We start from the raw sequence: 416,422 nt of genomic DNA, 5'->3' as shown, positions 1-416,422 counted from the left end.
CATGTTATTAACATATATATATATATATATCGAGCATCATGCCAGGAATTCACTTCCCAATTTTTAGGTTTCTTTAACTTTGTTAACCAAAAGCCCTCACACTCCATTTCCCATGATTGAAGCCTTTATAAGCGTTCAACATCAAGATGTCTTCAATGAAGCTCAGCAACGTGCATCATAGGTCAAGTGTAAGTGGAACTCAATAATTCATTCTTTCTGTTAAATGCAGCCTGGTAATCTCTGGGTGCAATCAAAAGTCCTTGATGCTGCAATTGTACAACTTGCCATTTGCATCTTGTAGGGAGGTGACATGGAAATGTGTCACGGCCCTTTTAGCTGTCTGTTGCCACGGCAACACTCCAGTTGCACCATGCTGGGAGAGAGGCGATGGGAATGGAGAATTACTGTTGCCTTTTCCAATCAGGGAACTGCGTCAGTGTCTTTTGGGGGTGGATGGAGTGGGGGGGGGGGGGGGGGGGATGCAGTGGGGCAACACAAGTCCTTAAATCCCCTCCAGGGAATCAGCACTTTGTGGAGCATGGGGAATAAAAGCAAAGGTCATACGTTAACAAGCCGATGGAAGTGGAACAGATTTCACCTTTCTAAAGAAAGCACATGAATGTTCAGTGAACGCTGGAGCTAAGCAGCCTGTCTGTCAACATCTAACAGATAGCTCCCTATTTAAAATAAACACGTTTCTGTACAATTGAGGTTGGAATGTATACTTTCACCCCTTCTTTAAGGCGTGGTACACAGCGACACAGGCCAGAAACTCTCAACTAGCTTCATCCCCACTTGAGGCTGACAGCAGCTGGGCGGCCTCGGTGACTGCGGAGCGCTTTGAAATGTTTCGAGGCTGTGGTAGGCGCTATGTGAATGCAGCTGCCTGCTTACAACTGGTCTCAGTGCGCCTGGGGCCAAGGAAGGGGGAATAAAACCGCGGTTCTTGACTGCCATCCGGTAGTTTCAGTCTGGTAGACCAGGGGAGAACGATTGCACTGGTGTGATGGTTGCTCTGGCCGAATAGCCAATGTCGCCAAGGCCGGGCAGTGAAGGGTGGCCATGTGGGTGAGGTACTGCAGGCAGGGCTCCTGGTGGCTGTTGCATTAAAGAGAGAAAATTGCAAAAGGGGCGGTAAAACTTAAGGTGACCCCCGAGGGTCTCGTAAGAGTTATTACAGGGACCATGATGACAAGAAAAGGAGCCAAAGAAAGTACAAGACTGGAATAGAACATCACAACCCACCAAGCAAAAATCTTTTAGTGGGAGCTGGAACATTTAATGTTAATATTTCTACTTGATTACCTTACAACTCTCTCCAGATGCTGACTGATTGGTTAAGAGATTCCAGCATTTATCTGCATTCAGTTGTTTTTGTTCGGGAATTTTTTTTAAAAAACGTGATAGCAATCAAAAACAATGCAGCATCTATAAAAAATAGAAAGAAGTTGCATATCCCCAGGCCCTTTGCAGTCAATGAGTTAGTTACTTGTGGTCACGTTTGCAAGGAAGGAAATGCAGCAGCTAACTGAACTGGCAGACAATAATGTCCTGCAAATAGCAATGTGATAATGACCAAATAACCTATTGTAGTGATGTTGGATATACGTCATAGATCACAGAATCCCCACATTTCAGAAGGAAGGCATTCACCCCATCGAGTCTGCACCGACCCTCCGAATGAGTACCGCACCTAGGCCCCCCCCCTCCCCCCCCCCCCCCCGCCTTGTCCCTATAACCCCACCTAACCTGCTCACCTTTGGACACTTAAGGCCAATTTAGCATGGTCAAACCCTGGGAGGAAACCGGAGCACCCGGAGAAAACCCACGCAGACACGGGGAGAACGTGCAAACTCCACACAGTCACCCAAGGCCGAAATTGAAACCCGAGTCCCTGGTGCTGTGAGGCAGCAGTGCTAACCACTGTGCCGCCCATGTATTGGCCGGCATGTTGAGGAGAACACCCGTACTCTACTTCATAATAGTGTTATGTTTATTTTTCCACATTCATCGGATGCTGGAAATCTGAAATGAAAACAGCAAACTCTGGATAAACTCAGCAGGTCTGGCAATATCTGTGGAGAGAGAAACAGAGTGAATGTTTCAGGCCTGTAAGACTCTGCTATAGCACTGGCTCTTTAGGAAAGTATACAGACTCAATACTTGAACTCTGGTTCCCTCAAGGGAGCACAGTGGTTAGCACTGCTGCCTCAGGGCGCCGAGGATCCGGATTCGATCCCGGCCCCCGGGTCTCTGTCTGTGTGGAGTTTGCACATTCCCCCCCGTGTCTGCGTGAGTCTCACCCCCACAACCCAAAGATGTGCAGGGTAGGTGAATTGGCCACTCTAAATTGTCCCTTAATTGGAAACAAGAATTGGGTACTCTAAATTTTTTTTTTTTAAACTCTGTCACTCCACAGATGGTGCGGGAAAGCAGTGGTCTAGCGGTATTATCACTGGACTAGTAATACCAGGGTAATACTCTGGGGACCTGGGTTCAAATCCCACCAGGACAGTTGGTGGAATTTGAATTCAATAAAAATTTGGAATTTAAAGTCCAATGACGATCATGAAACCATTGTCAATTGTCGCTAAAACCCATCTGATTCACTAATATCCTTTCGGGAAAGAAATCTGCTGTCCTTACCTGGTCTGGCCAACGTGTGACCCCAGACCCACGTGGTGGACTCCTAAATACCCTCTGAAATGGATAATAAATGCTGGCCCAGCTAGCGACACCCACATCCCATCGAATAATGTAAACCTGCCGAGTTTATCCAGCTTTTTCTGTTTTTTAAATATAAATCAGGCCGTCGTTTAATATCTCATTTCCAAGACTGTGCAGCACTCCCTCAGCGTAGCACTGGGAGAATCTCTAATGGCTGGAGTGGGAATTCATCATGTTGTGACCGTGAGCATGCCGCTAATGGCTGACTCTGTGGTTGTGTTGACCCGGAGATCTTTGACTATGCAACGTGTCTCCGCGGACAACAGCTGGAGAAGTTAACAGGTGCGAAATCTGGGCTGCTCTTGCTCCTCAGATGGCTTAGCGGTTAAATGCATCAAGTGAGTTTGGAATGGATCGTGCAGATGTGGGATATCCCGTGACGTTTATATCTGTGGACCTTAGGCCAAGGAGATCTGGTTTGAAACCAATCTCACCCATGGTCACACAGCCAATTGGGATTCTGCAATTGAGGTAAACCCAGCTAAATTGTCACTCAGTTAAAGGGCTACCAACAGCTGTCGGAATTACAGAAGTTAGCGCCTTGTGAAAAATTAAGGTGGGTGGGTGAGCGGGGAGCGATATGTTTCAAGAAAGGTGCCCCACCAGCAGCATCCCAGGTATGATCAACAAACACAGCACTGGCCAGGAAGTCACCATTAGATCAGTTTCACTTGTAGGAATCACGAGTACACCAGATGGAATACGCTGAGAGATTGTTTTTCTTTCTCTTGGTCAGGGAATCTAAAACATGGGGCCACAGTTTCAGGATAAGGAGGACGATTATTTAGGACTGAGGTGAGGAGAAATGTATTCACCCAAAGGGTTGTGAATCTTTGGAACTACCGAGGAGGGTGGTGGTTACCTTATCGTTGAATACACTTAAGTCTGTGATAGACAGATTTGTGGTCCCTCACGGAATGAAGGGATATGGGAAGTGGGCAGGGAAATGGAGTTGAAACCCAAGATTAGCCCCGGTCATATTGAATGGCGGAGCAGGCTCAATGGGCCACGTGGTCTATTCCTGCTCCTGTTGCTTGCGTTCCCACACTTGAGTCACTGAGGAGCCCCACACTTCTTGCAGTGAGCTCTCTGCATTCACTCACATAAAGTTGGCGACTTTTGAAATAACTCCTCCACCAATCAGGCATCGATATTCAGTCCAAAGAACATTGGGGGAGGGAAGGATGAAGGGATCGTGACTTGGGTCTGCATGTCCCTGCCGTTCCTTATTCCAAAATGCACACTGCCTGTGAATCCCAGCCCTTCTCTCTCTCGTTGGCCATGCTTCTAGTCTGAAGCATCAAATGAATGCAGGGTGCTGTTTCCAAAATTAAATCAGAGAGCCTTTACTCGAAACACAGCACATCATCTGGAAGTCAATCAGATTGGTGTCAAAACCCAAATGATACAGTATTATGTTCATAACCCTCAGTTCCTTACAGTATTCCATCTCTTATACCTCTCCATCTTATATTATGTTCCTTATACCTCTTAATCCCATTTTTTATCTTTTACACCACTCAATCCCATATTATAATCTATCTCCTATAATCTTGCATCCTGTGCTTTATCTCTTTTATATCCTTCATTTTTTGAAACAAAATAAAAACATATTTGGTTTCCTCCTGCATTTTCTCCACTCGATCTACTTTCACCCTCCCCTTGAATCATTCTAGACATTCGCCACATTTCATTGGGAGGTTTTTTTTTACAGTGGTTAGCATTGTCGACTCACAGCGCCAGGGACCCGGGTTCAATTCCGGCCTTGGGCGACTGCCTGTGTGGAGATTGCAAATTGTTCCCGTGTCTGCATGGGTTTCCTCCCGGTGTTCCAGTTCCCTCCCACAGGCCAAAGATGTGCAGATTCTGTGGATTGGCCGTGCTAAATTACCCATTTATTGTCCAAAGATGTGCAGGTTAGGTGGGGGTGGGGTTAAGGGGATAGGACGGGGGAGTGGGCCTATGTAGGGTGCTCTTTCAGAGGGATGGTGCAGACTCAATGGGTCGAATGGCCTCCTGTACTGTAGCGATTCTATGGACGTGACCTCTAAACTGTTCAAATTGCCTCAAGTCTGTGGCCCTTGGTTGGTAGATTCAGAAAACACCTCCAGACATTAGTCATATTTTACGGTTGAAAGAAAATGCGTTGAAAATAAAGCCTAGTAATAGCTCTGGTTGTTAAAGTATTATTCTATTGATCTTGGTCAACAGAAGACTCATGAGATGGAGAATGAACGTCAAAAGCACCAGTGACAAACTTAAACAATGAGGAGGTGTCCCACTGGTTTGGCTGCTGCCATCGTGTGGCCTAACACAGGATTGTGGCTGGGTGTGTCCGTCAATGATTCTCCAGTTATCCACTTTAGTTGGTGGAAGCTGAAGAATGGTCACCTACCCAAAATGTTAACATTATAAATATTTGCTTGGTAGTACAGAACTTGGTGCTGAAAAAGACACATGTTTCTGAAGCCTCTCATAGTAACTTGGACATTCTGAATTCGCCTCCGTGTACCTGGACAGGCGCCAGAATGTGGCGACTAGGGGTTTTTCACAGTAACTTAATTGCAGTGTTTTTTTTTAATTTAGAGTACCCAATTCATTTTTTCCAATTAAGGGGCAATTTAGCGTGGCCAATCCACCTAGCCTGCACATCTTTGGGCTGTGGGGGCGAAATCCACACAAACACAGGGAGAATGTGCAAACTCCACACGGACAGTGACCCAGAGCCGGGATCGGACCTGGGCGCCGTGAGGCATCCGTGCTAACCATTGTGCTGCCCTATTGCAGTGTTAATGTAAGCCTACTTTTAACATGAGATTGTTATTATCTTGTGTTCAACAGGGCAAACACAAGATTGCCACATTTTAAATACCAGTGAAAGGGGATTGGTTGACAGGTTGACTTGGAAAAAGCAGCGGCGAACTGCAGAGGCTCCCAATCTCCTCGGCCCATCAATGAATGTATGTCACTTCTAGCAAGCCTAAAATTAGTTACGTTACAGGATCCACTGATTCGCTTACATTGGCTGCAAGTGTAGCTATTAGCGCACTCGGGATTGCTGAGCAAGTGTTAACATTACTTTCCTCGCTACACAGATGCCGCCTGACCTGCCAAGTGTTTCCCATATTTCATGTTTTTATTTCAGACTCCCAGCACCTACAGTGTTTTCCTGTTTTCTGCTCTGCTTTTGCTCTGATCAATCCATGATTTTCCTCATCCACTAAAGTGAACAGGCGGGGGGAATCATAGAGCAGGGAATGCCATGGTGGAAAAGCTGGAATCTAGCAGTGGGCGGCCTGAGGAAAGACAAGGAAGCTCCATCATCGCACAGGAACTGCATGATGAATATTGATAAGACATGTCGCTCACCTTGGCGGGATTCGGCGACCCCCCGCCGGGTCGGAGAATCGTCGGGGGCTGGCGTGAATCCCGCCCCCGCTGTGTCCCGAGGTCTCCACCACCAGAGATTTGACGGGGGCGGGAATCACGCCGCGCCGGTTGGCAGGGGTGGGAATCTCGCCGCGCCAGTCGGCGGGCCCACCCCCGCCAATTCTCCGGCCCGCGATGGGCCGAAGTCCCGCTGCTGGAATGCCTGTCCCACCAGCGTGGATTAAACCACCTTTTGAACGGCGGGACAAGGCGGCGCGGGCGGGCTCCGGAGTCCTGGGGGGCAACCACGGTGGCCTGGCTCGCGATCGGGGCCCACCCATCCGCAGGCGGGCCTGTGCCATGGCGGCACTCTTTTTCTTCCACCTTCGCCATGGTCTTCACTATGGCGGAGGCGGAAGAGACCCGCTCCCCTGTGCATGTGCGGGGAGGACGTCAGCAGCCACTGACGCCAGCAGCCGCTGACGCTCCTGCGCATGCGCCGACTCGCGTCGCCCGGCGAAGACCTTTCGGCCCCGGCTGGCGTGGCGCCAAAGGCCTTTCCCGCCAGCCTGTGGAGTGGAAACCGCTCCGGCGCAAGCCTAGCACCTCAAGGTGAGGGTTTGGCCTCCGCACCTTTGGGGCGGCCCGATGCCGGAGTGGTTCCTGGCACTCCATTACGCCGGAATCCCCCGCCCCGCCGGGTACGGGAGAATCCCGCCCCATATTATTATAGCCACTGAGTCCATGGGCGGAATTCTCCCTCCCTCCCACACACGCCGGGTGGGAGAATCGTCCGGGTGCCGCGCAAGTCCCGCCACGCCGTCCCGACGCGATTCTCCCACCCCCCCAAACCGGCGCGAATCACGACTGGCCGCTGGGAGAATCACTGCTTGCCGTTGGTAATGGGCAAGCGATTCTCCGGCCCGAATGGGCCGAGTGCCCTGCCCAACACGACAGGCTCCCGCCGGCGCCATCCACACCTGGTCGCTGCCGGCGGGAACAGCGCGGGAACGCTCTGAAGGAGGACCTCCTTTCCTCTGCTGCCCCGCAAGATCGATCCACCATCTTCTTGCGGGGCGGCCGCGGGGAGGACGGCAACTGCGCATGCGCGGGTGATGTCATTTATGCGGCGTCGGTCGGGTCATTTACGCGGCACCAAGGCCCGGCACGCGTAAATGCGGCGCCGCTCCTAGCCCCCCGGGGGCGGGAGAATAGGGGGCTGGGAACGGCCTCCGACGCCGGAGTGAAACACTCCGGTTTTCACTCCGTCGTCGGGACCGATGGGAGAATTGCGCCACGTGTTTCTTAAACAATCCCGGGGATTTTGTTTTAACTCCACTGCTCCAGTCAAACGTCTATTTCACATACTGGTTAATATTCGTGCACGGAACCTTCTGGCATTGGCCCTAACTTCATCTTTTCCTAGTTTTTTTCCTTTCTCTCACTCACAGCATGGGCCTCAGACAGAGAAAAGGACTTGCATTTATATAGCACCTTTCATAACCATAAGACATCTCAAAGCGCTTCGCAGGCAACAAAGTACTCTTGAAACGTAGTCACTGTTGCGATGTAGGAAATGCAGTAGCCAATTCTGTGCACAGCAAGATCCCACAACCAGCACTGTGCGAATGACCAGATTATCTGTTTGTAGTGGTGCTGACTGAGGTCTAAATATTGGCCAGGGGACCAAGCATAACTCTTCTTTGGAATAATGTCATTGAATCTCTTACCTCAACGGGAGAGAAAGGTGAGGCCTCAGTCAACCTTTAGTTTGGAGCTTAAGCTTCTGGAATGGGACTTAAATCCATACATTTTTTGACATGAAAGGCAAGAGTGCTCCGGCTGATAGTCGTATATATTACTGAGCATCATATAGCGTGACCCGCTGTGTGGGCTTTGGTGTGCCAATGTGTGTGTACAGTGTGCGTGGACCGGAACCCCAAAATTGGAGCCTAAAGTTCATAAGGTAAATAATAATTCCTACATCTACAAAACAGATGAAGATGAGCAGCACCAAAATTGTTCCAAGGATCAATGAGAAAAATATATATCTTTTTATTAATTTAACGAATACAGCTAATAATTACGTATCGAGCACAGGACCAGGCATAATACATCCAGTCCGCACCAGGGAATATAGCTTCTTTATATTTGTTATAGAATCTCTCCAGCCGTGCTGCCAGTGTTGAGCATTCATCAGCTGTCCATTTGTCTCGTATTCTATCTGTGACATCTCGTTCAGAAAATACTCCTTGTATGTCTGTTGAAAGCAGAAATTCAATAATTACATCAGATAAGGTCATTAAAATGCTGCGCTTTACAGATTGCTAGAGCACCTAAAAAATGGCAGTTCGAAAGGTGACCCACGTTTAGCACAGGGCTAAATCGCTGGCTTTGAAAGCAGCCCAAGACAGGCCAGCAGCACGGTTCAATTCCCGTACCAGCCTCCCTGAACAGGCGCCGGAATGTGGCGACTAGGGGCTTTCCACAGTAACTTCGTTTGAAGCCTACTTGTGACAATAAGTGATCTTCTTCTTCTTCGTAAAGTCAGAATAGAAGAGATAGAGCTATTAAACAGCAGGTGGGTTTACTGCATTAAAGAACTGCATACTTAAAATCTGCAGTCCTCGTAGCAATGGCAGCCCAGGGGGATGCTTTTGTTTGGGAGTTAGAACTAAATTATTTTAAAAGCACCAGTAGACGCTGAAAGATTGTAAAATCCATTTACTTCATCAGATCAAAAGAGGAAATTGTAAATGAGGGATAATTCTTTTAAAGGTCAGTTTGAGGACAGCCCAGAGCAGGCTATGTCATAATAGAGCTGGGTGCAGCTCAAGAAGGCTCTCTGATTTCAATTTATCTGGATGGTTACTGGGATAGTTAGTTTCTGTTTGGACCTTGTGTAGTTTGCAGCTCATTCAGAGATAGCCAAAGTAAAGTACAGTTAAATGGACCTGCACTTTTATCGTAGTAAAGAACTAACCTGATCCCTGACCATGTGGAAGGCAGGTGAGGCGTAATCTCAGTTTGAAATTTGTGAAGGAGCAGAAGCTGGAAGATTGTGTAGCTTGAAGCTAGAGGAGAAATCTACAGTGGTCCTCACAGAGCATTGTGCAAAGAAAGCAACAAGCAGATTACCTTAGAAGTACTGAAAAGTAACCAGATCAAGGGGCTGAGGCATAAACATTCAAGAGATGGTAAATGAAAGTTTTATCTCTGAGAATAGCTAGAGCTGAGGAAACTTAGTTAGTTTCCACAGAACTGTGGCATACTAATTGTGATTCACACAGAACTAAATAAATTTAACACTGATGTGTCTTGTGAGGAAATTCTTGGGAGAAGTAAGAAGTAAATCTGAATGCTACTCCTTGTGAAATCTGAATGTAATTACTTGTACTTGCCTTGTTTAATTTGTTCTATTATATATTAAAGTTTGTTTTGCTGGAAAAGTGAAATCTTGTGGTGTAGCTCTGTTGGTTAAAATGAGATATTCGGATTTCTCTTTGACCGGATTGTAGCAGTGTGTGTATGCATGTGAGCACACGCTGGCGGTATGTGCACAGGAGGCCAGGTATATACGGGATATGTGGGGTAGGACCCAATATTCACAATTTGGATGGCAATTCCTGCATCTGAAAAATGAACAAAAATGCTGTTCAACAGCAACATTTTTCCATTATGGATAATGAATGAAGTTAACGGATAGTTTTTTTCCCTTCAATTTAGAGTACCCAATTATTTTTTTCCAATTAAGGGGCAATTTAGCATTGGCCAATCCACCTACCCTGCACATGTTTCTGGGTTTGTGGGAATGAGACCCACGCAGACACAGGGAGAATGTGCAAACTCCACACAGAAAGTGACCTGGGGCCGGGATCGAACCCGGGTCTTCGGCGCCGCGAGGCAGCAGTGCTAACCACTGCACCACTGTGCCTCCCTAAGTTGAGAAAAACAAATACACATTTATTAAATCACTGAAGTAAAATAAAACAGTTCAACCATTGTTGAGAAATTGTGGAGAGAAAGTGTGTGGGAGCGGATGTCGGGGACATGTGTGCAGACAGAAATGATTCTCCCCGATCAAGTGCAGTGGAGGTAATGAATGTTTTGTTGGTTATATTGGACAGGATGTGCCTGGGGCTGTTGCTCACGATGGATACTGGATAGCGAGGTGGGCACATATCCTTGATAGCCCTGATGGTTTGATTCCACAAGCACACAGCTTGTCCTTGGGAACTGAGACTATGATTGTTCCAACGCATCACAACATTCCTTATGCAGACAATGGATAATGAACAGTGTTGGAAGCCAGGCTGATTATTCTTCTCTTTTTAAAAAAAAAGTATTTTAAGTCCAATTTTAAATATTTTACATTTTACAAAAAACAACACACCCAACGCGTTAAATTCTCCACCCAATAAGCACCCTCTCCTCCACGCCCCCCCACCCCCCCCCACCCCAACAATCGACGGTAACCATCTCTCTAAAATGCAAAGTGAACAAACCCCAACTCTTATGGAACCCATCACTCGCCGTCGCCAACGCCCCACCCCCTCACCCTTAGGGAAACATTTCACCTTGTTCAGGGCTAGGAATTTCACTAGGACCCCCGCCACGCTGAGGCACAGGGTGGAGAAACTGACCTCCACCCAACAAGACCCACCTGCGAGCAATCAGCGAGGCAAAGGCTAAAACATCTGCCCCCGCACTTGTCTACAACTCTGGCTGGTCCGACACCCAGAATGTGGCCTTCAGGAGATGGGCTCCACATCTATGTACAAAATCGCCGTACCTCACACCACATTCCCTCCTCCAATGCTACCCCCAACTCCTGTTCCTACTTAACCTTAACCCCCTCCATAGATACTTTATCCTCCACCAGAATCCTCCCATTGATCGCAGAGACAACTCCACCTCTCCAACCCCCCCCTCCCAGTAACTCCCCCAACAATGAAGAGGTGGGCACTAGCGGGAAGGTCGGAAAGACCTTCCTCGCAGTCTCACACCTGCATGAACCCGAAACTCTCCTCCCTCACCAGTCCAAACTTCTCACTCAACCCCTCCAAGCTCACAAACCGCCCTCCCAGAAACAGATCCTTCATCTCCCGATCTCCCTCTCATCCCATTCCCGGAACCTCGCATCCATCCTCCCCGGCTCAAATCCGTGATTCCTCCTAATTGGCATCACCCTCGACCCCACTCACACCCTAAAATGCTGCCGGAACTGCCTCCAAATCTTCAGCATTGCTGAATTTTCCTCTCACCAGTGTGGGAATGATGAGATCCGGCAAAATCCCCACTGCTGGTCTCCTAGAGATCGACTAACAGAACAGCCAAAGATCAGGGGCGGGATTCTCCGCTGTCGGGATTCTTCGTTGCGCCAGCAGCCCTGGGGATTTTCCCGACGGCGTGGGACTGCCCACAATGGGAAACCCCATTAGCCGGCTGGCGAGACGGAGAATCCCGACCCGGATCTGGAGCCATCTAACTCTTCGAACATTAGACAAAGCCATTATTGAGAGTTAACATTTGTAGAGGTTGGAATGATACAGAACAGAATTGATACTGCCATGGCTCTGTGAAAGACTTATCCAATTATTCCGACTCCCCCTTTCTCTTTTCCCATAGCCCTACAAATGTTCCCCTTTCAGTAGAAAGTTATCGAATCTGCTTCCACCATACTTCCAGGCTATAGAATTTACAGTGCAGAAGGAGGCCATACGGCCCTTCACGTCTGCACTGGCTCTTGGAAAGATCACCCCACTTAAGCTCACACTTCCAACCTATCCAGTAACCCAGCAACCCCACCAAACATTTTTGGACACTCAGGGGCAATTTAGCATGGCCAATCCACCTAACCTGCACATCTTTGGACTGTGGGAGGAAACCGGAGCAACCGGAGGGAACCCACGCACACACAGGGAGAACGTGCAGACTCTGCACAGACAGTGACCCAAGCCGGGAATCGAACATGGGACCCTGGAGCTGTGAAGCAACTGTGCTAACCACTATGCTACCGCGCTGCCCAGTTCCCAACAACTTGTGTAAATTCCTCATGTCACCTCTGGTTTTTCTGCTAATCTGTTTAAATTGGTGTCCATTGGTCATCGACCCTTCTACTGCTGGACACAATTTCCCATTATTTACTCCATCAAACTCTTCGGGGTTTTGAACGTCTACTAAATCTTCCCTTAACCTTTTCTGCTCCAAGGAGAACAATTCCAACTTCTCCACAATCTCCAATAACTGAGCTCTTTCATCCTCTGACAGTGAACTTCAGATAGCTTCAATTCTAATGGCTGTGGGTATACTTTGATCTATTTTTTAAAGCCAAAAGGAAAAGGTTGCTTCACTGATTGGAACCAAATGTAATATTTCCAACATTTGCCGATGACACAAAACCTGGTGGGAATGTGAGTTGGGAAGGGGATGCACAGAGGCTTGAAGGAGATTTAGACAGGCTAAGTGAGTGGGCAAAGCATGGCAGATGGAATATTATGTGGAAAAAATTTTGAAGTTATTCACTTTAGCAGGAAAAAGTATTTCTTAAACAGTGAGAGATTGGAAAGTGGTGATGGCCAAAAAGACCCAGTTGTTCTTGTTCATTCGTCACTGAAAGCTAACACGCAGGTGTAACAGGCAATTAGGAAGGCAAATAGAATGTTAGCCGGGATTTGAGTAAAGGAGTAAGAAGTTTTGGTGCCGTTGCATAGAGCATTGGTGGGACCACACCTGGAGTATTGCGTGTAGTTTTGGTCTCCAGGATATACTGGCCATAGAGTGCACGAAGGTTTCAGCAGACTAATCCCTAGGATGGCAGGATTGTCCTATGAGGCGACTGGACCTATATTCTCCAGAGTATAAAAGGATATGAGGTGATCTCATTGAAGTGTACAAAATTCTTACAGGGCTCGACAGGGTAGATGCAGGTAGGTTGTTTACCTTGGCTGAGAGATCTAGATTCAAGGGACATAATCTCACAACAAGAGGTAGGCCATTTAGGATTGAGATGAAGTGGAATTTCTTCAGCCAGAAGATGGTGAATCTTTGGAATGCTCGAGCCCAGGGGGTTGCAGTGAGTATACTCGAAGCAAAGGTTAATAGATTTCTAAATCCAATGACATAAATGGATAGTGCGGACAGATGGTGTTGGGGTAGAATATCAGCCATTCTTCTGCACTGTTTGTTCTATGTTCTAAATCTAGTTAAATGGGAGCGGGCTCGAGGGGCCGAATGGCCGATTCCTATTGTGTAAAGTAACTTACGATTACAAAAAAAGCAGGCGTTGAGAGTAGAGCAGTAACCTGTGCAAACCAGATTCATCTTTAGTCAATCAGTCGCCTCTTAGCCGTTCAAAAACACACTGGGTGTGGTTTAACAGGGACAAAGAGTCCCGTTTTGGGCATGCTGAGCAGGGTGTTTCTTGGCATCTGCATCCCGAGAACCACCCCGTTATCAAAGGGGACTCTTTTTTTTGGCCTCAGCGAGGAACGCCCTGCTAAGGCAACAATTACATTCATTTCCTGCACTGACGGGCTGAACTCGTTGGTGCAGGAAGAGATCGGGGTCCCACCGCGGCCTCTATACCCACCCTCCCCAACACCCCAACTTACTTATTAGGGGATCCGTGAGCCCTCCCCCTCACCCCACCTCATAAGGGCAGGGCACCCCCGGGCCCGATCCCTGTCTTGGGCAACCTGGCACAGGAGGCACCTTGGTACTGCCATCCTGGCACCCAGGCAGTGCCCCTGTCAACATGCACTGCCACCCAGAAACCCTAGCTTTGCCAGCGTGCCATGGTTCTAGCATGGCAGTGCCAAGGTGCCCAGATGATAGCGGGAGTGCCAGGATACCACCCTACCCTTCCATTGTAGTCAGTAAAACTAACCTATCTCACGACGGTCTAAACCCAGCTCATGTTCCCTATTAGTGGGTGAACTATCCAACGTTTGGTGAATTCTGCTTCACAAAAATAGGAAGAGCCGACATCGAAGGATCAAAAAGCGACGTCGCTATGAACGTGAAGGGGACCTTCGATGGCCCGGGAGATCCTCCCAGGGGCTGTTAGACCTGGTCAAACGGCGCCATGGTGAGCTCACCCAGGTTAGTTCCCAGGCCTCGGGCGAATCCGGCACCGACATATTAAATGAGCCTAAATGCTCACTTAAATATGTAAATCTGGGTCCCGCCCAGTGAGGGCAAGATCCAGATCGCGATGTCTCACGTGAGTCCATTCGATTTTACGAGGCGTTCCGAGCATCGCAAATCTCGTGAGAGGCCTCTCGCGAGATTTAACGGCCTTGCCGCGTCACCGGGTTGGGCGCGATAAGGCCCTCCAATCGCACCCACCATCTCAACAACAAATTGTCAGAAATGTTCTACAGAACAACTTTCCCGATGATTCCATTCAAACCAGGGAGGTGCGAGATTACATCCCCAGTCTGTGCTGATAGAGTGCTGGCAGCCCTCCTGGTTGCGCGCACAAATGTCTTCATGCCTGCACTGACAGAGGAGTGGAGAGAAGCGTGGCTGAGTCTAGTCTTTTCTTGCCCCAGTGTTTCGGTAGGAGTCACCAGATCAGGGAAAAAAGTCCCAGCTGATTTCTATTTCGCACTTCTCTATCCTGCTACCCACGCCGCATTTATGTATGGTCTCAGGTTACCCCAAAAACACTTTGCAGCTAATGAACCACTGCTGATGTATAGTCACTGTGGCAGGCAATCTGTGCACGGCAAGACCTCACAAACAGCAATCTGCCAACAATCAGGTCATCTGCTTCATTTTAAGTGATATTGGTTGAGGGATAAATGTTGTCCTTCTTCAGAAGGGTGCTATGGGATCTTTACAGCTATCAGAGGTGACAGGTGGGGTTGTGGTTAATGTCACAGTCGAAAGACAGCGCCTCTAAAAGTGCAACACTCCCTTAGAGCTGCACTGGAGTGTCAGCCGAGAGCACATGTGTTTGATGTGGGACTTGGAGCCAGATGTGTCTGAGGTGACAATGTTGTCCAGTGAGTTACGCTGACACCAGCTGGAATGGCTCAACTGCCCGCTTGCTGCCCTGTGAGTGGACGTTAAAACTACTTGTGCTTTTCAAAAGACACAAATTATAGAGATGATTCAGATTCAAAGAACTATGACGGCAGATCATTAAAAATTGAGCAGATGGTTCAGGTGCAAACTAACCAGATAAGCAGAGTCTCTCGCTTCCACTGTAGTCAGATCAGCCTGCACTATCTTAGCAGTCGTCACAGCCGCAGTTTCCATAGACAAGGTTGCCGTGGATGCAGTTCCCTTGACGATACTTTCCTTACGTATTTGTGAAAGTTCGTTGGCTGGAATTCCTGGCCAAGATGTTCTAAAAATGGGAATAATGAAAATGAAACAAAACTGCCCAGCAACAGCATAATCAATCTCATTCAGTTAAAGCTCGAGATGAAAATTCATTGAATACAGAATGCATATTAGATGGATACTGGGTGGCATTTGATGATTCTCACTTTTACATCAATATTACAGGGAAAATGTAGGCAATGCAATGACTCAGAATTCCTCATCAACCTTCCCTATGATGGCCTATAGGATAAGGTTACCACCTTGATGTCACACTTTGCCTCAGGAAAACAATCCTTGGGCCGTTGCAAATCACCAACCCCTCTCCAACCACCCTTTCCTCTCCAAAGTCTTTCAACATGTTGTCAATTGGTTCTTAACTTTTCCGCCATTCAGGCTTCTGTCTCTGCTATAGTGTTGAAACAGCTGAAATGGATAGTCTCTCCACAGAGATTTATAGAATCCTTACAGTGCAAAAGGAGGCCATTTGGCCCATCGAGTCTGCATTGACCCTCCGAAAAGGCACCCTGCCCACTCCCCGCCTTATCCCTGTAACCCCATCTAACCTTTTGGACACTAAGGGGTAATTTAGCATGGCCTATCCACCTAACGTGCACATCTTTGGACTGTGGGAGGAACCAGAGCACCCAGAGGAAACAAGGGGAGAACGTGCAAACTCCACACAATCCCATAAGTTTGGAATTGAACCCGGGTCCCTGGCACTGTGAGACATCAGTGTTAACCACTGTGCCACTTTGCAATCCTTATCTCTGTAATCACAACCTTTCATGCTATCTGCCTTCCTCTAATTCTTGAGCACTGCCAGATTTAATCACTTCACTATTGGCCTCAAGCTGCCTGGGCCTTTAGCTCTAGGATTCCATCCGCAAGGCTGGTTTAGCTCAGTGGGCTAGACAGCTGGTTTGCGATGCAGAACAAGGCCAGCAGCACAGGTTCAATTCCCGTACCAGCTTACCCAAACAGGTGCCGGAATATGGCAACTCGGCGCTTTTCACAGTAACTTCATACTTGTGACAATAAAAGCATGATCTCTGGGTGAGCGTTCTCCAAGGCGGCCTTCAGGACGCGCGACAACGCAGAATCGCCGAGCAGAAACTTACAGCCAAGTTCCGCACACATGAGTGCGGCCTCAACCGGGACCTGGGATTCCTGTCACATTACATTCATCCCCCACCATCTGGCCTGCAAAATCCTACCAACTGTCCTGGCTTGACACAATTCACACCTCTTTAACCTGGGGTTACCCCATCTCTGGATCTGTAAAGATTTAATCACCTGCTAATGGTCGCATTCCAAGCATTGTCTGGCATCTTTGAATCTGTCTATATATATGTTTCTGGAACATACCTCTTCATTCACCTGAGGAAGGAGCAGCGCTCCGAAAGCTAGTGACATCGAAACAAACCTGTTGGACTTTAACCTGGTGTTGTAAGACTTCGTACTGTTTCTTATTTAAGGAATGATATAAATGTGTTAGAAGCTGTTCAGGGAAGGTTTATTAGACTAATCCCAGGAATGGGTGGATTTTTTTGTGAAGAAAGGTTGGAGAGCTTAGGTTTGCATTCAATAGAGTTTTAAAAAAAAAATTTAGAGTACCCAATTCATTTTTTCCAATTAAGGGGCAATTTAGCGTGGCCAATCCAACTACCCTGCACAGCTTTGGGTTGTGGGGGAGAAACCCACGCAAACGCGGGGAGAATGTGCAAACTCCACACCGACAGTGACCCAGAGCCGGGATCGAACCTGGGACCTCGGCACCGTGAGGCAGCAGGGCTAACCACTGCGTCACGGTGCTGCCCCTCAGTCATTAGAGTTTAGTGTGGTATCAGGCGACTTGATTGAAATCTGATCCTGAGGAATATTGGCAGAGTGGATGTGGAAAGGATGTTTCTTCATGTTGAACAATCTAGAACGAGAGGTCATTGTTCAAAACTAAAGGGTTGCTCATTTAAGACAGGTGAGGAGGATTATTGTCTATCAAGAGAGTGGTGAGTCGCCGGTGACGGCGGGCGAGAGGCGGCCGCACAATGGAGGGCTCCCGTTCGGCAACGGCATTTTCGGGGCTTTAAGCCCGGTCCCAGGGTCCGCGGAGGCGGCAGAAGCAAGGAGAAGGCACGGAGGAGGCACAGTGAAGACACAGAAGGAAAAAAAGAACAAAGAAAAATGTCGAGGGTGAGCAAGGAAACGGCCGAAGAAAAAACAGCTGGAGGTCCGTCGGGGAGTGGAAAGGTCATCGCGGGGTCACCAGGAAAAATGGAGGCTGGAGCACCAGGGAAGGCCGCACTGCTTACGGCTGAAGAAATAACTAAGGTGATGGCTGCGGAATTTGAAAAGCAGTTGGCACAGATTGCGAAATGCATGGAGACGGTGAGGAAGGAGATGAGGGAGGTTTTGAGTGTCTGGTGGAGGAGGCGGTTTCCCCGGTGAGGACGGAGGTGGCGAGCGCAGTGGCGGAGGTGCGAGAGCAAGGGGAGGCGCTGAAGGAAGTGGAGGAGACGTTATTGCAGCACGGTGATCAATTTGCCTCGATGGGGAAAGAGATGCGGAAGGTGATGGATACTAACAAGGATCTGCGAGGAAAAATGGAAGACCTGGAAAACAGATCCAGGCGACAGAATTTGAGGATTGTGGGGCTGCCCGAAGGAGTTGAAGGACCGAAGCCAACTGAGTATTTTGCCGCGATGCTGGCAAAACTATTGGGTGAGGGGGAGGATCCCTCCCGATATGAACTGGATCGGGCTCATCGGTTGTGGAGGCCTGTACCAAAGGCGAGTGAGTCCATTATCTGGACCACTGGGAGCTCATCCGGGGCAGGTGTGACCTGTATAAGAAGGACGGGTTGCATCTGAACTGGAGAGGCATAAATATCCTGGCCGCGAGGTTTGCTAGTGTCACACGGGAGGGTTTAAACTAGTATGGCAAGGGGGTGGGCACGGGAGCAATAGGTCAGAAGGTGAGAGCATTGAGGGAGAACTAGGGAATAGGGACAGTGTGGCTCTGAGGCAGAGCAGACAGGGAGAAGTTGCTGAACACAGCGGGTCTGGTGGCCTGAAGTGCATATGTTTTAATGCAAGAAGTATTACGGGTAAGGCAGATGAACTTAGAGCTTGGATTAGTACTTGGAACTATGATGTTGTTGCCATTACAGAGACCTGGTTGAGGGAAGGGCAGGATTGGCAGCTAAACGTTCCAGGATTTAGATGTTTCAGGCGGGATAGAGGGGGATGTAAAAGGGGAGGCGGAGTTGCGCTACTGGTTCGGGAGAATATCACAGCTGTACTGCGAGAGGACACCTCAGAGGGCAGTGAGGCTATATGGGTAGAGATCAGGAATAAGAAGGGTGCAGTCACAATGTTGGGGGTTTACTACAGGCCTCCCAACAGCCAGCGGGAGATAGAGGAGCAGATAGGTAGACAGATTTTGGAAAAGAGTAAAAACAACAGGGTTGTGGTGATGGGAGACTTCAACTTCCCCAATATTGACTGGGACTCACTTAGTGCCAGGGGCTTAGACGGGCGGAGTTTGTAAGGAGCATCCAGGAGGGCTTCTTAAAACAATATGTAGACAGTCCAACTAGGGAAGGGGCGGTACTGGACCTGGTATTGGGGAATGAGCCCGGCCAGGTGGTAGATGTTTCAGTAGGGGAGCATTTCGGTAACAGTGACCACAATTCAGTAAGTTTTAAAGTACTGGTGGACAAGGATAAGAGTGGTCCTAGGATGAATGTGCTAAATTGGGGGAAGGCTAATTATAACAATATTAGGCGGGAACTGAAGAACATAGATTGGGGGCGGGTGTTTGAGGGCAAATCAACATCTGACATGTGGGAGGCTTTCAAGTGTCAGTTGAAAGGAATTCAGGACCGGCATGTTCCTGTGAGGAAGAAGGATAAATACGGCAATTTTCGGGAACCTTGGATGACGAGAGATATTGTAGGCCTCGTCAAAAAGAAAAAGGAGGCATTTGTCAGGGCTAAAAGGCTGGGAACAGACGAAGCCTGCGAGGAATATAAGGAAAGTAGGAAGGAACTTAAGCAAGGAGTCAGGAGGGCTAGAAGGGGTCACGAAAAGTCATTGGCAAATAGGGTTAAGGAAAATCCCAAGGCTTTTTACACGTACATAAAAAGCAAGAGGGTAGCCAGGGAAAGGGTTGGCCCACTGAAGGATAGGCAAGGGAATCTATGTGTGGAGCCAGAGGAAATGGGCGAGGTACTAAATGAATACTTTGCATCAGTATTCACCAAAGAGAAGAAATTGGTAGATGTTGAGTCTGGAGAAGGATGTGTAGATAGCCTGGGTCACATTGAGATCCAAAAAGACGAGGTGTTGGGTGTCTTAAAAAATATTAAGGTAGATAAGTCCCCAGGGCCTGATGGGATCTACCCCAGAATACTGAAGGAGGCTGGAGAGGAATTTGTGAGGCCTTGACAGAAATCTTTGGATCCTCGCTGTCTTCAGGGGATGTCCCGGAGGACTGGAGAATAGCCAATGTTGTTCCTCTGTTTAAGAAGGGTAGCAAGGATAATCCCGGGAACTACAGGCCGGTGAGCCTTACTTCAGTGGTAGGGAAATTACTGGAGAGAATTCTTCGAGACAGGATCTACTCCCATTTGGAAGCAAATGGACGTATTAGTGAGAGGCAGCACGGTTTTGTGAAGGGGAGGTCGTGTCTCACTAACTTGATAGAGTTTTTCGAGGAGGTCACTAAGATGATTGATGCAGGTAGGGCAGTGGATATTGTCTATATGGACTTCAGTAAGGCCTTTGACAAGGTCCCTCATGGTAGACTAGTACAAAAGGTGAAGTCACACGGGATCAGGGGTGAGCTGGCAAGGTGGATACAGAACTGGCTAGGCCATAGAAGGCAGAGAGTAGCAATGGAAGGATGCTTTTCTCATTGGAGGGCTGTGACCAGTGGTGTTCCACAGGAATCAGTGCTGGGACCTTTGCTGTTTGTAGTATATATAAATGATTTGGAGGAAAATGTAACTGGTCTGATTAGTAAGTTTGCAGACGACACAAAGGTTGGTGGAATTGCGGATAGCGATGAGGACTGTCGGAGGATACAGCAGGAAAAAGATTGTTTGGAGACTTGGGCGGAGAGATGGCAGATGGAGTTTAATCCGGACAATTGTGAGGTAATGCATTTTGGAAGGTCTAATGCAGGTAGGGAATATACAGTGAATGGTAGAACCCTCAAGAGTATTGAAAGTCAAAGAGATCTAGGAGTACAGGTCCACAGGTCATTGAAAGGGGCAACACAGGTGGAGAAGGTAGTCAAGAAGGCATACGGCATTCTTGCCTTCATTGGCCGGGGCATTGAGTATAAGAATTGGCAAGTCATGTTGCAGCTGTATAGAACCTTAGTTAGGCCACACTTGGAGTATAGTGTTCAATTCTGGTCACCACACTACCAGAAGGACGTGGAGGCTTTAGAGAGGGTGCAGAGGAGATTCACCAGAATGTTGCCTGGTATGGAGGGCATTAGCTATGAGGAGCGGTTGAATAAACTCGGTTTGTTTTCACTGGAACGAAGGAGGTTGAGGGGAGACCTGATAGAGGTATACAAAATTATGAGGGGCATAGACAGAGTGGATAGTCAGAGGCTTTTCCCCGGGTAGAGGGGTCAATTACTAGGGGGCATAGGTTTAAGGTGAGAGGGGCAAGTTTTAGAGTAGATGTACGAGGCAAGTTTTTTATGCAGAGGGTAGTGGGTGCCTAGAACTCGCTACCGGAGGGGGTGGTGGAAGCAGGGACGATAGTGACATTTAAGGGGCATCTTGACAAATACATGAATAGGATGTGAATAGAGGGATACGGACCCAGGAAGTGTAGAAGATTGTAGTTTAGTCGGGCAGCATGGTCGGCACGGGCTTGGAGGGCCGAAGGGCCTGTTCCTGTGCTGTACATTTCTTTGTTCTTTGAGTCGCCAAGGGCAGTGACTCTGTGCTTCTGTAGGTACAGTGTGAAGGAGAACGTCCTGAGCTGGGCCAAGCAGAAGCGGGTGGTGCAGTGGGCTGGAGCTGGTATACGTGTATACCAGGACTTTACGGTGGAGCTGGCAAGGAGGTGGGCTGCCTTCAACCGGGTGAAGAGGGCACTGTACATTAGCAAGGTGCGGTGCGGCATTGTATATCCAGCGAAGCTGAGGGTGACTTACAAGTTCAGGGACTTTTATTTTGGAACGGTGGAAGCAGCGGAGGAGTTTGCGAAAGCAGAAGGAGTGTGGCAGAACTGACAAATTGAGGAATGGCCATGTGCCGATGTAACCTCATGACTGTATTTTCTTCTTTTTTGTATCACTGCGCGCGGGTGTAGAGATTAAAGGAGCCAATGTGGTATATATTTGGACAAGGGAAGGGACGGGACTTTCAGTCGAAATGAGAGTTCTTTGGGGTGTAGGTGGATATGCGGGGTTTGTGTGCTAAAAGGGGATCTTTGGGCTTTCCTAGGGCCGGGCAAGTGGGAAAGGGACCCGGGCGGGGGCCTCCACGCTGGCCGGTTTAAGCCGGCCAGTGAACGGGAGTGAGGTGGGGGGAGGGGCTGTGGCCATCGGAGCCTGGCAGAACAGGGTCCGAGTGGTCTAGCCGGGGTGGAAAGTTGGGGGGAAGGAAACGAGGTTGGGAGGAGGAGTTTTACAAGAGGCAGTGGAGGAGCTGGAGACCTGGGGTTGGGGGGGGGGGGGGGGGGGGGGAGCTGTGTAAGATTAAGGGTGACTACAGGTAATCCCTGATTCCTTTTTGTCATTTGTTTATGTAAACATGCGTGTTGAGGTTTGGGGGTTGGTGGGCGGATGGGATCGTTGTTATTATGGGGACTGACATAGCTTGCTGATTATTGTTTATTGTTGATGGATGTAAATGTGGGAGAAAATGTGAAAATGGAGGAGAAGGAAAAAATTTTTTTTTTTAAAAAAGAGGGTGGTGAGTCTCTGGGCCTCTCTTCCTCAAAAGGCAGTGGAAGCAGGGGACGGGATTCTCCGACCCCCCGCCGTGAATCACGCACCCGCCGGCTGCCGAATTCTCCGGCGCCGGAGTTTTGGCGGGGGCGGGAATCGCGGCGCGCCGGTCGGCGGCTGCTGGCAGCGGCCCCCCCCCGGTGATTCTCTGGCCCGCGATGGGCCGAGTGGCCGCCCGTTTTCGCCGGGTCCCGCCGGCGTAAATCACAACAGGTCCTTATCGGCGGGACCTGTCTCCACGGGCTGCCTGCAGAGTCCTCAGGGGATCTGGCCCTACGGTGGCCTGGCGATCGGGGCCCACCGATCCGCGGGCAGGCCTGTGCCGTGGGGGCACTCTTTCCCTCCGCACTGGCCGCAGTCAACCTCCACCATGGTCGGTGCAGAGAAGAAACCCCCTGCGCATGCGCTGGGATGACGCCAGCACACACTAGCGCTCCCGTGCATGCGCCAACTGGCGGAGGCTCTTCAGCGCCGTTTGGCGTCGCGCGAAGCCTTTCCGCGCCGGCTGGCGCAGCGCCAAACACTCCAGTGCCAGCCCAGCCCCTGAAGGTGCGGAGGATTCCGCACCTTCGGGGCGACCCGACGCCGGAGTGGTTCACGCCGCTCCTCGGCACAGTTCGCGGTTCGCGGAGAATCCCACCCAGGGTCTTTGAGTATTTTTAAGGCAGAGCTAGATAGATTCTTGATTAACAAGGCGTCACCAGGTGTAGGTGGGAATGTGGGATTGAGGTTACAATCAGATCAGCCATGATCTTATTGAATTTCTTTTTATATTCAATTCTTATTTATTTTTTGTAAATTGTAACAATGTTGTTGCACGGCACGTTTAATCAAAGAGACCAAAGCCCATGTCATTGTCAGACTCTTCAGATTCTTCCTGTTGCTCTTTCTTTTTCTCTTCAGCAGCAACAGGGGCAGCGGCGGAAACAACTGCTGCAGCAGCTGGGGCACGATGACCAGCACCAACATTGCAGATCAGACTATTGAAAGTTTGCTCACCATTGTGTGCACATCACGACTGAAGGGGACGTTTAGACTAGAGGAGTAATGTCACCACAAAGGGGAAGTAACTTAACAAGAAAGTGCCAGCAGTAGGGAACCTTTCCACCAGCCAGTACATAAAGAATAGCTGTCCATTATTTTTCTCAATATTAGCCAATGCCTTGGCAAACAGACTAGGCCAGAAAGGCTCAATGGTCACACCAGCTGTTTTAATCAAGGCATTGAGTTTGTCTTCGGTGACGGTGACCTCGTCATCGTGCAGGATGAGCGCACTGTAGATACAGGCGAGTTCCGAGGTGAAGGCCATGGCTCCGGATCTCTGCGGGTGGGTCCGATGGTGTTCGTCACCAGGGGGAAACTCAGCCTTACCTTTGTTCAGAAGGACTGAGCACTTCCAAACTGAGCAGAGCGAGAAGGGGATGATCTTATTGAACGGCAGAGAAGGCTCGAGGGGTCAAGTGGCCTAGCCCTGCTCTTAATTTGTATGTTTGCATGCAGGAAAGAACATGGGCGGGATTCTCTGTCGGCGGGATGCTCCATTTCGCTGGCTGCGCACTCACGCCCGCGGATTTCCCGACGGCATGGGGGTGCCCACAATGGGGAACCCCATTGGCCGGCTGCCGGGAAGGAGAATCCCAGTGCCGGCGGTGGTGTGCCACATCGGAAAACGGGTGCGGCGGGATGGAGAATCCTGCCCCATATGTATGTTCGTATGTCCTTTCCTCCCCTTTGATTTCCTGCCTCTGAACCTGCGTGAAACCAGCTACATTTTTATTTTCAGGTGTGATGAAGGGTCAACTCTGTTTTTCTCCCCACAGATGCTGCCTGACCCTCTGCAGTGGTTTTCTTTTAGCTCTTTTTTATTTTAATTCCAGATTTCTAACGTCTGTAGTATTTTGCTTTTATATTCTTGTACGCGGTGCCTTGAATAAGTGACACCTTGAAGTTCTGCTCACCATTGTGTGCACATCACGACTGAAGAGGACGTTTAGACTGCAAGAGTAATGTCACCACAAAGGGGAAGTAACTTAACAAGAAAGTGCCAGCAGTAGGGAACCTTTCCACCAGCCAGTACGTAAAGAACAGCTGTCCATTATTTTTCGCAGTTTGAATTCCAATGCCACACCACACCACCATTAGCACCCCACCCCCTAATTGTCAGACGGAAACATTGGGGGTGATTTTGCACCCGTGTTCACCCTGAGTGTAAACAGCGACGCAGGCACAAGATCTCGCGAGAATCGGGAAAGGAGATTCTCTCCGGTGGGATCTGGTTTCCTCATTTTCCCCACCCCTTCGCCGGTGACGTTACGAGGCACTCATCCACAACGAGCAGGAGCCTCATTTAAAAAAGTTTAAATAAAAACGGGCCTACCCGCCACATGACCCCCCCCCCCCCTCCCCCACCCCCCTCACCTCACTGAATATTCAAACCTCGCCGATGCGATGTCACCTTGGCGAAGTTTACAGCAGTTTTATACAAATGGGATTCTGTCGAGAGGATGCTGCCATGGGCGCCAAGGTAAGCATAGCCGCCGGGGGGAGGGGGATATGCACAGGCAGTGCCCTTAAAGATGGCGCCCCGGCTGCGTTGTTGCCACCACCCCCCGGCCTCCCAAGAGTGGGGCCAGGACAGCTGGGGTTCTGTTCAAGAGCTCAATAGGGCGGTATTGAGTTCTGCCAGCATACTCTATGGTCAGACTCAGAAATTGAGGTGGTGGAGGACTGGCTACGTGCATTGTTGGGGCTCGGAGTGCATGTTTGCACCAAGGCTTAGGGTGAGGCTGGTTAAGTTGTGTGCTGGGATGTATATTGTGTTGTGGGATATATAGCAAAAAGAATTGAAGACTGTTCCAGCAGCTGCAGGAATGGGACAGCTGGAGTCCAATCACTTCAATCTGCAACAACAACTGAAGTTCATGTAGTGCCTTTTAACATAGTAAAACATCTCAAAGAATGAGACATGAGGACAGATAGTTATGGTTCACTGTGATCTCATACCTGATCACTACACTGTAACGCCTGCTGGAGGTATGTGCACACGATAAGACCACTGTGGTATTCTCTTCCCCAGCTCAGACCCTACATTCAATAGTATACTGACACTCGAGACTTCATTTTTGGACATTTTAAACAATGATGGTATGTGGAAACTCTAAACTGTCCTCACCCTGGTGAAGAGGTTGAGCTACAGCAAGGTGGCGAGATTCCGCCCCCCCCCCCCACCCTCCCGAAGCGATTACCTGGTTTCGCGGGGAGTCTCGGTAGCGGAACTGCCTTCCCCGTCTTGCAGTTGGGCCCCAACTCGCTTCTGTCGAATCATTTCGATTACTGATTCGGCTGAAAGATACAAGGGAGACAGAAATCACAATCAGACCTAAAACTGAGCCTTGCAATTTCTTCTGCTATTTTGTTCACTCGCATTTCTGGTGCTGTGGTTCATGTGTGTTAGGAGCTGGATTCACCGCTGTTGAAAGCAACACAATCACCATTTTAACTTTTGTCAAAAGAGAGGTGACATCTCTATGTACATTTATTGGCTGGATTCAAATTCATGTAATCCTTCAGTGGAACAATGGGAGATATGAATTCAGTAGATGGGTGATTTTGTATCTTATTATGGGCCAGGGTTTAGAGAACACCAAAGTATATCATGAAGTTCATCTGGCCCACAACGTTTAATAGATTTTGGTTATGGGGAGCACAAGGGCCCACTTTACAGGTGTGATGCAACAGAGATCTAAAGTATTTTTAAAACAAAACAATGTGTATTCTATGAATTCAGTTAACACTTTATAAACACACAGGAAACATCTTATCAACTACCAACACTGATCACCCCCCAAACGGATACAGTATTATATAGGTAACCCTTAGTAACTTCCTAACAACATCCATAAGCCAAAACACTTTTTAACAAAGAAGGTAGGTTTGAATTCCCCACAGAGAACAGTTATCACTCTTCAATTATCAAGTGATCTAAACACCTGGTTTACCACACAGAGAGATAGACCAATATACATCTGCTTGGTTTGAATGCAGATCTCCAACTGAAAGTGAAACTGAAACGCAGAGCCAAAAAGAGCTTCCGGCTCCAAACAAAAGTAAAAAGCAGAATCACATTCCAGTTCCACCCACATAATGACATCACTGCAACCATTTGATAAAACACACTTTTCTTAAAGGGACTCTCACATGACAATCTACCACCCTGGCTCAATATTCAACTTGATTTATTCAATGGGGCAGGGGTGGGGGTGGGGAGAAGGGGGTCAGTGGATAACGGGGCAGTTGATAGAAAGGCATATGCTTGGGTCCATGTCCCGACGAGAATTTCTACCTGGATGGTCCAATGCAGTTTTGATATTGCTGGTGTGAAAATGGAGAGTGCATCACATCCTGAGTATACGTTTGGCTCAGTTGGTAGCCCCCTCGCCTTGGAATCAGCTGGTTGTGGGTTCAAGCCTCACTCTAGCCTTTGAATTCATATTCGAGGCTATAGCAGTGCAGTTGCCTCCCTCAGGTGTTTGTGTTAAACCGCCAGGCAAGGCAATTGATTCAAGTGGATATCACAAGGGCTGGTTTAGCTCAGTGGGCTAGTCAGCTGGTTTGTGATACCAGCTTACCTGTACAGGCGCCGGAATGTGGCGACTAGGGGCTTTTTACAGTAACTTCATACTTGTGACAATAAAAGGCTATTATTATTATATCATAAAATTATTCAGATCGAGTAGTCCTCCTGCATTTAGCCTTTAACCAAAAACAGGTCAAGTGGCTGCTGATCAAATTGCCTTTATGAGCTCCTGTGATGCACAGGATGGTTACTTTTTTATCTACCTCAGCACGGTAGCATTGTGGATAGCACAATTGCTTCACAGCTCCAGGGTCCCAGGTTCGATTCCTGTCTGTGCGGAGTCTGCACACCTCCCCGTGTGTGCGTGGGTTTCCTCCGGGTGCTCCGGTTTCCTCCCACAGTCCAAGGATGTGCAGGTTAGGTGGATTGGCCATAATAAATTGCCCTCAGTGTCCAAAATTGCCCTTAGTGTTGAGTGGGGCTACTGGGTTATGGGGATAGGGTGGAGGTGTTGACCTTGGGTAGGGTGTTCTTTCCAAGAGCCAGTGCAGACTCGATGGGCCGAATGGCCTCCTTCTGCACTATAAATTCTATGAAATAGTTATTGCACATCAGACTAATTTTGTGGTTACAAGTGGTGCAATTAAAGTATCATAAAAGTTGGGCGAATGGACTTTTGTTTAGATTAAGAGGGTTCCCTGGGCAGTAGAACATTCGCGACATTGGCCGGAATTCTCTGACCATTGGGATTCTCTGTTCCTGCCGGCAGCGCACCCCGCCCACGGGTTCCCAGATGGCATGGGTTGGTGTTATAACCTGCCTACTTACGATTGGCTGGGGACTAATGACTATCCCACAATCCTATGGGAGTATGAACTTCCCCAATGAGGGGGGAGGAGAAACTCCTAGTATAAATAAGCTGGCCAGTTCAGGAACCAGCAGGAAGAAGGTAGCAAGGGAAGTTACTGCTACTGTTATGTATATATTGTTATAATAAATAAACATTATATGGCCCTTACAAAACTGGCGACGAGGATGGGATTGTCTCGGCATCGTCCGATTCGGCAGTTTGCGCCTGGTGACCCAGTATTCGTGCGGAATTTTGCTGGTGGTGCCCAATGGGTTCCTGGTGTAATCTTTCGCCAAACGGGCCCTATATCTTACCAAGTGCAAGCCCAGGGTCGTCTCCAGAGAAAACATGTAGACCACGTCCGGTCCAGAAGATCATCCCCTCAAAAGATTCCCCGCCCCCGGAGCTCATTGCAACAGCCGCAAAGACCAGAGACAAGGGACGGTAGTCCTCAAAATCTTCCACTGGTGCCTCACTCGAAGCCTGCGCAGGTCGTTACGGGACCGAATGGAGATAGAGACGCTGACATGACGGAGGTAGCAGACTCTGACTCCGAGATGGAGACACAGGATGCATCAGAGGGGGAATCCTCGGGTCCACAGGCCGTGGATGTACAACCGCGCCGTTCATCACGGAAGCGCCGGTCTCCGTCTCGTTACACGCCGCCTGATCCAGCGCCGCGTGCAAATGGCGTCCGGCCTGCGGCCAAACGAGTTCGACGCCTTCCTTCGCCAGGGTCTTCGGTGGATTCCTTGGACTTTGGGGGGGAGGGATGTTATAATCTGCCTACTTACGATTGGCTGGGGACTAATGACTATCCCACAATCCTATGGGAGTATGAACTTCCCCAATGAGGAGGGCGGAGAAACTCCTAGTATAAATAAGCTGGCCAGTTCAGGAACCAGCAGGAAGGAGAAGGTAGCAAGGGAAGTTACTGCTACTGTTATGTATGTATTGTTATAGTAAATAAACGTTATTATTTTGTATCCTTAAAACTCGTGCTGGATTCTTCATGGCCCTTACAAAAGTTGGTTTCAGTGGGAAATCCATCTTTTGGGGAAGCAGAGAATCACTCCCATTGTGTTCAGCTTAGTAAGACAATGTATTTAATGGGAGCAGCCAGGGATTGAAGCAGACAGGTGTTGAGGTTTTCAGTTTTGAAGTTTAGTTTTTAGATTGGGATGTAAAGAGACAAGACACGTGCTCGCAGTCCAGTGAGGCTAGATCTGTCTGTGGACAGACGAGCAATTTCTGGATAGACAGTCGGTCAGGATTTGACTTTGGACAGACCAGAAGCAGCTGATCTCAAGAGAGTGAGGTAAAGATTTGCTTGTGAACAGGACAGAAACAATTTCAAAGACTGGCAGTTTAAACAGAAACTTGAGACAGGCAAGAACCTGCAAGCTGGGTCCTGAAGGATATCTCTTTCTCAAAGTGGTTTATCCAAGACATCTGTTTACAGCAAGTATCCCAGAGTCTGCCAGCTGCATTTATAAATGGATTGTGACCGGAGATGGGTTTTTGTTTGAGTGGAGATAAAGATAGCAGCTAGGATTGTTTCATTGTATTGGAAAGCATTGTTTAACTGGTAATTGAAAGCTATTTGTCTTTATGATGTTAAAGTTAGTAATACTGTGTTAGCAATAACATTTGTTTTAGTATAGCATGGGCGAGATTCTCCGTAGCACGATGCCGAAATCGTGATCGTCGATCAAACAGAGAATAGATTCCAAAGCCGGAATTGGGGCCGGCGCTGGTTTGACTCCGGTCTGCCATGCTCCGCCTCCTCCAAACCAGCGTCATCGTGACGCGCGTCGTGTGCCGTTTCAACGCAGCTGGCATGTCATCGGCTGACCCACCCACAATGCTCCGCCCCGATGGGCCAAGTTCCCTATGGCGCGGGCCATGTGTGGTCCCAGCGGTTGGGAACCCGGCGTGCCGGCTGCGGACAGTGTCCAGTGCCACCACACTCGTCCGGGATCTGTGCCGCTGGCAGTGGGGGGGGGGGTTCTGCCAGGGTTGGGGGGACTGGTGGGGGGGTGGCCAGTGGGTGGGGTGTGGGGTCATGGTTGGCGGGTTAGGGTTCAAGCACAGCCAGCGCCATGTTTTACGGCGCGACCGGTGCGGGCCGTCAGCCCTGCGCATGCACAGCCTGGGATCCGGCCATTCTCCGGCCGTTTTCGGTGCGAGCCGTGGGAGTTTTATGCAGTGCCAGTGCTAGCCCCTCACCGGCACCGGAATCAGTGAGGGGTTCGCACCGATTTTCCTGTCCCACAGATTCTCTGTTAGCCTCGGGAACGGATAATCCAGCCCCATTTCTCTATTTATGTAAAATCACTCTTGGAGCAAAGTATCCTTTCCTCACAGTCTTACAAATTAAATAAAATATTGGGGTTTCTGTCTGGTATCCTAGCAACTGTTGGGGTCTGGTCCAGGATTGTAATAATATGCAAGTCTTTCTGTAGATATTATTAAAAGTAACATGGCTATAGTCCCAGGTGACGTTCCCCTTTTGGTGGTGATTTAACCTGAGGATCGCCACATCTCAGGCGAGGGGCTATGTTGAGAAGGCAAAGCCTTCACGAATAACCTCAGCCGGTATGGGAATTGAACTCATGCTGTTGGCCTCGCTCTGCATCACGAACTGAGCTACGATGAAGGTTTTGGCGCAGGAGGCGGGAGTTTCACGTGGCGCCGCTGCTAGGCCCTCGGTGACGGGTTCATGCTGATTTGCCGGTTGTGAAACACCACGGGTCCCACGGCGGCGGCGGCACTTAGCCGTAGAAACGGAGAATTCCGCCCTTTAGCTTCCATTTCACCAAGGAAACAGATGAGAAGGCATACTGCCAGACACCATCAGGGTTGAAAGGGAAGATCAGGAGTTAATGATGCGATTAAAACCAATCTTGCTGTCCCAGCTGTCATCATTCAACAAGTCAATCGTTATTCTCCGCACTGAAATTCCTTCACCTACTGCTGATCGCTGCCCTGCTCCTTTGTAAGGTGTTCTGAGATTGCTTATACATGAGGAGTGCTACACGACTGTGAGTATTGACGGGTGAGGTGAAGACGTGCCTGTGGAGCATTCTCAACATATTCCAGCTAAAATTATATCCTTTCTCTGTGATTCTTAAAAGTACTTAGACGAAATGAAAAGAAATGTACAAAACCATCATGAGCTTACGGGGGCGTTGGACATTATCAACAGTGAGGAAGTTGTCAAATTCCAAGAGGAGGTTTTCCGAGAGGGAAGCGAGTGCAGCCACAAAGCCCTCGGCATGTTCGAGCATACATTTCTGTGAAAATATCACATGATCCTGTTAAGAACATTGACAGTTGCGACAAAAGGCATATTCTAACAGAGACACAAGGCATTGGGACAAGGGAAGTACTCAGCTGAGTGGGAGTAGAACCCAGAACGCAAGCAGATCACTCATGAGGCCATGAGGGAGGTTGTGTCCCGAGGAGACACTTTCACTACTTTGATAATACTGCGCAATTTGTGAAACGGCGGCTATAATGGGGCATAAACTTGTCTTGCACAATTGCTAACGGGCTACTCATACACCATAGCAAAGATGAGTTTACAGCCCAATGTGTTTATGGGGTTTGCAAGGAATGGCCTCTTGTATCTATAGAGAATGCATAGATACTCATTACCTGTGATACATGTACATCTGTGGCCAGAGTCACAGATTTATGTGGGAGTGAGGGGCGGTGGGTTGTTACAATTTGCTTCAGCATCACTGGGCTAAACAAACAAACATAAAAATTGGGAGGAATAGGTCATTTGGCTCATTGAGTCCTCCTGCCTCTCAATAATATCATGGCAGTTTTGATTGTGGCTTCAACGCCACTTTCCTGCCTTCCACTTTGACTACCTTGTCAGTCAGGAGTCTATCTACCACTGCCTCAAAAATATTCATCAACACGGGCTGAGATTTTCCAACCCTCTCCCATTCAGCAGATACAGCGAGCCATTGAAATCTCTGCTCACATCGGCGGGACCAGAAGATGCCACCCAGACGTGAGGGGTTAGGATCCAGCCCCTACCTCTAACAATCTCCGGGGAAGAGAGTTCCACATACTCCCGGAAGGGAGACAGAAAATCAACGAGGATACCCATTCCTGATCAATATTGAGTGGCCCATGGAAGGGGAATGTGTGGGTGCCAGGCGACAATAGAATCAGGCTTGGCAGTGGTGCCTTCCAAAGTTGAGCAGCACACCACCGTGCCATGTCTATATTCACGCGTAAAGAATGGTGAGGTGGACCCGCAGCGCCCGTGGAATTTACCTCGGCAAGACTTGGCATTGCCATTCAAAGGGGGGAGAAAAAAAAACAGGCGACAAAATTCCTCAACTTGCTCTGCATTTTGTTCTAAATTGAAGATACTGGCCGGGAAGTTGCCAAGCTGCTCCTCAGCTGACATTAGTTCACAGTAATTACTGAAATTTTCATAAAACAGGTTAACAGATCTCCAATGATGTTCATAATCATAAAATCCCTACAGTGCAGAAAGGAGGCCATTCAGCCCATCGAGCCTGCACCGACCCTTCGATTGAGCACTGCACAGATGTCCATTCCCTTGCCCACCCCGCCCTATCCCCGTAACCCAACTTGCACATCAGTGGACTCCAAGGGGCAATTTATCATGGCTCATCCATGATTAGGGAGGGGGGGTGGGTCCCCACTCTGCTTCACTTCCTTCCACCTTCTCTCTCCTTTGCTTTTTTTTTTTGACAGCACAATTTGAATATTTTATTGAAAATTTTTGGTCAACCAACACAGTACATTGTGCATCCTTTACACAATATTATAACAACACAAATAACAATGACCTATTTTATAAACAGAAAATGAATAAATAATAAATAACAAAAATGAAAACTAACCCTAATTGGCAACTGCCTTATCACAAGTAACACTCTCCAAAAATATAATTTAACAGTCCAATATATAATTATCTGTAGCAACGACCTATACATATTATACAGTATATATTAACAACCCTGAGAGTCCTTCTGGTTCCTCCAACCCCCACCCCCCCCCCCCCCACCCCCCACCGATCCTGGGCTGCTGCTGCCGCCTTCTTTTTTCCATTCCATCTATCTTTCTGCGAGGTATTCGACGAACGGTTGCCACCGCCTGGTGAACCCTTGAGCCGACCCCCTTAGGACGAACTTAATCCGCTCTAGCTTTATAAACCCTGCCATGTAATTTATCCAGGTCTCCACCCCCGGGGGCTTGGCTTCTTTCCACATTAGCAATATCCTACGCCGGGCTACTAGGGACGCAAAGGCCAAAACATCGGCCTCTCTCGCCTCCTGCACGCCCGGCTCTTGTGCAACCCCAAATATAGCCAACCCCCAGCTTGGTTCGACCCGGACCCCTACTACTTTTGAAAGCACCTTTGTCACCCCCATCCAAAACCCCTGTAGTGCCGGGCATGACCAAAACATATGGGTATGATTCGCTGGGCTTCTCGAGCACCTCGCACACCTATCCTCCACCCCAAAACAATTTACTGAGCCGTGCTCCAGTCATATGCGCCCTGTGTAATACCTTAAACTGAATCAGGCTTAGCCTGGCACACGAGGACGACGAGTTTACCCTGCTTAGGGCATCTGCCCACAGCCCCTCCTCGATCTCCTCCCCAAGCTCTTCTTCCCATTTCCCTTTTAGTTCATCTACCATAGTCTCCCCTTCGTCCCTCATTTCCCTATATATATCTGACACCTTACCATCCCCCACCCATGTCTTTGAGATCACTCTGTCCTGCACCTCTTGTGTCGGGAGCTGCGGGAATTCCCTCACCTGTTGCCTCGCAAAAGCCCTCAGTTGCATATACCTGAATGCATTCCCTTGGGGCAACCCATATTTCTCGGTCAGCGCTCCCAGACTCGCGAACTTCCCACCCACAAACAGATCTTTCAGTTGCGTTATTCCTGCTCTTAGCCACATTCCATATTCCCCCATCCATTCCCCCCGGGCAAACCTATGGTTGTTTCTTATCGGGGACCCCCCCCAAGGCTCCAGTCTTTCCCCTATGCCGTCTCCACTGTCCCCAAATCTTCAGTGTAGCCACCACCACCGGGCTTGTGGTGTAGTTCCTTGGTGAGAACGGCAATGGGGCTGTCACCATAGCCTGTAGGCTAGTCCCCCTACAGGACGCCCTCTCTAATCGCTTCCACGCCGCTCCCTCCTCCTCTCCCATCCACTTACTCACCATTGAAATATTAGCGGCCCAATAATACTCACTTAGGCTCGATAGTGCCAGCCCCCCCCTATCCCTGCTGTGCTGTAAGAATCCCTTCCTCACTCTCGAGGTCTTCCCGGCCCACACAAAACCCATGATGCTCTTTTCGATCCTTTTAAAAAAAGCCTTCGTGATCACCACCGGGAGGCACTGAAACACAAAGAGGAATCTCGGGAGGACCACCATCTTAACCGCCTGCACCCTCCCTGCCAGTGACAGGGATACCATATCCCATCTCTTGAAATCCTCCTCCATCTGTTCCACCAACCGCGTTAAATTTAACCTATGCAATGTGCCCTAATTCTTGGCTATCTGGATCCCCAGGTAACGAAAGTCCCTTGTTACCTTCCTCAACGGTAGGTCCTCTATTTCTCTACTCTGCTCCCCTGGATGCACCACAAACAACTCACTTTTCCCCATGTTCAATTTATACCCTGAAAAATCCCCAAACTCCCCAAGTATCCGCATTATTTCTGGCATCCCCTCCGCCGGGTCTGCCACATATAGTAACAAATCGTCCGCATACAAAGATACTCGGTGTTCTTCTCCTCCTCTAAGTACTCCCCTCCACTTCTTGGAACCCCTCAACGCTATCGCCAGGGGCTCAATCGCCAGTGCAAACAATAATGGGGACAGATGGCATCCCTGCCTTGTCCCTCTATGGAGCCGAAAATATGCAGATCCCCGTCCATTCGTGACCACGCTCGCCATCGGGGCCCTATACAACAGCTACACCTATCTAACATACCCCGCTCCAAAACCAAATCTCCTCAACATCTCCCACAAATAATCCCACTCCACTCTATCAAATGCTTTCTCGGCATCCATCGCCACTACTATCTCCGTTTCCCCCTCTGGTGGGGGCATCATCATTACCCCTAACAGCCTCCGTATATTCGTGTTCAGCTGTCTCCCCTTCACAAACCCAGTTTGGTCCTCGTGGACCACCCCCGGGACACATTCCTCTATTCTCATTGCCATTACCTTGGCCAGGATCTTGACATCTACATTTAGGAGGGAAATAGGTCTATAGGACCCGCATTGTAGCGGGTCCTTTTCCTTCTTTAAGAGAAGCGATATCGTTGCTTCAGACATAGTCGGGGGCAGTTGTCCCCTTTCCTTTGCCTCATTAAATGTCCTCGTCAATACCGGGGCGAGCAAGTCCACATATTTTCTATAGAATTCGACTGGGAATCCATCCGGTCCCAGGGCCTTTCCCGCCTGCATGCTCCTAATTCCTTTCACCACTTCTTCTACCTCGATCTGTGCTCCCAGTCCCACCCTTTCCTGCTCTTCCACCTTGGGAAATTTCAGCCGATCCAAGAAGCCCATCATTCTCTCCCTCCCATCCGGGGGTTGAGCTTCATATAATTTTTTATAAAATGTCTTGAACACTCCATTCACTCTCTCCGCTCCCCGCTCCATCTCTCCTTCCTCATCCCTCACTCCCCCTATTTCCCTCGCTGCTCCCCTTTTCCTCAATTGGTGTGCCAGCAACCTGCTCGCCTTCTCCCCATATTCGTACTGAACACCCTGTGCCTTCCTCCATTGTGCCTCTGCAGTGCCCGTAGTCAGCAAGACAAATTCTACATGTAGCCTTTGCCTTTCCCTGTACAGTCCCTCCTCCGGTGCTTCCGCATATTGTCTGTCCACCCTCAAAAGTTCTTGCAGCAACCGCTCCCATTCCTTACTCTCCTGCTTCCCTTTATGTACCCTTATTGATATCAGCTCCCCTCTAACCACCGCCTTCAGCGCCTCCCAGACCACTCCCACCTGGACCTCCCCATTATCATTGAGTTCCAAGTACTTTTCAATGCGCCCCCTCACCCTTAAGACACCCCCCCTCATCTGCCATTAGTCCCATGTCCATTCTCCAGGGTGGGCGCCCTCCTGTTTCCTCCCCTATCTCCAAGTCTACCCAGTGTGGAGCGTGATCCGAAATGGCTATAGCCGTATACTCCGTTCCCCTCACCTTCGGGATCAACGCCCTTCCCAGCACTCCTAGGTCTGCTAAATCTCCACGGGTCTACACCTCCCATCTGCTCCATAAAATCTTTAAGTACCTTGGCTGCTGCCGGCCTCCTTCCAGTCCTGGACTTCGACCTATCCAGCCCTGGTTCCAACACCGTATTAAAATCTCCCCCCATTATCAGCTTTCCCATCTCTAGGTCCGGAATGCGTCCTAGCATCCGCCTCATAAAATTGGCATCATCCCAGTTCGGGGCATATACGTTTACCAAAACCACCGTCTCCCCCTGTAGTTTGCCTTTCACCATCACGTATCTGCCCCCGTTATCCGCCACTATAGTCTTTGCCTCGAACATTACCCGCTTCCCCACTAATATAGCCACCCCCCTGTTTTTCGCATCTAGCCCCGAGTGGAAAACCTGCCCCACCCATCCTTTGCGTAGCCTAACCTGGTCTATCAGTTTCAGGTGCGTTTCCTGTAACATAACCACATCTGCCTTAAGTTTCTTAAGGTGTGCGAGTACCCGTGCCCTCTTTATCGGCCCGTTCAGCCCTCTCACGTTCCACGTGATCAGCCGGGTTGGGGGGCTTCCTACCCCCCCCCCCCTTGTCGATTAGCCATCCCCTTTTTCCAGCTCCTCACCCGGTTCCCACGCAGCTGTATCTCCCCCAGGCGGTGCCCCCCCCCGCCCATCCCCTCCCATACCAGCTCCCCCTCTCCCCAGCAGCAGCAACCCAGTAATTCCCCCCTCCCACCCCCCCCCCCCCGCTAGATCCCCCGCTAGCGTAATTACTCCCCCCATGTTGCTCCCAGAAGTCAGCAAACTCTGGCCGACCTCGGCTTCCCCCCGTGACCTTGGCTCGCACCGTGCGACGCCCCCTCCTTCCTGCTTCTCTATTCCCGCCATGATTATCATAGCGCGGGAACCAAGCCCGCGCTTCTCCCTTGGCCCCGCCCCCAATAGCCAACGCCCCATCTCCTCCACCACCCCTCCTCCCCCCATCACCACCTGTGGAAGAGAGAAAAGTTACCACATCGCAGGATTAGTACATAAAACTCCTCTTTCCCCCCTTTCTAACCCCCCTCTTCGCCCCCCACATTCGCCCCACCACTTTGTTCAAACGTTCTTTTTAATAACCCGCTCATTCCAGTTTTTCTTCCACAATAAAAGTCCACGCTTCATCCGCCGTCTCAAAGTAGTGGTGCCTTCCTCGATATGTGACCCACAGTCTTGCCGGTTGCAGCATTCCAAATTTTATCTTCTTTTTATGAAGCACCGCCTTGGCCCGGTTAAAGCTCGCCCTCCTTCCGCCACCTCCGCACTCCAGTCTTGATAAACGCGGATCACCGCGTTCTCCCATTTACTGCTCCGAGTTTTCTTTGCCCATCTAAGGACCATTTCTTTATCCTTAAAACGGAGGAATCTCACCACTATGGCTCTGGGAATTTCTCCTGCTCTCGGTCCTCGCACCATCACTCGGTATGCTCCCTCCACCTCCAACGGACCCGCCGGGGCCTCCGCTCCCATTAACGAGTGCAGCATCGTGCTCACATATGCCCCGACGTCCGCTCCCTCCACACCTTCAGGAAGACCAAGAATCCTCAGGTTGTTCCTCCTTGCATTGTTCTCCAGTGCCTCCAACCTTTCCACACATCGTTTCTGATGTGCCTCATGCATCTCCGTCTTCACCACCAGGCCCTGTATGTCGTCCTCATTCTCGGCTGCCTTTGCCTTCACGACCCGAAGCTCCCGCTCCTGGGTCTTCTGTTCTTCCTTTAGCCCTTCGATCGCCTGTAGTATCGGGGCCAACAGCTCTTTCTTCATTTCCTTTTTGAGCTCTTCCACACAGCATTTCAAGAACTCTTGTTGTTCAGGGCCCCATGTTAAACTGCCACCTTCCGACGCCATCTTGGTTTTTGCTTGCCTTCCTTGCCGCTGTTCTAAAGGATCCACTGCAATCCGGCCACTTTCTCCTCCTTTTTTCATCCGTATCCAGGGGGGATTCCCTTCTGGTTTACCGCACAGTGTTTTTAGCCGTCAAAATTGCCGTTGGGGCTCCTATCAAGAGCCCAAAAGTCCGTTTCACCGGGAGCTGCCGAAACGTGCGACTCAGCTGGTCATCGCCGCACCCGGAAGTCCTCTCTCTCCTTTGCTATTTCCCCCTTTGCTTTGCTTCCCCTGTACTCCTTCCCTTTTGTCCGCATTCTGACCACATGTCCTCCCTCTGCTAAGCTTCCTTCTCCGTTCCAGCCTACCTGTAGGTTGGTTATGCCTGAGACAGTGGGGATTGGGTAAGGCCCTGCACTTAAAGCTTCATTGTGATGTTTGATTGGTGTGTGCAGCTTGCCTGCTTATTGTAAATGAGGCACGAGGCCCAGCTTCAGTCAGGTCTCAATAATCATTGGGGATTGACCGGAGCGGGGAGCAATCTCTTCATTGCTTAGCTGCCTGTTTCGGGCACATGTCCAATTGTTTGACGGTTATCAGTCGTTAGAATCTTTACATTGTTTATTAGTTTTTACTGAGTTTTCAGCCATTGTGGATCTGCTACCAGGAACTCACTTCCCAAAATCCCAACATCTTGATCCCTCACTTTCATTCTTTGGAAGATATTACCAGGCTTTCACCATAGCCCTCTCATTGGAACACTGGTTGTTACAGAGAAATGGTTTCATGGGTGTCAGTAGCCCCCTGTGAGCTCACCCGGCATCACGTCACGGCAGCTACAACAGTGAAGGGCAAGTCAAACTGAACCACAACTGATTGCACACTCGCATAACCTCCAGCGCAGATGAGAGTGAGAGATTTGGCTGATCTTTATCGCATCCTACCTTGCCTGGAACTGAGGCCAATTATAACATCACAATTGTTTCTGCAGCTGAGACCCAGGGCTTTATTTTGATCTGGTGTTAGAAGCCCAATGCCCAGATAATTTCTTGAGTCTCAACCCCATGCTGTAATTACTCACGTTCGCTGCCCAATTACTGGCGCTGAGTGTTACTCGGAGGTGGGAGTTGCCTCCGGAGCATGATTGTCAAAGGTAGATGGCAGCCATGCTGGCGCCGCCGCTGCTTTATGGAAGAGAGGAGGCGGCACCTTGAACATACCATCAACCTCAATACTCGCAATGGGTCCAAAGAGCCAAATTGAAAGCAAGGCACAGGATCCAACGCAAAGTTAATCAGGTGCCAATTTTTCCACCATAAAAATAGCCTTTAATAATGCCCACATTTTGAAAGGGTGCCCCAATCTCCAAGCGTATTTGAGGGTCCTCTACATCTCCCATCCATGAACAATGCCATGTGTGCAAACATGGGCATTACACCCCTAAGTGAACACACCCAACTATGGGGTTGTTGAGGCCCCTCCCCCCTGCCCATTCAGGCTTCCCCCCTCCCTTTCAGACCCCCATCTTTCAGGACCCAACCTTTATACCCCCTTCATACCCCTCTTCATAACCCCTCTTTCATGGGCATGGCCCCCTATTGCCTTGACCCTCGGCAGTGCCAACACAGCTTCGGGCACCAGGTTAGTATTGCCAGGGTACCAGAAGGAATGCCAGGGCACCTACCTGCCCTGTATATGACCATCCCGGGGGCTCCAATGGCCTCCAAGACCATCAGGCCTGTCCTCTGCTTGTGGAGACCAGTACTAATTAGCACCCAGTTGCCGCCTCCCCAGTACGGCTGGTAATTTCCGGGTGCCAGGAGAACGCAGCCTCAAATAGGTCACGCATATTTAAATGAGTCTGATGCTCATTTAAATATGATTCTCTGGATCATGTCCAGTGAGTGCGTGATCCAGATCGCTCTGGGCATCGCGGGTCGGGTGATCTCCGCCTGGCACAAAGCCCGATTTGGGCTTCTCCCGCGATGCTCCCGATGCAGCGAGATCGGCACCAGCGCAATGGGGCGGATTTATGCCTATTGAGTGGAGGGGATTATCTGATATTGGGAATTTTTCCTTCTTTTCTTACCTTTAGGTCCTCTGCATTGCTGTTGACCTCTGCCGCCTCAGCTTCCTGCCTTTTTTCCTCCTCTTTGCACAGACCCTCCAGCAACTCCAGGTTTTCAGGAAGACCCAAAGTCGGGCGCAACCTGCGTTTGTTTTCAGTCTAATGAAAAGAAATAGAACAAGGGAAAATAAGTACTATATAATGAACACGGGGCATGTTCCATTATTCCATTTGTAATGCATTATCCTTGTTTGATGCGCTGACCAAAGAAAGTGAAATTAAACCTGTCCCCGACCACCCAGAGAGTTCCAGTGGCCTCTTGGACCCCACCCCCCACCCCCCACAAGGAGCTTGGGTTTACAGCCCCTCCTACTGGTGGATTCTTCCGATCCCACCAAAGCCAACAGGGATTCGAATGGATCGCCGCATCCACTGTGCAAAACTCTATGTTGGGCATCTTGAAGAGTTGAGGGCTAATGAGCAAATTTTCGTACACCTTGCAAGCTACAGCCTTCTTCAAAACTGTGCCAGGAGATTTTTTTTTTTAAGGTGGACGAGGCCCCAGTTTAACATCTCATCCAAAACATGGCGCCTCTGATAGTGCAGCTCTCGCTCAGGAACTGCACAGGATGTTCAATCCACTCTGTGTGAGAATGGATTTGGAGGCAAGGACTGGGGTGGATAACAGCCCTCCAGGGGCAGCCAGACTGAGAAGCATGACTGCAAAACACAATCGAGCATCGGCAATAGACGAGAGGTGGCAATGCTCCTTATTCTTGATGCATATAGATCTTTTTCTGTTTTGCTCTTGTACCTTAATGTTCTCCAGTTGCTGTAGTTTCTTCCTGAATGTGGAACGTTTTTCTGCTAAGGCCTTTGAGATAAAATCCATTTGCTTCTTGAGAACGTCGTTGATCAGGAAAGGAGGTATAGAGGCAGCCAACGTCTCAAATGCCTTCAACTGCTCTCTGAACTCTGAAAGAATAATAATTTTCTGTAGAGACTAATGGAGAGGTTGTAATGTCTGTTGTGGTGAAAAAGGAAACCTTATTGTAGTTATCAAAATTGGAAGGGATGGAACTGAATCCAAACAAATTGTTAGATTATCACAAATTGTGCAATTAAGGGCCATGAACTCAAGTTTAGATGGTGATGTTTTGGTGGCTCACCCCCAGAACTGTTCATACCATTTTTCAAGGGTTTCCATGGTTCATCTGCCAAAGATATGGACGATGAGTGTGAGAGATTCAGTCTGTTCACCTTTTTTAAAAAATATAGAGTACCCAATTTTTTTTCCAAGGGGCAATTTAGCATGGCCAATCCACCTAGCCTGCACATCTTTGGGTTGTGGGGGTGAGATCCACGCAGACACGGGGAGAATGTGCAAACTCCACAAGGACAGTGACCCAGGGCTGGGATCGAACCCGGGTCCTCGGCGCTGTGAGGCAGCCGTGCTAACCACTGTGCCGCCGTGCTGCTTTAGTCTGTTCATCGTTAACTATTTTAGAATGGAGGTGAGTAATACTGGTGGACCCAAGAGTGGAAATTTGGAGGATTCCAGAGGCAGTGATGGGAAAGCGGGAAGGGATACCATTGCAGCTGCCTCGCTGGATACTGCAGGACAGGTTAGACTGGAGTCAGCTGACGGTGCACCCAGCTGGATGACAGCGGATAGGCTTTGGAGGAAGGGGATGTGTGTAACCTTGTCAAAGGCTGCGGGCATTACAAAAAAGGATCAGGATGTCGAGCAGCATCTGTGGAGAGAAACGAAACAGCACAAATCTTTCAGCCATTTCTGCTGGTGCGATCTTCTGGTCCCGCCGACGGCACATTCCCCCGTCGTGGGTGTCCAGGTGGTGGAGGGGTGTGAACCACGGGGAAACCCGTTGACAGAGGCGGGTGCTTTCAGCCCACCCAATGGGCGGTCGCCCTCCACTGCCACAAAACATGCCATGGAGGTGAGGGGGGTGGAATCCAGCCCAACAGCTCAGGTCAGGATGACCTTTCTTTGTTTCTGAAAAGTCAAATCAATCTGTAATGTTAATTTTGGTTCCCTCCACAGACGTTTCCAGCATTTCTTGTTCTATTTCAGATTTCCAGATTTCAACTTTGTTGCATCAAACTTTTGTAAAATTGTCTTTGGAAAACCATTTCCAATGTTTTGAAATTTGCTCCTCCCCCCAAGGCGAATGGCAGGAGGCAAAAGAAAGGAAAAAAAGCAGGTGAGGAAATTATTTCCAATAATGTTTTAAAAAATAATCTTTATTGTCACAAGTAGGCTTACATTAACACTGGAATGAAGTTACTGTGAAAATCCCCTAGTCGCCACATTCCGGCGCCTATTCGATACACTGAGGGAGAATTCAGAATGTCCAATTCACCTAACAAGCACGTCTTTCGGGACGTGTGGGAGGAAACCGGAGCACCCGGAGGAAACCCACGCAGACACGGGGAGAACGTGCAGACTCCGCACAGACAGTGACCCAAGCCGGGAATCGAATCTGGGACCCTGGCACGGTGAAGTGACAGTGCTAACCACTGTGCTACCGTGCCGAGAAAGACAAAAAAACAGATCAGGAAAATATTTCCGATTATTTAAAGAGAATGATTGAATGAGCATGTTAAGTTTGATATTCAAACATGGGGGGAGTAATTACGCTAGCGGGGATTCTAGCGGGGGGGGGGGGTAGGAGGGGGGAATTACTGGGTTGCTGCTGCTGGGGAGAGGGGGGAGCTGGTATGGGAGGGGATGGGCGGGGGGGGCACCGCCTGGGGGAGATACAGCTGCGTGGGAACTGGGTGAGGAGCTGGAAAAAGGGGATGGCTAATCGACAAGGGGGGGGGTAGGAAGCCCCCCAACCCGGCTGATCACGTGGAACGTGAGAGGGCTGAACGGGCCGATAAAGAGGGCACGGGTACTCGCACACCTTAAGAAACTTAAGGCAGATGTGGTTATGTTACAGGAAACGCACCTGAAACTGATAGACCAGGTTAGGCTACGCAAAGGATGGGTGGGGCAGGTGTTCCATTCGGGGCTAGATGCGAAAAACAGGGGGGGTGGCTATATTAGTGGGGAAGCGGGTAATGTTTGAGGCAAAGACTATAGTGGCGGATAACGGGGGCAGATACGTGATGGTGAGTGGCAAACTACAGGGGGAGACGGTGGTTTTGGTAAACATATATGCCCCGAACTGGGATGATGCCAATTTTATGAGGCGGATGCTAGGACGCATTCCGGACCTAGAGATGGGAAAGCTGATAATGGGGGGAGATTTTAATACGGTGTTGGAACCAGGGCTGGATAGGTCGAAGTCCAGGACTGGAAGGAGGCCGGCAGCAGCCAAGGTATTTAAAGATTTTATGGAGCAGATGGGAGGTGTAGACCCGTGGAGATTTAGCAGACCTAGGAGTAAGGAGTTCTCGTTTTTCTCCTATGTCCATAAAGTCTACTCGCGAATAGACTTTTTTGTGCTGGGAAGGGCGTTGATCCCGAAGGTGAGGGGAACGGAGTATACGGCTATAGCCATTTCGGATCACGCTCCACACTGGGTAGACTTGGAGATAGGGGAGGAAACAGGAGGGCGCCCACCCTGGAGAATGGACATGGGACTAATGGCAGATGAGGGTGCGTGTCTAAGGGTGAGGGGGTGCATTGAAAAGTACTTGGAACTCAATGATAATGGGGAGGTCCAGGTGGGAGTGGTCTGGGAGGCGTTGAAGGTGGTGGTTAGAGGGGAGCTGATATCAATAAGGGCACATAAAGGGAAGCAGGAGAGTAAGGAACGGGAGCGGTTGCTGCAAGAACTTTTGAGGGTGGACAGACAATATGCGGAAGCACCGGAGGAGGGACTGTACAGGGAAAGGCAAAGGCTACATGTAGAATTTGACTTGCTGACTACGGGCACTGCAGAGGCACAATGGAGGAAGGCACAGGGTGTACAGTACGAATACGGGGAGAAGGCGAGCAGGTTGCTGGCACACCAATTGAGGAAAAGGGGAGCAGCGAGGGAAATAGGGGGAGTGAGGGATGAGGAAGGAGGAATGGAGCGGGGAGCGGAGAGAGTGAATGGAGTGTTCAAGACATTTTATAAAAAATTATATGAAGCTCAACCCCCGGATGGGAGGGAGAGAATGATGGGCTTCTTGGATCGGCTGGAATTTCCCAAGGTGGAAGAGCAGGAAAGGGTGGGACTGGGAGCACAGATCGAGGTAGAAGAAGTGGTGAAAGGAATTAGGAGCATGCAGGCGGGAAAGGCCCCGGGACCGGATGGATTCCCAGTCGAATTCTATAGAAAATATGTGGACTTGCTCGCCCCGGTATTGACGAGGACCTTTAATGAGGCAAAGGAAAGGGGACAACTGCCCCCGACTATGTCTGAAGCAACGATATCGCTTCTCTTAAAGAAGGAAAAGGACCCGCTACAATGCGGGTCCTATAGACCTATTTCCCTCCTAAATGTAGATGCCAAGATCCTGGCCAAGGTAATGGCAATGAGAATAGAAGAATGTGTCCCGGGGGTGGTCCACGAGGACCAAACTGGGTTTGTGAAGGGGAGACAGCTGAACACGAATATACGGAGGCTGTTAGGGGTAATGATGATGCCCCCACCAGAGGGGGAAACGGAGATAGTAGTGGCGATGGATGCCGAGAAAGCATTTGATAGAGTGGAGTGGGATTATTTGTGGGAGGTGTGGAGGAGATTTGGTTTTGGAGAGGGGTATGTTAGATGGGTGCAGCTGTTGTATAGGGCCCCGATGGCGAGCGTGGTCACGAATGGACGGGGATCTGCATATTTTCGGCTCCATAGAGGGACAAGGCAGGGATGCCCTCTGTCCCCATTATTGTTTGCACTGGCGATTGAGCCCCTAGCGATAGCGTTGAGGGGTTCCAAGAAGTGTAGGGGAGTACTTAGAGGAGGAGAAGAGCACCGGGTATCTTTGTATGCGGACGATTTGCTACTATACGTGGCAGACCCGGCGGAGGGGATGCCAGAAATAATGCGGATACTTGGGGAGTTTGGGGATTTTTCAGGGTATAAATTGAACATGGGGAAAAGTGAGTTGTTTGTGGTGCATCCAGGGGAGCAGAGTAGAGAAATAGAGGACCTACCGTTGAGGAAGGTAACAAGGGACTTTCGTTACCTGGGGATCCAGATAGCCAAGAATTGGGGCACATTGCATCGGTAAAATTTAACGCGGTTGGTGGAACAAATGGAGGAGGATTTCAAGAGATGGGATATGGTATCCCTGTCACTGGCAGGGAGGGTGCAGGCGGTTAAGATGGTGGTCCTCCCGAGATTCCTCTTTGTGTTTCAGTGCCTCCCGGTGGTGATCACGAAGGCTTTTTTAAAAAGGATTGAAAAGAGCATCATGGGTTTTGTGTGGGCCGGGAAGACCCCGAGAGTGAGGAAGGGATTCTTACAGCGTAGCAGGGATAGGTGGGGGCTGGCACTACCGAGCCTAAGTGAGTATTATTGGGCCGCTAATATTTCAATGGTGAGTAAGTGGATGGGAGAGGAGGAGGGAGCGGCGTGGAAGAGATTAGAGAGGGCGTCCTGTAGGGGGACTAGCCTACAGGCTATGGTGACAGCCCCATTGCCGTTCTCACCGAGGAACTACACCACAAGCCCGGTGGTGGTGGCTACACTGAAGATTTGGGGACAGTGGAGACGGCATAGGGGAAAGACTGGAGCCTTGGGGGGGGTCCCCGATAAGAAACAACCATAGGTTTGCCCCAGGGGGAATGGATGGGGGATATGGAATGTGGCAAAGAGCAGGAATAACGCAACTGAAAGATCTGTTTGTGGGTGGGAAGTTCGCGAGTCTGGGAGCGCTGACCGAGAAATATGGGTTGCCCCAAGGGAATGCATTCAGGTATATGCAACTGAGGGCTTTTGCGAGGCAACAGGTGAGGGAATTCCCGCAGCTCCCGACACAAGAGGTGCAGGACAGAATGATCTCAAAGACATGGGTGGGGGATGGTAAGGTGTCAGATATATATAGGGAAATGAGGGACGAAGGGGAGACTATGGTAGATGAACTAAACGGGAAATGGGAAGAAGAGCTGGGGGAGGAGATCGAGGAGGGGCTGTGGGCAGATGCCCTAAGCAGGGTAAACTCGTCGTCCTCGTGTGCCAGGCTAAGCCTGATTCAGTTTAAGGTATTACACAGGGCGCATATGACTGGAGCACGGCTCAGTAAATTGTTTTGGGGTGGAGGATAGGTGTGCGAGGTGCTCGAGAAGCCCAGCGAATCATACCCATATGTTTTGGTCATGCCCGGCACTACAGGGGTTTTGGATGGGGGTGACAAAGGTGCTTTCAAAAGTAGTGGGGGTCCGGGTTGAACCAAGCTGGGGGTTGGCTATATTTGGGGTTGCACAAGAGCCGGGAGTGCAGGAGGCGAGAGAGGCCGATGTTTTGGCCTTTGCGTCCCTCGTAGCCCGGCGCAGGATATTGTTAATGTGGAAAGAAGCCAAGCCCCCGGGGGTGGAGACCTGGATAAATGACATGGCAGGGTTTATAAAGCTAGAGCGGATTAAGTTCGTTCTAAGGGGGTCGGCTCAAGGGTTCACCAGGCGGTGGCAACCGTTCGTCGAATACCTCGCAGAAAGATAGATGGAATGGGAAAAAGAAGGCAGCAGCAGCAGCCCAGGATCCGGGGGGGGGGGGGGGGGGGGGGGAACCAGAAGGACTCTCAGGGTTGTTAATATATACTGTATAATATGTATAGGTCGTTGCGACAGATAATTATATATTGGACTGTTAAATTATATTTTTGGAGAGTGTTACTTGTGATAAGGCAGTTGCCAATTAGGGTTAGTTTTCATTTTTGTTATTTATTATTTATTCATTTTTTGTTTATAAAATAGGTCATTGTTATTTGTGTTGTTATAATATTGTGTAAAGGATGCACAATGTACTGTGTTGGTTGACCAAAAATTTTCAATAAAATATTTATTTAAAAAAAAGTTTGATATTCAAAAAATAAAATTAATGCTAGGGTGACAGAAATCTAAGAGAGGACGAGGAAACAGTGAAGCTAAACAAGGTAATTTTTTCAAACATCTTTGCAATGTTACATAATATTTGTGAAATATTTCATAATAAGGCTACTCCTGACATTTCAATACCACAGAGGGTCTATGCTGAATAACTGGGCCTCAGCCGAGGTGAGGCTGAGGCCCTTACTGTTCCTGAGATAGGGCAAGTAACAGACAATTGGAATTCTTGTTCCTTAATCCTGCTGGAGAACATAACCGTCAGTATTGAGTGATAGCAGATGATTTTCCTCCGTGATAAACCTCTGCTATCAAATCGCTCCATGATACTCGCTGACTCAGATTATAATAATAATAATCTTTATTAGTGTCACAAGTAGGCTTACATTAACACCGCAATGAAGTTACTGTGAAAATCCCCGAGTCACCACACTCCGGTGCCTGTTCGGGTACGCAGAGGGAGAATTCAGAATGTCCAATTCACCTAACAAGCACGTCTTTCGGGACTTGTGGGAGGAAACCGGAGCACCCGGAGGAAACCCACGCAGACAAGGGGAGAACGTGCAGACTCCGCACAGACAGTCACCCAAGCTAGGAATCGAACCTGGGACCCTGGCGTTGTGAAGCAACAGTGCTAACCCTTGAGCTACCGTGCCGCCCATAGAAATTGAGAAGTGGAGCCAATGGCCAATCAAACTGTAACCCCGCCAGAAAAAATGCCCTCAAGAAATGAAGGAGGAAGAGAAAAAAGAAGTATACAAAGGGGGTTTCGATTGCTCATGCCTTGCGTCCCAGAAAATGAACCAAAGCAAGCTATGAACACAGGTAATACACATAGGTGTAAAGAAACCAAAATGTGCTTGATGAGTAAGGCCCACAGTCTGCAGCATCTCTGGCTAAGGATTTCTTTGCATAAAAGCAAATTACTGCAGATGCTGGAATCTGAAACAAGAACAGAAAATGTTGGACAATCACAGCAGGACTGACAGCATCTGTGGAGAGAGAAGGGAGCTAACTCTTCGTGTCTGGATGACTCTTTCTCAAATTTATTTGCACTCTTTGTTTTTTTAAAATAGATTTAGAGTACCCAATTCATTTTTTCCAATTAAGGGGCAATTTAACATGGCCAATCCACCTACCCTGCACATCTTTGGATGTGGGGGCAAAACCCACGCAAACACCGGGGCAGCACGGTAGCATGGTGGTTAGCACAATTGCTTCACAGCTCTAGGGACCCAGGTTCGATTCCCGGCTTGGGTCACTGTCTGTGCGGAGTCTGCACGTTCTCCCCGTGTGTGCTTGGGTTTCCTCCGGGTGCTCCGGTCTCCTCCCACAGTCCAAAGATGTGCAGGTGAACAAAGTTGATGAAGTTTCAATGGAAAAGTTTCCATTACCTTGCAGGCAGTAATTGTGATAGTCATCAGCCTGAGCTTGATACGATAGCATCTTCTGAATCAACTCATCTGCACATTGTTCAAATGTGTCCCTCAGATATGCAGGTCTGTAGATTGGATGTCGGTCCTTCTTTTTGTAATATTCCTAATGCAGGTTAAGAAATGGCATACTTTCTTTTTTAGACTGTTTTTGAGTGCACAGAAACAGGAAGAATGATACATATGGAGGTTATACAGGTATCAGGGTGAGAGCAGAGAAGCCACAAGGCATACATGTCAAAATAAATCATTTATCCAGAGGGTTGCCAACCCTTCAGGACTGGCCTGGAATCTCCAGAAGCTGAAGATCAATCTCCAGGGCACTGTTGAGTGCAACCCTGCAGAAACATCATGGGGGATATTGTTTTTTTTTGGTCATTTTCTTTGAATATTTGTTTTTTTATCAGACATCAAAATATTAAAAATGGGAGAAAAAAGCCATTCGGCTGACTGTCAATCATCATTCAATTGGGTAATGAGGAAGGCATCGAATCACGAGGTTGAATGACTGAATAATGGCTGGGGTGGGAGGGCAAGTCGTGTGATGGAATCTCCAGGAATACCTTTAATCACCAAGAATATCTTTATTCACACTTGGCAACCCTAATCTGATAAGGTGGCCTTTAATAACAAAATGAGGATCAAAAAGGCGTTTCAAAGATCAAGCCTGCTCCTTCAAGCTACCCTACTGAGGACCCCGCCCCATCTACTTCTTCTGTTCTACAAGTATATGTGTCATCAAAATTTGTGGTCTCATGAGGCCATCCTGTTAAGAAAGGTCACTTAGACAATGTATGAAACACTGTTAATATGATGGAATGGAAAGGGCAAGGTCAGGAAAAGAATCCCAAATGGGAAGGGAAGATCTTTTAAAAACCCTGAATCAAGCAGAACAAGATTGAGGTACTGCCTGGTTTACCCCTGTTCCTGTGATGTTATGTAGATTGTTAGGACCAGGGTATAATTTTTTAAGTTGAATATGTATATTTATGTGTTAAGAAAGAGAAAAGGGTTCCAGTTTCACTTTGTGAACCTTGGTGCTGGGGTGTCCGGATGGACCCCTGACTGAAAGGTAATGGCTTTGGGTCTCTTTGTGTACATACTATTTTAATGAGGTTTTACAGCTCTGAAGCTAAAAGAGATGGGTTGGAAAATGGGTTAGAAGTTTGCTGGTTTGGGGAAAAACACAAAGTAGAAAAAAACCGAGGCTGTTGCCTAATGACAGCGGTCAAGTGACACTGAGACACAGAGAAAGTTGAGTTCAGTGTGGGACGGGGAGAGAAAACTGGATTTTCAGCCATCGGATAAGAAATATTACAAGACCAATTGGAGACTGAGTTTAGGGAACTTGTGTTTGCTCTACAGTTGAAGCAACAGTGAGTTTAGAGTGCGGTTTTGGGTATTTTGCAGAGAAATGCAAGATGGGTGAAAAGCATCGAGTGAACGCTCAGGATGAACACCTTTTGCAACTGTGCCAGTCTCAAGCGAGAAGTTTGTGTGTCAAAATAGTGGTATATCTTCACTGGTTTATGCATCTGCATCTATATTGCTGGGGTGAAGGAATAGTGAATATTTGAATCATCTTCCTGTGTTTGTATTGAGAGTTTTTCAACCTTTTGGTCTGGTATAATATAGTTCATTTTTCTTGTTTAGTAAATAATTTATTCTTTAGAGTTAAAAGTTCATCAGCAGATTCCTGTGAATTTGTTTGGTAACTTTCCGCCACAGTTTCAAAAAACAAAGTTAGGATCCAACGAGCCAGGTTTCACGCTGGGATCTGACTTGTCCACTATTAACATAGGCTGGGATCGTAACACGAAGGAATCATGGCAAAATGTTCATCTCTTGTCTGCCTGCTAAAGAATAGGATAATTGCTCACCTCAGCAGCTACCAGTAATGTGTTACTATTCTCCCGCAAAATCAATTTTATGATTCCTTTAAAATGGCTGAAAAAGACAAATGGTTCACATTAAATTTTCACATATAATCGCTCTGGGGCTAAGGTTTCAGTGGAGTGGGGGCGGGGGGTATAAATGGGTCCCACAAGACAGGCCAGAACTGCATTAGATTACAGGCAGTTGCCTTGAAACTATTCTCTTACAAAGACAAACAATCCTTCAAATCTCTCCCGGAAGCAGGGACAACAGTGACATTTAAGGGACATCTTGACAAATACATAAATAGGATGGGAATAGAGGGATATGGACCCCGGAAGTGTAGAAGATTTTAGTTTAGACGGGCAGCATGGTCGGCGCAGGCTTGGAGGGCCGAAGGGCCTGTTCCTGTGCTGTACTTTTCTTTGTTCTTTGTTTGTTCAGACACTGGGGGCTTAAGATATCAACACTGTTTTATTCTTTTTTTAATAAAATTTAGTGTACCCAATTAATTTTTTCCAATTAAGGGGCAATTTAGCGTGGCCAATTCACCTACCCTGCACATCTTTGGGTTGTGGGGGCGAAATCCACACAAACACGGGGAGAATGTGCAAACTCCACACAGTGACCCAGAGCCTGGATCAAACCTGGGACTTCGGCGCCGTGAGGCAGCAGTGCTAACCCACTGCGCCACCGTGCTGCCCTTTTCTCTTTTATATAATGAGCCTGACCCTTGAAAACTCCTCCTACCATCGTGCACAATTCTTTCACCATTACAATTATGGGGCCAACAGCTTTCGATTGGGCTGTTTCAAAGTTGGCCTGTTTTGACTGGTCCATTTTGTCACTCAGCTCTTTGACTGGGCAAATGCCGGAAGAAGATTACTAACTCTGCTCCAAGCAAGCCAAATTTTAGTCAGTTTTTAAGTAGTGCACCTGTAGATTTGCTTATCCATTGGGGGCAACTTGGCAATAAAAATACACGGGGGTTCATTTATTTGCCCACACTGGTTTGAACGAGAATTAAGAGGGAAATCGGATGATTTGTGAAGTGTGACAGGGCTATCCATCGCACGCAGGAAGAGGCCTTGCTAAAATGTAAAAGTCATACTCTGATGGCATTCAGATCGGATATTAAAGTTAACTCAAAATCATGGGACCCATGGGAATCAGCCAGAAACTGCTGGTGTGATTGTTGTGTCAGAGTCACTGAAGTGGTAAATACAGGGGCACGCAGATATAGCTCAGCCACATCATACCATTGCTTTACCATCTGTTTGCCCAGAAAAAATTCCAGCTTCTAGATTTTCCTCTCGCTTCTGAAAGGGATTATCCCCATCCATCCCACAAGCGTTATCCGCTTATCAAGGATTCCATTATTGCTTTTGGATGGGGAAACTATCGGAGGATAAGGAGCAACCGCCTCAACAATCATTTTAGTGGGAACTGCACTATCAGATGTTGAGGGCAGCACGGTAGCATTGTGGATAGCACAATTGCTTCACAGCTCCAGGGTCCTAGGTTCGATTCCGGCTTGGGTCGCTGTCTGTGCGGAGTCTGGACGTTCTCCCCGTGTATGCGTGGGTTTCCTCCGGGTGCTCCGGTTTCCTCCCACAGTCCAAAGATGTGCAGGTTAGGTGGATTGGCCGTGATAAATTGCCCTTAGTGTCCAAAATTGCCCTTAGTGTTGGGTGGGGTTACAGGGCTATGGGGATAGGGTGGAGGTGTTGACCTTGGGTAGGGTGCTCTTTCCAAGAGCCGGTGCAGACTCGATGGGCCGAATGGCCTCCTTCTGCACTGTAAATTCTATGATTTTCTATGTCAGGTGAGGTGGTGCTGCTTGCAGGAAACCATACCCAGCAGACAGGGTACATAGGCTGAGAGTCACTTTCCTGGATTTATCTAAAGAGATAAAAGACTGCACTTCTCCAGGCACTGCAAGCCCCTGGTTACTGCAGTGACGAATGGGGTACCCAGGGTTCAGTGCTGGGACCCCAGCTGTTCATAATATACATTAATGATTTGGACGAAGGAATTGCATGCAATACCTCCAAATTTGCAGACTGCACTAAGCTGGGTGCGTGCTGTGAGGAGAATGCAAAGAGGTTGCAGGGTGACTTGGACAGGCTGACTGAGTGGGTAAATACTTGGCAATGCAATATAATGTTATCCACTTTGGTGGCAAAAACAGGAAGGCAGATTATTATCAGAATGGTGGCAGTTTAGGAAAAGGGGAAGTGCAACGAGACTTGGGTGTCATGGTGGAACAGTCGCTGAAGGTTGCCATGCAGAAACAGCAGGCGGTGAGGAAAGCTAATGGCATGCTGGCCTTCATAGCGAGAGGATTTGAGTATAGAATTATAGAAGTTACAGTGCAGAAGGAGGCCATTCGGCCCATTGAATCTGCGCCGGCCTTTGGCAAGAGCAACGTACTTAAGCTCACACCTCCACCCTATCCCCATAACCCAGTAACCCCACCTAACCATTTTTGGACACGAAGGGCAATTTATCATGGCCAATCCACCTAACCTGCACATCTTTGGACTGTGGGAGGAAACCGGAGCACCCAGAGGAAACCCACGCACACACGGGGATAGCGTGCAGACTCCACACAGACAGTGACCCAAGCCGGAATCGAACCTGGGACCCTGGAGCTGTGAAGCAACTGTGCTCACCACCATGCTACTGTACTGCCTTGCTATAAAGGAGTACTGATGTCTTGCTACAGTTATACATGGCCTTGGTGAGGCCACACCTTGAGTATTGTGTGAGGTTTTGGTCTCCTAGTTTGAGGAAGGACATTCTTGCTATTGAGGGTGTCCAGCGAAGGTTCACCAGACTAATTCCCGGCAGGACTGACATATAAAGAAAGACTGGATCGACTGGGCTTGTACTCACTGGAGTTTAGAAGAATGAGAGGGGAATCTCATAGACACATATAAAATCCTGATGGGACTGGACAGGCTAGATGCTGGAAGAATGTTCCCAGCCTAAGAATTAGGTCACAGCCTAAGAATAAGGGGTAAGTAATTCAGGACTGAGATGAGGAAGAACTTCTTCTCTCAGAGAGGTGTGAACTTGCGGAATTCTCTCCCACAGAAAGCTGTTGGGGCCAGTTCGTTGGATATATTCAAGAGGGAGCTGGAAGTGGCCCTTGCGGCTAAAGGGATCAAGGGGTATGGAGAGAAAGCGGGAGTGGGATACTGAATTTGCACGATTAGCGATGATCATATTGAATGGTGGTGCAGGCTCGGAGGGCTGAATGGTCTACTCCTGCAACTATTTTCTATGTTTCTACATACGTTTCCTTCATCACTGGCGAATCAGCCACATCTGCCAGTCTGCAATACGCATCAGCATTAAACAGGTTACCAAGACCCTTCTTGCAAAGTCTGACCAGTATTTCACATTCCTCACTCATTTCAGGGACTTGGAACAGTTCCAGCTTGTCCTGCATACAGGGCATCACTGACTGCACCCATGCTGCTATCAGGGCACAATATAAACCAGAAATGTCATCAGTAATGAATGCTACTACATCAATGTGCAGCCAGTGGCCACTCATACAAACATGGGCGGGATTCTCCGACCCCCCGCCAGGTCGGAGAATCGCCGGGAGCTGACGTGAATCCCACCCCCGCCATTTGCCGAATTCGCCGGCACCGGATATTCGGCGCGGGCGGGAATCGCGCCTTGCCGGTCGGCGAGCCCCCACCCCCCGGCGATTCTCCAGCCCGCGATGGGCCGAAGTCCCGCTGCTCAAATGCCGGTCCCACCGGCGAGGATCAAACCACCTCTCTTCCCGGCGTGACTAGGCAGTGCAGGCGGGCTCCGGGGTCCTGGGGGGGGCGCGAGGCAATCTGGCCGCAGGGGGTGCCCCCACGGCGGCCTGGCCCGCGATCTGGGCCCACCGATCCGCAGGCTGGCCTGTGCCGTGGGGGCACTCTTTCCCTCCGCCTCGGCCACAGTCTTCACCATGGCCGACGAGGAAGCGACACCCCCCCTGCGCATGCGCGGGGATGACGTCAGCAGCCGCTGACGCTCCCGCGCATGCGCGGACTTCCGCCGCCCGGCGAAGTCTTTTCGGCCCCGGCTGGCGTGGTGCCAAAGGCTTTTCCCGCTGGCTGGCGGTGCACCAACCACTCCGGCGCGGGCCTAGCCCCTCAAGGTGAGGGCTTGGCCCCTAAAGGTGCGGAGAAATCCGCACCTTTGGGGTGGCACGACGCTGAAGTGGTTCACGCCACTCCATCCCGCCGGGACCCCCCCACCCCCCGGGTAGGGGAGAACCCCGCCCATGATTTTTCAAGGTTACGCAAGGCACCTGGGCAGCTACTATGTCACATTTATCCCTAGACATTTTACAAGCTCCCAATACTCCTCTCTCCCAGGAATGTGGCAGGATGGCTGCTGGGATACAAGAGGTGTGGCCCATGTCAGCCCCCTCAAACCTTATCACATCTCAGCAATACAGGCATAATTAATTACATTTTGGGCAGAAAGAAATGATTGGGATACAAGTTGCTGAAATATCATAAATAAACTTGAAAAATATATATATTCTACAAAGGTGCATTTTTATTATCATTAAGGAGGAACTGGATATCCCAGACAAATATAGGGCGGAATCTTACCAGAACGTAGCAAAGTGTCAAGTTCAGACAGAAAACTGGCGTGGAAATCTCCGGTTTTCTCGCAGAATCTCGAGCCTCTTTGCCCAAAAAAAGAGTGGACGTGGTTTACACCGTCACTCTGGTGGGGCTCTTAGAGACGGGAACCGGCTCCAAACAGATCGGGCACCATCCCTAAAAGTCACCACAGCCGAATGGCTCCCAGCACACATCATGAGGTGGTCTCAGAGGTTTTTCCTCCCCAACACCCGATATTCATCGCAGGCAACCCACACTCCCCCCCTCCCCCCCCCCCCCCAAGCCGTTCATCGCCGGGAACCCCCCCCCCCCAACCTCAGCTCTCCCCATCACCCCCCCAACCCATATATCAAAGAACAAGAACAAAGAAGAATACAGCACAGGAACAGACCCTTTGGCCCTCCAAGCCTGTGCCGATCATGTGTCCCATCTAGACCAACCGCCAATATCCTTCTATACCCCGTCTGTTCATGTGCCTATCCAGATAAGTCTTAAAGGTCGCTAACGTATCTGCCTCAACCACCTCACTTGGCAGTGCAATCCAGGCCGTCACCACCCTCTGTGAAAAAAATCCCCCCGCACATCTCCACTGAACCTTTCCCCTCTCACCTTGAACTTGTGCTCCCCCTTGGAATTTTCAATTCCGGGCTGGGTAAAAGCTTCCAACTGTTCACCCTATCTGTACCCCTAATAATTTAAGAAATTTCTATCAGGTCGCCCCTCAACCTCCATCTCTAGGGAGAACAATCCCAGTTTCTTCAATCTCTCCTCATAGCTAATACCCCCCAACACAACCCATCCCCCATGGAGCTCCCACTTGGGTCAGTCTTTGTGGCACAGGTTGGCACTGCCAGGTTGGCATTGCCCAGGCACGTTGCTCTCCCACCCCCCCCTCTCCTCCCCTTCCCCAGGGGGCGACTATACTTCCCTCTGCACTCCTGGAGGGATCCCATTCACTGCCTTACATGAGGCTCAACCTGTTGTAAATTGTCACATTGGTGAGATTTTGTGAGGGCGATTATTTGGTTGGAGGGGGGGCATTAATAATATGTAAAATAATGGGAATAGAATATCCAATTCATTTTTCCAATTGAGGAGAGGGAAATTCGGGAAATGCAGACTCTCAGGTGAGAATTGTGAGATTTTCTGCCCTCGCTGCCAATCCTGTGGGTAGCGAGGGTGGCCTCAAGATTCCGCCCACAGATTATCCAGTTAGAGTGAGGTTGCTCGGTAGTAATTGTAAACCCGGCGGGGGGGGGGGGGGGGGTCGGAGAACCCGCCCCAGAAGTTGATGCCTGTTTCAACAGAGCAATGAAGGCAAACACTGACTGTTTCGTAGGATTAATAACACAAAATCTGGGCCATTCAAATAACTAGCCTGTCATATGATAGGTATCTCACCATAATACGCTGAGGTAGGTGAAATGATACTGACCAGCATTCTGGTGTGAAACCCTCCGAGCTACTCTTTGAGTGTGTACTAATAACAGGATTCGCTTACTTTGTAATCACTTATCACAAAAAATAAATATACATTGCAGGCATCTAAAACAATTAGTTTGAAAATGTACATACACAGGCGCTTCTTCCGTTTCTTCAAAAACTTGATACTTTGGGTCTGAACGGTTTACTTTGGAGTGTTTGACAGCACTAGAAAGATAAAAATGCTTAGTTGTGATTCTTACTGACCTTTGTCAACGCTGGATATGACAGTGAATTGATACCTGTCTCGAGATATCAGGGTCAGCATATAGTCAAAAATTTTGCAAACAAATTTGAAGAAAAGAATTTGAAATTAGATCATGATTCGTTGCTGGTGTTGCACCTTTGCACAGAGCCCACAAAGGAAAATGGCAATTGTATGAATTCACAATTCATATCAATAATATTTTCAAGTATTTAAGAGATTTTGGTAAATTTCACCCCTCTGGGTGGCGCAGTGGTTAGCACAGGTTCGGTTCTGATTTTAGGTGACTGTGTGGAGTTTGCACGTTCTCCCCGTGGCTGCGTGGGTTTCCTCCCACCATCCAAAATGCGCAGGTTAGGTGGATTGGCTGTGCTAATTTGCTCCTTAGTGCCCAGAGGTTAGGTGGGGTTACAGAGATAAGGCGGGGGAGTGGGTCTGGTGTAGGGTGCTCTTTCGAAGGGTCGGTGCAGATCTTATACGCCGAATGCACCTTCTGCACGGTAGGAATTCTATGGTGCACCTGATGCAAAAGGTACGCTTCAGTTTAGAAGGAGATGCTTGCTAAAGTAATAGTTTCACTCAGGTCAAGATAGTCACATTACGTGCCCAGCAACTAATTCAAATCCAAAATGATAAGATTTAAATTTATATGATGCAATATCATGATGGCATGTTTCAGAGCATTTCATGCCACCAATTATTTTAGGAGGGAACTAATTTGCTATGTGGATTATAATGTTTTCCCCATTGAGATAGGGAAGCATGAGGGACAAATGCTGTAGCGGCAATGGTCAGTAAACGACTGCCTGCTGCCACCATTTCTCTTCTATTTTGTGCTAGTTCTGGGTGGACAAAGGCAGCAAGTTGACCTGAGATTTCTAATCCTGAGGATGGGTTTCTGAGTGCCACACGTGTCAAACACCTGGCGGAGCAAACAATATTCATCATCTTTACTGCAATCATCTCGTGCTGATTAAAATGATTGAAGCAGCTTCACTGTGAGGTCAAAAATCAGGACTCATTTCGAGATAAATGTAAATGTCCCGAGGTTAGGTATTGGGCAATGTCAGATTTGTGTTCCGTATTCTCGCCTATAATTCACAACTGCAATGCAGAACACTTCAAGAATCGTTCTTAATTCCCCGAGGTGTCAGTCACCGATTAGCAAAAATGGGTGCTCAGTTTAACATCTCTTGTTTTTGAAAAATAGCCACGAGAAACAAAGCATTTTCTGTGGGTCAGTACTTGGGAAACTATTTTTGGGATAGGCCATTCCGCCAGTGTAGATAAAAGTGCTGCAGATCATAGAGGTGTGTGGATTCTCCGATTTTGAGGCTATGTCCGGAGGAAGTGTCTAGTTTTACGATGGAAAAGTTGGCGCCGCCCCCACATCGATGCTCCTCCTGGTGGGGGGTTAGGAGCCGCGCCACGTAAAACCCCCGGCCTTCCCGACAGAAGCGGCCGGAGAATTGCTGGGTCCGTCACGCGCATGCCATGCGCGGACCCGGCCGACCTGATAGTGCCCCCCTGTACCCCCTCGCCACCCCCGGACTACCCCCACCAGTCCTCCATAGCCCCTGCCGAAGCCCCCTCGGCCAGCGGAACACTCCCCCCCCCGCCGCCGACTGTGACGGCTCTGGAGATAGTCCGCGGCCTCCACGAAAGGTTGCGAAGTCGGCACATCAGGGACGGACCATCGGGGGAGGGCCTTCAGGTGACGTCCTGAGGCCATCCCAACGGCATGCGATGTACTCTCCGATGCCGCCGTTTTGGAGGGGGCGGAGCATCCAAAAACATGCGGTGTCTCCGATTTCGGCGTCAAAAGGGATTCTCCGCCTGATCGGCGATTATGATTTTGCTGTCGGCAAGCGGAGAATCACACCCTTAATCTTTTCTTTTTCTTTAAATATTACATTTTATTAATTTTAAAGATACTGGGGGTGGGATGAGGACAGAAGCCTATTCACATTGGGGCCATTGGCGGCTAGAGGTTAGATGGTGAAACATCCAGGCCCACATCCCAAGAGGGGCTGGTCTTTCTTAGGCAGAGCAGCGCCTTGCCACTTCCCCAGAACAAAATAATTCTTTTTTTGGGATGTCTGTGGCTCCCACTGGAGTGTTGATGCTTCCAAAGAAATAACCAAAACCCACTGAGATCAATAACCTTGTTCTGGTAAAGGTTTGGAGCCTTCAGAGGGAATCACGCCAGGTTCAAATGAAAAGGGCCCTTTAAGGGAATAAAAAGAGTAACTGTTCCAGCAGTGCCTGAGAATGGCAGCTGAAGCACTCCTTCAACAGTAAGGCAATGGGGTAGGGGGACAAAAGCCACCCCTTTCCTCCCCCACCACCCACTGACCTCAATTTAAAGATACACTCTAAATGGGAGGGATGGAAATTTACAAATTAGACAAGCTAAAATAGAAACTTAAAGGTTGAACTGTGAGAAAAATAATAGGTTTGAGCACTAATTTACTTTTACTGACCTCGGTGTTGAAGCAGTCTTTGGCACTCTAGACGACACACCCGGAGTGCGCGTATTTTGGGACCCAGACAAGGATGATATTCGAGAACCTGTTGAAGTGAACAAAGAAGCAATATGATTTTTTAATGAAGCATACTGCTAACATTCCACATACCTATTGATAATTTTTGGTAATTATGTTTCTTATTCTACGCACGCGCATAGATATTAGCCATTTCAATAAGCCGCTTCAGAAAGCGTCTACAAAGGCAGGCTTTTCATTCCGAGCGGGGACCAACTAATTGGATTCGAGCATGATGCTTCCCGAAACAGTTCAGAGGCAGGCACAGGGGTTGCCGAGTGTCAAGGTGAGCTGGTTAAACTGCCCACCTCGGTGCTCTGGGACTTTGTCCCAGTTGATTTATTGAATTTTACGCCCTCTAGCCCTCACAGCCTCACACACAGTCAGTCCTCATGTCACTTCCCTCCCCCCTCCCCACCTCCACTGAGCCTCATATCTTTCATGCCAAACTCTGCAACTCTGCCAACCTATAATGGCCCATCATACCGACCATGCCAGGTTATGCCCCCACCCACGACCGATGGCCCCATATGCCACTTATGCAAAAATATACCCTAGCCCACCTCCAAGGCCCCTATGCCAAGCTTTGGCATGTCCATGCCCACTGACCTTAATAAACATTTATCTCTGCAATCAATTTTGCAGCGAGCCAGAGCTGCCGATTAAGTAATATCTTCACTGGGGTGCATCTGTTTCAACAAGAGTAATAGATGTCTGGGCTCTCAGTCAAGCCTTGTTATGTATGCTTTGCTCAGAGCCCAGTCATCCATTACTCTTTTTGAAATAGCTGTGCCCAGGAAAAACATTGCTTGGTTGACAGCTCTGACTCTGATCTCTGCAGTCAATTTCACAATGCTTATTTACACAAGGGTAAGTGGTTTCAAGGGTTTGTGGCTTCTGTCACTGACACTTTAAAGGGTCTGGATGATTAACACTTTTCGTTCTTCTGGTGAATCAACATTTTTTAATATGGTCGAAATTTGTGAATAGTTGAGATTTTTAAAGCTTTGTTTCCGTCATCCTACTGTGTTAGAGGGTTAGTTGGTTCTGTACAGTGCATATACATGCTCTTGGGGGGTCACAAGGGGTTCCGTGGCTGGAAAAGTTTGGTGCTTTAAAGGATGTGAGCTGATGCCTGTCAAAAGCCTGCACTTGGAACTCCAGAAGTGGCCTTGCAGGAATAGAAAAGTCCCACTCCTATCGGGCCAGCTTTTTAAAGAGCCCTGGTTTACAGTTTGTGACCTAAATCTGTTTGAGGGGACCTTTAAAGGTGGATTTGAACCCCCCCCACACGCGCCATGAATCTCCTCTCAAAGCCCCCCTTACATACATCGTGTTTAGTTTATTTGCCAGGATTTACATTTTTTAATAATGTGAGCCCGATTCTCCCAGCCCCGCGCCGGGCTGGAGAATCGCCGCAATCACGCCACGCCGGCGCGCGATTCTCCAAGGTGCGGCGAATTGGCGCCATTTGCGCCGCCACATTTGGCACAGCGCCGGTTGCGGGCTGTTGTCCCAGGCCGGGCCGCCGATTCTCCGGCCTGGATGGGCCGAGCGGCTGTGCGGAAGCGGCAGAGTCCCGCCGGTGCCGTTCACCTCTGGTCGCTGCCGGCGGGAACTCTGTGCGAAGGGTCGGGGGGAACGGCCTGTGGGGCGGGGGAAAACGCTCCTTCACCGAGGAGGGCCTCCTATGGGGTCCAGCCCGTGATCGGGGCTCACCCATCGGCGGGCCGTGTTCTCAGGACTAGGTTGACACTGCCAAGGTAACTTTCTCTTACTGAGTAAGAGTGCTTTTATCTCTGCTGCAGCCACCACTTCTTTACTGCAAAGGCCCTATCGCTCTGCTGTTTTTCTGCCCAGCAACAGAAAAAAAAACAAGTAATCAAAATGGCCAATCAGACGCTGCCTCTCCACGCATTGACCACTGACAGACTCACTCGTCAGCCTATCGGAAACCAATGCTCGGGGAGCTAGGGCAGGCTCGGATTGGCCAATTTGATTTCTTGTCTTCCTTGATTTCTGGCCTTTTCTCCTTCTTGAATCTTTGTTTCTTCAGCCGACTGAGCTAACATTTTAATTTGTCCTTTATTTGCTCGGGGTTTTAAAAACAAAACTGCCTTTTCTTTTAAATAGGTTTTTATTGCAATCTTTTTCATTATAAACAGAATAATATGAAACAGATGCTTCAAGTTACAATGTAAAAAGAATACAATAATCAATCAAGAACACACCCAATCTTAACCGCCCTCCTCTAACATTAAACTAAAACCCCATTAACAACTGAGGGTGACTAACTCTTTAAAAAAGGAAATGAATGGCTGCCGTCTTAGGTAGAACCCGTCCTTATACTGACCCACTAATTGTGTACTTGATCATCTCCAAATGTAGGAATGCCATTGATGCATGATCAATTAAACTCGAAGACGAGGTTGTATCATAACCGAAGGCTTTAATTCACTAGATCTGTTCCCCAGCAGCTTCGGTACAGAATGAGGGCTGCTGGAACGGCATCTGTTCTTATACCCCGCCTGTCAGGGCGGAGCCACATACCAGACATCCAATGGCAAGCTGCTAGGCTTACCCAATGGTCTACAGCCTCTCAGGTACTGCAATACCTGATACTACTACATTCACCCTCTGTTAAAAAGGAATCCGGCGGGGGTGGTGGCCAGTGGTTGCAATTGCATTTAACATGGTATGATCAGATATGGAGGTACCGTGAGTATTTACAAGTGTGGCAGATACATAGTCAGTGTTCATGTACAGTTACAGTTACAGTGTAGCAATCAGTCGGTCGGGTGGTCTGGTCGTCCTCCTGAATCGTCTGAGCCTCTGTGGTGGTTCTGGTGGGGGTCTGGACGTCTGCGACTCCGGGAGCGTGGCTTCAGCGTCCGTGGCAGCTTTGTCACCCCTAGGTGGCGCTGGTGGGGCAAATGGTTGACCCGAGAGGGGGGCGCCTGTAGTGGGCGTCGGTGGGTGGGATGGCCTAGGTAGGAGCGGCGGGAGGACCGACCCCCCCAGTGAGGTGCTGTGGGGGAGGCGGGGGGGGGGGGGGGGGGGGGGCAATGGTTCGGGTGTGTGTGGGGTTCCGGCGGGCGCCAGGTCCCGGAGGGAGACTGTATCTTGCCGGCCGCCAGGGAACGCCACGTAGGCGTACTGGGGGTTAGCGTGCAGCAGGTGGACCCTCTCAACCAACGGGTCCGACTTGTGCGCCCGCAGGTGCTTCCGAAGCAGGATGGGTCCGGGTGTTGCTAGGCAGGTTGGAAGCGAGGTCCCGGAGGAGGACTTCCTGGGGAAGACAAGGAGACGTCCATGAGGTGTCTGATTGGTAGTTGTACAGAGCAGCGGCCGGATGGCATGGAGGGCCTCCGGGATGACTTCCTGCCAGCGGGAGACTGGGAGATTCCTGGACCGCAAGGCCAGTAGAACGGTCTGGAAGACCGTTCCGTTCTCCCTCTCTACCTGCCCATTTCCCCGGGGGTTGTAACTGGTCGTCCTGCTTGAGGCAATGTCCTTGCTGAGCAGGAATTGACGCAGTTCGTCGCTCATAAAGGAGGACCCCCTATCACTGTGTATGTACGCGGGGAACCCGAATAGTGTAAAGATATCCTGGAGGGCCTTGATGACAGTGGTAGTGGTCATGTCGGGGCAGGGGATGGCGAATGGGAACCGGGAGTACTCGTCAATCACGTTCAGGAAATACGTGTTGCAGTCGGTGGAGGGGAGGGGGCCTTTGAAGTCCATACTGAGGCGCTCGAAGGGATGGGAAGCCTTTATCAGGTGCGCCCTCTCTGGCCGGTAGAAGTGCGGTTTGCACTCCGCGCAGATCTGGCAGTCCCTGGTAACCATCCTGATCTCCTCGATGGTGTAGGGCAGGTTGCGGGCCTTAATGAAGTGGACAAAGCGAGTGGCGCCCGGGTGGAGGTCCTCGTGGAGGGCTCGGAGGCGGTCCACTTGTGCGGTGGCACACGTGCCGCGGGACAGGGCATCGGGAGGCTCGTTTAGCTTCCCAGGACGGTACAAGATCTCGTAGTTGTAGGTGGAGAGTTCTATCCTCCACCGCAAGATCTTGTCGTTCTTTTTCTTGCCCCGCTGTGCATTATCAAACATGAACGCCACCGACCGTTGGTCAGTGAGGAGAGTGAATCTCCTGCCGGCCAGGTAATGCCTCCAGTGTCGCACAGCTTCAACTATGGCTTGTGCCTCCTTTTCGACCGAGGAATGACGAATTTCTGAAGCATGGAGGGTACGGGAGAAGAAGGCCACGGGTCTGCCTGCTTGATTGAGGGTGGCGGCCAGAGCTACGTCGGACGCATCGCTCTCGACCTGGATGGGAGGGATTCATCGATGACGCGCATCGTGGCCTTTGCAATGTCTGCTTTGATGCGGCAGAAGGCCTGGCGGGCCTCCATCGACAGGAGGAAGGTTGTGGACTGGATCAGGCGTCTGGCTTTGTCTGCGTAGTTGGGGACCCACTGGGCGTAATAACTGAAAAACCCGAAGCAGCGCTTCAGGACCTTGGGGCAGTGAGGGAGGGGGAACTCCATAAGGGGACGCATGCGTTCAGGGTCGGGGCCTATAACTCCATTTCGCACTACGTAGCCGAGAATGGCTAGGCGGTCGGTGCGAAAGACGCATTTATCCTTATTGTACGTTAAATGAAAGATTTTCGCGGGTTGGTGTCGTGGTCCTGCTGGTCATGGCCGCAGATGGTGACGTTATCAAGATACGGGAACATTGCGCGTAAGCCGTACCGGTCAACCATTCGGTCCATCTCGCGTTGGAAGACCGAGACCCCATTAGTGACACCAAAGGGAACCCTTAAAAATTGGTAGAGCGGCCCATCTGCTTTGAAGGCAGTGTACTTGCGGTCACTAGTGCGGAGGGGTAGCTGATGGTAGGCGGACTTGAGATCCACCGTGGAGAAGACCTTGTATTGCGCGATCCTGTTCACCAGGTCGGATATGCGGGGGAGAGGGTACGCATCCAGTTGCGTAAACCTGTTGATGGTCTGACTGTAGTCAATGACCATCCTATGCTTTTCTGCGGTCTTTACCACCACTACTTGAGCTCTCCAGGGACTGTTGCTAGCTTCAATGACCCCTTCCCTCAGTAGCCTTTGGACCTCTGACTGATGAAGGTCCGGTCCTGGGCACTGTACCGTCTGCTCCTGGTGGCGACGGGTTTGCAATCCGGGGTGAGATTCGCAAACAGGGAAGACGGGTCGACCTTAAGGGTCGCGAGGCCGCAGACAGTAAGGGGGGCTTTGCAAGTTACATTGGAAGTCCAACCCCAGGAGTGTAGCCGCACAAAGGTGCGGCAGGACATAAAGGCGGAAATTGTTGAATTTCCTGCCTTGGACTGTGAGGTTTGCTAGGCAAAACCCCTTTATCTCCTCCGAGTGTGCCCCAGAGGCCAGGGAGATTCTTTGGATTACAGGGTGGGTAACAAGTGAACAGCGCCTTACTGTGTCGGGGTGTATAAAGCCCTCCATGCTCCCAGAGTCAATCAGGCAAGACGTCTCGTGGCCGTTGATGAAGATCATTGTCGTTGCTGTTGCGAGTGTCCGAGGTCGATTTTGGTCCAGCGTCACCGAGGCCAGATGGAGCAGTTGTGGGTTGTGATCGGGCAGCATGTAGTCGGCTGTGCTGGGGGCCTGGGGCCCCATCCAAGATGGGTCGCACCATCGTGGTCGGCGATGTACAAAATGGCGGCGGCGATGGACAAAATGGCGGCGCCCATCCGTCCAGCGTGGTGTCCAAGGGTCAAGGAGGCCGCGGCCGTGGGTCGGGTGTGGTCCTCGGATAGGGGGGTGGCGGTGAGTGCTGGCCGCCTGGGGCCCGAAGGGAAGGTTGCCGCGGCGGTCCGGAGTCGTTGGAGACCGCGGCCACGGCTCGTGCTTGGCAGACGCCCACAAAATGGCCCTTCTTCCGCACCCTTTGCAGTTGGAGGTGCGGGCTGGGCAGTGCTGGCGGGGGTGTTTTGCCTGCCCGCAGAAGAAGCAACGGGGCCCAACTGAGCTAGCAGGCTGTCTTACAGCGCAGACCTGCGGGAACACGGGGAAGGTCAGCGGGGCTGCCGCTGCGGGATGCCATGCAGCCCAGGGGGCCGTCGCGCCCTGCGCGTTTTGGGGGGCAACATCCATGGACCCTGCCAGGGCCCGTGCCTCTCTCAATCCCAGGGTATCCTTTTCTAAAAGTATTTTTCGGATCTCTGAAGAGCTCATACCTGCTACGACGGCATCCCGGATTAGAAGTTCCGTGTGCTCGCTGCCCGAAACTTGCGGGCAGCCACAGTTTCTGCCTAGCACTAGTAGCGCACGGTAGAAGTCCTCCAGCGATTCCCCTGGGCTTTGCCATCTAGTTGCAAGCAGGTGACGTGCTTAGACCTGGATCACAGGGCGTATATAATGTCCTTTTAACAGCTCGATCGCATCATCATAGTCCTCCGCCTCCTCGATGAGGGAGAAGATTCCAGGGCTTACCCTCGAGTGCAGAAGATGCAGTTTCTGTTCTCCTGAGGGGGTGCCTCCGGCCTTATCGAGGTAGCCTTTAAAGCATGCCAGCCAGTGCTTAAAAATCGCAGCCGGGTTCTCCGCGTGGGGGCTGAGTTGTAGACACTCCGGCTTGATTCGCAGATCTATTCTTTCAGGTCAAGAGTAGTCTATTAAATTGATGCACAATCAATTAAACTTGAAGACGAGGTTGTATCATAACTGAAGGCTTTAATCGACTCGATCTGTTCCCCAGCAGCTTCGGTACAGAATGACGGCTGCTGGGACGGCATCTGTTCTTATACCCCGCCTGTCAGGGCGGAGCCACATACCAAACATCCAATGGCAAGCTGCTAGGCTTACGCAATGGTCTACAGCCTCTCGGGTACCGCAATACCTGACACTACCACAGCCATGAGGTCACCCAACCAGGCCAGGGCACTGAGAGGAATAGGAGACATCCACCCAAGCAGAACACGCTCTGGGCTATTAACGAGGCAAAGGCGAGGGCATCCGCCTTCACCCCCGTCTGCAGCTAAACTGGAGCTTTCACGGACCCTGCAGTCATTCCATGGACCATCAGGGTTCCGCGGACCCCAGTTTTAAAGACTCTCCTGAAAATCAGACGGCCTGGGATGGAGTCGGGAATCTTAGAATCGGGACCCGTCCGCCATTTTTAAAGTCATCCTGATTAGGTGAAAATCCCACGTATCCCTACAGAAATATTAGGCAGCGTTCCCATTTCTGATTGAGATCTGGACATCTCTGCCGGGAAGTGCATGGGTAAGGCTAGGACAGGGTTGGGCTGTGATGCATATCTTTTGGTGATGAGGGGAGATAAGGAAGCAAAATTGGGAAAGAGAAAAGGGATCATTTGAAACTGACTCGCAAACGTGACACTTTTCAATGACACACTCGGAATCCATTAATTCTAGTGGCGGATTTACAGTCAAATCCTACAAGAAAAAGATGTTATAAAACAAATTTGTTGCAAAAATTAAGTTGATTCAATGGTAAGAATTCCTTTGGGGATTTGGCAACACTCCAGTAATCCACACATTCTTCATGTATTAGTTTCAATAGTATCAGCAGCATGTTTGAATTTGAGTGATGTTAAGATATCCACGTATACATACTGTTTAGATAGAAGCAATTGATTTATTTTTGTTCCCTACCCTAGCCCAGGTGTACAGCGGTCACATATCGTGACGCTTTATTGCCGCCTCTGTAATTTACAGATGGTAGCAATCCTTACTCTGTGTTTTTCAATAAACTAATCAAAGGGGGAATAAACACAATTTGCTGCCCAGCAGCTCCCTCTGTGTTCAACATGTGATGGGTGTTGAAAATGCAAAGGATTGTGTTTTGTCTCACCTCTAATTGTAGATTGTTCATCCGTTAGCTCACCCTCTGTTTCAGGCTGGATTTCTGCTTTATGGGTCCTGCAGGTTAAAGACGATACAGGATTATTATTATATATTCAATACTGAACGAGGATTGCAGCATTGAATGACAGAAGTTTAATGTTAAATGCAACCGACCTGTGCCAACTGTTTGAAAAGCCGATCCATTTATTTCAATCCAGGGCGTGGAATGCCCTGCCTGCAACAGTAGTGGACTCGCCAACACTAAGGGAATTCAAATGGTCATTGGATAGACATATGGACGATAAGGGAATAGTGTAGATGGGCTTTAGAGTGGTTTCACAGGTCGGCGCAACATCGAGGGCCGAAGGGCCTGTACTGCGCTGTAATGTTCTATGTTCTATGTTGCCATTCCCTATTAAATTTTTCTTTAACTAAGTATTTCAATGCATGCATCCATTTCCCTTCGAAAGGAGAAGGTGGCGGCAATGTCATTGGACTCGTAATTAAGAGGTCCAGGCTAATAATCTGGGGACATGAGTTCAAACCCCACCATGGCAACTGGTGGAATTTAAATTCAACATAAAGCTAGTCTCGACCATGAAGGTATCACCGATTGTGTTAAAAAAACTATCTGCAACCTTTACCTGGTCCGGGTTACATGTGTCTCCAGACTCACAGCAATGTGGTTGATCCCCTCACTGACCTCTTTAGTGGTCCAGCAAGCCACTCAGTTATAGGGCAATTTGGGAAAGGCAACAAATGTTGAACTGGTGAGTGATACCCATATCAAATGAAAGAATATGAAAAATGAATCTATTGTGGATTCTGTACCTACTGCTCTCCCTGATGGGTAAGTCCATATAATAACTCTTTGCTTAGTGGGAAAATTTGATGGTGCCATTTCTAGCAGTGATGAACACCTATGTCAACTCCCTGGATCCATGCGGGTTTCATCATTGAAGAACACTGTGTGGACTGTGGACATAACGGCCCACATGCTGTCTGTCTCTGGGAAATTTAAATTTTTTTTGAAGAGTATCTAATTGTACTTTCTTTCCAATTAAGGGGCAATTTTAGCGTGGCCAATCCACCTACCCTACACATCTTTGGGTTGTGGGAGTGAAACCCACACAGACATAGGGAGAGTGTGAAAACTCCACACGGACAGTGACCCAGGGCCGGGTTTGAACTGTGATCCTCAGCGTCATAGGCAGCAGGGCAAACCACTGCGCCACAGTGCCGCCCTGTCCCTGGGGAATTGACGTAGTCCATATATGGACACTCCAAATGACACTATTGCCAAAATCATCCGCCCTGGTTTGCAGCTGTGATTTCCCGGTGCCATGGTGAATGCGATTTTTGCTGGAATGACGAATTGTCCATTCTTGCCCGCAACCGGCCTTGCCAGGGATGGTTCTGGAGAATCCTCCCCTATGTGATTGACCCTTTCCCCCAAATTCTTCAAATCCCACCTGTTCTTTTGGTATAAATCTTACATTTATGCCCTCAAATTACCAATGCACCAACATTCAAATGCCTCATGGTTTTGATCACCTCCATTAGAATGCCTCTTAATCCAATGAGAAGAGTGCTGGGGTCAGATTTTGCTGCCAGGATCAGGTTGGTCTTTCGTTGCTAGAGGGATGGAGTTCAAGACTAGTGAGGTTATGCTGCAATTGTATAGGGTGTTGGTGAGGCCGCATCTGGAGTATTGTGTTCAGTTTTGGTCTCCTTACCTGAGAAAGGACATATTGGCACTGGAGGGAGTGCAGAGGAGATTCACTAGGTTGATCCCAGAGTTGAGGGGATTAGATTATGACGAGAGGTTGAGTAGACTGGGACTGTACTCATTGGAGTTTAGAAGGATGCGGGGGGATCTTATTGAGACATATAAAATTATGAAGGGAATAGATAGGATAGATGCGGGCAGGTTGTTTCCACTGATCGGGGAAAGCAGAACTAGGGGACATAGCCTCAAAATAAGGGGAGGTAGATTTAGGACGGAGTGTAGGAGGAACTTCTTCACCCAAAGGGTTGTGAATCTCTGGAATTCCTTGCCCAGTGAAGCAGTTGAGGCTCCTTCTTTAAACGTTTTTAAGAAAAAGATAGATGCCTTTCTAAAGAATAAAGGGATTCGGGGATATGGTGTACGGGCCGGAGAGTGGAGCTGAGTCCACAAAGATCAGCTATGATCTCATTGAATGGCGGAGCAGGCTCGAGGGGCCAGATGGCCTACTCCTGTTCCTAGTTCTTCTGTTCTTATGAAAGGGTGACTAAAAGAAACCGCACAAACAGAATAGAGGGCTGCCACTTCCATTGGTGGCCCAGGCGATTTTCATGAGGGTGGGCTATTGAACTCGCCCAGACCAATGATCAAGCCAATTACTACATTTAAGGAGTTCATTAGGAGTTCATCTTTGAACCTTTCCAAATTTTCACAGAGGTGGATGGCCTTCCAAAGCTTACGAATGCAGACGAGCTCAAGGGCAGGGGCAGCCCGCCATTGGCCAGATGTTCTGGTCCCGCCATTGTCAACGGGGTTTCCCGTCATATGGACCCCCCCACCGCTGGGAAACACACGGCGGGGTTTCACTGTCGGCGGGTCCAGAAGATCCCGCCAGCAGGAACAGCAGATAAATCCCGGCCCTAACCTTTTAGAAATGTACTGCTTGTCCATTGTCAATACACTGAATTGTTTTCTTGAATTTGTAATATATTTGCTTTGTTTGGCCCCTTGTTCCGCACTGTAACCAATCACTGTTTGTCGATGTACCATTTGTCAATGTTCTCTGTTGATTATTCTCTTTGCCTACTATGTACGTACTGTGTACATTCCCTCGGCCGCAGAAAAATACTTTTCACTGTACTTCAGTACATGTGACAATAAATCAAATCAAATCAAATCAAAGAGCTTGATTAAATATGTCAGATATGATTTGTCAGATGCTGGATCCAAGGAAGCGACCACAAGGGAACGTAAAGGATACAAAGGTTCATTTAAAGATCGAATGAAAATCAATACACCATTCCACGAAGTGACTCCCGTGCCCCCGCCCACACTCGGGCCGGGGTTTCTATGTCCAGGTTAGTTCCCCGCTAATGAGGGAGCTCCGCGCCCTCTGCCGGGTAACTCCTATTCCTCGATAGTCACGGGGAACCTAATCAGCCCGGCCCCGTAGCTCTCATGTGGGTTATAACAGTTACAAATCTATATCAGTTGTCCTTAATTAACATGCCTTTCCAGTGTCCCAATAGCTTCACCTCACGATGTGATTTCTAGAATGTTACCAATACTGGGCTGACTGGTCTATAACTTTATCCTTTATTATTTTTGGGAGCAGAGGTGTTACATTGGCAATCACCCAATCTTCTGGCGCAATTTGTACACCTGAGGACATTCATAAGATTTTTGGTCGAGTGGCTCTGGACAAGGGAGGAAGAAAATAGTTCCTGCTGAGATCGTTATTCAGACCCTCCTAGTAAATAGTGTAGTTTTATAAGGTTTGATGACGTGGACTAGCATCTTGAAAATAGAATTGAATAACTTCACTCAAGCCATCAGTTTCCTGCCAGTGCTGGTATGTTCATTAAGCTAATTTCACTTACAGTAATAGTTCTTTGATGACACCAACAGCCACATCATCAATGATAGGCTTTCCCTTTCTGGCGGGAATCAGCAGATGCTCATTTATTTTGTTCTCATTTATTTTATTCTCATGTGTTTGAAATTCAACGTGAGTGACTGTGGCAAGTGGTCCTTGGAGGGGAGCTTCCTTTTTGGCTGGTTCCTAGGATAAAGAAAAATGATAAGAAGCCTTGAAGCTCATACAATTCATGGGAGGCAATGGTAATTTTGGGCATTTTGATTTATGAATGTTAATGAATGGTGTGCTCATCAAAGCCAAATATAATACAGTCATCCTTATACCCCATAAAGAAGGACAGAGGTGAACAACTTGCCATTGCTGCTGAACATTTTTGTGGCAGGGCAAGGATCAAAATGGCAAAGCTGGCACAAAGTGCTGCCACAAGTGGCCATTTGCCTTTCACCCAGGATGATGACAGGAGAATGCACTCCTGAAGAGGATCTTGGTTCTGGAGGCAACAGAAATGGGGTACTAAAGGAGATCTGAAGGTACATGTGCACATCAGCCACTACAGCTTTACTCGAAAGGTTAATAGAAGGGTAAAGGCTTGGGTCCAGCGCATTTGTTGAAATGCACGCACCCTGAATCAGTTTTACAGAAAACTGACTTCACAAAATATCATGGTCAGTTCATTTTAATAAATTCTCCTTGTTCCCTGTTCACATTGGATTAGGCCAAGAGACCGTGCAGATGTTAGGGATGGGGGTGATATTTCCAACAAAGCAGTTCTCCAAAGTCACTGCTCAAAATCTAAAGAGGAGCGACAAGCAGCATTTTATCAGAGAGTATGTATGGTGATGCGAAGAGCAAGGATGGAAAACAAATAATTAGAAAGGGTTCATCAAAGAAAATGATGAGTTCAATAAACAGAACGCAGGTAAACTATTCCAAACACGAAGAACAAAATAGCACCTATGTGGTTGCACAAAATGATGCAAAATACCTTTACAGATGCTATTACAAACTCTAGGTCATGTCTTTCCTCCAGTTATTTCATTTCGTAGGTTCACAACTTATCAGCACAAACTGAAGAATGAGCTTGGGACCTTTCTATCCTCAGTCTCAGTATCACACAAGCCATAGAATTTACCTAATGGACATACGAACAAGGAGCAGTAGGCCATTCAACCCCTCAAGCCTGAACATAGAACATTACAGCGCAGTACAGGCCCTTCGGCCCTCGATGTTGCACCGACCTGTGAAACCACTCTAAAGCCCATCTACACTATTCCTTTATCATCCTATGTCTATCCAATGACCATTTGAATGCCCTTAGTGTTGGCGAGTCCACTACTGTTGCAGGCAGGGCGTTCCACACCCTTACTACTCTCTGAGTAAAGAACCTACCTCTGACATCTGTCCTATATCTATCTCCCCTCAATTTAAAGCTATGTCCCCTCGTGCTAGACATCACCATCCAAGGAAAAAGGCTCTCACTGTCCACCCTATCCAATCCTCTGATCATCTTGTATGCCTCAATTAAGTCACCTCTTAACCTTCTTCTCTCTAACGAAAACAGCCTCAAGTCCCTCAGCCTTTCCTCATAAGATCTTCCCTCCATACCAGGCAACATTCTGGTAAATTTCCTCCGCACCCTTTCCAATGCTTCCACATCCTTCCTATAATGCGGGGACCAGAATTGCACACAATACTCCAAATGCGGCCGCACCAGAGTTTTGTACAGCTGCAACATGACTTCATGGCTCCGAAACTCAATCCCTCTACCAATACAAGTTAACACACCATACGCTTTCTTAACAACCCTCTCAACCTGGGTGGCAACTTTCAGCAATCTATGTACATGGACACCGAGATCTCTCTGCTCATCCACACTGCCAAGAATCTTACCATTAGCCCAGTACTCTGTCTTCCTGTTATTCCTTCCAAAAATGAATCACCTCACACTTTTCTGCATTAAACTCCATTTGCCACCTCTCAGTCCAGTGCTGTAGCTTATCTATGTCCCTCTGTAACTTGTAACATCCTTCCGCACTGTCCACAACTCCACCGACTTTAGTGTCATCTGCAAATTTACTCACCCATCCTTCTACGCCCTCCTCCAGGTCATTTATAAAAATGACAAACAGCAGTGGCCCCAAAACAGATCCTTGTGGTACACCACTAGTAACTGGACTCCAGTCTGAACATTTACCATCAACCACCACTCTTTGCCTTCTTCCAGCTAGCCAATTTCTGATCCAAACTGCTAAATCACCCTGAATGCCATGCCTCCGTATTTTCTGCAGTAGCCTACCGTGGGGAACCTTATCAAACGCTTTACTGAAATCCATATACACATCAACTGCTTTACCCTCAGCCACCTGTTTGGTCACCTTCTCAAAGAACTCAATAAGGTTTGTGAGGCACGACCTACCCTTCACAAAACCGTGTTGACTATCTCTAATCAAATTATTCCTTTCCAGATGATTATACATCCTATCTCTTATAAACCTTTCCAAGATTTTGCCCACAACAGAAGTAAGGCTCACTGGTCTATAGTTACCGGAGTTGTCTCTACTTCCCTTCTTGAACAAGGGGACAACATTTGCTATCCTCCAGTCTTCTGGCACTATTCCTGTAGACAAAGATGACTTAAAGATCAAAGGCTCAGCAATCTCCTCCCTAGCTTCCCAGAGAATCCTAGGATAAATCCCAACCGGCCCTGGGGACCTATCTATTTTCGCACTTTCCAGAATTGCTAACACCTCCTCCTTACGAACCTCAAGCCCTTCTAGTCTAGTAGCCTGAATCCCAGTATTCTCCTCAACAACATTATCTTTTTCCTGTGTGAATACTGACGAAAAATATTCATCCAGCACCTCTCCTATCTCCTCGGACTCCAAGCACAACCTCCACTACTGTCCTTGACTGGCCCTACACTTACCCGAGTCATTCTTTTATTCCTGACATATCTGGATTGGATTGGATTGGATTTGTTTATTGTCACGTGTACCGAGGTACAGTGAAAAGTATTTTTCTGTGAGCAGCTCAACAGATCATTAAGTACATGAGAAGAAAAGGGAATAAAAGAAAATACATAATAGGGCAACACAACATATACAATGTAGTAAGCTATAGAAAGCTTTAGGGTTATCCTTGATCCTACCTGCCAAAGACTTCTCATGTCCCCTCCTGGCTCTTCTTAGCTCTCTCTTTAGGTCCTTCCTAGCTAACCTGTAACTCTCGAGCGCCCTAACTTAACCTTCATGTCTCATCTTTACATAAGCCTCACCAATTAATAAGATCACGGCTGATCTGATGGCAACCCATCGCCTACTCCCGAAAACTTACCAACCAGGGGGCTGGTTTAGCACAGGGCTAAATAGCTGGCTTTGAAAGCAGACCAAGGCAGGCCAGCAGCACGGTTCAATCCCCGTACCAGCCTCCCCGAACAGGCGCCAGAATGTGACGACTAGGGGTTTTGCACAGTAACTTCATTTGAAGCCTACTTGTGACCAGAAGCTAGCCGCCTTGGCCTTAAAAAATATTCAAAGATTCTTCTTCCACAATCTTCTCAGGAAGAAAGACTCACAACCCTCTGTGTGAAAAATGTTTGCCTCATCTCTGTTTTAAATGGGCGACTGACTCCTGATTTTTAAACAGTGACCCCCCCCAGTTCTGGATTTTCACACAAGGGAAAACATCCTCTCCACATCAATGAGTTATCGGGAAGTGTAATTTTCTAATTCTGAGATTTCTTTTCGTTAAAAACGAATGCACAGACATACACATAGGTACGCTTTGAGGGCAGCACGGTGGCGCAGTGGGTTAGCACTGTGGCCTCACGGCGCTGAGTTCCCAGGTTTGATCCCAGCTCTGGGTCACTGTCTGTGTGGAGTTTGCACATTCTCCCCGTGTTTGCGTGGGTCTCGCCCCCACAACCCAAAGATGTGCAGGGTAGGTGGATTGGCCACGCTAAATTGCCCCTTAATTGGAAAAAATGAATTGGGTACTCTAAATTTAAACAAAAATAGGTACACTTTGGACTTACCACCAAACATTTCAAATAGATCGCCCTCTTCTCCATAAGGTCCCGGATAACTTTGGCAAAATTATAGAGTTCCTCAGGCAACACAAACTGGGGGAGATGATGTCACAATTATATTACTTACAATAGCAGGACTCACACAGGCTAAGTCTATTTTTATTGTATCTGTTTACGAATGCGAATAAAAAGGCTGGGATTTTCCAGACCGTTCGTGGCGGGAACCGCTGCGGGAGATTCGGCAGCCCAGCCAGAAGGCCACTGACGTTCGGCGGGACCTGCCGATGGAAAATTCCACTCCCAGTCCTGAATTTTCATAAAAGAAGGAGAGCCGTTGTTACAAAAGTGGTGGGCAGAGGGCTGAATCTGAAAATCCTGCCACCAAGCACGGCAGCTCCATTTTCACGAGGAGTGGAATGTGGGCAGGTACTAAATCACAGTGCAGCTGTCTCAGGCGGATCTGATCTTCATTAATGCGGTGTGCAAAATAAAACGGGGGCACCTTAGACCAGGCATGAGAAAATCTAAAGCTGTCAAAATTCTTTGGAGAGGTGGGGTACCCTTTTGGAGAGGTACACAGGGATAAGCAAGCTGCAAGAGGAGACAGTACGGGAAAATGTTGGTTGCCAGAGGGCTTGCAGGAGGAGAGTGAGGAAAAGAGAATCAATGGTTATTGTATGAGGATAAAATGCAAATACAGGGGAAAGACAACAAAAAAAAGACATTTGAGAACACACAATCCCAAAGGATTGTCAATCAGGCACCAAGCTATTTTTCTCCTTCTGCCTTGTTCATGGCAGTGCAAGAGAGGCTGCAGAAGTTTGCCAGAGAGGTAGCAATGCCACCTTTGGGCATTTCTGTTGCATTTTTCAAACACCAGCTCGGGACGTACTTGCCTCACATTTTTTTTAAAAACCTCAGAGAAAGACCAAGATTGGTAATACAGGGGACTTAAGTCCCCATGCCTGCGTGAAAACGGCTCCCAGCTCTAGCTGGCGATATGGCTCGGAGCATTGCCAGGTCTGTGGCCACGCATGCGCACGGCGGCAACCTGCAGCGGCCGCGCCATGCTTCAGGGCAGACTCAGCCCATGGACCCGGACCGCACCTGGCAGGCGTGGCCTGATAGAGCCAGCAAAACCGCTTCCACAGCGATTGGTGCGCCATCTTTAAAGGATGCTCTGATCGGCTATGAACAAGGAGGACCCAACCAAAACGCATTAGGGCGACACCCCCACTCGCCAGGTAGGTATCCGGTGTTTCCACCGCCCCCCCCCCCCCCCCCCCCCCCCCGCCGCTCCCCAACCACAGAAGTATCCCCACAGAGCCAAGTCCCCTCCCCCAATCTGCATCCCCCCTCTCGCCCCCACCTTCAAAGGCAAATCCCCTCCTCCCTTCACAGCCAAGCCCCCCTTCACAGGAAAGCCTCCCACTTTCACAGGCAAGTCCCCGCCCTTCACAGGCAATTCTCCCCCAACCTTCACAGGCATCGGCTCTTCTTTCTACACCTCCCATACATAAGGGGAAAGCCCCAATAGGGTTTTCAACAGCGACCACCTCTGGCACTGTCCCTTGGTACAGGTTGGCACTGCCATGCTGTGTCAGGGGGCAGTGCTCCGGGCATGTCCGTCTCCCCCAGGGACTATACCTACCTTGGCGCTACCAACAGGACCCCCTTGACTGAATCCCATTTTTAACTAACTGCTGTACCTCGCTGATGGTTTGGATATTTAGTGAGGGGGGGGGGGGGGGCATGTGGCAGGGAGGCCTGTTAATAATAAAATAGACACAGTCAAAAGTATTTAATGAGGTTCCTGTCCTATGTGGGTGGAACCCTCATTACACCACTGGCGAGTGGTGGGGAAAATCGGGAAACAAGGTCTCGCCAGGGAGAATCTCTTTTCCCAATTCTTGCGGGAATTTGCACCCGTGTCAGCGCATACGCTCGGAGCAGACGCAGGTGCAAAATTTCCCCCTGTCAATGGCATAGGTGCTTTTACATTACAGGAGTACAATCAAGAACAGGTACCCAATTCTGCCTCTGTCATCATAGAATTTACAGTGCAGAAGAAGGCCATTCGGCCCAGCGAGTCTGCACTGGCTCTTGGAAAGAGCACCCTACCCAAGGTCAACACCTCCACCCTATCCCCATAACCGAGTAACCCCACCCTAGTGGCAATTTTGGACATTAAGGGCAATTTATTATGGCCAATCAACCTAACCTGCACATCTTTGGACTGCGGGAGGAAACCGGTGCACCCGGAGGAAACCCACACACACACTGGGAGGATGTGCAGACTCCGCACAGACAGTGACCCAAGCCGGAATCGAACCTGGGATCCTGGAGCTGTGAAGCAATTGTGCTATCCACAATACTACCATGCTGCCCTATGAAGTCTATAGTCTCAATGACATAGAAAACAGGCAGCTTTTGTGACCCATTGATGAATGTACTGCTGGATTAAAACCAGAAGGTTTCAACAAACTAAGTACAGCAGTTTGGCTCTGTGGATTAGCACTCCCGTCTCCATATTGTACAGTGAAGTAATATTTCAAAGGTCAGTTCCCTATATTGAATGTAAAAAGGTTTAACTGTCTATGAAGGTTACCCTCCTACAATGACCATCAACTATACACCAAAGTGTAAAACTGCAGTAGAACATCATGAAAGGGATTTAGCAGTGGCTATCAGAAGTGATTGTCATACTTTAATGGTCAAACTTCCAGGTGATCCAGAATGATCCAGCCATTTGTGGTGGTTAAAAGAGGGGAAAAGTCATCAGTACAAAATAAAGGAAAAAAAACTCACATATTGGTCTGTAAACATGGAGTAACATTTTCAAAAGAAGTGCTAATTCCAGTAGAAATTCTACTCACCTCTTTGTCCAAATTGGGTCGGGCACATGCATCTATTTTCTGTTCCAACTGTTCAAGATGGGAAGCTATATCCAGTGTTTGTCTGTTGCTGACGGCGGCCTGAAATGTAGCTATATTAATTTAAAATGAAATATCTCCCTAGACCCAGGGGCATGTCTAGCATCCCCAAAGCTAGTCTGGCTGAGATCCACTAATTCAGCATGAACTGGGGATCAAACTGGGTTTGTCCCAGAATGTACTGCATCCCAAGCAATCAGGGACGCTATTAGTATTTCTTCATTCCTCAAGTAAAATACAGGAAGATTACTTAAATTTGGTTTTCACAACATCCCCACTTGGAGTAGAATCCTAGGCCCGACCATCTTCACAGTAACTTCATTGCAGTGTAACGTAAGTGTGACACAAATAAAGATTATTATTATTATTCAGCTGCTTCATCAATGGTCTTCCTTCCAAAATAAGGTCAGATATGGGGACATTCGCTGTTTACTGCACAATGTTCAGCAGCACCATTTGTGACTCTTCAGACACTGAAGCAGTCCACGTACAAATGCAGTAAGACCTGGCCAATATCCAGCCTCCCCCTGACAAGTGGCAAGTAACATTCACGCCACACAAGTGCCAGGCAATGACCATCTCCAATAATTGAGAATCAAGACAATGCCCTTTGACACCAAAGGCATTACCATCAATGCATTCCCACTATCAACATCCTGGGAGTTACCAGTGACCAGAAACTGAACTCGGCTAGCCATATAAATACTGTGGCTACAAGAGCAGGTCAGAGGCTAGCAATCCTGTGCCGAGTTACTCATCTCCTGACTCCCCAAAGCCTGCCCATCATCTACAGGGCACAAATCAGGAGTATAATGAAATACTCTCCACTTGCAGCTCCACACTCAAGAAGCTCAACACTGTACAGGACAAAGCAGCCTGCTTGATTGGCACCATTCCCACAAACATTCACTCCCTTCACCACCGACGCACAGTAGCAGCTGTGTGTACCATCTACAAGCTGCAGTGTAAGAACTTAGGCAGTACCTTCCAAACCCACGACCACTACCATCTAGAAGGACAAGGGCAGCATATACATGGGAACCCCATCACCTGGAAGTTCCCCTCCAAGTCACCCATCATCCTGATCTGAAAATATATCGCCGTCCCTCCACTGTCGCTGGGTAAAAAGTTTGAAACTCTCTCCCAAATAACACAGTGGATGTACCGACACTACATGGAGCGATTCAAGAAGGCAGCTGACCACCATCTTCTCAAGGGCAATTAGGGATGGGCAACAAATGCTGGCCTGGCCGGCGAAGCCCACATCTCGTAAACGAATAAAGAAAAAAAAAAGCCCATTGACTCAGAAAGAATCTCTTACCTCAGTTTTAATTCTTGTTTGAGTGTTTGTCAGAAATCGTTTGATTTTTTCAATGAACATCAAATCTAACGTGTAACGCGTGAATTTGTCTTCAACCTCTTTGATCACCCCAGTGCTCTATTTGGAAGAATGAATAAAAGTAACATATTCAATATCACACTATGATTCATAATTCGTTAGACTTGCTTGGCATGAACAGTTGCAAGTCTGATAAAATAGACCTGTCCAATGAGGCACGTAAAACATTTTTGAGGTCAATAAACCGGTATAGGTCATGATTGCAATGACGTGTATTCAACTGATTTAAATGCATCCTACCTTCGGTGGACTGAAAGATCTTGCTGGTGAAACAGTTGGAAGACAAGTGTCAAAAGGACATTTGCAGACAAACTCGCCTTTCTCTTTCAAATGCTGATAGGACTGCTGCACCTTTCCAGCATTTGAAATTGTTTATTTTATGTCAACTGCTTAATTGCCAGCTGGCACAGCACATGACCGCACACAAGCCAATTGTGGAGGACAATAGGCGAAGGTTCCCATGTATGCGCCGGAGGTGTGCAGATTGCGAAGATCATGATGATATTCAGCGTCTAATACTGATTTGATGTCAGACCTGCTATTTTGATCCCTACTGCTTCAGTTAATGTCCTCTCGAACAAGCAAAGTTGAGCATCCATTCAACTGCATGAGCGACTCGCCCACCAGTGCTATTTAAAGGTATCACCTTCCTATTTGCGGGTGAGTTGCTTTTTACTATCTGTTATTCCTGAGTTAGTGACGCATTTGGGTGTTGAATGAGTTATTAGAAGATGGTTAAGTCAGCAAGGCATGGTGCTCAACATTTGGAAGGAGTTGTATGCTTTTCAAAGGCTCCTAGTGCACCACCTTGTCCCAATCATGAAGTTGATAGGCACAGTTCCCCTTAGGTTGAAACATGAAAGGAACCAGAGGCAGCCAAGATGACAAGTTGCCTTCAGAGGGAAGAGGAAGGCTTTCAGCAGAAGACATTCACCACCTTAGTTTTTCAAGGGGCATTTCTCAGCCAGGGGAAATGTGTGGAGCTAGTGATGGTGCTGGCAGAATTTGCCATGTAAGGGTACATTCATTGGCCACACATGGAGGTCATCAAACTTCTTGCGGCACTGCACGATAGCACAGTGGTTAGCGCTGTTGCTTCACAGTATCAGGGACCTAGGTTCAATTCCAGCCTTGGATGACTGTGTGGAGTTTGTATGTTCTCCCCGTGTCCTCCATGTGTCCAGGTTTCCTCCGACAGTTCAAATCTGCGCAGGTTAGGTGAATTGGCCATACTAAATTGCCCCTTAGTGTACCAAAGGTTAGGTGGGGTTACAGGGATGGGGCGGGTGAGTGGATGTTCTTTTGGAGGGTCGGTGCAGGCTTGATTGGCCGAATAGCCTCCTTTTGCCCTGTAGGAATTCTGTGGTTCTATGGTTCATTGCATTCCTGTCTTCAGGACTTATTATAAAGGTATCTGTCATAGCAAGGGTTACCGTGGGATTGGGAAACAGAACCGGCCACATTGTGTGACGAATGCAGGATGTTGGATATATTGGATTATGGACATTTGGCAATTTGAGGTTTGGAAGCCTGGTTTGGAGTGTATTTGACTGCAGTAGTCATGTTTTAAAAAGAGTCTTGTTGTGCAAGACCAGAAAGCTTTTAGGAGCCAGAGGTGAATTTGACCAGAGTGAAAGCCTGGGCTAATGCACTATTGTTTGACTAGAGGGAGTCCTGGGGAGTTAATGCATTTTCAGCCTGGGGAGTTGATTTGCTTTCAGCTTGGGGAGATGATGTCATTGCTGGGTGGAGCTAAGGCATTCAGACATTTAAAAAAAAGAAATTTAGATACGCAATTATTTTTTTCCAATTAAGGGGGAATTTAGCGTGGCCAATCCACCTACCCTGCACATCTTTTTGAGTTGTGAGGATGAGACCCAACCACGCAGATACGGGGAGAATGTGTAAACTCCGCACGGACAGTGACCCGGAGCTGGGATCGAACCCAGGTCTTCGGCACCGTGGGCATTCAGACATTTTGAAAATGATTTTGAGTGGCGTTTTGATCTAGCTACTCTTTAGACCACAAGTAAAGTATTTTGCTCTCACAGTAGGATAGTTTTAAAAAAGTAATAGTATTTGAAGCAGTGCAGCCTTGTCTGAGGACAAGGGGAAGCTGAAACCAATCAGTTGAAACCACTTTTGGAAGATATCCAGCCAGAGTCTACCGGGGTTCTAACAGGAGCCAAATCTGTTCTGGAAAGCAAGTATTCCTCTGTGCCATCGGAATGTAGGATGGATTGAGAGTTGTATGATTTCCCTTTCTTGTTGTTTAATTGGGAATTGAGATAGTAATTAAAGGCATTGCATTTACTGCATTGAATAGTATTGTTTAAGGGGTAATTGTAAGCTATTTTCAGGTGTGATGTTAAAGAGTTTAACAATGTGTTAATAATAAAGCTTTGGTTTAAAAATTCTAATTCTCTATTTCTTCAATCAATCCTGGAACAATCAATCCTAGGGCAGCACAGTAGCATAAGGGCAGCACGGTAGCACAGTGGTTAGCACTGTTGCTTCACAACACCAGGGTCCCACGTTCGATTCCCGGCTTGGGTCACTGTCTGTGCAGAGTCTGCACGTTCTCCCCGTGTCTGCGTGGATTTCCTCCGGGAGCTCCGGTTTCCTCCCACAAATCCCGAAACTGGACTAGGGGCCAATAGGTGAATTGGACATTCTGAATTCTCCCTCTGTGTACCCGAACAGCCGCCAGAATGTGGCGACTAGGGGCTTTTCACACTCCATTGCAGTGTTAATGTAGCCACTGTAACTTCATTGCAGTGTTAATGTAGCCTACTTGTGACAATAAAGATTATAAAAGATAAAAGTATTCTTTCCGTACAGTCTTACAGAATAAACTAAAATATTGGGGTTTCAGTCCAGTGGTCTAGCCACTGTTGGGGTCTGGTTCGGGATTGCAATAATTGTGATTGATGTAAAGAGTACATGGCCAGTTGTGAACAGGACAGAGACCTGTGCAGAAGCAAGCATGGAGTTAGCCATAGCTTAAGCTATATCCTGTATATATGTGCATAGTTATGTGTGCTCGATAAATACTTATTGTTCAACCATACAAGACTCAGAACCTCTTTGTGAGACCTACTGAACATACAACATGGCGGCAATAGGAAAACTGTTGGCATTAACAATCACCTGTTCCCACTGACCTTCCCATTTGTTCTTGAGACTGGAAACCAATTACACTGCTAACAATTTCAGCTCTGGTGAAAGGCAATTCATTTGAATTGTCAACTCTATATCTGTCTCCACAGATGATGCCGGTCCTGCTGAGTATTTCTGGCATTTTCTGTTTTTATTTCAGTTGTGCATCACAAGGATTCTACATATAATGATTTTGTGGCCATTTTATCATCTCGATATCCATAGCAAATTAATATTGGCTGAGGCAAGCTGTTGAGCTATGCATCCTATGAAGTCAACGGTAAGCTATAAATTACAAAACCGTTCACAGATACGTCCACACTAAGACATTGCAACTGACTAGACCAAGCTTAAATAAGTCTTATTTTCAGGCAGTTTCATTCTAAATAAACCAAAAACAGTGACTTCTTATTTAATATTCAGTACATACCTGTTCTAAGGATAGGGCTTCCATTAGTTCTAAATCAACCAGAATTGTCCCTTCTGTCTTGGCAATGTTGGTGGTTGTCTGTTCCACTTTCTCGTTGTATAACCCAATTTCATGTGGTGTATAGTTACCGCCTTCTGCAAATAACCTAAATTTCAATGTAAGATTTTGTTTAGAAACAAGCAAAAGGCTCAACAATTTAATCTCTTCTGCTGGATCGCTGCTACCTACTCAACTTATAATGGTATCACTTAATAATTCTCTAATTGCCCGTATATCCCCAAACATTCTATGTTTCAATGTTCCTCCTGAGCAGCTTTATTCCACAAATCTGTAATCAATTGTGCTCCTGCATTTTAAACTTGTGCACCCTTGCATTCAAATCCATTCAGCCCTTCTCCATGTCAAAAGAACAAATGGCCACTTCTGTAGCTTCTCCTCATAAAACAGGTGCCGAATCACAGCTGTCAACTTAGTTGCCCTTCACTCGACCAACACCAATGCTTGGATGCTCCTCTCATAATGTGGTGACTTCTCCATAACTGTACAAGTACTCTCGGAGGGACCAGACCTGGTGACTATGGAGAAATGTTTGCTTGATTCTCTAGCTATACAGGGGCAGCACGGTGGCGCAGTGGTTAGCACTGCTGCCTCATGAGGCCGAGGACCGGGGTTCGATCCTGGCCCCAGGTCACTGTCCATGTGAAGTTTGCACGCCCACAACCCAAAGATGTGTAGGGTAGGTGGATTGGCCACGTTAAATTGCCCCTTAATTGGAAAAAGATTCTCTAACTATACAGCCCTAGGTCCTATTGTTTTCTTTATGGCTGTTGTGCACTTACTGATCTATCTGCCAGTATCCCCAAATCTCTCTACAATATCTTAGAGGATATCAACAGCTTATATTTGGCTTATATTGCCATTGAAGCAATGGGGATATGAGGAAAAGCTTTCTCACGCAGTGCGTTGGGATCTGGATTGCACACCCTGAGACTGTGGTGGAGGCAGATTCAATCACGGCTTTCAAAAGGGAATTGGATTGTTATATAAAAACAAAGAATGTGTAGGGCTATGGGGAGTAGATCGCAAGGTGGCACGAGGTAAATTGGTCCTTTGGAGAGCCAGCATAGAACGATGGACCAAATGGCCTCTTTTTGTGCTGCAATGATCTCGTGATTCTGTGACTCCTACTAAATCTCATGACTTTGCATTTGTTCATGGACCTAGACCAGAGCCCTAAATCTTTGGTTAAATCCAGTTAGGGTCACATAACGTGTTATTTAAAGTTGACAAAGTTGAATTCAAGACACTTGCTCAGAGTATATGACCACAAGATTCTACGGGCTTTACCCAAATAAAAATAAACGTTTACTATACAAGGTCAAAAAGATGAAATAATTCCCAAAGCCTATCTTATGCTCTAAAATTCAGTGTCAGCTCCCCAGGACTTCTTCTGAGCCTTAACTGCATAGAGCTATCAAATGGCTCCCAGGACCTCATCTGAGCCCCAACTGCACAGAGCCAGCTAACAGCAAAGCCTTGGTTACATGGACCCTGTAACAGCAGGTCTTTCCGGAATGGTCTTTTTCCTTGCTACAGAACACTCACACTCCGAAGCAAACACGCAACTAAATTGAAACCTCGAGCTTTCTTAAGTTTCACCATGACAAAGTAGTCTTTCAGGGCTCACTGAATGCTTTAAAATTAATTGTAGCTCCAGCTCCTGAAACAACTCTCTGGGCTGCATTTCTTTACAAGCAGGTTAGATACCCCACCTTCTTCAGCTAAGTAAGCCCATTTATTGTTTTATCATCTTACCTTTCTAGCTGCTAAACCCTTAAGTCACCATGGCCCCCCAACCTTTTTAAGTGTAATAGTCTTTAAGCTGCTTTGGTAGCATTCATCTAATTTTCCATAGTTAGGCCTTAATCTTCCCAGAGCTAAAATTACTTCTGCAATATTGCTATGAGACATGAACTAGATATCTATAACCAAAAATACACTGTAACGGTGCATACACTTCAAAAATATCTTTCAACATGATTGTACAAACACACTTTGCGAGCGACTCTTTGGCCACTAGATAAACTGACATTTGTCCCAGCAGTTTAAGGTGGATTTAAACCTAGTCTTGAAACTGCAACCCATTATTAATCAGAATTTCACACATCCCACTTGATGCACCTAAAGCTTAGGCTTCTTGATACAGTCAAGTTCAATCTTTTTACATTGGTACCTGAATGATGTGATAAATTGTGCATTGCCATCTTGTAATTGTGATAGAGATTTGTCCATCGTATACTGAAAGTTGCGAAGTAATCTGTCGACAGAGTCCATGTATGTATCTTGTTTGGTGTGAAGGGAATTCAGCAAAGTAACCAGCCTGGGATAATGCAAAACAATGAGAAAGAAAAAACAATTTATAGTGTGATGAACAAAGCGGAAGAACACTGTGACCTATGAGGCAGGAAGAACAAGGGAATGAACTTCATGGGGACATCATCAGCCATTCTGAATTGAACCTATCCAGCGGGATTCTCCCTTCCAGGGGACTAAGTCCCCACACCGGCGGGAGACCCGGCGCCAATCACTCCGGCGTCAACAGCCCCCGAAAGTACGGAATTCTCCCCACTTTTGGGGCTAGGTGGGCGGCGGAGGGGTTGGAGCTGCTTCAGCCGGTGGCAAAGGGTCAGCGCGAGTTTGCGCATGCGCGGAACCGCTGGAGTGGTTCCGCGCATGCGCAGACCGGCCGGCCGCACTTTGCCGCATGCGCTGGGGGTTCTCTTCTCCGCGCCAGCCATGGCGGAGCCCTATAGGAGAAGGACGAAGTGCCCCCACAGCACAGGCCTGCCCGCAGATCGCGGGCCAGGACACCGTGGGGCCCCCCTCCCGGGTCCAACCCCCCCCCCCCGCGCCGCCCCCCCCCCCCCCCTCGCCCCCCCCCCCAAGGACCACCCCCACCGACTTACCTGCCAGGTCCCGCCGTGTGGGACCATGTGTAACTCACGCCGGCGGGACTGGCCAAAAACGGACGGCCGCTCGGCCCATCGGGGCCCGGAGAATCGCCGGGGGGGCCAAACGGCATGGCGTGACTCCCGCTCCCACCCGGCGGGGGGTCAGAGAATCCCGCCCATATAGTCCCAAAGGTTAGGTAATTTGAACATTCTGAATTTTCCCTCTGTGTACCCAAACAGGCGCCGGAATGTGGCGACTAGGGGCTTTTCACAGTAACTTCATTGCAGTGTTAATGTAAGCCTACTTGTGACAATAAAGATAATAATTATTATTATTGTTGTTCTTCTAAATTGTTCTTAAGTTAAGATCACGAATTCCCTATCTAATACCACAATCGGATCTTCAGCACTGTATGTACTATAGTAGTTCAAAAAAGCTGATCATTACTACCCCAGAGCATTTAGGACTGGAAACAAATGCGTTCTTGCCACATCTGAGACAAGGGGCGTCATTCTCCGACCCCCCGCTGGGTCGGAGAATGGCCGTTGGCCGCCGTGAATCCCGCCCCGCCGAAGTCTCCGGTACCGGAGATTGGGCGGGGGCGGGAATCGGGCCGCGCCGGTTGGCGGGACCCCCCGCTGGATTCTACAGCCCGGATGGGCCGAAGTCCCGCCCAGGAATTGCCTGTCCCGCCGACGTAAATCAAAGCTGGTATTTACCGGCAGGACCAGGCGGTGTGGGCGGGCTCCGGGGTCCTGGGGGGGGCACGGGGCGATCTGACCCCGGGGGGTGCCCCCACGGTGGCCTGGCCCGCGATCGGGGCCCACCGATCCGCGGGCGGGCCTGTGCCGTGGGGGCACTCTTTCCCTTCCGCCTCTGCCACGGCCTCCACCATGGCGGAGGCAGAAGAGACTCTCCCCACTGCGCATGCGCGGGAAACTGACAGCGGCCGCTGACGCTCCCGCGCATGCGCCGGGAAACTGACAGCGGCCGCTGACGCACCCGTGCATGCGCGCATTTCCGCGCCAGCTGGCGGGGCAACAAACGCCATTTCCGCCAGCTGGCGGGGCGGAAATCCCTCCGGCGTCGGCCTAGCCCCTCAATGTTGGGGCTAGGCCGCCAAAGATGCGGAGCATTCCGCACCTTTGGGCCGGCGCGATGCCCGTCTGATTGGCGCCGTCTTTGGCGCCAGTCGGCGGACATCCCGCCGTTGGGGGAGAATTTCGCCCAAGTTTTTAAAAAAGCCACAAATTTAAAAAATGTAAATCTTCACTTGATAGATTATAACATCTGTAATATTACAGAATAATACATGCTGTTGCGGATCACAGGCAAATAGTGTGATGTGTTCAAGGATAGGTCTCTCACAAGTGCTCCAATTGCATCATGATGAATTAATCATGGGGGCTGGTCCGCTATCTGTGATACCCACATGACCCCCTCCCCCTCAACCCCTTACCGGCACCCTTCCCCAACCCCGGCCACCACTGCCACCACTGCCTACTGATTTCAGGTGTGCTCTATGAGTGGAGACAGGGCATTTCTCTAAGGGGAGGGTCAGTTGGCTCATGGTATCATTCATTTATTTGATTAAGGGGCAATTTAGCATGGCCAATCCACCTACCCTTCATATCTTTGGGTTGTGGGGGTGAGATCCAAGCAGACGTGGGAAGAATGTGCAAACTTCACATGGACAGTGACCCAAGGCTGGGATTGAACCCGGGTCCTCGGCGCTGTGAGGCAGCAATGATAACCACTCATGGTAAAATTCATGTCCCTGAGTCAGAAAGTTCTGGGCCGGGATTCTCCGAGCCGAAAACGCTCGGCGCAGGGGCGAAGAATGGGGCGTCAGGCTCGCGATCGGGTCCGACACCGGGACGTGAACCTCCGGCGGCCGGAGAATCGGTGGCAGTCGAGCACGTGGTCGACGCGACGCCGGTCGGAGGCCGTTGAAAGAAACTCATCTTGTTTGTCCGTGCACTCACCACCGGGGCCAGCTACAACAGACCCACCCACACCACAAACTTCGGCCCAAACCCAAACCTTCCCAGAACCTCAAACAGGTACCGCCACTCCACCCGGTCGAAAGCCTTCTCCGCGTCCATAGATACCACCAGCTCCTTACCCGTCCCTTCATTGGGGTCATGATCACATTTAGTAACCACCTAATGTTATTGGAAAGTTGCCTGCCCTTCACGAAACCCGTTGGTTCTCTGCAACCACCCCCAGAATGCATCCTTCCATCCTCCCGCCACTAACTTAGCCAACATTTTCTCATCTGTATTCAACACTGAAATGGGTCTATATGATCCACACTCTAGCGGGTCTTTATCCTTTTTCGTGATCGAAGCCTGGGTCAGTGTCTCCGGCAGCTCCCCCTTCTCCAACGCCTCGTTAAACATCCCCAATAAATGTGGTGCCAACTCTGTCGCGAACTCCTTACAGAACTCTGCCGGGTAACCGTCCGGCCCCTGGACCTTCCCCGACTTCATTCCTTTATGCTATCCAGCACCTCTCTCAACCCTAAGGGCTCCTCCAGTGCCTGCCCTATACAACTTCTCAGTACTCCCTGAGCACCTCATTTATCTTTCCTTGCTCCGACACTACCTCTCCCTTCCCTGTCCGCACTCTCAGGATTTCAGTATTTGGACCACGGGGAGCTCTTCCGGGGCAGGTGTGACCTATATAAGAAGGACGGGTTGCATCTAAACTGGAGAGGCATAAATATCCTGGCCGCGAGGTTTGCTAGTGTCACACGGGAGGGTTTAAACTAGTATGGCAGGGGGGTGGGCACGGGAGCAATAAGTCAGAAGGTGAGAGCATTGAGGGAGAACTAGGGAATAGGGACAGTGTGGCTCTGAGGCAGAGCAGACAGGGAGAAGTTGCTGAACACAGCGGATCTGGTGGCCTGAAGTGCATATGTTTTACTGCAAGAAGTATTACGGGTAAGGCAGATGAACTTAGAGCTTGGATTAGTACTTGGAACTATAATGTTGTTGCCATTACAGAGACCTGGTTGAGGGAAGGGCAGGATTGGCAGCTAAATGTTCCAGGATTTAGATGTTTCAGACGGGATAGAGGGGGATGTAAAAGGAGTGGCGGAGTTGCGCTACTGGTTAGGGAGGATATCACAGCTGTACTACGGGAGGACACCTCAGAGGGCAGTGAGGCTATATGGGTAGAGGTCAGGAATAAGAAGGGTGCAGTCACAATGTTGGGGGTTTACTACAGGCCTCCCAACAGCCAGCGGGAGATAGAGGAGCAGATAGGTAGACAGATTTTGGAAAAGAGTAAAAACAACAGGGTTGTGGTAATGGGAGACTTCAACTTCTCCAATATTGACTGGGACTCACTTAGTGCCAGGGGCTTAGACGGGGCAGAGTTTGTAAGGAGCATCCAGGAGGGCTTCTTAAAACAATATGTAGACAGTCCAACTAGGGAAGGGGCGGTACTGGACCTGGTATTGCGGGATGAGCCGAGCCAGGTTGTAGAAGTTTCAGTAGGGGAGCATTTCGGGAACAGTGACCACAATTCAGTAAGTTTTAAAGTGCTGGTGGACAAGGATAAGAGTAGTCCTAGGATGAATGTGCTAAATTGGGCGAAGGCTAATTATAAGAATATTAGGCGGGAACTGAAGAACCTAGATTGGGGGCGGATGTTTGAGGGCAAATCAACATCTGACATGTGGGAGGCTTTCAAGTGTCAGTTGAAAGGAATTCAGGACCGGCATGTTCCTGTGAGGAAGAAGGATAAATACGGCAATTTTCGGGAACCTTGGATAACGAGAGATATTGTAGGCCTCGTCAAAAAGAAAAAGGAGGCATTTGTCAGGGCTAAAAGGCTGGGAACAGACTAAGCCTGTGTGGAATATAAGGAAAGTATGAAGGAACTTAAGCAACGAGTCAGGAGGGCTAGAAGGGGTCACGAAAAGTCATTGGCAAATAGGGTTAAGGAAAATCCCAAGGCTTTTTACACGTACATAAAAAGCAAGAGGGTAGCCAGGGAAAGGGTTGGCCCACTGAAGGATAGGCAAGGGAATCTATGTGTGGAGCCAGAGGAAATGGGCGAGGTACTAAATGAATACTTTGCATCAGTATTCACCAAAGAGAAGGAATTGGTAGATGTTGAGTCTGGAGAAGGGTGTGTAGATAGCCTGGGTCACATTGAGATCCAAAAAGACGAGGTGTTGGGCGTCTTAAAAAATATTAAGGTAGATAAGTCCCCAGGGCCTGATGGGATCTACCCCAGAATACTGAAGGAGGCTGGAGAGGAAATTGCTGAGGCCTGGACAGAAATCTTTGGATCCTCGCTGTCTTCAGGTGATGTCCCGGAGGACTGGAGAATAGCCAATGTTGTTCCTCTGTTTAAGAAGGGTAGCAAGGATAATCCAGGGAACTACAGGTCGGTGAGCCTTACTTCAGTGGTAGGGAAATTACTGGAGAGAATTCTTCGAGACAGGATCTACTCCCATTTGGAAGCAAATGGACGTATTAGTGAGAGGCAGCATGGTTTTGTGAAGGGGAGGTCGTGTCTCACTAACTTGATAGAGTTTTTCGAGGAGGTCACAAAGATGATTGATGCAGGTAGGGCAGTGGATGATGTCTATATGGACTTCAGTAAGGCCTTTGACAAGGTCCCTCATGGTAGACTAGTACAAAAGGTGAAGTCACATGGGATCAGGGGTGAGCTGGCAAGGTGGATACAGAACTGGCTAGGTCATAGAAGGCAGAGAGTAGCAATGGAAGGATGCTTTTCTAATTGGAGGGCTGTGACCAGTGGTGTTCCGCAGGGATCAGTGCTGGGACCTTTGCTGTTTGTAGTATATATAAATGATTTGGAGGAAAATGTAACTGGTCTGATTAGTAAGTTTGCAGACAACACAAAGGTTGGTGGAATTGCGGATAGCGAAGAGGACTGTCAGAGGATACAGCAGGATTTAGATTGTTTGGAGACTTGGGCGGAGAGATGGCAGATGGAGTTTAATCCGGACAAATGTGAGGTAATGCATTTTGGAAGGTCTAATGCAGGTAGGGAATATACAGTGAATGGTAGAACCCTCAAGAGTATTGAAAGTCAGAGAGATCTAGGAGTACAGGTCCACAGGTCACTGAAAGGGGCAACACAGGTGGAGAAGGTAGTCAAGAAGGCATACGGCATGCTTGCCTTCATTGGCCGGGGCATTGAGTATAAGAATTGGCAAGTCATGTTGCAGCTGTATAGAACCTTAGTTAGGCCACACTTGGAGTATAGTGTTCAATTCTGGTCGCCACACTACCAGAAGGATGTGGAGGCTTTAGAGAGGGTGCAGAAGAGATTTACCAGAATGTTGCCTGGTATGGAGGGCATTAGCTATGAGGAGCGGTTGAATAAACTCGGTTTGTTCTCACTGGAACAACGGAGGTTGAGGGGCGACCTGATAGAGGTCTACAAAATTATGAGGGGCATAGACAGAGTGGATAGTCAGAGGCTTTTCCCCAGGGTAGAGGGGTCAATTACTAGGGGGCATAGGTTTAAGGTGAGAGGGGCAAGGTTTAGAGTAGATGTATGAGGCAAGTTTTTTACACAGAGGGTAGTGGGTGGTGGAAGCAGGGACGATAGTGACATTTAAGGGGCATCTTGACAAATACATGAATAGGATGGGAATAGAGGGATACGGACCCAGGAAGTGTAGAAGATTGTAGTTTGGTCGGGCAGCATGGTCGGCACGGGCTTGGAGGGCCGAAGGGCCTGTTCCTGTGCTGTACATTTCTTTGTTCTTTTGTTGTTCACTAGACGCGGCCTGCCTCCGTAGCTGGTGGGCTAACATGCGGCTCGCCTTCTCCCCATATTCATCCTGAACCCCTCTCGCTCTCCGTAGATGCCCACCGCCTTTTCCATCGTCAGCCTGTTGAACTGCCCCTGTACCTTCTCTTCGCCAATCCCTCCTTGGTGGGGCCTTCAAATATTTCCTATCCACCTCGACTATCTCATCCAATAGCCGTTCGTACTCCTCCTCCTTCTCCTATCTCTGTGCGCCTTGAATGAGATAATCTCCCCCCCCGCCCCCCCCCCCCCCCCCCCCCCCCCCCCCCCGAACCACAGCCTTCAATGCCTCCCAAATCGTGCCTCCCCTGTCCGCTAAAAGCCCCGGGTCTAGCCTCCATCCCAGCTTCAGCTCCTGCCTCGAGCTAAGTCTCACCTCCAGCCACTGCGGTGATTGGTCAGAAATCATGATTCCCAGGCGGCACGTCGTACAGTGGTTAGAACTGGGACTACGGCGCTGAGGACCCGGGTTCGATCCAGGCCCTGGGTCACTGTCCGTGTGGCGTTTGCACATTCTCCCCGTGTCTGCGTGAGTTTCACCCCAACAACCCAAAGATGTGCAGGCTAGGTGGATTGGCCACGCTAAATTGCCCCTTAATTGGAAAAAAAAAATTGGGTACTCTAAATTTATTTTAAGGGCGGCACATGGCGTAGTGGTTAGCACTGCTGTCTACGGCACTGAGGACCCGGGTTCGAATCCCGGCCCTGGGTCACTGTCCGTGTGGTTTGCACATTCTCCCCGTGTCTGCGTGAGTTTCACCCCAACAACCCAAAGATGTGCAGGCTAGGTGGATTGGCCACACTAAATTGCCCCTCAATTGGAAAAAAATAATTGGGTACTCTAAATTGAAAAAAAGAAATCACGATTCCCACGTACTCCGTGTCACCCGGAGGTACGTCTCCTGCAGAAAAACCACCTCCTCAAGTTCCGAGACCTCTTCATCGTCCCATTCAGCCCCTGTACGTCCCATGATTAGAACGTTGCCAAGGTTAGCGCCTCCACTCCCATTTACTGTCTGTCATCCTCCGTGGTTCTGTTCCTTTTAATTTTGCCCTAAACCAGGCCCATCCAAGGTGACCCCACTCCTACTCCAACACTGCCACCTTGCGTCCCCCCTTCCCCAACAGCCCCCCCCCCCCCCCCCCCCCCCCCCGTCCCATTGACCAACCCCCACGGCCACCTCCCCCACCTCACTCCTGTTCACCAGCATTACCTGCAAGAGTGGCAGCTCGAGCCCGAAGACTCCTCCTATCTACCCCTCCCCTGCCTTTCCCTCCATGGTCAGTACAAACGGCTCCCTGTGGACCCCACCATCCCTCACACAAACAAAGACAGATCCAAAACCAGAGGTCACCCCCTCCAAAAATAGAAAAACCACCACAAGCAGTGGGGAAGGCGGGGGGGTGGGGGGGGGGGGGGGTGGGGGGGGGGGTGGCAGTTGCCCCTTAGAAACTTATTGCCCCTTAACGAACAATCACAAAAACCACCCGCCGCCATCCTCCAACCCCCACACTACCCGCATTTCCAACTCCTTGTTCCGTCTCCTCCATCTCCCATCAACACTCAGTTCTCCCCCACTTTATGGTCTCTAATAAAGTCATTGGCCTCCTCTGGGGTTTCAAAATAGTACACCCGGCCTTCGAAAATCGGCGGGTGCAGCATCCCAAACTTGATCTGCCTTTGGTAAAGAACCGCATTGGCCCTGTCAAACCCGCCGCTCCTTTACGCCAGCTCCGCTCCAATGTCCTGATAGTTCTCCTCCCATTCGCAGTTCTGTTTCTCTCTGGCCCACCGCAATATCTTCTCCTGCACAAAATTGTGGCGCCTCACAATCACCACCCACAGCGGCTCCTTTGCTCTCGGATTCTCCCTTAGGGACCTGTGCGCGCTATCCACTTCTGGGGTCTTGTCCACCCCTTCGCTATCAGCCCCGCCATCAGTCCCGCCAGCATCCTTGAGACATATCTCACGGCACTCGTGCCTTCCACACTTTCAGGCAAGCCAACGATACGCAAGTTCTGCTTTCTGGATCTATTGTCCTGCTCCTCTACATTTGGCCTTAGTGACTTGCATAGGTGGCCCAGGAGACCCACCTCCGCCTCCAATGCCACCACCCGATCGCTGTGATCGGACATCACCCTCTCATCTCCCGGATCAGCGACCTCGGTGCCTCTAAGCACTTCTCGACTCCCTCGTTCGATGTCCTTCGATCAATCTTCCTGCATCTCCTTTTGTTGCTGGTGGAACTCCTCCTTGATGAATGCCATCAACTGCTCCATCTGGGGTTTTTCAGCATGGGACAACCCTCCCCCTCCTTCATCTTTCCAATTATTACTGCGCACAGATCTCCTCCAGTTCCTTGGCCAGGTCTTTAATCATCTTCCGCCGGGTCTGATAACCAGCAGACATGCCACTCCCGGGGGGGGGAATTTCTCCTCCACACCTTCAGCCACACTTTTCTGTCAAAAGTCCCCCGCTCAAATCATTGCCTCTGAGCCGGAGATTCCCTGTGTGCGACCACTGACACCCTGGCTGCCACTGGAAGTCCAAACTAATGCACCATTGGTGCTGCCATTGGGCCTCTTAAGGAAATCAAGATCGAGAGTCAAGATCCCAAACGCATCACACACAGTTTCTCTCCTCTATGAGCCGAGGGGAAAGTATCTCGCCTCAAAGTGATTATCCCAAAAGCATCAGACGAAGAGGAGCAGGCAAGTTGTCCTGTGTCATTTATCCCTCCATGTTTCTGGGCCAACATTCATCGCGCAACCATCAAAATGATCTAATTTTTTAATCTCATGTGCTGTTTGCCGACCTTGTTGTTGGCAAATTGATTATCACATCTGCCCACCCTGCAATCTTCTTTCTAAAACCTTCAACGTTTAAGGGCCAAGTTAAGTGCCAACTCTCTTTTATTCTCAGGATGTTGGCGGTCCTTGATTGAAAAGTAGCTCTCAGGACTTCCGGTTGCGGCTATGCGGAGCTAAGCCGCACGATTCGGCAGCTCCCGCTATTACGGACTTTCCGGCTCGCTAGAGGAGCCCCAACGGAATTTTTTCGAAGACAACCCGTGGGGAAGGGAAGAGAGAGGTCCCCCTCTGTAGCACCGTCAATATGACGCGAGACAGGTTGAGGTAATGTCAATTGAAGGCTTTATTAAGCAGAACTTTATCCCCAGCAGCGTGGTTACAGAATGCAACTGCTGAGGGAAATGGAGGGAAAAACTGGGTTCTTATACCGGCATTTCTGGGTGGAGTCCAGTAGGTGGCAGATCCTATCAGGACCTGGCATCCCTCCACCAATAGCCTGTCGACACGTGGTGTACCGTATTACCCCTAATACATACCACCACACCCTCCAACTTTTATGGACCGGACCAGAAGTGCAACGGCCAAAAAAGCGGCATTGGAGCAGCGGGAGAAGTGAGGGAAAAAAAACAAAATGGCGGCGGCCGGGGACAAAGCGGAGTGCGGGCCGGAGCTGCAGGAGTTCATCAAGCGCTGCTTCGAGGAGCTGCGCAAGGAGATGCTGGCGCCTATGCTTTCGGCAATTGAAGGACTAGGGATGACCCAGAAGGCCCACGAGGTAAAGATCCAGGAGGTACAGAAAAGAGTCAGTGAGAATGAGACGAGCTCTTGGACCTGGTGGTGAGAGTGGAGCAGCACGAGGCGCTACACAAGAGGTGGGCGGGAAGACTCGAAGACCTGGAGAACAGGTCGAGGAGAAAGAATCTGCGGATCCTGGGTCTCCCTGAAGGAGTGGAGGGGGCCGATGCCGGGGCATACGCTAGTACGATGCTCGGGGCGATGATGGGCGCGGAGGCCCCTTCGAGGTCGCTGGAGCTGGACGGGGCACACCGGGTGCTGGCGAGAAAGCCCAAGGCAAATGAGCCGCCAAGGGCGATGGTGGTGAGGTTTCACCTGTTCACGGACAGAGAGAGGGTCCTGAAATGGGCCAAGAAGGAGCGGAGCAGTAAGTGGGACAATGCAGAGATCCGAATATACCCGGACTGGAGCACGGAGGTTGCAAAGCGGAGAGCGGGTTTCAACCGGTCCAAAGCGGTATTGCACCGGAAAGGAGTGAAATTCAGAATGCTGCAGCCAGCGCGACTGTGGGTCACATACAAGGACCAACACTATTGCATCGAAACGCCTGAAGAGGCGTGGACCTTCATACAAACCGAAAAGTTGGACTCTAACTGAGGGTTTGTGAGGGTGGGGGGGATGTTTGAGGTTTGATGTGTGATGGTTGTTGTATATAGGGGGTCAATCACGCGCAGGAAATGTTATATGGGCTGGGGGAGAGAGACAAGGCCGCGACAGGAGCTGCGCCAGAGGGGGTGGAGCAGGCTTTGGAAAGTGCGGGGTTTTTCCCACCCACGGGAAGAAAGGCGGGAAGGGGAATGAAGGAACGCATATTGATTGGGAGACTCCCACACGGGGAGGTCAATGGGACGGCGGGGGAAGCCGGGTCAGCAGGTGTCAGCTGACTTACGGGAGTGACATGGGGGGAGCAAAAAAGCTGAGAGCCCCTCCAATCCGGCTGATAACGTGGAATGTGAGGGGCCTGAATGGGCCGGTGAAGAGGGCTCGAGTGTTCGCGCACTTAAAGGGACTGAAGGCAGACGTGGTCATGCTCCAAGAGACACACCTGAAGGTGGCGGACCAGGTCAGGTTAAGAAAGGGATGGGTAGGACAGGTATTCCACTCGGGACTGGACGCGAAGAATAGAGGGGTGGCAATATTGGTGGGAAAGCGGGTGTCATTTGAGGCCAAGACTATTGTAGTGGACAATGGAGGGCGATATGTAATGGTGAGCGGTAGGTTGCAAGGGACGTGGGTGGTGTTGGTAAACGTATACGCCCCGAACTGGGATGATGCAGGATTCATGAAGTGCATGTTGGGGCGCATTCCGGACCTGGAGATAGGAGGCCTGATAATGGGAGGGGACTTCAATACAGTGTTGGATCCAGCACTGGACCGCTCCAAATCAAGGACTGGAAAGAGGCCGGCGGCGGCCAAGGTGCTTAGGGGGTTTATGGATCAGATGGGGGGAGTGGACCCATGGCCGTTTGCAAGGCCGCAGGCCAGGGAATTTTCTTTTTTCTCCCATGTGCACAAAGCCTACTCCCGGATAGATTTTTTTGTTCTGGGCAGGGCGCTCATCCCGAGGGTGGAGGGGACGGAGTATTCGGCCATAGCCGTTTCGGACCACGCCCCGCACTGGGTGGAACTGGAGCTGGGAGAGGAGAGGGACCAACGGCCATTGTGGCGGCTGGATGTGGGACTGCTGGCGGATGAGGTGGTGTGTGGGAAGGTACTTGGAGGCCAACGACAACGGGGAGGTGCGGGTGGGGGTGGTATGGGAGGCGTTGAAGGCGGTGATCAGGGGAGAGCTAATCTCCATCAGGGCTCATAGGGAGAAGACAGAGGGCATGGAAAGGGAGAGGTTAGTGGGGGAGATTTTGAGAGTGGACAGGAGATACGCAGAGGCTCCGGAGGAAAGATTACTTGGGAAAGACGACGGCTCCAGACGGAGTTTGACCTGTTGACCACAGGGAAGGCGGAGGCACAGTGGAGGAAGGTGCAGGGGGCGACCTACGAGTATGGGGAAAAGGCTAGTCGGATACTGGCACACCAGCTCCGTAAGAGGATGGCAGCGAGGGAAATAGGGGGAGTCAAAGATGGAAGGGGAGCCACGGTTCGGAGTGCGACGAAAATAAACGAGGTATTTAAGGCCTTCTATGAAGAGCTGTACAGATCCCAGCCCCCAGTGGGGGAAGAGGGGATGAGACGATTCCTAGACCAACTGAGATTCCCGAGGGTGGAGGAGCAAGAGGTGGCTGGTTTGGGGGCACCAATTGGGTTGGAGGAGCTGAGCAAGGGTTTGGGGAGTATGCAGGCGGGGAAGGCCCCGGGACCGGACTGGTTCCCGGTGGAGTTCTACAGGAAGTACGTAGACCTGTTGGCCCCGCTACTAGTGAGGACCTTTAATGAGGCAAGAGAGGAGGGGACCCTGCCCCCGATAATGTCGGAAGCGACAATTTCTTTGATCCTAAAGCGGGACAAGGACCCACTGCAATGTGGATCGTACAGGCCGATCTCGCTCCTCAATGTGGATGCTAAGTTTCTGGCAAAAGTGCTGGCCACGAGGATCGAGGACTGTGTCCCGGGGGTGATCCACGAGGATCAGACGGGATTCGTAAAGGGCAGGCAATTAAACACTAATGTGCGGCGGCTCTTAAACGTGATGAAAATGCCATCGGAGGAGGGAGAGGCGGAGATAGTGGCAGCTATGGACGCGGAGAAGGCCTTTGACCGAGTAGAGTGGGAGTACCTCTGGGAGGTGCTGCGTAGGTTTGGGTTCGGGGGAGGGTTTATCAGTTGGGTTAAGCTCCTTTACAGAGCTCCGGTGGCGAGTGTAGTGACAAACCGGCGGAGGTCGGAGTACTTTCGGCTGTACCGAGGAACGAGGCAGGGGTGCCCCCTGTCCCCCCTGTTGTTTGCATTGGCGATCGAACCCTTGGCCATGTCATTGAGGGAGTCTAATAAATGGAGGGGGGTGGTCCAAGGGGGAGAAGAGCATCGGGTGTCGCTATATGCGGATGACCTGTTGCTGTACGTGGCGGATCCAATGGAGGGGATGGTGGAGGTCATGCAGACTCTAAGGGAGTTTGGGGAGTTTTCGGGCTATAAGCTCAATGTAGGGAAGAGTGAGCTCTTTGTATTACAGGCAGGGGACCAAGAAAGAGGGATAGGGGACCTACCGCTGAGGAGGGCGGAGGGGAGCTTTCGGTATCTGGGGATCCAGATAGCCAGGAGTTGGGGGGCCCTACATAAACTGAATCTGACGAGGTTGGTGGAGCAAATGGAGGAGGACTTCAAAAGATGGGACATGTTACCGCTCTCGCTGGCGGGTAGAGTGCAGTCGGTCAAAATGGTGGTTCTTCTGAGATTTCTGTTTGTGTTTCAGTGCCTTCCCATCGTGATCACCAAGGCCTTTTTTAAGAGAGTAGGTAGGAGTATTATGAGGTTTGTGTGGGCGAATAAGACCCCGAGGGTAAGGAGAGGGTTCCTGGAACGCAGTAGGGACCGAGGAGGGTTGGCGCTGCCAAACCTAGGGAGCTACTACTGGGCAGCAAATGTGGCGATTATCCGCAAGTGGGTTATGGAGGGAGAGGGGGCGGCATGGAAGAGGATGGAGATGGCGTCCTGTAAAGGAACGAGCCTGGGGGCGTTGGTGATGGCACCGCTGCCGCTCTCGCCGTCAAAGTATACCACGAGCCCGGTGGTGGCGGCAACGCTAAGGATCTGGGGCCAGTGGAGACGGCACAGAAGTGCAATGGGAGCCTCGGTGTGGTCCCCGATCAGGGGTAACCACCGGTTTGCCCCGGGGAAGATGGACGGGGGGTTCCAGAGCTGGCATCGGGCGGTGATTAGAAGAATGGGGGACCTGTTCATTGACGGGACGTTTGCGAGCCTAGGGGCACTGGAGGAGAAGTTCGAGTTACCCCCGGGAAATGCCTTTAGATATATGCAGGTGAGGGCGTTTGTGAGGCGACAGGTGAGGGAGTTCCCGTTGCTCCCGGCACAAGAAATTCAAGACAGGGTGATCTCGGGTGTATGGGTCGGGGAGGGCAAGGTGTCAGCAATACACCAGGAGATGAAAGAAGAGGGGGAAGCGCTGGTAGAAGAGCTGAAGGGTAAATGGGAGGAGGAGCTGGGGGAGGAGATTGAGGAGGGGCTGTGGGCTGATGCCCTAGGTAGGGTTAATTCCTCCTCCTCGTGTGCCAGGCTCAGCCTGATACAATTTAAGGTGGTTCACAGAGCTCACTTGACGGGGGTGTGGTTGAGTAGGTTCTTTGGGGTAGAGGACAGATGTGGAAGGTGCTCAGGGAGCCCGCCGAACCATGTCCATATGTTTTGGTCATGCCCGGCACTGGAGGGGTTCTGGAGAGGAGTGGTGGGAGCAATATCTCAGGTGGTGAAAGTCCGGGTCAAGCCAAGCTGGGGGCTAGCAATATTTGGAGTAGTGGACGAGCCGGGAGTGCAGGAGGCGAAAGAGGCCGGCATTCTGGCCTTTGCGTCCCTAGTAGCCCGGCGAAGGATCTTGCTAATGTGGAAGGAGGCGAAGCCCCCCAGCGTGGAGGCCTGGATAAATGATATGTCTGGGTTCATAAAGCTGGAGAGGATTAAGTTTGCCTTGAGAGGGTCTGCGCAGGGGTTCTACAGGCGGTGGCAACCGCTCCTAGACTATCTCGCGGAGCGTTAGAGGAAGGTCGGTCAGCAGCAGCAGCAACCTAAGGGGGGGGGAGGGAGGACGCCCTGGGAGGAGGGGGGGGGGAATGGGGGACTGCCTGGGAGGGTGGATGAGCAAGAGATAACATGAAGGGTTGGGGAAACTGGCACGTACGGGAGAGAGCCAGTGTACAAAGCTATGTAAACATATCGTTTTGCCATGTATATATCTTGCTCTGTGCGATCTTTTGTTATTCTGTTACGGGGGGGGGGGGGGGGGGGGGGTTATTGTTTGTAAGGGAGAAAAATTGTGTTAAAAAACTTTAATAAATATATTTAAAAAAAAAAGAAAAGTAGCTCTCAGGAACAGGACTTTCAGCCCACGTTTGGGGCCGGGGGAGTAGGGGGCTGCAAGCCGTACATATGCCTCCCCCCCCCCCCCCCCCCCCCCCCCCCCGTCTCCACCAACACCCCCCCGCCCCCCCTCCACCCCACACCACCCCTCCCCACAACCACTCATAATGGGCAGCGCGGTAGCACAGTGGTTACCACAGTTGCTTCACAGCTCCAGGGTCCCAGGTTCGATTCCCGGCTTGGGTCACTGTCTGTGTGGAGTCTGCACGTTCTCCCCGTGTCTGCGTGAGTTTCCTCCGGGTGTTCCGGTTCCCTCCCACAGTCCAAAGATGTGCGGGTTAGGTGGATTGGCCATGATAAATTGCCTTTAGTGTCCAAAAAAGGTTAGCTGGGGTTGCGGGGATAGGGTGGAGTCGTGGGCTTAAGTGGGGTGCTCTTTCCAAGAGCCGGTGCAAACTCGATGGGCCGGATGGCCTCTTTCTGCACTGTTAATTCTATGATTCTATGATAAAATGTGGCCTAGTGTGTGAACCTCTGACCTCCATTTGGCCCTGGTGTCGGGAACTCCCAAGCCCATGGGGAAAATCCTGACCAAGGTTCTACACTGCTCCATTTAACATCAGGCAATGCATATATCTATGAAGCCAAGAGGGAAGCTCTTTTATCTTTTTCCTTATTGTTACTCTGCTTGTGATCAAACAAAATATAATTATGTATGACACAATATATAATACTAGGTGGTGCATTCACCAGCTGAAACATAGGGTGGCGGGGAAGAGCTAACTGGACCCTTTCATTCACTTTTTAACATGATTTACCTGTCAGATTTATTTGCAGTTAAACGTGATTTACCTGTCAGATGTATTTGCAGTTTAACGTGATTTACCTGTCAGATTTATTTGCAGTTTTGAAGATCTCCTCCATGTTGTATATGCTATCACGGAAGTTCAAGATGGCTTTGCAGTGCTCTGACTGGAGTCCTTTAAAATTGTTTGTTAGTTCTTTCAAAACTTTATCCACTCCTTTACAGTGACGCTCCACTTTCTCCATGTGCAGGCGCAGTTCCACTGTGAGACAAGGTCAATGGTTATTTTGACAAAGTAGGCAAGCTGAAGTGGGAGAAATTGCTTTTTAAAAAAAATTTGGAGTACCCAATTATTTTTTCCAATTAAAGAGCAATTTAGCGTGGCCAATCCACCTATCTTTGTGTTGTGGGGGTGAAACCCATATGCATACATGGGGAAAATGTGCAAACTCTACATAGAGAGTGACCCAGGGCTGGGATCGAACCGGGGTCCCCAGCGCCGTGAGGCAGCAGTGCAAACCACTGCGCCACCGTGCCGCCCCAGAAGTGGGAGAAATTACACAGGCGTTCTCTCATCTGTCTGCTTTGGCAGGAGAGCGGAGATCACTCAGAAAATGGTGTATATGGCAAAAGTTGGTTCTTGCACATCAGCCATGCAAAGGGAACAGGCTATCTGTAGAGAGGGACCATTTGCTCATGCGCTACCAACAATGGGAAAATAAATGCTGGCGGTTGCCTGGAAAGGCCCAAGCAGTTGCGAAATTGGTTTGTACGTGGCTTCACAAGCACTGGCATCCCTTTTTTACTACTGATGACCATTAGACAGTATATAGTGACATGCGTTTTGGCATCTCAGATTAATCCATCCTCACCAGACATCCAATACTATGTTCCAGTAAGAACACACTGAAAAATAATAAGCAACAAATCCTTTGCCAAATATTTTCGCCCTCTACTCCACGCATTAATTCTAGCTTCCTTATTGTTACTCTGATTGTGATCAAACAAAATATAATTGTGTATGACACAATATATAATACTAGGTGGTGGATTCACCAGCTGTAACATAGGGTGGGTGGGAAGAGCTAACTGGACCCTTTCATTTACTCTTGAAGTAGCACTGGAACGTACCAGCTCTGACATGGAGTACATCCATCTTAATGCGTTTTCCTCTGGGTTCATGCAGGTGCATTCGCAGCTCCAACTCGGCTTTAAACTCTTTCTTCTTGATTGTAGCAATATTCTTGGCCTTTCCCATGGCTTCATCATACCAATTCTCCAGGAGATCAAAGAAATTCATGCGTACCCTGTATAGGTGAAAGAGTTATATCATAGAATCATAGAATCCCCACAGTGCAGAAGGAGGCCATTCGGCACATCAAGTCTGCACCGACCCGCCGAAAGAGCACCCTAACATAGGCCCAATCACCCACCCTATCCCTATAACACCACCGACGGACAATTTAGCATGGCCAATCCACCTAATCTGCACATCTTTGGACTGTGGGAGGAAACCGGAGCACCCGGAGGAAACCGATGCAGGCACGGGGAGAACGTGCAAACTCCACACAGACAGTTGCCTGAGGTCGGAATCGAACCCGGGTCCCTGGTGCTGTGAGGCAGCAGTACTAACCACTGTGCCACCGTGCCGCCCATATGGTTTGGCAATAACGATGCAACTCTGCAGTCCAGTGTTAAATGGAAAGCTCCTTCTGTAGAAGTATATTCACAGTCTTTTGACTGTAGTCGCAGACACTACATGAAGACCGAGAGTGAGTTATTGGCTCCTAATCCATTTGATGAATCCGATCTTTACAGTAAGTCATTTAGAACCATTTCTCGGAACTTCAAGGTTGGTGTCTCCAGTACACAGATACCCATCCTAAATCTATCTGTGGGAATTATGTTTGTGTGCATTATGCCTCTTACACTTTAGGCTTCACACACTAATGCTAATTTCTGCGTCACACTTGAGAGGAAAGCTTGCATTTGGAGTTAATAGTGAAACAACTGGCCAATAGAACAAAGCACTGCCAGTGTCTGCACCTTCGTAATCAAACTTCACAATGCTATGGTTAGCATTAAACTTTTTAGCCTTATATGGTTGACATTTTAAAACAATCCTATTTTATTAAACAGCTCGATTTACTGTGAATATCATCCCAGAAATCCACTGGTCCCAGTTTCGATTCACGGCTTGGGTCACTGTATGTGCGTGTCTGCGTTGGTTTCCTCCGGGCGCTCCGGATTCCTCCCACAAGTCCCGAAAGACATGCTGTTTGGTGAATTGGACATTCTGAATTCTCCCTCTGTGTACACGAACAGGCGCCAGATCGTGGTGACGAGGGGATTTTCACAGTAACTTCATTGCAGTGTTAATGTAAGCCTACTTGTGACATAAAGATTATTATTATTTTCAATAAATTTAGAGTACTCAATTTTTTTTCCAATTAAGGGGCAATTTAGCGTGGCCAATTCACCTAACCAGCACATTTTTTGGGTTGTGGGGATGAAACCCACGCAGACATGGGGAGAATGTGCAAACTCCACATGGACAGTGACCCAGGGCCGGGATTCGAACCCAGGTCCTCAGCACCGTAGTCCCAGTGCTAACCACTGCGCCACATGCCGTCCTATATTATTAAATATAAAAGACTGGTGCACATTTTGTCTATCAATAATAATAATAATCTTTATTAGTGTCCCAAGTAGGCTTACATTAACATTGCAATGAAAATCCCCTAGTCGCCACACTCCAGCGCCTGTTCGGGTACACAGAGGGAGAATTCAGAATGTTCAATTCACCTAACAAGCACCTGTGGGAGGAAACCGGAGCACTCGGAGAAATTCAAGCAGACCCGGGGAGAATGTGCCAACTCCGCACAGACAGTGACCCAAGCCAGGAATTAAACGTGGGACCCTGACGCTTTGAAGCAACAGTGCTAACCACTGTGCTACCGTGCCGTCCCTAAATTCCACCTGTCACCATTGTCACGTATGTAAATTTCTGTGTACTTTTTCACCCAATTAGTTCAAGTGATATATCATATTACTAAATCACAAATATGCAGGAAAGGATGTATCATGTAACTAAAACAGAAACCACCAAACAACATCAACTACATACAAAAGCTATCTCCAATCACTGGTCAAAAAGCAACTATTATCAATGAGTCGTATAATTAATGGTCACTGTCCAGAAGCCTTTCTCTGCAAGTCATTGCCCTTTCACTGTGGTCTTGCAAATTGTTTCCATTCAGCTGCTTATCCAATTCCTTTTTGAAACAACTGAATTTGCCTCCACCACACTCACAGACAATTAATCAAATAGGTCTAAATAGGAAGTGAATGGGATTACTCCAAATATGTTTGGCAATTTAGAAAATACCAGTGACCGCAGAAATAAGTAACCAAAGTAGGCATTGAGAAAGAGCAAAACCACTAAACAGTCACGCTAAAAGCATTAGCTTACGTACATAACTAATTTGGGTGCTTGAAATGTCTTCATTCAACACAGAACCAAAATAAAACCTGGCTGCTTCTGGTCGGTACAATTCACGCAGATCAAGTGCCTGCAGCAACATGGTCATCAGGGAACCCAAGTTACACCGTTTCAAACTAAACTCATAATTATCTCTCTTTGCGCTGGGAGCCTGGGTCTTAAACTACCGAGATGTCCAAACAAAATTATTCATCTATACAAATTGCTCTGATTGTACAACTCCTGTAATATACCAGTGTCATTCTGATAGACTGTAATACCGCAATGGGCAAGACAGTATGGGCCTATGAGCAGCAGGTCATGCTGTGCATGGCTAATTCTCCAGCAAATACAAGCAAATCCCTGCATTTTAAAGGAACAATCTGCTTTTCTGATTGGACAAACAAAGGTTGTTGGTTTTTTGCTTCCTCCTTTCATGTCTGGAAAATAGGCAATCTCAGAACATCAGAACAACAGCGCCTCTACGTCCACAGGAAACTAAGGAAATTCGGCATGTCCACATTGACTCTGACCAACTTTTACAGATGCACCACGGAAAGCATCCTATCTGGCTGCATCACAGCCTGGTACGGCAACTGCTTGGCCCCAAACTGTAAGAAACTGCAGAGAGTTGTGAACACAGCCAAGCCTGCCTTCCATCCATTGACTGTGTCTACACCTCCCGCTGCCTTGGGGAAACGGGCAGCATAATCAAAGACCGATCCCACTCGGCTTATTCACTCTTCCAACTTCTTCCATCTCGCAGGAGATACAACAGTCTGAGAACACGCACTAACAGATTCAAAAACAGCTTCCCCGCTGTTACCAGACTCCTAAACAACCCTATTATGGACTGAACTAATATCTCCACACATCTTCTCTACGGAGTAGTACTACACTCCTGGATGCTTCACCCGATTCCTGTGTCTATGTATTTACATTGTGTATTTATGTTTGCCCTATTTTTTCTTTTACACTGACAATAAACAAATCCAAATCCAAAAATCTGACATTCCCGGCACTATTGAACCAAGTCTCTAAACCCTCCAGGTCCAATGGATTCACTCCCTGACCAGTGTACTCTACTTTCCCCACTGTCCCCTGCCATTACCATCACAAGCTACTCAGCCCATGTTTTGGACAGTAATGCACTGGCTGAAGATGAAAAAGAAATGGTCTGTTTATGGCTTCAGGTTTAATTGGTGTTGAGAGTTGAGAGGAATTGGTGTAAACTCTCAACACCAATGTTATAACCTGCCTTCTTACCATTGGCTGGGGACTAATGACAATCCCATAATCCTGTGGGAGTATGAGCTTCCCCAATGAGGGGGGCGGAGAAATCATTGGCAGACTCCCTGCATAAATAAAGCTGGCCAGTTTGGAACCAGCCAGGAAGGAGTGAGCAGCAAGCAAAGTTGCTGCTGCTGTGTGTATATATGTTATTGTAAATAAATGTTATTTCTTTGTATCCTTAAAACGCGCGCTGGATACTATGTGGCCCTCACAAAACTGGCGATGAGGGTTAAAGTGAAAAGCTGTCTACACTGCTGAAGCCACCTCCCTGGAATTTTGTTGGATACAGGTTGGAAGTTGTTTTCTATTACACCATGCCTCTGTACAGACATTTGGATGTTTTTGATGCTGCGCTGGAAAGAACATAAGAACATAAGAACTAGGAGCAGGAGTAGGCCATCTGGTCCCTCGAGCCTGCTCCGCCATTCAATGAGATCATGGCTAATCTTTTGTGGACTCAGCTCCACTTTCCGGCTCGAACACCATAACCTTTAATCCCTTTATTCTTCAAAAAATTATCTATCTTTATCTTAAAAACATTTAATGAAGATGCCTCTACTGCTTCACTGGGCAAGGAATTCCATAGATTCACAACCCTTTGGGTGAAGAAGTTCCTCCTAAACTCAGTCCTAAATCTACTTCCCCTTATTTTCAGGCTATGCCCCCTAGTTCTGCTTTCACCCGCCAGTGGAAACAACCTGCCCGCATTTATTCCATCTATTCCCTTCATAATTTTATATGTTTCTATAAGATCCCCCCTCATCCTTCTAAACTCCAATGAGTACAGTCCCAGTCTACTCAACCGCTCCTCGTAATCCAACCCCTTCAGCTCTGGGATTAACCTAGTGAATCTCCTCTGCACACCCTCCAGTGCCAGTACGTCCTTTCTCAAGTAAGGAGACCAAAATTGAACACAATACGCCAGGTGTGGCCTCACTAACACCTTATACAATTGCAGCATAACCTCACTAGTCTTAAACTCCATCCCTCTAGCAATGAAGGACAAAATTCCATTTGCCTTCTTAATCACCTGTTGCACCCGTAAACCAACTTTTTGCGACTAATGCACGAGCACACCCAGGTCTCTCTGCACAGCAGCAATGTTTTAATATATTATCATTTAAATAATAATCTATTTTGCTGTTATTCCTACCAAAATGAATAACCTCACATTTGTCAACATTGTATTCCATCTGCCAGCCCTTAGCCCATTCACTTAGCCTATCCAAATCCCTCTGCAGACTTCCAGTATCCTCTGCACTTTTTGCTTTACCATTCATCTTAGTGCCGTCTGCAAACTTGGACACATTGCCCTTGGTCCCCAACTCCAAATCATCTATGTAAATTGTGAACCATTGTGGGCCCAACACTGATCCCTGAGGGACACCACTAGCTACTGATTGCCAACCAGAGAAACACCCATTAATCCCCACTCTTTGCTTTCTATTAATTAACCAATCCTCTATCCATGCTACTACTTTCCCCTTAATGCCATGCATCTTTATCTTATGCAGCAACCTTTTGTCAAAGGCTTTCTGGAAATCCAGATATACCACATCCATTGGCTCCCCATTATCTACCACACTGGTAATGTCCTCAAAAAATTCCACTAAATTAGTTAGGCATGACCTGCCCTTTATGAACCCATGCTGCGTCTGCCCAATGGGACAATTTCCATCCAGATGCCTTGCTATTTCTTCCTTGATGATAGATTCCAACATCTTCCCTACTACCGAAGTTAAGCTCACTGGTCTGTGATTACCTGCTTTCTGCCTACCTCCTTTTTTAAACAGTGGTGTCACGTTTGCTAATTTTCAATCCGCCGGGACCACCCCCGAGTCCAGTGAATTTGGGTAAATTATCACTAGTGCACTTGCAATTTCCCTCTCTTTTAGCACACTGGGATGCATTCCATCAGGGCCAGGAGACTTGTCTACCTTTGTTGCTCTTTTTAGCCTTAGTTTTATTAGCTCTAATTCTGTCACCTTTGCTCACGAGTCGCCAGGTATCTTTCTGATACCGCCACGTGGTTCAAGCTCGAGTTATGATTAATAAGTCAGCATACCGCTTAGTAAGATTGAAATCAACGGTCATTTATTATGTACAGCAATAAATACTTACACAATAATCCTACTATCTATATCAAAACCTACCACTACTGGCCAATACTTAACTTTTGGGGATGGCCCACCAGGTCAGGGAAACAAATGGTTTATTGAATTGGATCTGGCCTGCGGGATTCAAAAGGCTGATACGGGTCGATGGCTAGGAGTCTCTATCGGGTAGCGATTGCTGGAGTTAAACTTACAGTTTCTGGTTGATGTTCTTGCGAAGGTTGCGAGCAGGAGAAGAAGGGAGAGAGAGAGAGATCTGAACTTGGCCCCTCAATTTATAGGGCCCAGGGGCTTCCCGCCTCTCAGGGCGGCCCTTGACCCTGAGTCCCAAGTGATTGGACTTGTTCCCAATCACTGGGTTCGATATGCTCCAATAATGGGGCGATTCCTTGATCGGGGGGTGGTCGTTCACCTCTCTTTGTTTCGGCAACTGCAGGCGCCGAGAGGTCTGGACCGGCATTCAATTGCTAATATGTTGCAATTGTTCCCGGGGATAGCCGATTAAACTGCAGATGTCTGTGTTGATGTGCTGCTGATAGTCGTAGGTATAGATCTGGGCCGACTTCCCCAGAGCTGAATACGCTATTCTGTCTGCAGCTGTCCTGTTGGCTGCTTTTCCCATCAGCCTTTTCGGTTAGCCATTTTATATTGGGTTTTGGCCAAATTAATAGGGAATCAGCCATTTTAGGTGGCTACACCTTTAGCCCCATTAGCTTGCCCATCACTACCTCTTTGGTGATAACAATCCTCTCAAGGTCCTCACCTGTCATAGCATCATTTCTATCAGTCACTGGCATGTTATTTGTGTCTTCCACTGTGAAGACTGACCCAAAAAACCTGTTCAGTACCTCAGCCATTTTCTCATCTCCCATTATTAAATCTCCCTTCTCATCCTCTAAAGGACCAATATACCTTAGCCACTCTTTTTTGTTTTATATATTTGGAGAAACTTTTACTATCTGTTTTTATATTCTGAGCAAGTTTACCCTCATAATCTATCTTTATAGCTTTTTTAGTAGCTTTCTGTTTCCCCCTAAAGATTTCCCAGTCCTCTAGTCTCCCACTAATCTTTGCCACTTTGTATGCTTTTTCCTTCAATTTGATACTTTCCCCTTCAATTTGATACTTTCCCTTATTTCCTTATATATCCACGGTCGATTTTCCCTCTTTCTACCGTCCTTCCTTTTTGTTGGTGTAAACCTTTGCTGAGCACTGTGAAAAATCGCTTGGAAGCCTCTCCACTGTTCCTCAACAGTTTCACCATAAAGTCATTGCTCCCAGTCTACCTTAGCCAGTTCTTCTCTCATCCCATTGTAATCTCCTTTGTTTAAGCACAAAACACTAGTGTTTGATTTTACCTTCTCACCCTCCATTTGTATTTTAAATTCCACCATATTGTGATCGCTCCTTCCGAGAGGATCCCTAACCATGAGATCATGAATCAATACATACTGTTCTAGGAAACTATCGCGGATACATTCTATAAACTCCTCCTCAAGGCTGCCTTGACCGACCTGGTTAAACCAATCGACATGTAGATTAAAATCCCCCATGATAACTGCTGTACCATTTCTACATGCATCCGTTATTTCTTTGTTTATTGCCTGCCCCACCATAATGTTACTATTTGGTGACCTATAGACTACTCCTATCAGTGACATTTTCGCCTTACTATTCCTGATTTCCACCCAAATGGATTCAACCTTATCCTCCATAGCACCGATGTCATCCCTTACTATTGTCCGGATGTCATCCTTAAATGACAGAGCTACACCACCTCCCTTACCATCCACTCTGTCCTTCCGAATAGTTTGATACCCTTGGATATTTAACTCCCAGTCGTGACCATACTTTAACCATTTTTCAGTAATGGCCACGAAATCATAGTCATTCACGATGATTTGCGCCATCAACTCATTTACCTTATTCCGAATACTACGAGCGTTCAGGTAAAGTACACTTATGTTGGCTTTTTTACCTCTGTTCTGAATCTTAACACCTCGATCAGTAACCTCTCCTAAGTTATATTTCCTCTTAACCTTTCCCCTAATTTTTCTTGTCGTTGAACCCATATCTTCATGTAACACCCTGCCGCGTTGCTTACCATTAATGTTTTTACTTCCCGTTTTATTCCTTTTAGTATTACTGGTCCTATTCACTGAGCTCCCCTCAGTCACTGTACCTTGTACTGTTGCCTTTTTGATTTTTGATTATGGCTTCTCTGCCTTACACTTTCCCCCTTACTGCCTTTTATTTCTGTCCCTGTTTTACTACCTTCCAACTTCCTGCATCGGTTCCCACCCCCCTGCCACATTAGTTTAAACCCTCCCCAACAGCTCTAGCAAACACCCCCTCTCGGACATCGGTTCCAGTCCTGCCCAGGTGCAGACCGTCCGGTTTGTACTGGTCCCACCTCCCCAGAACCGGTTCCAATGCCCCAAGAATTTAAATCCCTCCCTCTTGATCTATCGCTCAAGCCACGCATTCATCCTATCTATCCTGACATTCCTACTCTGACTAGCTTGTGGCACTGGTAGCAATCCTGAGATTACTACCTTTGAGGTCCTACCTTTTAGTTTCACTCCTAACTCCCTGAATTCAGCTTGTAGGACCTCTTCCCGTTTTTTACCTATATCGTTGGTGGCTATGTGCACCATGACATCTGGCTGTTCACCCTCCCACCCCAGAATGTCCTGCAGCCGCTCCGAGACATCCTTGACCCTTGCACCAGAGAGGTAACATACCATCCTGGAGTCTCGATTGCGTCCGCAGAACCGCCTGTCTATTCCCCTTACGATTGAGTCCCCTATCACTATAGCCCTGCCATTCTTCTTCCTGTCCAGCTGCGCAGCAGAGCCAGCCACGGTGCCATGAACCTGGCTGCAGCTGCCTTCCCCTGGTGAGCCATCTCCCTCAACAGTATCCAAAGCGGTATATCTGTTTTGCAGGGAGATGACCGCAGGGGACACCTGCACTGCCTTCCTACTCTTGCTCTGTCTTTTGGTCACCCATTTTCTATCACCCTCAGTACCTTTCACCTGCGGTGTGACCAACTCGCTAAACGTGCTATCCATGACATCCTCAGCATCGCGGATGCTCCAAAGTGAGTCCATCCGCAGCTCCAGAGCCGTCAAACGGTCTAACAGGAGCTGCAACTGGACATACCTCTTACACGTGAAGGAGCCAGGGACAGTGGACGTGTCCCTGAGCTTCCACATCGCACACGAGGAGCATGACACGGGTCTGAGATCTCCTGCCATGTCTTAAACCTTAGGTAAACTTATGCAACTACAATTCCAAAAAACAAAAGAAAAAATAAATAAATTAGACAATGAGAAGAAAAATTACTTACCAGTCACGTACCAGGGATAAAAAGCACCTCCTCCCCACCCAGCTTCGAATTTCCACCTCGATTAAAATTCCCAAACTCACTCTTTGCTGTCTCACTCTAGCTTTGTCCTCTCTGGCTCGTACTGGAACCAGTACGTACAATGGATGCGTTACTATTTCCGGGCAACCAACATCACTGAAATCGAGCGCCAGGTGGTCATATTGCTCACCGCCTGCGGCCCGCATACGTTTGGGGTGTTTAGGAGCCTTATGTACCCAGCTGTGCTGGACATCAAAACGTTTGATGAACTTGTGAACTTAGTGGGGCAACATTTTAACCCAACCCCGTCCACGATAGTCCAACATTACCGGTTCAATTCCGCTGAGAGGACCCCAGGAGAATCCCTTGCCGACTTTCTATCCAGGCTACGCAGGATTGCGGAGTACTGTGACTATGGTGAGACCTTGTCAAAAATGTTACGCGCATGCGCCGACCCCGTCACCCGGCAATGCCTAGCCCCTCAAGGCGAGGGCTTGACCCCGAAAGGTGCTTGGACTTCCGCGTCTTTGGGGCGGCCCGACGCCGGAGTGGTTCCCGCCACTCCATTACGCTGGAACCCCCCGCCCCGCTGGGTAGGGGAGAATCCCGCCCATGTTTTTTCTCGGTATTGGCCGATTTGGCAGTTTGCGCCCGGTGAGAACGTGTTAGTTTGGAATTTTGCTGGTGGTGCCCTGTGGGTCCCTGGTGTAATCTTTTGCCAAACGGGCCCTATCTCTTACCAGGTGCAAGCCCAGGGTCGTCTCCAGCACAAACATGTAGACCACGTTCGGTCCAGAAGACTATCCCTTCCAAAGATTGCCCGCCCCGGAGCTCATTTCTGCAGCCACAGAGACCAGAGACAATGGAAAGTAGTCCTCACAATCTTCCTCTGGTGACTCACTCAAAGCCTGCGCAGGTCGTTACAGAACCGCGTGGAGATAGAGACGCCGAGATGACGGAGGCAGCAGACTCTGACTCCGAGATGGAGACACAGGACACCTCAGAGGGGGAATCCTCGGGCCCACGGTCCGTGGATGTACAACCGTTACACCGTTCATCATGGAAGCGCCGGTCTGTGTCTCGTTACACGCTGCCCGATCCAGCGCCACGTGCAAATGGTGTCCGGCCTGCGGCAAAACGAGTGCAACGCCCTCCTTCACCAGGGTCTTCGGTGGATTCCTTGGACTTTGGGGAGGAGGGATGTTATAACCTGCCTGCTTACCATTGGCTGGGGACAAATGACAATCCCACAATCCTGTGGGAGTATGAGCTTCCCCAATGAGGGGGGCGGAGAAATCATTAGCAGACTGCATAAATAAAGCTGGCCAGTTTGGAACCAGCCAGGAAGGAGTGAGCAGCAAGCAAAGTTGCTGCTGCTGCTGTTGTGTATATATATGTTATTGTAAATAATGTTATTTCTTTGTATCCTTAAAACTCGTGCTGGATTCTTCATGGCCCTCACAAAAAACAATTAAACCTGAAGCCATAAAAACCCTTACAATATTGTTGCTGGATCTTTAGAACAATTCTGTTAGCACCCCTTTTTGCATTACTGACTTGCCGTGTAGCCCCCTGCCAATTTTCTCTCTTTGCCTCCGACTAATACTGAATCATATAGTGTATGGTTTCAAGGACATAGGCCGATAAAGTAGCCATTCTTACCGGAAACGTAAGACAGTCAGTGTGGGGTCAACCTGGGCCTCATCTGACAGCCATGTTGCTCCCCCCCCCCGACCATTCCCGCAGAGTTCCCGCCGGCAGCAACCAGGGGTGAACGGCGCCGGCGGGACTCAGTTGTATCGGCACGGCCGCTCAGCCCATCCGAGCCGGAGAATCGGCAGCCCCGCCAATTCCAGCGGCCAGCGCCGCGCCAAAAGTGCCGGCGCAAATGGCGCCGATTCTCCGCACCTCGGAGAATCGCGTGCTGGCATCGGGACGTCGTGGCACAGTCGCGGCGATTCTCCGGGCAGGCGTGGGGGCCCTAACCCTAACCCTGGCTAATTTCTCTTTGCATTACAGAGGGACTGAGGTGAATTGCTGACCTCTACTGAAACCAAGCTCCGAACTGCTAACTTAACACAGATCAGCTAGCAAACCTAGTGCTTAAAAGGAAAATAAATTCTATCTGACTATCTCAAACCAGAGTGTTACTGCTGCAGCAACAGATATACTCAAGTTGTGCCGGGCTATGGGTTTGCAACCAGAATTCCAACTTGGTGACTTCCCAATCAAGATGAGGAGTGGGTAAAGGAAAGGAAACATCAAAAGGAAGGGAGACAGTAAAACTCTGAAGGATTGCTCATGTACAGTTGACTAATGAATGATGTTGGAAACCACATTTGTCTTGGGCAGTTATAGGAATCTAAATCAATTGGAAAAGGCATGGAGAGTGATACAGTGTGCGGAAAAATAAATACTTACATATTTATGGTCTTGTTATGTATGCGGTGTAAACACCAGGCTTACTTTTGAGTTAACAGAGGTTCAAGCCCATTTGGATTACAATGGGCACGATTTAACGAAACAAAAAGAATCCAGTTTTGGGTGGGTTTAGCAGGGCATTCCCAGCACTTGGAGCACTGGGATCAACCCTGCTATCGAACGGGCCTGTTATTTTTTCAGGCCTCAGTGGGGAATGCCCCGCCAAGGCCTCCATCAGTAGCATTTCCTTCACTGATGAGCTCTGCTCTCCTATGCTGGCATCCAGATCTCTCAACACCCCGACGGGACCCCTGGACCCCAACTCACCTGTTGGGGGGTCCTCATGCCCCCCGCACCGCACCTCATATCGGCATGGCACCCCCAGGCCCGATCCCCAGCACAAACAAAATGCCACCTGGGCACCTTGGCAGTGCTCCTACCAGGGCAGCAGTGCCACCTGGGCACCTGATGGTGCCACCTGGATGCCAGACTGGCACCGTCAGGTGCCCAGGTGGCACTGCCAGGGTGGCAGGCTGCTAGTGCCAAGGTGACTGGGTAGTATCAGCAGCACCAAGGTACCATCCTGCCCAGAGGACAAACACCCAGGGGCCTACGATCGCCTGGGAGACACCCCCAAGTTCCGCCTGGTCCCAGTTTGTGGAGACCAGTGGTAAACAGCGACCGGCTGGGGTCTCCTTGGCAGGGCTGGCTAGATCTGGCGTAGGCATAGTTAAGTGAGCAGTTAAGCTCACCTAGCTACGCAAGTCTGGATCTTGCCCATTGTGGGCTGGATCCAGATCCAACGTCTCACGAGATCTCACGGAGTGTACCGACCACTGGAAGAGGCCGCGTCCAGTCCCGATTCCAGCGGGACACAGCCAGTAAATCACATCCAATGTCTTTTGAATAGGACACTAAAGAAAGGACTCATCTATTTGTTGTGTTGGATATGATTAAAATGAATGGCAGAGCGAGCTCGAAGGGCCAAATAGCCTCCTTCTGCTTCTATTTTCTATGCATATAAAAGATCCCAAGACACAATTCATAGAGTCAGACAATTATTTTAGTTCACCTTTCAGCCAATACACCACAACCAACACCACCAAAAACTAGTAACTGGACAATCTAATTTGTCCATTGCGGGATTTTGCCTAGCACTGTATGGTTCATAGAATTTCATAGAATTTTCAGTGCAGCAGGAGGCCATTCGGCCCATCGAGTCTGCACCAGCTCTTGGAAAGAGAAGCCTACGTAAACCCACACCTCCACCCTATCCCCGTAACCCAGTAACCCCACCTAACCTTTTGGACACTAAGGGGCAATTTAACATGGCCAATCCACCTAACCTGCACATCCTTGGACTGTGGGAGGAAACCGGAGCACCCGGAGGAAACCCACGCACACACAGGAAGAACGTGCAGACTCCGCACAGGCAGCGACCCAGGCTGGGAATCGAACCCAGGTCCCTGGCCTTGTGAAGCAACAGTGCTAACCACTCTCCTGACGTGCCGCCCTTTCTGTTGTCAAAATAGATTAGAAAATAATAGTGAATGCAACTTCAAAAGTATTTACTTGCATGCAAAGTCCTTTGGGACAGTATGAGGATTCAAAAGCTGCTATAAAAATGCAAAGCATTTATTCTTTTCTTCTAAATTGTTTTTAAAAACAGACTAATACAACCCGATGAAGATATAGAGAGAACCTCTCGCCACTAACCTGTTCTTCAAATCCTGGAACGTTGCATCAGGAAGGAAAGCATTTATCATGTAGTCCCGAAGGTACATCTGTTCCTCAACTTTCAAGAGAGAGATCTTACTTCTGCTGTGGTTTTCGTCACACACCGAGTAGATGGTCCCTCGGGAGGTTCTGAAATACTCAACTTCAGCATCACTTTCTGTTTCTTTTGCATCATCCTAGACAAACAAAAAGGGAAATTCGTATTGCTCTGTGCTTCAGGATGCAGAATGTTATTCCTGACCAATTGTCATCGAAACAGCAGCGTGTTATGGGCCAAGGTTAGAGAACTCCAAAGTGTATCATGGAGTTCACCTGACCCACAACTTTTAATAGATTGTGGTTATGGGGAGCACACACCCCACTTTACAGGTGTGGTACAGCAGAAATGGAAAAGTATTTTTTTAAAAGCAAAACAATGTTTATTCTATGAACTCAAGTTAACCTTTTTAAAACATACAGTGAACATCTTAACAACCATCAATTTAAATACAACCCCCAAAGAATACAACACTAAGTAATGATTAAGCTGTCCTTTTAACATCCATAAGACTTAAAAAACCTTCAAAACAGAAAGTCATCAGGCTTAACTTCACTACTGAGAACATTTATAATTCTGAATTCACCAAATGATCAAGAGATAGTCTTTTCATGGCAGAGAGATCAACAGTGCACCTGCTTTGTCTGGCTTCAGCTCCAACACTGAAAACAAAACTAAAACACACCCTGCAGCCTGCTCAAAAACGAAAGTAAAAAGCTGACACAGCCCAGCTCCACCCACTCTCTGACATCACTGCAGTAATAAACACCCATTTCTTAAAGGTACTCTCACTACAGATATTTATATACACACCCATTTAGGAACACTCATTTCTTAAAGGTACTCTCACATGACAAGAGTAAATCTACATTTGAGTTAAAATTCTTGGTAACACCGGTTCCCCTACTGGTCGGATGATTAGTGGCTTCGGCTTTCATCCCTGCTCCGTCCTAATTTCGGACTGGGGAGTAGAAAAGTTGCAACAACAGTTCTCATCATCTTTGGTTAGTAAAGGGGAAAATCAGGCATAGCTACTCCTGATCACTTCCGAAATTCCTGGCAGGTTCTATGGGCTCTAACAGCTGCGATGCTCTCCACACTCAAACAGATTGACAACACTCACTTCGCTAGACTTGCACGTGAAGAAGAACCACTTGAGTGAAGTTGTTGGAGAGTTAATATCAGTCGAATCAGACTGGAGAGATGATACACTAGGGAAAATAAACTTTCAATAAGCATAGCCCGACTGTTCTAGTGAATCCACACACTTTACATTGCAAGAGTAGTGAGCAGGAACATTGGGCTTAGGAACAGGAGTATGCCATCCATGTTTGAGCCTGTTCCATTCAATAAGATCATGGCTGGTCTCAACTTTCCTGTCTTCCCCCCAGGTAACCTTTAACTCCCTTGTCTATCAGAAATCTGTCTAACTCTGCCTTGAATAAATTTGTGATGTGGAGATGCCGACGTTGGACTGGGGCGGGCACAGTAAGAAGTCTTTCAACGCCTGGTGAAAGTCCAACAGGTTTATTTGGAATCACGATCTGTCCGGGTGTAACTCCTTCCTCAGGTGAGTGAAGAGTTCGGTTTCACAAACCGACCAGCTTCCATTGCTTTCTAGGGAAGAGAATTCCACAGGCTAGGGAAAAAAATCTTCATATTGAGTCTCCTGATGTCTTTAGGGAAAACATGCTCCTCAAAGAACACCACCAGCTGATTACTAATGAAGCACTCCCATTGACAGAGAAACCCGACTCACTCTCCTGAAATCCCATCTGTAAATATGTGCAAATGAGTTTTCAGTCACACTTCCAGAGAAGTTAAGGTAGTGGAGCAGAAGCCAGAGCAACTTCAAAGAAATTGCTGGCCTATCTGTCCCCGTAACCTACAATCCTGCTCAAGCAGCATGAAGATTCATTTTAAAATAAAAAAATATTGTTCATTTTGCATTGGAACTTCATATAAATATCAGCCAAGTACAACGGGGGGATTCTCCCATTTTGAGACTCATTGTGGTGCTGAATAGAATAACAGGATCCCGTGTCAGGTTCAGTGCTTGGAACCTCATTAATTATGCACACGCAACTTCCCCTCCGACTCTCCTGGTGATCCGGCAACTGATTGGCCCACCTGCCCTCGGCTGATGGGCTTGAAGGTTCTGGTGACTTATTTAAATACCAGTCCAGCACACTCATATCACTTTCTCCAGCCCACCGGTATTCACCAGACCTTCCAAAATGTCACAAACCCAGAGGAAAAAGACTAGCAACTTCAAGAATAAGACTGTTCCTCCATTCAACCACCCTCCCACCGAGCGCATCATCTGCGAGGTGCCCATGCCCCACTTGCATCTCTACCTACCGTGGGGTCTTCATGCATCCCCTTCCAGTTGACAATGTGGTATTTCTTTGACCTCCTTGTCTGTGAGCTTTTCATGCAGCCTTGTCAGGGTCCGGCTTCTCTCCCCTCGGTCTTCCTTCTGCCTTCCATTAGTTATCCTCATCCATCTCCTTGCCCCTCTGCCTGCCACCATGAGCTCTCGTACTTTGCGACTATTGCTCCCGGATGTGGAAGGGGAGGGAAGAATTGTGGATATATACAAGTGGCTGGGGGAGCAGGGAGGCAAGCAGCAGGTGAAGATCAAGGAGAAATGGGAAAGGGAGTTGGGAGGGGAAATCAAATGGGGAGTATGGAGTGAGGCACTGCGTGGGGTAAACGGCACCTCCTCCTGTGCAAGGATGATCCTGATGCAGTTTAAGTAGGTGCACAGGGTGCATATGACTCGGGCAAGAATGAGTGGGTTCTTTCAGGGGGTAGCAGATGAGTGTAAGAGATGTGGGTGGGGGCCAGCAAATCACGTGCACATGTTTTGAGGTTGGGAAGATTCTGGACGGAGTGTTCGTGGTGTTAGCCAGGATAGTGGAGGACGAGGTGGACCCGGACCCTTTGGTGGCTACATTTGGGGTTTTAGAGAAGCCGGAGCTCATGGAGAGCAGGAAGGCCGATGTCGTGGCCTTCGCCACTCTAATTGCACGGTGGCGAATTTTACTGGAGTGGCGGTCAACATTGCCAATGGGGGTAGCGACTTGGTTGGGTGACCTGTATGACTTCCTGCGGTTGGAGAAGATAACGTATGAGATAAGGGGCTCAGCAGAGGGGTTTGAGAAAAGGTGGGGGATATTTGTGACCATGTTTGAGGAGCTGTTCATCACGCGGGAGGAGAGGGGGGTGGAATTGTATAGACTGTATAGTTGATTGCTGGGGCGTATGTTTCCCGGGGTGTTTATGTGGTGTAACCTGTTTTGATACATGTTTGTAATAAAATACATTAAAAAAAAAAGAGCCCTCAACCTTCCTCCCCCACTGCACAGCCCTCCTTCCATATTGCCCCTCCCATTTCTTCATTAAGCCACACCTCCCCCAGTCCAACCTCACCTTGTGCCCTACCCCCAGTCCCCCAACTTCGGACCTTTGTTGCAGTGGCCATATGCGTCCCACAGCACAGTCCTGTACAGATAGACACAAGAGCTAAGGAGACTCCTGTACTCCCCAACCCCAGGAACAGTACTGATCTGTTCGGTAACATAGGAGGGTCCATGGGTCCAGCAGCATAGTGCTGTCCATGAAGACCAGCTCGGCATGGAGATGGAGGCAGGAAGTGGTCTGCCCTGGCAAAGTCTAAATACCCTAGATGTGCTGGTCTTAACATTCGAGGCTAAGGACCAAGTGCTGGTAAATGGGATTAGGATTGGCAGATCAGGTGCCTTTCATGCGGAGGTGCTGACTCGATGGGTCAAAGGGCCTTTTCTGCACTCTATTTTTCTGTGATTCTGTGAATCAGGAGCACTGTGGCAGAAAGTTGTTGCACCCTCCCTGAGGACTACCTTGTGCACGGCAGTCGACAGCAATCGGGTTTGACGCCAATGTAATTTCCCACTGGTGTGACGTAAGATTGGCAGGCCTGATGGAATTCCAGCAGGCAGTTGTTTTAATAAGCATTCATGAGATGCAAATGGGCAGCACGGTAGCATAGTGGATAGCTCAATTGCTTCACAACTCCAGGGTCCCATGTTCGATTCCGGCTTGGGTCACTGTCTGTGTGGAGTCTGCACATCCTCCCCGTGTGTGCGTGGGTTTCCTCCGGGTGCTCCGGTTTCCTCCCACAGCCCAAAGATGTGCAGGTTAGGTGGATTGGCCATGATAAATTGCCCTTAGTGTCCAAAATTGCCCTCAGTGTTGGGTGGGGTTACTGGGTTGTGGGGATAGGGTGGAGGTGTTGACCTTGGGTAGGGTGCTCTTTCCAAGAGCCGGTGCAGACTCGATGGGCCGAATGGCCTCCTTCTGCACTGTAAGTTCTATGATGATAATCTATGATAAAATGAATGCAGACCACATTTGCGCACCTCCCAGCGGGGAGAGCGACCCGCCATTAACCCATCATTGGGACACTTGCATCGTGATTTTACCCTGTGGGTTTCCGACCTTTTGCCTCTGACAAATTGGGAATTCCATCCAGCGTCTGTACACAGGTTCGACCACACCAGCTATTTCATGAAAATGTGTGTCTACTTAAATAACATATTGGGGCTACGATTCTCCATGCTTGTCACTGATGTGCCTGTGAAGGCTTTACTGTGCACCAAAGCTGACTTGCCATGAAGGTAGTGTAAATAAGCTGAGCTCACACACTGGATCTCAGTAGCAGTTGAAAACAATGGGTGGTCCTAGTAGCTAACAGCAACATTTCCCTCCATAATCTTACACTTTGTATCATGGGTATGAATGGTTCCACCTTCTCCTCAGACCCATCCTCAGATAAATGCTGGCTAGTCAAAGGCGATGGCTCCCGGTCTGAAAGATTACTGGAGTTTCTACTTTCTCCAACTTTCTCCTGTGTGTGGATACTTTCGAGGCTGAGGCCTAAAGCAAAGAACAATAAAGAACACAAAGAGGTAATGGTTGCATATGTGTGTGATCCAACCTATCATTTTTCATGGTTATTATAATGTTAGGAAAATGTGTTGTACAAAATGTTTATTTAAGGCTGGGCCATGGGAGGAGGCCCTGAGGAGGGTGAATGCATCCTCAACGTTCACTAGGCTTAGCCTCATCCAATTCACAGGACACATATGACTGTGGCTGGGATGAGGTTTTTTGAAGGGGTGGGAGACGGGTGTGGGCGGTGGGCAGGTGGGCCCGCGAATCGCGACTACATGTTTTGGGCATGTCCGAAGTTTTGGGGATTCGGGCAGGGTTTTGCCGACGTTATGTCGGAGGTCGTGAAGGTAAAGGTGGTCCCGACCGATCTTCGGACTGTCAGATGATCCGGGAGTCCAGGGGGCGAGAGAGGCCGATGTCTTGGCCTTTGAATCCCGGAGACGGATATTGTGGAATGGAGTGACTCGGGGGGGGGGGGGGGGGGGGGGGGGGGGGGGGGGGGGGGCCAAAACCGGGGGTGTGGGTGAGTGACCTGGCAGAGTTTCTCAGGTTAGAAAAAATAAAGTTTGCCCCGAGGGGTTCTGTGGAGCGGTTTGCCCGGAGGTGGCAGCCGTTTATCGATTTCTTTGAGAGAAGATTGGAGGCGTGATTCTCCCAGCCCGGAGAATCCCCGCGAACGGGCCACGCCGCCCCGACGCCGGCACGCGGCTCTGCGGAGAATCCGCGCCGTTCGCGCCGGCGTGGTTGGCGCGGTGCCGTTTGCATGCCGCTCTGGGCGGCCAGCCTGCCGATTCTCCGGCCCGGATGGGCCGAGCAGCCGTAAGAAAAGAACCGAGTCTCGCCGGCGCCGTTCTAACCTACTCTGGGCCAACGGGACCTCAGCGTGGAAGGGTCGGGTAGCGGACTGTGAGGGGGGAAGGGGGGGTCCGATCCCAGGGGGGTCTCCGATGTGGCCTGGCCCGCGATCTGGGCCCACCGGGATCGGCGGGCCGGCCCCTGTGGCTGGGGGGCCTCCTTTCCTATGCGCCAGCCCCTGTAGTCCTGTGCCACGTTGCGTCGGGGCCGACGCGTTGAAGGAGGCCACTGCGCATGCGCACATTGGCGCCAGCACAACTGCACTTGCGCGGATCCCGCGGCACTCAATTCGCGCCAGGATCGGCAGCGGAGCGGCGCGAACCGCTCCAGCTCCATGCTGGCCCCCTGTAGGGGCCAGAATTAGTCCTGGAAGTGGCCCATTCATGCCGTCTTGCTGCTTGGGTGAGGTACCAGGAGGAAACCCAAGCAATGGTACGCACTTTCCAATGAGCAACCAAGAAAAACGGTAGGCATCACAAAATAAATATTCTAGCCGATATATACATTTATATCAAAAAATCAAATTGCGTACAATATTTTCTTTGTTTAATGTTACGAAAGGCAGCGCCAGCATAAAACTTTGGACTCATCCTGAGTTTCCAGGGAATGAAATTGAGGGTGATGGAGGAGAACAATCCGGGAGGATTTGCAGAACCCAATGGTGTGAAAGGGGTGAGTGAACATTCGTAAAAAGTCATTAAATCCGGTTGCTTCAGTGACTGAGTCACATTAAATGAGGGATGAATTCAACTCCCTTGCTGGTTTAGGCCAGCTCTCAAAGAATGTGCAATTAGTGCTCATTGCTTATACAAAAATATTCACGCCCACACAAAACACAGCCCAAAAGGAATGGAAAAATACAGGCGGATGTTCAGCAGAATTCATTCTGAGTTCATGGTGACGTTCCCATTTGAAGTTCATTCTTATTTTCATAATGTAAACCAGACTTTGACTTAAGTTTACAATGTACACATTCTGAAAACAGCTGTTATTGTTTTCTGAGATGATCTGAGGAATCGAATGATAAATACCAGTCTACAATCTGAACTTTATGGAGCCTCCATGTTAGAGTTATTTAGTCTCAAAGTACACACCTTGAATATGAGAGTCTGGTTCCTGCCCTGAAAGCTCCGCTTCTCTCTCCTAGAACATAGTAATGCAGGTCACTGTTATGACACACGATGAAATTCACATTATCATACCCTTGTTTAAAGAGGCATTCTGCATGGCAACACCTCTACCAATCAGAGTGCACCTGACAACCAATCGGCACTCTATTCTCATACAGTATAAATTTGTTGATTTCCCTTACTTGATATTCTCGTGAATGTCCTGATGAGTGCAAGATGAAAAGCTTCTAGACAAAATGCCTCGTTTTCAGCAATCCTGACGTAGTACTGTTAAGATTAAGAATTGGCGAACTTTTCTTGTTTGGGGAGGTGAAAAACCATGCTCTACTTGTTCCATGGTGAAAGTATATAAAGATTTTCTTTTACAGAAATTTACCAAACGCCTTTTTTGTATGAAAATGGCAGCTGTTTAAAACGATCAATTTTAAACATGCATAAGAAACACCGGGCGTGATTCTCCATTTGCCAATGCCGAAATCATGAAACGCAATTGGGCGGAGAACGGAGAATAAAATCACAGCAGGCGCCGATTTGACGTTAAAGCGCGATTCTCCATCACTTCGACAGTGGTGTCGATGTTTATAGGAACACATGCAGAGTAAACACCATTTGCATATCATTTCCGAACACGGTAGGACACAGAGAGAAGGGACTGAGTTCAGCCAGGTCGGACACTGGCCGGGGGAGGTTTGGGGGGGGGGGAGGGGGAAGAGAGACATATGGGGGGGTGGGGGGGAGACATATGGGGGCAGAGCCCACGGTCCCAACTAAGGCCACCATGTAGCCCGGTGGACCCAGGGTATGCGCCATCCCAACATGTCGGTCTTTCACCCCTGCAGACAATGGATATTGGAATCCAAGCTGCAATGGTGACCTTCCTGCTGTTTGCTGCTGCTCGAGGAGGAGGAAGCTGCAGCAGCCGAGCGGGCAGCACCGGAGTGTGCAGCAGTGGATCGTGCCACAGGAGGACAAGTGGCAGCCATCTACGTTGAAGAGCCAGCCGCCCAACAGGCCAAGAAGGAGGAGGTGCCAAGGCGGTGCCGCTTGAGACCTCACGTGTACCTTGAGGAGCTGCTGGACTGGGCATGCCGTCGAAGACTCCGGCTGAGCAGGGAGACAGTGAGACATATCTGCCAGCTGATGGCACCGCGGGGGTATGGGGAGGACACCTGTTTCCGGTGGCCCTCAAGGTGACGATCGCCCTGAACTTTTACGCCACTGGTTCCTCCAGGTGCCGAGTGGGGACTTGTCCGGGATCTCTCAGACTTCGGTGCACAGGTGCATCCGTGCCATCATGGAGGCCCTATATGCCCAGGTGGCTCACTTCAATGTGGGCTGAGCCCAGCAGGATGCCGGGGCAGCGGGGTTTGCTGCCATCGCCGCAATGTGCCAAATTAAGAGGGTGATGGACGGGATGCATATCCCCCTACAAGCACCTGCAGATGACAGGCCGCTCTACACAAACCGAAACGTGCAACTGATAAGTGACCATCAGCTGCGCATCATACACGTCTGCATCCGATACCCAGGTACTGTGCACAACGCCTTCATCCTGGCACACCCGACGATTCCTGGCATGTTTGAGACGCCCGCCCCCCTCCGGCCAGGGGGGTTGGCTCCTAGGCGTCAGGGGTTATCCGCTGTGGTCGTGGTGATGACACCTATCCGGAGACCACAGACCGATGCGGAGACCCGCTACAACGACGCACATACAGCGACAAAGTCTGTGATTGAGCAGTGCGTCGGCCTCCTGAAGATGCAATTCAGGTGCCTGGACCACTCTGGTCTTCTCCCACTCCTGGCAGTTGCCGCGGCGTTCTCCTTTTGGGGGGGGGGGGGCATTGGGAGAGACGGAAGACAGTCCGACGCATGCAGCCCAGGGGGTGGGCGGCTGGTGGCCTCAGTGGCCAGGTCACCCAGCCATGGTGGCCGGTATAGGTGCCATGGGGCAGGGTGGGGGTTCATCCTCCTTCCTGGTTGGGGGGGGTGGCGTAGGGTCAGTGTCGGGGGCACAGTGCTGCCTACTCACCCTGGCCGCCATGAGGAGGTCGGGCAGTTTCTTCCGGCATTGCTGTCCGGTCCGGACGATGTTGCTCGTGGTACTAACCGCCTCTGTCACCTGTGCCCAGACACAACGATCGGCGGCAGTTTCCTTCCTGGGCCGGGGTACAGAGTCACCCTCCTCTCCTCCACGGTGTCCAAGAGGGTCTCCAGCTTGGTGTGGGTGAAACGGGCGCCGATCCCTTTCCTGCCATCTTGTTGGTTGGGAGGTATGTGTGGGGAGTGGGCTGGGATGGTGTATGTGGGGAATGAAGTGTGCATATGCGGCTGCAAATTGTCAGCATCCTGAGTGTCAATTGCAAAACCGGTGAATCCAGCACCGTTTCCCATTGGAATTGATTGTGCTCTACATGATCCCGGTGCTAACCCCTTAACGTCGATTTCAGCGGGAGCGGAGCAGGTTAGTCAATTTCAGCGGGAGCAATGCACAAGTGATTTCTGGGAGGTAAGTTTCTCCTTTAAAAACATTTGTCTTTGCAGGAGCAGGCCAGTCGATTTCAGCGGGAGCGGAGCAGGTTAGTCAATTTCAGCGGGAGCAGTGCGCAAGTGATTTCTGGGAGGTAAGTTTCTCCTTTAAAAACACTTGTCTTTGCAGGAGCAGGCCAGTCGATTTCAGCGGGAGCGGAGCAGGCTAGTCAATTTCAGCGGGAGCAGTGCGTTAGTGATTTCTGGGAGGTAAGTTTCTCCTTTAAAAACACTTGTCTTTGCAGGAGCAGGCCAGTCGATTTCAGCGGGAGCGGAGCAGGCTAGTCAATTTCAGCGGGAGCAGTGCGTTAGTGATTTCTGGGAGGTAAGTTTCTCCTTTATAAACACTTGTCTTTGCAGGAGCAGGCCAGTCGATTTCAGCGGGAGCGGAGCAGGCCAGTCAATTTCAGCGGGAGCGGTGCGTTAGTGATTTCTGGGAGACCTTCACAGGAGCAGGCTAGTCAATTTCAGCGGTAAACACTTACCTGGTCCCGTTTTCGGTCCCTCTTTGCTGTTTTTTTTAAAAAAAATTAGTTTTTAAGGCGGGAACAGGAAGTTCAACCCGCGGACTTCTGGGAAGACCCTCACCAATAAATTCTGGTGGAGAGGAAACCCGAGACACTACACGTGTAGTGTCTCCCACCCGCCCTCCTCCTCTATCCTAATAATAAAACCCATTGGTGTGAGGTAAGTACCATATTTTATTATTATTATTTATTTTTATTTTTTAAATTTAATTTAGTTGTTAGCCAGATCTTGGTAGAAAGTTAGAGGGATGGCAGGGAAGGGAGTGCAATGTTCCTCCTGCAGGATGTCTGAGGTGAGGGATGCCGTTAGTGTCCCTGCTGATTTTACCTGCAGGAAGTGCTGCCATCTCCAGCTCCTCCAAGACCGAGTTAGGGAACTGGAGCTGGAGTTGGAAGAACTTCGGATCATTCGGGAGGCAGAGGGGGTCATAGATAGCAGCTTCAGGGAATTAGTTACACCAAAGATTGGAGATAGATGGGTAACTGTAAGAGGGACTGGGAAGAAGCAGTCAGTGCAGGGATCCCCTGCGGTCGTTCCCCTGAGAAACAAGTATACCGCTTTGGATACTTGTGGGGGGGGGGGACTTACCAGGGGTAAGCCATGGGGTACGGGCCTCTGGCACGGAGTCTGTCCCTGGTGCTCAGAAGGGAAGGGGGGAGAGGAACAGAGCATTAGTAATTGGGGACTCGATAGTCAGGGGCACAGATAGGAGATTTTGTGGGAGCGTGAGAGACTCACGTTTGGTATGTTGCCTCCCAGGTGCAAGGGTACGTGATGTCTCGGATCGTGTTTTCCGGGTCCTTAAGGGGGAGGGGGAGCAGCCCCAAGTTGTGGTCCACATTGGCACTAACGACATAGGTAGGAAAGGGGACAAGGATGTCAGGCAGGCTTTCGGGGAGCTAGGATGGAAGCTCAGAACTAGAACAAACAGAGTTGTTATCTCTGGGTTGTTGCCCGTGCCACGTGATAGTGAGATGAGGAATAGGGAGAGAGAGCAATTAAACACGTGGCTACAGGGATGGTGCAGGCGGGAGGGATTCAGATTTCTGGATAACTGGGGCTCTTTCTGGGGAAGGTGGGACCTCTACAGACAGGATGGTCTACATCTGAACCTGAGGGGCACAAATATCCTGGGGGGGAGATTTGTTAGTGCTCTTTGGGGGGGGTTTAAACTAATGCAGCAGGGGCATGGGAACCTGGATTGTAGTTTTAGGGTAAGGGAGAATGAGAGTATAGAGGTCAGGAGCACAGATTTGACGTCGCAGGAGGGGGCCAGTGTTCAGGTAGGTGGTTTGAAGTGTGTCTACTTCAATGCCAGGAGTATACGAAATAAGGTAGGGGAACTGGCAGCATGGGTTGGTACCTGGGACTTCGATGTTGTGGCCATTTCAGAGACATGGATAGAGCAGGGACAGGAATGAATGTTGCAGGTTCTGGGGTTTAGGTGTTTTAGTAAGCTCAGAGAAGGAGGCAAAAGAGGGGGAGGTGTGGCGCTGCTAGTCAAGAGCAGTATTACGGTGGCGGAGAGGATGCTAGATGGGGACTCATCTTCCGAGGTAGTATGGGCTGAGGTTAGAAACAGGAAAGGAGAGGTCACCCTGTTGGGAGTTTTCTATAGGCCTCCAAATAGTTCTAGGGATGTACAGGAAAGGATGGCGAGGATGATCCTGGATAAGAGCGAAAGTAACAGGGTAGTTATTATGGGAGACTTTAACTTTCCAAATATTGGAAAAGATATAGTTCGAGTACATTAGATGGGTCGTTTTTTGTACAGTGTGTGCAGGAGGGTTTCCTGACACAATATGTTGACAGGCCAACAAGAGGCGAGGCTACGTTGGATTTGGTTTTGGGTAATGAACCAGGCCAGGTGTTGGATTTGGAGGTAGGAGAGCACTTTGGGGACAGTGACCACAATTCGGTGACGTTTACGTTAATGATGGAAAGGGATAAGTATACACCGCAGGGCAAGAGTTATAGCTGGGGGAAGGGCAATTATGATGCCATTAGACGTGACTTGGGGGGGATAGGGTGGAGAAGTAGGCTGCAAGTGTTGGGCACAAAGGATAAGTGGAGCTTGTTCAAGGATCAGCTACTGCGTGTTCTTGATAAGTATGTACCGGTCAGGCAGGGAGGAAGGCGTAGAGCGAGGGAACCGTGGTTTACCAAAGAAGTGGAATCTCTTGTTAAGAGGAAGAAGGAGGCCTATGTGAAGATGAGGTGTGAAGTTTCAGTTGGGGCGATGGGTAGTTACAAGGTAGTGAGGAAGGATCTAAAGAGAGAGCTAAGACGAGCAAGGAGGGGACATGAGAAGTATTTGGCAGGTAGGATCAAGGAAAACCCAAAAGCTTTCTATAGGTATGTCAGGAATAAGCGAATGACTAGGGAAAGAGGACCAGTCAAGGACAGGGATGGGAAGTTGTGTGTGGAGTCTGAAGAGATAGGCGAGATACTAAATGAATATTTTTTGTCAGTATTCACTCAGGAAAAAGATAATGTTGTGGAGGAGAATGCTGCGACCCAGGCTAATAGAATAGATGGCATTGAGGTACGTAGGGAAGAGGTGTTGGCAATTCTCGACAGGCTGAAAATAGATAAGTCCCCAGAGCCTGATGGGATTTATCCTAGGATTCTCTGGGAGGCCAGGGAAGAGATTGCTGGACCTTTGGCTTTGATTTTTATGTCATCATTGGCTACAGGAATACTGCCAGAGGTCTGGAGGATAGCAAATGTGGTCCCTTTGTTCAAAAAGGGGAGCAGAGACAACCCCGGCAACTATAGACCGGTGAGCCTCACGTCTGTAGTGGGTAAAGTCTTGGAGGGGATTATAAGAGACAAGATTTATAATCATCTAGATAGGAATAATATGATCAGGGATAGTCAGCATGGCTTTGTGAAGGGTAGGTCATGCCTCACAAACCTTATCGAGTTCTTCGAGAAGGTGACTGAACAGGTAGACGAGGGTAGAGCAGTTGATGTGGTGTATATGGATTTCAGTAAAGCGTTTGATAAGGTTCCCCACGGTAGGCTATTGCAGAAAATACGGAGGCTGGGGATTGAGGGTGATTTAGAGATGTGGATCAGAAATTGGCTAGCTGAAAGAAGACAGAGGGTGGTGGTTGATGGGAAATGTTCAGAATGGAGTTCAGTTCCAAGTGGCGTACCACAAGGATCTGTTCTGGGGCCGTTGCTGTTTGTCATTTTTATCAATGACCTAGAGGAAGGCGCAGAAGGGTGGGTGAGTAAATTTGCAGACGACACTAAAGTCGGTGGTGTTGTCGACAGTGTGGAAGGATGTAGCAGGTTACAGAGGGATATAGATAAGCTGCAGAGCTGGGCTGAGAGGTGGCAAATGGAGTTTAATGTAGAGAAGTGTGAGGTGATTCACTTTGGAAGGAATAACAGGAATGCGGAATATTTGGCTAATGGAAAAGTTCTTGGAAGTGTGGATGAACAGAGGGATCTAGGTGTCCATGTACATAGATCCCTGAAAGTTGCCACCCAGGTTGATAGGGTTGTGAAGAAGGCCTATGGAGTGTTGGCCTTTATTGGTAGAGGGATTGAGTTCCGGAGTCAGGAGGTCATGTTTCAGCTGTACAAAACTCTGGTTCGGCCGCATTTGGAGTATTGCGTACAGTTCTGGTCACCGCATTATAGGAAGGACGTGGAGGCTTTGGAGCGGGTGCAGAGGAGATTTACCAGGATGTTGCCTGGTATGGAGGGAAAATCTTATGAGGAAAGGCTGATGGACTTGAGGTTGTTTTCGTTGGAGAGAAGAAGGTTAAGAGGAGACTTAATAGAGGCATACAAAATGATCAGGGGGTTAGATAGGGTGGACAGTGAGAGCCTTCACCCGCGGATGGAAATGGCTGGCACGAGGGGACATAGCTTTAAACTGAGGGGTAATAGATATAGGACAGAGGTCAGAGGTAGGTTCTTTACGCAAAGAGTAGTGAGGCCGTGGAATCCCCTACCTGCAACAGTAGTGAATTCGCCAACATTGAGGGCATTTAAAAGTTTATTGGATAAACATATGGATGATAAGGGCATAGTGTAGGTTAGATGGCTTTTGTTTCGGTGCAACATCGTGGGCCGAAGGGCCTGTACTGCGCTGTATCGTTCTATGTTCTATGTTCTAACGGTAGCAGAATCAGTCCAGGTGTGGCGCCAGTTTTTCTGAAGTGAAAGTCCACGAATTCTGCGTTGGCGTCTCAGAAATGGAGAAACCTACTTAACGTGGCAAGCGTACCGTATCAGTGTGTCACATGGGAACTGCAACTTTAATGTGCATAACCATACTGCGATAACAGAAATGAGAAGACCCCTTGCCAGGTGTCACTACCCACCCCCACATTTACCTTCATATTCAGCCTACTTGTCGAGTGCCATCGGAGACTCGATGCAGTCCCAGTGGTGGTGACCACTCCTGGTGGTGGTGCTGGGACCAGAGAGCTGCCAACCATATGATTGGCTGACAACTCTCAGAAGTGGGACTTCCGCTGCCTCAAGCCACCAGCATAAAATCCTGCCCCATGAGTTACACCAGGCTAGTGACAAGACACGAAACCACCCAGTTTAACGTAGGCATGGTAGCTCAGTGGTTAGCATTGTTGCTTCACAACGCCAGGGTCCCAGGTTCGATTCCCGACTTGGGTCACTGTCTGTGTGGAGTCTGCATGTTCTCCCCGTGTCTGCGTGGGTTTCTTCCGGGTGCTCCGGTTTCCTCCCGCAAGTCCTGAAAGACGTGGGGCTGGATTCTCCGCACCCCGACACCGCAATCGTGGCCGGCACCGGGGCGGAGAATCCATTTCCCCGCATGGAATCGGGACCGGTGCTGGTTCCCGCCGTGTCATATCCCTATCTGCGGCCATTGCTGGAGGTCTGCCCCACCATTCTCTGCCCCCGACCACCCGAAGTCCCGACGGTGTGGATCTAACATGGTCCTGCCAGTCGGGATATTAGCGCGGCTGTGGACTCAGTCCACGGTCGCCCTGGTCCGGTGTGGGCCGATCAGAGGGCAGGGGGGGGCCTTATACGGGACTGCGCAATTTTTGGTCGGGCGGTCTGGGTCGGTTGCGCAGCCGATCAAGGACACTATGTTTAAGGTCCAGTTCTGCGCTCTGAGCCCGCCGTGGAGCACGGCGCGGCCGCTGAGGCCGCCGCCCTGCGCATGCGCGGCCTCTGACCCGAAGTGTGGAGACCCCTATCTGCAGCAAAAGCTGCTAGTTTTACTGTTAGCCTCCTGCAGGGCTATGAATATGTGGCCCTTTCACGCCAGTTTTTCTGGTGTGACAGGCCACAGATTGTACGACGGTGTGGGGGGCATAGTCCCTAAACAGAGAATCCAACCCGTTAGGTAATTTGGACTTTCTGAATTCTCCCTCCGTGTACCCAAATAGGCGCCAGAATGTGACGACTCGGGGATTTCCACGGTAACTTCATTGCAGTGTTAAGGGCTGGTTTTGCTCAGTGGGCTAGATAACTGGTTTGTAATGCAGAACAAGGCCAGCAGCGCGGGTTCAATTCCCGTACCAGCTTACCCGAACAGACGCTGGAATGTGGCGACTAGGGGCTTTTCACAGCAACTTCATACTTGTGACAATAAACGATTATTATTATTAGTAGTAGTAGTAATAATGTAAGCCTACTTGTAACAAAGTAACAATTATTATTATTAAATTCTTGGTGCCATTACAGGGTCTTACACTGTGTTTGTCCATGATGGTCGACTGCTCTGTTGCTTCGTCCCTGATACTTTGACTCTCCTTGCTTTCAACTGGAATGTCACTGACTTCAGAGTAAGCAATGGCAACTGCAATAAGAACCACAAAGAGGCAAATAATGAACACAGATATATGGTGGCATTGCGACGGGTCACTAGAGTTGCAGTGTGAACTGAACTCTCCTCACCCGGAACCTCTTTAAAGGATAATCCAAAAATCCAATCTTATTTGAACTGAATTTTTTTTTTTAAATGATTAGTGTGAAAATGCCTGTCTTTCGCAATCATTTATTAATCCGTATTCCCAGAAACGAAAGGCATGACAGTTTGGTGTCTGGCAAATCCATTTATAAATCCAAAATGTCAAGAACTGGTATTCCTGGATTTGGAGAGCACTGTGCATTATATCCAGGCTGATTCTCTCCCAGTCTTCCTGACTATGAAGCAATTCTCTCACGTAGGAGGCATCCTTACCTGTCGCTTGAATTATTATTTTAAAATTCAACTGCATTTTTAAGAAGCTTTAGAAGTTGCTGCTCACAATCTGGCTGAACATTCTTCAGAATATTCTGACTTATTCATAAATTCATGTCAGTGGATTGAATCCCTTTGTACATTCTAATGTAGCAAAAGCATTTTGAAAGTATTTGCTCATTTTGCAAAGCAAATTAAAAAATTAAGTAACTGACACGAAGCTCATACTGATCACGGCTTCCACTTGTCATGTGAGAGTACCTTTAAGAAATGGGGGTTTATAAAATAGCTGTAGTGGATGTACTTTTAAGAAATGGGTGTTTATCAGTGATGTCAGAGTGTGGGCGGAGCTAGGCTGTCTGTCTGCTTTTACTTTCACTTTGGGCTCGCAGCTACAGGGTCTGTTTAGTTTAGTTTTAGATTTGGAAAAGCTGTAATCACAGCAAAATGTGTACGAATCTCTGCAAGCTTATGAATGTTCATTTGGTGATTTCAAAGTAGTAACTGTTCTCAGTAGTGAAGTTAAACCTGATGTCTTTCTGTAAAGAGGGTTCTTTTTGTCTTATGGATGTTGCAAGGAAAGATTAAGAGTTACCTATAGCGTACTGTATTCTTTGGCGATTTATTGGTGTTGATAGTTGTTAAGATGTTTACTGTGGGTTTATAAAGTGTTAACTGGTTTCATAAATAAACATTGTTTTAATTTAAAAGTACTGTAGATTTCTGCATCACACCTGCAGAGTAGTCCCGTGTGCTCCCCATACCACAATCTATTCAAAGTTGTGGGTCAGGTGAACTCCATGATACACTTTGGGGCTCTCTAAACCCTGGCCCATAACACACTTTACACCTTGATGTTTTGCACTTACCATGAATGCAGGAACATCTTCGTATGACTTTTTGTCAACTACTTTGATGAAGGTATTAAGCTGACGCGGGGTAATAATATTGTAAAACGGGACATCCGGTGGCGTTATGTAGGGGGGAGACATTCACGAGGTGGCTCCCACTAAGGTACTGCTCTTTTAGTCCTTTTCGCTTAGTTTCAGGGAATTGTTTTGTTTCAAAACCCACTTGTTTAATGGAATAAGGTACCTAAAAAGGTGAAATTCCTGGAAAACCCAGAGGGGGGAGCCTGAAAGTAGAAATTCGCCGACTGAAGCAGAGGCGTCTCGGGGCTCGTGGGTGGAGAAAATGGCGGAGTCAGCCTCTGTCTCTGGTCACTCCACTAACGGCCGAAAAGACTGCAGCTCATTATGTTAGTTCAGTTTCAGGTACTGAGCTTAGGGCTTTCTTGTTCTCTTTGGAATAGGTTTATTAGAAGTAGGTTTCTGAGGTTTATGTTTGTCTTATTATTTTCTGTCTGCATATCTGGGGGGGAAGGGGTGGGTTAGTTTGCTGACGGTGACTGCAGATTTCTCTTTGTTTAATCTTGTTAGTGGGTTTGGCAGCCATCTTGGGTGGGCCGGCGGGGGGTCGGAGAATCCTGCCCCTGGTCTATTAAATGTTGTCCTCTCCCTCTCCTCTGTTCCTGAACCAGAGGAGATTGCTTCCCTAAATGCTAAAAATGCATTTGGTAGAGTGGATTGGGACTATCTCTTTGAGATTCTTGGGAGGTTTGGATTTGGACAAAAGTTTACATTCTGGATTTGGTTCTTGTATAGGGCCCCCACTGCTAGTGTTCACACAAATGCTATGAATTCAGACTACTTTGCACTGAATAGGAGCACGAGGCAGGGATGACCATTGGCTCCGCTCCTGTTTTCTCTGGCAATAGAACTTTTTTTGCCAGCGGGTCTAGACTCGATGTTGAGATCATGGAAGGGGAAGAGTTTGGAGAGGTTTGGGGACTTGTTCATGGAGGGAAGGTTTGCCAGATTTAAGGAGCTGTCGGGGAAATTTCAACTCCCTGGTTTCAATCTGTTTAGATACTTTCAGATGCACAATTTTTCACGCCAGGCTTTTCCCTCTTTCCCCTTGCCACCACCCTCCTCCCTGTTGAAGAGGATTTGGCCGAGTCTGGTGGGGGGGATTATTTTGTGCATATACGGCAAGATGCTATCAGCTCCATTGAATGAGAAAAGCTGAAATGGGAGGGTGAATTGGGTCCTATTCTGGATGGTGAGGTGTGGAACGAGGTGCTTCACAGAGGTCAGCTCCACGTCCTCTTGTGCTCGGCTTAGTCTGAACCAGTTCAAGGTGGCCGCCAGCGGACATGGCTTCAGATCATCTGACCAGGGCAAAGATGAGTGGATTTTTCTCTGGGGTGGAGGACAAATGTGAGTGTTGTTCTCGGGGGCTGGCTAACCACACTCACATGTTCGGGTCTTGTCCGAGGTTAGTATGCTTTTGGGACTCTTTCTGCAAAATTATGTTAGAGACATTTAATGTCGATCTGAAGCCATATCCGCTGGGGGCCATCTTCAGGATATTAGACTCCCCAGTGTTGCAGACAGGGTTGAAGAAGGATGCTCTTGACTTTGCCTCGTTAATAGCCCGGAGACAAGTTCTGCTTGGGAGGAGGTCTCCTGTTCCACCCAGGGCCTCGGTTTAGTTGGGTCACCTCATGTCATTCGTACATTTGGAGAAGGTCAAGTACACCATTAGGAGGTCAGTAGAAGGGATGGCAGCCATTCATTTCCTTTTTTAAAGAGCTAGCCACTATCAGTTGTTAAGGGGTTTAGTTTAATGTTGTGGCCGTAATTGGGGCAGTTCTGTCCCATCGGATGGGCGACGGCCTTGACCGTCCGATCGCTTTTGCCTCCCGGATGCTGGCTGTGGCCGAGAAAAAGTATGCCTAGATCGAGAAAGAAGATCTGGTAGTCGTAGTGGCAGTAAAGTGATTTCATCAACACGTCTATGGCTGCCATTTTTTAATCATCATCGATCACAAGCCATTGCTCGGCCTCTTCCGTGAAGTCAAGACGATCACGCAAATAGCGTCAGCAAGGATTCAGCGCTGGACTTTGTTATTGGCTGCTTATGAATACTCTTTTGAACACCGTCCAGGGACACAGTCCGCGCATGCAGATGCTTGGAGTGTCTTTCCCTGCAGATCGAATCTCTGAACCCACCTACGGCGGACAAACTAATTGCTGTCCTGAATTTCATGGATCCCTACCCGTCACTGCCTCGTGTGTTCATGACTGGTTGCAAACTGACCCTGTACTTGCCAAGAGTGTCATCTGGTGCTATACGGTGGGTAACATCGGCAGCTGCCAGGGGATTGTAGGCTTTCTCCTCAAAGTTCTTGGAGCTGACCGTGGGGGACGGCATCCTCCTTTGGGGCAGCAGGGTTGTTGTCCCGGTTAAGGGACAGGCTGTCGTGTTGAAGGATCTTCACAACGGACATCCCAGAGTGTCCAAAAGGAAGAGGCTGGCGAGAAGCTACTTCTGGTGGCCAGTTTTGAACACAGATATCGAGACGTTGGATCAGCAGTTCTCCATCTGTCAAGGGCACCAAAGGCTCTCCACCCCCATCGAGTGACTGCGCATTTCTTTTTCCACCAACGGAATCCCTGAGGTACTGACCGATAACGGGGCCTCTTTCGCGAGTGAAGAGTTTGTCATTTTTGTGAAGAGCAACAGGATTTGCCACAACCACACCACCCCATACCATCCGGCATCGAATGGTTTTGCAGAGACAGTTAAACAGGGGCTCAAGAAACAGACGTCCGGCTCGATGGACACAAGACCTGCAAGATTTTTATTCTCGTAGAGCCCACACCACACACAGTAACTGGGGTAGCCTCTGCTGGGTTGTTAATCAGTCAAAGGCTTTGTACATTGAGTTGATTCTACTGGACATCAGGGTGAAGGTGTGCCGTAACCAAGACTTGCAAGGGTACTGCCCAATTCGACGTCGACTCTTCAATACTTCACAGCAGACGATGCGGTATTCGTTCGTAACTTCAACGATGGTGCCCGCTGGCTCTACGAGATTGTCATCTATCAAAGGGGACCAGTCTCTTACCAAGTTCAGGTCCAAGGGCAACTCATGAAATTGGACCTGGATCAGCACAGGGCTAAATCGCTTTGAAAGCAGACCGAGGCAGGCCAGTAGCACAGTTCAATTCCCGTACCAGCCTCCCCGAACAGGCGCCAGAATGTGGCGACTAGGGGCATTTCACAGTAAATTCATTTGAAGCCTACTTGTGACAATAAGCGATTTTCATTTCATTTCATTTCATTTCAATCACGGAGGTTCCTCCCTTCATGAAGTGCCTCGAAAAAAGCCTGTCTTGGAGCCTCCGGCTCCATTGCTGAACCAGCCTGCTGTGATGCCTCCAGTCCCATCGAAATGGAGACGCAGCCCTCGGAGGTTTCGGACGTTGACTGCTTGGTTCAGCTGCCACCTGACGATTGTCCACCACGTCATTCCTGCCAGATCAGCGCGGAAAAAGCCAGCTGATCTGGCACTTCAGCCCCATGATGATTGCCAGAGCCGAAGAGACTTCAACGTCCTCCACCTGCTCCTCCTTTTCCGCCTCATCAGTCGTCGAGGGGCTCTTCAGACTTGGGGGAGTTCGGGGCCGGGGGGTTGGGGGGGGGGGGGGGGTGGTGGGGGATTTCTAAATTACGAGGTATTTCAATTACACAATGTATACAAGGTCAGCCAGTAAGGCGCCGACCAGAGAGGAACCCAGTAGGGATTGACTGCGTAGCGTATATGTAGTTTTTGTAAATAAAACTTGGTTCATATTGTACTCGGTGTCGACTCCCCGTGTCCTTATTAAAGGGGGTTAAGTTAATTTATGCTTTGGATTGCTTGTCATGTTCTTTCTCATTGTAACCTGAATTAATGGTTTTATGTTATTTTATTTATAATGAAACATTTTCAATAGGTATATTAAAAAAAAATTGTTAAAATAGTGCCTGTCATTTGACTGTGAAAACACATTCATTACTATGTTCCTCTATATAAATTTGATACTTTTCTAAATTAGTGTGAATACACAATCATACCTTCATTTGGAGAAATTACATCTGAAGAGATGTCTATTCTTATCTTTGGTTTATTCTGCAAAACAATGGCAATGCATATTAATAATTGTTTTACAATGCAAGTCCTGTAGCACAAAAAAGCAATGGAGCTTAAAATCAGTCACTGCCTGCCTTGGGTAAAATGTTTGAACAGTTCAGGAAAGGAGTGCAGTATCTGAATATCTCTAAAATACAAACTACACATCAAGACTTTGAACTTATTTACAAGTAAATTCGTACTACACCTGTATATTGTGGCACAGGGGAATTGGTTAGGAAGACTTTCAATTCAGTTTACCAACTGAAAGCGAAACACTTTTGTAGCCCTGGCCCTAAGCCTACTGGGAAATATGGTCAAGTTAAAAAAGACCCTATAGTCTGATGGGCATTCGTAAAAGCACCAGCAGAGTAAAGACACCAGCAAAGCCCGATGGTTAAAAATGCTATCCATCAGCATAAGCAGCATAAACAGTGGGGGTCTGCAATGAAAAACAGGGGGCTGGATTCTCCGGTCCGCTGGCCACGTGTTTCTCAGTGACGTACCATTCGCTGGCCGGGGGGGGATTCCCTGCTCCTGCCGCTAATAATGGGAAGTCCCACTGAAGCCACACCATGCCGCCAGGAAATCCACGGGCGGGGGCGGGCTGCCGCCAGGGCCGGAGAATCCCACCGCCAGCGAACGGCCACAGGATTCTGGTCTCACTCACTCACTTCCGAATTCCTACCTTGTCTTTGGAGACAACTAAAGGCAGCAACCCAATAGTTGTGGAATGCCAGCTGCAGATTAGTTTCATCAGGAAAAAACTTAACGCTAGGGACAAGATCATCTGTCAGGATCTACTGGTCCCGACAACGGCGCATGTCTGCCATGGGTTTCCTGACGATGTCGGCAATCTCCACTGACAGAAGATCCTGCTGTCGGCCAAAGGCGGGACTCTGAGAAATACGCCTGAAATACAAACTTGTTTCAACACCTTTCTGATGCTAATGGATTTGCAATACATTCCGAGCATTTACTGTTTTGATTTTGGGTCAGGTCTGCCACACCCCTCTAAGGATGTCATGAAACAGAATCCCTAAATTGTAGGGAGAGGCCATTCGGCCCATCGGGTCTCCACCAATCCTCTGAAAGAGCACCCTGTCCTATCCCCGCGATCTCACCTAACCTGCACATCTTGGAACACCAAGGGGCAATTTTAGCATGGCCAATCCCACCTAACCTGCCAATCTTTGGACTGTGGGAGGAAACCGAATCACCCGGAGGAAACCCATGCCGACGCGGGGAGGAAGTGCAAACTCGGGTCCCGGCCGCTGTGAAGCAGCAGTGCTAACCACCGTGCCGCTGTCAGTTATCTAGTGGAATTAGGGGTCCTTTGCAACAATTGCTGAGCAAAGAGAAAAGGAAATATATAAATATTTTCCCAAGTACAGTATTTTATTATTTCTGTCAGTGTGTTACATGGTTGAAGAGTTCACATACCGGTTTATAGATTTCAACTACATTGAAACATTTACTGGTGGCAGAACTGAATCTGTGCAGCTCCTTTCCTGACATCGCAGGGTAATTATGAACTATTTTCAGCAGCTTTTGATAAAAGCTTGTATATCTGTGTGAAGAATAAAACCAAGTTAAAACAGGTCACAGCATTACATGAGAGTGAAATAATCAGGATACCGGAAAGTTGAATGAAAAACAGAAAATGCTGGAAATACTCAGCAGGTCGGGCAGCATGTGGAGAAGGAAGCAGAGTTAACTTTTCAAGTTGGTGATCTTTGGTCAGTGGAGCATTGGATTGTTATACTGAACACATTAAAATGAATGTGATACAAATACAGTGGAACTATTCACTCAGGATGTGCCACAGGGGATGTGCCTGGGCCTCAACTTTTTACATTTTATATAAATGACTCGGTTGAATGGACGGAAGGTATGGTTGCTAAATCTTCTGACAACACAAAGATAGGTAGGAAAGTATATTGTGAAGAGGCTACAAAGGGACAAAAATAGTTTAAGTGAGTGGGCAACAATCCGGCGAACATAGTACAATATGGGCAAATGTGAAACTGTCCATTTTGGCAAGAAGAATAAAAAAGTTTATTATCTAACTACCGAGCGATTGCAGAGCTCTGGGCCGGGATTCTCCGAGCCTCCATGCTGCAAATGCGCTCGGCGTGGGGCGGAGAACAGGCGTCAGACCCGTGATTGGATCCGATGCCGCTCCCGCGATTCTCCGGGGACTGGCGAATCGGCGGCGATCGCGTTCATGCGGTCGACGCAGCGCCAGTCGGGAGCCATTGGAAGAGGCCCCCGCGGCGATTCTCTGCTGACAACTGGCCGAGTTCCCGCCAGCGTGGTTCATTCATGGTTCCACCCGGTGGGGGTTCAGAGTGGTGGCTGCGGACGCAGTCCGCGGCCGCCCTGGTGGGGGGAAGGGGGATCCATCACCGGGGAGACCTCCAGGATGGCCAGGCTCACGATCGGAGGGTTCACCGGTTGGCGGGAGCGCGCAATCTCGGGGGGGGCCTCTATTGTAGGGGCCGGCCCCCGGTGTGGGTTTGCGATGTTGCCCGGGGCCGCAGCTGCAGGCCGCCGCATGCGCGGACCTGCGGCCGGAAGTGCAGGGCCCCGCATTGGCAGCCGGAGCTGCGAGGGGCACTCCGGGGCCCTGTTAGCTCCTGGAAAATGGAGAATCATTCTGAACTTTCTCCAGGCAAGTCCAGAGTGATTCGCGTCCGTTTTCTCGCGGGCGTGTGAACATAGCCCCATTATCAGAGAATTCCGCCCCTGAGGTGCAGAGGGACCTGGGTGTCTTAGTCCAACATGACAATGGTTAAGGCGAGGGTGGGCCTCCAGGGCTGGCAGTGGCAGGTGGTGGCGGGACGCCTGGGGCACACTCCGGCCTTCTCTCCGTCCCATAGAGTAGCCCGTGGGGCCAGTGAGCACACCAAGGGAGGAGGAAGTAATGGAGCCCATCCCGGCGCCTTCCACAGGAGAAGCGCTGGAACACCTCAACCCTTCAGAACCCCTCACCTGACACTGGCGCATCTGCTGGTCTGCGGGCAGAACAGGCTAACACGTCAGTGCACCCGAAAGCCAGCCATGCCTATCCAGATCCAGACACTCCAGAGGACAAATGCCAGGGACATCACAAAGCAGAGGACGAGACAAACAGCAAGCCATTTCCACTTCTGATGTAGCTGTCAGGGGTAACTTCTAGAAGAAGCGGTAGGCCATGAAAGATTGGCATGACTGTAGTAGAGAGTAAATAGTAGATAGTAAGGGGGAAAGACACACTTGTTGTAAATACTCACCATTAAACACTTTCGCACCAACAGTCTGATCTGCCTCTCACCTCTGTCTCATGGGTGTGAACGATGGGCTGTGGCTGGGTGTTGTGTGGTGGTCGAATGTGGGGGAGGGGGCAGGGCACCATGACACATGAATGTCCCGCAATGGTTACACCTTCACCGAGAAGTGGCAGGGCAAGAGGGCAGCAGTGTGAGTCCACATCGTATGACAGCATCCCCAGTGAGTGAGTCCTAATTGTTCACAATCTCCCACCAAACCACCCCCCACAACATATTTGGGCCCATGAGAAGTAATCGCCAGCACACATGCAGGGATCGTCCAGCCGGACAGGTTAAGTTATCTTAAAGACAGGAGTCAGACTTTGTCAGACAATGAGGAACAGCAAAGTTCATCTCAAAGTGAGTCATCATCACCTTCCTCTGTCCTGCAGACAAGACCTACACAGTCCTGTGATGCCCTTGCCAACCCAGGGTCCTGTGGTGCTGGTATGATCCTCGGAGGAGGGAGGGGTAGCTGTAGTAGTGGAAAGAAGTGGAAGGCTAGTAAGAGGGTGCAGTGATGGACTCAAGGAGAGGGAAGGGTTGTGAGGGACAGGGGATGCTGGAGTTTGGTTTTGGGGGGAGGTTTGAAGTGGGAAGGGGGGAAAGAGGTGGTACAGGGTGGCAAAACTGCCAGTGACCAGGCCTCCTAGTCAGTAAAGCAGGAGGTGATGAGCTTGTCCCACGTACGGTGGCCCTGGATCACATGTTGGGCAGCCTGCCTTGCAAGCTCTGGCTCCACGCTCGACCGCCCTGGAAATCATCCTTGTTCTCCTTGTCATATGAGGCCTGCCGTTCTTCCTTCTCCTCCAGCATGTCACCATGCTGCTGCACAATGCTAGGAAGTACACAGCAGGCCACCACAATGCTCTGGGGCTCTACTGTCAGCGCCCCACCAGAGCAGTCCTGACAATGGGAGCGCATCTTGAGCAAGCCAGTGCACCACTCGATGAGGCTCCTAGTTACAAATTGAGCATCATTATAATGGTTCTCCACATTGGTCTGGGGCCTCTGCACAGGTGTCATTAGCCATGACCTCAGCAGGTAACCCTTGTCACCCACTAGACAACCCCTTACCCGAGGGAGCACCTCATAGGTGCTGGGAACAGGTGAGGGCACCAGGATGTATGTATCATGCAGGCTGCCTTCACAAACGTGCAGGTTGTGCAGCTGGTGGTCACACACCTACTACACATTCATAGAGTGGAAGTCACTCCTTCTGAGGACAGACACCCCATATTGAACCAGTGCTCAGAGGGTGACATGCGTGCCCTCATTTGCCCCGTGGATCTGGGACACGCCAGCAATGGCGGCAGGTCCTGTTTCCGGGCATCATGTTGGGCCTCGTCCAGGTTGAAGGTGATGTAGTCTGATACCCGGATACATAGAGCATCTGTGACAGTGCGGAAGCACCTGTGTGCAGACGTTTGCGAGATTTCACATAGATCTATGCTCGAGCCCTGGGATGAGCCAGAGGCTTAAAAGTTACTTTGACATACAGCATACGGCATTCTCCCGTGGTGCCAAGTGTGCCACCATCTGGCACAGGTGGCACACGGTCTCCCTGGTGATCCAGAGTCAGCGGCGGCACATCTGGGCCGGCAGCTCCTTGAAGGACAGGTGGCACACGTGCCCTGGTGCGGCGCCTCCTCCTTGGCCTGTTGGACGGCCAGCACATGATCCTCACCAGCTGGCCTCTGATCTTCTGGGGATGGCTCCTCTCGCGCAGTGCCCTCCCTGAGCTGGCCCTGGTCCTCTCGTCACCATGCGTCTGCAATGGATGCAGTGGCCAGGTCGATAGCGAATATAGCTGGCTACAATCAAAAATCCACATGTCTCTGTGGGGTGACGGAAGGGAGTCAGACAATGTCAGCAAGATGAAGATTCTCGTGACCATCGAAGCCACCAGGCTACATGGTCAGCCTGAGTTGTGCTGCTGCGCCACCCTCAACAAGTGCTCCCCCCCACCACCCTGGTTCCTTCGAGTCAATGTAGTCCGCACTGCACCCCTGTCCCCATCAGTGACTGCACCGGCCTGTGATGTGGGGGGACTCTATCCTCACCACCGGGTGGGTACCGATGGCTGCTGCTACCGTTGTTAATGAAAGGCTCTGTCCTGTGTCTCCCAGTGGGCTCTACTGTGCGTCTCCTAACTGGGTGAGCCCTGTGCTCCCCTGCCAGGAGGGTGGAAACTGGTTGTGTGGTGGAGAGGTTCACACTGTGCAGGCATGCGGCTCTGTGGTAAGAGCCTGGTGTGCGGGCAAGTTCTACAGATGGGGGTGAGCGAGAGATGTGTGCGTTTGCTGGGACCTTAGCTGCGGAGTTATGTGGAGCCTGGGTTTTAGACACAGGTTGTGACAAAGTGCTGCTCTGGGTTCCTAGCTGGGAGCGGGATGAATGGGATGAGGGGTGCGGTGGACATGCCGGGCTTGGTGACATCTCGTGATCCTCAGGGGTGGGCTAGCTGATAATGTCACTGGTGAGGCTTGTACTCTGAGAGGGGCTGTGTGTTGGGGGGGGGGGGTTCCAGCGGCAAAGGTGCCGCCCTTTGTTTGGGTTGAGCTTTGCTAACCTCCTGCTTCCTCTGCTGTGGAGCAGCACTTCTAAGGGGTGCACTGAGGAACGCCAGCACCTGGTGGATCCGCTTGATGACACTGCTGGGATATGAGGGTGTCTAGATGGGTGGGTTCCCACATGACCTGAAGTGCTCAGAGCATTTGTAAGATACTGTCAGAAGTCTCAACAGCCAGAAGCCTTAAGTTGCAGCTAGGGGATGGGATTAAATTAATTTACATCATAGAATTTACAGTGCAGAAGGAGGCCATTCGGCCCTTGGAAAGAGCACCCTACCCAAGCCCACACCTCCACCCTATCCCCGTAACCCAGTAATCCCACCCAAACTTTTTGGACACTAAGAGCAATTTAACATGGCCAATCCACCCAACATGCACATCTTTGGATTGTGGGAGGAAACCGGAGCAAAACCGGAGCACCCGGAGGAAACCCACGCAGGCACTGGGAGAACGTGCAGACTCCGCACAGACAGTGACCCACGCCGGGAATCGAACCTGGGACCCTGGAGCGGTGAAGCAACTGTGCTAACCACTGTGCTACTGTGCAGCAATGAGTCTCAACTAGAACACCCAGATTCAGAGAGGGACACCCCAAGTCCACGCTCTTGTCACCAATTTGTTTGCCACGACTCCCTGAAACAGGCACACGCACCTCCCCCAGAAAGCTCAAAATGTTTCAAAGGTTTCTTACCTCCTTGTTCCCTCTCAACAGCCAAGGTGGCTGGGCCACCAGCCCCCCTCCGCCTTGTAAGTACTTACACTAAATCATGCCTACGTGACTCCCACCTGTGAGGTGTGAAACATAATTGGGGGGGGGGGGGGATTCAGGCTTCCAGCCCATTAGTCAGATTAAATACATGCAAATTGGGGATTTGCATGATGCCGCTGGTGCGGGGTGGATTGTTCAGCAAGGCCGGTGGCAGAGCAGCGGAGCATCGCAACGGGTCTGGCGCCCGGCGCTGATCCCGTTTTTCGGGCGGGCCACCATTCTCTGCCCAATCAGGAATCCCGAAACCCCGGCGTCGGACAAGGGGTAATCCACCCTGTGGGGTTGAAGTTTCAGGCAGATCAGCCTGAATGGCGGGGCAGTCTCGAGGGGCCGAATGGCCTTCTCCTGCTCCTGCTCTTTGTTTGTATTTTCATGTAGTGAAACTTGTTCATTTCAGCAACATTTGAATTTGATGAAAGAGATTAGCCCCCACTCGACCTACTGTTGCTCCTCCCTGTCCCCAAGAAAATGGACCTTACAAAAATAAATCTTGTCCTCTTTTGGACCTGTTGCAACTTCAAACTGGGCTAATCTTTCATTAGATTTTGTTTTAAAAAGATCTTTGTATATCTGCAGCCAGGTCTGATGTGCTTCCTGAAAGTAGGGAGGTAACTATTGGCCAGCATGAGCACCGTGTCAAGCTGGAGGGTCGGCCACTGTCTCTGGTTTACCAACACTCACAGTCCGGGTCCCACCCATACACATCCTACTAGTGCGGCGCAGGACAGCGATAAAATTGGCTGCCAAAATGTGCAATTCCCAAATAAAAATTGCAAGTCTCAACCTAGTCATTGAAAAAGGGCAAGGATGGCAAGAGCAGTCAGTCAGGAGTGACAGGAACGCTGTGATACATTCAAGGGACCAGTCCTGCACAAATTCGAGATCATTTCCCAAACACAAATGAAGAGAGTGAGTCTTAACACAGGGACTGAAATAGAAATGCATGGAGGGGAGTGCGGGTCAAAAAAGCACTATACTCATGAGAGAATATGGGCAGGATTTAATGGGCCTGATTAGGGCCTCGTCCACTGGCTGGTGAACCAGGGGAGACCCACCATCAATTCCGTGCAGGAGGCTCGACGGAATGAAGCGACCATCAAGCACGTAACTGCCCATCACGGGGCCTTCCCCGGGACTGTGGAACCTGAGGATGGAAATCGTGCCTGTTCAGAGCTGCCATTGCAATCAGTGCACTGGCAGCTGCCAGTAGTGCATCCACCAGAGGTCCAGAGCCAACAAGGAACCCTATGCCAAAGACGAGTTAGGATGGGATGGATGTCACAGGGAGGGGGGTTCACAGGAGATGGGCAGGCAGGGTAGTCGGAAACAAGGGCATGGTATATTTTCAATAATCTGCCCCTTCCTGATCTGGGTCCCTCAATCAGGCACTGAGTGTCTGGCAATGATGGACACCCCACTCCTGCCCCCAAGAGGATGGTGGAAAATCCATAGGGAAGCCTTCAGGAGGCATGAGGAAGCTATGCGGCTCTCCTACAACTGGCTCGTCAATGAGCCTAATTGATATTCTGCCAACGGTGAGCAGGATTCCTGCACTGAGTCCTCCCTTCCCAAACTTCCCAATTTTGGGAATCCGACGCGGGCACTCCTGCCCAATTCTCCCAGCTCCCAGAGATCATGCCTGCTCTGGCGAGCTCAATTAAATTCTGCCCTGTGTTTCAACCATAGAGATATTCTTAATAATGATGCCTTTAATATATAAAAGAACCTACTACCCAGGTACATTCAAAAGGATTCGACAGATGAATGTGGCACAAATGTGTCATGGGTTGTGTGGTTGGGAACAGGTGGATTGCGGAGTTGTTGGCTTGCAATTTTTACAGACCAAATAATTCTCCATGCCCAAGCTTTGCACTCATTGAAAATACAGTGATTTATTTGAAACTGATAACTCCTACACCAATCAAAAGGAAGGAAATCTTAATATTTGCGCGCCAATGTGAATGATTTTTCCTATTGAAGTGTTGGTCAGCATCTCTTTCCCCGCGCACAGAACTATTGGTTAACTGGCAGAGATCTTAGCATGGTCGCAGAACCTGCCTGTTCAAGTGAAGACCGCTGAACCCGTTGAGAGAGCGAACTGAAGGAAAAGCAGAGAAACTCATCTTTTAAAAAATGCCTTGCAGGGTCGGAATACTTGCCCTTTTTTGATCAGATCCAGCAAGCAGATGGCCTTCTTATGGTCTGACTTCAGTTCCATTTCTGTGTTTCTCTGTCTCAGTTGGTCAATAAGCTGATCTAGATTTGCTTCCCTTGCCTGATAAAAGATTTAGACTTTTAACAGAAATGCAAATACATATAAAATGATTGATGACTTAAAATCTGCAAGTTCTCTTTTCGTATGGAAAAATAAATACAGTCAACAGATAGTACACCCAATCCTTTTAATATGATTCTGTCTGTGTCATTAAATCTTAGAATATTGCCAATTTCCACTGTTTCAAGACATCCAGAAAATAACTTTCATGAAATGCTTTGGACACACTAAAGCAAAAGCCACAACTCCACTCAGAAGCTTAGATAAGATTGCATTTAGAGAAAGCTCCTTCCATCTTCTGAAACACATAATCAGCACTCGATCCCGTTACCTTGCCACATATTTCCACACGCCTCTCTGAGCACCCTTTTATTTATCTTGCAAGGTGCATTTCACAGTACCAGTACGACCAGAAAACAATTCAGATGGTTCTGGAAGCTTTCGCTTTTCCAATGGCCGAGCAAAGTCTGCCGACAGAGTTGTGGAAGAAGCATTAGGGCCAACTTTTACTCCCTCTGTCCAGTGGAAGCAAGGTGGTAGCAAACCTCAAGCAGAGCAGTCACCTGCTGAACATTTACAGCAGTGCCACTGTGGTGAATGGAACTACTGTTAATTCACCAGTGCACTGTGATATCATGTTACTGCTGTATCGTGTTATGTTATGTGTTTAATCCTGTGGGCTCCACCTATGGGCCATTGTACGGCTTCACCCACAGGGGGATATGCCGGGGCATGTACGGGCTCGCCCATGGCTCCACCCCTTACAGGAAGTATAAAGGCAGCTGACCTTCGGGGCCGCATTCATTGTTGTACCTGTCACAGGCAGGCTCAGTTGTAAGCTGATTAAAACTATGGTTTATTTCTCAGTGTGTCTCTCAGTGAATGGTCGCATCAGCCACCATCTTAGGTAAGGTTTACAGTGGTTGACCTGATCGCCTAATTATTCCTGAAGCTCCCTGTACTATGCGAATCAAAGTACTATGTTGTGTGTAAGGGCCCCGGTTGCAACTTTGATGGATGGGCAGATTGTGCGTGGCTTATGCTCGACCCATTTGTCCTTGACTTAAACCAATTGCCTTTAAAGAACCTATTTGAGACAGCTCACAATGCAACCTGGGAAATGTTATAATTTTAAGTGCTGCTAAACCTCTTCCTAGTACACCCGGCGAAAGAACACCCTGTAAGCCACTGTCAATCCACTTAAGCCCCCATCAACCTTTCTCTTCAATAACTCCAACTGTTGTCAGGTCAGTGTATGAACCAGGGGCGGGATTCTCCCCTACCCGGCGGGGCGGGGGGTCCCGGCGACGAGGAGTGGCGTGATCCACTTTGGCATCGAGCCGCCCCAAAGGTGCGGAATCCTCCGCACCTTTAGGGGCTAGGCCGGCGCCAGAGTGGTTTGCGCCGCGCCGACCAGCGGGGAAGGAGCTGAGCGCCACGCCAACCGGCGCTGAACGGCCTCCGCCGGCCGGCGCAAGTTGCCGCATGCGCGGGAGCGCCAGCATGTGCTGGCGTCATCCCAGCACCTACGCAGGGGTCATCATCGCCGGGTCGGCCATGGCAAAGGACCACACCAGCCGACGCGGAGGAATAGAGTGCCCCACGGCACAGGCCGCCCGCGGATCGGTGGGCCCCGATCACGGGCCAGGCCACAGTGGGGGCAACTCCCGGGGCCAGATCCCCCCGCGCACCCCCCCCCCCCCCACCCCCCGCCCGCCCCCCCCCCCCCCCGAGGACCCCGGAGGCCGCCCGCACCGCCGGTCAGGACCTACTCTAATTTACACCGGCTGGACCGGCAAAAAAACGGGCGGCCACTCGCCCCATCGGGGGACGGCGAATCGCAGGGGGGGTGGCCACTGCCAGCGGCCGCCTACAGGCGCAGCGCGATTCCCGCCCCCACCAAATCTCCGGCGCCGGAAAATTCAGCAGCCGGCGGGGTCGGGATTCACGCTGCCCCCCCCCCCCCCCCCCGGCGATTCTCTGACCCGGCAGGGGGTCGGAGAATCCCGCCCCAGCTGTTTTCCTGCCCCCACAGAACTAGGCTCATTCCAATGCGGCACCTGCAGTTTGCACGTGACATGTAAATTGGGTCACAGTCTGAAATTGGCTTATGCTGGCAAGAAGTTGTCCTTAGCAGTTTGCCAATCAGAAAACAAAGAGAATAACCAATATCCATAAATGAGAAGATAATCTTATAATGGCATTTGGATGGCATGACATTCAATGAGAGTGGAGCTTAACCTGGTCTGAAATGACTCGTAATCATCACTTAATTTTTAGCATTATATTTTGGAGAGTTGCAGTATTTAAAGTGCTGATTTCTATAACATTCCATGGAAGTTGGCAAGCACATGAAGGATTGGTGGCATGGTACCACAGTGGTTGGCACCATTGCTCCACAGTGCCAGGGACCTAGATTCTATTCCCCGGGAGGGGGGGGGGGAAGCATCAACAGGTGGATCCTATGGATTCAGTTTCATCAAGGAGGTCCATCTTCCAGCCTCAGAGTTTTCCTAGAGATCCATCTTTGTTTTCAGGAGGTTCACCTCAGAGTGTTCGTGGAGATCCATCTTCCTTCTTCAATGGTTGGTCAGTGACTTGGGGGCCTTTTTAACATGGCACTGAGATATGATGGCGGGGCTCGCGCTGTCATGTTCGCCCTCCACGAGTGTGGTAGTCACCACTGTTGTATTATATACTGCACTGCATACGAGGGTATTACGGGAAGGCCCCTGTACTACAAGTACGGGGGTAGATCCCTGCCTGCTGGCTCCGCCCAGTAGGCGGAGTATAAATGTGTGTGCTCACCGAACTGCAGCCATTTCGGCAGCAGCTGTAGGAGGCCACACATCTCTGTGTAATAAAGCCTCGATTACATTCTACTCTCGTCTCGTCGTAATTGGTAGTGCATCCTATTGATAGTGATCAGTTTGGTACCGAACCCCCAGGGTAGGGCCGGAAGATATGGGGTGCGATTCTCCGCTCCCGCGACTAATTGCCCACGCCGTCGTGAACGCCGTCACGGTTCACGACGGCACAAAATGGCCCCGATCTCGACTGATTCAGGGCCCGAAAATGGGCTAGGATCGGGGCCGTGAGAAACTCGGGGGGTGTGTCGCGAAAGCAGCATCATCAGCGCGTGCCGGGCATTAGGGCCGCGTAAAAGCGGCGCCGTGTAAATGACGTGGCCGGCGCCACGTAGCTGGCATCACCCACGCTTGCGCAGGTTGGCCGGCGCCGAGGCCGCCCCGCAAGAAGATGTCGGATGGATCTTGCGGGGTGCACATGAAAGGAGGTCCTCTTTCAGAGAGGCCGGCCCGCCGATCGGTGGGCACCGATCGCGGGCCAGACCCCTTTTGAGGCTCCCCCCCCGGTGCAGGAACCCCCCTCCCACCCACAGGCCGTTCCCCCAGCGTTCCCGTGCTGTTCCCGCCGGCAGCGACCAGGTGTGGACGGCGCCGATGGGAACCCGTTGTATTGGGCAGGCCACTCGGCCCATCCGGGCCGGAGAATAGCGGGGATAGCGGAGAATCGCCATTTTGGGTGTCTCGGGCGATCCTCCGGCCTGCGCCACGATGGGGCCGTTCTCGCCACTTGGGAGAATCGCAGGAGGGCGTCGGACCGGCGTCGCGGGGAAAAATGGCGCGCCAGGCGATTCTCCCAACCGGCGCAGGAGCCACATTTCCACCCCTTCCACGCCACTTAGTCCCAAATGGGAGAATTCTGTCAATTTATACTGGCCTTTCTGTTCATTTATTCCACATTATGTTTTGCATGATAAAGACCTACTTGACTTCCCTAAAGTTTAGAGTGATCATCTACATTTGGCGACCAGGACGGAACATTAATGCCAACACCCACTTCCCTAATTTATGATATTGTAGGGTCACTTAATAAAATAAAATAAAAAGACAATGGTGGTCATTTTCAATCTGCTGCAGAGAGTTAGCCAGCATTATGAGCCAGGAAGTGTGTGTTATGGAAACTTAGGGCTGGATTATCAGGCCCTCCCAGGGGTGAGGACAGAGGTGGACTGAGCCAGGACATGCCAGCGCCAGCACATGTGCCCGTTTTCCAATGCTGCTCCTCACACTGGCTATCTTCGGGGAAGCAGTACAGGACTGGAAGGGCTACCCATTGCCAGGTGACATGTAGCCAATTAGTCAATTGAATGAGACCTACTGGCAATTTCCTGCACAGCTGGGGGACAAATTAGGTGCCCTCACCGCCTGCTTGGTACAACAGCTGTCAAATGCTGCCCTCTAAAGGGACTCGGTGGGCTGACTGCAAGAACCAACTTTACCAATTTCTAATTAAAGCTTTAAAAGGTTAGCGAGATGTTGAAACATCCTCTCGGTTACCTGCCATCAGAGCCTGCTGCTCCTCTCAAGCTGGAAGGTGTCCAATCATCCCTCAAGCAGCGAGAGCCCATCCTTAATTAGAGAGGCAAAGTGTCTATATGCTAACCAACAAGGGCGCCTCTGTCAAAACTCCGAGTGTTGGTATCCCTCCCAGAGGTGGGTTTGCAAATAGGAAATAGGTACGACTTCTGCTTCCTGCACCCCAGTAAGGACAATCCAGCCCTTATTTTTAATTTGTCTCAATGGTCGGGCAATTGATTCAATTTCTATTGTTATGGGCCAGGGTTTAGAGAACCCCAAAGTGTATCATGGAGTTCACCTGACTCACAACTTTTACTAGATTGTGGTATGGGGAGCACACAGCCCACTCTACAGGTGTGGTACAGCAGAAATGGAAAAGTATTTTTTAAAGCAAAACAATGTTTATTCTATGAATTCAAGTTAACCTTTTTAAAACATACAGTGAACATATTAGCAACCATTAATTCAAATACAACCCCCAAAGACTACAACACTAAGTAAACCTTTAAGCTTTCCTTTTTAACATCCATACGACTTAAAACACCTATTACCAGAAGCACATCAGGTTAAAGTCATTACTGTTATTAGTTTAAATCACCAGGATCGATTTACAGTCTTTAGATTACAGAGGGAGATTCATACACCTTCTGGCTGTGACTGCAACTATCCAGCTCTGAAAACGAAACTAAAACACACCCTGTAGCAAACAGCCTTAAACGAAAGTAAAAAAAGCTGACAGACAACCCAGCTCCATCCACTCTCTGACATCAGTGCAGTAACATGAGCAGCCAAACATTTCTTAAAGCGACATTCTCATGACACTATAATGTTGGCTTTATGCTGCAGTGGTGAGTTGCAAATTCTCCACAATGTGATTCCACATCCCGCACCACCCTCGCCTACCTGATTTGCTTTATCGTGTTTCTTACGACAGTCATCTAGCTGCTCTTTCAGTATATTTTCCTGGTCAGCCAGGTTTAATTGGTGCACATCCCACAGTTGAGTTGCTTCCTTGCAAATATTATATAGAACCTTGCACTGCAAGTCCATCCGATGGGCTAAGTTCTCCATGTGTTTCTATTGATGTGGAATAAATGGAAGACAAGCTACATCAGGGAGGTTGCACTCATGGCATTAGAAACATTCAGAGCATCCTCCTGGCTTTTTACCAGCGGTGCACAAAAATATGCCCCAGGCATCAATTACTACTTGCCTTTACTTCTTTTTATAGATATACTTCCATTCATACACAGTCTGACTGCAAGATGCTACCAAAGTATAGATTTAATGATCTGTTCTGCTCTTTTTCTGGAGTAAGAAGGAAGCAGGAGACGTTAGATTATCTCATATTCCATCTAGCAAGTGAAGAGGCCCCAACTAAAATAAGCTGAACAGATCCACTGCCTCAATTCTTTTCCTCCCTTCCAGTGGGGAATTGCTTACAGTGGAACGATTGAAATCAGCAGCTCAGTAAATGGGGAAGCCGAGATGCTGACCTGAGTTCCATTACTCCATACCGAAGCGGACTTCAGTATTGCTGAGGGTAGCTCTCAGGGAAGATTAGCGATTGTGACCTTTGGTGTACTAAAATTCCTGTCTCTTCCGAAAATGAATTCCTGGCATGTGTGTGATTTCCCATTGGAATCACCCAATTATTCAATCCCTAAGGACAATTTGGTGCTACTGGCTATTCAGAAACAAACAAACATGCTTACATCAACAGTGGAGTGTTCTTCTTCAAACCGACGTTGTAAATTGCCAATAATTGGAAGGAAGTCGGTGGTTATCAGCTGTTTGGCCTCTTCTTGTGTACACACCTCTAAGCTAACGAGCATTTCCTGAATCAATCCACAGAACAAGTATTGCAGTAAATAATGCAGTAATTAACCTGACTCATTACAGAACTCGAACACATGTACCAGAACACTGAAGAGAAAGAAAGCCAGAAATTTTCATTGATTTTCTTGCAATGGATGATTAGAAGAGGTAACGTCCCTTCTTTTAATGCTTGTGATGCTCGATCTGACTCCAGAAGCGAGATTGGATGACAATTGAAGGCTTTATTGGACTAGATGTTTCCCCCAGCAGCGCAGGTACAGAATGCAGCTGCTAGGGAGACACAGACTCTTATACTCCGCCTTACTGGGCGGAACCAGCAGGCAGGCTTCACCAATGATCTTCCTGTCTCAGGTACCTCCCACACCAATGATCTTACAGCCTCAGCCTAGGTACCGTAATACCCCTAGTACAGACTACCACAGCTTGTTCGCAACATATGGGCAAAGCTGTAGTATAATGGTCATATTTAATGCCCACTCCTAACAGTCGGCCGACAGGATGCTTTATTTTAAGGTCAGTAGGCTTCTTTACAGGATATTAAGAGCAAATCACATAGGGTGCGATTTTCCCTCCCCTCCCCCCATTGCACCCGGGCAGCAGAGCCCCTAAATGGGGTTTGTGCCGGACGCCGAACGGAACGCAATGATCCCGGCCCGCAGCACCCAACGCAGTCTGGTTTACGCCGACAGTGGGTGTGAACCAGATGAGCATATTCAAACGCATCCTCAAACTCGTTTAAATATGCTCAGCCCGCTTGAAGCTGGAGTCTCCCGGTTTCTGAGATTCTCCACCTCCCGCATGCGCAGCATGAGGCTGGCAGGAATGACTACCGGCTTCCAAAAATTGAAACCAGTCATGGTGTCCAGGCCAGGAATTGAAGCCCCGGGTGATTGGGGACAGGGCAAGGGAATATACAGTGTTTACCCACCCCCAGCCCAGGGAACATCAATAACGCCGATCTGGGTCTGGGCTGCGGGTTTTAAACATCTGCCAAATGGTTCCTATTGGGCAAGCCTCTGCCCGATCAATAGGGGAACTCATATTCCACGAATCCCACGGGGAGATCAATCAACAAACCTCCGTGTCTTTCACAGTCGTCATAATAAGGACCTTCAACTTCACTTTGAGATCGGGGCACCCTTTAAAAAGGGCACCCCAGAGGACTTCCGGTGACGGCGGGCGGGAGGCGGCCGCACAATGGAGGGCTCCCGTTCGGCAACGGCATTTTCGGGGCTTTAAGCTCGGTCCCAGGGTCCGCGGAGGCGGCAGAAGCAGGGAGAAGGCACGGAGGAGGCACAGTGAAGACACAGGAGGAAAAAAAGAACAAAGAAAAATGCCGAGAGTGAGCAAGAAAACGGCCGGAAAAAAAACAGCTGGAGGTCCGTCGGGGAGTGGAAAGGTCACCGCGGAGTCACCAGGAAAAATGGAGGCTGGAGCACCAGGGAAGGCCGCACTGCTTACGGCTGAAGAAATAACTAAGGTGATGGCTGCGGAATTTGAAAAGCAGTTGGCGCAGATTGCGAAATGCATGGAGACGGTGAGGAAGGAGATGAGTGAGGTTTTGAGTGTGCTGGTGGAGGAGGCGGTTTCCCCGGTGAGGGAGGAGGCGGTTTCCCCGGTGAGGACGGAGGTGGCGAGCGCAGTGGCGGAGGTGCGAGAGCAAGGGGAGGCGCTGAAGGAAGTGGAGGAGACGTTATTGCAGCACGGTGATCAACTTGCCTCGATGGGGAAAGTGATGCGGAAGGTGATGGATACTAACAAGGATCTGCGAGGAAAAATGGAAGACCTAGAAAACAGATTCAGGCGACAGAATTTGAGGATTGTGGGGCTGCCCGAAGGAGTTGAAGGACCGAAGCCGACTGAGTATTTTGCCGCGATGCTGGCAAAACTATTGGGGGAGGGGGAGAATCCCTCCCGATATGAACTGGATCGGGCTCATCGGTCGTGGAGGCCTGTACCAAAGGCGAGTGAGCCGCCAAGGGCAGTGACTTTGTGCTTCCGTAGGTACAGGGTGAAGGAGAAGGTCCTGAGCTGGGCCAAGCAGAAGCGGGTGGTGCAGTGGGCTGGAGCTGGTATACGTGTATACCAGGACTTTACGGTGGAGCAGGCAAGGAGGCGGGCTGCCTTCAACCGGGTGAAGAGGGCACTGTACATTAGCAAGGTGCGGTGCGGCATTGTATATCCAGCGAAGCTGAGGGTGACTTACAAGCTATGGAACTTTTATTTTGGAACGGCGGAAGCAGCGGAGGAGTTTGTGAAAGCAGAAGGACTGTGGCAGAACTGACAAATTGAGGAATGGCCATGTGCCGATGTAACCTCATGACTGTATTTTCTTTTTTGTATCACTGCGTAGAGATTAAAGGAGCCAATGTGGTATATATTTGGACAAGGGAAGGGACGGGACTTTCACTCAAAATGAGAGTTCTTTGGGGTGTAGGTGGATATGCGGGGTTTGTGTGCTAAAAGGGGATCTTTGGGCTTTCCTGGGGCCGGGCAAGTGGGAAAGGGACCTGGGCGGGGGCCTCCACGCTGGCCGGTTTAAGCCGGCCAGTGAACGGGAGTGAGGTGGGGGAAGGGGCTGCGGCCATCGGAGCCTGGCAGAACAGGGTCCGAGTGGTCTAGCCGGGGTGGAAAGTTGGGGGGAAGGAACCGAGGTTGGGAGGAGGAGTTTTACAAGAGGCAGTGGACGGGAGGAGCTGGAGACCTGCGGTGGGGGGGGATCGTTGTTATTACGGGGACTGACATATCTTGCTGATTATTGTTTATTGTTGATGGATGTAAATGTGGGAGAAAATGTGAAAAAGGAGAATTTAAAAAAAAATTTTTTAAAGGGCACCCCAATGTTTGAGGAGCCGGTCTTGCCATGTCTGTAGGTCCCCACTCCAGAAAAAATTCTAAGTGTGGAAGAATTCCGTGAGAATCTCCTCAAACTGCAAAAAACTGACTAAGGGCCCAGCAATTCTCCGGAAACATTGATAGTGTGGCAGCAAGCGGGAACTGCCGTGAGCTTCCCAACGCTCGGTCCAGCGAGGCCGGCAAAGCTATTCAACGGTAATTGGTCCACTTAACGAGGCTCCACGGGCTTCTCGTCACAAATGCTGGCTCGCCAGCCGATTCGCCGGCACCGCACTCGCCAGCCCCCCTCTAACAGGGTCCAGCAGCACTTGCTCAGCCAACCCCAGCCAGCTCACAACAACGACACCCAGGAGACCGGCCCCAAGATTCGAGATTGCAGATCTGGGGAGGTTGCTAGACACTGTGGGGGCCAGCAGGGATTTCCTGTTCCCCTGAGAGTCCCGGAGGGCCAGCCATCGGGCAGCCAGTGCTGCCTGGGACTAGGTGGCGGTAGTTGTGAACGGCGTGTGGGCTCGATGGGCCGAATGGCCTTACTTCCGCTCCTATGTCTTAAGTGTCGGAAAAAGGTCAACGACCTTCACCAGGCAGTACAAGTGAATAGACACCAACACCCTCCACACCCCCACCCAAGACCTTGCTGCCCTCCCACGCAAGCATCCACCCCAATTCTATATGCAACCCCCAACCCTCCCTCCATCCCCCTCTCCCTTCAACCTCCCAACCCTTTCTTCACACCTCCCTCCCACCTCTGTGAACCACATGTGTGGCTAATGATGCCCTCGCTCTATCTCCTCAGGAAAAGCTCTCCCACAATCACCAGGAGAGAGCCCAGACTGGAGGAGGCGTGCCGAACATAAGACTCCTCACCTCCTTCGAGGAGAGGGCCCTGGAAGTGACTGGGATGGCCGAGGACAGAGCAGTCATCAACGGAGAGATTGGCGGATGCAGCAGAGGTGAGGATCCACCAGATCCCACCCGAGGACCTGTCAAAGGTAAGTTGTTATTGCCTTACTGACTGACCCATCCCTCCCACTGATCACATGTCCATTCTCCAGCAGGTCCTCCAGCCGATGGTGCAGGCCCATCCGGGGTGGCCCCCTATCCAGCCTCCCAGAAGAACACCTCAGAGGAAAGCTTCAAGGATGCCACCATAATAGTCGCCGCACAGCTGTCATCTCCGCCCTCCACCAGTGCAGATACACACACCTCGGTGGGAAACGTTAGTGGTCAGGCTTCTGGGGCACATTCTGGTGAGGCAGGAACCCCCAGACAAGACAGCAGTCGGAGGTCTGCTGGGCCTGATGCTGAGCCAGTGGAAGATTTCATCCCAGAGCTGATGGAGACGTTAGGGTGTGGCCGGGACATTCAGAGGGAGATGTCAGCGACACTCCAGCAGGTCCATAGCCGCTTGGAAGAGTTCCAGAGGCTACGAGCGCAGGAGATGTCGCCGGCAATGCATGATACCGAGGCCAACACAGTGGTGACCGCATTGGAGAGCCTGGTGCACGACGTCGGCACCGTGAGTGAAGGTGTCCAAGGCATCACGCAGTCGGTGGCGGACATGGCTGTGGATCTCGCCAGAATGTCCGACTTGCTGAGGGATGTTACCCAGTACCAGGATGACATTGATGAGATTCTGTGGGACATGTCCCACTCTCAGATGGGAATGGCCGAGGCTTGGGGAGCTTGTCCCAGTCGCAGGTGGGCATTGCCGAGGCACTGCAGAGCATGTCCCAGTAACTGAGGAGCATCGCCGAGGGCGCCGACATGATAGTGCGGACCATGGGTAACCGCCAGGGCTGGCAGAGCCAGATGATGCAGGGGCACCGGGGCTCCAACCAGCTGTCCCTCCACCCCAATGTGAACGCCAGGGCCCTATGGGCACCGAGTGGGAGGAGGGACGCTTTGGCCACCAGCTCCCCTGACTTCCACCCCTCTGGTGAGGCCGACTTTCACAGCCAGCACATGGCACAGAGCGGCACGGTTGTGCATGTGCCACCGACAAGTGAGCCAGGGCCCTCTGGCCCGAGAGCTCCCAGAGGACGCCCGCCGGGGCATCGAAGGCCACGGGATGAAACAAGCAGCTGGCTCCCTTCACCTCTAATGTGCATCCTGGGAATACTCCTAGACGTAGTGGTGGAGCTAGGGAGGCAAAATATTTAGAGGATCACTGAGGGCACGAGGGGAGGAGGGGGAGGGGGTAGGCAGGATGTGGGGGCGGGCGGGCTGGAGGGGGAGGGGACGGCATTGAGAGTGGGGAATTGTTACACACCCTTGTGCCGGCACCGCACTCGCTAGCCCCCCTTTATCAGTTGCACACCAGTATGATGCCTCTGTCACTTTCTTCCGCAATGTGGGCCGACCTCCGAACCCTTGGCCCATCCTTCCCGTGGCACTCATCCACCGTCTGGCCATGGACTATGTCTCACCCCCGGGTGTCTGTACCTTGGTTGTAGCATGTGTAGAGTTGCCTCCCGCAGTGTTCAAACACAATGTCCAGGCATCAAGGTGCAATTGGGATAATAGGTAATGACTTCCACAAGCTACATGCCCACCCATGAGAATCCACTTGGCTTGTGTGAAGGGCTCATTAACCACGATTGCCAATTCCCTATTAGCAATAGCCTTCAGCCGCATGGCCAGAGGCCTCGGCAGTCTGCGGGGGTTATGGGTGGTCGGTGGGGCAGATGGACAAGGACAAGAATTGATCGGAACAGGCACACACAATCCAGGGGTTGGCATGGTGGTACTGCCCGCGGCTGCCCCCCAGTTGCCGCCCCAGCACCCCCCCCCCTCCCTTGGCAACACACCCCTGCGATGGGCCCCCCATGCGCCCCTGGGTGGCATGCCCAGCGCCCCCAGGCTCTTTGCCTGTGAGTAAAGATGGCTACTCACCTCCTTGGCTCCCCACAGAAGCCCTTCCGCCAGTTTCACGTTTTTCAAAAGGAGTACTAATTGGCGACAGCGTGACCACTTGCTGGGAAGGCTGCCGAATCCCCCCCACCTTGCCTTCCATCATGAGACTGAGAGAATGCAGCTCAACATTTCATCATTCTACTCCCCGCTCCATTCTCCACACCCTGGCCCCCCCCAAGTCCCCCTATGTACTTCTACAATGAAATCAGATACTGCAAGTTAATAGAGATCCCCTGCCCCTAGCGGGGGAGCCCGTTCTCCGCCAGGACCACGGGAAGATAATCATTCCTACCCCATAGGCCCTGTGTGGGCTAATGCAGAACGCACATACTGCAGCTCATGTGCATACCATATGGTCAGCAATGCAGCATGGAGGATCATGGTATAAGAAAGGCCATCCTTGCTTTCATAGACAGTGTATTGCCTCATTATTTTAAAGGCCTCACGTATAATCTTCTAAGGTAAGAATATGAGTAAAATCAGGGAAATTAAACGGTCATCCAACTTACAAAGCTCATTTCGGACACTTTCTGCTGTTATGGTATTTAATTATATTTTAATTGGCACAAGTGTTCTGGATACTACAGGATTATTGTGATTGGCATATTATTCTAAACATTTCTCAGTATTTAAATGATGAACCCTGTCCCTGCAGCCCCACCAATGTCCCCCTGGGACTTTTTATGTTGAAGGCGCCATATAAATAGAAGCACATAAAAGATATTTATTCTAAATTCACTTTTCACTCATTTCCATTTCTGATCAAGGGTTACCATTTCTTTAGTAATCTCAGTTTATCTGAATTATTCAAAACGTTTTATGAGGTCCATTCTAATTCTTTTATCTAGTTTTCAAAACCTCCAATCTCCCTTCATGCCTCATTCGCTTTACACTGGCATCAATTTTATTGTTGTTTTCTGCATTCTTTCAAATGGGAGTCACGGGCAGCACGGTGGTGCAGTACTTAGCACTGCTGCCTCATGCTTTAGGGACAGCACGGTAGCATTGTGGATAGCACAATTGCTTCACAGCTCCAGGGTCCCAGCTTCGATTCCGGCTTGGGTCACTGTCTGTGCGGAGTCTGCACATCCTCCCCGTGTGTGTGTGTGGGTTTCCTGCGGGTGCTCCGGTTTCCTCCCACAGTCCAAAGATGTGCAGGTTAGGTGGATTGGCCATGATAAATTGCCCTTAGTGTCCAAAATTGCCCTTAGTGTTGGGTGGGGTTACTGAGTTATGGGGATAGGGTGGAGATGTTGACCTTGGGTAGGGTGCTCTTTCCAAGAGCCGGTGCAGACTCGATGGGCCGAATGGCCTCCTTCTGCACTGTAAATTCTATGATAATCTATGAATGATGCTGAGGACCCAGGTTCAATCCCGGTCCCGGGTCACTATGGTATTTAAACTTTTTTTCTGTAAAACAAGTGGGAGTCACAGCTTCTAATTAATTTTTAATTCATTGGTGGGGTGTAGGTGTCACTGGTTGGGCCAGCATTTATTGCCCACCCCGAATTGCTCTTGAACTGAATGGCTTGCTGGGCCATTTCAGAGGGCATCACATTGCTGTGGGTCAGGAACCCACATGTAGGCCAGACCAGACAAAGACGGCAGATTTCCTTCCCTAAAGGGCATTAGTGAACCAGATGGGTTTTTAAGGTCATCGATGATCATTTCATGGTCATCATTAGACATTTTAAATCCAGATCTTTTATTGAATTCAAATTTCACCATCTGCCCTGGCAGGATTCAAACGCAGGGCCCTGTTAGAAATGGGTTAACAGACCTTCCAATTAAATACTAATTTGACGTCAATTATCCAATAGAAGTCACTGATATATAAAGGGAAATTTGTGTGTGAAGTTGGATCAAAGACATAAAGGTGTTCCGTGGAGAAACAGAACTCTTGTCTCCTTTACTTTACAGCAACCCAGAAAGTTAAACAGTCCCCAGGGCTTTATCTTAGGTCTCTAGATTACTAGCCTAGCAACCATACCACACCACCTCCCCTGCAGGTCAGTAAAATGTTGGGACGTCCCCTCCCTCAACTTCAGCCACTCTGCGATGAATACTGGAGTCAAACACTTCCCGTTGCAATACACAAAAAGACACATATAAGCCTCTGCAAGAGTATTATTACTCCAATTTGAACAAATAATACATGGATCCTGCAATTTTCTGCCTAACCCCCTAACAATTGAACAGCACATTCTCCAGGGGCTTTCCCTCACCTTGCATTACTTTGACACATGTACCCACCTCAGCGTTGTCAATTTCTGTCATCCAATCATGATAGAGGTTTTCATAAAATGCGTGCAGTTTACTTGTGTATTGAATATTTAGTGAATCTAGAAAGTAAAGATGTTTAAACGTGTCAGTATTAAAGACTGTACTGTGCGGATAGTACTGTGCGGATAATATTGTATCACTTCATTCAGGAGTAAATTGCTTCCCAAAATGTGGCTTACGTTTATTTTCAATCTTGAGCTGTATCTGAAGCACAATTATGGAGATATCCAATTGTGCCAAACTATTACATGGAGTAATGATGGCCAAATAGCATTAAAAAACTAAAACGCTAAAAAAAAATGTTAATTTAAAAACGTGAAACAGTAAAACATTGGGCGCAGTCCAGCCACCGCGTTGTGCTCGGAGCAGAGCTTGGCGTGAAGGGTGAATGCTGGGAGAGCCGCAAATTGGGCTTTACACCGGGCCCATCGCTGACTCGCTAAGCCCAGCACGATGTGGATCACACCCTCACCCAAAACCACACTTTGACATTTTTCCGGTGAATCCTGCCCATGATTTTCTCATTAAAAAAAAGTTTCGTAAAGCTCTCCTATTTTTTCAAATATTAAGATAAAATTCATTTTACATAATATTTGCAGTACATCCGCATGCCCCATGGATCATGGCGGGGGGAGAAATTCGGCAGGAGGCCTAAAGTCAGCTTCACGCCGGCGTGAATTTACAGTGGGATCTTTCTTCAGGTGACGCCTGCTAACCACTAACATCTTAACAGTGCTAACCACTATGCTACTCATCCATAATACCCTCAATAAATCCAATTCACTCCATTATGACAGTGGGATATGTAAAAATAGTAATTCTTGATGATTTTCCACTTTCTTATAAACAATACTCCTTTTTACGACAGACCAATAAAAGTTTCAATGATCCAGACTCTTTAAAGTATCAATAGGTGAAACTGCAAGTACTTGAAACCACTTTATCTTGTCGAAATAAACATTGAGGAATTGACAACATTGATCAGAGAGCCAGATCTGTCAATCAAGTATTATTTGCCCTTCGGCTCACGTCTGTCAACAGGTGAATGGATTTGTGGGCTCTCAGCCATGCCTCATTATGCATTCTTGTCTAAGAGCCCAGATATCCATTGGAGCACTAAAACACATGTCACTGGTCCAGTATTGGTGCCTGTGCCCTTGGAGATAATATACTCACTAACGTATTCATCTTACAAGTTTACAACCGTTTTAAAAATCACAACGAAAATGTAAGTGATTGTGTTAACTTGGATCCTATCAAAATGAAATCAAAGTTCTTGATGATTTTTGTCCACTTCAGTCATCGATGCGTACCTATCTCTTGATTTAGGATTTGTACGGAGTCATACCACTCAGCCACCATGGCTTTATTGATGTCAAACGGCTTCATGTTCCTGCATAAACCACAAATAAGCCAATGGCAAACAGAACGGTTCATACTCCGAGTAGACATTAAACAAATTGTGCTTGGTGAGAGAAATATACCATATCACCATTGGAAATGTTAAGGTTTGGCAAAACATTAAACATCATTTTTTTAACATGCTGGCTTATGAAAATAACTAACTGGCTGATCAAAAAAATGTCAAAGCAGGAAATTGATCATGTCAAAAATAAGTAATAAAGAAAATGATCACTAGAGTATGAATGGTGCGAGCGTGTGCGTGGCCAGCTCACTCCAAGTCTCGGGTCCTCATCCACTGTGAGAATGAATAATGAAATGAATTAAATAATCTTTATTGGCACCAGCAGGCTTACATTAACACTGTAATTAAGTTACTGTGATAAGCCCCTAGTCGCCATATTCCGGCACCTGTTCAGGTACACTGAGGGAGAATTCAGAATTCTCAGCTGGTACAGGAATTGAACCCGCGCTGCTGGCCTTGTTCTGCATCACAAACCAGCTGTCTAGCCCACTGAGCTAAACTAGATTGTGTGTTGGCAGTTGGAGGTGAGGGTGAATGAGAATCCTGAGACTGGGCGTGCACTAGACACACAATTTTTCCTCGCTCTCACCCCTCCCTCTCTCACACTTACCCGCTCACACACTCACCCATCTCCCACATAAACATACTTATCCCTCTCTCGTACATTCTTCATTCCTCACACGCACACACTTCTCACACATACACACTCCTCACAAGCACACACACACTCCTCACAAGCACACACACACCGTCACACACTCCTCATGCACACACTCCTCACGCTCACACTCCTCATGCACACTCACGCTCCTCACGCTCACTCCTCATGCACTCACACTCCTCACTCACACTCCTCATGCACACATACTCCTCTCATGCACACACTCCTCTCATGCACACACTCTTCTCAGCCCACACATAGACTTCTCTCACACAGACACACTCCTCACACATACACACACTCCTCTCACACACATGCTTCTCACACACACACACACTCAACATACACATGCACCACAGACATGCACCTCACACACACACAATCCTCATGCACCACACACTCCTCACACACACACACACACTCCTCACACACACCCTCGCACCTCACACTTGCACTCACACCTCACTCACACACTCTTCATTTGTTACGTTTTTGCAAATAAAATACTACTCAAGTGGATCTCATGGGTACATGTCTCAGATGATGATTATTGCATCGCATTTCAATCAAACTTTGAAGCCTCAACAGTTTGCCTGACCTCTAGAAGTATCAGCACCATTGATAAAGCAGCCAACAATCAACACTCAGCTGGGCTTCAGCACTGGGGATATCCTCACAACCAAAGGGTAAGTGTGTGGATCAGGGGCGGGCACCTGAGCAGGTTTTCCTAATGTTCCCGGCAGGGGTCTGGAGTCTAGGGGGCACTGATGTGGTTGGGGGTGAGTGTGCAGAGCGAGGTTTTCCAGCACAACTGACTTGCTGGATGGCACTCTGAGAGAAGGCAGGTCACATAAGGGTGGGGAGGTTTTGGGGATTTAAGGATCCCGGGGTGAAAGCCCAAACTGATTGCGGTCTCTCTCCTTCTCCAATTCTTTACAGATCCAAAATGGATGGTGGTGTCGGTCCCGCAGAGGATGCCCTTGTGTGCTAGCGGCAGCTCAGGCGGCCAGACGCTGGAGAAGCCAGCAGCGTTGATGCAGATTGGTGTGCAGGGGGCCACCACACACCTGGAAGACCCGGCCGCCCATCTTACCTAGGAGGAACCCAGAGGGGGACCCGAGTGATGGCCCAAGGTGTATAGTGGCCGTTGGTCTTTTGAGGAGGTAGCAGACATGTGCCGCAGGAGACTCCGTCTCAACAAAGAGACAGTGCAGTACCTGTGCCACATCGTCGCAGACTTGGCACTCCGTGGAGGAGGAGGACACCTGCTCCCGGTGGCCGTGAAAGTCACTGCAGCCCTGAACTTCCATGGCGACAGTTGATTCCAGGGCTTGAGCCGGGACTTGTGCGGCATTTCACAAGTAACAGCCCACAAGTGCATCCGTGTTGTCATGGATGCCCTGTACGCCCGGGCATCAGACTTTATCAACCTTGAGCTGGACCAGGCCCATCAAGATGCTCGGGTGCAGGATTCTCTGCCATCACAGGGATGCCCCAGGTCCAGGGGGTAATTGATGACACGCATGTTGCCTTCCATGCACCAGGGCATCGGGGAGTGCCCTTCATTAACAGTAAGGGGTTCCGCTCCCTGAATGCTCAACTCGTGTGTGACCACCACCTCTGGATCATGCATGGGCATGTTCATGTTTCCCAGGGAACGTGCATGACAGCTATATCCTGGGACATTCGGAGATTCCCGGTGTCTTCAAGGACCACCCCAGGATGACGGGTTGGGTCTTTGGGGATAAGGGGTACCAACTGAGGTCCTGGTTGACATTGAGCATGTACATGGTGCTTCTGATTGCTCAAAATGCGTTTCTGATAATAACAATACAATTTCGGAAATGTGTCTGCCAGCATTTCAGGTGTGTCTTTTCATCGGAAACATGAGTTTCTTAATCTTACGCAATATCCTCAAGACGCTGGATTCGTTTGGCATTTAGCTTTTGTTGTTCCTTCATCAATGTTTCCTTCTCCATTGCTAATCCAGCATTCCAATCCTTTGCTAAAAAATCTCTATGGACGGAACAAGTAAAGCAAAATTCAAGTTATTCGCTGCAGCCAAACAAATCTACGAGCAACGTGGGAATATTCAATGTTGAAAACTATTTGATGTTACATAAAATTATACCAATTCTTACCAAGGTGCTGATTATTAGGGAATGAGAACAGGAGCAGGTGGAGGATGAAAATATCAGTGCATGCTGATCTCCAACGCCATTCCCAGCAATAACACTGATAAAGCTCATTAGAGAATTCATTAAGAACTCATTGAGGGTCATGTTCAGATTCTGGCTGGCTGCAGGCTGGGTTTGAGGCAGGCTGGATGGAATCAGATACAAAACAGGGAGACAGTCATGACCTGACCAGGGACAGGGTCCCAGGGAAGGCAGAATGTCACAGTGAGAGACTCGGCCGTTGGAATACAGGTGCTATGTCAGTGCAGGATGCAAGGAGAGCAGTCAAAGAGCATTCGGACAATGTCGGAAATTATCACCCTGCTGATGGCACAGGGCATTAGAAGAGCGGGGGTGGGGTGGGGTGGGGGGGGTGGCAAGGCTGACAAACACAATTGGGAGGCCACATGAGCACAAGAAAGCCAGCAGCTGGCATTGCAAGTGTGACTGTCGGTATTCGGGTCCAGTGCTGATGAGCAGCAACATCCTCCACAGGAAGGGCAATGGAGTATGATGAAGAAGTAGACCCCCCCCCCCCACAGAACGCGCCGCCCGCCCGCCTACCAGGACTGCCACCGCAGCCGCGACTCCGAGCTCCCGCCGGGTGGAACCATACGTGAACCATGCGCCGGCGGGAACCCGGCCAGTCATCCGCGGAGAAACACGGCGAGGGCCTCTTTCAACGGGCCCCGACCGGCGCCGCATCGACTGAGCGCACACGACTGGCAGTGATTCTCCGGTCGCCGGAGAATCTCGGGAAGACACTGCGGGTCCGACGGCCCATTCTCCGCCCCCGCGCCAGGCGCGATTGCGGCGGGGCGAATCCCGGCCACGATTTCCCCTTCAGGAAGCCATACTGACTCTGCTTGATTATATTATGTCTCTCTAAATGCTCCACTATTGCATCCATTATAATGTAATGCAGAACAAGACCAGCAGCACGGTTCAATTCCCGTTCCAGCCTCCCCGAACAGGCGCCGGAATGTGGCGACTGGGGGCTTTTCACAGTAACTTCATTGAAGCCTACTTGTGACAGTAAGTGATTATTATTATTATGGACTCCAATATTTTCCCAATGGTAGATGTTAAGCTAATTCCCCAATAGTTGAAATGAAAATCGCTTATTGTCACGAGTAGGCTTCAATGACGTTACTGTGAAAAGCCCCTAGTTGCCATATTCTGGCGCCTGTTCGGGGAGGCTGGTACTGGAATTGAACCGTGCTGCTGGCCTGCCTTGGTCTGCTTTAAAAGCCAGCGATTTAGCCCAGTGAGCTAAACCAGCCCCTATTTAAACCAGCCCCTTAGTTACCTGTTTTTTGTCGCCCTCCCATTTTGTATAAGGGTGTTAAATTAGCGGTTTTCCAATCCTTTGGGAATTTTTCCCAATTTAAGGATTCTTGGAAGATTACTACCAGTTTTTCCACTACCTCTCCAGCTACTTCCTTTTAATTTCATAGCATGCAACCCATTAGATCCAGAAGACCTCTGACCTTTAGCCCCATTAGTTTCCCCAGTACTTTTTCTCGAGTGACAGTTATTGTATTTATTACCTTCCCACCCCCCTTTGCCCTTTGATTATTTAGTATTTTTGGAATGTTATTAGAAGTTTCCACCGTCAAGACCGAAGTGTTTGTTTAACTCGTCTGCCATTTCCCAATTCCTCATTATAATTTCCCCAGTCTCAGTCTCTAAGAGGCCTATGTTCTCTTTGGCCTCTCTCTCCTCGTTAAAATGCCAAAAGGGACCATTCCCGGAAGGAATTTGGGAAGCTGTGATGAGGAAAGGGGAAAGAATGAGCGGACGAATCACTCAGATTTATTGCGTCACCATGACAGAGGCAAATCAAAGGGCTGCCATCAGTCAGCTGAAAGGATTAAAATCCCTTGAAACCTCACCTCAGAAATTTGCAATAGTAACAATTAAAAAGGTCCAGGGAAAGGGCAGCTGAGGCAGACGGGGTGGATGCCTCTGGTTCTATAACCTAACTGATCCTCAGCAGCAAGTTTTTTTTATTAAGATCAGTCGTGATTAACATTTCTGAAAATCCAGTAACTGATGTCAAAATCTCACAGATCCAAAACATTTTTTCTACAATACTTTAAAAAAACATTTTTTTTTTTAAATTTCCAATGAAGGAGCAATTTAGTGTGACCAATCCACCTATCATGCACATCTTTGGGTTGTGGGGGTGAGAACCACGCAGACACGGGGAGAATGTACAAATTCCACACAGTGACCCGGGGCCGGGATCGAACCCGGGTCTTTGGCGCCGTGAGGCAGCAGTGCTAACCACTGCACCACCCTGCCGCTCCTTCTGCAATGATTTCTGTACACCCATATGCTAATTTTTTGTGGATGTATGAAGACCACAACACATTTCAAAGATGCTTCCTGCACTTTTTCATGAGATACAGAGGTAATAATAATGATAATCTTCATTATTGTCACAAGTACGCTTACATTAACACTGCAGTGGTGTTACTGTGAAAATCTCCCCGTCGCCACACTCCGGCGCCTGTTCGGGTACACGGAGGGAGAATTCAGACTGTCCAATTCACCTGACAGCATGTCTTTCGGGACTTGTGGGAGGAAAGCGGAGCACCCAGAGGTAACCCACGCAGACACGGGGAGAACGTATAAATGGCTAAAGTTCATACTGCAAGACCCAAGTTCATGCCAAAGTTGAAAGCAGTGGGAGAAATGATGAGGGCAAATTTAGATTTTGTGGTAAATGTGTTTCGATTTTGCAAACTGCAGGAGCAAGGGAAGACTGAGTGAAGTAAAGAGCCTTTTGGATTTGACGTCCTGGGAAAGAATGAGTTAAAGTAAATTAATTTGATTTCAACACAACAAGCTTACAGAGCGAGGAAATCCACACAACGGCATTCAGTAGCCTGAGATGAGTGACAGCAAAATTCCAAGGTGCGCTGACTAAAAACAAATTCGTAAAGATGGTGACCATTTTTATTTCTAGAATCTTCTCAAGGGCAATTAGGGATGGGCAATAAATAATGGCCTGGCCTAGTGTGACGTGCACATCCTATGAATATTAAAAAATAAATCAAATTAACCTGCTCAACATGACCATTAAAAGTTCTTTCTTTCTACAATTGTAGGTCTGGTAGCACAAAGACTTACTTGAATTTCTGAAGAACTTCATTCTTCTTGGAAGCGTTCAACTCGAGCATGTTAGTGTTATATTTCCGCCGCTCTGACATCTCTTGCATCAGATCAGCTTCCATCAGATTGACAGTGAGTTTTTTCATTGCTCTTTGATTTGCCAGCAAGGCCTGGTTCACCAGCTGTGCCAAACCAGGACAGAATTAAGGATTGTTATTTCGCTTATTTAACGCAAGTATGTTTTTTTATATTACACTTAAACCATAATTTTCGCTGAGTTTGAGCCTGCACTCCTACTTCATTGCCTCAATTTGTTGCCGTGATCACTAACAATAAGTACTTCCACCCTACTGGTACTTCGTTCAAAGTGCTCTTGTAAGAGAATCGGACTCTGGAAGGATGAACGCTGTAACTGCGCTGCTGTACAGCACACCCACAATTACTGAACTCTGATGGACACACCAAAATGGGAAATGATGCTCGATCAATAACTCCAGAAGCGAGATTGGAAGACAATTCAGAGGTATTCACGGACATCTTTAACCTGTCTCTACTCCACTCCGAGGTCCCCACCTGCTTCAAGAAGACCACCATCATACCGGTACCAAAGAAGAACCAGGCAACGTGCCTCAATGACTACCGACCAGTGGCACTGACGTCTGTCGTAATGAAGTGCTTCGAGAGGTTGATCATGAAGCGCTTCACCTCCATACTCCCAGAATGCCTTGATCCACTGCAATTCTCATACCGCTGCAACCGGTCCACATCAGACATCATTTCCCTGGCCCTACATTCATCCCTAGAGCATCTCGAAAACAAGGACTCCTACATTAGACTCCTCTTTATTGACTACAGCCCCGCCTTCAACACCATAATCCCAGCCAAGCTCATATCAAAGCTCCAAAACCTAGGACTTGGCTCCCCACTCTGCAACTGGATCCTCGATTTTCTGACCAACAGACCACAATCAGTAAGAATGAACAACAACACCTCCTCCACAATAGTCCTCAACACCGGCGCCCCGCAAAGCTGCGTACTTAGCCCCCTACTCTACTCCCTGTACACACACGACTGCGTGGAAAAACTTGGTTCCAACTCCATCTACAAGTTTGCTGACGATACGACCATAGTGGGCCGGATCTCGAATAATGATGAGTCCGAATACAGGAGGGAGATAGAGAACCTAGTGGAGTGGTGTAGCGACAACAATCTCTCCCTCAATGCCAGCAAAACTAAAGAGCTGGTAATTGACTTCAGGAAGCAAAGTACTGTACACACCCCTGTCAGCATCAACGGGGCCGAGGTGGAGATGGTTAGCAGTTTCAAATTCCTAGGAGTGCACATCTCCAAAAATCTGTCCTGGTCCACCCACGTCGACGCTACCACCAAGAAAGCGCAACAGCGCCTATACTTCCTCAGGAAATAAGGAAATTCAGCATGTCCACATTGACTCTTACCAACTTTTACAGATGCACCATAGAAAGCATCCTATCAGGCTGCATCACAGCCTGGTATGGCAACTGCTCGGTCCAGGACCGCAAGAAACTTCAGAGAGTCGTGAACACCGCCCAGTCCATCACACGAACCTGCCTCCCATCCATTGACTCCATCTACGCCTCCCGCTGCCTGGGGAAAGCGGGCAGCATAATCAAAGATCCCTCCCACCCGGCTTACTCACTCTTCCAACTTCTTCCATCGGGCAGGAGATACAGAAGTCTGAGAACACGCACGAACAGACTCAAAAACAGCTTCTTCCCCACTGTCACCAGACTCCTAAATGACCCTCTTATGGACTGATTTCATTAACACTACACCCTGTATGCTTCATCCGATGCCAGTGCTTATGTAGTTACATTGTATATACCTTCCTTCAGCTGGACTTCTGACCTAATGAAGGTCCAGTCCTGGGCACTGTACCGTCTGCTGCTGGCGGCGACAGGTTTGCAATCCGGGGCGAGGTCTGCAAAAAGGGAAGGCGGATCGACCTTGAGGGTCGCGAGGCTGCAGACAGTGAGGGGGGTTATAGGGCCGCTGAATTTAAAAGTTAAACTCTGAAGGTAACATTGGAAATCTAACCCTAGGAGCGTGGCAGCGCGGAGGTGAGGGAGGACGTAGAGGCGGAAATTTTTTAATTCCCTTCCCTAGACCGTGAGGTTCGCTACGCAGAACCCTTTGATCTCTACCAAGTGAGACCCGGAGGCCAGGGAGATTTTTTGATTAACTGGGTGGATGGGAAGAGAACATCGCCTTACCGTGTTGGGGTGTATGAAGCTCTCTGTGCTCCCGGAGTCAATCAAGCAGGATGTTTTGTGCCCATTGATGAGCACGGTCATCGTCGCGGTCGATAGCGTTCGGGGCCGAGACTGATCTAGGGTCACTGAGGCAAGTCGTGGCAGAAGTTGGAGGTTTTCCTCGGGCGGTGTGTGGTCATCCGAACCGGGGTCCTGAGACTCCAGCCAAGATGGCGGCGGCCACTGGTCGCACATGGCTGGGGAGGTGCAAGATGGCGGCACCCATCCATCGCACGTGGTCCCTGGGGAAAAGGATGGCGGCGCCCGGGGCCCGCACGTGGCTCTGGAACAGGACGATGGTGGTGCCCGCTGGCTGCACGCGGCTCGTGGAGAGGGTTTGGATGGCGGTCCCGGTTCGCCCCCGGAGACCGCAGCGACTGCCCGGGCCTGACATATCGCCACAAAATGGCCCTTTTTGCTGCACCCTTTACAGATGGAGGAGCGGGCCGGGCAGCGCTGCCGGGGGTGCTTGGCTTGCCCGCAAAAATAGCAGCGGGGCCCCCCGGGGTTGCCTGGTAGTCACGCAGCACCAGCTTGTGGGGGGATGGGGGATGCATCGGAGTCGGCCGCGGGGGGGTTACACGTTGCCAAAAGGGGACGCCGCGCAGTTGGGTACGTAAGCGCGGGCGTTTCGGGAGGCCACATCCAGGGAGCTAGCAAGGGCCCGTGCTTCCTTGAGGCCTAGTGTCTCTTTTTCTAGCAGCCGCTGGCAGATTTGGGAGGACAGCATACCTGCAACAAATGCGCCCCTGATCAAAAGTTCTGTGTGGTCGCTGGCTGAAACTTGCGGACAGTCACAGTTCCTGCCTAACACCAGGAGCACCCGGTAGAATTCCTCCAGCGATTCCCCGGGGATTTGTCATCTCGTCGCTAGCAGATGTCGGGCGTAGACTTGATTTACTGGGCGAGTATAGCGTCCTTTCAGCAGGGTCATTGCGGCCTCGAAATCGTCCAGTTCCTCGATCAGGGTGTAGATCTCTGGGCTCACCCTCGAGTGGAGAACTTGCAGTTTCTGGTCCTCCGTAGGTTCAGTCATGGCCGTCCTTAGGTACCCTTTGAAGCATGCCAGCCAGTGTTTGAAGGATGCCGCTGAGTTTGCTGCATGGGGGTTGGGTTGCAGACACTCCGGCTTGATTCGGAGCTCCATTCTAATAAATTGATGCTCGATCAATAACTCCAGAAGCGAGATTGGAAGACAATTGAAGGCTTTATTGGACTAGATGGTTCCCCCAGCAGCGCAGGTACAGAATGCGGCTTCTAGGGAGACACAGGCTCTTATACTCCGCCTTACTGGGCGGAACCAGCAGGCAGGCTTCACCAATGATATTGCTGTCTCAGGTACCTCCCACACCAATGGTCTTACAGCATCAACCTGGGTACCGTAATACCTAATACCGACTACCAAAGGATGATTTAGGGGTGTTGTTCATGTCACAACACATCAACTGGGTAGGAGCTGAGCTTATGAAGTAACTCATCTATCCATTTTTTCAGAGCCTTATATGCTGTAGTGTTCTTGGTTAGAGACCATCTGTACAAAATTAAGCTTACATGACGCCACGCCGCTTTACTTCAGTGACATTCTGAACAGGTACAGTGACCTACACACACATCATTAATTTATTTGAAATAAATTTAGAGTACCCAATTAATTTTTTCCAATTAAGGGGCAATTTAGCATGGCTAATCCATCTACCCTGCACATCTTTGGGTTGTGGGGGCAAAACCCACGCAATCACGGGGAGAATGTGCAAAACTCCACACGGACAGTGACCCAGAGCCAGGATCAAACCTGGGACCTCGGCGCCATGAGGCAAAAGTGCTAACCACTGCGCCACTGTGCTGCCCTTGCACACATCATTCATAATATTCATGCTGTCAACACTGGACAAACCCTCAGTCCCATTTATGCATGAGGTGTCCATTCATGTGAAAATATAAACGTGGCCAAAAGCAGAAGGCTGAGTCTATTGCATGCGTTGTGAAGATAGCCAAGAAGCTTTAATATATTTATAATAATCTTTTTTTAAATAATCTTTATTATTGTTACAAGTAGGCTTACATTAACACTGAGATGAAGTTACCGTGAAAATCCACACTCTGGCGCCTGTTCGGGAAACTGCGGGAGAATTCAGAATGCCCAATTCACCTGGCAAGCGTGTCTTTATAGACTTGTGTGAGGAACCGGAGCACCCGGAGGAAACCCAAGCAGACACGGGAAGAACATGCAGACTCCGCACAGACAGTGATCCAAGCGGGAATCGAACCTGGGACCCTGGCACTGTGAGCAACAGTGCTAACCACTGTGCCACCATGCCGCCCATATCTACTCTACCCTTTCTTACTTTGAGACTGGATCCATCTGATGAGTGCAAATGCAACATTGCTTGTGGGCCAGGAGGAGCAAGAATGCTTCCTTCAGGTCCAGTGAGCTTTTCAGTAAACATACCCCACCTTCATGATCTTCCGTGTATAACATTTCTGTTAAACTGCAGCTGGAATATGAACAAAAATATAAAAGATACCATGAGCTGGGTTCTCCACTTGCGAGGCTATGTCCTCACACCGGCGTGGGAATGGTGGCGTTTTACGCCCGAAAATTCAGTGCACAACGGCCACCGATCCTCCGTGGAGCTGGGGCTAGCATGCTGGAGAATTGCCGGGTCCGTGGCCGCACATGCGCATGGCGGTGGCCTGCAGCAGCCGCTTGCGGACCCAGCCTGCGAAATAGCGGCCCCATTTGGCCGGCTTGCGAGCCCCGGACCCCCCCCCACCCCGCCGAATAATGTCCCCCCTGCCCACGGATCAGCCCTCCCCCGACTGTAGCGGCACTGGACTGAGTCTGCAGCCGCCACGCCGAGTTGCCGACGGTGAGACCACACGCAACCGACACCAGGAACTCGGCTGGTCGGGGTGGAGCATCACGAAAGCGGCGGCGCCATCGATTTGGTTGTGAACGGGGCATCGGCGACCGGAGAATCAATGTACTGAACAAAACTGGCCACGCATATCAAAGTTTTGCAAGAAACATTGCCCGACGCTCCTACGTCACCTTCACTGACTCCATCCGACCCTCCCCCACAACCACAGTTTTTTTAACTCATTCTGAAATGGGCAGTACGGGTAGAATTATTATGCTTACCATGGCTTCTTTATCAATAAATCGATGAATATCACCTGACGGAATGAACGCAATCCTATCTAAAGCCTCCATGCATTCCTTAAACGCAGCTGTAATCTGAATCAGAGATATGCATACATTGATATTATTGAAATTCTCTGTGTATCATTTCAGCCAATTAGAACACATAAATCAGCGACTACTGATCCTTAACCAATTTGAACCCAGAGACACATCGGGAAGGGGGTAAGACAGATTGATATCGATCCATAACATTGACATTGGAAGCAAACTAGAATTAAATATGAACAGACTTCTAATCATCAGAATTAGAATCAACAGGATTTTCCCGTCCGCCCCCAGGTTTCATTGGCAATTGAGCCAGTTTACAGCCAGAGGTGGCCTCCTGGCGGTAGGCTGGATTGGGGTGGAGGATGGGCAGCTGTGCCTGGCAGGTCTAGAGGCCATCCATGCTGGCCTGGGTGCTGCATCAATCACAGACAGCCATGTAGTGGGGTTCACCATGGTGTTCCTATATAGTAATGAACTGGCTGCAAAAGCAAGTTGGACAATGGACACCATCATTTTGAAGCACGCTATCATAGAATCCCCTCCAGTGCAGAATGAGGCCATTCAGCCCATCGAGTTTGCACTGACCCTTCGAAAAATCACCTTACCTAGTTCCAATCCGCCGCCCTATTCCTGCAAGCCCATCCTCAGGGGCAATTTAGCGTGACCCATTTACCTAACCTGCAACCCCATCCTAAGGGGCAAGTTAGCGTGACCCATTTACCTAACCTGCACGTCTTTGGTCTGTGGGAGGAAACTGGAGCATCTGGAGGAAACCCACGCAGACACGGGGAGAATGTGGAAACTCCACACAGACAGTCATCCGAGGTCGGAATCGAACCTGGGTCACTGACGCTGTGAGACAGCAGTGCTATCCACTGTGCCACCGTGACACCCTATCCTTTGTTTACCTTCAATTGCAGCCAACTGCTCCTCTGAAACTTGAAGGCCTGCAGCTGGCCCTCTAGCTTTGAAAGTGTGTCTGCCATCCTTAATTGGGCAGCGAACCTACCCTCTGGCCACTAATTGCCTGCCCTGGGGAAAGTCACAATGACCGACTGTTTCCAACGTAATGCAGGCTTCGACCCAAATTGAATCTGACGGCGGGGTTTATAATCTGTACAGAGAAAATCCTGCTCAATGTTTCAGACTGACAAACCTTCGACAGTCATGATGAAATGAGGGAAAATGTCATTAACGTGAAATGTTTGCTGGAATTTAATTTGTTAGGGCCGTTTAATCAGACTGCAGGAAGGAGATCCCACCATTCAAAAGCATTCAGTGTTCAATGCATAATCGAGGAATACTGAGAATCGAAGGGGGTCTGCTGAGAGCCACCCCCTGAAGTGGCTACCCATTCCTGTCCCCTGCAACCCCCACCCCACAATCTCCACCCCACCAATTGTATTCAGTAACAGTCCTACGCCTCAGGTGGGTATCATACCAGCTGCAACCAGCACCTCCCTGGTGGCTGCTGCTCAATAGAGGCAGCACGGTAGCACAGTGGATAGCACGGTTGCTTCACAGCTCCAGGGTCCCAGCTTCGATTCCCGGCTTGGGTCACTGTCTGTGCGGAGTGTGCATGTTCTCCCCATGTCTGCGTGGGTTTCCTCCGGGTGCTCCGGTTTCCTCCCACAGTCCAAAGATGTGCAGGTTAGGTGGATTGGCCATGATAAATTGTCCTTCGTGTCACAAAAAGGTTAGGTGGGGTTACTGGGTTACGGGGATACGGTGGAGGCATGGGCTTAAGTGGGGGTGCTCTTTCCAAGGGCCTGCGCAGACTTGATGGGCCGAATGGCCTCCTTCTGCACTGTAAATTCTATTATTCTATGAGCTCTGATTGGCCTCTGATTGGCTAGCAGCTTTCAGCGAGTGGATTGGACTTCTGCCCTGGAGGTCCTTGACCCCCGGGGAAAGGCCCATCTCTGATCTGTCAGGCATCTGAGTGGTGTATGATTTGATGGACCTCTCCGGAAAGAGGCAATGTAGGGCTCCCGCCAGCTCTTCAGCCGGTAGCTGAGACGCTCTGTCTCCTCCATAAGATTCAGGCCAAGAACTCTGTTTCTCTCATCAGACACTCTGCCTGACCTACTGAGTATTTCTAGAGTTTTCTGTTTCTATTTCAGATTTCCCGCAAGATGGTATCAAACTATTCTGTCAGCTCCCAAAAGGGAACAGTCGCATCCTTGCAGGGAATAATTTTTGTTACTGTAACTAACATGGTAATAAGTCAAAAATGACAGAAAATGAAAAATCTGAGTGATAAACAGTCATGTCACTCAGCATCCGGGATCACTTTGCCTGATTGCCTGGGATTGCTGCTTGAAAACCCATGGATTTCATACAATGATTGGCAGAGGGATTTGTAGATGGCCCCAAAGCTCAAACTACATGAAACTCAAAAGGTGAGGAGCTTTGCACAGGAGCGGGCAAAATATGGAGCACGCAGAAAACGGAATTCTGACTCTAAAAACTATTTACCCGCTTCACTCTTTCTTTTTCATATTCCTCGTAAGTTGAATTGAGTTCCTTGATCCAGTTCCTTCTATGCAGCGACTGTTTCACAATAGCTTTCCATAATTTCTGCAGCTTCTAAAAACGGAAGTAAAGCTTTAAAGAATTATGTTGGATTTTTAAAAAAATCTGATATTAAGAGAGTCACGGAGAAGAAACAACACAAAGAAAGTGCAGGTCATTGGAAAACAGTATTGCCGTCGAAGCTTTTCATCTTGCACTCATCAGGACAATACCAAATTTAAAGGGAACAACAATTTATACTTCATGAGAAGTGCTGATTGGTTGGCAACTGAAAGAAACAAGCGATTTTCCACCACCTTGCACTTGGCGCCGATTCCGTTAGTCCAAGTGCATCGTGGAAGAGGCCAAAAACCGGTTTCATGTCGGATGCCGAGCCGCATTCAATGCACCCAACCTATAGCAATCTGGATCAGGCCCTCAGTGAGCGTGATCCAGATAAGCATATTTCAATGAGCCTTAGGCGCATTTAAACATGCACAGCCAGGTTGAGGCCGCAGTAACCCGACTCCTGGTAGTCATTGGCCGCACCAGCCAGGTCTAACGCTGGCGCAAATTAGTACTGGTCTAAAAAATAGAAACCTGAAGTGATGTCCATGCCGGGGCCTCAGGGACCATTGGAGCCCCTGGATGGTTGGGGCAGGGTGGAGCAGTGCCAGGGAAGTATCCCCTGGGACCGCCAATCTGGTACCTTAGCAGTGCCAACCTTTCATTTCAGGGGTTGCGATGTAAATTGTGGGCGGGATCACTTTTTTGGCAAATCTGCATATTAGAGCAAGATAGCTAGCGTCACTTTAATATGCAGATTGCCGAGGTACCTGAGGCTTTGGTGTCTATCCTCTTCGCCTCAGAGACCTCAGGCGAGCGCCGTTCAGCACTGGTACACACAAATGGAGACCAGATGGAACAGCACTCGTGGGGTCTCCCAGAGGATCGGAGGCCCCCAGCTGCATGCCCTTTGGGCAGGGTGTTGCCCTGGCACTGCTGGTGCCAGCTGGACACTCTGGCAGTGCCACATGGGTATCAGCCTGGCACTGCCAAATTGCCCCAGTGGCACTGTCAGCTAGCATAGGCACTGCCAGGTTAGCACTGCCAAGCTGGCATTTTATACACACAGATTGGGCCAGGGTTGTCCGGTGTAGTTTATTTCTTTTTGGGGGGGGGGCGCTGGGTACTCTCCCATAGTGCGTTCGGGCTGAGGGGAGGTCGGGGATCGTTTCAGGGCCTCCAGACGGCATTTTTAATGGCAACATGGCGCCGGCCGCGCACGGACCCGGCCGGCCAAATAGTGACCCCCTTAGGCCAGGCTCGCTACACCCCGACCAACCCCCACCAGTGCCCCAAAGCCAGCCCTGCCCGCAGATCGGCTCCCCCACCCCCCGACTGTGGCGGTGCCGGACTTAGTCCGCAGCCGCTACGCCGAGTTCCTAAACAAAAGTACCACACGCGACTGATGCCATTGGGTACTCATCCCATCGGGGGTGGAGCATTGGGGGGAGGGCCACAGGGATGCTGTTTTGGAGGAAGCGGAGCATCGCAAAAGAGGCGCCACCCATGATTTCGGTGCCGACGTCGATTCTCCTGCTGATCGCCGAACGCGATTTTGGCGTCGGATACCGGAGAATCCCACCCATTATATCTGCTAAGGGTGTTGACAGCCAGGCAGGCTGTGATGTCACTCATAGGAGGGGCTGGGTATGTTTTCTCCTGTGCCTGCTGTTTTTACTTCCAGTTCTGCTCTGGTCTTTGAGGAAAGAAGGTGTGTTCGTCAGACTGACTTTTAAAAGCTTCTCTCCCAAGGAGGATGTGCATAAATCTGTAAGCCACTGAGTGTTAACTGAATTAATAAGTGGCATTTGAACTGTGTGTGGATTTTGCTTCATTGAATGTTTGGACGTAGATGGGAAGTAAGCTCAAAGACATTTCTTTATTTTTTTGTAGGAACTGTTTAACTGTTAATTGAAAAACCATTATTTCCTTGGCTGTAAATGGGGCTAATTCAGTGTTAATAATAAAGTTTATTTTAATATGGAAGATCCCTATTTGTCAGTGCAATCACTCCTGGAGCAAAGTATCCTTTCCTCACAGTTTACAAATTGAAAAATTGTTGGGGTTTTTTTATTTTTTTAAAATATTTTATTGAAAATTTTTGGCCAACCATCACAGTACATTGTGTATCCTTTACACAGTAATATCACAATATAAATAACAATGGCCAGTTTTATAAACAATAAATAAATAATATATAAACAAAAAGAAAAACAAAACTAAATGGCAACTGCCTTGTCCCAGATAAATATTCTCCAAAAATATGTTTTAACAGTCCAATATACAATTAACTATAACAACAACCTATACATATTATACTTATATATTAACATCCCTGAGAATCCCTCTGGTTTCCCCCCCCCCCTGCCCCCACCCCCCCCCCCCCCCCCCACCCCCCGGGCTGCTGCTGCTGTCTTCTTCTTTTCCATTCCCTCTATCTTTCTGTGAGGTATTCGACGAACGGTTGCCACCGCCTGGTGAACCCTTGAGCCGATCCCCTTAGGACGAACTTAATCCGTTCCAGCTTTATAAACCCTGCCATGTCATTTATCCAGGTCTCCACACCCGGGGGCTTGGCTTCCTTCCACATCAACAGTATCCTGCGCCGGGCTACTAGGGACGCAAAGGCCAAAACATCAGCCTCTCTCGCCTCCTGCACTCCCGGCTCTTCTGCAACCGCGAATATAGCCAACCCCCAACTTGGTTCGACCTGGACCCCCACCACCTTCGAAAGCACCTTTGTCACCCCCACCCAAAACCCCTGTAGTGCCGGACATGACCGGAACATGTGGGTGTGATTCGCTGGGCTTCTCGAGCATCTCGCACACCTATCCTCTACTCCAAAAAATTTACTGAGCCGTGCTCCAGTCATATGCGCCCTGTATAACACCTTAAATTGTATCAGGCTTAGCCTGGCACATGAGGACGATGAGTTTACCCTACTTAGGGCATCAGCCCAAAGCCCCTCCTCAATCTCCTCCCCCAGCTCTTCTTCCCATTTCCCTTTCAGCTCATCTACCATAATCTCCCCCTCGTCCCTCATTTCCCTATATATGTCTGATACCTTACCGTCCCCCACCCATGTCTTTGAGATCACTCTGTCCTGCACCTCCTGCGTCGGGAGCTGCGGGAATTCCCTCACCTGTTGCCTCGCAAAAGCCCTCAGTTGCATATACCGGAATGCATTCCCTTGGGGCAACCCATATTTTTCGGTCAGCGCTCCCAGACTTGCAAACGTCCCATCTACAAACAGATCTCTCAATTGTGTTACTCCTGCTCTTTGCCATGTTCCAAATCCCCCATCCATTCTCCCCGGAGCAAACCTATGATTATTTCATATCGGGGACCACACCGAGGCTCCCGTCTTTCCCCTATGCCGTCTCCATTGCCCCCAAATTTTCAGAGTAGCCACCACCACCGGGCTTGTGGTGTATTTCTTCGGTGAGAACGGCAACGGCGCCGTCACCATGGCTTGTAGGCAAGTCCCCCTACAGGACGCCTTCTCCAATCTCTTCCACGCCGCTCCCTCCTCTTCTCCCATCCACTTACATACCATTGAGATGTTGGCGGCCCAGTAGTACTCACTCAGGCCCGGCAGCGCCAGCCCCCCCCTATCCCTACTACGCTGCAAAAATCCCTTCCTCACTCTCGGGGACTTCCCAGCCCACACAAAACTCATGATACTCTTCTCAATCCTTTTGAAAAAAGCCTTCGTGATCACCACCGGGAGGCACTGAAACACAAAGAGGAATCTCGGGAGGACCACCATTTTAACCGCTTGTACCCTCCCTGCCAGTGACAGGGATACCATGTCCCATCTCTTGAAGTCCTCCTCCACCTGTTCCACCAACCGCGTTAAGTTTAACCTATGCAATGTACCCCAATTCTTGGCTATCTGGATCCCCAAGTAACGAAAGTCCCTTGTTACCTTCCTCAGCGGTAAGTCCTCCATTTCTCTGCTCTGCTCCCCTGGATGCACCACAAACAGCTCACTTTTCCCCATGTTCAGCTTATATCCTGAAAATTCTCCAAACTCCCCAAGTATCCGCATTATCTCTGGCATCCCCTCCACCGGGTCCGCCACATACACCAATAAATCGTCCGCGTAAAGAGATACCCGGTGTTCCTCTCCTCCCCTGAGTACTCCCCTCCACTTCCTGGAACCCCTCAATGCTATTGCCAGGGGCTCAATCGCCAGTGCAAACAGTAACGGGGACAGAGGACATCCCTGCCTCGTCACTCTATGGAGCCGAAAATACGCAGACCCCCGTCCATTCGTGACCACGCTCGCCATCGGGGCCCTATACAGCAGCTGTACCCATCTAATATACTCATCTCCAAAGCCAAATCTCCTCAACACCTCCCACAAATAATCCCACTCCACTCTATCAAATGCTTTCTCGGCATCCATCACCACCACTATCTCTGCTTCCCCCTCTGGTGGGGGCATCATCATTACCCCTAGCAGCCTCCGTATATTCGTATTCAGCTGTCTCCCCTTCACAAACCCAGTTTGGTCCTCATGGACTACCCCCGGGACACAATCCTCTATCCTCATTGCCATTACCTTGGCCAGAATCTTAGCGTCTACATTTAGGAGGGAGATAGGTCTATAGGACCCGCATTGCAGCGGGTCTTTTTCCTTCTTTAGGAGAAGCGATATCGTTGCCTCCGACATAGTCGGGGGCAGCTGCCCCCTTTCCCTCGCCTCATTAAAGGTTCTCATCAGTAGCGGGGCCAGCAAGTCCACATATTTCCTATAAAATTCGACTGGAAATCCATCCGGTCCCGGTGCCTTCCCCGCCTGCATACTCCTAATTCCTTTCACTACTTCCTCTATCTCGATCTATGCTCCCAGTCCCACCCTCTCCTGCTCCTCCACCTTAGGAAATTCCAGCCGGTCCAGGAAGCACATCATTCTCTCCTTCACATCCGGGGGCCGAGCTTCGTACAATCTTTTATAGAATGCCTTGAACACTCCATTCACTCTCTCCGCTCCCCGCTCTATCTCTCCTTCCTCATCCCTCACACCCCTATTTCCCTCGCTGCTCCCCTTTTCCTCAATTGATGGGCCAGCAACCTGCTCGCCTTCTCCCCATACTCATACTGTACACCCTGTGCCTTCCTCCACTGTGCCTCTGCAGTACCCGTTGTCAGCAAGTCAAATTCTACGTGTAGCCTTTGCCTTTCCCTGTACAGTCCCTCCTCCGGTGCCTCCGCATATTGCCTGTCCACCCTCAGAAGTTCTTGCAGCAACCGCTCCCGTTCCCTACTCTCCTGCTTTCCTTTATGTACCCTTATTGATATCAGCTCCCCTCTAACCACTGCCTTCAGCGCCTCCCAGACCACTCCCACCTGGACCTCCCCGTTATCATTGAGTTCCAAGTATTTTTCAATGCACCCCCTCACCCTTAGACACACCCCTTCATCTGCCATTAGTCCCATGTCCATTCTCCAGGGTGGACGCCCTTCTGTTTCCTCCCCTATCTCCAAGTCCACCCAATGTGGAGCGTGATCCGAAATGGCTATAGCCGTATACTCCGTCCCCCTCACCTTCGGGATCAACGCCCTTCCCAAAACAAAAAAGTCTATTCGCGAATAAACTTTGTGGACATAGGAGAAAAACGAAAACTCCTTACTCCTAGGTCTGCTAAATCTCCACGGGTCTACTCCTCCCATCTGCTCCATAAAATCTTTAAGCACCTTGGCTGCAGCCGGCCTCCTTCCAGTCCTGGATCTCGACCTGTCCAGCCCTGGCTCCAGCACCGTATTAAAATCTCCCCCCATTACCAACTTTCCCACCTCTAGGTCTGGGATGCGTCCTAGCATGCGCCTCATAAAATTGGCATCATCCCAGTTCGGGGCATATACGTTTACCAAACCACCGCCTCCCCCTGTAATTTGCCACTCACCATCACGTATCTGCCCCCGCTATCCGCCACTATGGTCTTTGCCTCAAACATAACCCGCTTCCCCACTAGTATAGCCACCCCCCTGTTTTTCGCATCTAGCCCTGAATGAAACACCTGCCCCACCCATCCTTTGCGTAGTCTAACCTGGTCTATAAGTTTCAAGTGCGTCTCTTGTAACATAACCACGTCTGCCTTAAGTTTCTTAAGGTGTGCGAGTACTCGTGCCCTCTTTATCGGCCTGTTCAGCCCTCTCACATTCCACGTGATCAACCGGGTTGGGGGGCTTTTTACCACCCCCCCTTGTCGATTAGCCATCCCCTTTTTCCAGCTCCTCCCCCGGTTCCCACGCAGCTGTGTCCCCCCCAGGCGGCGCCCCCCCCCGCCCACTCCACCCCATTCCGGCTCCCCCCTCTCCCCAGCAGCAGCAACCCAGTAACTCCCCCCGCTAGATCCCCCACTAGCGTAGTTACACCCCCCATGTTGCTCCCAGAAGTCAGCAAACTCTGGCCGACCTCGGCTTCCCCCCGTGACCTCGGCTCGTACCGTGCGACGCCCCCTCCTTCCTGCTTCCCTATTCCCGCCATGATTATCATAGCGCGGGAGCAAAGCCCGCGCTTCCCTTTTGGCCCCGCCCCCCATGGCCAACGCCCCATCTCCTCCACCTCCCTTCCTCCCTCCAAAACCACCTGTGGAAGAGAGAAAAGTTACCGCATCGCAGGATTAATAACATAAAAGTCATCTTTCCCCCCCTTTTTCCCCCTCTTCGCCCCCCATACTCGCCCCACCACTTTGTTTCAAACGTTCTTTTTTAGTAACCCGCTTATTCCAGTTTTTCTTCCACAATAAAAGTCCACGCCTCATCCGCCGTCTCAAAGTAGTGGTGCCTCCCTTGATATGTGACCCACAGTCTTGCCGGTTGCAGCATTCCAAATTTTATCTTCTTTTTGTGAAGCACCGCCTTGGCCCGATTAAAGCTCGCCCTCCTTCTCGCCACCTCCGCACTCCAGTCTTGATATACGCGGATCACCGCGTTCTCCCACCTACTGCTCCGAGTTTTCTTTGCCCATCTAAGGACCATCTCTTTGTCCTTAAAACGGAGAAATCTCACCACTATGGCTCTAGGAATTTCTCCTGCTCTCGGTCCTCGCGCCATCACTCGGTATGCTCCCTCCACCTCCAGCGGACCCGCCGGGGCCTCCGCTCCCATTAACGAGTGCAGCATCGTGCTCACATATGCCCCGACGTCTGCTCCTTCTGCTCCTTCAGGAAGACCAAGAATCCTTTAATTATTCCTCCTCGCGTTATTCTCCAGCACCTCCAATCTTTCCACACATCGTTTACGGTGTGCCTCGTGCATTTCCGTCTTCACCACCAGGCCCTGTATATCGTCCTCGTTCTCGGCAGCATTTGCCTTCACGACCCGAAGCTCCCGCTCCTGGGTCATTTGCTCATCCTTTAGCCCTTCGATCGCCTGTAATATCGGGGCCAACAGCTCCTTCTTCATCTCCTTTTTAAGCTCTTCCATGCAGCGTTTCAAAAACTCGTGTTGTTCAGGGCCCCATATTAAATTGCCACCTTCCGACGCCATCTTGGTTTTTGCTTGCCTTCCTTGCCGCTGCTCTAAAGGATCCACCGCAATCCGGCCACTTTCCTCTCCTTTTTCCATCCGTATCCAGGGGGGATTCCCTTCTGGTTTACCGCACAGTGCTTTTAGCCGTTAAAATTGCCGTTGGGGCTCTTATTAAGAGCCCAAAAGTCCGTTCCACCGGGAGCTGCCGAAACGTGCGGCTTAGCTGGTCATCGCCGCACCCGGAAGTCCAAAATTGTTGGGGTTTTGTCCGGTTTCCTAATATTAATTTAGTTCTGGTCCGGGTACCGTAACAAATGCAATTGCCATTAAAACGTTTTAATGTAATTGACATTTAACAATGTGATTATCGGGCTTCCGGGTGCGGCGATGACCAGCTAAGACCTGGTGGTGAAGACGGAGATGCACGAGGCACACCATAAAAGGTGTGTGGAAAGGCTGGAGGTGCTGGAGAATAATGCGAGGAGGAAGAATTTAAGGATTCTTGGTCTTCCCGAGGGTGCAGAGGGGGCAGACGTCGGGGCATATGTGAGCACGATGCTGCACTCGTTAATGGGATCGGAGGCCCCGACGGGTCCGTTGGAGGTGGAGGGAGCCTATCGAGTTATGGCGCGAAGACCGAGGGCTGGAGAAATTCCCCGAGCCATAGTGGTGAGATTTCTCCGATATAAGGACAGAGAGATGGTCCTCAGATGGGCAAAGAAAACTCGGAGCAGTAGGTGGGAGAACGCGGTGATCCGCGTATATCAGGATTGGAGTGCGGAGGTGGCGAGAAGGAGGGCGAGCTTTAATCGGGCCAAGGCGGTGCTTCATAAAAGGAAGGTCAAATTTGGAATGCTGCAGCCGGCAAGACTGTGGGTCACACATCAAGGGAAGCACCACTACTTTGAAACGGCGGATGAGGCATGGACATTTATTGTCGAAGAGAAATTGGAATAAGTGGGTTATATAAAAAAAGAACGTTTGAGACAAAGTGGTGGGGCGAATATGGGGGGCGAAGAGGGGGGAAAAAGGGGGGAGAGGAGAGATGATTTTTAAGTTGTTAATCCTGCGACCCGGTAACTTTTCTCTCTTCCCCTTGTTGTGGGGGAGGGAGGGAGGGAGGTGGAGGAGCTGGGGGCGTCGGCCATTGGGGGCGGGGCCAAAAGGGAAGCGCTATGATAATTATGGCGGGAACAGGGAAGCAGGAAGGAGGGGGCGTCGCACAGTGCGAGCCGAGGTCACGGGGGAAGCCGAGGTCGGCCAGAGTTTGCTGACTTCTGGGAGCAACATGGGGGTGCAATTACGCTAGTGGGGGATCTAGCGGGGGGGGTGGGGGTGGGGGGGGGTTAACTGGGTTGCTGCTGCTGGGGAGAAGGGGGAGCTGGAATGGGGTGGGGTGGGCGGGGCGGGGGGGGCGCCACCTGGGGGGGGGACAGCTACGTGGGAACCGGGTGAGGAGCTGGTTAAAAAAAGGGGATGGCTAGTCGACAAGGGGGGGGGGGGTAAAGAGCCCCCCAACCTGGCTGATCACGTGGAATGTGAGAGGGCTGAACGGGCCGATAAAGAGGGCACGGGTACTCGCACACTTTAAAGAAACTTAAGGCTGATGTGGTTATGCTACAGGAGACGCATTTGAAACTGATAGACCAGGTCAGACTACGCAAAGGATGGGCGGGGCAGGTGTTTCATTCGGGGCTAGATGCGAAAAACAGGGGGGTGGCTATACTAGTGGGGAAGCGGGTAATGTTTGAGGCAAAGACCATAGTGGCGGATAGTGGGGGCAGATACGTGATGGTGAGTGGCAAATTACAGGGGGAGGCGGTGGTCTTAGTGAACGTATATGCCCCGAACTGGGATGATGCCAACTTTATGAGGCGCATGCTAGGACGTATCCCGGACCTAGAGGCGGGGAAGCTGGTAATGGGTGGAGATTTTAACACGGTGCTGGAACCAGGGCTGGACAGATCGAGGTCCAGGACCGGAAGGAGGCCGGCTGCAGCTAGGGTGCTTAAGGACTTTATGGAGCAGATGGGAGGAGTAGACCCCTGGAGATTTAGTAGATCTAGGAGTAAGGAGTTTTCGTTTTTCTCCTATGTCCACAAAGTTTATTCACGGATAGACTTTTTTGTTTTGGGAAGGGCGCTGATCCCGAAGGTGACGGGGACGGAGTATACGGCTATAGCTATTTCGGATCACGTTCCACATTGGGTGGACTTGGAGATAGGGGAGGAAAAAGAACAGCGTCCACCCTGGAGAATGAACATGGGACTATTGGCGGACAAGGGGGTGTGCTTAAGGGTGAGGGGGTGTATTGAAAGGTACTTGGAACTCAATGATAATGGGGAGGTCCAGATGGGAGTGGTCTGGGAGGCGCTGAAGGCAGTGGTTAGAGGGGAGCTGATATCAATCAGGGCACATAAAGGAAAGCAGGAGGGTAGGGAACGGGAGCGGTTGCTGAAAGAACGTCTGAGGGTGGACAGGCAATATGCGGAGGCACCGGAGGAGGGACTATACAGGGAAAGGCAAAGGCTACATGTAGAATTTGATTTGCTGACTACGGGTAATGCAGAGGCACAGTGGAGGAAGGCACAGGGTGTACAGTACGAATATGGGGAGAAGGCGAGCAAGTTGCTGGCCCACCAACTGAGGAAAAGGGGAGCAGCGAGGGAGATAGGGGGAGTGAGAGATGAGGAGGGAGAGATGGAGCGAGGAGCGGAGAGAGTGAATGGAGTGTTCAAGGCATTCTATGAAAGATTATATGAAGATCAGCCCCCGGATGGGAAGGAGAGAATGATGTGTTTTCTGGACCAGCTGGAATTTCCTAAGGTGGAGGAGCAGGAGAGGGTGGGACTGGGAGCACAGATTGAAACGGAGGAAGTAGTGAAAGGAATTAGGAGCATGCAGGCGGGGAAGGCCCCGGGACCAGACGGATTCCCAGTTGAATTTTACAGGAAATATGTGGACTTGCTGGCCCCGCTACTGATGAGAACCTTTAATGAGGCGAGGGAAAGGGGGCAGCTGCCCCCGACTATGTCAGAGGCAACGATATTGCTCCTCCGAAAGAAGGAAAAAGACCCGCTGCAATGCGGGTCCTATAGGCCTATTTCCCTCCTGAACGTGGACGCTAAGATTCTGGCCAAAGTAATGGCAATGAGGATAGAGGATTGTGTCCCGGGGGTGGTCCATGAGGACCAAACTGGGTTTGTGAAGGGGAGACAGCTGAATACGAATATACGGAGGCTGCTAGGGGTAATGATGATGCCCCCACCAGAGGGGGAAGCGGAGATAGTGGTGGCGATGGATGCCGAGAAAGCATTTGATAGAGTGGAGTGGGATTATTTGTGGGAGGTGCTGAGGAGTTTCGGCTTTGGAGATGGGTATATTAGATGGGTACAGCTGCTGTATAGGGCCCCGATGGCGAGCGTAGTCACGAATGGACGGGGGTCTGACTATTTTCGGCTCCATAGAGGGACGAGGCAGGGATGTCCTCTGTCCCCGTTATTGTTCGCACTGGCGATTGAGCCCCTGGCAATAGCATTGAGGGGTTCCAGGAAGTGGAGGGGAGTACTCAGGGGAGGAGAAGAACACCGGTATACGGACGATTTGTTGTTATATGTGGCGGACCCGGCGGAGGGGATGCCAGAGATAATGCGGATACTTGGGGAGTTTGGAGTTTTTTCAGGGTATAAATTGAACATGGGGAAAAGTGAGTTGTTTGTGGTGCATCCAGGGGAGCAGAGCAGAGAAATAGAGGACTTACCGTTGAGGAAGGTAACAAGGGACTTTCGGTACTTGGGGATCCAGATAGCCAAGAATTGGGGTACATTGCATAGGCTAAATTTAACGCGGTTGGTGGAGCAGATGGAGGAGGACTTTAAGAGATGGGACATGGTGTCCCTGTCACTGGCAGGGAGGGTGCAGGCGGTTAAAATGGTGGTCCTCCCGAGATTCCTTTTTGTGTTTCAGTGCCTCCCAGTGGTGGTCACGAAGGCTTATTTTAAAAGAATTGAGAAGAGTATTATGAGTTTTGTGTGGGCTGGGAAGACCCCGAGAGTGAGATGGGGATTTTTGCAGCGTAGTAGGGATAGTGGGGGGCTGGCACTACCGAGCCTAAGTGAGTACTACTGGGCTGCCAATATCTCAATGGTGTGTAAGTGGATGGGAGAAGAGGAGGGAGCGGCGTGGAAGAGATTGGAGAGGGCGTCCTGCAGGGGGACTAGCCTACAGCTATGGTGACGGCGCCGTTGCCGTTCTCACCGAAGAAATACACCACAAGCCCGGTGGTGGTGGCTACACTGAAAATTTGGGGGCAGTGGAGACGGCATAGGGGAAAGACGGGAGCCTTGGTGCGGTCCCCGATAAGAAATAACCATAGGTTTGTTCCGGGGAGAATAGATGGGGGATTTGGAGCATGGCAAAGAGTAGGGGTAACACAATTGAGAGATCTGTTCGTAGATGGGACGTTTGCGAGTCTGGGAGCGCTGACGGAAAAATATGGGTTGCCCCAAGGGAATGCATTTCGGTATATGCAACTGAGGGCTTTTGCGAGGCAACAGGTGAGGGAATTCCCGCAGCTCCCGATGCAGGAGGTGCAGGATAGAGTGATCTCAGAGACATGGGTGGGGGACGGTAAGGTGTCAGACATATATAGGGAAATGAGGGACGAGGGGGAGATCATGGTAGATGAGCTGAAAGGGAAATGGGAAGAAGAGCTGGGGGAGGAGATTGAGGAGGGGCTGTGGGCTGATGCCCTAAGTAGGGTAAACTCATCGTCCTCGTGTGCCAGGCTAAGCCTGATACAATTTAAGGTGTTACACAGGGCGCATATGACTGGAGCACGGCTCAGTAAATTTTTTGGAGTAGAGGATAGGTGTGCGAGATGCTCGAGAAGCCCAGCGAATCATACCCACATGTTCTGGTCATGCCCGGCACTACAGGGGTTTTGGGTGGGGGTGGCAAAGGTGCTTTCGAAGATGGTGGGGGTCCAGGTCGAACCAAACTGGGGGCTGGCTATATTTGGGGTTGCAGAAGAGCCGGGAGTGCAGGAGGCGAAAGAGGCTGATGTTTTGGCCTTTGCGTCCCTAGTAGCCCGGCGCAGGATATTGTTAATGTGGAAGGAAGCCAAGCCCCCGGGTGTGGAGACCTGGATAAATGACATGGCAGGGTTTATAAAGTTGGAGCGGATTAAGTTCGTTCTAAGGGGGTCGGCTCAAGGGTTCACCAGGCGGTGGCAACCGTTCGTCGAATACCTCACAGAAAGATAGAGGGAATGGAAAAGAAGAAGACAGCAGCAGCAACCCGGGGGGGGGGGGGGGGGGGGGGAGAGGAATCAGAAGGACTCTCAGGGATGTTATTGTATATGCATAGGTATTTAGTATATGTAATTGTATATTGGATTGTTGGATTGTATTTTTGGAGAGTATTTATCGTGGACAAGGCAGTTGCCATTTAGTTTTGTTTTTGATTTTGTTCAAATATTATTTATTTATTTGTTTAAAACTGGCCATTGTTATTTATATTGTTTTATTGATGTATAAAGGAAACACTATGTACTGTTATGTTTGGCCAAAAAATCTTGAATAAAATATATCTTAAAAAAAAAACCAATGTGATTATCATTGGACTTTAACAATGCAGTAATAAGACATTGGGCGGAATTTTATGTCCTATCTGGGTGGGGTCAGAAAAAGCAGCAAGCTCTTTGGAGGTCCAATGGTTTCGGTGAAACTGGAAAATCCCACCGGTGAGAGAGGCTGCAAAATTCTGCCATTGACACGGTGTACAGGTCCCCAAACAGTAACCATAAGGTAGGATAAAGTATAAAAGAAGAGATAATGGAGCTTGTTAGAAAGATACTGCAGTGATACTCAGATATCAATATACATGATCAATGTATGTAAATGTAGTACAGTCATTTCAACATTAGATGGCTCACAGTCAGATACTATAAGAACTGGTTTCCCGCCTTTTCTAAGTCAGATGACATGATGATGTGATTTAAGAACAGTGAACAAGCAAGACATAGAATAGCTAGAGTGAGAGAAGTTAGAACTAGTTTGTTATAATAGTGTATAGTTATATAGTTATCTGTATTGTACTTTAATTCTTTATTGTTTGTTTAGTATTGAGTAAAAGAACTCACAGTTTATTATTTTATTACTCATTAAATAGTTCATCTTTCAACAAGAAGACTATTGGTCAGTTTATCATCCTGGTGGATTCAAGAGTAATATATATATTTTAGATAAGTCATTATTTAAAATATACCAGGTACAGCGATAATCATGGGGGATTTTAATCTTTCAATGGCATTACCATCGCTGAATCCCCCATTATCTGTGTATTGCCATTGACCAGAAACTGAACTGGATCAACCATATTAATACTGTGGCTACAGGGGCAGGGCAGTGGCTGGGGATTCTGCAGAGAGTTACTCACCTGCTTATGCCTAAAGCCTATCCACGTCCGCAAGGCACAAGTCAGAAATGTCATGGAATACACCCTACATGCCGGGGATGAGTGGGGCTCCAACAACACTCAAGAAGCTCAACACCATTCAGGACAATGGGGCCCGCTTTTTTGGAACCCTTTCCACCACCTTCAACATTCACTCCCTCCACCCACTGACACAGTGGTAGCAGTGTGTATCATCCTACAAGATGCACAGCAGCAACTCACCAAGGCTCCTTCGGTAGCACCTTTTAAAAGGTCCCCTCATGTAGACCCGACTCACAACGCCCCTGAAGGGTCGTGAAGCACGACTCTAAAAACCTGGCCCAACTCCATGAAAATACTGGAGGAGTAGAACATGCCTATCTCTGCAATGGAGTCAGCCAGGTTTGCAGCACTGGTTGTGAGCTTTTGACACAAAAAAACCTTTGCCTTTCAAAGGCACTCCGGTGAATCAAAAAGCACGGAAATGGAGTTGGGAATCCCAAAATCAGGACCTGTTCGCCATTTCTAAAGGGCTCGGTGGAAATTCAGTCAATCTATCAGTCACTTCATTAAATGTTACTGTACACTACTTGTGCTGTAATCTTGCTATTCGAATGATAATGAAAGTTTATCATAAGAACATAAGAATTAGGAACAGGAGTAGACCATCTGGCCCCTCGAGCCTGCTCCGCCATTTAATGAGATCATGGCTGATCTTTGTGGACTCAGCTCCACTCTCCGGCCCGTACCACAAAATAAGTTTTCACACAGACCAAAATATGCATGCAATGAATTTTGCAATGACATAAAAAGCTTTGGCCACTGCTGCTCTAATATCTTTGGCATTCATCATTTCTTTCACAGATCATTTGTGAATAGTTCTACAGCAGTTCAATAGAGCGCATCATTATTCGCTTGATACTCTTTTGCAGCAGCTAACTAATTACAAACAGGCGAGAAATCCTCAAGGAAGTGAAGTTTGTCACAGGCACGGTGTGTTTTCCAACATGAATCAGCACCGTAGCAGGAAAACCTGATGAGGGTAAGTGTTTCATTTAATTTGATTTAATTGGATGCTGGTGGGACAGAGTGAATAACAACTTACATTTATATCATGGCTAAAATTAGCTACTAGTTTTAATTAAATTAAAGAGGCAGCACAGTAGCAATGGGTGATGCAGTAGCACAGTGGTTAGCACAGCTGCTTCGCAGCACCAGGGTCCCACGTTCGACTCCCGGCTTGGGTCACCATCTGTGCGGAGTCTGCACGTTCTCCCCGTGTCTGCGTGGGTTTCCTCCGGGTGCTCCAGATTTCCTCCCACTGTCCAAAGATGTGCAGGTTAGGTGGATTGGCCACGCTAAGTTGCCCCTTAGTGTCCAAAAAAGTTAGGTGGGGTTACTGGGTTACGGGGATAGGGTGGAGGTAGGGCCTTAGATAGGGTGCTCTTTTCAAGGGCCGGTGCAGATTCGATGGGCCGAGTGGCCTCCTTCTGCACTGTAAATTCCAAACCAAGGCAAAAAGGTGGAGGGTATGGAGCTTGGGGCCTGGGCAACTGAAGACATGGCCATAAATGGTGGAGGGATTAAAATCAGGGATTTATAAGAGGCCAGAATTAGAGGACAGAGATACCCGAGGGTGTGAGGCTGAAGAAAATTGCAGAGATAGGGAGAGCGCGGCCTTAAGAGGGATTTGCAAACAAGAATGAGAATTTGAAATCAAGACTTTTCTTAACCAGAAGACAATAGGTCAGCAAGCATTGGGGGATTGATGAATGGGACTTGGTGGGAGTTAAGGCCCAGGCAGCTGGATTTTGGATTACCTTATGACTATGAAGAATAGAAAATTGGAGACCATCCTGGAATGTTTGAAATAGTTGTGGTTCTCAACAGTAGATGAGCTGGGATGCGACAGTCAGTCAATTTATAGACATCAGGGGCGAAATTCTCCCGAAACGGCGCGATGTCCGCCGACTGGCGCCCAAAATGGCGGCAATCAGACGGGCATCGCGCCGCCCCAAAGGTGCGGAATGCTCCGCATCTTTGGGGGCCGAGCCCCAACATTGAGGGGCTAGGCCGACGCCGGAGGAATTTCCGCTCCGCCAGCTGGCGGAAACGGCCTTTGTTGCCCGCCAGCTGGCGCTGAAATGACATCCCCGGGCGGCGCATGCGCGTGAGCGTCAGTGGCCGCTGACAGTTTCCCACGCATGCGCAGTGGAGGGAGTCTCTTCCGCCTCCGCCATGGTGGAGACTGTGGCGGAGGCGGAAGGGAAAGTGTGCCCCCATGGCACAGGCCATCCCGCGGATCGGTGGGCCCCGATCGCGGGCCAGGCCACCGTGGGGGCACCCCCCGGGGCCAGATCGCCCCGCGCCCCCCCCGGACCCCGGAGCCCGCCCACGCCGCCTTGTCCCGCCGTTCAAAAGGTGGTTTAATCCACGCCGGCGGGACAGGCAATTTATCGGCGGGACTTCGGCCCATCCAGGCCGGAGAATCGAGCGGGGGGGGGCCCGCCAACTGGCGCGGCCCGATTCCCGCCCCCGCCGAATATCCGGTGCCGGAGACTTCGGCAACCGGCGGGGGCGGGATTCACGGCAGCCCCCGGCGATTCTCCAACCCGGCGGGGGGTCGGAGAATGACGCACCAGATCTTTTTTTTGTTTTTGTTTTGTTTTTAAAAAAATTTAGAGTACCCAATTCATTTTTTCCAATTAAGGGGCAATTTAGTGTGGCTCATCCACCTAGCCTGCACATCTTTGGGTTGTGGGGTCGAAACCCATGCAAACACGGGGAGAATGTGCAAACTCCGCATGGACAGTGACCCAGAACCGGGATCGAACCTGGGACCTCGGCGCCGTGAGGCAGCAGGGCTAACCCACTGTGCCACCGTGCTGCCCCAAGACATGAGATCTTAGTGCCGATATGAATTTGAGGCAGGAAGCTCATCTTAGATGTGATATTGAAGGTTGCGAACATGCTGGTTTAATCTCAGACTGTTGCCAGGGAGAGGGATGGAATCATAGGTGGAATGGAGACAAAGAGAATGTGACTGGGAAACCAGCTGGTAAGTAACATAACTTCCACTGGGCCAGAGAAAAATGTACAAAAACAGAGTCACTTGAGGGTTTGCATAACTGGGACCGGAAGGCATATTGGGTACGGATGGTATGGTTATTTAATTTGTTAAATGGTGTTGCTTCTTTCTGATATAGTCTTCTATAAGTTGAGCCCTCTAAATAGGGGGACTGTTTGTTAGATTTTATTATGTTTTTTGCTGACAATGTGTCTGCTTATCATAATTGTTAACTCTGTATTTGAAAGCTTGAAAACTTTACACATCGTTCGGACTGTTGTGTGATTCCTCCTGTTGACTGTAAAATGATATTAGAAATTGTGGTAACTCTAATATTCTTTGATTAGGCTGATGTGGAATCTCGATATTGCCGTGTGAACAAAGAACGTTAGACTTTGTTTTATAAGCAAAGTAATTTGTTATTAACACGACACTAACAAATAATTAAAATGTCTAAGATGAATGCAGGAGGAAATAATTGTCTAACACTAACTTACACTCAGTTACTACAGAGCTACTCTAATATGCGACTGCTACCAACTCCTAACAAACACCTTCTGATGGAACACATGGTGCATCCGGGTCCGTGCCTGCATACTCGCCCCACCTGCTGGTCGGATGCTAGAACTACAGCTGTTAAACATATAACTTATAATACACATGCAGATGATGATTTATATAGATTTACATAGAATTTACAGTGCAGAAGGAGGCCATTCGGCCCATCGAGTCTACACCGGCTCTTGGAAAGAGCACCCTACCCAAGGTCAACACCTCCACCCTATCCCCATAACCCAGTAACCCCACCCAACACTAAGGGCAATTTTGGACACTAAGGGCAATTTATCATGGCCAATCCACCTAACCTGCACATCTTTTGGACTGTGGGAGGAAACCGGAGCACCCGGAGGAAACCCACGCTAAAGTGAAAACCCGCGCAAGTCAGGTGACGCCACAGCCACATGCGCATGTTTGTTAAAGACACACATGCACATAATCAAACAGCAAGATGCTTAGTAAAACACTTAAAATAACGATAACACTTCTCTCCCTTAAATTCCCGTACCAGCCTCCCCGAACAGGCACCGGAATGTGGCGACTCGGGGCCTTTCACAGCAACTTCATTTGAAACCTACTTGTGACAATAAGCGATTTTCATTTTCATTTTTCATTTCATTTCATTTTTCAATTGCACTTAAGGAGAGACAATTGGCGCAATTTACGGGATGCAGCTGGTAGATCCTAGGAGAGATCTCTTCCGGGATTCCCGGTGGTCATTACGCCCTGTGAGATCTAGCGAGATCTTGTGAGACGTCGCGATCTGGATCCAGCCTACAATGGGCGGGATCCAGACTTGCATAGTTAGGTGAGCCCAACTGCTAACTTAACTATGCCTACGCCAGATCTAACCGGCCCCCATGATCTACCGGCTTCGCCGACTGGTACGAGGGCCAGGCAGAACGGCATTTGCCAGGGTCTCCCAGGTGATTAGAGGCCCCCAGATGGCTGGTATCTGGGACTTGCTGTTGCAGAGCAAGAACACTTGAGCAACTTAGTTGAGGTACAATCCTGTTTTTCAGAATCTGCCTCAAGACAGAGAAGTGCGTTTTCCGCGCCAGGGAGGTAATTTCCTGAGGGTACCGCATAGACCGGGATGGACTACACAAGGTGGAAGAGAAGGTGCAAGCGATCCAACAGGCCCCCTACACCGGAGAACAAAACTGAGCTGCACTCATTTCTGAGGCTCATGAATTATTACCGAAAATTCATGCCTGGACTTGCAGCCTTACTCCCTCCCGCCACCATGTTCTGCAAAATTAAAACCAGCCATGGGTGTGGATAGCATTACAGGAAGAGGCGTTTACATAAGTAAAGATGAAACTAACTTCATCCGGCCTACTGGGCACTAAGATTCCCTAAACCACTGGTAATCACGTGAGATGCCTCGCCGTAGGGCAATGGCACCGTATTGTCACACCACATGGGCGACGGTAGAGAGTGACCGATTGCATGTTCCTCCAGGATACTGACCACAGCAGAGAGGAACTAGGCGCAAATCAAGAAAGAAAGTTTGGCCGTAGTTTTCACGGTCAAAAAGTTCCATCAATAGGTGTATGGGCGTCATTTTACAATACTGACAGACCACAAACCGTTGTTGGGACTCTTCAAGGAGGATAAGGTTGTCCCGCCCACCGTGTCCACCCATATCCAGAGATGATCCCTTTCGTTGGCATATAGGTTTGCGCTCGAGCACTGACTGGGCATACAGATTGCGAACGCAGATGCACTGAATAGACTTCCGAGCCGACATGACATTCCGCACCCCACCACCACCACCACCCCCCCCACCCTTGCCTCCCCCCCACCCCAGAGCAGACATAGTCGTAGCCATGTTCAACTTCATGGATACATTGCCAGTCACGGTGGCCCAAATGCGTGAGCGGACACAAATAGATCCTTTATTGTCCAAAGTCCGCCATATTGTGGTCAATACCTGAAACTATCCAATGAGTTAAAGGCTTTTTCAACAAAAATATCAGAGTTCAGCATTGTCCTTTTATGGGACACTCGCGTCATAGTCTCACACAGGACTTTATACTGAGAGATCTGCACAACAGCCACCCAGGCGTATCAAAAATGAAAATGCTCGCCCAAAGCTACGTCTGGTGGGCAGACCTGGGTGCAGATATAGAGCGCCTGGCTCAGCAGTGTGGCGTTTGACAGGAGCAGCAAAACATCCTGCCTGCCGCACTCCTTCACCCATGGGAATGGCCAGGTCGCTCTGGGTGCGGTTTCATGCCAACTTTGCAGGTCATTTCCAGGGCTCCATGTTTTTTAGTTGTGTGGATGTCCATTCAAAGTGCTTGGAGGGCCACAGGATGTCATCCACTACTTTGTAGGCGACAATCGAAAACTACCAGTCTCGTTCAGCATACACAGTATCCCGGATGCGTTGGTCACCAACAACGGCACACGTTTTACGAGCGAAGAATTTGGTTTTCATGAAGGCACATGAGATCCGGCACATCCGCACTACCCGGTTTCGTATGGGCAGGCCAAGAGGGCGATGCAAATGTTTAAAAGAGACTTGAAGAAGCAGACCTTAGGGGTCTCTTGACACACAACTGGCCGTTTTGTATTTTGTTACCGTACCACCCAACATGCCGCGACCGGTGTAGAGCTGGCAGAACTTTTAATGGGCAAAACTCTGGACCCGCCTCAGTCTCGCATTCCCAGATATTAGCAGGAAAATGTGCCGCAGTCAGGAGCGGCAGGGGCATTGCCCAGACAGACAGTTCAGACAAGGTGACACAGTTTACGTTTGAAACTTTGGGGACGGCGCCACGTGGGTCCCAATTCGACAGGCAGGGCTAGTATCATACCAAATTTGAGCTCAGGACCAAATGGTGAAGTGTGCGTAGACCACCTCAGACGCAGAAGATCAGCTCAACACGAAGCTCCTCCGGAGGTAGTAGCTTCAAGTCGGACAGCCGCAGCACAAATGAATTGAAGTGCTTTGCCCCTGCGGGACCCGACGCAGAGGTGCGGGAGGTCGAGGACTCAGACTCTAATATGGAGACCCAGGCATCGGAGGTTTCTGACGATGAACCAGTTGAAGAGCAGCCACCAGTGGTGGCCCCTCCCACAGCGATCAGCAAGGAAACTATGTTCACCGCCCAGATATACGCCTCCTGGTCCAGCCCCGCAGGCGCAAGGGGCACAACCACGGGCAAAAAAGAGCAGAGGGCCTCCTGCCCCACCTTCCTCCGATGGGTCTTTGGACTGAGGCGGGGAGGGCTGCAATAACTCGCATGATGCGCAATCAATATACTCGAGGTGAAGGTATTCAGTAACTGAGGCTTTAATGCACTAGAACTTATCCCCAGCAGCTTTGTTACAGAAAGTGATGGCTGCTTGGACGGCACCATCTCTTATACCCCGCCTTTAGGGCGGAGCTACTTCACACAGCCAATGGTAGACGCCAGGGTCTCAACCAATGGGGACCAATTTTCTTCCCCGTGAGCCTCGTTGAGTAGAAGCTGCAGTGGAGTAAATGGACTCGAGCATTAAAGCCGGCCCAGATCAGAGTCAAGCTTGTACAGTACCAGCTGTGATCTGAAGTGTACTGTGTATATAGTTCACTTTGTAACAAAAGTTTTCTTTACGCCTCTCGTTTGAACTCCTCTGTGGCCACTAAATTTTGGTAGGCTTGATTCATGTCAAATTTCGAGAATGCCTTGCCTCCTGCCAGAGTTGAAAACAGTTCTTCTCCCCTCGGCAACAGGTAAATTTTGAAACCTGATTACGGGTCATTTCTAATCCCCACATATACGCACAGTACCATGACTTTTGAGAACAATTGGAGCTGCCCAACGGAAAAGCTGAATGGACTCAATGATTCCCAGCCTTTGTAGCTACTCCAATTCCTCTTCCACTTTGCCTTTCATGGCCTAGGGCACTGTCCTGGGCTTGAAAAAGCGAGGTGCAGCCTGAGGATTTACAAACAACTTAACTGCAAAGCCAAGCAATGTTCCCAGTTTGTCTATGAAAACCTCAGAATATTTCTGAATGACCGCCTCTGCCACTGTTGTGTGCTTCATCTCACCCCAGTTCAACAGAATTTTCCTGAGCAGACTAGGCCTTTCACTACCAGGAGCTGTGCCCTTGCTTCTTGGCTGTTATGCGCAATGTCCACCTCAAACGTTCCAGGCAATGGTATAGCCTCGTTAGTGTACATTCAAAGCTTGATCCCTACCTGAGTAAGGGCTGGCGCCTGCTCAGAGCCCCAAATCCTCATGAGGGTCTTCTCACTGATGACAGATGCAGAGGCTCTTGTGTCCACCTCCATCTTAAGTTTCTGTCCATCGACCTCCACTGTAGCATGAATCAGCCCTGCGCGCACCTCACTCACCTTAAACATGTTGTACGAGCACTTCTCTTCCTGTTCTGTGTTTTCCAGGTGATGTGTAGCAGACTGAGGCTCTTAGCACTCCTGCACGTTTTAGCCTAAATGCCCCTTTTTGTTGCAATTGTGGCACACAGCGACCCTGAACTTGACTGATTGGCACAGTGCGAGCCTCCACACCTGAAACATTCCACTGCATTCGCCTTTTTGTTTGCTGGCTCTTTTCTCACTTGATGCCCTGCGCCTGCCTGTGCCCCACTATGGGCCTTTTGAATATCTTTTGCATGGTTGGCAGCCATCTCCATGCCCTTTGAGCCTTCTTGAAAGTTAGTGTGGCTTCCCCCAACAAACAACACCGCATGCTGCCTTCATTAATGCCTCAGACCAATCTGTCCCGGAGCATATCTACCAACAATGCCCCACACTCAGTGGTCAGAGAGTTGACGCAATTCAACAACAATAGTCACTGCAGCCTGTCCTGCCTTTTGAAAATGACTATGGAAATGACTATGAAAATTAGACAATCACTGAAGGCTTAGGAGAGTGATAACTCTGAATGAGTGCAGCTAACTCTGCAAATGGAATATGATCCAGTTTCCATGGTGTTGCTAAATTCCTCATTAGCTTCTAAGCCTTTTGCCCCACACACATTCAGGTGAATTGAGTGCTTTTTAACTTTGTCTGCAATTCCATTTGCCAGGAAAATGTGCCCCAACGTTCCACATTCTCAGTCCAGTCCTCATGCCCCTCCACAAACTCACAGATAGCCCCAAACATAGTCATTGCCGCCGACCACATTGCAAACTAACTACTCACTGTACATAACTTTGTCGTCACACCGCACCTAGAATTGTTTTCTTCTCATTTTTAATCCTGATCGCTAGAAAGATGTGGTAACTTGACCACAAGAAAGATAGTTATAATAATGATCTTTTATTAGTGTTACAAGTAGGCTTACATTAACACTGCAATGATGTTACTGTGAAATCCCCTAGTCACCACACTCCGGCGCCTGTTCGGGTACACAGATGGAGAATTCAGAATTTCTAATTCACCTTACAAGCACATCTTTCGCGACTTGTGGGAGGAAACCGGAGCACCCGGAGGAAACCCACACAGACACTGGGAGAATGTGCAGACTCAGCACAGACAGTGACCCAAGCCGGGAATCGAATCCGGAGCAATGGCGTTGTGAAGTAACAGTGCTAACAACTATGCTACCGTGCCCCCCATGTTTCGAATGCATTGTAAAAGTTAAATTGTCTTTACTTCAGAAAACTTTGAGGTAATAATATAATTTGGCGTCAGACACCAGTAGCAGCTGAACATAACCAAACGCGTGGCTAAACTGAAAACCCGTGCAAACCCACGCTTTTGATGATATCACATGCGCACACGCACTTTTGTTAAAGGCATCCGTAATCAAATAGGAAGATGCTTATTAAAACATTATTAAAACACTCTATGACAAAAATGAAGAGAGTTGAGAACTGTACCTCAAGTGTTAATTCAGAATTTTCACTGGCCTTCTCTGCCTCTAACCACAGTTCCTGATTGGTTTGGTAAGACACCCCCACTTCATGCAGTAGATGTTTTGCAGTCTCAATAAAGCGTATCTCCAGATCCTAGGAGAGTCAAATGACAAAGCTTATTTCTGCCCTTAAAATATGAATAAGAAAAAGACTGCACTTAGGGCCAAAGGTCAGACATTGGGCCTGTGCATGGGAAGCTCTGAACCGAAGAGTGACAATGGTCAGTTTCAGTAACTGATGTGGTGTTCTTTCTGTTGCTAATTTTAAGATGGCTGGTGTAGTGTTCACAAAGACCACAAATAGCTTTAAAGTGTAAAGCTATAAATTCATTAACACTACTTATTTGGATTCGACACTTAATCTTATATAATACACAGTTGATAATAAACATATAATCTACACTCATCTACTACTAATCTCTACACTATTACATTAACTATGATACGCTCTCACTCACACAGGGCTGGATTCTCCATTATTGGGACTATGTCCCCACGCCGGTGTCAAAACGGTGGAGTTTTACTCCTGAAAATCCTGGATTAAAGGGAACCGCACTTCCAGGTCAGAGGCTGCACATGCCACGCCGGCGGCCTCCATTGGCGGACTCGGACCGCGGAGGGAGACGCGCAAAGGAGACCCCTGATCAGCCATGCGCCCGACCCTCAATCCCCACACAAACATTCCCTGGCCACCTATAAGGACCCCCCGGCCTCCAATCCGCCTGCCCCCGACCAGGGCAGGCGCTGGCTGAGTCCACAGCCGCCACACAAGTATCCCAACTGGCTGGAGCACCTACGCTATCGGGGCTTTGGCCAGTCGGGGGCGGAAGCTGTTGGAGTGGACCTCTGGCAATGGTGCCAGGCGGCACGTCGTACTCCCCGGTGACGCCGCTTTTCGGTGCCCGGAGAATCGGTGAACCCGTGCTGATCCTGATCCCCCCCCCCCCCCCCCCCCCCCCCCCCCCCCAGCCATGATTTTGGCGTGAGGGTGCGGATAATCCAGCCCACTATCTTTCCTTCAGTCTGTTCTCTAGCTTTCTCCTCACCCACAAGGCTTAGCATCAATGTCTTATACACTTGTACATCTAGCTCCCTCTAGTGGTTGATTTAGACATTTCATTAACCCTTGCATTCATGATAATGTGACAACTGGTTAATGGGTCAATCTGTTGGAAGGATCCTGCAGCATCTATATCTGGTCTGACTATCACAAGTGACTCAGTGGTTGGAATAGGATTACTTAAAAAATGATATTGTAGATAATTTTTTAAACATTAATTTAGTCACATAGCTGTGATTAAAAGCTATTTTCTACATTCTCTCCCAATTAAATAACAACTGCACTTCCAAAATCCCACCTTTGATCCTGACATTTCTGCAGCTACTAATCTGCTCAACCACAAACACCTTCAAAACCCTAGACCCTATTAACACCACTACTCTCTCTCATCCTGACCATTTCCCTTCATCTCTACTCCCTGAAGTCCAAGGGATGCTGATATGTTTGCCAAATTATTTAGCCGTCCACCACCAAATTTGGCATAACACAAATAGATACTGCTCTCATTTCACAAAGCTACAGTTCCAGGATTATCCTAAAACCCCGGCTGGTTTTCTCCACTTAAAAACCCTTTAGCTGTCTCATCAAGCAGTGCAAGGAGCTCATGAATTTCTTTGTCACTACAAATTGAGACAATCTGATCAACTGTTTTTGCCACGCCTCCTTTCCCTAGCCAACTGAGCCAAAATTTCCCCCAAGCTCCTCCCTGACCTAGCAATGAGCTTGCATTGGTCACTAAGCTCCCTCCTATGTCCCTCATACCCCATCTGAGTTTGTCTTGCCCACGAGACCCATCGCCTACTCCCTTCATGTTTTCCACCAAACCGTTGACCATGAAACCCTCATATTAGCTCATACTGTTAACTAATTCTTCTTTTCAGGTCCCCTCTCTTTCAGGTCTGCTGGCATGAGACTAGAATGCCGATTGGTTGGCAAGTGGACTCTGATAGATAACGACGTTACCATTGTCACAACACCCTGGGCTAGTGCGCGGTCAATTCCAGCCCCACTTTGTTTTTTAAATTTAGAGGACCCAATTATTAAGGGGCACATTAGCATGGCCAATCCACCTACCCTGCACATCTTTGGGTTGTGGGGGTGAAACCCATGCAGACACGGGGAGAATGTGCAAACTCCACACGGACAGTGACCCAGGGCCGGGATTCGAATTCGGGTCCTCAGCGCCATAGTCCCAGTGCTAACCACTGTGCCACATGCTGCCCCACTTGACCCGGAGTTGCAACCAGGTGAAATTAGATTATATTTTAAATACCCAAGGTCCTTGGTTGAACCCAACTAACTACATTCACCATGCTTGTAACTCTACAATACAAGTAGATTCTTATTATGTAAAGTATTATAAATAAATTGACAGAAAATATAACTGACTATCTACTACCCCTTTCCCAACACCCCCTAAGTACCCCACTCTTTACACAGACAAACACCACAGAGGGGAAAGGATGGCAAAAAGAGAAAGAAATATCAATAAGAATAAAAGGAAAAGGTTCTTTGATGCACTGGGATGACTTTTAGTCAATGTCTTTTTGATGTTCAGGCTTTTGTTTTGGTACTTCTTCCTTTTAGGCTTGAGGTGGTTTACTCTGGCAAGGTTGTCTGCTTTCTCTGCAGATTCAACATCATTTCAGGTTCACAGCAAAGGATGTTCCAGACACACACTGCTTTCAGAACAATAGAGCAGTTCTTTCACTTCAGCAAGCAGGAGAGAGATAGTGAGCGTACCTTTCATTTCCATGGTCTAGACACGTCTACTACTTTTCTCAGAAAGCATCATGCATCATGGGCGTTATTCAGTATGCACTTTCAAGAATTGGATAACATAGAACATTAGGGGGGGCTGCTGTTTGGGGGTTTGGTGGGAGGATGGGATTGTTGTTGATATGGGAATTGACATTGTATTCATTACTGCTTATTGTTTATTGGTGGTGGGTGTAAATTTGGGAGAAAATGTGAAAAAGGAGAATAAAAATATTTATTTTAAAAAAGCATCATGCAGGAACCAATCACTGACCATTGTCAGGCAGAAGACTGTCCCTCGCCAACCCACTGGTTGCCAGTTAACCAATCAAACCGACTCCCTCCACAGCCTATTCCTAAGATCCACCCGGTGCCGAAGAGTCTGGCTTCTCCTCTCCCAAACATGAAACCTGGGAACACAGTGTCCTGGCAATCAGGCTGTTGAGTCTCCTGCTTAAAGGCACACCCCAATTATGGGTCCACGGACCAAAGCAATAAAAGAAATGGGAACATTGGAAACAAACAGGAAGGACTCTTACACCATGGAGAATGCACCATGGAGCAATGAACTGCCAAACGTTTGTTTAAATTTAAACGAGGAAGCTTGACCTGGATTGGTCAAAGCCCCATGATAGAAGCTAAATACATTGTCCTGACTAATCAGAGTTAATCAATCAGCACTTGCTTCTCATGCAGTTTAAATTATTGTTCCCTATATAATTGGTATTCTTGCAAATTCTATCCTGATGACGGTAATATGAAAAGATTCAGCAGCATGAATGGGATTTACTGAGCAACCCGTCCCGTTTTCCGGTGCGGCGAGAGGCAGCCTGCCATTGGCTGGTGGCGGGATCTTCTCGTCCCATCGTTCTAAACGGGGTTTCCCGTTGAATGCATCCATCGCCACCGGGTAGCAGGACCAAAAGATCCTGCCGGCGTTGTTGCTAACTTTTGGTTGGCTCTTAATTTGGCTCTGTTTAATCACGTTTGCTCAAGAGTCGCCAGGTATCTTTCGACACCGCCACAAGGTTCAGAACCGAATACTGATCAATGACTCGATACACCAGTTAGTAAGTTCAAAAGCAATGCTCTTTTATTTACACACAGTCAAATCTACTCATGCATAAATTCTACAAACTAAACTACCACTATTACTAAAGCCTATACTTAGCTTCGGGTGCCCACTCAGTCAGAGGAACAATGGCCGTTGCTCGGTTCTGAGGCTGCTGGGTTGAGCTGTTTACAGGGTAGCAACTAGGAGCGTCTATCTCGTAGCGTGCGTTGTCTTGGGACTTACTTGGTCTGGTGCAGCTGCTAGGCAGGTCTCTCTCTTCGGTGACAGCCAAAGCCAAAGGAGGGAGATTCTCCCTTGGGGGATACCTTTTATACTGAAAAGGGCTTCGCGCGCTTTTGGGCGGGCCTTGAACTTGGCCTCAACTAATTGGGTCTTTCCCAATCATCTGTATTGATTTTCCTCCAATAGAGAGGTGGTTCCCTGATCGCTGGGCGTGTCCTGGTGACTGTCAATCTGCTTTGTCTTAGCTTCTTCTGGCGCCGGAGAATCTGCCTTAACATTGTGTATCTAAATGTTTCCCTTTTGTCCCCGGAGATGGCTCATTAGTATGTAGATTGTTTGGTAGTTTCTGTCCTGTCTGAGAGTTTGAGGTTCTAATCAACAGACAGAGCTTGCACCTGCTTGTTTCTTAGCATTGTCCAATTTTCCCTGCATTCTTTGCAAGTGTCCATTTTGTAATTGGGATGTGGCATCCCAGATGGCTACAGCTTGAATGGCCGGAAGATTTTGCCCCATGCCTCCGGCAAAATATATTTACTTGTTATTTTCTGAATCTTAATTGATACTCAGTACGAAGTCTTACAACACCAGGTTAAAGTCCAACAGGTTTGTTTCGATGTCACTAGCTTTCGGAGCGCTGCTCCTTCCTCAGGTGAATGAAGAGGTATGTTCCAGAAACACATATATAGACAGATTCAAAGATGCCAAACAATGCTTGGAATGCGACCATTAGCAGGTGATTAAATCTTTACAGATCCAGAGATGGTCCAGAGATTGATACTGATATGGTCTTTATTAGTCTTGCCATCTGTCTATAAGCAGAGATGCTTTAATTTCTGGCACAGGCTATGGTGTGTTTTCCCAAAACCTGTCTGTGACGTCAATTTTAAATTGACTTGCAGCAAGCTCTCTTTAAGGTTGCATCAGAAATATTAATGGCCGGAGAAATTCTCCTTTCCCCCTGACAGCGTAACCTCACCCGGTGGCGTGGGGTGGCTTCAATGGGAAACCCCATTGACAAGCGGCGAGAGTGGAGACTCTGCTGCCAGCGAACGGCCCCGTCATCGGGAAACATGTGGCTGGGGGAACGGAGATTCCCACCCATTGTTTATTTATACATTCAAACATGGGGGTGGTCATCACACATATATATGCATACATACACACGTACACAAAGACAAACGAATGAGATAGGATGGCAAAGAGTTTTACAACTAGGAACAACTTAAAACAAAGATCTGTTAGTTCACATGAATGTCAGGGTCCCGTGAGGGTTCCTTCATATAGGAGTTAAAGTTCAGACAGGTTCAAAGAAGGAGTTGCAGAAATCTTTTAAAGTTGCTAATGATGCAGCAAGATGCCGCTGGTATCCAGAGATTTGGTCTGCTGTACTGGTGATGGCAGAAATCGTCCAGAGAACCAGGCTTCAGGAATGTTTAGGCCCGAGGTAGGCTTTGTTTTCAACCTGGAGTCCTGCTTTGGTGTTGACAGGCTGGATGTTAATAGCAGACTGCCCTGGGCCTCCATGAATATAACATCAAAACTTTCCAAATGCAAAAGGAGCTTAGCATGTGTGGTGTTGCCCATTGATAAGTCAGTTTCAAGTTAGCAATCAGTTTCTATGTCTCTGGTCAAAATTCATTGTTTACATCAGGAGACAAAGAGCTGCTATTAACACCTCTGTAGGAATAGCAAGTTTTGATTGCTCCCTTGCTGTTATACGTCCGGGCTGGTGAGACAAACTGCTTCCTGTTTCTATTTTTCATTGATTGTAATGGGTCCACACAATGATGAGGGTTGAATTTTATCCTGTAATTACTACTGAAGGTTTCCAGAACTATAGCAAACTTGCATATTTTATGACCAAAAGCAGCCATGTTTTTGGTGTAACAAAGTCAATATTTTAAAAAGCTGAAAGATTTGACTTGCACAGTTTATGACCTCTTTCATGTCTTCTTGATATGGCAGAAACAGAAGCTTGAAGAAAAGCAAGACTGCAAAATGTGATCTTATCAATGCCCTGGCCATGGAATTGAAGACAAATAGAGTACAATTAACAACTAATGAATTTTAAAAGTTTCTTGAGATGTGCCTGGCAGCCAGCTGATTAGTCTTAGTAGGTTGTGCAATAATGTAATATCTAACACACTGCTTTAGCTTAATAAAATTCGGGCATATCATAGGTAAGGGTGGATCAGGAGGTCAATTTGAGTGTGGATTATGGTGGTTCCACAATAATAACTAACAATGTTGCATTGGCCACTAGATTTCTCTTTCCCAGAACTGCTTTCTCACAGTCTTTGTCTGTACCATCCCATTCTCGAAGCAATTTTGCCAGCGGTCAGTTCAGGGGAGGACCTTGTTGATTGATTGATATTTATTGTCACATGTACAGTGAAAAGTATTTTTCTGTGGCCAAGGGAATGTACACAGTACGTACATAATAGACAAAAGAATAATCGGCAGAGTACATTGACAAATGGTACATCAACAAATAGTGATTGGTTACAGTGCGGAACAAGGGCCAAACAAGCAATACATGAGCAAGAGCAGCATAGGGCGTCATGAATAGTGTTCTTACAGGGAACAGAGCAGTCCAAGAGAGAGTCATTGGGGAGTCTAGTAGCTGTGGGGAAGAAGCTGTTCCTATGTCTGGATGTGCGGGTCTTTATACCTCTGTATCTTCTGCCTGATGGAAGGGTCTGGAAGAGGGTAAAGCCTGGGTGTGAGGGATCTCTGACAATGCTGTCTGCCTTCCTGAGGCAGTGGGAGGTGTAGACAGAATCAATGGGAGGGTGGCAAGTTTGTGTGATGCGTTGGGCTGAGTTCACCACAATCTGCAGTTTCTTGTGATCTTGGGCCGAGCAGTTGCCATACCAGGCTGTGATGCAACTGGATAGGATGCTCTCTATGGCACATCTGTAGAAGTTAGTGAGAGTCGATGCTGAATTTCTTTAGGAACTAAGCTGTTTGCATGGACGCAAAGCTGCCTGGATGTGGCCAGGGAGCCAGTGCTTCAGGGGGCCTTTGAGCCCCTCCCCCCCAATTACCTGGCCATAGCTGGGGTCACTACAAGAGCACCCTCCTCTCCACAATGGTTGCCCAGAGGCTGTGGGCATATTTTATTTCAAAGTTAAAATTGCAGAGAGGGTGCCTCAAGATGGAGTTGCCCAGTCTCTCCCTTACCTGCTAAAGCAGGCTGCAGCTCCTTCCATGCTGGAGCGCCTCCTCATCGACTCCAGTTTCCAGAACAAGCACACCATCCTACATTGGATGGCCAAACCACCTGCCAATTCAGGCAAAATTACCGACATAAAATAAAAACAGAAACTGTTGGAAAGACTCAGCAGGTCTAGCAGTACATGTGGAGAGAGAGAGAGAGACAGAGCTAACCTTTCAGGTCGATGATATATCATCGAGCAAAATCACTGTCGGGTGACGGTTCCTGACACAGTGTGGGGTCAGGACCTCCATTTGGCTCTCTGTCAGAGTCCTGATCCAAAATGTAAAATCCTGCCCTGATACACTGTACTGTCATGATGATTCACTGTGCAACACAAAACCCTTAAGCAAAGTAACTAAAGAAAACCAAAAAAATATTAATCCTTTGCAACAAATTGATGCTTCAAATCAACACCAAGAATCCTTTTGTAACCAGCTCAGCTTCGAATATAACAGAATAGAAAATGCTATACTCTGTCTTTAGGTTGAAAACCCAAGCATGATGTTATGGTATGTGAATATCGAAAATGAAAGTAACATACAGGTGGAGGCTATCCCATATCTCAGAGCATTATTACAGAAGGCATTATGCCTGCTTCCCTGATGGAAGAAGAATTCCATACCTCGCTGATCATGGCCAGTTCTTCTTCCAGTTTCATTATTGTTGCCTCATGTTTTTCATGTTTATTTGCCATCAGGTGCTCAATGATGCTGGAACCTATCTTTGTGGGAACTGCAGTTAAAGAAAAAGATGTTTAGCAACACATTGTGCCTTGAACGATATTAGCAGTTTGTTCTCTTATAGATTTCAAGATTTGAAACTTCCACAGTAATGAAGGGAATTGATAGGAGTTCAAGTAAAAGTGAGAAAGTTAAATAATAATTAATACTGAATCTTTCATAATAAAACATTCCATTGTATTTCACCTAATTAATTAAAGCACACTGATTGGTGTAACATAGACAAACAAGGCAGTTATCTCTGTGACAGGAATGTTGCACAAGTTGCTAAATGAATGTCTAGCTAATTTGTTTTTCCTTGAAATGGAGGGAGGGAGGTTTGTTGGACAGGACACTGGGAAAACTGTCTGTCCCTTTAAGGCTTGTGCAATAAAATATTTAATGTCCACCTGGACAGGTAGATGGGTCAACCAAAGACCACAACTATGGATGCCAGCTCTAACAATGTAGCATTCCCTCAGGGCTAAACTATGAGATGCATTCAAACTCTGGTGCAGATCTCTAAGTTGCATCCTTCTGACATGTGGGCAAATAGATAAATAATTAAGTCAAGGCGAAATTTAGGAATAAGTCAGAAATAATAGCAGGGTAGAGAAGTCAGGTGGAACTTATTCGCACAAAAAATAATTCAATTTTTTTTTTAAATTTAGAGTACTCGATTATGCTTTTTCCAAATAAGGGGCAATTTAGCATGGCCAATCCACCTAACCTGCCCATCTTTGAGTTGTGGGGGTGAAACCCACGCAGACACGGGGAGAATAATTCAATTTTGAAGCAATTTAACATTCAAATGAACAAGATAAATGGTTTCAGGCAATAATTGGATAACATTCTGGAGAGTAGAGGATTGAAGGATATGGTGAAAAAGTAGGTTACTTCATTAATAAAGGATGAGGCCTGTGAGCCTTTCTTCGTCGATATTATCTTCACAAATTTTCCTTTAATTTTATTGCATAATAACATGTTGTAATTGCTGTCCAGCCAAATGTATCCATGTGTTTTATCATTTTGATTCAAGTACATCTGCTGAATGAGAGATCTGCATTTTTGAACACTCTAGCCAACATTAAGGTTGGATTATATCTTTTCAATTACTTCCTCGTAAATTCATAATCAGTTCTTCAGGAGGGAAAATTTTAAATCCCAGAGGAGAAGCCGGTGGTGCCTGCCCATGATCTGCATTACGAAGCTTGATTCATTTTAATTGCTGGGCCTTCTCAACATTCTAAGATAAAAGCAAATTACTGAGGATGCTGAAATCTGAAACAAAAACAGAAAATGCTGGACAATCTCAGCAGGTCTGACCACACCTGAGGAGAGAAAGCTTTGACAAAGAGTCATCCAGACTCGAAACGTTAGCTCCCTTTTCTCTCCACAGATGCTGTCGGACCTGCCGAGATTGTCCAGTATTTTCTGTTTTTGTTTCTTATCAGCGTTCTGTCAGCCAGCTACCTATCTGAAAAAGGTGGGCAGAGGCAGTTTTCTTGCTATGGGTCTCTGAAGGTCAGGAGACAAGAGATCATCTGATATGGAGGTTGCGGGTTTGGGGAGGAAAGGGAATCTGCGGACGGGATGTGGTGGCCCAAATTGCTTTGTGGAGCAAGGAGGAGCACTCAAAGATAAGTCTGAGGGGCCTCATTGCCAGCTTTTACTGCACAGGCACCCCACATGGTAGCCAGCTAAAATAGGAAGTCAATTTAATAATACAAATTAGTTTCCTGTTGGAGTCAGGTTAAGAACCCTGTTTAGTATTAAAACAGTCATGGGATGGAAAACATGTGCAGCTTTATATATCTCCGGGATGGTGCAAAGGAATACAAAAATTGCGCTTCTTCTCACTATGTTTGCTGAAAAGTACTTCTGTGTGAATGTCAAAATGAAGACAGGATCAGGTACAAAGCGACCCGAAGGCCCGACATTCAATGTTGGCCAGTGCAGTTCTCCTGCTCTTAGCCTGAGCAGCAGTTGGGTCACTACAATTTTGCTTCAGTTTCTCTAAGCTAAGGCAGAGGAAAGTGAGTCAGTGTTCCTGTTGGCCTTTACCAGTAAGTCAGTCTGTGGACATTAGAGTAGAATCATGAAAATAGCCCACTGACTCCCGTTGTCTGGAGTCACATATCAAGACCATTTGGGCGAATTGCTAAAGTGCTGCCAGTGTCTGTGGAACGGTACCCAGTATGAAAATCATACCTTCAGTGGCTAGGGGGGAGAAAATGCGTGGAAAATACCCATTAGAATGACTATGTCCAGAATACGTCAGATCAAAATATACTTACTTATTACATCAGGAAGACCTTTCACGTCCATCACTGCATTGTTCAGCTCGACAACCTCTTTAGGTTTGATAGCTGACAGGACTGCATCTCTGCAATGTCAAAATGCAACAGCAGGAAAAAGGCTTGGATTGTGTTTTAGGCATTTACACTTACATGCCTCTTATATACCTCAATTGCTCATCTATCTCTTTTGTGTAAGCAAGGGCAAATAAATTAAGAACTTGTGTTAATATAACGCTTTCCACAACCTCGGGAGTGTTTTACAGCCAATTAAGTACTTTGGAAGTGTAGTCATTATTATAATGAGCAGAAGGGTAGCACCCGTCTAACAATCGTGAGAGAAATTACCAAATAATCAATGTTACAGGTGTCAGTGTGGTAAACACCACTAGTGATATATTGTATGTATTATGGCACTGCCTGTGTATAAAAGGTACTATGGTAAATCCCTGCCTGCTGACTCCTCCCAGCAGGCGGTGTATAAAAGTGTATGCTCTCCTGCGCTGCTGCCATTCTGGTTCCAGCTACAGGAGGCACAACATCTTGTGCAATAAAGCCCCGATTGTTTCACCATTCTCGTCTCGTGGTAATTGACAGTACATCAGTCAGTAAAGGCATAAATAGTGGCGAGGACACCGGGAGAAATCCTCTGCTCTTCGAATAGAATCCATCAGAGAGGACAGGCAGGATTTCAATTTACCATCTCATTTAAAAGACTGCGCCTCTGACAGTGCCCCTGGTACTGCAGTGATAGTCGGACCAGATTATTTGCTCAATTCTCTGGAATAGGGATTGAGCCCAAAACCTTGTGACAGAGGCCAAGGCTAAGACTTGGGAGGTCATTCTAACCCACCATTGGTGGGAAGGGGCAGCCATGTTTTAAAATCATCTCTGGAAACTGACTTCCCCATTCCGGTTCAATTCCTGCCCGCCACCACTTTAAGTAGAATTTATCTTTAGACTTCCGGAACACTTGAAAACTGCAGTCCAATTCTGTTTTTTGGACCCAGGTGGCATTTTAACCACTGATCGAGAGGGGTGTTCACAGCCTTGTCTGCTAAGTGAAACCTGATCTGCAAGAAGCTGTGGTCCGGTAATGTAAGTGCTACAACTTTCCTTAATCAGGTCAAGAGGTTTTACAGGGAACTACTGCAGCCGCTACACACTCTGCCCAAGAGACAGCTGGCAGCTGACCAGTTGCCACTTTCTGCCTGTTTCACATGGACAGCTGACCACTGAATTATACATTATGCCCAGGAGGCAAAATAGCATGGGCCTCAAATTGATGATGTCGGAGTGGTGGGTGGGGAATTAGTAAAGAAAGGGTGAGGGAAACTAACGGACCTGAGGGTGATGGAATTGATATTTATTCCATCCCCACCTAATGATCTGGAAGAAGGTACTGAAGGTACTGTTGCTAAGTTTGCAGATGATGCAAAGATCTGTAGAGGGACAGGTAGTATTGAAGAAGCAAGGGGGGGGATTTTGACAAGCTAGGAGAGTGGGCAATGAAGTGGCAAATGAAATACAATGTGGAAAAGTGTGAGGTTATGCACTTTGGAAGGAGGAATTTAGGCATAGACTATTTTCTAAATGGGGAAATGCTCCGGAAATCAGAAGCACAAAGGGACTTGGTAGTCCTTGTTCGCGATTCTCTTAAGGTTAATGTGCAGGTTCAGTCGGCAGTTAAGAAGACAAATGCAATGTTAGCATTTATGTCAAGAATACAAGACCAGGGATGTACTTCTGTATAAGGCTCTGGTCAGACACCATTTGGAGTATTGCGAGCAGTTTTGGGCCCGTAACTAAAGAAGGATGCGCTGGCCTTGGAAAGGGTCCAGGGGAGGTTCACAAGAATGATCCCTAGAATGAAGAACTTGTCGTATGAGGAAGGTTTGAGGACTCTGGGTCTGTACTTATTGGAGTTTAGAAGGATGAGGGGGGATCTTATTGAAACTTACGGGATACTGCGAGGCCTGGATTGAGTGGACGTGGAGAGGATATTTCCACTTGTAGGAAAAACTAGAATCAGAGGACACTATCTCAGACTAAAGGGATGATCCTTTAAAACAGAGATGAGGAGGATTTTTTTCAGCCAGAGGGTGGTGAATCTGTGGAACTCTTTGCCGCAGAAGGCTGTGGAGGCCAATTCACTGAGTGTCTTTAAGACAGAGATAGATAGGTTCTTGATTAATAAGGGGATCAGGGGTTATGGGGAGAAGGGAGGAGAATGGTGATGAGAAAATATCAGCCATGATTGAATGGGCCGAGTGGCCTAATTCTGCTCCTATGTCTTATGGTCTTATGGAGACATGGTGCAAGTTCAAATCCCCACCCGCAAACCCGCCATTCCTCGGGTGGAATTCTCCAGCACCCCCGCGGCAGGTTTCCCCGTGGCCGAGGCAGCTCGATGTCGGCCGCCGGCAGGATTTTCCGGTCCTGCTCAAGTCGATGCCGATTTACATTCCTTGCCCGTTCCCCGATGGCGGGGGTCAACTTCGGTCGGACCAGATCTCCCCAGTGGGACGGGCTAGAGAATTCCGCCCTTAATGTTCAAGCACTAAACTCTACACACGGCTAATATCAGGCCAAATGGCAGCTGCCCACCATCTTCTTAGGGGCATCCAAGGATGGGCAATAACCTCTGGATGTGCAAGTGAAGTCCACATCCCGTGAATCAATTAAAAACATTGTTTAAACTCAAACCCTATTGTTCAAAGTAGCCCAACTAAATTGGTTCCACTTATAGGTCTTGTGGATTTTTGCATCAAACGTCTTTCCCAAAACAAAGTAAGCGATGAATGATGACGACAACAACAAAAATGAGCAAATTATAAAATAATTTGTTTCCCACTGCGCCTCTGGAAGCTTTAACACTGCCTGTCTTCCCCTGTTTGATAGTTGGCAGATCACACCTGTGCCCTCTACAATGAACATTACTTGATGCTCAGCAGTTTGTGCGAGCCAGAGACAATTAGGCTCAGTGCCCCGATTAGGGAAGAGTGCACACAGTCAGGGTCAGTATTTCTGACCTGTAACATTGTTAAATCTGTCCCTCACTCCGCAGATGCTGCCTGACCCGCTGAGTATTTTTCCAGCATTTTCTCTTTTTAATTCCTTGTTTTCTGATCTTTTCTCAAAGCGAGTTAAGCTGTGACACCTGGTGAGGCCTGCGTCAGGTTCAGCTGTGGCGCTCCCACAATTCAGAAGCCTGCCGATATTTAGCGTCAAGGCTCACAGGAAAAGACAGGTGGCTTGGGTCGAGTATTGGAAAGCTGTTGCCTATTAAACCCAATTTCAGCCTGAGTTTGTGATTCCAGGGGAAATGGGGGAAACAAGGAGGAAGGACACTGAAAGACTATGAAATTATACAGTGCAATCGGCCAAAAGTCCAAATTTCATGGGATTCAAAGACAGTTGTTGGTCATGGAATCATCACTGCTTTCTCCTACTTGAAATGATAACGACAGGTCATTTGAAACCCACTGATTTAGATTGCTGCCTCATCATCTATCCAGGCGTACCCATCAAAATTAATCTATTTGTCAAAGTATCAAACTGAGATTGACTCTACGCAGTTACCTGTGTAGCACCGGATTTTCAGTGAAGCCATCGTTTAATAATCCTTCCATCCATAGACGCTGACGATGTGAGATAACTTGTCCTGTCGGTGTGTCCAAGTTCCGAATAATGGGAATTCCCCCACTGTCAAAGGGTGCTCCATGGTGCTGCGATTTTCTTCTTGTTTCACCCAATGTACGGACAAGTTGAACCTTTACAAATGTGGAGTTTAAAAAAAAAATTGAAATGTACCTTTTTGAATGCAAGAACCGGCGCAAAGTCAAAAATCCGTAGAACCCTAACAGTGCAGAAGGAGGCCATTCAGCCCATCGAGTCAGCACCGACCCTCTGTAAGAGCACCCGACCTAGGCCCACTCACCCGTCCTCTGTCCGTAACCCCACCTGACCTGCACATCTTTGGTCACTAAGGGGCAATTTAGTACGGCCAATCCGCCTAACATCTTTGGACTGTGGGAGGAAAGCCAGAAGAAACCCACGCAGACACGGGGAGAAGATACAAACTCCACACAGACAGTCACCCAAGGCCGGAATTGAACCCAGGTCCCTGGTGCTGTGATGCAGCAGCGCTAACCACAGTGCCACTGTGCCATGTGCCACATTATTCAGGCTGTCCCGCATTCAAAGAAACTCAGCATTTGATCAAGGAATCCAGTATTAGGAACTGGGGTGTGGGCAGCCCGTGCCCTTGCTGCTGACACACCTCCCTCACAATCCCCTCCCTGCAACCTCCCACCCCATCATCACACAGCGGTTGCCTAGGTCCCTCTGCAATCCAAGGCCTCAGGTATGTGAGTAACCGGCAGTTACCTCTGTTCTGTCGGGGGGGGGGGGGGGGGGGGGGGGGGGGGGGGGGGCACTGTTGAGCAATGCCCAGCTGCAGGCTTCTGATTGGCTGGGAGCTCTTGGGGGCCGCGAGAGTTCCACCCCGGGTCTTTGATCCCACAAAAGGCTTTCCACTGCCCTATTAAGTGCCTGATTGGCACTTCATTCCGGCTAATCTTCCCGAAAGGAGGCGACTCGGCAGGGCTCCCGCCAATACCACCCATACTCCTTAAAGCACATAAACAGGCCATTGGGCCCAATAGGTGATCCTGGTGTTTATGCTCCACATGAGGCTCTTCTCATCCTTCTTCATCTGACATCCCCGCCATCACCATATCTTTCTTGTCCTTTCTCCCGCATGTGTCTTGACTTCCCTTAAATACTGTTCACCTTAGGCACTTCTATGGTAGCGAGTTCCACATTCTAACAACAAAAATAACAACTTTTATTTATATTTATTGTAATGAAATGTCCCAAGGCATTTCAGTTATAAACAGAGTATGGCACTGAGCCACATCGAGAGATAATCACTAACCACTGATTGGATAAACAGTTTTCTCTTGAACTCCTTATTGGATTTATTAGTGATTCTTATATTAATGACATCTGGTTCTGGTCTGACACCAAAGTGGAAACTATGGGCTGGATTCTCCGTAAAGTCCCCACGGCGGCGTGAAAATGGTGGTGTTTTACGCAAGATAAACGGTCACCGATCCTCCGTTTTGCTGGGGGGTCAGCAGCCAGGCAGCGTAGAGCTCCCAGCTCCAGCTGCCGATACGGCCTGGAGAATTGCCTGGTCCGTGGCCGCACATGCGCATGGCGATGGCATGCAGTGGCCGCACCGTGCTTCATGGCGGACGCAGCCCGCGGACTTGGCCTGCAAAAATAGTCCCCCCCTTCGGCCAGCTCGCGCGCCCAGGACCGCCCAACCATAGACCCCCCTGCACACGGGTCGGCCCTCCCCCGACTGTGGCGGTGCCAGACTGAGTCTCCAGCCGCCACATTGAGTTCCCAACAGATGAGACCACACGTGTCCCGCGCCGTCAGGAACTCGGCCGGTCAGGGACGGAGCATTGTGGATCGGGCCTCAGGTAATGGCCTGAGGCCGTGGATAAACGTGCAATGTACTCCTAGAGTATGCTGCTTCTCAGGGGGTGGAGCATCGCGGAAGCGGCGCTGCCCCCGATTTTGCCGTCATGAGGGATTCTCCGCCCCATCACCGGAAGTGATTTAGGCATCAGGAATCGGAGAATCCAGCCCTACTTCTCTACATGTTTATCCTATCAAACCCATTATAATCGTAAATGCTGGGTAGCACAGAGGCACTGCTGCCTCACGGCGCCGAGGTCCCAGGGTCAATCTCGGCTCTGGGTCATTGTCCGTGTGGAGTTTGCACATTCTCCCCGTGTTTGCGTGGGTTTCGCCCCCACAACCTAAAAGTTGTGCAGGGTAGGTGGATTGGCCACACTAAATTGCCCCTTAATTGAAAAAAATGAATTGGGTGCTCTAAATTTATTTTTAAAAAATAATCGTATTATTTATGAGGTTGCCCCGCATTCTCATTTTTTCTGAAGAGTCTGTCCTGATGGATATAAACCCTTAGTTTCAGTATCATTCTGGTAAATCAATTTTGCACCTTCTCCAGGACCTCTGTATTATTTCAGTAATATGGGGGCAGAACTGTTCACAGACCAATGTGGTCTAATCAAGGGTATGGCCGTGTTTAACATAATCAGCTTGCTTTTTCTATCCCAAACTGTTGCTATTTTTATGACCTTATTTAACCTTCATCGCTTCCAGTAGTTATAGACTGTGGCCTCAACGGAAAGGCTGACTCCATGTTGCCACCCTTGATGCCTGGAACAGCATCGTTACATGTGCTAAACTGGCATCAAGGTGCCCCATGATCAGAATTCAACTCCCGCATTGGAAGTCTTTTCTCCATTCACCCTGTTCATGTCCCCCACCCTCCTGATTCAACCAAGGACAGAGAGAGAGCAAATTTCTCTCAATTTGTGGGGGGTTATTCTGGTCTCAACATCGAATTCAAAAACTTCAGATGATTAGCTCTACCCCATCTCAACCCCTTTGTTTGCATTCCATTTCATTTTACTTGTCTGTTACCGGTTATTTCTTTCTTGTCTTTCTTTATATATGTATATTTCCCCCCCCCCCCCCGCCCATCTTCTCCCCCCTCTCCTTACCTTTTCTCCCCTTTGCTTCCCCCTTCCTCCTTACATCTATTACTGCTTTCCCTATGATTTTAATTTCTCTACTGTTTGGCCTTTCACACCTTTTATTCTCTCTGGGGACTGCCATTAGCACTCTTTTCCCTTGGTTTCAGTGGCTATGACTCATCTTTCATTCCCTTACCCCACAGTATAAATATCTTCCACTTTCTTTGCCTTTTTGCTTTGACAAAGGGTCACCTGGACTCAAATCGTTAGCTCTTTTCTCTCCCTACAGATGCCGCCAGACATACTGAGATTTTCCAGCATTTTCTCTTTTGGTTTCAGCTTCCAGCATCCACAGTAATTTGCTTTTATCCAGAGGATATTCCAGGTTGAATCCTGGCGAAAAGAACAAAAGATGTCCTGCAATACTGCATCATTTCTCCCTCTCTCTCTGATATTGGAATTTGGACGACCCTGACGATACTGATTGAAATTACTTTAAGGCTTATCCCCCATCTATTTTTTTATTGTTAAAGCAGCTCAGTACAGTGACCATTCTTCGAATATTTCAGCCGCACATGTGACACAGATCATGGAGAGCAATTTGAGACTTTTTGCCTGTAGCTTTTTTGACGTGCTTTGTAATTGTTCCATTTGTATGAATTCAGCTTTACTCATTCAATCACGATAATGGCTGCCTATCTCATCCACTCTGTCAAAAATAGTGATGATTCCTCCACTCATGGCCTCTCTGTAAATCATAATGTGATTGTTCTATAGAATTTGCTCTGTCAAGAAGAGGAGTGTATTTTGACTGATTGTCACTAAGAGTTACTTCCATTCTAGTTGCCTTTGAGGCCAAAGTTTATATCTACTGAAATCTACCAATAACTGCTGCCATTGCCTTAAAGCTCAATGAAAGCGAAATCTGCTCATATAACTCAGATTTTTCTTTTAAGCTTTCCAAACATAAAAAGGTTGGTGACAAAAGCTCAACCGATACATTGTGGAAGATTATAACCCTGCTAGTGAGCAGGAATCAGACAAGCTTGTGATTTTTAAAAATTCTTTCATGGAATATGCACGTCGCTGACAAGGCCAGCATTTGTTGCCCGTCTCCAAATGCCCTTGAGAAGGTGTTGATGAGCCACCTTCTTGAACCGCGGCAGAACGCGTTTAGATACACCCACAGTGTTGTTAGGAAGGGAGTTGCAGAATTTTGATCCAGCAACAATGAAGGACCGTGATGGTCTGGGTGAACTGTGCTAAAACGGCATTCAGAAATGTTCTTTCTGTATTTATGCATGACGTTACCTTAACTGCCAGGTTTACTGCAGCGCTGGAGTCGAGGACATCGACGGAACCTCATCCATGCTATTTTGTGTCCCAACCCACCCCCGCCTAAGAACCCACTGGGAGGGAGGGTAGAATTCTGCCCCATGCGGATCCAATAAGGATACAGGACAGGTCATTGTTCACGCGCTGTGTGCAACATCACCAACGTCACAATTAAAGTCGGCCACTGAGATTGAAATACTGGGCCTCAGGGCATTTGGTACCGGAATGAGGCCAGGTCCGTGAAATATGAACTGTTTAGTACAAAACCAGATACTTGTGCACCCTTGAATTAACGTGGCCCAGCCCTCACGCCAGTACAGTCCTGGGAACATAAGAACAGGAAAAGGCCATATAGCCCCTTCAGCCTAATCCGCCATTCACTGCAACCATGGCAGATCTGCAACTGCACTCCTCAAATTTGCCTTTGCCCCTATATCCCTTAAAACCCTGGTTAACAAAAATCCATCAGTCTCAGATTTACAATTAAGAATTTACCCAGCATCAACTGCTGCTTGCGATAGAGACTGCCAAACTTCCACTACCCTTTGCATGTTTCCTAACTTCATCATGAGCATTTCCTGCCGATCTGAGCTTCCGCGTGGTGCACTCACACCTGGAGTTATGAGGCAGAATCGTCATTACAGAACTAGCCCTCCAATAAGAAGCACTGTGTTTTACATTGTGATTGGTCATTTTGTCTTTACCTCAGCATCAAAGATCTGCCTGTAGACTTTTCCACTGGGTACAACACGAACTTCACCCATGATGGAAATGAGCGGTCTTCAGTCACATAGAATGAATTAGCATTGGGCAAGGAAGATTTCTGCTTCGGAAAGGGATGGAAAGAACATTATTAAAGAGGAATCCAGATCTAGAAGAATAACTAGTGTGCTGGTTAAAAAAAAGAGAAATAATGCATGGCAATACTTCAACAATTTTATATCTGCAATGCTTCATCTCCAGAAATATAAAAGCAGCGTTAACAGTTCTTCAGGAACTTTTCACTTCTTCATATAACCCAATTATAATACTCTCATTATCCTACAGGTTTTCAAGTAGGGATCTATGAATCCTCGAGAATCAATGTCTTTATCACCTTAAAGGTTGCAATTTCTTGCAATAGGGACTGGTTTAACACTGTGGGCTAAACAGCTGGCTTGTAATGCAGAACAAGGCAGCAGCGCGGGTCCAATTCTCGTACTGGCCTCCCCAAACAGGCACCGGAATGTGGCGACGAGGGGCTTTTCACAGTAACTTCATTGAAGCCTACTTGTGACAATAAGCGATTATTATTTTTATTATATTATTCTGTGGTTCAACTTGGTCTGATTGGCAATCCAGTTATCGAATCATGACCCTGGGTCAAGTCTTGCCTTCCAAGCACCACCATATCCGGGGCTCTGGATCCCTACTCCATCTGGGCCATTGTTTCTGTTGCAAATCTCTATGTTGCACTCAGCAGATCAATCACACTTCAGATATCCCACACGGCAACAGAAACAAAACACAGCTAATTAATTTTTTTAAGTGTACAAAAACAGAAGGACATTCATCAGATTTGCAAGAATACCAATTGTAAAGTAAACAACAATTTATACAGCAGGAATGCTGATTTTGTTGGCAAGTGGACTCTGATTGGTAGAGATGTTGCCATGGAGAATATACCAGGGAACAATAAACTGCCAAGAATTTGCTTACATTGAAATCACGCAGGTCGACTCTGATTGATAAAGAGGAATAAACCATGGAATGGCTGTCCCTCAAGCTTTTGTCCAGTTGAAAAAATGAAATGTGTGGACATGCTCCTTCTGTCTGAAAGGGACAGGCGCTGTGTGAATATATGTAGCTTCTAGTATGTGTAAGGGAGCTTCACTGCGAATGACAACTGATAATTTTAAATTGATCGTCAGTGTAATTGTTGGCACAGTCAGGATTGATTAGTATGTGCTTTCCAATTGTGGAATCAGATTGAATGTTGGACACTATTGCTGTAGTGTGGCACATTTCTGGCATTGTCAAGAGACTTCAGGTTTTGTTGGGAACAAGAAGGTATATATTAATAAAGAGTAACTTGGTACAGGAGGTTTTGCAGCACTAAGGTGCCTTGGCGCAGCTCCAAGTTCTTACGTGCTTACTCCATACCTTCCAGATGTATTCTGCCCATGAGAGGACTCCACCCTCTGGGGTGATCACTCACTATTAGTTCCCATTGGTCCCTCAAGTCAGATGACCCTCTTCCGCTGTTCTTAAAGAGACAGTCAGCATAATCATCACAACTATGTTTTGAGTTTTGGAAGCACACGTTGGTTAGGTAAAGTCAGTGCTTTGGCTGTTGCAAAAGGACGTACTGTTTGATACGGTGGTCATTGGGATGTACGACCTGTATACTGGCACTGAAATTCATATACTATGTTACTCATTTGTGTAATAGGCAGGACGTCTTTCAGGTTTGACGACAGCATCCTATTAGCAGCGCATACCACTCGTGTAGCTACTGCATAGTAACAGCATGAAACAGCAAGCTTCACCTGTTGCTCAAATCTTTGAGGCAACTCACCTTTCCAGGGCAATCTGAGGTAGAACTTTCCAGGACAGAAAGTAACAGCCTCAGGTTCATTCATGAGTTTGCACAATATACAGCGAATAATAATCTAATCAGGAAAGTCATTATCTCATAGGATGGCTTTGATGCCTATTTCAGCATCCAGCTTGAATGGTGAGCAAATGGCATGTCTACGAGATTGTCAGTAAGGCCAATCTTGTAGTGCGTGGAACTCTTGGAACCTCAACATCTATTCCAGTGAAAGTAGGCTCGCAGCAGACTATTGGCAGATTTCTCAACTACCACCTCGAGGAAAAGGAGCTAATTTGTCTGCTCAATTTCAAATGTGCAAGACGGAGTCCATCAAGGTGCGTAAGGAAATTTTTACATGCAGCTGCAGATTCAAATATAGCAAACATATCATCTACATATCAGAAATATGCAAGAATTAGGTTAGGTTTCATTCCATAGTTGACACATTTCCTGTGGAAGCCAACAGAGCTGGGACTAGAGGGGTTCTCATGGCAACAGCATCTATTTGGGCATATGTGGTGTTGTTACAACTGAACTGAACTGCACGAGTTGCTAAGTTCATAATGGCAATGAATGTAGATTCAGACAATGGTGATGTGCCTCGATCTCCATGATACAGTGATGTGGTGCTATAGCTTTCTTGAGTGAATTCACATTGGTAAATAGACTAACAATGTTGAATGAGCACATGGACACGGCATTGCTATCGAAATGCAAGTCCTGAATGGTCTTCACAATCCTTCACAATGTATGTGGAAAACTCAGTCAGGGCTGATTGTCGCAACTCAGCCAACCACTTGGCCAATTCATGTTATGTAGAATCAGTCATAGATAAAATAAGGCAGCCCGTGCAAACCCGAACGCAGAGAACCACGAGGACAAATCCGATCATATATACCACCACCTGGCAGCTCGCTACTCTTACACAAGTCCAATGAGCAATTTTGCAACTTGCTTTTGAGCAAGGTTGTCTGGTCATGCTTGGCGGAAGATCCAATGGATACCAATTTTGTCCCGGCATTAAGAATGGCAAAGTATTTCATTAAAAAGTCACACTGATTAAGGATGACTACTCCAGTCCCAATGTCACATTTGTAGATATGTATATCTGGATTGGCCTTGAAGCATCACATTGCTATCAGACATTCACATTTTATGTGAAAATCAGCCAAGTTGTTCGTTTTCTTGCAAAGTAAACGTAAATGTTGCCACCGTCCCAGAGGACCATTGGCTGCTCTCCCTTTTTGAGAGAGAGCTGACTAGTGGTGATTTAACCTGATGGTCACCAGGTGAGGGGCAAGGTTGAGAAGGCAGGACCTGCCGGTACAAGAATTGAACCCACGTTGTTGGAGTCGCTCCACATCATATGCGCTAGATCAACTAGGCACACTTTCAAGGATTCAATGTCTTCAATGGACTTTGGTTGGTGGAGAGGTAGCTGGGAGTGGAGGAGTTAAACTCAGCAAATACCTCTTTCCGTTTTATGTGGGACAAAAACACACCAGAATTGAAGGACAGATTTCTCATTTTCAGAGAGTTCATGGTCAGGGAGATGTACTACATGTTTGACGGTGTCATTGAGTGTACTGCCAAACAACTTCCACTCATGTGTGTTTACAGGCTGGGCCTCTTTCAAGCAGGTATTATCGATGGTGTGGTCATGTATTGAGGTAATATAGCGACACAACCAGATCAAAGAAGTTTGCTTACTTCAGACCAGCAAGCGCATTGTAGGGGACAACGTAAGTTAACCCTACTAACAAACTGCTCACTCTCATCCTGCATAAATGATCTCTTGATCATGGAACTGTGACTCACTTTAACATTATCAGTATGCTTGGAAATTAACACTGGCACAACCTTGGGGTCTAATACACTCTCTGAGGCTCATGGAGACATCACTTGCTAAACAATCCTAACTGTGCTGCCAATTACACTGTCAACCAATTTAAAGTTACCAGTCGGGCCCTCAGTATAGCTCACTTACGAGTGCTGGAAGCTACATATATTCACACACAGGGCTCTGTCCTTTGCAGACAGGAGCATTGTCCACACATTGAGCATTTGTCAGGTAAACAAAAACTTAGAAACAGCCATTCCCTGGTTCATTCCCCAAGGCAATGCCGTAGCCAATCAGAGTCGACCTGCCTGGTTTGAATTTACACAAAAGCTTGGCAGTTCACTGTTGCCTGGTGCATTCTCCATGGCAACACCTCTACCAATCAGAATCCACTTGCCAGCAATCTCTTCTCATGCAGCATAAATTGTTGTTCGCTTTGCAATTGGTGTTTTTGTGAATCTGTCCTGATGATGTCAAGAACAGAGACAGCATGCCCCTTTTCTCAATACTTAAATTCAATTGTTGAATCTGTAACATAAAGCTAGTCTCATTAATGATGACCATGACAACTATCGTCAGTTGTTGTAAAAAAAAATCTGGTTGATGAATGCTCTTTAAGGAAGGAAATTTGTCGTCCTTACCTGGTCTGGCCTATATGTAACTCCAGACCCACAGCAATGTGGGTGATGCTGAAATATCTTCTGAAATTACCTAGCAAGCCACTCAGTTCAAGAACAATTATTATGGGCAACAAATACTGCTCCTATCCCATGAAAGAATTTTAAAAAACTTTTTGATTTAGCGTTTGGAGACCAGAATATGGCCGTTGATATTAGGCTGGCATTCACTCGACACTAGAGTGATCAGTGGTCCCATTTAGGGGACATGGTGGCATAGTGGTATTGTCACGAGACTAGTAAACCAGCAACCCAGGGTAATGCTCTGGGGTCACGGGTTCGAATTCCACCACTGCAGGTGGTGAAATTTGATTTCAATAAAGAAATCTGGAATTAAAAGTCTAATGATGACCATGAAACAATTGCCAATTGTCATAAAAAGCCTTCTGGTTCAATAATGTCCTTTAGGGAAGGAAATCTGCCAACCTAACCTGATCTGGCCTACATGTGACTCCAGATCCACAGCAATGTAGTTGACTCTTAACTGCCCCCTCAAGGGCAATTAGGGATGGGGAATAAATGCTGGACCAGCCAGCAATGCCCACGTACCATGAACAAAAAAAAAAAATCGGTAGGTAGTATTCTTGCCTCCACGTTAGAAGGGTAGCTTCAGATCAAACTGCCCCAGCAAGTGAAGGTCAGAGTTCTGACTCTTGAATACTGGATTGAGGTTTAGAGGAATACTTGTGTCTGATGAGTGTGTGGGTGTAAAGGATAGATGGTACTCTTAGCCCATTTGAGAGTTCTGTACAGTAAAAGTAAACATTGCAACAAAGAACCAGGGAAATAATCTCAACTACTCTTCCTTACTAAATGGCTCAGGAACCTTGTGCGATACTAGAGCGAGGACCTACCCTATATATATGGCTATTCTGGCCTTGCCTTAAGTAGAGGAGCCAAGCAACCTTCAATGCAGAGAAATTTCCAACAATCCTGTACTGATATACCTATTTAGATTTCTTCCCCACAGGGAGTCTCAAAGCAGTAACCTCAAAGGGAAACCTCAGGTTGGCTCATCGACATCACGACTGTGTTTCAAACATAAACACAAACCAGAAAGAAAAATCAACATTGATTGAGAGCTACTCAATTATTCCCACTCCCCTGCCCTCTCTCTACGGGGCTGCAAGCCTTTCCCTTTCAAGCGTCTATTAATTTCCATTTGAAGGCTATCATCGAATCTGCTTTCACCATCCTTTCAGGCTGCTGTTATCATAGAATTTTTAAACATTTTATTATGCGTGATGGGTTGGGACAGGGCGCCTGTGGTGATTGTCGCTTTACGGGCAGCACCCTTACTCTTCAGGGTGATCCTTACTCTGCTGTGTTGTCCTTAAAGGGACAGTCACCACAGAGGAGCAATAATTTTAAGAACATATCTGCTTTAAAAACTATGTATCCTCTGACACAGCAAAAGTGATGCTCTAGGGGGTCACATGGAACACATAATTATATAGAACACACACACTCACACACAGAAGCAAGCCATTTGGCTCAACTAGCCAATGCTGGCATGTAATGCTCCTTAGCAGCTGCCTCCCACCCTCTTCATTAAATCCCATCTTCATATCCTTCTTTCTCCCTGATGTACTGACCTAGCTTCCCCTTAAATGCATCCAAACGATTCACCTCGACTGTTCCCCGATCAAACGACTCGCTGGGTCAGGAAGTTTCTCCGAAGATCACGGCCGGGGTGATCATGTTATATTCAAGAGCTGTGGCAAGGGAAACAGGAGTTGACATTTTGAGCCCAAGGTGACTCTTCCTCAATTTGGAAGAAGTCGTATTGGGCATGAAAAGTTAACTCTCTTTCGCTCTTCACAGATGATGCCAGCCAGAGGTTTTTATAGCACTTCATAGAATCATATAGAATCCCTACAGTGCAGAAGGAGGCTATTCAGCCCATCGGGTCTGCGCCAACCCTTTGAACGAGCACTATGCCCAGGCCCACTTCACCCTGGAACCTAACCCGCACATCCCTGGACACGAAGGGGTAATTTAGCATGGCCAATCCACCTAACTGGCACATCTTTGGACTACGGGAGGAAACCGGAGCACCCGGAGGAAACCCACTGCTCTGTATTGATTTTAGATCTCCAGCAATATTTTGCTTCATGATCCTCAGTTTTAGCCTCCTCCAGCAAGTGGTGGATTACGTTCCTGTCCCTCCATCAGAAAAAACCTTCAGAAAATTCAAGTCCTCTCTGTTAGATCCACAGGGTTGACACCCAATATACCTTGGCACAGTCTTCATCACTCAATGGCCCACCTTAAAACAGACATTGATTACTCGGCCGCTCCTCTTGTGATGAGCCGGAGGGCACCACACTTTGGTTGAAGTGAAGGGATTGGGGCTGCAGCCGGTCTGAGTTTGCACCGTTGCCCCTGGCAACGGGGAGACAACAAAATCCCCGGGAGAGATGAGGGGGCGGGGCCTCAACTGGACACTCGCGAGATGTGCCGTGTGGGCGGGGTCAGTGGCCAGGCGGCAGGGCCAGATCGCGGGCGGGGCTCTCGCGAGGTGTGCCCCGGCGAGGGCGGTGCCAAGGGGCGGGGGGGGGGGTCAGAGGGCGCGGCCAGGTCTCGGGCGGAGCTCTCGCGAGGTGTGCCCCGGCGAGGGCGGTGCCAAGGGGCGGGGGGGGTCAGAGGGCGCGGCCAGGTCTCGGGCGGAGCTCTCGCGAGAGGAGGAGGACGGCAGCGGGTGGGCGGAGCGACTGACCCCGTCCCCCTGCCCCCTCTCAAGATGGCGGCCGGCGTCAGCGAGCTGCTGCGGGAGATCGCCGAGCTGGAGGAGCCGCTGGAGGAGCTGAGGAGCCTGAAGACGGCCGTCCACTCGCTGCCACTCAGCATCCTGCGGGAGCTGGCGACGGGCTTGCGCTTCGGGGTGCTGTTCGGCCTGCTGAGCAGCGACGACAGGCGAGTTTGTGGGCGGGGAATAGGAGGAGGCCGTTCGGCCCGTCGAGCCCACTCCGCCATTCATTATGACTGTGTCTGATCATCCAACTCAGCAGCCTCATCCCGCTTCCCCCTCATATCCTCTGAGGCGGTGACTCAGCGGAGGAAGCGGAGCCGGGAAGCAGATGGGGGAGACTCGGAGGGAATAGGCATCCCCAGCATGGTCAGCGTCGCGGCCTCACTGCGCCATGGACCTGGGTTCGATACCGGCCTTGGGTGACTGTGTGGAGTTTGCACTTTCTCCCCATGTTTGTGTGGGTTTCCTCCCATAGATCATACAATCCCTAGAGTGCAGAAGGGGACCATTTGGCCCATCTGCAAAGAGATGGGCCAAATGAGAACTGCCCTTCTGAAAGAGCACCCTAACGTAGGCTCAATCCTTCTCATCCCTGGGACAATTTTCAATATCCAGTTCACTTAACTTGCACATCTTTGGACTGTGGGAGGAAAAAAGAGCACCTGGTGAAGTGCAGGTTAGGTGGATTGGCCATACTAAATTGTCCCTCGGTCCAAATATGTTACGGGGACAGGGTGGGCCTAGGTAGGGTGCTCTTTTGGAGGATCGGTGCAGACTTGATGGGCCGAATGGCCTCTGTCTGCACTATAGGAATTCTATGGAGGCCAATTGGCCCATCGTGTTTGCACCGGCTCTCCAAATGAGCACCATGACCCTGTGCCATTCCCTGCCTTTTTCCAAACCCGACTTCCACATCCTTGTACCATTGTTTCTAAATCCCTCTATGGCCTTGTCCCTCAGTGACCAACTCTCCGGAGTGGGGAAATTATGGGAAAAGTGGGATGGTTGACTGCTAGTGGACAGGGGGTTATGCCAAACCTGTGAGAATGGGGGAGGAGGAGAGGGTGGGTTCTGATGAGACTGTCAGGTCAGATGTGTACTGCACATGAGTAACATCTAAAGGTCTGAAATATGGGATAAAACTTTGCAGCAACATACAACTGAGACACTGGACAATCATTGCAAATATGGGATGATTCTTTAAAATCCAGGATGGTTTGTCAGCCTGTTATCCCTCACTATCTTTGAAATTCAGACCCACAACTCTTGGGATATCTACATTTCTCTTTAATTGCATCACTATGGTGACTGTGCCTTCAGTTGCCTTGCGTCTAATCTCTGGAATGTCCTCCCTTATAGCTCTGCCTCTTTATTTTGCTTTCTTCCTTTAAGACATTTTTTATAACTTACTCTTGACCAGACTTTTGGACATCTGACGTAATGTCATAAGAACAAAGAAAAGTACAGCACAGGAACAGGCCCTTCGGCCCTCCAAGCCCGTGCCGACCATGCTGCCCGACCAAACTACAATCTTCTACACTTCCTGGGTCCGTATCCCTCTATTCCCATCCTATTCATGTATTTGTCAAGATGCCCCTTAAATGTCACTATTGTCCCTGCTTCCACCACCTCCTCCGGCAGCGAGTTCAAGGCACCCACTACCCTCTGTGTATAAAAAAAAAAAAAAAAAGTGCCTCGAATGTGTTAGCTCAGCCTTCAGCTAACTGAGCAATAAAATATTTGAGCACCAGAATCTCAAACCCGAGACTAAGATTATGGTTTACTGGGCAGCAGCGATCCCTGCATCCTGCATGATTTGAAGAGTTGGACAACCTGCAGCAGGCACCTCAAAACACTGGAGGAGTATCACCAGCGATGCCTTCGCAGACTCTCCAAATGCAATGGCAAGCAAGGTGGCACCATCCTCTCCCAGACCAACTTGTCCAACATTGAGGCGATAATCCCTCTAAATCAACTCCATGGGGGGGGGGGGGGAGGGATATGTATGCCTGACACCGCACTTCCAAAGCAATTGCTCTACTCAGAACCCAGTAGCAGCAGACTCCCAAGACAGTGGAAGTGCAGACGAGGCAAACAAACCCACCAGCTCCTGGGAAATCCTGGCTTCAGAGGAGGCCACTGAGCTCGTTGAGAGATTTTGTCGAAAGCGTGCAGTGGCTTCGACGGAAGTGCACAAACCTCTAAAACAGCCCATTCACCCAGTCATGATGTCATTGAATGGTGGAGCAAACCCAATGAGCTGAATGTCTACTTCTGCTCCTACATCCTATTGTCAACTCTTCAATCACCACTGAACATTGGTGACCTTCCGTCTAGGATATCTTTTTCCTTTCTGAAAGCTCTTCAGCTTTGGGGAGCTTCCCAGACACATCAGATATTAATTAGCTGCTTAGGAAAATATATTTTAATACTAAATTATGTTCCTCTATCATAAGCTAAGCTTTCACACAGTGCTCACTCACGTTCTAGTTTTTCAAAACAAAGCATTGGCTGTATTACATTGGCAAGCTCTGTCAAACGAATGCTATCCATTCTGATTTCATTGCATTCATCCAAAGTGATTGTTCAGCATATTTCAGTGCTGTTTGTGAAACGTTGCTGTATGCAATTAGTAGCAAAGTTTACCCATCTAACTGTAATTATACTAGTTAATTGATTGTGCAATATGAACGTCACTGGATAAATGCAGGTTCTTTGTTCCTGCCCCTTGTACCATTTGGAGTCTCCAATTTGTTTTTTTTACAGTTTTGAGTTGAAACCAATAGATCTAGTAATTTATGCGCTGATAACAAAAACTGCTCTGTGGTTAAAAATCCAACTAGTGCACTAATTCTGCTCAATAAGCCCATGTGTAATGCCGCATCAGTCCCAATTGATATAGTTGAATAATCCGAGATGGACAGTGAATACTGCCTTGCCACTGTTGCTTACATTCCAATGGTTAAAAAGCTCAAAATGTTTCCACTGGCCATGCACTGTGGTTGCAAAACTGATTGCGTTTCCTCTTGCTTGCCAACCTGGTAGGCTGTCTACCGGATCTAACTTAATTCTGTTTAACTAAGTCCAATTGTCCCTCTTTTGTTTAGGGAACAGATCGATACGTGCGTGGCAATTCTTGATCGACTTCTGCAAGCTTTGGATCCGGTCTACATGGCTCAAAATTTCAAGCTGGAACTGCAGAAGGGACTTCAGCATTCTGATGACAATGTTAAAATCCTGGCAATGTCCCAAGTAAGGTGGATGTGCGTTTTTCTTCCAAAATATCTACCCTGTCCAACTCATTCATAATTAAGATTCTATCAGGTAACTTCCTGAGTCTTCACTTTTCTAAAATAAAAAGCCTGAACCTATTCTGTTTTTCTATAGCGGTAATCTCTCAGTTCCGGAACCATATTTGTATTTTTTTTGCACATTGTAGTGCTTCCATGTTTCCTTATTGTATTGAGGACAGAATTGTTCATAGTATTCAAGTTTAGACTGACCAGGATCCTGCAACCAGTTGATTTGCATATCTGAATTAGCGTGGGCATAGGTAAAGTCACCATAATCCCAGATCACCATAAGGGCTTTCCCCTTTTGAGGGGGAGAGCTGACTGGTGGTGATTTAACCTGAGGATTAAGGCGACGGGTAAGCTTGAGAAGGCGGAGCCATCATGAATGACCTCAGCCGGTACGGGTATTGAACCCGTGCTGCTGGTCCGCCCTGCATCACGATCCAGCTGTCTAGCGTACAGACCAAAACCAGCCCCCTATAGCATGGGCACCGCCCCTGTGATTAGTAAGGAATATGTAAGTGTACTTTTTTGTTTTCGATATCATTCCTTTTTTTATAAATTTAGAGTACCCAATTCATTTTTTCCAATTAAGGACCAATTTAGCGTGGCCAATCTTGGGCCAATCCTGCACATCTTTGGGTTGTGGGGGTGAAACCCACGCAAACACGGGGAGAATGTGCAAAATCCACACGGACAGTGACCCAGAGCCAAGATCGAACCTCGGCGCCGTGAGGCAGCAGGGCTAACCCACTGCGCCACCGTACTGCCCTTTTGGTATCATTCCTAGCAGTTTAACAACAATGTATTGAGAATTTTATGGAGATTTGTGATTTAAATATATTTTTTGAAATCCAGTGCTGAGAAATATACAGGACAAGCTAAATCCTTTTAATGCTGAGCTACAACCGTGTGTGCATAAAATTTATTTCTTACAGTTGGGAGAATATTGTTCATTGGCCTCTTTACACTTGTGTTAATTTCACCAGATTGGACGAATTGTGGAAAGTGCAGATGCAGTCCCATTAATTATTGGCTCGCCTGAGTTGCTGAGGGAGATGATTCACAGCATCGGTGGCAAAAAAATATCTGTTGCGAAAGAGGTAGGTTGATTGCGGTTCAAGTCAAATGATTACTGATGACCTTTGGGGTCCAATTTCGCCCCCACCCAGACTCCTCTGAGATTTCTGCATTCATCTAATTCTGGCCCGATTATAATTGCTTCATCATCAATAGCTGTCCTTTAACTACCTGGACCCTAAGTTGTGGAATTCCCTCCCTAAACCCCTCCACCGCTCTCCCTTCCTTTCCTCCTGGGAGACTCTCTTAAAACCTACCCCTGACTCCGCTTTTGCCCATCTGACCTAATATCACATTATGTGGCCGTGTCTTAATTTGTTTCATGATGTCTCTGTGAAGCACGTTGAGACGGACATTTGTACAATGCGTTGTATACAAATGTGTCTAGCGCTTTATGCATCGGTTTGCTTGTCTCAGGTGGTTTGGCCCTCAGCAATTGAACCTTCGGGGTGGCACAGGGCAGGGATACGAAAGTTGGGGGACCTGTTTGTGGACAGGAAGTTTGCGAGCTTGGGTGAGCTGGAGGAGAAGTACGGGCTCCCTCCCGGGGAACACCTTCAGGTACTTACAGGTAAGGGCGTTTGCCAGACGGCAGGTGGCGGAATTCCCACGGCTACTGCCACACACAATACAGGACGGGGTGCTCTCGAGGGGGGGGGGGGAGGGGGGAAGATCTCGGAAACTTATCAGGTGATGCAGGAGGAGGAAGAGGCCTCGGTGGTGGAGTTGAAAGGTAAGTGGGAGGAGGCGTTGGGAGAGGAGATCGAAGAGGGGACGTGGGCAGATGCCCTAGGGAGGGTCAACTCTTCCTCTTCGTGCGCGAGGCTCAGCCTCATACAGTTTAAGGTGCTGCACTGGGCACACATGACTGGGACAAGGATGAGCAGGTTCTTTGGGGGTGAGGACAGGTGTGTTAGGTGCTCAGGGAGCCCAGCAAATCACACCCATCTGTTCTGGGTATGCCCAGCGCTGGAGGAATTTTGGAAGGGCGTAACAAGGACGGTGTCGAGTGTGGTAGGATCCAGGGTCAAACCGGTCTGGGAGCTCGCAATACTTGGGGTGGCAGAGGAGCCGGGAGTGCAGGAGGTGAAAGAGGCCGGAATTCTGGTCTTTGCGCCCCTGGTAGCCCGGCGAAGGATTCTCCTTCAGTGGAAAGATACGAGGCCCCCAAGCGTGGAATCCTGGATCAGCGATATGGCAGGGTTCATTAAATTGGAGAGGGTGAAATTCGCCTTGAGCGGGTCGGTACAAGGGTTCTTTCGGCGGTGGCAACCGTTCTTAGACTTTCTGGCAGAACGATAAACATTGGTCAATGGCAGCAGCAGCTGGGGGGGGGGGGGTTTACTTTATTTTTGTTTATGTTATTTACACTGGAAGGGTCTGAGGGGGTGTATCCACCTGTTGTCTTTAGTCGGGGTGTTAATGTTAATTTATTGTTTAGGTACAGGGGGGGAGGTGTTTGGGGGGTTGCTTTTTTAGATTGTGTTTTGTACTTAACCCTGTTGGGTTCTTTTTTCTTTCTCATTTTGTTATTGATATTTTATGAAAACCTTTAATAAAAATTATTTTTTTAAAAAGAAATTGAGGAACCAAAAGACAGTGGTGGGAAATGTTATTGATGTTTTTTCTTCACCAGGCAATCCAATCCCTTTCCAGAGTTGCCCAGAGTAAGGCTGGACTTGATGCGTTATTCATGACTAGCATGCTGCAAGATTTGAAAGATGTCATGGGCACCAATGATGTGGTGCGCTACAGAGTCTATGAGGTACAGTGCCATCTGTTGGATTTGATCTAACATTTCTTTCCGTAATATTCATCTTCTGATACATCCTTTATTACTTTTGTAAGTCTTCATTCTTTCGAATGTATACCAATTCGCTTTCCAACCTTTACTGTCTATGCCAATGGTTGTATTTAACACATATTTAAAAAAACACACATTGCTCATGTTTTTTTCAGAGCTCCCTAGTCATTTAAGGTTGTGCACAGCTCACTTTAAGGAATGTCATGCGTCAGCACACTTCTTTGCACCTGTGCAAGAGCTGAAATGCTGTGATTCACTTTGTTTATTTAGACTTCTAACTGGAGTTAAAACATTTCATGAACACTGGGAACAATTTGAGTCTCCTGTTGTTGTGGAGTCATATTAGTATCAGTGGGTAATTACTTACCTAGGACACTTTAGAGGCTTTGTCATTTAAAAGGGAAGACGGATTCAATCTAATTTGCCGCCAGGCCTTCTTCAGCCTAATATCAGCGGATTAGGTTATGGGGAATTGATAGAAAAAACATAGGTCCTTCACGCTTGGGAAAAAAAGGAGACTGGGAGGGGACTTTGTAGAGGCACCTAGCAAGATGCTCAGTAAAAGCTTTGGGGCAAAGGAAGTTGGGTTCAAGCTTAGCCAAGAAAAGGTAAATATAGTGAAAAGAAAACTCCTTAATGCTGAGGAGGGTGAATGTGGAATGGTTGGAGTAGAAATGAAGAGTTACAGATTTTAAGAAGCTTGATAGATTTTTGAAAATGGCAGTCGAGATCAATTGAAGAGTGAGTGATAAAATGGGGCATAATATCCAGCTCGATGGGTGGAATAGTCTTTTCCAGTCCTACATAATTGCATGTTTATATATAATTTCACCCCTGTGTTTAAACGCTGCTATGGCCTTGTTCCTCTCTACTTCTGTAACCTCTAGCACTAAAACTTTCAAAGTCTGTGTTCTAACTCTTGTAGATCCCCCATTTCCTTTGTCCCATCGTGTCTATCTATCTACGTCATGGACTTTGGGAACTCCCTCCCTGAACTGCTCCATTTCCTGAGACCTATCTTAAAACTACCTCTTCAACCGAGCTTTTGATGATCCTGTAGTGTTTCCTCCTTTGGCTTGATGTTGATTTCCGTCTGATCATGCGCCCATGGAGAGATTTGGACATCTCTACTTGATGTAAATGTAAGTTATTGTAATGGTCAGTACAAGTATGGACAGTTATTTTGCCAGTGGTGGGCAACCTGCCCATCTGGGTTCTGAGTATGGCCCACAAGGCATTTTGTTGACTGTTCCCACATGCAGGGTTGCCACATCCCGCTGATTTCCGTTGTGTCGTTTTTTTCCTACCACAATGACTGAAGTGATTTGCACATAAAGGCACGTACGTGACTTGAGGTGCGTGCTGATTGCTCACAAGACTGAATGTGAGAGCCGTGCGCTCCCTGTGTGTCCAAAGTGTAAATATTTTTTATTATTTTTTTAAAAATATATTTTATTTAACTTTTTCGGCCATACAAAACAGTACAAAGGATTTTCCCTTTTTTACAACAGCAAAACAATATAAATAACCGTGACCGTATTTTAACAAATAAATAAATAATATAAACTAAATGGCAACTGCCATAACAAAACCCTTAGTGCAAACTTTATCCGTTCCAGTTTTATAAACCCTGCCATGTCGTTTATCCAGGTCTCCACGCCCGGAGGCTTGGCTTCCTTCCACATAAGCAGTATCCTTCGCCCGGGCTACTAGGGACACAAAGGCCAAAACATCAGCCTCTCTCGCCTCCTGCACTCCCGGCTCTTCTGCAACCCCGAATATAGCCAGCCCCCAGCCTGGCTCGACCCGGACCCCCACCACCTTTGAAAGCACCTTCGCCACCCCCACCCAGAACCCCTGCAGTGCCGGACATGACCAAAACATATGGGTGTGGTTTGCTGGGCTTCTCGAGCATCTCCCACACCTATCCTCTACCCCGAAAAATTTACTGAGCCTTGCTCCGGTCATATGTGCCCTGTGCAAAACCTTAAATTGTATCAGGCTAAGCCTGGCGCACGAGGACGAAGAGTTTACCCTACGTAGGGCATCTGCCCACAGCCCCTCTTCAATCTCTTCCCCCAGCTCTTCCTCCCATTTTCCCTTCAGCTCATACACCATGTTCTCCCCCTCGTCTCTCATTTCCCTGTATATATCTGACACCCTACCATCCCCCACCCAGGTTCCTGAGATCACTCTATCCTGAATCTCCTGCGTCGGGAGCTGCGGGAATTTCCTCACCTGTTGCCTCGCAAAAGCCCTCAGTTGCATGTATCGAAATTCATTCCCTTGGGACAACCCATATTTTTCCGTCAGCGCTCCCAGACTCGCAAACGTCCCGTCCAAGAACAGATCCCTCAGTTGCATAATCCCAGCTCTCTGCCATGCTCCAAATCCCCCATCTATTCTCCCCAGGACAAACCTATGATTATTTCTTATCGGGGACCGCAGCGAGGCTCCCGTCATTCCCCTATGCCGTCTCCACTGCCCCCAAATTTTCAGTGTTGCCACCACCACTGGACTTGTGGTGTATTTCTTCAGGGAGAACGGCAGCGATGCCGTCACCAGTGCTTGTAGGCTGGTTCCTTTGCAGGACGCCATCTCCAATCTCTTCCACGCCGCTCCCTCCCCTTCTCCCATCCACTTACACACCATTGAAATATTGGTGGCCCAATAGTACTCACTTAAGCTCGGTAGTGCCAGTCCCCCCTCTCCCTGCTACGCTGCAAGAACCCCCTCCTCACTCTCGGGGTCTTCCCAGCCCACACAAAACTCATAACGCTTTTCTCGATCTTCTTGAAAAAAGCCTTCGTGACCATCACCGGGAGGCACTGAAACAAAAAAAGGAATCTCAGGAGGACTACCATTTTGACCGCCTGCACCCTCCCCACCAGTGACAGGGGCACCATGTCCCATCTCTTAAAATCCTCCTCCATCTGTTCCACCAATCGTGTTAAATTAAGCCTATGTAAGGTTCCCCAACTCCTGGCTATCTGGATCCCCAAGTACCGGAAATCCCTTGTTACCCTCCTCAGCGGTAAATCCTCTATTCCCCTGCTCTGCTCCCCCGGATGTACCACAAACAATTCACTCTTCCCCATGTTCAATTTGTACCCCGAGAATTCCCCAAACTCCCCGAGCGTCTGCATTATCTCAGGCATCCCCTCCACCGGGTCCGCAACATACAGCAGTAAATCATCTGCATACAATGATACCCGGTGTTCTTCTCCTCCCCTGAGTACTCCCCTCCACTTCCTGGAGCCCCTCAGTGCTATGGCCAGGGGCTCAATTACCAATGCAAACAGTAACGGAGACAGAGGGGACACCCCTGCCTCGTCCCTCTATAAAAACGGAAGTAGTCAGACCTCTGCCTGTTCGTGATCACACTTGCCACCGGGGCCCTATATAGCAGCTGTACCCATCCAATAAACCCTTCACCGAAACCAAATCTCCTCAGCACTTCCCACAGGTAGTCCCACTCGACCCTGTCAAATGCTTTCTCGGCATCCATCGCCACCACTATCTCCGCCTCCCCCTCTGGTGGGGGCATCATCATCACCCCTAGCAGCCTCCGTATGTTCGTGTTCAGCTGTCTCCCCCTAACGAACCCAGTTTGATCCTCATGGACCACCCCCGGGACACAATCCTCTATCCTCGTCGCCATTACCTTGGCCAGGAGCTTAGCATCTACATTCAAAAGGGAAATGGGCCTGTAGGACCCACACTGCAGCGGGTCTTTATCCTTCTTCAAAAGTAACGATATTGTCGCCTCCGACATAGTCGGGGGCAACTTCCCCCTTTCCCTGGCCTCATTAAAGGTTCTAGTCAAAAGCAGGGCCGGTAGGTCTATATATTTCCTATAAAATTCCACCGGGAACCCATCTGGTCCCGGGGCCTTCCCCGCCTGCATGCTCCCAAACCCCTTTACCACCTCCTCCACATCAATCTGTGCTCCCAGTCCCGCCCTCTCCTGCTCCTCCACCTTCGGGAATTCCAGCTGATCCAGGAAATGCATCATTCCCTCCTTCCCTTCCGGGGGCTGAGCCTTATACAACCTCTCATAGAATGTCTTAAACACCCCATTCACTCTCTCCGCTCCCCGTTCCATCTCTCCCTCCTCATCCCTCACCCCACCTATCTCCCTCGCCGCTCCCCTCTTCCTCAATTGTTGGGCCAGTAACCGACTCGCCTTCTCTCCATACTCGTACTGCACTCCCTGTGCCCTCCTCCACTGTGCCTCTGCCTTACCCGTGGTCAGCAGGTCAAATTCCACATGTAACCTTTGTCTTTCCCCGTACAGTCCCTCCTCCGGTGCCTCTGCATATTGCCTGTCCACCCTCACAAGTTCTCTCAGCAATCGCTCCCTTTCTTTTCTCTCTTGCTTCCCTTTATGTGGCCTTATGGATATCAGTTCCCCTCTGACCACCGCCTTCAATGCCTCCCAGACCACTCCCACCTGAACCTCTCCATTGCCATTAAGCTCCAAGTATCTTTCGATACACCCCCTCACCCTTAGACATATCCCCTCATCCGCCAACAGGCCCATATCCATTCTCCAGAGTGGGTGCTGTTCCTTTTCCTCTCCTACCTCCAGATCTACCCAATGTGGAGCGTGGTCCGAGATGGCTATGGCCGTGTACTCCGTCCCTGTCACCTTCGGAATCAGTGCCCTTCCCAGGACAAAAAAGTCTATCCGTGAATATACCTTGTGAACATGGGAGAAGAATGAGAACTCCTTACTCCTAGGTCTAATAAGTCTCCAAGGGTCTACTCCTCCCATCTGCTCCATGAAGTCCTTAAGCACCTTGGCTGCTGCCGGCCTCCTCCCGGTCCTGGACCTCGACTGGTCCAGCCCTGGATCAAGCACAGTATTGAAATCTCCCCCATATTACCAACTTTCCCACCTCCAGGTCCGGGATACGCCCCAACATACGCCTCATGAAGTTTGCATCATCCCAGTTCGGGGCGTACACGTTCACCAGAACCACCGCCTCCCCTTGCAGTCTGCCACTCACCATCACGTATCTACCCCCACTGTCCGCCACTATGGTCTTTGCCTCAAACAGTACCCGTTTCCCCACTAAAATAGCCACCCCCCTATTCTTCACATCCAAACCCGAATGAAACACCTGTCCCACCCATCCTTTGCGTAATCTGACCTGATCTGTCAATTTCAGGTGCGTCTCCTGCAACATAACCACATCTGCCTTTAATTTCTTTAGGTGTGCGAGTACCCGCGCCCTTTTAATCGGCCCATTCAGCCCTCTCACGTTCCACGTGATCAACCGGGTTGGGGGGCTCTTTACCCCCCCCCTTGTCGACTAGCCATCCCCTTTTTTACCCCAGCTCCTCACCCGGTTCCCACGTACCCGTATATCCCACCGACGGTGCCCACCCCGCCCCATAACAGCTCCCCCTTCCCCTTAGCAGCAGCAACCCATTTAGCTCCCCCCCCCCCCCCCCCCTCCGCTAGATCCCCCTCTAGCGTAATTGCACCACCCCATGTTGCTCCCAGAAGTCAGCGAACTCTGGCTGACCTCGGCTTCCCCGTTTGCCCTCGGCCTCTCACTGTGCGAGGCCCCCACCTTCCTGCGTCCCTGTTCCCGCCATAATTACCATAGCACGAGAACGAGGCCCGCGTTTCCCACTCAGCCCCGCTTTCCTACCCACCGGCGCCCACAGTTCCCCACACTCTCGCCGGTTGCAGCATTCCAAATTTCACCTTTTTGTGAAGCACCGCCTTAGCCTGATTGAAACTTGCCCTCCTTCTCGCCACCTCCGCACTCCAATCCTGGTATACGCGGATCACCGCGTTCTCCCACCTGCAGCTCTGAGTTTTCTTCGCCCATCTTAAGACCATCTCTCTGTCATTATAGCGGTGAAACCTCACCACTATGGCTTGAGGTATTTCTCCTGCCCTTGGTCTTCGCGCCATAACTCGATAAGCTCCCTCCACCTCCAAAGGGCCCATCGGGGCCTCCGATCCCATTAGCGAGTGAAGCATCGTGCTCACATATGCCCCGACGTCCGCCCCCTCTGCGCCCTCGGGAAGACCCAAGACTCTTAGATTCTTCCTCCTCGAATTATTCTCCAGTGCTTCCAACCTCTTCACACACCTCTTGTGCTGCGCCTCGTGCGTCTCTGTCTTCACCACCAGGCCCTGAATTTCATCTTCATTTTCAGCAGCCTTTGCCTTCACGACCCGAAGCTCCAGCTCCTGGGTCCTCTGCGCCTCCTTTAGCCTTTCAATCGCCCGTAGCATCGGGGCCAACACCTCCTTCTTCAGCTCTTCCACACAGCGCCGCAGGAACTCTTGTTGCTCCGGGCCCCATATCGAACGGCCACCTTCCGACGCCATCTTGCTTCGAGCTTCCCTTCCTTGCCGTTGCTCCGAAGGATCCACTGCAATCCTGCCGCTATCCTCTCCTTTTTCCATCAATATCCGGGGGGGATTCCCTTCTACTTCACCGCACAGTGATTTTGGCCGTTTAAAATTGCCGTTGGGGCTCTTATCAAGAGCCCAAAAGTCCGTTCCAACGGGAGCTGCCGAAATGTGCGACTTAGCTGGTCATCGCCGCACCCGGAAGTCCAAATATTTATTTTTATGATTTGAAGTCGATAGTTCTATCGATATATAAATAAAGATTAAGTATTTTCTGTAACCAGTTATGAAATATTGACATGTAGCTGTATTTAATCTTATTCATGGGAGCATGGTTAGTGACCAAACCTGATTTCAATCTCGAGGGCCACACGTGGCTCACTCACTAGCCTAGGTTGCCCATCACTGGTCTTTACACTCCGTTCTATATAGAAGATAGTAAGCATTGTCAAAAGGTAAATTTGAAGCGTTGCAACAAACTGACCTGTGGCAATTGGTCAAAGGGATATAAGCTGATGCAAGACTCCTATAGGACTGATGTAGGGGATTGCTGTTGTGGTGCTTGGTATGGATTTGTGCATGGTTTGGTGGACCTGAACGTAACTATTGCTTACCCAGTTTTCCCTATTTTAGAGGTATTACGTCCAAAATTACACTAGGGGGTGATATGAGTCTTTTGATTGATAATGTTTTGTGTTCCATCCTTCATAGGAAACCACCAGTTGCAACTGTTGGCAGCTGGTTGTACTTGTTGAATATATATGTGACAGGAACTTTTATTTTTGCAGTTCCTGTTTTCGGTCTCCCCAGGCAACACCACCCCTGCTCTTGGTCATCTGTTTGTACCACTCTTAAACTGAATAAATTTCCCTTTTCTCTACCCCTCCCTTTATTCCATGTCCCAAATGGGCTGCTTTAGACCCTCGCGTTGCACAGTAAATGTGGGGGATTAGCGGAGTCAAAACTACAATGCCCTTCAGTATCTCTAGTGCCTGGGGTTATTTAGTCACACTGTTTTATATGTAATTCACAGCTTCAGAATCAGCAGTGTGATCTTCACACAGTAAACCAATTCATTGTTGAGTGCTAATCTGGAGAAAAGAACTTGATTATTATATTTTTGTTTGTTAACTTGCTGCTTAAACATACAATTATTAGTCCAGATCTATTAACCTAGAGTAACATGACCATTATGCATCCTAGTGTGAGAGCACCATTCAGCTCTGTGTTATTGCCTTTCAGCTGGTGGTGGTGATCTCTTCTGTGTCGCCCGTCTCCCTGGGTTATTGTGCCAACAGTGGTTTCATTGCTCAGCTGCTGACGGAGCTTGCAGGAGACGATGTTCTCCTCCGGTGAGTCAGTGACTGCTGGTTAAAATTTTTGTTGTTGTTTTGGTACTTTCAGTTATTAACCTTAAACAGAAAATCTTGGTGTCCGTTACTTGAATGCAACCACGTGGTCCCATAGAATCACTACAGAGCAGAAGGAAGCCATTTAGACCATTGAGTCTGCATCGATCCTCTGAAAGAGCACTCTACATAGGCCCACTCTTTTCCCCCCCCCCCCCCCCCCCCCACACACACACACACACACCCCCATAACCTCTCACATTGATCATAGCCAATCCATATTGCCTTGTTGCTATCTTGGATCATTTTCATATTTTGGCCTGACTGCACTCGTTCATTGGAAAGAGGTTAAAAGCAGTGCCTGGGGCCAAAAGATAGAGGCGATAGCAACTCTGGATTTGGCTTGCTCTGCCGAATCGTCAGATTAATTGTGACGAGCACAATTGTGGGCAGCACGGTAGCGCAGTGGTTAGCACTATTGCTTCACAGCGCCAGGGTCCCAGGTTCCATTCCCAGCTTGGACCACTGTCTGTGCGGAGTCTGCACGTTCTCACTGTGCCTGCGTGGGTTTCCTACGGTTTCCTCCCACAAGTTCCGAAATTTGGACATTCTGAATTCTCCCTCTGTACCCGAATAGGCGCCGGAATTTGGCGGCTGGGGGCTTTTCACAGTAACTTCATTGCAGTGTTAATGTAAGCCTACTTGTGATGATAAAGATTGTTATTATTATAAATGGAAGTAAGTGTATGAAGGTTTTTCTGGCACTATACAAACTTGCAACATGGAACTGTCAGTATTTTGCCACGAAGTTGGCAATCTCACTCCAATCACAAGGCCACCTGGGTTGTGAAATGAGAGAGTCATATTGGTGCAGTCATGATTAACCTCTGGCTCTAGGTGTTAAAATACATCGCTGGGCCAGTGTTGGGTTGGCTTCATCCTGTCTCTAACCTGGGAGTGTTATTACAATCCCATACCAGACCCTCAACAATGGCTAGGCTACTGGACAGAAACCCCAATATTTTGTTTAAATTTTGTAAGACTGAGGAAAGGATATGCTCCAGGAATGATTTCACACACAGATGGGGATATGGTGTATTAAAACTAACTTTATTCCTAACTTTCCCATCATGAAGACAAATAGCTTTCAATTACCAGTTAAACAATGCTTAACGATACAATGAACCAAACAATACAATGAAACAATCCTAACCACTATCTTTATCTCCCTTCAAACAACACCCATCTCAGGACAAAATCCACTTTTAAATATAGTTATGTCCTGGATAACCGCCATTTAGAAGGAGAGATCCTTCAGGAACCAACTGCAGATTCTTGCTGTCTCAACTTAAGTTAAGATTTGCCTGCCTTACTGTCCGGTTAACAGGCAAATCTTAACTCGCTGTGTTAAGATCAGTTTCTTCTGGCCTGTCCCCAGTCAAATCTTTAACTGAACTGTGAGTCCGTCCACCAACAAATCTAACCTCACTGTATTGAGAGCAGCTGCTTGTCTGGACCCATCCCAATCTAAAACTAAACTTTTTAAACTGCAGAAATTGCTTCATCACCTGTATCCTCCCATTAACTACATCTTACTAAGTTGAACACAATGTATCTAATTATCTACCCACCAGTGGACCCTCTTTAACAAAAATCCATTAGCCCAAATTTTTACAATGCTTTAATTGAACCTCTGTTTCCAAAAAGCCTAGCTGTCTTTCAAACCAGGATTTTAAAAAACATGACTGCAGCAGTCACACACTATCCCAAATGTTTAACCCTTACTGCACCAAATACACAATGCAATAGATCTGAAATTCCTACATTCATCAGTGTTTGCTGACACCTTGTACCCAAAATAGAAAAATATTTTCCCAATATTGAGGATGGTGTAGCCTTTCTAAGTTTGCCCTCTGCCTCCCTTACCCTCTTCATCTTCCATTCACTGTCCTGTATTTAAAACAGTTGCAATTGTGTTGACCCATCTACAATGTGTCTACTGGACCGACAATGCCTCCCAGCCTGACAGTGCCTCAAGTTTTGAAATTCTCATCCTTATTTTCAAATCACTCCATGGCCTCGCTTTCCCCTATCTCTAACCACCAGCACTACAATCCAGCGAGTTCTCTGCACTTCTCCAAATCTGGCCTCTTGCACATCTTCCCTTTTCATCATTGCACCATTGGTGACCCTTCCTTCAGTTGCCTAGGGCCCCAAGCCCTGGAATTGATTCCCTAAGTTTCTCTCCCTCTCTCTTTCTTTAAGTTGCTCCTTAAAATCTACCGCCTTGGCCAAACCTTTGCTCACCTGTCCTGCTGTCTCCTTATGTGACACGGTACCAAATCTTTGGTACAGCTCCTGCGAAGGTCTTTGGGCTAATTTATTGCATTAAAGGCACCATGTAAAGTTCATGTAATGATTAATTCAATTAATTGGATGCCTTTTGATTGAATTGCAGAGCTACCGCTATTGAGATGGTTACTGGACTCGCTCAGAGTCCGCATGGGCGACAGTACCTTGCTCAGCAAGGCACCATTGATAGAATCTCAAACATGATCGTTGGTGCAGATTCCGATCCTTTCTCTGGCTTTTATCTACCAAGTAAGTAAAAGGAATATTTTCTTTTTTTTTTTGTCAATTAATTAATAAGAAAAATTCACAGGCAAGAAAGCGGATTCTTGTAATTTAATTCATCCAGTTAACATTTGCTTCAATTCCCTACCCCCCTAGATGTTATTTTTTTGATCTCCGTTCTTAGTGGATTGTTCCAAAGGTTAACCCTCCAGGTTCTTTTCCCTTAAATTCATCTTTTAGATTTACTTCCCGTACCGACCTCCCCGAACAGGCGCCGGAATGTGGCGACTAGGGGCTTTTCACAGTAACTTCATTGAAGCCTACTTGTGACAATAAGCAATTATTATTATTATTTTCATGCGTGCAAAGTTCTTTCTCTCTTTTTTACAAAATGAGCAGTTGATGTTGAGAGGATGCTTCCCACATGTGGTATCCTCAAACCAGGGGGCATCATGCTTTCAAAAGAAAGGGCCTCCCATTTCAGGTAGAGATGAGGAAAAATGTATTCTCTGACGGTCGTGAGTCTTTGGAATCCTCCAAATCAAAGATCATTGGAGACTGTGTTATTGGGTGTATTCAAGGCTGGGCTAGACAGATTTTGGTTAACAAGGGCAGCACGGTAGCATTGTGGATAGCACAATTTCTTCACAGCTCCAGGGTCCCAGGTTCGATTCCGGCTTGGGTCACTGTCTGTGCGGAGTTTACACATCCTCCCCGTGTGTGCGTGGGTTTCCTCCGGGTGCTCCGGTTTCCTCCCACAGTCCAAAGATGTGCAGGTTAGGTGGATTGGGCATGATAAATTGCCCTTAGTGTCCAAAATTGCCCTTAGTGTTGGGTGGGGTTCCTGGGTTATGGGGATAGGGTGGAGGTGTCGACCTTGGGTGGGGTGCTCTTTCCAAGAGCCGGTGCAGACTCGATGGGCTGAATGGCCTCCTTCTGCACTGTAAATTCTACGAAGGGAGTCCCAGGATTTTGGGAGAGCGGGCAGGAGGAGGCCGCAATCAGATTGGCCATGATTTTATTGAACGGCAGAGGGTGCTTGAGAGGCTGAACCTGCTCCTACGTCTGATTATAGAATCGACCTTTAGATGTTTATGAATTGTTTAGGAATGCACATAAATGGGGCAGCACGGTGGCGCAGTGGATTAGCCCTGCTGTCTCACGGCGCCGAGGTCCCAGATTCGATGCCGGCTCTGGGTCACTGTCTGTGTGGAGTTTGCACATTCTCCCCGTGTTGCGTGGGTTTCGCCCCCACAACCCAAAGATATGCAGGGTAGGTGGATTGGTCACGCTAAATTACCCCTTAATTGGAAAAAACGAATTGGGCACTCTAAATTTACAATAACAGAAAAGGATTGCACATAAATGATCAGTTGTGTGAATGTCCAGAGCTGCTGGTTAGCCATGGAGTGCGAGTCAGTGCCTCTCGGAGAGCAACCAAAAAATTGTGTTGGGGGAATGCACTCCTTATGGTTTGTATTGGAACTCTCAATAAATAAAAATGTTGAGATTAGTGACTGAAAAAATGGGCATTTAATCCAGTCATGCTATGTATTTGGGCACCGAATGTTGACATTCTTTTCCATTGTCTTGTATCTGTGGAGATTCCTCAGTCTGAACTCTCATTCACTGCTTTCTTTGTAGATTTAGTGAAGTTCTTTGGAAATTTGGCAATGGTTGACAGTCCTCAACAGATCTGTGAGCGTTATCCAGCTTTTATTGAAAAGGTGTTTGAGATGATTGGAGGGCAGGAGCCAACAATGATTGGGGTTGGTTTGGATACCATTGGAATTCTTGGATCATGTATTGAAGGAATGCAAGTCCTAAATAAAACTGGTAAGCCATATTATTGCTTCTGAGACTGGTAACAATTAAGTTTATGGGTGCAGACATCCTTGCCGAAACTACAGGTCCTTGGGAGTTTTATCTGTTGCCATAGCAATGGCTTGTCTATGGAAAGCTGCTAGCCTCTGCAAGCAGGAACTCGTGTTGACCCTTGGGTTGTATTTAAACCTGGTGTATAGGTCTTATACCTCAATCTCCCTCTTCACCAACGTTCTGATGGGAATTGAAAACTTAGCATCCTGTTGATGAGCTTATTAACAAAACAAGTTTTCCATACCCCATCAGTAGTCCAAAGGTTTATTTATAATTTAGATTTTTTTTTTCCCCTCACGTTTGCGTTTAGCATTGCTTATCATATCTGTTCTGTGTCCCCTCTCCTACACCACCACCACTATTCACCAGTTACTAGATGAGAAAGTAATTTCCTTTTCAATTATTCACCAGTCGGTGCCATAGAATTTTCTAAATTAATTTGCCTGCGTTATTTTCTTCTAGTTCTGTTTCCTTGCTCTCCTCTCTTCTCGTCTCTTTTCTCTTGAAGCTGCCGACTCAGTGCTGACACAGTAAGTGTTTGCAGTCTGTGCAGTTGTAGAGGACATCCGTGTTGAATCCTTCTTGTCCTCTTTCTGCACCTGCACCTTCCAGTGAGGGCTCACAGGGTAACAAAGAGAAGTGTAATCTGACACTAAAGCAAAGGGTCCTGATGAGAGGACATTAACTCTGTTTCTCCCCACTGACCTGTCGAGTGTTTCTAGCACTTTGTTTTTTATTTCAAAAACGTCATCTGTGCTGTTTGCCTTGGCTTCTTCAGCCCCAGTGAATTTAAAGGAGCTATGGTGACTAGTAAGACTAACTCAGCATTAGCCAAGGATTCAAACTTGATGTGTTTTTTAAATTTGGTACAACAGCAAAAAAACTTGCATTTAGATATTTTAATCTTGACATGAATAACTTGTGTGTTTACTTTGTGAGGTATCTACATTCTGTTGTATGATACTAACTACCACACATTGGGATTGTTGATGCACTTTTGAATTTGCTGGCGACAACATATATTGTGTGTTTTGGGGAGGTTGGGTTGGCAGGGGTCATTCAAGAACACGGCAGTGGCCCTGCTGCAGTCATAACTTGGCAAGGTATCCTGTGGTTCAGCTCCATTGGGGAGATGCTGACATGTTTTATGTTCCATTTGACACTTTCGCATGGGTTATCATGCCCATTTATTGAAAGAAGGATCTCACTTTGCCATCTTGCAGCTAGTGGCAACAGCTAAGCTAGCCTGCATGTTACAGGAATGGTTCGCTCCTCATTGGGTCGGGTGAGCAGGTGCACATCCAGATCTCGGAGTTGGCTCTCTGATTACTGCGAGAAAATGACCTGGAAAGTACTTGTGTGGCAGTATTCCCTGTGGACCAGATCCTCTGCCCAATCATCCCCTCACCTCCAATAGATGGCTGGGGTTTGTGACGCATGTGTAGAATATGTTGTACTTGGTGTCTTATCTCGAGCAGGCCTGCAGTTCAATGCTGTGGCTGACGGGCTCTATGCTTTTCTCCATTGACACCTGGGGAATGAGACTTGGCCTATCTTTAGACGCACTGCCTTGTCTTTGGATCTAGAAACAAATGTAATACAAAGTCTGAAGACGATAAGGAAGTGAAGTTGTAGTTCTGGGACCCCGGTCAGGGCCCCTGGTGACGACTTTCTCGTGCCAGGATTGGAAAGCAGCTATGGTGAAGACCCTCTTTGTATTCCAGATTGGAGCGAGTACATGAAGGATTTTCAGAGTGAGAATCATAGTATCATTTATGGCACAGAAGGAGGCCGTTCAGCCCATAGAGTCCATGCTGGCTCCTCAGAGATTTCTAGACAGCTGATAGTATCATTGTTTACTGTTGGGTGTTTCTGTGCCCCTTTCTGAAGGGTAAGACACACCAAAGGTGTCTGGAAGACCTTGACCTTCGCAGTGCACCTGTGCAGTGGAATGGACATGTCTCTGATTTGGAATAGTTGAGCTTGTGTCCTGAAAGCCAGGAAAACTTGTGTTTTTTCATTGAATCTCCGCCACAGGCCAAGTTCCTTTGCACTGAGCACCTAGGTGCTCAAATTGTGACACCAGTGTGCATTACTTGTCATCCTTTTTCTGACCTTATACCAAAATACAGAAGCCGAATTTAAAGTTATCTCTGTTTTCCCAAATATATTCTTAGGCAGTAGATTCCATGAGGTTTTGAAAAGACTCGGAAACATCTCCTGCAATGCTGCCTCGGACATACGGGTCCGCTGCCTCGACACAATTGCTTCTCTCCTCTCTCTGCCGGTAAGAGCCCAGTAAATGTGTTATTACGTGAGTGCACGATAGCTGAAAAGCTTGTGGATTTGAATCATGGCTTGGGTTTTATATGCCTGCCGCAGGAACAGAATTTGAATTGACCCTGGTGGTGTGATAAAGCAAACCAAATGCCCCGCCCAAAAATACTTTACAACCATTCGCTACTTAATGCATATTCCGTTTGAGAAATAAATTTCTGTGGGCAAACTTGGTTAAAATTCTTTTTTTTTGCCAAAGCAAACTGGTGCATTTGCTCCGTGATATAATAAGAATCCCATTTTTTTTAAAAAAGAGTCCGTATGGTGGTTTCCAGAGTCACCCCTTCTTTAAATATAAAGTTTACTGTATTCCCATGTATTGCTAATCTTTATTGTCACATGAAGGCTTACATTAACGCTACAATAAAGTTACTGTGAAGATCCCCTAGTCGACACACTTCGGCGACTGTTCAGTTACACGGAGGGAGAATTCAGAATGTTCAAATTACCTAACAAGCACGTCTTTCGGGACCTGTGGGAGGAAACCGGAGCACCCGAGGAAACCCATGCAGACACGGGGAGAACGTGCAGACTCCACGCAGACAGTGACCCAAGCCGGGAATCGAGCCTGGGACCCTGCCGCTGTGAAGCAACAGTGCTAACCACTGTGCTACCGTGCCGCAGTCAGATGAAAGGATCGGGCAGGAAGGTAGAAATGAGGCCGACATGAGATCAGCTATGATCAGGCTGCACAGTGGTTGGTTAGCACTGCTGCTTCACAGCACCAGGGACCTGGGTCCAATTCTGAACTCTGGTGACTGCATGTGAGGAGTTTGAACGTTCTCCCTGAGTCTGCGTGGGTTTCCTCTGGGTGCTCCAGTTTCCACCCACAGTCCCAAGATGCAGGTTAGAGGGACTGTCACACTAAATTGCCCCTTGGGGATGGGTTGCAGGAATAGGATGATTGGGCCTAGGTAGGGGTGGTCTTTCTAAGGGTCAGTAGCAGACTTAATGGACCGAATGGTCTCCTTCTGCACTGTATGGATTCTATGAATGGCAGAGCAACGAGGGACTGAATTACCTACTCCTGCTCCCAGTTCTTGTGTTCTAATGTACTGTGCTATATTTTGATCTCCCAGCTGTCCATTGAAGTGTAACAGGTGTCGGACATCTCCAGCAACCGATAGCACTATATAGAATTGCTTTTGCGGTAGCAACCCCAGGTCGTATTTCATGTTAAATACTTGTAGTGAAATTATATTGGTTTGTTAAGATCCTAATAACATATTCATAATTCAAGCTCCTCGGTTTAATAATCTCAGTTGAGTTGCTTGTGGCTGGGAATAATATTGGATAAAGGAAGCCTGATGAAGCTTCCACAAGCATGTGAGCTTTGAGGAAAACACAGTCACTATTAACCAGAGTGCACATTCTAAAAGGCTTGTAGCTACCCAGTGATTGTAGTCCTGGTTAGCAGGCTCTGGAGAAATCCGTGTCGAGCTCCTGTACTCTGGAGATCAGGTTTTTATCGAGACTGGATCAAGCTGGCCTGCTTCGTGCCAGACTGAAAATCCTACATGGTGTTGCAGTGCTGTGACTAGGACGTCTGTGGTCTATTGGATCATGTGTCTGCAGCAGAGTTGCACAGAAATGGATAAATGCGAGGACTGTAACCAAAGAATTCTGAAAGCATGTATAATGCAAAATGTCTCTTCTGTAATAGAGTGAAGTAAACCTACTTCAGATGGTAAAGGGCATGGATGCTACTCTAGGTTTCTACTCTCGAGTGAGCTGTGTTAACATTGTTCCATTGGGTTTATGTTGGACTTGTGCTGGCAATCTTTGTCTTGCCTCTCTCTAGGTGATGTACTTTTGTGTTTAAAATTCACTTCATGCCCAACCAGCAGTTTTGAAGTTACCCAGTGTTGTGAAGTGTATGTTTGGTGTATATTGTATTGCACCTCAACTAATTCTTTATCCAAGTTGGTAATCCAAGTTGGGGCTGGTTTAGCACACTGGGCTAAATCGCTGGCTTTTAAAGCAGACCAAGGCAGGCCAGCAGCACGGTTCAATTCCCGTACCAGCCTCCCCGAACAGGCGCCGGAATGTGGCGACTAGGGTCTTTTCACAGTAACTTCATTGAAGCCTACTTGTGACAATAAGTGATTTTCATTTCATAAATAATCTGGAGAGAACAATTGACCCAAGGTGAGCTTTTCATTTGCAGCAGTTCCAAGCTTATAGCAGTCCACTGGGTTCCCCTATTATAAGTAAGCAACATGTGGTGCCTTTTAAGAAGTAACCCAGTTTTACAAGGTGTTACAGTATTGTATTTGCACACTGGAATGTGTAAAACCTGGGAAATTTGCAAGAAGTCTTTCCCCTTTGAGTAGTGTCTGTAAAAGGAAAAATTGCTACAATTTATTGGTACTCTACTTGCGGCCTGTACCACCTCTTCAGAACAAGCTCCTGCTGAGTATCTCTACTGGTACAGCATTATATCGGAAGTTTTACCTACAGCTATTTGACATTTCTTTTATGCCGTTGCTGTTTAACTTTCTCATCAATTACACAGAATGATCAGCAAACCGAGGACCTTCTAGGGTTGACAGAGTCCTGGTTCCAAACTCTACACAGCCACCCAATGGAAACATTCTGCAATATGAGCTCCCAGCCATTCCCAGAGATTCATATTGGCGCGATAAAGATCTTCACTGTGAGTCCTTTTATTATTAGCACAAAAAATCCAATACCTTATTTACCGTAAAATGTTTAGATGCCCTGACCCAATTTAAAACTCCAGATGTCACTGGTGTGTCTAGGGGTTTGGGTAGAAATACAGAGTGATCCATTATATTATAGAAAAGTTTATTTGCAAGCATTTTCTGGATCAGCCATATAAATGCTGAGGCCACAAGAGCAGGTCAGAGGCTGGGAATTCTACAGAGAGTAACTCACCTCCAGACTTCTCCCAAAGTCGACCCACCATCGAAAAAGCACAAGTCAGGAGTGTGATGGCACACTCTCTCCACTTGCCTGCATGAATGCAGCTCCAACAACACTCGAGAAGCTCAAACGCCATCCAGGGCAAAGCAGTCCGCTTGATTGACACACCATCTACCAATGAAATATTCACCCCCCCCCCCCCCCCCATTACTGACGCACGGTGGCAGCAGTGTGTACAATCGACAAGATGCACTTCAGCAACTCACCAAGGCTTCGTTGGAAGCACCTTATAAACTCCGCAGCCCGTACCACCTGGAAGGGTGTTGGCAGCAGATGCATGGGAACTTCACCACTTGGAACAAGAACAAATAACAAATAAAAGTACAGCACAGGAACAGGCCCTTCGGCCCTCCAAGCCCGTGCCAACCATGCTGCCCATCCTATTCATGTATTTGTCAAGATGCCACTTAAATGTCACTATCGTCCCTGCTTCCACCACCTCCTCCAGCAGCGAGTACTAGGCACCCACTACCCTCTGTGTAAAAAAACTAGCCTCGTACATCTACTCTAAACCTTGCCCCTCGCACCTTAAACCTATGCCCCCTAGTAATTGACCTCTCTACCCTGGGGAAAAGCCTCTGACTATCCACTCTGTCTATGCCCCTCATAATTTTGTAGACCTCTTATCAGGTCGCCCCTCAATCTCCGTCGTTCCAGTGAGAACAAACCGAGTTTATTCAACCGCTCCTCATAGCTAATGCCCTCCATACCAGGCAACATCCTGGCAAATCTCTTCTGCACCCTCTCTAAAGCCTCCACATCCTTCTGGTAGCGTGGCGACCAGAATTGAACACTAAACTCCAAGTGTGGCCTAACTAAGGTTCTATACAGCAGCAACATGGCTTGCCAATTCTTATACTCAATGCCCTGGCCAGTGAAGGCAAACATGCCATGTGCCTTCTTGACTACCTTCTCCATCTGTGTTGCCCCTTTCAGTGACCTGTGGACCTGTACACCTAGATCTCTCTGCAATACTCTTGAGGGTTCTACCATTCACTGTATATTCCCTACCTGCATTAGACCTTCCAAAATGCATTACCTCACATTTGTAGACCTTCCAAAATGCATTACCTCACATTTGTTCCACACCATCCTAACTTGCAATCATATCATCTTTCCTTCACTGTCGCTGGATCTAAATCTTGGAATTCCCTTCTGACCAGCACTGTGGGAGTCCCCGCAATAGACAGATTGCAGCAGCTCAAGGTGGCTCACCAGCACCACCTCAAAGGCAATTAGGGATGGGTAATAAATATTGTCCATATACTATGAAAGAAAAAAATTAGTGGAAGCATTGGAAATATAAATCAAACACAAGCGAATACTCAGTGCCAGAAGAAATGTCCGAAATCATGCAAATTAAAATTTTGTGAAATGCATTGTGCAAAGCACTTTTATAGCTGCCCTTTCTGGCTTGAAGATGTGTATTTTATTTTACAAAATTACAGTATTGTGTTTAAGGAGGATTGTTGGGCTTATCCATACTGCTGTCTAACAGGACACGTGCACTTCCAACTTTTTTTCAGAAATAAACTTATGATTACTCCTATATTCACTTTGATTTAAAATATGATTCAAGCATTCGATTGAATAAGTTGAAGAATGCACGGTTTTGAATTTTTAAAATAATATTTCATTCAAATCATATATTTTAGTAATTTTTTTAAAATGCTGCAAATACTCAGCTTGGACAGCATGCATAGAGAGGCTGAAAGGTCATAGACCATGAAATTCCTACAGTGCAGAAGAAGACCACTCGGTCCATCATGTCTGCATTGTCTCTCCGGAAGAGCACTTAACCCAGGTCCATCTCCCTCCCACCCCACCCTATCCCCATAACCTAACCTGCACATCCCTGGACAAAGGGCAACTTTATAACATCAAACTCCACATCATCACCAAGGCTGGAATCGAACCCGGGTCCCTGGTGCCGTGAGGCAGCAGTGCTGACCATTGTGCCTCCATGCTGCACTGAAACATGAACTCTTTGTCTCCATAGATGCTCCCTGACTCTAGCATTTGTTTTGTGTGTTTATATTTCTGAGTATCCACATTATCTTTACTTTTAGGATCTAATTTTGTAACTTGCCTACTTGTTAGCCTCAAACCTCTTGCATTTAGTTCTGAATTCAAATCCATTGTTTTACAGATGGTAACCCTCTCCCAACTTTATACCTTGTTACTATACTCACTTCATGAGTGCACTTGTTGAAATAAGAGTTGGACCATTATCAGTTCTTAAACATGCATTCTTATTGAGTTGAAAAGACTGTCTTTGTTATTGCAACCCTTTTTGTTTTTCTAAAGACGTTTCCTCCAATTATCTTGAAATATAGGCGATTGCTAGCCAGCCTTGGGGTCAGAGACTGATGATCAGCACGCCAGGATTCGTGGAGTACATTATCGACAGGTCAGCCGAACCTGACAAGCCCTCAAAGGATGCCAAGTTTGAACTGGTAAAAACTCTTGTGGACTCCAAGACGTTAGCCGAAATATTTGGGAACCAATATTACCTACAACTCCGAACATACCTGCGGGAAGGCCCTTACTTTGTGAAAGCAATTGCAACAGTTGCTGTAGACGGGGAGTAATCGACCAAACGTGATCATTAAAAATGACAACGAAAAAAAAAATCAAGTCTTTAAATTAATTGTTACTGCACTTTTGTAAAGACGTGTCACAAAGCAGCTTGGCCTCAACCAGAAGTTTCGATCAAGTGGAATTTTCAGCCTGTTTGATCACCTTATCCTTTGCCCTTCCCAAGGTGGATGCAATGGTAGGATATGCAAGTCTGAATATTATAAACACCTGCCATTTTGAGATTTCAAACCAGAACGATATATTTTCTCCACCTGATTCTCTCTAGTTGTAAATTAGTCATTTGTAAAAGGAGCTTTTAAAGTTTTTAAAGTGGAGTTTTCTTAGGTTAGTGCGGTTGCAAAGTCTCAATCAAGAAGCGGGTTACAGGAAACCTTTCACAGCAACTGCACGTATGTAGCAAGTTTCCATTAAAATATGATTTTTACAACCTGTAACCTTTTTGTCTTTTATTGAGGTGGTAATTGGCTCAAGTTTGTGGCATCTAATTTATGTGATTCCTGAAATTTACAAAAACTGTAATTTCAAAGATAAGGAAGTACCAGTAGAGTAGGGATACTGTCTTGTGTTGCATTCAGGAGTAAGTGAATCCAGACCAGATTTTTGGGGGGGGGGGCCTCTGGATATTCCCGTTGCCCTTCAGGTCCTTGGAAGCAACAGGGAGCAATTTAGTTCATTCCCCAACATTGGTTGTCTAGTTGAAATTTTATTTAATATATGTAAAAAGTAGAGAGAGGCTGGCTCCATTTTAAAGTGTCCTTTCCCCTGGATCCCATGTGCTTTTACCCTTTTTCAGCCTCCCATGTGGGAGCTTGTCAAAGGCTTTGCTGAAATCCATATAAACTACATCAACTGCACTATCCTCATCTACACTCATCAAAACATTCAATCAAATTCGTTAGACATGGCTTCCCTCTGACAAGGCCAAGTAGGACCATCCCTGATCAAACCTTGTCTCTCCAAGTGGAGATTAATTTTCTCCAATAGTTTCCCTACCACTGATGTGAGACTCTTAGATCTGTAACTCCCTGGTTTACCTCTACCACCCTTCTTGAACAATGCAACAATATTAGCTGTCCCCCAATTCTCTGGCATCTCTCCTGTGGCCAGCGAGGAATTAAAAATTTGGGTCAGAGCCCCTGTAATTTTCTTCCTTGTCTCCCACAGCAGCCTGGGATACAACTCATCAGGACCCCAAGGATTTGTCCATTTTTAAGCCTGCCAAAAACTCCAGAATCTCCTCACTCCCTATTGTTAGATGTTTCAAGGACCTTAAAGTCCCTCTCCCAAATTCTGCAGCTACACCCTCCTCCCGAGTGAAGATAGATGTGAAGTACTCGTTTAACACCTTTCAATGTTCTCTGGCTCCATGCACATATTGCCCCCTTGTTCCCAAATGGGCCCTACTCTTTCCCTTTTGGGATTTTCCCTCATCATACACGCCAATGCCTTTTCATGCCATTCTTTGTTCTCCTAATTGCTTTCTTAAGCTCCCCATTGCACGTCTTTTACTGCACTAAGACCCCTGCTGATTTTCTCCCGTTGTACCTGCTAAAAGCCTCTCTTCTTATCCAGTCCTGGACATCCAGGATTTGTCTGAGATTGATGTTCCTACATTTCACCCTGAAGGGAACATGTTTGGCCTGTACTCTCCCCATTTCCTTTTTGAACACGGCCCGCCCACCCCAATCGAAAACAATTTTCTGCAGATCATCTTTTCCCTTTTCCAAATCAAACTTGAATCTTACTGTGTTGTGGTTGCTCTCAGAGTTGTTGCCCCACTGCCACCTCGAACACCTGTCCAACTTTGTACCCCAGAATTAGATCCAGCACTGCACCATCCCTTGTTGGGCCTTCTACATAGTGACATTAGAAAGACGTATGTATTACGCCTGAATATATTATAAGAAATCCGTCCCCTATGACTATTACAAATAATGGTGGGGAAGTTAAAATACCCTATTATTCTTTTTACACTATGACCCATTGCTTGTTCGGGGCCCAGGAATGTGACTGTCCTCTTTTTATTCCTAAACTCAATCCTGAAAGCCTCATTTGAAGACCCTTCCATGATATCTTCCTTCCTTCATGCAGTAACTGACTCCTTAATTAATGATGCCAGGGTTTTTTCAGCGTGGATCCCGATCCGCGGGTGGGTGTCGGGAGGGTTGTGGAATGATCGGTGGTGCCGTTCCTGCGGTGATCTGGATTGTGGGAGAAGCGTCTGGAAGAGTATTCCAAATGAGAGAGAAAATTTCTCTTTTTAGTCCCTCTTCTTCCAACGTTCAATGAGACCATGACTGATCTGTGACCTAACTCTCTGTCTCATAGCCCTTACATTTGGATCACAAAAATCTCTCTCAGACTTACGATTGATGTATCAATTGCCATTTGCGGAAGTTGAGTTCCAAACTTCTACCATCCCTGGTGTGCAGAAAGGTTTGCTAATTCTACTCCTGAAAGGCGTGGCTCCAATTTTTAGTCCATGTTCCCTAGTCTGAGGCTTCCCAACCACAGAATTTGTTTCTCTCCAACCTGTTCTCCTTAATATTGTAAACTTCATTCAAATCACCAAGGGCTCATGAGAACGCACATGGCTAGTGTAATTATAAAGGAATAACAGATGGGCTTTGCTAATATATGATGTAGATGATGATGCACCAGTCAGCCATGTGTTGGAGTACAGAGAAAGGGAGGTTGGAATCATGCCTAAGAGCTACGTGCCCACTCTGTAATCTGTTCAGATGTAGGACTAATAAACAAGTGTTAAGCAGATACCAGTGTGCAGTCTATAAGAGCCTAATCCCATGTCTGAGTCCAAGTCAGAAGGACCCAAACACAGAATATGGGGGCAGGTCAGAACCGGTACCATCATCAACGCTTGGCTGATAGGTTTCACTCATATTGTCAGTGCATTTGCAATAAAGACCAGATTCTCAGGGATTTAGTAACCTCCTCAACTTCAATTTGACGCATTGTGGAAATGGTGAGCCACCGTATTTGCCAGGGCAGGGGTCCTCATTCCATTTCTCCAGGGACAGGTTTGCATGTTGGACCGCTTCCACGTTTCTTTGTTGCAAATAACTCACACCGGTTGCAATGGATACTTAAATGGTTAATTGGCTTCCTGATAATTTGGCTAATCACTCAAATCTGAGACCGTCTAACTGTTGTGAGAGTCCTTCCTTCCTGTTTATTTCCTTTGTTTCCATTTTGCTTTTATTATGGGTCCACAGACCAATGTGCCTTTAAGCCGAAGCAACCTGCTTCAGCACAATGTGTTCCCAGGTCTTGTTTTGGAAAGGAGAAGCCTTTCAGCGGCAAGTGGATCTTGGGAACCAGTTTTGGAGGAAATCGGCTCGATTCGCTAACGGTCAACCAGTGGGTTGGCCAGGGACAATGTTCTGCTTGACAACAGTCAGCGATTGGTTCCTGCATGATGCTTTCTGGGAGAACTGGGCAGAAGTGTTCAGACTTTGAAAGGAAAACAAACGCTCTCTCTTCCTCTCTCGCTGAAAGAACTGCTTTTTGTTCTAAAACCAAAGAGTGCTCTAAACTTGAAACAATGCTGAATCTGCAGAGAAAGTAGATCACCTTGCCAGAGAAAACCATCTCAAGCCGAGAAGGAAGAAGTACTGAAACGAAAACCTGAGCTTCAGGAAGACATTAACTGGAAATCATTCCAGTGCATCAAAGATCCTTTTATTTTATTATTTTTTTCTTTACCTTTCAGCCAGCCTTTTCCCTCTCTTGTGTGTGTGTGTCAGTTGCATTGTATGCCTACGTAATTAGAATTACTGTTAATAAAGGGTTACTTGTGTTTATATTTTACAATTTAACTGAAAACAAAGAATCTAATTTCACTTGCATTGCGCCTCTGGGTCAAGTGGGGCTGGAATTGACCGCGCATTAGCCCAGGATGTCGTAACACTAAAACTGATTACTGCTTCATGACTGACCGTCTGTGCAGACTAATCATTTTCATTGCCAGTTGTGTAAGCAACCTTCCTCAGGACCTCAGTTCATTCATGCTTTTTGAAGTTGCGGAATCTACATTTCTCGGCTTAGCAATTTTAAAAAGTATTAGAAAAAAATCTTATTCATCTTGGCAAATTCTTTTTCGTCCACATTTCTGCTGTTATTTGTGTTGATGACTGACCATAGTAAATAGAAGCTGTCTTTCCCCGTATCCTTTTCCTACATCTGCTAATTCAGGAATTGATCTTTTTCCTTTTTTGACCCATTACCCTACACTCTTTATTTCACATCGACAGCTCTAAACTTGAGGCAGTCTTCCTTAATTATAATCAAGGTATTTTTTCAACTTATCATGAAATCCCCTCAGTTAGCCCTGCAATTCTCCATATTCATCACCCCGCCATTATTGGCCATGCTTTCAGCCGCCTGAGCCCTACGCCCTGAAATCCCCTCCTTAAAACGTTTCCACCTGTCTCCTCTGAACCTGCTTAAGACTCTCCTTGGACCGAGCTTTTGGTTACCTGTCCGAATGTCTCTGTATGTGGCCCTGTGTCACATTGTCTTTGAAAACACTCCGGTGAAGCACTTTGGGGCATTTACGGCATTGGAGATGTTATACAACTGCACATTATATCTGACTTTAGCACAGGGTAACTAACTCATAGATTTTTTCAATCCATTATTTTGCAAATGTCTTGGAAAATCTGTGCAGTGTAATGAATATAGAAGTAGCTCTGGATGACCAACTATGGTAGGATCTCTAACATCAGTTGGCTATCTTTTCTTCCTTTTGATATTATTTGTCATTTTTAAAAAAATGTGCTGAATCCGTGACCGATAGTGTGTAGGCGACCCTGCTTATTTTCTGAAAGTAATGCTTTCAGTTCTTTCTTTATTCCAAGGCTGAGCTCATTTCCATCTAAACTCAAATGCGTGAGTGATCGACGAGGGTTGAAGGACAAGGCTTCAGACAGAGCCAGGCCACCTTCATCTCCTATTTCATTCCAGTCCAGCTCCACTTTACAGAGACTCCCATTAACTCGGAGAACTTCTGCCAAGTATTTTGCACCCTCATTGCCCAGAACATTCCCATCAAGGAGCAAGTGGGAGACATCTCTGTTGTCTTTTAAAATATCAAAAAGTTCGCACCAGCCAGTCAAATGTACAGCGTCATTCCGGGATAATCCCAAATAGTCAAGAGGAGGGTTCAGTCTGAGAAACTTGGCTACGCTTTTCAATCCTTCGTTGGTCAGCTGGTTTGAGCCGATGTCAAGTTCGGCCAGTTGCAGCCACTTCTGGCATGGCAAAGGCTGTTCTCCTACCGAAATGCTAGCTCTGGTCTCCTGTGCCTTCTCAGCCATGAAGAGATCAGTGAACCCATTCATCAAGATGCCAATGCCTTTGTCACCCAATTTGTTTCCGTATAATCTAAAAAGAAAGTGACAATTGTGGTTGTAATCAGATGTGATTGACACTGGAAGATTCGAATGCCCCAAGTCATTAAATTCCTAGACATGAAATTAATCAAACTTCAAACGCTGCTTAGTGCTTAACAAGTGAGAATCTGCATTGCAGTGTCGACAGGTGCCAAAAACTGATGAAATATAGACAAACCCTTGGCATACACTGAAGATTATATAAACAATTACACATAAAATGGGGTGGCACAGTGGTTAGCTCTGCTGCCTCACAGCACCAGGACCTGGGTAGTGGGTGCCTGGAACTCGCTGCCGGAGGAGGTGGTGGAAGCAGGGACGATAGTGACATTTAAGGGGCATCTTGACAAATACATGAATAGGATGGGAATAGAGGGATACGGACCCAGGAAGTGTAGAAGATGGTAGTTTAGTCAGGCAGCATGGTCGGCACAGGCTTGGAGGGTCGAAGGGCCTGTTCCTGTGCTGTACTTTTCTTTGTTCTTTGTTCAATTCCAGCCTTGGTTGACTGTCCTTGTGGAGTTTGCACTTTCTCCCCGTGTCTGCGTGGGTTTCCTCCGGGTGCTCCAGTTTCTTCCCACAGTCCACAGATGTGCAGGTTAGGTGAGGTTGCAGGGATAGGACAGGGGAGTGGGCTTAGGTAGGGTGCTCTTCCGGAGGGTCGGTGCAGACTCAGTGGGCCAAATAGCCTCCCGTTGCACTGTAGGGACTCTATGATTCTAACATTTTGATTTGTTGGCAGATTCCCAATGGGATTGTGATTAATAAAATCATTTAATTGTAATCGTTCTCCCATTTCAAAGCCAAACCTGGCATCACCTTATCACTACTTCTTGATCTATTTCACCATTAAAATTGTAGGTGGACGTTGAAGATATTGGCCCTTCCTGTGTTTCTCCGAGAGTAGTTAGAACATGGAAATTGCTACCACAGAGAGTAATTGAGGTGAATCATCATTTTTCACACACCGAGGGCACACAAGGCAGATAAACGCATGCTGAGGTCTGTTTCTGTGGCTAGTTTTTCTCGAGGGGCACCACTCCACATCAAGCATGGCTAACCAGGAGACTATCCAACTGCACTAGGCATATTGGAAGGGTTTCCAGGTCGATAACCAACCTGTTAGGCCACATTTTGAACAGTCAAACCGTGGCCATCAAGTGGGACTCTAACCTGGAGCACGTGACTCAGAGGTAGGGCCACTATCCACAAGGTGTGGGGTGAATAGCATAATTGGAGAAAGAAATGAGCTGGAGAGGTTACATGAACAAGGCTGGGAGGAGGCTCACAGAGCATAACAAATTTCCTTAGTCTTGTTTTTGTGCTGTGAATACTATGCAATTCACTGACATACAATTTAGTTTCTGGACCTTACTGTGCAGTATGTGTCACAATCCCAGCCATCTGGTGCTTCCTGCATCAGATTCTGTCACCTTGCCAAAGAAAAAAGAGTGGTTTCTAAATACAAATCTTTGCTATTACAGTTAGACTGGAATAATTCAGCCCATTGAGTCTATACTGGCTCTTTGGAAAAGCAATCCAGTTAGTCCCGCACTTGCCCCATATCCTCTTTGCTGTCTCACTCTTTCAACTAGTCATCTGATTTCCTTTTGAAGATTACTATTGAATCTGTATCAATTGCCCTGGCAGACCGTGCTTTTCATGTGCAAGTTTACATGAGAAGGTTTCTCCTTTATCTTCCCTCTGGAACTTTTGCCAATCATCTTCAATCTGGTTAACGATCTTTAGCCATGAGAAGCTGTTTCTCTTTATTTACTCCGTGTGAACCCTTCACGATGTCAAAACGCCCATCAAACCTCCTCTTAACCTCAAATTTTAAGAACACCAAATTGCTGGAAAACCTCAGCAGGTCTGGCAGCATCTGTGGAGTGAAACATTTGAGCCCAATATAACTCTTCTTCGGAGCTGGCCTAAGCCATCCCTGGAAGAAACACAGAATCCCTACAGTGCAGAAGGAGGCCATTCGACCTATTGAGTCTGCACCGGCCCTCTGAAAGAGCACTCCGCCCAAGCCCTCATCCCCGCTCTATCCTTACAACCCCTTCGCATAACCTACACCTCCCTGGACACTAAGGGGCAATTGAGCATAGCCAATCCACCTAACCGGCATATCTTTGGACTGGGAGGAAACGTGAACACCCGGAGCAAACCCACGTAGACACGGGGAGAATGTGCAAACTCCACACAGACAGCCATCCAAGTCCAGAATTGAACCCGGGTCTCTGGCGCTATGAAGCAGCTGTGCCAATCACTGTGCCGCCGCGCTCCAAGGAGAACAGCCCAGCGCCTTCAGTCTACCACATAATTCTGTTTCCTCACCCCCTGAATCATTCTCATACATCTCTTCTGTCCTTTTCATAAGCCTTCACTTTCCTTCCTAAAGTGTGTTACCCAGAATTGGACAAAATATTCCAGCTGAGACTGAATTGGATTTGTAATGGTGTAGCATAGCTAACTGACTGCTGCACTCTATGCCTCCGATTTTAAAAAGCTCAGGATCCAATGTGTTTGATTGTTGTTCACTATCTTTACATAAAGAATCAGGTTAGACTTGTGTAATGTTTTGTTACGTTTTATAGAAGATGGCAGGATTAAGAAAAAAATAGGTAACACGAGATGTTCTGCCCTGGAGTCCACTGGGGCACTGGCACCTCTTTGAAAATTCTCTGTCGCAAAGCTGACTGGAAACGCAGATTCATTGGCAGTTCCGATGAAAGCTCATCAATTTCAAACATGAACTGCTTTCCTCTCCCTTCAGATGTTGCCTGGCCTGCTGGCCGTTCCCGGAACATTCTGGATTTCGCTCAGATTTCCAGCACCTGTAGTCCGGAGCTTTTGTTTCAGTGAGAAATTATTCCAGGCCGTTGGATTCTGGACATTGGGAAGTGGCAACTGAGTAAAAAGTTGTAGCTTCAAAGACTTGAGCCTCAAAAAATTAATACCCCTCGGCATTCATGAATAAGACAAATCAATCGTCACCGTGTTGGCAAGGCACTACTTACAGCAGACACTTCACTGAAGGCTTGGCTTTGAGAAGCTCCACCAGAAGTTCAGCGCTGTGCGGCCCAAGGTTATTTAAATTGAGATTAATTGTTTCCACCTCTGATTCGCTGTTTATAAGTGTGCTGACAAGTGTTTCCAGGAGGTCATCAGTCAGCCCCGTGTTTCTCAGGATCAACTGCCCCACCGACCTGCACGCCTTGAGTACAGTGACTGTGTCCATAACCTTCATGGGGGAAATAAAATAATTGAACAATGAACCGACCTCTGTGGCAGAGGGTGATTGAGTTTTACTTTTAAAGTTTCTAACCCGAACGTGACTTTATCCCTCTAGCATCCCCACAAATACTCAGTCTTTCCCATCATGGTCTGCACCACTTCAGCCTCAAGACAACTTGCAGGAGATCAGAGATTGAGAATTGCCTTGGCTATAAACCCTCACGTGCTGTGCTTGACACACAAGCATGAGGGCCTGAATGGCCTCCGGTGCTGTAATTCGGGATCATTGGTTTACAAACTGGCTTTCCTGGAATCTAGTGGTCCTCCCAGCTGGTGCTAGATCTGCGATGGGCAACCTAGGCTAGTGAGTGGGCCGCAGGATGAAAGCCCTCCTTCAGCTTAGTGGGCCGCAAGATTGAAATTGGGCTTTTTCACTAACCGTGACCCCATGAATAATGTTAATACATTTAATACACGCCAAATATTTCATAACGTGATAGAAAATGCGTATTCATTTATGTATCAACAGAACTGTCGTCAACTTCAAATGGTAAAAACAAAATAAACATTTAGGACACGGAGGGAGCGCATGGCTCTTGCAGTCAATGTTGTGAGTGATCAGCACCTCACCTCACTTTCCCTCACTTTAAAAAAAAAAATTTAAAGTACCCAATTATTATTTTTTTCCAATTAAGGGGCAATTTAGTGTGGCCAGTCCACCTACCCTGCACATCTTTGTGTTGTGGGAGTGAAACCCACGCAGACACGGGGAGAATGTGCAAACTCCACACGGACAGAGACCCGGAGCCGGGATTCGAACCCAGGTCCTCAGCGCCGCAGTCCCAGTGCTAGCCACTGCGCCACCATGCTGCCCCTTCCCCTCACTTTACGCGTGCATCACTTCAGTCATACCGGTAGGGGGGAAAAAACATGGACGGAAATCAGTGGAATGGGACAACCCTGTGCGTGGGCTACAGTCAACAAAATGTCTCATGGACCGCACTCAGAACCCAGAGGGGCCGCTTGTTGCCCACCACTGTGCTAGACAGTAGGGCGTTTGACATCAGATGTGCTTTTTTTTTAAACGTGTGACCTTCAGGCATGTTCTTTTTTCAGTTACTATAGATTGATAAAGGTTTTCTCTAATATGTTTCTTTGGGTAGCTGCACAGTTTTAATACGTTAGAATGGACTCACAGGGATGTGTTAGTAATTGCCTTCTACACAGAATAGGAAATCACGGTACTGAGGGCAATGTAAATAATGACAACAGCTTGCATTTACGAAACACCTTTAATAGAGAAGCATCCCCCTGGGCAGTAATAGTGAAGACTTCACCGAGGAAGGAGATGAGTAACCTGTAAGGAATAACTTCACCACGAGATCATTAACTTTGAATGAGGAAGTCATGAATAAAGCATCAGAAGTCAGAATAGATTAAAAGAATATATGTTTTTATGAAGCATCTGGGCGAGAGAAAGAGATAGAGTTAACTTTTCAGGTGGACGGCCCTTCAATATTTCTCTCTCCACAGACGCTGCCTAACCTGAGTATTTCCATCACTTTCTGTTTTTATTTCAGATTTCCAGCAGCTGCAGTATTTTGCTTTAGTGCTTTTATGAAGGTTTGTGGATGGGCCACATATAGGGGATTGCCCACAATGATTCGCCCATTAACATGGTCAGGAACCCATTGAGGATGCGTGTGCAATTTGTGCTGCTGGTGTATGAGGCTCCAATCTAGAATTGCCACTTGGATGTACAATAGGAGAGTTGTGGAGCTGTGGTCTCTTGGATGAATTAGTCACTTGGTGCGGCCCACATATAGATGAGAATGTAGGAAAAACAATAGCCAATTCACCCCCGCTCAGCATGCTTTGTCATTCAAGCCCTTTCATAGTCAGGACATCTGCATTAGTAAACATCTTGTGGCGTTGAGGGGCAGAGGAGGGGCACAGATTGGCATTAATTAAATGGATTCTTTAGTCGCCACCGAGATCATTTATTTAGACCCGAGTCGACCTCTGGAGAAACTCTTGGCTAAGGTTAGGAAAATGATTGTTCAAGGAGCTGGATGGGCTTCACTGCTTACACTAAAAGTACTTGCTTCAAAGCCAATACTCACAAAGAAGGAACCTGCATTTATATAGCATCTTTCACATCCTTAGGCTGTGCAGAAGTGACATCACAGCCAATTAATTACTTTTAAAGTATTTGCGTTGTTGCAAGATTCTAAGAAATAGGAAGTGGGGTAGACCATTTGGCCCTTCGGGCCTGCTCCACATTCAACAAGGCCTTGCCTGATCTGATTGTAGCTAAATCTCAAAGTCAAGATTGCACACAGCAGTGACCACTGAATGTGTTTGTGATGGTGTAGCTTGAAGAACAAATGGTATACACCAGGAGGGGTCCTGATTTTCTTTCTAACTGTGCCATTGAGCTTTTCATGCCCCGCCTGAACAGGCAGAGAGGGTTTCAGTTTAATGTCTCGTCTTAAAGGTGGCACCTCCAAGTTCCAACAGTGTGGCACTCCCTCTGACAAAAGGGTGAGAAAATTGCCGCTCAGCCGAGCTGAGTCCTGTTCAGTCCAAACATTTGGATTGGTGTCAACAAAGTTCAATTCGTAAAGGAAAGGTAGGCTACATTTTCAGTCAGAAGTTCTATTTGTATCACCCAATTGCCAAATAGGTGGCAAGTTGGTCCAACCTACAATATTCTGACATATCGGTGATAAAATTGCCATGTTTCCAAGCTGAGTCCTGCTCAGCCCAGACTTTAACACATGAACAAAGGGCAGGGGTAGGCCATTCGGCCCCTCAAACGTGCTCCCCCATTTAATATGACCATGGCCGATCTGATTGTAACCTCACATCTGCATGACACCCTCCCCCTATTAAAGACTATTTTGGGGAAAAAAATACTTTTCAAGAAATTATAACCAAAGCTACTCGTTTAGCACTCATCAGGACAAACAAAAGAACGCCAAAGTTTAATAATAATAATTATTATTATTAGTGTCACAAGTAGGCTTATATTAACACTGCAATGAAGTTACTGTGAAATCCCCTAGTCGCCACACTCCGGCACCTGTTCGGGTACACTGAAGGGGAATTCAGAATGTCCAATTCACCTAACAAACACGTCTTTCGGGACGTGTGGGAGGAAACCTGAGCACCCGGAGGAAACCCACGCAGACACGGGGAGAACGTGTAGACTCCACGCAGACAGTGACCCAAGCAACGGTGCTAACCACTGTGCTACCGTGCCGCAGTCAGAAGAAAGGATCGGTCAGGAAGGAAGAAATGAGGCCGAGATGAGATCAGCTATGATCAGGCTGCACAGTGGTTGGTTAGCACTGCTGCTTCACAGCACAAGGGACACGGGTCCAATTCTGAACTCGGGTGACTGCATGTGAGGAGTTTGAACGTTCTCCCCGAGTCTGCGTGGGTTTCCTCTGGGTGCTCCAGTTTCCACCCACAGTCCAGACAGTGATCCAAGCCGGGAATCGAACCTGGGTCCCTGGCCCTGTGAAGCAACAGTGCTAACCACTCTGCTACCGTGCTGCCCGGCAACAACTTATACTACAAGGGAAAAGGACGCTGAAGTGAAAAATGAAATGAAATGAAAATCGCTTATTGTCACAAGTAGGCTTCAAATGAAGTTACTGTGAAAAGCCCCTAGTCGCCACATTCTTGCACCTGTTCGGGGAGGCTGGTACGGGAATTGAACCGTGCTGCTGGCCTGCCTTGGTCTTCTTTAAAAGCCAATGATTTAGCCCTGTGCTAAACCAGCCCCTGATTGGTTGCAAAGTCAACCTTAATTGGCCAGGGTGTTGCCATGGAGAAGGCAACAGGGAATTTTCTCCATGGCAATGTTTCAGCCAATCAGAATTGACTTGTCAACAAATTCACACACTTAATTAGATGATCAGCCATGAAATGTTTGAATGGCAGAGCAGGCTCGACAAGTCGAATAGCCAACTGCTGCTAGGTTCTCCCGTAGTATAGATTGTTTTGAGTTTGAAATTTGGCATTTCTGTGTTTGACCTGATGAGTGCAAGACGAAAAACTTTGACAACATGTCCCACTTTACAGCAATATTCTGTACTATTAAGCGACTAAATGATAACCATTTTAAATGCAAAGGTAACCCACTGATTTAATCAAAACACCTTGTCCCTCTCCGCAGATAGATCACCTGCAATTGAGATCATGTACAGTCTTCTCTCTGCCAGGCGTCTTCAAATGCTGCTTCAATTTACGAGAACAGTGGTTCCCAACCTTTCCCTTTACGTGGATTATAGATCGTCATCAAAAGCTTTTGCGACCACAACGCACACAAGCAGTTTTAAACATTATTTAAAACAGCCTGCGGCTGACAGGAGTCAAACTTAGTTATCAACGGGTATTAAAATCGCAGCTATTCCTTATTTTTTTCAAGAAAGGGGCAATTTAACATGGCCAATCCACCTCCTTCTGCACTGTAAATTCTACGATTCTATATGCTGCAGCCCAAGAACGCCCTTATTGATTATTTACCTGCAAACCAGGCTTGTTATGGGACAAAATTAATCAACTGCCAACATATTAAGGTGGCCTAAATCAATGAGCAATGTTTGCGAGATGTGCATCCGAAATAGGTCCTTGAGCCTCATCATTCTAATTGTTCATCGGTCAAGGCCGAATGAATATGGGCCAGCATGAGGTTGATGGGTGAGTCTGGAGTAGGGCGGGTTTGGGAAGGGCTGGGTGCAGTGCAGGCCGGCCGGTAGTGGTCACAGTCTGATTGTGGAGGCTGCAGAGGCACGTCCTGGCTCCCCAGTTAAGGCAAGTGTTTCTGTTTAAAACATAGCCACTTGCTTCTTCTGGAGTCTCCAGCCAACAGTTTAAGCACTAAAATAAAAACAGAAAATGCTCAGCACATCTGGCAGCATCTGTGGAGATAGAAACAGTTTACGTTTCACGTCAAGGGTGACTACTACAAAACATATTCAACTCAAAATGTTAACCCCCTTTCTCTCTCTCTCCACAGCGGCTGCCAGACTTGCTGAGTATTTTCAGCATTCTGGTTTTTTTTCCCAGATTTCCAGCACCCACAGTATTTTGTATTTTTGATAGTTAAGGACCACTGGTCTGCTCGCACAAGAGGTTATGGGTGTTTTCTTTCTGCACCCCACCGCGTGTTCCGGGGAGGTGGCCCACCATTGGCTGCTGTCAACGGGGTCTCCCGCTGAATGCAGGGCGGGACCGGAAGATCCCACCCCCAGCGAGAACAGCCAGGAAATTCCGGCCTGAGGAATTAGTCCGAGCTGGCAGCAACACAATCACCATCTACGTTTAAGCAACTTTTCAAACAGGCCTCATGAAGGGTAATGGAGCCTCATTTCCTGGTTCGTGCTCAATGCAGGGGGTTTCAGTAGCCACCTTCATAGCAAACCCCGCACACATTTAGCAGTGGCGCAGGGCACAGTTACCAATCTTGCCTAGACCTTTCTACGACCTAATGTGTATTGCTGCAGCCTCTTCTCAGACACAACAGTGTTGAATTCCGGCCCCATTATATCCTTTGATGTACTTTAAGCTATGCCTGGCAATGTGTACGAATGCACATTTCTACACTCCACAATAAAAGGTGAGTTAATGGGAAAAAAATACATTACTTGTTTCCTCAGCCTGCCTTCTGCTTGCTGTCCCCACGGGCTGACAATTAACGTGGTCTCATCTTCCTCCTTATCTTCGGGTGCTGGTTTTGCCAGCAGCTGCTCGGTGCTTGCGCTTTGATCTTCATCCGTACATGTTCCTGGTTTAGAATTTATGTAGCCATCCCCGAATTCCATGTTGCATTGTGTAGGCAGACGCTTCCTGCCTGGGCCATTAGCGGGAGTTAAGTGGTCAAGCGGCTGGAAATTGGGCCTCTTGCCAGGTGACGTCAGTTTGTCTTCACTTTCCTCACGTCCGATTACATCGGATGGATTTGCAAACATTGGAGGTGGCATCTGTAGCGGGTGGTGCTCATCAAATTTTCCAAGGCCTTTAAGTTTCTGTTTCGGAAATGTTGCCTCTCGGACTTCCTTGTTCCCCATTAACGGAGACCCGTTGCATGAAAAGTGACAAGGCTCACCACCTTCTTTCAAACAGTTGGCAGAAGACAAGGCTGCAACATCCCACGTGTCCCGTGAGCTCGTTCCTGATAGATTCCCTCTAGTTTGCCCAGGGTGTGGAGTCATCGGATTGCAAAACTTCATTTGCGTTGGCTGTGCAGAGCCGCTGCTCGCTGTTACCCCATCGTCCTGCCGTCCATCCAACAAAGGGGCATTGGTGTAAACAGAATCCTTGTTTTTCATCAATTCGTTGGGTGAGCGTTGTCCAATCTCATCTACTTCATCGTCTGCAAAAGTTATGAATCAGAGTTAGTGTCCCTGGTATTAGCGGTGCATTTACAGATTTAGTATTGGTGGTATTACCAATTCTTCAAGAGGGAGGTTAACATCAATTCTGACTCATGGAAGAATATGGTCACCTGAACTTACAAAGCAGATTTTCCAAGGTGCTAATGGCCATTTCCTTTTTAAATTCGCTCCTCCCCCACTCCTCCAATATTCTCCTACCCCTCCCTCATCCGGTTTAAGACAATGGTTTAGGCTGTGAAACTGTTCCACTGATGCCAGCAGTCAGTCACACCATTCGACTTGGAAATATATCGTCCGTTTCTTCACTGTCGCTGGGTCAAAATCCTGGAACTCCCTCCCTATCAGCACTGTGGGTGTAGCTACACCACAGGGACTGCAGCGGTTCAAGGAGGCAGCTCACCGCCACCTTCTCAAGGGCAACTAGGGACGGTCGGTAAATGCTGACCTAGCCAGCGATACCCGGATCCTGTGAATAAATAAAATAAAACTTGTGGGATTAGGGAAAAAGTGACCACTCAAAGTTAGGAGAAAGAATAGTCAGTCACACAAATTAATCCAATCAGAAAGAGCTGTTTAGATTACTCCCTGAATCCTGTAACCAAAGTAATTTGGAATACATATGTCAATTTGGGGGAGATGGTGGCGTAGTGGTACTGTCACTGGACTGATAATCCAGTAGGCCCAGGTTAACTTTCTGGGGACATGAGTTCAAATCCCGCCATGGCAGCACTGGTGAAATTTAATGAGTAAAAATCTAGATTGAAAAGCTAGTCTCAGTAATGGTGACCGTCAAACCATTTTTGATTGTTATAAAAACCCATCTGGTTCACTAATGCCCTTTAAGGAAGGAAATCTGCCATCCTTACCCATTCTGGCCTATACGTGACTCCAGACACACAGCAATGTGGTTGACTCTTAACAGCCCCTGAAATGGTGTGATAGATGGTCATGATAGATCATAGGATCCCTACAGTGCTGAAGAAGGCCATTGGACCCATTGAGTCTGCACCGACCCTCCGAAGGAACACCCCACCTAGGCCCAATCCCCCACCCATTCCCCGTAACGCCACCTAAGCTTTGGACAGTGTAGCCACTTAAAATGGCCAACTCCCGATTCAAAATGGCGAACGTCAAAGGCTGATGGGAAAGTCAGCCAACAGGACAAAAACGAGCAGCTGCAGGCTGGCTGTGTATTTACCTCTGGACAGGCCAGACAAGATTGATACCAGCAACCATCAGCATAACAAAACACCAGCCATCTGCATACTAACGAGCAATCCCCGGGAACAATGAGCAACATTTAGACACAAAGCAAAACCAGACTCTTCGGCGCCAGCAGGAGCCCACACAAAAGGAGGTGAACGACCACCTCAAGACCGCCCATCGATCAGGGAACCACTCCAGCATTGGAGAAAATCGAACCAAGTGATTGGGACAAAGTCCAATCACTTGGAACCAGGTACAGGGTCCGCCCCGAAAGGCGGGAAGCCCCTGGGGACTATAAGAATTGAGCCCCAAGTTCAAGGCGCTCTCTCTTCCAGCTCTCTTCCAGCTCTCGTCACTCTTTAGCAGCCGATCGAACCTGTAAGTCTTACTTCAACGCTTGCTACGAGATAGGTGCTCCTAGCTACCAATCTGTACCAACTTCGAATCCCGCAGGCTCAGAACCCGAACGAAAGGCCATTCGTTTCCCTGACCTGGTGGGCCAGTTCCAAGTTAAGTATTGGCCTGTTAGTTACAGAAGTAGCTTAGACGTAGAATTTATGCATGAGTCGTGATTACTATGTATAATAAATGTGCTTTGATGTAAATCTTACTAATCAGTGTATTGGATTATTGATCATTACTCAGACTTGAACCACGTAGCGGTATCATAAAGATACCTGGCAACTCAAGAGCAAAGGTGATAAAACAGAGCAATTAAACTAAGGCAAAGTTAGCAACAACAGCAAGGGGAAATTTACCATAGCCAATCCAGCTAATCTGCACATCTTTGGACTGTGGGAGGAAACTGGAGCAGTCAGAGGAAGCTCACCCAGACACAGGGAGAAGATGCAGATTCCGCACAGACAGAATGGACAACAAATGTTGGCTGCACCAACGATGCCTACCTCTCATGAAAGAAAATGAAACTTGAGCCAAGATTTCAGCGAGCTGCATTTTAAAAAACTTTCTAGGAGTATTTTGACTTTGGGCATTAGTGTAAAACTTGTCTTTATTAGCCAGAACTGGCAGAACAATGCAATGCCATGAGTATGGGCTTGTTGGAGTAAAATGGAGTGAATCGTGCATGTACAATGCTACAGGCTGGTGACAATGAGGGTGGAAATCAAGTTCAGTGGTGTTTAATTTCTTGAGGTGTATAAATTATTCAAGGACTGAATTATTAGTACTTATATGTAATCAATTTTTATGAGATGCTAATAAAGGAGTTCTATAAATAGAACTGACGGAGGTTTTGTGGTGCGGCGGGTAACGTCCCTGTCTCTGAGCCAGGCGCTCAGGGTTCGAACCCCACTCCAGGGCTTGATGGCCGAGGAAGGTTCATTCATAACGTGGCCAAACAGGTTGAGAATCAATCTGAAAAATCCTTCCAACACACCAAGGGCTGGCCATTATAGTGGGAGAGATTCCTGGTCAGCCGTGCTTGATGTGGTATGGCGCCCCTCAAGCTACAAGCACAGAATAAACGTCCAGCGCTGAAACAGGCCATTGGTTCCAACTAGTCCACGCCAGTGTTTCCGCTCCACATGAACCTCATCCTGTTGCTCTTCATCAGACCGCATCAAATTATCTTTCTCTTTCTTTCTCTCTCACGCTCTTATCCAGCCTCCCCTTAATTCCATCAACACTTTTCACCTCAACTATTCTTTGTGGTTGGGTAGCAGAATCATTTGAGACCTCATGGGGGTAGGTGGGTGGGGGTGGTTGTCCCCCTTCCCTTTTGTGAGACCGCCCAGATGAGGAGCCCATGCTCAGCGCTGCGGGTCCTGACCAATGTTGAGACCAGCAAATTTTCAGTGGTGATGGGGGAAGGGTTAGAACTTTGAGGGCCAATGAGAGAATGTCCTTCAGGAACAGCACTTCGGTTTCTTTAAGTGCTCGTGAGGAAGGCAATGGAAAACCACCTCATTCCAAGGTGTGGACCTTGGGTAGGGTGCTTTTTCCAAGAGCTGGTGCAGACTCGATGGGCCAAATGGCCTCCTTCTGCACTGTAAATTCCTATGAAAATTCTATGAAACCGGAGCACCCGGAGGAAACCCACGCCGACTCGGGGAGAACGTGCAGACTCCGCGCAGACAGTGACCTAAGCCGGGAATCGAACCTGGGACCCTGGCACTGTGAAGCAACAATGCTAAACACTGTGCTACCGTGCCGCCCCACTGTGCTACGCAATACTGCGACGCGTGGAGGAATGAGCAGAGGACTTCCCCTTGGGAAGATCACGACTACTTTAAGGTAGTCTCTCTCTGGATAAAGAAGTAAATCCTCAATTGCCTCTTGGGTTTATGAACAACTATTATAGATTTATAACCCCTAGTTCTGCTCTCGCTCAACTCTACTTTTACCCTATCGAACCCTTTCATAGCTTTAAAGAACTTGATTAGATTGCCCCTTTGTCTTCTCTTTACTGGAGAAAAAGTGTTCCACCCTCTTCAGTTTTGTCTGATAGTTATAACCCCTCGGCTCTGTGCCACCTATAAATAGTAACTGTTCAGCTCCGAGTCAGAGAGGAAATCCTGCTTTTCATTTCCAGATTTCTTCCTTCCGGGCCGGCTTTTGCCAGAATTGTTACTGGAAAACCCGAAGCAGATATGAAAAATGGGTGGTGTCAATCTCACGGGTTCCTGCCAATTTTCTGCCCCCGGTCATTGCATTATCGCTGAGGAAGCAACAGGAACGCAGAAAAGGCGCCTGTCTATTAAACCAAAGCTGAGCTTTAAAAATGTCTGCCAGGATAGATTCATAGTCATGCATATTTTTTTAAATTCCTCGAGGCAAAACCAGTCATTGTTGCCCATCCCTGAAGTGAATGGCTTGGCAAGTCATTCCAGAGGACAGTGAAGAATTAATTGCTGTGGGACTAGAGACACATGTAGGCCAGACCAGGTAAAGATGTCAAAGTTCTTTCCCTAAAGAGCAGTGAAAGACAAGATGATTTCAACTATGACTAACTTTCAATGATAGATTTTAAAAATTAATTGCGGAATTAGCCTGGAGGTCTGGCAGGGGGACGGTGTGGTGGATGATATCTTTCACCCATAGCCTTTGGTAAATTTAAGTACAATACTTGAGGGAATAGATGACCTGAACGTCAATTAATAATAATATAATAATAATCTCTATTAGCGTCACAAGTAGGCTTACATTAACACTGTAATGAAGTTACTGTGAAAAACCCCTAGTCGCCACACTCTGGTGCCTGTTTGGGTACACTGAGGGAGAATTCAGAATGTCCAATTCTCCTCATAAGCATTTCTTTCGGAACTTGTGGGAGGAAACCGGAGCACCAAATATTTCCAAAAAGTAGGAGCTCCCTCTGTCAGGGCCGAAAGCTCTCCTGAATTCGCACTGGCGGTGGGTGGGACCCCCGGATGGGAATTTAGCAGCGGCAGCCAATTAAGAGACTGCCGCCAGCACTGGCGTCCAATTAAGGTTTGGCGACTGACTACTCTGAGCTGCCAACCCGATCGGTGGGCAGGCAGCTCGAGAGCCTTGCCAGCCAGTGATAATGGTTGGCCGCTGCTGGGGCTGCCAGGGAGAAGGAGAGGGCACCTCCATGGAATCTGCGGTATGTACCATCGACAGGGCCCACTGCATTTTACATCAACAAGCTCATACCCACAACGTCGCCTAGTTCTGTAACCCCTGTCGCCACTAATGCCCAAAGTTTAAATCCTCCCAGCGAGTTTAAAAATATCAGCTAGCCAGGACCTTGGTGCAAGCTTAATGTGACACCCTGGAAGACCAGCTAAGGAGAGGTGCCTGAAGATTGGAGGGTAGCAAATGTTGTGCCCTTGTTTAAGAAGGGCTGTAGGGATAAGCCCGGGAACTACCAACTGGTGAGTCTTACCTCTGTGGTGGGTAAGTTGTTAGAAGGTATCTGAGGGACAGGATCTACAGGCATTTAGACAGGCAAGGGCTAATTAGGGAAAGTCAGCATGGCTTTGTAAAGGGAAAGTCATGTCTCAGGAATTTGATTGAGTTTTTTGAAGGGGTAACGAAGAAGGTAGATGAGGGCAGTGCGGTAGACGTTGTCTACATGGACTTTAGCAAGGCCTTTGACAAGGTACCGCATGGTGGGTTGTTGCAAAAGGTTAAATCTCACGGAATCCAGGGCGAGGTAGCCAATTGGATACAAAATTGACTTGGCGACCAAAGCTGAAGGGTGGTTGTGGAGGGTTGTTTTTCAAACTGGAGGCCTGTGACCAGCGGTGTGCCTCAGGGATCAGTGCTGGGTCCACTGTTATTTGTGATATATATTAATGATTTGGATGAGAATGTAGGAGGCATGGTTGGTAAGTTTGCTGATGACGCCAAGATTGGTGGCATAGTGGATAGTGAAGAAGGTTGTATAAAATTGCAACAGGATCTTGACCAATTGGGCCAGTGGGCTGATGAATGGCAGATGGAGTTTAATTTGGATAAATGTGAGGTGATGCATTTTGGTAGATCAAATCAGGGCGGAACCTATTCAGTTAAAGGTAGGGAGTTGGGGAGAGTTACAGAACAAAGAGATCTAGGGGTACAGGTTCACAGTTCCTTGAAGGTGGAGTCGCAGGTGGACAGGGTGGTGAAGAAGGCATTCAGCATGCTAGGTTTTATTGGACAGAATATTGAATACAGGAGTTGGGACATCTTGTTGAAGGTGTACAAGACTTTGGTAAGACCACACTTGGAATACTGTGCTCAGTTCTGGTCACCCTATTCTAGGAAGGATATTGTTAAACTAGAAAGAGCGCAGAAGAGATTTACGAGGATGCTACCAGGACTTGATGGTCTGAGTTATAAGGAGAGGCTGGATAGGCTGGGACTTTTTTTCCATGAAGTGTAGGAGGCTGAGAGGTGATCTTATAGAGGTCTATGAAGTAATGAGGAGCATCGATAAGGTAGTCAACATCTTTTCCCAAAGGTAGAGGAGCCTAGAACTAGAGGGCATAGGTTTAAGGTGAGAGGATAGAGATACAAAATAGACCAGAGGGCACATTTCTTCACACAGAGGGTGGTGAGCATTTGGAACGGGCTGCCAGAGGCAGTGGAGAGGCAAGTACAATTTTGTCCTTTAAAAAGCAGTTAGACAGTTACATGGGCAGGGTGGGTATAGAGGGATATGGGCCAAATGCGGGCAAGTGGGACTAGCTTAGTGATAGAAACTGGACGGCATGGACCAGTGGGGCCGAAGGGCCTGTTTCCATGCTGTAAACTTCTATCGCTCTATGACCTCCATTCCTGCCATTGGCAATATCCCGTGGCACCCGTAAGGCATTAGGCAACACTCCCAATGCCTCCCAGCACCATTTTACAAGGCTTCCCGCCTCCTAGCCTCTCCAGAGCGCTGGGAAAATTCACGACAGTAATGTTCATAACTGACCGGAACTCTAGAACCGGAATAACCAGGCTCAGGCTGAGGGCAGGGAAGCTGCCCATGTTTAACCCCTTTATGCAAAGGGTGATGAGCAACAACAGTTTACATTTATGTAGCATTTTTAATGCAGCGATACATCCCAAGGCACTTCACCGGAATGTCATCAAACGAAACAAGATGTGAACCACCAAAGGAGAGGGTAGGACAGGTGTCCAAAGACTTGGCCTGAGAGGTGGGTGGTGTAAAGAAGGAGAGCGAGAGAGGTGAAGAGAAGTGGGGAGGTTTAGGGAGGAAATTCCAGAGCTTGGGGCCACGCAGCTGAAGGCTACCAATGGTGGGGCAATTGAAATTGTGATGTGTAAGTGGCCAGAATTGAGGAAGCACCGAAATCATCAGAGGTTGTCATGCTACTGCTCAGCTGGAGAGGTGAGGAGGATTAGACATAATGGAGGGATTTGGAAATGAAGATGAGAATTTTTAAATCAAGGTGCTACAAGACCAGGAGTCGATGTGGGTCACTGAGCACAGTACAAATATTAATCTTTTTTGCTGATGAAGCATTGTCTCTCTCCCTGACCTCTCTATCTCATTGGGGGAGAGGGGGAGTGGGGGGCAGAGGATGGTGGGATCCCCATGATGTGTGGAGCAGGCTTGTTGGATCAACTGATCTTTTATTGCCCTCCAATTCTGTGCATTTGTGCAACCTCCGAGCTGGCAGTTAGTTGATATTCCTCACCGATTCTCATCCGCCCCTCTGTTGGGTTCTTTGCATCTTCCTCACTCTCCTTCCACTCTTCGCTTTTGCTGGCCTCACTGGTATCACTGAGCTCCGCTTCAGAGCGGATGCACTCGGCACGTTGAAGGACCAAAGCCAGCTTCTCTCGAACCCATGCAGCTAGCTCCACTATACAAATAAAGTTACAAATAAAAGTCATAATGCACCTACCAAAAAATATTTATGTGAGTGGCCGCAGGTAGAGAGAAGGTGCAAACTGATTACACATGTTCAAAAAGTATCACAGAATCATAGAATTTACAGTGCAGAAGGAGGCCATTCGGCCCATCAAGTCTGCACCGGCCCTTGAAACGAGCACCCCACTTAAGCCAACGCCTCCACCCTCTCCCCGTAACCCCACTAACGTTTTGGACACTAAGAGCAATTCATCATGGCCAACCCACCTAACCTACACATCTTTGGACTGTGGGAGGAAACCGGAGCACCCGGAGGAAACCCACGCAGACACGGGGAGAACGTGCAGATTCCCCAGAAATCGTGACCCAAGCCGGGAATTGACTCTGGGACCCTGGTGCTGTGAAGCAATAGTGCTAACCACTGTGTTACCGTGCCGCCCACACACCAGCACAATAACTACCAGGCGAGTGGTCTTGCTTGAAAAATGGTAATTGAAGCTCCTGCAATTTTGGAGCCAATTGGATGCATTTTTGCAGCGGTGGGGGGGGGGGCGGGGTTTAATGTTAAAGATGGTGTGGGCGGAAGGTTTGAGCGCAGGTTAGGGGGGTTGTCTATAGAGTTGAATTGTTTAGTAGATGTAGTGATTTCTTTGTACCCACTTTCCTGACATTAGTTGAGTGTTGAGTGATTAATTACCCTTAGCTTTGGGACTCCAATTTCACCTCCAGTCACTCTGATGAATCAATAACATGTTTTATACTGCACACAATTCTTAAGACTCTTTTCCATTGACTTCAGTCTTGTCTTCTTGCCCGCTCATCTATTACCCGTTATCTTGGTGCTTTCTACGAGTTTTTTGAGGTATTGAAATATTGTGATGACGTTGTGTTGCATATTGGATATTGAAAATATGGTGTAGTGAGAAGCAGAAATCAGCAGAGTCTTCATACTTGCTGATCAAGAAAACACAGATACCATTCAGTCTTAAAAGTCATGTTGCACAAAGACACCAGAGGGCTCCAATGCTTCTCACTGAAAGTGCAGACCTATGTTCAATTATTCCATTTTGTTGCTCAAGAATAATTTGATCTTTCCACCCTGTGAGATTAGTGATGAAATAGAATCCCCTTGTATGAAATAATTATATTGAATAATATCATACACCCAGGTGGAAGAAAGTCTTCTTCTACTTATACAGAATGGGAAAGATCTTCTGCAATTTTTCAGGGTTGCAAGTATTGAATCTTTCCCCCAAATATGGATTTACTGTCTCTGTGCCAATATGGTGCAATGTACAGGACATATTAATGAGGGCTGAGACAATCACCAAAATCAGTGTTATCATTTGTTCATGGGTGTGGGTATCGCCGGCTGTGCCAGCATTTATTAACCATTTCTAATTACCCTTTTGAGTAGCATGCGAGGCCATTTCGAAGGGGAGTTAAGAGTTGACCACATTGCTGTGGGTCAGGAGTCACGTGTAGGCCAGACCAGATAAAGATGGCAGATTTCCCCTTCTAAAGAACATTAGTGAACCAGATGGGTTTTATAAATGACTAATGGGACATTTTACTTTTAAATTATCAATATTGCATGATGCTGTTAAAATAAAATGTTTACTTCCTGGTTTGTTTAATATTCACACTGGGGTCATCTATAGGGTGCACGTAAACTAACACTACAACATTTTGTTGCTACTTCTTAATATTAATGAACCATGCTGCAACCATGCAAAGAACAAAGAACAATACAGCACAGGAACAGGCCCTTCGGCCCTCCAAGCCTGTACTGATCATGATACTAACCTTGGCCAAAATCAGATGATATTTGTAACCAGATGCCAACAATGGACATAATAATTTAATTAGGATATTTCTGTGATTGTTTGGTGAAACTTAAAAGGGGAAAACTATGATGCATGATTGAGGGAGAGGGTTAAAGTGAGTTGGTGGGGTGCGACTAAGGGGCTCAAAAACGGGGGAAGCACCAGGGCCTGTGATTTCGCTCCCTGGCCCTGAGTGCTCCCCAAGGCTACAGTCAATTAGAAATCACTGAACTGATGAAAGCGTGCCCTTTTAGGTGATTAGTCTCACTGTGAAAGTCCTTGAAAAGTTACAACTTTTGATGTGTATTTGGGGTTTTAATGGTGCATTTGGTTCACAGGTGTTGTTGAACAACTTCACTGGTCCTGAAAAACTAATTTTATGTTTTGGGAATGTCAAATTTCTCCATTATGATAAAAACAATCACACTTCAGGTTTTACATTTTTAAATAATATTTCATCTTCTACCATTATTCTGAGCTTGGTGCAGAGGCACATTGTGGGCACAAATCAGAACTAATTTATTCTACATTTAGCTATTCCCAGGGAATGCTCTATGCCAAGTCTGAGTGTCTGAAATATACCCCGTAACTTCCTCAGAGTGGCAATCAGCAGTAGATTGGCACTCCGTGGCGACTTGCCTTTGTTTGAATTCCAAAGCGCCTATCTCGTCCGATCTTCCCGACTCAGGCCGGGTGAGACTGAAGAAGCGAAGCAAGTCAGTAGCCCCAGCAGCAAACTGTAACAGGAGCGGAGCAAAGGAGGACACTAGCTGTCATAAGGCAGATGGGACCATGAATTCACACAAGACAATTAGTAGAAGTGAACAGTGGTTTTAATAAGCTAGATCTGTGCCTGCCTGCGACTGCTCTGTACTGAGTGCCGCCTACAGGCTGCAGATTTATATACCACCCCCGAGGGGGCAGAGCCACAGGCGGAGCCCACAAGGGTATCAACATAATACAATACAATACAGTGGTGAATTGTAGTAGCAATACGTTCACCACAAAGGCAAAATAGTTTAAAGGGACCATTGAAAGGGAGAGTGTGAGTTTCAAAGGTGAGTGAGTGGGGTGTGTGGGTGCAAGTTCAGACATCAGTGGGGAGGGGGGTTGGTCGACGGTGTGTTTGGCTGGGGTGGGTGTCATGTCGGGTTGGGGGGGGGGTCGTTGTCGGGTAAATTTAACATTGAGAAAATTTAGGGAGGAGATAGATTTTATAATTAGTGATGGGTTGAAGGGTTGTGCAGAACGGGCAGGACAGTGGAGTTGAGGCCGAGATGAGATCAGCCATGACCGTATTGAATGGCAGAGCGGGCTCGAGGGGCTGAATGGCCCACTCCTGCTCCTCGTTCTTACGTTCTTATGGTGAGGTGGGGTGTCTGTGTTGGATCAGGTCGAGGTGAGGGGTTTGCAACATTTATATCCTCCAACACTACCCTTCCAGGAATTGAAGGCACTGGAGAAGTTGCAAAAGCTGTAAGAGGACTGAGAGCTGATAGTGTGCAGGAATGGTGGAACAGGCTGGGACTCATTCCTCTGGAAAAGAGGAGGTGGAGTGATAGAGACCTTCAAAATTGTGGAAGTGTTTGATACACAGACATAGAGAAAGTGTTATCACTCGAAAAAGAGACACAAACTATTGATTGTAACTATCAGATAGTCACTACTACATTCCCCACGGAGTGGTTAGAATGTGGCACTCACTACCACAAGGAGTAGTTGAGGCAAATAACATTGATGCTTTTAAGGAAAGCAGGATAATCATATGAGGGGCCAAGGAATAATAAATTATTAAATAATCTTTATTGTCACAAGTAGGCTTATATTAACACTGCAATGAAGTTACTGTGAAAAGCCCTTAGTCGCCACATTCCGGCGCCTGTTCGGGTACACAGAGGGAGAATTCAGAATTGAATAGATATAGTTACATGGGGATGGGATGGGATAGGCATAGACCAGTTGGACTGAATGGCCTGTTTCTGCAACGGTATATTCTCTGTGTTTCCTCTTTAAAATGCCGATCACCCTGCAGCATGTTTCCAACTATGAAAGCTTTTATGTCTGATTCACGTTATTGGTTTCAATCCAGCTCGTATGGTGGTTAAAAGATTTTATTAATCAGAACAGCAGTCAGACCGCCATCACGTTCCTACTCACCATCTTTACAGAGCTGATTGTCTTTACTGAGGTGGGTTTCTAGTTTCTGGTTAATCTTCTTACTGGGTCTCTCTGCATTTTCACTGTTGCCGCCTTGAATTTTCTCCTCTGTGCATTCTACCTTTCGTTCTCTACCGAGAACATCTTCTCCTCTCAGGTCTGCAGACTCTTCGTTGATCGATGTTTGCTGCATGACATCAGTCCTATCTTTTATTGGTGTCTCCTCATTGCCTATTGTTGGATTCTGCGCTTGAATGTCACCCCCGGGTCCCTTCTCTGTTTCTTCCGCAATCGGCATTTCTTCTTCGACGCTGTTGGGATGGTTGTCGAAGGTTTCAGCTTCATTTCTCAGGAAACCTGGTAATAAAGTCGACAGTTTGTTTCCCCATAAGTATAAAAAAACACCAACAACTTTGTATTGATTGCACTGGAGTTTTGACGAGTGAGACAAGAGTGAGTTAAAGTAAGAATCACAAGTGTGGCGTGGCTCGTTAATAATAATAATATTTATTATTGTCACATGCAGGCTTACATTAACACTGCAATGAAGTTACTGTGAAAATCCCCTAGCCGCCACACTCCGGCTCCTGTTCGGGTACACAGAGGGAGAATTCAGAATGTGCAATTCACCTAACAAGCACGTCTTTCGGGACTTGTGGGAGGAAACCCATGTGTGACATTATCATAATTGTAAGAACTGCAAGGGTTAATGTAATGTCTAAATCAATCATTAGAGGGTGCTAGATGTACAAGTATATAATACATTGATGCTAAGCCTTGTGGGGGAGAGGTTGAGGACAACGCTAGAGAACAAACTGAAGGAAAGATAGTATGAGAGAGCAGATCATAGTTAATGTAATAGGTAGAGATTAGTAGTAGATAAGTGTAGTTATATGTTAATTATCAACTGTGTATTATATAGGAGGAAGTGTCGAATCCAAATAAATAGTGTTAATAAATTTATAGCTTTGTTCAATCGAAAACTATTTTGTGGTCTTTGTGAACACTACGTCAACCATCCTAAAATTCGCAACACAAAGAACACCACATCATGCAGACATGGTAGGAAAGTCCAGACTCCGCATAAACAGTGACCCAAGCCGAAAAATCGAACCCAGGTCCCTGACGCTGTGAAGCAACAGTGCTAACCATTGTACTACCATCCCGTTACCAGTACTTTTTCCATGTATCTCTGTAACTGAAATCAATATGATAAAGATTGCTCTGCCAGTGACAAGCAATAGGGGCCAAAGGCACTGCCTGGTGTGACCCAAGCCTGAGTTACCAGAAGGCCACTAATTCTGTTGCCAGTCAAGGAAGTGTTTGGACTGCTACAAATTCCCTGAAATTCAGTGATCTTGGACTGAGGGAATAAGGTCAACCATGGTTCATTTCCCTTATTACTGTCCAGTGGTCCTTGACAGTGGATACAGTATTGGTTGAAAATTGGATCAATTTGCCTCTTTTTCAAGTGATAGCACATTCTCTATTTCTGTATATCAAACACTTCCATAATAGCTTGCCTATACCATATAGACCCTTACTGACCATCTACGCCCATTTTAGTCAATTAGGCTTATTCTGGTCAGTTAGGTCCACACCATCCACCTGGGTCCACGGTGCCTGTCAAGGCCTATACTCCCTGCCTAAGCTGACATGTGAAGAATGCTACGGAGATATTGCTGTGGGAGTGGACCACTGCAAAAGTCTTAAGAAAGAACTAGAAGAAAAACTGGACCTGAGAACATAATGCTACCAGTCAGATGCACACTTTCACTTTGGTCAAAAATGGATTGGCATGGAGCTACGCACACTTCGTGTTTTGTCACCAGGAAAACATATTTGCACGGGGTCATCTATTAAATAATTTATGGCAATAATGTGATCGCAAAGTGTAATCTGATTGCCGTAAACTTTGACTTCAAAGAGAATAGAAATGGTGAGAGAGGCAAAATAGGCTTTCCATTCGCTGCCACCTTCTTTACATTATTTAAGAGTCCGATGCTGCCTTCTTCACTCTGATTGCAATGGACGCATGCACAATTAGTAAGATAAGTAGCACTTTCATTACTCACCATCTTCCACTGCTTCATTCCGTGTGACAGAATCCACATAACCATCTTCCAGATCATTTGTGTTCTCTTGCCTTTCCTCTTTCTCCTGTGCCGTCTTCTGATGATCTTTGTTCACACAATTAACAAGTTCTTCATCCTTTACCTCAGCTTCCTTTCTCGCTCCTCTTCTCCTTACTTTCTTCTTTCGTAGCTTCTTCCTCATACTCCTGCCTCTCCCAGGATCATTGCTGTCCCCGCTCTCCTGATCAATGTTAGCCTTATTCTTCCAATGCTGTGTTTCCAGTAGTCCCCTTGCAGTATTTACAACATTACCAGTAGATATTTGGCACTTACACTCAGTATTATCAACCCTCTTTACTCTTGGACACACCGTTTTCCTCAATGTCTTTCGCATTGCCCTCTTCCCCCTACCCGTCCAATCGGCACTATCAGAATCCAGACTTGAGCTACTATTATTCACCCTCATAGTCTCACTCGAGCTCCATCCAGCTTTGAGTTTTGTGTGCAGGTTAGCATTGCTTTTGTCCTTTCTTGGACAGGATGGAGTTTCCTTTGATTTAAGCATTTCATGATCAGAGTTGCTAGGAATTCCATTACTCATGGTTATTTTGGCATCTGTTTCACATACCCCATCACTCCTGAGTGAACTATACTCTGACATTACCCGTGCCGACCTTGGTATCAATCCTATGGAGGAAAAGTGCACAATTACTTTTAAACAGCATGTGCATTGACCTATACACTGATGGTAGGGTCACAACACTGGAAGAACTGAACAGAGATTCCAACTAGCTAAAGGCAACAAACTCAGATACCTGCAGCTTAAGAACTTCCTATGAAAGGAGACAAGGACATACCCGCGACCACCACGCCAGACACTATTAGAAGAGCTACTGGACACAGCCATCCTAGGCAGAGGGAACTGTAGTGACATGTTCGAACGACTGCTAGAGAGGGCCGATACCGAACTGGACATGCCAAGGAGGAAATGGGAGGAAGACTTGGAGTTCGAAATAGGGTGGGGATTCTGGAGTGAAGCACTGCACAGGGTCAACTCTACCTCCACCAGCACGATGCTCATCCTAAGGCAGCTAAAAGTGGTACGTAGAGCCCACTTGACCAGAACCCGAATGAGCAGGTTCTGCCCAGAGGTGGAGGATAGATGTGAACGGTGCCACGGAGGCCTGGCCAACCATGCCCACATGTTCTGGTCTTGCCCCAGACTTGCGGGGTATTGGACAGCCTTCTTCGAGGCAATGTCCAAAGTGGTGGGGATGAGGGTGGAGCCGTGCCTGAAAGTGGCAGTCTTCGGGGTATCAGACCAGTCAGATCTCTTCATGGGGAGGAGGGTGGACGCCCTTGCCTTTGCCTCCCTGATTGCCCGCCGTAGAATCCTGTTCGGCTGGCGGTCAGCAGCACCACCCAAAGCTGCAGACTGGCTGTCCGACCTCTCAGAATCTCGCCAAATGGAGTAAATCAAATTCATCATCTGTGGGTCGGAAGAGGGCTTCCACAAAACATGGGAGCCACTCACCCGACTGTTCCGAGGCCTGTTTGTGGTCAATACATAAATAAATAAATAGCCAGTCACCAAGGAGAAATAGTCAGGACAAGATAGAAAGAGGAAAGCGAGGGAGGAGTGGTGGGGGCGGGGGGGGGGGGGGGGGGGGGGGGGGGGAGCAAGGTGAGGTAGCAGTGAAAAAGAGGAGGAGGGGAGAGGGGGCGAGGGGAGTGTGGGGGGGGGGGGGGGGAATAGGGAGGATTGTATGCTGAGCCAGACGGCGACAGACTGTAAATAGAGAAACCTAAGAAGAAGCTTTTGTGACTGTAAATTCTATGATTCTATGAATTGATGATGCTGCAGAGACTGCCAAGCCAACAGCCCTCTGATTGGACCAGCAGCTTTGGTTGCTGGGCTGCCATTTTTTAGCAGACAACGCTGGCAACGCCCACTTTGGCTAGGATCCGGCTATCAGTCTCAGCATCAGCATTATCCACCTCATGGAAAAGTTACAGCCAAGGTTATTGATTAAATGTTAGCTCTGAATGCTAAAATAAACATTTAAAACCTTAATTTGTTTGAAAATAAAAAATGTAAACACTTCTTTATCGCTCGCGGAAGGCACGGCATTGGGCTGGGGGCCAGGGGGTCAGGTGGGTGGCAGTGACCAGTCGGGTTGGGAGTTTGGAGGGTTTGCGGCCATGTAGGGGGAGGCAGGGTCAGGCTGGGTCAGGGTTTTTGGTCATCAGTGGGGTTCCAGTTAGGTTGGCTCAGAGTTTGGGGTCCAGCCGGGTCGGGGGGGGGGAGAGCGGGTTGGGGGGGTCGATTTAGATCACTTGGCTTATGACAGCTGGTTCGGGATGCAGAGCGAGGCCAGCGGTGTGGGTTCAATTCCCTTGCCGGCTGATGTAATTCATGAAGGCCCCGCCTTTGCAACGTTGCCCCTTGCCTGAGGCCTGGTAATCCTCAGGTTAAATCACCACCAGTCAGCTCTCCCCCCTCAAAGGGGAAAACAGCCTACGATCATCTGGGACTATGGCGTCTTTGCCTTTATTGATTGTCCAAGGTCTTGCTGCATTTGGACATGGGCTGCTTCAGTGTCTGAGGAGTCGCGAATGGCGCTGAACATTGTTCAATCATCAGCAAACATCCCCACTTCTAACTGTCTGGAAGGTCATTGATGAAGCAGCTGAGGATAGTTGGGTCTAGGACACTACCCTGGGGAGCGTCTGCAGTGATGTCCTGGAGCTGAGATGATTGACTTCCAACCACCACAACCATCTTCCTTTGTGCCGGGTATGACTCCAATGAATGACATGGTTAAGAAATAATGAGCTCCTTACCATTTTCTGAACCGCCAACATCAAAGTCTCCTTTTATTCCAGGATACATTTCTTCTGTTATTTGGTCACCCCGGTATTTCTGGTACACTTGAGTCATCAAACACCTGTTTAACACACATTTGGTCATGATGTGACAAGAAAGTATTGAAAATACATTTGTGGAGATCTTTGTTCAGTGTCGAGTACCAAAGGAAAGTTCCAGCATCACTACATGTACCGTTTAGAAGAAAGGTGTATTTTGAACGTTTTTCCTTCACAAATGAAGACAGATTTGTAGCTTTTACACATCGATCCCTCATTGCCAGCAGAGAGCAGTGAGTGAATCCATGTGAGTGTTTTAGTCCAACAGCTAAGCCACACTCCCTTTAAAAAAAGGGGTGGCAACCCCCGAAGTGCATATCAGCAGCAGAGAGAAAATGCAAGCAGAGGAATATCCCGAGCCAGCTTGTCCAAAAATCAGGTGCGGGATTCTCCGACCCGACCCCCCCCCCCCCCCCCCCCCCCCCCACCGGCTGGCAGCAGCCCCCCCCCGGCGATTCTCCGCCCCACGGTGGGCTGAGCGGCCGCCCGCTTTCAGCCGGTCCCACCGGCGTAAATCAAACCAGATCCGAACAGGCGGGACCCGGTTCTGTTGGCGGCCTGCAGAGTCCACGGGGGAGCGAGGGGGGGATATGGCCCCGGGGGGTCGGGGGGGGGTGCCCCCACGGTGGTCTGGCCCGCGATCGGGGCCCACCGATCCGCGGGCGGGCCTGTGCCGTGTGGGGCACGCTTTCCCTCCGCGCCGGCTGCTGTCAACCTTCGCCATGGCCGGCGCGTAGAAGAACCCCCCTGCGCATGCGCCGGGATGACACCAGCGCACGCTGGCGCTCCCACGCATGTGCCAACTCGCGCCGGTTGGCGTGGCGCCAAGCCCTTCCGTGCCGGCTGCCGCGGCGCAAACCCCACCGTTGCCGACCGAGCCCCTGAAGGTGCAGAGGATTCCGCACCTTCCGGGCGACCCGACGTCGGAGTGGTTCACGCCACCCCTCGGCGCCGGTACAGCTCGCCCCGCCGGGTAGAGGAGAATCCCGCCGCCCTTGTCTGTGGGGCAACCTGTCTTATCTGAGGCTGAACCTTTGTGCACTATCAGCTTTAGCAGTCACCTGCACACCCACTGGAATCTCTCCAATACCTCAGATGATGTGTGGCCAACTTTGTCTCAAAGAATGAACCCCCCCCCTTTGAACCTCGTTCCCTGGTCAGATCAATTAATTTTGTTTTTAAAATTTAAAATACCCAATTTTTCTTTTCCCAATTAAGGGGCAATTTAGTGTGGCCAATCCACCTAATCTGCACATCTTTGGGTTGCGGTGGTGAAACCCACGTAGACAAGGGGAGAATGTGCAAACTCCACACGGACAGTGACCCAGGGTCGGGATTCGAACCCGGATCCTCAGCGCCTTAGGCAGCAGTGCTAACCACTGTGCCAGGCAGGTCGGTTCGGTGTGGACTGCACTTGATGCAGAGATGCGAAAAACAGACCTCTAACACTGCAGAAGATCCAACACGGTTTTATTGAACGATAGAACTAACATACATATTTAAATGTGGGTCGACACTATACTGAACTGACTGGAGACCTTGTACTAGCCTGACCACTTACTAGCTACCGCATGGTGTTTGCACTGTGCTAGCTCGTGGACTCTGACTGTCTTAGTGGCTGGGTCCCGAGAGAGTGGGAAACCTTGTGCCCTCTGGTTTTATAGTGGTGGTGTCCTGTCTGGTGATTGGCTGCATTGTGTTGTGTGCTTACTGGTCATCCTGTGTGTCAATCACTGCCTGTCTGCATCTCATTATATACAAGCGTTTGACATCTCCCCCCCCTTTTTAAAAAAAAATACTAGGGTGTGGATGCTTATAAATATATATATATATATATATGTGCCTGACTGTATACAGAAAGATGTCTAAATGAACGTATATCCATAGGAAGGTTGCGATATTGCAGATCCATGGCAAACGAAATGATTGGACAGAGGTCCAATTGGTGAAGTCACAAAAATGTACAAAAGCTCAGTCTATAGATTTAGTCGTTGTGGTGGGCGCCGAATTCTTGTTGATCGACGCAGAGGCAGATTAGGAGCCTCCTACGCTTGGAGAGGTGGGATCGCTGGCATCGCGGTGGGAGCGTGGACCGGCAGGATTGCTGGTAGATCGGTGGCCTCGTGGTAGGGTACGTAGGCGGCGTGGCACACCGGTCAGGTAGCGGGCGTGGAACTCTTCGCAGTGCCCGTCTGTTGCGCCGTAGCAGGGAGCCATCAGCCATGCGGACAAGGAACGATCTTGGGGCCACTTGTTTGAGCACAACAGCTGTGGCTGACCAGCCGCCCTCAGGCAACTGTACGCGAACATGATCAGTTGGGGCCAGCTCGGGCAGATCCGTGGCATGGGCATCGTACGTGGCTTTCTGTTGGGCCCGTGACTGCTGCATTTTCTGTAGGACCGTGAGGTGGTCAAGGTCGGGAATGTGGATGGCTGGAACTGTGGTCCTCAGAGTGCGGTTCATGAGCATCTGCGCTGGAGACAACCCAGTGGACAGTGGGGTCGCCCTGTATGCCAGCATTGCCAGGTTAAAATCAGAGCCTGAATCTGCAGCTTTGCACAGCAGCCGCTTTACAATGTGGACCACTTTTTCAGCCTTCCCGTTTGACTGCAGGTAGTGGGGACTGGAGGTAACGTGACGGAAGTTGTAGGACTGCGTGAAGTCAGACCATTCCTGGCTGTAAAAGCAAGGACCGTTGTCGTTCATTATTGTGAGCGGTGTCCCATGCCTGGCGAACGTTCCTTTGCAGGCTTTGATTACCGCCTTCGACGTGAGGGCGGACAGTTTCACTACTTCTGGGTAACTGGAGAAGTAGTCGACCAGGAGTACGTAGTCACGCCCTTTGGCGTGGAAAAGGTCTACACCGACTTTGGACCACGGAGAGGTCACAATCTCGTGCTGCTGCAACGTTTCTTTGGGTTGAGCTGGCTGAAACTTCTGACAGGTAGGGCAATTGAGGACTGTGTCGGCAATGTCCTGGCTGATGCCCAGCCAATAGACCGCCTCCGGAGCTCCGCGTCATCATTTCTCGACCCCAAGGTGAGCCTCATGGAGTTGGCCCAGCACCATAGCCTGCATGCTTTGAGGAATTACGATTCCGTCGAGTTTCAGAAGGATTCCCTCCACCACCGTCAGGTCGTCTTTTACGTTATAGAACTGGGGACATTGTCCCTTCTGCCAGCCATTGCTGAGGTGCTGCATCACACGCTGCAGCAGAGGATCCTTGGCTGTCTCCCCACGAATTTGGACCACCCGTTCATCGGAGGCCGGAAGGTTCGAGGCACACAACTGCACTTGGGCTTCTATGTGGCAGATGAAGTCACTTTGTTCATGCGGTGTGGTAATGGACCTGGACAGGGCATCTGTGACGTTCAGCTCTTTACCTGGCGTGTAGACCAGTTCGAAGTCGTAGCGGCGTAGCTTTAGAAGAATATGCTGTAACCGAGGTGTCATGTTGTTTAAATCCTTCTGGATTATGTGGACTAGAGGCCTGTGGTCCGTCTCTACCGTGAATCTCGGCAGGCCATAAACATAGTCGTGGAACTTGACTATCCCTGTTAGGAGACCCAGACACTCCTTCTCAATCTGAGCGTACCATTGCTCAGTGGGCGTCATAGCCCTGGAGGCATATGCCACTGGAGCCCAGGACGCGGAGTCATCCCACTGAAGGAGCACCGCCCCAATGCCGTCCTGGCTTGCATCAGTTGATATCTTGGTTTCCTTGGTTGGGTCGAAGAACGCTAGGACCGGGACTGTCGTGAGTTTTGCTTTCAGCTCGCGCCATTCCTCTTCATGCGTGGGCAGCCACTGGAATTCCGTCGACTTTTTGACGAGATGGCGGAGGGCCATGGTGTGGGATGCCATATTGGGAATGAATTTCTCAAGGAAGTTGACCATTCCGAGAAAGCGGAGGACCGCCTTTTTGTCCTCCGGGGTCTTCATGACGTTGATCGCCGAGGCCTTGTCGGCGTCTGGCCGCACGCCCTGCTGCGAGATGTGGTCACCTAGGAATTTGATCTCCGATTGACCAAATGAGCACTTGGCCCTGTTGAGCTGAAGACCATGTTCATGGATTCTTTGGAATACCCTCTTGAGGCGAGCGATGTGTCCCTGGGGCGTTGTGGACCAGATAATGACATCGTCAACGTACACTCACACCCCCTCGATGCCCTCCATCATCTGTTCCATGATGTTCCAAATACTTCGGAGGCAGATATGATGCCAAAAGGCATCCGGTTGTAGCAGTAACGACCAAACGGGGTGTTGAACGTGCACAACTTGCGACCGGACGCATCCAGTTGTATTTGCCAAAAACCCTTGGAGGCATCGAGCTTAGTAAAGAATTTGGCATGAGCCATCTCACTGGTCAACTCTTCTCGTTTTGGTATCGGGTAATGCTCCCTCATGATGTTGCGGTTTAGATCCTTAGGGTCAATGCAAATGCGAAGCTCCCCTGATGGCTTCTTGACACAGACCATGGAGCTGACCCAGTCTGTGGGCTCTGTAACCTTTGATATGATGCCCTGGTCTTGGAGGTCCTGTAATTGCTTCTTCAGACGATCCTTGAGGGGCGCCGGCACCCGGCGAGGTGCATGAATTACAGGGGTGGCGTTCGGCTTGAGCAGGATTTTGTATCGGTATGGGAGCATGCCCATTCCGTCGAACACGCTGTAGTACTGTGTGATGATGTCATTTATGTCGGCTTGCAAGTTTCCATCGGGCGAGGCCATCGCCGGTGATGATGATGACATGTTGTGGACACGTTGAACAAGGTTCAGGAGCTTGCAGGCTCGAGCACCGAGCAGAGATGCTCTGTCAGGCCCGACGATTTCAAACCGCCTTGATCGCCTTATTGGATACCCCCAGTTGACACAAGCCACTGGCAGCTATGGCGTTGCCATTGTAGTCAAGGAGCTGGCAGGCTGGTGGAAGAATGCTTGGTTTGGCGCGGATGGTGTCGAGGTCGGATTTCGAGATGAGGTTCGCCGGTGTCCAGTTTGAACCGGATGCGAGCCTTGTTCACGGTGAGGACAGGATCCACACTGAGGATCGAGAGGCGTTGCGTAGGTGTGGTGGAAGGCAGCGCATGTGTAGTTATGATGCCCACCCGGTACGGGGACTTGAGGCACTCAGCATCAGGGTCCGTTGGGCTGTCAGGATTGTAATCTGGCATGCCTTGTTGTATTGAACGGACACTTCTGCGCCGCAGCTGGGATCGCTGGCTGCTGAGCGGTGGAGCAGATCTGCAAAGGGCTGCGTAGTGGCCAAGCTTGCCACACTGTAGACACCGGCGTCCTTTTGCCGGACATTGCCGCTTTAAATGGAGCCACAATTTGGACACGTCATGACGCTGCGTCAGCGTTTTCCGTGCGCCATTGCGCATGCGCAGTGCGGTCGGTCAAGGTACGCACCCGCGCAGTCGGGTTGTCGGGCTCGTCGTCCACTCGGTCGTGGCGCGCATGCGCAGGGACCCGGGAAAAGCGCGCAAAACGGCCACTCTCCTCGATGCTCGGGCCCTGCGTTTGTGCAATGGCCTGCACCCGTTCCGCCTCGTGGGAGGCCATCTTTGCAGTTTCTGCCGCCCTGATGTGGGAGTAATGATTCTTCGCATGCTCATGGACAACGCACGTCTCGATAGCGACAGAGAGGGTCAACTGTTTGACTTTCAGGAGCTGCTGCCGAAGGAAGTCTGAGTGGACCCGAAAACGATCTGATCCCGGATCATGGAATCAGCCGTCGAGTCATAGTTACATGACTGCACTAGGATGTGGAGATGGGTGACGAAGGACTGAAAAGGTTCATCCTTACCCTGAAGCCTCTGCTGGAAAACGTACCGTTCAAAGCTCTCATTCACCTCAATGTCGCAGTGGCTGTCAAACTTCAGCAAGACTGTTTTGAATTTTGTTTTGTCTTCGACATCAGCGAACGTGAGGGAGTTGTAGATGTGGATGGCGTGGTCCCCCGCGGTGGAGAGAAAAAGCGCGATCTTCCTGGCATCTGATGCTGCTTCGAGGTCGGAGGCCTCGATGTACAAGAAGAACTTTTGCTTGAAGAGCTTCCAATTTGCGCCGAGGTTGCTGGAGATGCAGAGCTGCGGAGGAGGCTGGATGTTTTCCATGTCACCGGATGGCTGCTTGCTGGTCAATGCTGATTCACTCGAGGTAGGTTCGTCAATTTTCAGTATCACACCATGGTACCATGATGTGTTAGGCAGGTCGGTTCGGTGTGGACTGCACTTGATGCAGCGATGCGGGAAACAGACCTCTAACATTGTAGAAGATCCAACACGGTTTTATTGAACGATAGAACTAACATACATATTTAACTGTGGTTTGACACTATACTGAACTGACTGGAGACCCTGTACTAGCCTGACCAGACTTACTAGCTACCGCATGGTGTTTGCACTGTGCTAGCTTGTGGACTCTGACTGTCCCAGTGGCTGGGTCCAGAGCGAGCGGGAAACCTAGTGCCCTCTGGTTTTATGTTGGTGGAGACCTGTCTGGTGATTGGCTGCACTGTGCTGTGTGCTTCCTGGTCATCCTGCGTGTCAATTACTGCCTGTCTGCACTTCATTATATACATGCGTGGATATTATGACACCCAGATCAATTAATTGACTCTCATCTGTGATACAGTCACTTTATTGGTTAGAGCAAAATGACTACATTATTCTTTTCTATTGCCACCAGACACATGTTGAAGATGAACGATTATAGGACTGGGCTAGCAACCCTGAGGTCATGGGTTCAAATCCCACTGTGTAAAGTTATTTAATTGAATTCAAGAAATCTGGTCAGTGATAGGCTGACACCACAAAAAACAAAATGGTCATCATTATCATAGAATCTCCGATAGAGCACCCTACCTAGTCCCAATTCCCCACCTCTTTCCCCATAACTCCACCTAACCTTTTGGGAAATATTATCATGGCCACTGCACCTAATCGGCATATTTTTGGACTGTGGGAGGAAACCGGAGCCCCGGAGGAAACCCACGCAGACACAGGGAGAACGTGCAAACTGCACACAGTCACCCGATAAAGGATTTGAACCCGGGTCACTGGCATGGTGAGGCAGCAGTGCTAACCACTGTGCCGCCACACCGCCCATAAAATCATAAAAGGAGTTACCAACCCTCCTTGGCGGGGCCTACACGACATGGTTGACTCTGAAGCCCCCTGAGGTGACCAATTGCTGTTGCTTCAATCAGCTGCACCACATTCTCAGTGGCTCTTAAAAAGAAAACAGAGGTCAACTTCTCGTCATCAGTTCTTGAAGCATCTCATTGAGAGGTATGATTGGGAAGTGGAACACTGCACAGAAAGCAGGGAGTGCAGAAAAGCTAAGGGAAAGGGCGAATATTCCTTGGAAAAAAACGTGTGCGAGGATTCAGTTTGCGTTTGAAGCCACAATAGTCATCAGAATTCCAGTGGTACTACAGTCCTTACTGTCATGATATGCAGACACACATATAATGATTATACAGGCAGGCACAGACAAGCAGCTAATGGACACAGAGAACAGGACATGACCAATAAGCAGGCAGGACACTCAGGGGTGGGATCTCACTATAAAAGACACAAGGCACTCACACTCCGCCTCTTTCCACTGATGGACATCTAGAGAGTCAGTCAAGGGTGTTGTTACAATCTCACACCTCCACCACGTGGCTAAGAGCTAGTCTGGTTCAGTCAGACAGAGTAACCACACTTAAGTTAGCAGCGAGTCGAACTCACAGAGAGCTGTGCTAACTGTGCTATTAGTTCAATGAACCTGATTACACTAACTTCAAGGTCTGGAGTATCTTTCTGATCTAAGCTGCATCCTGTGGCAGCCAGTGTTATACCAGTGTACCTAACACGACACTTACTGTCACACAAACCAGCAGAGTTTTGACAATTTGAAATATGAATGAAAGGAAGCTGGAAGCAGATCCAATTATAATTTTCAAAGGGGAATAAAATTAAATGTGGTTGAAGACAAAAGCATATATCCATTTAAGGTAGGGCTGGGGGGCCGGTTGCATGATAAGTGTATGGGGGGGGGGGGGGAAGAGGACATTAGTTTATGCCACTGGAATTAGATGAAGAAAAACAGGAGGAGGCTTCATTGGCCTATAAATTGGACCATGGTCTGGATGGGCTGAAGGGCCTGTTTCTGTGCTGTATATCTAGTCTAATGTGATGCAACAAATATTTTGACAAAGAAAACTTTGCAAGGTTATAGGGAGGGCAGGAGAATGGGACTAATTGAAGTAAAATCTTTCAAAGAGCCAACACAGGAACAATAGGCTGAACTACCTCATTCTCTGCCGGATGTTTTGAATATCTTACTGTGGTGATATGCATCACTGTAAATACACAAGGGGTTAATTAATGTAGGCACACTGCAACTAGGTAAACACTAGAGGGAGCACCAGAGGCATCATGACACACAGACATTCAACCAATAGGTCAGTAAGATAGGACACAACCAATGGGCAGTCAAGACACACCCAGAGGTGACACTACCACAAGGGGGCTACCCATATAAAAGGACAGGGCACACATGCTCTTTCTCTCTTTCCATAGGCGACACTCAGAGAGACAGGGGCAGATCAGGAAGCATCACACCCACCGCATGGATTAGATCAGACTGGTTAGTTAGACTGAGTTACTATAGTAAGATTAGCAGGAGAGTCGAACTCAAGGAGGAGAATTGTTAACTGTTCAATAAATGTGTTAAACCCATCTCCAAGTCTGAACCTTCCTTTGTCAGAGCATACATCAAGGAAGCAGCTTATGCTACACGAAGAAGCGTAACACAACACTTACCTGTAACAGGGTGTTCCTCCTTTAACACGGATCACACGGAAGCAGCTTAACTTTCCCTGTTGGAACCCGGAGTGGTACCTGTATTCACAGCACCAGCTGATGCGTGCAGCCGCCATCCCATTGACGTAGATTGTCGCACTGAAGGGAAACCCAAAATGCCGCCTTGAGGCAAACTGGAATTGTTCTGGGACACAGTAGAACAGAGCTGTGTCAATCTATCGCTGGTAATTGCATTTGACTTTGTTTAATCAAATTTGAGTTGGACGAGATCGGGAGTGTTAATGGAACGGAACACATATGAGCATGCAAACCTATGATTAAGGGGCAGCCGGAGGTCACTCGGCCCTTGAGCCTGCACCCATGATGACTGGGCGCGATTCAGCGGACTGGAGTTAAAGTACGCTGAATGGCGTGTTTAGTGGGGTGTTTCTCGGCTGCTGTAGCGGCAGGAAATGCCCCGCCATGCAATGGCACTTGGCGGTGCCTAGGTGGATGCGCCATGAAAAATTGCCCCATAGATTCCAAGGATGTACAGGTTCGGTTATGGGTTTAGGGGGATAGTGGGGAGTGGACATGGGTAGAATGCCCATTTGAACGGTCGATGCAGAACAGATGGGCCGAATGGCCTCCTTCTGCACTGTAAGAATTCTATGACTAGCACTGGCTCTATTCTTCTTTCCGGACCCTATCCCTTTTTTTAACGTATGCCATTTGTACTAATGTGTATTGACCACTGGCTGTTCGCCCTCTCCCTTCAGAATGTTCTGCAGCCGCTCTGAGACATCCTTGACCCTAGCACGAGGGAGGCAACATACCATCGTCTCATTTGCAGCCCCTCCCAAGTCGCTCTTTTTTGTGTAAGCCACCCTTCTTGCCAAGGTTCACACTGAACCATGTGGGCAGAATTGCTAGTGAATAGAATTCAGCACTAATACTGGGCAAGTTCTGTCTACAGCGGTGATCTTGAAGACAGCTTGCCAGACGTAACCCTACCTCTGCGAGTAAGGTGACCCACGTACACACAAATATTCTCTGCTCCGCAGATTTGCTGGAACACCTTCAGCTCATCTCGAGGTTCGGTGTTCTGACCGGGAACTTTTAACCCCCTCCCAAGGTACAGCATTGTGATGTGGACATTGGAATGGTTGGCTGCCCGTGGGATCTTCTGGCAGTCTTGTGGAAGGCGGGATACCTGAATCAAGAGAAATCGTGTTTAGAATTATTCAGTTTTGGCATTTAAACATAATGACAGGACTCAGCACGGTAGCATTGTGGATAGCACAATTGCTTCACAGCTCCAGGGTCCCAGGTTCGATTCCGGCTTGGGTCACTGCCTGTGTGGAGTCTGCACATCCTCCCTGTGTGTGCGTGGGTTTCCTCCGGGTGCTCCGGTTACCTCCCAGTCCAAAGATGTGCAGGTTAGGTGGATTGGCCATGATAAATTGCCCTTAGTGTCCAAAATTGCCCTTAGTGTTGGGTGGGGTTACTGGGTTACAGGGATAGGGTGGAGGTGTTGACCTTGGATAGGGTGCTCTTTCCACGAGCTGGTGCAGACTCGACAGGCCGAATGGTCTCCTTCTGCACCGTAAATTCTATGATAATCAATGATAATCTATTATGCCAAGCTGGGCCATTCAGACCACAGGACTGACCCCCTATGCTGGGAAAGATTTCACAATTGACCTTATTGCACTTGACCAGGGAAGGGAGGTGAGATAAGAGTGTATAAATAGAGTGAGACAATAAGAGGGTGTAAATAGAGGAGGGGATATAAGGGTATAAATAAATAGAGGTGATATAAGAGGGGATTTGATCCCGGTTAGATCCTGCAGATACATATTTAAGTGTGTCTAACTGCACACTTTAATATGCAAATGTAGGCCCCACCCATTGTGGGCGGGATACATATCGCGACATCTCGCAAGATTTAATGGGATCGTGCGAGATGTGGTGAACAGTGTAAATCTCACGAGAGGCCTCTCACGCGATTTACCGACCGGGTTGCGTCCCAAGTCGGGTGTGGCCGTTAGATGGTATCCATTAACGGAAGCCACCGAGAAAGTCACACTGAACATGAATTTGGGACAGAAATGAATAATTCTTTACCCCTAAATTTAGTCACTCCATCTTTTGTGGTAATGCCTTCAACTGCTTAAGATCTAAGCGTTGGAATTTCCTCCTAAACCTCTCAACCTCACCCTCTGCTCCTTAACAACTACTTCTTCAACCAAGCCTTTGGCCGTCTGGTCTAATATCTAATGAAGTGGTTCAATGTCAACCTTTGTTTGATAATCAACACAGTGAAACTCCTCAGGTCAATTTATACTTTAAAGATGCTTTATAAATACAAGCTGATCACAGTGAATCCTGCCGCAGACAGATCACAGTTTCAGCTCCAAGTGCAGTTACTATTACAATTACAAAGAGTGAAGCACATTTCTCGTGGCTGCTACCTTCCTGTTCCGGATGCGGTTTTGTTCCATTGAAGACAACGTTCCCCTCCTCTCCATCACGAAGTCAGGGGCCTTGCCTGAACGTCCTGGTGGCCGGTGTAAGTGACTCGGTGAAGTGCAGTTGTGGATTGTTCTGGCACCATGTTGTGAAGGTTGTCGGAGGCTGAGGTTCAACGCTGGATGAATAGACATCCCCTTGTTGGGAATGGCAGGGAGACATCTTTCACTTTCCTGCTCATTGCCTGAGCTGGGCTTGTGAAGGGCCTCATTGTCCAGCTGCAATAACAACAGCATCGCATTGTGAGTGAGGCTGGCATGTTTATAGAGACATCAGATCAGTTAATTATGTGTAACATAAGAGGGTATAAATAGAGTGAGGGAATACATAAGAGGGTATAAATAGAGGTGAGATAAGAGGGTATGAACAGAGGAAGGGATAAGAGGTTATAAATAGCGTGGGACAATAAGAGGGTGTAAATAGAGGAGGGGATATGAGGGTATAAATAAATAGAAGAGAAAATGCTGGAAATTCTTAGCAGGTCTGGCAGCATCTGTCGGGAGAGAAAAGAGCTAACTTTTTGAGTCCGATGACTCGTTGTCAAAGCTTTGACAAAATGATGCTGCCAGACCTGCTGAGATTTTCCAGCATTTTCTCTTTTGTTTCAGATTCAACATCCGCAGTAATTTGCTTTTATATAAATAAATAGAGGTGAGATAAGGGGGTTATAAATAGAGTGGGACAATAAGAGGGTATAGATAGAGGAGGGGATATGAGGGTATAAATAAATAGAGGTGAGATAAGTGGGTAAAAATAGAGTGGGACAATAAGAGGGTATAGATAGAGGGGAGGAAAATAAGAGGATACAAATAGAGTCAATGGATGGGGGGGTCTGAGTATGTGGAGAACACAAACAGACGTAGCAGCACGGTAGCACAAGTGGATAGCACTGTGGCTTCACAGCGCCAGGGTCCCAGGTTCGATTCCCTGCTGGGTCACTGTCTGTGCGGAGTCTGCACGCTCTCCCCGTGTCTGCGTGGGTTTCCTCCGGGTGCTTCGGTTTCCTCCCACAGTCCAAAGATGTGCAGGTTAGGCTGATTGGCCATGATAAATTGCCCTTAGTGACCAAAACAAGGTTAGGAGGGGTTATCGGGTTTCGGGGATGGGGTGGAAGTGAGGGCTTAAGTGGGTCGGTGCAGACTCGAGCGGACGAATGGCCTCCTTCTGCACTGCATGTTCTATGTGAGAAAAGGATGGCAATTGTAGGAGAAGCAGCTCGGAATCGGCTCCTATTGTCCTTGATCTCTCCCCTCCCCTCAACCAGTGGAGACATTGTTTTCCAGTGGCTCAACCCCGCTTTCTGGACATTTCCCCCCCCCCCCACCCCCAACAGATTAAGGCATTTGTATTATAAATTGAACAATATAAGCAACCACTCAACAAACCAACAACAAAACCCAGCCTACATGGCTTACATAAACAACTCCCCAATCCCAATTCCCCACCTGATTAGAAGGATATGTTGGTAAATTTAGATGAGGCAAGGTTGGAGGAGGTTTGCTCGGAACGTAAACACTGACAGAGGCCAATGGGAATAATGGCCTGTTGCCACACTGTACCAGTTCAATGTAGGATTCATGCCCTTATTCTCACCCTTCAGAAATCTGATATATTGTCTTAATGCAAGTTCATAATATTCCGTTTTCTCTTTGAACCTAGAAGAACAAATCTTGAGACAAATGCCTTTGTCATGCTACAACCTCCATCCACTTTTTTTTTCATTTTAAAAACCTTAGAGTACCCTATTATTTTTTTTCCCAATTAAGGGGCAATTTAGCGTGGCCAATCCACCTTCCCTGCACATCTTTGGGTTGTGGGGATGAAACCCACACAGACACGGGGAGAATGTGCAAACTCCACACGGACAGTGACCCGGGGCCGGGATCGAACCCGAGTCCTCAGCGCCCTAGGCAGCAGCGCTAATCACTGCGCCACCATGCCGCCCCACCTCCATCTGCAGTAGGTATAACCTGACAGGTTTCTAGGTTACGAAGTTTCAGTTACTGCTGAATGGCACCTTTCGTTCATGAACCCACCTCCTCCTTCAGGCACCATGCCCGAAGAAAACGTTGATGGCCACGGAACTCCATTGGATTGGTCTACGATCATGCTCGGCAAAGTACTGCAGTGGTTTACCACTGCCTTCGGCAGTATGGCTGACCAGGAAACTCTCCCACTCTTACCGCCTGCCAACAGGCGTATTGGAAGGGTTTCAGATTGATAATCAACCTGATTGGCTACGTTAGGAATGCATCTTCCACAACCATCAAATCCTGAAGCGGAACATGAATCCAGGGGTACGGATGCCATCGCTGTGCCACAAGACCTCCTCTTGGGTAATGGATACTTTAATGATACAAAGAGTATATTAGATACATTACCTGATAGAGGTCAGAAACATCTAAGTCTTCTAATAAGAAAAGTCCTCCTCCTCCGTCTGTATTTGAGGTGAGAGCTCGGAGGCGAACCGGTCTCATATTCCCACCAGGAGCAGGCCGTTGACAGGCTGTCTAAGAATAGGGATGATGAGTTATGGCTCTTGGAATTATATCAGGTAATGCTAGCCTTTCCAGCTTAACATGTAAATAAATCTACGGACATTTACCATCTTACAGCTCTGTTGCCAGGGATAGGAACTTGATGAAAGTACTGAGTCTAAATGGCCTGTATGTAAATACTGGCAGACCAAAGCCAGCAAGATAAAATATGCAGCTGCTAATCATCGCAAATGTCCCTTGTGTTTTTTATTTGTTGTGTGTGGCCTAATCATTCCAATGCACAGTAGCCTTCCAAACACACACGTGCACCTTTGAGGGAACATAGTCCACCCCTCCAGTTCCCGAACCACAAAAGATTCGATGAAGGCAGCACTTACGATACCAACACGATCTCAGCGATATATCAGACAGCAGCTATTTTCAGATTCTTTTTTTGAGTACAGTTTGTAATGCTATTAAATCTTCCAAATTTTTCCCTCGGTGAATTATGAGGTGGGAATTCTTCTTTTGATAAAAGTGGGTGAATACCTGTCCTTTTTTTTCTGTAATTAATGACCTGCTAATGAAATGACATTGACCAGAGAATGCGCCATTCTAGAGGGTGCCCGTGACCCGAGTGTTGCCAACACTCCGGATTGTCCCAGAGTCTCCTAGGAATTAAAGATTATTTTCTTGGACATTCCCGTGAGGAATGTGAAAACAAGGCATTTGTCTTTCATTTCCTTTTCAACACTTTTGTTTTTATGTTACAAATCTTTTGGAGCTGGGGGTAAAGATTAATTTTACTGATAGTCGAGAATCTTCCGATCAAGTAACACAAAGTCTGTGTGCTTTCCAATGGGTGTGAGAACGCAATACAACACACAAGGGTGAATGTGACAAGTGACCAATAGCAGGAACGTGGTGGTGGGGTAGTTGATGACATTTCCTGGAATCCCTCCAACTACAGTTGGCAACCCTGAACCAATATCCCAGAGTATTATCATAACTATCAGCATTGCATAGGTTAATGTAGTGCTGAGAGTAGCCAGTAGAGGGAGCTACATTTACACTATATAAGGCAGTGATGCTATACCTTAGGGGAGGTATGTGTGCAGGAGTTAATTAGTGAAGGCCAGAAGAGCAAATAGTGTAAGTGAGTGTAGATCATAGTTTAAACCAGTAGTGAGATTTGATGTAGATGAGTGTAGTTTAGTAGTTATTAATCAACTGTGTATTCTTAAGGAGTACGCGTCGAATCCAAGTTAGTAGTGTAAATAAATTTATAGCTTTGTTTAAGTTAAAGCTATTTTGTGGTCATTGTGAACACTGCACCAACCATCCTGAAATAAGCAACACAAAGAACACCACAGACCCCATCCCCCTTCTCTCATCCCCCGCACCCCTTTTATTCCGACACTGATGCGTTAGGGCCATTATTTGGTCTAAACCACATTGAAAGGGTAACCACTGGTGTCAGAAGATTGAGGACCTCGCTGCCATTTCCACCCCATCACCGTCACTAACAAGAAGACAAAGGTTGCATTACTCACATGCCTGGTTGGTGCGAAGCTCTCGGACAACATTGAAGCTGAGGGGAATGGTGAGATGGCAAAGCTGTCTTTCTTTTTCGCTCCTTGTCTCTGAATATCCAAACAAATCACAAACTAAAATTTGACTCCAAGTTAATTCCAAGCTTTCATTCCCAATGTACAGATCACAGAAATTGAAAGTCTTTATTGCGATTTGATATAATTTTTAACGCCCATGCTTAAGAACAAGTTCACAATAAATTTAGCAATATATTTTTAACTGAGGTGCTTTGCACAGTTACTGGGCGGGATTCTCCACTCCCACGCCGAAGTGGCCGCGCCGTCGTGAACGCCGTCGAGGTTCACGACGGCGCGGAACGGCCCTGGTCCCGACCGATTCAGGCCCTGACAATGGGCCAGGATCGGGGCCACGTCATCTACACGCGCCAGGCCTTGTCGCCCGCGTAAAAGCGGCGCCGCATAGATGACGCGGCCGGCGCCGCACAACGGGCGTCATCCGCGCATGCGCAGGGTGGCCACCCGCGCATGCGTAGTTGCCGTCCTCTCTAAGTCCGCCCCGCAAGAAGATGGGGGACGGATCTTGCGGGGCCGCGGAAGGAAGTATGTCCTCCTTCAGAGAGGATGGCCCGACGATCGGTGGGCACCGATCGCGGGCCACCCCACATTCCAGGTAAAGCCCGGTGCAGGATCCCCCCTCGCCCCCCCACAGGCCGCCCCCCCCCAGCATTCACGCACCGCTCATGACTGCAGCGACCAGGTGTGGACGGCGCCGGGGGGAACCCGCCGTTTTGGCCTGGCCGCTCAGCCCATCCGTGCCTCAGAATAGCGGGGGTGCCGGAGAATCGCCATTTTGGGTGTCTCCGGCGATTCTCCGGCCTGCGGCCCGCGAAACCCGACCGGGCCATTCCCGCCGCTTGGGAGAATCGCGGGAGGGCGTCGGACCGGCATCCCCGGAAATTTTGGCGGCCCAGGCGATTCTCCCAACCGGCGCGGGAGTGGAGAATCGCGCCCACTATGTCTGCTGGAACTGAAGGACTTGCCAGTGACCTTCATTTGTACCATTGTTGAAGTGCTCAGTCAGTTCTCAGAAGCTATGGCTCTGTGGTAACCCTCTCGTCACTGGGCCAGAATGTTATACGTTCAAGTCTCCATTGAGTTCATTGTTCTTCCTTCCACCCCACATATAAATTTTCCTAACCACATTCATCACCGGCCCTTGATCTTGACATTACATGTGGCACTGCTACTAAAATCGTCCACCTCAAAATGAGCAACAAGCAGGGAGAGACCCTGCTGCGATCTATAAAGGACGCACAGTAAACATGCTCACAATTAACTCTGGAGGATGTTTCTTCACACAGATGCTCCCAATTTGTAATAATTCGGTCGATAGCTACAAGAGGAATATTAGCCGAAACGGTTTAAGACTTTGAAAGATGAAGGGTTGTGCCTGAAATGCTAATTTACTTCACTCTTTCAGAAGCTGGCTGACATTTTCAAAGTGTTCTGCTTACATTTCAGATTTCCAGTACTCGATGTTTTATTCACATGAATCTACTGTTCCACTCTGGATAATGCTCACCTTATCTCCTCCTCGGAGGTGTTTTCCCCAGTTTGGTTTAGTAAAGTAATCAAGATGTTTGTCTCGAAGGCTGTAATATGAATCCAGTGGACTGCAGAGTACAGAGTAAATATTTAACAAATATTAACTGCAAAGTAGTGCATCAACAATCCCTCTGCTTCCGAATAACATAATTACATAATTATATATCAAATGAATAAAATCTAGGATCGAAAGCTAGTCTCAGTAATGGTGACCATGAAATTATCATTGATTGGCGTAAAGCCACCTGGTTCACTAATGTCCTTTTGGGAAGGAAATCTGTCATCCTTGCCTGGTCTGATCTACAGGTGACTCCAGACCCGCAGCGATGTGGATGACTCTTAAATGCCCTCTAAATAATAACCCACTCAGTTTAAGGCAATTAAGGATGTGCAACAAATGCTGGCCTTGCCAAAGATGCCCACATCTCACGAAAGAATTAAAAAAACGAGAAAAATGTCTTCGTTAAGTTGGCAGCCCTTCGTCTCTATAATGTCGGCGAAATTGAACTTTAATGTGTTCTTAAAACAAATGTTAATCCTTCGACTGTCATCAGGGTCAGAGAAATTCTCATCCCCCGTGTCTGATTGGTTTTCACTTTTTACAAATAATGACAATGGCATCTCTGAAGAACAGTCGGACAGCCCACCGCCAGGGCAGCCCCCTGCTGCATGCAGAAGGTATCTGCTCATATTGAAGTGCCCCTGCCATCCCCTATTGGTTGGGAGGCTGAAGCTGCAAATTGACCCTCTTATTCAAGGGATGCAGGCGTCGCTGGCTGAGTCAGTACTTATTGTCCCTTGAAGGCATTTAAGAGTCACATGTAGGCAAGACCAGGTAAGGACAGACGGCAAGGATATTAGTAAACCAGATGGGTTTTAACCACAGTTGACAATGGTTTTAGAGTCTTCATTAGACTTTTCATTCCATATTTTATTGGATTCAAACTTCACCATCTGCCAGGATGGGATTTGAATCCCAGTCCTCTGGATCTTTGGATTACTAGTCCAGTGACAATGCCACTAGACCACCACCTCCCCTTGCAGTACCAGCTGAGCGCAGAGGAGACCAATTAGGAGGTCTCTGCCAGGAATATTGTACAACTGCACTCACGGCCAGAAAGTGCAAGTTTGGAACCATTCTGATCCCAATGTCAGGGTTCTGAAGCCCAGAGTAAAATCCTCCCCTAGACACATGTATAGACAGTGTCATGTGAGAGTACCTTTAAGAAATGGGTGTTTATAAATGGGTGTGTATATAAATATCTGTAGTGAGAGTGCCTTTAAGAAATGGGTGTTTACTACTGCAGTGATGTCAGAGTGTGGGTGGAGCTGGGCTGTCTGTCAGTTTTTTACTTTCATTTAAGGCTGTTTGCTGCAGGGTGTGTTTTAGTTTCGTTTTCAGTGTTGGAGCTGAAGCCAGACAGGGCAGATGCACTGTTGAGCTCTCTGCCATGAAAAGACTATCTCTTGATCATTTGGTGAATTCAGAATTATAAATGTTCTCAGTAGTGAATGTAAACCTAATGTGCTTCTGGTAAAAGGTGTTTTAAGTCTTATGGCTGTTAAAAGGAAAGCTTAAAGGATTACTTAGTGTTGTATTCTTTGGGGGTTGTATTTGAATTGCTAAGATGTTCACTGTATGTTTTAAAAAGGTTAACTTGAGTTCATAGAATAAACATTGTTTTGCTTTAAAAAACACTTTTCCATTTCTGCTGTACCACACCTGTAGAGTGGGTCGTGTGCTCCCCATAACCACAATCTATTAAAAGTTGTGGGTCAGGTGACCTCCATGATACACTTTGGGGTTCTCTAACCCCTAGCCCATAACAAATGTCATATACAGACATTGATAAACACATAGATACATAGAAATGTATATGAAAAGATAGACACGTAAATACATAGACAATCAGACAAGTACCTATACATATATATATATATATACATATATATATTATATATAAGATAGATGGGGCAGCATGGTGGGGCAGTGGGTTAGCCCTGCTGCCTCACGGCGCCGAGGTCCCAGGTTTGATCCCGGCTCTGGGTCAATGTCCGTGTGGAGTTTACACATTCTCCCCGTGTTTGCGTGGGTTTCACCCCCACAACCCAAAAATGTGCAGGCTAGGTGGATTGGCCACGCTAAGTTGCCCCTTAATTGGAAAAAATGAATTGGGTAGTCTAAATTTTTTTTTTAATCTATAAGATATAAATATTGACATAGATAAACAGATTTATAGAATAGAACATTATAGCATAGAAGGAGGCCATTTGGCCCATCAAATCTGGGGGCAATCCAGTTAGTCCCACTTCTCTTTCCCAATACCCCTGGAATTAATTATTTTTCAAATACTTATCCAATTTGCTTTTGAAGGCTCCTATCGAATTGTTATCCACCAGCCTATCAGGTAGCACATTCCACTGTTACATGACCACACACCCATGCATCTAAAAATAAATCCATATATCGATACATGCAGCTATAAATATACACATGGACAGTCAGATGGATCCTTGCAAACATTCGTAGACAGATAGACACAAACGCAGATACACACATTGAGCACCAGTTGGGCAGATCAATGAATGGGCAAAAGCAAAATACCGTGGATAATGAAAACCTGAAATAAAAACAGAAAATGTTGGGAACGTTTGGCAGGTCTGGCAGCTTCTGCAGAGAGAGAATAGAGTTAATGTTTCGAGTCCGCACGACTCTTTCAGAGTTTCTTCAGTTCTGAAGAAGATTCACAGGGAATGGACCAAATGGATAGACAACTGAACAGACGGGACACAGGAAGACCGAAGACCCATTAAGAATTCAGACTAAGGAAGCTCGATGCAAAGTGTGTTTTGCTTGATCATCAGGGTATTTAGTCTGAATGCAAACCCATCAGCATGCAATCAAGATTTCCTGTTGCTCGAGTGCACAGGCAAAGGCAAACTCCCGTTTAAAATGAATTTCTCAGTCGTTTGGTTTGGGGACTGCGCCATGATGTTGGGGCACTCCTCTGACCAAAAATAAATTACAAGCAAGCACCAACAATAAATAATTGAATAAGCTATTGAAATGCCGGTACAATAGTGTGCATCTATGCATGTTTCATGGGAATTTGAAATTGTGCAACCTGATACTCTAACTGACAGCTGAAGGTGTTAGTCTCCCGGCTGCTTCACAAGTCAGGGAAATCTGAAACTCCAAACTCTGTCGAAATGGCAGGAATCCAGGAAGCTGCCATTGTATTTTTAGACAGACTAATTTATCCCTTTGAATAATAAATGCAGACATGTTGCACCAAACAAAGCGAGTTCTCCCCAAAGACATCATCCCAACAATAAATTTGTGTTAACAAATGCAATCCAGCCCTGTTATAACGAACGGCTAGACCACTCATCGTAACTAGTGATTGTTTTTTTAAGAATCTTTTCTCAACCCCGGCTAAACGCCAATTAAAATGAGCACAGAAGTATGGACTCCCAACCTGTGCTCCTTATCCTTGAGAGCAAAGGGAATATTGTAGCTGGGGTCACTATCACCCAGCTCTGAAGATCAGACGCACTTCATCGCAGAATCATCGTAGAATTTACAATGCAGGAGGCCATGCGGCCCATCGAGTCTACACCGGCCCCTGAAAGAGCACCCTCCCTAAGCCCACAGCTCCACCCTATCCCCGTAAACCCAGCAACTTCACCTAACGTTCAGACACTGCGGGGCAATTTAGCGTGACCAATCCACCTAACCCACACATCTTTGGACTGTGGGAGGAAACCGGAGCACCCGGAGGAAACCCACGCAGACACAGGGAAAACATGCAGATTTAGCACAGACAGTGGCGCAAGCCGGGAGTCGAACCCAGGTCCCTGGTGCTGTGAAGCAACAGTGCTAACCACTGTGCAGCTTGAAACATTAACTCTGTTTCTCTCTCCACAGCTGCTGCCAGATCTGCTGAGTTTTTCTAGCATTTCCTGTTTTTAACTCATCATCCACATTTGGGAACTCCTGATCGCTTTCCACAGAATGTGTATATATATTTATATCTAATTTTGATATTCAGTCTTGGGATATGGACATCGCACATTTGATATGGATCAACATTTATTGTCCGCCCTGAATTGCCCTTGAGAAAGTGGTGGTGACCTGGTGGGTCCTCCCCTCAGCAGGTCCTGTTCCCTCAACTCTCAAATGGCCAATGTTCCAGGGGAGGTCAAAGAAATGGCTTCAAAGACACTCTGAAGCTCCCCATGAAGTGCAAAGGCATTGAACTTAGTGACCGGGAGGAGATGCGATCAGTCGTTCCAAATGACGACATCAAGCTTCATCACGCTTTGAGTCCCAATGCCTTAATGATGAGGCAGAGATGGTAGCAGAGAACAAAAGACAAGGATCCCGCACCACGGATCTCACTGCCACATAGGATGTCCTGTCCCATGTATTAAAAGATCTACCCGTCAAGAATCGGCCTGTTTGGTCACATGAAGACCGATGGTAGAAACCCAAGACCTTGCGCAGACGTCATCCTTGAGTCGAGGGAGAGCAGACGATGGTAACAGGCAGTGGGCTGCCTTATTAAACTACTGCGCCTTGGGACTTCCAGGATTCTGACCCAGTGACAATGAAGGAATTGTGATATGTCCAGGTCGGGATGTGATTTGGACGGAAATATGGATGTGGTGTTCCCATCTTTCTGTGTTTGTTTGGCTCTGATGTTCTCTGCAGACGAACGACCCATCAACACTTATTATCTCGATTCACGGCTTGACGATGGTCACCTGAGTAAGCTGCTAGCTGGCCAATGACACCTCTGAAATTCTACCCTAGCTGGTCAGCACCTTCAGGTGAGGAATGGAGGAGATTGAAAGGAGAAAACATGAATTGAAACCTGCCATGAGGTGCATTTGGATGGCCTAAGCCATTTGCTGGCTACCCATTGAGTGTTTGTAATAAGAAGGCAGTGACTTTAGGTTAAGAGAGAGCAAAGTGTTTGTATGGTTATAGAGGAGACCAACACTAGATTCAGGATAGTACAACCAAATAAATTGTCAGGAAAAACTTCAACTCAAAGGGTCTGTAGACACTGAAATGCTCAAGTGAAATGTTAGTGTAAATTCCGTGTGTGCCATCAAATGGTGCCACAGCCTATAGGATGTGGATTTGTACCCTCAGTACCTGCTGTGACGAGACTCCAACCTTGGTCATGAGGGTAAAATGGAGGGTAAGTTCACCAATTGAACCATAAATGGCATCGTGGACACAGAGCCAGGGGAAAGCGGCCTGCTTACAGTTTATGAGCAGCTATAAAAGTGGGGGTGTGGGGGGTGGGGGGGGGGGGGGGGGTGGAGGAGATGTGAAAAGTGGTGAGCACTGTTGCTTCACAGCACCAGGGTCCCTGCTTCGATTCCCGACTTGGGACACTGTCTGTGCAGAGTCTGCACGTTCTCCCCATGTCTGCGTGGGTTTCCTCCGGGTGCTCCGGTTTCCTCCCACAAGCCTCGAAAGACGTGCTGTTAGGTGAATTGGACATTCTGAATTCTCCCTCTGTGTACCCGAACAGGCGCCGGAATGTGGCGACTGGGGGATTTTCGCAGGAACTTCATCGCAGCGTTAATGTAAGCCTACTTGTGACAATAATAAAGATTATTATTATTATTGAAAACTGTTGCAAGGACAGGGACACATTCTAGGCAATAGCCATTGCGGAATGCTGTCAGGCGACTTTAAATACAATCTAAATAGAAGATTTACACGGCAAAATTCTAATTGGAAATAATATATCTAACAAATCTAAATAAGGCATATTCAACCCTCATTGAACAAATCCATCCAGTGAAATAAATTTCAAGAGGTTGAGTATATTCTTACACAAACTCATATTAAGTTTGTGCACAGAAATACTCCTGAATCACCGGAGCATGAATACATTGGGAAGCGATAGGATGGAATTTAACATTTGGTGTATCCATTGTGAAAACTAACTGAATTAGAACCAGCATTAGAATCATCTTGTTTAAACCGTGGGTATCTGAATTCGAATTCAATATCTATGCATTTAAGTAATATTGTGGCCTAACCGTATTGGTTGACTTAGTAATGAGTTTTTGTAAGTGACATACCTGCAATATTTGATGCTCATTCTCTGTGCCATTTCGGTCAGCTCAATGCTAACAGACGGATGCAGGAGTCCAGCAGGGTCCGTTCCTGTTGCTGAGACACAGCAGCGAGACTCCTCCCTTCTTGGCACCACCACTCTATACACACAAAGCTTGTTAAGTGATACGAAGCATTTGAGTCTGAGGCTGTTACTTCGATCTTAGCAAAAGGCTAGCCAGAGGACCATGGGCCGTAATGGAGCTGAGGTTACTCTTTAATGAGTAAAGTCGAGCGATAGGAGCTGGTGGGGCAGCAATGGCCACTAGTCTGTGTCCGCTGGAACAAGCACCAAAAACAATCAGCAGCACCCTATGTAATGATATATATAATGTAGGGAGTGTAAAGGGTTAACAAGATGATGTTCATGTATCTCAACACTAGATGGCAGCACAGAGTAGTCATATAAATATACTGTGACTCCTGGGATTCTGGGAGAAGGTGTGAGTGAAAGGTTGAGGTAGGGTGTTAATTGTATTAGAGAGATATTATAGATTTTGTAGCATATATTTAATACTGTTATTTTCTTAGCTATTACTTAGTAAGCTGTGCGAATCATTTAAAGTAGTGCAAATAAACTAGCTCTGTTTGAAATGCATAGCTTGACGTTCTTTGTCAGCACTACGACTTTTAACCATCTTGAGGGACTCAACAGTGAAAATCACACCCGACAACGAATCAAAACTGTACAACATATAAAGTAGACCAGGGAGTCATTTCAGAGCTATAACCCAGACCCCCAGATTGCACCAACACCCTTTGAGACGAACGTAAGGGCAGGGAAGGAACCATTAGCCCATCTAACCGGCCCCACAAACTGCCAACCCTTCGCTGTCGCAACATCTAGACGCCCCACCCCTCTCGAGAGCCACTTGACCTCTTGGGGGAGAGAAACACCCACCTAAAACATAAGTCATTTCGAAGGAAAAGCAAGAAGGTTCCTTTCTGACCCCTCTAAATGATCCAAACTAATCCAGGAGACCATTCTGGCCCTGGTTAATGTTTTACAGCAGCTTACGTTTTGGGGGATTCAATACTAGGAATTCCTTCCATGCACATAGGTCACCTTGGCATTGAGCTTCTGTTGGAAACCCATCTCCACAGGCCAGTTTGATCCTGTTGTCTAATATGGAGGCCAGCTATTTTTATTTTAATACGTCTAGAGTACCCAATTCATTTTTTCCAATTAAGGGGCAATTTAGCGTGGCCAATCCACCTGGCCTGCACATCTTTGGGTTGTGGGGGCGAAACCCACGCAGACACGGAGAAATTTTGCAAACTCCACACGGAGAGTGACCCAGAGCCGTGATCGAACCTGGGACCTCGGCGCCGTGAGGCAGCAGGGCTAACCCAGTGTGCCACCGTGCTGCCCTGACCAGCTATTTTTTAATGGGAATGCTCAGAATCCTCAGTACCCTGGCATTTAGGTGGCACAATAAGATCAGTAGACCTGACAGGTGATTGCTAGAACCAGCCTTGTATATATTATTTGTGGGTTTACGATGCCATCAGTTCCCCCTCAAATCGGTTCACTAGGTACAGCTGGCAGAGGGAGAATCAGCAAGTTGCCATTGGTTATTCCACTCACCCACCCAAACCTCAAAATACCCATCTAAAAATGCCCCAAACCTATGCGTTTTGAAGGACATTTGCCACCAGAGGCTGTGGATAGGACAGAATCACAGTTACACTTTGTCAATTAACACATTACCATACAAGGTTCTCAGAGGGCTTGACGGAGTAGACACTGACAAATTTATTCCTCCCGACGGGACAGCCGAGATCTCAGGGTTATTTCATAGAATCTACAGTGCAGAAGGACACCATTCGGCCCATCGAGTCTGCTCCAGCCCTTGGAAAGAGCACCATACCCAAGCCCACACCTCCACCCTACCCCCGTAACCCAGTAACCCCACCTAACTTTTTTGGACACTAAGGGACAATTTAGCTTGACCAATCCACCTAATCTGCACGTCTTTCGGGACTTGTGGGAGGAAACCGGAGCACCCGGAGGAAACCCACGCAGACACGGGGAGAACGTGCAGGCTCCGCACAGACTGTCACCCGAGGCTGGAATTGAACCCGGGTCCCTGGAGCTGTGAGGCAGCATTGCTAACCACTGTGCACCAGGGTCACTGTCCCAGGATAAGGGATCGGTCATTTAGCACTAAGATGAGGAAAGATATGTAAAGGCGAGGGGAGTCAGCCGAGTAAACAAAAGAAGACGTTTATTTATTAAAACAATTAGTTACCTCACCAGGTCCTCTCTCTGTGTTGGTCGGTTCCTATCTGGCCGATCTTTTATACAACATGGTTATCGGCCCCGTAGTTAACGGGGGACCTCATACTCCTCGGACCACACGGGGAAAACAATCGATTCCACCCCGTGTGTCCCGGGCAGGTTATTACAGATTTCAAAGGTTTGTGAATCCATTTCATTATCCACGCCTGAGGGCCGTGGATGTTCTGTCGATGAGTATATTCAAGGCGGAGATTGATGGACTTTTGAACATTTAAGGAATCGGGGATGTGAATCAGGGCGGGAAAGTCATCAAGGTCAAAGATCAGCCTAACTATTTTGAATGGCAGAGCAGACTATTCAAAATGGAAGAGTTGGGGGGGAGGGGTGCATACGTTCTACTCCTGCTCTTATTTCTTACATTTTCTTTTCGAAAAAAGGTGGATGAATATTTGATTAAAAATTATATTGGGCACTCTTTGGGGAAGTTCAAAGTGAGAAGGTTGGATGCTGAATTAAATGGACGGTTCCTGAGATGTTTAAACCAAAACAAATGTGATGTCAAAGGTTTATCAAGTCAGACGTGAGGTCCTGGACCTTAAGAAAGGACTTCCTGAATCTTATTTCATCCTCAGGACATGCTGCTGGCCGGAAGGGGCTTCAGCGAGGGCTCGGGGGACTGAGGTGTGGGGTGGCCCAGGGGTGGCGAGTGGGTGTCCAGGGGGGCACTATCTGGCAGGTGGGGTCGGCGAGCGGCCAGAGCCATGATGTGCGGCGCGACCTCTGCAGGCCGTCGGCGCGCACATGCGCGGCCACGTACCCGCCAATTCTCCAGCCGTTCTATCGGGAAGGCTGCATGTTTTACGTGGTGCAGCTGCTAGCTCCTCGCCGGTCGGAAACCGGAGCACCCGGGGGAAACCCACGCGGACTCCGCACAGACAGTCACCCAAGTCGGGAATCGAGCCCGAGACGCAGGCGCTGTGAAGCAACGGTGCTAACCACTGTGCTACCGTGCCGCCATACAATTGTCCAGCTCAGAGATGAGAATCACATCTTCAGAAAACGCAAAAAGTGCCAGAAAAGTATTTTTTGACCATGTTTCTCTCAGGTTTGCCTACATTTGGAAGTTAAATCTTAGAATCCCTGTGCAGAAGGGGGCCATTCAGCCCATTGAGTCTGCACCGTCCTAGGCCCACTCCCAATACCCCACCTAACCTTTGGGCCCCAGTGGGCCATTTATCGTGGCCAATCCACCTAACCTGCACATCTTTGGACTGTGGGAGGAAACTAGAGCACCCGGAGGAAGCCCACACATTCACGGGGTGGACACGCAAACCCTACACAGTCACTCAAGGCTGGAATTGAACTTGGGTCCCCGGTGCTATGAGGCCACAGTGCTAACCACTGTGCCACCGTGCCGTTTCCCACCATTGTGCTTGTTGTGGTGTAGCCGGTTGAAAGAAGATACAGCACTGCCGCTGGTAGAAGTAAGAATAACAGGTGTGGGCAGCACGGTGGCACAGTGGTTAGCACTGCTGCCACACGGCGCCGAGGTCCCAGGTTCAATCCCAGCTCTGGATCCCTGTCCGTGTGGAGTTTGCACATTCTCCCTGTGACTGCGTGGGGTTCGCCCCCACAACCCAAAGATGTGCAGGGTAGGTGGATTGGCCACACTAAATTGCCCCTTAACTGGAAAAAATGAATTGGGTACTCTAAATTTATCTTAAAAAAGAATAACAGGTGTGTCATTGAAAGCAGGGAAGAGTTGCGTTTATATGGCACCTTTCACAATCTCAAATCATCCTGAAGCATTTTACAAAGCACAAATTCCTTCTTTACCCAAGTGTAGTGTTGTACTGTAAGGAAAACAGCAACCAGTTTGTGCACAGTCAGATGCAATCAGTTTCTGTTTAGTTTTATCAATTCATCCGTGGGTTGTGGGTATCGTTGGCTGGGGCCGTATTGATTACCCATCTCTAATTGCCCTTGAACTAAGTGGCTTGCTATGCCATCTTAGAGCAGATTTGGAATCACGTGCAGGATTCTCCAGTTTCCCCAGCCGTGTGATTTTCAGTGGCACGCCATTCACTGGTGGCGCGATTCTATCTTCCCCCTGGCTTGGCAATGGGATTTCCCATTGAAACCACCCCACACCGCTGGGAAACTCACGGACGGGATTATCACAGTGGGATAAGAGAATCCCAATGGTCAGCGGATTCTGACCCATGTATAGGTCAGACCAGGTAAGGTTGGCAGATTTCCTTGCCTAAAGGGGCATTAGTGAACAAGATGGTTTTTTTTTAAAACCACAATCAACAATGATGTCATTGTTAGAGTTTTCATTCAAATTTCACCACCTGTCATGGTGGGATTTGAACTTAGGTCCAAATGGGTCTCTGGATTATTAACCCAATGACAACAACACTACACCGTTGCCTACCCCATGACGTTGGTTAACGGATACATATCGACCAGGACACTGCATTGATACCAGGACTCTGGAGTGGAGCTTGAACTCATAGGTCAGCGTGTCACTGACAGAGCTACAATTGACAAAGAAAGAATTTGTATTTATATAGCAGCTTTCCCAATGGCAGGAGGTCCCAGGGTGCTTTACAGTAAATGAAGTACTTTTCACGGTTATAAAGAATATTTTTATTATATTATTGTTGAAGTGTAGCCATTGTTATAATGTAGGAAAGGTGGCATCCAATTTGTGCACAGCAAGCTCCCAGAAACAGCAAGGTGTAAATGATCTGATAATCTGCTTTTGTGATGTTGATTAAAGGATCACTTTCAACCAGGAGAACGCCCTTCACCTTCTCAAATAATGGCACGTTATTGTTTTACCTCCACCTGAGTGGGTAGATGGAGCCTTGGTTTAATGACTCTTTCGCAAGGCATCACCTCTGAGAGTGCAGTATTCGACATCATTACCTATTGATTTTAATCTGATTTTAATCTGACAGACAAAATATTACTTGGAGCTCTCCCGTGGCATTGCGCATGAGGACTCAAAAGCTACTGCAGCCTCCAGATGAAGTATGATCACAAGGTGGATGACAATTGGATGGCGCATGCTAGTTTAAGATTTCTGATAAGAAATGTTGTAATACTGCTGACAGTCATGATAACTTCTGCCCCTCCAGTTTAGATGTGGAGATGCCGGCATTGGACTGGGGTGAGCATAGTAAAAAGCCTTACAACTTACTAGCTTTCGGAGCACTGCTCCTTTCTCAGGTGAATCGCCAGTCCTTCGCGCTGGAGTTGCCCGCCTCGCTGATTCCCACAGAATCCCGCCCAAGGTCACCTCTCATTCTTCTACACTCCAATGAGCACAGGCCCAACCTCTCCTCATAACAAAATCCTTCCATACCCGGGACCAACCGAGTATATATGTCAGTATATCTTTCCTTAGGTAATGTGATGGTGACACCCCCCTAAGTGTACTTTGTAGGTAATAACTAGCAAAGAATAAACCTTTTATGTGCCTGTAATTCAACAAATTGCTGATTCAAAAAAGGAGTTAATGTCTGCAACCCCTCAAAATGCCGCTTATTACAAAGCATTAAGCAATATTTCCTTGGCTCAGTTGCTAAATGTTTGATGTTGTCATGTGAGAGTACCTTTAAGAAATGGGTGTTTATTACTGCAGTGATATCAGAGAGTGGGTGTAGCTGGGCTGTCTGTCAGCTTTTTACTTCCGTTTTTGAGCAGGCAGCAGGGTGTGTTTTAGTTTTGTTTTCAGTGTTGGAGCTGAAGCCAGACAGGGCAGATGCACTGTTGAGCTCTCTGCCATGAAAAGACTATCTCTTGATCATTTGGTGAATTCAGAATTATAAATGTTCTCAGTAGTGAATGTAAACCTAATGTGCTTCTTTTAAAAGGTGTTTCTTTAGTCTTCTGGATGTTAAAAGGACAGCTTACGGATTACTTAGTGTTGTATTCTTTGGGGGTTGTATTGGAATTAATGGTTGCTAAGATGTTCACTGTATGTTTTAAAAAGGTTAACTTGAGTTCACAGAATAAACATTGTTTCTGCTGCACCACACCTGTAGAGTGGGCCGTGTGCTCCCCATACCACAATCTATTAAAAGTTGTGGGTCAGGTGAACTCCATGATACACTTTGGGGCTCTCTAAACCCTGGCCCATAACATTGTACCTATTAATTAGGAATGCATCCCAATACATAGACTAATGATCCTGTATTAGACATGATGTATTCTCAGAAATAAAGGTCAGCCCTGAAAAATTTCAAATGCAAATTGCAATTTATCAAATCCCACGCATACACTGCTTGGTCTGATTTGTAATCCTTCCTGCCATACAATGTCCAGTTTTATTTTTTTCCCACTGTTAATGTCTGACAGGACCAGGGTGCCCTGGCACCACTGGATGAGACCTGACCGTCTCTGCTCTCCCTCTTTATTGGGGCACCCCGGGTGACTTCCACACAGGCGAACTGCTTTGATGAATGTGGGTGAGGTCAAAATAACGCAACGTGTTTTATTATGTTTCAAATTCAGAATTCACAGTAACACTTTTATCTATTTAGCTCCAGTTGTTACACTCTAATGCTCATACATTGAGTCTCAGTTATTTGTCGCATATAAATGCTGAAACACATCCAGAATCCTCAATACAGATGCCAAGGCAACGATATGCCAAAGAAACAAAAATGTTAAATGTTGTAACCATAAGCCATGATAATCATGATAAAAATATTAAAAAAGAACAAGTAAAGGCTGTTTTGAGGCGAATCTTCTGACCAAGATTTTAAGATCCCAAAACACTCAAAATACTATTAATGTATAATTGTTTTGACAAGTGTTTTCTTTTACTTCCCTTTCATTAATAAACAATTATGAAAATTGATCATTTTTTCTTTCTCTTTATCAGCCAAAGGTAGCTCTGTGGTGTCATGCTGATGTGATCTTCCTTCGGCCGTGGGATCAGCGAGCTACTTGATCTTGGGGTTTAGGGTTAGGGTTGGGGAAATGCCAACCTTAGTCTGATTCCATCCTTATCCAAAAATCGGGCACACAAACAAACATATGAATGTTCCAACAGGCTCATTTTGATCAGTTATAGGAACCCTTTTAATTATTTTCACCCTTCTTGGTTTCTAACACTTGAACTGGTGCTTCACCTAAGGACCTGAGCAACTCAGAAGAAGGTATTATCCTGGCTTTGCCTGGGTAACTTTGCACGCTTCAGTTAATTACCAACAGTCCCTTAACATTATTCTCCACACAGGATGGTCCCAAGTCCAGAAGTAGCGGTTTTTGGAGTGTCGGAAGACCCGGGAGTCCAGGGGGTGAGAGAGGCCGACGTTTTAGCCTTTGCCTCTCTGGTAGCCCGGAGACGGATCTTGTTGGAATGGAGGGACTCGGGGCCGCCGAACTCAGAGATGTGGGTGAGCGACCTCGCCGAGTTCCTCAGGATGGGAAAAAAAATCAAACTCGGCCTCGAGATGCTCTGCGGATGGGTTTGCCTGGAGGTGGAAACCGTTTATTGATTTCTTCCAGGATAGTTAAGGCAGCGGGGGAGGGGTGGGGTGGTGGGGGGGTTTAAAAAAAAGGAGGATGAGTGGGTGGAGGATAACAGGATAACAGCAGGGAGCGGGTGTGTTGGGCATTTATTTGTTGTCTGATTTCCTGTTTTGGTTTTGGTTGTGTTTTATGTATCTCAGTTATGGATGGTCCCTGGATTAAAAATAAAAGAGATTTTTCACTTAACTGCATACATATGTTGCTAGTCATCAAAGACAGGGCCTCATATTCTGTTTTTATTTGAACATTAATGATAACATATCCTAAAAATGTGGCTATTGAGAATTCTGCCAAACAGCATCAAAAAGCATCATGTTTAATTGCGATGGTTTTCAATTGAAAAACAATGCAAAACAGACACCATGCACTGGTGCACAGGGGAGCGCAAGCTAGGACTTCCTTGTAGATTTAACAAAGTGTGACTCAATGGGAGGGGAAAAAAAACTTGCATTTATATAGCGCCTCTCACAATGCCTGGATGTCGTAAATGCTTTCCAGCTAGCGAGGTACTTTTGAAGTGTAGTCACTTTTATAATGTAGGAAACACAGCAATCGATTGGTACACAGCAAGCTCCCGCACACAACAATGTGAACACGACCAGCTAATCTCTTTTTGTGATGTAGGTTCAGTGGTAAATATTGACCCCCTGGACAGCGGAGATTAATCCCCTGCTCCTTTTTGAAAAAGTGCTAAGGAATCTTGTACGCTCATCTGACGGAGAAGGAAAGGCTATGCTTTCATGTCTCAGCTGAAAGCTGGGAAAAAATAAACTTGAAAAATGAGAGGTTATAGCTCCAGTGCTTAGCACTGCTGCCTCACAACGCCAGGGACCCAGGTTCAATTCTGACTGTTTGTGCGGAGTTTGCACATTCTCCCCCTTTGTGCGTGGGTTTCCTCCGGGTGCTCCGGTTTCCTCCCATAGTCTAAAGATGTACAGGCTGGGTGGATTAGCTATGATAAATTGCCCCTAGGTGTCCAGAGATGTGTAGGTTAGGTTTGATCCCGGCTCTGGGTCACTGTCCGTGTGGAGTTTGCACATTCTCCCCGTGTTTGCGTGGGTTTCACCCCCACAACCCAAAGATGTGCAGACTAGGTGGATTGGCCACGCTAAATTGCCCCTTAATTGGAAAAAATGATTTGGGTACTCTAAATTTATTTTTAAAAAGAGATGTGTAGGTTAGGTTAAGGAGATATTGGGATAAGGTGGGAGAGTTGACTTATGTTGAGTCTTCTTTCAGAGGGTCAGTACAGTCCCGATGGACCGAATGGTCTCCTTCTGTATTGTAGGGATTTTAAGATTCCCTGCCAAAAGATCTATAGTGGGGCAGTGGACTGCGGCACCAGCACAGGGTAATCATTGATTAGTGAGATGGATGTTTGATTTGCTGTCTGTTCCCATTACACTGGCTTCATCACTTGAGCTGCTCTAGTGGCTTGAATTCTCCGGCCGTTTGCTGGCGGCAGGATTCTCTGATCCCGCCGGGAACGCACCCCCGCCTGTGGGTTTCCCTAGGGCGCTTGGGGTGGCTTCAATGGGGATTTCCATTGACAGCAGCAGGGCAGAGAATCCCGCTGTCAGTGAGCGTCGCGCCGGCTCCCGATACCGAGAAACATGCTCCAGGTGATGGAGCAGAAGCAGGTACTGCCCCACCAGGGGCAATCCCTGGGCCAATTGTATCGACATCTTTCCGTTTGGCTGAAGAGCGACAATTGAGAGCTGGAATTCGGTCTCACAACCTATCCCTCACCCATTGGAAGCAAGACCTGAATGGGGAGAGAGGCAGGGTTGGACAGAAAGATGTCACAGCCTTTCATGAAGATTCTCCGGTCTCCCAGTCGCGTATTTTGCAGTCGCGCGCCAGGCCCTGGTAGCGGGATTCAATTCTCCCACCGTTTGTCAATGGAATTTCCCATTGAAATCACCCCACCCGGCCGGGAAACCGGCTGGCGGGGTTGGGCCGTCGCCTGGAAAAGAGAATCCCGATGACCAAAGAATTCCGGCCAATGTGTTCTTACTGATGTTGGTTGAGGGATAAATATTGGGCAGGACTTGTTGGGAGGGACTTCCCTGTTCTCTCTTTGAAATCGTGGGATGGAATCTTTTATGTACATCTGAGAGGGGAGACAGGACCTGGGTTTAGCAGCTCATCTGGCAGGTGGCACCGCAGACAGTGCAGCATTCCATCAGTACTGCGCCAGGGCTGCCTGCCGAGAGAGCGTTCCCAGCTCTCTGGAGTGGGACTTAAACCCATAACCATCTGATCAGGGAAGAGAGTGCTGTACCTTGAATCACAGTTTGTGGGAATTGTCATTTTAATCAACATTTTAGTGTGGTGAAGCAACAAGCTCCTCCGACTCTGTACTGCGATGTGATGTACTACGATGTGATGTGAGCTTGTCCAGATAGGTTAATGCCTTGCACTTGATCAGCCCGTAGTACATATCTAACATGGTACACTGCCTGCTCTCATTAATCTCCTCCCAGGCCTTGACCAGCTCATCCCCTGTCATCCCGAAAGAGCTAAAGATGAATTTGTAGCAGCAGCGATTGAATCGAATATGCTTCTCCCCGGAGAACCTGGAGCTGTGGATGGGCACGACACCAGCTTTCTGGGCACAGATTCCAACAAAAATGTCTTCAGGCATTGAGGTCTCCATGTCCATGGAAACGACAAAAACTTTGCGGGCAACATCCTGTGAAATGACAAAAGCAGTGGAGCTGCAAAAGTCGGGGTAGTATTTCCTTGAATATAGACTGACGGGCACGTAGTATTTGCTCAGAGGGTCTCGGATGGGCATAACCTGGTGATGGACCCTCCCAATGTAAAGATCTTCTGCGTGCCTCTTCAAACTAAGCAGGTATTCCATCAAGCTTCTGTAATTGACAAAGGTCTCTTCATCAGATTTCAGAATGAATAAAGCTTTCGGGCAAAATGTCACAGTCCAGCGCATGATCATGGTAGTCTTCACGATGGCATTGTTGGCTGAGTCCAGGAAGGTGCCCTGAATGATATCCCTGTGGTTTTCATACTCTCTGTTGATCTCCTCTTGGGCTGCCTGAGTCTGCGGGATCCCGATTGCAAATAGTGTCAAAAGACCATAACCTTGCACTTGGCTCATGTTGGCCCAGGTCTTCCTGATTACTTCCCGCTGCGTTAGGTTTTCTGCCTGGCTGGCAATGACAGCCAGGAGAAAGAGGTCACCGTCGCCACAGGCCTCCGCGCTGCTGATGTGAAAATACTCGGAGGCGTTTCTCTTGACCGGGCCCATATCCAGTTTCCTGGCTCTCTCGCGGATATCCAGCGTCTGGGTGTCTGCGTAGGTGGTTGGAGAGGACTGCAGCAGATACTCCTCCACAACGTCAGCCCCAAAGAGCAAGGCGTGGAAGAGAATCACATTGAAGAGGAGGAAGCACCACTGGTGTGTGCGAAGCCTGCAGAATATCAGCTGGACAAATAAAAACAAAAGATTTAATTTGAGGAAACGTGAATCAACATTCAGTGGAACATACCCGCTCCATTGATTGAATAAATGCTGCCTACCTCTCACGATGCCGTTCAAGCTAATTTCTCACCAGCAAAGGAATTGGTGCCCGGTTATTATTTCAACCTCACTGCCCATCCCTGTTAACTTTATGCATGGAAAATGAAAATAATTACAGCTAATCTCCCTTTGTTTCAACTCCTATCTTTTGAAACCTGACCCATACCAAACCCCATGTAAAAGTCAATCTCATGTACAATAATTTAATAATCTTTATCGTCACAAGTAGGCTTACAATAACACTGCAAAGAAGTTACTGTGAAAAGCCCCTAGTCGCCACATTCCAGCGCCTGTTCGGGTGCACTGAGGGAGAATTCAGAATGTCCAAATTACCTAGCAGCACGACTTTCGGGACTTGTGGGAAGAAACGGGGCAGCACGGTAGCATTGTAGATAACAATTTCTTCACAGCTCCAGGGTCCCAGGTTCGATTCCCGGCTTGGGTCACTGTCTGTGCGGAGTCTGCACGTCCTCCCCGTGTGTGTGTGGGTTTCCTCCGGGTGCTCCGGTTTCCTCCCACAGTCCAAAGATGTGCAGGTTAGGTGGATTGGTCATGATAAATTGCCCTTAGTATCCAAAATTGCACTTGGTGTTGGGTGGGGTTACTGGGTTATGGGGATAGGGTGGAGGTGTGGGCTTCGGTAGGGTGCTCTTTCCAAGAGCCGGTGCAGACTCGATGGGCCGAATGGCCTCCTTCTGCACTGTAAATTCTATGAAACCAGACCACCCGGAGGAAACCCACGCAGTCACAGGGAGGACGTGCGGACTCCGCACAGACAGTAACCCAAGCTGGGAATTGAACCTGGGACCCTGCCTCTGAGAAGCAACAATGCTAACCACTGTGCTACCGTGCTGCCCAAATCAATATTGTGATCTTTGGTCTCCGAAACTGTAATTTTCCATACACCTCATGCAAAAGCCAACCCTAATTTTTTTTTAGAATTCCTACAGTGTAGAAGGAGGTCACTTGACCCACCGAGTCTGCACTGCCCCTTGGAAAGAGTGTCCTACCTAGACCCACATGCCCTATTCCCGTAACCCAGTAATCCCACCTTTGCCACGAAGGGGCAAGTTTAGCGTGGCCAATTCACCTAACCTGTACATCTTTGGACTGTGGAGGGAAACTGGAGCACCCGGAGGAAACCCACGCAGACACGGGGAGAACGTGCAAACTTCACGTAGACAGTCACCCAAGGCCGGAATCGAACCTGGGTCACTGGCGCTGAGGGGCAGCAGTGCTAACCACTGTGCCACCGTGCCGCACCTATTTCAGTGATGAAAGCCCAAATATATTCAGAGACAAAGTGTAATCCTGGATATGTTACTGACTCGGTTTCATTGTAAATGTATTGATACTAACAAAAATGAGTGCCGGTAAATGAAGGCTTAAAACATTTGTGTGTTGAAGATTTGTTTTTATTTATTCAAATTATCAAAGTGATCAGATTATGAATGATAATCAATATGAATTATTTTGTGTTGGTACTTTTTACTTTCATCCGTTTGCGATGGTCTGTTTTGCATCTCACTCCGGCCCAAATGAAACAACACGGCAACCCCTCAAAGGTGTAAAAGTTGGCCCGTGAATTTTGGCCTGAAAAAATTGGTCTCCAAGTTTCGACATTTTCATGAGTATAAACGGCAATTGATCTGAGTCGGATCAGTCAATTTCCCCACATCATTGTGGAAACCTCAATGAGGTCATGTCCAAAACTCTTCTTTTTGAAAGGCGGATCCTCCAGTTTATAGACTCTCTCACCCAGACTAAATCTTTGCTCTTCAGATTTTCACCACCTCAGGAACACCAAGGAAAATATGACGGGTTGAAGGGACTCTTTTTGTGCTGTAAAACCTATCTTATGGTTTATCAAGTTTCAAATCTACTTCAGTGCCACCGACTATTGCAGACTTGGTGTATTTTTATATTCTAGCTTCCCTTTCGTCAAGAGAACCATCCCATCGCCACCACCACTCCTCCCCTGCCCTCTCAGACCTTGAGCAGTTCTCCTTTTTTTTTCAGTCGTCTCAATTAACAAATTAAGAAAAAGTGGAGCGTGAAAGGGGAAAACTATGTGGCAAACATTTGCCCCAAAATGTATTACTGCGCCACCCGTACAAGACATCGTTACTACACCTCACCACTCCACTCTTTCCAGAGAAGGAATGATCAAATACTTTTATTCAATGTAGTCCTTTGATCAAACTGTTCATTCTGTTAATATTATCAAAAGTGGCACCAGTCTACAACAGAATATTCAAGCCGTTAATGAGGGCACACATCACGAAGTGGAGAGTTGCACTGAATGCAGAGTCAAAACTTCTCCCACTAAAGTTTACAATTTCTTTTCAAAAGTGGGGGCACCACCCTCATGAACAAAAATGTTTGGGGATCGAAGGAGAAAACTAAGAGGCATTCGTGATTTTACATCGTCACATCATGAGCCTTTCAGCCTATTTCACTTTTGTGTTGCAGTCTTGGCAAATACATGAATAGGACTGGAATCGAGGGATATGGTCCCCGGAAGGGTAGGGGCTTTTAGTTCAGACGGGCAGCATGGTCAGTGCAGGCTTGGAAGGCCAAAGGGCCTTTTCCTGTACTGTAATTTTCTTTATTCTTTGAACAATATTCTCATGATGTTCTGGACCCTAACAGGGAGCTGGTGCAGAACCAATGGAGTTCCTACTGATGCTGTAAACCTCTCTGGTTCTAACTTCTCTAATAGACAAATTGAACCTTTATTATGAAAAAATGCACAGTTACGAAATAATTAACACCCAAAAGGTTTATCTTTAAATGACGCAAAGCTGATAAGATAATGCTCATTGTTACTGACCCGTTTTAACCTGTCCCATTAGCACTGTGTAATGTTTTTTTTTAAAGTTGCTTAATACTTCAGTACTTATTGGTAAAATACCATAACACACTTACCTGCATGGTCAACTGAAGCAAGTTCTAGATGAATAAATCTTCAACAATGTACAAATGACCTGGTGTTCCTGCTCCCAGTCTGTTAAATGGATATTTTGTGCCAAACTCTACTGTGAAATTTCAAAATGGAGGAGGAACATACTGTTTGGTTAACTTAATTCCCCTGTCAGAATGATACACTCACAGAATGTAACTCAATCGCTTCTCACAGATCAAATACCTGGGAGAGGGAACAAGAAGCAGGTACAACACGGACAACATTCCACTCATGTTAGATATTTTCCTTTTGCAAACTTTTCTTTTTATTACTTTGCTAGCTTGCCTGAATTTGCATAACAATAAATAAATTACAATGTACGTTTATTCGCCAGGTATTTGTCCCTTCCCTAAGCCGTGTTTTTGAAAGTAAACTTGCTCCAGGTGAATTATTTAGTACCAAAGAGGCAATGGATAACCTTGAATATCAAATATCAGAGCAGCAGAGGCAAGTTAATTAGATCGAAATCACTCATGCTTGAAGGCTCCCCAAGCAAAATTAATATTATGTAAAACAAATGGATTTCAATGGAATTACTATGTTTATTGCATTATAGCATATATAACATATGGAAGCTACGATGATATATATCCATGGTTATTAAATGTAAACCATAATTTCAATGCTTGTTGAGACAGGTAGTTTCACTGCAGGCATCTGAGGGAACTAGAAAACCTCTAATTTTATTTGCAATGGGTTATGTTCAAATAGAAGAGGTTACTTTAATGGAGCTCCTCTTTCATTATATTACAAAATTAAGAATATTCTGTTAGCAGAAACTAAGACAAAACTGATTGATTGAAAATTGGTTCAGATTTTGTCCTGGAGGCATATTGAATTATCGGGTCCTGATCAGGTGCTCAAGATCCAGTTTTATGTGACTAATTGTTCATCAGAGTATAATGCCTATAATTTGTGGCTTTCATTCCCAATGACAGATTGGAGGGAGGGATACAGGAGGGAGATAGAGAACCTCGTGGAGTGGTGTAGTGACAACAATCTCTCCCTCAATGCCAGCAAAATTAAAGAGCTGGTAATTGACTTCAGGAAGCAAAGTACTGTACACACCCCTGTCAGCATCAACGGGGCCGAGGTGGAGATGGTTAGCAGTTTCAAATTCCTAGGGGTGCACATCTCCAAAAATCTGTCCTGGTCCACCCACGTCGACGCTACCACCAAGAAAGCACGACAGCACCTATACTTCCTCAGGAAACTAAGGAAATTTGGCATGTCCACATTAAACCTTACCAACTTTTACAGATGCACCATAGAAAGCATCCTATCAGGCTGCATTACAGCCTGGTATGGCAACTGCTCGGCCCAGGACCGCAAGAAACTTCAGAGAGTCGTGAACACCGCCTAGTCCATCACACAAACCTGCCTCCCATCCATTGACTCCATCTACACCTCCCGCTGCCTGGGGAAAGCGGGCAGCATAATCAAAGATCCCTCCCACCCGGCTTACTCACTCTTCCAACTTCTTCCATCAGGCAGGAGATACAGAAGTCTGAGAACACGCACGAACAGACTCAAAAACAGCTTCTTCCCCACTGTCACCAGACTCCTAAATCACCCTCTTATGGACTGACCTCATTAACACTGTTATGTTATGCTTCATCCGATGCCAGTGCTTATGTAGTTACATTGTATATCTTGTGTTGCCCTATTATGTATTTTCTTTTATTCCCTTTTCTTCTCATGTGCTTAATGATCTGTTGAGCTGCTCGCAGAAAAGTACTTTTCACTATACCTCGGTACACATGACAATAAACAAATCCAATCCAATCCAATGCAATCCAGATTGCACCATCACCAAAGGCCTCTCAGCCACATAATAGTGTTCTTCTGTTGAAATTAGTCCTGATGTGAATTCATTAGGTTGTGTGAGTGAACCGAAACTCACATAATAATGTACAACATCCAATGCTGAAGATCTACAAAAGAGCAAAACCTAACAGTTCTATAGTTTTAATGGTGGTTACCTGGATGTAGACTGGGATAGTGGAAGTATAACGTTCCTAGACTGTGTTCAGGAAAATCTTCTACAGTAATGTGTGTCCAGTCCAGCAAGAAAGGGTTCACTGTTGGACCTGGTCCTTGGAAATGAGGTGGGTCAAGTAGATCAAGTGTCATTGCAAAAATGTCATGAATCACGCTGATGTTATCTGCGAGGGTATCCATGTTCCAAAATTAATCTAAGACCCCTTGAGACTTCCGCTTTCCCCAAACAACATCCAAAGTAAATAGATCTATAAGTCCAAACCGACTTATAGTTACCACACCATACAAGGAAGATAATCAAGTCTGGAAAACTCCTTGGCCTGGTTCTACGAAGATATTTAAACTCCCTTTATGAAGGTTTTCTGCACTGAAGAATTAGAGGCTGTTAGATATAAACTGGCTCTCTCAGCTGTTACCAGCCTCCCCAAACAGGTGCCGGAATGTGGCGACTAGGAGCTTTTCACAGTAACTTCATTTGAAGTTAATTGTAGTATTGTGAGCTTTTTCTACTAAGATGAAATTCACGCCTGATTCTACCTAGATGTCTGCTCACCTTGTTACTGGGAAAGATGCAGTTCATCCGGCATTTTGAATTTTGGCTATTGTTGTTGCTAGGCAGATTTCTACCTATTGCTGGCAAGGTAGCTTCCTATTCTGTCTTGGTAAATTCGTTTTACTGCTGTTACTAGCCAAATCCATGACAGGGAATATTTAGGAGACAATTATCATTGTGGTGTAAGGTTTAGGGTGATGATAGAAAAGGAAAATAGGCATCGCTTCTCGCCCTTTTGGCTAAGATCAACCTTATCACTTCTCGGCCTATTGGCTAAGACCAACCTTATCGCTTCTCGGCCTTTTGGCTAAGATCAACCTTATCGCTTCTCGGCCTTTTGGCTAAGTTCAAACTTACCACTTCTCGGCCTTTTGGCTAAGATCAACCTTATCGCTTCTCGGTGGTTTGGCTAAGATCAACCTTATCGCTTCATGGCCTTTTGGCTAAGATCAACCTTATCGCTTCTCGCCCTTTTGGCTAAGATCAACCTTATCACTTCTCGGCCTATTGGCTAAGACCAACCTTATCGCTTCTCGGCCTTTTGGCTAAGATCAACCTTATCGCTTCTCGGCCTTTTGGCTAAGTTCAAACTTACCACTTCTCGGCCTTTTGGCTAAGATCAACCTTATCGCTTCTCGGTGGTTTGGCTAAGATCAACCTTATCGCTTCATGGCCTTTTGGCTAAGATCAACCTTATCGCTTCTCGCCCTTTTGGCTAAGATCAACCTTATCGCTTCTCGGCCTATTGGCTAAGACCAACCTTATCGCTTCTCAGCCTTTTGGCAAAGATCAACCTTATCGCTTCTCGGTGTTTTGGCTAAGATCAACCTTATCGCTTCTCTGTGTTTTGGCTAAGACCAACCTTATCGCTTCTCGGCCTTTTGGCTAAGATCAACCTTATCGCTTCTCGGTATTTTGGCTAAGATCAACCTTATCGCTTCTCGGCCTTTTGGCTAAGATCAAACTTACCACTTCGCGGCCTTTTGGCTAAGATCAACCTTATCGCTTCTCGGCCCATTGGCTAAGATCAACCTTATCGCTCCTCTACATTTTGGCTAAGATCAACCTTATCGCTTCTCGGTCTTTTGGCTAAGATCAAACTTACCGCTTCTCGGCCCTTTGGCTAAGATCAACCTTATCGCTTCTCGGTGTTTGGCTAAGATCAACCTTATCGCTTCTCGGCCTTTTGGCTAAGATCAACCTTATCGCTTCTCGGCCTTTTGGCTAAGATCAACCTTATCGCTTCTCGGCCTTTTGGCTAAGATCAACCTTATCGCTTCTCGGTCTTTTGGCTAAGATCAAACTTACCGCTTCTCGGCCCTTTGGCTAAGATCAACCTTATCGCTTCTCGGTGTTTGGCTAAGATCAACCTTATCGCTTCTCGGCCTTTTGGCTAAGATCAACCTTATCGCTTCTCGGCCTTTTGGCTAAGATCAACCTTATCGCTTCTCGGCCTTTTGGCTAAGATCAACCTTATCGCTTCTCGCCCTTTTGGCTAAGATCAACCTTATCGCTTCTCGGCCTTTTGGCTAAGAACAACCTTACCACTTCTCACCCTTTTGGCTAAGATCAACCTTATCGCTTCTCGACCTTTTGGCTAAGATCAACCTTATCGCTTCTCGGCCTTTTGGCTAAGATCAACCTTATCGCTTCTCGGCCTTTTGGCTAAGATCAACCTTATCGCTTCTCGGCCTTTTGGCTAAGATCAACCTTATCGCTTCTCGGCCTTTTGGCTAAGATCAACCTTATCGCTTCTCGGCATTTTGGCTAAGATCAACCTTATCGCTTCTCTGCCTTTTGGCTAAGATCAACCTTATCGCTTCTCTGCCTTTTGGCTAAGATCAACCTTATCGCTTCTCGGCCTTTTGGCTAAGATCAACCTTATCGCTTCTTGGCCTTTAGGCTAAGATGAGCATGAAGTCAGGCGTAATGCCTGGATCTGGTATGTCTCTCTTGTGGGGACCATGAATTGGAATCAATTTGAATTGTTTTTTGGAGCAGGCAAGGAGCTGGAATAGGGGTTTGCCCCTGTCCACACTCTGACCTCTGGCTTTGTAACTCTGAGAAAGTAAGAAAAAAAAGAAGAAAAAAAAGAAAAGGAAAATAGGCAATCCAGAGTAAAAATAATAAACTAGGGGCGAGCCAACTTCAATGGGGCAAGGATGGAGCTGCGCCGGCTAAACTGGATCGAACGGTTGGCAGGAAGAACTGTAGATGGACAATGGGCTACCTTCAAAAGAGAAATGGTCCAGACACAAGCAATGCATATTCCCTTATAAATGAAAGATAGGACAAACAAATCCAGAGCTCCCTGGGTGAAAAAGGAGATAGAAATTAAGATAAGGAAGAAAAAATGTGATGATAACAGATGTTGGGTAGAAAATGCAGTTGAGAACCAAAAAGAATACAGAAGGTTCAGAGGGGAGGTGAAGAAGCTCATTGGAGAAGTGAAGAGGGATTATGAGGCAGACTGGCAGCAACATGAAGGAGGATCCCAAAGTCTTCCATAGGCAAATACAGAGTAAAACAGTGGTAAAAGGAAGAGTAGGGCCAATTAGGGACCAAAAAGGGAATTTACACCTGGGGTCTGGGGGCATCACTGAGGTAGGAAATGAATACCTGTCTTTACCAAGGAGGAAGATGCTACCCAGGACTTGGCACCAAGACAGGGCAACAATCCTGCGCTGGACCAGGCAAAACAGAACCTGCAAGTGGGAAGGACACTTCATTAGAGTTTACGAGGACATTGGGGCAGACCTAGCCAGGAGACGGGCCAAATTTAACAGAGCGAAAGCAACTCTTTACAAGAGCAAAGTGTGTTTCGGTGTGCTGTACCCAGCGAAACTCTGGGTCACATACCAAGAATGGGAATAGCTCTTCACAGCCCCCGCCGAAGCAAACAAGTTTGTCGAAGAACACGGGCTGGAAAACCAACAGCTAGGGTAGAAATAAGGGGCCCCTGGCAAGGGGCAACAACACGCTGACGGGGGGGGGGTGGCGGGAGGCAACGCCAGGCTCCCCCGCCACGGCGAGCGCATCCTGAACAAAAAGCAAACACATTACCCAAGGGACCGCTTCAGGTGGGAGGCCAGGCCCCAGTACGAGGGAACGAGAGTAGCGGAGAAGGGAGAGAAAGCAACAGGAGCGCAGGGTAGGATGGGGGAAGTGCGGGCAGAGAACCGCAGAGGCCAGGCAAGGAAGAAGCAAGACAGTAACTCCATAGAGGGGGGCCACCGTACCAGCAGGAAAGCTAGCGCTGGGGACATGCAACAAAGCAGGACCGCAGCGCGCCCCCAACAGGGGGAAGGCGCCGGGCCATGGGGGGACGGGGGACGGGGACGGGGGACCACTCAACAGAGGCGGGAGAGCAAAAAGGAATAGGAAATGGGGATAGGAACAGGGAAAGAGGGACAAAGGAGGGGTATACGGGAGAGGGGGGAAAAAGGTGGGGAAAGGGAGAGACCGGAGGGCTGGGGTGGGGGGGGGGGGGGGGTAGGGAGGGAAGGACCGGGGGTAGACAGGGAAGGAGGGACAAACAAGGCTAGAAAAGAAGCAATAGGGCTACAAAGTGCCACAACCAAGGGCTCGGAACAAGGAAGCGCTGCAAGCACCCACCCAGTACGGTTTCTGGCCGAAGGGAGACCCCAGAGTCCAGGGGACTACCCGCATGGTGGACGCACAGTGGGCGGACATGTCGGGTGACCCCCGGACAAAGGGAAACCCGGGAGCGCAGGGACCCGACCGCATGGAGAGAGCAGTGACAGCGGCCATCCTGGACGGACCGCTAATAAAGGGAAACCCCGGAGGGCAGGGGCGCGTCCACCTGGTAAGTATGGTTAATCCTACAGGAGCGAGGGGGCAGCAGCCCCCCACCAGGATAGTCACCTGGAACGTAAGGGGACTCAACGGCCCAGTGAAAAGATCCAGAGTCCTCACCCACCTAAGAAATATGAAGCCGACATAGTCTTCCTCCAAGAGACACACCTGAGAGAGCAGGACCGACTGCGGGTAAGAAAGGGCTGGGTGGAACAAACCTACCATTCCTGCTATGGGACGAGGGCCAGGGGGGTGGCAATACTGCTCAGCAAGAGGACGATGTTTTGGGTGACAAAGGGGGACGGTACGTCATGGTCAGCGGGGCTCTGGATGGGGCACCGGTAGTACTAGTCAACGTGAACGCGCCCAACTGGGATGACACTGGGATGAACTTCATCAAGAAGACCACGGCAGAAATCCCTGACATAGCGACGCACCCCGTAATCATAGGGGGGGGACTTCAACTGTGTACAGGATCTAACGACTGACAGATCAAACCCCAAAACAGGGTAAACCTCAAGCATGGCAAGGGAACTCGGTCACTTTATGGAGCAGATGGGAGCAGTGGACCCCTGGAGGCTCACCCACCCAGGGGAGAAGGAGTTCTCCTTCTCCCCAGTACACAACGTATACACCAGAATTGACTTCTTTGTGGTGGGGAAAATGGTGCTTCTGGGAATAGACAAAGTGGATTACTCCGCAATTGTGATATCAGACCACGCTCCACACTATATGGACGTGAGGCTGGAGACAGGGCCCAATGCCCCACATGGAGGTCGGACATTGCCCTACTAGCTGACAAGGCCTTCAACGAAAAGATATCGTGGGCCATAGCAGAGTACAGGGAGAACAACCAGAACGGGGAGGTCTCACCCTCCACGTTCTGGGAAGCGCTAAAGGCCATACTAAGAGGGGAACTCATTGCTTTCAAAGCGCGAAGAGATAAGGAGGAAAGGTCAGCTAGGCAGCAGCTGGTCGACTCCATTCTGGAGGTAGACCGTAATTACTCCGAGGCCCCGACCGTAGAGCTCCGAGCGGAGAGGAAAGAGCTACAAAGGAACTTTGATCTGCTCTCCACCAGGAAAGCAGTTCACCAACTCTGCCAGGCACATGGGACCCGATACGAACACGGAGACAAAGCCAGCCGCCTGTTGGCACACTAGCTGAGAAAGCAGGCAGCCACCAGAGAAATTGCACAAATCAGGGATACCAGAATCAGAACCAGAAAAGATCAACAAAGCCTTCAAGGCCTTCTACCGAGGGCTGTACACCTCAGGGCCCCCAATGGGGGAGTCCGGGATGAAACGGTTCCTTGTTGGACTGGACATTCCAGTCGTGGGGGAGGGCAGAAAACGGGGTCTGGAAGCACCACTAGCACTGGGAGAGATCATGGACAGCATTAGCTCCATGCAGACGGGGAAGGCACCGGGACCAGACGGGTTCCTGGCGGACTTCGACAAAAAATTTGCGACAGCACTGGTCCCGCACTTGCGGGAGATGTTCACAGACTCGCTAGCGAGGGGCACACTGCTGCCATGCTAGCACAGGCCTCAATCTCGCTGATACCTAAGAAAGATAAAGACCCAACGGAATGTGGGTCATACAGACCCATCTCACTGCTGAATGTAGATGACAAAATCCTAGCCAAAAGGCTAGAAGACTGTGTACCAGAGGTGGTCGCAGAGGACCAGACGGGCTTTGTCAAAGGTAGACAGCTTACCTCAAACATCAGACGCCTGCTGAACGTGATAATGACCCCCTCCGGGGAGAGAACACCAGAGGTGATCGTCTCAATAGATGCAGAAAAGGTCCTCGACAGAGTCGAATGGAAATACCTCATAGAGGTACTGGAGTGATTTGGGCTTGGAACAGGGTTCACCTCCTGGGTAAAACTCCTATACAACACTCCCATGGCGAGCGTACAGACCAACAACACCAACTCCCGATACTTCCAGCTGCACAGGAGGATCAGACAAGGATGCCCACTGTCCACATGGCTGTTCGCTCTAGCGATCGAACCACTAGCAATTGCGCTCAGAGCAGCGAAAAGCTGGAGGGGGATCCAGGGGCGGCAGAGAGCACAGAGTCTCACTCTATGCAGATGACCTGCTCCCCTACATTTCGGACCCACAAAGCAGCATGGATGGAATCGTCACACTCCTGAAAGAGTTTGGCGCCTTCTCGGGCTATAAACTCAACATGAGCAAAAGCGAGATATTCCCCGTACACCCACAAGTAGGGGGGGTAGCAGTAACGGGACTGCCGTTTAAACAAGCCCGACACAAATTCTGCTACCTGGGGGTCCAAATAGCCCATGACTGGAAAGGGATGGATCAGTCTGACAGAGGAAGTAAAAAAGGACCTGCAAAGATGGAACACACTCCCACTCTCCCTCGCAGGGAGAGTCCAGATGATCAAAATGAACGTGCTGCCCAGGTACCTCTTCCTACTTAGATCCATTCCGATCTGCATCCATCAAGGAGCCAGAAGCCGAGTGGGTGCGCGCGGAATAGGCCTCCTGCATAGGGACCTCCCTCCGGGCCCTCGCCAGGGCAGCATCCCCCATCCCCACCCAAAATACACTCCAGCGGCCCGGTGGTGATAGCCACCCTCCAATCCTGGAACCAACTACGGCAGCAATTTGGCCTGACCAAAATGCCGGACAAAGCTCCCATTTACAACAACCATAGGTTCACACCAGCGCTGACTGACACCAGCTTCAAAAGGTGGGGAAAGGACGGATGAACACCGACAGTCAGGGACCTATACACGGACGGCAGGATCGCAACACTGGACAAACTGACAGAGAAATTCCAGCTAGTCAGGGGGAACGAGCTAAGGTATCTGCAACTCATAAACTTCCTACAAAAGGAGACAAGGATGTACCCACAATGCCACGACAGACACTACTGGAAGAGTTACTGGACGCAAGCATACTAGATACAGGAAACTGTAGCGACATGTATGACCGACTGGTAGAAAGGGCCGACACAGTTCTGGATGCAACAAGAAAAAATGGGAGGAGGACCTGGGGATTGAAATAGGGTGGGGACTCTGGAGCGAAGCACTGCACAGGGTCAACACCACCTCCACGTGCGCAAGGCTCAGTTTGCGCAGCTAAAAGTGGTACATAGAGCCTACTTAACAAGAACCCGTATGAGTAGGTTCTTCACAGAGGTGGAGGATAGATGTGAACGGTGCCCAGGAGGCCTGGCCAACCACGCCCACATGTTCTGGTCCTGTCCCAGACTTGCGGGGTATTGGACAACCTTCTTCGAGGCAATGTCCAAAGTGGTGGGGATGAGGGTGGAGCCATGCCCGAAAGTGGTGGTCTTCAGGGTTTCAGACCAGCCAGATCTATTCCTGGGGGAGGAGGGCGGACGCCCTTACCTTTGCCTCCCCGATTGCCCGCCGTAGAATCCTGTTCGGCTGGCGGTCAGCAGCTCCACCCAAAGCTGCAGACTGGCTGTCCGACCTCTCAGAATCTCGCCAAATGGAGAAAATCAAATTCGCCATCCAAGGGTCAGACGACGGCTTCCACAGAACGTGGACAGCCGGAAGGAGGGCACGGAAAACAATAACAAACTTGCCATCTACAGGAACAGAGAGCAAGGAGAATACAGGTGAAAGACGGGAGGAACGGCTGAAGCGGAGGTGAGCGCGAGACGACAACGGCAGCGAGATCCGTCCGGGAGAAACAAGTGACAACACCAACACCAAACCCATTTGAGTATTGCCCACTGTGATTGTTTTTCTGGCACCTAAATGACCCCCCCCCATGTGTTGTAAATAATTTTGCCAATTGTACAGAGCTGCTGCTGTTGAGCTAGTGCATAATACCCGACCAGTTACTTTATTTTTATTTTTTATTATTACTTTTTTTTGGTATGTTTGTGTGTGCCCTTCTCTTCTATATGTATATATATCTTATTCTGTGTACATAACGGTAAATATACTTTGTTCAAAAGAGAGGGGCGGAAATTGGAAGCAAAATTGATAATGATTTCTAGGTCCAGACGATAGTGTGAAGCAGTATTGATACAGTATCGATATATCGGAGGAAGATTTGTGGGAAATGGCCTGAGTAAGACTGGAACAAGGAACGTTCCTTGGAATTAAAGGAGATTTACAGGATGTTGCCTGGATTGGAGGGTAGGTCTTATGAGGAAAGTTTGAGGAGCTAGGGATTTTCTCACTGGAGCGAAGGAGGATTAGAGGCGACTTAATAGAGGTTTATAAGATGATGAGGGGGATAGATAGAGTGGACGTTCAGAGACTATTTCCTCGGGTGAATGTAGCTGTTACAAGGGGGCATAACTATAAATCCGGGGTGGGAGATATAGGAGGGATGTCCGAGGTAGGTTCTTTACTCAGAGAGTGGTTAGGGTGTGGAATGGACTGCCTGCTGTGATAGTGGAGTCGGACACTTTAGGAACTTTCAAGCGGTTATTGGATAGGCACATGGAACACACCAGAATGACAGGGAGTGGGATGGCTTGATCTTGGCTTCGGACAAAGCTCGGCACAACATCGAGGGCCAAAGGGCCTGCTCTGTGCTGTACTGTTCTATGTTCTATGTTTATGTAACCCAATAAAAAACATTTATAAAAAAAAATGTTTTGGCAACAAATTAGGAAATTCTGTCCCAAGAAGCGTTCAAAATTAATAAAGAGGAAGTATTGAATCGACTGCTGGTACTGTGTCAGGAAAATAGTGTTAATTTTAATTGATCTATATTTGTAATGGCAAATATTAGACATTATGAGCTGGCACAATGGGCTAAACAGTTGGCTTGTAATGCAGAACAATGCCAGCAGCGTGGGTTCAATTCCTGTACCGGCCTCCCCGAACAGGTGCTGGAATGTGGCCACTAGGGGCTTTTCACAGTATCTTCATTGAAGCCTACTTGTGATAGTAAGCGATTATTATATATTATTAAGGTATAGAAACATAGAAAATAGGAGCAGGAGGAAGCCATTCGGCCTTTCGAGCATGCTCCTCCGTTCATTATGATCGTGGCTGAACATCCAACTCAATAGCCTAATCCCGCCTTCCCCCATCTCCTTTGATGCCTTTTTCCCCAAGTGCTATACCTAACTGCTTCCTGAAAACATACAATATTTTGGCCTCAATTCATCGTATGGTAAGAAATTCCACAGGCTCACCACTCTCCGGGTGAAGAACATTCTCCTCATCTCTGTCCTAAATTATCTACCCTGTATCCGCAGACTGTGACCCCTGGTTCTGGACACTCCACCATCGGGAGCATCTTTCTTGCATCTAGCACAGTGGTTCGCACTATTGCTTCACAGCACTTGGGTCCCAAGTTCGATTCCCGGCTTGGGTCACTGTCTGTGCAGAGTCTGCACGTTCTCCCCGTGTCTGCGTGGGTTTCCTCCGGGTGCTCCGGTTTCCTCCCGCTTATTAGGTGAATTGGGCATTCTGAATTCTCCCTCAGTGTACCCGAACAGGCACCAGAGTGTGGCGACTAAGGGATTTTCACAGCAACGTCATTGCAGGGTTAATGTAAGCCTACTTGTGACACTAATAAAGATCATTATTATAGATGAAGTTCAATGTGTGAAAATGTGAGGTGATGCAATTTGGTAGGAAGAACATGGAGATAATATAAAATAAGGGGTAAAATTCTTAAAGGGGTGTAGGAGCTGAGGGCCCTGGGTGTATATGTGCATTGGCCATTGAAGGTGGCAGGACAGGTGGGGGAAGCAGTTAATAAAGCATATAGTATTCTGCGCTTGATCAAAAGGGACAGAGAGTAAGAGCAGGGAGGTCATGATGAACTTACGCAAGACACTGGTTCGGCCTCAGCTGGAGTATTGTGAATGGCCCTAAGTGGGCTAGGCAGCTGGTTTGTGATGCAGAACAAGGCCAGCAGCGCGGGTTCAATTCCCGTGCCAGCTGCGAATTCCGAATTCTCCCTCCGTGTACCCGACCAGGCGCCGGAATGTGGCGACTAGGGGCTTTTCACAGCAACTTCATTGCAGCGTTAATGTAAGCCTACTTGTGACAATAAAGATTATAAATATAAAATAAGTTGCCATGCTATAGGAAGTATTTGAACACAGTGGAGAGAGTGCAGTAGAGGTTTATAAGAATGGTGTCAGGGACGAGAGACTTTGGTGAGTTCTCGCAGTGAGCCAGAGAAGACACAGCCAGAGTGAGACAGAACCAAGAGTGAGTTTGGGAATTTGAATCTAGGTGGGAATTGAATCAAATCAGTAAGGCAGCTCCTTTTAAATTTCAGGAGGTTAAATTAATTTAAATTAAGCTAGAATTGTGCAGTGTAGGTTAACAAGGGCTGCCCCACCCACTCACATAACTGGTTGGCAGTTAAGTGTCAGTCACTTAAATCTACCTTGATCTAAAAGCAGGTGGGGGAGGGGAGTCAATTCAGGACAATTTAAAAAGAGCAACTTGTAAACTCACTCCCAGTGAGTTCTCCCAGTGAGCCAGAGAAGACACATTCAGAGTGAGACAGAATCAAGAGTGAGTTTGGGAGTTTGAGTCTAGGTGGGAATCCGAAGCTGGGTGGGGAGGAAGTGCTTTTTATCCCTGGTAAGAGACTGGTAAGTAGTGTTTCTGTTTTCTTTTTCTTTTCATTGGTATATTTATTTATTTTTTTCTTTGTTGTTTATTTATTTATTTATTTATTTGGGGGGGGGGAATTGTAATTGTTGAAGTTAACCGAAGGTTTAAGACATGGCAGGAGATCTCAGACCCGTGTCATGCTCCTTGTGTGCGATGTGGGAGCTCAGGGACACGTCCACTGTCCCTGGCTCCTTCACGTGCAAGAAGTGTGTCCAGTTGCAGCTCCTGTTAAACCGCTTGACGGCTCTGGAGCTGCGGATGGACTCACTTTGGAGCATCTGCGATGCTGAGGATGTCATGGATAGCACGTTTAGCGAGTTGGTCACACCGCAGGTGAAAGGTACTGAGGGTGATAGAAAATGGGTGACCAAAAGACAGAGCAAGAGTAGGAAGGCAGTGCAGGTGTCCCCTGCGGTCATCTCCCTGCAAAACAGATATACCGCTTTGGATACTGTTGAGGGAGATGGCTCACCAGGGGAAGGCAGCAGCAGCCAGGTTCATGGCACCGTGGCTGGCTCTGCTGCGCAGCTGGACAGGAAGAAGAATGGCAGGGCTATAGTGATAGGGAACTCAATCGTAAGGGGAATAGACAGGCGGTTCTGCGGACGCAATCGAGAATCCAGGATGGTATGTTACCTCTCTGGTGCAAGGGTCAAGGATGTCTCGGAGCGGCTGCAGGACATTCTGGGGTGGGAGGGTGAACAGCCAGATGTCATGGTGCACATAGGCACCAACGATATAGGTAAAAAACGGGAAGAGGTCCTACAAGCTGAATTCAGGGAGTTAGGAGTGAAACTAAAAAGTAGGCCCTCAAAGGTAGTAATCTCAGGATTGCTACCAGTGCCACGAGCTAGTCAGAGTAGGAATGTCAGGATAGATAGGATGAATGCGTGGCTCGAGCGATAGATCAAGAGGGAGGGATTTAAATTCTTGGGGCATTGGAACCGGTTCTGGGGGAGGTGGGACCAGTACAAACCGGACGGTCTGCACCTGTGCAGGACTGGAACCGATGTCCTAGAGGGGGTGTTTGCTAGAGCTGTTGGGGAGGGTTTAAACTAATGTGGCAGGGGGATGGGAACCGATGCAGAAAGTTGGAAGGTAATAAAACAGGGACAGAGACAAAAGGCAGTAAGGGGGAAAGTGTAAGGCAGAGAAGCCATAGTAAAAAATCAAAAAGTGCGACAGTACAAGGTACAGTGACTGAGGGGGGGGGGGCTCAGTGAATAGGACCAGTAATACTAAAAGGAATAAAACGGGAAGTGAAAACATTAATGGTAAGCAACGCGACAGGTTGTTATATGACGATATGGGTTCAACGACAAGGAAAATTAGGAGAAAGGTGAAGAGGAAATATAACTTAGGAGAGGTTACTGATCGAGGTGTTAAGATTCAGAGCAGAGGTAAAAAAGCCAACATAAGTGTACTTTACCTGAATGCTCGTAGTATTCGGAATAAGGTAAATGAGTTGATGGCGCAAATCATCGTGAATGACTATGATTTAGTGGCCATTACTGAAACATGGTTAAAGGATGGTCACGACTGGGAGTTAAATATCCGAGGGTATCAAACTATTTGGAAGGACAGAGTGGATGGTAAGGGAGGTGGTGTAGCTCTGTTATTTAAGGGTGACATTTAGGCAACGGTAAGGGATGACATCGGTGCTATGGAGGATAAGGTTGAATCCATTTGGGTGGAAATCAGGAATAGTAAGGCGAAAAAGTCACTGATAGGAGTAGTCTATAGGCCACCAAATAGTAACATTATGGTGGGGCAGGCAATAAACAAAGAAATAACTGATGCATGTAGAAATGGTACAGCAGTTATCATGGGGTATTTTAATCTACATGTCGATTGGTTTAACCAGGTCGGTCAAGGCAGCCTTGAGGAGGAGTTTATAGAATGTATCCGCGATAGTTTCCCAGAACAGTATGTAATGGAACCTACGAGGGAACAAGCAGTCCTAGATCTGGTCCTGTGTAATGAGACAGGATTGATTCAGGATCTCATAGATAGGGATCCTCTCGGAAGGAGCGATCACAATATGGTGGAATTTAAAATACAGATGAAGGGTGAGAAGGTAAAATCAAGCACAAGTGTTTTGTGCTTAAATAAAGGAGATTACAATGGGATGAGAGAAGAACTAGCTAAGGTAGACTGGGAGCAAAGACTTTATGGTGAAACAGTGGAGGAACAGTGGAGAACCTTCCAAACGATTTTTCACAGTGCCCAGCAAAGGTTTATACCAACAAAAAGGAAGGACAGTAGAAAGAGGGAAAATCGACCGTGGATATCTCAGGAAATAAGGGAGGGTATCAAATTGAAGGAAAAAGCATACAAAGTAGCAAAGATTAGTGGGAGACTAGAGGACTGGGAAATCTTTATGGGGCAACAGAAAGCTACTAAAAAAGCTATAAAGAAGAGTAAGATAGATTATGAGAGTAAACTTGCGCAGAATATAAAAACAGATAGTAAAAGTTTCTACAAATATATAAAACAAAAAGAGTGGTAAAGGTAAATATTGGTCCTTTAGAGGATGAGAAGGGAGATTTAATAATGGGAGATGAGGAAATGGCTGAGGAACTGAACAGGTTTTTTGGGTTGATCTTCACAGTGGAAGACACAAATAACATGCCAGTGACTGATGGAAATGAGGCTATGATAGGTGAGGACCTTGAGAGGATTGTTATCACCAAGGAGGTAGTGATGGGCAAATTAATGGGGCTAAAGGTAGACAAGTCTCCTGGCCCTGATGGAATGCATCCCAGAGTGCTAAAAGAGATGGCTAGGGAAATTGCAAACGCACTAGTGATAATTTACCAAAATTCACTGGACTCTGGGGTGGTCCCGGCGGATTAGAAATTAGCAAACGTGACACCACTGTTTAAAAAAGGAGGTAGGCAGAAAGCGGGTAATTATAGGCCAGTGAGCTTAACTTCGGTAGTAGGGAACATAGACCATAGAACATAGAACGATACAGCGCAGTACAGGCCCTTCGGCCCACGATGTTGCACTGACATGGGAAGTCAAAAAACAAAAGCCATCTAACCTACACTATGCCATTATCATCCATATGCTTATCCAATAAACTTTTAAATGCCCTCAATGTTGGCGAGTTCACTACTGTTGCAGGTAGGGCATTCCACGGCCTCACCACTCTTTGCGTAAAGAACCTACCTGCTGGAATCTATCATCAAGGAAGAAATAGCGAGGCATCTGGATGGAAATTGTCCCATTGGGCAGACGCAGCATGGGTTCATAAAGGGCAGGTCGTGTCTAATTAATTTAGTGGAATTTTTTGAGGACATTACCAATGCGGTAGATAATGGGGAGCCAATGGATGTGGTATATCTGGATTTCCAGAAAGCCTTTGACAAGGTGCCACACAAAAGGTTGCTGCATGAGATAAAGATGCATGGCATTAAGGGGAAAGTAGTAGCATGGATAGAGGATTGGTTAATTAATAGAAAGCAAAGAGTGGGGATTAATGGGTGTTTCTCTGGTTGGCAATCAGTAGCTAGTCCCTCAGGGATCAGTGTTGGGCCCACAATTGTTCACAATTTACATAGATGATTTGGAGTTGGGGACCAAGGTCAATGTGTCCAAGTTTGCAGACGACACTAAGATAAGTGGTAAAGCAAAAAGTGCAGAGGATACTGGAAGTCTGCAGAGGGATTTGGATAGGCTAAGTGAATGGGCTAAGGTCTGGCAGATGGAATACAATGTTGACAAATGTGAGGTTATCCATTTTGGTAGGAATAATAGCAAAAGGGATTATTGTTTAAATGATAAAATATTAAAACATGCTGCTGTGCAGAGAGACCTGGGTGTGCTAGTGCATGAGTCGCTAAAAGTTGGTTTACAGGTGCAACAGGTGATTAAGAAGGCAAATGGAATTTTGTCCTTCATTGCTAGAGGGATGGAGTTTAAGACTAGGGAGGTTATGCTGCAATTGTGTAAGGTGTTAGTGAGGCCACATCTGGAGTATTGTGTTTAGTTTTGGTCTCCTTACTTGAGAAAGGACGTACTGGCACTGGAGGGTGTGCAGAGGAGATTCACTAGGTTAATCCCAGAGCTGAAGGGGTTGGATTACGAGGAGAGGTTGAGTAGACTGGGACTGTACTCGTTGGAATTTAGAAGGATGGGGGGGGGGGGGGGGGGGTCTTATAGAAACATATAAAATTATGAAGGGAATAGATAGGATAGATACGGGCAGGTTGTTTCCACTGGTGGGTGAAAGCAGAACTAGGGGGCATAGCCTCAAAATAAGGGGAAGTAGATTTAGGACTGAGTTTAGGAGGAACTTCTTCCCCCAAAGGGTTGTGAATCTGTGGAATTCCTTGCCCAGTGAAGCAGTAGAGGCTCCTTCATTAAATGTTTTTAAGATAAAGATAGATAATTTTTTTGAACAATGAAGGGATTAAAGGTTATGGTGTTCGGGCCGGAAAGTGGAGCTGAGTCCACAAAAGATCAGCCATGATCTCATTGAATGGTGGCGCAGGCTCGAGGGGCCAGATGGCCTACTCCTGCTCCTAGTTCTTATGTTCTCATGTTCTTATGTTATGAGGATAGATTGGGGCGATTGATATTGCTCTCCTTGGAGAGAAGAAGGCTAAGAGGAGATTTGACAAGATATTCAAAATCATGAGGGGGCTGTTCAGAGTGGATGGGGAGAAGCTGTTGTTACTCATAAAGGGATTGAGAACGTGGGGGCACGTATTTAATGTGATTTGCAAAAGTAGCAAAAGTAATGTGAGAAAAAACATTTTCACACAACAGTTGGTTTTGGCCTGGAATGCACTGACTGGAAGTGAGGTGGAGGAAGGTCCAATTGTGGCAGTTCAAGAGAGGATTAGGTGATTATTTGAACAGACACAATGTGCAGCGGTACAGGGAAAATGCAGGGCAACGGCACAAAGTCATGATGCTCGTTTGGAGAGCTGGTGCAGGCACTATGGACCAAATGGCCTCCTTCTGCCCTGTAACAATTCTGTGATTTTTGCATAACCTATTCTTGTCCACTTGCAAGCCTATTGCAAAAGGAAGCAGTAAATCCAGTAAAGTGTATTGCATCACTTGGCTAGCATGTGACGCGGTTGTGCTAAAAATAATAGACAACTGTTGTCCCTAATTTAGAAACAGATTTGTCACTTTTTCACAAAGATAGAGCTTGTTGAAGCACATCTGCACTTACTTTTGATGTTGTTTTCTGTAGTTTTATGATGGTTTACACTTTTGCCCTGCTTTTGCGTTGTGTCATGTAATTACCAGGATGGGAGAAGGCGAATTAGGTGGACCATAATTGCTATCTTCAATGTGAAACATTGTGATGACTTAGGTCTATATTTTAAATGTGCTACATAAATATAGGTTGTTGTCAAACCAATCTCAAAGCTGTTAAGTTGGGGATATTGGGAGTAGCCAGATTTATAAATTAAAAGATAAGTCCAAAGATGTGCCGGTTAGGTGGATTGGCTACACTAAATTGCCCCTTAGTGTCCAGGGATGTGCAGGTTAGGTTATAGGGATAGGGCAGGGTTGGCGGAGGAGTGGACCTAGGTAGGATGCTCTTTCGGAGGGCTAGTGCACTTGTGATGGGCCAAATGCACTGCATGGCTTCTATGGCTGATTGGAAATACTTTTAAGAGTGATATTGGCTCATTGAGAATTTGGAGGCAGTTTCGCCAACACGTCGGGTTGGGGGCAGGCTCAAGGGAAATGCCGATTAGGGGCAACCACAGATTTGAGCCAGGGAGGTGGGATGGAAATTTTCGGAAATGGAAGAGAAGGGGATTAAGATGCTAAAAGATTTGTTTCTTAGGGGTCGGTTTGTAGGATTGAAGGAGCTGGAAGCGAAGTATGGCCTGGAGCAGGGAGAAATGTTTAGATACATGCAGGTTCGAGATTTTTCCAGAAAGGAGATACAGAGCTTCCCGGAGGAACCGGCCTCCACATTGCTGGAGGAGGTGCTGACGACAGGGGGACTGGAGAAGGGGGTAGTGTCAGCGGTGTACTGAGCTATTTTGGAAGAGGATAAGGCACCACTGGAAGGGGTCAAAGCAAAGTGGGAGGAAGAGTTGGGAGAGGTCATAGAGGAGGGGTTCTGGTGTGAGGTGCTCCGGAGAGTAAATGCCTCCACCTCATGTGCGAGGTTGGGGCTGATACAGCTGAAGGTGGTATACAGCGCACACCTCACGAGGGCGAGGATGAGCTGATTCTTTGAAGGAGTAGAAGATGTGTGTTGCGGGGGGCTGGGGGGGGGGGGGTGGTCGCTAATCACGTTCATATGTTTTGGTCCTGTCCAAAGCTCGAGGATTACTGGAAGGAGGTTTTTAGGGTAATTTCCAAGGTGGTGCGTGTGAAACTGGACCCGGGCCCTCGGGAGGCCATATTCGGAGTGTCGGACCAGCCAGGGTTGGAAACGGGTGCGGAGGCAGATATTGTAGCCTTCACCTCGTTGATCGCCCAAAGATGGATCCTGTTGGGATGGAGAGCAGCCTCTCCACCCTGTGCCCTGGCGTGGCGGGGGGGGGGGGGGGGGGGGGACCTGCTGGAATTCTTGACTCTTGAGAAGGTTCAGTTTGAACTGAGGGGAAGGACCAAGGGGTTCTACAATTCATGGGCATGATTCATTATGCACTTTCAAGAACTGAATAACCTCGAACATTAGTTGGGGCGGGTTGGTGGGAGGGGGGGCTGCGTGTATTAAGGGTGACTATGGGTAATCCCTGATTCCTTTCTGTCATTTGTTTATGTAAACATGCGGGCTAATGTTTGGGGTTTGGTGGGAGGATTGGATCGTTGTTATTGTTATGGAGATTGACATATTTGTTGCTGATTATTGTTTATTTTTGGTGGGTGTAAATCTGGGAGAAAATGTGAAAAAGAATAAAAATATTTTTTAAAAGAGTGAAATTGGCAAAAACGTACAACATTTTAAAAGATAATTAGTGAATCCATCTCGCTTTAGTTTGGGATGATGAGGGAATGGGGACAAAAATAGCTTTAGAATGATTCACAGTTCCAGTATGGGAGATGAGGGCTGTGGACCATGGACTGAAGGGAGTAGGGGTGAGGGCGGAGCCGGTATGCCTGATTGGCAGCTAGAGCATCCTATCAGAACGCAGCATTGGGAGTCGTGGGAGAGATTAGAACCAATGAGTCTGCGGTAAGGAGGCGGGACATCGTTAGAGTGATTGGCAGCCAGAACCTCGTATTAAAACGTGATATGCGGGTCCATTATCACCAATGAGAATGAGGTGAGAAGGCGGGACCTGGTTAGGGTGATTGACAGTTTGGATGTCGTACCGGAACCCGCTGTGGGGATTGATGGGAGCCAATGAAGATGAGGTAGGAAGGCGGGACCTAGTTAGAGTGATTGGCAGTTGGACTGTCGTATTGGTACCCGCCATGGGGATTGATGAGCCAATGAGGATGAGGTTGGAAGGCGGGATCTAGGTAGAGTGATTGATAGTTAGGTTGTCGTATCGGAATGCGCCATGGGGACTGTTCCGAACCAATGAGATGGGGGTGGCGGGACCTGTTAGAGTGATTGGCAGTTGGGGCACCGTATCAAGATGCGGCATGGGGATGGACTGGGGCCAATGAGGATGGTGTGGGGGCGGGGTCCGGCGGTGGGCGCGTCGGGCTGGAATGGTTCCTCGCCAGGTGTGGGAGTGGGTGGCCGCGATGGGACTGGCTCCTCAGCAAAATGAAGCAGTAGCCGCCGCACTGGTGAGGGAAAGTTCCCGGCGGGTGTCCGTGTGAAGGGTCTGTACAGCCTGTCAGGTGCGAGTGTGAGTGTGGTCTTGTCCTTGAGGCGATGCTGGAGGAGCGGGACGGCCCCGGGCCGCTGCCTCAGGGCCGGATGCTGATGCTGACCCAGTGAGAGGAGTTGGGGAGCGGGTCCGGCCTCGGGACGCCTTCTGGTGAGCTCCATTTGTCTTGGAAAAACGGATGCTTGAACGGCTGGGATTGTGTCTTCGCTGGAATTGGTTGAGGTAGAGCAGGGAAAAGTCACTAATCAGCTCCACGAAGGGGCTAGAACAGGCACGATGGGCCGAATGGACTCTTGAGCTGTCTCATTTATTTGGAGAGGGTGTGGCAATAAATGACTTCTGAACAGTTTTTTTTGTCAGTCTGGATGTGGGTTGACAAATCATAATTTGTCTCTCCCGTGGTTTAGCACAGTGGTGAGCACTGTTGCTTCAAGCGCCAGGGTCCCGGATTCGATTCCCGGCTTGGGTCACTCTGTGCGGAGTCTGCACGTTGTCTGCGTGGGTTTCCTGCGGGTGCTCCAGTTTCATCCCACAGGTCCCGAAAGACGTGCTTGTTAGGTGAATTGGACATACTGAATTCTCCCTCAGTGTGCCCGAATAGCGTGTGGCGACTGGGGGATTTTCACAGTAACTTCATCGCAGTGTTAATGTAAGCCTACTTGAGACACTAATAAAGATTATTGTTCCTATGCCCATTGCCATAAGGGCATAGTGGGTATGGTAGCATTGTGTTAAAGATGTACCTGTTGGGTGAATTGGACATTCTGAATTCTCCCTCTGTGTAACCGAACAGGCGCCGGAGTGTGATGACTAGGATTTTCAGCAGTAACTTCATCGCAGTGTTAATGTAAGCCTACTTGTGACACTAAAGATTATTATTAATACTCTGGTGACAGGGTTTTCGAATCGCAGCACGGTGGAATTTAACTCCAATTTACAAATCTTGAATTATAAAGGTAGGCTCAGTAATGGTTACCATGAAACTATATTTGATTGTTGTTACAATCCACCTGGTTCCCCAATGCCCTTTGAGGAGGAAAATCTGCCTCTGTACTGCATGTGGCTCCAGACCCCATGTCAAACCTGCCCTCTGAAATGTCTCTCCGTCATTCAGTGCAGGAGCAATTGGGAATGGCAATGAATGCTGGCCTTGCTAGCGTCGCCCACAGCTCACGAAAGAATAAATGGTAAAGAAAACAACAGGACCAAAGTGTTTTCCAGCCAATAATGTAATGTATTCACTGTTGCAATAAATTAAGGCATTGTTACGAGAGCATTGGCAGAGATCGATGGGCCAACTCAGTATGGGCATCAAGCCGCTTTTGGTCTATGTTTAACTGCTGCCTTGACCAACCCGCCCTTCAGAAAAATGGGGTATTTCAGCTCTCCAACATATTTCTGTAGTCTGCCTCCTCTGCACAAATTCACAGATTTTGAGCAGTGACTTCCGCCATCCCTTTACCACTTTCTCAACAGTAATATTTGGAATTCAAACTGAAACGGTTCAGTCACCGTTTCAGTACCTGTTTGCTAATGTGCTTGTCTATGATTCAAATATTCTGCTTTCTGTTCCATAAAATGTTACATTTTCAGTGAAATGGAAAGCTATTGAGAGTACATTCCCTGGTAGCCAAGCACCCTGCTTTTGCCTTTATTTGGCCAGAGAACTGGATCCACATCGGTTGGTTACCAGCTTCCCTCTTCTCCCTACTCTAGTTTGAAGCAGTATGTAGCCTCCCTAATCTCCCCATTAAAATACAGCACCTTATGCTTGTCTATATTGAAAATCATTTGCCAATTACATTCTTGTTCAGCAAACTTCCTGAATACTAACTATGTCTGGGAATCATGGTGGCACAGTGGTTAGCACTGCTGTGTGTCAGCGCCAGGGACTCGGCTTCAATTCTGGCCTTGGGCGACTGTCTGTGTAGAGTTTGCACTTTTCCCCGTTTCCCCTGGGTATTCCGGTTTCCTCCCAAAATATTCAGATTATGTGGAGTGGGCATGAACAATGCATGCGGTTACAGGGATAGGGTGGGGAGTGGGCCTAGGTAGTGCTCTTTTGGTGGGTCGGTGAGGAACTTGATGGGTTGAATGGCCTCCGCTGTAGGAATTCTATGGATTTTTTGTAATGAGTGTGTGGCTTGCTGCAGAAACAACTTCATGAAGCTTTTTCAAGTTTGAGTGAAGAAAATTATTTAATCTGCTTTGTGTTTAGCGGTCATGCATGTATTTAGCCTTCACATTTCATCTCTACTAGAAATTAAGTCCTGCTTCTGTGATTTTGGTTTTCTGGTTGAGAACCAGAACTGATCACTGTCTTAGGACAGGTCTTCAGATTAAACTCTCACTCTCCTAATGATAGCTGTGTTGTGACCATACTGCACGATTATACAGAGAGGGTCTAGCCGCGGCGTCAACAGAGTTGACAATGGACAAAGCTGATGAATGGTGAATAGCATAATGTTCATATTTATTTTCATCCTCTTCAGGTATTTTCATGTCTCCAGTGGTGACAGGAATGGATGTGACCAGCCGATGTACAGCTGGCGATCCAAACCGGCTTCCTGAAGGCCTGCCTCAACCTGCGCGCATGCACTATGTCTCAGACAAGCATCCCCGACTTACTCTGGACGCCATCAACCAACTGAGGAGAAACCAGGGTCTGTGCGACGTTGTGCTTGTCGTTGGGCTGAAGAAAATCTATGCCCATCGAGTGGTGCTCGCAGCCTGCAGTCCATATTTTCATGCCATGTTCACTAGTGAACTTGCAGAAAGTAGGCAGACGGAAGTTCTGATTAGGGACATTGACGAACATGCCATGGAATTGCTCATTGAATTTGCATACACGTCCCAGATTATTGTGGAGGAGAACAACGTCCAGACTCTGCTGCCGGCTGCTTGCTTGTTGCAGCTGATTGAGATCCAAGAAACCTGCTGTGAATTTTTAAAGCGACAGCTGGATCCTTCCAATTGTTTGGGGATCCGGGCATTTGCTGACACTCATGCTTGTCGGGAATTGCTACGGGTGGCAGATAAATTTACGCAGCACAACTTCCAAGAGGTGAGAATTATGCTTCTCTGCTAAGATGCAGAGTCACAGACTTTTTGAAAACTCAAATTTGTAATTATTGCTGATCCACAGCATTAGTGGAATTTGAAATGGGAATATTTGAGACGAATGCTCCATCCCATCTCTTTCCTGAGGTTTCATGATGATGGTACTAGAACAAAGAAAAGTACAGCACAGGAACAGGCCCTTCGGCCCTCCAAGCCTGCGCCGACCATGCTGCCCGTCTAAACTAAAATCTTCTACACTTCCGGGGTCCGTATCCCTCTATTTCCAACCTATTCATGTACTTGTCAAGGTGCCCCTTAAACGTCACTATCGTCCCTGCTTCTACCACCTCCTCCGGCAGCGTGTTCCAGGCACCCACTGCCCTCTGTAAAAAAAAAAAAAAAAAAACTTACCTCGTGCATCTCCTCTAAACCTTGCCCCTCGCACCTTAAACCTATGCCCCCTAGTAATTGACCCCTCTACCCTGGGAAAAGGTCTCTGACTATCCACTCTGTCTATGCCCCTCATAATTTTTTAGACCTCTATCAGGTCGCCCCTCAACCTCCTTCGTTCCAGTGAGAACAAACCAAGTTTATTCAACCTCTCCTCATAGCTAATGACCATAAGACATAGGAGCGGCTGATTTCAACTCCATTTACCCGCTCTCTCTCCATAGCCCTTAATTCCTCGAGAAATCAAGAATTTATCAACTTCTGTCTTAAAGACACTCAACGTCCCGGCCTCCACCGCCATCTGTGGCAATGAATTCCACAGACCCACCATTCTCTGGCTGAAGAAATTTCTCCTCCTCCCTGTTCTAAAGTGACTCCCTTTTATTCTAAGGCTGTGCCCCCGGGTACTAGTCTCCCCTGCTAATGGAAACAACTTCCCTACGTCCACCGTATCTAAGCCATTCATTATCTTGTAAGTTTCTATTAGATCTCCCCTCAACCTCCTAAACTCCAATGAATATAATCCCAGGATCCTCAGACGTTCATCGTATGTTAGGCCTACCATTCCTGGGACCATCCGTGTGAATCGCCGCTGGACCCGCTCCAGTGCCAGTATGTCCTTCCTGAGGTGTGGGGCCCAAAATTGCTCACAGTATGCCCTCCATACCAGGCAACATCCTGGTAAATCTCTTCTGCATCCACTCTAAAACCTCCACATCCTTCTGGTAGTGTGGCGACCAGATTTGAACACTATACTTCAAGTGTGGCCTAACTAAAGTTCTATACAGCTGCAACATGACTTGCCAATTTTTAGACTCCATGCCCCTGCCAATGAAGGCAAGCATGCCGTATGCCTTCTTGACTACCTTCTCCACCTGTGTTGCCCTTTTCAGTGACCTATGGACCTGTACACCTAGTTCTCTCTGACTGTCAATACTCTTGAGGGTTCTACCATTCACTGTACTATGAGCCTATGTTCTTGTTCTAACACTGTACATTACTCAGCATAACAATGGATCTTGTGTTTGTTGTGGAAATATAAAGATGCCGTTGAAGTAATCTCGTGTACCTATACTGAAATAATGCAGCGCAATTTGAGAGTTAATATCAGTACTGTGCATAAATTGCAGAGTGTAATTTGCTGATTTATTTTTCCTTTAAGGGATCGGAGGGAGCGGGGAGGGGGGGGAATGATGATTCTCCAGACTGCTAGCCCCAAGCGGGAATCGTGATGACCCGTTGCATTGGGCGCGAGGGCCAAATCTTGCCTGGTATCAAACCTATTGCGAGTCTTGGTCTGCTCCACCGGCCATGATCAGGTTCTCGCCCAGTGGGCGAGAACATGCTAACTATTCATTTAAATACATTTTAACCTTATTACTGGGTTTGAGGCCAGTTGCTCCTGTTTTCCAGTATGTCTCTGCCCCCTCCCCCCCCGAGGCAGGAGGTCCAGTAGTGTTGTGGGCCAGGGTTTAGAAAACTCCAAAGTATATCATGGAGTTCACCTGATCTACAACTGTTTATTGAATTTGGCTAGGATGAGCACAAACGCCTACCTTTCAGGTGCTATTCAACAGAGTTCTTAAGTGCTTTTAATCAAATACAAGCTATAGTCTATGAATTTAGTTAACATTTGTAAAAATACACCCAGTAAGAATTTTTATCAACTACAACCACAAAGACCCCACACGGCTAAAGTAATCTATGTATAACCCTTAATGAATTCCCCCTTAACTGTTCCAATTCAATAACAAAATCCAAGTAAAACCAGAAACCCCTTTTCAAAGGTGTGGCCCAGCACATGGCATTCTTACTGGTATAAGACTTGTTATTGATACTCTTGTTCCCCTTTCCAAACAGCAGGTTTGAATTCCTTCCAGAAAGCAATTATCTCTTTCAAGTTATCAAGCAGTCTGGAAACAGGTTTTAAAATGAAGATAGAGAGACACTTCTTTCCACATGTCCAGTTCAAACCAGTCCAAACTCAAAACAAAAGTAAAAACACAGAGCCACAGCCCAGCTCCACCCACACAATGACATCACCGAAGCCATGTGATAAGATAAAAATATTTCTTTTTTTAAAATACATTTAGAGTACCCAATTAATTTCTTTCTAATTAAGGGGCAATTTAGCATGGCCAATCCACCTGCCATCTTTGGGTTGTGGGGGCGAAACCCGCACAAACACAGGGAGAATGTGCAAACTCTATACGGACAGTGTCCCAGAGCCGGGATCGAACCTGGGGCCTCGGCACCATGAGACAGCAGTGCTAACTATTGTGTCACCGTGCTGCCCACTGACAAAAACATTTCTTAAAGGGACATTCCCATGACAGTAGGCACCAATCAGTGCAGGTCCTGACAAGTGGAGACCTGTTACCTAGGAAGCCAAGGTGGGGACAGGAGATAAATACTGTGCCCATGTGTTCTGCTGCTGCCATGCTGCAGAGTGAGGGTCCCTCAAGGGACCTGGGGGTTGTGGAAGCTCGGACTGGGGTGAAGGGATTGACCTTGGGCCTCTTTCCCCCAGGATAAGGGTCATGTAGCAGGTCTTCCCTGTGTAGCTTTGAAAATCATTCAATTGTATTTCAGCATGTCAAGTTGTAAGGTAAAGGTCTTCCTTCTGTAGCCTCAAAACCCTTTGATGTCTTTCCCGGTATGTCAATTTCAATGATCTGTCAGATGAAGGTGAAAGTGTTCTTTTTAGCGTGTTGGAACCCTTTGAAGTCCTTGGGCGCGATTCACCGCTCCCGCGACTAAGTGCCCACACCGTCATGAACGCCGTCGAGGTTCACGACGGCGCGAAACGGCACCGATCTCGACCGATTCAGGGCTCGAAATGGGCTAGGATCTGGGCCGCGAGAAACTCAGGGGGCGTGTCACGAAAGCAACGTCGTCAGTGCGCGCCGGGCATTGGCGCCACATAAAAGCGGCACCGCGTCATCGGCTGCGTAACTGGCGTCACCCGTGCATGCGTGGTTGCCGTCCTCCCCGAGGCCTCCCCGCAAGAAGATGTCGGATGGACCTTGCTGGGCGCGGAGGAAAGGAGGTCCTCCTTCAGAGAGGCCGGCCCGCCGATCAGTGGGCACCGATCGCGGGCCAGACCCCTTTTGAATCCTACCCCGGTGAAAGAACCCCCTTTGTCCCCCCCCCTCCCCCCCCCCCCCCCACAGGCCGCCCCCCCAGCGTTCCCGCGCTGTCCCCGCCGGCAGCGACCAGGTATGGATGGCGCCGGCGGGAAGCCGTCGTTTTGGGCAGGTCGCTCTGCCCATTCGGGCCGGAGAATAGTGGGTGGAGCGGAGAATCGTCATTTTGGATGTCCCGGGCGATTCTCCGGCCTGCGCCGCACAGAACTCGACAGGGCCGTTCTCGCCGCTTGGGTGAATCGCGGAAGGGCGTCGGACCGGCATCGCAGGGAAAGGTGGCGCGCTAGGCAATTCTCCCAACCGGCGTGGGAGGAGAGAATCGCGCCCTTTTTTTTTTTTTTTTTTTTTACAGTCAATTTCATTCCTCTTTAACCTTTTCAAGCCTCTGGGCTTGCTACGAGGCCTAAAAGTTTTGAACTTCATTGTTTATATTCAATTTCACAGTACATTACCTTTTAGAAGCCTGTTCGTTGGTAGTTCCAGGCTATTTAAAAGTAGGGATTAGCTTTGTTTGTTTTTATAACCTCTTCACGGTTCATTAACTGAAGTGGTTCCACTTGTGAGACGGTGTTCTTTCGAACCTTAGTTTTTCTAAGTCTCTTCTGAAGATCTTCATAGAAAGACCAGGTGCGGGGGCAGTACACTGACAGAGCATCAAAGGCTTTCAAAGTTGCAGAGGGAAGACTTTTAACTACAACTTGACATGCTGCAAGACAGTTGAATGATTTTCAGTGTTACAGAGGGAACTGCCACACAACTCCCCATCCCGGAGCAGTGCTGCCGGTGGGAAACACTCCAGTTTTCCCTCTGGCAGCAGCACTTCATTTTTATTCAGGCGAAACGCAGCCCGGGTTTGTTACTGAACTGATGCTGTTTTAAAAAACACAGAAATATAAAGGCATCTTTGTCTCCTGTGGCTGTTGTAGTTTGTAATTTTGAAATTGTTGCAGAGGGTAAGCCAAACCCCATAGCAAAAATCCCCGGGCTGGATTCTCCGCTGTCGGGAATCTCCATTGCGTCGGCAGCCCATGAGTTACCTGATGGTGTGGGACTGCCCACAATGGGAAACCTCATTGGCCGAATGGCGAGACGGAGAATCCCGGGGGCGCGCCGCACCACAGATCCGGTGCGGCGGGACGGGGAATCCCACCCCACATCTCTGCCTCTTTAGTTACCCTTCACTTTACACTTTTTAAAAAAAAAACTTATAATTGCAATGTTTATTGCATTATAGCATATATAACATATGGAAGCTACGATGATATATATCAATGGTTATTAAATGTAAACCATAATTTCAATGCTTGTTGAGACAGGTAGTTTCACTGCAGGCATCTGAGGGAACTAGAAAACCTCTAATTTTATTTGAAATGGTTTATGTTCAAATAGAAGAGGTTACTTTAATGGAGCTCCTCTTTCATTATATTACAAAATTAAGAATATTCTGTTAGCAGAAACTAAGACAAAACTGATTGATTGAAAATTGGTTCAGATTTTGTCCTGGAGGCATATTGAATTATCGGGTCCTGATCAGGTGCTCAAGATCCAGTTTTATGTGACTAATTGTTCATCAGAGTATAATGCCTATAATTTGTGGCTTTCATTCCCAATGACAGATTGGAGGGAGGGATACAGGAGGGAGATAGAGAACCTCGTGGAGTGGTGTAGTGACAACAATCTCTCCCTCAATGCCAGCAAAATTAAAGAGCTGGTAATTGACTTCAGGAAGCAAAGTACTGTACACACCCCTGTCAGCATCAACGGGGCCGAGGTGGAGATGGTTAGCAGTTTCAAATTCCTAGGGGTGCACATCTCCAAAAATCTGTCCTGGCCCACCCACGTTGATGCTACCACCAAGAAAGCACAACAGTGCCTATACTTCCTCAGGAAACTAAGGAATTTCGGCATGTCCACATTAACCCTTACCAACTTTTACAGATGCACCATAGAAAGCATCCTATCGGGCTGCATCACAGCCTGGTATGGCAACTGCTTGGCCCAGGACCGCAAGAAACTTCAGAGAGTCGTGAACACCGCCCAGTCCATCACACAAACCTGCCTCCCATCCATTGACTCGATCTACACCTCCCGCTGCCTGGGGAAAGCGGGCAGCATAATCAAAGATCCCTCCAACCCGGCTTACTCACTCTTCCAACTTCTTCCATCGGGCAGGAGATACAGAAGTCTGAGAACACGCACGAACAGACTCAAAAACAGCTTCTTCCCCACTGTCACCAGACTCCTAAATGACCCTCTTATGGACTGACCTCATTAACACTACACCCTGTATGCTTCATCCGATGCCGGTGCTTATGTAGTTACATTGTATATGTTGTGTTGCCCTATTATGTATTTTCTTTTATTCCCTTTTCTTCTCATGGACTTAATGATCTGTTGAGCTGCTCGCAGAAAAATACTTTTCACTGTACCTCGATACACGTGACAATAAACAAATCCAATCCAATCCAGATGTAGGGAAAGCACAACGGCATTCCCTGTTGAGATAGAGATCAGCTGTGTTCATGTTGAAAGGTGGAGCAGGCTCAAAGGGCAGAATGACCCACTCATGTTTTCTATGTTTCTATGAACATCATATTCGGGAGATTTAAAGAAAGATAATTACTTTATATGTGATTAATTGCTGAGCTGGACCGGGCATCTTATCTGAATAACGGGCTAAGAATTTATCAATGGCTGGCAAATGACTTTCAATAAAAGAATTAGCCTGTGATTAATTTCAGGGTGTACCCATTTGGAGAACCTTCCCACAGTCAGTACACTAGTGAACGCAGCTCTTGCTGTGACGCAAACCTGCCTATAAGGAAGGTTATGAAGCCATGAACAGTTCCCTCTGTCATTGATGCCAGTTGTTATTCTTGTAATTATAATATGCGTGTGCAGTTCATGTTCATCATTCTTCATCGCTGTTTTTATAAGTAGTTATATCTGAGTGTACAAGGGCTGTTGCGATACTCCACTCACAGAGGATATCTTTTTGCACTGGCATAATGGATCCAATGCAATTACTTTTGTTGAAGTTTGACTGCTTTGAAGGCTGCTGCTTTTGATGGTTCCGCTTTAGAGTGAAATTGAATTCCAAGTAACTGGACTTCTCAAATCTTTCTGCCCAGGTAATGGAGAGTGAGGAGTTCATGCTGCTGCCAGCGAACCAGATGATTGATATCATTTCCAGTGACGAGTTGAATGTGCGAAGCGAGGAGCAGGTGTACAGTGCTGTTGTGTTGTGGGTCAAGTACAACATTCCGGAGAGGAGAGGACAACTAGCACAGGTGACCAGACAATGGCGAAAGCCAGGGACTGGACGGGAAAGTGGATTAGCAAGAGGTGCTTTCACCTCTTGAGACCTGGGTTTGAATTGAGCTCCGATTAATGGGATGAATGCTTACTTAGTTTTGCCGTAAAGGACCAATTGAAATACGTTTGATGTCTTAGTCTAACTCTCCATATTCTTGAGATGGTGGCATCGTGGTATTGTCACTGGACTAGTAATTCAGAGACCCAGGATAATGCTCTGGAGACTGGGGCAGCTCGGTGGTGCAGTGGTAGCACTGCAGTCTCACGGCGCTGAGGTCCCAGGTTCGATCCCGGCTCTGGGTCACTGTCCGTGTGGAGTTTGCACATTCTCCCCGTGTTTGCGTGGGTTTCGCCCCCACAACCCAAAGATGTGCAAGGTAGGTGGATTGAACACGCTAAATTTCCCCTTAATTAGAGAAGAAAAAAATGAATTGGGTACTCTAAATTAAAAAGAAAAAAACGCTCTGGAGACTGAGGTTTGAATCCCACCACCGCAGATGGTGAAATTTGAATCAAAAGGAGCATGAAACCATTGCCGATTGTCGTAAAAACCCATCTGGGTTTTCTTTAGGGAAGGACATCCTCACCTGGTATGGCCTACATGTGACGCCATATCCGCAGCAATGCCCTCTGAAATGGCCTGGCAAATCACTCCGTTAAAAGGGCAATTAGGGATGGGCAATAAATATTGACCCAGCTAGTGACGCCCACGTCCCATGAGTGAATTTTTAAAATTACAAAACACCGCAAAATTTGGCATTAAATGAACTTGTTCTGAGCACCGTATAGATGGTGTGGGAAGTGCATGCCACGCAATACGATAAAGTCGGCTTTATTCTACATCTAACCGTTGAATCTGACCTGGAAATGAGTATCGTTGACACTGGGTGTCCAACATGGGAACCTATTCTTTTTAAACTTGTGCCCCTTACCTTGGTTAGCATAAAATGTATCAAAGAAGGCGAGACAAATATGTTGGGAACTGAAATCATCCTCCGACCAGCACCTGGAACTTTGGGATTCTAGGAAAAAGGTAGTGAAATATAGAACTGGACAAATTTATCAGTCATGTGTTATCAATCATAACCAATGGAAACTGCATATCAAACCAATATTTTAAATCAAATTTAAATTGATCTTTACAACAACTTAAATTGTGCTTATGGTCACTGTTCATAAAGTGACCACATTTCGGGTTAAAGGCTAGCCAATAACATGTGATTTGGGAAGACTGGTTTTCTGAGCCCCCTGGCTACTTAATTGCTCCTGTCCAAAATTATTAAGGTTTAGGATGTCTCAAAAGGGGAAGGGGTATATGAGTTGGCAAGATATTAGTAATAAAGATCGGCTTACGTTAACACCGCAATGAAGTTACTGTGAAAATCCCCCAGTCGCCACACTCCGGCGTCTTCGGGTACACTGAGGGAGAATTTAGAATGTCCAATTCACCTAACAGCACATCTATCGGGATTGTGGGAGGAAACCGGAGCACCCAGAGGAAACCCACGCAGACACTGAGAATGTGCAGACTCCGTCCGCACAGACAGTGACCCAAGCCAGAAATCGAACCTGGGTCCCTGGCGCTGTGAGGCAACAGTGCTAACTACTGTGCTACCGTGCCGCTCTCAAATGGGACTGAGTACAAGATACTGCAACCTCCAACTCATTTTATTCCATAAAAGTTTATTATTTATCCCCCAAAGAAATTTGTGTTATTTTTCATCAGATGGGCAAAACTCTTTGAGCACAATGCTCTGCTGCTGACAGTTCAGATTTTCAATCTGTAATTAATACAGGTCAGTAAGTGACCGTAACAGTTTCTATGGCAGCATTGTTCGTGTCCCATGACCTGAGACTTTTTTGATGGATATTTGCAGCCATCCATTAACCTGAAGTGCAGAAATCAAGTGTTTGATAGCCCGATGGGGCAAAAGTCCACACCACAAAGCTTCTCAGTGCTCCGAATTGTGTATCTCATGGACCCCTTGAGTAAGGTTATAAAAGTAAGACTATTGTGGGACATGGAAAGGTTGCGATGATGCTGTTTTGAGGTTGGGGGTGAAACCTGTTCATGGGGCACGTTTTTACACTGTCTGATTTAACCTGGAACAATTTTGACGCCTAAGGTGGAAAATAGAGCAACCCTCCATTCCCCAACACTGGAAATCTTTAAATTTGAAGAGAGCAAAAGATCTCTGCCTTCTAGTCTGTATCTTCAATGCATATACAAGCCATTTAAAAGCTCTTTCTCATTTCTGTATGTACCTTTCTTTGATTATTTTCCCCCAGGTCTTACAACATGTTCGATTGCCATTGTTGAGCCCCAAATTCCTGGTTGGCACAGTTGGAACTGATTCTTTGATCAAGGGTGATGAAATGTGCAGGTAGCGTGCTTATGTATGTATATGTCCATCGTGTAGGCAGTGCTGTATGCAAGAGGATCTCAAAACGCTATTTTGTTTTGCAGTCCTTCTCTGCAATGTTCTCCAATCCCTTCCTTTCTCTGCTGAAGAGTTGGGCATTTGTTTTGAGGTAGAGTCCTAAGGAATCTTCAGAAGTGAATGCCAGCAGCCTCTTCGACCATAGGCAGCGGAGCCTGACCTTGTCATTTGCAGCAGAAGCAATTACTGAGCATCAGCATAGATGTCCCCAGCCGATTATTCTCTTTATTCTTTCACATACCCTGAAAGTAAAGCCACCCCTTCAATCAGTCCACTTGAGAATTGCTGATAATGCAAAGATCAGGGATCAAGCATAATTGTATAAGGGCTGATCTTAATATTGGTCTGGCTTTGAATTTGATTATTTGCGTATTATGCACCCTGATTTAATGTTTAAAATTACATTTTTAAATAATAGACTTTTGTTTCAATTCCTACCTCGTTTTTTTGAGGGAAGGACAAGTGGTTGACACAGGAATTCTCTATCTCCCTGGTTCGAATTTGCCATTTATGCTGCACCTGGTAGGTACTATGGATTGAACCACAGCTGAAGTCTGTTCTTAACCTAAATATTCATAGTGGTGATAACCATTTAGTCCTCGCTCTGCTGATTCAATAGGGCCCAGTGCCAAGATTATTGCCTTGACCTTTTTCACCAGCAAGCAGAAGTTTCTATTTGGAATTTAAAACCGCTCAAACTGGTAGTTGGCCATATTTTTGTTCCGATTCTTTTTATAAAAATTGTGCTGGTATTCTGTGAATGAAGACATGATAGATATTCTGTGAATGAAACTTAGCAATGATTTGGGAGTTGCGCGGGGGGCGGGGGAAGAGAGGCAGCTGGAAAACCGTTGCTAACTTCATACAGATGGAATTTTATAATGATGAGAAGGCCTGTATTATCAGAGATTTGTTATAAGAATTTATAATACTTGTATGTTGAGTTTATTTTAACCTTATTTAGTTGTGCCATTGTTCTTTCAGCAATAGAAAAGAAGATTGATAATAAATTTGAAGTGTTTTTCACGTGCCGATTTTGGGCATCGTCTATCTGTCATGCATCTAATGGTGTTTCAGTAAAATCTGCCTATTTTACGCTGCCTGTCCCTGCATTTTCCTGCCACTAGATGGAGATTCATAAGCTCCTGAAATTCCCAGGGCCCCATAAAACCTGGCTCAAATACAGATGTGCCAGTTGATTGTGTTTTGAATAGCTGTTTGGCCACATGGAGCATCGCAGTGAAGCTGCCTCTTTATTTAACCCCAGGGAACATAAGCTAACTCATACAGCGCTATGATTTTTAAAAAAAAGTAATTAAATTTCGAGTTCCCAATAATTTTTTCCAATTAAGGGGCAATTTAGCATGGCCAATTCACCTACCCTGCACATCTTTGAGTTGTGGGGGTGAAACCTATGCAGACACGGGGAGAACGTGGAAACTCCACACGGACAGTGACCCAGGGCCGGGATTCGAACCCGGGTCATCAGCGCCGTAGGCAGCAATGCTAATCACTGTGCCACCGTGCTCATACACCGCTATCATAAACAATATGAAGTCTTACAACACCAGGTTAAAGTCCAACAAGTTTGCTTCAAATCACTAGCTTTCGGAGTGCAGCTTCTTCAGCAGCTCCTCCATTCACCTGATGAAGGTGCTGTGCTCCGTAAGCTAGTGATTCGAAACAAACATGTTGGACTTTAACCTGTGCCCACCCCAGTCCAACGCTGGCATCTCCACATCATAAACATTATGGATAGCTGATTCTAAATATACTGAGGATGACACATGGAATCCATAGGATCCCTCCAGTGCAGAAGGAGGCCACCCTTGGTCACCTTGATCTATATGGCTCAGCTACGCTGTCGGGGCCTTAACTTTAAACATGATCTTTCAGTGAAATATATGCTTTATTAAACATAATTTTGAAGATGTGATTCTTCCATTCTGTTATACTGCATATTTACGTACATAAGCAGAGTCTTGGCCTCTAATATTATTTCTTGGAGTAACCAGAACTTCCAATTTTGTCAACCGATCAGTGAATTGTCTTGGCGTTCCAAAAGGCTGTGCAGCTTTACAGAATAGTGGGCCATGATCTATATCCGTAGTTGCCTCCGCATGGCAGCAAGTTCCTCATTTCTGTTGTGTCGACCCTTGTGTCACTGGCTTAGCTTTCCCCCCAATCCTCCCTTTCCACAATCATGGTAAATCCTAACAGATTTTAGCAGCTCTCCATGAATTGCCGAGGTCCCTAAAGCATGTCACCTTATTGTTCGTCAAAGATGCATGGCATGAAGAGTTTGCAGTGGTCACACCAACTTTACAAAGTACCTCTGCAGATGTTGCACACTAATAAAGATGTGTCAAATTTGAAAGTTGTAAACCATGGCATACAAATTGTTAGCCTTTTGGTTGCTGAGGAAACATGCACTATGTTGTTCAGTGCTTCTTGAAGTAAGCCACAGCTGAATTGCAAATAGTGTGACAGTTCTCCACCAAACACGTGTCCCTCCAGTACACGAGCCAGTAAATCTGCTATTGTTTTTCCTGAAAACACAATACATTGACATTTTTAGTGTGAAAATAAGGTACGCTGTCTATAAAACAGCAATGCAGTTGTTGTCAGGATAGTGGGATTTCTTTGCCCATTATTATGTTGGTGTACTGTGGAATAATTTCCAGAACTTTAGGGGTTAATCTACATGGCATTTGCTGCATAATGTGGCTGATCACATGAGTAAGGATATGATCAGGCATGGACATGATCGTAGTTTTTATGCCAAGCTCTTCTTAACTCATGTTAGCACCAACATCACCTTACAGTCTTAACAACGTATTCTTGAACTCTTATGCGATAAGCGGCTTGCCATATTTGTGTCAATTAGATGATCTTTCAGCACTTATTTTTGTTTCCGTCTCCATAGGGTGCCTTGGCTTGGCAAATAAGACATTGTTCTGCAGCTTTCTGGTAGCTTTAGTCATGGTGTTACTGCGGGGGGAATGGCTTTCCTCCGGAGGCAGAGCTGGGGGAGTTTAATATTTGAATGAAGAGATCCTAAAGGGAAAGAAAATATATGGAGTAACAATCTGTTTCCAAAGCTGATGACATTACAACTACACAGCAAGCAATTCACAAATGATATGCTATCAAAACTTTTTAATCTTCCGCTCATAAGGACAGATTCCCAAGAATATCAAATCTCAAAGGGAACAACAATTTACACTGCAAGAGAAGTGGGTGCTGATTGGTTGCCAAGTGTATTCTGATTGGTTGAGGTGTTGTCAAGGAGAATGCACCAGGGAACAACACATTTTTGTTTCGACTCAAATCAGACCACTTTAGTCTGGTCAAGGCATTACCATGAGGAATGACTAGGGAATGTCCCTCGAGCTTTATCAGTTGAAAAAGGTGCAATGCATTTACGTTGTAAGGGCCCTTGCTGTTGATTCCTTTATTTTCCCATTTCTTTATTTTTGCTGTTACCATTTTGATCCACGGATGTTTAATGGACATATATCTTTAAGTGGAGCAGGGGAAATGTTACAATATAGAACACTCAGACATTTTGGCACCCGAGAGATAGGTGGGGCTCGGTTCAATTGGCTGGTTGCCGATAAATTGGCCAAAAGGCTATTTTCTGCACTGAAAGAGCACTGTACTTAAGCCACGCCTCTACCTTATCCCCGTAATCCAGTAACCCCACCTAACCTTTTGGACATGAAGGGGCAATTTATCATGGGCAATCCACCAAACCTGCACAGCTTTGGTTTATGGGAGGAAACCGGAGCACCCGGAGGCAACCAACACAGACACTGGGAGAAACTGCAAACTCCACACAGACAGTCACTCAAGGCTGGAATTGAACCCGGGTCCCTGTGAGGCAGCAGTGGTAACCACTGTGCTACCGTGCCGCCCAGATTACTATAGCAGTTCAAGGTAAAAATTGTACACATCCCTGGAAAGGTTAATGTGATAGTGATGCTTTGTCACTGGTTTAAGAGCTGACTAGTTACCAATGTAGAGACTGGGGAAGGAGATGGATGACCCCCTATGGGGCTGGAGGGGATGAGGCACTTCTTGGGGCCGCTGAATTTCCCAAAGGTGGATGGGGAGCTGGTAGAAGGGCTGGGGGCCCCGATCGGGTTGGAAGAGATAGTGGAGGGTCTGAAGGCCATGCAGGGGGGTAAAGCCCCAGAGCCGGACGGGTACCCAGTGGAGTTTCATAAAAGGTTCTCTAGGATATTGGGGCCGGTGTTGATGAGGATGTTCAATGAGGCAAGGGAAAGAGGGGTGCTGCCCCTGACGATGTCACAGGCCATGACTTTGCTGATTCTGAAGCTGGACAAGAACCCTGAGCTGTGTGGGTCCTACAGGCTGATATTTCTGTTGAATGTGGACGCCAAACTTTTGTCCTCCAGGATTGAGGATTGTGTTCCAGACATTATTGGGGAGGACCAGACGGGGTTTGTTCAGGGTAGGCAATTGGTGGCCAATGTAATAAGGTTGTTAAATGTGATCATGATGCCCCCAGAAGGTAGGGAGGTGGAGGTAGTGACCGCAATGGATGCAGAAAAGTCTTTTGATCGGGTAGAATGGGATTATCTGTGGGAGGTACTGGGATGGTTCAGATTTGGGCGGGGCTTTATTGACTGGGTCAGGTTGCTGTATCAGGCTCCTGTGGCAAGCGTACGGACGAATAGGACAACATCGGACTATTTTAGACTGCACCGGGGGACGAGACAGGGATGCCCCCTCTCCCCACTGTTGTTCGCGCTAGCGATAGAGCCGTTGGCAATTGCTCCGAGAGCCTCAAGGGGCTGGTCCAGGGGGGGGGGGGGCGGTGGGGCACAGAGTGTCGCTCTGTGCAGACAACCTGCTTCTGTATGTATCAGACGCATTACAGGGAATGGAAGAAATCATGAAGATTCTAGGGGAATTTGGCCGATTTTCGGGGTATAAGCTAAAGATGGAGAAAAGTGAGATGTTTGCAGTCCAGGCGAGTGGACAGGAGAGGCGATTGGGGGAGCTGCCGTTTAGATTAGTAGGGGGAAGCTTTAGGTACCTAGGCATTCAAGTGGCGCGGGAATGGGACCGGCTGCATAAATTAAATCTGGCCCGGCTAGTAGACCAAATGAAGGACAATTTTCGGAGATGGGACGTGCTCCCATTGTCATTAGCTAGGAGGGTGCAGACGGTGAAGATGACGGTCCTCCCGAGATCCCTGTTCGTGTTTCAATGTCTCCCCATCTTTATTCCGCGGTCCATTTTTAAACGGGTCAACAAAGTGACCTCTGGCTTCGTTTGGGCGGGCAAGACCCCGCGGGTAAGGAAGGTAATGCTTGAGCGGAGTCGGGGAGAGGGCGGGCTGGCGCTGCCAAGTTTTAGTACTATTACTAGGCGGCAAATATAGCCATGATCAGGAAGTGGGTGGTGAGGGAGGGGTCGGCATGGGAGCGTATGGAGGCGGCTTCATGCAAGGGCACCAGTTTGGGGGCGTTGGTAACTGCGCATCTGCCGTTCCCGCCGGCACGGTACTCCACCAGCCCCGTGGTGATGGCGGTCCTGAGAGTCTGGGATCAATGTGGGAGCACAGGGAGCATCGGTCTGGTCCCCAATCTGTAATAATCACCGGTTTGCCCCGGGAAGTATGGATGGGGGGTTCCGGATATGGTGGGGAGCAGGGATTGAGAGGATGGGGGATATGTTTGTAGAGGGGAGCTTTCCGAGTATGAGGGCGCTGGAGGAGAAGTTTAGATTGGCGAGGGGAAACAAATTCAGGTATCTGCAGGTGCAGGACTACCTACGTAAACCTTCCCGCTCCTACCGCTAAGGGGGATTCAGGACAGGGTAGTTTCCAGAGGGTGGGTAGGAGAAGGGAGCGTTTCGGACATTTACAAGGAACTTATGGGGTCAGAGGAGATGCAGACCGAGGAGCTAAAGCGCAAGTGGGAGGAGGAGCTGGGAGGAGAGATAGAGGATGGTCTATGGGCAGACGCGTTGAGTAGAGTCAACGCGTCCGCAACATGTGCCAGGCTCAGCCTGATGCAATTTAAGGTCGTTCACTGGGCTCACATGACAGTGGCTCGGATGAGCAGATTCTTTGGGGTGGAAGACAGGTGTGCAAAATGTGCGGGAGGACCAGTGGGCCATGTCCACATATTCTGGGCATGTCTGAAGCTTAGGGAATTTTGGCAGGGGTTTGCAGATGTCATGTCCATGGTGTTAAAAACAAGGGTGACGCTGAATCCAGAGGTGGCGATTTTCAGGGTGTCGGAAGACCCGGGAATTCAGGAGGAGAAAGGAGACGTTCTGGCCTTTGCTTCCCTGGTAGCCCGGAGACGGATACTATTAGCTTGGAGGGACTCCCCTGAAGTCGGAGACCTGGCTATCGGACATGGCTAGCTTTCTCTGTTTAGAGAAAATCAAGTTCGCCTTGAGAGGGTCACTGTTAGGGTTCGCCCGGAGGTGGCAACCGTTCATCGACTTCTGTGCGGAAAATTAATCGTCAGCAGAAGGGCGGGGTTTAGCTTCGAGTTGGGGGTTAATAAAGGTGGGACCTGTAAGGGAGGGAGACGGCTTTTGCACTATGTTTATAGTTTCATGTACATTATTTATTGTGTTGTTGTTACAATACCAAAAAATACCTCAATAAAATGTTTATTAAAAAAAAAAATAATGGTAATGGATGAATGGATATGCATTTGTGATTTATGTCTTGTATACCTCATAATGTAACATCCATGCTCTGACGTTTCATTCCTTTTAGAGAGGAAGGTCTGTAAGGGCCCTTGTTGTTGATTCCCTTATTTTCCCCTTTTTTATTTTTACTTTTTGCCAAATGGACGTATACCTTTAAGTCGAGCAGGAGAAATGAGAAACTTGAAAGTTACAACATAGTACACTGTGCTAGCTTTGGACAGCAAAACTCAGACCTTTTGGCACCCGAGAGATCGGTGCGACTTGGCTCGATTAGTTGGCTGGTGGCCGATGATTTGTCCAAAAGACCGTATTCTGCCCGGATCTGCACCGACCCTCTGAAAGAATACTCTACCTAGGTCCACTCTCCACCCTATACCTGTAACCCCAGCTAACCACATCTTTAGACTATTGCTCAAACCTTTGAGCTGCCTTGCCCTTCCAGGTTAATCTGAGATAGAGTTGCCATTTTTCAGGACCGAAGAGTTCATGAGTCCGTGATGTACAGCAAGCAATGATCTGATCAGGGTGGGCGTTATCCCGCAAGATAGCTTTAACACGCCTTTTCTTTGGCATCAAACTGTATGGTGAGCAAATGGCTCGGGGGCTCTATTTTGAAGGTTGTTAATAAGGCCGATCTTCTATTGCGTGGAACTGTAGGAATCAAAATGCGTATATTAACCAGTGAAGGTAGGTTTGCAGTAGACGGTAGTAGAAACCCATTGGCAAATTTCTCAAACTAGCGTATCGAGGAACGGGAGCACATTTGACTGCTCCATTTCATTACCTAATGACTAATTCACAAATTATCAGCAGACAAATTCTTGCCCTCCAGTCAGTTATAAGAAAATAAAATTATAGCCTGTCACTGTGATTTGATGAGTTGCTGAAATGTGACGACTGCTCGAGAGCAGGATCAATCTCTTTTGGCTTCTCGCAACATGAATTGCAGCAGAAACTGACAAAGTTGTGAAAATCCCAGTCACAGGAATTGATAGTCTTGTAATTCCAGATGAATTAATCAGTGACCTCTAACAACCTATAATTGTTACCTATGTCTAGGTAACAATTTAAAGATTTGCCATTACTCTATTTTTGACTGTCCATAATTGTGTTTACTTGGGCATTACTTAATATGCACAATTAAATCAGCTTAGCCGGTAACTTTTCTTTTATAAAAAAAAAAAATAAATAAAAAATTCCCCCCCCCCCCCTCCCCCCCCCGGTTGCTGCTGCTGACCGACCTACATCTAACGCTCCGCGAGATAGTCTAGGAACGGTTGCCACCGCCTGTAGAACCCCTGCGCAGACCCTCTCAAGGCAAACTTTATCCTCTCCAACTTGATAAACCCTGCCATATCATTTATCCAGGCCTCCACGCTGGGGGGCTACGCCTCCTTCCACATCAGCAAGATCCTTCGCTGGGCTACTAGGGACGCGAAGGCCAGAATGCTGGCCTCTTTCGCCTCCTGCACTCCCGGCTCGTCCACTACTCCAAATAATGCTAACCCCCAGCTTGGCTTGACCCGGACTTTCACCACCTTAGATACTGTTCCCGCAACTCCCCTCCAGTGCCGGGCATGACCAAAACATATGGACATGGTTCGCCGGACTTCCTGAGCACCTCCCACATCTGTCCTCCACCCCAAAGAACCTACTCAGCCTCGCCCCCGTCATATGCGCTCTGTGCACTACCTTAAACTGTATCAGGCTAAGCCTGGCACACGAGGAAGAGGAATTAGCCCTACTTAGGGCATCAGCCCACAGCCCCGCCTCAATCTCCTCCCCCAGCTCCTCTTCCCATTTACCTTTCAGCTTCTCTACCAAAGCCTCCCCCTCTTCTTTCATCTCCTGGTATATCGCCGACACCTTGCCCTCCCCGACCCATACACCGGAGATCACCCTGTCTTGAATCTCCTGTGCCGGGAGCAACGGGAATTCCCTCACCTGACGCCTCACAAACTCCCTCACCTGCATGTATCTGAAGGCATTTCCCGGGGGTAGCCCAAACTTCTCCTCCAGTGCCCCTAGGCTCGCAAACGTCCCATCAATGAACAGGTCCCCCATTCTTCTAATCCCTGCTCGATGCCAGCTCTGAAACCCCCCGTCCATCCTCCCTGGGACAAACCGATGGTTACCCCTGATCGGGGACCACACCGAGGCTCCCATTGCACCCCTGTGCGTCTCCACTGGCCCCAGATTTTTAGCGTTGCCGCCACCACCGGACTCGTGGTATACCTTGTCGGCGAGAGCGGCAGCGGTGCCGTCACTAGCGTCCCCAGGCTCATTTCTTTGCAGGACGCCATCTCCAACCACTTCCATGCCGCCCCTTCTCCCTCCATCACCCACTTACGGATCATCGCCACATTGGCTGCCCAGTAGTAGCCTCCCAGATTCGGCAACGCCAACCCTCCTCTGTCCCTGCTGCGCTCCAGAAACCCCCTCCTTACCCTCGGGGTCTTATTCGCCCACACAAAACCCATAATACTCCTGCCTACCCTTGGTGATTACAATTGGAAGGCACTGGAACACAAAAAGAAACCTCGGGAGGACCACCATTTTGACCGACTGCACTCTACCCGCTAGCGAGAGCGGCAACATGTCCCACGTTTGAAGTCCTCCTCCATCTGCTCCACCAGCCTCGTCCGATTAAGTTTATGTAGGGCCCCCCAACTCCTAGCTATTTGGATCCCCAAGTACCGAAAGCTCCTTTCCGCCCTCCTCAACGGTAGATCGTCTATCCCCCTTTCCTGGTCCCCTGGCTGTACTACAAAAAGCTCACTCTTCCCTACATTAAGCTTATAGCCCGAAAAATCCCCAAACTCCCTTAGAGTTTGCATGACCTCCACCATCCCCTCCACTGGATCCTCCACATACAGCAACAGGTCGTCTGCGTAAAGCGATGCTCCTCTCCCCCTCGGACCACCCCCCTCCATTTCCTAGACTCCCTTAATGACATGGCCAAGGGTTCAATTGCTAATACAAACAACAGGGGGGACAGGGGGCACCCCTGCCTCGTCCCACGATACAGCCGAAAATACTCCGACCTCCGCCGATTCGTAACCACACTCGCCACCGGGGCTCTGTATAGGAGCTTAACCCAACTAATAAACCCTCCCCCGAACCCAAACCTCCCAGGCACTTAAGACCATAAGACATAGGAGCGGAAGTAAGGCCATTCGGCCCATCGAGTCCACGCCACCATTCAATCACGGCTGATTTCAACTCCATTTACCCGCTCTCTCTCCATAGCCCTTAATTCCTTGAGAAATCAAGAATTTATCAACTTCTGTCTTAAAGACACTCAGCGTCCCGGCCTCCACCGCCCTCTGTGGCAATGAATTCCACAGACCCACCACTCTCTGGCTGAAGAAATTTCTCCTTATCTCTGTTCTAAAGTGACTCCCTTTTATTCTAAGGCTGTGCCCCCGGGTCCTAGTCTCCCCTGCTAATGGAAACCACTTCCCTACGTCCACCCTATCTAAGCCATTCATTATCTTGTAAGTTTCTATTAGATCTCCCCTCAACCTCCTAAACTCCAATGAATATAATCCCAGGACCCTCAGACGTTCATCGTATGTTAGGCCTACCATTCCTGGGATCATCCGTGTGAATCTCCGCTGGACCCGCTCCAGTGCCAGTATGTCCTTCCTGAGGTGTGGGGCCCAATATTGCTCACAGTATTCTAAATGGGGCCTAACTAATGCTTTATAAAGCTTCAGAAGTACATCCCTGCTTTTATATTCCAAGCCTCTTGAGATAAATGACAACATTGCATTTGCTTTCTTAAGTACGGACTCAACCTGCAAGTTTACCTTTAGAGAATCCTGGACTAGGACTCCCAAGTCCCTTTGCACTTCAGCATTATGAATTTTGTCACCGTTTAGAAAATAGTCCATGCCTCTATTCTTTTTTCCAAAGTGCAAGACCTCGCACTTGCCCACGTTGAATTTCATCAGCCATTTCTTGGACCACTCTCCTAAACTGTCTTAAATCTTTCTGCAGCCTCCCCACCTCCTCCATACTACCTGCCCCTCCACCTATCTTTGTATCATCGGCAAACTTAGCCGGAATGCCCCCAGTCCCGTCATCTAGATCGTTAATATATAAAGAGAACAGCTGTGGCCCCAACACTGAACCCTGCGGGACACCACTCGTCACCGGTTGCCATTCCGAAAAAGAACCTTTTATCCCAACTCTCTGCCTTCTGCCTGACAGCCAATCGTCAATCCATGTTAGTACCTTGCCTCGAATACCATGGGCCCTTATTTTACTCAGCAGTCTCCCATGAGGCACCTTATCAAAGGCCTTTTGGAAGTCAAGATAGATAACATCCATTGGCTCTCCTTGGTCTAACCTATTTGTTATCTCTTCAAAGAACTCTAACAGGTTTGTCAGGCACGACCTCCCCCTTACTAAATCCATGCTGACTTGTCCTAATCCCACCCTGCACTTCCAAGAATTTAGAAATCTCATCCTTAACAATGGATTCTTCCCAGAGGTACTCCCACTCTACTCGGTCAAAGGCCTTCTCCGCGTCCATAGCTGCCACTATCTCCGCCTCTCCCTCCACCGATGGCATCATTATCACGTTTAGGAGCCGCCGCACATTGGTGTTTAGCTGCCTGCCCTTTACAAATCCCGTCTGGTCCTCGTGAATCACCCCCGGGACACAGTCCTCGATCCTCGTAGCCAGCACTTTTGCCAGCAACTTAGCATCCACGTTGAGGAGCGAGATCGGCCTCTACGACCCACATTGCAGTGGGTCCTTGTCCCGCTTCAGGATCAAAGAGATCGTCGCCTCAGACATTGTCGGGGGCAGGGTCCCTCCCTCCCTTGCCTCATTAAATGTTCTCACTAGCAACGGGGCTAACAGGTCTACGTACTTCCTATAGAACTCAACCGGGAACCCATCCGGTCCCGGGGCCTTCCCTGCCTGCATACTCCCCAGACCTTTGATCAGCTCCTCTAACCCAATTGGTGCCCCCAACCAGCCACCTCCTGCTCCTCCACCCTCGGGAACCTCAGTTGGTCCAAGAATCGTCGCATCCCCTCTTCCCCTGCTGGGGGCTGGGATCTGTACAGCTGCTCATAGAAGGCCTTGAATGCCTCATTTACTTTCATCGCACTCCGCACCGTAGCTCCCCTTCCATCCTTGACTCCACCTATCTCCCTCGCTGCCATCCTCTTACGGAGCTGGTGTGCCAGCATCCGGCTCGCCTTCTCCCCATACTCGCACGTCGCCCCCTGCGCTTTCCTCCACTGTGCCTCTGCCTTCCCTGTGGTCAACAGGTCGAACTCCGTCTGGAGATTTCGCCTTTCCCTAAGTAGTCCCTCTTCAGGGGCCTCTGCGTATCTCCTGCCACTCTTAAAATCTCCCCCACTAGCCTCTCCCTTTCCCTGCCCTCTATCTTCTCCCTATGAGCCCTGATGGAGATTAGCTCTCCCCTGACCACCGCCTTCAGCGCCTCCCATACCACCCCCACCTGCACCTCCCCGTTGTCGTTGGCCTCCAAGTACCTTTCAATGCACCACCTCACCCTCCCACACACCGCCCCATCTGCCAGCAGTCCCACATCCAACCGCCACAACGGGCGTTGGTCCCTCTCCTCTCCCAACTCCAGTTCCACCCGGTGTGGGGCGTGATCTGAAATGGCTATGGCCGAATACTCCGTTCCCTCCACTTTCGGGATCAGCGCCCTGCCCAAAACAAGAAAATCTATCCGGGAGTAGGCTTTGTGCACGTGGGAGAAAAAAGAAAATTCCCTGGCCTGCGGACTGGCAAACCTCCACGGATCCACTCTCCCCATCTGGTCCATAAACCCCCTGAGCAACTTGGCCGCAGCCGGCCTCTTTCCGGTCCTAGATCTGGAGCGATCTAGTGCTGGGTCCAACACCGTGTTAAAATCCCCACCCATTATCAAGCTTCCTACCTCCAGGTCTGGAATGCGCCCCAACATACGCTTCATGAATCCAGCATCCAGCATCATCCCAGTTCGGGGCGTATACATTTACCAATACCACCCACGTCCCCTGCAACTTACCGCTCACCATCACGTATCGACCTCCATTGGCCACTACAATATTCTTGGCCTCAAACGACACCCGCTTCCCCACCAATATTGCCACCCCTCTGTTCTTCGCATCCAGCCCCGAATGGAATACCTGTCCTACCCATCCCTTTCTTAACCTGACCTGGTCTGCCACCTTCAAATGTGTCTCCTGGAGCATGACCACGTCTGCCTTCAGTCCCTTTAAGTGCGCGAACACTCGGGCCCTCTTTACCGGCCCATTCAGGCCCGACTAGCCATCACCTTTTCTGGGCCAGTCCCGTGCCCGCGCCGCCCTCCCCCTCCAGTCCCCCAGACGGGGGACCCCCGACCACCTCTTCTGTGTCCAATTCCCCCTCAGCCTGTGCAGCAGCAACCCTATCCCCCCCCCCCCCCCCCCCCCGGCTTGACCCATGTCTAGCTCTTTTGCTCCCCCCATAACACTCCCGTAAGTCAGCTGACCCCGGCTTCCCCCGCCGTCCCATTGGCCCCCTCCCCCCGTGTGGGAATATCCCCTCCCCAGCAATCAGTGTGCGCCCCTCCATTCCCCCCCCCCCTCCGTCCTTCCCTAGCGCGGGAAAAAGCCCGCACTTTCCTAAGCCTGCCCTGCCCCCTCTGGCGCAGCTCCTGTCGTGGCCTTATCTCATTTCCCCCGAGCCTCCCCTCCCTCCAGCACCGGTGCCCACCGTCTCGCACAGTCTTCTCACCCGGTCCCTTTCCCCAACCCCATCCATCGTCCAACCCGTGGAACATTTCCTGCGCGTGATTAACACCCTGTGTGCAACAAACACCTCCGTGCTCCAGTCCGGGTAGATTCGGACCTCTGCATTCTCCCAGCTGCTGCTCCGCTCTTTCTTGGCCCATTTCAAGACCCTCTCTCTGTCCGTGAAACGGTGAAACCTCACCACAATCGCCCATGGCGGCTCGTTAGCCTTGGGCCTCCTCGCCAGCACCTGATGTGCCGCATCCAGCTCCAGAGGCCTCGGAGGGGCTTCCGCACCCATCAGCGACATGAGCATCGTGCTCGCATATGCCCCGGCATTGGCCCCCTCCACTCCTTCAGGGAGACCCAGGATCCGAAGATTCTTTCTCCTCGACCTGTTCTCCAGGTCTTTGTATCTTTCCGCCCACTTTTTGTGCAGCGCCTCGTGCGCCTCCAACTTCACCGCCAGGCCCAAGATCTCATCCTCGTTCTCATTAACTTTTTTCTGCACCTCCTGGATCTTTACCTCGTGGGCCTTCTGGGTCATCCCTAATCCTTCAATCGCCGACAGCATAGGCGCCAGCATCTCTTTCCGCAGCTCCTCAAAACAGCGCTTAATAAACTCTTGCAGCTCCGGCCCGCCTTCCACTTTATCTCCGGCTGCCGCCATCTTGTTTTTCTTCCCTCGCTTCTCTCGCTGCTCCAACGCCGCTTTTTTGGCCATTTCACTTCTTGTCCGTTCCATATACAGTGAAGGGGGACCTTGCTCTCACCTTCCCACACGGGACGTCTTCGAAAAATTCCCGTTGGAATCTCCCCTGGAGAGCCCAAAAGTCCGTAATCGCGGGAGCTGCCGAATCGTGCGGCTTAGCTCCGCATTGCCGCAACCGGAAGTCGCCGGTAACTTTTCTTACTACTTCGAAATACAATGTTGCAAAAGAGCCGGTGTTGAGGTTCAACATTTTTAAAAGTTCTACTTTGTACTTAACCCATTGTGATAACTTTTTATTTCAGATAGTTCTGTAGTCGGTATTATATATGGTCTGTTCCTATGTCTAGTCTTTGCAATGATCATTAACCAACTCTAGAGATGTGTAGATTCAGTCAGTGTTCCTGATGTGATTTATTGGGGCCATAAATTCCTGGCTCCTCCGCATTGCATTTAGAGGGTGCCCCAAAGATGCACTTTGGGTATCCCTCTCAAGGATCCCACGCAAGGGTTTACCCGGCAAGGGTTTACCCAAAAGTGCTAACTGCCCCATGGCAGTGGCGTTGAGCTGGGAACCATCTGACCAAAACTATTTTAAATCGCTAACTTTGGATGGTTCTGTGGGTTTTACCCTCCTAGTTACTCTGAAAGCGTTGGAAGGTTAAAAAGCACTTCTAACTTCAGAGTAACTAGTTTAAAGCCAAAAACGTGCCAGCCCCACCTCCACATCCCATGGAAAATAGCAATAGCCAATTGAGGATCTAAAAGGATATTTTTTCTTGCTTTAAATTACTGACTGGCATTCTAAAGGAGGTCAGTGCACCGATGATCCAAAGATTTCCCTTCATGAAACATCAGTTCTCAATAGCAATGCATTTAACAACATTTATCTCTTGCCAAGAAGCACTTTTAAATCCACAACTTAAGCTTGTAAGAGAGAAGTAACTTGCTCAAATTTCTATTCTCCTTCCTCCCCCTTTATCCAGAAACAGTTGTGTACCCTAGCACAATATAAGTCACTAAATATTTATGGTTTATGCAGTGATTTTTGAGTCAAATGTGATGTCTAATTCAGGATCCCCGACAGCACTGCATAACTGATGCATTTCTTTGAAAAGATTACTGCATGATAATGGTTCAGTCTAATTATATACATGTGTGTAAAATCTGTTCACTACTGCAGTTTAAAGATTTTTATGACTGTTTTGACATTGATTGCTATTTGCTTTTATAGACCTGTGCGAGATACTTGATCCATGCAGCCCTCTGCTGATTGGTAGCAGCCTGTGGTCAAAGCTAGAATTTCAATCGTAAATGCCAATGAATAGGCTCACAGCCTGGTGTTCCAAATCTTTCATTTCATATTTATTTTATTCACGTGTTTAGTGCTCTGAGACAGGAACAGGGATGCACAGATTTTCCTGAAACAAAAATTAGGATCAAATAATTTTTTTGATTTTCCTACTGTAACCCCAGGAAGTGTTTTTGGCTTGCACTCCATGCCAAGAATATTTATTGCCATCACCCCTGCTTAATGCACGCAGTCTATACCTGTATTCGCCATTAATAATAAGATCCATCTACTCGTGCAAAAAGTTCACTATTCCAGCCCTTTGGAATTGCACTTGCAGATGCAACTTGTTACCTTTTAAATTATTTTTGTTTTAATTTTGTTCGGATGTAGCTGGAGATTTTTAAAATGGATAGTACCTCTCCAGGTAATTTTTTCATTCGGAGGTAGTGTATTTACTGTGGTGTTTTCCAATGTTAATGATTTTAAAACAATCTATGGATTAAAATCGATGGAACTTGTCACTTCACTTCTGTGTCTCCTTTTTCTATAATCCCTTAACTGAGTTTTTAAAAATAAACCAAATACTTCTAAATCTGGTATTTATTTTTCCCCATGTTCAATGGAACAGAGACTCTAGCAATTTTAGATGTTTCACCTCTGTCTCCTGCTCCTACGTTCCATGTTACTAAGAACATGAGCAATATCGTTAGCTTCCACATTGAATTGCCATACTCCTTGTCATTGGCACTGAGACCTTGCTACTTCAAACAAATTATGCTGTGGGACATCCCGAATAAAAGTTTTGTTTATTTCTGGAGGGCATCGTGCGTTTGTACAATTGTGCATGTAAGTAATCTTTCGAATTGAGATCATGGGCAAAATTTTATATAATTAACGTGGGGTCGGCCAAGCAGTTAGAGACCACTCTTATATTGCTGTGTTTTTAGAAACTTTTATTTGGAAATGTCTTATTCTTGGCTTCAAATATAGTTTCAAAACCATATGGTATTAATTACCTGGAATGTTTTTTTAGGCATGTGACCTTTGGTGCAGTTTTCATGGTCACTCTATCCATGTCGTAATTTTTATAGGCAAGGCATAAATATTCCATTTGATCCGTTCAGTCAACTATATAAGAAGGTTGAGTGGAACACCAGCATTTCATCATCGACAAACTACTAAATTAGAGTAAACGTACAATTCAAGGTTTTTTTAAAAGTACGTAAAATGCGCAATGGTTCTTTTAGAATGAAAGGCACGACATTAACTTGCGAAACTAATTATGCAAATCTGTAAGATGTGAGTATTATAAAAAGGTTTCTGTCCCGAAGGCATTGCTTACTCTAGATACACTTACTTACATGCATGCTTCTGTGCAAATAGGTGTTGATTATTCTTCTAAATTCCACTTGATAATAACAGGCATTGGAGTTTAACATTATTTTAACAGTCTTGTTTTGAATGAATGTATCCAGCAGTGTGACTGCCCAATCCTCCTCCTCCTCCGCATTGGGCAGGTAGGTGAGCAAGAACATCACTGAAAGATGGCTTAAAGAACAAAATGTTGGTGCGTGCAAATTGGGAAATTCATACTTCCGTAATTTTGGATAGTCAATTGTGTTGTGGGAAGCTTTTATCATTTGAAATTAATTGCAATCGTGGTGCTGTGAAATGGACGCAAATGCTTTTCCCCAGCTGTATTAAATGCTTGAAGTGTTTAATTACTGCACCAAATTTATATTTTTTAAAAATTTGCTCAGAATAGGTATTGGCTAGTATCAGCTGCTTAAATAAACAGTGGGCGATATTCTCTGGTTGGCGATGCTGGAATCGCATTCAGCGATCAGCCGGAGAATCCCTGTTGACGCCGAAGTCGGGGGCGGTGCCACCTTTGCGATCCTCCGCCCCCATAAACTACGGCGCAATCCGTATGGACGCCTCAGTATGTCACCTGAGGCCCTCCCTGATGCTCTGCCCCCGATGGGCCGAGTTCCCGACAGCGTGGGTCACTCATGCTATTTTGTTTTGTGAACCCGGCGTGGCGGCTGCGGACTGAGTCCAGCGCCGCCATAGTCGGGGGGGGGGGGGGGGGCTGTTCTACAGGCAGTTGGCGGGGGCTGGGGACACTGGTGGGGGTGGTCCGAGGGTGGCGAAGGGGGTTACTAGGGGACAGTATGTGGCAGGCAGGGTCCGTGCGCGGCCGCCGCAATGTTGCACGGCGCGTCCGCTGCAGGCCGCCGTCGTGAGCATGCGTGGTCCACTGACCCGGCAATTCTCCGGCCATATCCGCAGGTAAGGCTGGGCGCTTTACCCAACGTGCCTGCTAGCTCCCCACCAGATGGATGATCGGTGCAGCTTTTGCCCCGTTTCTTCTGGTGTAAAACACCACTGTTCCCACTCCGCCGACAGCCCTTAGTCTTCAAATCAGAGAATCCAGCCCCATTTTTCAGCAGTAGTATGTCTGTGTGTAGCATACATTTATTTCTATTATTGATTTTTTTAAAATCCTGATGCTGCTAAGTTGTCGTTTTGAAGGACCATCATTTGATTGTAATTCACCGTTGGGGGAGTATTGTCCTAAAAGAAGTGTGTACTGTCAGTTTTGATGTAGTTTTGTTCAGTTCCATGAATAAATATAATTTATATCCGGTTCTCAATATAAATGCAACAATGTCATAACCAATATTGTTGAAAACTGCCCAGTTCAGATTTTGGCAGTATTTTGAAAATGATGTTCTTTAGTCGGTACTTGGCTCAGGCCGTAAGTTCTGCTCTCCAGTTTTGTTTCTTTTGTTTTGCATCTGCTGGCCTTGGTCGTGGTATTTCTTCCATATGTTTTTGCTTTTGGACACATCTGTTTGTTGTTCTACCATTCACGCCTACTCTGGATATTATCTTTTATTTCTTTACAACTATTATCGCTCCTTCTGCCTGCTACCCCATCACAAAAGCGATTTCTATTTCCCTTCAGTTCTGAAGGTCCTCGGCCTGAAGCGTAACTCAGTTTCTCTCTCCACAGAGACTTGTCAGGTCTTTGCCATCTCTTCGGGATTGCTGTGTATCAGGTAGATCACCTGTTTCACTTCAAGAAATGATTGAAAATTCAGACCTAAATTGCACGGAACTGTAGAATTTCACCATCGCCATTAGTCATGTAGTTTAGTGGGCAGCATGGTGGCGCAGTGGTAGCACTGCAGTCTCACGGCGCTGAGTCCCAGGTTCGATCCCGGCTCTGGGTCACTGTCCGTGTGGAGTTTTCACATTCTCCCCGTGTTTGCGTGCTTTTCACCCCCACAACCCAAAGATGTGCAGGGTAGGTGGATTGAACACGCTAAATTGCCCTTTAATTGGAAAAAAATTAATTGGCTACTCTAAATTTATTTTTAAAAAGTCATGTAGTTTAGTGCCTGCATTCCAGGAATAGCATGTTGTCTTGTTTGCCCTACTCCACAATCATTAATCCTGTGTTTAAGTGTCTTCACTTATAACCTTTGGTGATTTTTTTTCTCTCTCTCTCCAATGTTTTTCAGAGATCTCCTGGATGAGGCGAAGAATTATCTCCTTTTACCACAGGAGAGACCTCTAATGCAGGGCCCCCGAACACGACCCCGCAAGCCCATCCGATGTGGGGAGGTGCTTTTCGCTGGTGAGTGAGCCTGAGTGATTTCTTCTGAATCCCCAACCTGTTGCTAAAGGTTCCACAACCTGAGGTTTGCAGTCAGCGGTGTAAGGACCACGCTCGCCGCTGGCCTCGAAGAAAGTGTGTTACTGAGCTCCATGACATCAGTTTCATTCTGACACCAGCCACAAGGAATCTTTGCCATTCGGGGGGAGTGAATTCATCAAACTGGCTGAGCAGCCAATTAGATTGTATAATTCTCATAGGCCGCAAACCAGGAAGTAAAAACACTGATTAACCATACACGTTTTGAAAGCATTTTGCAGGGAGCAGAATAAAAATTGGGGAATGCTTATGGGATTAACGTTGAAGCATGAAATATCAAATTTAACAGATTTTCTTCCTCTAAATTAGCATGCAGTGGGAGGGACCAACACTCTGGACATCTAAAATGGATTATTCAGGGTCCGATAAGACGTTTGTTTAAAAACTCAGTTGTATGCATCTCATTCAGCAAGACTTTTAAACTTTTTACATCAAGAAAATGTGTAAGTTGAAGTTCATGTCAAATCACAGATCCTGTGTTGATTGCATGCATCTCTGAAGAAGGGAACATTGACCCCCCAACTTCTGGATTTCTATATTTAATTGCCTGTGTGCCAACACCAGAAGCTGTTGTCAGTTTTACACAGAAATGCAGGTGAACATTGGCAGGTTTCTCAGTAATAATGGCCCTGAATTTGCAATCTAAAGTATCTTTGTGGACCACGATCTGGATTTCATAATTGCTATTTTGCATGCTGTAGTTCTTTAACAGTGTTGACGTAATGCATGTAAATGTTTCCATGCCACAAATAACATAAATTAAAATGGCAACTTGATGCTTTAAATCATTTTATTTACGAGTTATTCTGGGCACAAATGTTTCCTGTATTGATGTAGCAGGATCTGGTCAGCTTATCAACTACTAAGATTCTAACACTTCTGTTGAGCTGAAAAGAACTGCATAGTCGCAGAGTAATGGTTTGAGTCTCCTGTACATTTCCAACAAGGCCACCTTCAGTATAAACAACAACGTGGTTTTATGTGGATAGAGGCATTGGAATATAATTAGGCTATTTAGACTCTCAAGCCTGTACCACTATTCAGTTAGATGACGGTTGATGAGACCTTGTTGAATAGAGATTTTTTTTTTAATCGTACTCGTTAACTTTTACTTTTGCCTCTGTCATAGTTGGTGGTTGGTGCAGTGGTGACGCAATCTCTAGCGTGGAACGCTATGACCCTCAGGCGCATGAATGGCGGATGATGGCTTCAATGTCCAAACGAAGATGTGGTGTCGGTGTAGCAGTTCTCGACGACCTTTTGTATGCAGTAGGTGGTCATGATGGATCTTCCTACCTGAACAGCGTTGAAAGGTAAATTCAAAGGTTTTTACTAAATGTACTGTTTTTGTTTGTTGAAGAAACGGATGATTGATAATTGTCTCAGTGCAGTAATCGCCTTTATGGGACTGAGCTCTATAAGCCAGGGCTCTGGTACAATTAGTTAGTTGATTCAGTTTGGCAACAGCCAGATTGGGCACTGTAGCTTGGACTATGGAGAAGAAATATCAACTGTTTCTGATCACCATCTATTGATTCATGCTAGAAGGTTTGATTGAGTAACCTGCAGACTACCGTCTAGACATGACAATGGAAATTGGTCATTTAAGATAGTATTAAATGGCAGTCAGCAGTGAAGAATTACACTCCAGAAACTGTTATGCCTTTTAGGGAAGGGGAGAGTGGGAATTCAAGCTTTTGAGCCAAGGCTGACATTACTAGACCAAAATGGCCAGAGGTTTTGGGCTGAGAGCTGATTTATGCCCCTTATTCATCTTTCCAGTGCGTTGATTTCCGAACCTGTCCTCAAGTCAGGTGGGATTCCGTTCACCAAATACTTTTAAACTCTGAAGCTGTTTCATAGAATCATCGAGTCCCTACAGTGCAGAAGGAGGCTATTCGGCCCATAGAGTCTGCACTGACCCTCCGAAAGAGCACTCTATCTCGGCCCATTCCCTCGACGTATCCCATAACCCTAGTTAACTTTTGGACACATAAGGGGCAATTTAGCATGGCCAATCCACCTAACCAGAACATTTTTGGATGTGGGAGTAAACCGGAGCACCTAGAGAAAACTCACGCAGACTCGGGGAGAAAGTGCAAACTCCACACAACCAGACATCCAAGGCTGGAATTGAACCTGGGTCCAGGGCGCTGTGAGGCAGCAGTGCTAAACACTGTGCTGCCTCAATTCTTATGTGTCAACATCTGAACTTGCAAAGTACTTGGCCATTTATGTAAAACTGAAATGCATTTGGGATTCTTTGGATATTTGAAATGAGCCCCCCCCCCCCCCCCCCCCCCCCCCCCGGGCTGTGCTTTTCTTTTATTTTCCGGACCGAGTGGAACCATCTCTCCCATCAAGCTTGGGGCAAGCCCAAAACATGTGGGTGTGGTTGGCCGGGCCCCTCTGGCACCGCTCACATTTGTCCTCCACCTCCGGGCGGAACCTGCTCATTCGGGTTCTGGTCAGGTGCGCTCTGTGCACCACTTTGAGCTGCATTAGGCTTAACCTTGCGCAGGAGGAGGTGGAGCTCACCCTGCTCAGTGCTTCGCTCCAGAGTCCCATCCTACCTCTGTCCCCAGTTCGTCCTCCCATTTTTGTCTGATCTCGTCCAGTGGAGTCCGGGCTCTGTCCAGTAGCTGTCCGTATATTTTCCCACATAGCCCCCCCCTTCTCGTTGCTTGTGCCTATCAGGTCCTCTAGTAGTGTGCTTTCTGGGGCCCCAGGGTACCCCACTGTCTCTTTGCGGAGGAAGTGTTTTATTTGGAGGTGTCTCATTTCCTGTCCTTTTGCTAGCCTCCACTTCCTCGTCAGTTCATCCAGTGTCGCCAGTCTGTGCCCTACGTAGAAGTCCCCGATCGTCAATGTGCCCCCGTCCCACCTCCATCTTTTGAAGGTAGTATCTAGCATGGCTGGGGGGAATCTGTGATTGCCGCAGATGGGGGCCATGGGGGACATTTTAGTTGTTGTGTATCTTGTTGAGGGGGATGGGAGTGCTGCTGTGGCCAAGGCCCGGAGGGTCGTTCCTTTACAGGATGCCTCCTCCATTTGTACCCAATCTGTGTCAGGTTCTTGTACCCATCCCCTTATTCTTTCTGCCGTTGCTGCCCAGTGGTAGTAGTGTAGGTTTGCTAAGGCCAAGCCCCCTTTGATTTTCCTTCTTTGCAGTGTCTGTTTTGGGATTCTCGGGTTCTTACCCCCCCACACACAAACGCCATGATTAGACTGTCTACGTTTTGGAAAAAGGCCTTGGGGATGAAGATCGGAATGGATCTAAACAGCAAGAGGAACCTTGGCAGAACGTTCATCTTGATCGTCTGCACTCCCCCCGCCAGGGAGAGTGAGCCCCACCTTTGAAGGTCTCTTCTTACTTCCTCCACCAGGCTGGTCAGGTTCCACTTGTGGATCTGTGACCAGTCTCTGGCTACCTGGATCCCCAGGTAGTGGAATCTGTTCTGGGCTGTTTTGAACGGGAGCCCCTCCAGCTCTCTCCTTCCCCTGTTTGGGTTCACTGGGGATGCCTTGCTTTTGCCCAGGTTAAGTTTGTAGCCCAAGAAGGTTCCAAACTCTTTCAGCATTTACAGTATTGCCGTCAGTCCGTCCTGTGGCTTCGAGACATAGAGGAGCAGGTCATCTGCATAGAGTGAGACTCTGTGCTCTCTGTCTCCGCTCCGGATTCCCTTCTAGCTTTTCGCGTCCCGCAGGGCTATCGCCAGGGGTTCGATGGCTAGCACGAACAAGAGTGGGGACAGGGGGCAGCCCTGTCTTGTTCCTCTCTGCAGCTGGAAGTATTTAGAGCTGCTGGTGTTAGTTCGGACGCTTGCTTTGGGAGTGTTGTACAGGAGTCTCACCCAGGCGGTGAACCCCGCTCCTAGCCCAAACCGTTCCAGTACCTCGAGGAGGTATTTCCATTCGACTCTGTCGAAGGCCTTTTCTGCGTCCAGGGAGACGATCACCTCTGGTGTACTCCCCCCAGAGGGGGTCATTATTACGTTCAGCAGCTGCCTGATGTTCACTATGAGCTGCCTACCCTTGACAAAGCCGGTTTGGTCCTCTGCGAACACCTCTGGTACACAGCCCTCCAGCCTTTTGGACAGGACCTTTGCGAGTATTTTCACATCCACGTTCAGCAGTGAAATGGGTCTGTATGATCCACATTCCGTCAGGTCTTTATCTTTTTTGGGTATCAGTGAAATTGTGGCCTGCGCTAGCGTTGGGGGCAGGGTGCCCCTTGCCAGTGAGTCCGCAAACATGTCCTTTAGGTGTGGGGCCAGGACTAGTGCAAAGTTTTCGTAGAAGTCCGCCGGGAACGCATCGGGTCTCGGTGCCTTCCCCGCCTGCATGGAGCTGATGCTCTCCATGATTTCTCCCAGGTCTATTGGTGCTTCCAGCTCCGCCCATCTGTCTTCCCCCCACAACTGGTAGTTTCAGTCCATCTAGGAACAGTTTAATCCCCGTGTCCCCGTTGGGGGGCTCGGAGGTGTACAGTCCCCGGTAAAAGGTCTCAAATGCCCGATTTACCTCCTTTGGTTTGGTTACCAATCTTCCTCTGCTATCCTTTACCTGCGCTATTTCCCTTGTGGCTGCCTGCTTTCTCAGCTGGTGAGCCAATAGGCGGCCAGCCTTGTCTCCGTGTTCGTAGAAGGTCCCCCGTGTCTGACGGAGTTGGTACACTGCTTTCCCAGTGGATAGCAGGTTAAAGTCCATTTGCAGCTATTTCCTCTCCGCCAGCAGCCCTACGGTCGGGGCCTCTGAGTATTTTCTGTCGACTTCCAGGATGGAGTCCACCAGTTATTGCCTGGCCACCCTCTCTTCCCTATCTCTGCTTGCCTTGTCGGCTATGATCTCTCCTCTAATCACGGCCTTCAGTGCCTCCCAGAATGTGGAGGGTGAGACCTTCCCGTTTTGGTTGTTACTCACGTAGTCGCCTATGGCCCGTGATGTTTTCGGACAGAAGGCCTTGTCGGCCAGGAGGTACGTGTCCAGCCTCCATGTGGGGCGCTGGGCACGGCCTGTCTCCAACCTCACATCCATATAGTGTGGAGCGTGGTCAGAGATAACGATCGTGTACACATTTACCAGTACGACCGGAGCCTCTTCCAGGACACCGCTGACCATGACATACCGTCCCCCTGGGTCCGTAACTGTCTTGGTTTCCGTAAATCTCGTCCTCTTACTAATTAATATTGCTACTCCCCTAGCCCTCATCCCGTAGCATGAGTGGTATGTCTGTCCCACCCAGCCCTTCCTTACCAGCCGTCGGTCCTTCTCCCTCAGGTGCGTCTCGTAGGTAGATTATGTCTGCTTTCAGGCTTCTTAGGTGGGTGAAGACTCTGGATCTTTTGACCGGGCCGTTGAGTCCCCTTACATTCCAGGTAACAATCCTGGTGGGTTTTGTTTGACCCCCTGGTCCTGCGGGGTCACCCATACTTACCTGGTGGATGCACCCCTGCCCTCTGGGGTTTCCCTTCGTTAGGGGGCCGTACAAAATGGCCGCGGTCACCGCTCACACCATGAGGTCGGGCTCCGGGGTTTCCTTTTGTCCAGGGGGCACCCACCATGGTCGCCAGCTGTGTGTACGCCACGTGGCTGCGCCCCTGCACTCCAGGGTCTCCCTTCGTCCTGAAGCCCTCCCGAGTGGCTGTTTGTGGCACCATCTTGGTTCCTCGCCCTGTTCCATGCCTGCTGAGGCCTATGTTCGTGCTGCTTATCTACCTCACCCTTCCCTTTGCTTCTCTTTTATTCTGAACTCTCCCCCCGACTCCTCTTTCCCCCCCCCCTTTAGTCCCTGTTCCTCTGGCCCCCCCCTGTGTTCTTCCCCCCCCCTTCTGCCCTGCCCCCCCCTTCTCTTTGTGCCAGGTGCTCCCCCTCCCCTGAGAAGCACGCCGCGGCCCTCCTTTCTTCCTGCCCTCCCATGTTAGCCCTCCTCGCTAACACGGTGGCCCCACTGCCCTGCTCTGGTCCTGTTTTACCTTCCTTTTGCTAGCCCTTGTCTCGCCCTCCTGTCCACCTTTTTCACCCTCATTCACCTTGCTTCGCTCCCCCCCCCCCATTGCATTGAGAGGTGGAACGAGCCCGGGAACAAGTCAGCACAGTCCCGCACAGAGCACCAAACACGTGTGTACAGTCCGTGATCCATTTGTCTCTGTTTGCGGTCTGCCCGCTGCTCTTTGTTCCGATTCTTCCTTTTTCATCCCCGTCGCTTTCATGATGGCCGTTGTGGCTGTCCCTCCCCCAGTTTGTTTGCTCTAACAAACTCCTCCGCTGCCGCTGGGGTGTTTAAAAAAACAGCTCCTTGTCCTCAAATATTACCCAGAGTTTGGCCGGGAATAACATCCCAAATTTCACATTACTTTTGTAGAGTGCTGATTTGGCCTTGTTGAATTCAGCCGTTTTGGCCAGGTCCTCCCCAATGTCCTGATACACCCTTGTGGTCTTTCCTTCCCACGTGCTCGCTTTCGTCTACCGGGCCCACTTTAGGATTTTTTCCCTGTCTTAGAACCTGTGCAGCTTCACGATAATCGCTCTGGGCTGTTCCCCGGCTTTGGGCTGGGTCGGAGCGACCTGTGTGCCCTGTCGATTTCTGGGGGGTTTGGAAACTTCTCCCTTCCCACTAGCTTGCCCAGCATTTGGGTGACGTAGCCTGTTGGATCTCTGCCCTCCATCCCCTCTGGCAGACCCACTATTTTAACATTCTGCCGCCTGGACCTATTTTCCTGGTCCTCCACTTTCCCTCTTAGGCTCCCCTGGGTCGTTACCAGCCTTTTCACCTCGGTTTCCGGAGTTACCATCCTGTCGCTCTGGTCCGAGGCGGCTCTCTCCAACTCCTGAATAGTTTTCTCCTGCACCTCCACCTTCCTTTCCAGGCCGTTGATGGTTCGATCCATTTTTCCCTGTTGTCTCCGCCAGCATCTCCTTCATCATTGCGTTTATCTCCGTTTTTATCTCATCCTTTATGGCGTTTATTTCCGTTTTCAGCACGCTTCTCCATTCCTCCCCCTGTGCGGGAGATGGTCGCCACATCCTGTTCCTGCTCCGCTGCTCGGCTCGCCAGCTTTTCCGCTTCCTGATTCGCCTGAACCTCAGCCTCGCCCCGTGCGGTTGTCTGCCTGCGCGGCCGCAGCTCCTGCTTTTTTCCTTCGCCTTCGCTGCTGTTCCTTCTTACATCTCGCCGTCCACCCGATTTATTATTTGGAGGCATATTCTGTCTGTGCCTTTCTCTTTTTTTCCTGGGTTTACTGCGAAATAGAAATTATTTTTTATTGTTTCCCCCCAAATAAAATAAACCCCAAGGTTTTTTTTTAATCCTTTTAAAAACAACTTTTTTTATATAAAAAGGGATTTATAAAAAAAAAGTTTTTCTTTTTTTCCTTTTTAAAAAAAAGTTTTTCTTTTTTTCCTTTTGCGGTAGTATGTATTAGGGTCATGTGGGACTGGAAGCCCTAATGTCATTGGCTGACAGATCCCGGGTCCTGGTTGGCCATTGACCTCTAGCTCCGCCCTGAAGGCGGAGTATAAGAAGCTGGAGTCCTCCCCCGCAGGCCATTCTACTATCGAGCTGCGGGGGAACAGACACGCTTAATAAAGCCTCATCGACTTCACTCTATTCGTCTCTCGGAGTCTTTGTGCGCTACAATTTATTAAGCGTGCCTAAAAAGGACTATGGAGCTCAGGATCATCCCGGAATGCCTGAAGATCAGCCCCCACGCAGTGAACGCGGCAGCAGCCTTCAAGCACTGGCAGACTTGTTTTGAGGCCTACCTCAGAACGGCCACCGGCCAGGTCACAGAAGACCAAAAACTACAGGTCCTGCACTCGAGGTTAAGCACGGAGATTTTCTCCCTCATCGAAGACGCGGAGGATTTCCAGACGGCGTTCGCAGCACTGAAAAGTCTCTATGTCCGCCCAGTTAACCAAATCTACGCTCGCTACCAGCTCGCGACGAGACGGCAAAGTCCCGGAGAATCGATGGACGAATTCTACGCCGCGCTGCTGATTTTGGGACGAGCCTGCAGCTGCCCTTCGGTGAACGCAAATGAACACACGGACATGTTAATGCGCGATGCTTTTGTGGCAGGTATGAATTCCTCCCAAATCCGCCAAAGACTTCTAGAAAGAGAGTCGCTAGGACTCTCCGAGGCACGGGCCCTAGCAGCCTCCCTAGACGTGGCCGCGCGTAATACCCGCGCCTACGACCCCGACCGCGCGGCAGCCCATTGGGCTCCGTACGTACTCGTCGCGACAAACCCACCCCCCCCCCCCCCCCCGGACACCCCACAGGCTTGCGCGGTCCAAACGCCAAGTCGCACCGGGGGCGCCCGCTGCTATTTCTGCGGCCAGGCGAAACACCCCCGGCAGCGCTGCCCAGCCCGCGCAGCAATCTGCAAGAGCTGCGGGAAAAAGAGCCATTTCGCGGTTGTGTGTCGGTCCCGCGAGGTCGCCGCTGTCCCGGGAGAACAGGGAGCCCTGCAAGCCGTTTACGCTCCCCAACCCCCCCAGCGCCCCATGTACGACCCGCAGGCGCAGCCGCTCTGGGTCCCGACCACCGCGTTCCCGGGAGAACAGGGAGCCCTGCACGCCGCTTACACTCCCCAACCCCCCCCCCCCCCCCCGGTCCCCACGTATGACCCGCCGGCGCTACCAATTTGGGTCCCGACCACCGCTGTCCACAGAGATGAGGGAGCCCCGCGCGGTCCTAACGCTCCCCAACCCCCCCAGCGCCCCATGTGCGACCCGCAGACGCCGCCATTTTGGGTCCCGGCCACCACGAGGGGAGGAAGGGCGCCGCCATCTTGGACCACCCCAGACCTGTACGACGCGTGGGGGCGGCCATTCTGTCCACCCCCGCCGCCATCTTGTGACCCCCCCAGCCATGTGCGATGTATGGGGGCAGCCATTTTGTTCATCCCCGACGCCATCTTGGACGGCAACAACGGACCCCAGTGTCGACGGCTCCACGGGGTTCGAGGAAGACGCTCCACTACTACAACCACGTCTCGCTTCAATTACGCTCGTTCAAGCTCGGCCCCGGACACTCCAGACGACGACGACAATGGTGCTAATAAACGGGCACGAGACACCATGCCTAGTCGACTCCGGGAGCATGGAGAGCTTTATCCACCCCGACACGGAGGTCCTCCTCTGGAACGTCGCTGCCGACCTGGCTGGCGGCCCCAGGACCCATCCTGCTCCGAAAGCATGTGCGGGCACACAAGGCGGACCCGTTGGTCGAAAGGGTTCACCTCCTCCACGCGAACCCGCAGTACGCTGATGTGGAGTACCCCGACGGCCGACAGGACACAGTCTCCCTGCGGGATCTGGCGCCCGCCGGTAAAACAACCCCCCCCCCCCCCCCCCCCCCCCGACACGATTCACCCAACCCCCCCCCCCCCTTCCTGCCACCGCCGCACCCCGTGACCGCCCCCTTCCCAGGAGGATCGGTTCCCCTCCCCTCAGGCCCGACCAAGAATAAAGCCCAAGCTGAAACCGTAAGGCTCCCGGAGACGACAACACCGGTACAAGCACCACCACCACCACCGGGGCCGAGGCGATCGACACGGACGACCAGACCGCCCGACCGACTCGTGGCGTCGATCTAAGTCAATATATGGACTTTTCACAAGAACATTTTGCTTTTCTCCCGATACCTTCTGTAAATAGTTGAAACAGGACAAAATTGTATATACTGTATTGCAATATGAATATTTTCCTCCCAGGACCAGCCCTGTAAACCCTTACCACCATGCGAAGCATCACCCCGCCGGGTTCATTTTTGACAAGGGGTGAATGTGGTAGTATGTATTAGGGGTCATGTGGGACTGGAAGCCCTAATGTCATTGGCTGACAGATCCCGGGTCCTGGTTGGCCGTTGACCTCTAGCTCCGCCCTGAAGGCGGAGTATAAGAAGCCGGAGTCCTCCCCCGCAGGCCATTCTACTATCGAGCTGCGGGGGAACAGACACGCTTAATAAAGCCTCATCGACTTCACTCTATTCGTCTCTCGGAGTCTTTGTGCCTTTAAAAAGTTTTTCTTTTTTGTCACTAAAAAAGTCACTTTAAAAAAGTTTTTCTTTTTTAAAAAAAATTTGCAGGAGAGGAACAAGGAAGGTTGAATTTAAAAATTCTTATTTTGTCCTTGTGATCCCCTCCGTGCTCCGACTTTCAGGCCGTTTCTGAGCGATCCCCACTCCTCCTCCACGTGCAGCTCACCGGGACCAGTCTCGCCTTTTTTTTTTTTCTCTCTCCCTCTCCAGCTCCGTGGATCAGAGCTTTGGCGCCTGGGCAGGGCCGAATTCGCGGGGCCTAAAGAATTTTTTTGAAAATTCCCCGGGAAAGCCCCCCCAAAAAAGCCGTAATTCCGTGGCTGTGCGGGAGCGTCTGTGCTGCGGCCGCTCCGTTTGCGATCCATTAATTGTGTTAATCTTGTATTCAGGTAGTGAGTGTTCACTGGGATTACAGTTCAGCACTTGTAAAGAGACGTACTATGATGTGTTTGGATTAGGAGCTACATGCTTATAATGTTCAACTCTAAATAAATGTAAGACCAAATAAAGAGTGGTTATAGTAATATCCTTCACCAGCGGGCTGTCCGAAGAGTAACACCGGTGACATTTATTTAGCTGCATTTGTGCTGCAATTCTGTTGGAGAGAAACTTTCAAAATGGTGCAAACTGTATAATATTTATTCACTGCTGCCTCACGGCGCCGAGGTCCCAGGTTCAATCCAGGCTCTGGGTCACTGTTTGCACATTCTCCCCGTGTTTGCGTGGGTTTCGCCCCCACAACCCAAATATGTGCAGGATAGGTGGATTGGCCACGCTACATTGCCCCTTAATTGGAAAAAAATGAATTGGATACTCTAAATTTTTTATAAATAAATTGATTTTGTTGAGTGCAAAGTGTATGCTAACTTCTATGTTGGCACGTCTTGTGAATGTAGTAAAACAGGCGGCACGGTGGTGCAGTGGTTAGCACTGCTGCCTCACGGCACCGAGGTCCCAGGTTCAATCCCAGCTCTGGGTCACTGTCCGTGTGGAGTTTGCACATTCTCCCCGTGTTTGCGTGGGTTTCACCCCCACAACCCAAAGATGTGCAGGCTAGGTGGATTGGCCATGCTAAATTGCCCCTTAATTGGAAAAAATGAATTGGGTACTCTAAATTTATTTTATAAGAATATAATCTTTATTATTGTCACAAGTAGGCTTACATTAACACTGCAATGAAGGCACTGTGAAAATCCCCTAGTCGCCACATTCCGGGGCCTGTTCGGGCAGTCACATGCTCTTGAATTGCTGGCATTGTGCAAAATGGAGTGCTACCACAATTTGTCTTTGGTTTCATTCATCCGCCTCTGGATTTGATAAAGCACAGAGCCACACCCAGACTGACATTACACCTGTTGTATAAATATAATGTCAGCACTATGTTGAGGGAAATATAACTTGTACTGAGAGTCATTTTGCAGGGTTGGGGGGGGGGGTGGATTAGATCTATTCATAAAAATAGTTGCCCATTTGAAAAATGTAGCAGAGTACATACAACTCTTCAGCTGTATGTTTTAAGCTGCCACCCACTTTGACAGATGGGCTTAGTTTGTCATTTGAGAAGTAGACCACTGTATTTCAAAGTCGGCTTTAGTTTCTGATTAGTTTTTTTTAAAAAAGGAAACTTGATTCTGAATATAAAGTTTGTTTTGAAGAATATGGTTTAAAAATAAATACTACCTACTCTTTACTGCTGTATACTTGGGTCAGTAGAGTGACTCCCTAATTAGTCAAAACTGCGAGTTCCCATTTGACTGAGCAGCGTCCGCAGGCAGATAAAACTTGCTGTTGTAATGTCGAATAGCAACTGATGAAGAACACTGAAGCAGATTGGTGTATTTGTGAATTTATTTCTGACAGGTAATAAACATACATGCTGCTAGATGTCATTCAGGCAGATGGGAAAGAATGAAAACACCATGGGTGAGATTCTCGTAACCACCCTGTGGCGTGTCTCTCAGTGACGGGAGACAGACCCCCATTGACTACTGGTGGGATCTTCTGGTCCCTCTGCTGTCAATGGGATTTCCCATCAAATCCCCTCACGCCGCTGGGAAATCCACGGTGGGGGGTGTGCCGTCAGTGGGACCAGAAGACCCCACTGAAGATCTTGTTCCATTTTACCAGGCTTCCTACTGAACCGTCGTCTGTTAAAACATGATAGCCTGCAAGATTTGTCAGACTTGACACTTACTTCTACCCTAAATCATCATTCTATATAGTAGTGCGGGTGTGACCAGGAAAGAAAATGTAAGGATTCATGACACTTCGAGAAAAGCATATGTATTGTTGCTGCACCAAGGCCTGATTGGTTCTGAACTGGTTGCATAGTCCCTTGGGTTGTTTTACCTAAATGCTGCAATTAGAGAAAATAAGCTGAATGTTGTTTTGGTTTTTATGTTTTGCAAACTTAATTTTTTTTCTCTCCCTCCCTTTTCACTGAGTTTCTAATCTTGTGTACGTTGTGGCGATTGCCCAACTTTACTTCATCAGCTCAACTCTACTGTCTCTGATTGGTCACACTGTTCGCCTGACGACCAGTACTGGATGAACACACATTTCCTCCATCTAAGTATTGGGAAGGCCAAAGCCATTGGATGGGATCCTCCGGTCCGCCAGCCGCGTGTTCCTCGGTGGCGCGCCCTCGCTGGCGGCAGTGGGATTCTCCGTTCCTGTCACCTGCAATGGGATTTCCCATCGTGGCGACCCCACATTGCTGGGAAACTTGTGGACGTGGATGCGAAGAATCCTGCTGGCACAGAATCGCACCCATTGTCTTTGTTCCCTGCCACAAGCTCCATTCCCTAGTGGCCAACATCTCAATGCAACAGCCCAAGACTAGATCAGGAGAAATTTGTCTTTTTGTCATAGTTATAAATGCATTTGGAACAAAATTTCTCTTAGTGCTCTTGACGTTTGACTTATAAATTATCTCTGTTGCTAAGGTATGACCCAAAGACAAACCAATGGAGTAGTGATGTCGCTCCAACCAGCACGTGCAGAACCAGTGTGGGAGTAGCAGTGCTGGGAGGGTACTTGTATGCTGTTGGAGGACAGGATGGAGTGTCCTGCCTTAACATTGTCGAAAGGTAAGTGATGAGGGACGCTTTAGTCTCCGTGACAGAAATGACTTGGTTGAAATTTACTCTTGAGGCATGTGAGACGATGTCTGTTCAGTTGTCTTTCTCAGGTTAGCATTTCCAACCATGCAGTGGAAGAGCATTATGTGTTCCATGCACAGATGAAGGAACATTCTGTGGGAAATGGTCACAGGCTGAGCTATGCTTCTCGCCACATGGCTTCCTGGCATGTGAGTTCACCGTGTTAGGGTTGAAACCTGCCCTTTGCCCGTTGGTCAATTATTGGTCAATAACCTGTTCTCCCTATTGGGTGGAGGATGGAAAAGAGAAGGTAAATTATTTTTTGTTTGGGACTCCTTCAGTCTAAAGTGAGGCATTGGTGATGGATTGTTGGGAGCACGTCAACCTTCATGTGACACTTTGGTAATCCAATACCTGAGCCATGTAAATTTGCAATATTACAGAGCAGCAGCCTGTTTCCTTAATGGGCTCTGGAGAGGTAGACGTATCAGGTCCGTGGATTCTTCCCACTGAATTTAATCCGGTGAACCTAACTGAACAAGCAGTAGTTCTATCTGGTTAAGTTCCAGCAGTATCCCCAAAGCAACTTGGAGATCCCTAAGAGATGCTAGCTAGCCTGCATCTAACCCCTCTGCACTTTGGTAATAAGAAGGCAAAATGTGCATTACTCACAGCTGAAATTAAACCTGTGCTGTTAAAACCAAATAAACATGAGGTTAGTGAACATATTTTAATTTATTTTAAAAACCACACCAGAAGTTCTGGCTTATCAATAGCTGCGCTGTACAATGAAGTTCAATAATTAGGTCTGTGTTTGGTTAGCTTATCTCAGAAGGCTGGCATTATTGGTACGATTGACCACCGAGCCCCAAGCTAGGAAAAAGGAAATGCAATAGGGTCTTACTCCTGATCATTTATTATCCAGCGACCCGTAGCAGATTACTTGTGTGTGACTGATGGGTGTGCACCAAATCCGTGCATGGTTGTGATGGTCCTTGCATCAGCATTGACCAATACCTGGTGTTGAGGTTTGTATATGAAAGTTTAAAAACCTGGAAAAGTTACCAGGAAGCCATCAGAAACTTGAGAAATAAACTCTTTAACTTGGGAGATAATATCTGAAAATGCAAAGAAAGGGAGGGACCATATATACTTGTTTAAAAGTCGACACCATAATTTTTTGGCCTTGAAATCCCCCCATAATTTCCATATATTTCATGTAGTTTTCCCGGAATTAAAGCCCAAAAATTTCAGAACCAAAATTCTGGGGATGGTAATGATACAATTTAATTGTTTTTTAAAAAAATTTGGAGTACCCAATTATTTTTTTTTTCCCCAATTAAGTGGCAATTTAGTGTGACCAATCCACCTAACCTGCACATCTTTGGGTTGTGGGGGCGAAACCCACTCAGACATGGGGAGGATTCAATTTAATTGTAAATGCATTTGGTTCGTCATGCTGGGAAATGAATTGTTTAATTTTAATTCTTTAGTATCGTTGGTGTTTATTTTATTCCACTGCAGCAATTTCTTTTTTCTAAATTTGCGCCAAAATCAAGCACACGTTAATCCCTCAACATTACCCCAATAAAAGTCGACTCATGATATTTTTGCCCTGAAAGAATTGTTCCCAAAAATTTAACTTGAGTATATAAGGTACTTAATATGGCACTTACTGTTTAAAGAGTTGATTGGAGGTATTTTTAATAGGATTAGAGAGAATCAAATTTGCAGCACATTTATTATTTTACCAGGTTTGACCCTAAGGAAAATAAGTGGATGAGAGTAGCCCCCATGAGCACTCGGCGCCTCGGCGTAGCTGTGGCAGTCCTTGGCGGACATCTCTATGCAATTGGGGGCTCTGATGGAACATCTCCACTAAATACAGGTAATGTATTGGAACCAGAATAATTCCAAGATTAGTTACAACAGTAGCTGTGCTTCAGACTGATCTTAATTTTAATCTTTCCCTCATCGGTATGGGGGATGGTGTGGCCCAGACAATTGAAATGTTCTCTTATTGTTTTTATTATTATTGTTGTCTTTTCAGATCAAACAGCGTGTAAATCTCCCGGTGCACTATTCCAATGTGCATGTAATCTCGAAACATCACCAGCTGCAGTTGTGTGGCTTTCTAATCACCCATACCATCCATCCTGAAAATGAGACTGCCAATTTAATAGTAATTAATGTTGAATTATGGCCGGTTTTGTGCCAAGGTTTTGGACCCATCAGTAATTGGGCTCTTGTTTTCCAAAGTCATTCTCTGTTGGGCCCTCCTCACGGTCGGGAGATTGGGTTAGTTTGGAACGCCATTCCTGGAGACAAATTGACACCAAGACTCTCTGGGCTGGATTCTCCTGTCTCCCAGCTGCGATTTGCTCTTTGGGTTCGCTGGCGGCGGGATTCTCTATTCCCGCCATTTGTCCGTAAGATTTCCCATTGGAGCCACCCTAGGCCGCCGGGAAACCCTCGGGCTGGGGCGGGAACAGAGAACCCCAACGGCTGCAGAGTTCCAGCCTTGGATATTGTCTTTTTTTTTAATGTACATTAATTTGAAGCTATCACTACAAAGAAACTGGCCATTTGCTTCCCAGTTCCATATTCATAGAACATAGTGGATTGCAGCTATAACAACGTTTCCAAGAATGAAAGATTTATTTTTAAAGCAAAATACTGCGGATGCTGGGAATCTGAAATATAAATGAACAATGCTGAAAATACTCAGCAGGTTAGACAGTCTCTGCGAAGAGAGAAACCCAGCTAATGTTTGAAGCCTGATCTTTCATGAGAACAGTTCTGATGAAAGGTTATTGACCTGAATGGTTATTTCCATTTCTCTCTTCAGAGATGTTGCCTGACCTGCTGAGCATTTCCAGCACATTTTGCTTTATTGCTAGATTATTTTGTTTGTTTGCATGGCAATACATGTTTGTGGTCTTTACTTTGGGTTTTAGAGAATACTTCTGTGCTCTCAGACTTGTGGTGGACTGAAAAGCTTTATGAATATAGTGCATTTAGACTTCCAAAAAGCTTAAACAAGATTCCACATTGAGGGTCACCTGGTGCTATTTGGATTTAGGGTCAGAAATATACTTTTTTAATTCATTAGGCCAGCATTTATTGCCCATCCCTAGTTGCCCTTCAGAAGGTGTTGGTGAGTTGCCTTCTTGAACCACTGCAGTCCCTGAGATGAGGGTACACCCACAGTGCTGTTAGGGAGGGAATTCCAGGATTTTGCCCCAGTGACAATGAAGGAATGGTGATATATTGCCACGGTGGTGAGTGATTTGGAGGGTAACCTCCAGGTGGTGGGGTTCCCAAGTATCTGCTGTTCTTGTCCATTTTAAATGGTAGTGGTTGTGGGTTTGGAAGGTACTGTCTTAGGAACCTTGGTGAGTTACTGCAGTGCATCTTGTAGATGGTACTCGCAGCTGCCAATGTTCCTCTGTAGTGGAGGGAGTGAATGTGGAAGGGGGAGCAATCAAGCGGGGCTGCTTTGCCCTGGATGGTGTCAAGCTCTTGAGTGTTGTTGGAGCTGCACTCATCCAGGCAAGTGGAAAATTTTCCATTACGCTCCTGACTTGTGCATGGCAGACAGGCTTTAGGGGGAGGAGGATGGGGGAGGGGGGGGGGGGGGTCAGGAGGTGAGTTACTCGCCATAGCATTCCTAGCCTTTGACCTGTTCTGGTAGCCACTGTTAGATTCCCTCTTGTTGGAGATGGTCATTACCTGCCGCATGTGTGGCGTGCATGTTACTTGAAAATATATTGTCATTCCTTCTATTACAACACCCTGTGCTAGGTTGCAGTCAATTCCAACCCCCCCATCCCCCCGGACCTGGAGTCGCAACACAATTGAATTAACAACTAATCTTTAGAAAAATACCCAAGGTCTTTTGCCCTTGACTGTCCAATAATTACAGTCACCAGGTTTGTAAATTTAGACACTATTACTGTATATTAATAGTGAAATATGCAGCAACTGGTTAACTAGTATCTAATTCCTAATCCCCCACTTCAACTTGCCTCCGCTTGGTAAGGCAACTGCTCGTCCCAAGACCATAAAAACCTACAGAGTCGTGAACACACCCCAGTCCATCACCATCCATTGACTTTGTATACACCTCCCGCTGCCTTGGGAAAGCGGGCAGCATAATCAACGACCCCTCCCACCTGGGTTATTATCTCTTCCCAACCGCTTCCATCGGACAGGAGATACAAAAGTCTGAGAACACGCACTAACAGTTTCAAAAACGGCTTCTTCCCCGCTGTTACCAGACTCCTGAAAGACCCTCTTATGGACTGAACTGATCTCTCCACACATCTCTATTGAGTAGCACTAGACTCCGTATGCTTCACTCGATGTCTCTCATGGATGGAATGATCTGCTTGTTCTGTATGCAGAACAATACACATGCACACAGGGGAAGAGAGCGGTGAAAAATAATAGGTAAAAGGAAAAAGAGTCTTTGTTTCAGATGGTTGTCTTTAAGCCGACCGACCTTCAAAATAAGCTTTCAGGTCGAGGTGTCAGTTTGCAGTCTGTAATGGTTTTCATTATAGATTCATTTATTCAGGTTCTCTAGGTTCAGGAGGGCAGCAGTTCACCGTGTTTCTGAAGACAGAAAGAGAGATCAAGGCCAGACATTCACAACTCCTTCATCAGTCTCCAGGACCCAACAGCTTTCTTTGGGTCTCTGATTATTCCATTCGAGTAGGACCCAGTCACTACCTGTTACCGGGCACAATAAGGCCTTTTGGCCAATTCATTGGCCACCTGCCAACCAATTGAACAGAGTCCCACCCCATCTCTCGGGTGCCATAAAGTCTGAGGGCTGGAGAGCAGCACGATGGCGCAGTGGGTAGTACTGCAGCCTCATGGCGCCGAGGTCCCAGGTTCGATCCCGGGTCTGGGTCACTTCCGTGTGGAGTTTGCACATTTTCCCCGTGTTTGCGTGGGTTTCACTCCCACAACCCAAAAGAAGTTGGAAAAATGAATTGGGTACTCTTAAAAATTAAAAATTAAAAATATTTTAAGTCTGAGGGCTGGATTTTCTGCTGCGCCACATTTCTATTTCATCCCGCCGGTGGGATGCTCCATTATGCCGGCTGGTCAATGGGGTTTCCCATTGTAGGGCAGCCCCAAGCCGTCGGGAAACCTTCGGGCTGCTGGCAAAATGGAGCATCCCGCCGTTGGAGAATCCAGCTGAGTTCTCCTGTTCAAACACTTGCACCAATAACTATGTTTCAACTTCTTGAATTCCTCATTCTCTTTGCTGATTGACTGAAAGATACATTTCCATTAAGCGTCTATGGATCAAAAATGATAACGGCAAAAATAAAGGGAAAATAAGGGAATCAACAGAAAGCACCCGTACTCGTCATTGTTGCTGGGTCAAAATCCTGGAACTCCCTTTGGAACAGTACTGTGGTTGTACCGTGTACACCACCTGGACTGCAGTGGTTCAAGAAGGCAGCTCCTCACCACCTTCAAGGGCAATAAGGGGTGGGCTATAAATGCTGGCCTAGCCAGAGAAACTCACATCTCATGAATGAATTTTCAAAAAGTAGTGAAAGCTCTTGGATTATTAAACTAAAAAATTCTAGAATCAGAGGATCAGGTTATGGTCGAAGGAGGAACTAAATTGGGCGAATAGCTTTTTAAAAATAAAATTAGAGTACCCAATTATTTTTTCCAATTAAGGGGCAATTTAGCGTGGCCAATCCACCTAGCCTGCACATCTTTAGGTTGTGGGGGCGAAATCCACGCAGACACGTGGAGAATGTGCAAACTCCACACGGACAGAGACCCGGGGCTGGGGTCGAACCCAGGTCCTCGGCATGCGAGGCAGCGGTGCTAATCACTATGCCACTGTGCTGCCCCTTGAATAGCCTTCTTAATCTTAAATGTATGGGGCGGGATCCTCCAATGGGGTTTCCCATTGTGGCCACCCCCATGCCGTCGGGAAATCCGCGGGCGTGGGTGCGCTGCCAGCGAAATGGAGGATCCAGCCCATGATCTTGCAAGTACACCAGGTATTGCTATGTACAAAATGTTCTATTGTAAAAGCCTGGCATCTATCCTGGAGAGAACCGTACTTTTCATTTTCTCAATTTCTTACTTACAAGAAATCAGTATTACAATATGCACATAACCTGCTTTGCTCCAACACTGCACCAGGTTTAGCTGGTTGGGTTCATGGAATTATTTTGTACCTTTCAGTTGAACGCTTCATTCCTCAGGAGAATCGCTGGTCCCCTTGTTCACCCATGGGGACGAGGCGAAAGCACCTTGGCTGTGCAGTATTCCAGGACATGATCTATGCAGTTGGAGGACGAGATGACACAACTGAGCTCAGCAGTGCCGAGCGATACAACCTGAGAGCCAATCAGTGGTCGCCAGTAGTTGCTATGACTTCGAGGCGGAGTGGCGTAAGTATATACTAAGCTCAGCTGTGTTGTGTGCGTGCGCATGTTTTTAATAATGTATTATGGACTCATTTTTTAATCTGAACAAGATGGAATCCAGTATGACATGAAATGCTGACTAGAGAATTACGCATCAGAACTGGCAGTTTTAGTGAAGGTTACAATTCAGTTTACTCTTCCAAATTCTGATTGAATGATGTGCATGTGTTGTAACTTTTGAATTTGTAGCATGTTGTGGTTTATCTTTATCAATGCAGCTTGAATTATTTGGATTCCTGATGTTTTACAGCATCTTCAAATTGAAAAAGGCATTTCCCCTTGGCATCAAAGTTAAATCTTCGATCACTGTAGAAAATAGATGCACTTGGAGTGCCATTCTGTTTTTTTAAATTTAGATTACCCAATTATCTTTTTTCCAATTAAGGGGCAAATTAGTGCGTCCAATCCACCTACCCTGCACATCTTTGGGTTGTGGGGGTGAGACCCATGGGGAGAATGTGCAAACTCCACACTGACAGTGACCCGGGGATCGAACCCGGGTCCTTGGCACCGTGAGGCTAACCACTCCGCTGCCTTTCTAACACAAACAAACAACCAACAGATGTGGCTGTGAAGATTTGTAATTTGGAACCTCAAAATAAAAAATTGAATATGCACATACTGTAAATGGCTGAATAGCCTAGCTTTTTTGTGTAGCTACAGGGTAACAAATCATCTGGCAGGCAATTTACATCAGAGTTCCTTCTTCCTCCCCCCTCTAGAATAATCTGATATTAATATTTCAGCATTGCTGTCACAGTCTGTGCAGCAATGCCAATCCTTTAGTCTCCCAGTTGTTCACAATACAGTGACCACACTTTAAATACTGCACGTTTCGCCTCACAACATATGCCTTACTGCAGCAAAGCAGGTGGATGGTGCACAATGCTGGGTGAGATGTCCATTGCCAACTAAAGTTCTCTTTGGGGAAGTGATAAATTCACTTGCAAGCAAGTTGGCAACAACCTTCTGTCTTCGTAGCATGATCTGATCTGTAGCTCATGTTGCACTAGCTTGTTACTTGTATTGGCATGCTGTTTAACCAAATGTTATTTATGTTTAACCATTGTTCCTTACTAGTAAATGCATTTCATTTTCTTTTTATTTATTCCACCACTACCCAGGTTGGCCTAGCTGTTGTAAATGGACTTTTGATGGCAGTTGGAGGTTTTGATGGTACAACCTACTTAAAAACTGTTGAGGTGTTTGATCCTGATGCAAATACTTGGAGGTACAAACATATCTAAAAATGCTTCCAGCTCACAAGTTAAACTTACTGGACTTCAAAGTTATAACAAAGTAATTGATTCCATTCAGTGTGCTACAGTCACGACACGATAACTAATGTCTTGACCTTCATAATACCAAATATAATCTGTTCAGTTTGAACAGTGTACTGAGTGTAAGAATACTTTTCCAGAATTCTCTCTGTACTCCATGGCTCCTACACGTTTACACTCCCAAAAGTTTAAGATTGAGAGTAAAGCTGAAAACATCTGCTAATCATTGACAATCTTTCTCTTTTCAGTCAAGATTTTGAATGGTGTTCTTTAGCTTGTTATCTACCAGAGCTCTTCAGTTGACTTCTGAATCTCCTCCGTTTCACAAGTACGACCAATTTTGTTTTCATAGAATATGCAGTGCAGGAGGAGGCCACTCAGCCCATCAAGTCTGTACTGGTCCCTGGAAAGAGTTCTCGTCAGGGTAGAATCCCCCATAATGAAGTTTTTCAAACGCTGAACAAAAGAGCTGCCAAATGCGTGTGCTATGGTGCTCCATTAAACTGCCTGATGGTCATTTTGGGTGGGGATTGTGTATACAAGACAATGCAGAAACTAAACCAGTCTTCAAACTTACTCGTACTACACGATTAGGGTGAATTTAGGTTGCCTTTGTGAATGGCTAATGGTGAAAGATTGAGGGAGAGTAAGAATTTGTAATGCATCATTGGGCTCTAAACCCATGTGTAAATCAAGACTAAAAACAGTAACAAACATTGCATAACTTCATCACGTACATACTCATATGCTTGGAGCTTCCAAACGACAATCCAGCAATCTCAGTTGAATTTCCCGTTGGTTTGAAATTTTTACTGATTTAGATGTGAAACAACTACCAAGTTATTTTAATGATTCAATTGCTTAAAAGCAGGGCGAAGAAAACAAGTGGGTCTATTATGAACAAACAAAACTGTTTTAATTTTAAACTAATTTATTCTCTCAGGCTCTTTGGAAGTATGAATTACAGACGTCTTGGAGGTGGGGTTGGTGTGGTGAAGATGACACAATGCGAGTCACACATTTGGTGAATTCTTCAATGGCGTGGGGAGTTGTCCTGTACGTTTAACCAATTTACAATGGCAATTGAATTGCTTTTTGTAACCAAATTAAATGCTGAGTGCAGAAGAGCACCTTCCATAATAAGTGCATTATATATCTAGCAACCTTTATGCATTAAATTGCAAATATTTACAGAAATTTAACAGTTACATTTCTTGCAAAAAATGGGATAATAGGAACTATTAGAGCCATCTTATTGAAATGGAACCTTGCTGCCTTATATAAATAGCCAGTGCTGATTAAATAAATCCAGATGGGTTGTATGTATATCCAATACCATTTATTTCACTTCTAAAGGTGAAGCCTCCCAAAATGCATTTAAGAACATGGCCCAATAACTGAAGCCAATTGGTTTAATTTCCTACATTCTCATGCAATTTAAATTGCCTACTTGTACTCACAAAATATAATGGGGGAATTTGACTTCAAGAGGTCAAAGTCACAGCAGAGAGCATAGTGTGGATTTGAAACCAAGTGGTGTAGATCCTTCCTCTTTTAAAATTGGAGTCATGGAATATGCCCAGGATGCTTAAAGTTGTCACAAGAGAAAAATTAAAAGGTTTGGAGATACAAGAAGTTTTAAAATGCTCTATAGAGTTCCAATTAAAAAAGGAATTTCTCCTCCTGCATCCAATCAAAAATGCCATTTTTATGCATGCATATTATTTAGAATTGGGATTACATTACAAGGTTGACCAAAACTTTGGGTGGGGGGGGGGGGGGGGGAAAGAGGGAAAAAGTGCTGTCAAACTATTTTTGTTTGAAGGATTGTACAGACCCTAAAGAGATGTCAGTTGTGATAGGTACATATTTTTTAATGTATATGTTTTAATAAACCAAGTTGAACCTCCATTACAGCATACAATAAGCTATTGTTTGTTTGGGGGGGGTGGAGTGCATTTTTAGCCTATCAGTTACACTGCAAATACTTAAAGCATGTTGACGGATTCTAGGAGGCTAAGAGAAGTCAAAATTACAGGTACTAAATCAAAGCACTGACAATTAGGTGTCTCACTCAAAATAGGATTTGCTGGTTTTTTTTTTTATTAATCTGGTTGTCAGTGAATTAGGAATTCATACTGGAAAAATCTCCCAAGAGTGAGCAGTTCCTGTATGTGGAAATAGGAACAGAGTAGGCCATTCAATGAGATCATGGCTGATCTGTGGCCAACTCCATATACCCACCTTTGACCCATATTCGTTTTAGCTATCGCAATTTAAAATGATCCAGCAAGAGAGTTCCTATCTACCACCTTGTGTGTAGAAGTGCTTCCTCACATCTTTCCAGAATTTGGAACTAAAAAACTGAGGAAACAGTTTATTTGCCCACCTTTTTTCTTATCAGATTACCCCTTAATCTCATGAATTGAGACATCAGGTCTAATCTCACGACTTGTCCAGGTATTTTACATTGTCCAAAGCCAAACTTCCATCAGCAGATGAAGAACAGAGATTTATTCCCCTGGATTCCATATAAAAGTTCACTTCTCAATGCTCATGCTGTTGCATTAGGTGGGTTCTTACAGTACCAACCCTCAGAACTTGCTGGATTAAAATGTCAATGTAAAAATGTGTTCTAGCTGTTCAACAGCTTAAATGTTCAATTTGTACAGTATATTTAAATAAAATTCAGTTCAAAAATGCTTGTTTCTGAAGATGCTGCTTTTTTAAAATAACACTGAAAAGCCTCTAGTTGTCACCGGTACCTGTTCCAGTACACGGAGGGAGAATTCAGAATGTCCAATTCACCTACCAAGCAAGTCTTTTGGGACTTGATAGGAAACACAGTGACCCAAGCCAGGAATTGAACCTGGGACCCTGGTGTGTGAAGCAGCAGTGCTAACCACTCTCCAAGCTCACCAGATTTTAATAATGTCACTGAGTCACACTGCTTTAAAACATGTTTATTTTTTTCTCTGCCACAAATAACATTCAGATGTGCGCTATATTAACAACATTTTGTACAAATCACAAAAAGGGCCTCCCCAAATATAAATCAAAATGGGCTTGAAGTGCAAGGTGATATCAGAACCATCAGAAGGTGTGTCACTTCAATATCTCCATTCGTGCTCAATGAAGGAGGATATTTCAGGTCTACCACCATGCAGCCATATGCCAAAAAAATAGCACAGCACAAGGATGGGCAAATTCAAAGGAAACCAATTTAAGCATATAAAAGCTGCATTAAATGTTGGTTGGACCACTGAGAATTTCCCAAATTTACTTTGAGTAATGCCCAAGTGAAGGTGCAGATGCCATTTTCAACAATACTTCACTTGCCTACAAAAGTAGGCGACTGAAAATGGCCCACAGTTTAATTATAAACTCAGGAAGATTAAGTCTACCATAGCTATTTCTTCTTCAGAAGATGGTTCATGCGATGCCACTTCTGGCCAGTTTCCCAATGACCGCTCAGTTGTCATTGGCACATCCAAATCCAAGGCTTGGAATGATTTTTTCAATTCCGGTTTCACTTTTGAAGCAGAAACCAGATTTGCGTTAGTGGAGCTTTCTGGATCCATAGCTGATGCTGAAATTCCCAAGCTTTTGTCAGCTGTGTAGATGGAATTGTCGCAGTCTGTAATGAAACAAATTAGTTATGGTTTTGAGCATAATTCGGACAACCACAATTAAAAAGCAGTCCGATGGTGGGACAGGCCTAAACTGGAAGAAATCACAAGTTATTGGGCCTTTTTGATATAATGAATGGGCATTTTTAAAATTTGTCAGATCAAAAACAAAAGTAAAAGTTGCCATTCTGATGAAAAATTGACCAAAATATTCTCTTGCTGCCCAAACTGAATTTTTGGCTTTTAATAACAAAATTTTATGCTAATGAAGGTCAAAAAACTGCAGAACAAGGCTTGCCTTCAGAATTTGATAAGAAATTAGCCAAGGGTAGGAACTAGCAGGGTTCTGGATTAGAAGTTTGGTGCAAATTGAAGGAAATGACAACTTGCATACATGTCTGGGTGAATGAAGTTGGCAGCCCAGATTACAAAATAGTCAAAGTCAAAAATTTGCAAGAGGATAGATAGGACAATGATGAGGCTGGCTGCAACATGCAGCAATGGAAGTGCTTAGATTAAGAGGTAGAGGGGTTGTGCTGAATCGAAACTACATCTGGTGCATGATGCCCTGTTCAAGGACATGGCGGTTACTCTAATTTTTTAAAAAATAAAAGATTTACAGCACGTGGGCATCATTGCCCATACATACTTGCTCCAAGGTGGCGGCGAGCGGCCTTCTTGAACCACTGCTGTGCCTATGGTGTAGGTACACCCTCACTGCTGTTAGGGAGTGAGTTCCATGATTTTGACCCAGTGACAGTAAAGTAAACAGAATCAAAGTTCCTAGTCAGGATGGTGGGTGACTTGGGAGGGGAACCTTCAGGTGATGGTGTTCTGGATGGCAGTGGTCATGGGTTTATATGGTGCTACCCAAGAAGCCTTGGTGAGTTCCTGCAGTGCATCTTGTAGATGGTACATTGCTGACACTTGGTGGTGGAGGAATGTTTGTGGAAGGTCCTGAGCTGAAGTGTTGTTGGAGCCACACATCCAGGCAAGTGGAGTATTCTCCATCACACTCCTGCCTTGTGCCTCAGATGTTGAGCAGGGATTCAGGACAAGAGCGTTTCTTGCAGCAGGGTTCCTAGCCTCCTGACCGCCTCTGTAGCCACAGTATTCATATGGCTAGTCCAGTTCTGTTTCTGGTCAATGCAGTGATAGACTCCATAGTTAAATGTTGAGGGTTCGCAGGGTAACTCCCTCCTGACTGTATACTACTGTGGCACCACCTCATGGGTCCTGCTGGTGGGATAGTACATACCCAGGATATTGCATGCCTGGTGCGATGCCCTGGAGTAGGACAGTCAGGCTGTAGCTGGACAGCCTGTGGGACAGCTCAGCACTCCCAATTTTGACAGACCCCCCAGATGGTTAGCACTGCTGCCTCAACACCAGGGACCCGGTTTCAATTCCAGCCTTGGGGCAGGGGTACACGACAGTGTGAAATTTGCACACTCCATGTATGGGTGGGTTTCCTCCTGGCGCTCCAGTTTCCTCCCACAGTCCCAAGGTGTGTAGGTTAGGTGGATTGGCCATGCCCTCAAGTGTCCAGGGATGTCTAAGTTAGGGTGGGGGAGTGGGTCTAGGTAGGGTGCTCCTTCATGGGCAGAAGGCCAGCAGATTACTCATCCAGTGCCAACCATTACATGAAGAGCTGATCAAAATATCAAGTAGTCATAGGGCTGAACAAAGATCAGAATGACAAGACTGGCGAAATGTTGGTTCAGCCTTGAAAGGCAGCAACTAGGTGGCGATCATCATTAATTGTACATTAAAAAAGGCAAATTTAGAAAATTCAGCCTGCTTTGCAAGAGCGAGACAACTTCAGACCGCAAATAGAACTGGTTTCAGCCAATTCCAATGATTGGCAGGCAAACAAGGTAATGTAGGGGGGGGGGGGGTGCAGCAAGTTAAGTCTCAGCTGAACAACATGTCAGAAAGTCTTGTGCATCACTATTCATCTCAACTTGCAAGTAACAAAAGGAAGACTGAAGTATATAAGCAAAGAGATTAATGAAGACAATGTAGGGTCTCAGTCTGGGACAGGAGGAGGAGAATTTCGATCGGAGAACAAACGCCAAAAATCTCAGTCCTCATTAGTGGCTGGGACGATGCCACTGCCGAAAATGAATGGAGTTTTGGCTGGAACATCAAAGTATCAGTTCTCACTTGTAGCAGGTCAACCATGGACGAGATTGGAGAACCCCACCCAAGGGAAATAATGAAATGAAATTTCACAGTAACTTCATTTGAAGCCTACTTGTGACGAGCAAAGCCCAGTCGCCATATTCCAGCGCCTGTTCGGGGAGGCTGATACAGGAATTGAACCGTACTGTTGGCTTGCTTTCAAAACCAGCAATTTAGCCCTGTGCTAAAGAAGCCCCTGGGACTGAAAGCAGAAAGGTCCCCAGGGTGGCCATAGTGAATGGTGTTGGTTATCAGCAGCCCTGACAGACTGGAAGGTGGCAAATGTAACCCCACTATTTAAAGAGGGAGAAAACAGGGAATTAGCTTATCAAGGGGGGGGGGGGGGGGGGGGGGTGAAAAGAGTCCAAGGATGTGATGTGCTAACAGAACACAAAAGGGCAAGATTCTCCACTCCCGCGCCGGTTGGGGGAATCTCCTGGGCCGCCAAAATTTCTCCGGATGCCGGTCCGACGCCCTCCCGCGATTCTCCCAAGCGGCGGGGAACGGCCCCATCGAGTTCCGCGGGCCTCAGAGAATCGCTGGAGACACCCAAAATGGCAATTCTCCGGCACCCCCACTATTCTCAGGCCCGGATGGGCCAAGCGGCCAAGCCAAAACGGCGGGTTTCCCCCCGGCGCCGTCTACACCTGGTCGCTGCCGTTAGGAACAGCGCAAGAATGCTTGGGGGGGGGGGGGGGGGGGGGAAAGAGAAGAAGAGATCCTGCACCGGGGGGTACCTCAAATGTGGCATGGCCCACGATTGGTGCCCACCGCTAGTCAGGCCGTCCTCTCTGAAGGAGGACCTCCTTCCTTTTACGGCCCCGCAAGATCCGTCTGTCCGCCATCTTCTTGCGGGGCGGACTCAGGATGGCAACCACTCATGCGCGGGTGACGCCAGTTATGCGGCACCGGCCACGTCATCTATGCGGTGCCGTCTTTACGTGGGCGACAAGGCCTGGCGCGTGTAGATGACGCAGGCCTGAATCGGTCGGGATCGAGGCCGTTTTGCGCCGTCGTGAAACTCGACGGCGTTCCCGACGGCGTAGGCGCGGGAGTGGAGAATCCCGCCCAAAGTGTCAAGATGGATGAAAGGGAAATCCAAGGACATAAGAATAGAGAAAGGTGAACAAGTGGATTTGGTATATTTGGATTTTCAGAAAGCTTTTGACAAAAGTCCCACGTGAGGTTAGGTGTGCAGGTTGGTTGTGGTGCATGGGATTGGGGGTAATATATTGGCATGGATTGAGAATTGGTTCGACAGGAATAAACTGGGTCTTTTGAAATGGCAGGCAGTGGCCAGTGGGGTCCCACAGGGATTAGTTTTTGGACTCCAGCCGTTTACAATATACATGATTTGAGGGAATGAGAGTGTTGCGAAAGATGTTAAGATGCAAGAGGCCTATGCAGTATAATGTGGATAAATTTGAAGTTGTCCACTCCGGACGGAGAAACAGAATACAAATGGTGATAGATTAGGAGATGTACAAAAGGGACCTGGGTGTCCTAGTACACCAGACATTGAAAGCAAGCATGTACAGCAAGGCAAATGGTATGTTGGCCTTCATTGCAAGAGGACTGGAATGCATGATCTACGTCACCTTACTGCAGCTGTACAGGGACTTGGGAGAGACCATACCTAGAAGTGTACACAGTTTTGGGCTCCTTGCCAAAGAAAGGATGAGGGAGTGCCGGTTCAATTCCTGGGATGGCAGGATTGTCATAATAGATGTTGGGTCAACTGGCTGGTATTCCCCAGAATTTAGGATCAAATTGAAATGTATAAGATTCTAGAACAAAGGGTCACAGTCTCAAGATACAAGGATCCATTTAGGGCGGAGCTGAGGAGAGCTTCAATGAACCAGTGGAATTCTCTACCACAGAAGGCTATGGAGGCCAAGTCACGAATATATTGGAGGAATTATTTCTAAAAGGCATAGAGGGTTATAGGGATAGCACAGGAGTGTGGCATTAAGGCAAAAGATTGGCCGTGATCACATTGAATGGTGGAGCAGCCTTGAATGACCTGCACCTGCTCCCATGATTCCACGATGGATAGCTTATAGCAATTAACTCATTTTAGAGAGATGGGGGGGGGGGGGGGCGGTGTGCCATATACAGGAATTGGATCAAATGGTTTCCCCATACTGTAAATTGACCGGACCATAAATTATGGGGAAAAAAAAAAAAAACAGACTTTCCAGCTCTGCCACATTCCCCACTCCAAAAAAGTAGGAAACTTCTGCATGATGCAAGCCAACAGCATTGTTTGATTACATGAACTGCAGAGCACTCATTTCCATTAACTGCTATTGCACAATAGGTCATCATATGCTAAAAAGACATCCTGATGATTACCCTTCCATTAGATTACTACAGTGAGACTTTAACATGCAATTGTGGCCATCTCAACAGGGATAGACTGTTTGCAGAATGTCAGTGTGCCCTGTAATCAGAACTCAAATTAACGGAACCACTTCCTATTCAGCAAGAGTGCAGAATTCAGGCACTTGAGCAATTTGCCACTCATCACATGGCAAAGTGGTTCAAGTATTGGGTGCTCCAGCCTGGTTAGTGTGGTATTATCACACATGAAGGTAATGTAAGGATTAATGAAATGTGTACAGACAGCCAGAAGTATATAAGGGATGATGCTGAGGCTTGTGGGACAGAGGGTTAGGTGGTAGGAGCAGGAGCTGGCTCGGCGTACTGAAAGGGAGTGAGAGCAAGAGAGTAGTTAATGAGTTAGATGAATATAGTTTAATGAGTGTTTAATCAACTGTTAGTTCTTAGGGATAAGTGTTAAATAAATAGTTTAGACTCTTGTTCCCTGATAAACACTACACAAAGCCATCTGGTTAGAGCAAGGCAGAGAACAAATTTTCCCCCATTATTTCTTTCTTTTTAAAAAAGCAGGAGGATGTGTCTAAAAATATAATATGCCAAATTTACTGCTCAAGCAGGCCACAAAGTGCAAAATCCAATACCAAGGTGGAACTACGTTAATCCTCAATCTTCCCTCGCAAATAAAGCATCCATATTGCCACTCTGGCTGAGATCAACAAGATTGATATTTCCTTGTCCACACTGCAGTCGGGCAACACATTAAAAGATCAGCAGGTTAATCCCAACCACGAGGGCAGGCCCTCCGGGTAAATGTACATGAAACATGCGATACTGTATAAATGCAACCTTACCTTGCCATTGTTCTGGGATGTTGAAGCTCAGATTACCTGGTTGAGTTGCTCTTCTCCCTGGAGAGCTGAGTACACAGCAGGAGTTAAACCCGGAATTTCAAATACTTACAGTTCCCTCCACCCCCAAAAAGTGAACATCGAGACAAACCCATTTTGTTGAACTGGAGGACAAGTTTCTCGTTGATGTTGATCTCCGCTGGTTGTAAACCACTTGGTAGATGGCCATCTGGTCAGATGCAGCACATGTCCAGGAGAGCCAGCGATGGGCATCATGGTTTGCTCCTCTACAACAGAAATTACTTGGCTTACTTTCACTATCACTGTACAATATAAAAGATAAAAAGTTATCTTGATGATTGCCCAGCAGAAGAGGGTCACCAGAGAAAAAGAGTACACGGAGGGAGAATCTAGAATGTCCAATTCCCCTAACAGCACATCTTGTCAGGATTGGAGGGGGAAAAACCGGAGCTCCTGGAAGAAACCCATGCAGACAGTGACCCAAGCCTGGAATCGAACCCGGATCCCTGTCGCTGGAATAAACTGCTGTATAATACATTTTTGGACATTAAAGGGCAATTTATTATCGCCAATGCACCTAACCTACACATCTTTGGACTGTGGGAGGAAACCGGAGAGTTTTCTTCCTCTTTGAAGAAGAGTGCTTTTGATTTGTCCGTTTCTTTTGTTGTTTTCACAGCAGGATCCAACACTCTAGGTCCAAGGGGCCATTATCTGAACAGGACATGTGTGGAAGCTTCAAATTGTTGCCTGCTGCCCATCAGTTAAGGGATGGCTTCCCAGAATCCCTGCAATCTCAGCCTCTTTTCCGGTTTCTGGAAACCGCGTTACAGCTCCTTGGGCATTTTTCTACAATCACTTAAAACTGCTGTGCTCTCCCCCTCAATTGCAAAAACTCACTTCCCAAGTCATGGCTCTTGTTTCTTGAGGGTTATTTTCTCTTTTTATATTTCAAAACTTCCGACTGTACTGACCAATCCAGGGTCTGGCAATATCTCAAATGGGTCTATTCACCCAAACAGAAGCAGTCAGGCGAGTATTTCTCTCTCCTCCTCTCTCTCCCCCCCCCCCCCAAATCAAACTTCAATTTAAACACTATACCCATGCCAGAGGCAGTGTCATCAATTATACTTTGTCGCCAAATGCAATGACGCACGTTCACAGACTTTTCATTAGAAACACGAATGCATTTACCAACAAGGCTGTACAGAGATCAGCAGCCCACCAGCTGCCCCACTCCCTACAAGTCTTCCGCCGGAGAAAGGATGCCATCCCAAGCTCTCGGCCCAGTTGATCCCTCTTCTGTTGCGAAGCCTTTTAGAGGGACAATCACCACGCTCTTACAGCAATTAAACCAATTGGTTTCACCATTTCATAGTAATTACCATAGATTATACCTAAAAAATTTATTCTGCTCAGGGTGAAAAACAGAATTTAAGTTAGAAAAAGATAAATTTTTTTAATGCATATGTACTTCAAAAAAAAATGCAAGAGATGAGCATTACTGGCATGGCCAACATTTATTGTCCACTCTTAACTGCCCTCAAGGTGGCAGTAGTGAGCTAGGCCATCTCAAGAGGGTAGTTAAGAGTCAACTACATTGTGGGACAAAGTCACATCAAAAGATGGGAGATTCCCTTGCCCGGCCGACATTATTGAACTAAATTGGTTTTTGACAAGCTGCTACTAGTTAATTGCAAAGGACATGCAGGACAGGCCCTTCGGTCCTCCCAAGCCTGTGCCTATCATGTGTCCTATCTAGACCAAACAGCTGTATCTTCTATACCCTGGGCGCGATTCTCCACTCCCACGCTGGTTGGGAGAATCGCCTGGGCCGCCAAAATTTCCGGGGACGCCGGTCCGACGCCCTCCCACGATTCTCCCAAGCGGGCGGGAACGGCCCGGTCGAGTTTCACGGGCCGCAGAATCGCCGGAGACACCCAAAATGGCGATTCTCAGGCACCCCCGCTATTCTGAGGCCCGGATGGGCTGAGCGGCCAGGCCAAAACGGTGGGTTCCCCCCGACGCCGTCCACACCTGGTCGCTGCAGTCGTGGGTGGTGCGTGAACGCTGGGGGGGGGGGGGGGGGGGGGGGGGGGATCCTGCACCGGGCTTCAACTGGAATGTGGGGTGGCCCGCGATCGGTGCCCACCGATCATCGGGCCGTCCTCTCTGAAGGAGGACCTCATTCCTTCCGCGGCCCCGCAAGATCCGTCCCCCATCTTCTTGCGGGGCAGATTTAGAGAGGACAACAACCACGCATGCGCGGATGACGCCCGTTATGCGGCGCCGGCCGCATCATCTATGCGCCGCCGCTTTTATGCGGGCGACAAGGCCTGGCGCGTGTAGATGACGTGGCCCCGATCCTGGCCCATTGTCAGGGCCCGAATCGGTCGGGACCGGGGCTGTTCCGCGGCGTCGTGAACCTCGACGCCGTTCACGACGGCGCGGCCACTTCGGCGTGGGAGTGGAGATGTCTGTCCATGTGTCTATCCTGATAAGTCTTAAGGTCTCCAATGTATCTGCCTCAACCACCTCACTTGGCAGTGCATTCCAGGCCACCACCACCCTCCTGTTTTAAAAAAAAAAACTTCCCCAGCACATCTCCACTGAACCCACCACCTCACCTTGAACATGTGCCCCCCTTGTAATGGTCATTTCTGCCCTGGGAAAAAGCCTCCTTTATCCCTCAAATTTTAGAAACGTCTAACAGGTATCAGGTCACCCATCAGCCTCCATCTCTCTCGGGAGAACAATCCCAGTTTATTCAATCTCTCCTCATAGCTAATACCCTCCATACCTGGTAAACCTTTTCTGTACTCTCAAGTCTCCACATCCTTCTGGCAGTGTGGTGACCAAAATTCCAATTGTGACCTAACCAATGTTCTGTATAACTAAACATAATTTGCGAGCTTTCATACCCCGTTCTATGAAGGCAAGCATGCCATATGCTTTCTTTACCACCATTTCCATCTGTGCTGCCAGTTCAAGATCTGTGGACCTGCATGCCCAGATCTCTTTGCTCCTGATGGTTCTACCATTTATTTTATAGCTACCCACCTGAATTGGATCTACCAAAATGCATCACTCGCATTTGTCCAGGTTAAATTCCATCTGCCATTTCTCCTCCACTGTTGCAGCCCATCTATATTCTGCTGTATTCTCAGACAATCTTCATCACTATCCACAACTCCAGCAGTCTTAGCATCATCTGCAAACTTGCTAATCAGACCAGCTACATTTTCTTCCAAGTCATTTTTATACAGCAGAGGTCCCAGTACGGATCCCTGCAGAACACCACTAGTTAGACCTCCATTCGGAAAAACACCCTTCCAGTGCTACCCTCTTGTCTTCTATGGCCAAGCCAGTTCTGAATTCTTCTAGCTAGTTCACCCTTGACCCCATGTGATTTAATCTTTTGCACCAGCCTGCCATGAGGGACCTTGTCAAATGCTTTACTAAAGTCCACGTAGACAACATCCACAACCCTTCCCTCGTCAATCATTTGTGTCACTTCCTCAAAAAAACCTCAATTAAATTAGTGAGACATGACCTCCCTCATACAAAACATGCTGCCTGCGCTAATAAGACCTTCACTTCCAAATGTGCATAGATCCTATCTATCTTTTCCAACAATTTCACTATCACAGATGTCAAGCTCACTGGCCTATAATGACCCAGGTTATCCTTGCTAGATCCAGATTCAGATCTTTATGTCCTTCACCATTTGCGGTCTTCCTAGATTCCTTAAATAACAGGACAATATTGGCTATCCTCCAATCCTCTGGGATCTCACCTGGGACAACAAGGAAACAAAGATTTTGGCTGAGGCCCAGTGATTTCATCAGGTTCCCTGAGTAATCTGGGGATAGATGCCATCTGGCCCTGGGGATTTGTCTACCTTGATGCTTTTTAAACACACCCAACACTTCCTCCCTCGTAATAACGACCTGTTCTAAAGTGTTTACACATCCGTCTGAGATACCACCAATCAACATGTCCCTCTCCTTTGTGAATACCGATGCAAAATACTCATTTAGGATCTCACCTACTTCCTTTCCCTCCTTTGTCCTGGAGTGGACCAACTCTTCTGAAAGGGGAGGGGGGGGGGGGAAAAGAGGGAAAGAAGAAGAGGAGGGGGGGATTAAATAACAAGCTAACCTGAGAACGAAGGGCTGCTCAGTTGCTCAGCATGCTGGCCGACCCCAGCGCTTCCAGCCCTGGTTTGCTTTTTCCTCTTTGTAGTTCGACTTGTGTGTTCATTTTTGCTGCTGAAATGGAAAGGAAGGAGATATTTTTTTAAAAAAAAATATTGCTCACATAACATCAGATGACGACTCTGGAGGAAAAACGTAGACATGGATCAATTCAGATCTTTATGTCCTCCACCATTTACGGTCTTCCTAGATTGCAGCATTAGATTGGTTTGATCCCTCACTTCCTCTGGTAGCCCAGAAAGCAGAACAGTTAATAGACACCACATGGCTCCTTACAATATTGGCACAGCAACCCTTCTAGAGATAGTCAGTTAAGAGATTGATAATGTTTAACCCCTGGAGTAATGATGCAAAGCTATGGTTCCAAGCCAGCAAAGTGATTAAGTGGCAGAAGGAATTATGGTGTCCAAATTTCTACCTATGTAGAGCCAGATTCATGGCAGAGTGCTGAAACTTGTCAAAAAAGGTGGAAAGATTGGATAACAGAAGCATCCAAGTTCTTACAAGCTGGACTTTTGTCTTTTATGATTTTCCAATAACAACAACAACAATCAAATCACTTGGACATCTTCAGGTTTTGCCTTATACAAACATCTCTTCTGAACAGGAATTGTGACTCAAATTTACCATAGTCCAGTCACTCAGTGTTGTGATTGTAACTAATTTACACACCCAAAGTTCCAACCTCAAAACTAGACTACCCATCGTTTCAGGGTAAACCCTGCCGGAGGACTGCACTCCCCAGTGAAAACTGAACACGATTAGTTCAACAAACTCTTGTACATTTTTCTTCTCCCCCTTGTTCTCTTGTCGCTCTCCTGTCTGGAACACGCATTTTTTGCTCGAGTCTTGGAGGTGGGCTTCTGCCATTTTTTGTACAGTCCCTCGGGTACCGATAGCGTCTGAATAAAAACAAATTTCAGAACGTGAAAAGGCAGCCAGTGTACGAGATATCCATTAACAAGTTTGGAGGCTCCTTCTGTCATATCCTCTGGCTCCCACAGTAAACACACTTCAGACTCAAGAAATGCTGGAGCTTCATCAAGTCCAATTTCTTACAGCTCGCCAAGCTGCTGCTGGACTGGATGGATGGATTTGTTTATTGTCATGTGTACCGAGGTACAGTGAAAAGTATTTCAAAACAGATTAAGTAAATGAAAAGAATAAAAGAAAATACCTAATAGGGTAACAAACCGGCATCGGGTGAAGCATTCAGGTCAGTCCATAAGAGGGTCGTTTAGGAGTCTGGTGACAGTGGGGAAGAAGCTGTTTTTGAGTCGGTTCGTGTGTGTTCTCAGACTTTTGCATCTCCTGCCCGATGGAAGAAGTTGGAAGTGTGAGTAAACCGGGTGGGAGGGATCTTTGATTATGCTGCCCGCTTTGCCCAGGCAGCAGGAGGTGTAGATGGAGTCAATGGATGGGAGGCAGGTTTGTGTGATGGACTGGGCTGTGTTCACGACTCTCTGAAGGTTCTTGAGGTCTTGGGCCGAGCAGTTGCTATACCAGGCTGGTAGAAGGCGGCAAGAGATAGCATTCCCAGCTATATCAGCCTGGTAGATAGAAAGCTGGTGCATCTGTAAAAGTTGGTAAGAGTCAGTGTGGACATGCCAAATTTCCTTAGTTTCCTGAGGAAGTATAGATGCTGTGGTGTCTTCTTGGTGGTAGTGTCGACATTGGTGATGAGCACCCCTAGGAATTTGAAGCAGTCAACTATCTGGGACTCCGCACGACCACAATAGGACGGCAAATGTGGCATCATGACCAATGCATGACCTCTGCCTTAGTCCTTCCAGGTGGTAACGGGTGCATGGGAATGCCATCAACTGCAAGGTGCTCGCCAAGCCACACACCATGCTGACTTGGGAACCTAATTAATGTCGGGTCAAACTCATTCCTCACAGCACTGCTGGGCGTACTTGCACCAAAGGGACTGCAGCAGCTGCAGTTCACTACCAGCTTCCAAGGGCAAAGGCTGGCCTAGCCAACATCATCCACGTCTTAAAATCACTGTCAATTCTAATGACATGTTTGTTTGGAAATCTCCATTTAAAAAATCCTCCCAATCTTGGTGCTATTAACCAATTTCCACTTCTGGAAATAAAGATTGTGTGTGGACCAAGGTTTTTGGGAGTAAAATTATTGATTTGTCGATTTGAGAAAAGAAAAAAAAAATTGCACTCACTCGCGATCGTTCCTGAGGTGGGATAAGGGTTTGAACAAGCTCCAGATACTTTACAGTCATCTCCAAGACGGATGCCATATCATTCCTTCGCCCTTCAAATTTTGGTAGCAGATCTCGAAGCTGATCACAGCTGCTCTTAATCCGTTTCCTGACAGAGTAAAATGAAATGACTATTTAAAAAGTTGTTATCTAGCAATGTATATAGTTATCCCCCAACCAGAAGGTGGCGATAGAGATTCACCAGGTAACTCGAGAGATTCTGCAGTTGGTATTAAGTCATACTAGAGGACAGTCGCACCAGAGGTGGCTCCAGGAGAATTCAATTATTAGTTTTCTTTACACATGTTAATCTTATTAATAAACTGATCTTACTAGTCAAAGAACTAGATGTTGTGTGTAGATTTTTACAATGGCCATAACACAGAACATTTCAGTAACCAGTTTAGCCTATTGGTCAGCATCCATTATGGGGCTGTTTAGCACACTGGGCTAAATCGTGGGCTTTGGAAGCAGAGCAAGGCAGGCCAGCAGCACGGTTCAATTCCCGTAACAGCCTCCCCGAACAGGCGCCGGAATGTGGCGACTAGGGGTTTTTCCACAGAAACTTCATTGAAGCCTACTTGTGACAATAAGCGAGTTTCATTTCATTAGAACTTCGTTTTTCCAAACTTCCCCCCCCCCCCCCCCCACACAGGACCCATTTTTTGCCAACCGGCTGACCTTCGCCATGTTTGCTTAACGCAAAAGGGGAGCCAAGGAGAGCGCAATTCGCATATCAGGTGCAGACTTTAGCCAGTTCCTTTGTGCCGAAAATGGGAAAATCCAACCTCCTCCCCCAATAGCCCACAAATCCCCTCCCCAGCCCCAACTCTAAGGGGGTCTTCAGGCCCCCTTGCAACTGTGCAGGGTACTCCTGGGCCCAATCCACAGCATGGGAAAAATGCCACCCTTCCTAGAGGACAAGCACCTGGGGGGCCCTCCCAGTGATCCCTTGGGAAATCCCCCCCCCCACCCCAGGAGCGGAATTCCATCTGGTCCCAGTTTGTGGAGACCAGCACTGACATTAGTAGGCTGCTCACCAGAGACCCTGGAGCTATACAGCTCACACCAGCATTGCTTAGTCTTCTCGTGCACTCTCTTGAGCAGCTCTCTCCAGGAGATTCAGCGGAGAGATCCAGACTTGTAGGTGTTGCTGGCCCTCTCTTCCGGAGAAGAAAATGATCCATCTTCAGTTCTTCAGCCCTGTTGCCTTGTTTGTTCGCAGCAAAAAAAGAAAAAAGGAGGAATATCTCCTGTATGATTCTGCACAAAAAGCATGGACGTACAGGGAGTGTGATGCCAGTCCACATGCTGGATCTGTGACCTGCTCTCTGCCGCCACCTCTGGTGGGAAGACTGCATCATTCTATTTAAAAGCTGGCCATTGGGCAGTTCCCACAATTGGGAACACCATGACTGATCGTTCAGTGACCCTTCCGACACCCACCCACGATCCACAGTTTGAAAAAACCCTGCATCCGAGTGTGAAGTTCATGACTTGATATCCCATTCAATGGATTAAACCTTTGTTCCCCATTCCTCATCTCCAGGGTGAAGGGTAGAAAATAGGAGATTGGGTCTTGGAAGCAGTCTGTAGGAACACCGAACAGGAGTGGGAAATTCAGCCCATCAACCCAGCTCCGGAAATATCATATACTGGATGATCATCTACCTCAATGCCCCATTTCCATATCTCTGGCTGGCATGTCTCCAGAACGCTCAATTCCTTTTTTAAAAAGATGCTCAAATTAGAGCCTCCGCAGTCCATCGAGTAGAGAGTGAAAATTCCTTCTGGTCTCAAGCTTTAAAATGGCCTATCCCTTATCCCGAGATTGTCCTTGGTTCTGGACTCGCCATCCCATCAGCATCTACCCTGTGCAAATTTAAAGTTTCAATTAGATCAAAACTGGCCCCTTAGTCTCTCCCCATAAGACAATCCTAAGGATTAGTCTGATGGCCCCTGTTGCATGTCCTTTAAACTAATACATCACCTTCCTTAGGCAAGGACACCCAAAACTTTTTAGTGCCCAATTCTCTTTCCAATTCAGGGGCAATTTAATGTGGCCAATCCTGCAAATCTTTGGGTTTGTGGCCGGAGTGGGGGAGGGGGTTGAGGGACCCACGCAGACAGAGGAAGAGGTGTTTGTGCAAACTCCACACGGACAGTGACCCGGGGCTGGGATTGAACCTGGGTCCTTGGTCCGTGAGCAGCTAACCACTGCACCACCATGCTGTCAGCAAGGATACCAAAACTACAGGTGCTGGGGGGGGGGTTATCACTGCTCTTATACAATTGCAGACAGGCACTGTACTCAAAACCCAACCCCCCCCCCCCCCCCCCCCCCCCCCCCCGGTGATCAAGGCCAACACGCAATTTGCCTTCCTTATTCATCACTGCACCTGCAAGGTCACGTTTAGCAACCAGTGAACAAGGACACCCACCGTCCCTTTGGACACCCAATTCTCACCATTTGATCTCACCAGATACATCCCAGAAGTAGCACGAGAGGAAATTTACTGATTCATGCAATTGGTTAGAATCAAAATAAAGCAGCGCAGAAGGAAGGCGGCTTTTGCCAGTTCTCCGGTGGAACAATCCCACTAATCCCCACTCCTGGGACGGCACGGTGGTTAGCATTGCAGCCTACAGCACCGAGAACCCGGGTTCGAATCCCGGCCCTGTGTCACTGTGGAGTTTGCACATTCTCCCCGTCTGTGTGGGTTTCAGCCCCACAACTCAAGGCTGTGCATTAGGTGGATTGGCCAGGCTAAATTGCCCCTCAATTGGCAAAAAAAATAATTGGGTACTCAATTTAGAAAAAAATAATCCTCACTCCTCCCCATAACCTAGAATTTCTATATCAACTATCTACCACTATCAGATGCGGAATGTAAATGTACAACAGAAAATAGAAAATACCAAACATGGAAATATAAAAAAAGGACAAAAGTGGGAAAAAAAGGGCAAAAAGTGAGGTCCCGCAAGTTCAGTACAAGCAGTGCTGATGAGATGATCATACTTGGCTAGTCAACTTATGAGTCAAGGGGATTCTGGTGCACAAAACACAGCCACTGAAGTGATCTTGTCCCTCAAGCTGAGCGTTTTCCTGATTTAATGTATACAGTGAATATTACTCAATGGCATAGAAGCACAAGAGTGCAACGATGTAGACAACTTGAATACCATTGGGCAATGTATAATTTTTCTTATGGTGTATAATGTTTCTTGGGGTGTATCATTGTGGAAGTTTTCCCAAGGAGTTGTATGTAATGTTCCTTTAGTAATAATCTATTGGAAGTGGGAGACAAAATCCTATCAAAACATTACCTAGGAGGCATGACAAGTCTCAAAAGACTTCAAGACAAGAGGTAGATAGGTCCTTGATTAATAAGGGGACCAGGGGTTATGGGGAGAAGGCAGGAGAATGGGGATGAGAAAAATATCAGCCATGATTGAATGGCAGTGAAGACTCGATGGGCCGAGTGGCCTAATTCTGCTGCTATGTCTCATGGTCTAAAAGATGTGATTGTTAGGTGAATTGGACATTCGGCATTCTTCCTCGTGTACCCGAACAGTAATGTGGCAACTTGGGGATTTTCACGGTAACATCATTGCAGTGTTAATGTAAGCCTACTTGTCACGATAATAAAGATTATTATTATTATTAAGAGGGGTAATATCCGAATGAAAAGTACGGAGCATGCACAAACGGAGATGATCCCCCACAGTATTCCATGCACGGAGGCCAAATGTAGTCTTCTGTTATCTTCACATACGAATTTGGTATGTCCTCACCTGACATCCAATAGCGACCCTGTAGCACCCTCATTAGCAGGAGGGTTAGGATTACACTGATGATATTTCAATTCTAACCTACTTTTTAATGGGGAGCGGGGGGAAAGAGTGGACAGGAATAGCAGATGGATGTTTAGATTTTACCTCCTGTCCCGTTCTTTGATCACATTTATCTTGTCGACTTTGGCTTCAGCTTTGGCTAATGCTTCTCGATGTTCCCTTAACATCTGCTTCTGGAAGTGATCAGGTTTGTCCTCGCATTGCCCCCTCCTCTCCTCCTCCCCAGATTCACTGCTGGAGGGAATGGAGAACAATGTTATCAGCCACGGGTCAGCACCGAGGAAGCTGCTGGATTTCGGGCAGCTCAATATAGATGCGATGGAATCATTCAAACCACCATGGAGCAAACACCAAAAAAACTTTAACAGAGAGCTGGAGAAGAATCCTGCAATCGCAGGATGAAGGAATGACTCAGACGGGTAAAAGAATAACTGTGCAGAGGTTGAAATTCACGTGGGAATACAAGGAGATGAAGCAGAGGCCTTTAGGAGAGAGCATTCAGAATCAGAGAGGAAAGTTAGAAGGAACCCTGAAAACACAGCAATGGTGGCCAGAGAGTAGGGAAGGAAGGATCTATAGTAAACATTTTTACTTTACTAAATACTCTAAGGAAGTTTAAAGAGACTGAATTCCCACAATTTGGGCACCAAAACACTGCTTCTTCAGGTCCAATGTCAACATCGCACTTTACCCAAAGTGGAAAGGGTTGCCAAAGGAATTGAAGATCAAATAAAGCTCCGTGCAGTCCTGGGGAAGGACTGAAACGGTTTTCCTTTTGAATATTTTTTTACATTTATTGAAAAGGGGTTGTTGGCCAACAGTCAGTGGGATAATGAGCCTTATTACTTTCCAATTGGTGTATGAATGTGTCACAAGGATGGATGTGTTGGTGGACTCAAAGGGCTGGTCATGGTGATGAAACAGTCAGAAAGCATTTATGTGCTCCCTTCAAGAGACTGGTATATAAAAGATTTGGAAGGGGGGGGGGGGCTAGATTCCCAGAGGTGGTAAGCTATGGAAGTAGTGAGCAGAAATCCATGGCCGGGATTCACCGACCCCACGTTGGGTTGGAGAAACCCCAGGGCGGGTGCGTGAGAATCACACCACCGGCTTGCCGATTCTCCGGTCCCGATTTTCAGGCACCCTCCGGATCAGTGGTGGGCCGGTCGGGGGCCGTTGAAAGCAGAGCAACCCCCCCCCAACGATTCTCCGGGCAGAGGTGTCCGCTGACATGGGTCACATATGGTCCCCCACACGGCGGGACCACAGAGTTCTGTCTACAGGGGCTGTCCGGGGGGGGGGGGGGAAAAGAGGTCCGACCCCGGAGAATGGGGGGGGGGGGGGGGGGGCCTCCATGGTGGCCTGGCCCGTGATCGGGGCCTACCGATCGGTGGAAGGGCTGGTTCCGTGGGGGCCCATGTTCCTCCGTACCTGGCCCTTGTAGGGATCCGCCATATTGCCCGGCGCGGAGACTGGAACCCACACGCATGCACGAACTCACACTGGCCACAGCACACATACGCAAACCCACGCCGCCTCTCGGGCGCCAGAGCTGCGGAGACCACTCTGGCGCCGTACTAGCCCCCTGGGAAGGGGTGGATAGCATGTCAGGTGAGGCCCGGTGACGCCGGAGTGACTCGTGCCACTTTTCACGACGGCGTCAGAACTTGGGTGGGATTCTCCAATCCTGCGGACATGTCGAGAACCGGATTGAAAGAGGTGATCTTCCCAAAAGGTGCTACCTTAATGGGATCCTCTGGATTATTTTTGACTGCCTAGAATTTCCCCAGGTAACACACCCAAGTCTGTCCCTTTTATCAGATTACAACCATCAACCACTCGCTTACATTAGCAGATGGACGAGGGGAAGAATGTCAAAGGGTTCTCTCCGAAAGAGGCTTTGAAAGCACCAAGAGTTTGTGATGAGGGAGAAATTGTGCACAATGAGGTCAAAGCAGAATGGATAAGCGTCACTACATTACACACTATTTGCAACTTAAATGATTTATCTTTCAACCTGCTCTCAAAGGAGATTAAAGTGTTCTTGCGTACTACACTTCCTGCCCCCATCCCCCCCAAAATCAAGCAGAAAACCAGAGAAAGAGAACACATACCATCATGGGGCAAATCCATGAGCAAACAAGTTTTTGGGAATATCAAACCAGCATAACTTCCATTGAAAAAGCATGCATCTCCAGATATAGGTAGATAGAATGCTCATGGTTGCCCCCAGCAACGACTCTAAACAATATAAAGTGCTAGCCTTCACAGAATCTAGGGTGCAGAAGCAATTTTTAGGTCAATGTAGAGTCATCGACTTCAAGCATCTTAATTCTATGTCCCTTGCCACATCTGTTTTTAATTCCAATTACACCAAAACTACCCAGCTGGGTCACTGTCCGTGCAGAGTCTGCACGTTCTCCCAGTGTCTGCGTGGGTTTCCTCCGGGGGCTTCGGTTTCCTCCCACAGTCCAAAGATGTGCAGGTTAAGTGGATTGGACATGGTAAATTGCCCTTAGTGTCCAAAAAGGTGAGGTGGGGTTACAGGGATAGGGTGGGCTTATGTAGGGTGCTCTTTCCAAAGGCCAGTGCAGACTCGATGGGCCAAATGGCCTCCTCCTGCACTGTAAATTCTATGATTCCATCATTCCATTTTACAGTGCTTGCTCTACCTTAGCAAACACTCAAAGACACAACCACTCTATTCCAATCACAGGGTATTATTTCCTGGGTTTGGCCCATGTGGTTGGGTATTAGACAGTGCAGACATGCGACAAATTCAGAGAGCAGCAATGCTGTGCCCAGGACCCATATTTACAACAGAAAGATAAAGCACACTAGTTTGAGTCCTCAAAACCACAAGAGCTCATCAAACAGATTTGCCTTCCTAGCTCATACAAACATCCATTTGGAAACTCCTTAGGTGATCTTCCAGCACAGTCACGGTTTGATATTAGCTTTACTTTAATACCATGCAACTTACACAGTCAACAGCTCCCAAAACACACACAGAGAAGCAAAGGAAAAAGGCGAGACTAGTTGAGGGGTGGAGAGGAATGTACTAGCTGCTGTTAACCATCATAATGGTTGTACATCATGGTTGTACATCAAAACAATAAAGAAAAATTGAAACTATAGCACCCATTTCAGAACATGAAAATAATGTTTATGTTTCCATAGTAATTAAAACAAGCTCCTCCCTCAAAAACTAAAATTACATTATAATTTAAAGAGGTGACAATCCAACAAGCTGCAACAACAGCTCAACTTGAACTCAAACCACATACCAACTATAGGCTGAATCCTCAGCATTGTCTGTAGACTCCTCCTCAGAATCCTCTGCACCCAGAACATGGGGCGAGAAGACCCCCTTGGTGGTCCTCGGGGTGATTGTCTCAAACACGGCCTGGTTAGAAGTTGTTCTGCAGCTTCTGGTCCTTGGTCGCACCATAATCACCCAACCTCACATCGGTAATTCTCTTTAGCAAAAATGAGACTCATTCAGCCTATCCCTTTGAGTTTTATCACCAACAATCTCTGATTCTCTTCACCTGGAGAGCCCCCTTCATTATTTCCAATTGACCTTGAAATAAATTCAAATGGCCCATTCGGCCAAGTGTTAACCTAATCAGCTCTCCCTTATAGTAATTGTCCATCTCTTAAACACGAGCAGAGTTCTATTAATTACCCTCATCAGTTACAATCAGCTTTGCAAATTTCAGGCAGAGTCCTCGCAGCTGATTGTAACTCAAATTGAAACAAGCCAGAACCTTTGCTATTTAAATGTTTTGCCCATGTCTGAAGCCTATGGTTGAGTTGTATATATACACTTTTTTTTAATAGAGCTGCGGGTCAAACCTAGATGCAGGCACAATATAGACCAGGAACGTTCACCCTTGCAACAATGTTGATATTTGTCTCACTTTTGCAAATCATAAAAACTTTGGAGATTTCTGGAGCTAAGGCTGTCTCAGCTGGTCACATGCTTATTTTGTGCAGAGTTTAAACCAAATAGATTGGGGGAGAGAAACTGATTTGACCTCTTGTATAAAGTTTGTTCATATCCGGTGGTGTGGTCACTTGCGG

General features: G+C 47.9%; 6 protein-coding genes across 10 annotated transcripts; 2 read left to right on the top strand and 4 right to left on the bottom strand.

Moving 5' to 3' along the window:
* Nucleotides 1-8,127: 8,127 nt before the first annotated feature.
* ccdc180 (coiled-coil domain containing 180) lies at nt 8,128-224,338 on the bottom strand. 2 transcript variants are annotated; one of them, XM_072488692.1, is made up of 40 exons: nt 224,078-224,338; nt 217,453-217,571; nt 212,415-212,605; nt 208,833-208,921; nt 206,439-206,548; nt 198,447-198,575; nt 174,959-175,069; nt 172,430-172,525; nt 167,015-167,178; nt 163,605-163,715; nt 160,926-161,005; nt 159,583-159,671; nt 151,434-151,556; nt 150,622-150,795; nt 145,221-145,336; nt 137,852-137,978; nt 136,354-136,408; nt 130,898-131,004; nt 122,106-122,154; nt 119,981-120,138; nt 115,161-115,357; nt 101,897-102,072; nt 100,847-101,027; nt 84,848-84,994; nt 82,615-82,759; nt 78,948-79,064; nt 77,570-77,668; nt 74,700-74,786; nt 70,668-70,849; nt 67,069-67,136; nt 59,142-59,229; nt 56,547-56,621; nt 50,331-50,397; nt 48,412-48,556; nt 40,832-40,992; nt 40,039-40,176; nt 31,018-31,129; nt 25,653-25,749; nt 15,283-15,454; nt 8,128-8,356 (listed from the first exon to the last, which is right to left on the bottom strand). In XM_072488692.1, the coding sequence occupies exons 2-40, from the start codon at nt 217,510-217,512 to the stop codon at nt 8,180-8,182; spliced, it is 4,770 nt and encodes a 1,589-aa protein (XP_072344793.1). In that variant the 5' UTR covers nt 217,513-217,571; nt 224,078-224,338; the 3' UTR covers nt 8,128-8,179. The 2 variants fall into 2 exon arrangements, with proteins under 2 accessions (XP_072344793.1, XP_072344792.1); XM_072488691.1 differs by having other exon boundaries at nt 224,110-224,338.
* Nucleotides 224,339-224,542: 204 nt separating this feature from the next.
* psmd5 (proteasome 26S subunit, non-ATPase 5) lies at nt 224,543-251,267 on the top strand. Of its 2 annotated transcripts, none has more exons than XM_072488689.1 (10): nt 224,543-224,756; nt 227,700-227,844; nt 228,875-228,988; nt 230,602-230,730; nt 238,391-238,500; nt 240,956-241,098; nt 242,716-242,907; nt 245,121-245,236; nt 247,802-247,942; nt 250,569-251,267. In XM_072488689.1, the coding sequence occupies exons 1-10, from the start codon at nt 224,584-224,586 to the stop codon at nt 250,821-250,823; spliced, it is 1,518 nt and encodes a 505-aa protein (XP_072344790.1). In that variant the 5' UTR covers nt 224,543-224,583; the 3' UTR covers nt 250,824-251,267. The 2 variants fall into 2 exon arrangements, with proteins under 2 accessions (XP_072344790.1, XP_072344791.1); XM_072488690.1 differs by having other exon boundaries at nt 224,544-224,756; nt 245,127-245,236.
* A 3,249-nt stretch (nt 251,268-254,516) lies between these two features.
* LOC140399252 (uncharacterized) lies at nt 254,517-280,133 on the bottom strand. 2 transcript variants are annotated; one of them, XM_072488687.1, is made up of 6 exons: nt 279,448-280,133; nt 277,373-277,729; nt 273,214-273,381; nt 265,142-265,869; nt 259,268-259,491; nt 254,517-256,236 (listed from the first exon to the last, which is right to left on the bottom strand). In XM_072488687.1, the coding sequence occupies exons 1-6, from the start codon at nt 280,106-280,108 to the stop codon at nt 255,618-255,620; spliced, it is 2,757 nt and encodes a 918-aa protein (XP_072344788.1). In that variant the 5' UTR covers nt 280,109-280,133; the 3' UTR covers nt 254,517-255,617. The 2 variants fall into 2 exon arrangements, with proteins under 2 accessions (XP_072344788.1, XP_072344789.1); XM_072488688.1 differs by lacking the exon at nt 273,214-273,381.
* Nucleotides 280,134-315,574: 35,441 nt separating this feature from the next.
* LOC140398862 (beta-1,3-galactosyltransferase 9) lies at nt 315,575-319,746 on the bottom strand. The gene is made up of 2 exons (XM_072487804.1): nt 319,741-319,746; nt 315,575-316,716 (listed from the first exon to the last, which is right to left on the bottom strand). The coding sequence occupies exons 1-2, from the start codon at nt 319,744-319,746 to the stop codon at nt 315,595-315,597; spliced, it is 1,128 nt and encodes a 375-aa protein (XP_072343905.1). The 3' UTR covers nt 315,575-315,594.
* Nucleotides 319,747-340,376: 20,630 nt separating this feature from the next.
* On the top strand, nt 340,377-395,720 carry LOC140399251 (kelch-like protein 20). Of its 2 annotated transcripts, none has more exons than XM_072488685.1 (11): nt 340,377-340,487; nt 343,024-343,595; nt 350,319-350,477; nt 352,792-352,886; nt 371,929-372,044; nt 373,252-373,435; nt 385,113-385,256; nt 387,023-387,156; nt 391,494-391,702; nt 392,863-392,969; nt 393,962-395,720. In XM_072488685.1, exons 2-11 carry the CDS (start codon nt 343,032-343,034, stop codon nt 394,044-394,046), a joined length of 1,797 nt encoding a protein of 598 aa, XP_072344786.1. In that variant the 5' UTR covers nt 340,377-340,487; nt 343,024-343,031; the 3' UTR covers nt 394,047-395,720. The 2 variants fall into 2 exon arrangements, with proteins under 2 accessions (XP_072344786.1, XP_072344785.1); XM_072488684.1 differs by having other exon boundaries at nt 340,384-340,681.
* A 220-nt stretch (nt 395,721-395,940) lies between these two features.
* On the bottom strand, nt 395,941-415,787 carry LOC140398861 (uncharacterized). The gene is made up of 8 exons (XM_072487802.1): nt 415,624-415,787; nt 412,421-412,570; nt 408,443-408,590; nt 407,044-407,162; nt 406,205-406,314; nt 402,174-402,309; nt 402,026-402,090; nt 395,941-396,655 (listed from the first exon to the last, which is right to left on the bottom strand). Exons 1-8 carry the CDS (start codon nt 415,785-415,787, stop codon nt 396,396-396,398), a joined length of 1,152 nt encoding a protein of 383 aa, XP_072343903.1. The 3' UTR covers nt 395,941-396,395.
* Nucleotides 415,788-416,422: the final 635 nt, after the last annotated feature.

This window comes from Scyliorhinus torazame, chromosome 22 (assembly GCF_047496885.1).
Source record: "Scyliorhinus torazame isolate Kashiwa2021f chromosome 22, sScyTor2.1, whole genome shotgun sequence".
NCBI lineage: Eukaryota > Metazoa > Chordata > Chondrichthyes > Carcharhiniformes > Scyliorhinidae > Scyliorhinus > Scyliorhinus torazame.
This window is presented reverse-complemented; position numbering and strand designations above follow the sequence as displayed.

Excerpts from the sequence above, each read along its gene's own strand:
- ccdc180 (XM_072488692.1), bottom strand. The coding sequence starts at position 217,512 with ATGGGTGAAGTTCGTGTTGTACCCAGTGGAAAAGTCTACAGGCAGATC. Across the intron at positions 151,557-159,582 it reads CAGAAATTGACAACGCTGAG|GAAATGCTCGTTAGCTTAGA; the intron begins GTGGGTACATGT and ends GGATTGATTCAG. Across the intron at positions 102,073-115,160 it reads TTCCAGGATTTGAAGAACAG|GGTACGCATGAATTTCTTTG; the intron begins GTTAGTGGCGAG and ends TCACCTATACAG.
- psmd5 (XM_072488689.1), top strand. The coding sequence starts at position 224,584 with ATGGCGGCCGGCGTCAGCGAGCTGCTGCGGGAGATCGCCGAGCTGGAG. Across the intron at positions 224,757-227,699 it reads CTGCTGAGCAGCGACGACAG|GGAACAGATCGATACGTGCG; the intron begins GCGAGTTTGTGG and ends TCTTTTGTTTAG. Across the intron at positions 242,908-245,120 it reads GCAAGTCCTAAATAAAACTG|TCTTAGGCAGTAGATTCCAT; the intron begins GTAAGCCATATT and ends TCCCAAATATAT.
- LOC140399252 (XM_072488687.1), bottom strand. The coding sequence starts at position 280,108 with ATGTCAGAGTATAGTTCACTCAGGAGTGATGGGGTATGTGAAACAGAT. Across the intron at positions 265,870-273,213 it reads AGAGGGGCGGATGAGAATCG|ACGATGAAGTAGATGAGATT; the intron begins GTGAGGAATATC and ends TAACTTTTGCAG. Across the intron at positions 256,237-259,267 it reads CCTTCAGTGAAGTGTCTGCT|ATTATACGGAAACAAATTGG; the intron begins GTAAGTAGTGCC and ends CTTTCTTTTTAG.
- LOC140399251 (XM_072488685.1), top strand. The coding sequence starts at position 343,032 with ATGTCTCCAGTGGTGACAGGAATGGATGTGACCAGCCGATGTACAGCT. Across the intron at positions 352,887-371,928 it reads AAGGGTGATGAAATGTGCAG|AGATCTCCTGGATGAGGCGA; the intron begins GTAGCGTGCTTA and ends AATGTTTTTCAG. Across the intron at positions 391,703-392,862 it reads TGACTTCGAGGCGGAGTGGC|GTTGGCCTAGCTGTTGTAAA; the intron begins GTAAGTATATAC and ends ACCACTACCCAG.
- LOC140398861 (XM_072487802.1), bottom strand. The coding sequence starts at position 415,787 with ATGGTGCGACCAAGGACCAGAAGCTGCAGAACAACTTCTAACCAGGCC. Across the intron at positions 408,591-412,420 it reads ATCAAAGAACGGGACAGGAG|GAAACGGATTAAGAGCAGCT; the intron begins GTAAAATCTAAA and ends TTACTCTGTCAG. Across the intron at positions 396,656-402,025 it reads CATCCCAGAACAATGGCAAG|ACTGCGACAATTCCATCTAC; the intron begins GTAAGGTTGCAT and ends GTTTCATTACAG.